This window comes from Falco rusticolus, chromosome 13, assembly GCF_015220075.1.
Source record: "Falco rusticolus isolate bFalRus1 chromosome 13, bFalRus1.pri, whole genome shotgun sequence".
NCBI lineage: Eukaryota > Metazoa > Chordata > Aves > Falconiformes > Falconidae > Falco > Falco rusticolus.
Genome location: NC_051199.1, coordinates 19,085,162 through 19,609,008, shown reverse-complemented (window position 1 = coordinate 19,609,008; position 523,847 = coordinate 19,085,162). Strand labels below are relative to the sequence as shown.

General features: G+C 47.3%; 19 protein-coding genes and 1 long non-coding RNA gene across 45 annotated transcripts; 10 read left to right on the top strand and 10 right to left on the bottom strand.

Moving 5' to 3' along the window:
- Positions 1-2,870: 2,870 nt before the first annotated feature.
- CAPN10 (calpain 10) lies at positions 2,871-17,194 on the top strand. Of its 9 annotated transcripts, XM_037406175.1 has the most exons (16): positions 2,872-2,975; positions 3,223-3,302; positions 3,394-3,601; positions 4,437-4,568; positions 4,805-5,001; positions 6,297-6,514; positions 7,058-7,199; positions 8,661-8,827; positions 9,381-9,664; positions 10,169-10,371; positions 12,378-12,633; positions 13,675-13,874; positions 14,456-14,501; positions 15,398-15,453; positions 16,323-16,348; positions 16,530-17,194. In XM_037406175.1, the coding sequence occupies exons 3-15, from the start codon at positions 3,458-3,460 to the stop codon at positions 16,342-16,344; spliced, it is 2,067 nt and encodes a 688-aa protein (XP_037262072.1). In that variant the 5' UTR covers positions 2,872-2,975; positions 3,223-3,302; positions 3,394-3,457; the 3' UTR covers positions 16,345-16,348; positions 16,530-17,194. The 9 variants fall into 9 exon arrangements, with proteins under 9 accessions (XP_037262074.1, XP_037262071.1, XP_037262078.1 ...); XM_037406177.1 differs by having other exon boundaries at positions 2,871-2,975; positions 7,121-7,199; positions 16,323-17,194; XM_037406178.1 differs by lacking the exon at positions 15,398-15,453 and having other exon boundaries at positions 13,675-13,764.
- Positions 17,195-17,319: 125 nt separating this feature from the next.
- LOC119156454 (cytochrome P450 2J2-like) lies at positions 17,320-137,375 on the bottom strand. Of its 4 annotated transcripts, none has more exons than XM_037406183.1 (15): positions 137,165-137,375; positions 128,882-128,988; positions 126,653-126,754; positions 125,174-125,263; positions 87,294-87,387; positions 42,804-42,869; positions 27,507-27,620; positions 26,293-26,455; positions 25,586-25,735; positions 24,051-24,211; positions 22,375-22,548; positions 22,005-22,146; positions 21,190-21,377; positions 20,235-20,376; positions 17,320-18,471 (listed from the first exon to the last, which is right to left on the bottom strand). In XM_037406183.1, exons 7-15 carry the CDS (start codon positions 27,600-27,602, stop codon positions 18,293-18,295), a joined length of 1,395 nt encoding a protein of 464 aa, XP_037262080.1. In that variant the 5' UTR covers positions 27,603-27,620; positions 42,804-42,869; positions 87,294-87,387; positions 125,174-125,263; positions 126,653-126,754; positions 128,882-128,988; positions 137,165-137,375; the 3' UTR covers positions 17,320-18,292. The 4 variants fall into 4 exon arrangements, with proteins under 4 accessions (XP_037262080.1, XP_037262082.1, XP_037262081.1 ...); XM_037406185.1 differs by having other exon boundaries at positions 137,257-137,375; XM_037406184.1 differs by lacking the exon at positions 126,653-126,754.
- Positions 31,647-45,372, top strand: LOC119156458 (cytochrome P450 2J6-like). The gene is given in 11 exon segments (XM_037406190.1): positions 31,647-34,869; positions 34,871-34,921; positions 36,209-36,371; positions 38,483-38,632; positions 39,072-39,232; positions 39,896-40,072; positions 40,865-41,006; positions 42,295-42,478; positions 43,267-43,270; positions 43,619-43,760; positions 44,958-45,372. Coding segments are annotated over 11 exon segments (1,467 nt in total). The 5' UTR covers positions 31,647-34,755; the 3' UTR covers positions 45,137-45,372.
- On the top strand, positions 52,817-63,099 carry LOC119156456 (cytochrome P450 2J6-like). The gene is made up of 9 exons (XM_037406186.1): positions 52,817-52,987; positions 54,549-54,711; positions 55,074-55,223; positions 56,214-56,374; positions 58,543-58,719; positions 59,275-59,416; positions 60,828-61,015; positions 62,090-62,231; positions 62,756-63,099. Exons 1-9 carry the CDS (start codon positions 52,817-52,819, stop codon positions 62,932-62,934), a joined length of 1,473 nt encoding a protein of 490 aa, XP_037262083.1. The 3' UTR covers positions 62,935-63,099.
- On the top strand, positions 67,752-84,782 carry LOC119156886 (cytochrome P450 2J2-like). Its single transcript, XM_037407292.1, has 10 exons — positions 67,752-67,839; positions 70,270-70,466; positions 71,630-71,792; positions 72,898-73,047; positions 74,870-75,030; positions 77,530-77,706; positions 80,150-80,291; positions 82,617-82,804; positions 83,491-83,632; positions 84,322-84,782. Exons 1-10 carry the CDS (start codon positions 67,752-67,754, stop codon positions 84,498-84,500), a joined length of 1,587 nt encoding a protein of 528 aa, XP_037263189.1. The 3' UTR covers positions 84,501-84,782.
- Positions 101,510-117,661, top strand: LOC119156459 (cytochrome P450 2J6-like). Its single transcript, XM_037406191.1, has 9 exons — positions 101,510-101,941; positions 103,252-103,414; positions 104,554-104,703; positions 105,781-105,941; positions 107,842-108,018; positions 109,742-109,883; positions 111,603-111,790; positions 112,934-113,075; positions 114,177-117,661. The coding sequence occupies exons 1-9, from the start codon at positions 101,771-101,773 to the stop codon at positions 114,353-114,355; spliced, it is 1,473 nt and encodes a 490-aa protein (XP_037262088.1). The 5' UTR covers positions 101,510-101,770; the 3' UTR covers positions 114,356-117,661.
- Positions 137,376-137,466: 91 nt separating the features above from the next.
- EIF4E2 (eukaryotic translation initiation factor 4E family member 2) lies at positions 137,467-157,700 on the top strand. 2 transcript variants are annotated; one of them, XM_037406187.1, is made up of 8 exons: positions 137,467-137,575; positions 138,389-138,503; positions 139,766-139,900; positions 142,339-142,443; positions 145,417-145,569; positions 145,658-145,794; positions 154,588-154,666; positions 157,211-157,700. In XM_037406187.1, exons 1-7 carry the CDS (start codon positions 137,556-137,558, stop codon positions 154,631-154,633), a joined length of 711 nt encoding a protein of 236 aa, XP_037262084.1. In that variant the 5' UTR covers positions 137,467-137,555; the 3' UTR covers positions 154,634-154,666; positions 157,211-157,700. The 2 variants fall into 2 exon arrangements, with proteins under 2 accessions (XP_037262084.1, XP_037262086.1); XM_037406189.1 differs by lacking the exon at positions 154,588-154,666.
- A 4,045-nt stretch (positions 157,701-161,745) lies between these two features.
- On the bottom strand, positions 161,746-167,953 carry CHRNG (cholinergic receptor nicotinic gamma subunit). The gene is given in 14 exon segments (XM_037407291.1): positions 161,746-162,665; positions 162,748-162,881; positions 162,984-163,188; positions 163,533-163,647; positions 163,916-164,030; positions 164,324-164,527; positions 165,321-165,418; positions 165,701-165,856; positions 165,951-166,060; positions 166,269-166,313; positions 166,426-166,565; positions 166,990-167,047; positions 167,049-167,278; positions 167,950-167,953. Coding segments are annotated over 14 exon segments (1,782 nt in total). The 3' UTR covers positions 161,746-162,497.
- An 8-nt stretch (positions 167,954-167,961) lies between these two features.
- Positions 167,962-172,069, bottom strand: CHRND (cholinergic receptor nicotinic delta subunit). Its single transcript, XM_037407287.1, is given in 13 exon segments — positions 167,962-168,282; positions 168,365-168,483; positions 168,586-168,787; positions 169,005-169,119; positions 169,242-169,353; positions 169,701-169,901; positions 170,128-170,243; positions 170,480-170,635; positions 170,741-170,850; positions 170,962-171,006; positions 171,198-171,377; positions 171,379-171,708; positions 172,001-172,069. Coding segments are annotated over 13 exon segments (1,938 nt in total). The 3' UTR covers positions 167,962-168,099.
- Positions 172,009-180,030, bottom strand: PRSS56 (serine protease 56). 4 transcript variants are annotated; one of them, XM_037407601.1, is made up of 17 exons: positions 179,832-180,030; positions 178,844-179,005; positions 178,017-178,214; positions 177,420-177,473; positions 176,880-177,069; positions 176,668-176,776; positions 176,429-176,588; positions 176,128-176,270; positions 175,822-175,981; positions 175,517-175,705; positions 175,248-175,409; positions 175,044-175,107; positions 174,614-174,776; positions 174,066-174,210; positions 173,840-173,935; positions 173,448-173,554; positions 172,009-173,320 (listed from the first exon to the last, which is right to left on the bottom strand). In XM_037407601.1, the coding sequence occupies exons 1-17, from the start codon at positions 179,971-179,973 to the stop codon at positions 173,147-173,149; spliced, it is 2,418 nt and encodes an 805-aa protein (XP_037263498.1). In that variant the 5' UTR covers positions 179,974-180,030; the 3' UTR covers positions 172,009-173,146. The 4 variants fall into 4 exon arrangements, with proteins under 4 accessions (XP_037263498.1, XP_037263497.1, XP_037263501.1 ...); XM_037407600.1 differs by having other exon boundaries at positions 172,010-173,320; positions 174,066-174,213; XM_037407602.1 differs by lacking the exon at positions 174,614-174,776 and having other exon boundaries at positions 173,203-173,320.
- Positions 180,031-182,523: 2,493 nt separating this feature from the next.
- On the top strand, positions 182,524-193,098 carry SLC12A9 (solute carrier family 12 member 9). The gene is made up of 13 exons (XM_037407418.1): positions 182,524-182,755; positions 184,955-185,089; positions 185,248-185,385; positions 185,595-185,894; positions 186,118-186,225; positions 186,307-186,418; positions 186,498-186,655; positions 186,920-187,002; positions 187,356-187,480; positions 188,839-189,031; positions 189,203-189,377; positions 190,225-190,371; positions 190,819-193,098. Exons 1-13 carry the CDS (start codon positions 182,569-182,571, stop codon positions 191,661-191,663), a joined length of 2,706 nt encoding a protein of 901 aa, XP_037263315.1. The 5' UTR covers positions 182,524-182,568; the 3' UTR covers positions 191,664-193,098.
- A 6,315-nt stretch (positions 193,099-199,413) lies between these two features.
- Positions 199,414-208,016, top strand: ECEL1 (endothelin converting enzyme like 1). Its single transcript, XM_037407143.1, has 17 exons — positions 199,414-200,276; positions 202,000-202,068; positions 202,228-202,338; positions 202,815-202,907; positions 203,157-203,281; positions 203,685-203,907; positions 204,058-204,156; positions 204,253-204,327; positions 204,816-204,919; positions 205,142-205,200; positions 205,360-205,411; positions 205,600-205,667; positions 205,756-205,880; positions 206,151-206,216; positions 206,446-206,541; positions 207,079-207,155; positions 207,369-208,016. The coding sequence occupies exons 1-17, from the start codon at positions 199,533-199,535 to the stop codon at positions 207,466-207,468; spliced, it is 2,286 nt and encodes a 761-aa protein (XP_037263040.1). The 5' UTR covers positions 199,414-199,532; the 3' UTR covers positions 207,469-208,016.
- A 101-nt stretch (positions 208,017-208,117) lies between these two features.
- LOC119157007 (intestinal-type alkaline phosphatase-like) lies at positions 208,118-212,115 on the bottom strand. The gene is made up of 11 exons (XM_037407498.1): positions 211,532-212,115; positions 210,856-210,972; positions 210,633-210,748; positions 210,212-210,386; positions 209,886-210,058; positions 209,663-209,797; positions 209,501-209,573; positions 209,281-209,415; positions 208,971-209,162; positions 208,722-208,832; positions 208,118-208,633 (listed from the first exon to the last, which is right to left on the bottom strand). Exons 1-11 carry the CDS (start codon positions 211,602-211,604, stop codon positions 208,371-208,373), a joined length of 1,563 nt encoding a protein of 520 aa, XP_037263395.1. The 5' UTR covers positions 211,605-212,115; the 3' UTR covers positions 208,118-208,370.
- A 182-nt stretch (positions 212,116-212,297) lies between these two features.
- LOC119156882 (intestinal-type alkaline phosphatase-like) lies at positions 212,298-215,023 on the bottom strand. The gene is made up of 9 exons (XM_037407286.1): positions 214,879-215,023; positions 214,333-214,695; positions 214,061-214,233; positions 213,853-213,987; positions 213,704-213,773; positions 213,450-213,588; positions 213,148-213,356; positions 212,889-213,005; positions 212,298-212,683 (listed from the first exon to the last, which is right to left on the bottom strand). Exons 1-9 carry the CDS (start codon positions 215,021-215,023, stop codon positions 212,397-212,399), a joined length of 1,638 nt encoding a protein of 545 aa, XP_037263183.1. The 3' UTR covers positions 212,298-212,396.
- Positions 215,024-216,935: 1,912 nt separating this feature from the next.
- DIS3L2 (DIS3 like 3'-5' exoribonuclease 2) lies at positions 216,936-412,484 on the bottom strand. 5 transcript variants are annotated; one of them, XM_037406892.1, is made up of 22 exons: positions 412,257-412,484; positions 408,970-409,689; positions 393,382-393,540; positions 392,937-393,079; positions 387,154-387,207; positions 382,897-382,998; positions 353,312-353,546; positions 338,958-339,064; positions 337,535-337,782; positions 331,013-331,186; positions 315,172-315,251; positions 297,550-297,662; positions 290,801-290,908; positions 286,683-286,916; positions 260,522-260,601; positions 227,741-227,924; positions 226,451-226,537; positions 221,753-221,900; positions 221,362-221,492; positions 221,021-221,125; positions 220,246-220,347; positions 216,936-217,472 (listed from the first exon to the last, which is right to left on the bottom strand). In XM_037406892.1, the coding sequence occupies exons 2-22, from the start codon at positions 409,667-409,669 to the stop codon at positions 217,377-217,379; spliced, it is 3,390 nt and encodes a 1,129-aa protein (XP_037262789.1). In that variant the 5' UTR covers positions 409,670-409,689; positions 412,257-412,484; the 3' UTR covers positions 216,936-217,376. The 5 variants fall into 5 exon arrangements, 2 of the variants coding, with proteins under 2 accessions (XP_037262789.1, XP_037262790.1); XM_037406893.1 differs by lacking the exon at positions 408,970-409,689 and having other exon boundaries at positions 412,257-412,356; XR_005107263.1 differs by lacking the exons at positions 216,936-217,472; positions 221,753-221,900 and having other exon boundaries at positions 412,257-412,362.
- Positions 412,485-423,705: 11,221 nt separating this feature from the next.
- On the top strand, positions 423,706-428,328 carry NPPC (natriuretic peptide C). The gene is made up of 3 exons (XM_037407526.1): positions 423,706-423,914; positions 425,454-425,763; positions 426,914-428,328. The coding sequence occupies exons 1-2, from the start codon at positions 423,822-423,824 to the stop codon at positions 425,748-425,750; spliced, it is 390 nt and encodes a 129-aa protein (XP_037263423.1). The 5' UTR covers positions 423,706-423,821; the 3' UTR covers positions 425,751-425,763; positions 426,914-428,328.
- On the bottom strand, positions 427,360-446,257 carry COPS7B (COP9 signalosome subunit 7B). Of its 3 annotated transcripts, none has more exons than XM_037407522.1 (7): positions 446,151-446,257; positions 443,885-444,060; positions 442,594-442,669; positions 440,952-441,040; positions 440,184-440,386; positions 438,866-438,971; positions 427,360-431,771 (listed from the first exon to the last, which is right to left on the bottom strand). In XM_037407522.1, exons 2-7 carry the CDS (start codon positions 444,044-444,046, stop codon positions 431,727-431,729), a joined length of 681 nt encoding a protein of 226 aa, XP_037263419.1. In that variant the 5' UTR covers positions 444,047-444,060; positions 446,151-446,257; the 3' UTR covers positions 427,360-431,726. The 3 variants fall into 3 exon arrangements, with proteins under 3 accessions (XP_037263419.1, XP_037263416.1, XP_037263420.1); XM_037407519.1 differs by lacking the exon at positions 427,360-431,771 and adding an exon at positions 436,070-437,434 and having other exon boundaries at positions 446,151-446,256; XM_037407523.1 differs by lacking the exons at positions 427,360-431,771; positions 442,594-442,669; positions 446,151-446,257 and adding an exon at positions 436,070-437,434 and having other exon boundaries at positions 443,885-443,967.
- Positions 446,258-448,523: 2,266 nt separating this feature from the next.
- LOC119157018 lies at positions 448,524-451,115 on the bottom strand. The gene is made up of 2 exons (XR_005107347.1): positions 450,883-451,115; positions 448,524-449,994 (listed from the first exon to the last, which is right to left on the bottom strand). It is a non-coding gene; the product is annotated as an uncharacterized LOC119157018 (long non-coding RNA).
- Positions 451,116-451,184: 69 nt separating this feature from the next.
- PDE6D (phosphodiesterase 6D) lies at positions 451,185-489,318 on the top strand. Of its 2 annotated transcripts, none has more exons than XM_037407524.1 (5): positions 451,185-451,347; positions 479,878-479,966; positions 485,191-485,316; positions 486,171-486,276; positions 488,685-489,318. In XM_037407524.1, the coding sequence occupies exons 1-5, from the start codon at positions 451,298-451,300 to the stop codon at positions 488,764-488,766; spliced, it is 453 nt and encodes a 150-aa protein (XP_037263421.1). In that variant the 5' UTR covers positions 451,185-451,297; the 3' UTR covers positions 488,767-489,318. The 2 variants fall into 2 exon arrangements, with proteins under 2 accessions (XP_037263421.1, XP_037263422.1); XM_037407525.1 differs by lacking the exon at positions 451,185-451,347 and adding an exon at positions 451,660-452,023.
- Positions 489,319-498,659: 9,341 nt separating this feature from the next.
- Positions 498,660-508,016, bottom strand: PTMA (prothymosin alpha). 4 transcript variants are annotated; one of them, XM_037407062.1, is made up of 5 exons: positions 507,861-508,016; positions 503,408-503,479; positions 502,631-502,727; positions 499,987-500,060; positions 498,660-499,549 (listed from the first exon to the last, which is right to left on the bottom strand). In XM_037407062.1, the coding sequence occupies exons 1-5, from the start codon at positions 507,903-507,905 to the stop codon at positions 499,502-499,504; spliced, it is 336 nt and encodes a 111-aa protein (XP_037262959.1). In that variant the 5' UTR covers positions 507,906-508,016; the 3' UTR covers positions 498,660-499,501. The 4 variants fall into 4 exon arrangements, with proteins under 4 accessions (XP_037262959.1, XP_037262962.1, XP_037262961.1 ...); XM_037407065.1 differs by having other exon boundaries at positions 502,637-502,727; XM_037407064.1 differs by having other exon boundaries at positions 502,631-502,724; positions 507,861-508,015.
- Between the last annotated feature and the right edge of the window lie 15,831 nt (positions 508,017-523,847).

Here is a 523,847-nt window from a genome sequence, read left to right as displayed (position 1 = left end):
TAACCTGTGGTTTCAATAATTATAGTGGTAATTTGGGCACCAGTTGGAACATGTCTTACGTGGATATGGCAACCTTCTCTTCTATAGATAAGGGAGTGTAGAGAAAAGCTATTCCGTACACTGAAGGTGACTTTTCACTCTATATAGAGGGAGACTAGCTAGCTGCATCAAATGATTGAGCCTGTGTGAACACTTCCTCTCACTCCTCCTCTATGTGCATGCACCTTCTGCACTGGAAAACTCAAGTGTTACAGCTCTGATTTCTTTGGATTATGTTGAAAATGGTGTGCTCTGTGCCCCACAGGAAAGATGTTAGAATATAGTAGAGACAAATATCTCTCTATATAATTTAAGAAATTGCATTCACGGGCTTTGCAGAGTGTTGGACGCTTTTCGAAAAGCATACTTATTGAGATGTAGGGTCTTAAGGAAGAGTGGGAGGTGACAGGAAAAAGTGAGAGATGAGATATTCTTCATGCTCCTATGATTTGGTGGAAGGTGTTCCAGGCACTATTTGATATTCCAGGGGTATGATCCTAGGTGTATGACCTAGGGAAGAATCAGATTTGTGCATTGTTTTAATTTTGGTGTCTTGTACCACCTTGTTCTTGTGTGCTGTGGTAGCCAGCACGAAAGTTTGGAGCTGTGCTCTGCCTCCAGGTGTGCCTGAGGTAACGAGGGATACCTTTGTCTAGCAGCCTACTGTCTTCCCAGCAGCTGAAGAAAGCACTGCAATACCAGGCTGCTTCTGGCTGACTGATGAAAACCATCAGACTTCTGCCATACCATGCTCTTCTGAGCATAAACCCTGAATACCTCCTCAAAAATCTCCCTTAAGCAAAATGACATTCTGAGCTGTTCCCCTGACACAGCCCCGACCACTGTCAATTTAGTGGTATTGCAGGGACTAAGCATGGGCCTTCCTAAGCCTGGGACCAGGATCCAAAGAACTGGAAGAGCTTCCCTGTGGGATTTGAACAACATCTGTGCATCAGAGCTTGCAGAAACACACACACATGTTGGGTCCTACCACCACTGCTTGATGGCTTTTACCAGTCTCTCTGTCCTTGAACCATCTGTAGCTGGAGATGAAAGCAAATGTGAGGCTGATGAAACCCAAAAACCTGGAAAACAATCATGAAAATATCAGATACTACTCTGTCAAAGGGTAGCCTTCATTCACATGGAAATGAGCTGGCTATTTAACTGAAGGCAAATCCTTTTTAACTGTTTAAATTTCCATAGCAACTGGACTCAGCCTTTCCGTGTCTGCTTTCCTCTTTTGCAGGAAATAAAAAGCACCTGTGTAAAGTGCACTGAGAAACAGATTGGCAAAAAGGCAAGTGTCATTTTGTCTTAAAATGTTCTCTTCAAGACTTACTGTCTAAATAGACCTGTGTTTCTGCCTTCAGGATTAGTTTCATCCAGCAGGATTGCCAAAAGGCAACAGAGAAAATTGTGTTCTTTTGTTCTCAAGAGTTCGAGATTAATAGGAAAAAAACATTGCCAGCTGCATAATGGATGAATTTGGCCATTTCCATCTTTGCAGTGGGGCAAGGAGAGCATATCAGATAGCTTAAGACCAAGGTAACAGCCATCTCTTTCTTTCTTCTAGTAACATCATAAATACTGTTGTGTTTAACTAGTTCACTGTTCCAGGTCAGATATGCTATATTCACAGTTAGAGCTCAACATTAATCCTGTTTTCTGGAATCTGTCCTTTAATAGAATTTATGCAGTTGTGATCTGTGATCGCCATTTCCTAAAGAAAGCAGCAAGGGTGAAATCACACACAGATGAGAGCCTCACTGTTCCTGAGACAGAGGCCTTTTTTCCACCCCTCTTTTCCCTCCCCCAACAGACCTCTCTTGTGTCGGCTCACTTGCAGCCTGTGCAGCTGTGGCTCTCTTGCATGAGCCGTAGACAAGAGGGGTCCTTCTTCTTACTGGCAGCAATGTTTCCTTTGCTCCTGAAAGGGTCAAGACTCAAACGTGAAGTGCCTTGCTTGTTGATTCAGTTTGCTGTATGTAGGGGAGAAGCCTTGTGCCTGTACAAGGGGCATAGGATGTTCCTGGATGAGGCGGTGGTTGGACAGGTACTGCAGTCACCTGCGAGTATTTCCATTCTGCCGAGTCAGAGGTTTGAGGGGAGGATTTCTGATAGAAACAAATCAGACCCATGTTTTCTGTGGATCTCTGTCATTAAGACAACCTCTCTACCCAAGGGCCAGGTGGCATAACCCTTAGACTGAAACCTGTTATTACGTGTGAAAAACAGCTTTTTGGTAAACATCATGCCCTGTCCTGCTGGCTCAGCAGCCTGCTTATTTGACCACGCTTTGAACTTCAGGAGAAACAGGGACAGAAAAGGCCCATGTAGGCCATGCCCAGCCGCCAAGGCCTTGGGACTGGTGCTGGTTTACTGAAGGGTGGCCTGCAAGGGGCTTTGTGTTCCTGCATTTATTGCTGTTGTCACTGCTGTCTGTTTACAGCAAGTCGGTATTTTTTAATGGATTTTTTCTTTGCTACTTCACTAGTCTGTAGTATGATCAGAGTATGAGAAGCAGTGTATTTCCTTTTTCAGTTTAGCCCTCGGGCAATTATTTAGTGATAAACTCTCTGAAAACGTATCTCTGCCATTCTCTTGAGAAACCACTTTGTGAGGGTCAACGATTTCTGTCACTTTCTCCCTCATAACCTTCGTGAAAATACAGTTTCCTCTCGCCGGCCCCCGAGCTGCTGAGGCGCTCTTAACCCCCGCCCGCCGCCGCGGGGTACGCTGGGACCTGCCCCGTCCTTACCCGCGGGCGGCAGCGCTGTGATTGGTGGTGCGTGCGCCACGTGCCCGTCTGCCGCCTCTTCATTGGCCGGCGGCGCAGTCCGTTAGCTCCGGACGGGCGGCTGAGGGGTGGCGAGAGTGCCCGGCGTTGCCGCGGTAACGGCCGCCCCCGGCATGGCGGCGCGGCGGGCCCCGCGGTGAGGAGGTGGCGGGAGGGTCGTGGGGAGGACGTTTGTGGGGCTTAGCTGGTCGAGGCCTGTTGTGGTGAAGAGTGTCTGCGTGGGGTGGTGGTGGTGAGGAGGTGGTGTGTATGTGGAGAGGCCTTGCCGGGGCTGGTTGTGAGGGAAGGGGGTGGTGGTGGAGAGGGCCTTGTGGGGAGGGGTCTGAGTGGGCTCCTGGGTGTAGGTCTCCTCTGACACCCCCTCCCCCCTTTCTCTTTTCCAGGAGAGCAGGGAACCTCTAGGGTGGTGTCAGGTGCTGAAAGAAGCCAGCAATGGCGTGGTTCGGGGTGCTCCGTGTAAAGAGTGAGAGGCTTTCTATTCCTGAATAAATCTGCCTTGCTTATTTGCTTCTCAGTTACAATGGCAGTACAAGTAACACACACTTATCTTGTAGGTTGGTACTTGGCAATATAAAGTCGTGGAAATAACTGGTAAAGCTGCTTGGGATTGTGTTGAAAATGCTGGGAGAGAAAAAGCAATTAATTGTGAAAAGAGACCTTTACACAGACCCCACGTTTCCAGCCAGTGATACCTCTATATTTTTTGATTATTGCACCCCGCTTGCCCAATTCAGAGGCGAGATATCTTGGTTGAGACCTAAGGTGAGTTTTAAGGTATAAAAGACTTGTGATTTTAGCAGAACTGGACTGCCTTTGCTTGGAAGGAAAACGGGGAAAAAAAAAAAAAAAGGCTTTACAAACGTAATGGAGAAAAAAAAGCATGTTGTCTTTAGTGGTATTGTTTTTCTCCCCTGCTTCTGGGGATGGCTGTAGAACAGTGATAGAGCTGCTGGTTAGCAGATAGAATTGGCAAACAAATGACTTCACGGGGCCCAGTGTGCAACTTTCTGCTTTGGTACCTTACACCTTGATCACTATTGAGGGCTGATAAGTTAATTTCCATCTTTAGCAGTGTTTACAGGTGAGAGAACAAACCATTTTAAAAGCTCGCTTTCCAATCCAATTAAGTGTTCAGGTATTTGCTTTTGAAATTACTTTTTTGCTAGAAGTCATCTATTTTTATTTGCCCTTGGAAAGGTTTTCTCTTATACTAATTGGAGATTTTTGTAACTTGGGATGTGGAATTCAATGTGAATGGCATCAGGTCTATCACAGTGGATCATATGTCTAGCAAGGAGCTGATGAATTACCTTGTCTTTTACTTATTGGTACCTCTGCTAAGGTTGCACCTGATGGTGACACTTGTGTACTAAAATTCGTGTGGGAACTAGATTTACCTCACATAAAGAACCTGTAAAATAGTCACAAGGCAGTAATTTGTTACTGCTTTCTTAGGCTGTGTCTGAAAAGGAAATACTCAAGGTAAAAATTCCCCTTTTATACGAGAGGTCTCTGGAGCCCTCCTATTCCCTGAAATACAGACTTCCTTAGAATGTCATGCAGGCTTTGGCTTTAACTCATTCTCTTTTAATTTTAGGACATTTGTTCTACTCCTCGGTTATTTTCAAACAATCTGCAGGATGTGCAAGTGAAACAAGGAATTCTGGGAGACTGTTGGTTCCTGTGTGCCTGTGTAGCTTTGCAGAAGAGTAAATATTTACTGAATAAGGTATAGAGAAGTTTCATGTTTCAGAAGTTTTCTTCACCTAATTTACACTTGTGTATTGTTCTTCAATCCCAAGCCTCCATATGAGTATCAGTTTTGTTGTGCTTAGTTTTACTGATTTTATTGTGATATTTTTTCCTGTGGTTATTGCAAATGGTTGATATTCAGCATATTTTAAACTGGTTTTGTTTACAAAAAAGTTTTCATTATTTGTCTTGATTTTGGCTTTTGCCATCTAGGTAATCCCTCCAGGTCAGCCCAGCTGGACAGATGAGTCTTATCAAGGCTGTTTCACTTGTCGAGTCTGGCAGTTTGGACACTGGGTGGAAGTGACCATTGATGATCGTTTACCTTGCCTTGGTGGTAAACTCTGCTTTTCCCAGTGTCAGACAGAGGATTTGTTTTGGCTTCCACTACTGGAAAAAGCTTATGCAAAGTATGTGAACACTGTTATTGAAGAAGTAAAGGGAGGTACAATACTTGTACACCTTCTTTGTACTTAGTTTATCTGACTGCTTTGGGCATAGATCTGTATATTTATTCAATATAAAGTACAGTGGCTGCTAGCTTTCCCATACTGGCTTGTGCAGAGGTCTCTCTTTAAACCGTAGATCTGTAAGGTGTGTTTCTAGTTGCATATGAGGTAAGGTAGTCTTAGGAGGAGAATTATGATGTAAAGTAAGGGCTGCAATGAATTATCAGGATTCAAATTATGTTCATTAAGTCGCTATCTGTTGGTTACCTGATTTATTAAAGGGAAATATTTTACTAGTACAGCATTTGAGGGAAGCTGAGGGCTCAATGAAGAGCAGAAAGCATGCAAGTATTTTCATGGAAAGCAAAACTTTATGTAAGTTTATGCTAGTTGAGGCTCTGATTGCATGAGCTTCACTGCTCTTTTACTTAATTTGATAGTTTATTATTTTGTGAAGAAACAAGCGTATTGTTAATGTTTGAAAATGCAGCTATTTTATGCTTTATGACACATCCATCAAAGTGCTGTCCAGATGGACAAAACAATTTGGAGACAAAGTGCACTGGTAAGAGAGACATCAGATGTCCAAAAGAACTTCGATGGAAGATTTGTGTGGTTGCCAGCAGAGGGCAGAAAAAGACTTCAAGTATGAAGTAATTTATTCAACTGTAGATAGATTCAGCAGAAGTTGTGGAGCAGCAAAGGCATGTTAAAGCTTCTCTGTAGGTTTGAAATGTAATTTTCTTTGCCTGTTTTCTGTAGAGACCTTATTGTTCTATCTTATCATTCTAGTATAGTCTTGATTTCTTTTGCATCTGCTGCATCAGGTAGTCTCATGATTTACTCTAAATTGTTGAAGAAAGTGCTACTCTGATTGTTTGTGCAGAGTGAACAAAGAATAATTGAAGAGGAATAAAGGTTATTTATTTATACAGAATGCAGTTAGTATATCACAAAAGATGTAGTGCATGGATAATAAGGTACAAATGACTGTACCAGACTAGAGCGGTTTCCGTGTAGGATGGAATGAATTGTAATAAACTTCCCATCAAACAGTGGAATGTCTAATGGTTTACACACTCTTTAGATGTTGTATTTTATATAAATAAAATAATATATGCTTTCTCCTGCTTACTTGGGGATATGAGGTAAGACACAGTCATGGTTGTGGTATAGAGTGGGCTTAAAAGTACATAAGAAACATGGTTCTTTAGGTCTTCTGTTTGTAGAAACTTTTGCTTGTTTTTTTTTTACAGAGTGCATGGATCTTACGAACAGTTGTGGGCAGGACAGGTGGCAGATGCTTTGGTTGATCTGACTGGAGGAATTGCTGAAAGATGGACTCTGAAAGGCCCTGGAAGAAATGTGGAGAAAGAGAAGACTGGCATGGTTTTGGAGAGAGCGGTGTTCAGAAGATTAATGAATCTGAAGGAACGGTGTGTAATAAGCTGCTCAGTCCTCAATTCTAGACAAGGTAACAGTAAAGGTGCAGACATTTTTAAAGTAAATGTCTCTATTTAACAGGGTTCAGAGCACAAGGCAGCCAGAGAATACATAGTGCTTCTAGTACTGTATGAGTTTCGTGGTGTGATTTGATATAACCTTGGATAAATACAGATTTAAGGGATGTTATTGAGTTCAGGATGGAGGGTGCTTTGCAGGAGTGCTTTTATATTAGATGTTAATATGGTCAGTTCACAAAAAAAATGCACCACCCTCTAAAAAAGGACCTAAAAAGCAGCCTTAAAAACCCCAATGAATTTCAGCACCAGGAATTTGTAGATGTTTGAGATCAAGCAGTGAGTTAATACACTTCAGATTTTTCATTTCTATATAGTCACAACAAAAACTAACTACTTGAGTTGTTTTTTTTGCTGATTTTATACTGATTTAAAAACAATTTCCTTTCAAAATTGCCTTATTTCACAGGAAAGCTTAATGTCATTTGTTGTCAAATATAGAGCAGGTTCTGTTGTTTGCTTTCAAATGCTTTTTTTTTATTATTTCTGCTATTCAGGTGCAAGTGAACTAGGAGAATTTCATGCCTTTATTGTGATAGACATGTTGGATTTGTCTGCAGTGTCAGGCAAGGAAATCTGCTTGCTACGAATACGAAATCCTTGGGGGAGGCGGTGCTGGAGAGGTCCCTGGTGTGAAGGGTGAGTAGGTTTGTTTTCATCTGGAAAATCATTTGTGAAAGTCCTGAAGCACGAAGCATATCTATGTATTGCGTAGGCAAATATTGCTAATAGATTATAGCAGAGGAGAGACTTCAGTGTGTACGGCGTCCTTTAGGGAGTTCAGTAGTTAACACAGCTCATAGCTTCTAAGGCTAGTAATTTTGATCTACTAGTTCTGGTAATGTATATTTTTTTTAATAATGATTTTTTTTGTTTGTTTATCAAAGCATCATATCTTTCCATAGAGATAAACTTCAGATACTGGTTTATTTTCTATCTCTGATTTTTGTGGCGCTTTTTTGTTCTGCAATTGATCTAAGTAAGTGTCTGCTCATAAGATGTTTGTGATTTATAATTAGTCAGCTTTACTTGACTCTTCTCATTTGATTTTGTCTCGGTTGTAGAAGACAACAAAGGAGTACGTATAAAGCAAAATATAGCAGAAAGAAGGATGCATATGGTTTTTGCTTGTGTGCTTTCATTTCTGTAGATTAATTTGAGTAGGACAAGCTGAATTGAGTAGATGCAAAGTAGGTATAAAGGAGAGATCTATTTTAAGGGAAACACAGAAATATGTAGCAGTTCATATAGCAAAGTAACGGGAATGAAAGGGCAGATCCTCCTAGCTTATTTTGAAAACTGTTAGCATATTTTGACTGTATGGAAGAACATGCCATTCTTGACCCAAGGAGCAAGCTTTCAGCATTAAAATATGGTAACAATTTGATTCTCAGTAAACATTTTGAGAAATAGGGGCTTTTTTCCCCGGAGTTAAAAAGACACATTAATTGAGACTTGATATTTTTTGGTTATACTCTTGGTCTCTTGTAGTTTCTTTGCCAAACAGTAAGTTGCTGTGTAGTTGCAAGAGGATAGCATTTCATTGGGTGGCCTTAGAGCCCAATTTTGTTCAAGTGCAGAACTGTTGGTAGTGCAACAATCAAAAACCTTGAAAGTACTAGGTTTTAATGGGCCCCAAATAATGAGGTGTTTAAATTCTTGGTTTATCATGACTTAGCCAGCAGATTCATGGGGATAACTAGCTGCTTCATACAGACAGTAGTTTTTGACATTCACTGTGCACTGTTAAAATTCTTTCAGAACAGTCACTGTGCAGCTTGTTTTACTTTCTTGTCACTATTTTTAACAACTGTTAAAATCCTTATTTTGCTCTCACACTTTTGAGTGTACAAAGTAGCTATTGCACCTAGAAGTAGGTTGCTGTATCCAACTCTGTTAGGTTGTTTCTAGGTTTTTGTTACATTGGGATTCATACTTTCTGTTATCCCTCTCACGTGTATCCAGAAATGTTCAGTGCAAGTATCTGACAAAATGAAGAAACCTCTTCCTACTGTCCTGCTCCACAGGGTATTTGATAGAATATTGTACTGAAACTTTATTGGGCAAAGAACTAAACGTTAAATTTTGTCTTATGTGCAGTGGTCAAGGATGGAGCCAGCTAGATCCGGTAGTTGCCTCAGAACTGCTCTCGCAGATCCAAGAGGGAGAATTCTGGGTTGATGAAGAAGAATTTTTCAGGGAATTTGATGAGATTACCATGGGCTTTCCAGTCAATGAGGAAGGACAGCTTCAGAGCCTCTATACAGGTGTGGTATGAGAAAACATCTTTCTCATGCAAATAATGTTATGTTAATGGGAAAGACCGATTCGAATTGCAAACAGATGCAACTAGACCATAATTCCTCTTTCTCAGTCTTTCCCACTCCTTTAGATGCATAGGCCTTTTCTGTCTCTACTGGGATGAATAGAGGGACAAGAGGCAATTTAAGATCTTTAGACAGGTCTTTGATATTTCTCTGGAATCTAGTTACTTGCTAGTTTCTTGAGAGATTAATGTTATCTATTTAGAAGTCTGTTGTTCTGGACAGCCTGTTGGTTGTTTTTTTTTAATGGGAGATACATTTCAGATTTCTAGAAACAGTTTATTTTAAAAATCATGTCACCAATCTGCCATTACCAGTTGTGACATTAATTCTTATCCATCTCGAAATCTGAGTCATATATATCTGCTTGGAGAAGGTGCCGGGGCTATGACAGCATGTTTTCTTGGGCTGGGGAATCTCTGCCGTATATGTGTTGTATAAAATCAAGTAGCCTCTGGTGTCTGAAATCCACACCATGTTTTTCTTATTTTGCTAGAGAAAGTGCTGTACCACTCACAGAATCTTTTTGGATCCTGGGTGAGAGGCCAGTCAGCAGGTGGCTGCCGTAACAACAGCAGCTTTCCTACCAACCCTAAATTCTGGCTGAGAGTCTGTGAAAAGAGTGAGGTGTGCATTGCTCTGCTGCAGAAACATAGGAAATACAGTGCTGACTGGGCCGGAAGAATTAAAAATGTGACTCACTTAGCAGAGGAAAATCTATCTTTGACTGAAGGCATACAGGGGAAGAATTATCAGGCTGTGGGATTGCATGTCTGGAAGGTAATATGGGAGTGACATTTTTCTTTTTGCAAATGGAAATCTTAAAGTGGTACTGAAACATCTGAGTAAAATCATTCATTTTCTACAGCGTGGTTATATGAAATGAAATAGAATCAGCTATTCACACATTTTCCATCTCTGATTTACATTAGAATGATACTGTTTATCTCACAGTGCAGTTACTGCCTGTACAAACTGTCAGTGGACTGGTACTCTCTTCTTACTGAGTGCCAAGTAGCAGAAATTCTGGGACTGTTCCAAATTAGTGCATGACATTTCAGGCTGATTATTTGATGATTGTTCCTGAATTTACTTCTGAATATTAACTCTTTCTACACCTTTTTGATGTTCAGCGTATCTGCTGATATTCTCATCCTTACTTGTTTCCTTTTGTAAATGTATGCATGTTTTAAAATGTTTTAAACAATATTTGATCATTTTTAGTTTCATTAAAAACTCTTCATTTTTCCTAAAACACCATACATCATTATGCGTCTATTCTAGGTGGAGAAGAAACGATTTAACCTTCCAAAGACACTCTCTGCTCCTCCAGTTGTAGGTACCGTCTGCCATTCCTATGACAGAGAAGTGCATGTGTGCTGTGACCTTTCGCCTGGGTTTTATCTTGTTGTTCCCAGCACTTTTCTGAAAGATGCAGTAGGGAATTTCTTGCTTCGTGTATTTTCAACGGGAAGGATCTCTCTCAGGTAGGTTTAAAACAAAACAAAAATTTGTTACAGTCATTGACATAAATAAATGTATGAAGTATAGCACTAAGTGTAAGTGTTCAAAATGTTTTGAAGCGTTGCGCAGAGTATTAAGTAACAAGGTTGTTTTGTCTTTGAATTCATATAAGTAGTGTTCTATCTTCTTGTCTTTTTCATGAAGCTGCTACTACCTCTTGTTAAAATATCAGTTGGAAGTAATCACATGAGTAGCATTTTTGACCCTAAACTGCAGCCCAGGGTTGAGAATGTGCATATTTTGTAAAAGAACTGAATAGGTTTCTGCAGAACATGTTCCTCAATATGTAGAAATTCTTTCTTAATGTATGGAAAAAATGAAGATGTACCACAGAAGTTAAAAACAGCTGTTGTTATTGTAATCAGCAACAGAAAAGGAAAGCTGTATATTATTTATGCTGGAAAATAATAACGGATTGCCTGACAGATTACATTATTAGCGAGCAATACAGCTTCAAATGCAAATGAAATGTCAACAGTGGACTCAGATGAGATAATGCTCACAGTGCTCATCTTTTTAGGACAAGTGTGGAAAATAGCACTGACATTTATGCTGTAGTCTTTAGATGAACGAAGAATTGTTTTTTAATTAAAGCATTCAACACTGACAATACAGCTGAACTTAACTGTGGAGGCCTCAAGAAGTTTACCAGCATTATGATAAAATTCTTGGAAGGATAACTGTGTGTTGTGTTCTAGCTGATATTTCCTCATAACCTGTGACACAAAATAGACTTCTGTAACAGACTTGGAACAATCTTTTCTTTCTGTTTAACAATGCTTGCTTATCCAACAGAAAATATCAGCAATATCGGTCCAGTCTGTAACTTTTAATTTTTTTAACTGTAGCAAACTACATAGCTATCTCAATACTTTAGTCAATTATTTGTGAGGAGTTCTGTGTTGGTGACCATAGCCTTGAAATAAATACTTAAGAAGACACAATGATGTGTCTGACAGGTGTGTGGAGTCAGCAAAGTTGTACCTTCTTCCTGAAAAAATCTGAGGTTGTCTAGCTTACCTGGCGCAAGCTGTTGTACACAGAAGCAAAACAAACTGTTGGCAAGGTGTTTAAAAGCTGTTCAAATTTTTGTTATATTCTGGTAGTACACTATCAACTCGTATTTCCTTGGAAAGAAGCTGGAAAATCACACTACAGAGCCAGAGTGTGCATTAATCATTTACTCTGCGGAATTTGGAAGCAAAGTGGCATCAAGTTTTAGACTGAATAAAGGTCTGCAAAACTATGACCCTAATTTTGCTGTATGGGTGCAGGTTGTATATTTCTTGCCTCAGACTGAAACAGAGGTGCCAGCCTGGATGGATGTGTGTCTGGAGTGGACAATCACAGAATATCATAATAGCTGTTATGCATTCTCAGCTGGAAAATTGGAAATAAGAACAGATGATAGGTTTCAAGTTATGCTGAAATGCGGTTTCAAATGTTGCACAACTGATAATAATACTAAATTGTTCATATGGCTGTGAAAAGCCAGTGCTGGGCTGGGATCAAAATAGGGTTAACAAGCATCAAGACAGCAGGTAGAACGGTAGTTTTTCCTGATTAAAGACATAGTGAATATAAAAAAGAATGTAGCGTATGTTTTGGACTTACAGAGGTGCTCATGGGTACTCCAGAAGACACTGTCAGTTATACTGCTTTCAGGTAGGACAAATAGCACCAGGGCATTGAGGAAAAAATATGTAAACTGCATTACTTCATGAATGTACAAAAAATCTTACCTGGTTTTAGTGCATGGTTTGTATATGTACAGTGTTCCTGCAGAATTCTGTGAATTATGTAAGGACTTAGAGTTGTACAGTTCTTTTTCTCTGCTGAAAATTTGGAGGAATTGTATTCGTGTGTGTTTATGTAATACAGGTTTGGTTTTGTGCGTTGGTGTTCTAGATTTTGTGAAATCATACAAGTTCTACACATTTTATTTTCTTTCCTCTGTTACGTTGTATAGTGAACTAAAGCCACCACCCACAGATGCTGCCCTCAGTGAAGAGCTCCCAGAAGGTGAATGGGAGACAGTGCAGCTGCATGGATGCTGGAAAAATGGGCAAAGTGCTGGAGGTAGCAGGAACTTCCCCTCCTTCCATATCAATCCCTGCTTTCCCCTCTCCATTCCTGCAGCACCAGGAAAAAGCAGTGTGAAAGTTACCCTCCGTCAGCACTGCCAAGATAGCAAGTGTCGGCCAATAGGTTTCCATATTTTCCAGGTGAGACTAATGGTCAGTTTGCTCATTTGCCCCCCGGGGTGAAGGTAAGCCCATCAGTTAGTTCAGTGCTCCTGGTACTTGGCGAGGGACTTGCTGCCACCAGGAGAAATGCAGGCTCATCCTATGAAGTAATGCCTGTGAGAGATAAAAGTACCTCCATAATACATAGCATAGTAAGCAGGTAACTGGTTCTGCTGAATCCTTTCACTGTTCTGAATTAGTTTTAGAAATTGTGAACACTTTTGAGGATTTGCAAAAAATCTCAGCATCTGAGTGATTGAGGACCAGAGTTTTTAGTAATTCACCATGAAAACTTGCTTTCTTCATCTCTAGTAATTATTTATTTGTCCATTGGCAAGTGATGTTGGATCTGCAGACAAGATTAGAGATCGAATGACTGATGTGTTGAATTGTGTTGATTTGAAACAAGATATGATTTGGAATGGACAAATACAGGTTCTACATGTATGTGCCAGTGATCAGCTGCATAAATGTAGGATGGGAAGCTTCTGGTTAGGTAGCTGTTTCGTAGGGAAAGCTGGCTTTATTTTCAGAAAACGTGCTTCAACAGAGTTGAACATCAGGAATGATTAATATAGCTTCAAATGTACAACATGTGAAGAAAGGTTGGCATTTTTCATGCCTATAGGAGACTGAGAAGTCTAATACTAATTTTTAGTACAGGAAGGGCCACTAGAAAGAGGAAGGACAGTCTGTTCACCGTGTCCGTGAGGTGAAAAGTGCATTAGGCTGCAGCAAGCAAGAGTAATGTTGGACAATAGAAAAAGCTTTTGAGCTGTGTGAGTGGTGGGTTGTATAAATTGTCTACCAACATGCTAGGAATGGTTTGTCTGTGCTTAATACTGCCATGTGGGTTCTCTGGAAGCCTTCCCATCCCTCTCTTCTACAGCTCTGTACAGAAAAGGGAGTATTGGGAGTGGAATAAATACGGAACGTACCATAATATGGTTTACTAAGAATTTAATATTGTGAGGCCTGAAATATAGGAAAAGATAGCCATGTTTTCATTCTTTTTTGCAGGTGCCTAACAGCAGCTGGAAACCACATATTTCCTCTTTTCTACACTTGGAGCCACTGGTTAGCTGTGTACCTCACTGCTATTCACAGGAAGTAAGCCAGCTTTGCAGGCTTCCTGCAGGAAGTTATGTCGTTATACCTTCTACCTATTTGCCCAATACAGAAGGCAGTTTTACAGTGATCATAGCAACCAAAATAGACAGGTGAAAATATGCTGTCTTCTGTTTGCATTTCTATTGTTTTTAGTGCATGTATTACAGGATGTTTGGAAACAATAACTGAGTAACATGTTCTCACTTTCGATAGAAAATCTTTAAGTCTTTTATTGCTGTTATGTTTGCAAGCACTGCATACTGCTTAATGTTGAAAGAATGACTAAAAAAGTATTTCTTAACCTTCTTGCATCAGTTGCTGAATAACATGTCTAGTGCTGGAGAAGATGGCACTAAAGCAACTGATTACCAGCTATATCTGGATGTTGGGATTTATGCTGAAATTTTACTAAGCTTTTTAATAAATGTGCTTGTTCTTGAGAAAATGCAGTGAGTCACAGGCCTTATTCCACATAGCTCCTCCTGAGGTGAAAAATGAAAGATCTGAATCAGAGTTTGTAGATTCCATAAGACTGCAGTAAGATGCCATAAAATTACATCAAGATTCCATAAGGGAAAGAATGTGGAACAAAGCCTAGCATAACAGTGGTTTTGAAGTGGGATAAATGATTGTAATTTACAAGATCCCCAGTGCTTAGTGCCGAAATAAGTGTGGTTTGGGTTTTCAACAGGAAGCGCATTCACAGCCGGGAGACACTTGGACAAGTATTACAGGAAGTAAGTGACGCATTTTCAATTTCAGTTGTTCTAAAGGTGTTGCAGAGGCATCATCAAGGCATATATATTAACTAATATTGAAACCCACACACTAGTGGACTGGACTTTGAATGTTCCCATTTACTTGCTGCAAACTGATAATCAGTAAAGCAGTTCATTTTATGCATTTGGATGTATTTTGATTTATTCATTCTTGTTAGATTTTCTAGCTTTAATTACATTTAGAATCATAGAATGGCTTAGGTTGGAAAATACCTTTAAGATCAAGTCCAGCGTTAACCTAGATCCATTACTTTTAAAATTTTCTCCTCTGCTTCTACCTTGGAAATCTCCACCTCCCTGTTCTCTTAATCTAGCATTATTATTCAGCACTGCCGCCAGTAGACTGGCTTGCTGTTACTGTTCTTTTCCTTTTTTTTCTTGACCCGTCTTTCATCTTTTCCATTAAACACAAATGCATTGTAGCCTTCCTCCCTCTGATACTGATTTGATATCCAGATTTGATATTAATGCTTTGATATTAATTTGAAATCACGTGCCTTGCAATTTAGAAATTCTAATAATGTTATAATGTAAAGACTTAAGGAGACACAGGAAAAAGAGAAGAAAAGCAAACAGGCCATCCAAAAGTTAGCTTTCACCACTCTAGAGTTTAGATTTGTATTTGTTTCCTTACAACCAGCCCATGTAGCATCCTACCATTATAATCCTCCTTGGTGTGTGAGCCATTCTGATCAAGTTAACGTCACCTATTCAATATTTTGGTATTGTGTTTTACTTCAGTAGATGTGCATGTAATGTTGAAGGATTGGATGTGAGTGTGCACTACCTGATACTTAATGGTATATTTCCTAAGAGGAGAAATTTGATTGTATTATTTTAACACTTGTTTAAAGATACCCGATTTGGTTGGTGGATCAAAGCATGCCCTTGATAATACTCTGCTTATTAGGTGAGAACAAGACCATCTAGATACTTGACTCTTTCTCTTTGAGGTTTTAACAAAACAAAAATCATAGGGAAAAACTCTTCACTGAATATTAGAGCTGGTTTACTAATTTTCTTAATCTGGGTCATGGTGACCAAGGATTACATTTTGTCCTTAAACCCACACAAACAGCGTGGATTTTGTGTGCTTCACAAAAATGGGTGAAGACCTGTATGCACTTTCCTCATGGTGCTTGTTATTTTAATATTTGGGAGCTGGAGTATGTAATGAAGTCCTTTATTGCTGTTGCTTTGGAATCAAAACATTGCAAGGCTGTTATTACAGAAAGAATATATTCAAAGGTAATGTTTCTTATATTATTCCATGAAAACGGTTGAACTTGGGCAAAGAGTGCACCCTGACATCAAGGGAACAAACAGTTTAGATTCTTTAGGATTTGAAAACTTGAAGCATTTGGAAATGGCAGCTTCTTATCAGTGACACAAATTAATTTCTGAATCTAATCTTCAGCAGCATAGGCTTTTCTAAAGACTGGACTTTAAATCATTCAGTGCTTTCCGGGCTTTAACCTCTGAAGGATCTCGGCAGTCTGCCTTACTGAGAAGTTGGGCTACTGATTTCTAAGGGGTGCATTGAAGCAGAGCTGGATGTCACTGTGTTTTTCTAAAAGTTTGTGTGTTTTCTAATTACTGGAGTGATGGGATTTTGAGGTTTAAGGGTTTTTTTTAAGATGTTTCACAGGAAAAGCTTGCAGTTTTTCCTTAATTTTAAAATCTTTCTTCTGTCTGATTTACTTCATATGAATTTCTTCTCTTGACAAAAAAGGTAACTCATGAAATAGCTTATTTTCTTCATTGTTCATTTTCTTACAGATTTCATTTACAACTGTTATGAAAAGGTAATTTGGAATTCTCACACTTATCGTCTTGCTGTTTTCAGTTTTGAATGGAATAACAAGAAGATATCCTAGCCCAGCTGTTTTTCACTGGTACCAACTTTCAGGCCTACGATGTCAACTTTGTAAAAATACCTCCTTAATCATATACACTCTGAATACTTGTTCTTCCCATGTTTTTTAGAACCAGCATTGTGTACAGCAAATCATAACGTACCTCAGTTCTTCAAAAATACAGATGAAGAATATGTGCATGTTTTAACCCAAACTACAGTTTTGGAGGAAAACGAGAAAACATACATGCAAAATGAAATAATATTTTGGGGAAAAAAATAATAATCAAGCTTACAGAATAACTTCAGGAGACCAAAGGGGTAAACCTAGAGGAAAGAAACTGTGGTCTTTTTTCCAGGTAGGACATACCTCAAGAACCATCAAAATACACTGGAGTAGGGAAAGTCCAAGCTTGAATCCTACACTGCCAGTCATGCTGCTGAGCACTTTATCGTGGGCTTTTTATTGAAGCATGCAAATGGTGGATTGAAAAGGAAGATTCTTTTTTTTGTTGAGTTTTTCTTAAATAAACACCACAGAGGAAAAAGATAAGACTTGAAAAATTTTGTTAATGAACTATCATGTTAGACTGGTTTTGTAGATCTGTAAGAATGTGTTTTATGCAAGATCTGCCCTCACAGTAAGAAATACAAAGGTTAAGAGATTTTACTTAATTTATGTTTGAAAGTGTTTCTAATTCAAGGAGGATTTTTTTAGATGTTGTATTTTCCTCAATAAAAATGGGGTAATGTTGAAAGTTTTAAAATGTCTTTTATTAAAAAGGAGAAAACTGTCGATGTCAAGTCTGCATTTGTTCTGCAGTAGCAAACTTTACAGTGTGTTAGAGCCCTGGGGCTTTTACCAAGCGGAAGGGAGTAATTGGAAATATTTGAGAGGAGAATCAAGTCTTCCGTTACTTTTATGTCTGAGAAATATGTAATATTCTACTTTTAACTACTTCCTACCATAATTTATGCTTGCTTCTGTTGAACTTTGAAAGCATCTAGGATGCTTGCAGCTGAATTTCTAGTGGTCAAAACTTTCCACGTCTGTTGTGAAATAATGAGACAGCAAAAGAAAACACCATGAGTAATAAATCTCTACTGTGCCTGCTTTAACAAATGTTGGCATTTTCATTTATTTGAAGGGTTTTTCCTTTCCCTTCAGATAGAAGATTATTGGATGATATAGTAGTGTTTCTAAACAGAAGAAGGAAACGTTCATGAAAGCACCTGGATCTGAGAGTTGTGATAAAATAGGAATTGGATGCTGAGGAGGTAAAGGAAAAAGGTGTAAGGATTTCTAAATGGGCTATGATTATAACAAGCCCCATTCTGCAATCATTTGTGTGTGTGAATTTTATACTACAATATGTAGTGCTTTACGGGACTGTGAAAGGAAAAGGAGTCAACACTAACTGTGTATACTCTGTTACCTTCTGCAAAAGGATGTAAGCAAAGACCTTCTGTGAACACAGAGGAGTAACAGCATATTGAAGAGTATTTATTTTTTTTTCATTCAGGCATCCCTGCTGCATCAGAACAGTTGTGCCATTTTAAGAGTGTGACACCTGACTGAGCACTATGCAGGAAACTGCTTGATACAGATCACTTCTCTAAAATCCTACATATAATTCATTGCTACTGTAAGTGTGAAAAGATGTTTTTTTGGTAATGTATTTGTTTATGCCTAAGATGCGATTATGTGAGCTTTGGCAAGTACACTTCAGTTTCAAACAGTTCAGCTATATGAGGTCAGACCTCCTAAATAAAAACATTTTGTATTAATTTGCTATACTGAGCGACCCACATTTGAATACAATTGATATATGTTTTTAAAGTAACTGCAATTATTGACTGGTTGAAGTACCTCTGCAATGTAACATATTGCAGACTAGCGTGGAATAGCACAGAGCTTATATGGATGTGGCTGCAGTATTGCACCCAAAATGTATTCCGAATTGATTTCCTTTACTCCCTCAGGCAGCTGAAATGTGAACGCCCGAAGGAGGTTGGTAAAAAAGATGAACAGTTCAACTCGTGCCATCTGTTCCCCCAAACATACACGGTGTCCTGCAGAAAAAGGGGGAAAAAGTTAGTTGTATAAAGTTAAATTCTGAAAAAGAACTTCAAACAAAATTCTACTGAGTTTCTTAACAGAATTTATGGAAAGTTAATTATTTCCTGTTTCCTTCCCTATTTCCCTAAGGACAGAAGATTTCTCTGGAGGTGGGGGGAAACAATTATTTGAGAAATTGTACATGCCTATTAAATGTTTGGTCTGGGTTTTTGGTTGGGTCCCGCCGCAATGCACACTAACCCCATCCCTGGAGGATGTATGTGATTCTCCCTTTCCATTTTTGCTTTTTGTTCTGTGAGAACCATGAATTGCTTCTCAGTTAAGCCAGATTTTAAAAGGCTTCATGTACTTCAGAGTCTTATTTCTGGTTGTTGAGGAGGGGAGGACTGGAGCAATGCAGGATGCAATTCTGAAGTGAAGTAGGAGGACATAAACAGGCTTTCTCAACAGAAATTAAGAAGGCTGTATTGGGCCCTTGTAGCTCACTATCTCTAACGCTGTCCAGGAGCAGGTATGTAAGCTAAGGGAATGAAACATAGGCGTGTGCAGTGATATATAGACTCAGTGACTCATTTTGGCATATTGTTTCCACAGTATATTTCAGGATATCTATGTATTCCAGACTTAAAGGATATATATTCAGGATATATAAACACTCGGATTATATAAACAGAAAAACAACCAAAGCAAGTTAAAAAAACCCAACTTCCTATGCCTGGGTTGAAGTGGTAGCCTAAATCAGTTGTCTTGATTCATGTAAACTAGCAGACATTTGGTGAGTAAAAGTAGTAAGATGCTAAATATCTGTTTTGCAAATATGATTTTAGGATTTACAATTTGGGCAAATGGTTTTAAAATCTGGATTTACTATGTTTATCCTGACTACTTTGTACATTACTTAGTATACTATTTGCTTTTTATCTACAACAAATATATAATAGTATAATCTGTCACAGTATGATCAAAAAGCCTCAGCTGTTTCCCAGTGGTTTTATTGCTTAATTTTTATATTTTAATTTTCAGTAAATAATGCCAGCTTCCTGTTTTGTGCTGCTTTTCTTCATAATCTGTTTATTGGAGAAGCTAGTAGTCGAGAAGCTCTCAGTGTTATGATTTGCACTGCTTTTCATGCTTTTTTTTTTTCTTTTTTCCCTTCCCCATGTCTTTGAATTGTTGAATTTTGCATTGTAAATTAGGTGAGTTGTACCTCATAATATACTGTTGAAAAGTTCATAATTTCTTTTAGTTGCCCAGTAATATTCTACTGAAAAGACTGGATTTTACTATTTTTCTGGAGATATAAGAGAGCCTGGTGCTAGACTATTACTGTAGGATTCGGGAGACTGAGGTTTAGTTTCCTGCTTTATCACGAATTTTCTCTGTACATTTTGACAAGTCATATCGCTTTTGGTTTTGGATTTTTGTTTGTAAGGTGAGAATAAATTAATCAGTACATTAGCGGAATTTAATATATTGGGGACTAAGGAGCCCAGATACCTTTAGAGCAGGAACCATATGTATACCAAGGAGATAGCATTATGTCTTTTAGCCGTACTCGTCCTCTGTTTGAATATATGAAAAATAAAAAATGGAAGACAGTATTTGTGGCTCTTACAGTAGAACATCTGACTTTAAATCTTTGTGTTAAGTATGTTTTTATAAAAGTATGTTTTTAAAATTTTAGAATTGAGAAATAGTATTTTTGGTCTTGCTGCAAGACACAGTGAGCAGGAATATTCAAGTGACAGGGCATTACCTGCTGAGAAAGGTAAGAATGCCTCTTTGTTCACAAAGTTGCCATCCAAATCAAGGAAATGATTTGGGTTGAACTTCCAGGGGGTTGCCCAGTGCTCAGAGTCGTACACAACAGAGTGCAGATTTGGCAATACAAGTGTGCCCTGTAAGAAGAGATTATATTTTCCATGTATGATTGATTCTTTTTTGGACTTTCCTTCTCTGGTAGATTATGTGCCATCCTATGCCTGCAGCCCAGTTTTTGGATTCAACTCAGTCTATTCCTGTGCACATCTAGGCATAATAAACCCTAATATCCTCTGTTTGTCATAACTTACTACATGTTTGCCTTTGTCTAAGTTATCTTCTGTCAGGACTACTGAAGTGTCTTCGTGTCTAAGCTAAAGTGCAGCTTGGATTGTTTTCTGTACTTGATAGGCTAATCATAACACCTTTTTTTTTTTTTTTTCACTCTTCACTGAATCTTACAATTCTATCACATCAATTTTATGCTTAATATATTTGGGACGTTTTATGTCATGCCAACGTGACTGTCAGATCTCTCGCTGTACTGAGCTGTGTGTGTGTGTGTTTTGTCAGGGATGACTATAGGTTGCTCCAGGCTGCTGTCTTATGTGTGAAAGTTAGCTGGCTTGACATTTAATAAAATAATTTCTTCGTCATTCCTTAACACATGTTCTGCTTTGATGCCCTGACATCATCCATATTCCCTTAGTGGGAAGAAAGACTTCAGTTTTCCTTATGTTTGCTACTTGTGCTGTTAGCCTTTTCCCAAGCTTTCTTTTGCATCTGCTAATGTAGACTTAGCCCTGGTTCAGAGCACTGAGCTTTCATGTCTGTGACATGCTACCACATGCTCTCTGTGCAAAGTTAGGAATTGTATAAGCTAATGTCATATAAATATTAAATATTAATAGCTCTCAAAGCTTTAAGAAACACAGAGGTATATTCTGTACCTTTTTAATGTGAAACCCCAGCAAAGTTGTATTCCTCACACATAGTCGAGGGACCCCAACAGAAGTAACGTTGCTGTGCCGCAAAGCCTCATGAATCACGGCATTTGTATATGGCAGTTTTTTACGGTCTTCATAGCTGATGAGGTGGGAGGGTTCCAGAACAGCCTCTATCTCTCTTTGAACGTTTTCTGCAGAGAAATGAAAATATTTTAACTTTCCCCCCCTTTTTTCTAGCAGTATGTCCAGGAGTGTGTGGGGGGGGAAATGTTGTTGCTATGAAATGCATTGGCATGTGGTTTCACTGCTGTGTTGGTTTCAGTTGCTCAAGAAAGTGCATATCTCCCAAAGCACAAGGTGATCTCTCATTTAAGACACATCCTGCTTGGTGATGAGGATGATACAATTTTACGTTTCACAAAAAAGGATTAAAATTTGAAATTACAGGTGTAATTTCTATGATGTTTATAAATGCACATCAGACCAGGTATCTTTTTAAAGCTTTTCCACTTTGAAGGTTAGGAATATCTTTAGCATGTTGTTCTGTCTTTGCCCATCCCCTTCTAGTGAGATTGAACAGTGGCTACTTCTGATTTCTGCTAGAGTTGCTTGTTGGTGAACTGGGGGGGGAAAGCACATTTGTTTCATTTATTAAACTTCCATTTTCTGCTTCTCAATTGTTGATGTACCACCATTCATATACATTGTTAAGGGTTATTTTGATGCGTTGCAAGTGATTGAGCTAATACTTACATTTTAATGATGTTCATTATGATGTAATGTTGGATGCAGCTTTCTCTGATAATGCTTTTGCTCACCTTGGATTTCTGGGTATTGTATCATGTAGAGCAGTGCCCAGAGAAGGGTGGTGCTTGTTGTTTCTGTCCCTCCCAGCAGAAGATCAACCACTGTCTGAACCATGTTGTCTTTATTAAACGTGGAAGTAGGGTCATCTTTGGTCTGTAGGGTATATTCACAAGGAGACTATGAAGTGGATAATTTCAAACATTTCATTGGTCACATAGAAATTGTCATTGGAAACGTTGAGCAGCCCACCAAAACAAAAATTGTCAGTGCTAAACAAATAAAGTATGCATATAAAAATTCCGTAGCAGTTACTTGAACAGCGAGTATTTGTAGTAGGCGTTGAGGCCAAGGAGGGGATAGTGTGATAAAACAGATACTTACTTTTGTTATTTGAGCTAGGTAGAAGTCAATGAGATCCTGTGGATCACCTGCATTCTGTCTCTCATGAGTCTGGACCTCCTTCATAACTAAATTGTGCATGAAGTCATTGTATACAAACACTTTCTGATGAGGTCCTGGGAGGCGGTGCATAAGCCATGGGAAAGCATCGTACATCTGTGATTTTAAACAAAAAGGAGGAAACAAGCTCTTCTAAATTGAGAACCCAATTCTGATTTCCTGATAACTCTGTGAAGTCACTGCAACACATGCACTCCTAATTAGGATAAGAGGCAATAGACACAAGTTGGAGATGAAATAGTAGTGGGAACAGGTTTTGGGAGAGTCTGTGTGAAATCTCCATCCTTGGAGACTTCAAGACATGACCAGACAAGTCACTAAACAACCTGATCTAATTAGACCTGCTTTGAGCACAGAGTTAGATTAGCTGACATGCAGAGGTTCCTTCTAATGTAAATTATTCTACATTTCTAAGAGTAATTGCGAAAGCTTTTCATTGCCCTCTAAGTGAACTGGCATTGAGGAAAACCTGTCTGATATTTGTTAATGAGCTGTTAGTCAGTTGTCAATATTCAAGAACCACACTTTCTATCCTTGATAGATAGGTTGAAGACTGAAAAGGTATAGAAGCTGAGTTGACCTCTCAGTCTTAGAAGGCTTTGCTCCAGGATAAACTGACAAGTATGTTTCTTGAGAGGAAAGAGAATTATTTTCATTTCTTTTTGTGTGTGTTTTTGTGAATGGACTTCAGTCTCTAGGACTACTGGCAAAGCCTTTGTTTTATTTGTGGCCTGTGATTAGGAATCTGTTGGCTAGTGTGGACTTCTTTCTCCATCTTCATCAGCTGACCAAAATGTCAACGTAATAGTGGTTATCAGGTCACAAGAGAGCAGGACAATGATTATATTTCACTTTTTGGATGCATACCTAATAATGCAACAGGGGCTTTTGAAAATGGGTGAATTGGAGTAACTGAGGGCTGAATCTGGCTCACAAGCAGATTTCCTCAACCTTGATTTTTACTCAGATTTGGTTTTTTAAGGCATCTCTGTATGAAAGAGTTGGAGAACCTGACAGTGTTATAGAATGCCAGTGTGCCAAAATCTGCACAATACAAGCAACAGCGAGGCTTTCAAGAACTTAAAAATATTCTTCTTGGTGTGATGAAATTGTCACTTGTATCTTATAGGAAGCTCAGAATAACTCCGGTCTTGGTGGTAATATGAATTATATGAGAAGCAAGATCTCTTCTCAAAATAATAGAACTTTGAAGGCTTAATTCTTAGTAACAGCGCTTCTGTATTCTTAAGACTAAATGAAAATTAAATTTTAAAAGTTGCTTTAATTTTAAGAATCTTATATATGCTGTACTCTGCAAATGATTACTCCTTCAAAATTCATTATATGTTTTGGAAATCTGTGAAAACCAGTGATGATCTATAATTTAAATTTTAGGACACATAATTTACTAACATATAGAAGGAATATAAAGCAGTAATGACATATGCAAGGCATGTATTAATTTATTACTGCACGATAGCTTGCAGAACAATGGTATGGAAATGTTTGGGAAGAATTGTCACTGACACTTAATTTGTTTTGACTTGTGAAGTGCAAATGCACTTCAAGGAATAAGAACAAGAAAATCAGATTCTTACCCTGCCCCAGATAGTAGCTTGAAAGTAGATCACAAAATAAATAGCTTTGATAAGCTTGCTGAAAGATTCATCCTCACTGGAGAAGCGATGACCAAAAACAACAGCACAAATTATATTTGCAATAGCACGGACAACGAAAGTGTGGGGATCGAAAGGTTTGCCTGTGAGTATAGGAGGTACCGTGAGTATTTCTGAATAGACTACAGTGAGAAAACATGATGGTAGAAACAATATTACATCAGACTACTTTTAGATAAGTTTCACACGTGGATTGTAAGTGCTGGGAATCTTTATTTTCGGTCTGCTTTTTACTCTTGTAAAATACAGCGATTATTGGTTTTGAGAAGACAAACATTGGGCCTCTTTTCCCCTCTTTGACTTGTCATCTGGCTTGTGTGGAAACACAAGCAATTAATTAGAACATATACCTTCTGACCTGGAGGCAGATATTTAAGTTTGGCAATTAAAACCCAAACAACACCACTAAAAAAGGGGGGTGGGGGGAAATTTCCTCTAACAGTTTAAAAGTTTTAATTTATTAGTAGTGTTGAAATGACTTGTTTCCTTTTGGTTTTCATGTACAGCTTAACGATCCACCTATAATTTTTTTCCACACAAACTGAAAAGGCAAAACTTGTATCATAGGATAGAAAATGTCTCCCATTAAAAAAAGGTTAAATCTAGAAAAAATTAAGTATGTTTCAATGACAAGGACAAACTTTGAATTGTATTACAATGGAGAATGGTGGATTATGCATCTCTGATATCAGTCCAATGCTTGTAGTCCTTCTTGGAAAGAGTAAATATATTTATTGAGTTTTACATTGAGGAAGGATTGCATGGAAGGTAAAGATTTGGACTGTACAGGGACAGAGTTGATGGTTTGTTCATCTCTTACGTTTTAAAGGTCTGTGAACGTGTTGCTCTCAGAAGTGAGATGGGCCATTTTGCTGTGTCTAGTGCAAGGAGAGTTGGAGAGACCTTAGGCAGCTTCTCTGTGTTTTCACATCAGTATGGAACACTATGTGGGTGAGGGATTTGGCTGTTCAGAATATTTATATTTGATTGCTTTGTCTTGGCATTTTGCTAAAACTCTGTTGGTTTCTATTTCATCCAAACCTCAAAAAGAAATCTTGTTGGACAACTGAATTATACATTCCTTGTGTTGGGGTTCTTTCTCTGCCAAACCCCTAAAGGCCTGCTGTCCTAGAATGACTTGTAGCAGGTCACAAATTGTGTATTTTATGGAGAACATAGGGTTTTCTGTGCTTCTTGACTATAAAAATTGTTACCAGCTGTCCTCAAGACTGTTGATAATAAGCATTTTTAAACTATCCTTGTTTCAAAAAACCGATTTTATATTGCCCACTGTGCAGACAAAACATTTTTTGTGAAGAATGCAGTTAACAAGCCAGTAAAAGTCCTACTAATACAAAAAATACCTATTACTTATAAAAACTTACTGTGAAATTTTACTCCCCTAATCTACTATATTTCAGAAAATGTTCTAAGTGTTATTCTTCCAGTGTATTTACCTTTAATGTTTGCAAAGATGTCCACAAGGTGACAGGCCTCTGTTTGAATTTGATTTTCCAAATTGTTCTTACCAAGCGCCAGGCTTCTTATAATTGTCATGCCAAAGCGTCTCTGTTGCTTCCAGGTGTGCCCGCTAGTCAGAAAAATACCTGAAGAACACAAACATTTATTTCATTGCTGGGAAGGGAAGTCTTTTCACTGCAGGAGGAAGAATTTGATTTCAGTTAGGTTGTATTTCACTAGCAAAGAAGATACTGTGCATGCTGGTTGCACATGCTGACTTTTGGTCGCTAACTTTGTTTTTTATGACTCCCAGCTATATAGCTGCTTTTAAATGTGACCCTGGGAAGTGAGTGGTAGTGGGTTTTGGTAAGGACAGAACAGCTTTGTCTATAGATGTCTTCTGCTTGAACAGTCTTCTGTTTTAGAAGTGATACAACTGAAAGCCAACTCCTGTAGGCAAATATTCCTCTGAAGCTATTTGGAACAACAACAACAAGTCAGTAGTATGCTTTATCAAAGGAGAAATTTTTGTTTTTTCTTTTTCTTAATACACTAGCTCTGCATGGAACCTTTTCACTATGTAAGCCCAGTGTATGCACTTGCATAGCAGTAACTCGTGTGTGTGTGTATATATATATATATATGAAGGCATCTTTCTTCTTTAAATCTCATTCATATTTCAGTATTGTGTAACATCTTGTACCTTTCTCACCCATCATGTCCCTGTAGAATGGGGTGAGAGGTCTTCCAGAAACTTCTTCTGAATGGGTGACAATGCCATCTTTTACTGCTCTGTATCCATTCAGTACAACCATGGGTGTCTGTCCCATCCACAATGTGTAGATGTTTCCATAGATTTTGGTTAACTGAAGAATTAATAACAGTAAATTAATAAATATAAACCAGGGAATGCATACACTTATATTAATTTAAGAGTTTTCTGTAGTTTTAACCAAACTTGTCTGCCAACATTGAATTGAATTACGGGTTTCAGAAAAATTCAGTCTTCTGTTGTAATGTGCTTTGGGAACAGAGATAATTGTACTTTATGGAATAGATACTAAGGACATCTTGCAGAAGACCACCTCTGAAAATTCCACAGAAAGAGAAACAGATCTTCTCTGTCAGCTCAGAATCAAAGAACAAATGAATACAGTCAAAATCCCAGAACTTTTCTATTTATTTTATTAACCAGAACTATTGTATCTTCTTGCCTCTAACTTCTGATGACAGCAAAGTAATGTTTTTGTACTCTTTCTTATACCTTCCATGTGATATTTTTTCCTTTATTGTCTTTCCCCAGATCATGCTTGTGATTTTCCTTAAAATAGCTGGAAGCAACTTCCTTACTTTTTCAGAAGTTTTAATTGATTTATAAAGGAATCATGCTGTGAACGTAACAGCAGTCAAATTTTCTTGATTTGTTTTAGTAATAGTCTGTTTATTGGAGACAATAAATCTTTTCGCTGTACAAATAAGAAAAAGAGAGTCAGCTTAGAGTATATGTTTGATCTTGTAAAGGAGATCAGACCACTCATCTCCTGGAGGTGTTCCAGTAACTTTGGTGTCAGGCAAAGGAAACTCTGCTAGAGGAGGCTTACAGGGCTGGATACCGACACAGAAAGAGAGAATCAACGTGTCAATGGAATAGCCTGCTGTTGACAGTGCTTGTGATAATGATATGCATGGATGTTACTGTCTCCGAAAGAGAAAGAAAATAACAAGTAGTAAAGCAATTAAGGTGTTCATTACTCAGAAATATTTTTAATAGTGCAGGGCCCTTGGATTCTTTGAAATTGGCTGATAATCAAGCTTGAGGTTTAAAAAAAAAAACAAAATCCAAGTTTAGACTGCTCTTATGCAATTTAAGTTAAAATACATTCAAACTGATTTTCATACATAGAGATAAGTAAATACCTTAGTGAGAGTTTCTCGACGAAGTTTGAAGTCCAACAGCCACAAATTTCCAAATATTGGGAGGGGAACTGGTCCTGGAGGAAACTGCATACGCATCCATTGCAGCTTTAGGAACTGCAAAATCAGGAGACATACTACTAGAGCTATAAAAAACTCAGCCATCTCCAACATCTTATCAAAATTTTAATTTCTAGCTGTTTGGTTTTTTTATTTTGTTTTTTTAGTTTTTTTATGTGACTTCCTCTGAAAATAGAGTTGTGTAGATGAGTTTGCTTCTGCTGAAATCAAAGTCTTTCTAAAGAATATATGTCTGCTTTAGCCCCCTCTCTCTCTCTCTCTCTCTCTCTCTCTCTCGGACAATCTACAGTTTTCCCAAGCTGAAGTCCTTAGAAAACTGAAATACGTGATCCTCTGCAAATAGCCAAGCCACACCTACTGTTTTTTATGATTTGTAATTGTGATCTGTCTCTTTTCTTCACTTAGGATTTTGTTTCCTTTTTAGTACTGATACTGGGTCCGCGTGCTAATTATTGAACAGTTATCCAACAACATAAAGTGTCTTGCATAATGGTAACACCTCATGCAGTTTATGCTAAACATTAAAATACCAAGGGTGCATTACTTGTCACCTTTCTGATATACTACAATTATTATGTGGTTTTCTTTTATAGAAGAAACATCTACACAATACCTGTCTGTTAGGATATGGTCTCTGAGATGAAAAATAATTTAATTAATGCAACATAAAGCTAAATTAATGTCTTTAAGGGGGGGAAAATAGTGGAATTTAAGTATTAGGAGAATATCTGCTTTTCTGTTTCATCGTATTCCAGATTAAGTTCTGATGTCATGTGGAACAATTAAGAGATTATTGTTCTGTCCAGTGGATTGGCATTTTCAAAATTATTTTTTTATGGTAAGGATTAAAATTTCCTGGTGCAAATTTTGGAGGTGGAAAAAAATGCACAGGTTCTATTTAATTTGTGGAAAAGATCAAGTAAACTGAAAAGGCAAGCAAAATTTTTAATCTGTATTGATTTGTGGACCCCATAAGCTTTCCAGGAGAAGTTTGTACCAACGTGTAGCAGATTTTAGCTGAAGAGGCTTACCTTTCTTACGTGTTATTCACCGACTTTGATATAATCTATGGACTATAGTAGGTGGCTTTGAAAGTTTTGGGAATCTCCACCACTGGAAAGCAAACAGAAATGGCAGAACTCTGGTGTTCTGGGACAAGATGATGGATTTAAGAAATCTCTCCGGTCTCCTTTCAGCTAATTTTTTTTATTATTACTCATTTGGGATAGGATTTCAGACCTCATCTCCCATTTTATCTGTTCCTGTTGGCATGGCAAAATCTGTTTTCTCTCAAAGCTGCTTCTACTCCTTGCTTGTGCATTGCCTAGGGGCTGAAAAACTTGCTGATTTAGAAGTGCCAAAAGCAAGTTGCAGTAGTAAACCTGGAGATGACTTAGGGTGCCTCTGTTTGCTAAGTGAATTGTCAGGAACCATCATCTTCAGAATTTCGGAGGCAAAGGAAAGATGTATGACTCGCAAATGTGTGGGACTTCCCAGGCTGAGTCATATTAATGTGTATGCTGCTTCAGACTTTGGTCCCAAATACCATCTTTTAGCTGAATGTAAGCCTTAGCTACAGTAGTTTACATCCCTTATACTGTGACTGTAAAACAGCTTTCCTTATCTCTTGATTATTTGGTGCCCTGTGGGTCTCTGTATGAAGTCTTACTGTGTATAGGGTTTTTTTATTAGCTGATATATTACATTGGATTTTTTGCTGCTTTGATCAAGAACTAAGCTAATGTTATATCTCAACACTTTAATCAAGAACTCAGCTAATTTTATATCTTCAAGTGTGTAGAGAAGCTAAAGAGAATCCATGTGATTGTACAAGTTGCCTGAGGGATTGTTGCAGTATAGCCCGCTTGAGTGGTCTTGCTCCTTTTGCAGTGACCCTATCCTTCTGCCCCTCGTCTGCTCTCCTAGACCCTTCTGCAGGGTAAATCTGGGTCCTGCTGAGTAAGGCTGCACCCAGCGAGGCTTGAGTCTGAGCCTGGCTGTGTGGATGCTGTGGGCAGTGTGTTTTCCCACTGCTAGGTGAGAGCTGTGGGCATGCTGAAGTATGGTGAGGCAAACTTATTTCAGAAAAGCTTAGGGTGAAGTTTACAAGGAAGGGAAAAGCAAGGAAGCTGTGTTAGAAGAATTCAATGCTCCTTATTTTAGTATTTTCAGTATATGTGAGCAGTAGCTCTTCATCTGGATCTTGCTCGCTCTCCTCTGTATTTGTGTAATAGTATTTGTGTAATATTATTGCAAGAGCTCACCAGTCAAGATGGCAGATGTTAAGTTTGATTTTTTGGAACAGATGAGGAAATCTGCTTTTGTAATGAAGGTTTCAGGCCACAGGAGTGGGAAGCAAATGCAACAGCTGCAGAGGACGGGGAAAGAACACGCTCAGAAAGGTGTGAAGCAAGCAAATGATGAACGTGGCACGCCAGGGTTGGAAATGGTTCCTGGTACACCTCTGCCCAGGGTGTGTGTCAGCTGCTATGCTGTAAATACCAGGGCTTGGTTTTTTTCTTTCGCAGAGACAGGCTCAGCGTGCATTAGAGGACGCTGACTGGTTCCGTGTTGCACGTGTATTGCTGTGCGTGGTAGTGTGTGCTTGCTGCCTGGCCTGATGTCAAGCTAAACAGAGCAGACAATTCCTAAGCAGTTGGGTTTTGGTTGGTTGGTTGGTTAGGTTTTTGATTTATTTTTTTTTTTCAGTGGAGACACTAATTTGGTTTTCTCAACTTAGCTGTTCCTTCTTCCTCTGCACCCCCCAGTCTTTCAAAAGCTTCATAACAGGAGCTGTTAATTGGTCGGTGGCATCAGAATTTCTCTTCGGGAAGAGAATGATACAGACACATTATCGCTAGGCAAGCACTGAGAGAGGGAGGTTGCTTAGAGTACAGAACTAGAATGAACATGAGGCTGGGAGATGTGAGGAAAGGAAGTTCCCATTCTATGTTTCTGTTCAGTTCAGGAAAAGAGAACTTGCTTACATGCATTATAAATAAACAAGGTAGGTTTTTGCCTCCTACTGTCATCTGTTGTTGGGACCTGAAGATTGATGAGCTGTTTAGGTTGCATAGATAAAGAACTGGAATGGGACTTGGGAACTTCAAATTCTGTTCCTGGATCTGTTCATAGCTTGTCTGTGACTCTCAGGAACTTGCTTTAGCTCTCTGGGCCTAATCAACCCTGACGTTCGCTTTTCAAAAGAGCTTTAAGATTGACTAATGAAATCCAAGATGTATATGGCAGCTATGACTGTTTCTGTTCTGTTCTCTCCCTGTCCCCTGCATTTTCTTCCCACTGCTATGGCCTGAACGCTTCATTAGCAAAGCAGGTTTTCTGAGCTGACTAACCACCTCTGTCATCTCTACCAGTGAGGTGTTGCTATAGTATTTGTCAGATAATAATGAGCAAGGCTTGCATAATAATGAGAGGTGCTGCTCACATATACTGAAGATTTTGGACCAAGCAAAACTGATTTCCCCCCAAATAACCTGCTTGCAAAAAGCTTCTCTGTAAACACCCGCCTATATCTGCTTGATCTCACAAATACTTTGTTTGTATTTTGGTCCTTTAATTCACAATTTGTGCACATTAACTGAGTTCATTTAAATGCTATCACTTCTGCATTACAATGAATTGTAACATCCATCGCTTTAACTCTTCCTGCTAGTAATAAGGTACCTGGTCATCCCAAAGTAAAACCAGATAGTATATGTAATCTTAGAGAGATTTACCAAGGTTTATCAACACAGCATTTTTACTGATTTGTTCATTTTCAGCCATTTTCTGAGGGTGTAGCAGGCTGAGACTGTGCATCACTGACATGCTGTGAGAGCAGGGTTACTAAAAGCTAGAGTCCTAGCTAACAGGGAGGAAAATATTGTTGTAAACATTCCTCATCTTGTTTTTCCATTGTTTTTGATGGGGTTGTGGTTTTTTTTTTTTGTTTGTGGGGTTTTTTTTTGTTTGTGGGGTGTTTTTTTGTTTGTGGGGGTTTTTTTTGTTTGTGGGGGTTTTTTTGTTTGTGGGGGTTTTTTTTGTTTGTGGGGGTTTTTTTTGTTTGTGGGGGTTTTTTTTGTATTGTAGTGCTACTTAGGTGAAAGCAATGCAGACGTTACACTGGTGCTGTGGTGCTGTATATTGTAAAGGTGTGGGAGCTACAAAAGTCTAGCACCCTTTCAGTCTTGCTGGTTTGTGAAGTGCTGTAGAATCTTGTCAGCGCTCCGCAGTCAGCTGCAGAGGAACTGAAGAGGCACACGAATTTCATAGGCTAAACCATAGTTCATCAGGTCAGTTACCCTCTTATTTCTGCCATTTCCTAATGTTTGACTCTTTGCAGCTTCAGCATTCTTTTCGACAGTTTTTCAGTTTAGTTTATATTCTTTCTTGCACCTTATTTTCTCAGCAAATCTGAAGCTTGAAGTTCACTGGTAAGATGAGTGTATCAAATGAAGTTCTGCAGTCAGGGATCCGGCAATATTGAAATACTTTCATAAGTAACTTGTTTGATAGATGTAAGGGTGTGCTTATATGGCTCAGCTTTGTGTGTGAATGACCTCCTTCAGCTGTTATTTTTAAAAGAGCATCTACTGGCTTCTGCCATGGGTCAGGCCCCTGCACTTAATTAAAATTGGGTTTTGCTACAAAGAACACGATAATTTAAAAAATGCAGAGAGTATGTAGCGAAAAGAACTCTGGCAGTAGAAGAAAACGTAACATTGAAACAATGGGATACTGTAAGTTAAGCAGAAGTTGCAGCACAGTATTAGGTGTGCAGTTTGCATGTGGAATATTTCAGTATCTGAGAAAAGCCTGCCCATCTTCCATCACAATTATTACACTGCTGACTGTTCCATTTGTTTCCTGACCCATACAGCTCTAAACATGGAACTTCTCTTCCGTGTGCTTGCAATTAGTTCTTAAGAAATTTGCTCAGGCTCCATGGTTCCACTTCACAAATTTGTCTGCTGAATTACCTGAAGGAAAACTGTTTCTTCTTATTGTCATAGCATGTTGGAAGAGAAAAGCTTGTTGCACAAGATCCAATGAATAAACTTTCCTAGTAGTCTGGAAGGGTAAAAGGGGGTCAAAAGAGAAGGTGATGAGATACCCGTTAATCCTGGTTATGACAAGAACCCTTTCAGAAGTGGATGCTTCAGAGCAGAATAGAGTAGCTTCAGGTGGTACATCCACAGCTGTTGCTTCCCAAGTCTCTTGTAAAACAGAAGTGACCTGCTGTCAGGCAGTGAGGCTCTTATACTCTTGGTCATGTCTTCTGACTGTGCAGCTCCTGAAGTCACCATGGCTGCATAGGTGCTTTCCTCAGGAGCTGACTTCATGCCCTATCCTTGGAAACCTCAGGCAGGTGAGGTTTAGTGCAGCCTATGACATCCTCCCTACAACGAGGTTCATATGAAATTATTACCTTGAGCTAGAATGGTCATCTGCTATAACTGCCTGAAAACAGGTTTGTGCTGGGTACTGTAGACCTGAGATTCAATTCTTAAGACTCTAAAAGCAGGGAGAAATAATGGTGTTCTTCCCTCCCTGGTCCCATCTCGCCTGTTAGGAAAGGACGAAGCACACTATAGTGAGCTGAATCGCTGCCCTTCTGTACAGCTGTGCCCGTGGTGCTCACCCACCTGTTGGGGAGGTGCTATGGAACAGGAGCCAACCTGTTACGCTGCGGAATGCATGGGGCAGTGTATCGTGTGACGTTGCATCTGAATTTACTCTGACGTGGCACCACAGTATCACTCACATTGTTGCATGGGCAGATTGAAGCAAAAAACATATGCAGCTCTTAAGAATTCTCACTTACCCCGTTATTTAGCAAAAGATAATACTTATAGTTGCTGAATGTGCAATAGCAAAATGTGGCGAATGAGAACGCAGCCCTTTTTCCCTGCTCACAGGGAGGGAAATCCAATGGAATTGAAGCAGAGGCATAGGTCAGACCTGATGTCCTCGGTGCAGAAATTAGTTCTGTAGGAATTGCTGGTTTGTTTTTTTTGGGGAGGGAGGCATTGTTTTGTATGTGGTTTTGTGTGTGTGTGTGTTTTTAAATAGGAAATTGTGCTTTAAAATATTTTGGAAAACCTGGAAAGAAAAATCTTCATGATACTGGCTGCTTGTCTCATTTCTAGAGCGAACCGAAGACTGATGATGAAAATGTGCCATGAAGAAGTATTTCTGTTTTCAAGTTTCTTTTTCTGCTTGGGTTTTCAGGAAGAAGCTGGCAGTGCTAAATGTGTCCCTGAGTCCTTCAGATAAAAAAACAAATTTAAAAAAAGCGCAGAAAACCCCAGCTGTCATACCTGGACAGAAATGTGGGATGAGGAAGATAAGGCCCTCCGTATGAAAGTGTGGGTATAGGAAATGTCCAGCTGATATGCCCTTACTTCTCAGGGCCTGAAAAACTGAAAAGTCCTTGACTTAGTTGTTGCTTGGTAGTTTTTATACTAAACCCATGAACGTGTTATCAACATTGTTCTCACACTAAATCCAAAACACAGCATTGTACCAGCTACTAAGAAGAAAATTAACTCTATCCCAGCTGAAACCAGGGCAGATCTGTTAAGCTTTTTGTCCATAGTACCAGTGACGTTTGATTCTTCACTGTGCTGTTTGCAGTTCGCCTGTATTGTTTACTGTGAAAACTCACATTGCAATGCTTCCTTGCTCTTAGTTCCCAAATCTATGTTTGCAACCACTCATACAAGGCTTCTGACTGCTTCATTTGCCTCTGCCCAGACAGTGCTACCCGCTGAGTGCCCCTGTTCTTGTCTGCGTACGCAGTACCTGGAAGGCAGCTGCAGCTTTGTATCTGAGCTCTTGTTTGCATGTAGTCAGTGCTTTGAGTGACATATTCTGTCAAACTGGTTGCGCAAAAGGATATTTCTGAATGAGGTGCTTGCCTTCTAGCCTCTACTGGATCTTAAAGGGATGGTGGCTATTAGCGTATTGCAGCATAGTGATGTATTAAATACACTGGAGAATGGGAACACTTCGTTTTCTGAGATCAGGAGGCATGGTAGGAAAGAAGGGAGGAGAAAAATTCAGAAAGCTTAAATATAGCAGGGAAGACTTAAGAACAACAACATAGGGTCATTTCAACAGACTGATTCATAGCACTTTTCTCAGTGACAGAGTAGTTTGGAGGTGTGAAATGATAAGCGTAATTCTCATATCCCTGGTTTTGATTCTTCTGGGTGCACAGTTCCTGAAAATGCAATGGAAAAGTCGTGGATTTCCTCCTGGACCAACCCCATTTCCCATCATTAGGAAGCATGTGGTGGATAAATTTTAGAGCTGATCATGGCAGCCTGAAAAAGGTATGGAACTGCATATGTGAACTGAAGGTTACTGAGCAAAAACTGTAACAACTCATGATGGCTGTTGGCAGGCTAATGTGGTAGAAAGGAGAACCTAATCCTGAGAGAAGGTGAATTATGGAAGTTAAGTAAAATTTGCAGTCTAATTTATATGAAAACTAGTACGTGTACTAGTACTAGAACTAAGGACAGTAATTTTGCCTCAAAAAAGACTTTTTGTTTTTAAGGGAGGCTTTTTGCCTTGGAAGAAAAAAGCGTTTCTCAGATTTCTCACCAAAGGTGCATACAGAAAATCTATCGTGATCATTCTATCATGGGATGGAAACAACGTTGTATCCCACATGCAGCCAGAATGTTAGCTCCATTGTTTTTCTGAAGTCCTTTCTGAGAATTGCTCCTTGCAGGTGAGCTAAAGATGTAAAAGATAGGAAAAAGAAGGAACTGATGGAAAGAATCAGGTCCATGCTAAACATGTTAATACAGGTTCTTTCAGTACTCAACGTCCTCCACTGAGCCAAAACTCCATGAGAGAATCCAGCGTGTTGGTATATTTTTCAAATCGCAACCTTTCTTTAGGTGCCAAGTGCAACCTGCATGTCAGGGGGTAGGTGGCTGCAGCTGGAGAATGTTGGCTTCAGGAAAAGGGAACTTAAAAGATCTTGATGCTAAACTTTTCTGATGGGTACCTGTTCATCACTGTAGGAGGACAGAGCTGTGCTGTTTTTTTGCCTAGAATCAGGGACTTTGTCCTTGCTAAATGCCCACAGGGGTGCCTGAGAGCGGTCCCCATCGCTGCCCAAGCAGAGGTGGGATCTATGCTCAGATGCCTCAGTTGACAGTGCTTCTGTATCAGAGGGGAAGAGGTCCTGCCATTGGAACTTGGTCTGCAGTACTAGAAGGAGAGTTACACCGGGAAGTTCTAGTTGCCGGCTGAGGAAAATAAAAAATGAAAAATGTAATGAAGAATGGGCAGGTGAAATCTCACGTGAAACCTAATACAGATCTGCAAACACTCAGTTGAGGGCATTTTCCTAATTGTTAATATTGCAAAGGCAACACAGGTCAAGTTTTGGAGAGGGAGAGAGCATCTGTTCTTCTATCATGCATGGAGGGTTCCCAGAGAGTGCCTTCGCTGTGGTAAGCACTCACACTGCAAAACAAAACCACTGTCCCTTTTCATTTCCGGAACCCGTGAGTAATGTCATGGTGGAACAGAGCAGCCCACCATGTGCATTTTGGTTGATGTTTCTCCCATGGGTATTTTTTTGGCATTGATCTAACAGACAGCTGGCAAAAATCTATGGCAACATCTGTACCCTGTGGCTGGGTCACAGACGTGTGGTGGTGCAGTATGGATTCAAAGCTGTGAAGAATGTTCTCGCCACCAACTCCGAGGATGTTTCTGGGCGAGTACAGACCTAAGTCTTCAACAGAGTGGCAAATGGAAAGGGTAAGACGTTCATATCTGTGGAAGGGCTTAATCCTTGACTTCTCCTCTCATGTCTTCCTTACTAGTAAGCCCTTAGTTCCCAATTCAACCATTCTGTCTGCTCAGGGTGAACGATACAGTTCTGCAGCATTATTCTGTTGTCTCCAGAGTCCCACTGTCACATGTGTATTTCCGAATCTCATCAGAGCAGCAATATTTGTGCCTAGCTAGGTCTTGCTTGCCCGTTCTTAGCGTTGTCTAACTGTGTGACCTGATTAGAAATAATCTGGAGTTTGCAGCCTCCTCTGCAAGCTGAGGCTAAAGTAATTCCTTATGCTCCCAGTTGTTTGTTTACAGCAAAAGCGGCTGTAAGGAGAGCAAGTGCAGAGCTGTTGAACAAGTTCTAGGCTTCTGAGAAGTCCAAAGGCACGGGAAGGTCACTGGAGCTTTAAATAGATTAGCCAGACATAGGTGCAACATAGCCTTGTTCAGAGCTTCTTATTGTGCGATCGTTTACATCAGACGTTGCTGAATTACGGTGGATGGAGAATAAAAAGGGTGGCATGTTTAAAACAGAAATGACTGAACGTGTTTCCACCAGCCTCTTATCCAGAGGATATAGAGCAGATGCTTTTATCCTGGTCAGGCTTTGTTGCCTGTGGGCTACGATCTAGAGAGCTTTAATTTGTAATTCTAGCTCATATAGAGAAAAACATCTTTAAAGAATATAGATGATTGTCTGGGGCCACTTCAGTCCATTTGGAAGGGTCTTTATTGCTGCCTTTCATCTGGGAGATGTGGAGTAAAGTAGCTGGGCTGTGACAAGCTGCCCTGGTGCTAGTGATTTGTAGAGGGATGGCTTTAACAAACAGCTGCAGCACAGCTGCGGGTTGGCATCTGCGACACAGATACCTGCCTGTTGGGCTGGCTCCTTTCTGCTCGCACAGGCTCCCAGGACAACGAAAGAAAAAGGGGAGACTTGTTCCAGGCTGTGGTCAAGCAGCTGTCTCGTGGAGCAAGCTGGCTTTCCCAGGGGAGAAGCATGGGCTAGACTGGTGAAGCGATTCTCCACCATGTGATTAAATTTTGTTATGCTGGGCTGTCTGCTAGAACACAGGCTCACAGCACAGCGGCCTGGGGTGCCTTCCTGTCCCACCGTGAGACCCTCTTGTCCCAGGGAGCTGTTTGTAGATGGGCTAAAGCCTGCTCTTCCTGCTCTGGTTCCTGCTGGGTGGTTCTTGCCCTGGTTTCATTGTCTTTCCAGGAGGGACCTGGGCCAGGACAAGAACTCACTCTCTGGTGCAAACAGCCTGGCAAAAGCAGTATCCCCTGAAAGCCAGAGACTGTGTAGCACAGGCAATGTGCTCCCAACTAGTTATCAGCTCTAGCCAATAAAGTTTTTCTTTTTGAAGCGGTACTAACAGGGAGATGCGATAATCTCCAGAAGGTTTGTGTAAAGTTAGAATCAGAAGCATAGGAAATGCTTAGACCTCCCCAACGATGAGTAGATTGGTGAGAGACACCATCGTATTTCCAGGCTGTAGAAACCTGACCTTAGTGTTCGTTGAGGAAAGCTGTCTTTGCCGCTCCTGCAGAGCTGACTTGTGGCAACATCTGCAAGAACACAATGTCCATATAGGCATGCTGGCAAACATAGCTTACCAGTAAGTATTAATTGTATGAGAAGATTGTATAACATAATAAATGAGATCTTATAAGACATCAGATGAGCTGGGCTGTAAGCCTTTCTTTGTGATTAGGGATTTAGATTAATTTCTGCTCAAAGCATGGGCAAATAGAAGGCAACACCAACCCACACTGTCTTTTACAGCTTGTAGCAGGCTGCTGGGTGGAGTTTCGAGTAAATAACCACTGTTCTTGGATGCTTCAGAAAGAACAGGAAGGCAGGTGTGTGAATCCTGAGATTGAGTGGGCTTTTTGCAGAGGTGAGAGTATATTAACCGAGGTTGTTTCTCTGTCTTTAGCAAAATAAATTAAAAGAACACTGCCCTGATGAGGCTGTCTTCATTATGAGCGGCAGCATGATAAAAATGGGACTCTTAGTGTGTATGTCTCTTACTATTATATGAACATTAACGTGACATAACATTGATTTTTCTTGATGGCTGAAGGTATCCTGGTCTCAAATGGTCTCATCTGGAAACAGCAGAGACATTTTGGAATTGGAACTCTCAGAAAACTGGGAATGGGGAATAAAGGAATGGAGCATGGGATACAAACCGAAGCCCGTTATCTGGTTGGGTTCTTCAGGGACAAAAACGGTATGCCATGGACAAGGTGCTTGGGAACTGCATTTGGGCTTTTGACATAGAACATTGTTTGCGTAACTCTAAAGGGTAGATACTAACTGGTTTTGCTCCAGAAAAGAATGGGTTTGGAGCACAGTTTAGAACTGTTTGTACAGTCAGACCTCAGCAATGTGTATTTTGGTATCAACACCAAGATCAAGATTTATTTTTTTAAAAAAAAGCAAACAAAAAAAGCCAAGGCTGGGAGTTAAAGACCTGAGGCCTTCCTGTCCTCATTTTTGAATGAGGTTTATCTTTCATTATGTTTGCTGGTGAATTTTGGGTGTTCTAGGGTAACAGTCTAAATAGCACAGACGACATGTATTATAAAACGTCATTGTGATCATGCTTCTGAAATAACAAAGGAGCTAAAGAAAGTGCTTTGGACATGAATGCTTATCTCTGTCTGCAGGAAGAGCTGACGACCCTTCCTTCCCCATTGTTCACGCTGTCTCTAATGTGATCTGTGCTGTGGTTTTTGGACATCGTTTCTCCCTAGAGGATAAAACTTTCCCCCAGCTGATTGAAGCATGCAATTGTATAGTGGCTTTTGGGAACAGCTACTTTTACTATGTGAGGAAAATGACTTATTTAATATGCAAATTATTTTATTATTGAGCACATTTATTGCACTATTATGCAATATAATTATGCTATCATATATTGTTATAGTTATTGCTTTATTTAGTACACATTAAATGCTGATAAAAATTCTGACTATGAATATGAACTGGACCTACAGTGTTTTGGGTTTGACATTGTTCAATTATTATATTAATATTATATTAACAATCTTCATTAGAATTTCTTGGCAAAGGTCACGCTGAACTTTTCTGTAATGGAATCATCAGTACTGCTAAGGTGAAAAGGTGGTACTCTGCATCGGAATAAAAGAGAATTTTTTTTCTTGTTTGCTAACGTAATTATATATAAGCATTTATTAATATTAATACATGTTAAATCTGTCTGTGAAACTGAATTCTTTTGTTGGTGAATTAACAGGGCAGATACAAGTAGAGTTATGCGGTCAGGCTAGGAAAGAATCCAGGGTGAAAACAGTGTTGTCTTTAATTCATGGTTTTAGTGTGTGTGATGTACCCAACACTTCTCTTTAATGCTACAGTGTTTTTCCTAAAGAAATTAATTCAGCAATTTAGCACCAAAAATGTTGACACTGTATCTCTACAATAGCCTTGTTCATGTAATCTAACTTACTGCATCTGTCTCGCTCCACAGATGTATGAAATTTTTCCACGGGCTTCAGAGTACCTCCCAGGACCTGCATGTAAAGCGGCATATTCCTCTGATTTTGTTCATTCTTTCATAAGGCAGGAAATTAAAAGCCACAGGGAAAGAGGCATAAGAGATGAACCACAAGATTTCATTGACTTTTACCTGGATCAGATAAAGAAAGTGAGTAATTTGCGCTGTATGGGACACAGATCCCATCGTAACAGATTCCCTGCACCTTTCCTACAGCCTACGGTTTTCTGTACATAGCAACATTATTACAGAGCTCTACAGATAGAGTTTAAAAACTCTGCTGTCGAACTCAAATACAAACTTTAAATACTTAGTTTAATAACTTGTTTTAGAAGTATAAATTAATTACGTTTGTTGTTATACTGTAGAATCCTTAGTGCAGGCTGAGCGGTGGGTGGTAGGGAGGACTTTGAGAAGGTGCAGATATTTGGATGGCTGGCTGATTCTGATTCTTTGTGTCTTACTAATATTTGCATTTATTATCTTTGTGCTTAGTAGTACTGTATGGTTTTAATACCAATCTTAAAATTATGGCAGTCTTTGCTCTGAAAAAAAAGCGTAAATCTTTTAAAAGGATAACATACTATATATGCAATAGATAGCTGAAATGAGCAAATGTGCAGATAGTGGCAAGGGTGGGATAAAACTACTTTGAAGTGGTTTTTTTTCAGATATCGAAGTTAGCAGCAAGGCAACAAGTCACTCAGAAGGCAGCATAACAGGACCTTAGGCACCTGACTCTTTCAACTGCACCTGTAACTTAACAGGATCAATGTACTTATTTGAGGAAAATATTTGCATAGATCTTTGTTTTGCTCAAGTATCTGCATTTTCTCTGTCCTCTAGAAAGACTGTTCATTTAGATATAGTGGACGCTGTCTGTCTTAGTGCTAATTGTTAAACAGGTATATGCCGTTTTACCTTTCTCATTGACACCTGTAGACTAAAAATGTCACCAGTTCTACATTTGAAGAAGACAACATGGTGCAGTCTGTTTTTGACCTTTTCCTGGGTGGCTCAGAGACCACTGCCACCACTCTGCATTGGGCTCTGCTCTTCATGGTGGTTTATCCTGACATCCAAGGTGAGTTGCAGACACAAACGTGGGTATGTTTCAATTAGAACAATTGTATGTTACACTTTTTTTTCTTTGTTTGGTTAAGATCAAGTTTTTTTGAAGATGAAGCTTTCTTCTTTTTTTTTTTTTTTAAGATCACATTTTTGAGCTTTGCTTTGAAGAAGCCAGTGAAATAGAAAATTTTCAGACAGAGATTTTAAAGTAATTTCAGGGATATTCAGCTTCTGATACTGTATTTTGTCTTGTTGATTTTCTTTGGATTGTTTCAGTACTGTAAGCATATAATGGAAGATACAGTCTGGCTGAAGACACTTGAGGTGAAATATGAGCTCGGGTTAGGGAAAAGTGACACTTTTCTGGTATCCAGAACGTGTAATAAGAATACATTGTTTGTCCTTACTGAGACACCATTTATATTTCTATATAATAAATATATTTATCGTAACATAAGGAAATGTTAAGCAGAGAAGAAAGATGAAAAATATGATGAAAATTCTAAAAATGGGGCATAGTTGTACAGTAGTTTCAGAATTTTTGAATTATTTGATACAGGGCTTTCAGAGATGATGAATTGCTGTGCCAAGTATGTGTTCTTGACCCTGGGGTTCAGAGCTAAAAATCCTTCTTTTCATGCTTTCGGTGCTAGAATGCTGGAAGAACAGAGCCTTATGCACACATATATAAATGTACCAAATTCCAATGAAATAAAAAGCAAACAAACCCTCTTAGATTACTAGCCTAACTTTTAAGCATGAAATTTGACCCTGAACCCTCCGAGACTGTATAAACTATGTTACTTACTGAAACCTGGATAACAGCCAAAAGAGATTAACAGTTGGTGTTGGTTTGGTAGTATTATCCTGTTCCAGTTCTCATCATTACATATGTGAATCAGCTTGATACGATGGCTCCCTTGCAACATGCCGATTAATGTGCTGTGAGTCTCTATTTAGCCGGAGTGAAAATAATAGCTTAACTGAATTGATCTCTTAATAAGTTCTTGCTTTATTTATAGTTCACTCCCCTTCCTTTAACTATGAAGCTCAATAAATCTGTTTGGCTTGTGGAAAGATGATCTGAACATAGACTCTATAAACTAGGAACTACTAGAGCGTAGTAAAATCATAACTAGAGTTGTATAAATGTATTCGCATTTTAAGACATGGTAAATATAAATTATTTACACACGGCAGTTTTTTACATTGTTACTATAATCCAAAAAGGAAATCAAAGCTCTGTTTCATGCAAAACGGTGTTCTTTTATCTATAATGGATTTTATTTTATTTTTTTAAGAAAAAATCCAGAAAGAACTAGATGCTGTTCTGAGTCCCTCCCATCTAATCTGCTATGAGGATCGGAAGAAACTGCCTTATACAAATGCTGTGATTCATGAGATCACGCGCTTTAGTAGCATTATTTTAATTACACTTCCTAGAGAAGCAGTGAAGGATACAACTGTTCTGGGGTACTTCCAAAGGTACGGATATCCTTTCTGTTCCGATGTGATCTTTGGCTGAGTTCAGTTCCCTGCAGCCATGTTTACCATTAATCCCCTTTCTCTCCAGTTCAGGACAGATGGGTGTTGGTGACAGCACTGGCAGACAGCGCTCGTCCCCTCCCATCCCCTCTGGCCTGTGACTTTGTCTCACAGTGAGGCAAAAAGCTCGCCAAGAGCACAGCTGCACACCAATGAAACTAGTGTGCTGTGAGAGCACTGCAGAGTCTTTCTAAGAGCCTGTGGTTTTAAAATAATTCATAAACGTTTGAGCTCTTATACTTTCAAAACGTCAGAGAATACTTACAAGAAATGTACAGTGGTGTCAATAGGGAAGGTGCAGCAAACCATTCATGTTAGGATATTGTCTGCCCTGCGGACAAATGGGAGATGGAATGATTTCTTCATCGGTGACGTCTGCGACAATACCAAGTGTCTACGCAACCTCATTCACTTGGGACTTCTTTTCTTATTATTACCTCTCTGGCATCATATTTGAAATGTAATGAAGATGTTTCCCCACAGCTTCTGAGCTGCCACCTAACCTCAAATAAAAAGCTTCTTCCAGCTTCTTCGGCGTGTCCAGCCTTTCCAACCTTAACCTCAATGCCAAACCTCCCCAAAGGCATGCATGGAGACATCTTCCTGCAACCCCCTCTGTTTGTCATGCACACCTTTCCCACCTCCACCTTCAGAAAGAGAATTTGAAATATACAATTTCATTTCTAGGGTGAAACCTGTCAAAACCTGTCAAAGCTTGTCAGAAGTAGGAAAGTAATTTTGGTAGATTTAGGATAAGGTCGTAAAGAACTGCAAACCATGCATTCTGTTGCATTTGCTAACAGAATGGGGTAAAAAAAAAAAAAAAAGACAGACACACATGAAGGAATACAGCAGGGAAATTCCTGAATCTGAAATACTGAAGTTTCTTTTCTTATTTACTACTTTGAAGAAAACCCACCTCAGAACAGTTTGAGATTAAAAGTTTTTTTCCTAATAAAATAATGTTTCATTTCTGCTGCCTCTCCATGTGACCAGCATGTGCTGAATTATAGCTGGAATCGGTTTGTGGTGTTCTTTGATGTGTGAGAGACAACTGAGCCAACATCATCCTCCTTTCAGGGCACTATAATTGTGTTACACATAGGCTCGGCTCTTTTTGACCCTGAGTACTGGGAGACACCTCACCAGTTCAACCCTGGTCATTTCCTGGACAAGGATGGAAATTTTGTGACCCGAGAGGCCTTCATAGCTTTCTCAGTGGGTAGGTGCACCAATAACTGAACCTGATTGTGTGGGTTAGATTGTGAGTGTAAAGCTGTGTTATTTTCATTGCAGAGAAGGCCAACTGCAATACATTCCAAACTATAGGAGCACGTGGTTTTCCCAGCCCAGAAAAATGTTTGATTACAAAAATAAGTTGTTTGGTAATTTTATAAACCTTTCATCTTAGACTTCTGTGAAAATGCAGAGAAGGTAAAAGAAGTAAGGCCCTAGAGTTGCCAATAATTTGGGGAATTGAGTCCTTGTACTGCTGTCCTCTGTCATCCTCTGACTATGTCAGGTTATGCTATTATAGTGGCTGTTCTGTGGCAGGCTGCTCTGCTGGAGCTGATTGACTTTGTATAAGTGCAGAAATGTGAAGGTGGATCACGTACATCCTAGATGGCTATGTCTTTTCTGGGGGGCTTCTGGAGTCATGTTTTCACCCAGTGTGTGAGTTTACAGAAGCTTAAACAAACAAAAGCTGTGGGGGATCATGCCAGGATGGAATAGCCTGGTTGTCAGAGCCCTCAGCTGAGACGTGGAAATGTCAGGCTCAGGTTCCTGGCCTAAACAGGGCAGAACAGAAATTTAAACAGTTGTTTCTTGCATCCAGGTTGAATGGCCTAACCACTGCGTTTCAGGGTCTGTCACTCTCTTTTTCTGACTGGAAATTATATCTTGGACACAGTTAATCGATAAATTGGGAAAAGATTTTTCTTTAACAAGTTGTTTTCACTGAAAGCATTATGTAGGAAAATATGTCATCAGATGTAGAATATCCTCTGTGTTCTGATTTTTCACTGCTGTTAGTGAAGAAAAGTCAGCCTGTACGAAGTGGAAGCTACGAGGGAACCTAAAGATGCTTTCTTGTAATTCTCATTGGAATCAAGAGACTGAAATATAGAATTACAGAAATAAAGAATTATAGAAATGGGGAGTCCTATAGATTAGGAAGGAAAGCATGAAACTATTGAGAAGCATCTCTGGTGTCTTTTTCTATAATCTGGGCAGATCCTGCAAAGAAGGATTGCTGACATCTCAGTTTGGTCAGTTCAATCTGAGGGGAGAACATCACATTCAGCAAAGCCTCTTGTTCCTTGCTGAGGCTGAGTGATGTTCTTTTGAAAAGCGGGGAAGCAGGTGCTGGTTACAGACTTCTGTGGGACTGACCGCTCTTTCCCATCTCCCTCTGCAGGCAACCGTAGCTGTCTGGGAGAGGTGCTGGCGAAGATGGAGCTTTTCATCATCTTCTGCAGCCTGCTGCAGACATTCAAGTTCACTCTACCAGAAGGAGTTAAGGAAGTCAATACAGACATTATCTTTGGGAGTACAATGAAGCCCCATCCGTATGAGCTCTGTGAAGTTCTTCACTAGGTTGCAGGGTATTACAGACTTGAGAAAGAGGCATTCCCACGGCTTTGCTAGCGTGCTGATCTTCTGTGCAGCTTTTACGTTTTTCATTTCCAGCTCAAATTCAGTGTGAATCTATCCTTGTTGTGTTATGTCTAAGAAGCTGGCCCTGAAAAATGCTTTGGTTTTCCTGTGTCTGAAAAATCTCTGTACGTTTTTTTTCCTGCTGTATTACAAATGAAATAAACACAGTAAATCATTACGGTGTCTAGTCTTACTAGAAACTCAACAGGAATCTTACTGGAGGGAAAAGGAACATTAAAGCGACATGTTGAGAGGTCTTCCCCTCGTTCCCACGCGTTCTCACATCTAGAGTGAGGTATAGAAATGCTCTTCCCAGAGGTGGTGGCTTTGGGCATTGCCAGAGCCCCTAGGTATGGTTGCGTGGGGGAGCAGAGTTGTGGAGGGATGTGCCAACTAGGTGTGAGCCAGCTGGTTCGTCTGTTTAGCCAAGAGCCGTGGGGAGATGATAGCTTGGATCTGGAAGTAGGAGAGCTGCAACAATGCAACCCTTCATTTGAGTGTGAGGCTAGTGACTCGGGCTGAAAGTGAAGGCAAACCTCTCATACTCCCTGCTGAAGAGTTGCAGAGGGGAGCCCCGCTGCTGGTGAAACAAAGTGGGTGTAAATGATAGCGGACCAATGGGCTGGCTGGCCTGAAAATGCTTTTTTTTTGCCTGTATTGTTGTGGTGCATTTGAGAAGCATTTCTATGAGAGAAGGAGTCCTCTCACTGAGTGGAGTTTGTACTGCTAATGGGCTACAGGAGCGTAGCTTGGCCGTGTCTCTTTATCGATGCCTAAAGTACCATTCAGGGGACGGCCTGCAGCCTTGCGAAGCAAAGCTTGGCACCTGCAAAGGAGGGGCTAGGCAGGAGAGTTACGTAGTGTTTCTTGAGAGTGTGTGAGAATCAAATCTCTTTGAGGGTTTCTTGTGAGGACAGGGCTGGTTGCAGACAGCCTTCCAGCAGGGGAGTAAAGGAGACTGTTAGCAGAGCTGCTGAGTTAAGAGTGCCTGCTAGTGAGGTGTGCGCATCGGGGGTGGGGTGGGGGTGGGGGGGGTGGTGTGGTGTGTGGAACTGTGCAGGACACAGCTGGCAGAAGCAGGAACAGCGCCCAAGCAGGGCTAGTGAAGAGCAAGTGCCGGAAACCACTCACACTGTGCGGCTGGCCTTGTCATCCAGCAAGATTTAAAAATCAAGGTCAGAGTGAGGGCTACTAGTGGATGCAGCAAATGCTTTGTTGCTCTACCAGTTTCCTTCCTTGAGGAAAAGACTTTACAACTGTTACTACAGTTACACGACAAAGACTAGTTGTCATTGCCTTGTTTATCCACCATGTTAGAGGTTTCTTTCTTTAATGTAATGCTGTTGGTGAAAAAAAATTATTCATTTTTGTGAAGGACCTTGGTATCATAAGGTTTAGTGCTCTTTTTCTCAGGCTTCTGGGGGGGGGCTCAAAGGGATGCTTTTGTCATGACTCCCATAGGTTTGAAGCTGGCACTTGCCACTAGTCAGAGTTTGGCAGCAGAGATGCCCAAGCTTAGCGGGTCAAGCTGATCAAGCTGATGTGGCTCCCCTGCTCTCTGGTCCATATCTGGCTCTGCGGGGCACTGCGTTGTGCTGTGTTGATGTAGATTCCGTCAGGAGTGGAGGGTGGGTTGTGCACTACTGCAAAACTTGGATTTGGTTTTCCTACTGCTATAAAGATAGTGTTACAAAAATGAGTATGAGGCGATTGGCTAGTTGGTGTCTGCTGTGTTTGACAGCCAAGTAAGTCTTGGTGTATTCGTCTCTGTGAGTATAGGAGGTGTGAAAGACTGAATAAGAGGTAAGGTTTAGGAACAGGTGCATAGGACCCATGTTACTTTAAATCTTTTTTTCACTTAAAGCCTCTTTAAAAAAATTCCCAACAGAGTTACAAGTTCTTTTACAAATTCTTACAAAGGACTTGTATCTCCATTGGGAAATTTTTTAGAGACTACTGGTGAAAAAAGGTTTTTATATGTTGCTGAATAGCATTTATGAATCTGCATTTCTTAATTGTCTTTCACCATACAGAGGTTGGCTGAGGATCCGTTGAGGTCTGAAGCCCAGAAGCGAAAGCTGCTGGTCTGGATTGCATTATTTCTGCTGTTGGTAGCTCAGTACTGGAATTTCATTTCCCAAACGTGAAGGTACAAACTGTGGTAGGCAAAAGAAAATGTGGTAGATAAAGCAAGAAAGTAGCACTGGAAGAGTTTTCACTCAGAAGTAATGTTTCTTTAACCAGCTTTAAACCCTGATTAACTCTGATTTTTAAATAGACCTACAAGTCTTGAGCTGTTTGAGACCTCTGCTCCGTGGTCTTAGCGGGACAAACCTCAGTAAGGAATATTTTGTGTTCATCTCTCTGGTTGCCTGGCACGACACGCTGTGGCTATCTCGTTCCTAATTCCTGTCTCAAGCAGCACTGGGCGTTCATACGGTTGTTACCATGGCCACTGTTTTAAAACTGTTATTCAGACCTGTGATTCACAAGCTGATGTCCATGTAGTCAGTACTGCTCCTAAGGGCAAACCTGCTCTTTCAGATTGTTTGTAATGCTGCAAAACGGTCAAGAAGAAGAGAAAATATACCTCAAATTTAACAACAAACAAGAAAGTATAATCAGTGTAAGAAAAATAAGAAATCAGTAGGAAGGGGTGAGTATACTGTTTAATTGGGGTCGCCTGGCGATGAGGGATGGTGCAATGGTCCTGGTTCTGCCTTTCATGTCCCAAAACTTAGCAATGCAGTGAACATCACATGAGATTCCACCACCACCCCACCACCCTCCCACCCTCCAAACTTGGTCCAGCTCTATCTGGTAAGTTTTTATGTTCCTTATTAAAGTAAAAGACAAAGGAGTCTGAACAAAATTTAGATAAATGGCTACAACATCTGCAGTTCTTTTGTAAGAAGGGGGTCAATGCTGCAGTCAGATTCCATCGTGTGAGTGGATAACGAACCCTGCAGATTGTTCTGCCTTATCCAGCCTGAGGAACTTCTTGAGCGGTGTGCTCTGTTAGAGCTTTTCTGCCAACAGGGTGGCCCTGCATCTCCAAAAGGCTGATAAAACTGATAAATTTCTAGTATCATGATCCTGTCCACAGAAGGGATTTCATCAGTGCAGCAATGCCAGTGTGGATGCAAATGTTTTTCACATCTCAAACCAACAGAGTTAAGTCAGCAAGTAAAATTTTAAGCACTGGCTTGACCTGTGCAATTCAGTGTTAAAAAAATTTCATTGTGCTGGAGTTGCCAAATGTAAACAATCTTAACTTTAATAAATTACAACCGGAGAAGCAGCGAATGGCTTTCATAAAATCTAATCAGAGTATTTAAAAAAGCCTTATAATTAACATTTAGCTGATCAACAAAAGGATTTAAGTTTTTATGTGCAGTTGACTGGCCCAGTCTGGTATTTTTGTTAACGCCATATTCTTTAGTAAAGATTAGTTTGTGATTAAAATATTGCCTATATTATTACAATATTAATATTTATATTTATTAAGTTACCATTTTGAATGTTTTGGTTTTGTTAGTATATGAAGCCAAATGTAGGGCAGGTGGACAGTATTTATTGGTACCATTACTGATAATTTGCATAAACAGGGATTGTAATTTCAGTGTCGTAGATGAATTTTTAGTTTGGTTTTTGGTTTTTTTCTTTTTAAATGGTGAGAGTCTTTGCACGTGTTGTGGTTTAACCCTAGCTGGCAACTAAGTACCACGCAGCTACTCACACAGTTCAAAACATGATTCCTTACACTTTCAAACACCTGAAGTTAGCATGTATTTGTGCCAGTTTTCACTGTTTGTTTATACCTCATTTTCTCATCTTTCCTTCTGTTTTGGTGTGTGCTGTGTTGCAGCCCTACTTGTTTGTTATTTCTACTCTTCTTAGCAAGGCTGCAGCTCATGGCGGTCTCATGCCTTGGAGCTCCTGACAGTGCTTTCCTCCTCTGGGCTGTGACAGCACCGAAGTCTCCTCCAAGAGGACTGATCTTCTCAAGATGGGCACCAAGATGGGGTGACTGATCAACGTTGTATAAAATTAAAGTTGTCTGCACTTAGTCCAGTGAAACCTTTTTTGTCGTTTCCCACCATGGCCAGCCTCAGCATGCCCTGTGTGCCAGGGAGTGTGCTTCCAGCCGGGGCAGATGCACTGCTTTTCTGGGCTGAACTTTAAGGGGGAAGCTCAGGAGGGTCCCGGTGAGGCGAAGACGTTGGTCTCAGGTCTGTGAAGGGACTGTGGATGTGGCTGCTCTCACTGGTTCCTTGTAAGCAGTACAACTCGAAGCTCAGTGTCTGGGTTAAGGGGCAGTGGCAGTGATGCTCCTCTCTCCCCTCTCCCCCCAGCAAGGCACCTCCCCTCATGCAGAAAATGGGGGAGAGCAGACGAGCACGTCGTGCTTCTGTGACTTCCCCTGGCCATGCGTGTCCTACTGCCGGGCATAGAGACCCTGCATGGCATCATGTAGGTACTTCAAGTTTGCAGGGAAGGTGCTGGGTGCAGGACCCTTTCCATCCCCAACTTTGGGGGGCTTGCAGAGAAGGCAGCTCCTGCAGATTGTTTCTGTTTTCTTCCAGAGCCCCTATACTGTGTCCCCAAGCAGTCGGTGTGAGCTGATGCAAGAGGAGCAAAGAGGAGGAACCTGTGCTCTTGCCAGGGACTGCCATGAATCTGGGCTACTGAAGACTCTCTCCCTACAAATTATAGGAGGCGTTGCCCCTCTTTGAGAGTCAGGTTTTGTTTGCATGCTTCTGCTGCTCTATTTCTCTTTAGCTGTTGCTCACCCCTCTCAGATGGCATCTAAAAAGATGTACTTTCTTTGCATCACTCCTCAGGGTACTGCAACAGGCAGGTGAGATGGGGAACATGTCCTGAAACACTATTATTAGCCTGGGAGGGTGACCTCCCTCTCTGAGTATCTGGCTCTAGTGCTTCCCTGGAAGGCACCCTAGCAGCTATGTGCTTTGTGGGTGGGAGATGGAGATTAGTCCTGCAACTGAATTTGGGGCATGGAAAACAATGGGGTGCAGACAAGCTGCCATGAAGCTGGTAGGGCACAGGCCACAGCATGTTTCAGTTCAAAAGCCAAAGTACAGGGCAAATGGATCCTTTCCTCTGAGAGCAGAAAGGAAGGGAGAGATGAGAATGGGTCAACAGCTGTCCTGGGGAGAGGGAACAGAGGAGGATTCGCTGGTAAGAGGGATAGCTTTCTGTTCTGCTGAGCTGTCAGCCTGCTGTCACCCCTGCCTCCCCAGGCATTCAATTCTCACTCATGGAAACTGTGGCAAATCGTGCATTTTATCAGGCTTCCCTCTTCCCTGTCCTCCAGCACCATCTTATCTGAAGAGGAAAGCAAGCTGTACGCCCTTTAACATCTTCTCCTAAAGACACGGCAAAGGTGTTTGGCAGCTGCCTTTCTAAACGCAAGCACTTCATGTATAGGCTGTGAGGTACCATCACCACAACATGGCTAATATGTGTGGAAAAGTCAGAGCGAGCCTGGAGAGCCAGGGGAGATGCAGAGCAGCCGGGCAGGATCGCTCAGAAGAGGTGGAGGGGCCGGATGGGGCTGCAAGCAGGCAAGGCAGGTGAGCCTCATGGGCCGTGAGGACATTCACAGCCCTTCTCCCAGCAATATATGTGGAATCTGTCATTTTTCTGTTCACCCTATGAAAGTAACAACACTGGGGAGAAGCCCCTTTTAGGTCTCACTGATAGGTCTTGCGGTCCATGTAGCATAGGTGCCCTGGGCAAGCGATCATATGGAACCTGGCAGAGACCATGCCATTGAGGACTCATGCGGAGCCTGGGCTGATCCTCTCGAAGTCTCCCACTGCCACTACCCAACGTGAAAGGCCTTGCAGGCTGCTCTCGAAGATCTTGAGCATGACTTGTGGTGGACTTGGGTCTAACACCTATCCAGGAGGGGTTGGGGGCATGAGAATCTGCACCACAGCAGCTGTGCCCTTGAATGTGGGTGGATGTGGGCTCTCTGGAAGGTGAAGCTGTGATACCAGCCTCTGCATGCAACAGTTGGGCACCTCAGCTGGTGTTTTCTCACACTCCCCCCCCCCCCCCCCGGGATGAAAATCCCACTAAGTCAAGCACATCTTCTGGATGTTAAACAGCTAGTCAGCCAGGGCCAGTGCAATCACCATGACAAAAATCACTGTCCATGTTGTCTTCCTCACAGACAATGTCCAGGAAGGACAGAATCATTTCGTTTGGGATATCATCCCAGAACAGCTGCCACAGTCACAACTGTGACTCTTTCTTCTCCCAAGGAGACTTTGGCAAACAGTAAATTCAGAGTTGGGACCTGCTGAGATAAAGGGCAGTACCGCAAGTGAAGGAACTACAAGTCACACAAGTGGTCTCTGAAGTGGATAGTTTAGTTTGATTCCAGCTTTCAGTTGAATCGCTGACCAGTAAGACTGTGCAAATGTTAGCACTCTGCCCCACTTCTGGAGTGAACCAACTTGCTCAACACCTCACGACTTTTACTTTTAGCTGTGCCAGCTCTGTAAGTTTGGCATGTGAGCAGCTAAGCCATCTAGGTGACTTTCCAGAGTGCTATATGCTGCTGTCGAAGCCAGATGAGCTGAGACTAAGCTAGTGCTGTTCCTTGAGCAAGCGCAGAAGAAGCGCCAAAGCTGTGTTGTCCGCAATGATCCCCTTTGCCGGGGCACAGGATCTACCTCCATAAAGGAAAACCAATCCACAGCTCCCAAATGGAGTTGCTCAGTTGCACGAGAGCACTTGTGAAAGAAGCTCACGCAGACAGTTGTATGTCATCTTTACCCCTGCTGCAGGCAATGCAGTGGGAGTTAGCTGACAGGCATCTGGAGGGGGTGAAGAAATTTTGCTTTCTACTTGGTCATGAAGACCTTGCAGCCCCGCTTATCTGTGCAGCTGAATAGGGAGTGTGAGAACACTTTGGTGTTACGCCATTATAACCGTCAAACTCTTGTTACCCAATGATGGATTAGAGTCTTTTCTGTTTTATGTGCTCTAGGCACAAAATTAAAAGGTTCAGCCACCTCCTAAAGAGCTTACAATTTAAGCCATGAAGAAAAATAAACTACTAAAGGAATAGCAGAGAGCGTCAGAATCAAGCAATAATGTGAGGTGAGTGAAGGAGCAGTGCACATGGCTGATGCACATGATGGCTACTGATAAGCCTGAACTTTTCAGTAATCCTGCTGGCCTGGGTGAGTAGCCAACCCTCAGGACTTTTAAATTTTATTTCTCTGTTCTTGCAAGAGGCTGTTTATGAAACGAGTACTGTGGGCAGGGATTTTTGTCACAGCGACTGCCATGGCATGAGGAGGCATATGATTAACCTGCATTTTGTATCCCTTGGAGAGCTGACAGTTGTCAGATTTATCGCTGCAATATAATGGAATGATGTTATATATGCTTAAAAATAAGAACATTTCATTCTCTGGGGTGAGGAAATAAAGTGATGAAGAGGGAAGGACAGAGGCACAGAAGCTTCAATATCTTTTTCTCTATTTAGGGAGGTACCAGCAAAGCAAGATAAAGCAGATCTGTCCTCTGCCTATACAGTGGTTTTTCAACGGCAACATAGCCTTGTAAATCAGAAGTGAAATGTTAACAATAAGTGTGGTGTTGGTGTTTTTTGTGGTGTCTCTGCTGTTTATGCAGTTTCTGAAATTGCAATGGATGCGAAGACGATTTCCTCCTGGACCAACTCCGTACCCATTCTTTGGAAATCTGCTGCAGATGAACTTCCAAATTCATCATGAGATCCTTAAAAAAGTATGTATTTTCAAGCAATTAATGGATTCATAAGCTGATTGAAAAGTAAACGTAAGCATTTAACATAGTTTTATTTGGGAGGGATTTATTCTAAATTGTATAGATGTGAAAATAGGTGGGGATCATTAAAATATCTGGGTTTAGGTATGAAAATTTCCAGCTATGTAACATCATTAAAACCTTATGTGCATATGAACAAAATAATACTGATGATAATGTTCCTGTCTTACACGTAGGAAAATGCACGTTTTAAAGCAGAGTCTTTAATTCTGTGCAGTCTTTTGCAGGTCTGTATTTTGACTGTTGTTGCACTGGCAGTTTCCAGATATCCCATGAAATAACTACTGAGTGCATGTGTGTTTCCAGTATAGAAAAGATTAATATTTTTATACTTATTCAACAGATTTTTCAAAGATCTTAGAGTAAATTTTTTTTCTGACGTACCTGTTGGTTAGATTTTAACAAGAGAGTTCAGTCTGCTGAGCCTGATTGAGCTTTTAAGTAGCTGAGCTAATTAATTGCGTGCCTATGCTCAAACTCTTTTCTGAGTCCAGTTGTAATGCACAGCACTTCTAGAATTTGTACCCTAATGTTTTATATTCCTCATATATAAAAAAAATAATTAACATTTAAATATATAACAGCACCTTGCTTTCACTCTTTGTTCTCAGCCTTCCTGTCTTGCCAGTTTTCTTTTCCCAAGTTGTATATTTCAAGGCAAAGTAGTATGACTCCACAACATTAAATTATAGCCAGTGTGTGCCTTGTTTTCTTCTATTTCTGACCTCCCAAACCTGAAGAGTAGTGCTCATCCCAAGATATCAAAAGCTATGAATTAGTCCTTCTCGAAATGAAGTTAAACACAAACGTGCAAGCACATGTGTATAACTTTTTGCTCAACATGCCTATCTGTTCCCTCTTGTTTGCTCCCAGGCAGCAAAATTTTGAACTCTGCAGTTCTTGGGATGTTTTGGTAATGCCACGCTCTTCCCAGCCTACTCTGCCCCGCAGACTTGCTGCTTTGACCTACGCACTGTTGCACTTCCCTCAGCCTTTTCCATTTCCCAGTTCTCCAGCTAGGGAAAGGACTGTCCTGCCTACTTCTAGTGATGGCTGTGTGCAGGGCATTGCGGAGACAGGGCTATTACAGTTTAGCTAGAAAGGAGGGGGTGGTTCCTGCTTTGCTCACCTCCTCAGCTGCTTTTGCTACACAATACACGAAGGGGAATCTGTAGATGTTCACTTAAACTCATGAGCTAATGTTTTCTTCTTACAAATGTGTAAGAATTCATCTGCAAAGAGTTTGAATTGTAAGACATGATCAATAGCATCATAGGCTTTGGCAATAGCTGACATTTTGGGAACATCTTGATCTTTAGTAAATGAGACTTTCAATAGAAACCTGACTTCAGGCTATGTTATATGCAAGAATAGATTTGGTGCTCTTCTCAAGGTCAATCACTCCTCGGGCATCTGCCAAGGGAAAAGATCTTGTTCATCATGTTTGATTTAAATGTACTGGTTCTCACGCCTGTTATTCTGATGCTGCTTTGTTCTACAGATGGCCAAAATTCATGGTAACGTCTTCACCTTATGGCTTTCAAATGTTCCTGTCGTTGTCCTGCAAGGGTTTCAGGCAGTGAAGGAAGGTCTGACTGTTCATGCTGAACATGTTGCTGGAAGGCCAACAAGCAGAGTCTTTCACATGCTGAATCAAGGAAACGGTAATTATTATTTTCATAAATCTTTTTGTGTGTTCTAAGTCTGGCTTTGGAAACTCATTTAGAGTCCTGAAGTCCTTAATTTATAGTGGGGAAAAAAGTTAATATTTTCATGAGGTTTTATAATATACTTCTTTTTTTGATTCTGGCGGAACAACAATGGCAGAATATAGCTATTGTAAGAGTTTCTACACAGGAGACAGATTGCTAAACTATAAGAAGAAAGAAGAGGAAAGGGGAATGCTGCCAGACTGCTGGCAAAAATTTGAAAAAATTAGAATGAAAGAGAAGCTTCTTTGGCATATTAACTGTACAAATTCATTAATTTATGAAGCATTAACAGCATTAGTTCATTATGGTCCCAGGTGTTATGTTTTCTAATGGTCATCTCTGGAAGCAACAGAGGCATTTTGGACTTGCGACAATGAGGAAAATGGGAGTGGGGAAAAAAGACCAGGAGTATCAGCTACAAAAGGAGGCCTGTCACCTGGTGGAATACTTCCAGAAAATGAATGGTATGTGACTCAATATGCAGGTCAGGCGGTGCAATGGGTGATTTTGCTGAAGAATGGGTCACCTGTAGCTTTTGAAACTATTTGATTTCAAATATGTATTTAAAGTGTGCATGCAGAGCTGAGTCTCGAAGCTCTGTAACATATGATTTGCACGAGACATTTCCTTGCAGAAGTGCTACGCATGAAACCCCACGGTATGAACTTAGGACTGAGACTCCACGATCCCTGTCTGTTAGTGTTATTACTACTTAAGTCTGTTTTACCTTTCTCATGGTCACAGAATCAGGGTAACAGGAAACAGTAACAAAGTAAGTGTCACAACAGCCGATATACTTCTGCAAAAAAAAAAACAACCCAACAACCAAAAAACAAAACCCCAAACCAAGGCACTAAATGTTAATAGCTTTGACCAGGGCTGCACAACCCTATGGCTCTGCTCTGGCAAGTGCAGTGGAAAAAGCTCACCTCACACAGCTTGCGGTAGTCACCTCAGTAAGGGAAGACGTTTGTTCAGATTGTGCTGCTGAATGACAGGGTGATCTATAGGTTTGCTTAATTATTCTATTATTGAGGTGAAAAGGAGATGAGCAAAGGATAGAAGGTGGTTCTCTTTTCAATTCAGCTGCTTGTTCATAACAATGTCTCAGCTGACCTTTTTTGTACCATGGTTATTGCCAAACATGAGATCTATTGATGCCAAGGTTCTGTGAAATCTGGGTGTTTTTATAATTACTACTACTAATTACACTCCCACCAGTAGTCTTGCCTTTTTTTAACCAACAGTGTTTTTAGATGTCTGAAGTTACTCTTTATTCATGCCTTTAACCAATAAATTGCAATTTAATTAATTTCAACCTTAATTAATTCAGAATCATTTTCAGCAATCTAATTAATGTCAGAAGTGTTTGTAAAATCTCATCAGCTCTCCTCTCAGTGGGAAAAGCAGGAACATTATGTGTTAATGGTGAATGCTGTTGACTGTGTTTACAGGAAAACCTCTGGACCCCACTATGCCTGTCGTTCATACTGTCTCAAATGTGATCTGTTCTGTGATTTTTGGACATCGCTTCTCTAAAGATGATGAAAATTTTCACCAGTTGATTGAATCCATTGATACTATAGCAGGATTTATGAACAGCGTCTCTTTCTTTGTGAGGAAAATGATTTTTTGTTTGTTTGTTTGTTTACTTTATATAGATAGACAATGAAAAAGGCAGCTTGCTTGTTACTTTTATAACAAAAATAAATACTAATGCACTGGGAATTGCTGGAGTACTCATCAGAATAATATTTTCAGATGCAGTTCAAAGCTTGTTTCAATTGCTTATTCCTCATCATAGCACAGCAATTTCACGTCTGGTGGATGGGAATGGAAACACAGGCTCGCTACATGTTTGGGAGATGCACAAAGGCCAGTCTTGCAGAAATGCTGCCTGTACAACTGTGTTTCCTGTACAAACAGCGTTTTAAACTATAACTGAAAACCAGTAGTAAAATATAGTTAAAAATAAAAGTAAAAAAAAAGAAAAAAAGAAAGAACAGCTCTGAAATAGGCTTATCTTAAATTCTACCTAACAAAGTAGTTTTCTTCGCTGTGTGAAATCATATGACTGTCAACAAATGTCAAGAGTAACACGGGCTTTACTGCTTCCTGCACTACTGTTAGCTAACTTCATATGAATTTAAGTAGAGTAACCGTTTTGTGCAAATGTAACATATCATAAAATTGCTTAATGGTACCTTTTTCCTATAGTTTTCGGCAGCAACACCTGTACCACATCTGCATGTACTTATGAGAATTCGATAACACATACTGGAAGTCACACTCCATTAGCTGCTGGATATTTGTCTCCATCCAAGGCCGCAGCTCCTGACTGCACATCTGGCCCACTGGACAGAAAAAAATGCTATCTTGCTTCTGTGTGAAGCTGTGACTGCAGTTGCAAAACCAGTAGAACAGACTGCCTCAAACAAGGGCGGTTTTATCATTAACCATTTATAAATTGGAACCACAATACTGTATATAGTCAAGAAGTCAATTACCAATGTACAATGCAGCCTGCTTCTGCAGAACTTGCTGGAACACATCTGGCTTTGTATCTTGCATGGTTTCCAACATTTCTTACTAACTGGAAACTGCTGTAATCAAAGTCCTAAAGAATTTGAGATCTCGAAAAAAAATGAAACTACTTATGATTTTTTCTCCCAGAAGATGCAGGTAGAATGATTCCTAACCTATCTTCTAATTAGGGTAAACACAGGATCAGCTAATTCCAAAGTGGTCTCAGTAGGTATTTTTACAAGGTGTTCTTAAAAACTCTTAATAGTGTGGCCACAGCCAACAAAAACATTCTAGTCCAGTATTTCATTCTGTCCTGCTCTCCACAGTGCTTTCACAGCGATGTGCAATCCTTTAATGATGGTCTGTACTAATCTGTTTTTGTGGTAAGTGGACAGGTATTTTTAAGCAAAATTATGCAGTAGGACGACAAATAAATACAAGCCAGGAATCTGAACAGGTCTGTGGGAAGATAAATCTTTGTAATGCAGCTGCCATTTAAATAGGTGAGCCCAAGTGTTATGACCTAATACATAATTTAAGCTGCAGTAATTCTGTAAACTGGAAGGACATGGTACAATCTGTAAAAGGAGAAAAAAGAAAGGGAAATGAAGTAGAGGAATGGAATTAATGTAAGGAGTGTTTTGTTTTCTTTTCTGCTGAGATGCGGTTTTGTAATAGTACAAGTCCAAGAGTGTGAATAGGTTTAGACCATGAATAAACAGCAGGGAATCCACAGGGCTCAGTATTTCTACTTCATCAAGTTGTTTTGCATACCACACAGATGTGATGTGTTTGATTCTTATCTATGAGAAGGCCTATCTCGTAAAATCCCCATGCATTCAGTGTCCTACAGTCCTGGGTTTAGATATTTCTATTTTTGGTTAGCAGATATATCAAGGAAGTCAGCCTCGATATGGTTTTTTTTTGGTAATGAGATAGAAATGATATGTATGTTGGATAAACTGAGAACAGGGGCACATTTTATATGAGGTCCTTGGTACTGAAGTTCAGTCTAGCAAATAATTGGGGTATAGAGGAACTTTATTTATTCTTTATGCATCACAATGGAAAATTTATAGCGTAAAACTAAGAGAAATTCTGCTCCAGGGAAAAATGGGATTAAGAAAAGCTTTAATGAATCATGGGGTAGGCATTATCCCTTCCATGTTTTTTCTACTACCCAAAAGCCTATATTGGGATTCAAATTTACTTTGCTCGTGTCAGTAATACCACATGTCTAAAATATCTCTTTTATAGGTATGTGAAATCTTTCCCTGGCTTCCAAGTCGTTTCCTAGCACCAATGAAACAAGCTAAGGCCAGCATAAATTTTGTGAACACTCTATTAGCAAAGGAACTTGAAAACCACAAAAAAAAAAGAGGAACAGATGAAAATCAAGATTTTATTGATTACTATTTGGATGAGATAGATAAAGTGAGTACCTCTGAACTCTTCTTATGCCCCACTAACAACGATTTTAAGTTGTTTTTAAGTGCTGCTTTGATTATAATGATGTCTAATATAAATTTAGAAGTATACCATTTCTCCATAGAAAAGCTTATAGGTAGATGAACTAAAAAAAGTTGACACTAAGAGATGGCAGAAGGATGATGAAGTAATAATGTAAATAGATTCACAGGCAGATTAGCTTTAACCTCAATAATAACAGATCTGCATATGATTAAGATACAACTAGAAATCACTGTTATGGTGGACTTTGCAGCAGGAGTAGAAAGCATGTACAATTAGTAACTTTGTCATGGCTGAAGAAAAACCTGTTTATATGGATAGGATAAATTGACAAGTATACTGGAAAATATTAGAAAATGTCTTCATTTTAGGCAGAAGGTTTTATTTTCTAGCGCTTTGATTATTTTTTTTTTCTTTTTTTTCATTTTGGATAGTATCAGTAAATATTCCTGTGATGCAAAGTGGTTTACTTCTTTTTTTTGTGTGACATAACTTGGTCTTTTCAATTCATATCTGCAGACTAAAGGAGATGCTGATGCTACTTATGATGAAGAAAACTTGATCCAGTCTATTTTTGACCTCTTTCTGGCAGGTGTAGAAACAACAGCCACCACTTTACGTTGGGCATTGCTCTATATGGTGATTTATCCTGATATTCAAGGTAAGCACACCCAAACAGTTCTGCAACTTTTTAGAAATCATACATGTTCAAATAGCAGTGCAGCTTGTTCAAAGAATAATAGAGGAACTAATTATTAGGGTGTGAATCAGGTGAACTGCATGTATCTCTTTCTTGCTGTATCCTTTCCAACATACAGGCCAGCCATTTTAGGTTTCATTTTTAACAGACCTATACAGAATGCAGGGTGTGATTCTTCTGATCAGACGGAGGAGTCTAGTCTTGGACAAGATAATGATTAGACTTCCACGGAAGACAAGGTGGAGTGTTCAGGTCATCCTTTCCATCCCATGACTGCTACTCTTTGAAGTGCTCCTGGCTTCTTTGCAGCAGAAATTATTTCAGTACAGTGGGAGGTTGCTAATATGTGTGGTTATTCCATGAAACTTAAAACTTCAAACATAGACTTCTACATATAGATATTAAAAAAAAAAGATTGGGGTGAGTAGCTTGAAACCGTATGTTTTTAATAATGATATTCACAGAGGAAAGATATAGCTTGGCAAAGTAAGTGAAAAGGAAGCGTCAGAGTGCATAGGATAGATAAGATTGAAAGGTATACAAATCACTTCAAAGGCCTCATATCTGGGAGTTTAAGCTGAGTACCAGGCACAGCAGGAGGCTAGTAAGAAGAAAATGTTGGAAATGGTAAAGAGAAAGGATGTCCCATTGTTGGTGCCTAAAAACTCTTCAAAAGATCTAAAATTAGAGATTGGATTGAGCATACTTGAATTTTCACAACATGATCTTTCACCCTTGCAGGGTATATTAAAATAGTCTTAAGTTTCCTGATGCATAGGGTCAATCTAATTGCAATTATAAAGGCTATAGTACTAATCAGATCATTTCAGATCAGAAATTAATCATAAATTACCATCTCAGCTCAGATTTTAAGTAAAAAAAAAAAGAAGAAGAAAAAAAAGGCCTTGAGAAAAATTAATTCGTGTAAGTGCTTCCCAGGGCAGGTAATTACAGAATAGCGACTGGGCCACCTATGTGGTTGTGAGTGAAGAACAATCCCTCATTAGTTACTAAACTGGTCTCCTAATAAACAATTAAATTTCTTTTTCCAGTTGATTCCCTGACTGTAAAAATAAATCTTAATAAAAGTATTTTTATGAATTACCTCAGAGCAGTAACACAACAGGAATCTAAATATTCTTAAAGAATGACTTTGCTACTGTTATTTTTAAAGTACTGCTTGGGTATGCAACCTATAAACAATTTCAGAGTCAAATTTTATTCAGGTCATCTGTATGGGAATTTGAAGGTGCTCTTATTTTATAAAATATCTTTTTCATCTTGTTGGATGTTATTCTTACTGTAAAAAGCAATAGGAAAAAATATGTAGAGTTTATTTGTTGTATATTTAAAGCTGAATATTCCTCCTTAGAGAAAGTCCAAAAGGAGATGGATGATGTTCTCGGTTGTTCCCATTTAATTTGCTACGAGGACAGAAAGAAGTTGCCTTATACAAATGCTGTAATTCACGAGATCCAGCGATACAGTAACATAGTCTTAATTGCACTTCCAAGACAGAGCGTGAAGGACACAGAGCTGCTGGGATTTCCTGTTCCAAAGGTAGAAATATGCTGCATATTTGAATATCTGATGTCTGGTACGCTTGCAACAGTTTTTAAAACTGATTTAACATAACTTTTTAACAACTGAAGCCACCTCAGCTAGTGATTCCCAAAATACTTTCCTTTTTTAGTTGCTTTTGATGTAATTGCTCATTTAGTTGAAAAGCAACTATGATTGAGAACTGCTGTGTAGGTCTTTGGTACATTAGATGCATTTAGAAAGGCTTTTGAGGGTTTTCTTGATTGAGGACAAGAATTCTTGTGCCCTATCAGTTCTAGCAGTGCCCTAAGCTATGACTGTCTTCAAGGAAATGTGCACTTCATCCTAACTATTAGTATTCTTATATCATTATTTCTCCCAACAGAAAGCTTGTGAATGGTGACTGGAAATAAACATATTAATTTCCATCAGTCTCAGGTCTGTCCCTTGTCAAAATGGCTTATCAGCTGGTGAACAGAGGCCATTCAAAAATGGAAAAAAAAGGTTTTACTGAAAAACTTTCAAATGTGAAATTATTTTTGTATCACAATTTTTAAATGCAATATCTTGCAAATATTATAATGAAACTGAAGTATTTTCAAGTTGTAACTGAAAGGCACATAAGGGCTTGTTCTTAAATATACTCCCATCGCTGCTTTTCATGTAGCCTCATTTTCATTCCCTTTTTCTGGATCTGCTCAAAGCAACTCTGGTGTTGCAGACATCATCGAGTAACAAAAGGAAAAAATAAACTGATAATCATGATATTCTATAGCTCAAAAGCTGAATAAGTAATAAAAATACTTAGTGACAATAGGAAAAATAAAAGTAAAACATTTTAACAATACAAACATGATAATATCCTAACCACTTATTTTATTGCACTTAGTGGCAGCAAGTAATAAAGGAGAGCAAGTAGCAATAGTCTCAAAAGTTTAAACTCCTTATGAAATTTTTTAAAGCTTGATTTCATTCTTGAGAAAAATGAGACTTTAAATTATGACATTAAATTCTTTGCTCCTTTGTCATTATTTTGTTATCTGATTAATATGAACAATAAGACAGAACTGAAGCCACTGCTCTTTTTTTCAGAACACCATAATTTTATCAAATATTGACTCTGTTCTGTCTGACCCTGGAAAATGGGAGACACCTGATGAGTTCAACCCAGGCCACTTTCTGGATAAAGACGGAAACTTTGTAAACAGGGATGCATTCTTACCATTTTCAATAGGTATGTGCACTGAACAGGGTTTTATTCACTCTTTGTGGTAACACCTTAAGAGCCATTCATTCCCCAGCATAAAAAGGAGAACATTTACAAATAGGTATATAAACACATCCCGCTGTTTTAAAGATCTCCAGGAAGAGAGAAGTCCAATTGTACATGGAAAAGATTGGAAGGAATGACACTTAGAAAAGTTTCTCTTGGAAGACAGATCCAGTTTCTCTTGGAGGAGAGATCCAGTTATCAAGATAGTAGCAGCAAAATGCACAGTACTAGGAAGAATGTAAATGTAAATTATAAAACCCTGGTGATCATTTCTATAATGTCTTGCTGCCTGCTGTAAACACAGATCAAAACTTCCAGTGGAAATTCAAGCAGCCTTTCACTTCTGGATCATTAAATGATGAAGTTAGTTAAGAGAAAAGGACTAAGTCTGCAGAAAACAAGCAAACAAACTAAAAGCCAAGCAGATTAGAAAGGGAGGTGCAATAGAAACCCCTTGGCTGATTGCCTTTTCTGTCTTTTCACAGGGCACCGAGTATGCATGGGGCAGCTGCTGGCAAGGATGGAGCTCTTTATTGTCTTTTCCACCCTGTTACAGGCATTCACATTCACCCTGCCAGAAGGAGTGAAAGAAGGCAATACAAAGCTGGTTTTTGGAGCCACAATGAAGCCACCTCCCTACCAGCTCTGTGCCATTCCTCGGTAGGGAAGGGTGCCCCGCAGTTTCAGGGAACTTACTCAGCAAGATTGTTTCTGCTTGTGAATTTCTTTTTGCATGTCTTAAGATTTTTGCTTTCCTCTTGGTTTGGTTAACCAGTACCCTGAAAGATGCTTTTTGGACAGTTGTATCCTAAGGATTATACCTCAAAGAGTTAATCTTTCATTCTTGTTTGCTGTTTGGAAAATCTTGGTAAATTTCTTTTGATGTGTAACAAATAAAGACATTAAGGGAAGAAATAGAATCGGGCTTTATTTATTAACTGGAAAGAGGATTTACAGAGAAAGAACTTAAAGTCTAGAAATTAGAAGTCTCACCGTTAAAGATCTGTGCATTCTTTCTTGTAAGCCACAGTTGCATTTGTGGAGATAGGCTTAGAGGTCTTTCAGTCTGCCTCAGGATATTAGTGGGTGCAGGAATTAAAAGAAGCTCTTAGAGGAAGCTTTCTAGAGAGGCAGATAGTGTGATCTGAGATAACATTCCCTTAGACTGATCAGGTTTGTGGCTGTGCAAGCTTGTTGTGTACAACTCTATCACTGACACCTGTCAAGACAGTTGAGGGTTTCACCCTCATAATACAGGTAGGGAGCAAGGACTGGAAGGCAAATGACAACAGGGAGTGGACACAGAGTATTGATAAATTGCTTTTTTATGAGCCCACTGGTTGACAGCAACATAAGAACATCTTTTTCATGACAGCTAATTTCTGGTGGTGTTTGCTCCAGATCCTCCAATAATTTATTCAGCTTCATTTATTCTTTCAGGTCTTTAATGGATTCTTTATCACAGTTAGCTGACTTCACATCAGTCAGCACAAATTAGCATATCACAAGCAACAGAAGATTTGGCACTATTGGAAGCCCTTGATGAGGATGGTGCTTAAGGACTTGTCAAAAGTGGATATTTAACATTTTGCTAGTTTGGTTACTGACAGTTAACGGGGGGCGGGGGGTGGTGTTTGGCAGCATTGGGAGTACCTTCTTCCTGTATGACATACAAAGTGGATACTGTATGCCAACATGAAGGGTTATTTTTCTACACTGCTTAGCTGACAGTGCCGTCTGCCGGACTGAAGTCATGGTCAGCTGTGTTTGTTTCAAGTACCTCTGCCTGCCTTGTATTTAAAGCGCCCTAGTCTAACAGGCAGAGACATGTAAAATCAGCAATCTGCACACAGGGTAAAACCTGGGTTGCCAGTGTCTTCCCCTCCAGGATTACCCTTATGGGCTGGTTCAACCCTTTTCACTGCTGTGGGCTGGATGGCAGCATGTCCAGACAGGCAGGCGATTGGTGTGGTCCCCTCCACGCTGGAACTACAAACAACCCCCTGGCAGCAGCTCCACACTGGTAAGGGGGTGCTTCATTTGTATCCACATGGATAGCAGGAGGAGAGGCAATGACAGCAGTAGTTCCTTGCCTTTAGCACCGAAGTTAAAAATCACTAATCCTAAAGAATAGCTGGTAGATAGCACCGACAAAATGCTGCTTCTGGCTGCATTTAGTAATTATGAAGCAAATGGAGCCTCAGCAACCTCATAAATACATTTGCCATCAAATAAAGTAAGATGAATCCCATGCCTCAAACCTAAAACTACCCACAGTCACCTTCCTTTTCCAGTGTGAGAGAATCACATTCCAGGCTAGCTCCAGCTGGCACCACTGGTTAAAGTGTCTACTGAGCTCAAAAACAAGTAAGGTGTGAAGCTAGGAAGTGTCAACAAATGAGGTTTTTCCCACCTGTGCAACACTTTGGTTCCCTCCAGAACCTCTGCCTTTTCTTCTTTCCTCTGTCTGTCTCACCTCTCCAAAGTGTTCCATTTACAGTGTGTACTGTCTTTGCAGCTTATCTCATTTTCTCATTTATCCTGACTTTCTTTTTTCTTCATTTTTATTGAGTCAAGGCTATCCCTTGACTATTCTTCCACCAGAAGATGTCACTCAGTTTCAGAAATTAGTAGAGTACAAGTCACCCTCACTGTTCTAGAAGGACTAGACAAGTGGCTAAAAGTAGAATTTTGAGCCTACCCTTCAGACAAGTTCTTAGGGATCATTTGAGAATTAATGAGATTTTCTTTTCAGGTTCTTTTTAATATGTCTTGGACATTTGAGCCTTAAGGATCTGAGTAGATTATAAAATATTCCTAGATAAACTGGAATGTAATCCTGCAGTGTCACCTAATAAGAGATAAAAACATATCTGCATACCCTTACACTGTAGTAATCCATGGTAAGTGTCTGTTCATACTTTCTAGGACAACTACACATGCCAGATTAAATGTAAACATTTCAGAGCATGAAATTCAGCTTGAACGTCCTTCCTATGCAAGCTGCATGTAGTGGCTCCAAAGGAAGCTTTGCTCCCCTTTTAGAAAGGAGAGGAGAGGGTGAAATACCACTATTCCAGCTCCCTTCATCCCTTTTCCTGGGCTAAGCGACAATACCAGGGGAAAAAAAAGTAAATAACAATAAACGACAATCTTGGATTTCCTGGGCCACTCCCTTTCAGTGCCACTTCCCCTGCTGTGTTTTCTGGTGCCTGCTGAAGGAGAGAGCAGCCAACTGAACTTAATACAAAAAATATGGTGGCTTCGTTTTAATGCGTCCAGGAGCTGATGCTATTTGTAGAAGAGCACAGAAGGACTAACAGCTCAAGGTGACTACACACTCACCTTTTCTGGTAAGTAATGTGAGTTTTCTAGCTACCCTGCTTTATCTGGACTGGGAGGGGATGGGGTCCCCACCAAGCAAAAAAAAAGTGCAAGATTCGTGTGAAGCAAACATAGAAGAAGGTACTGGCCATTCTGTTCCCCACAGATCATTCTACTGTCCTTTCCTTGCTTCTATCTCATCTCCAAAATCTACTTCTGGTGTTCTCTTGCTTGGTCTGCCTTCCTGGTTTTCAATTTTCTCCCAGCTTGGCTGCATTTGGTTTCACTCTTGGCCACAAAGTTTGGTGTGAAATAAGCTTCTGGAGTACCACACGCACTTTGTGTATGCTGTAGTGAATCCAGGTAGGGCTGAAGTACCTTGTGGTAATTTTCACACATAGGAAGCTGGCTCATATAACAAGAAGACGTCTTTACTATTTGCCTTCGGAGGGAGCTCTAGCCCGTTTATTTGAACTTGGTGGAGAGCTTAACCCTGAACTGATGCACAAAAATACTGTTGTGGGAGAACACACCCGTCTCCTAATGTAGTCGCTTGCTGGTTCATTCCCTTTCTATTTAATGTACTTTCTCATATCTGTGTTTTCAACTCACCTGCACATTCCTCCATTCATTTTTTTTTCCTCACACAATGTCATCCATCTCCTATAAGTTTTTCTTTAGATACCTTCTAAGGTCCATGCTGTCTGCTGTTGCTTCTTATGCTTTCCTTATTGAAATCTCTCCACCTATTCCTCTCACTCCCATCTGTTGTAAAATATATTTGACAGGTGTTCCTCATTCTAGTGTCTTCCACCCTCTTTCTGAGTCTCTCGTATCCTCTTTCTGTTTTTACTCCCTTTCCTACACTATGCAGTTGTTTGCCTTTCCCTGTTCTATACAGTTTCTCAAATTACATGCAGTGTAGCCATAGTTATGTTCCTCAACAGCATTGCTTTGTATGCGTTAAGATAGAAAGCTGGTAATGACAGTATGGATTGCAGCCACTTCACCTCCACAATCAGAAGATACAGGGAAATAACGTCATGGTTGAAGAAAGCAGCCTGAGGCCCTATTGTCACTAACAGTGGTAAGAACATACCGTTTTGAAAAAGAAGTGGTTGTCAGAAAGCTTAGGGGAAAAAGACCAAGTGGGTAAATGGCAGCTTCTCCCTTCCTCTCTCTGGTAGGTCATTGCTAATAGCCTTGTCAACTGCATTTATTTCATTGTGAAAATATGTTTAGTTTTGGAGAATGTAATCAGCATCAGAGTATCACAATTTCTGCACATGAAAGAAAAATGACTCAACCCTTGTTTCTTGGTTTTCTGAATATCAGCCCATGCTCCCAGGATCTTCCCTGTCCCTGGTGTTAGACTGAGTCCCTGCAGCTGTTGCTTCATCATTTTGGAGCCCATCCTGTTGGGAGGGTTTTGGCTTCATCCTGCAATGCCTGGATTCTGCTAAAAGGCTTGGAAAAGCTGACTGCTGAAAAAATCATCACTGGGGAGGAGTTATTGTGTTTAATACACATGATCCAATGAGCTGTGCCACCCTAGAGAAATATGTGGAGAAAATTAAGTGAGCCCCAATGTTTCAGAGTTTCACTTTGGAAAATGTGGCAGAAACAAAGATATACCTGAAGAAAATGGATATTTAAGGTGGATACTGGAATTTAAACTGAACCTTTGTTGCCTGCCATAGAAATATAATGTTAAAACACATATGTTCTATTTAAGCCCTAGATTGTTACCTGGTGGAGAGAAAGAAGGTAATGTGGTTCCTCAGGCGGAGTCAGGTGATGCTGTGTGAAGAGGAGACAGAGAAACTCCAGCTGAATCCAGAGAGAAATCTGGTCTTTGACCAGAGCGGAGGAGGCAGGCAGCACGGCCGGGTGAGGCCATGCCAGCAGCACCGCATGCTGAGGGAGGGAAGCCATTTTAGGAGCCAGGCAGCCCCCTGAGAAGGCTGTGCTGGACATCTTGAGTGGGCAGCAGGGAGGCCACTGAGCTGCCACAGGCAAATATTGCAGAAAGATGTGGGTAAAAAGCACTTGGACTGGATCCTGGAGACAACCTGAGGGGAAGGCGGGCTGCTGGATCGCGGGGGAGCGGCTGCCACTGCCAGCCCATCCTGTGGTGGCACTGAGCTGCCTCACGCCATGGCCGCCTCCCGACGGTTGGAGCGAGGTGGGGGTGCCTCCTCACTCTTCACGCCCTCGCCCTTCCTCTGTGCTGTGGTGACTCTGAGTGCGGAGCTATCTGTTCAGCTCCAGCTCCTGACCTTTTATTTTTTCCTGGCTGCTTCTGCCCCTCTGGTGTGTCCCTGTTTTAGATGGGGAAGGAGGACATTGCTGCTGCCAGGGCAGGGCTGTGGCATCATGGAGGGAGGCAGAGAGCCAGTCTGGAAAAGACAGGAAATCTTCCTCCCTCAGGAACACACCACCAGGAAAAGGGTTTTAAAGCCTCCTGAAGTGGCCAAAGCACAAGAGGAGACATGAATCCCCATGTCAGAGGAACTTGTTAACAGAAATGATGGCAAAGGAATAAGGAAGGAAGAGCTTCTAAGCTTGAAGGGTCTTTGAATACTTGGATTTGTGAGAAATAGCTGATAATGTGAAAACTCAAGGCTGCAAGGGTAAAGACAGAAAGAAAGAGGTGCCGTGGTGAGGCTGTGGCTCTGGCAGTGGCGAAGGTCCTGGCCCTTAATTTCTTCACTTCCACATGCAAAAGGTAACTGGACAAAAATTACTTTTCCTCTTGAGAAAAATCATTTAGATGGAAAAGCTTTGAATACCTAAAAGGACAGGGAGTGCGCTACGTTGATTATAAATGAAAAATTCTGATAAACTGGTGATTTTTAAGTAGATTTTGTAAAACTACACTGGGTACAGAACAGGTAAAAATTACTAGAATTTTTTTTTAGAGAGAAATTTTTTTCCCCTATTGAAGGAGAGTTAAATTAGAAATAAGTGCCTTGAAAAACAAGCTTTTTAGTACAAACAAACAAATCTTTTCTAGAGACACAGAATCATCCCTTTCTTGGTTAATACACATTAACCAGTTATGCTTTAGCAGTAATGAAGTACAGTGGTTGGAAGTTAATTGTCTTGGAGGTCTGGAAACTGCGGGCTGGCAAACTGCAGGCTGTTCTTTCTGGATAAGGGTGTTTCATGTCCCAGAGCCACAAATCCTGTGAAATAGTTTCTGTCCCAAAGACAGGGCACTTGAAAGAAGCAAGCTGATGCACAAGTGGTCTTGGCAGGTTTCCAGAAGATTAATGAAAATGTATTTCTTTTATGAGTGTTTTGCTTTCAGGGGATGGGCATTTTTCAAAGGAAGCATTTAATCTGTTGGCATTTCAGTCTGGATCTGTAACACAAAGCTAAAACTGTCATTGTTAGGTGGTGCCCAGAAGAAGCCCTCTCACATGGTTTTCATGGTCTGATTCCAGGCATGTAAACACCCCTGATGCTAGGTTTATACTTCCTCTGTGTGTTGAGTCTTGGCAAAGAGCTCTGGCTACAGACTTGTGTTTATTCTCAAGCCACCAAGTATGGTACACACATGTCATGACTAGTTCTTGCTGGGGCTCTTAGTTCTGGTTGTAGTTCAAGGTTCCTAGTAGGTTTTACCCATATTCCACACCCCACCATGCCCCACCCCCCCACCCCCTGTGTTTCATACTAGATGCAGTTTCTGTATGCATATGCTTTATTTCTCTGGCAAGCTTTCTGATGATTGATCAAAATATCCTTTAGGACAGGGGTCCTCAAACTTTTTAAACAGGGGGCCGGCATGGATGAAGTGGCAGGCAGTCATCTGCAGCTGCTTGGTTTCCCCCCCCAGCCCCCAGCGGGGTGTGTGTGTGCAGGGGGGTTCTGTAAATACCGGGGACCAGATTGAGGACCCTGGGGGGCCGTATCCAGCCCACGGGCCATAGTTTGAGGACCCCTGCTTTAGGGTATCCACCTTTACGTCGAGATTGAAAGGGGAAATTCAAAAGTAGGCAAAACCCTCAATGAAGTTAGCTATTGCAAATAGATTAGGGAAAAAAAGTGAGGTTATATATTAAATCAGTTATGTTTTCAATTACATTTGAAAGCCTAGCAAATTTTGCTTTTTGTATTAAGCATTAGGTACTCATATATGTATCTTAAGACAAATGTAGGCTTTTAACTTTTATCAGCCTCACCATTACTGGGTATACATGTACATGGAATATATACAAAACATTTTAAAAACACCAAGATTTAATATCCACTTACATTTGCATGCTTAATTTGTATGTATGGCTATTGCTTTTCTAAAAGCATTCAGGAAATATTTGTAGGAGCACATATTATTCACAATTGTTTCAGAATATGTTCCAGAGAATTTATGTATGGATATGTGTATCTACACTGCCTGGAAAATCTTGGCCCTAGTCTTTTAAGACACCATTCCTACAAATCCTGTGATCCATATTTGATAAATATAATCTGAATGAGAAGAGGGAGAGGAGTATGCATCGATTAAATATGCTTGAGCATAAGAATAAGTGGGACAAAAAGGGAGTGGTTGATAATAAAGAGGGAGGGTTAGGGGCGGGGAATAGTTATTACATGAAATTTAAACCCTTATGAAAAAACTGGTTGAGCAACCAGCCTTAATAGCTTTGGTAGACTATTTTTAATAAAGAGAAGCTGGTAAAAGCAGCTGTTAATATGTTGACAATAAGTCAAGTTCTTATAGCCATTGCTGTATTTCTTCTAATTATGCAGTTTTTAAAGTTGCAACGATTACGGAGACAGCTTCCTCCTGGACCAATCCCTCTCCCAATTTTTGGGACCTTGATACAGCTGAACTTTCAGTTTAATCGTGATCTGCTTATGAAGGTATTTATTTTCAGATACTCCTAATTGTATAAAAGTGTCTGTCATTTCCCATTTCTCATGTTGTTTGCTATGTGAAAACATCCTTTCCCAAAACTACATTCGTAACATACTGTAATCGTTAACTAGCCACTGTGGTACTGCACTTGGTCTGGTTTGGGATTGCTGGTTGAGTTGGCAAAATATGAAATAGTTATTGCAGCATAAAGTAGTTCGCCAAGCTACGAACACTGGTATTAGAAGTTCTGAATGTAAGAAAATCATTCTGATGCTTAAACCCATCACCCCTTAACACTAAATTTGACAAATTCAATGTGAAAATTGGTATCATTTAGAATTATATCAGATTTGCAGTTAGGGGAAAAAGTAGTATTTAAAAAAATCACTTTTACAGCATGGATTTTTTAGCTTTCTGAGCACTGCCATTCTCTAGCTTGAGCAGTAAATAGATACTTAAGATGCACTATGTGTGTCTATGCTTGTTTGCATTGACAGAATCTAAAAAAACCCAAGAACATTTTGTAAATTGTTTTTTGAGGAGTACATCTGTGCACAAAGCCACCTCTATTTCATTCTTTTAGTGCTCACAGTGCTTTTGGGATTCTCAGTAGGCAGGTGGCTTTTGTCATTCTGATTTGGACAAGGCAGTTATTCTGACCAAAGGGCAGGTTCAGTCAGGAAGTAAGGACACTCTCACATTTCAGTACCTAAATATGCAAATGAGCAGAAGGAAAGAAGAAAGTAATTAGTCCAGTCTCCAAAAGCTAGTTCCTTCTCTTACATTTCTGTGTTCTTTTTGTGCCACTTTACCAGTACAAATGATAGAAACCCTCTTGAAACAAATCCACGTGTAGAAAATACCCTTTTATCACACGAATCATTGTGAACTGAGCCTTGGTTTATATACAATAATAAAAGCTCCCTAATGTTTCTTGACATAGATCTGTGGCTCAGCAAAGATGGAATACTCAGTTGTTTCCAACAGTGAATGCTAGAAAAGACATTCATGCTTTGTCACAGATAGTTGTAATCTTGTGGGAAAGATCGAGAACACCATTCCACCTTGGGGCTGGTCTTGTAATCAGTGTAAAAACAGGTTCATCCTCTGTTTGTTTGCAGTATGTGGGATTTAATCTGTGCTTTCCTGGCTTCTCTCCTGTCTAAAGCTGGCAAAAATTCATGGCAACATCTTCACCTTATGGTTTGGACGGTTCCCAGTGATCATACTGAATGGATTTCAAGCAGTTAAGGATGGTATGACCACGCACCCTGAAGATGTTTCTGGGAGGCTAGTGACTCCTTTCTTCAGAGCAATGGCCAAAGGAAAAGGTGAGAATTTCTTGCCAGGAATATTGCACAGAAACATAATCTTGACAAATTGCAGCTGTTTTGTAACTTGTAACCACTTCCAAAGGTACCACAGTAGCAGGGTTTGTCTATGAGGAATGCCTGCCAGGTGAACTGCAAAGAAGGGAAGGCTGAAATAGCCTTTGGATAGCAGAGGGAGGAAAAGATCAGCAAGATAAAAAAGACTCATAATATCTTGTGTGAAGCATTCACTGGAGCAGATTCATAGGTGATGAGGTGAGGCAGTGGTAGTCTGTGCCACAGAGAAGTGGAGGAAGAGCAGGAAACATACCTCCTTGTCCTGAAATTACTGCCTCCCACCAATACGTTTTCAACTGAAGAGTGAGCTTGATGGTGGGATCTTCTTCCCATTCCCTTCCTTTTGTGAATATTTTCTTACTCTCACAGTTGCATCTAGAGATTCAGTGCACTTCTGTTTCAACCTTGCTGTAGGTTTCATATTCCCCAACCATACTGGAAATTCCCAAACTCCTGATTTTCAAGAACACATACATTATGAAACAAACTTTTTTGGGGGGGGACTTCAGTATTTTTTAAGGAAACTTAATTCCCTAAATATTTTTTATTTGAATTTCAGTCATTTGTGATTCTTATACTTCATTAAAGATCCTGTTAGCATATGATGTTTATTTCTCCTGATGATATTTGTCACAAAGCCTAAGTAGTGAACTTAGGAACTTTTCTCCCTGACTGTGGACAGTCAAAACTCTTTCCCCATTTCCCTTCATGAGAATCATTACCCTGGTCAGGTGCGCTCCGATCATAGAAGAGAACAGGAGGCGCGCACTTCAGAGTGTCTAGAGAAGCAGCTGTCAAACCTTCTGAGATAACTGGTTGTCTTAGATCAAGCTTAATCCTACAAATTGTCCTTTTACACAGTTGAATTTTTCCATTTTAGCCCTGCTCACATGCTTACATGCCACAGCTGTTCCTTTGTTTCTTTGTGTTCATAGGCAATGCATAATAATAGTTTCATTATATTCTGTGGCTTAGTAAATCTTTTGATGTAGTCTTTGTTTATAATAAATATTAGAAAGATAAAGAGATTTTCCTTGAATGGATACAGGGATTATGTTGGCAACTGGTCACACCTGGAAGGAGCAGAGGAGGTTTGCACTGAGGACTCTACGTAACCTTGGTCTGGGGAAAAGAGGTCTGGAGCATCGAGTTCAAGAAGAGGCCCAGTACCTGGTAGCCTTCTTTGCAAGTATGAAAGGTATCTCTGTAATAAATACTGATTCCTTTTTGTCATTACTCTGATGTCTTTTGTATATGAACTTCTGTGTCCCACTCTGAAATTAAGGGCAGCTTTTTTTCCACAAGAAAGTGTGCATGGTCTTACAATGTCTATGTGGAAAGGATTGAAAATGCAAAAACCCCAGTCCTGTGTTTTCAAGGAAACTATCCTTGTCCAGAGTTATTTACAAAACTACTAAAAATGGGAAGCAAAACTGGAGGTTATTTATTATTTATATCATAGAATGCTTAAAGTGGAAAGGATCTTTGAAGATTGTCTATACTGACCCCTTCTCAAAGAAGGTTTCTTAGGGCTGAATCCAGTTGGGTTTTAAATACCTTGCAAGAATGGAGGCTTCACCACCTGTCTAGGAAACTTTACCAGTGTTCAGTCAGCCCTACAGTAAAAAGATTTCTTATATTTAGGTAGAATTTAATGTATTTCATTTTTTGCCCATTGCCTCATTTGATACCACTGAAAAAAGTATAGTTCCATGTTCTTTATTCCCTTCCACCAGGTATTTATACACATTTAAGATACTTCCCTTAGCCTTCTCCTCTCCAGACTAAACAGTCCCAGCCTTCTCAGTCTTTCTTATGTCAGATGCTCCAAAACCCTTAATCGTCCTTGTGGCCCTTTGCTCAACTTGTTCCAGTATGTTGATGTCTCTCTTGTACGGGGGGGGCCTGGAACTGGACCCCGCACTCCAGATGGGTCTCACCAGTGCTGAGGTGATGGGAAGGACCACCTCCCTTGACCTGCTGGCAATACTTTTCCTAGTGCAGCCCCGGATGATGTTGGCCGCCTTAGCCTCAGGGATGCATTGCTGGGTCATATACAGTGCTGGTGCATAAAGACATGGACACATTATCAATGCTGATGAATTAAATCTCATAATTCCATTTGCATGCACTCTGTAAAGCAGTGACTAGAATCTTGTCTTCATTACATTTTACCCTGATCACCCCTGTTAGGAGCATGTGAGTTGGATTTCCCAATATGGACCATTATGCAAAAGCACAGTAAATCAGGACAGGCTGGGGCTAGCACTGTATCATTTAAAAGTAATTAAATCTAGCCTAAATCCCATGGTATAAGAACTAGGAGGGATTGAGATGTGACCATGTGGGCAGGAAAAAAGGCCCAGAACAATAAGTTGCTAATCAGAATCATGCGCTGGGTGTTGGACAGTTGCATCCATATATGCATAAATATCGTTGTTTATAGTAATTTGTTCTGGAGTCATAGAATAGTTTTATTGGGATTAGGTTTTCAAGTAATTGCTTTAACATTAGTTATTATATCATTGACACCATTGGTTGAAAAGGCATTTTAGCTTGCTGGATGTTCTACATCTCTAACAAGGTAAGACAAAATGTAGTAGCCTTGCACGTACTTATGTCCTTGCTGAATAAGACTGCCTCTTTTTTTACAGTTTCCCCCTCAGGTTCCCTTTGACCACAGTGTTCTCAGTCATTCCCATGGCTGAGACCTATTTTGAATTTCCCAGACAGCAGATTTGCATGGATTTTTTTTCCCTTACCTCTAAAATTGCTCTATCTAATATACAAAATATTTTACATATCCGGCATTTCTTTAGGGTGCCACACATTCCTGGGATTATGAGGTTGCACCATAGTTGTCAAGAATCAGTTTGATACTACAATTTTCTAAGAAGATTGCTGCTTCTCTGTGAAATGCAATGCTTTCTTGAAAGTTCTTTGTGTAACCTATAATACTCTCTCATTTCGCTAAAGCAGATAGGGGGTATTAACAGTGACATTTATTATTATGATTGCAGGGAAACCCGTGGATCCTTCTTTCCCTCTAGTTCATTCTGTCTCAAATGTAATTTGTGCTGTTGTTTTTGGACATCGCTTCTCTAGAGAGGATGAAACCTTCCATGAACTGATTAGAGCCACAGAGCATCTATTCAAATTTGGAGGCAGCTTTATTCATCGTGTAAGTAAATGATCTGTTGCCTTCTTCCAAATAAGACAGAAAGTGAGAAATGCAGATTCAAGAGGTAACTGTTAGGCAAAAGTTTTCGTGTGGGTGAGTGATTTTCCTTGCAGCTTTACTGGGCAGTGCACTATCTCAAAGCATAGTGGTAATGCTCTACATACCAGCCTTGATCATTTGTGTTCATTGTCCTGTGTTTGAGTACTGTGATAAGGTACTTTGCCCCTTAATCTTTGCAGCAAGGCACAAGCTGATGGACTACTCCTGGGTCATGTTTGTTACTTCATTTCTCAACCCCCACGCATAACGGATTCCTGCCTTGGGCATCATGATTGTTAAATACTAAATGTCAGATCTGAAAGCATGATTCACATGCCAGGTTTAGGCACTGTTTTATATACAGTCAACAGAGAGAAGAATGATTCAAATACTTAAGTGTTTTGCCTGTGGCCCCTTATCTCCTTTTTTTCTATAAGAAGTGGAGACATGAAGACTTCCCAGAGAAATTCCACTCCTTCACCCTGAGTGAGGAGCAGCTCTAAATGCAGGCAGCAGAAGACAGAAAATGCTAAGCCAGCAAATATACCTGTAAGCTGGGCAATCAAAACAATCAGCACTCTTCTGAGAGTCAGGGACTTCCTGACACTAGAAGAGGCTTTTTTTGCATAAAAGCATATTCAGAGTGGCCCAGGAGTTCTAGTTCTGGTTATACTTCTAAAGTTGTCCCATACATCTTATACTGTAGCCTTATTATGTAAAACACTCAAGCAGTCCCTCTGTAATACAGAGATTTCCTCCGCTGCACACACCCCCCCCCCCCCCCCCCCCCATGAAGCATTCTTCTTGCTGAGTTATGATGATCAGGTTCCCTTTTGCTTAGCCTAGCTTTGGTCCTGTAAGTTGTGTCTAATGGTGGCAGGTGAGACCTGGTTTTGGCATAGCCAATGTACCTCTTTTTTTTCTCTCCTTCCTATCCTAGCTTTGCTTTAGTCCAATCAATAAGATGCTATTCTGGGAAATAAGAACAGGGGTTCAAACGATTCCAGATGGAGTCTTCCCACTTCCTGAATGCAAAGGGTACTCAGTATTATATAAAAAGTGGACACTGCTGCACCCACATCACCTTTTCTTAACTGGATTACATGCTGTCAGGCACTGAACAGGATAAAACTGCGGCATGGGCCTCTCCAGAAATAGAGGAGGAGTTTTGGCAGGACTGGTAGCCAGGAAAGTGGATTGGCTCAGTTCCTATCTTGAATATTGACAGCTAAATTCCATTTATAATTAGGGTGCCATAGTAGCCAGAAAGTGCATACATTTCAGAGTGGGAATGCATGTAATCTGGGCAACCATACATAACTAGTCAGGCCACCGTTGTATGTAAGGCTTTTGAACAGATTTTGAAAGAAAAATTACCAGAGATGGAACTAAACAAAAAGGATATGAAGTTCTATGTGAATTTACATAGGGCTGCACTACTACCTTTCTGTAATAAGGCAATGATTAATTGATAACTGGATGTCTGACAATAAGAACTGATTTTCCAAAAAGACAGAAGTATAGTGTATCTAATTCAGCCAGACTTCAGTGAACATCTAATAATGTGCTTTCTGTGGTATAATTAGGAGAGTACAAGAACTCGGCAGAATGAAGACTGAGAAAGGGTAAAACTTCTTCTGATGAATAAATGATGGGATTGTGTTTTGAGCAGGAAAAGAACTATTAAAATACACTGCAGATACAAGAACAATGTATACAAATTACCCAGGAATAAATATAGGCTGAAAATCAGAATTAACTTTCTAGCCTAGCTATCAGAATAGGTAGCAAGCAGCTATTCTTAGGCCAGATGTCCCCGAACAGTAAGAGAAAGATAAAATTAATCTGGTTGTGTCATCTAACATCATCTTCTTTTCTAGAGGAGAGACTCAAAATTGTCAGGTAGCTGTTTCTCAGCTTTCATGGGTTTCAGATGTTTCAAGTTTTATTGAGGTCCCCCGAGAACTCAGTTAGTAGAGAGTGCATTGGTGGGTTACCGTGTTTGCTGGTAGCTGGCCCTTGCTTTGGGTTGTATCAGCTGCTTTTGCACATCCAGATGAAGACAGTTTCAACGGTTTTGCTTCTTCCTTCTTGGTATTTATTCTCCACTGGAGGGCAGGATCTCACTTTTTAGATGTCTGAATACAGTTCATTGTAATTGAATACATGAATTGGATAATTGAATAAATAAATACAGCTAATTCTAATTATAATCATTCTAATTTGGCTTGTGGTTGAGCTGAAAGACTGTGGAACTCTGAATCTCACCATCGACACAGCTAGAAATTTTATGTACTGTTTCACAACTTGAAAACATAAGCACAGTCTTTGTCAGAATATTTTACTAATGACGTCAAAACGACACGCTAACGTGAATACTACCTTCTCTTTTTAGTAGGCCTACAATGCATTTTCTAGTAATAGAGACTTTATGGTACTTCTTGTGTGTCACTCCCACAGCTGTATGAAGTCTTCCCCTGGCTGATGCGCCGACTGCCTGGGCCTCATAAGAAGGCATTATCTAGCTATGATGTCCTGAGTTCTTTTACAAGGAGAGAGATCAGAATGCACATGGAGCGTGGGATACCAGATGAACTGCAGGATTTCATTGACTTTTACCTGGCTCACATTGAAAAAGTAAGTGTTTATTCTGCCTGATCATACATTCATGAGGAATAAGGTGAAACGGACCATTAAATAATCCACTCTGAGCCCTTTTATCACAATCTCTTACCATTGACAGACATCCTAATGTGAAAACAGTAACCATGGACTTGCTAAATCCTTTCTAGTTATTGATATGCCACAGCACTTTGCAATTCTTTCATTAAAGGGCAGGTTAATACACTGTGTTTTTTCTCATTGGCACAAGTTACAAAATGATTTAAGGCCTCAAGGAGAGAACACTGAATTTCTAAATGGACCAAAGCAGAACTTGGAAGGTCTTGGGGAGACAGAGTGGGATGTTCTGAATAGGATATTTGGCTGGTAAGCATTTGTCAAGAGAGGTTGCTGCAAGAGGACAGTTAGATTTTGAGAGCATTTTGTGGGGAAATAACCTAGGATCAGTGGAGTTTCAGACAAGGCTGGAGAAGAGGTGAGTGCCAGGATCAGTGAAGTTTCAAGCAGACAAAGGTAACTAGGAGAAATAAGGACATTTGGGGCAGGCAGGCGTAGTAGAGGTAGGTGGGAATCTATGGTTTTGAAAGGCTGTAGGGGGCTTGCATAAGCTGTGAGTGGGGACATAGCTCTCTCCCTTTTCTAGACCTTACCAGGATCACTTTGTCTGAATCTCTTGGGAACTGGATCCCCTACCTGTTCCCTTGACTAGCAGCTGCCCTTGCCCTCTGTGACTCCTTCTACCTCCACTTAATCACTCTTCCTTCCTCCTCTTCTTGACTGCAGCAGGCCATATCCCTGGCCTCCTGTTCTGCTTGGTGATACGAAGAAAAAGGAGAAAGAGGAGAAAGTGACAAGATGAGACTGGTGTTAATGGGGGGTGATAAGGCAACGGTGGCTCAGAGAGACAAATGAGATATCTAGAGACAGGGGTATCTATTCCTGCAGCCCCAGGAGAAGTGTGTAGTGACTGCTGCTCTGGGGAAAGCCATTGCCCCTTCCAGCATGGTCCAGTGCTGGTTGCAATAACAGAGGGCACTGCAACATTGTCAGGCTGTAGGCACCCATCCTGAATCTCCTGGCACAGCTGAAACTGATCTGCCCTCCAGGACTGCTGCCTGCCTTGTGTACTCCCTGACTTGGCTCTGCTGTTGTGCTCAGTCTCATTACAGAGACATGCATCCAGGGAAGAATGTCTATTCGCTATTTCTTTCAGCCAGCTCTTCAGTTTTTTAGCATGTGTCTTACGAATACTTTGTGGTGCTTTACTTTTTTTCTTATTGTGGGGAACAAAAGCAACTGTCTTGTGGAACTGCAAGTATATTGCAACTGTGAAATTGTCATTATCATCCAAGCTAGTAATTCTATCAAAGAACCAAATAGACCTCCTTGCCAAGATCAGTTTTCTATATCATAGTAAATAGCATTCAATTGCATTTCTAGCTGGTAATTCTTTATCAATTGATTCCCATATCAGCTCATACATTTTTATGTCCAGGGTAGATGCCAGCCTAATTGGTTTCTAGTTCCTTGGATCCTGTTGTTTTAGGTTTTTTTATACTGGCAGAATATTAACATGTCTGGTCTTCCAAAGTGTGTAACTGCTTCTAAAGCATTTCACTGCTGTTCTAAGATTTATGAGACTTTAACATCAGTGGACCAGAAATGTTTCAGCAAGCTCTTCTGGGAGTCTCCTGGGTGGAAATCATCCAGGTTTGTTTATTAAAAAATTTGAACTGTCCATAATAGGTATGAAGGGGCAAGATAAAAAGATTAGATGTTATTACAACAGGGGAAAACATTCTTCCTGCTTTCCAGTTGTTCCATCGGCAAAATAAAGGTTCAAGACCCCTAAGCCTAACCTCCCTAAATTTAGACGATGAATTCCCCTAAAACCATAATAATCTTCTTTCTTAGTTTCAGTATGCACAGACATGTCCTCACACTTCTAACGGAAAACTGTAAAACCCCGGAGCAGCTATATGTGAGTCATTGTGGCCTTGTAGTGGAGAAGCAGCCTGAATACCACAGGCTAGAACTTCTGATAGCCCAGCGTTCATTACCTGGTCACTGTATCGCTTGGTAGGAAAGCTATGGGATGGAATATGGGTTGAAGCATGAAGAATCACATGCTGGTACACATCTTAAGGGGAACTTTTACTTATGAAACATTCTAAACATAGCACTGTTTGCACAATTAAGCCAATAATCCTGTTCTGTGGAGAACATGTGATTTAGCTTCATGATTAAGAGTGGAGTAAACATGGTTTGTCCATTTGTGAAATGTTAGCTTTTTGTATTGATAATGATCTTTGGTGTCTGGTGTCCTTTATCAGTCCCTCTGTATTGTACTGTAGGCAGAACACACTGCAGCTTGGAACCAGTGACAAAATCACATTTAACCCTATTCTGCTTTTTCTAACTTTCATATATAAACATCTACTTTTCTTATCCTTTGCAGTCCAAAGGTGAACCCAGGTCTACATACAATGAAGACAACATGGTTTATTCCATAAATGACCTTTTCTTGGGTGGATCAGAGACAACAAGTACAACCTTGTACTGGGGACTGCTCTATATGGTGGCAAATCCAGACATCCAAGGTGAGTAGATAAGCACATCACAAATATCTCTGATGCAATAGAATGGCCAAGTCATAACATCTTCATGGATCAGAGATTATTCCTAGATACTGGTATATGGCTAGTGGCACATGGACCTTTTTTTTACTGGTAGATCTGCACTAAGCAGCATTGGTAGATCCAGAGTATTTGTATACAAGCTGTTACAGCAGTCACAGGCATAAGGCAGTTTCCAGAAAGAGTTAACAGTTTGGGAGGTATGCATCAGTATAGGAGATTGTGGATGATTGATAGGTAGGGGTTGAGGTCTTAGCGGAAATTAAGATCATGGTAGGGTGGTCAACCGAGTAAGAGGACTGGAGCTGCTGTTTGGGAAGCCAGAGGATTTACACACATAATCCTTGAAGGAAAAGCAGTCACTGCTGCAGCCATTGGTGAGATGCTGATGGTACTTCCAGAAACTGACTTGGATTCTGTCTTGGTCATAAACATGACTGATGGCTGAAAATAATTAACCAGAAACTCATGTGTGATAGTAGGGATGTCACTCTTTGGAAACTTAACTTCAGTTCTGCTACAAGGAGTCCTGCCCTTCTTTCTGCTCTCTAAGTCACAGAAGTAGGAAAGATAATCACCTAAAGGTCACTTGGCAACTTTGACTTGATTTTTGTCCATCAGTCCATTTATGGTCCTAAGGTATCAGAATGTCTCTTTAATCTATTATTAAATTAACTCTGTGATGTATTTGAGTTTCTTGCAAAACAAATTACTCCTGTTGGGAGGAAAATTTGATGTCTCATCTGTTATGTCTATGTGTATTTAAGAAGTTTATTTTTAAGTCTAGCTTTTAGATAACCATCAAACACTTCCATAGAGCATTAAATGCAAACCAAAGAAAGAATGATCTCTTATGCTGGGTAACAGAAATCTCATTGTTAGATAGCAGAATATGTGCAAATACCCAGATAAGAACAGGATTTTAGATGGAGGAAAGAGATGAAGATAAGAAAAAATTGCTCAACTTGTAGCTGTCAGACAAGAAGGTCTGCTTAATCTCATGTTATTGCATGCTTATTATTACTTAATGTAATTAGGGTTATGAAAGCACTGACTCACCCAAATAATTTTATTTATCTAAATATAATACCTTGCACATACTTGGGAAAGCAGGGTGTGTGCAGAATAATCCTTCCTGGGCTTCTTGAGTCATACTTTGCATCTAGATTCTCATGATGAACTGACACCCATATATCTGTCCTCATGGAATTGGTGGCTTCTTTTTGAACCCATTCATACTTTTGCCAGTGTTGACACCCAGTGACAATGTTATGCAGTTCCACTATGTACCAAATGGGAAAGTTTGGCCTTTTGCCTACTCACTGAATCGGGCTCTCGTTCTCTGAATTCCTGGAACAGAGACATATTTATACTTAAGCAGTGACTGATCACATCAAGTTATCCTGGATCCTGAAGTAGTCGTGCTTGATTTTGCAAAGCTAGTTCTTTATAGAAGGAAATTTACTTTACTTAGAAATCTTTCTGGATATACATTTTAAATTCTGTAAGTTGTCAGGGTCTACCTAACATAGTTTTCTGAAGGACTGTTGGCAGTCACTGAACAGGTTTGATGTGAATGAGCACAAACTGATCAATGCACAACGGGCTTCCCTGTATCTTAGTGTTGCTCCAAAGAGCCTGGCAAAAGACAGGATCATCTGTTAAAAATCTAAGGCATTTTTATTATGTGTGTATTGCCTCTCTTGAAGTTTACATTAATGCTCCCAACACACCTGTGCAGTAAAATTATTTAAATCACGCTATTCTTGATCAAAAGGCAGGTGCCAAGAACGAGGTGCAGGGTTTTTTAAAGGTATTTGGACATTGTTCTAGTTGGCTTCACTTAACAGATGTCCTTACATAAGAACCATTTCCTTTTAATAGGAATTAGGCTTTTAAGGCCCAGATCCACCTGGTTTAAATTCCAGAGAGCTGTGACTTCAATGGTTCTAACTGGCTGTAGGTGCCTGAAGTACCTAGGCAAAAGAAAACATATGATAAATGAGTTATCTCTTGCATTTAAGTGTAAAGAAGGCCACTCTTCAAGAGTTCTAAATTTTGAGCAACAAATGTCTTTTCTTAATCTACAATCCAATAACTTCAGACCCGGTCTCATACGTTTAAGCTGTTGCAACACACTCCTACTTTTATTTTCTTTGTAAAAGTCACATTTTCACGTTAATTTTGTTGCTGTCCTCCTAGTTCTAAATGGGAAATGTCTTTGAAAATGGAATTAGTGAAAATAAATGACATGTTTTTCCCCCTGAAATGGTGAATATTTCTCCACAGAGAAAGTGCAGAAGGAGCTGGATGATGTTCTGGGTCCTTCCCAGTTAATCTGCTATGAGGATCGAAAAGAACTGCCCTACACAAATGCCGTGGTTCATGAGGTTCAGCGATTCAGCAATATTATCTCTGTTGGCATGCCCAGAGTGTGTGTGAGGAGCACTACATTGCTTGGCTTTCCCCTCAAAAAGGTACAAACACAGTTTCTCTGTTCCTACAGAATTTTCCTGCATCAGTAGAGCAAGGTGTGGATTAAAATCTATTTGTGCCAGGGTCTTCTCCTGAACAGCAGTGGGGTTGGATACCTCTGGCTCATAGCCTGAATGGGAACAAGGACAATAAACTATCTGCCAGTCTGAGTTGAGCGACACAGCTCTTGAGAGAGGGTTATCAGGAGTGAAAGGTGCCCCTGGATGGAAGAGGGGATTTTAGCAAGTGTTTCTACAGAAGAGTGAAGACAAGACCTTGGAGATTCATACTGAAGGACACTGTGATTGATTTGTGCTGATAAGGCATTGGAAAGATTTCTGACTGATCTTGCTGATTTTGCCTGCAGATCCAGGGAAAAGCATGAAAGTTTGCAACTAGCTTTCATCGAAGAGACTAAATCACCGAAACTTCTAACGTTAGAAGTGAGAATGAGTTTAGTCCAAATAGAGTTGTTAGTTTCTACTGATGTGGTCACTTCCATTGTCAGGCTTGGACTGCCATTCTGAAACAAAAAGACTTCATGTTCCTCACAGTTCGTACTGGAGACATGAACCTACTGGCATACAACACAGCTCTGAAAGGAAACGAATATGGTCTTGCCTAGCCAGTTCTGACTGCTGGGGGAGGACTGACAGTGAGAACTGAGTTAGTGTTTTTCTCCTTTCAGGGCACCATAGTTCTTCCAAATATCGCTTCATCTTTGTATGACCCAGAGCAGTGGGAAACACCTCGACAGTTCAACCCTGGTCACTTCCTGGATAAGGATGGAAACTTTGTGAGCCAGGAAGCGTTTTTACCATTCTCAATAGGTAAATGGACTGACAGCACAGGCATTATTGGTTTGGATTGGGACTGTAGAATTAAGATGCCTATTAAAAATCTATTGGTCATTTATTTTAAACCTCTTTGTGGAAAACAGTGATAAAAGCAACATGATTATTTTCAGTACTGTTTCCCAATCCAATTATAAACATTTGTTCTATTGAACAAATAATAAGATAGAAAATCAGAGATATACTGACAAATGTATATATCTAACTTGCCCTATTTTTTGAAGGAAATTCTCTGCTAATGATTATAGTTATTGACTTGGGGCATAAATTTCAACACCAGACTTGCATTTGAAAAGTACTTGCAAGGCAGCTGTGCTGATTCTTTGTGCATACAAAGCTGGATCACAACATCGTCCAGGAAGGGCAAGTCCTTTTTCTTCATTTACATGATTGAACAAATTCCTTTAAAGTTGTCAGTCAAATGAAGATGAGGTTTTTGAGGTACTTGAAGTGAAACTCAGAGCAGAAAGGGTCCACAGTTATCTGTAGCTGCAGGGAGGATTCTTTAAAGGAAGAATTACATGAAGTTTTATGTCATTGATTGCATTAAGTCTTGAAGAAATTCTGGACTCAATAAAAATACCTTTGCTTTTTGTGAGGCTGAACACGATTGTTTTTGAGGTCAGGGTAATTTACTCACTGTCCTTCCCCTCTTCCTTCTGCAGGGCACCGTGTGTGTTTGGGGGAGCATCTAGCGAGGACCGAGCTCTTTATTTTCTTTGCCAACCTGCTGCGGGCATTCACCTTCCGGCTCCCTGAGGGAGTGACGAAGATCAACACAGAGCCCATTTTTGGGGGTACACTGCAGCCCCACCCATACAGCGTTTGTGCCATTCCACGCTAGGGTGGACATGTCCAGTATGTAACAGACCATCAATTAAGCAATCTTATTTCCCTTTCTGACCTGGCAGATTTAAATCCAGTATGCTGGTGAGCAAATGCCAAAACTGACTGGCAGACTTCAAAAATTAATTCATTAACTCCTAGTTACCCTGTTTGCAAAAGCAAAGGAGTCTGGAAAAATGTACCTGGAAAATTCTGCTTCTTTGTATTACTGTCACCACTCATAACATTTCAGTCAACTTTTTGTTGATGGTCACTAATAAAAGACATGAAGGAAAAATTAGCAACTGGTTTTGTTTATGATGACTTAGAGTTCACTGAGAATTTCTAGATTTGATGCAGCAGAATATGCATAAGTCATCTTTAAATCTACCAGAGGATAAGTGGTTTCAGTCCAGCAGGGAAAAGGTGCAGGCTGAAACTCAGTGAGGAGTGAAGATGGAGACAGAGGACTTCTTTTAAGGCAGATACTTTTAATATTTTAAAATTCTGCCAAGTTAATTTTTGGAAAATCCTTTCTAACAGAGAAACTGTTTAGTCCTGTGAATTGAATCCTGTCAGGATCAGCACTGTGTGGTGGCTATAGCAGGTGCAAGGAGCTCCTCCAAGGAGCAGTCTGGGTGAGGAGCTGGCTGTAGTTAGAGCTGATGGTGAATTGAAAAATAGACATGGAAAACACCAGAGTTATTTTTTTAATGCCTCTGAAGTTCAGCGGTATACCTGAAGCTACGAAAGCTTGTCATAGTGGTCAAATTCAATGAAAGAGTCTATAATAGCAGAAAAGGAAAAAATTGTTCCTGTGGTGAATATGAATTTATTTATATTGTCTGCAAAAGACTTGTAAAGTGTAAGTGAACTTGTCCTTCATTAATATTCCTATTCCTGTGAGAGAGGATAGGACAGCTAAACAGATGATCATCTGTTAAATCAGTTATCACTAGTTCTGATGTATGACTGAGATTAGTTTAGGCAGTTTACCATGAACCACAAATTTAGACCTGTCTCATTATATCTAATTCAATAGCTGATGGAACACAGCATCGAAATAGTAAGCACTTGAAATTTAGCTGTTATTAAATTAAATGGCAGAATTGGCGAAATACGGAAGATCACATCCTGACATTTTATTTGACAGGAAACTGTGTGCCCTGTTAAAAACAGATGTCAGAGTCTCTGTGGATTTGCATGTGTGCACAGACAGATAAGGCAAAGCACAAACCACTGTGATTTGGGAACAATGGAGCTGTCATTGCTTCTTTAAAATGAAGCTGGAAACATCAGTAAGCATTATAAGCATTACTGTCATTGCTACGTGATGCTGTCGCTCCTGATGGCCACGTGCTTCCTCAGGTACCCTTCCAAAAAGGAAGCTCATAAATACGCCCGAGACGGAGGCTCGCCCAGGAAGGCCCGTGTGCAGCCGGAGCAGGTTGAGTTGCCTGAACCCACGGGGATAACACAACACAAAACAACAGGCATAAAGGCCGCTTGTCCAGATGCTTAAGAGGAGACACGCAGGGTGATGCAGAGGAAAACTACACATTGTACGTGGGTAGGTTATTTGCTCATGGTTGTGGGTGGTCTGTCAGTGACAGGAACTGCTCGCTGGTGAATTTTAATCCATTGTGCAGACGCCCAGGAGAGGAGAGCCCAGCACACGAGTGTGGCAGCAGGACCTCAGCAGCAGGCTCACAGCAGGGAGGTGGGAAAGGTTTGTTTTCCAGAGCCCTTGCATTTCTGTTCTTGCCTGACCTATTTTAAAAACGATTCACTGTAGCTCATGTTCTAATAAAGCATGGTCTTTTTTAGCTTTTAAAAGCCTTTTAAAACCTGGATGATGTTGCCACAGAAGGCCAACAAAGCTGAGAGCAGCTTTGAGAGGAGCGCAGCTGTCACTCCCATGTTCCATGCCAACTCTCTCAGCTTTGGCTGCATGGTGCCTCCTCCATCAGGCTGCTGAGCTGCATTGCTCCAGGGCTGCTCATCTTAAGGAGTGTCTTGGAGACATCCACCATATCCTTCATTCCTCCCTCTTCTCTATTTATTGCTTCTGCATTATTGCTCGTGGTTTGCTCAGGCTCTATTTTTAGGACAGACGAGAAGGATTCACACCCTTTCTGTCCTCTGTGTCATGGATGCTAGTCAGCCTGCTGGTGTCAGCGCACGGCGCTGTTGCTCCCATATCATCAACCGCTCTCTGATGGCCAAGGTTAGTTGCTTTTACCTTGTAAAGTTGATTGTACTTTGGGGAGCGATTTCTTCCCCCATTTAATGGGCAGCTGTTCTGCTGGATCACACAGCAGTGTGTAGGTCAGTCTCTCTCACACACCTTTTATATCACACTTAAAAATTTATATCCTGCTAGACAGAACATTGGAGAATGATTGGAGTTGGCCTGGGTAACCAGTCAAGGAGGGGGACTCACTGACTTGGCTAGGCCACACTGTCTTTTCCTGCAAATAAACTGCAAGTTCAGTTTTGTTTACAAACATGGAAAGGTGTCAGGCTTTAGCACAGTGGTTTTATCAGATATGGAACTCTTTGCTTTGTCCTTCATCACCCTGCCCTCCCCTCATTGCTGAGCCCTGTCTCTGTGACTCCCCAGAGCAGCATCATGCAACTGTTCAATCATACAGCAGAAGATCTGCATATAAAGGAAAATATAGAAAACGTAGATGCAAAGTTGAAGATTTTGGGTTCATGCAGCTCTTGGAGAGGCTCAGAGCCTTATGATACTATAAGTCAACTGTTTCCACTGAAATCTGCAAGGACACCCTGAAACCAGAGGAGTTACCTGGTGAAGGTGGCTTCACAATTCTTTGTCTCTGGAGTAGCTCATGTCAGCAGGTGTGAGAGGTGATGTCCTTATGGATAAAATTGAGACCAAACTATAAAAAGAAAAGAGAAAAAAATTATGTCTCTGTTCTGAAGGCATTTGGAAAGAGAAAGCTATAATAATTATACAAGTAACTATAAATGACAATTAAAACAGCATATGTAGGTCAACTTGGTTTTTTTCCAAAATCAGGTGGAAATAAAAGGTTTTCTCTAAGAGTTTTAACTTTGTAAAACATGATTTTTCTGAATTTAACATGTAAAATGTTTTCCTGTTCTCAGATCTTTACTCAACAGAGGAGCAAACGTTTTCTCAGAGGTAAGAGGTTAAGAAAAGTAGATCACTGCTTAGTGCAGAGACCTTTTAAAATACACCTTGGCCTAGGAGTCCTTTTTTTACCTAGTGATAATAAAAAAAAAGAATTCTGAGGAAAGGGGAAAGGTAAAAAAACCAAGGCAATTCCAGGAAGAGAGCCTTAGAATTAGAGAGAATTTAATTTTTTTCCAGTATCAGCTAGAAGGCAGGTAAAGCAGCAAGGAGACATGAAGACTAAGCAAATCTTCAGTAGCTCAAATTATTTCTCTTCTAGCTGTTTGCTTTTTGAACTTACTTAGAATGGACCAGTGTCAGCTTTCGCCTGTTGTCGACTACAAAATGTGATCATAAATGTCATGATTTGGCAGTGTGGGAAGTTGTGACTGCAATGGAACAGGAGGAACACATCATATCAGATGCCCTGTTGAGGAGAAGGGAGAGTGGTTGCACAGCTGTACTTGGACATCAGGACGTACATTCAGCCCCAAGATTTTTGAACTGGCTGTAAATGACCTTGCTCGGGCAGCAGGAGCAGGTCAAACCCAGCTGTGCAGGGAGCTTGCCCTGGTTTTCAGTGGAGCCATTAGCCCAGGCAGGATTTTGCCTTTTTGCAGTGAGCTTTTTCCTGACATCGAAGTTAACTCTTGCAAAGCCAGCGTGGATGTCTCTACTCTGTGCTGTGCTGCATCTGCAGGGAAAAAGTGGACCTTTCCCAGCTGTGATAAGTATTCCCCTTTAACAGGGACAGAAATGGGGCTCCTAACAAAGAATAAGAGAAAGGCAGGGCAAGAAATAAAGTGGAGTTGTATAAAACAAATTTCCACACAGTTCTTGCCCTTGTTTCTTGAGCCTTAACAAACATATTCCAGTGTCTGTACAGCATCAGAAGTGCAACTTAAAGTGAAGGCTTCTGCACTGTCTCATTCCTTGAAAAATTTGCCAGTGACTATTGAGATGAGATGAAAATTTCAGCATCTAGAACCTGGCAGATTTGCTCCATGTATCCTTAAAGTTTATACACAAAGCACATATAAGTAATAAAGAATAAAGGTTCTGTATTTCAGTAGTATAAAGAGGACCAAGGAAAGTGCTGGTTTCTTAAAACGGTGTACATCAGGAAGGCTCTCTGGCAGATGGATAATTTAATGCCTTTTTTGATTTGGTTGTCAATGAAAATGGCAATGGTGATCCAGAGGCAAACACATTTAACACCGCTGATGTTCATGGAGGATTTCTGTCTACATTAGGAAGAAGAGGTTAGAAAATAACTAGATAAATGTGATGTTTTCAGATTGGCTGGGCTGATTCATACCAGGGCATTTAGGGAACAGTATCAACCTCAGAGCTATTAGCAATTATCGGTGAGAACCTGTGGGGGATGGGAAAAGGTCAAACATTTGCTTGTCTTCAGCAGGTAAGAGAAGTTGCAGTGTTATAAATCAGTCAGCCTCATTGCACTTCTTGAAATACCTTGGAAAAATAATCAAATTGTAAGCACTAGGAGGAAAACAGAAAGAGCCAGTGCTCACCAAATAATGTCAGTTACTTAGGTTTGTTTGATGACATAGCTAGAGGTCTTGTTTCAGGAGAGAGGTTGCTATTGTAATTTACCACTCTTTAATGTGGCTTTGACACAATCTCAGAAACTCTAGGGTAATGTGGGGTATCTGAAGCATTGCAAAATTTAATGGAAAACTCAGGAAATACGTATGAATAGTAACATATCAAGCTGGAAAGATGCACTGAATGGGATTCAGTCCTGATCTAGTGCTATTCCATATTTAATCAAGGACCTTGATAGTTAGTATAAACACCAAGCCTGGATATAAGGTCTAGTTTCTTGATGCTATCAGATCCCAAACTGATGCCTGCAGCAAGGTGAGAAACAAGTATTCCCAAACTTGTCATTGTTTACAGAAACTTAAACGCAGGACCATTTTATTTGGATTTATGACCTTTGTGGAAGCATGCAGGCCATCATAACATGGATACTTCTCCTTATCAGTTTTAATGTCAGACAGCCAGAGAGCTTAGGATGACCCTATTCCAACATCTCTGGTTCTTTCCTCCTTCCTTTCTTCCTGGAGTGACAGTTTTCTCTTGGATTTCTTTTTTTTTTATCATTATGGTTCCTACAAAGCAGTAAGTTGCAGCAGAAAAATACATTTTAGTTTTGCAGTGACTCAAAATGCCTCTAAAAGCCAGAGCATTCAAACTCGAGTTTGATGTCCTGAGCTAAAACATTTTCCTTTAGGTTTTTTTGAATAAAAGTTTTAGTGAGAAACCCAGGAAGTTTTCATTAAGAATTTTCTGAGAGGGGTTACTTGAAACTGTCTTTATCCATTGAGATCATCAGCCTGAAAGAATCTGAAATAACTAGATTAATTTGAAACAATATTTCAGCTGAGTTTTGCGTATCTTTTTTTCTTAGTGAAAAGCTTATGAATTTGCCCTCCTATCTGTGAAGAAATCTCAGCCCCCAGCCTGTGCTATTTTTAGCCAACACTCCAGAAACTATTTATTTGCTGTCCTGCAGTGAGTGATTCTAATGTTGAAGGAATAACAATAATAACATTGCAGTCCTTTCCCTGAATAGTTCATTCAGTAGAGATACAGCAGATGAAACAGAGGATGAGCTAATAATATAATTCTGTTTCGGGCTCAGCTGGTGATATGATGATATTCTACAAGGAATGCATTTTAAGGAGCATTACAGAGAAAATGAAAATTTTTGGACTGTTTTGTATAATAATCTTTTTGAAATAACTTTTTTGAATACTTTAAATAAGTTTATTCCAATGATGCAGTCACATGAGCATAGGTTCTGACTCGTAAATTTTAAGACTATTATTGAGCAATGGGACCTGCAGGCAGAGATACGCAGGATTTCAGGCTTGCTACTCTGACGCTGTTGTGGCATTGGCCTGAGTCATGGCAGAAAAGGACACATCTCTGCAGGAGTTCACTGTTTAGGTATCTAGTCCTAATGCATGTATTTGGTCTGATGCTGTAGTTAAGGGAAGTTGTCTTTGCGCAGCCTTCAGCTTGCTTAAGAAGAACATCAACAGCTGCTAGAAAGAATGCCGGGTAGTTCAGCATAGATCAAGTATGAATTGTACAGCACAAAATTATCCCATTTTAATATTTCAGCAGTGCATCCTCCGAGGAACCAGGCAGAGGGCAGCAAAGGTCTCTTTGAAAGGGCTGTGCCTGCATTGCTGTCACTAGCCTAGCAAGGGCCAGCTTGAAACAAACCAGTTTCACCACGCTGTCCTGGAGTTCATTACATGTTCATTTGCAATCAGTATGAGACTGGTTCAGGATGAGGTTCAAATGCTACAATACAATGTCCTTAATAGATTTCTTGAACATTTTGATAAAACACAGTATCTTTGGGGTTTCTTGATTACTAAGTACATGGATATTATTCACTCTGACCATGCTCTTCTGTCCTCTGAAAAAGATGAGGTCTATAATTTTCTCTGTACTTACAGTCTCTCCCACATAAGGGAATGCAGTGTACTGAGGAAGCTCCCAATAAATTACCGTGTGTCTCATATTAACCCTCATTTTCTCTAGGTGAGATAGTGGCCCAGATGTTGGAAAAACAAAGTAATTATACAATTTGAAATGTAGGAATTGCATCTATGAGGCTTAGAAGCAGAGCATTTGTTCCATTTACCCTGCCTCTCTCCTTTCCTTGCTAAGTACTGCCAAAAGAAAAAACTTTCCTATAATTAAAAAAAAACCAACACCAAACACCCAAAAAGCTTAAACCCCAAACGAAATAGAAAATATTGAATAGAATAATTCCAGCTGTTGTTCATCAGTTTTAGCTTGTTCTTGGTTTTTATCCAGCTCTTCAGATGAGTTTTTGTAGTACGGAAGTCAGGACTGAAAATTACTTGTCTCTTACGATGTGTTTGACAGGATGCTTAACACAGAGCTAACCAAAATGATTCTCCTTGAACAACACCATCATTTGATCAGAGAAAGCCATGTGCTCCATGAATCTGAACAGTAGAAAATGTCTCAACAGATCAACCCATAATGCTTAATGAACAAAGATAGAGGACTTTCCATCCTTCCCTTTCTGAAAGGTGTGTTGAGCACTGACTCCTTTAGGGGGTTACACTGTAAGTGTAGATGTTGGAAAGATGATTTCCATGTTAAAAACAGGTCACAGGGAGTGTAATCTATTGTTACTGTTAAACCTTTTCTCATGTCTGTCTGTCTGTAGCTCCCTGTGTTGCTCCCCATTGGCACCTACTTGATTGCACCACACACCTGCTTTGTTATGTGCACGTAGCGGGATTTTCAGGCTTTAGGAAATTCTGGTTTTAAGATTGTTCATGGTTTTAAGTTAGTCTCTTTGTAGACTTGCATTGTGAGGCATGCTAAAATTTCATTGCTGTTTGATCACACACCGTATTATTTACAGGATCTCCATTGGCAGGATGGATGTTGCTATTGGCAAAGGTTGCCCTCAGTTTCTCTACATCCTTATCATCCAGTGGTATATTCAGATTTATTGCATCACCAAAATTTGCACAGAACCAAATACTGCATGACTGTATGTATCCATAGCATTTCCTGTGGCATCCTCATTGTATTGTCTGAATGCTGCGCAAAAGATAACAACTAAATCTTCACAGCTCCGGGTACCATCACCCTGATTTTGCTAATGGGGAAACAGTCCTCGTAGCCTCTATGCCAACATTGACAAATGGTCTTAAGTACTTCACTGGAGAAGCTTAGGGCCTAAGTTTTTCAGCAGCTTAGCATGTGTTTGCATTTGTGTATGAAAATATTAAAAGAAGAGAAAATTAAATATTTGTATTCCAAGCACACCTGCAGTGGCTGTAAGCTATGAGGACATTACGCTTCCCCAGACCTGAGCTTTGCTGGCTACAGACAGACTTGCGTTTAGTGACTGTGTGATTGTCAGTGGGCTACACCTGCAAGTAGGGACTGACCTGCCCAGCAGTACCTGGGCATTCAGGGTGAGAAACCAGCTTTCAAAAGTGGTTTTCTGTTGGCTTGGCCAGAAGATTTTCTTGCTATTCTGTCTTTTCATGACAGCACCAGCATTCAGCATGAGAGAGATGAAGCCTGAGACAACAGACAAAGCTTTCTGCAGTCTGAATTTATTCACAGAGCAGGGGCTGCCAGGCACAGTGCTGTGGATAACACATCACATAATTACAGACCTTACGCACACTAAGTCTGAACTGAGCTTTACTATGGGAGAAGATATTTGGTTTTGGTTATTGCTGTCCACCTTTTCATTGTACTTGAAAAGAAATTCAAACTGACATATAGACTCATTCAATTAGCTTGAAATTAAAATATACTAGGATGCTACAGCCCTACCTGTGCAACTAGTACTGTTTGCTTTAATACAATTATACTGGGACCTATAGTACAGGGGACATAAAACTTTATTACAGTGCTCAGCTGACAAGTATTTATTTCTTGCTATTTCAGCCCTGTGATCTACCATTTCTATGATATTGTTCAACCACCACTTGAAGTGCAGTTTTTGAAAGCCTGAATTAAAAAACAAAACAGGATAAAAAACTTTTCAGTGCTTTTAAAAAATTTTAGACCATTGTTTTGAACAGTTAGAAGTTAATTCTGTTTATAAAAGCAGTTTCATTTTTGTTTCCAATTGTAGATGAGATTTTCTGAATATAAGGCATGTTTTTCAAAATCCAGTGTTTGTACTATCCATCTGTGATTCCAGTTCTCATTTGGTCATGCAGTTCTCTCTCTTTGCATTCATAAACTAAATACCCTAAGGATCTCTGGAGGTAAACCACAAATTCATTAAAAGCAGTTTGTTGCAAATATGTCATACAATTGTGACCACATTGTTTAGAAAATTTTGCCTTAAAACAGATCAGACAGGGCATATTTGAGGAGTAATGTTTGCTGTGCTGGAGAAATTTGCTTGTGACAGAATTAATGACATTCTCTTCAGCCTGGAACATGTTATTAAAATGGATGAGGAAAAGATGAGTGGTAAAAGAAGGGTATGGGTGATGCATGTATGTAACAGGGTTAAATCTCTGTAGGAAGGACTAGTAGAAAAAAAGTTTGGCCTTCACGTTGTGTTATTAAAATGGATGAGGAAAAGATGAGTGGTAAAAGAAGGGTATGGGTGATGCATGTATGTAACAGGGTTAAATCTCTGTAGGAAGGACTAGTAGAAAAAAAGTTAGGCCTTCACGTTGCTGCAGGCATATTTTTTTAATACAGACAAGTGGAGAAAACCAGCTATGAAATATGGACAAACACCATTCTCTGGCCTTGCTTTGTGTTTGCTAATTGTACAGTTTCTGGAGTTATGATACGCACTTTTACAAATACAAACTTTCATGTTGTTTTGTCTCCTGGTTTCAGAAAAAACAAAGCAGTCGGTGTGATCTCCTCGTGAAGGTGGACAGAAATTACCAAGTGCAGTAGCATAAGGAATTACCCCACTGTTTGTATAAATATTTAATAGGGGAGAGGACATACTCATTAGTAACAAAGCCTGTGAGGTTCATAGGTCAGTGAAGAGATCTCGTTCTTCCTAATTATTCATGGATTATTTTTTTTCTAACTTGTGTTTTCCAGGACCTGATCCAGTTCAAGCTGATTGTAAATCTGCAGAGTATCTTCACTTTGGAGACGCTGCAGTAACTGAAGTTTGAGCTGAGGGGAGACACCCAGCTACAAGCTGCCATGTGAGCTGTGCCTGTTTCTGGAAAGTCACAGCAAATGGAAAGGGTGAGATCACTTTGACATAGGAAATGCCCGGAAATACTCAACTGTCCTGTGTGCTTGTCCCTGTTGTTTCCAGCACTCCTGTGTAAATGTTAACAGTCTCTTTAACTGGAGAAGCACATGAGCAGCAGAGAGCTACTTTGTGCATGTGGCTGTCCTGACAGGAAGGAGTGCCATGAAAAACAAGAAAAATGAAAGAGAGGGCAAATACCTGAGGCAAAAGGAAAAGGTCTGAGAAAGGCATTTGAAGGTTTCACAGACGTTTTGAGGAGGGGTAGCTTTTCACAGATCTTTCAGTATGTATCCTGAGAATCTCTGCAAGCTGAGTGGATTTTCCAGTCGGTGAAATGGTTTATAAGATGTTCTGAAGAAAAATCTTTCCTGAAGCAAATAAACCTGGAAGAAGTTGCTTTTCCTGCTACCTACTTTTCTGCAATTGTACAATAGTTCTTCAGCCTCTGAAGAACTCTTCTCCTCTGTCCCAGTTCCAGGACTGCAACCTTGTGCTGTCCCTTGCATGTTCAACATCCCCACTCTCTGCCATAAATCCTCATTCCATCTGTCACACAAAACTGGAGGCTGCAGGGTTGCTGACAGGGATGATATATAAAAGTGATGGATGTTTAGGATGATACATATTGTTTCCTGTGGTAGAACATGGCTTTTCTGATGTGTGTGAGAAACATTGAAGCCTCTCTCAGCAGTATTAATGCAATAAAATTTCTTGCAGCATATTATCTATAGGAGGAGCAACACCTTTGACCTCAAGTGGTATTTCTCAATCCCTTCTAACTCAACACCCACCAAACATTTTTTGGGAAAAAGGATCTTCCTGGACATTGCTACTGTAATGCACAAGCAGTAACATAATAATTGGAACAACAAAAATTATGTCAATTTTTTCCCTTTTTTTTTTCTTGCTTAAGTTTGGGGATGTATGCATGTACTGCAGTTACTCCATGTGCAAACGATTGAGAAACTTGTGTCTAAAGAACTGTATTTTCTTTGCCAGCACCAACTGCTAATCTCTTGCATATTAATTTGTTATATAGTATCAATGGCTGCCACCCAGCTTACCCTTTGATCCGTAAGTAATTGTCAAATGCTGAAAGCTGCTGAGTGTGCTTGCCATCTTTCTTGAAAGTCCCACTAGCAGAGCTGCTGTAGGTGTTGGAAGTTATTTCCTGAGGGCAGGCACTGAATGGCAAAGCCATAAGCAGCATTGTCTGAGGGCTTTCTTCCATAGGAGATTCGGATAAACGTGGAGAGGCATTGATTAGATGTGACCCTCCCTCCTTCAGGGAATTTGCAGAAAAGCAACAAACCACCAGCACAGAGGTGAGATGCTGGGAGAGAGAGCAGATTAATAGGGCTTGTTGGGACACAGTCCTGGCTGAGCTCAACTGAGAAGGGAATTTCTTGCCACACACAGTGTGTAAACACTCAATCCCCCTGTTCTTGTCATACTAGCACCTTGCAGTGCAAGTCCCCATCATTTAACTCTCCTTGGAATCAAGAAGAAGCAGCTTCCCTGAACAGGGAAGAAAGGCAGGCGTCGGACTTCTGGGCACTGCACTTTATACATGGCTAATTGTCACATTGCTGCTTCAGCAAAACAGATGTCCTCTGTTAGCAGCCTAATGCAATTAGTGCAGTACTTCAAAAGGTTAGTCCCTGCTACCATGCTGGAGATTTAGGAGTGTGTGTACATGATGGAGGGTTATTAAGCTTCTGAGCTAATGCCTGATTTCCCCCCACCCCCCCTTAAGATATATAAAATCAAATGAAGAAAAGTCACCTAAATCTTTCTCCAGAGTATTTCTGGAGGCTTATTTAGGTTGCTAAGTCAACCTCTCAAACCTGAAATATTATTAAAAATAGCCCTGCTTGAGGAAAAAGCCTGTGAGAAATGATGGTGTACTTGAGACTCTGAACTGCCAGTCACAATGTCAGGTTTGGTCAGAGGGTGTTACCTTCTCATGGTTATGAGCCATCCTCACCCCCTGTAATGCCCATGTGGCTGCTTCTATCTAGGTCTTCCCTTGCTCTCTACCTCCTGTTGCTTTACTTCTGTTTTCCACAACCTAATTAAAGACTGGGGAGTTGTATATACCTGACTGCAAAGCATTTGGGAAGTGTAAGGCAGATAGGTAATGGGATTGGTACAGCTTTGCTTATACTAATCTGGGATAATGTATTGCTGTAACTTGAGTGTAGTAATTAGAATACATTATTGAGTTGTGCTGATTCTGCCTCTCATGTTTTGCATTTAAATTCCTACCATGTAAAATCAGGGGTATTAATACTTGCCTGACTAACAAATCTGCACCATTACACATTTTAAGTATCAATAATCCTATAGTGCTATGTAATTTCTTGCCTTCATATGTAGGAATAGATATCTTTGCCTTGATAGATGTAAATTGTAGTTGTTAATGATAAAGCACCCTGACATACTTGACAGTGTGAACTAAAGAAGGGAAATCATTGCTTATTTTTAGTATTTTATAGAGTACATTGGAGTTATAGGTCAGTGCTTATATCCTGGGGGTTTTGTTGTGGGGTTTTTTTGGTTGTTTTTGTTTGGGTTTTTTTTTTTTTGTTAAGGCTGGTTTAGAAGAATACACATTGCAAACTCCCAAATGTACTCATTTTGAACATATGAATTGTTTACAGCCAAAGACAGGGTGAGGGTCACACTGGTCTTGCAATCTTCATTTATTAGCTTGTTTGTTCACTTTTGTACGTCATTGCAACCTTCTCAGCTTTTCTTTGTCTCCAAGTCTTACCCTATTTTAAAAGCTGCTTCTTGTTTTGCAACTACTGGTGCATACACCTGTATCCCTTTAAAATTGTGTTTCTTCTCCATGGGCTTATTCCTTTTGAGCTTTCTCTTGCACATGGCTTTTCTGGAAGCTGTGGGTTTTCTAATGCTTTTGTTTTGGGTCAGAAGGCCACATTCCTGCCTATGTTGTTCTGGGCATGTATCTGCCAAGCTTACTACCTGCAGTCTGGTGAAGAACATGCCAAGAGTGAAATGCTCATCTACAGTGTTACCTGCTGGGTAAGCTGGACATAACCTTCCTAAGTAAAGCAAGATCTTTCTCAAATATCATTGTCATTTTTTGTGCTGCGAAGATGTAGCTATGTCAAGTGAGTCCCTAGGGCTGGTTCCTTCAGTTGAGAATGACTTTCTCTGCAATATGTCTATTCTGAACACAACGATAGATTGCCCAGGTCATTTCAGACTGCTGGGACCTAAGCGGGGGCGGAATACCATCCTCAGAGCCATCCTCTTGTGTTTGGGGCTGTTCTGAGGTCAATGCCTTTGTCCTGGAGGGTGCCCATTGTTGTGCTTCAGAGTTTGTCTGTCCCTTACTATGTCTGGATGTGCTTATGATCTCTTGGTCAGGTATGCTGAGGTATGTGTCTTCCAAATCCTCTTTTGCTCTGTCACTCAATGAGATTAATCCTTGGCCTGTATGTGGCTGAGGCAGGTTTGGTGCCAAGACTTCTGCACTTCTCAGTGCAGAGCTTCAGGAGACTGCATCTAACTCTTGCTCTTCCCACTTTCTTTGGGACAAACTACTTGGTGTATTTGTACTTGACTGCACTGCAACTGACTCAATGGCTGCCACCTCTGTCAATGATCTGGCTTCTGGAGTTTCACTGTTCTCTCAATCTTGAGTTTTGCAAGCTTTATAAACAACATTTTTAGATTTTCTGAAATTAATGGTTTAAGGTAATTGAGAACCGTGTTAAGTAATGTAACTTCAATACTATTGCTTTATCAACCAGATTTGTAATATTTTCAAATAAAGAAAACAAGTAACTTTATCTAATCTGTTTTATGATAGAGATTGTTTTCTTTATGAAATTTTAAGACTGTAGAATGCATACCTTTTGGTAGGTAATGCTTTCTTTGTTCTTAGGGTCAAAACATGGGCAGTCAGCTACTGTTCTTGCTTTAACTTTGTCTCGTTCAGTTCCTTTACCCCATGTACAATGATACCCTAGAGGTTTTTAACTTGTGAGTTTTGCTAATTGTTGTGAACTTTTAAGTGCCTTCATTTTGGTACCTAAATATGACTTCTTCCTTGTACTGTTGTCTTTTCTTTATACTGTCAACAAAAAATATTTTTATCTGTGGTCAGTACGAGCTTTCAACATTTCTCAAGCCATTCACTCTTTTTCATTCACTCTAGAATTGCATCTCTCCTGGATTTTAACTTCAGTGTATCTTTTGTGACAAGCTATTATGAAACACACTTTTGGGTGCTTAATTTCTGTTAGACTTTGTGGGAGTCTCTTGCTGAGCTTGTTTGTTTAGCTTGACTTCAAAGTGCTCTGTCATCAGTGTCTTGTCATCATGCTTTTCCCTACTCTTGGCAGTCAGTAGTGCTGTGAAGAAACTCGCTAGCAGCATCTGCACAGTGTCTGTTGTCCTACAAAAAGGTTTTTACCATAAGAATGCTGATTTCAGCCTCTCTTGTAAAAACAGAGATCTGTTTTTCTGTCAGGCTTTAGAATTTATTCTCTACCATCGTCTTTACTCATCCTTTCCTATTGATTTTCTTAACCCTTTGGGGAATTTTGTTTGCATCCTTAGCCTTGTTATGCAGAAATTATGGACATGATCTCCAGTACTTCATGTTTTTCTGCATCTTCAAAAACTTCAAAAACAAATCATCCAGCTATTCCTTACATGGAGGAATCATCCAGTTCCTGGTAATTTCACCTAGAGAATGTCAAGTTACTCTTCTCTTTGGCAAACTCTCTGCAAGCAAAGTTCTTGCAGCAATTTGGGTCAGGGATGCTAGGCCCATTTCTGTTAGTTTTCCCTATTTTTATTTTGGATATTAAGGCCATGTACATTGATTTCTTCTTGCTCTTTGTGCCACCTCAAGTCCAGCCTTAATGCTTCCAGTTAGTAGGTACATTATAGCCTGTAAATTTTGCAAGTTTCTGAAGGTAATTGGGTGAGGAGTTAAAAATAAGCATAGCAAGATATTTGCAATTTCCACTTCTAAATATTATATATTTGAAGCCTCACTCAAAGCAATTGACTGCTACTTTGTTCCCAGTCTATGAACAGTTCTTGTGCTTTGGAGATCCCAATTCCTGACATTCCCTCTTACTAAATGTGTTACAGTTTATTCTTAGTATATGCATGTCCCAGAGCTGAAATGAAACATTTGCTTGTTTAAGGATATCAGGACCATGCTTGTTTGGTACATTACCTGCATAGATTTACTTTTGCAAGCATCCTAATCTTTCTGAAACTTAATTCAGTGTGCTTTTAGGTTCACTAAAAATCTTATTGAAACTTTGACTTCCTGATAGCTTTCATTAAAGCTTGCTTTTCTTGCCCTCCCAGTCCACTTCTTTGTACTGCTCTTTACTTGGTTTACTACATTTTAGGAAAGCTGAGTTTTCTGCCAAAAATATAAACCCAGCAAATATTGCTGATAGTGTGTCCAGAAGGCATCAGACAGGAACAGATCCATGCCACACAGGATCCCTCAGCTTGGTTTTGTTTCCAGTACAGCTAATCCAGTGACATCAGGCACTGGTGTAAGTAACTATTCATGCATCTGGACTTCAGACATTTGAAAAATTCTGAAAACACTGAAAAAGGAAAGATGATGGCAACACCCAGTAGGATAAACTGCTGCCTGGCTCATTTGGCTTCATCTTGCTTCTGACACTGGTGATTTGATTCCAGTTAACTCTGACCTGCATTCTGAAAGAGGTGAATTCATTTACTCATGTCAAAATACTACACCAAGTACGAAATGTCTAAAAATAAGCAATGTGGCATTTCTTCTGACTTCAGCTGTTTGCACAAAACTAATTTTCTTGCATTTTTTCAAAATTTTTAACTTCTGATTTGAAGAAACAATTTTTTCTGACTTTACATTTTGGTGATGTCAGCCTCATACTGGGCAGTTGTACCTGACTTGCACCGATTTTAGCAAAGCCACTGACCCTACCTCAGCCTGCTTCCCACATGTCCTGCCCATAATGTCTTTCTAGTTTTGCACAGATAGAGTCATAAACCCCTACTTTTCCATGCTGATTTCGCTGTATAATACAGGCATGTAGGTACCTACAATACCTGCAAAGTGTGGCCAAATGAAGGAGGTCGATTGATATCACTGAGTCACATTACTTTCTTAATGTTGCCAGGTTTGCAAAATATCTCATTTATGTACGTGTTGGAAAGCAGGGCAACTTCTTGTTCAGACTTGCAGCTCATTTTTAGTGAAGACACTTTCTCTTTGCAATGCAAGATAGGATCCTCTGGTAACAAACATACAGCTCTGTGTTTCAAAGTAGGTGTTAATGCCTTCATTATCAGAGGACAGATTTTCAATGTGTCCTGTAAACTTACTGATAACTGGTAATAATAGCCTGGATTCTGAAATGGATTAAAAAAAGAGTAGAAAATAAACCAAGGCAAATGAAACCTTCAATTAGGTTACATACTAAAATAATATAAAATAATTACAATTGGAATTTTATATTTAATTTATTTTTTGATATAACAAATTTTAATATTCTGATTTTCTAATTATTTAATGGTAGTGTGAGCTTTTAAGCATTATCTCTGTGCCTTATTAATCCTCACTTGATGAAACTGTTATTTTTCACATATACTGGAAAAAAAAAGTTGACTGAACACTCAAGGCCACTTTTCAGAAGCTACATGTAACAATTTTGTCTTCTAATTGCATGCTTAGTCTGCAACTACTGTTGTTTTTGCCTGTGTGAACTGTGCGTACTAGCAGGCAAATCTGAATTTACAACTACATTTAAAGATATGTTAAATAATTTTTAACTAAAGCACCTGGAAAATTGAACTTATTAAAACTGACACGTAACATTCATAACCTGAATTCGGTCATTCTGAGATGAACTACATATGTTTTCAAAGTTCCCAAGGCAGATGAAACTGAGTTTGAGTTTCACTCATCTCATATCCATGGTCAACAAGGTCACCTGGTGTCATTCCAATCCAGATCTCCCGATACACACCAGCAGTGCCCTAACACAATCTTTGAGACAAATACCTCAAGTACAAGTGATTCCACATTTTCATACTGCGGCTTGCTGTAACCAGTGAGGTGTGCTTTTGGTCAGGGATCAGCTCGATGTATCTTGGCATGGGAAATGTATGGGGTGCAGGAAAAGGGCAGGCAGGGCTTAGGAGGGAGGGACAGAGGGAGGGAAAGGAGCACAGACTTTACAGTCTTCAGAAAGAACTGGTGGAACAAGAAGGAAGGTCACCTTTTCCAAGTTCCACTACCTTCTTTTTGATAGAGACAAGCTGATAAATCATCTCTGAAATGCTGACAATAACTCAAGCCTTTGTAGTCCTGATAATTTTTTTGTTAATTGTTGAGTTTTTCAAACTGCAAAAGGCACGCAAGCAATTCCCTCCTGGACCAGCTCCTCTCCCATTACTTGGAAACTTGGTGCACCTGAAGTTCCAGTTTCATCGGGATCTTCTGATGGAGGTATTTCTTTTAAGATGCTCTTAATTGATTAATTTTAGCCACAGCTTAAACAAAACTGTTATGTTAATAGCAAAGTGATGTTTTTAAGTCTTAGAAAGTTACAGACAAGGTATGGACATACAAAGATCAACTTGATTCAGGTCACCTTCTTATGTGGAATATGTCATCTTCACAAGAAACCTAATGTCCTTAAGAATCAAATAAACTTGGGGACAGGGTTTCTGGCTTGTTATTAAAGTTGGAGTATACAAATAATTAGAAAGATGCTTCTCCATTGCTGATAAGTCCATATGTGTTACTTTTAAGAATTCTGACACACTGACATTGTCTAATTCAATCACAAAGTGGGTGCATGTATATGTATGCTTATAATATGGAAAGCACATACAATCCCCATCTTCCAGCACCTCCTCAAAGCTATTTGCCACCTGTTTTTAGAGACATCTGCTCCTCCCCAGGCCATTTCAGTCCCTCCCTGCACACTGGCAGTAATTCTTCTAACAGTTTGCAGATGACCCCTAATTCAGATCTATGCTTGAGACAGTATGCACAGATCATTGAGTGCAGTGCAGCCTCAGACATGCAGCAATGCTGTAACAGGGAGAGGAAAGCCAGTATCTAAATAATTATGAGGAGGAGTGACTAATATCATTAATTGGATGTAATTCTGGTGGCACCTTAGACATTGTCTACCACCTCTTTGTATCATAGTCCCATTCTCAGACAAAGCTTTTTCCACAAATGATTGCATTTTCTCTGTCATATACCTGTCCCTGCTTGGATACTTCTGCTGTCTCCAATGGTCAGTGCTCTCATCAGTACTGTGTGGAAACCTTGGACTCAGCTGCAGCCCACAGGCACTTGGTGGCTGTTGAGTAGTTTCTGGCTCCATCTCCTCTCCTAGCAGGGCAGATGGAGCAGGTTTAATCAGCTGGTTTCTTTTTGCAAAGGAAGGGCTAGCTGGAAGCATAGATGCGCAGAGAGGTGCTAGTGTGGCCATTCAATTAATGAGGTGGGGTTGGATGTGATGCTATGTAAAATATGAACTTTTCTTTCTTTTGCTGCAGTGCTGCTGCAGCCTGTGCTTTGAAAATAAAATAACTTCCCTCCCCAGGTAAATAAAATTGATTGCTGAAAACCTTGTTCTCAGAAAAACAGCAGTCTCATTCTGCTTCTAGCTATAATTATATTCATGGGGATGATGTTCTCAGCGCAAAACTGTCCATTGGGCTGGTGAATAGCAGGTACAGTGTCTGTCTGAGATGTATGGAGTTTCATCTGTTCTTTTCTGGCATCTATTCCACTTACAGCTGGCAAAAACTCATGGCAACATATATACTTTGTGGTTTGGGTGGGCCCCAGTGATCATACTGAATGGATATCAAGCAGTGAAGGATGGCATGACTACACACCCTGAAGATGTTTCTGGGCGGATGGTATCACCTTTTTTCAGAGCAATGGCCAAAGGAAAAGGTAAGATTGTTATGCACAGGAACGTTGACTTGGCAAACTACTCTGCCTTTTAGACCCTCTACCCTCCTGTTCAGAATGCTCTTCCATTAGATACTGTCCAAATCCTCCATTAGCTCCTGAGAATAACATTATTTGCCGTGATGCCTTTTGTACGGAGCTTTTGCAAGTCTGGGAAACACTCCAAATGAGATTGTTTCTAGGTGACCTTTTTGCTGTGTTCAAAGTGTATGTGAACCCAGCTCAGAACTTGGCAGTCTTGCCCTCCACAAAGAATAATCCAATTTGTTGCACATGATTTTGCTGTATATTACATGAATGCAAAGCTTGTTTATATGTTTGATAACTGTATATATTATAGTTGCCAAACACCTTCCATCATGAGCAAGAGACCTGTAACACCCTCCTTCAGAAGTCTTATTGCTGTGTTTGCAGTCACGCTTAAACATTTGGTGAATACCCTTTGATTGTGAGAATGCCTCTGACACATGAAACTTCTCCTTAGGGTATTTCAGCAGTTTGCAGTCTTTCTTTTTTCCTCCCCTGCATTTGCTACACCAAAGCCAACAGAGGTTGTTTAAAGCTAGGTAAAGCATCATCACAGCAGTAGCTCAGGGCTCTTCAGGTAACCACTACTGCAATTTAAGAATCAGTGGAGTGGTCTCCCTTCCAGAGGAGAAACAGGGCCTAAATGTCACTTATCCTTCACCTTCATCACCTCAGCCTACATGCATCACATTGTTTGATCTACATCTCCATAAACATCCCCCAACCCTGGACACCACTCTGTGGAAAGTCAACTAGTTATTCCTGTCTTGAGCACAATCACTTGAGTATGGCTAAAGCAGATCTTCTAAAAAGGCATCTTAAGGTTTTGGGGTTTTTTTAAGATATCAAGAAATGGAACAGTCAGCAAATCCTTAGATTGCTCTTTTCAAAGATTAGCTACAATCAATATTAGGAACACATGGTCTAGTTATAGTTTGGGTATGTTTGGCTATGATTTCTGGTTACTGATAACTTCACCTAAAAAGATACTTGTATCACAGTGTATTCCCTGATTTACTCCATGTACATAATATAAATTTAAATGAATTGTTAATGTCTATGGCAAATATTAATATGCCAGAGAATACCCTCAGGTATTATACTGGCAAGTGGTCGCTCCTGGAAGCAGCAGAGACGCTTTGGTATAATGACTTTACGCTGTCTGGGAATGGGGAAAAAAGGCCTGGAGTATCGAGTGCAAGAGGAGGCATCTCACCTGGTGGACTTTTTTGTGAACCTAAAAGGTACCTATCTACTTAGAAATCAGATGCTTTTCAGTCCTGGATCTGTATCTTGAGTATGCAAACTCACCTACCCCTTTCTAGGGTCAGGGTGGGTCCAGAGTGGTGTATCTAAATTTACCAAAGCCCAAAGTGTAGACAGAGCATAGTATCATGTGGGATTTTTTTTCTTAAAAAGCTGTTCATAAACCTAATGAAGTTCCACCTCCATGGGCTTATCATCTGTCTATGATATGATTGTACAAGAATACAATGTCACTGAACTGCACAGCCAAGCCATTCTCAGACTGCCTATGATAGGTAACTAGAGAGTATAGCAGAGTTTAGTCATTTCCCTAAATTTTAATAACATAAGGTGCCAAGACATAAACCGGATATTTTAGTGTCTGTCTAAGTAACTATTGGCAAGAGAATCAAAGCAGGAGGTGGGAGGGAACTTCAGTGGCTTATCAGATTCATCCTGGAGTCCAAGCCAGGATCATTTCTATCCAAGTAACTTTTTATGGATATCTGTCTCATAACTTCTAAAAAATAATCAGAGATATGGTGATCTGCTGTTCACAGCTGAGACTGTAATAGTTATATTATGTATACTTTGCGGTTCCTATCCACCTACTTTGCTCCTTAAACTTTCCCAAATTCCTTCAATCTTTCCTCCTAAGTAGTTTTTACATTTTGTAACATGTCTGTCACTGTCTTCTCTTAGTTCATTTCCAGTGACACCTCTTCCTTCTCATATTCTGACTTGTTTTCTTCCACTGAGACTTGTTTTCTTTCCACAACTGAGGACAGCAGATTTTATATGATATTCTCTAATGGATCTAAGTTGTACAACCTTATTTCACAGGAAGGGCTATGAGATTGTTTTAGAGCTATAAGGAAACAGCTTAACACTGTCTTTTGCTCTAAAACTATGTTTAATTTTCGTAAGTGTATATTAATGCCACATTCCCATCCCCATTCATGCCTCAGCTGGATAAAAAGAACATTTTATGTAATCTCTAATAACATCTTGTCCTATCTGTATAAGGAACACCTGAAGAAAACATTGAGAGTGAACACCAGTTACTGTGTTTGCAGGAAGACCTGTGGATCCTTCTTTCCCTCTTTTCCATTCTATTTCAAATGTAATTTGTGCTCTGGTTTTTGGATATCACTTCTCTGATGAGGACAAAACCTTCCATGAACTGATCAGTGCCACAGAGACTTTATTCAGATTTGCAGGCAGCTTTGTTCATCAGGTGAGTAAATAATAATATACTATTTTTTTTCTGACATAGGTAGGAAAGAAAATGCAGTCATAAAAATGGTCCTTCACTAAAAACAGAGCAACTGCCAAATGTAAGCTGGGAGCTAAGAAGTGTCCTTGGGGAACTTACTACAGCCCCCTTGGTTTTGAGGCTGTTTTTCAGAACTTCATTTTCTCTGCAAGTTTAGGGGACGTCTCTCTGTTGACTCCTGGTTTTAAGTCTTTGAGCATTTCTGAGACCATCAACAGAAACTTTTAAACTTAACTTGAGACTGGAGTTTGTAATAAATTTGAACTCTGCAGTGCTACTTCTCCCACCGCTATTTACTTCTCTCCTCCAAAAATGACTATCATTGAATTCACTGTTCTGCTTTTTACTACTCTGTAAATTGTATGCTGACAATTTTCTTTTTGTTTCCTCCCTCACAAATAGTAATATATTCATTATGAATCTTTCCATTAATTCATTATAGCTTGCAATTCACATATTACAAAAACAACACATACATTCTCTGACAGTCTCACAATTCAAGTTCTGTCAGACTTTTTGGTAGGTACCTCCCACAACATACCATAAAGGCCAACTTTGCACTTGAAGTATCTTGAAGTGCACTTGAAGTTTCCCCCATGAATTAGACTTTGTGTTTAGACCCTTAAAGAGGAACAAGCTGGGTGTAATGGGGACTGTGGATGGCAAATTCCATTGACTTTTGAGTTTTATAGGAAAAGGCAAACTAAAATGCTGATGTAATTGTAAACCTTTTCAACAAATCTATCATATGAGAATAATACTATACAACTTTCCCATAGCAAAACCTAGAAAATAGAGGAAATCTGTGGATGATCAAAGACAGGAGACCTTAACAGTACAGAGGACATTCAGGATACCCTGCTGCAAGAGCTTGTAAGCACTGTGGATTGGAGTTATAAGAATGGAACAAGTTGTAATAGTACAAAATTAAATTATGTAACATATTATGAATTAATGAGATTAATATCTGCTATGAGCTTAGAACATTTCAGTGCAAAGCTTAAGAAGAAAGGGACTGGTATAAACTAGCAGATAACAGGACAAAAAAGGCAAATGCAATCTCAGAGTCTCTGTTTTGAGCACTATTTTTGCTTTAGAGCCAGAGAAGTGTTAAAGTAGGTTCTGGTGCATAATAATCTGTGGGACCTCTTCTAGGGTGTTGAACACCTTATGTTTTGAGTCCGGAGTGAAACAAATGTAAAGAAGCGTTAATGGGATGACTTCCAAACTGTCACTTAAAATTAGAGAGGCTTTGTTTGTTAGGTCTGAAAGAACAAAGAGAGGAGATAGAAATGCTGTTTGCTTGGCAGGGTAGAATGGCAGATGCTTCAAAGAGAGAACTACCCAAGTGAGATGACAATATTTTGCGCTGAACAAAATGTGTATATAAATACACTCAGCAGACTGAAGATGTAATTATATTGGTCCTGTAGCAGTCATGAGGACTCTGATGGGGAAAATTAAATTAGCTTTTAGTGGTACCCAGTCTACACTTCCGAGAGCTCTGCAAATTCCACCAGTTACTTGAGGCTGCAGACTTGTTAATCTTAGTAGCCCCACAGTATCCAGAAAGGATGTCCTTACATGTATGGGAGCTAGGAGTAAAGTCTTCTAGCGATCTGCAGTACACAAACTTACTGGCATGAGCAGAGGACTGTCAGTCCTCTTGACCCCCAAAAGTGTGTTATAATTACTAGTAAAGTTTTCCCACATGATAGCAAAAATCTGCTCAAAGCAATGCAAATTTGTTTATTCCACTATCAATATTTCCGGACAGGACAACTCAGCCTTTTGACGTTTCTAAAAGCAGCTTTGCTACTGACAGATAATTCACATGACCTCTTGTGTGTCACTCCCACAGCTGTATGAAATCTTCCCCTGGCTGGTGTGTCGTCTCCCTGGTCCTCATAAGAAAGCATTATCTTGCTATGATGTCCTGAGTTCTTTTGCAAGGAAGGAGATCAGAAGACATGTGGAGAGAGGGATACCGGATGAACCACAGGATTTCATTGACTTTTACCTGGCTGAGATGGAGAAAGTGAGTGTTTGTTCTGCCTGATCACACATTTATGGAGTATAAGGCCAAACAGAGCATTAAATCAGCCAGTCTGATCCCTTCTATCATAGTTTCTTACATTCCATAGGCTTCTTTTGGAATACTTCCAGGAGTTAAAAGAAGCATCTCTTGCCCAGGGTAGATGAAGTTTATGTAGCTTCTACCTCTGGTGATAAGCTTTCAGCCAGCGAGGCTGCCATGTTCTCAGTGTTGGCTCATGGGCTCTGGAAAGAACTGCTACATCCTCTTGTACATTATATCTGAATGAATATGACAAGATTTACTGAAATAAGCACTTTAGAGGCAAAGATGCAGCTTTCTTTCGTGTCAGGGGTGCAAGTTATTGCAATCTGTTTAAAATGTTTTTGCATGATGTATTTACTCTAATTGTTTTTATATTTTACTCCCTTATTAGAAGAAAATACTTGGGTACCTCTCTCCTACCAGTTCACGTCTATCCTGAACTGAGAGAAGAATTAACTTAATTGTATGAAGTTCAGCAAGGAGAAGTGTCAGGTCCTGCACTTGGGTCACACCAACCCCACGCAGCGCTGCGGGCTGGGGGCAGAGTGGCTGGGAAGCTGCCTGGTGGGAAAGGACCTGGGGGTGCTGGTCAACAGCCGGCTGAACGTGAGCCAGCAGTGTGCCCAGGTGGCCAAGGAGGCCAACAGCGTCCCGGCTTGTATCAGAAACAGTGTGGTCAGCAGGACCAGGGCAGTGACCGTCCCCCTGTACCGGGCACTGGTGGGGCTGCACCTTGAACCCTGTGTTCAGTTTTGGACACTCACGACAAGGACACTGAGGTGCTGGAGCGTGTTCAAAGGGCAACGGAGCTGGTGAAGGTCTAGAGCACAAGTGTATGAGGAGCAGCTGAGGAACTGGGGTGGTTTAGCCTGGGGAAAAGGAGGCTCAGGGGAGACCTTATCGTTCTCTACAACTACCTGAAAGGAAGTTGTAGTGAGGTGGTTGTTGGTCTTTTCTCCCAAGTAGCAAGCGATAGGACAAGAGGAAATGGCCTCAAGTTGCACCAGGAGAGGTTTACATTGGATATTAGGAAAAATTTCTTCACCAAAAGAGTTGTCAAGCATTGGAGCAGGCTGCCCAGGGAGGTGGTAGAATCGCCATCCTTGGAAGTGTTCAAAAAATGTGTAGATGTGCACTTAGAGGCATGGTTTAGTGATGGACTTGGTAGTCCTGTATTAACAGTTGAACTTGATGATCTCAAAGGTCTTTTCCAGCCTAAATGATGTTATGATTTTAAGATATTAGTCTCAAGATGTTCTGTTGAGATTCTTTTATTCAGATAGCTTTTCCTTTGGTGTTTGCTAGCACCATTTGATAGCTTACTGGCAAGACCAAGGCCAAATGAGTGACACATTGTGGGGCTTCTTTAGACACTTCTCTTTAGAAGTACACTCTAGACTAACTTCAAAACTCGTAGTGTGCTTTAAAATTTTCATGGTTAAGTCAACAGGCATAAAATTGCCTGCTTTTTAATGAAAGAAAATTCCACCTTATGAAAAAGAGCAATGTAGACTTGCCACATCCATTTGGGAAACTATTAATCTCTTAGTACTCATCAAAAACTGTGATTTTGAACTCTTTTTGCACATGCAAGCTGTGGAAATAAGGACTCTCACGCAAGAGGCATACAGGATGGCCTAACTTTTATGCTTTAATTTCAACTTTCTATCATCATCTACAGTCTAAAGATGGGGCCAAGCCCAAGTATGATGAAGACAATTTGGTATATGTTATAAATGATCTTTTCCTCGGTGGATCGGAGACCTCAAGCACTACATTATACTGGGGACTGCTCTATATGGTAGTGAATCCAGACATCCAAGGTGAGAGGGATTCTTGCTGTGAAATGCTATGGGTACTACAAATGTTAATGATGGCTGAATATAATGAGTTGCAGGCACAAAAGCCACTAGTTGAGTCTGGCGCTCACCCTCGGAAAACAAAAAGAATGGCAGCAGAGGAAAAAAATCAGAGGCCCATCCCATGACCTGACAAAACCAGGTGGCTGAAAGCACTTGCAGTGAGACTAAAGTTAGCTCTTTGCAGTGACAAGTCAGTGAGGTGCTCTGTGCGGAGACTGTGCAGGCTCACTGATGGCAGCAGGAACAGTAATCAGAGCTCTAATATGACTCCTGTCTGCACCAGACATCATTCCGATATGGGAGTGTTAAGGCAGCTTTGCTGTGTTTGCTGCACAGTCAGTCTATGATCTCTTCCCCTCCTGACACAACACTCCTTGCTGAGCACACCAATACTGCTAACAACCTACTGGATCCCTTACTGGACAAACCAGCTGGACAGATCTTGGCAGCTTATGAAGGGCTGCAGGTTGCCCTAAGGAAGGCCCATGGCTCTAGTAGAGATGGCTGCCTCTTCCTGTATCTTTCTTGGCAGGAAACAGGTAGAGAGGTGCAAGATAATTTGCATGGTGCAAATCCATATGCTTCCTTGAAGAATGCAATGACTCCTTTCTGTGTTTGCTCAGTGCTTCATGCACAAGGCTAGGCAGTGGGCATCCATGGAATATGGGTTGCTCAGGGTTTCAGTAGAGCATATTCTCCACATAACTGTCTGATGGTGTTAGCATCTAGTCTTTAAATAACCAGTAGTTTGTTGCAATTTGTTCACAACAAGCAGCACATAAACCTTAGGAGAAAACAAAATATGAATGTGGAACATCTGCAAGGGATGGAAAGACTGCAGAAATAGAAAAAGAAGTTTCAGGGGAGGGTTCTGGCCATCTTATATGTAGATGTGGTGTTTTCAGGCAAAAACTGCTGGCAGTACACACAAATTGTCCCTGTCTGAGTTAATACTGCAAAAGAGGTCGCTTATCTAAGTAACACCGATTCCATGAATGCCTCTGTAGAAACAGACTGAGTTTCCTCATCTGCATCTATGTCAGGAAGAGAAAGGATATGGCCAGGATTTAAGGAGGACTTGGGTTCTCCTGGGGCTGGTGGCCTTTCCATCTGTTGTGCTTGAGGACTGAAAGCAGGAGAAATACCTTTATTCCCACAGCCTCAGCAGGAGACTGAAAAGGATGTATTATTGAGTGCATATTTGCATCCAAGGTTTTAGGATGATTCAGGTGTTGTTTGTTCACACAGTACGTTGCCATACTTGGACCAATTCTGCTCATCTCTTCCCTTGCACTGGGAGTTAATATCCAAGGCATTATATCCATTTTGCAAATGAGATTTAGATTTTTGAGATAAACTAAGCAATCCCTAAACACCTTCAAAACCTGGAGCTAAGTGACCCGCCCTGTGCCCTCCAAGCATTCTGTAAGATAAATGTCAGAGCTGGAATAACTACAATATAGTCCTTGCTTATGATTCTGGACCACACTGTTGGGGCTTTTTTCCTGCTCGTTTTTATTTTCATATATTAAACTTTGACATTAAATCATATTAAATTACAGGTTATAGGCCTAATGTACCATGTTGAAATAACGCATTTTCCTGTTGCTCTAAGAAAAGAGAGCAGTTAAAATATTTTATGCATTTTTCTCATCTGAAATGGTGACTATTTCTCCACAGAGAAAGTGCAAAAGGAGCTGGATGCTGTTTTAGGTCCTTCCCAGTTAATTTGCTATGAGGATCGGAGAAAACTTCCCTATACAAATGCTGTGGTCCATGAGATCCAACGCTTCAGCAACATTGTCTTTGTTGGCATGCCCAGAATGTGCGTGAGGGACACAACATTGCTAGGATTCCCTGTCAAAAAGGTACAGACACGTTTTCAGCCTCTGTTCTTTATTCAGCAGAAGGCATTTAGTTTTTATTCCAGTTTTGTAACTTGTTTTCCATCTATAAACTATTATCCATACAACCCAGCAACATGGTGTTTGGGGAAGGGTTACAATTTGTGGCTCCAGCAATGAAATAAGTCTCTCATTCAGCATGTTGGTGCTCAGACAGCTGATAAGACCCCTGCCATGAAAGCCTCGAGCTCCTGCCCTGCTGACCAATGGCACAACCACAGAGACCATCTCTGCTTGGCTGGGGATGGACTAAGAGGAGAAACTGGCTTGTGAAAGCACTGGTTAAGACATCCCTGCCCAACTTGGCTTTGTCAGCACTTATGGGGTGGAGGAAGACTTGTGAGAGTATGGCTCACAGGTCCACAGCTCCATGAGCTAAGGGATCTGCCTGAATCTTTAACAGCTGAGAGACAGTCAGCTACAGCTGACAGACAGGGAGTTGCTCCCAAACACTGCCTAAGACACATGTTCACAGCCAGTAAGGTATTTTTCAGAGTGACATAAGCTACGCTGGGTGCCAGTTCTCACTGTAAAACACTAACAAGAAACAGGAATTGGTAGCTTTTATTGCAAGAGAGATGGGAGAGGCCAGCACCATTACTGGGTTGGGGACTGGCCCCACCTAATTCATTTTGTGGTGAAGGTTTCATGCTGTTCTATCTGCTTCTGACAGCCAGCTAGCTAAGGCACACAAACTAGTCTGCTGGGAACAACCAGTAAAGGAAAAGGCAGAAGTACTACTGCTGAAAGGGCTCAGGGGTTGTTGTCAATGAGGTACTGCAGTGATTTCTGGATGCATTTCTTTCTCCCTTGAGTCTGCAAGGTTTCCAACACTGGGATCTGAATATCAACAAAAGAATCCTACTGGAAGTATTATTAAGATTACTAGTAAAAGTGGTCACAATGCAGTTGTACCAACATCACTAATGCAGTCAATACTCAGAAGATGATCACAAACTCTATTTTTTTAAGGATAATGGTCTTCTAACCCCATCACATCTGCTCATTACAGAGAAATGGCAATTAGCAGCAGCTTTATCCACCAGGCAGAAACTGATGGGTGACAGACTAGTAGTTGGAACTAAATCAACAGTTTCTTCCTTGCAGGGGACCATCATTATGCCAAACATAGCATCTGTTCTGTATGACCCTGAGCAATGGGAGACACCTCGACAGTTCAACCCTGGCCATTTTCTGGATAAAGAAGGAAACTTTATACCTCGAGAAGCCTTCTTACCATTCTCAGCAGGTAAATGCACTGGCAGGTTGAACTGATCCAACAGATTAGATGAAGAATACTGAAGTGTGAGACTATGATATATTTCTTCAGACAACGTCTTCTGTCTCTGCTGTTTGCTGCTTTTAAAGAACAGTACTGGCTTGTTTCTGCCAGCTGAGATGCTTCTGTGCTGTCAGACTCCAAACTGTTCTTAGGACACTGTAGTGGGAATCCCACTTAAACTTCTGAAACTCTTAGGCTTGTTGCATGCTGCAATCAGCCACAAGATTTGTCTGTAGTGTTCTTTATATGTACTTTTTTTTCCCTGAGAAGCAACGTGTTTTGTGTGTACTGGAGTTATTTGTGTCCCTCTTGAAGGAACAAGCTGAAAGAAAAGCAGAATACATCCTGGTACACAAAGGATTAAGTTCTCAAGAAGAGAAACTTAAGAACTGAAAATCCAGTTGCAAAAGAAAGAAATAAGATAACAGAGTAGTCAGCAATCACACTTTGCAGTTCTGCTTTGGTTTAGTTTCTCTGTTGATATAGCAGACTAGTCACCTGGATGTTCATCCAGGAGTGATGTCTTAATGCAAATGGATTTTCCTTTCCTTTTATTTGTCTGCTAATCTGGAAATGTGAATGTATTATTCACCTGTTCTGCTCATGCTATTGGTTCCAGTGTAGAACCCTTGGAAATTAACAGTAGGCTTCTTGCTTTGCCTGTAAAGTGACCAAGCCTTTGTTCAATTGCAAATGCTAAGTAATTTTGATCTACAGACTTTAACTTGCTAAAATACCATGTGCAAAGAGTTGGCAGATTATTTTTTTGTATGACCCTGAAGCTCAACATCTCCTGTAAAAGGAAAACAATTTTCTGCCATGTCAAGCAAGGTCACGAAAGAAATGATGGTGGTACCTCAGGAATTTTCATTGAGATTTTCATTTGGTGTGTCCTAACCTATGAAATTGGATGGGATCTTCCTGAGAAAGAATTCACAAAGTTTTAGTTCTGTGGCTTTCACAATCCTGTCCTTGAACAAAAAAAACCCCTTCTGCTTATAACAAGAATGAACAAAGTGATAATGAAACTGCAATATTCCTACTGTACTTCCCCTCTTCCTTCTGCAGGGCATCGTGTGTGTTTGGGGGAGCATCTAGCGAGGACCGAGCTCTTTATTTTCTTTGCCAACCTGCTGCGGGCATTCACCTTCCGGCTCCCTGAGGGAGTGACGAAGATCAACACAGAGCCCATTTTTGGGGGTACACTGCAGCCCCACCCATACAGTGTTTGTGCCATTCCACGCTAGGCTACAGCACATCACAGATCAGCAGGAGACAGCCACCTTTACCTCAGTGAATTTCCTCTCAAATGTATAAACTTTCTTCTACTAGCCAGGATATTGATATTAGCATATTGCTATATATAACATAGGGCTATTCAGAAAGCTGATGCAAACAAAGATTCAGACTACCAGTACTGTGGTCTGGTACTTGTGAAATTCCCAGATATTCTTGCAAGTATCTTAACAATTTTCTCATTTTGAAGAGCACCCTAAGCAAGATGCTATGGTTCCCAGGTGAAGCCAACATGCAGTGTCTCCTTGTCCTAGCCAAGCAGAATCATCATGATGCTCACTCCTGACCAAACCTCAGTAAAATGCAACAGAAGATTTCAGTAAAAGCCAAGCAGGTGTCATTTCTGTGAGTGGTTTGATGACCTCCAGTAACTTGACTCTGGAAAATGCACTTTTAAAGCCCTATTTTGGTTTTACTGTCCTCAACTTAGCCACTTTTTTGACAGGCTGCAAATAATAAAAAAAACCCAACACCCAAACCCCAGGAAACACATTAGAATGCAGGTACATTAGTATCTGAATTTGATGTTGTCTCCCTCGTAGAATACAGTCAATCTACAGTTGAAGAAAGAAACCTAAATTTGGTATTTACTAACAATGTGATTGTGTGACTTGGCAGCCTGATCATTGTTATAATATATTGCCAAGAGCTTTGTTTGTTAGTTGATTTTTGTGTTTTGTTGTTTTTGTTGTTTTTTTTAAATGAGGTTTCTATGATCACACCCATTATCAATCCTTCTTGGATGAGGCATAAATGTGGGATAAGACATTCATTTTGCCAGTGGATTTCACTGCTAACTTTGCAGCAGGGTAATGTACAGACTTTGGAAGGCATCTCTAAGGGCTATCTGAACATTCAAATGTTCCCCATTTTCTCTGGGCCCTTTTCTTTTTTTACAACCCATACCATACTTCCTGCTCTCCATTCAATCTCTTTCCAATCCTCCTTCCCCAGTTTCAGTTCCTGCTCCCACCTACCTTTACCCATATATATATATATATATATACTCCATTTCAGGATTCACCTTCCCTTTTGGCTTTCCATCACTTACATCCTTTCTCATATCAAGCCTCTGTCTCTTTTTACTCTTTTTTTGCACAAGTATTAGTAGAGGAATCAGTGCTGAGTTGAAAACAATGATCAATGAGTTTTCAGGAAGGAGCTTGGAAGATCTCATTTATTTGTTTTTTGAGGCTCCAGATCATGAAAAGAACACTAACTATGGAGAGTGCACTGGAGGTAACTTAGTGTAAGAAAAGACATAAATGATGACATGATGCAGGAATTCTGAAATATCCATTACTTAACATAGCTGCTCACTGGCACTGATTCAACTTAAGATCGAGACAATTTAAGCATACAGCTGGAGGTGACAGCCAAGTTCAGCTGTAGCTTTGTTAAAGCAAAGTGCTGTAGTATTCATGAATGCAAATCACTTTTGGAAAGGATTCAAATATTGAAGTTGAGTGTAGCTGTCTGTAAACACAGCCGTAAACTTAGGGTTGAATTTGTATGAGGACCAGAAAGTGCTCCTATGTTGGAATATAAACTATTTGTAATTAAATCACTGCAGTATATCTGAACTTCCTGAATTTTAAACGGGTGGGAATGTTACTAAAAAGAAATGAGAACTACTGAAAATCAGGCTGAGCTGGGCCAGATCTTGGCATGCCTTGTAGCTCTAGCAGCGGCCTGCTCCAGCACAACCTGATACCTGCAAGCTTGCTGGGCTGGAAGGGAGAGATCAGGACAGTAAGGGGTTTCACAAAAGCAATAACTGTCATAAATAATCCAGCCTGTTACTCCACACAGCATATCAAATCCTGTTCCAGGGCCTACACACTTCTGCTCAGCCTCCTTTCCAGCTTTATCTGTGCTTGTCCTCCACCCTACCCTCCCACACCTGCTCTTCTCTACTAATCCTGCTAGAGATGGTGCCTTTGCCCACTCCTCTTGTCACCTTGCCACTCACTGAAGAAGCTTAATTGTATGATGTGTGTAAAACTGGTTGTGCTCAAGGGCTGGAACATGATGTCTGTTGAGACTGCAGCTGTACTCAGTACTGTTGATAGATAGCATTGCTGTGACTAGGCAGGACGCACGAGTGGCACAATGTGGAAAGAACTGGTAATCTACTGCTCATTTCACCCACTCAGGGACCCTGTCCACCAGACACCTACCAAGCAGTACAAAGCAGCACATTTGATTTTGAAGAGTCTACTGAAAACCTGGCTGAAGGGCATGAGATCCCTGGCTCTTCCTTCGGGAGACTGAGCTTCCAGACAATCTTGCACAACAGTTTTGCTACTCCTGAGCAGTGGAGCCAATGTGGTGTGTGTAGCTTCTTGTATGGATTAGTTCATATGGGTCAAGCAGCCAGACCCTGTTTTCTGGGCTAGTGTTGTAGGTTTGGCAACTTACAGCACCAATTCTCACCCATGTATTCCTATAAAGATTTGAAGAGAGCTGATGGTGGAAGGAAAAGAGGAACTCAGGAAATCTGATAAAACTAACTTTGCTCTTCCTCTGCTTCCTTGGGAAGCTTGGAAGTACTTCTAGGATGGAGAATGACTCTGTTTCCTCTCCCAGAGATGATTTTCCCAATACTTGTCCAGCATTACAGACCTGCAGCTCCTGCACTGGCTGACCTCTGGCACTGGAGAAATTTGCAGGTTAGGGGGAAAGAGCTGAAGTGATCCCAGGCCAGGTGCTGCTGAAAGAGGACAAGAGAGTCACCTCTGGTTGGCTCAGCTGACTTCCCTAGTCCCCTGCCTACAGCCCTTCCTGTTCCCCTCCTGTCCCTCCAAGTGCTCCTTTCTCTCTGGACCATCATCTTGTCATCACTGAGATGCCAACCGGTTACAGCCCCTAGGCACATGTCTGCATTACGCCATCAAAGAGCCGCCAGATTAAAGGGTGTACACCCTGGTGCTCATGACTGGAGTGATGTAACATTTCTTTTACGTGGAATGAGTAATCCTCCACACCATCTTTTTTTTTTTTTTTTTTTTCTATAAACAGTGTCAACCACAGCCTCAGGTCTCTTAGTTGTGGTAGAACTGTCATCCTTAATAACATGGTTTCAAAGGGTTTGAAACCAGGTTGCAAGTGTTTATTCCAGGGAAAGATACACAACTAACTGGGTGTATTACTTTTTAAAGCATTGTGATTCCTTCGGAGAAAAGTGAGTTCATGTCACAGAACTGCAGATGTGGCTGCTTTGTTTCATATTTGCAGGACAGCAGGAGTGTCTGAATCCAGACAGCCTAAAATATTTAATGGTGATAGATATGAGAGGAGAGAGCTGCCTAACATTATATGGTGCTCAGCTCTGCTAAGGTTACAGTTCAGGAAAATATTGCCAAGTTGTCTGATACCAGGATCCTCTGCTATTTTTTTTTTCTTATGCTTTTCTTTCTTTCTCATGGTAGGGCTCTCAGTAGCAATGTTAGTGCCACAACCATATGGCTGGCTATGTGCCAGACTCCAGGGACACTGTTTATCCTGTCAAAAGGAAAAAGCAGAAACTAGATACAAAAGAGACCCTTGTGAAAAAATTTGGTAGATTTTGCCATCTAAAGGTCAAAAGCAAGAGCTGATGTTTTTCCCCTTCTGTTCAAACAAGCTCTTTGGGAAACTGGTTTGTGTCAAAGGCTTGGGCTAAACTGTCCCTGCTGAAGCTCCACTGTATGAAACAGTGAATCAATGGTGTGTAGTGGGAGAACCTGATGTTTATGGGATTAAATTTTGAAAAATAATATTGTCCATTGCACCAGGATAGCACATTTGTGGCAACTATTTTTGTACTTTTGAGGAGGTCTAGAAAACCCTGAACAGACAGGAGGTGACAAGAAAATGTTCACTGTGTCTCCAATGGGAGCACTAGCAGGTGGCAAATGCAACAAAAAGGGAGATTGCTCAAAAGGACCACAGGGGATTGCACTGCGTGTGCCTTGTTGGTGAGCTATGCCTCCTTACAGGACTTCTACTAAACATTTATCTCTGTTCAAAAACCAACTGGATAAATTGTCTGCAGGGAAATTACTTCTGGGTTGTTTAATACCAGTACAGTGTTTCTGGTTTGCCCTGTTCTTACAAACTTTCCTAAGGCATCTGCTATCATGTGCTGTCGAAATGGAGCATGAGACTAGCTGAACTTTCATCAGAAACACTACAGCTGTGCTGAAGTTTTATGCCATTTACTCTGAATTAAAATAGCTCAATATTTATCTTCAGTTTGAACATTTATTGTCTCAATCTTATGTTTTCCATTTGAACATTTCAGACAGTGCCCTGACCAAGTGCCTGCTGAGACATAACTTGGGAGACTAGAAAATGATGCTCATCCAAGCAACTTGTAATCCTGGAGTATGAGCCAAAATGTACTTAACGTTATTAATTTGCCTTTGATTAAAAGTCTTGCTGCTGGCTCTTTTCAAAGTTTAATTTATTCATTTGCCAGATGTCTTCAGGTGAGAAAAATGCATTGTGAACAGTAAATCAGATTTTCTTCAGCATTAGAATGAAATTTCTGGTTATAAAAAAAAAAGAGATATAATATGTTAATTGAATTGGAGTTACATACACTTCCTTTAATGCCTTGTTAAGGGGCCATGCACCATCAGATTTGAGCTCTGCATTCGAGTCCATGCTGTCAGGGCAGCCTTGAACTGGGAATTGTGGGTAACCCAAGATGAGGAAATTCCTCCCTATAAAACCCTTATGCTGTAAATGTCATTATCTGCCCACTTCTTTTTTATCTTAAGTATCTCCATTATATTTACGATTGTGAAATGCTATATTAATAATAATGTTTGCAGCTGAATTAAATTGAAAGGAACAACAAACTTAATTGTCATGAAAGAACAGATTTATGGACATTTGGAGACAGCTGAGTATCAATGTGTGAAAAACACAGCTAACATACCTGCAAAAATCATCCTGAACTCAAATATTCAGTGGAAGAGGGAGAGAAAGAGAGATCTGGGGCTGCATATGCAGTACCACACTGAAGAACAAAGCAAGGGCATTCTTTTGAGAGTAGGACTGCATAAGGAATATTTGGCTTACTTCTGGATGTAAACAGAGCAGATAAGCCATATCACATAGTGATTGGAGGACAAGAGCTGGCAAACGTGGGGTCTGAAGAACAGCTTTGCCACTTCACTCAAGACAGTATGGCTAAGACAGCTTTTTGTGTGTTATTCAAATGGTGGGAGATATGGGTACTATGATCTGAATCAGCAAGTCATCTTGTTAGATTAGATTTTTAGATAAAAATTGTACCCAAGAAATGTCAGCTCTTTAACCTTTTCCCAACACACATGGGTAAATTTCATTTCATCCTTATCCCCTAGCCCTTTGAGATAGACTGAAATCACGCTGTTAGAAATTGGTTTCATTTGTTGAGCTGAATTACACTATGGTGACTTCTAACAGTAATTAAGAACAGGTCTGATCTAATCAGCTCTACCAAGAAGTTGCCTTCTCTGAGACCAAATCTCACAAAGTCAACAGTTTGCTTGTATTTTTTTTTAGCTGAAGTGAGTTCAAACCAGTTCACAGTCATGATTTATAAAGGAAAAGTAAGGGATGAGTTTATGATTCTGTAGGATTTTAGAGGGTATAGCGCAGAGCCAATGCACAGGCAACTAGCCAGCTGCAGGAAGCTTGTTCAGGGCAACAAACACCAGTCAGGATCTGGTATTTATTTATTTAGGAGTGCCAGTACCAAAAGCATCACTCACATTCTTGACTGCATGGCATACAAAATTCCTGAGTGATTGTAATTACAAGACAGCACGCAGGATTCAGCTGTCCCATCAGCAAAGAGAGATAAGTCAACTTTGTAAGAGATAAGGTTCATGTAACTTGATTATCAGTGTATTTATTAACAAACCACCAATCTTTAATATTAATTTATCCTTTCAATAGGGGAGCCTTAACTTTCCGATCTCATCTATTAATCCACTTCCACTGCCCAGCAGGGGTATAACAGAGCTCAAGTTTAAGTGGTCAGTATTAATGTTGCTTAATTATTAGCACTGCTGTGTTTGGCCAGTGAAGGGAGATGGGGGTAGCTGGTTCTCAAAGAGGCATTTTACCACAGCCTGAGCAGGAGTTTGTGTTACATAGGACTGATCAGTTTGATCAGTTTGAATGTGAACAGTGGACAAAAGAGACAACTGCCTGGCTCCACAGCTTTGAGTGGTCCTTGCAACCCATTCTGTTCTTACAGTGTGCAGGACGGCAGTGCCTGAGCAGGACATAGACAGTGCTGAGGCAAGGGCTGTAGCTTTGCTGCCAATCTAGAAACAGCTGAAGAGCAAAACACTTCTGCTGCTAGTGAAATCTGATGGAAGCCTTGGCCGTAACTGAATTTTATAAAAGGCTGTGAGCTGAGGATGGGAGAAAAGGTATCTGACCTGGAACTGAAAGTACTGGGGAAAAAAACTGTTCCCTGAATCTAGGGACAGATGTTGGGGTTCAGGGGCTGAGCCTGAGAGCCCTTACAAAGAAAGATGTGTTGGAGGGAGAGAACAATATGTCTTGTAAAGAAGGTGGATAGGAGTTTGGGGGAGATGGCAGGTGAGCAAAAAACAGTGCTTGGAGTAAGGGAAGAAAGGAAGAAAACAAGGATACACCAGGGGAAAAGAAAGAGAAGTGGCCATGACTGGTAGAAAGCCAGTACCTCCTCACTGAGGTTTGGCAGCTGTTAGAAGAGCCTGTAAGAATCTTAATTTGGTCTAAATGTGGACTGTTTCTAATCATACCTCCTACTGTAGCTAAAAACCAAAGCTGACAGATCTTTTTCTAGACCTGAGACATCCCTAGGGAAGGACAGAGTTACAAGTGTGTGCCTAGGACATTATATTCATGGGAACCTGCCTGTATCCTTATATTTCATGCTGGTGAAAACTCCCATTTGCTGAGGCAATGGCAATTCCCAGCCTCCACTGAAACAGCTGCTACCTTAGCTCCCTCCAGAGTAAGGCCTGCATTCAGTGCTCTACCCCACTGTCACTGGCTGCAGCGTTGTTATTTTTCCAGGACCAAGAAGCAGCCTTGGCAGATCTGCTGTCCAACTTCTGTCCAGTCTGCCAATCCACTGCTCCTAGAAAGCCATCTTCTGGCCTTCCATAAGGTCTGAGGGTGCTTTAGACTTAAAGCAGCTTGACACAGTGACTGCAAGTCTCAGGATGATTTTAAGTTTGCTTTATATTTTTAAAAAGTCTTTTCCTTCTTTTAGTCTCTGTCAAAATGAGTTTGAACCTGCACTCCTGAGTACTGGTAATCTTGTCCACCTTTGAGATGCCCCTGTGGCATCCTCCACAGAGCAGCTTCCATCCTGTGATTCCTTTGAATTGTACAATGCCAGGGCTTCAAAGACTTAATGCATGTGCCTGAAACCTGCGTTGCTGCTGGTACTCTTGGCAGCAGGTGCTTTCAGGCACTGCCTGCTGCAAATACCCTTCTGGCATCTAGGTACACCTACTCTACTGTGCTCAGTGCCATGGCTGGATTTGGCTATTTTGGGATGTTCTGTACATGTATGAAAAGATTCATTTCCATTAGTCTCAGTAAAAACTCACAGGCATGGCTGGATACTCCCTGAACGAGGTAAGGTATACTAGCAGGGATGGTACAAAGTGATCTAGTGTTAGGTTGGACTTGATTTAATGTCCTCACTGATGATTTAGAAGAATTGAAGAGTAGAACAAGCTTTGCAATGTGACATTTAAAAATTATTCTAAACTCCTTGCAGAACTCTTAGAGGAAAAAGGGTTTTATTGGTCTGGATGAACATAAAAATGAAGACACAAGGTAGAAAATAATAGATAGAATAAACCCAGACAGATGTGGGTACAATAAAATAGAGGAAAAAATAGTCCTAAATTATCTGGGTCATTCTCCAGCATGGTCTGAGGAGCCACTATAAATCTGTATGAATGATCTGTTAAGGTGGTTCCACAGTGCTCTGCTGCTCATGAGCAGCTCATATTAGCTGGAGCAAATCAATGGCTTTATATGCACAAATACATGGAAATATATATTATAAAAATGAAAAAAAAAATCATACGTTTAACTATAGATTTCTTCTTGCTGTAGAGACATCCACAGGAAATAAAGCAATCACATTTAAAAAACACAGCAGCTGTGGGCCCTATTTTTTAGCCCAAATCAAAAGGATTTCAATTTTTTTCTCCCTCCATGTACATGGAATAAAATTTCCATTCAAAATAGCTTTTACAGTTCTCCCCTCTGGGTTAGAGGCAAGTCTCAGCAGGAGCTGAGAGACTACAATGCACTAGGTGAGAAATGGCTGGTGCAAAAGCGTCATATACTAAAAAAATCTCAGCCTAGCAGCCCCTGCCCTGCTGGAGGTTCCAGAAAAGAAAAATTACAAGTGTAGAGAAGTGGTGGGACTGTTGGAGTAAAAGAAGTTCAGCTCTTGTCGTGGCCAGCACTGAGGACAAACAGGGATCAGCAAGGACATGAGGAAGCATTTAGCAGCTCCAATTTTTTTTCCCTAGCCTAGCAGTGTCTGAGCTGCGATGAGCAAAGGAGACCAGCCCTCCTGACCCAGCTCCTCTCCCCACCACTGGGAACAAGCTTTGGGATGTTTGTTTCAGATAGAACCCTGGCCAACAAAACATTTGGAGGAAATTACACAACTTATGTATTTAAATTAGCTAACAGATAAATTATAAAATAATCAAAAGATGCCACATAAATAAGATGTGTTATATATGGAGCAATGCTGTACCTGTAGCTTACTCTTGCAAAAACATACATCACTGCTGGAGTCCATGGAAAAAAGCATGGATTTAGGGGAGCCATCTGAGCCTGAGAGGGAATGAAAATGGAGTGTTTGTGACTCAGCCAAAAGCCAACTGAGAAAGCAGTATTTTCACCCTCAGGGAACAATTAAGTCAATTAAAAAGCCTTTAGTTTATTGTTGCAAGCACAGGCAGCCTAACGGAGAGATTTCCAAGTTCAAATAAAATTAAAAGTGGCATGGTATTTAGCAGTACTGAACTTCCAAAGAAATCCATGGTGTTCCATTCAATAAATATGGATTTATTTAAGCCTCTCTCCTTAAAAAATACCAACCTAAATTACACTGACTTACCTACCTTTCTTTTGCCACATTTGGTGGTAACCAATACAGTCACTAGTACATTTCAGTTAAGGACTCACTCTTCCCCAGCCCATTATTCCTTAAGACCTATCACTCTCCAGTGTAACCTCATGAATAAGAAATTCTCAGTAAGAAATTCTCTCCAGAATGAGGCACGAAGATGTCATGGAACAACCTAGATCCTCAAACTGCTAGAAGAGGGGAAAATGACTAGCCACTTTGGCATTCCACAAGGTATGTGTTTTGTCTTCAAGGACGAAATGCAGCGCCTTGAGTCAGAATCAGAAGTTTTGCTAGTTTGCAAAAGGTCATGAAGGCTGTTAGAGGGGGAGCCATATCATCTGGGAGAGGAAGCCATATCGTCCCGGGAGAGGAGAAATCAGACAAGCCAGTATTGAATGATTTTCTAATCAGGAAGATGGTTCCCAGGGAAAGAAATCAACATGCCACCAGGGAAGCGTATGTCCATGAAAAACACATGCAAACAAGCTGAGAGGACATTTTCTTTGTGCTATTGCCTGTGTCTGCTACTAATCCAAGCTGCAACAGGGACAAATGCCCTTAAACATATGCAGAAGGAAGGAGAATGAAGAGATCTACTGCCACAGTGAGATCCAGTCTGTTGTCAGGTATTGTCATCAGAGCCCCGGAGTCTCAAAACAGGGTCTGGTGTAAGACAGGATCTGCCACTGCTGGCTTATAGCTAAGGCAATGAAGGGATGACCCAGAGGAGACCTGTCTGCTTGCAGGAAGGACCCATTTCACAGGTATTTTCCCACTTCATGCTTTTTATAATAATTTCTAGCATAGCAATTACGAGAATTCACCATTCTTCTTTTAATTCTGAGCTTCTTTGGCAACCAATGTGCACTCAGGTGACTCAAGAGAGGTGCCCCTGAATAGACAAATCCATACCAGGCAGTGTTAAGTATAAACCCTGTGGTATGACAGCAGACCAAGTTTGGAAGTCGCAGAGGCCCCACTAAATTGCAAGGAGTTTTCAGAGGTTTTAATCATCAAATGCCAGGTAAGACTTGAGAAGTTTCCCTAGTTCCAGTGTTGTTCAGTGTCAACAGACCACTGCTGTGAACAACCTGTACTGTCATACATTAGCACTCAAAATTCCTTCAGAGGTGTTTGTTGTATGTAGGTTATTGCTGTGTAGCAGAGCATGCAGATTTCACCATACGACTATATAAGATATAAGAAGGAGGAAATAGGCTTTCTTGAAAATATTCATTGCAATAATAGTGCAACGTTATAAAAAAGACACTTAAAAGGACATAATTTCTCCTCTGCTTTAGAAAACTTCATTTCTGTTTCCTTGTGATTAGCGTCTCAGGCAGGACATGATATTACACAGAATTATCTACTTACTACCAAAGCTGCTGGGATTACCACTTCTATTCTATACCTCCACTGGCTGTGGGCTGGGTTCTTTCTGTTATCACCCTCCAGAGAGACATTGGTACAACCTTACACAGCATGGCCTGGAAAATATTGATTGCTCTTCTTGCTAGGCTCACAGCAATTATTTCTCCATGAGTGTCATGTAGAGAACATGATTCAGGTGAATAGTGAATGACATCTTTAATTTGGGTACCATCTCCCAACCTCCTATAAGTACCTTTGGTTCTGCGCAGCTGTTCCCAGGAGAGCCAATTAACTGCTTGAAGATCATATCTTGCAGATGTAGAAAGACTGAGACAGAGGAGTCCTACAAGAGAAAGAAAATTAAAAATATAAGCAGCAAAAATGGAATAGTGAACAATATGAAGAAATTTAAAAAAACCTGAAAAATCCAGGTATGATCCACAGGACAAAACATGAAAAGCCTGCAAGACAGTTACAGCAGCAGTTGGATCCTAGTTGACAGTATGGCACTATGGCAAAAGTATCTAAAAAGCTTGTTTGTCAGATGAGAAGAAACTATTTCTTGAGATTTTGACTTCTCTGAATCTTAATTTTCCTGACAAACAAAGAGTTCTTTTTTTGTAGTCATTCAGATTAGGTGTTTCAGATGTTTCCTAATGGTGTTCTAGCCATATATATTTTAGATGCTGCTAATCAGAGTCCTGAAACTGAGAAACAGAGTCCTGAAACAGAGAAACTGAACCAGCTTCATGATGCCAAAACACATCTCTTAGTAAAATTAAATAGCAGTTCTTACTGCCAAAATTTATCTTGGATGCTTTAATATGTTGAGAGCACTGCTGGGAATTTAAGTAGAAAGAATAAAGGCAAGGCTGCTGTGTGTTTGATACTTGTTTATATCTTGCCCTGGTTCTTGAACCATTTCCCAGATCTTCACAAGAAATTTTTAACTTGTCAAGAGCTTACATGCATTGCACATTCTTTGGTAAAGAGGGAACGCACAACAGATGCAGTTTCCAGGGATACCACAGGACTCTGTCCCTGCAGTATGGCACAGGAGGACAGTGGTGGAGGAGTGGGACTCTATAAACTTGTCCTAAAGCTTTCACTGAAATAAGAAAATCCCATGGAGTGTTCCGAATTCAGCAATCAGTTCTCTTAAAGAAACATCTGCCAGTGAAAAACTTTCAGCTTGATCTTTTGCTATCATTCAGAGCACTTCTTAACACTGCCTATGAGACAGGATACATTGTTCAGACATGAAGAAACAGAGACTTATCAGATATTATTACTATCTCCTACTGCTCTTCACATTTATTTGCTTTGGAAAATCAGAAATTCTGCAAATCATTGTTTGCTGAAGTTGATGACTGCACATGTTGTAATGTCAGTTGTACTCTAAACTTGCCCCTCTCTTGCCTGAATATTAAAGGCAATCCCAGCTCTGCAATTTGATGAAGACAACCTGGTCTGGGTTCTCCATGATCTCTTTTTGGCAGAAACAGAAACCGCAATGACCACTCTGCACTGGGCACTGCTCCATATTTTTCTTATCCCAGAGGAGGTCACATGCAAGCCCACTTGGATTGTGCTTTCTTGGAGAACACACCGAGGTCAGCACAAAGTGTAAAGGTAAAGACTTGTAAACTTGTAAACCTGCATCCAACTGGAAGTTCGTATTCTCTGTGAGCTGACAAACATGTCTTTGATTTATTAAGTACCATGGACTCACCCAGGCATCTTGCTGCCTTGCACCTTGGCAAGAAGTATTCACTGTTTCTTCCATTCCATGGAAGTCAGAATGAAAGCAGGGGGAGCTGGGCATGTAACAAGCCTGTAAGATAGCAGTAGAGAGCACAGTGTCCCTGCAGCCATGATGCTGAGCCAACCAGTTGCCCAGGCCCCTCCCAGGGTGGTCCTGATGAGACAGCCATGCTGTCAGCTGCACATTCAATGAGGGAAAACTCCCATCCTTAACACCCAGCTGCAACACGGGATCAAAATAATTTTTCCCTTACAGGCCACCACTGTCCTCCCCACAGTACAGCCTCTTCCCAGCAGTGGCAGACACCCTGAAAGTCCTTTAATTTCCTGATGCTGAAGATGGACAAAACTAAAAACATCTCTCAGAGAAAGGCTTTATTTGGGGGAGATAACAGTGCTGGCAATTCCTGGGCTTTTTTGCATGGTTTCTTGGAGTGTTTTGCAGTGCTCCGTTGTCTTTCACAATGTTTCTGAAGAGTATCAAATTTATCAGATTTTTTTTTCAGTCTTCCATAAAGTTCTTCCATTATCATGTCTCTCCATCCCTGAGCCATCTGTACACTTACTGCCTATAAAATCTTATCAGGGCATTAGCTGAGAATGCTTTAGTGCATTAGAAGGAAACAACCACCAGAGAGTGTAATATAATTTCTGTACAGGGTCATCCTCTGTCTACTGTCACTGGAGTGGTTAACTGGGAATGTATTTGTGACAGCTACAGCCCTAGGAGCTCAAGTAGGAGGGACTCTGAAGCACAGAGGACACAGATAAAGATTTGTGCTGCAGCTAAAATGATCAGTGAGTCTGACACAGGGGTGGTCCTGCCTCTTTTGTCCTTGGTCATATTCTCCCTCTGCTTAGTGAGACAGCAGCCAGCAGATGAGCGGGTTTAGACTGCTGACCCTGCAGAAAACTATTACTGTAGCTAAAAATGAAAGACTTTCCACCAGAGAAGCCAAATGAATCCAGTCACTTTATAGTTCTCTGGTTGCTAGATTGAACCCTGGTGAAAGAGAAAATGAGGGCATGGGACTATTTGTTTTCAAGGCATCTTGCTTATAGCCAGATTACAAACTGGCTATAACATGAAATCACATGAAGCAGCTTGCCCAGAATCACAGAGGAGGTCTATAGCACAGCAGGGATTTGAATCAGGTCTTTAAAAGTCTAAGCTAATGTCCATACCAGGGTACCAGCCTTGTTCTCACCGAGATAGCTGAAAAGTGGCCCACCTCAGTTCACCTGATCCATTCTTCCTGCTCACTCTGTTACAGTTCAAGGGGCACACTCCATTGTGGCCCAGCTGCATTCCCTTGGCACTAGATATGACTGATTTGCCTGTGCTGTGCCAGTGCTCTGATGGGACTAACGCCTGTGGCACTGTGGATCTGGAGGCTGGTGGCTCTGGGGCTAGCAGCTGAGTGAGGAGGGACGTGAGGACAGCAATGTTTTCTAAAGGCCAAACTTTTGTGGGTGTTCTTGTCTTTCTGCGTCTGGATTTCTCTGATATTCCTGAACATCCAGGGGGCCCAAAGGAAGCTGCCTCCAGGACCAACACCTCTCCCCTCTACTGGCAAGCTGTGGACACTGGACTTCCAAATTCACCATGGAACACTCTTGAAGGTACTGATGCTTTTTATAGTTTCATGAATAGTTCAGGTATAGACTCTTAATGTATCCTTGGCTAGAATGTAAAAGCATCTTTCTGCTCCTTCCTGGCTTCAGTCTGAACTGTAAGCGTTCTAGGCAGAACTTCAAGCCCTGTGTCTCCCTGTTGGACTTTAGACAGAACTAGTAGTGAGTGGACAGGGCCTGTAGCAACAGTTGCAAATGGTACAAATCACTGAACAGTCACACAGTCACAAATAACGCCAAAGGAAACCTGTTGCTACAGTACAAATTACAAGGAGGGAGAAAAGGAAATGGTAAGAATAAGCAACACTCATCAAAAAGAGGCAGAAAGCAAAGCTTATGCGCTTGAGGACTGAATCCTGTAGCCCTTACTTCAGCAATGTTGCCATTGGCTGGTTATGTCTTGGCATAGCAAGGCCCTGGAAGGCTTCCTCAGATGGACACCTGGCCTGGCCAGTGCAGAAGCAGTTGATACTGCAGCATACTGGAGGTGTTACTGCTTAAAGGCAGTCCTTGCTTCTGAGGATAGGAATGAAGGGGAAAGGATGAAGAAAAGCTTTGTTACCTGTGGTGTTACAGTTTTGAAGGTTGCGCTGAGACAGAAGTTCCTCTTCCCCAGAGTTCTGCTTGTTTTGGAGGGTAAGTGTCAGTAATCATGAGAGCTGATGTGCACTGCAAAACAATCAAGTGGATAGATTAAAGTCTTAATTCATTTGCTTATATACATATATAAGCAGCTGCACAGAACTGCAGCTAGGTGACATTGTATGTACTATTTGGTATGGTAGAGTATCATCACACTGGTTTTCTGCCCTTTATTTTCTCTTGGACAGTCTAGAGGCACAGACAGAAGACAGTAATGTTGCTGACATTTCTTAATGTGGTCTACACACTGCATCTGCCAAAAAAGACCCACAGGACCCTTCTCTTTCTCTATGTGCTGCTGGAGAGTGAGCCAGGAAGGATTCATGCTCAGGATTCAGGCCATGACCCCATTTCTGGCTATCCTAGAAAATGCAGCAATGTTGATAAAAAGGAGAGTCATTAAGCCTGGGAAGCGTGTGAGACTAGGCATCATTGAGGCTCCCTATTTTCCTGCATGTACAGAAGAAAAAAAACAGGCTCTGCAGTTCCTTCCAGTACTAGATAGAATTCAATATGGGGTTTCAAGCACTTGTTTCTTCCTCCCTTTCCACCTTACTTAGGCTATTAAGGCCAAAGACTGGACTCCAACTGCTGTGAAAACCACTCTTCAAATTATTCTCCACTACAGAAAACAGCCATTTCTCACAGCAAGTGGCAGCAGCTGGGTGCCTGATCATATTTGCATGTGTTTTCAGTATGGTCTGCGTATTTCAGAATCCCTGAAATGCCTTTGTTTCCAAAAATTGCAAAGGAGGAGGTCTGCACCCACCTCCAGAGAAATGCAGTCATGTTTATAGATAGATGTTCCTGAGCAACATATGTGAGTTCAGCAACACATTACCAGTGGATTCCTAAGAGCGGACTACAAAAGCCGGGGCACATGTGGAAAATGCGCTCAGTCAAACTCTTAATGAGTTTACAAATGTGTTTTCACTGGTTCCCTGAAAATCCCTAGAGCAGAGATACACTTTTTAATCTTTCGAGTGTCCATCCTATATTACTGAAGTACTGCAACTGCTCAGAAAAAGCTCACACTTTACATATATAGTTACATAAATATATATAATTACATCTGGTTTGGTGTAACATATACAAATATATGTAATACCAAAACCATGTGCAGGCATGGTATTTATTCATCCCTCTGCTTTATACTCTAAAATCCCTGAAACAGATGTTTAGAAATCCTTACCTTCTATCCCACAGTCACAAGCTAACTGATGTTGTTCCTATCTGAAGTCCCAAATCTTTGAGCAAGGGAACACCAGCTCATCCTCCCTCCCTCTATGCAGCCAGGTCTTTCTCAACTACCCAGGGTCAAAGAGTTTAAAACTGGTCTCTAATTTACAGCTGCCAGAGACTTGATTTGCAGAACTACTGAGAACCCAAACTCCAGCTGGAGTTTGGTGGCAATCAGTAGGATCTGCAGGAGCTAAGTACTTCCCAGGCAGTTCATAATACTCAGCACATCTTGGAGGAGATGCTTCAGATCTATGGCTACATCTGAAAAATTTGGCTTAACTGCTCACTGTGCTAGACTTCGCAAGCACAATGCTCAGTGTAACGGTAAGCAAACATTACCATCTAATGGCTGCATGTATTAATTACAACTATAATTTGCACTTTAACCATGAAGGCTGTTCCTTGCGGAAGTACTGATACACTGAAAAAGCTGTATGATTGGAAAACAAATAAACACGAAAAGATAATAAAAGCAATATTTATGGTTTTGCAGTATCCATCAATCACCTCTAGTGGGACAATGTAAATGGAAGAAATTCCACTGAAGTATTTCTGGGTAACATGACACAGGTGTTGCTCTGATGGCTATATATATTGTAGATACATGAATGATAACAGCCATAAAAAATAATGCAATGCATTAATAATAGTGAAAGCCTTTCAAGATTTTAATAGTGAAACATGTTTCCAACCTCTTCTATTTTCTGACAGCAGGATGAAATTTCTCCTGCCCCTTTCTTGGGCAATGCCAAGAGCTGCAAAACAGCCCTTACATAATAGATGTAGTCTTTGAGCTCTGGCCTAAGAGTACCACCAAGAACTGGAAGGGCCTCTCTATAAGTGTCACATATCCTTAGGTCATCATGTGTCTTACTGTCTCGCTAGATGCCCAGGATGTATGGAAATACACACTCTGGCTACGAAAAACACCAGTTATTTTGCTAAATGGATTTCAAGCAGTGAAGGATGCCTTGACTGGACATGCAGAATAATTTTGTGAGAGACTTGTGACATTCATTTTTAGGATGTCATGGGAGGCCCCTATGACACTTTCTGTTGTATATGCTGAAATATTTCTAGCAGAATGAGCTGTTTAGAGAATGGGGTTTGGTACAATGACTGCATCTACTCTTAATGCCTCTTGTCAAGTGGAACTGCTCTTGGTAGCAAGATGAATGCTGCAGAACTGTCGCGACGGAGGGAAGACACAGTCACTCAATATGAGTGATCAGCAGACTTCGTTTATTGTCTCTTACAGTCACCTTTTATGCCTTCTTATAATTAGCTCATACATATTACAAAAGTTAAGCTCATTATTGGTTAGTTGCCTAAATACCAAGCCCGCCCCTTGTTTCTCTTCTGTAGTTTTCTGTTCCCACCTGCAACATTCTTTTCCCACCAAAATCTTCCTGTTACTGTGTAACAAGAACAGCCAAAGACAGTGTATTTTGCTTTACTTCAGATAAGCTGAGAGCGATGTGCATTTTTGTCCAGCCAGCTGGACTATGTCTATGTGACCCTTTTCAGCTAGCCAGTTATCCACACAGAACCACTGCTGCATGTCCTTCTCAAACACTAGGTCCCAAATATACATTCAGCACACAAAACTAATATGTTTCCCATTTATATACTTGCATATCCTTATGGAGATTCTTAGCTACTGAGCATGTTACCAAGCTATCTCAAGTCTTTGCAGTAAAAGGTGTAAAACTGTAAAAATGTCAGCCAGGAGGACCCATTGTGTGTTGACTGCACAGTTCTAGGTAAAAGAGCAGAAAAGGAAAGACAGGCATGGGACTTTTTTCCTGCAAAAAGGATCAAATAGATGTGAAAAACCAGCATAAACACCTCTGATTCCCCATATAAATACTGCCAGGGATCCTTCCAAACTCATGGTGGTAGATCTTGGAACCACTACGAATTCACCAGTCCTGCTTATGGATACACCAGCCCCATACTTCTCCCCGGTCCTTCTCCATTTTGTTGCAGGCATCACCTTTGCCAACGGGCACACCTGGAAGCAGCAGAGACAATTCAGCCTCATGACTCTGAGGAACCTAGGATTAGGGAAGAAAAGCCTGGAAGCTTGGATCCAGGAGGAAGCTTGCTGCCTGACTGAGGTTTTTTGCCAGATAAAGAGGTGAAATATAGATCTGTATGTGGTCATGACATGGGCTCATTCTTATTTCCAACCCTGCTTTTTCTACTGGAAGTTTCAATTTCTGCAGTAGACTCAATGGGAGGTTTATGCAGCTGATGCTTTCATAATTCATTTTGCACTTGGCTGGAACATCATGCCTGACTCATTGCTTTCATGCTAACCCTTTATGGGAGAAAGTGACAGATGAGAGACTCCTAAATTGTGCTGATTATGCACTTTTATATAAGGTGGAATCTTTCCGTCACTCATAAAGGAGCCGGAAGAACCATCTCCCAGTTAGACTCCTGCATCTTGACTCCTGCAGGCTCAGCTACTTGTGTAATCCCATGCAAATCAAGAGCAGGCTGGATGGGAACTCAATGTCACAGCCTATAAAAGAAGTTAACAATTCAGCTTGCTCTGTAGGCATGGATCTCTGTCCCACTCCTTCTACCAACAACGTGATTCCTGGTGTGCTTTTTCGACATTGCTTCTCCACAGAGGATGCCATATGTCAGAGGCTGCTCAGAGGCTCCCGGGCTGTGGCAGAATTCCACAGCACCTTAGCCTCAGGTGAGCAAGAACTGACTCAGTAAGCTGTGGCATGAAATGGTTGTTCTTTGCCAATGCACAGGGAGGAAGAAGAGCTCTTAAATAAACACTGAACTCTAAAACCACGGGGGCTCACTTCTGTCCCCTTCTTTCTCAATAATAATACTTCTGCAACCATTCCTGGCTTGCTTTCTCTACAGGTCCATTGAATCCCTTGTATTAGCTCTCCTCAGAGAAATGGATCTGACTTTACATTGATATTATTCAGCATCAATATTGCCCTGGGGCCAGAATCAGGTTTTTCCTCTTAGCTGGTGCCTTGAAAGGGTTTGTAATAGCCCTGATTTCCTGTGTTAGACTGGGCTGCAAGAACTACCTGGAAAAAACAGGACACACTAACATGGTTGTGGCTTTGGGAACTACCGCCAAGTGTTGACTTAAGATTTAGGAGGGAATAGGTCATATGGGAAAGACTTCACACAGAAAATATAAGAAAAACTGTACTCAGGGGCATTTAAATCCTCCAAATCTGAAAGTTACTAGTGGAGAGCAGGCAATCTGGAAAGTTAACTGGATGGCAATGGTCATCATTCACACACTTCTTCTCTCCAAGGTATTTTTTTTTTTTTTTAACTAGGTGGTCATTCATTTCCTATCGTCAGACAAGTAATAGATCTGGATCGTAGCAATGGTTAGGCACAGTTCAGCTGTGAACATTCAGGCTTTAAATGCACTATGAAGCCAAGATGTCATGGTGTTCCTTGTGCGTGTTTCCAGGTGCAGCTCTACAACACTTTCCCATCACTGTGTGTTAATGAGACTGCTAGAGGCACTAACACACTTCTGGGTTCTGTGAACACTTATTAAGGATGAGATCAAGAGCCACCAGAAGAGCTGGGTGCCTGCAGAGCCACAGAACTTCATTGATGCATACCTAGCTCAGATGTTAAAGGTAACAATTACCTCTTGTGCAGCTGCAACATATTTTAAATCCTTGTAGTTAAGGTATTTCTAGCTGTACTCCTACTTTCTTCTTCTCCTTTTCCTCCTGAGAGACTGTTCTATTATTTCTTTCTTTGAATTCAAACTCAAAAGATTGAGGTAGTTTGGTGTAAGTACTGAGGATATTCTTTGGTAGCCACCACAAAGAGAGTAATGTTGTTCCACCATAGACTGAAAGAAAGTTTATTGTATGCAGTCTTTCTCAGTCATCAAGATAATTTTTTTAAACAGAGCTACATGGCTGCTGTCTCCCCAGCTTCATCAACTCAGTACGGACTCCGTGATGAAAAAAAGCTCTGTTGCTGGGATTTTGCTATGCTATTAAACCAGTCTTAAATGTCATTGCCTGTCTCATATCTGCAGGCTAAGGATGACCCACTCTGTACATTCAGAATGCAATCAATCACAGATCTCTTCATAGCGGGCTCAGGTACCACCACTATCACTTTATGCTGAGCTCTCCATGATGGTATATCTGAAAGCACAAGGTGAGAAACATGTGTGTCTGCACTTACACGTGTCGCTGTCCTTGCTCATGGCAGGATAATAGGCAAAATGCAGTTGACTCAGCTGCCCAGATCCTGCAGTGTAAGGTGTTCTGGAAATCTTGAGTTTCTACATAGAATCTATACATCAACTGCCTTCTTGAATACTCATTATTAGGCCTTTTATTTTGCAGAATGAGTCCAAGAAGAGTTGGATGTTGTCATTGGTCCATGCTGTGGAACTGAATATAAGGACTGAATGATCCTGCCATACACAACTGCAGTTCTAGAGAAGATTATCATTATAGCAGCATAAGTGCAATAGGGTGCACCCAGGATACCACACTACAAGGCTTCCTGGCACTAAGGTATATTAATTAGGGATGATCCTTAGACAAAGCAAAGCCATGCAATAGAACCTTCTCACCAATTTAAACACCACATGTTGTTTATATTTTTTCCTAGGCTGCAAAACTACCCAAGGGTGAGTTTGAACAACTCTTGAGGAACTCTTCAGTGTGAATAGGATGCTGGACATCATCTACATCCTATAATATGAATAAACCTGTACTCAGTTTCTCTCCTTTTTTGCACAGGTATCACTTATACCATTCTTCTATACAGGATTTCAAGGGTTAGATCACTATAAAGGTACCAGTATAATGACCCTAGGCTTCTTTTAAGCTGGTACAAGCTAAGTATAAACCCCACAGAAATTCTAGAAAAAACAGTGCCTATATGTGAAATTTATTGTATCAACAGAATACTTCAAATCTATATCCAACCTCATGTAGGCGGTCTTCCCAGTGGATAAGACCTATGTGGCTTTGGGGGATGTCTTTGAGAAAATCAAGATCAAAGTCCAGAGTCTTGATCAGTGTGAAGTCTTCAGTTCAGTGGTGTTTGGTTTGGGTTTTTTTTTTTAAGTTTCTGATTACTGTAATTACTGCATCCTCCGGTGCTCTAAAATCAATCTTTAAGAGTGCCTAATAATTTCTAAATAAATGATTCTGTAGGAGATAGCACAGCATGACCCTGTTTCTCACCTCGTAATAATTAGTTGGCACTTGGACTGGGCAATTTCAAGAAAGTAATTGATATCTTGGCAATTTAAGTCATTAGTTTTTGACTCTGTGAAAAAGATCTTTGTATGTTCATTTTGTCTTTCAGGAGGACACCTTAATTTTCCCCAATATATTTTCTGTTCTGTATGATCAAGAGCAATGGGAGAGTCCTTGACAGTTTAACCCTGGTCATTTCCCAGGCAAGTGTGGAAACTTCATGAACAGAGAAGCCTTTATGCTGTTTTCTACAGGGTAAGAGCAATCCTCAGTATTGCATACAGTTGTCCTACAGTTACTGTTTCACAGGCAAAGTTTCTTTCTTAACATCTGATCTGCCACAGGTATCTTTATTCATTTGCATAAGGTCTAGGTAGCAAAAAAAACCACGGAGGTGGTGATTTCGGATTGCAACTTCACTTTCTTGAGGAGAAGAAGCTAAGACTAGCTGGTATCTGAAATTCTCAATGAAATGAAATGCAACTGTGGTAATAAGGTAGATTGTCCTATGGGAAAACAAAGGCTGATTAAAGCTCCTCCAGAAGGCAGGGGATTCAAACCTTTTGGCTAATTAAGAACTGGCTCCTGGAAGGTATTAGAACTCTTATACTAATATTGACGTCAGCAGAGACTGAGGCCAGCAAAGGAAGCAGCACATCAGGTTTATCTATGAACAGGTCTCCATAGCAATTTGTGTAACACATTCTTTCTGAAAGATTTTCATAAACTGCTGGTCTTCAGAGCACAAAGATTTACGTGTTACTGCAACCAACTAGGAACTGATGAGTTTTTAAACTATTTCTGCTCATATTTATTTCTAAATAATTTTCTGTCTTCTAAGATTAAAAGCACAGGTTTGAGCCTATAAAACAACAGGATTAGAAATCCAGTGGTAAGGATATCTAGTCTAGGACTTGGAAGAACCCTTTTCCCTCTTCTGCCATACTTCTATGATTTCAGGGATGTTGCTCAGACACCCATTGCCCTTGCTTCCAAATAGTAAAACAGGAATACCAGCATCACATTACTGTGCTTTGCAAGGATAAATACACTCAGAGACTATAGTAACAGAGGACATGTAGTACCTCACATACATTGGATATCCTTTTTTTCCATCTTCCTGACCTATATGCTATGGATTTTCCCTGACTCTCCAAATCACAAATTGGTGGAGAAACAGAAACTAGATCAGTCAGAAATCATTTACTAATTCTGCTAGATATCAGAAATTATTGGTTAGAGGTTTTCAAAATACTATGAGAAGATTCTGTGCTCATGGGGTAACCTGGGAATGGATTCAAGTGTGAGGAGATGCTGGAGAAGGGACTGTCTCCCCTGCCCTCTATAAACTGTCTGTTATCATCTACTAGCACTTCAGGCATTGCAGGCTTTTCACTGGCACAGTATATTTTTCCTCTCCCCTTCCCTGGACACTATCCATGTCTCGGGTAAGGCATGCTGGAGAAATAGTATCAGCAGCTATAGCAATGAGTTGTAGATCTTGACAGATCTGTTCACAGAATGGAGCGAAGGACGTTGATAACTGGCCTGCGTGGGGATCATACCCCAGCCCCTGTCAAGATCTGTGCCACCCCTCACCATACACTGAACGGACAAGGAATGGATGGGGGCTGGCAGCTGGGCTAGGACTTGTCTGTCACTACAGGAGATATGTCGGGCAGACCCCTGAAAGTGTGACTGACTCCTAAAACTGTACCTACCAGGGACAAACGAAGACAGGAATAAAACGGCAAGGTACACGAACCCGCTGGCTGCGCCCCTCAGTCGCGCCCGCGCCGCCCCCAGGCCTCACCTCGCGGCACTTTCCCGCCCGCCTCGCGCCACACCCAAGATGGTGGCTCTGCCCGCCTGCCGCTCCTAAGATGGCGGCCGCCCGGCAGGGGTGATCCCGACACAATCCTCGCTCAAATGGCAGCCAGGAGCGCTCTTTTCCCTCTCCCGCCGTCCCTTCCGCGGTGCGCGTGCTTACGGCGCCGGGGGGAAGCGCGGGGAGGCGCGGCGGCGCTGCCGGAAGCGGCGGAAGGCTTTGGGGAGCGGACTCGGCGGGGCGGAAGTCGCTGAGGTGGACGGAGGTGGCGGCAGCGAGCGACGATGAACAACAAATTCGACGCGTGAGTCGGCGGCGCGGCCCTCCCCGGCCCCCTGCACCGCTGCGGGGAGCAGCGCGGCCCAGCTGCCCGCCGGCCGCTCCCCTCCGCTGCTGCCCCGGTGCTGTTCGGGCGAGACGCGATGAGTCACGGGGCCGCGCACAGCCCCCTTCCTCCCGCCGGTGCCCGGCCCGGCCCCGCTCGGGTGCTGCTGCCCGGCCCTGAGGGGCTGCGGGGCCGAGGGCTGGAGGCAGTGCCCGGCGGCAAGAGGCCCAGCTCCCGGCGAGGGATCCCTCCCCGGGCACCGCCGTGGGGCGGGCCGCCCTCGGGCCCCGCTGCTCGCTCGTCTTTTCCGGCCCTTGGCCGGGAATGGGGCGGGCGGGGAGACCTGTGGGGTGCCGGGTGCTGGTGTGGTGTCTGCTCGCCTGAGGGGCAGCCTCTGCTGTGCTGAGGGGCATGGGGTGCAGGGTGGGAGAGAGTCAGCAAAGTTACGGTGACAGGTCTTCATGTTCGCCTCCTGGCTGGTTAGGGACCCTCACAGGCACCTGGAGTTTCCTGTGGCAGATCAGTATCTAGCACGATGCTGCTTGAGTTTGTTCTGTAAAGGCATTTTGTTGCTCACTTTGCTTAAGAACATGTGCCTAAGATGCCTGTGATGGGCTCTGGGCGTGCAGAGCAGTAGTAGTTTTTACTGTGTGGGTTGTCAAGTATAGATTTCCAAATACTGGTGGCTCTTGTACCATGGGGGAGCTTAGAAGCAGAGATGCTGGGGCTTGGTACAGACCTTCTCAGCTGTGTGATGTAAGACTCACTTTCATTATTCTTTTTCTTTATCAGATTGAAAGATGATGATAGTGGAGACCATGACCAGAATGAGGAGAATAACACACAGAAAGACAGTGAGAAGGAAAAGAATGATCGAGAGAAACCACAGAGTACTACCAAGAGGAAGGTATGGTGCTGGCATCTATGTTCCATCACTAAAGTATGATGTAGGAGTGCTAGAAAATCAATCCTGAGTTCAGGAATAATGAAAATAAGTCTTGATGGGCTGTGGTCGCTTAGTGCTCTGTTACTGTTGTAATGAAGACAGAGGGGCTACATTTGCGTTTGGGTGATTTGATGTCGCTTTTGGAGGCATACAATCTGAAGGGTGAATGCTTCCTTCACAAACACAGCTAGTACTTTGCTAGGCTTTTGAGTAGAAATGAGAAATAAAGCTTTATTTTCCCCCCAAAAAAAATTTGGGGGGAGGACGGGTTAGTGGGAGAGTAGTGGCTTGTGGTTGGTTTACCAGGCTGTGTTTGTGCCACTGTTGAAATAACTCTTTAAGATGGGTTATGTGTAGTGTAGCCTAGTTAAGAAGGTACATTATCCATCTTTTTGTTGTTGTTGTTGTTAATCTTATGCTTAGGAAAACTTTTCTGTCTAAAGTAATGGAATCCTTATAAACTTATCATAGACAAGAGGAGAGTAGAGATTTAAGCCCTGGTGACTCATACAAGATAAGGGCTTTGTGATTTGGTTTTTCTTCTTTCGATTTTGACTCTTGGGTAATGAGTGTTAGGCTCTTTTATGCTCATTAGAAGTCTTTTTAATTAGAAATAGGTGTTTTGGAAATTGAAAAATGATCACTGCCCACTGCTAGCAATGGGTTCCACCAAAGCTGACATAACGAGTTCTAAGACTAATCCTCCCAGAGTGTTAGGGTGTTGGTTGCTTAAGGGAGTTAGTGTCACCAAAAAGTTATAATTGCTTTTGAATCATGGTTTAAGTATATGGGAAAAGTACAAATGGGTTTTGTTATTCCCAGAGAAAGAGAGTGTCTTTTTTTTTTCCTGATTTGAAAAAGTTAAAACTCTCGTATCACTCTTTAGTTTGTCCTTTTTCCCTTGAGAAAATTGAATAAAACTATCTTTAATAGTTATGAGGGTTGCTTTTTTTATGATGCTGTCCTGAGCTTAAGTTATTTCCTTAGCCATCCCTGTACTGAAAATTTCTAATACTCTTTGAAATAGTGAGCTGCTGTTAGCCTAATCATCCACTCCAGACAATTAACAGAGATAGTATTTTTCAGTAAAAATGAGGAACAGTTGTTTGGTTTATAGTCTGTGAGGTCAGGAACATGTAGACTTCTGATACTGTGAATGTAATTTTTCCCATTCCCCTTTTAGAGGAGTGCATAAGGGGTAAGCAAGCTTTTGTGTTCTGCAGGCTGTTGTCCCAGGGCCAGCTGAGCACCCCTTGCAGTATAATTACACCTTCTGGTACTCCAGACGAACACCCGGGAGGCCTACCAGCTCGCAGAGTTATGAACAGAACATTAAACAGATTGGCACCTTTGCCTCCGTGAGTATATCTCTGTTGTTGTTGTGTCACTTGAGCATGGCACGATCATCGTGGCTGGCTTACTTCCTGTGTGCTCTGTGTATGCACATGCAGGCTGTGCTCTTGTTGTCAAGGAACAGAGTGAGTGATTTGCCATGACTTACATATGAGTTCTTGGATTACCTACAGCAGGTGACATGTCTTAAGCAGTTCCCCTCTGCCCTGTGCTAGACATCTGCACCTGCAGCAGTGGTGGTAGCTGGAATAATAGTAGAAAATGAAAAGAACTCCTACATAGCTTAAATCTAACTGGAGCAGAATTTGACAGGTAAGCAAAAGCAGAAAGGAACAGCTTTTCTGGATACAATGTAGATGTGAAGCAAAGACTGTGCAGTCCGTCCATACCCCCACTTCCCCCCGTCCATATTTCCACCACAAAGACTGTGCTTGGAACAAGCATCTGGTGTGCTGTGTAAGCAGCTGGTGTCTGGTTGTCTGTCTGGAAGTGATGACTGAGGTGCAGTTTGGTGTTGCAGTAAAGTTCATTAAAAGGCAAACTGCTCTCCTTTTCCCCTTCCACTCTTTGTGGTTGTTTATACCTGCAATAAATTGAGTGTATCCTGGAAAGGCGGTGTTGGGTTGTTGCATGGTACTGGCAGTGTAAAACAGTCATTAAGATCCCAAGATACATAAGCAAAACACGTCTCCATTGTAGAGGCACTACATATAATACCATTCTCAAGGCTAGGAATTCTGTTGGCAGCTTTCTGGTTTTATTCTTTTTTTTAAAATCTAGTATTTGTCCATATTATCCAGAGTCCTTTGCAAATGTTAAATTTTGCCAACCAGTAAATCTGTCTTCTGCAATGCAAGAAAAATACCCCTTCAGGAAAGCTGCAAAACTATACCTGTCCAAGCAGCTGGGTTGTGTTAATTGCATCCATGCAGGATAAGAGTGGAAAGAATAGCTCTAAGCCTATCGTTATGGGTAGTTATTGCTCCTATTCCCCTGTGAGAGCAAGTACTTTTAGTTCATTGAATGAAAAACGTGGTTACTGCTTGATGATCTGGCAATAACTTCTCAGTCTGTGAAATCAGGGTAGACTTAACATTGATTTTTAGCTCCTTGGAGGAAGAACTTCACACATTCTGTTTGCTGCAAAGAATTTGTGGGTGCTATCGTAGGCTGGAAGTGCTGGAGATCAGTCAGGGTGGAGAGAGACTGGCCAGCAGATCTGATAATGTGTTTGGTTCCAAGTACTGTTTGAGGAGGGAAAACATGCTTCAGAAAGAATTGTCTGAGGCTAAATCTGGGTTCAGATTTATTTGTTGCTTTTCAGTATAAAAGCTTTTAAATGCTAACCATTAGAGGGCATATTCACTCAGTGTAAGAATGTAATTTCCACACTGCATTTGGATGTGTCTGACAAAAATAGATTGCTTCTGACCTCACCTCAGTCTTGGTTCATAGTTTTATTGGCTATAAAAGCAAATTCCTGCTTGGATGGCAAAGATCAGAGATTGGGACAGAATTCCAAGTGCTGACCAAATCATTGAGGTCTCTGATGAGGTAGTTGGGATGGTGTCTGACCCTTCCATGTTCATTGCTGGTCTGCTTAATAGCTACTGTCTTACTGAGTAGACTTCTCTTAAAATATGGAAATTAGTATGATCTCTTCCAGTGCCTTGTTTTGTTTTAAAGATTCAGCCTCTCTAATATCCTTTCTTATCCAGAGAATCTTAAAGGATAAATATGCTATTTTTAAGAATTACAAAAGATAATTCCTTTGCCTTCCAGCCAGATTGTCTGAAGTAGACGCAGGGATGCCAGAATGAAAACTGGTCAAAGTGAAGTGGTCCAAATGTACCATGGCAGATTGTAAAAGGAAGTAAGAGGTATTTAAATAAAAGCTCTGAATGGTGCCTTAAGATCTTAAACCAGCACCAGAATGCATCTTTTGGCTTAAAACCTGGATACAGTAAAATTAAATACAAAAAAATGTCTTATTTGGAGGCTCCTGCAGTCTCCACTATTGCAGAGAGCAGTGGTTAACACAGGGCTAATGTGTAGAGAGGCTTGGCTGTAGCTGATGCACTTGACACATATCCAGTGTTTGGAAGTTTGCACAGTAGGATTTACAAGATATGTTTGAAACTGTTCTTTAGAGCAGCAGTTATTGTAGCACAGATTTCTTCAGACAAGCACCAAGTGACTTTGGAGGCACCTTGAATATTTCAAGTGGTCATCTGGTAATGGAGCCAGTCAGAAACAGGCACTCAAGCTCTGATCCTACTGCTGCCTTCTGGGTATCCTAACCAACACCCTTGTGACAAGAAAGTAGAACAAAAGAGAAGAAGGTGGGTCTAGCCAGCTGGTGTAAAAAGGGAACCCTGTTTCTGTAGGAATCTTGGCTGTGAACAGTTTCAGCAGCCTCATTGTGTGGTCCGTGTCATTGCAGGTGGAGCAGTTCTGGCGGTTTTACAGTCACATGGTACGTCCCGGGGACCTGACAGGCCATAGTGACTTCCACCTTTTCAAAGAGGGAATCAAACCCATGTGGGAGGTGAGTTGGAGCTCTCATTTCTGTCTTGGTACTTCCCAGAGTATTCTGGAGGGAACCTTCTACAGTGAAGGGACTCTTCCTTCTACACCTTCTACAGTCAATGGCATTCCAGGTTTCTCTTGGGTGCAGTCCTTTCTCCCAGGTTCCCTGTAAACTTGTCGTCAGAACTCTGTCCCATGTAACCTAGCAGTCCTGTAACCTGCTGGCAGAGGAGAGGGAAGACACAGGGAGTTGCCAGCTGCACTCCCCCAAAGGCTGCAGAACTGCCTTTGCCTGTGGGCCCAGAGGATCCCTGGGCAGTGTTGCCTGGAGTCTAGTGAAGAGGGGACCCCAACTAAGTGCTGTGCCTCCTAATATAGACACTTGCCACTTATTACAGCTTTGCCCAGTGACAGCAGTGTGGGACTTTCCTGTAGAAGGGCTGATCCTCTGTTCTTGGAATTCAGCAAAGCTTTTTAAGAAACCAACCCTCCTTTTTTCAGAGGAAGAAGAGGTGCATATGGTTAAAAGCCTACAGCTGTATGTAGAGCTGGAGATGGAAAGATGACTTAGCCCTTTATTTGCTTTTTTTTTTTTTGTTCCAGGGCAGGCAGTTTGTTTCTGTTCATTCCTGTCAAAATCTGTTAAAAAAGGGGGGGGGGAAATCTTTGCCTAGCAAATCATTCCTCCAGTTCCTGGCCTGCTTCCAGCAATGACCAATACCATTCGCAATACAAGGATTTTATGTGTTGTTCTGAAGTACCTAATTATGCTGCTTGGTCCTGAGAAATTTATATGTGACCCTAGTTGGCAATTACTTTAAGCAAGGTGTTTTACAGCCAGTTACTGCAAATACAATTTATATAAAACGTTTAACCCTCTCTGGACTCCTACTGAGCTAGCTGCTCTCGTAACGTGTTGACCAGAGAGTCCACAAGTTAGTGATACCAGAATTTCTATAAAACGCTTCCCTGTAGCCATTTTAAGATGGAGAGATTCTTTGGTATTTTTTATTTCTGGCCCCATTCCCTTCTTGTATTTACAGAAGAGGACCGGAGATCTTGCTGTTGACTTTTCCTTTGCTGCTTGCTCTGTAGGGCTTTGTTCATGCTCCTTTTTCTTCCAAACTAATGCTTACTTGCTGTGATTCTTGTAGGCACATATATGTGTGTATGTAGCTCTGATCTTTTTCTGGATCCATCTGTGCCTTTTCTAGGTAAAGTCAAAAGCACTAAGCCTAATGTTCCCTGATGATTTACTGGCCTGCAGATCATTATTATTCTGGTAAAGGGAAATCAAATGCTTGACTGAACCAAAGCTTGTTTAACCTGAAAGAAAACTAACAGTAATCGTAAAACACACAATACAGCATCTGCTTTCCAATCACTGTTCTCTTTCTAGCCTTGAACCTGCTTAAACCACCTCTGAAATATTTTGAGCAATACTGTTTTCTCTTCTGACCCCCATTAGTCATTGTGGAAAGTTTGAGGAGTTAAACCCAACTCCCTGCTTAAAGGCTGAAGCCTAGATGGCTTAATTCTTAAGAGTGTGATGTTCATAATTTGGAAAACAAGGATGTTTAATCAGAAAGTGGTTCACATCTTGTGGGAGTATGCCACATTCCTAGAACTTGTGTTGATTTTGGATTCTTTGCCATGCGTGTGGCTGCTGTCATGCTTTGAGGTTTATCCAGAGCTGACGCCTTCCCCTTTCAGTACAGGCTTTAGTACATACCTGAAAACTGGGAGTCTGGTGAATGCTGCTGTTATGCTGGCACTTCCTTGACATTTCCTTGATTGCTCAGGATTGCTTTGTTAGCACTTGCTGTCTCTAAAAGCACACAAATGTTTAGTTTTATCTGAGCCCTGGAGAAGCATTAAGGCTAAAATAAAGTTAATCTCATTTCATTAAGAAGAGTAGGGCTGCCTTGCCTAGCATCTTTGAAGTGTGTCCCAGCTTGGCAGAGGGGATTGCTGGTGATTTGACCAGAGATGTCCTGTGTTGTGCAGCTCCCTCTTGAGTTATCCTTTGTTCTTCTGTTTCTGTCCTAGACCTGTCTTCCCTTTCCCTTCCTAACTGCCACCTCTTTGACTTGTTCCTACCTCTCTGTCTTCGGCTTTGGATGGAATTTGTTCCCCTCTCACCTTGTAAGATTTCCCAGCTACAGTGTTGTACGAGGGAATGCCACAGCATTCTGCACAGAGGAGGAGCTGCTGTTTGACATAGTGTGCGTTCTGTGAAGCAGGGGAGTCTGTAGCAGTTTTCAGCTCTTTCAGGTGCAACACACGGAATCACAATATTGAGGTGATGGACTGGGTGCTAAGCATAAATTTTTTCTTTACTCTCTCTCCCCTCATTTTTGGTTATTTCCGTGGGTCACTGTAATCTGGAACAAACATTCAACTGTATGATATATGATAATGTCAGTGGTTCCCAGAGAACGGACTGGTCCTTTCTGTGTTAACACAGCTTGTGAGCCCATTCCTGGAAACATGGAAGGAAAGTGTTTGTCAACGTTTTGCTTGCTTTTAAACATCACTTTGCAAACTCTTTCCCTGCCTCCCATGTTCTGCAGTGAGGGATTTTTCCTGTTTTACAAGTGGAGCTACATAAACAGGGGATTAGACAAAGGGGGAATTGGTCTGGGGTTTAGGAGTAGTTTTAGGATCCTTGCCTCTGGTTCTGTGTGCAGATTGGTAGGCTGGTGTTCGTCTTTGCTAGTGGTATCAAAACACTAGAGCTCAAGTCTTCAGCACACACATAGAGCTTGGTCTGGAACACTGAGAGTCATTGTTTCAGGTACTTTGTATTCAAAGTAAGTGGTATACGTCTGCTTGTGTGGGGGACAAGCAAAATGCTTTTGCATGAAAATACCTCCATTCTGTCCCTTGCCCCACCCAATCAATATCTGCTCTGGTGTGTGGCTCTGCTGTCTTGTGGGAAGCAGAAAAATAGCTAGAAGAAAACAAATTGATTTCTTGCCCCTCTTCCTAGGATGATGCCAACAAAAATGGTGGTAAATGGATTATCCGTCTGCGAAAGGGCTTAGCATCACGATGCTGGGAGAATCTCATTCTGGCAATGTTGGGAGAACAGTTTATGGTGGGAGAAGAAATCTGTGGGGCAGTCGTCTCTGTCCGATTCCAGGTAAGTGCTTCTGAAAACTGGCATGTACTTCCATTTGGCAGGGCTACAAAAAGTACCATCTGCTTACCCCTCACATGCTATTCTGTAGGAGGATATTATCTCGATATGGAACAAGACAGCTAGCGACCAGGCCACGACAGCCCGGATACGTGATACGTTACGAAGGGTGCTGAACCTACCTCCCAACACCATCATGGAATATAAAACACACACCGATAGCATCAAGTACGTGTGGTGGCAGGGGGAGGGCCTGCTGCTGGTTGCATGCATGCTTGAGCAATTTAATACAGATCACAAGAATTGAAAGAAGTACTCGTGTGCATTAGGGCTGTTCACTGCGAGCAGTAATACAAACAGCAGCATTTGTTGCCAGTGCGCTTTGAAAGCCAAGTATCTGTCATTATCATGCTGCTGTTAGGGACGTTTGGTTCTAATAGTAAAACCTTATTTTTTGACGTGTATAGTCCAGGGTTTTTTTAGCAATACACCCAGCCTGTCACCTGGAGATGGGCAGCCCCGTGTGGGACTGTGGCTTGATGTATTCAAAGACAAGATTGCAGGGGGGGGAATGAAATCATTTGAATAAATAGAGATACTGGGGAATAAAGTGCGGAAGCTAACGGGAATTTATAGTGCCATTAGACTTATAAATGTTCTTAGGAAAGTGCTGTGTGAATTTACAGTGCTGTACAAATGATTTCTAATCATAATAAACGTCGTATATTAAGTCTTCCAGGCCCTGGTGACAGAGGCTCTTTAACAAGACTAGAAGATCATGGTACACAGAGAGGACAGCTGTATTTTTAGATAAACATATTATAGCTTACCATACTAGGCCATTCAGCGTGACTTTTATTTCCCACAAAGTGACAAAAAATTGCATATATAGATATTAGTTCGAGGTAAATAACGTAAGGTTTTTTTTCTTAAGCATATTTTATAAACCAATACAGTGATTAGGTCATATTGGTTAAATTAATACTTGAAAAGGTCTGCTTGGAAAAAGAAGTGAAATACATTGATAAGACCATGATAGAGCAGTGAGCTTTCTCATCTAACCCGTAATCAGGGTACAGGTACCTTTCATGACTTCCTTTTGGTATGCTAGCTTGTCCTTGCAATGTAATCACCCTGTCATCAGTGTGCTGTCAGACAGTTTGGTGAGATCAATCCTGGGTTTTAGCAGACGGTTAGCTTCCAGTTGTGACAAATTTTGAGTGTGGGTCACTAGCAATAATACAAAGATCTCATTTAAACTGCCTGTGAGCATCTCCTGGTGTTCCATGTAGCCCCTCCGGATGATTTTTTTTCATGTTTTTACCAGTAACAGTTCTCAGGCACTTTTTGCCAGGAGAGGGCACTATCGACTCTCTGTCCATACGATGAGAGAGCAAAGTGCTTGTGGACACACGACGGGGTATCTTACTCCTCTTCAGCAGCAGCACACTGCAGGCTGTGGTGTTGCGGCTTTGTGGTGGGAGGTGTTTGGCTTCTCTCAGTCTCTATCGGGAAAGCTGTGTGCTGAGCCAACTGTCCTAAGCTGTGGTGGTGTTCATGTAGCAAGTTTAGAATGGAAATTGTGGCCTTTCCCGTATAAGCTATTGCCACCAGCACTTCCTAGCATAGAGAATACTGCTATAGCAGTGTTTGTAACTGTTCTTGCTTTGACAGATGTCAGTCCTTGAGTGATGGTGCATCCAATATTGTGGTCTTATTTACCTACAACAAGTGTAACATGCCATGCTTGCTGCCCTCTCTTCCTGCATAGCATCAGAGTTTCATTTTGTGCTGCTGACGTATGGTGCAAAATGAGCTTGTCTAAGAATAACAGGTGTTTGAGGAATCAAGTTTAGTAGCTCCGGTTACAGCTGGGAGCAGCTCTTCCAAAGAGGCAGACTAGTTTCTCTCCCACTTACTCTTCTGTGAGTAGGGGGGATAATCAGGAGTTCATTTGATGGTGTCCTAAGTGAAGTAGATCTATGCAATTAACCTTCTGCTATGTAGGGGATTGTCAGAGCCCTTGTTTTTTCCATTGCCTCGCTTGAGCTGCAGCAGTCTGATTGCAGTGCTGTCCAGCATCTCCTTCTAAGGGCACTGGTGTAAATTCAGAGCAGAAGTGCTTGTCAGCGAAGTTTCTGTGCAGTGATGCATAGACAGACTTCTTGTGCCTTTCTTGCCTGGTACCAGCAGACAGCAAGCAGCAGCAGCTGCAGAGAAGTGATGGTGCCTGCTTTGTTGACAGAGAAGAGCAGGACAGCCCCAGCTTTCAGTCTCACTCCGCTTGGCTATGCTTCAGATCATTAAGGTTCTCTCACTAATGAAGAATCTCTTGTGTAACTCGTTCTATCCTCCATAAAGCCTGGCTGCTTTTCCTCACCCATCTATCAAGCCCTGTTGAAATACTGTCCGTCATGAATAAACTCCACTTATGCTGCGCATGTACCATGTGATTTATGACTCGGGAGGGCTTTCTAGCCAGCACTCTATATTCACACTCTGGCTGTGTTTTATGAAAGGCCCTAATGGAAGAGCCGTGCTGTAGGCTTTGTCAGGGCTGCCTTTCTAAGGGGGGCTCGTGGCATTTTTCATTTGTATGGGCTGCATCTCTCCACTAGAGCTCTGCTCATGTGCAGGGTTTGATTGGCATTGATTGTGCTTCAGGGAAGGGAGCACGCTTAGCAAGAAAAGAACAGGCGTTTCTCAAAACCTTGACTTCTAGGTAGTGAATTGACCTGGATTAGCTTTTGACACACTGTAAATGAACACTTCTGTAGAAATTGCTAGCATGCCCCTCACTGTGAAACCTGAGCCCTGTGTTTCAGGTTTTATATATTCCTTTTGTGATGATGCATTTCATATTAAATCATTTTTAGACACCATTTTTCATGACTTGTCAGTGAGGCTGCAGCCCCCTTTGTTTCAGAAAGCGGTGGTGCTGCCAAGCTGCATTTGAAAAGTATCTGTTGCTTCACAGCTATTCCAAGGAGCTATTCTGCATTCTGTCCTTTCTGCTCTCAGTGGTGGGGCTTGTGCATTTAGCTCAATAAGCAGATCTTTCATTGCAATTTTCCTGTGTTTGTCCTTTTTCTTGCTTGTGATATTGACAAGCTGCCTAAATCCCAGCGAGTGGAAGGGTCAGCCTAGGCTGTATTAATTTCCAATCTTGCTAGAAGAGCTAAAACAGTCTCTTGGACTCTGCTTAATTCCAGGGGATTTATAGTACCTTAGGTGTTACAGTGCTGAGCACCTGAAAAGAACATATGTGACGTTTTGTGGGCTACCTTGTTTCAGTAGCTGGAGAGAAATCGCTTCTCTTTGTTCCCTCGGAGGTGGACTGAGAGAGGTGCACTTGGAAGTAGTGAACCACTTAATAGGTTCTATTCGTCAGCGTTGTTAACCTTGGAGGTGACATGGTCCAACAGTGACAGTGGGTTATGGACAGTGGTGGTCCCTGTGGTTTGGAATTAAGAAGATGGGGGGAAAAAAAAAACCCAACCCTAACCTCTTAGCCTTAGGAGGTACACTGTGCTTTTTCTGAAAGCAAAATATTGCTGGCCACGGTCTGGTCATGTTTCAGTGAAGCCACTGAAAATATTTGGTACCTGTAGCAAGTGAACTGCAGTTGGAAGAGGAGTGGAAGAGGGGTGGAGTGGAAGTGATCTCTGTGAAGTTTGATTTTTTTTTTTTTTTTTTTTTTTTTTTTGAGCATTGCAGCGTGAAGTGCTTGGCTGTCTTGCATGCACCTTTCCCCTGCCTGGTGTTACCAGCCTTTCTTTTCCTGCGGTGATAACTTGTGTGGTTAGTCACAGTCTCCTGTGTTGAGACCTCTCACCTGCAGTGCCATCCAGGAATCCTGGACAAATTCAGAAATACTGTCTCATACACCAGGATAGACCAGACCTGTGGCCATACAGTAGGCTGCCGCTGAGCAGGCTAGTCTGGAAATATTTTGGTTGCTGTGTGACTTTATGGATTGTCCTGTCAGCTCTAAAGCAAGGCTGCTTTTTCTGAAAACAAAGCTTCAGTTATTTGTAAGTGCCTGCTGCAGTGAGAGCTGAGCAGGGTATAAAACTATCCTTTCCTTTCAAAGTCACCACTGATAACTAATGGGATGGCTCGAGTAAATGAGAAGAATAGTTGATCTTAATAGGGCTAGAACTGGGTTCATTTCACTGCAGGCAGCTGGAGGAAATGGCCTCAGACTATATTTTAGCTAGGAAACGAGCAGATATCCTGTGGAGGGAATAAGGGTATGCACTGTAAGGAGACTGCAGGGGTAAGGTTCTCAGGACAAAAAAGTGGGCAATGACAGAAAAAGTGAGGAATGAGGAAGAGAAGCTCCTATAAAAGTGTCAGGTGTTGGGCAAGAAGATCAGTGATTGTGAGACGTTAGGCTGGTGGTGGGGTGCTTGTGAGAAGTCTCCATTCGTACATTAAAGTTCAGCTAATTCTATAACTGTTGGTTTTTATGGCACTGGTTTCCATTTGATTGCTAATTTCCAAGACTTTAGAAAGACTCCTCAGTGCTGCTGTCCTAGTTGTGTCATCTTTGGCTGTATTTTAAATGGTGTGGGCAGGGTTAACCTTGTCTAAAGTTAGAGGGTTTGTACATGGGACCCATCACACTGCCTGATGCCTGTCAGTGGAAGGCAGGTTGCCTTGGGTCTTGCCAGCTCTAGAGAGCTGCAATGTTTTACCGTCATTCCTTCAAGTCTGAGAGCAGGAGTAAAAGCTAGAGGAGAGCAGTAAGGTTCCAGATCTGATCGCTGTCCTTTTCTCCTGAGTCTGCAGTACTGGCTTTATTCATTTATCACTCCATTCTTCAATTCCAGTAATATTTCCAGGTGCTGTAAGTCTTAAGAGCACTTCTGCAGACCTGGGCTTTGAAATGATGGATTCATTGATTTGTCCTCTGTCACTGTAGTGTGCTTTATTTGGAAGTGTCTGTGACTTTGTAAAAGGCTTCCTTATCTTGGTGGCCTGTCTCTTGCCAAAAAAGTGACTGTAACCTATTTATTTCATGTTTCTTTTCAAGGAGTTCAGATGTGTTCATTTCAAAGTCATGATGGCTTCCCTGTTTGCCTTTGCTACAGATACTGCCAGATATGTGAAAGAATTATTTCACGGTAGCAGAATATCCTAGATTTTTTTTAAAGCTATTAGTTTTCAGGGCTGTCACAAAGTTCTTGACTGGATTTGAACAAATCCAAATCACTCTGACAGAACGTAAGGAACACCCAGGAAGAGGCTGTGCTGCTCTGGACACCATTATCTGCAGGGTGTAGTGAGTGGGCAATGTGCTGGGAGGTCGCATACAGACTGGTGGAAGGGAAAGACCTTGGTGACTGTTGTGAGGGTAGCATGCACTGTGGCTCCCTGTTTCCTTTTTTAGGTGGGGAGGGAGGTGGTAAGGAGGTGGGCCTACACAAAAATACTGAAGGGGAACTGCTAGGATTTAAAGACAGAGTGTGATTGGAGAAAACAGCTAGTGCTGCTTGCACAACAGTGACTTGGAAAGTCCCTTGAAGCAGCTGTGGCTGCTCTTCCTCTTTTTGCTAATCTCCAATAGTGGCTCCTTTTTGCATTGTTTTTCCCCCAACTTACCTGATGGGGATAAAGGGAACGCTACTTGGATCCTGACCCTGGGCAATGTGGGAGAAGGTGGGAAGTTTTCAACAGTTGTGGGTCAGGAATGAGTGTGGAAGAGCAGCTCTGGCTGGCTTTATTTAGCCTGCTAATGTTTCCATTTCCCATCTGTTCAATGGGAATAACCTAAGTGTTGGGGATCAATTCACTGAGTATCTGACCGCTGTGCAGACAGTATAGCAATAAGGTACTAAAAATGTCCATACATAAAAATAACCTCTTAGACTCTCTGGCACTGTGCCTTTGGCACGTCACAGGTCGTAAAGATCCTGCCAGATGAAATTAACTGGCAGCCTTGTTCAGTACGAAATGGAGAGCAGTTTGCTCTGCTAGCATAGTTTAGGTACATTAGGGCAGACACATCCTGGTGGATTTTTTTTCAGTCAAGTCAGCAGATAGTTGGAGTAATTAGTACTATAATATGTATGAGGGTCTTGGCTTAAAAATTCTTGGCTGGAAGAGCTTTTTCTCTGTGTCTGTGAGAAGGACTTGGCAGCTGAAGGACTATGTGCATGATGTTATTGGGACGTTGGAACAGGGAACTCCTTGGTTTGAAAGGGGTAATAAATTATTGATTATGTTGACAAATAATCTTCCCTGATGTCCTTTCTGTAGAGGACAGAAGTTACGAGTTGGAGAGGAAAGAGAGATGTGGTTATGGGTGATGGAAATGGGGTAGAAATTCAAGACATGGCAGGTTGGAGGGAAGACCATGAAGGCAGGGACTTCTTGACAAGGCTGGAGATACAGGCGAAGCTTTCCAACCTGTATTCAGTAGCTAAGAGGGCTTCAGAGCCAGTTTCTCTTCCCCCTAACTTCTGGAGGGAGGCAGTTGTTCCCATGGTGTCTGGTACCATGTGCTGACTGGGTGACATGGGCAGTTTTCCTTTCTCTGGAAGATTTCTTGTGGCCTTGAAAGGGGCTGTGTTTGGGGAGACTTGGCAGTGGGGGAGTACCCATTAGGGGCTTCTGAGCTGCTGCCTTGCTCAGAAAGAGCCATTTGTGGGTTTCTCTCCTCCAAGCAGCATACTGCTTGTTGTGGTTTAACCCCAGACAGCAGCTGCTCACTCATCCTTGCCCCCCCAGCCCTGGTGGGATCCGGAGGAGAACTGGAAAAACATAAAACCCATGGGTTGAGATAAGAACAGTTTAATAATTGAAATAAAGTGAAAATTAGTAACAGTGAGAACAACAATAATATTTACAATGGAGAGGAGAGGGAGAGAGAGGAATAAAATCCAAGGGGGGGGGAGGGTGAGGGGGGAAGTTATGTGCAATACAGTTGCTCACCACCTGCTGACTGGTCCCAGCCAGTCCCCAGGCAGCAGTTGGTTGCTCCTGGCCAACTCCCCCCAGTTTATATACTGAGCATGGTGTTCTGTGGTATGAAGTATCCATTTGGCTAGTTTGGGTCAGCTGCCCTGGCTGTGCTCCCTCCTGGCGTCTTGTGCACCTGCTCACTGGCAGAGCATGGGAAACTGAAAAGTCCTTGATTTAGAGTAAGCATTACTTAGCAACAACTAAAACATCAGTGTGTTATCAACATTATTGTCGTACTAAATCCGTAGCACAGCAGCATACCAGCTACTAAGAAGAAAATTAACTCTATCCCAGCTGAAACAAGGACACTGCTGTACCTCAAGCTGAATTGCAGATCTGACCTGGTGTGCAACAGCTGTGTCCTGTGTGCTGTCCTGTTGCATCTACAGCACTCTTTGCTGTCTTTCCCCTCATATTTCCTTTGGCTTTAAGGGCTCATGTCTGAGGGTTGGCTAGAGATACCATGTAGTTTTGGAGCTGCCATGGGCGACTGTTACTCGCTTGCCTATCCTAGTCAAGATCAGGAGGCTTTTGAGCTACCATGGGTGGAGGGAGACTGAGGAGAAAACCTAGCCACCATAGGTAAGGAACTCTCTTAAACCAGCTGATCACCTTGGCAGTCACAGGAGCCTGTGCCCTGGGGGGCTATGGAGGTTTAGTTGTTTCTTGGAAGTTTTGTCAAAGAAGCTTTGAACTGGGAAGAACTGAAGTGATTTTTTACTCACCAGGCTTGTACTGCTGGTACTGAAGTCTGTGATCTTTAGGATTTCACCTTCAACGCTTTCAAAACAGGGATTTGCTGTCCTGTGGTCTGGGAAGGCAGTGTCACATTCCAAGCTGTACACCACAGTGACAGACTTCTTGCTTATGCCTGTATGTGGTGTACAGTCTTGCAGAGTGCACGTGACAGGCACTCTGCCAGTAGACTGTGTTTGTTTGGGCTATGACTTTTCTGGGAAAGAGCATATGACACCTGAGCTGCTTTTGCAAATGCTGATTGGGAGCTTGACTCTGTGAAGCTCAGGTAAGAGCTAAGCTGGTGGTCTGGTTTTGGCACAGGTGCTGACTAATACAGGTTTTCCATTTCTGGATTAGTACCAGCAATGAAATCTGCAGGGCAGTCTGGGTTTCTGACTGACCTGGGTTCCCTTTAAGGTCCCTCCAACTCCATGGGGCTCCCTGGGTTCAGTAAACGGCTTGGCATGTGCTGTAGGCACCAGCACTGTTTTGCTGGGCATGGAGAACTATGAGGTTCTTTGATGTCTCTGATCCCAGAAGATAATAGTCATGCTCACATTAACCTTGGCATCTTTTCCCTGAGAGGGCTTTCAGTATGCTGCCTTCGTAAAACAGACAGCAATTTTTCAGTCTGCTAGCTTCATCCGTCAGTAACATTCTCCACCAGGGAATACAGCGTTAGGCCTGTCCCTCTAACTTATCTGAAAACATTTTTGTTTCAGATAGCTGTAATGTTTTTACTGGGTCGTCGTTAACAGTGCAGGTTTACAATAGGAAATGAGACTTTCTAATAACAATTGGATTCTGCCACCTGATCGAAGAATTTTGTAATAACTAAGCCATGTGGCATTAAAAGAAGCCTCTTTTGGCAAGATTACTACATATGCAGGTATGTGGTGAAGCATGAGGCCAGTAACTGGCTGAGTTCAACCAGCCAAGGAACATGATAATCCTCCAGAAAGATGTAACATCAGCTATTTTATTAGCAATAGGAAATGGATATTCCATTTGCGATTGGGAAGGTCATACCTGTCTCAGGGTATTAATGTGACTATATCACCAGCAGCCAGTGGGAACGCTTCATGTCTGTGCAGAACGTTAAAGCTGCCTTGCGCTGTCAGATGTTTGGCTGGGTTTTAAGGATGCTTCTATCCACTAGGGCTATCAGAGAATATTGCCTTGCTCTCTGAAGACAAGTGCCTTTCAAACGCCATTGAATGTTTCTGCTTGCATTAAAAGTTAAGAAGCCTTTGATCTGAAGTGCTGTTTTTTTGTTTTTTTTGTTTCATTTTTTTTTTCCCTCTGGCTTGCCAGGGCCTGGGAGGAGTTTCATGGCCTGGTGAACAGCAGTGGCCGCTGATCGAGCGCTCCCCCTCCCTCTGTCACACCCAGGGTAGGGCCTCATCTTTCTTCTTATGTGACTTCATGGCATACCTCTCAGCTTCCAAACCTCTTCCAGTGGACTGGCATGTTCTCTTGCCTTGTAGGCCTAGTGGTGGGCCCGTTCTACTGTTGGCTCTTTCCCAAAGGTCATAATGATATTTTTTTAATTTTTTTTTTTTAACCAGATGCCAACATTCACCACGGTCTCCATTCATGCAGCATTTTCTGTTGTGATGCTGTGTGCTGTTTTGCTAATGTGTCCTCCTTCTGTGCAAGGCACTTGTTCCCAGATCTGGTCCCAGGAGGCTGAGAGATATGTCTTCAGCTTGGGCTGTTGCCTAGGGTTCACTGTAAGCAGATACGGAGTGGTAATGAATGCTAAGCACATCCATGTGGTGGACACAGAGAGAGGCGTCTGGAGCTTGGCATACGTGCCTTTGCTCTTGATGGTGGGCTGAAGCAGAGTAGATATTCTGTCAAAAGCTTGTTCAGGAAGGACACACAGTAGCTACTGTATTTAGAAAAATTAATGCTGTGGCTGATGAGATGAAACCACCTGCTACTTCTGGTAGTGGCAATCAGCGATGTGCAGAGAAAAGAGCCAAGGTGAGCCCAGGGCTGTTTTGAGCCTCATGGCTCAGATTGTTTTTCCCCTCCAGTGCCTGCTTTCCTGATGGCAGGCCCTTTTCTTAAAAAGGGCTAGCAGGAGGCCTGGCGATAAGAGTTGTGTTTTGTTGTAGCCAAGTGGGATTGCTGCACTCCCGAGTGCCGGAGCAGAGAAACCCGCTGGAAGGAAACATAACATTGCCCAGTTCCCACCCCATGGTGGCATGTTGTTGCTCCCAACACAGCTGAGCTCCAAGGGGCCACTGGGAATCCCAAAACTTCCCTCGATAGCTTTGGGGAAGCAGTGTTCCTCATAGCTTGCTCTGAAGTCACGGGTGAAAATAATATCTATCTTTCCTCACAGATTTGGCTTTTTGTGAGGATCAATGGTTACAAAATGTTACGCAGGCATCTAGTAGTGGTGTTATTGTTAGATGATATTCAAATGACCTTCCAGAAGAGGAAACCAGCTCAGTTCATGAAATACCAGTCTCAGAAGGCAGTAAATGTGCCAAGTGTATTAGGAAAACAGCAACAGAGCTGACTTAGCTCTCAACTGTATTGGTTTACCTATGCTAGGCAGGGAGAGTAGTGATGAGGGCACCCCAGTAAGGGTGAAAGGAGGGGGAACGTAGAAACCTGTCTGAGAAAGAGCGAACTGAAGCGTGCTGTCCTCCTGAGGTAGATGTCATGGGTGAAAAGTACAGTATGGGATAGATTGGTAAACCATTGTTGCAAATTAACTGGAATCCAGTTAATCCTGAATCATGTTCCCAAACAGCAGCACAGCCTACTTTGCAAGTGCAAAGGTGAACCCCAGTTTTCTGCAGATGGCCTCCGGCATGGTTTTTTCTGCAGAGTAACTTGTTTAAGGGTTTTTACTTCCTTCTGCCACTCCAGCTCTCCAGCCCACCTCCTGGAGGTGTTCCAGCATGCACTTTGCTGTGATGTTACAGCTCTTAGCAGCACACAATGCCAGCTTAAGGGTTTAAGCAGGATTTTACAGTCCTGCAGAGCACCTTCCTTCTGAAGCTTTTGCTTTTCAGCACAGCTCTGCCAATTGGTGTGATGGGTGCTGAGGCATCCCTAGGTGTTTGGTTTGGGCAACTTACTGCCCTGACCCTGTTATCAGAAGAGCTGCCAGCCTATGCTTTCAAAATAATTGTAATCTCATTTATTTCCATTTGAGTTTAAAAAACCTACACCGCCTTTCAGTTAATGTGTAAATATGCTTTGCCTGTTGCTGCTACCTCACAGGCTAGCAGTAAGCATTAACACAGGTTTCTGCAACCTGCCCCGTCTTCAATTGCTGCCATGTGCTGCAAGGCTATACAAATGAAGCTTGTGGACCAGCAGTCCTTTCTTTGTCAGTAGCCTGTGCAACTCATGTGGCTGTACTGATGTGAGTAAAAGCTGCTGAAGAAACTTTTCTGTTTAAACTTGAGGGAAACTTCAAATTAGATATTCTTGTAAGGTAGGAGAGACCAGAAAGCTACGCTTGTTGACAGCAGGACAGAAGGAGCCTAAATACGAGGGACAGAGGCAGGAGGAGGTTGGACTGACGGTATAGTTGTGCTCCAAGCAGAATTCCTGAGGAGAGATGCTTGGGGAGGAAGAGATCTTGCAAGTTGTTTAAACACCAGAATCTATCAGGGAGGTTTCCAGGGTCTATCATACGCTTTGCTCACAGATGATGACACTTTTTTTCTTCTCAGTGAATGAGGATGAACCAGGATCTCCCTTGTTCCAAGTGTTGTGGAGCAGTGGGTTGATTCATGTGAACAGTCTCTAGTTAGAAAGCAGATCTGCTTAGGAGGTTTAATGAGCATTGGTTTTCAGTGACATACTGGGATAGTAACACTGGTAGCCATGGTGGGTAGAATGGGGGCGTTGCTGTCATCTGAGGGAATGCAACACCTTTAACCTCTTTCTTTCCTCTGTTTTCCAGGGATAATTCAAGCTTTCGAAACACAAAAATCACATTGTGAGAACAAGAGTTGGCACTAAGCTCCTCTCTCCGTGTTGAAAGCACTGAGAGGTCTCCACCAGTGCCCTCTGACCTCTGAAGGGACTCATGGGCCAATCTGTCGCACTCTTCCTTGGAGGAAGGATCCATCTGAAGTCCTCCAGCAGCGGTGACAATACAGGCTGATTTTGTCATACACAAACTTTTTTTTAGCAGTGGGGCGGGAGGCCAACCTTTCAATTAGCGGTGTGCCCTTGGGGCCGCATCTTGCAGCACTTTCCTCTCTTTCTCTACATGGCATGCAGGATCTCTGGGATTCTGCCTCAACATCAGAGCCTTTTGCTGAGGGATACCAGTATTACAAATCTCTCTGCAGCTGGGAGGAGCTTCCCAGTGGAGAGTCAGCCCTATGATTTTCAAATGCCCCCTTTCAGCTCTGCCAATAAATTATTGGGTCTCTTTGTTTCTTTCAGTCTCTCTCTCTTTTTTCTTTTTTTTTTTTTTGGCTCTGTCTGAAAATCAGTGGGATGATATTTCTCTAGGCTGTGGTAAGGCTCCAGGCCTACTTCTGCTGGCTCCATAAAATACATTCCTTGAGCTGCCCACCTACACGAAGCAGCAAAGCACCCCAAGTGCCAGCAGCGGCCAAACTTTGCTGTAGTTGTGGAGTTACATGGGCAGAGGAGTTAGAAATGTAACATTGCTTAAAAAATGAGATGCTTGTTTTGTCTTTGCCCCTTCTTCATACTCCCTGGTTAGCAGTGCCTTGCACCCAGCCCTGTTTCTTGGGAAGAGGGTTGCAAACTTCCCTTAAACTACGACAGAGAGATGTTTGGTGGCACTTTGTTGCCTTGACTCTAGCTGTCTCAGTGGAGAGGCAGTGGTGCTGCTCTGTGTTGGGTCCAAGGAAACGCTGAATGCAGGGCCGTGCGTGCTTCTGGGGTGCACTGAGGTTTGCAAGTCTCCGGCCATCTGGGAAACTGGACCCCTGGTGGATGCAGCAGAACAGGGTGATGGCCCAGGCTGCTGCTTACAGCTGCCTGAAAGCTGTGACCAGAAGAGAGGCTGCGAGTGACCCAGTCTCCTGTCCTCCGGGGTGAGGCTAGACTGATGGGTTCTTGCCTGGAAAGCCAGCGTGGCTGCAGTTCACATGCCACAGAAACAATAGGAGCTAATTATTTCTTCTGATTCTGCTTGACTACAATGCTAATTGTACTCATTAACAGCTCCAGCCTTTTTCCCTTTTCCTTGGGGAATTACACAATTGCCTTTCATTTTTAATGGAGTTTTTGCGTTGGGCCCAGAAGGGGAGGCTGTGGCCAGAGATGGATGGGGCACATCTGCCCTATATGCTCTGCACAGTCTCCCAGGAGAAGAGGCTGCTTGGGTTGCAACTATGGGGCATACATCCTGCCCTACATGCCTGCACAGTCTCCCAGGAGAAGAGGCTGCTTGGGTTGCAACTATGGGGCACACATCCTGCCCTACATGCCTGCATAGTCTCCCAAGAGAAGGGTCTGCTTGCTCTGATTTGGTTGCAACTGCAGAACTAACAGCCCGTGTCTGGGACAATTACTGGCCTTTGGGACCAGGAGACCTTCAGACTCGTGACTACAATTGCAAATTCGTTGTGTTATTGAACTCTAGACTCAAATCAGCCAGGACTACCAGAGAAAACAGTTTAAAATGTTCAGTTTTCTGAAGGGTTTGTTTTCAGGCTGTCTCGGGAAATGTTCAGTTCGCTGACACCAATGATGGACTGCTCCCTGTGGTCAGGCAGTTTGCGTCTGCTGGCACCTCACTGGGCAGGGAGCAGGGCCAGTGGTGGCATCCCTCTGTGTGTTTCTTGAGACCCCACAGTCCTATTCCTACTCTTGCCACTTGTTTGTCACCAGCTCTCTACAAAAGACTTTTCGAGGTGCAGTTTGTTTTCCCTGCTGTGATCAGGTACTACTATGGCTGCTACTTAAAATTCCTTTTAAGTACAACTCTCCCCTGCGGCTCTCCAGTATTTGTTAGGGGGGATTTAGTTGTAATTACATTTTGGCAATCTAAGCAAAAATAGCCTTGTAAGGCAAGGCTGAAATACTAGCTGCAGGCTCCTTTTATTCACAGCACATTTAGCTTCTTGCAGATGACATCACTTAGGGCTTTAGTCCTGTTGTGCCCAGCTGCGCGTCACGTCCACCTCTGCTATTTCATGTACTCGCCCACTTCTCGCCGCTGATGCCCCGCATCTAAGCTGATGCTGATGAGTACAGGCTCGCTATTAAATCTGAAAATGCTGCAGTCCTGCTGTGCTGCCCCTAAATACGCTTTGCAAGTGAGCTGTGGAAGAGCCCTTCCCTAGGAGGCTGTTCCTCTCCTCCCGGTGCTACTGTGGTTGAGATTTGGAGGAACTCAGCACTGGTTCCTCTTGTTCAGCCTTGAAGGGAGCAAGCTGGCTGGGGATGGAGTTTGCTCTTACAGGCTACAACTTTTCCTGAGATCAGAAGAACATCAGTGTTTGATCAGTGCCAAGCACCACATTTGGTGCCTCCTATGGCTTGGAGAGGAATGGAGCCAGACTTTTTTTTGAGCAGGGCTTTTGGGGTTGTGCTCTACAGTGTCCTCCTAATAAGAGTGGTAAAGATAGCCATGGGGTTGTTTGGGAGGGATAGGAGCCTCTGTCATGCTGTAGAAAAAGGTTTCAGATCCTCTTCATTCAGGAAGCAAGCCTGGAGCCGTGGGAGCCCCAAATCTGCGGTGAGTCATGACCTGCTGCTCTCCTCAAGGCTTTATCAACCCTTAAACTTCTTCAGAGCCCCACATTGTGGCCTTTGGGGAAACTGGCAGGGCTTTCCCAAGGGGATGCTTGGCTGTGGTGGGCTTATGGGCCCTGGGTGTCTCTAGCTACAGCTGGTCAAGCAGGAGCTGATGTTTGGCTGGGAGGTTCAGGGAGCGGTTTAGGGAGCGTGCTGGATGTCTCCAAGCCGGAGCTAAGGAGGAAATTTGCTTCCCAGCCCACAGAAAATATGGCAGTTTTGGAGAGGAGCAGCTGGGGGGATGCTTGGAGCATGATGTTGCCCTGTCTTGGTGCTTCTTGGTGGGGTGTGGTCATGTGGGGCTGATGCTGGGCTGGGGGGGCTTTTCCTCTGTCAGTGCACTTCCTGCAGCACCCTGCTAGCTCTGGATGGAGTGACCTGCAAAGTGTTCCCTCCCAGCCCAGTTCCTGGAGGACACGTCTGCTGCCCAAGACCCGTGGCATCCAGCTACTGCTTTTGTTTCAGTCCTTGTCTCTAGTGTGGTGATAAACCCCAGGGAGTTATGGAGGGCAGGTAAAACCACTGCTTGGGGAAGGTGGAGAATGTGATCTCAGTCATGTGCTCCTGGCAGGCTGGAAGTTTGTCTCTTCCCAGTTGTGCTGTATGGATATGCTGGCAACTGAGCTCACCTGGAAGAAGCAGCAGCTCTGTGGAGTGGGGAGAAGTGGGTGACAGCACCTGGCCCTGCTCAGAGCTCCCTTGCCCTGGAGGCTGGCAGCAGGGCAACAGGGACCCAGTAATCAGTGGGAAACGGCCTGGCAAAGACACACCAGAGCTCATTAATTCTGCACTTTCTTGGGGAGAGAGAGCTCAGGGATTGAGACCGTGCCTGGTGCTGTGGTTTGGGCAGCTTACGGCAGCTCCTGGCTGTCACAGGGCTGGGGACACTTGGCCAGGACCGTCTGTCCTCCCCCACTGTGGGGCTGGGGAGAGGATATTGCTGTGGGGGGACAGGAGTGCTGTGCAGTGCTGTCGCTCGCTGGCAAGAAGGCTATGGCTTGGCGGAGTACGGTGCCCCAGGACCTGGTCACCTCACTGAGATCATAGCCCTGGGAGCTGCCCCCATGGGAGGTGACCCAGCCAGGGGGACAGCAGGCAGGACCCAGCCAGGGCCCTGCATGCTCAGTGAGCTCCTCCGGGCACTCCTGCCTGTGTTGGTGGGCACCATCCCTTCCTGCCTCGAGGTGCCAGCCTGGTGCGCTGGATCCATCTGGTCTTGGTGCTGTAGGTGTCATGCACCTCCTGGGGACAGGGCAGGAAAAGCCACCTTGCAGTGAGCGTGGGCAGGCTGGCACAGCTGGAGGGTGGCTCCAGGCCGTGACCAGGCTGCAGGTGTCCAAGAGGTGATGTCTCAGCTGCTGGGTGTTTGCCTCCTTCCACCATCTGTGCCTGCGGTGCCCTCGCCTCTGGCAGGCAGTGCCAGGAGCTGATCACGGGCAGTAACCAGCTGGTTTTCTCCCTGCAGCAGCAGAGGCAGCCAGTGCTGGGACAGTGACGCTGATAGAGACACAGCACGTCCTGGAGCCAGGCGCAGGTGGCATGAGCTGGACCACAGAGGAGCAGACGCTGCCTGCCACTGTTCCCAGGCTGACCTCCCGCATCTCCCCTGCCAGCAGGGACAAAGCCATGGGGGCCCCAGAGGTCAGTAAGGGGCATGGGGGGGGGGGATGCGGCAGCACCGGGGTGGGGGGAAGGGGCTGTGCTTGACAGACATGATCCTGTATGGCAAGGAGGGCCAGCAGGGGAGGGAGTCACGTAATGATGCTCGTAGTAGAGCGGGTGCCAAGGGGCACCCATCCCTGAGGGGGTGTGGGTGCCTGGTGGCCCATGGTCTTCCCACCCCAAGCTGCTTACTAGGAAGCAGGGACAGCAATTCGGCTGCCCCCAAGAGCCATGGCTGGGAGGAGGGAATTACCTGCCCCTAAGCCTTTCTGTGGCTCCATCGCTGCCCCAGGATGGGGGGCTGTATCCGTGATTCCTGCCCCATTGCCACCATTGCCGTGAATTTGCGTGGCTCTTGCTGCCAGTGCTGGTGCACCAGCAGATGCCTGACTCTGCTCTGGTTCCCCCTTGTCTTGTCTCTGAGCACCCTTGTGTGGTGCTGGCACAGGACTGTGTGGCTTAGAGGTCTGTGGGCAGCCTGCACAGGTGGCACGTGCGGTCTGTCCAAGAGGGGCAATGCCATTAGTGGCCATGCAGCAATGATGCCACAGAGGCTCGCGAGACTGCCGCAGGCTTTACTTCTACATTCAGCACAGCATGGCCACCCCGTGTTCCCCCCTTCCCCATCACCACCACGGCTGGGGGCTGGCAGAGCCCCACCATCCCCAGTCCTCCAGTGTTATGCTTGGTACCAGGAGCTGCTGTGCCTGCAGGGACCTCAATGAGGCAGGCTGGTTTGAGGGTGCCCAGCCCCTGGCTCCGGTGGTCCTGGCAGCAGGATGGCTGGTGGGCACCTGCGGACATCACTGCGGCAGGTACTGCTTGGGGTCCCCGGGGAAGGGCAGGGCAGGTGCCTGGTTGAAGTGAGCCATGAGGAAGATGCCAATGGTGCCGCACACAAAGAGGGAGGCCATGATGAAGAAGCAGACACGATCGATCACCCGTCCCACCAGGATCCACTCTTCGCTCTCCTGCCAGTTGCACGAGGAGGGGGGTGAGGGCTGCCCCCCTGCCCCCCAGTTGGGTCCCCCTTTCCCCCCAGCCCTGACTCACGCTGCTGAAATCATTCTGCTCCCGTGTGGCATTGGCAATGTAGTTGCAGGCGTCCACGCAGGCGCGGATCTCGGGGCCTGTCTCCTCCAAGCTCTGGCAGAAGTCCTGGGCACTGCCGCTGTCCAGGCCACGTTCTGCAGGCAGCAGAGCTGGCTCAGCAGGCCACAGTGAGTGCCTGGCTGCCTGGCACATCTTCCAGCCTCACAGGGTGGTGCCAAACCCCCAGGGGCACTCACCAATCTTCTCCAACACCGTTTTCATCAGCCCATCTCTCTCTTTCTGCTTCTCAAAGAGCAGCTCGGTCCGGGCTTTCCAGAGCATGTACTCATCAGCTTTCACCATGAGCCCCAGGGAGCTGCGTCTCCGGGCAGCTTGCGGTGGCCCCGCTGTCTCCTCTGGCATGTGCATGCCCAGGTAGCGGGGCAGGAGGTGCAGGCACACCTGGGCACAGTGTCACCTGTGGGGACCTCACCCACACCACCACCACCCAGGGCACCCGATGGGTGTGACCGGGTCCCCTTGCGCTGCCTGGAGCATCCACGTGGGGTATCCTAGTGCCACCAGGACACTGGGTGTGTTGGCATCTGCTGTGCTCCCCAGTGTTCAGAGTGACTTGGCGGGGTTTGGTGGTCTCTTGGGGAAGTCTGGGGTCCCTCTTTGTGCCAGAGGACTTGCCCTCAGATGAAGGCATGCCCACCACCCCACCCCACAAGGGACGTGACCTTGGTCCCCAAATACCTACCCCATTCCCTATGTATAAGAGGTAGGGGGATGACGGCAGGTACCTGGCGCACTCTCTGGGACATGGAGTGAGTGTTGGGTGTCCTCAGTGAGATGTTGAGGACTATGACAGCATTCACCACAATCGCTACCGTCACCACCATGAGGAAGGTCAAGTACCTAGGGAGGGGGCACAAAGCCTCACGTGGGGCTGGTAGGTCACAAGCTATGGGCATGTGAGGTCCATCTCAGTGCCCTCCTGGGCTGGAAACTGAAGACCAGCAGTGGGACACAGGCACGTGGTAGCCCTGTACCAGCTCCACTGAGCTGGGGGTTATTTCTGTACCAGGGTCCTGTCCCTGCGCACTGGCTGCTACCAGAGTGCCGGAGGTCCTGCTGGCACAGTGTGACAACAGGGCAGGCACCCCTGTCCCCATGCATCACTTACTTCCCAATGAGAGGCACAGCCTGGGAGGTCTCGGGCACCTTCTGGGCAATGAGGAAGAGGAAGACGGTCTGGGCCAGGAGGACGTTGATGGAGACAGTGCATTTCTGCCCACCCGCTGCCAAGGAGGGGGGAAGGCAGAGGTTGGCACAGGGCAGTGGTGTGGGCATTGCCCTCCTTTGGCGAAAAGCCCCCACCCCAAAGCTGAACTGGCCAAGTTCTGCCATGAAGCTTTAACCATGGAGTACCTGGAAATTCACACACACACACCCTGCTAAATACCACAGGTGTGGGTGAGAGATGGCACTGATGGTTCCCAAGTACAGAGGGGACAATGAGCCTTTCCTTGCCTGTCACTGCCCCCACCTTGCACATCGCCATGCCCCCAGTGGGTATGGTACCAGTGCATACCTTTGGCAGGCAGAAAGTAGACCAGCACGGCCATGGCGGAGATGAGGACACAGGGCACAATGATGTTGATGATGTAGAAAAGCGGCTTGCGCTGGATGATGAGGTAGAAGATGACCTGCTGGTACTGGATGTCATCTGGGGTGAACTGCTCCGAATTGATGATCTTCCGAGCTGGGCGGTGCTTGATAGCCCATTCGCCATTCTCTGCCACACAGCGGTGCCACGTGAGTCCCACCGCGCTGCCAGGGGCACTGGGCTGCCAGCCCCCCAGCCCGGGGTGGGAGGAAGGGGAGTGCTGGTGATCAGCACGGGCCCCACAGGGCACACAGGCTGGGCATGGTGCAGGGAAAAGCACTAGAGCCACTGGAGAGGGAGATGAGCACTGTGAAGTGTTGCCTTGGCAAAATAACCCAAAAAACTGTTGGAGGGGGCAGCCAGGCACATATGGGGCACCTCAGGCCACTTGGGAACTCCCAAGGTGTTACACGTGGAGCTGGGGTCCCCCCATCTCCCTGCCCCCTGGGTGTCATGGGGGGAAGCTGAGCATGATCCTGGGTGACAGCACACTGTTTTCCGCTGCCATCTGCGGGAGCGATAGATTTTTTTTTCCTAGTCAAGATCGTAGCTCGGGCCGGTAATGAAAAAATAAATCTCACTGCCTGAAAAGCATTTTGTTCCTTCAATATGCAATTAAAATGTGATGGAAAACGTCATCGTTTGGCCGTGACAGCTACGTTCCCAGCATCAATCAAGCTCCCAGGAACGGTGCTCTCCAGGAGCAGCTGCCAGGCAGTGAGAGCCCTGAGCCGGGGGGGTTAGAAAAACAAATCTTTCTCACACTTCTGCTTCCACTAATAACTTAAGTGCCCATGTAACGGTGGGAGCTGCTAATAGCCCCTGCAGCTCTGCTTTTGGCAGCCACTGGTGTAGTGCCAGGCCTGTTGGGTGTCCCCTGTGGTGGGATGCTCTTGTGCCATGGGGGCAGCCATGGTGTTACCTGTGAAAGCCTCCGGGTCGATGAAGATCCACTCCACGGTCTGGCCTTCCTCCACTGTCAGCAGCAGGTTGATTTCATTGGCGCTGTATGTCTGGGACCTGGGGAGGGACAAGGGGGTGGCACAGGCTGGCAGCAGCAGGTTGGATGGGCAAAGAGTGCCAGTGTGGCACTGGGTGACGCTGGCCACCTCCAGCTCTGCTTTGGGGTGCTTGGCTTGGCCAAGGTGCCTCCTGCCACCAGCAGGGTGCCAGGGGACAGGTATGTGGCACTTGTCTGCCCAGGGGCTTGTTGCCCCAGGGCAGAGGCAGACATGCCATGCTAATCCTTTGTGTCCCAGGAGGACATGCCATGGTGCCTGTGCATGCCCAGCCAGTGCTCACTGGAAAACCATGGTGCAGTTCTGCCAGTCGAAGGGAAAATAGGTGACGTGGATGGAGCACACGCTGCGGTAGATGGCAGGGGGCAGCCAGTAGATGCTGCCATCGGGATACACCAGCACATTGGTGTAGAGGGTGATTTCGAACGTCCCGTCGATGCTGGGGAGAAAGGGTGGGCTTAGCTCCAAACCATGCCCAAGGGGCAGCTGCCACCCCCTGTGCAGAGATATGTCCCCGTTGCCCTGTCACATACTTGTTCTCCAGGACAATGTCAGGCAGCCAGACCATGGTGGAGGGCACGCGCAGCGTCTGGATGTTGTCATATTTCTCGGGGTCCCACCGCAGGCGATAATCAGACCATTGCTGGGGGAAGGGGGGAAGAGGGAGGGGTTACAGTGCTCCCTGAGGGAGGGGAGCTTGTCAGCTGCCTGTCCCGTGCTGCCCCCAAAATGGGCTCGGTTGGGAGCAGCCACAAAATGGTGTGCAGGTTACGGTGCCAGCCCTCCATGGGGTGCCACCCTGAGATGCAAACGTGGCTGGGGCCATCCTGCCTGGACATGAGGGGTCTCACCATCTCGATCCAGACATTGGTGGTGAGGGTCTCCTCCCGCTCGTTCTGGCAAGGAAGGAAGGGAAGAAGACTGCTTTAGTGCCCTGCCCACCTCTCCCTGCTGCCCCACGTGTGGGGGCAAATCCCATCCCACCTGGGGACTTGGAGGGGTTCTCACCAGGGAGATGAGGTTGGTGAGGGTGAGCTTTAGGGTGACATCAATGATCTGGTCCCCATGCAGGGCTGGACGCAGTTGCGGGTTGTAGTTGTTCATGAGGTCCTGGAGCAGCTTCTCCTCCTGGTTCCTGCAGCCCACACCTGGGGAGGGCACATGCCATGGGGGCACCCCAGGGTTGGGGTGGTGGGGCCACCAATGTCCCCGGGACCCGCTATTGGGGGAAGGGGGGGATGGGGGGGGGGGCGGGGCGGGGCATGGGGTGTGCATGGGGAGGGGATACCCACACATGTCATATACACTGTAGTATGTACATGCGGCTGTGCATGCCTGATGGCGTGTAGCAGTGTCCCAGCATGCAAGCAGAGGTGGGGGTGTTCCCCCCACATCCCCCACCCCAGGGACCTCCTAAGGGCAGGGCATGGGGACAGCGGGCTTCCAGTATGGGGACACCCTGGTGGGACGGTGCGCAGCACCGTACACCCATGGGTGACAAACCCCCAAGGGCAAAAGCAGGGAGTGCCTGGGCGCCCCCCCAGACCTCCCCCCGGGGCCAGCACCCCTTACCTGCCAGGGCACAGAGGGTGAGGAGGAGGCTGTGGCAGCGCATGGCGGTGCCGTGGGGCACAGGGGCTGGGGCTCCACTCGGCTGCCTGTGCGGTGGTGTCCTGGGCCTGGCGCCTGGTGGGGTGGAACAGCTGTCCCCTGCTACCGTCAGCTGTTCCCAACAGCCTCAGGGGCTGGGGAGGGACGGGTGACCACCCCCACGCACCCACCCACCCCCCCGCTGGCGGGATGGTGCCACTTTGCTGGGAAGCTCCTCTGGCATTTTGTGCCCGCAGGGTAGGGATTGGGTCTGGGGATAAAATGAGCTCCGTGCCTCTGTTTCCCCATCCCCCCCCCAGAGGGATGCATCTCCCTGCGCTGGAAGCCCGTGGGGAAGGGGTGTCCCCTGGCAAGCAGCCCCAGCAGTGCCCTGTGACCTCCACGTAGGGCAGGGAAGGAGCAGCCAAGTCCCACCACGCCAGCCGGGAGTGATGCCCACTTCGGGGCTCCAGGTCCTGCCAGGCTCTGTGCAGGGGGGTCAGTGGTGGAGGGGGTGAGATTCCTGGCTCAGCGGAGAGGATGACAGCTGTCCTGGGCCGCCGCTGCGGGGGGGATGTCAGCTGCGCCCCCTGAAACCGGAGCCCTGGCGTCCTGCTGCTGTGCTGGGCAAGGAGACACCCGTCTCGGCCCCCGGCGCAGCACTGTGGGAGGGGGTGTGCTGGGGGGGACACTCGTGGGTCTGACTAGGGGGGCCACGGGGATGGGGGGAGATGTGGGTACTAATGGCATCTCTGCCCACTGCAGTGGGCCTGCAGGGGATGGTGCCATTCTGGGGGGGGGGTCCGGCCCCTTCCGCAGCCCGTGCTGTCCTGAATGCCCAGCCCAGTGGGAGCAGCAGGGCTAGCACCACCGCATCCCCTCTGGAAAACACACCTTCCAGCTACGCCTGAGAACCGCTGTGCTCGGGACACCCAACAGCACCCATTCGGGTTGGGCACCATGCTCATGGGGGACACTGAGAGCAGCCACCAGCTCAGGACCCTGCAGCAAGAAGTACCCAGCTTTATTTTCCCAAGCCAAGGTAAGCGAGCAGGGGTCTGGCATATGGGACCCCCACACACACACACTGCACTAGATGAAGCGCTTGTTCTCCTCCCGGTAGTCATAGGGATCTCCAGCGAAGGGCAGTGGTGGTGGGTGGTTGTAGATGCCCATGAGGAAGATCCAGAGGGTGCCCACCACCAGCATGGGGGTGATAAGGAAGAGGCAGAGGCGGTCCAGAGTCCGGGCCACATGGTTCCAGTTGTCCTTCTCCTGGAGAGGGAGTGAGGATCCAGGCAGTGGGGAGCAGTGCGCACAGGGAGCCCCCCTGCCCCCCCATGCCCATGGCCCCTACCTCATTATAGCTGTTTTTCTCCCGCATGTACTTGACGATGAAGTTGGCATTGTCAATGACAGGTTTTATGTGCTCGTAGAGCTGCTCCTCGCCTGCGTCTGTGCCTGGTGGTGCCAAACCTGGGAGTGAGGGGGGCAGTGAGATGGGCTCCAAAAGGCCATCCCTGGAGACCACCGCTCCACCCCCCTTCCCTGTGTCCCTGTAGAGGGGCTGTGGCTCACGGGCAGGGGTGATGCGGCTGACCAGCCCATGCCGCTCCGACTGCTTCTCAAACATGAGCTCGCTGCGGGACTTGACGCTGAAGTACTCCTCTGCCTTGGCGATGTAGCCGGCTGAGCTGCAACGCCTGATGCACGGGGTGCCCGCTGGGCTCTCGGCCGGCTGTGACATGCCCAGCAGGTGGGGCAGGGTCTCCAGGAAGACCTGTGGCATAGGAGGTGGTGTCAGGTCCCTTGGCCACCTCCCTGTTGCAGTGGCACCTTGTCCCCACCTTCTGCCCCCGACTTGGGTGTGCAACCCCTTGGAGGGGTGCAGATGGGACACCCCGATGCAATGCTGGGGCTGTGATGTCCCATGGCCTCTGTGGGCCACAGTGCCACCCCAGTACTTACCAGTTCACCCAGCCCAGCACCCTGCTCACCTCTTTGACCCAGTCAGACATGATGTGGGTGCTAGGGGTGCGGAAATGGAAGTTGAGGACCACAACGCAGATCACCACCACAGCTGTCACCAGAAGCATGATAAAAAGCAGATACCTGTGGGGGGCACGGAGCTGGAGCTGGGGTTGCCACAGGGGCTGGGCACAGGCAGAGCAGCACTCTGGCACCACAGGGACCCTGTGATGTGCCCACTGCAACCAGCGGTGCCCAGGACTCACTTGCCGATGAGAGGGATGGCGTGGGAGGTGGCGGGCAGGCGCTGGGAGATGAGCAGGAGGAAGACAGACTGGGCCAGGAGCACTGAGATCACCAGGGTCATCTTCTCACCACCTGGTGAACAGGGGAGCTCAGGGCAAGACCTGCTCCAGGCCCCTCCCCAGTGCCCCCAATGCTGGGATTGCCCTTCCAGTGTCCCACCATGCAGTGCTCCGTATAGGGTTTCCCATTATGAGGGTATCCCGGGGTCCCACACAGGGTATCCTGTGCCCAAGCATGCCCCTGCCAGGGTGCCTGGCTGCGATGATGGTGTCCTACATGGGGATGTCCCAGTACTAGGATGTCCCCATGCTGGGCTTTGGGGTGTCCCCGTGTCCCAGGACCTGGTGCTGGTGTGGGACATGGAGGTGCCCCATGGGGTGACCCCGGTGCCTGGTGCAGGTGCCACAGGGCTCACTCACTGTCAGCAGGCAGGTAGAAGACGAGGATGGCCATGAAGGCAATGAGGATGCAGGGCGTGACGATGTTGATGACATAGAAAAGCGGCTTGCGCTTGATGATGAGGTAGAAGGTGATATCCTGGTGTTCGCTGCTCTCCGGAGGGTTGTCAGGGTGGATGTTCTTGCGGGCCGGGCGGTGGATGATTTCCCATTCCCCATTCTCTGCCAGGGCATGTGGTACAGCACATGGTGTGAGGGATACCTGCCATGTCCATCCTTGCCAGCCCCACCAACACTGGTCTCCCCATCCTGTATCTGGGTGGCTCCAGGCCTGATGGGATGGGTGCCAGGGTGCCAAAGCCCTGGGCACTCAGGTGTCTCCATGGCAGGCTGCACCAATGCCAGATGTCCCCCTGCCACAGGACATGGCAGAGAGCTCAAGCATTACCTGTGAAGCCTTCGGGATCGATGATGATCCACTCCACTGCGTAATCCCTGCCCGTCTTCGGGTCATTTTCTGTCTTCAAGTGCATGCTGATCTCCAGGGCATTGTACGCCAGCGAGCTGCCCCACGGCCAGGGGACACAGGCAGTGAGGGGCTGTACCTGCTGCTTGGTACCCACCCCCCACCCCACCCCCACCTCGAGCATGATGGACTTGGGCCACTGAGTCACCTGCAAACTGGCACCTTGCTGCACCCCAATAGCAAGGGAAGGTGCTGGCAGCAGCGGGCACCATGGGGGGCCAGGATGCCCACCCTGCTGCCCACCCCTGCCCTGCCCCAGCCACCCCCCTGGCACCTGAATTTGAGGGTGCAGTTCTGCCAGTCAAAGGGGAAGAAGTCAACATTGATGGGACAGGCGCTGCGGAAGATGGCAGGTGGCAGCCAGTAAACGTAGCCTGTGTCGTAGATGAGGACGTTGCAGTAGTAGGCAATCTCGAAGAGCCCATCATTGCTGTGTCGGAAGAGAGCCGAGGTGATGGCAGGGACAGAGGGAGCCCTGGGCATGCACCAGGCACAGCGTGGGGTGTTTAGGAGGGGAAACTGAGGCACGGCTCACTTGTTCTCTAGAACTATCTCAGGCAGCCACAACATGTCTGCTGGCAGGCGGAGCACCTCGATGTCCCCAAACTCAGACTTGTTCCACTGCAGGCGGTAATCAGTCCAGCCCTGGCAGGAGGGATTCCCAGGTCACCCCACCATCACACTGAGCCCCCCCCCCCCCCCCCGCTGCCTGTGCCTCAGGGCACAACTGACACCATGATGCCTGTCCCTACTCACGTGCTCGAGCCATAAGTTGGTGGTGAGAGTCTCGTCCACTTCTTTCTGCAAGGACAGTGTGGGGCAGTGAGATGCCAGGGCTATGCCCAGCAGCTAGCCCCCCCAGCCCAGGCCCCCCAGCCCTCACCAGCCAGGGTTTGGGGCAGCAGCCTTAGGGCTGCCCTGACCTAGCCAGCCCTGGGGCTGAGGCATGGCCGGGGGGCACCTCACGGTGGGCACTGCCTGCTGGGGCTCACCAGAGAGATGAGGTTGGAGAGGGTGAGGGCCAGGTAGACGTCCACAACCTGGTCAGTGGAGACAACGGGGCGCACCTCCTTGTTGTAGCCATTCTCCTCGAAGAGGTAGTGGATGAGCCGCTCCTCCTGGTTCACACAGAGCCCGCCTGGGGGTGGGGGGTCAGGCAAACCATAGGGGGTTGGGGGGGGTTACTAGGCCCAGCGACACCCCACAGGGATGCTTGACTAGGGCAGGGTGGTATAAGGATGGAGGGGACAGAAGCAGGTCAGGACACTGCATGTCTGTGCTGCACAGGGGTGTGGACACGGGACATGCAGGAATGACAGATGTGCCCAGGCACATGGGCACACATGGGCATGGGACAAGGACATGGACACAGAGGGACACACAGACACAGAACCAGCACACACAGGGACACACAAGCACAAGACACTGGGGAACAGACACAGTGGCACTGTGCACGTAGGTGGATGCACACGCAGAGGCACACATGGACAGATGGACACGAAGCTAGTATATGCAGGGACATATGTCATAGATGCAGTGTCACTCTGCACACAGACACAGTGATACTGTTCACCGACAGACAGACAGACACACAGCCCGGGCAGGGACATGGCTCCAGGTGGCACAGTCAGGACAGAAGCACAGGGGCTGCTCAGTCATGGGAGTTTGCCAGGCAATACCCAAAACGCAGCCCTGGGGACACTTGCACCCAGCTTGGACCCTGCCACCATCACCCCCCACAGACCCCATCGAGGGAGCCCAACCCCCTCCCTCCCAGTAACAGGGCAGCCCCGACCCCAGGATCCTGCTCACCCGACAGCACCAGTGCCCCGAGCAGGGCCAGCCGTGCTGGCAGGTCCCCCATGCAGCGCCTGCGGTGCCCTCACGCCGTGCCAGGCCCTGGCTGCCTCCCCGCCTGGCCTGGCCGAGCGGATGTCCGGCTGCCGGTGGAGCGGGAGATGGATGGTGCCAGGTGCCGAGGGGGAAGGGTACCGGCACTGGATACCCGCTCCCACCCCGCTCTTCCGGCACTCCAGCGCCCAGAGAAGGGGAGACAGGCAGGCACAGCTGGCCCTGCCGGCCCCATGGGTGCCAGCCCATCACCCTGCGCCTGGGCACCCCAGCATGGGCATTGCTGGGTGTGGGGAGGAGCGGTGCCTTCCACTGCTCAGCAGCCTCAGCGATGCTGCTCAGGGTGGGCAGGGTCCCCACAAGCAGGAGGGGTTGGTACCCACCGATGCTCGAGCGCATGGATGGCACCACCCTGGCACTTGCCACTGGCCCAGGGCACGCTCAGCCCCTACGCCAGCAGGAGGTTTCATGTGGGTCCCTGATGGGGCAGCAGCAGGGGTGGGCACTGATGCTGTGCTGTGGGTGCTGTGGGGGCAGGATGGGTGTCTGGCCCCTGGGGAGGGGGCTGAGGAGTCTGTGCCGGGCTGGACACAGCACCAGTGCCAGGGCCAGGAGCAGAGGCTGAGGGCATTGCTTCAGGGTACGGGGAGGGACAGGATGGGGGATGTAATCCGATGTCACATCCTCCATGGGAAGTCCCCTCACCAGCACTGTGTGGCACGGGCACTCACTTCACACTCACTGGCTACTGGAAAATAGAGCCCTTTATTGAAAAATAAACCTTTCTCTGTACAAATAAATAACAGCCCAGGTGTCTCTGGGGAAATGGGGCTGGGGTGGGCTTGCCAACGTGAGGGTCCCAGGGGAGAGGGGGGCCATGTTCCCTAGCTGAGACGCTCCAGGTGCCCCGTGGTGCCCCATTGCCCCTGGGAGGTCAGGCAGTGCTGGTGGGAAGAGGGAAACTGAGGCTTGATAGAGGACAAAATGGTGGAAGAGCCTGAACTGGGGATGGGGGTTGTGTTTGAAGGACACGAGAGACCCCTGCCCCAGCACCCCATCCCCGTGCTGGCACGGTGTCCCAGGAGCACCATTAGGTTTTCAGTGCCTCGAGTGCCAGAGCAACGAGTCCAGGCATGCTGCGGGCCAGCGAATCGCTCTCCAGCCCCACAAGGCCAGCAAAGGCTGTGGGGCGACCCCCCACCATGGCCCGCACCTGCGCCCGGTAAAGTCCCTTGGCATTTTTGGAGCCCAAGTCCACCAGGATCTGCAGGGAGACAACACCACCGTGAGTCCTAGGGGAGCCAGAAGCACAGCGGGATGGTGATGGGCTGGGGGGTGGCACTGCCTGGCTGCCAGGGTGGGAGCTCGGAGTAGCTGGACAGGGTGCTCACCTCCTGGAAGGTCATGGCCAGGTCCGGCTCAGGCACCCGCAGCACCCAGGCGTACAGCTCCCGCACCTCACCCACCCGCACCGCTGACTCGTTGAGGCCAGGGCAGGCTGCAACCCCGGGGATGGGCAGGGGAGAGATGGAGGGGGGACATCAGAGAGGAATTGAGGGGGCACCGTGTTGCTGCCCACCCCAGGGAGGAGCACTCATGCTCTGGGGATGTCAGGGGAACAGGGGCAGAGAGGGTGCCTTTGGAGGGGGGCATGGCCAAGGGCTGGCTCACCAACATGGGACAACCAGCCCTGGAACTGGGGTGCAAAGCTGAGGCATGGTTTGCCACCATACCCATGGTGGCGCGCGGCATCCTGCAGTGGCCAGGGCTGCTGGGCACTTACCTCTGCCCATGCTTGCCTCCTCCTCCTCCTTCTCCTCCTCCTCCATCCCCGGCAACTCCATGGGCACCAGCTCACGTTTCTCCCTCGGCGCGGACCCTGTCACCAAGAGAGGTGTGAAAACCCCGGTGGGGACATGGCTAGCGGACACTGCCCGGGCACAGAGCCTGGTGGATGGATATCCCGCTGTCCCGTCAGCCCCAGCCCCACACAGGCTCCCAGGGCTCACGGCTCTGCGCGAGGGTCCCTGCCAGCTCTCCAGGTGCCCAGCGTGGCTCTGTGGCTTCGAGGGGAGTGCTGAGGTCCAGCTCTGCCCGCAGCTGGGCAAGGAAGGCTCGTCCCTGTCCCACCAGCTCCTCCACCAACTCCTCACCCTGCTGAAGGGAAGGGTGGGACAGGGTGGGTGGTGGGGCACCCACAGGGCACCTGTGGGCACAGCCAGGTGCACAGTGGCAGAATGCAGGGCACGGCTGGGCTGGTGTCAGATGGGGACACGCGACTGCTTTATGGCTGTGTTGGGTTGGATTCTAAGCTGTGGGGTCAGACCCATGGCTGGCTCTGCCATGGTTGGACTGGGAGCACTGGTTTCAGCTGGAAAGGATGAGATGGCCTCTCTGTGGTGGCAGAGTGGGAGATACCACATTCGTGGCTGCACCGGGGACGATGGACCCAAGGGATGTCAGGAGGGGACACAGGGCAAGTGATGGGGCCTTGGTCCCTGGTGGCACCTTCACCAGAGGGTTAGGGACTCCCCCCAGCCTGTCCCTCCCCACATACCTGCAGGAAGAGCCACGTCTCCTCGGGGAGCTGCCCCCCGTCCAAAGTGGGTGCCAGGGGGCTGCCCCCCGCCATGGCCCTCAGCACCTCCACCCAGTCCTGCAACCGGGGCCCCACAGCCCCGAAGAGCCCTGCAAAGGGGGGTGGCCGCCCAGCCCCCCGCCTGCAAGCATAGTGGGGCGAGCTCAGGCAGGCGCCCGGTGGCACCCATCCCCAGGGCAATGCCACCCCATGTACCCCCAGCGGGGCCTGGGTGGCCCTGGGCACCCTAGGGGTCATGCCCACCTCCCTCCAGGTGTGCCCTGATTGCAGGAAGAGTAGGACCCCAATGCTACAGGCTGTCCCCAAAAAGCCATGTCTGCCCACAGGCATCTTGCCTGCTTCCCCAAACCCTGTAGCCCCTCTTGTCCTGTGGCCCACCATGCCTCACCTGGTGGGTGGTCTTCGAGGTCCCTCTGCTGTGGGGCTGGGCTGGCCTCCTGCCACCGCTGAACCTGTGGGGACAAGAAGGGGACAGGAGGGACAAGGGGCAGGGGTCCCAAGCCAGGGCAAGCTGCTGAAGCTCCGGCCACTGGTAGAGGGGGGACTAATGGGACCCCAAGCAGGCACAGGGTGGCCCAGCCCGGGAGGGTACCTGGGGCTTCCCTGCGGACACGGTGGGGAAAGAGATGCCCGTAGATCTTGCCCAGGAGCTGGGGCAGGGTGCGGGTGAGGAAGGAGAAGTCAAACTGGTTGCGGATGAAGTCCCCAGCCCGGCGCAGGAGATCCACCAGGGTCTGGGCGTAGGAGTGCAGCTCTGTGGGCACAGCGGGATAGCCATGGCCCTGACACCATGCTGGCCCCATGCTGCCAGAAGCGGGGTCCCTCCTCACACCCTGGCCCCAGCACAGCCCCTTGGCTCACCGCATCGTTTCGTCCTGGCACGGCAGGTCTCCTCAGCCAGGCGGGCACAGGCAGCCCGGCCCTGGGGGGCCCGGCAGGACCCGGTGTAGAAGGTGCAGAGGCGGGCGCGCTCGGGGGGCTGCCGCTCGGGGGGCAGCTGGGCCAGGGCCAGCAGGTCAAAGCAGCTCGGTTCCCGGCTGCCAGGGGCGGCTGTGAGGGCACCGGGGCTGCCATGAGGTGCTGAATCCTGCCCCCCAGGGCGATGTATCCCCACAGCACCCTGGGCATCTCTGTCCCGTCCCCCCGGCATGGCCAGTGGCACTCACGGTCCATCTGGAGGCTGAGCCAGTCTGTGAAGGCAGTGACGCGGGTGTAGACGCCCGGTTTGCCTTGCTCACCGCAGCCGTCGCCCCACGAGGTGATACCGTAGAGAACGAAGCGGTGCGAGGAGGGGTCCTGGCACGCCAGCGGGCCCCCCGAGTCACCCTGAGGGGGGGATGCCTGCGCATTGGTCTGGGCCAGGACCCCAACAGCACTGCCAGGCTGTGCTGGGCTGCGGTGCGTGCCCAACACTGTGTGCCGCAAGGGATTTATCAGCTGGGGGGCTGGCAGCCCCCAGCCCCGGGTGTTACCTGGCAGGAGTCAATGCCCCCAGACAAGTACCCAGCACAAAACATGGCGTTGGTGAGCAGGTCCCTGCCCAGGGCTCCCCGGCACGTCTCCTGGCTGAGCAGGGGCACCCGTGCCTCCATCACCACGTCGGCCGCCGGCCCCTCTGCCAGGCAAGGTACCCATTATGGGGTCCCCCATGCCCGGACACCCCCCTCTTTTTTGCACCCTCCCTGCCCTGGCTTAGTGGATTGGCACTGGGCACTGGAGAGGGCACCAAAGGGGATGCCCCACAGACCCTGCAGGTGTTGGGGTGTCACCTACCTTCGTAGAGGGAGCCCCAGCCCGCGATGTAACAGGCGGTGCCAGGGCTGGGTTCTGCAGGGCCGCTGGGAAGGCACACGGGGCTGATGGTGGGCGATGGGACCAGTGGCACTGCCAGCTCCAGCAGCGCCAGGTCCCCGTGAAATGTCTTGGGGTTAAACTGGAAGGAGATGGGGGGAGTCAGTGGGGGGCCCTGGGGCATGCCCAGAGAGGTCAGGGGGGTGCCCACCTCCACTGACCTTGGGGTGAGGCAGGATGCGCCGGATGGGCACTGCCCGCTCGCCCACGCCTGGCTTGCCAAGCTCGTAGTTGCCTGCCACCACCGTCCACGCCAACTCGTTCTGGTTCCTGGCAGAGTGTGGGACAGATAGTTACAGGAGTGACAGGGGTGCCACCCCATGCCACCCTCTGCAGGGACATCATCCCTATGTTGCCATGCCCCTCGCCATACCCGGCAAAGCAGTGGGCTGCGGTGAGGACCCAGGAGTGTCCCACCAGCACCCCTCCACACATCAGCTCCCCATGGAGCCGCACTGACACCAGCCAGGGCCAGGCCCCCCGTGGGGCCACGCTGCCACCCATGATCCGTCCTCGGGGGGCCGTAGCGTTGGCTTGGGGGCCCACACGGTGCCCGCAGCTCCCTGGGGGACAAAGCCAGGGTAAGGGGGGGTGTCCTGCAGACCTGCTGCTGGGGCACCCCCTCGTCCGGGTGGGCACGGGGTGACCACTCATGGTGGTGCCAGGATGGCCGTGGTGGCGGAGGGGTTGGCGGGTGGCCCCCGGGGGGGTCATGCCACGCCAGGCGCGCTGTCAAGCCTCATTGTGCTCACGGAGGCGAGCGGGCGGCGGGCCGGGGGCACCCCGCGGCACGGCAGCTGCCGACGCTAACCTCTGCCCCTTGGCCCAGCAGGCAGCCGGGGGGCCAGGGGCACCCGCCGGTGTGTGTGTGTTGGAGGGGGGTGGTGGGCACCGTGGGGCTGCCCTGGCTCACCTGGCATCGCCACCTCTGCTGCTGCGACAGGGCCCGAGGCTGTGGCTGCCACTCCTGCGGGGACAGATTGTCACAGCATGTGGGGACACCCCTCCCAATGTCACCACAGTGTCCCTCCTGTCCCCAATTCCCCTGGTTGCTCTCAGTGCCCCCCAGACCCCCATCATCCCAAAAAAAGCACCCTCGTACTGCCCTAGGAGTGCTCGTCAGCCCCAGTGACTCAGTGTCCCCAAACTCTCTGCCACCCCGCCTTGTCCTGTTCCACCATACCCCCCTCTCCCACCCCAGATTCTCCATCACCCCTCAGTGCCCTGTCCCCCCCAATCCACTCATCGCTCCCAGTGCCTCCATCCCCCAGCTCTCAACCTCTCACCCCAGATCCCTCCCTCCCTGCCAATCTCCCATCCCACCAGATTCCCCATCACCCTACCATACCTCCACCTCCTCAGCCTCCCTACCCCACCACAGCACCTCCTGTCACCCCCAGTGCCCCATATCCCCACACACAATCCCAGGCATCCCTGGGGGTGCCCCATTTGTTATTGTGGGGTCTCTCCTCTCTGGGAGGATCCATGGGTGATGCGGGTGCCCACTCACGGCACTCCTGGAGGCGGTGGCGGCAGAGCTGGGCACTGAGCTGGGTGCAGGCATGCTGGGCCCCCTCGGGTGGGCACAGGCGCTGGTAGGGGGCACAAGCCTGGCTCAGTGCCCAGTTGCGCTGAGGCAGCTCAGGCAGCACCTGGGCATCCAGCAGGACCTGGCAGCTGGGGGGCACAGTGAGGGGCACGGCTGGTGCTGCAAGGACAAGCAGGGCTGTGGGCATCCCACTGTGTCCTCCCTGCCCACCTCTGCCCAGGCCAGTCCAGGCTCTGCTTTGGGGCAGATGGGAAGGGGACATGATGGGGCTGCTCTGTTGGCATGTTTTAGTAGGGTCTCCTGAGTGCTGGGACGTTTTTGAGTGGATATCTGGGAAGGAGACAAGGGATTGGGCATTGCTTTGGGTAAGGCTCCAGGTGATGTTTGGGTAGGATCTAGAGAAGATGGGGAACTGCTTGGGTAGGGTCTCTGGGTGGTGGTTTTGTAGTCTCTAGCAGTCAGGGATATGTTTTGGGAATCTGGCCACTGTTTTGGCAAAGCCTATAAGGGAGGGGGTACCGTCTGGGTAGGGTGTTGGGGTGTCATTTTGGTAGGGTTTGTAGGGGATGAGGTGGTGCTTTGGTAGGGACCCAAAGAAATATTTGGGTAGGATCTCCAGGCATGGGTCTGTGTTAGGGTAGGGTCTCCTGGCCATGGGGTGGTATTTGGACAGGGACCCCTGGCAGCATTTAGATAGGGACGCTGGGCAGTGTTTGGGTAGGGACTGGGCCTGTTTGGGCAGGGTCTCCTGGGGATGGGGCAGTGGGGGCCATGGGGCCATGACTCACATGGGCAGCGACGGGTGAGGTTGGTGCAGGGGGGGAAGAGGCAGGGGGCACAGAGCCCACAGGCGCCCCGCTGCTGCTGCTGCTCGGCCAGCGCCCGCTCCAGTGCCAGCAGCGCGCTCCTCAGCGCCGCCTCCAGCACCAGCGTCCCCCGGCTGGACAGTGCTGCCAGGCACATGCAGGGTGCTCAGACCCCCGGCGCCCCCACCATTGCCCCCCACAGTGGCCACAGAGTGCCCCCAGCCCGGCCGGTGCCCGCGCCCCCATATCTCCATGGTAAGTGTCAGGCTGGGCAAGGCCTGTCACCTGCTGGCATCGCCTAGGGTGACAGGCACGAGGCTCACCTCCCTGCTGGGGCTGGTACATGGGCACATGATGTGGGGAGGGTGCCTGCCCAGGTCTGTGTGTGCCCGTTGTATGTGGAGACCCTGTGAGAACATGTGCTTGCAGCAGGGTATGAGCCCGGACAGGTGTGCCCGTGTGTGCCGGTGTGCATCTACTTCTGTGCACACCTGTGCCCGTACCGTGGGTGCACACTTGTGCGGGCCAGGATCTCTGTGCCTGTGTCTACATGTCGCTGCATGTGCTCATGTGTGTGCAGTCCTGTGCGTGTCCTGTATGTGCATCCCCACATGTGCCTGTACCTGTGGCCACCTGCACCCACCCATAGCCACCCTGCTGTGGGCCGTGCCCTGGCAGAGGGTCCCTCGGGTCTGGCACAGGTGCCTGGGCAGGAGGGAGAACTGATGGCCATGGGCCATGACCCACACCACTCCCTGCAACCCCTGTGTCCCCTAGTGCTGTGGGAAGCACTTGGCACCCAGTCCAGGCACTGCAGGCATGTCCCGTGGGCTGGGGTCTTTGCCAGGGACCCAGGCATCTTGCTTGTGCTTCCCCCCCTTACTGAGAGTGAACCCAAGAGTCCCAGCTTCTACAGCTGCCCCAGCCCAACCCTCCCACAAAGATGCCCCCACCCCTGTGCCCCACTGACCTTGCAGGACGCTGGCTGGCATGGGGTACAGCCCCTGGCCCAGGGGGGCCCCCCCCACCAGCTGCAGCAGCAGCAGCAGCACGGGGGGGACCAGGCGGGCCCCGAGAAGAGCTCCCTGCATCCTCTTCCCTCCTCTCTCCATCCTTGGGTGGGCAAAGGGGGGCAGGTGGGGGGAGCCCCCGAAATGCCCGAGGCGGGCGAGGAGGGATGGATATATACGGTGCCCCCTGGGCGGTGGGAGGAGAGAGGGGCCGGGGGAGCACAAACAGGCGAGTTCATTAATGTCGCGCCAAGATGCCAGCTCGGGGCGGGGGGCGCGGGGGGGGGCGCAGCCGGGGCCTCAATGCCGCCTTTGTTCGACGGGGCCTCCGGGCGGGCAGCATCAGACGGGCGCTGCGCTCCGGCGCTGCCCGCGGCCCTTGATCATTTTCACGCCAAGCCCCGGCCGCGCCACCGTCCCTCCCGCGGGCCCCGGGCGGGGGGAGCGGGGGGGGGACAGCGGGCGGGTGGGAACGCACCGGCGGCTGCGGGGCGCGGGGGGCCCGGACTGGGCGTGGGAGACCCGCCGGGGGCTTCAAAGGCGGGCAGCGGGACGGGGTGGACATCGCCCGGAGGGGGGGTGGTTGGCGGGGGTCTGGGGAGGGGAGCATGGGACGGGGGGGTCCCTCTTTCTGTGCCAGCCCAGCCGTGGCTGAACGGGCCGCCCCGTGAAAGGACACTGCATCCCCGTGCTGCGCACCAACTGTCCCCGGGGACCCCCCAGCACCCCGTGTCCACTCTAAAGCCGTTCCTGGCCTGGGGTGCAGGAGAGGGGTGCGCCCCGGGGGGGGATGCCAGGGGGCGGCAGGTGGGGCCGGGGCAACGGCTGCTTTTCTTGCTTGGCAGTGGCAGGTAGCGAGCGGGCAGCGTGCCCGGGCTGGGGGGCACAATTTGGCCCCACGGATGGGGGTGCTCCGCTTGCCCACCCGGCTGGAGACGGTCCCCTCCGTGCTTGCCGCTCAGCTTGCGGTTGGCCCCACACTTTCGGGGTGCCCGCGCCACCCCCCTGCCCCCACTGCATCCTGGGGTGCCCGTGGGGGGGCCTCAGCTCCTGCGGTGGGGCAGGGTGCGGCTGCAACCCCATCACCTCTTTGGGGTGCGGCGGGTGTCCGTGCCCCCACCTCTGTCCCTGTTAGGGGCAGGGGTGGGTGCTCGTGTCCGGGCCTCTGTCCTTGTTAGGGGCAGGGGGTGCCCGTGTCCCCACATCCACTGGGGGGCAGGGGCTGCCCACGCCCACCTTTCTGTCCCCCGTGCAGTGCAGATGCCCGTGTCCCCATCCCCATTTAGGGGCCGGGGGGTGCCCGTGCCGCCACCCCCGTCCCTATTAGGGGCAGGGACGCCTCCGTGCCCTCAGCCCCGGCCGTGCCGCGCTCCCCCCGGGCCCCCCCGGCCCCGATGGTGCCAGCGGGGCGCGGACAATGCCGCTTCAGTGGCACATCAAAGGCGCGGCGCTGCCCGCGGCTGGCACGGCGACAGGCCCGCCGCAGATGAAAGCCCCGGCCCCGCCGGGCTCCCACCTCGGCCGCGGGGACACCGCGGGGCACGCTGCGCCTCCGCCCCACGGGGGACGGCGGGGCCGGGGGCCACGGGGCACAAACGCACAGCGCCACCGCACCCCGCGGAGCCGTCCCGCGTCGGTGTCCCCGCACGGATCCCCCCGCTGGTGGCACGGCCTCGCGCCGCGGGCGTCACGCGCTCGGCTGACGGCAGCTGGCGCCCACGCGGGTACGCGAGGCCGGCGTGGGGTTCGCCCCCGGCCCCCCCGTGCCCCCCCCCCGTGCCCTGCCCCCCCGCTCCCCGTGTCCCGGTGCCGGTGCCAACCCCATTAACCTAATTGGCGAGGCGCTCGGCCGCCCCGGGCAGCAGCGGCAGTGGGACCCCGGGGCCCGGGCAGATCCCAGTCCCGGCGGGGAGCGAGGCAGGGAGGGAGGGGGCGAGGGACGGCGCCCCCGGGGGCCCCGCTTGTCCGGTAATTGGCGCGGGCAGCCGAGCCCGGCCGGCACCGGCGGGGGGGCGCGGGCAGCGGGCACCGAGGGAGGCGGGGCAGCACCGGAGCCCCTGCGGTGTCCGGGGGCAGCTTGGGGGTGCGGGGGTCGGTACCGGGGTGCTGGCCGCTGGGGGCTCGGGGGCAGGGGGCGTGTGGTGATGCGGGGGTCCGTTTTGGGGGGCCGGGAGGAGTGGGGGGAGTTCGGAGGTGGGGGGGGAGGAAGTGCCGGGTCCCAGGATTGGGGAGACCCCGGGAGGGGGACGGGGATTGGGGGGATTCGGGTTGTGGGGTGACGCTGGGGCTGGGGGTCACTGGGGGGGTGTTGGGTGGGACAGCTCTGGGGCTGGGGGTGCGGCGGGGGCGAACGCTGTGGGGGTACATTTGGGGCCGGGGGCTGTGATAAGGGTGGGGTACGGCCGGGGGGCTGTGGGCGGGGGCAGCACAGGGGCGGGGCTATCCGGCAGCCGGGGCGGGGCCTACCCAGGGAGTGGGGCGGGGGCGATCGGGCGGGGCGGGGCCGGAGGCGGGGTCTATAGGGTGGGATGTGGGCGGGGCCAATCTCGAGGGGTGGGCCCGCGGGCGGGGCCCGGCGGGTCGGGGCCGGGTCGGCGGGCGGGGCCGGCGGGGGCCAGGGCCGGGGCCGGGGCCGGGGCCGGGGCCGGGGCCGGGACCGGGACCGGCGCCGGGCGCGTTTCGGGGCCGGGCCGGGCCATGGCGAGCTCGGAGCGGAGCGCGCTGCTCACGTACCGCCTGTGCGGCGGCTCGGGCGAGGAGGAGCGGGGCCGGGAGCGCGGCCGGGCCGCCGCCGCCGCCGCCCCCCGCAAGCTGCCCACCTTCTTGGGCGTTGTGGTGCCCACGCTGCTTTCCATGTTCAGCGTCGTCCTCTTCCTGCGCCTCGGTAAGTGCCGCCGCCCCCCGGGGACGCCCCCGCCCCCCCTCCCCCTCCGGCTGCATCCCGAGTCCCCCGGGACCACCAGCCCTGCCTGGTACCCCCAGTCCGGTCCCCGTGGCATCCCGAGGCCTCCTGCGTCTGGACCCCCTGTGGTCACCCCGAGCCCCCCAGTCTGGAGCCCTGGTGTCCTCCCTTTGCCCTCCCGGTGCTTTCCCCCCAGCCTTCCAGTCTGACGTCCCAGTATTCCCCCTGAGCTCCCCCAGTCTGGATCCCACTGTCCTCCCAGTGCCCTCTCCTGACACACACACCACCCTCCCAGTCTGGGGTCCCAGTGTTCTCTCAGTTCTCCCCCAGTGCTCTGTTCTCTCCAGACCCCTCTAGTCTGGGGCCTGGGGCTCAGGGGCTCCTGCTCTGTCCGCAGGATGGGAACCCGGTTAGGGACCTCGGTGTCCCCGCTAAGGGACCTCAGTCCAAAGCCCTAGTGTCCCTGGGGCAGGACTCCTGTGCCTTCCTTAAAACAGAATTCCAGTGCCCTTGTATCCCCCCATCCACTGGTGCAGAGGACCCACTGGTCCCCAGGCATCCCCCAGTGCTGGGCTCTGGCACCTCAGTACAGCGCCCCAGTTTTCTCCCAGACCCCGTATGGTGTCCTAGGGGCAGGGCCCTGGTGTTCCCACATCAGGTACCCAGCTTGCCCCCCCTGCCCCCCCCCCGTGCTGTTCAAACAGCACAGGCTGGATCCCAGTCTGCTCCCAGTCTGTTACTGGGAAGCCTGGGAGAACTAGGGGGAGCAGGCTGGCCACGGACTGGGGGAGACGCTCGCCCTTTGCAGGGGCCCTGGCAGGGGAAAGATGCTCCAGCCTGGCCCAGGGCAGGCAGAGAGGCCCAGGACAAACAGCGTCTGCCCTGGTCCGGGAACAGGGAATGTTTTTCCTCTTTCACTTTCTGTCCAGCTCACGGAAAGGCCAGGGCAGGAGTTGGCTGCGTGCCCAGGGGGGCCAGTAGGCCCTGGGGGGGGCCTTGGGCTCCTTCCCCTGCCTGGGGAACCTGCCAGGCTGTGGGCATAGCTCTCCCCTGCTATCACTCACCACCTTCCCACTCTCCCACGGCGGGCACCGGGGGCCCCCCCGCCTGCCCCAGCCCCCAGCCCGGGGTGCGTAACCCCAGGGAGCCTGAGGCTGGAAGGGAAGTGCAGGGCGGAGGGGGAGGGGAGCTGCCGGGAAGAGGAACTGTCCCACTGTGGCGGGGCCTTGGCTCCCCCCCTGGCAGCCCCCTGCTTCCCCCATGCCTCAAACACCCCTCAGATCTCCAGGCTGAGCAGCCCTTCCTACTTAGCCCGACACTGCTTTCAGGGCATCCCTTTATTTCCCCTACCCTCACATTTGCCACTTGGGCACCCTCCAGCCCTCTGGGGATCAGAGGGGGTGCCCCCAAACCCAGCCTGTCTCCCTTGGAGCTGCTTGTGGTGGCCGTGCCCCGGCACCCCCCTCGCCTCCCCGCGGGCATGGCTGTGGCCTGGCTTGCGGCTGAGATAGGGCATCTCCCGGCAGCCGCTGCAGCCCCTTCCTGCCCTCAGCACCACCAGGCTCCCCTCCCCGTCACCCTGGGCAGGCCCGTGGGGCGCCCTGGGTGCCCTGTCCCCAGGTGGGGGGGAAGCACACCAGGCAGCAGGGGCCCACCTGGCAGGGACGCCCCAGGGCTGCTCTTGCTTCCCGCTTTGCAGTGAGCCAGCAGAGCGGCAACGGAACCCCGCGGGGAGCACATCAGTTCCTGGTGCCCGAGCTGGCGTGCAAGGCAGCCCCTGCCCGCTGAGGGTGGGTCCTGGCACCCCTCCGCAGTGCCCCGGGGCTGGGCGAGCAGCAGCAGAGCCCCTGCCCTGTTTGTTTGCTTTTTGGGTGCGCCTGGGCCTGATCCTGGCACGGCAGGAGGGTGGGGATGCCCTGAGGTGGGGGGGGGGGCACCGGCTGGGCTGGCCCCAGGCACTGCTGTGGGTGGGAGGTGGCAGCACCCCAGGGTTGGGATATCCCCTCACCCTGGAAGGGAAGGGGGTGGCATGTCTGGAGGAAGCTGTAGGCACGGGGATGGGAGCAGCCAGCATGCTTCAGTGGGACGAGCTGTGCGTGGTGGCTGTGCCCGGGGACCCTGTCTTGGGAGTGTTCCCTGCCCAGCTAACAAGCATGCTGACCTCTGCCCTGTCCTTGGCAGGGTTCGTGGTGGGCCATGCTGGGTTGTACCAAGCCCTGGCCATGTTCGCAGTGGCATACTTCATCATCGGCATGACGGTGCTCTCCGTGTGTGCCATCGCCACCAACGGGGCACTGGATGCCGGAGGAGCCTACTGTATCCTTTGCCGTGGGTGCTGCTGGGGCAGAGCACGTGGGACAAAATCTGGGGACCACCCAGTGGCCTCGGGGTGCCATGCTGAGGCTGGGACCCTCTTGGCCTGAGAGGGAGGGGTGGGGACACCCGATGGTGGTGTCTTCTTTGACTTGAGCAAGATATGATCAGCCGTGCCCTGGGCCCGGAGTTCGGGGGCAGCATCGGGATCATGTTTTTCCTGGCCAACGTGTGTGGCAGTGCCCTCTACGTGCTGGGGCTGGTGGAGGCGGTGGTGGACAGCTTTGGGATCCCACCTGGTGAGTACCCCCATGTGATGGGTGGCAGAGTGTCCCTTACCCAAGCAGTCCCAGCATCTTGCCAGGCATGCCAAGCACCATGTATGGCTCTCCCAGTCCTCTGGCCCGTGAGTTGGTGCCTCTCATGCCTGGCACAATGCCGGTGGCTCTCAGATCCCAGGGATGCCCCTGCCTCTGAGCCCCACTGATGCTGGCTTATCTCTGCCCAGGGCAAAAAGTGGGCACAGGCGTCCACGTCCTGCCCCAGAGCTACTGGTATGAGCTGCTCTACGGTACCGTGCTGCTGGCCCTCTGCCTCGTCGTGTGCCTTGTGGGTGCCTCCATCTACGCCAAAGCCACCTTCCTTATCTTCCTCATCGTCGCAGGTGTCCTAGGCACCATCCTCATCAGCTTCTTTGCTACACAGCCCCTTGGGGTGCCCATCCATCTGCCCCACTTCAATGTCTCCGAGACTGAGAATGGCTCCTTCACCGGCTTCTCCCTTGCCACCCTGCGAGAAAACCTGGGGGGTGAGGAGAGGCTCCCTCCACCCTGCCTGCGGTACCCATTGTGGCACTGGCAGCTCCACACCAGCAGGGGCTTGCTGGAGCCTGGGGGCAGTTGGTGGGCACAAAGCAGGTGCTGTGGGGGTGGTTTCTCCCATGGTTTGTGTATCAGGACATTGCGAGGGTATATGGTGGGGCTCTGCTGCCCTGGACAGACCATTGCAGCCTGTGCCTGTGTCTCTTGCAGGTGGGTACGGGGTGGACTACACCACCGGGCAGGTGATGAGCTTCAGCTCCGTCTTTGCGGTGATGTTCAACGGCTGCACCGGCATCATGGCAGGCTCCAACATGTCAGGTATGGGCAGGGGGCGCTGGGCTGGAGGAGAGCAGAGGTGTGCTGTGTATGGGCACTAATGCTGCCCGCTCCTGCCCACAGGAGACCTGAAGCGCCCGAGCTACTCCATCCCGCGGGGCACTATCTCTGCTGTGCTCTTTACCTACCTCGTCTACAACCTGCTGGCTTTCCTCATGTGTGCCACCTGCAACAGGTACGGCCATCTGTCCCTTCACCAGGGCCATCGGTGCCAGGGCCGAGGCAGGTGCCAGTGTATCTGTGTCCCTCTCCAGGATCCTCCTGCAGAAAGACTACGGCTTCTTGCGTGACATCAGTATCTTCCCACCGTTGGTCACCGTGGGCATCTATGCTGCCACCCTCTCTGCAGCCATGAGCAACCTCATCGGGGCATCCCGCATCCTCTATGCCCTGGCCCGGGATGATCTCTTTGGTGAGTGCCTGGAGCACACTGGTACCCGCCAGAGCCCACCTGGCAGATTGTCCCTGCTAGGGACCAGCCCTGGCACCGGGGAGCCCCCTTCCTGGTGTGGGGTTCATGCTTTGTGGATTGGCATGTGCCCATTTGGGTCACCTGTGTGCCCCGGTGTTTGCCCCTGCCCCAGCACCCATGGTGGGAACAGGACTCTTGGCTGGTGGCCGAGCCTGTTGGTGCCTGCTGGGGTGCCCCAGCCCAACCTCTCCGCTCTGCCCACAGGCCGGGCGCTGGCGCTGGCTAAGAAGACATCTTCCAGTGGGAACCCAGTGATGGCGGTGATCCTCTCCTGGCTGGTGGTTCAGGTGAGTTTGCCAGCAATGCTCCTTTCCTGGCCTCACCAGGTGAAGGTGGGTTGGCACCTGGGCTGGGCATTGTGGAGCCTGACATGGCCCCCTAACCCTGGGATCCCCCCCACTACCCCAGCTCCCCTGCCCCAGGTATCCTGCTGTGACTGTGTCCTTCCTTCCCTGAGCCCATAAATGAAGGATGAATCGTAGCAAAGGGTGGGGATTCCTGCCTGTGTGGCAGTGCCCGTACCCTTTCCCTGCACACCGCTGTTGCATGCCCCAAGCTTGGCAGGGATGGCTCAGGAATGTGCCGGGGTTGCCCTCCTGGGGGGTGCATTCACACTGTGCCCCTCCTGTGCTCTCTGCAGCTGGTGCTCTTCTCTGGGAAGCTCAACACCATTGCAGGGGTCGTGACCACCTTCTTCCTCCTGGTTTATGCCACTGTCAACCTGGCCTGCCTGGCACTGGAGTGGGCATCAGCCCCCAACTTCAGGTACCTGCTAGCACAGGAGAGGGAGGCTGCACCAAGATGCTGGGCAGGCACCCGTCTGTCCATCCGTCTGCCTCTGGTTCCCCTGCTATCCATGTGCCCACTGCCCCTCTGCGGGGCAGAGATGCTGACCACCCCTCTCCTGGGCATTTGAGGGGCCAGAGACACCCCCACCCCTGGGGAGGGAGGAGAGGACAGGTGCCAGTGTGACGCTGTCTTGGCACAGTCCTCATGCCCTGGCACCACTTTGCTGAGCAGGTACAGATAAATCCAGCACCACCGGGTACCACCCGCCCCCTCCCCTTAGGCTTTCCGGAGATAATTTATAGCCTGTGCCCGCCCGGCATCCCCCAGGCAGCTTGCCAAGAGGTGATGGAGCCCACTTTCCATTAGCACTAATTAAACTAACAGAGAAGGGGGAGGAAGGGAAGGGGGATCCTGGGTGAGGGGAGGAGAAGAGGTCTTCCAGGAAGGAGGAATGTGTGTGGCAGGCAGCCCCAGCCTGGGCGTGGGGCGTGGGGTACCCTGGTACAGAGCTGCCCAAATCTGTGGCAGGGGGGCATTGCAGGGTGGCTGGGGAGAGCCTGATCTCCCTCTTGGGTGATGCCTGCTGCCCTCGGCGCAGGATGCTGCGACTCCAAAGCAGGGAGAGTCCCCCAGGTGCAACAGAAGTGATGCCTGAGCAGGGCTGGGTGGCACTGCCCAGGAGCCCCCCAGAGTGCCCCATTTCCAAGGGAGATCTGGTGTCTGTGCCAGGCTGGAGCTTGCCCCCCCCCCCCCCCCCCAGCCCCAGCTGCTCCCTTGGCTGGGCACAGATGGGGCAGGGTCGGTGCCTGGGGGTGAAGATGCTGGGGTGGGTGGTGACAGTCCTCTCTTGCCCACCCCACATCTGGTGGTGCCCCCCTCCTCCCCACACTGAAGTCTCCATCAAGCGCAGCGGAAAAGGATTTTAATTACCTTTCAGGAAAAACAACAATTAGAGAAAATAACAACTTCTCGCCTCCCTGCCTCTGCCTCCCTGTGCCAGGCTGAGCGGGCACTGCGGCTGCCGGCACTGCCACGCATTGCCTGACGGTACCTGGCCCCTGGGTGTGCCAGGGCAGTGCCAGCCCCATAACTCTCGTCACCCCTGTTTGCCAGGGGCTGGCAGCAAGGGGGTGCCCGGTGACCTGGGAGGTGCCATCTCCCCCTGTGCCTTCTTCCACAGGCATCTGGGGAGCCTGATATGCCCTGAGCTGGCACAGCAGGAGTTCACTGGTGGTGGCTGGTGTGACACCTTGCCACAGCCACCCTTGCCATGCCCACCCTGCAGCCGCCATGGGAACAACACAGTAGCGGGTGTCCCCTTGTCCCTGCTCCAGGCCCACCTTCCGGTACTTCACCTGGCACACGTGCCTGCTGGGCATTGCGGGCTGCTGCGTCATGATGTTCCTCATCAGCCCCGTGTCAGCCTCAGCGAGCCTGGGCTTCCTCCTCGTCCTCCTCCTCGCTCTCCACTACCTCTCACCCAGCAGCACCTGGGGCTACATCAGCCAGGCTCTCATCTTCCACCAGGTGAGCCCTGTCCCCCTCCGCTGTACCCTCATGGGGTGAAGAGCAGGTGTCCCCAGGCTGGTGTCCGCATGGCAGCTCTGGGCAGTGTGTCCTTGAGGCTGGCATCTCCATGGGGTGGGTTGTTGAAAGGAGGAGGGTTCCTCACCTGCTGCTCTCCCTTCCTCCCTCCAGGTGCGGAAGTACCTGCTGATGCTGGATGTGCGGAAGGACCATGTCAAGTTCTGGCGCCCACAGATGCTGCTGATGGTGCAGAACCCACGGGGCAGTGCCCGCCTCATCGACTTTGTCAATGACCTCAAGAAGAGCGGTCTCTATGTCCTGGGCCATGTCGAGCTGCAGGACTTGGGTGAGGGTCTGCATTGTCCCCAGCGCTGATGGCTTCTGCTCTTGCTGTGGTGCCGGGGGGGCTCCTGGGGTCCTTGGGGTGACACGGCTGCCCAGCTGCTGGCTGGGCAGGGTGGGCATAGCAAGGGAATGTCAGCATTTTGGGCACATGCATGGCACCTTGGGCTTGGTTTGGTATGAGGGATGTAGATGGCTTGTTTCTGTCCCATGCCTCCTGTGCGCACGTGCGTGCACATGTGTGCTGCAAGCTTGCACATGTGTGTGCTCAAGTATTCACCCCTACATGTGCACATAGGGCTCCTGCATGTGTTGGTGCTGGTGTGTGCATGTGGCACATGCCACCTAGGCTCCTCTGGGCCCCTGTGCAGCATGGTCCCATTGCACAGGTCAGTGCCTGTGCACACCCAGAACACACGTGACTTGGCACAGCCTTGCCCGTGTGTGTGCCAGTCCATTCTCACCTCATGCTTGCTTCTGTGTGTCTATGAGCTTCAGTGGTGTTTGCACCCTGGTGCATGTTGGTTTGCACATGTGCTCCCTGGCACACGCCGTGACTGTCCCCATCACTGCCCCACGCCCCCCTCCCCCGCCCCCCGTTGCCATGGTGACTAATGGCCTGAAATTGGGGAGTGGGGATGGGGCTGCTTGGGGTTTTTTTCCTGTATATTTATGTGTAATTTCATATCTCTGGCTGGAAGCACCTGCTTCCACTCTCCCTGTCTCATGGCTGCTGGGGTGGGCATAGGAGTTGGCATTGGTTTTGCAGGGGGAGGTGCTGCAGGGATACCAGGGTGTTCCCCTGGCATGGGATGCCTGATCCCTTGGTGTTGTTCTTGCTCCTCACCTAGACATGCTGCCCTCAGACCCGCTCCAGCCCCAGCAGGACTCGTGGCTGAGCTTGGTGGACAAGCTGAACGTCAAGGCCTTTGTCAGCCTCACCCTTGCACCCTCGGTGCGACATGGTGTCCGGCAGCTCCTCTTCACCTCTGGCCTTGGTGAGTGGTGCTGGGGCTGGTATGGGTGGGGGTCCACTATGCTGCCCCTGCGGGGTGAGAAGTGCCAAGGCGTTTGGAGGCACCTGGATGGGCAATGCCAAAGCTGAGTTGGGGCTTGGAGGCATCAGTGGTGAACAATGCTGAAGCCAAGACAGAGTCCCTGTTGGCCATGTCTGAAGGGCTTGAAGACACCTGGACGGGCAATGCCAAAGGGCTTGAAAGCACCCAGCATGGGCAGTGCCAAAGCCAAGTCAGAATATGGAAAGGTGTTGGGTGGGCAATGCCAAAGCCAGGTTGAGTCTTGGAGGCATCTGGATGCATGATATTGAGATCAGCAGGGTGAGCAATGCCAGAGCCAAGCTGTGGCTTGTTGGCACCTGCAGTGCCAGGGGGGCTGCTGGAGCCCTCCACCTCTGCTCAGCCAGGCCGGCGCTGTCTCTCCGGCAGGTGGGATGCGTCCCAACACACTAGTGCTGGGCTTCTACGATGACGCAGAACCGCAGGATGGTCTAGCCCAGCACCCTGCCTTCACCAGCGCCCGCGAGGAGGTCCCCCTGGGCTTCCCCCCTCTGCGGGCGCCCACCGCCCCCAAGCTGCTGTCAGCCCGGGAGTACGTGGGCATCGTGGCTGATGCCCTGAAGATGCTTCGCAATGTCCTGCTGGCCCGGCAGCTGGAGAGCCTGGACAAGGCCTGGGAGCTGCGGCGGGCTGCCAGCCCCCCACCCACCATCCACGTCTGGCCCGTCAACCTGCTGCGGCCTGACAGCGCCCGCTATGCTGACACCTGCAGCCTTTTCCTGCTGCAGATGGCCTGCGTCCTCAACATGGCGCGGGCCTGGCGCCGGGCCCGCCTGCGCCTCTTCCTCTGCGTGGAGGCAGGCGCCATGCCCCATGCCCAGGAGGAGAAGCTGCGCCAGCTCCTCAAGGACTTGCGCATCCAGGCCCAGATCCAGCTGGTGCCCTGGGACACCATCACCCGCCTACACTGGCAAACCTGCCGGGGACCCCCTGGGGGGCCTGCCGGAGAGGTGGAGGAGGAGGAGGAGGAGGAAGGGTCCGTGAACTTCCCGGTCAATGCTGCCCAAGTGTCGGATGAGTACGTCTGCGCCGCCAACAAACTCGTCCTGGAGCAGAGCCCTGCGCCAGCCGTGCGCTTCCTCTATTTGCCGCGGCCGCCGGCCGACACCAGCCTCTACCCGCTGTACCTGCACCAGCTGGAGCTGCTCACCCGTGGGCTGGGCCCCACCGTGCTGGTGCACGGGGTGAGTGCCGTCACCAGCACCCAGCTGTAGGTCACCCCCGGGTTCCCCCTCGGCTCCCTGCACTCTCTTTCACCCAGTGCCTTTAGCAGCCCGAGCCTGGGGCTGCCCCCAGCCCTGGCGTCCTCACCCTGGTGGGCAGGGAGGGGTCTGTGCCCCCAGGCTGGGAGGTTGGGGTGTGTGTGTGTGTGTGTGTTGGGGGGATGGATTGGTTTTTGGGGGAGTGTCTCCTGCAGAGGATTAAAGCTGGCCCTGGCAGGATCCGGGCACAGCCCTGGCACCGGCTGCGCAGCGCGGTGCATTCACGGTGCCTTTTCTTTGGGGTGGGTGGGGAGGGGGGGATATTGGGGTCCCAGGGAATGCCAAGCACGGGGTGGCCCAGTTGGCTGCTGGGAGCCCCTTGGTTGCACCCTGCACCACCTCCCTCCCCCTGCTTCCCCCTCCCACAGCCCCCAGCCTCTCCTCCGCCAGCTCCTCCGGGCACCCAGCCAGCAGCGGGGATTGATTAAAGGCAGCCTCGACCTTGGTGCCCCGGCTCCCCGCCATCCTCCCTGCCTTTCATTAGGAAAAATTAAATGGGAAGGAGTGGGGGAGGGGAGCCCGGATGCCTGGGTTCCCTGCGTGAGGCTGGGGGTGGTGGCAGGGGGGAGCAGTCAGGTGCTGGCCATGATGGCTGTGGGTATGGCACTCTGGATCTTACTCAGCAGCCCCAGTACTGCTTTAATCTGTAGCTTCCCCCCACCCCCACCATGGGGTCTGAGCTTCTGGTCCTGGCAGGGAGGGATGGAAATGATCCGGGGTCTGGGGGGGCTCACCCAAACACCTGGGTCCTCTGGCCTTGCTCTGGGACCTGTTTCATGGGGCATTGCCATCTCCCTGCACCCATCGTGACCTGCACGGAGGAGCTGGCTTTTGCCCCTTGCCCTTCCCTTATTGATTATAGAGGAGGGCAGGAAATTGCCTGGGCGCTGGGTGATAAATCCATCGGGTACCTGGCAGATGGGCAGCATGCCCAGACCCTGCCTGATGGATTGCTTCCTATTAGCCCCGGCACGGTGGAGGGGGCTGCTCCGGGCCAGGCTGGACGCCAGTGGCAGGGACAAGCATGGCACTGCTGCCTGTGCCCCTTCTCCACAAGCCTGGCACTGCCCGTTGCTACTCTGCTCAGCCGGAGGGCTGGAAAAACCCAGGAGGCTGGGTGCTGCTGGGGAGAAAAAAGGGCGGGGGGGCATTGCTCCCCACACTTTGCAGTGGCTTGTGCCCAAATCCTCACCTTGGTGCGTGGGCAGGGGGCTGGGCTGGCTTTGCTCCCTGCTGCCAGAGGTGGGTGCCCTGGGGTGGGCACTGCGCGACCCGCAGGCTTTATTTACAAACAGGCGGGAGCTGGCACAGGGCAGCCGGGCACCAGTGGGACCCAGCGGCCTATAATGTTAATTATCACCACGTAATTAAAAGCCCATAAAAAGCCTCACACTTCATTAAATTAAAGCTTCCCCGCACTGTGCCGACGGGCTCCAGCAGAGTTAACCTTGGCTGTGCCAGGCACCAGCTCCACCGCAGCTGGGGACGCGTGGCTGGGGTTGTACGGGACCTGAGGCCAGGAGTATGCAGCCCTGACATCGTAGGGGGGATACGGCATTGCCCATGCATGGGCACCCCCCACCCATTTATCACCTCTGGGCCACATGTGCCTGGGCACACAGGGGGAGCACACATGGGGATGCTGTCCCAGTCAGAGGTGCCCTCATGGCATCGCATGGACATGTGTGCCCATGCTAGTCCTGCAGATGTGCCGTCACACATGCTAGGATGTGGGCGGGGGGCTGACACAGTGCACACCCAGATGTGCAGATGTGGATATGCATATGTGCATGCATGGCTGCTGCAAAGGCAGCATCGGATGCCGACGCACCAGCTGTGGCGCACAACGCCCACGTGGCACACACCTACACGAACAGCATTTCTTCCTCTCTCCTAATATACAGACATGCAGACAAACAGACACACACGCTGCATCTTCTCCAGGCTCCCACCCATCGCTGCTGGTGCCTGGGAAGGCGACAGGCTGCCAGGAAAGCACTCACCTGTGCCTGCCCTCTCTGTGCCTCAGTTTCCCCATGGGCTATGCTGTGCTGGGGAGAGAGGGATGCATGAGGGACCCCTGAACCCTCCTGGTGGCTGGGGGCCCTGAGTCAGGGGTGCTGTGCTGCGGTCTGGGGGGATACCAAGTGGGAGGGGTACTAGAAATGTGTGCGTGTGTGTGAGCACGCTTGCACAGAATGGGGGTGCTGTGCTGGGTGTGTGTGTATGCGCACAAGGGGTGTCTATATGTGCGCGTGCGTTGGGGTCTATCTATACCCACCCCTAGGTGCGATGCACTGAAGTGCACACAGGGCTCAGTGGGTGGGGGGAGCGCACACACCTATGAACACGGGGTATGCAAACTGGCACACGCCTGTGCCCAGCACCCCTGGGCGCTGCTGCTGAGTGGGGCCATGGGCTGGGGCTGGCCGGGGGGCTGCATGGGGCAGGCGCCAGTGGGTGCCTGTGGCCTGGCCCTGCGGGGGTGGGCAGCCAACGGGGCCTTGGCTATTTCTTGGAAATTTCGCAGCATTCATTTCAGTGCAAATAAAAGCTGTCATTGCCAGAGAAATGATACTGATCGGGGTCTGAAAAGACAGCAAATTACCCGCCTGAAAATGCACCGCTGGAAAAAAAATGCATATTAAACACACAAAAAGGCACTTTGCCATCAGCCGCGCTTCCCCCGCCGCTCCAGAATAACCACACTTTACATAATTCTCCCTCTCCACCTCCGAATTAATTTCGCAGACAGAGGCAGAGGCAACCCTCTGACAATAGCGGAGTGGAGACGCAGCGGCGGCGGGGGGAGTGGGGCCGGGGGCTGCTGGGGAGGTGCCTGGCTCCAGGCTCGGGGCATGGTGGATAACGAGATGCCAGTGTTGGAGCTGGGGGGGAGGACTGAGGGGTTTGGGGGGACTGAGGGGTTTGGGAGGGTTGGGTCCATGGGTGAGGGTTGTGGGTACTGGGTAGATGTGCTCAGCTGTGGAGTGGAGCATTCCCATTCTTCCCTACCCTCGGGTTCTAGGGATGGCGTCCCTTGGGGTGGGGTTTGTGGGGTGATGCCCACCCTAATAGGCACATCTTGGGCCAAGTGTTTCCTACGAGGGACAATCCTTCACCCCCTACCGCGGGGGGTGAGCCTGCCGTGTGCCCACCCCAGAGCCTGGCACCCGCCCTGGAGGCAGGCAGACCCTGTTGGGGTGCACATACCCAGCATTGCGGGGGCCCCTGTGCACCCCACTGCCCCGCTGTCCTACGGGTGCCAGCCAGATGCACCCAAAGGACACTGCAAGGTAATGCTGCCCACCCAGAATGACACCACCAAACTAGCACCCTTCTAAGAACTGCCCCCCACCCCCCACCCTGGGAACCTGCTCCACGGGGTATTGAGGGCACCATGACCAGCACCCTGGCACCGGCAAGGGAGAGCAGCGTGTGTGTGTGGGGGGGTCCAGTAGTGATGATGAGGGTGTTCAGATGGCTGGATGCTTGGCACTGAGGGACTGACAGAGGGGAAGGCAGGCGGCGGAGGTTGACATGGTGCTGCTTTGCATTTTCAATGACAGACCCATGCCGGGTGCTCGGGAGAGTGGAAAAATCTTATTTGTCACCTGCTGGCGGTGTGCAGAGGCTCCCGCGCCGTGGCTAATCTCGGGGAAAATGAGGATGCTGGTGGGGTGGCCCGTGAGATGAGCAGGGCAGAGTGGGGCTGGCGAGGTGGGCAGCTGCCCTGGGCACTGCTCGGGGTCACAGCCATGGGCTGCAGGATGGGCAGGACCCTGGGGTCACACCAACCTGGTGATCCCTGTGTGTATTGGCACAGATCCTGCCTGCTGGGTGTGCATGGGCTGGGCAGACTAAGTGCCCTGTGTCCCCTGGGCATCCCAGAGTAAGTGCCCTGTGCCCCCTGCCCTGTCTGTAAAGGCACAACCTCTTTTCCTTCCACCCCAGCTTCAGGAGCAGCTTCTTGCCTTGCAGTGCCAGCTCCGCAGGTTGGCACTGTCCACACGTCGTCTTGGGGCACTCAGTGGAGATTTTTAGGGGGGAGCTGGCACTTGGAAGCAGGTGCAGGCACTGCCTGACACCCCACATCTACATGCAGGTGCCCATCCTGCACCTGCCGTACCCCAGCTTCTCAAGATGCCAACTCCCGTGGGACGCTGCAGCGCTCTGCGGCCGGCTTAGATTTATCCATTATTTTATATCCACACGCCTTTAATTTTTACAGCTCTGTTGGAGCAATACCCAGGGCTGTTAATAATGCCAGCCCCCCCCTCCCATGTGCACCCATCATAATCCCACCAAGGTGCCAAGCGGGTCATGGGACCAGGTAAGTGCAGGCAAGGGGGAGGCCGGTGTGTGGCACCCAGCCCTGTGCTCCCACCCTCCAGCCAGCCCCCCATCCCCCCCCACCTCGGGTGAGCAGCACAGCTGGGCACTCCATGCCCAGCCACGAAGCAGCCTGTGTCCAGGTGCCCTTGCACCCCGCTAAGGTTGGTAGTACCTGGCTGGTTGGGGTGTCCAAGTGGAGGTCGTCTCTCCGATGGGATTGATGGAGACCCTCTGCCCTGGCATGTGCCCCAGGAAACCTCTGCTGCAACACGTGTGTGGGTGTGTGAGCATGCGTGACTGTGCCAGGGTACATGTGCCTGTAACGGGAGCTGGCCGGCAGTGCATGTTTGTGTGTGTGTGTGTGTGTGTGAGGCACAGCATGTGTGTCTGCACTGGTCCATGTTGGTGTACATGGGAGGTACATCGTGTGCCACTGCCTGTGTGTGTGATGTTGTATGTCTTGGTGCTGCAGTAGGCACCTTGCCCGGGCTGTGCCCAGCACCCCAGTACAGGACAGCACAGCCTCAGCTGCCCCAGGCCATGAGAGCTGTGCCTGGGGCCAGCCCATGGGACAAGACAGTGGGTCCCACGCCAGCTGAGACACCTGTCCTGTGCCAAGCAGGGTCCCCATGCCATGTGTGGCGCAGCACCCAGTATGGGCTGCCTGGGGCTTCCACCCCAGCACCCAGGAAGATGCAGGACCCCCCCCCCCCCCGAGCACTCAGGGCTGTGCAGAACAGAGGGGGGTGAGGGTGGTAGGGCACCCCCGAACATGGCAGGCAGGGTGGCTGTGCAGGGCCAGGGTATGTGGCCACTGCAGGGGGCCACTGTGGGCGGTGGGAATTGCTGGGATATAAATCTCCTTGCTGGGCCCCCCCGTGGCAGAGCGCTCATGATATTTATGTTGGGGATTTATCTGCAATGCAGTTTAATATTCCCGGACCTTCGCGTGTGTGTGTGTGTGTGTGTGTGTGTGCGTGAGTGCATGGCCCCCACCCCATGCCACCCCGTGCCACCCCCATGCCCACCTTCTCACCCGGAGCCTCCCGAGATCCATCTCCTGCCCACCCACAGCCCTTTCCCCTGGCAACCACCCTGGCAGGACGGGACGGGCCCCCCAGGGTGCCCGGGCACGGCGCGGGGTACCGAGCCGCCGGGATGCTCCTGCCACGGGCCGCCAGCCGTGCCCACCCGTTCCCCTCCTGTGTGCCGGCCTGCCGGGGGGTGGCAGCAGGGTCCCCGGACGGGGGATGCCAGGCGGAGTGGCACTGCCAGCCCTGCGCCAGCCCCCCGGGGTAGGGGGCCCGGGGACCACCCTGCCCTGCCTCCCCGCCGGCGGGGATGAGGTAAGGCTGGCGGGTGGCACGGGGCTGCTCCATTTGCATAATAATCTCGTTAATGGAGCCTGGCCTGCGGGAGAGCAGGGCTGGAGACACCACCCCCTCCCCGCCCCGCTGCCTCCCTCCGGCCCCGCCGCTCCGCCAGCCGCGGCGCGGGGCGCGGAGCGGAGCGCGGGGCGCGCAGCCGGACGGGCAGCGCCGGGCCGACCCGCCAGCAGCCCCGGGCAGCCTGCTGACATCCCCCAACAAGCCGGTGAGCACCCCCGAGCACCCCCCCGAGCATCCCGGGCAGCATCCCCGACCATCCCGGGCAGCGTCCCCCGACCATCCCGGGAGCATCCCCCAAGTGTCCCGGTGAGCAAGCGGTGAGCCACCCCCCGAGCACTCGCGGGCATCCCGGGCAGCAACCCGGGGAAAATCCCCTGAGCACCCCCCGAGTACCTGGTGGTGAGCACCCCGCGAGCAGCCCGGGGAGCACTCCCCGAGCCTGCCGGAGAGCACCCCGCGAGCATCCCCCGAATATCCCGGGCATTACCCCGCGGAGCACTTCCCGAGCATCCCTCGAGCAAACCTCGAGCATCCCCCCGAGCAACCCTCGAGCAACCCCCGAGCACCACAGGCATCATCCCGGCGAGCACCTCCCGAGCATCCTGGCAAGCACCTCCCCGAGCATCCTGGGCAGCATCCTCCGAGCATCCCGGGTAGCATCCCCCGTGAATCCTGAGCAGCGTCCTCGGGCACCCCCAAGCATCCCCCCAGCATCGTGGGCTGCATCCCGAGTAGCATCGACCGAGCATCCTGGGCAGCCCCCCCGCCCCCCGCCCTCCCCCCCGCCCCCCCATGCCCTCTCTCCCCTCCCCGAGCCGTGCAGCGCCCACTGCCAGCCCCGCAAACTTTCCAGCACCGGCAGCTCCCCGGCACGGGCACCGCCGGGCTGCCGTACCGGGGCACAACTTTGCCCAAGTTGCAGAGGGAGTGGGGGCTGCGGGGCTTGGGGGGCCCTGCCACGGGGATACCGACCACCTCCCAAATGGCTCTTTGTCCCCAGACTGTCCTCCCCCACCTGCAAATCTGGATGCTCTTCTGCACCAAGAAAGGCTTGGAGTCCTCTTTTGAAGCCCCCCACCCCATCTCTGCCCCCACCTTCCTTTCCCCATGGGTAGACCCCCTCCTCCTTGGCATGGCACACCTGCCAGACACCCCTGCAAGACACCCCTGCCCATCAGGCACCAGACAGCAGAAAGGGGTTGGGTGGATGGTGGTGGTGGTGGGGAAATGCTGTGAGATGTCCATGGGGTCCAGGACTTCCCCCCCCCCCCCCGAATGGAATTAACTTTGTGCACACATCACATGCTGCACCACAATTTGACACAACGCAATGCAACACGGCGCACTACGACCCAACCCAACACAATGCAATGCAACGCCACAGCGCAACGTGATGCACCCTGACGCAGGGCCACAACCCGATCCAACCCACAACACCCCAACCCAATGCCTTCCCCCACGATAAATCTCCCCAAAGCCCCTCTTCCCCAAGCTACTCACCCCCCTCCATACCCCACCCAGAGGGACTAGCAGCCCCGTGCTCCCCCCCCCCGCCCCGCCCCCCCCCCCCCAAGACCAGGAAGGGCCGTCATGGAATGGTGTGAGAATGGGCTTGCTGGACCACCCCGGACACCCACCCAATGTGGGTGCTCTCAGTGGTGCACTGGGTGCCTGTGGGGTGGGTGTGAGGGATGGAGGTGTGCCAGGGGCTGAAACCCACCTGGCATCATGCAGGCAAGACCCTGCCCTGTCACCAGAAGGGCTGGCAGAGGGGACAGCCATGGGGTAGAGCTGTCAGCAAGGTCACTGGTGGCACAGGGGCCAGTCCCAGTGACACCAGTGGGGCACACAGGCAGGGATGGTGATGCAGGTGGTGATGACAGCAATAAGCAACCCCCCCCCCGCTACTCCTTGCTCCTCCCAAAACCCCCCTCAACCACCTCCTCTGCCTTTTCCAGGAGCTTCCTGACTCACCCGGGCACTCTCCACCACCTCCCCGCAGCAGGCACAGCTCCAGTATGAATCGTAGGGTGTCTGAGCCTGCCCCCCGCCTACCTTGAGCCCCTAACTCCCGTGCTGCCTGCCGGGAGCCCCAGCCATGGAGAAGACCTACTCATTGACAGCCCACTACGACGAGTTTCAGGAGGTGAAGTATGTGAGCAAGTACCAGAGCGGCACCCTGCCCAACGGCTTCGCCCTCCAGCTGGGCACCGGAGCCAAGAAACGCCGTGGGGGGCTGCCACGCTGGAGCCGCCGGGAGGTCTGTCTGCTTTCAGGGCTGGTGTTTGCTGCGGGGCTCTGCGTCATCTTGACATGCATGTTGGTCCTCAAGTACCTGGCGGCTGAAGGGGACAGCTACTGCCTGGAGGGGTGCCAGGAGAAGAAGGCCTTCCTGCGGGCATCCCGCTTCCTCAGCGCCAACATGGATGCCACCATCGACCCCTGCCAGGACTTCTACTCCTTTGCCTGTGGTGGCTGGCTCCGGCGACACGGCATCCCCGAGGACAAGCTGGTGTACGGCACCATCGGGGCCATTGCCGAGCAGAACGAGGCCAAGCTGCGGGCGCTGCTGAGCCGCCCCGTGCGGCGCCGAGCCCCCGCCTCGGCCGAGAGGAAGGTCAAGGAGTTTTTCCGCTCATGCCTGGACCGAGCTGAGATTGACCGACTGGGCCCACGGCCCATGCTGGAGGTCATCAGGGAGTGTGGTGGCTGGGATGCCCCCCAAGGCCGCAGGGACATCAACGAGCTGCTCTACAAGACGCAGGGGGTCTACAGTGCTGCCGTGCTCTTCTCCCTCACCGTCAGCCTGGATGAGAGGAACACCTCCCGCTACATCATCCGGGTGAGGGCACCCTGCCCCTGGGGCTGCCCCCACCCCAGCCACCCGCCTGCACTCGGGACACCCACCTGGTGCCACTGTCCTCACTGTGGTGGCACCAGGTGCCTGCCTGGTGTGTGACTTGCTTGGCTGCAGCAGGCGGCAGGGCTGGGGACAGCCCCCGTCCCTGGGACCCCTCTGTCTCCCCAGCATTGGACCCCTCTGTCAGCCGGCCCTGGGTGAGGGTGGCATCTCCAGGACAGGGCTGGGGACACGGGGACATACTGAGTGAGGCAGTGCTGCCCACCTGGGAGCTGGGGACAGTCCAGCAGGGCACTAGGGTCTCCAGAGTGCTGGCAGCCAAGCCCCTCACCTTGGCATTCTGGCTGCCATCTGTACACTGGGGGCAAACCCTGGGTGGTGACAGGATGACGCCTGCCAGCTGCGCAGCTCTGGGCCAGGGTGCCAGTTTGCCCGTGGCTTTATTGGCCTTCCCCACCCCTGCCAGCCCATGTCCCTCACCCTGTGGTGCTACCAGGGCATGGGTGGGCTTCGTCTGAGTGCCCAAGCCTCAAGCACCCTTGGTGGGTGCAGGAGTGTGGTGGTGGGCACGGTGGGGGCACAGCAATGGCACAGCGGGGATGCCATGGTGGGCACGGTGATGGGCATAGAGGGCCATGGTGGTGGCACAGCAGCAGAGGCACAGCGATGGCATGGTGGGGAGCGCGGTGGTGAGCACGGAGGGAACATGGGGGTGGGCACAGCAGGGCCATGGGGGGCTGGCGGGGGGGGACGTGGGCATGGGGGGTGGCACGCTGGGGACTGCAGAAGCACCGTGGGCGGGACAGCCGTGGGGATGAGCCGCCGAGATCCCTGTGAGAGGTGGGGGTGGGGAGGGGGGTGTAGGGGCTGGGGCGGGGGGTGTGGGGTGGGACCGAGGGGTGCGCGGGGCCGGGGCGGAGGGGCCGCGCTGCGGGCCGCCCGTGTGTGCGCTAGAGGGAGCGTGTGTCACGGGGCCGGGCGCGGGGCGGGGGCGCAGGTGTGCGCGGGGCGGGCCGCGGGGGGCGGGGGGAGATGGGGGCGAGGGCTGGGAGGGGTGAGGGTGGGCGGCGGGCCGGGGGGTGGGGAGGGGGCGGGGGGTGGGCTGTACGAGTGGCTTTGCTTTTGTGGGAAACCAAGGGGGGGGGGGTGATAGGGGAGGGGGTGCAGAAGGGCTGGGGGTGCCTGTGAGGGTGCAGCTGTGCGCGTGGAGGGGGGACTGGTGGGGTGGGACACGGGGGGCGAGCCAGAGAGACAAGGGAAGGGGGTGTGTGTGCGTGTGTGCATGGGGGGCTGGGGGGTAAACTAGAGGGTGTGTGTGGGGGGAGCATGCCTAGGTGTGCATCGTGAGGGGTGAGCTACAGATGTATGTGTGCATACACGTATGTGCAAGCATGTTCAGGTGTGTGATGTGTTAGAGGCTGTGGCTGCAGCTCCAGGACAGCAGGGAGAGTGTGTGCGAAGGGTGGGGGTGCTCATGCAGAGTGGCTCATCCCTGCAGCTGCCTGCTGCAGCTCCAATATCCTCTAGCAGGAGGGAAACTGAGGCACAGGACCTGTCCGTGCCCGGGGCTGACCCACCACACTGCCACTGCATGGCTCCCGGGGCACCAGGGGCTCCCCGCAATATGGGGGAAGGTGAGGGGTGCCTTGCTCAGCACAGCCCCCCCTTCCTCTGATCACCCACTGCCCCCATCTCTCCCCCCTAGATTGACCAGGATGGCCTGACTCTGCCAGAACGGACCCTCTACCTGGGGCAGGATGAAGAGAGTGAGAAGGTGAGGGGGGGCACACTGATGCTATGGGGATACCAGGAGAGAGACCAGCACCCAGCGTGGGGTGGCAGACAGATGCCACCCCACTGCCAGCAGTGCCAGGGGCTGGGGTGCCCGCAAGGCAGTGTGGAGCGGCACTCAGCATCCTTTCCCTCGGCACAGATCCTGGCTGCCTACCGGGTGTTCATGGAGCGGCTGCTCACCCTTCTGGGGGCTGAGCACGTGGAGCAGAAAGCCCAGGAGATCCTGCAGCTGGAGCAGCACCTCGCCAATGTGAGGGGGATGCCCACCCTGGGCTTTGGGGTGCCCTTGCCCAGCTCTTTGGCACCTTAGTGGCAGATCTTTGGGGACCTTCATGCCTGGTCCTAAGGGACCTCATCCCAATCCCCTTGGGAACTTCCCCTCCCAGCCCTCGGGGATCTTCACGCCTGGTCCTTGGGGATCCCAGCCCCTTGAGGACCATGTGGTAGATCCTCAGAAATCCCAGCTCCAACATCTTGACAACCCCCAGTCACAGCCTTCGGGACAACCACTCCAGCCCTTGGGGATTGCCATGTCCAGTCCTTGTGAGCCCACCCCAGGCCCTTGAGGGCTCCGTGTCAAGCTCTTCGGGACCCTATGACCCCCCTCAGGGCTCCAGTGGGTAGGGTCGGGGTCAGTAGTCCCTCTTGCCCTGGAGGTGTGCCCCATCCCTCTGCCACCCCCAAGGTGGGCAGCAGGATGGTGACAGCTGTGCTCGCCCCGCGTAGATCACAGTGTCTGAGTACGATGATATGCGGAGGGATGTCAGCAGCATGTACCACAAAGTGACCCTGGGAGAGCTGCAGCGCATCACCCCCACGGTGAGTACCCCTGATGCCCAGCCTGCCACACCATGTCCCCCATCTCCCTGTGCCCCACGCTTGTCCCTGTCCCCCTGCTCCATGCCCTTGCTTCCCCACTGGGTAAGTCCACTTGAAGGTGATGACTCCACTCTGCACTTTCCTGGGTGGGAAGGGGTGGTGGGAGGCTGGAAAGCTTGGAGGGGCTTCCTTCCAGGTTGGCATGGAGAGGGGGTCCCTGTGCCCCCCTGATGGTACCTGCCCTGGCAGCTCAAGTGGAAGCGCTTGCTGGACCGCATCTTCCATGACAACTTCTCAGAGGAGGAGGAGGTGGTGCTGCTGGCCACTGACTATATGTACAAGGTGTCCGACCTCATCCGTGTGACGCCCGGCAGGTGAGGGGGGATGGCACCCCCTGTGCCCCCAGCACCTTCCCCAGCCTGGCAGGGGGTTGGTAATGGGGGTGGGCACAGGGCATCTGTGGCTGGTCTCCCCCTTCCCATCATCCCCATCCTGGGGAGGCCAGGCTGGGCACAGGGACCTCAGAAATTTCCTAGGTGAAGGGACAGATGCGAGCCCCACAGCACCCTGGTCATGCCTGGCCACCCCCCAAGCTAGAGGTCACCAGACTCATCACACAGCAGGGAGGGACACAATGCCAGCCTGTCCCCGTGTCCCCGTGCCCCCGTGCCTGGTCCCTGAGCAGGGGTGTCCCCACCCTAGTGCACGCTCCCCACTCTCCCTGTGTGCCTGGGGACATGCCCAGGGAGGGGACCTGATCTTGCCCCCCGACACCAGGATCCTTCATAACTACATGCTGTGGCGCATTGTGGTGGTGCTGAGTGAGCACCTCTCCACTCCCTTCCGTGATGCCATCCACGAGCTCTCCAAGGAGATGGAAGGCAACGAGAAGCAGCTCGAGCTGGGCAAGATCTGCCTGAGCCAGGCCAACAAGCACTTCGGCATGGCCCTGGGTGCCCTCTTTGTCGAGGAGCACTTCTCCTCCGCCAGCAAAGCCAAGGTAGGTGATGCTGCCTGTGGGCACGAAGCCACTGTTCCTCCCGCTACCTTGCCCAGATGCCTAGTGCCACCAAGCACCCCACCGAGGGCTGTCTGGTGGGGTGACGGGTGGTGAGGATGTCATGCCAGCACCCACGGTGACCCACCACAGGTGCAGCAGCTGGTGGAGGACATCAAATACATACTGGACCAGCGCCTGGATGAGCTGGACTGGATGGATGAGGAGACACGGAGAGCGGCCAGGGCCAAGGTAGCGGCCCCCAGTGTGGATGCTGGCCCTTGCCCCTGCCATGGCCTGAGGGCACACAGGATGGGGGCCTGACCCCACCGCTTACTTTGCCTGCAGCTTCGATACATGATGGTGATGATTGGGTACCCTGATTTCCTGCTGAAGCCGGAGGCCATTGACAAGGAGTATGAGGCAAGGGGTGGCCCAGGACCAGGTGGGGGCATGGGCACCTGGAGGGGCAGATGGTCCCCACATTTGCTTCAGGGTCTGCAGAGACCAGAATGGGGGGAAGCCACCACAAAACAAGCCACCTCCTGGTAGCTTGTGCCCAGCGCTTGCATGGTCACAGCCATCTGGGCAGTGCCGTACCATCCCCGGGGTCGGGAATGACATCTCCTTCCCTACATTGCACCCACCAGAGTTCAGCCCCATCCTCAGCAAGGGCTGGGGGTGCCCACATGGCCCAGAGACCCCACGGAGGTGATGGAGATGCAGCTGACAATGTGGGCACACAGCTTGGGACATTACACGCTTTTGTCACATCCAGCCCACAGCCACAACCCCACAGCCTCTGTCCCCACGGCTCACGGGGCTGGGAGGGCACCCCAGCCCTGCTCCCTGCGCTCTTAGGGCTGGCTTTTGGGGCTGGCATACGTTCTGATGTGGCCGTGCCCTCCCAGTTTGAGGTGGATGAGAAAACCTACTTCAAGAACATCCTCAACAGCATTGCCTTCAGCATCAGGCTCTCGGTGAAGAAGATCCGGCAGGAGGTGGACAAGTCTGCGTGGGTATCCCCATGCCCTAGGGGGAGAGGGGGCATGGAGGGCAGAGCATGGCCCCACCAATGCCCGCTGTCCCCATGCCTGGTTGCACCCCACAGGGTGTAGGCGGGAGGGCACCGGGAAAGCCAGGAATGTCCCCCTCTCCCCTAGCTGTTCAAGGGGGTGACATTTCCGTGCCCCCCCCCAGTGCCCCCGCAGCCTGGCACCGCTGTCTCTCCCTGCAGGTGGCTGCTGCCTCCCCAGGCGCTGAACGCCTACTACCTGCCCAACAAGAACCAGATGGGTGAGGCATTGCCCAGCCCCCCGGCTCGGCCTGGGGTGGGGGGTGTGAGGAGGGCCTGGGGTGGGGGGCACAGCGCAGGGTCCCCTGGCACCAGGTAATGCTGTGGGTGGGTACAGGGCAGGGTGCCCCCCCAACAGCAATGCTCTCCTGTGTCCCCAGTGTTCCCTGCTGGCATCCTGCAGCCCACCCTCTACGACCCCCAGTTCCCGCAGTGAGTGTGGGGCTGGGGCATGGCCGGGGGGAGCCAGGGCAGGGGCTGGGGCTGGGGTATGTGGCTGGGGACAGGGGTATGGCTGGGGGGTGCCAGGGAAGAGTATGGGGGTGTCAGGTCCTGGGGTCACCACCATCCCTGCCAGCACCAAGATCTCCACCCTCGCACCTCTGCTCCCTGCCCAACAGGTCGCTGAACTATGGTGGGATCGGCACCATTATCGGGCATGAGCTGACCCATGGCTACGACGACTGGGGTGAGTGACCCCCCCACCTCATACCAGGGTGGGAAGTGGGTGGGCTGGGGTCCCTTGGGACTACTGGTGGTGGTGGTTGCCTCGGCAGGGGGACAGTACGACCGGCACGGGAACCTGGTGCACTGGTGGACAGAGCGGTCATACAGCAAGTTCCTGAAGAAGGCACAGTGTATCGTCAACCTCTACGACAACTTCACTGTCTACAACCAGCGGGTGAGACCCCCTCGCCCACCGGGCAATGCCCCGGCACATGCTGCCCTATGGGGGGGGTCCCCGCCGCTCCGTCGCTGGGGCTGGGTACCTGCAGGAGAGCATGGCTCTGCCCTGCCCAGCACCGAGACCCAACAACTCATCACACCTCAGCTGGGAAATGGGTGGGGGCAACTGAGGCAGAGCCTCGGTGCCAGGGTGAGGACGGGGGGGTGCCTGGCTGGGGAGGACATTTCTGCTCACCCCATCTTGGGGTCTCTCCTCTCTTGGCAGGTGAATGGCAAACACACGCTGGGGGAGAACATTGCTGACATGGGGGGGCTCAAACTCGCCTACTACGTAAGTGTCCACCCACCCTGGCGTGTCATCGCTCTGGCAGGACCATAGGGTGGCTGCTGATGCCATCCCCACTGAGTGGGCAGGAGACACTCCCCCAGCCCCATCTTGCTCCCTGCAGCAGGGAGTGGGCATGATCCTGCTTGCTGGTTTCTGAGGAGTTTGGGGGGGAGGGTTGGGGCAGGTTTAGGGGGATTCCCAGGCCATGCTGAGGGCACCCCTTGTTCTCCAGGCCTACCAGAAATGGGTGCGAGAGCATGGCCCCGAGCACCCCCTGCACCAACTGAAATACACACACGACCAGCTCTTCTTCATTGCCTTTGCCCAGGTAAGCCCCTGCCCTCCCCACATGTGTCACATGCTGGGGCGGGGGGGGTTACCCGGTGTGAGGCAGGTGGCCCAAAGGGAAGGAGTTATTGCCCTGGGGGACCTGGTGCCTATGGCCAGGAGCTGGGCTCAGCTGATCAGCAGGTCCTGGGCTCAGGGTAGAGGGCTCAGCCCTGCAAGGAGCACTCTGTGCTGCCCTGCTGCTCCTGGGGACCCTACAATAACAAACGTGTCCCCCCTATCACCTCCAGAGAACCCACAGTAACAAACGCACATGACTCCAAACTTCTAGGAGACCCTACAGCCAAGCAGCTCACAACCCCAGGAGACCCTACAACAACAAATATGCCTCCATGCTCTCCCAACCCATCTGTACCACATACACAGGCTCGCAGGGGACCTACAATAACAGCATCGCTGCCCTAATCCCCCAGCAGCCAGAATGGCTGTTGTGCCCCAGGGGGTGCCAGGACCCCATGGACCCTGGCAGCTGCAGTGCTCCATCCAGCTCACCCACGGGAACCTTTCTCCCCTGCAGAACTGGTGCATCAAGCGGAGATCCCAGTCCATCTACCTGCAGGTGCTGACGGACAAGCACGCCCCAGAGCACTACAGGTATCGCCTGACCTTCCCCACGGCTGGTGGTGCCATGCAAAGTGGGGTGGGCACCCTTTGGGGTGCTGGCACCAGCAGGTTTTGGGTGGATATGCCTGGGGCAGGGGATGGGGTGCTGCTGGGGTAGGCAGGTGCCCCAAGTGGTGTGCGTGACAGAGGTGGGGGGGACAGGGGGTGCCCAGCTCTGAGTTGCCCCCTTCTCTTTCCTGGCAGGGTCCTAGGCAGCGTCTCACAGTTTGAGGAGTTTGGACGGGTTTTCCACTGCCCCAAGAACTCGCCCATGAACCCGGTGCACAAGTGCTCGGTGTGGTGAGGCCGTTTCTCCCTGCAGCAGGCTGGCACACCCCATCCCCATCCCTGCCTGACTCCCACCCTGTGCCTGCTCCCCACCTCCCCCATCTCCCCTTCCTACTCTCCAGGTAAAAGGGGCACCCCCAGGTGACACAGGGGGTCATCCCCCCAAAGACTGGCAACACCAGAGGGGTGGAGACAGTGGGGAGACACGGGGTGGGCATGAGCTCATGCCCAGAGGCAATCAGCCTCCTGCCCATCTCCTTCCTATCCACTGCCCAGTGCACTGGAGGGCCCTGAGTCCCCACGGAGGAACCAGGGCACACCCAGGCGCTCGTCCACCCCGTCTTCCATCCACCCACCTCAAATCCTTCCCCCAGCCCAGCACCGGCTGGGGCAGGGACAGTGAACCAGAGACTGTGGGGCTGCCCCACACCAAAAGACTCCCCGTGCCTGGTGCCCTCCCCAGCATCCCCCATGCCAGCCCCATCCTGTCCCCGCAGCAGCTCTGCCGGCCGTGGGGCGCAGTGGGCAGAGCTTGGGGCTGGGCGATGCCAGCCTGCCCGGGCAGCGCAGGGACACGGGCGCCCACTGTATTTTTCGCTGATGTTTCTGGTCAATAAAGCACTGGATATGCTGGGTGGGTGCAAGGGGCTGTGGCTGGGGGATGGGCAGCAGTGGACAGCACCCACCCGTCGCACGACACGCCTGTCCCACCAGTGTCACACCCCACCTTTATTAATCACCGAGTGCCCTGTGTGAGTGGCACTGGCCCACCCCGTGCCTGGGATGTGGTGCCTTATGGCTGCCGCATCCAGACCAGAGATGCTCCAAAAAGCTGCCACCCGCCCGCGCGTGCCGCAGCCACGGGGAGCAGGATCCCCTGCGTCCGGCAGTGCTGTGGGGTGCCCTGGGGCCGCGGGATCAGTGGAAGAGGGGCAGGAGGAGGGTGGGCAGGAGCATGGCCAGGGGGGTGGCACGGGTGCTGGGGGCAGAGCCCCGCTGGCGGCAGGCAGTGTAGGGCTCGAGGCAGGCGGCGTAGGCCATGACGTGGGCCACGTAGGTCTGCTCCTGCACCCCGTGGAAGAGGTGGGCCATGGGGCCTTTGGCCAGGATGGCCACGTCTTCACCACCATGGGTCTCTGAGCTGAGGAGCACGGCTGCCTGCTGCAAGTAGTCGTACCGCGCTGGGGAGGGGGAAGAAAGGGGTGAGGGCAGCAGCGCGGTGGTCCTGAACCCTGTCCCACCACCTGGCCACGGTCCCTGTGCCCTCACCAGCTGTGTCCTCATCCACATCAGTCCGGCTGGTGCCTGGGTAGCCTGGCCCATTCCCGTAGAGGATGGATGTGTAGTTCTTCTCGTCACTGGCTTTGCTTGGGGCCAGACCTGGGGGAGGGGGTGACGAAGGGGGGATCAGCCAAGAAACTCCCATATCACCCCTCCGGCCGCAGCCAGGGTGCCCTGGAGCCAGCAGTGCCCAGCACAAGACCATGCCCCAGTCTTGGTGGCTGGGCAGAGCCCTACCGAAGATGGAGGAGCCACGCAGGGTGTAGCCACCAAAGGAGAAGACATGTGAGTGGTCAGCGGTGACGACGGTGAGTGTCTGCGCCTCGTCTGTCAGGGCGTTTGCCCGCTCAATGGCCCGGTCAAACTCCACCGCCTCTGTCAGTGCCTTATGGGCTGTACCATCGTGGTGGCCGTGGTCAATCCTGCCGCCTGCAGACAGGTGCCCACAGTGGGCTGGGGACCGATGGCAGCACCCCCACCTCTTACCCACACCCCAGGATGTGGGACCCCCCCCTCGCCTGCCCCAGAGGCACTGGGCCTGACTTATCTTCCACGAAGAGGTAGAAGCCATTGGGGTTCCTGCTCAGGATGGTGATGGCTGCTTCCATCATCTCAGTGAGCGATGGGTCCAGGGTGGTGTCACGCACCAGGCTGTACTTCATGTCTGCGGGTTCAAAGAGACCTGGGAGGGGACACGTTGGGGACAGTCTCAATGTCTGCATGCATCCCAGTGGCTGCTGGGTCCTGGTGCATGGAACATTTGTTACCCATCAAATAGTTCACACTGGGGTCAGCAGCAGCAGCCAGCAGCCCTGTCCTGTTCCAGACGTAGCGGGCACCCTGTACGCAATTCCCACAGGGGGTTAGTGGATGCCTGGATCTGTGCTTGGGGGTGGTGGGCAGAGGACTGTCCCCACCACGTCACCCACCGGCCGTGCCTCCAGCCACATGTTGATGAGGTTATTCCCATCCTCACGTATCCCATTCTGGCTCCTGTAGATGGGATACTCAGGGTCCGGTGTCCCCACAGGGGTCATGTATTTCCGACCGCCCCCCAGGATCACCTGGAGGGGATGAAATGGGTGCAGTGTTAGTGGGAGTGCGAGCAGGGGGGCTGGCCCTGCTCCCCCTCTCCCACATGTGGATGCTCACATTGATGTCAACGTTGTGGACCAACTGCCAGGCGATGTCCTCGCAGCCCTGTTTGCGGGCTTCCATGGGCATGCTGGCATCCGCGTACCAGTTGCGGTCCACCACGTGGGCATAGGTCCCCGAGGGCGACGCATGCTGCACCCGTGTTGTTGTCACAATGCCCACTGCCTTCCCTGCCACCACCCCCCCAGTCAGGCCCTATGAAGGGCAACACGGGGTCCCCCACCGCCAAGCCCTGGGATGCTCAGGGAGGGGGAAGAGGAGCAGCCCTGGCATGACACCCCTTGTCCCCGTGGGTTCCCCCCTAGCCCTGCACGCCCCGTTACCGGCTTTGCGAGCTCGCTCCAGCACTGAGATCACCTCGTTGCCTGCAGTGGTGTTGCACTGCAAGTGGCGGGCGGCTGCGCTCAGTCCCACCGTCTTGTAGTTGCCCTTCACCCCGCAGAGGTAGGCTGTGGCTGTCCCCGCGCTGTCAGGGACCTGCCGGTCCACATTGTACGTCTGTTGAGGACACACACCAGGCTCAGAACAGGGGGCAGTTGGCAGAAGCACCCAGCAGGATGCCTCCCCAGCACCCCTTGCCATGCATGTTCACCCACCTGAGGACAAGAGCGGGATGGGCAGGGATCTTATGCATCCCATACGTGCATCCCTGGGGTGCTTTTGTGCCAGCAGCCCCATGGGCATCACTGTGGCCCCATGCCCAGCGTCACCCTGCCCCCATGCACAGTGTGGTGGGGTATTTACCTTGGAGAGAGCCACGTAGGGGAAAGCATCCAGGGCGAGGGGGGTCTCGGGGCCCAGGTTCCCCTGCTCCTGCCCCTTTAGGATGCGGGTGGCCGTGATGGTGGGGATCCCGAATCCTGGTTGAGGAGGGAGTGTCCTGGTCACTCTCTGCACCAGGTGGCCTCCCTGCATCCCACTCCACAGGGCACCCAGCTTGCCCACCAGGAGTGCCAGCAGGACTCACCATCCCCAAGGAAGAGGATGAGGTTTTTGGCTTGGCTTATCCTGGGCTGGATCTTGAAGGAGGCTTCGATGGCTGCAGCTGCCTGCTTGTTCCAAAAGGATGGCTTCTCCTCCTCCTCTGGGACAGGGCAGCACCCATCAGTCCCAGCTCACCAGCACCTGCACCGCTGGGGCACCCATATCCCTGGGGTACCCACATCCCTGGGGTACCCACATCCCAGGGTTATTTACTCCCTGGGCATCCCCACGCTGGGGCCTCCTCTAACACAGACTGAGAGGGTCAGGGTGCTGTTTGAGGCCGGAGGAGACCATGTGGGCTTGCACCCACTGCCCGTCCCAAGGGCCCTGGGGCAGGGAAGGAGAGAGGCAGCAAAACCAGACACACTGGGGAGTGATCTGGCAGGTAGGATGGGGCCATGGTGGTGGGTGGAGTGGGCACTTCTCCCAGACACTCCCAGCACATAAACAAGCAGGAACCTGACCTCACAGGGGAAAACTGGCTCAAAGACCCCAGAAAAGCAAAGGTAACCACCATTAATCCTGGGCAGCCCCTTCTCCCCTCCCCAGCCGTGCCCTGTGGCCAGCCAGGCTGGTGGGGCTGGTGCCCTGCCAGGTGCCCCGCTTCCCCAGGCACCCACTGCAGCCAGCCGGACACCCATCCCTATCCTTGTTCCCACCTGGGATGGCGGCAGTAGTGCTGATCCCTGCCCAGAGGCCCAGGCACAGGGCGAGGGGTGCCAGGAGTTTCATGGTGAGATCTGGTAGCCCAACACCGCTGGCAGTGACTGCAACTCTAGTAGATCTGGGAAGGGACTTTGGACCAAGATCAGCCCTTGCAGGGTGTGTGGAGGGGTTTGTCAGCTGGCACAAAGGCCATGGGACTGGCTGCTGGCACCTCCTTGGCACACCACCTTATTGCTGCTGGGGGACAGACTTGGGGTGCAAATCGATGCAGGGGCAAGAGGATGGCCAGTGGCCGGCAAGCATCATTGCCTGCCCCAGCTACAGTGCTGCAGTGCCAGGCAGGGCTGTGCTGGGGGTGACACAGGCAGCACTGAGCATCCGACCTGGGAGGATGGGGGGTTCAGGAGCACCTGGGGTCACCGAGCAGCCCTGCTCTCTGCCCAGCACTTCCTCGAGCAATAAATCCGCAGATAGGACTAAAACTCTGCTCTTTTCTCAGCCCTTGCTGGTACCGATGCTGGTGTACTGTGCCCCAGCCTGGCAAAGCTGGGGAGGGGGTGGCTCCCCTCACCCTCATTTCATCACCTCCTTTACTCCAACACTGGTCCTGGGGGGTGGGGGGGGTGGGGAAGTAGAAGCCTTGACCACTTGGGGAAACTGAGGCACTGGCAGCACTTAGAAGGCAACTGTCGCTGCAAACCCTCGCACAGCAGATGGAGTTGAACAACCTGTGTTTTATTGCATCCCTTGATCCTGGCCACAGCAGGGACCTGGCTGCCAAGACCCTCGATGGGGTGTCTGTGGGTCACTCGTTGGGGCTGGGCAGCCCAGGTTGAAGTTGGGCTTGTCCAGGGGCTCTCAGCCCCCCACCATGTGGGCAGCCAGGCAGAGGGCCAGGAGGGCGAGCAGGGGGTGTGGGGAGCACTGGGTGCCGTGGGAGGCCCTGCGGGCTGCCCTGCACCCGGGCTCAGCAGCATAGGGCTCGAGGCAGGCAGCGTACGCCATGGCATGGGCGATATAGTGCTGCTCCTGCACCCCGTGGAAGAGGTGGGCCATGGGGCCCTGGGCCAGCACCACCACGTCCTCCCCGCTGTGGGTCTCCACCTCCAGAGGCACGGCTGCCTGCTGCCTGTAGTCCTTGTCCTCTGCAGGGGGGCAGGAGAAATGGGGTGGGGGGCAGCAGGGTGCCCTGCTTGTAGGGATGGGGGGCAGCTCCCATCACCTGGGGTCAGGGTGATTCCTGCCCAGCCATGCAGTGGTACCAGGACCCTGTGCAGCCCCAGTGGCCATGCCCGTGGGCTGCTGCCCCCACCACCCCGTGCCCCCATCCCATCCCCAGCTGACTCCTACCTGCAGTGGGGAGGCTGGCAGCTGGGCGGCCCCCATCACGGATGCTGTAGCCAGGACCGTTGCCATAGAGGATGCTGGTGTAGGCTCTCTTGTCCTTGGCTTTCTTGGGGGCCAGCCCTGGCACAGGGAAAGACATTGTCAACCCCTGTCCCAGCCAGGTACCACTCCCCAGCTCCCCACCTGGGCCAGCTCAGCCTCCGGTGGGAACAAAAGGGGGAGGTGGGAACAGGGATGCTCACTGCCCCTGCCTGAGACCCACCAAAGATGGAGGTGCCACGCAGCGTGTTGCCCCCAAAGGTGAAGACATGGGAGTGATCGGCTGTCACGATGGTCAAGGTGTCGGAGGGGGAGGTAAGCTCACCAGCCCGTGCCACTGCCCGGTCCAGCATGACAGCCTCCATCAGCGCCTGCTTGGCCCTGCCGCTGTGGTGGCCGTGGTCGATCCTGCCACCTGCATGCGGAACATGACTGTCACCCTTTCCCTGGTCTCCTGGGATGCCCGCCTGCTCCCAGGACCCACATCCCACCCCAGCCCCAGCCACGCTGCCCTGCTGGGGCTACTCATCTTCCACGAAAAGGAAGAAGCCATTGGGGTTCCTGCGCAGGATGCGGATGGCCTTCTCTGTCATCTCCACGATGGAGGGGTCTGTGGAGGTGTTGCGGTTCAGCTCATACTTCATGTCCTTGGGCTCAAAAAGGCCTTGGGGAGTGGGGTGGGGGGGTCCATGTCAGTGCTGCTTCGTGCCCTGGCCAGCGCCCCCACAGTAGGGAGGAGGAGGACGCGTCGCTGGTTGTGTAGGCAATGATGCTCTTACCCATCAGGTGGCTCACAGAGTCCTCCTCGACCGCATCCAGGCCCTTCTTGTCCCAGACGTAGCGGGCACCCTGCCAGCGAGAACAAAGCCGGTGCCAAGGGTACGTGCGCCCTGCCTGGCGCCACATCCCCTCCGCCCCAGCGCAGTACCTGCTTGGCGCTCAGCCATTCCGCAATCAAGTTGAGGCCATCCTTCCTGGTACCATTCTGAGCCGGGTCCTCCGGGTACTCAGGGTCTGGGGTCCGCTTGGGGGTCATGTACATCCTCCCGCCACCCAGGATCACCTGCTGGGGAGCTCAGCAGACCCTCCCAGTGCTCCCCACGTCCCCTCCCTCCCACGCCCGCTCCCCAGCTCACGTTGATATCCGTGTTGTGCACCAGCTGATAGGCGATGTCCTTGCAGCCATCCCGCAACGCCTCCTTGGGCATGTCGGCGTCGGCGTACCAGCTCCGGCTGGCCGAGTGGGCATAGGCTGCCCCAGGGGACGCGTGCTGCACCCGCGTGGTTGTCACGATGCCCACCGACTTGCCTGCGGTGCGGGCAAGGGTTTACAGGGACCCCCTCCAGCCCTGCACGGCACAGGATGGCCATGCCAGGCTCTCCGACAGGGTTGCCTGCTGCCCCGTACCCGCTAGCCTGGCCCGATGCAGGATGGAGTCCACCTCATTGCCAAAGGCGGTGCGGCATTTGCCATAGACAGCCGCCCCACTCAGCCCCAGCGTCTTGGCATTGGTCTTCACCCCGCAGAGGTAGGCTGTGCCCGTGCCAGCGCTGTCGGGCACCTGCCGGTCGATGGTGTAGGTCTGGAGGCAAGCAGGGGCCAGTGGGTTTCGGGCAGGGCCAGCAGGGCCAGCCCCCGGCACTGCCCCACTCACCTTGGCCAGCGCCACGTGGGGAAAGGTCTCCATGGCCAAGATGCTCTCCTCGCCCGAGCCACCGGCCAGCTGCCCCTTGTAGATCCGAGCTGCCGACATGGTGGGCAGCCCCATGCCTGCGGGCACGGCAGAGCCACGGGGTGGCAAGGGGCCGGGACCAGGGACGGTCCTGTGCTCCCCAGGAATTACCCGGGGCTGGCCAGGGAGGAGGGGACCTGCACCAGCCCCACCTTCCCAGCAGCCACGTCCCCTGGCTGCTGTGGAGCTGCCGGAGCCTGGCTGGGACCCTGGGGACTCACCGTCACCCATGAAGAGGATGATGTTTTTGGCCGGCCGTGCTGCCGGCTGCAATGCCAGGGCTGACTCCAGCCTCCTCCTGGCCCCTTCGTTCCAGTAGCCCGGGGTCTTCTCAGTATCTGGAGGTGAAAGCAGAGCTGGGGGCATGGGTGGGCATCTCCACCCAAGGTGATTTCAGCTGCTGTGAGCCCCTCCATGGGGGCCTCGGCGGGGCCAGGAGCCCTTTGGGGATCAGCCCAGTCTCTGGCAGCCCTTGGCCTTGCCCAGAGCCCATCTGCAGAGGGGGAAACTGAGGCACGGTTTGCCGGGGAAGTTCCTCGTGCCTCTCAGCAGAGGGGACGAGGTGCCCGTGCCTCAGCCCCCCGCAGCAAGTCCAGCCAACTGCAGCTGGTGCGGCTACTGAGCCACCTGCTCCAAAGCCACCGAGGGGGCAGCGGGGCGGGGGGGCCGGGGCAGGGCCCGCTTTGCTGGGGGCTGAGACAAACCCATTCAAAGGCTGGGGTCTCAAACCACCCTGAGGTGGCCAGGAGGGTTTGCCTTTGCTGGTATCCCATGGGGAGGTGACAGGGTCCCTGGAGACCCCCAGGGAAGTGGCACCAGCCCCAGCACCCCCCACCCAGTGCTCTCACCCTCCCTGTCCCACCCACGCCATCACCTGAGGCTGCAGCAGTGAGCCAGGCAAGGAGGCAGAGGAGAAGGCAGGTTCCAGGGGAGAGCGGCCGCCTCATGCTGCCCACCCTGGTTCCCTCCCCAAATGCTGCCTGTGCCCAGGGCAGGGGGACAGCCCTTTATCGCCCTTCCCTGTCCCGCCGGGGTGGGGGCTGAGCCCTGCTGTGGGTGAGACGATGGGCTGATAACATTCAGGGACTATCTCCCAGCCCTGCCCAGGGCCCTCCCAGTGCCCCCAGCCCCCCCTGGGGCCATCCCTGCCCCCACCAGCCAGGGAGGACCTCCAGCCCGTCCCTGGGGGCTGGGCCACCTCGTGGCGCCCGGCTCCCATGGGGGTGGCTGCTGCAGGACCCCAGGGAGCGGCAGGGAGGCCGCAGGGAGGCCGCAGGGCAAAGTGCTGTTTTTGCAGACGGACTGAGCAGGGCAGGGCTGGACTGGCCTTGTTTCCCTTGAGACAAACCCGAGGAAGGGGACACTGGGCTGAGGGGTAGGGGGAGGACATCTTGCTTTTGGTGTCAGTGTCCGCAGGTCCCCTTCTCCCGGGCGACATATATATATATATATATATACTGCCCGTCAGGTCCTGGGACAGCTGGTGCCCATCACACTGGGGCAGCCCGTGCCAGCACACCTGCCCAGCAAGGTGCCTACTGTGGGCAGGGAACAGCCCCACGTCACCAGCACCCGACAAGGAGCAGGAGACCTGGGCAGGAACAGGCAGGCTGCTCCCACCCACTCCCACGTCCGAAGGTGATGCCCATGCAGGTGACCCCGGTGGCTTTCATGGCTCGCCAGCTCCTGGAGAGCCTGCTGCGCCCAGACCTGACCCATCCCAGAGCCCGATCCCCCATCCCTCGCCATACGTCAATCCCTCCACCAGCCACTGCTTGTGGCTGCCTGTCCCCACGGGGGTGATGAATTGGAGGCTGTCGAAACAGCCCATGCCCCTGGAGACATCCTGCATGGCACGGGTAGGGGACGTGGGGACAGGGAGCAGGCAGAGGCGCCTGGAGACTGCAGAGGGGCTGGATGCCCTCTTGAGCAGCAGGGAGAAGCAAGGACGTGGTGCTGCAGGGTCCCCGAGTGAGGTTAGGCTGGAGGCCAGGGTGTGAGGGCCTGGAGCAGGCAGCTGGTGGCTCCCGGTGAAGGCTCAGACTGAGGGATTAGCCCTCGGAGCAGGAGCCGGGAGCACATGTCCACCTGATCCCCCATGCCCTCCAGCCCAGCACACCCTGGGGCTTGGGGAGGCTGTGAGGCTGTTTGGATTTCGCAATGCCTAGGAAGTGGCAGGCAGAGAAAGGCACAGGGCTGCCTGGGAGACGAGTTATTGCTGGGATTCCTGGCTGGGGGAACACGGAAAAGACAAAATAAAACCTGCGCAAGCCCCCCATGCAGCTGCTGACCCGGCTTTTATTACATGACACACAACCCTGCAAGAAACCCTCCTGCACAGCCCCATGGCTGCATCCCACCACATCCCACCTGGGATGTGGAGCCAGCCACTCTCCACTCCTGAGGATATGTGTCCCCACTCAGCCCTCACCATGGGCACCCGAGGTGGCTGGGGACAGACACCGCTGCCTTAAAAAAAGAAAGCATCAAGCTAAAAATATCCGAGAGTAGAAATGCTCTCTCTGGGGGAGGCTCAAGCCCTGAGTCCCATTCCCAGCCGGAGTTAAAATCCAAACCAGAAATAAAATGGTATCAGTTTTAAAACTCAAAAACCCCAAACTCCTCATGGGTTTCCTCGGTCCCCGGCAGATGCTGGTGCAGGGCCTGGGAGGTGAGAAAGCATGGGCAGCAGGGAGCACGCACAGCCTACGACGCTCAGTTATCTGAGGCTTGGTCTCTTGAGCAGGGCGCTGTACTTCAGTGGGACACCATCTGACGTCAGCACGACCTCCACCAGTGTGAAAATGGTGATCACCTTCAGCAAGGGAGAGAAAAGGGTTTTTCAGGTGGCTTGGCACCATACCAGGATTTGCTTAGAGTCACGCTGGCTTTTGCCAGCAGCACTGCAGCACCCATCGGAAGCCGGGGAATGGGGCAGTACGGCTTCAGATAGCTCTGCTGGGGTCCAGGGTGCTCCTGGGGCTGGATACGGCATTTTCAAGGGCAACACCACTGGGCTGTGAAGCCAGCCAGGGAACCCAAACTGACCTAAATGAGCATCCCAAAACATCCTCACTTATTCGAGCCCGACCAGGCCCCAGTCTTGTTCTTTGCACAGTCTGGGAAGCAGCATGGGCCTTGGCTTTTGGTCCCAAACTCCCCATAAGCCGCCTGCCTGCATCTCCCTTCTCCAGCCAGAAAATGTACATCATCCCTTAATGAAGCAACCTGGCCGAGCGCCAATGGTGAGCTGCGGTGACAAGGGTTTTCCACATGATGCTCAGCATTTTCTCTGCATCCCTTGAGGAGGGAACAACCCCTCCATGCCCCCACAGCAAAAGGAGACCCAGGAAGGGAGCACAATGGAGGATGAGAGAGACACAAGGGAATAAAGACCCCAGAAAATCAATCCCTCCTGTTCAGGAATGCGCCACCTGCCCGGTCCTCTGACTCCATTGTGCGGATTAGAAGCAAAAAGCATCAATCAGGTCTATCCACAAGGCACGGCTAACAGGCTGGCTGGGACACCAGCAAGGGGCTGCCCCGGGACCATGGCCAGGCATCTGGGGACTCTGCCTCCTGGAGCCTGTCCCCCAGCCCTGCACTGCAGCAGGGCTCGATGGGGCCATCTGCTCGGGGCTGGCCCGCAGCAGGAGCGGGCACAGAGCCACTGGCATAACCTTGTCAAACCCTGCCCAGCTCATCCAGCGCTGGCCACTCCAGATTAATCATTCAGAGCAGGAAAATCTCATTGAGACTTAAACGTATCAAAGTGGCCAGCGAAGAGCAAACCGCAGGGAAATCCGTTTACAGATGGCTGCGCAGATAGCTGCTGGCTACCTCGCCCCAGCCCCCTGCCCGCCCCAGCTGGCAGCAGTGCGAGAGGCGGTGGCCATGGGGCAGCCCCCCACGTCTCAGGGAGTCTATGGGGACTATCAGGGCTCTACCTTGCAACCCTGCCTCATCCCTTTGCTGAACCGCCGGGGAACTGCATTATTTCACATCAAATCCCTCAGGTCTTAGATCCACCTCACACACAAGCCCCGAGTAATACCCACTGAGGTCCTGGACATCTCCTGGAGCCCAGGGAGAGATGGGGGCAACACCTCCTCTCCCTGGTGGGGCCAGCCAGCTCAGACCCTTGCACAGCTTCCCACAAACAGCCTTCCCTGACGTTCCTGCTGCCTGGCCAGGCTGAGCCAAACCGAGAAGCAGAGGCCAGGCACCAGGGCCAGGCAGGGAGCTGGGGGTGGTCAGTGTTACGGGGTGTCTGGGTGACATCTCCTGTGGTTCAGCACAGCTCCTGGGGATCCAGCTCATCTAGGGGCTGAAGATTTATCAACCTGGGGATCGGCTGGCTTGGAGGACAGCTCAGAGCCTGCTCCCAGGGGAGGGCTCTGGTGTTTTCTTAGGAGATGTGGAGGGTTCGTGGAGGAGTTTTCTCTATTGCTGAGTGTTTCTTAACCAAAATGGGCCCTGCTCATGCTGGGGTGTTATTTTTCATGCGGGTCCCTGCTAGGGTGTAAGTGATACCCGTTCCTGTAGGAAAGGAGGAGCTGAGGACACTTCGGGCCACATCCAGGGGTGCTTCTCTGAGCCAAGCTGAGAAAGGAAAGCTCAGCTTCACAGCTGCCTGCAGCAGCCAGGGAGCTCAGCCAGCTCTGACCAAAACATCTCCCCTGGGAAGGAAGGGGTTCCCCGGGACATGCATCACACCAGCTGGGAGGGTCAGCCTGGCCCTGTATCAGGAATCCTTTTCATCTAGCCCTAAGTGGAGAAGGACAGGTTGCGCTGGGCTTGGCTGGAAATGGGGTTCAAGTGCAGAGCCCCCCAAAGAGTGCAGGGAGAGGTTGGGATTCAGCTCTCAGCCCTCCCATCTCTGCCCAGGCAGCAGGCAGGGATCACAGCAGTCAACACAGCTGTGATTTTATAGCAACGCCAGACAAAAGTTGGCAAAGAAGCACCACTTAATCAAGCCAGACAAACGCAACTGCTCCCTTTGATTAAGTTACCAAGTTAATAGATGACAGGGACACAAGAGAGATATTTCTAGATGCTGTTAAACCATTTGACACTGCATCTCAGGAAGTCTGACTTAAAAAAATCCTAATTGGGTTTCAACCCTATCACAGGGATGGAAATCCGAAGGAAGGGCTGTGCCTGTGAGGAGGCAAGGAATGCCAGGATGGGGGGAAGAGTCTAGGCAAGCACTGTCTTAGGCCTGATCTTACTTAACATCTTAATTGATGATCTGGAAAAAGGAAGTAAACAGCATGTTAATTTAATTCCTGGAGGAAACTGAATTGGGAGGCAGGGTGCAGAGCAGGCAGGGCAGAGTCTGAAGGCTATGGAGGGGTCAGATGCGGGGGCAGCGATGGGATGGAGTGGGGCTGGCTGGCAGAGGAGGTTGAGGCTGAGGTCGGGCTCACTGGGGAGGGGACACAGAGGGACAGCAGGACTTGACAGCCTGTAAGGCAGTCCCGACTCCTGGACTCGTCCCTGCAGACATCATGGGATCCACATGTTGCACACAGCTTCTATGCCAACCCAATAGTGTTGCGAGACAATCCCGTGCTGCAGAGTCTTACCTGGTGAACAGATTCCTGCTCCAGCTTCTCTGGCTCCCACATGAGTGTCAGCTCTGGCTTCTTCCCCACCTTCTGGAAGCGGAAGCCCAGCAAGGGCAGCGCCTGCAGGCAGGCAGAGAGTTGGGAACAGCCTGTGGCCATGACAACATCCCCCTCCCCCCCCCACCCCCCAGCTCTCCCTCTCCACTTTGCCTGTGGACAACGCTGCTTTTGCCCAGCACCTTGTCTCTGCAGCTCTTTAACAACTGGGATGCAGCAGCCTGTGAACCTGAGCCCAGCACAAAAATCAGGGACTGCTGTGATACACAAACAGCCCATATATCACGCTATATGTCCTGTTTAAAGGTGTCATTGCCAGACATATAACCAGGTGCTGTCACAGCCCCAGATATACCATCTGATTAAACGAAATCAAAACCAGCCTCACTCCCTTTCCTCACTTCAGCTCCGGGTTGATCTCTGTTCCCCTGAATCTCTTTATTCCCTTTTACCCAGACTAGATCACTCCCAGCACAGAGCAGGGAGAGGCTGGTCCTCAGAGCTGGGCTGCTCCGGACCCCCCAGCCCCTCGTGCCTGCCTGGGGCTGAGGGATGGAGGGGAAACCCCATTCAGGCCCCCTCCCCACTGTCCAGCCTGGCTCAGGTGTAGCTCTGCCAGCTGCAGGGCCAGCACAGAAGGGCACCAGGACAGCCCCTGCCTCCAATGATGCCAGGCTGCTGCAGCCCTCTCTGGTGAGGCAATACTGGCACTGTCTCACACTGGTGAGGTACTCACATTGCAGTAGATGCGCTTCTGGACTCCAAACTTCAGCACAAGGACATCAAAGGCCTCATTCAGAACACCCATCACCATGGCCTCTGACTCCAGAGGACCACACTCCTGCCAAAACAGGGCTGTCACTGCACCGGCATCCCCCACGCAGTCGTCCCCAAGGGGAGCCAGTGCCTCCAGGTCCTGGAGGTCCGGCGCTGGTGGTTGCTCAGTGCATCCCCTCACTGTTTGCCTTCCCCAAGGCCAGCTGGGCAGCCACAGAGCCCTCTGCCTGGTGGCATCTAGGCTGAGCTTTCACGGGGAAATCCAGAGGTGCCTCAGGGGAAGATAGTCTTGGCTCTTACCCTGACAAAGATGGCGAAGAAGAGGTCAGCGCTGAGCTCCTGCACCCTCTTGGAAGCCATCTTCCGGTCGTTGCAGTGATCTGCTTGCCTCTGGACGGCCTCTTTCTCCATCCTGATGGGGGAGCTGGCACCTGGGAAGGGGACCAGTGACAACGATGTGCCCATGTTCCCTCCTACTCCAAAGCCATGCCATGGCACCCATGACCCAGATGCCCAGCTCATGCTTCCGTGTCCCATGTCCCCCTGCCAGGGAGCTGCCCTGTGGGACACAGACTTCAAGCACCTGTGGCAGGCAAGGCAGGAACCCAGGACTCCTGCCTGTGCCCGGCACGGCCATCCCTTCCCCTTGCAGCACCCAGAGCTGCTCCACAAGTGGCTGGATGGCACCCACCAAGTGAGGCAGAGAGGAGACGGTGTACGATGATGTCCGCGTAGCGGCGGATGGGCGAGGTGAAGTGTGTGTAGAAGGGCACGTTCAGGGCATAGTGGCGAAATAAGGTCTCGTCCTCCAGGATGCCGGTACAGAAGTAGAGTGCCATCTGAAAGGGGCGAGAAGCGAGGGAAGGGTGTGAGCAAGGATGGTGGCAGGACCCTGCATGAGGCTGGAGGGGTCTGTGTCTGTGAGGCAGAGCTCCAGCAGCCGATGGTCCTTCATCTGCTGCTTAGTTTGGGCTGCGAGGGACAAGGTGGGCACTGCAGGAACTGAACACCGAGCGAAGCAGGCAAAGCCACTGCAGGGAGCTGCTGGCTGCCAGCTGACCTTGCCTGGCCCCAAGGATTGCATCAACTTTCATGTCACACACGGGTTTAGAGCAGTCTCCTGCTTCTGCTCAGGCCCTGGGGCTCATTCCCCATGCCCCTGTCTTCCAGGGGAGAGCCCAGCCTCTCCCGTGCCCACTGCAGATGCTCTCCCAACAAGGGGTCTCACAGAGCAGCTCCTGTGCCAGGCTCTTTGGTTCTGGGTCTGGCTGCAGGCTCTGCACACCCATTGCACCTGCTTGGAGAGCACTGGGGGCTGGGATGACTGGTTCCTATGTTCACCAAAGAGGAGGAGACAGTCCTGCTGTGATCCCTGCTGCTCCATCCCACGATGACAGCTGGGAAGCTGAGGGCTTGGATTGCCCATCTAAACAAACGCTGGGGCTGTGGTGACACCGTGCTGCCCAGCAGCCTCTTCAGCAGGAACCTCTCCTGGCTGTACTGCCCCTGTTATCCCACATGTTATAGCTTTTATTTTTACATCTGTGAAACACCAGCCCTCAGGGCTGGGAAAACAACGGGGGCTGAGCCCAGGCGGGGAGGGGAGGCTGTGTGGGTCAGGGGGGTTGCAGCGGGGTCACGGCACAGTGGCGATTGAATGAACCCATTTAAAAATAAGAGCAAGTGATTTAAAAAAAACAGGAGTAGCCAGCTCTGATTACAGAGCCGTCCTGGGATCCACAGTTTGGGCAGCTGTATCCTCTACTCTCCAGCCCAGCGGCACAGCCAGCTCCCGCTGAGCAGCAACGCACTGATCCGGGCAAGTAAATAGAGCAGGTTAAAAAAAGCAGCATCAGTCCCAGCCTTATGAGACCCAAGAGCTGGGATAGGAGCTGTGGTGGCTGCCAATTTCCACAACCCAGAATTAAATTGTTTCTGATGGACTCCATAAAGTACAGTCTCCACTCAATTAGCTCGGCTCCCACCGAACAAGGCTCTGCGTGGCTGGGCAGGGAGACACGCCGAGCACTGGAGGCTGCCGTGGGAGAAGATGAGTGCCTTTGTGCAGACAGATAGCATGAAATTACAGGTAGTCTATAGGCACTTATGCCAGGCTCCTGGGTGGAAGGCAGGAAGGTGCCTGCAATGTCAGGTAGGTAGAAAGCAGAGCACAGGTCAAAATCCCTGCTACAGGAAAGCTGCTGAGAGGGCTCATCCCTTCCCTATGCAGTGCAGGGCAACCCCTGCCTTGTTTCAAGTTAGAAAAGATGCTGAAGGCCCCATGCTGCTTTCTGTTGTCTGGGGCTCTTCTTCCAGATGGATGCGCTGGACAAACCCAGCTGCTGCTGGGTCCAGCACCACTTCCGACACCCTTTTGGCAGCTCATGGCCCTCACTGATGTTGGCATCAGCTTGGGTATCGTAGCAAAGAATACTCCTCTGGGCTGTAGTAAGGTGACACACTGCAGGAGCCCAGTCTGACACATATCTGACACCCGTCCTTGCCACTGTGACAGCACTACCCAGTGACATCAGCCTGGCATAAAGTAGATGTTTTCTCCTTAACAGGTTTGACTCACAAGTGGTCTCAAATCCCCAGGGTTTGCCACAATCCCCAGAGAACTGTGAGGAGCCTAGAAATAAATCAGCCCCAGCCAGCCAGGGGCGGCTTTGCTCTCATGGACAGATTGAATCCCTGACTGACTGAGCCCCTGAAAAATGGTATGTCGCTGCTCCTTCATCTGTTACAAGTCTCCTGGCATGGCAGTCGAGGTTCTCCCCCAGACACATGCACTGCCAGTTGCTTGCCATCTCCCTCCTCCTCCAAGAGGCTGATGTCTTGACCCCCAGCATGCAGTGAAGATGGGAGATGCAGGCTTGGTGTGACCATGAGTTAAACCTGATGTTTTGGCTGATTTAACTGCAGCCTTGTCCCTGAAACACCAGCTTTATCACTGGGAGCTGAGATGTGTGCAGGGATACAGGTGACAATTCAGTGCCCTGGCCAGATGGTCTCGCCCCACCATCTGTCAGAGCGATGGCCCAGCCCTCAACGCCAGTGTGAGCCCCTGTGTGGCTGTGCTCTGCAGCTGCCAACACTCAGATCTGTCCTCTCCCTCATGAGGGACTGTGACACCCAGGGACATGGGCAGGAAGAGGCCAGTTCTTCCATCTGCTCTAATAATACTGGTGGCAGACAGCAAAAACTCCTCCTCCCAGAGAAAGCTCCGTCCACCCGGTAGCTGCCTGCCCCTTCTGAGAGGTACTGACCCCGCTTTAAACCACTCATCCTCTGCATTTAGCAGTAGGAACAACAGTGGGAATCTGAAGTGCTCACAGTTTGGGGGAGCTCACAGTGAGTGTGGTCAGGGACCAGAGACTGCAAAGAGCAACACTGATGTCTCTCACCCCTGTAGCGCCCTGGTCCTTCCATAAGGTCATACAGATCCACTGCTGTGAGCACATCCTGGGTCAGACTGAAAAGTGGCCCTAAAGGTGGGAGGGGAGTGTCTGCTCACCTGATCGATGGCTTTGGTCAAGTCTGAAATTCAATTTACAAACTAAACAACAGTTCAGCAAACGGCCAACTGCATAAGCTCATCCCAGGATCAAGACAGGTTTCTGCTGCTTCTGGCTCACGTACCACTTCCAATAATTAGAGCACCCCATCATGCACAGCAGTACCATCCTGCCGGGGAGTGCCAGAGGACAGGAATGCCAGCAGATGGGAACGCTGCTCACCAACCAGACACAGGCTGCCCTGCAGGGCTGATGGGCTTAGCTGTAAACTGGGTTTGCCCATTACGGGAGTGTGCTAGACAGGAGGTTTGCCAGGCATGAGCGGACTGCGCAGCACACCTGAACGCACAGGCATCTTGGTCTTCTGACAATGAAACGAGTCTAGTTCCTGCCAACATCATGTCTTGTGCAATACTTCCTTCAAAAGTTCCTCCTTCTTCTTCCCCAAACTCTGTCTGGTATCTACTCTGCAGAAAACTTCATTCCCAAAACTTCTGAAACCTGTTTCACATACGGATCTAACATATCCACAGGGCTAAATCTTAACAAGAGCCACTGGGAAGTATCTCAACACAGCCTCAGCAGACCACAGAGGCAAAATCTCAGCAAGTCAGTGGGTCCCAAAAAGCTCATCTATTCCTCAGTGCCACTGCAGAATCAAATTATCTTCTCCTTGCTCATCCATCCTGGCCAGCAGCTGGGCTTGCTCCACATGCTGCTGCTGGCAAAGCGCAGGCTTGAGCCACCGTCAGCAGAATCAGAGAAGGACCCCAAGAAATTCATGACACCAGAACCCCTTCTACCACAGAAGGAAGATGTGACAGAAGGGATCAGGACAAGCCAAAGCAGAACATGGGATCTGGGACAACACAGCCAGCTCCAGAGAACGCTCCCTGTACTTTACAAAGCAGCATTACTGCGCTGGACACATACACAAGGGGTGATTTACTAAACAGCTTCAGTCCCCAAACCCACTTGCAAGCAAGCATTAAGTCACTGAAGTATGGCAAGACTTCAGGAAACTGCTAATGAGTAAATGGAGCAAATAAGCTAATTAGAAGAGTGACAGTCAAATGAGTGATGTTGGGAAGATGATTCATTCCTGCAGCGATAAGCAGGCCACAGCAGAGAGACCACTTCAGGAACATGCCCCTTCTCCCTGTGGGGTAGGACTTCCCTCAGAAGAGACCGTGCTAAGCCCAGCTGCAAACAGAAAGGCAGATGCTTCACAAAAACTTTTTTTGATAGTGATAAGCACCTGACTAAGCATTCTGAGCTGCAGACGCACCAAACATGATAACCAGCGTGAGCATCACAAGCCTCCATTGAAGAGACCGGTCTGGAGGGAGACCAAAGGGTTTCCAGAACCTCCTTGCTTCAAGCATACGTCTGAGTACCAGAATGTGCTTATAGCCAGGCCTTGCTCCCCTACATCATCCTCACTCTTGATTCCTTCTTTGAACCAGCTGGCATACCATGATGTGAAGAAATGGCACAAACATGAACCACGACCAGCTCTTCACAGAGCAGACTGCGTCCTTGTGAGTCTGCTAACTCCCTGCATGCAACCTCAAGGGTGAAACATCCCAACCAGTAATAACAGGGGCACTATGGGAGGCGAGGAAAGACTCAGCCTGGCCCTGCCATCCAGTGAAGCTCTGATGCCTGGGGGACACCCCCACTGCCAACTGCGTGGGGCTGGAGGCACTGGGGGAAGCTGCTGGCAGCTCCACAGCACCATGTTCAGTGTCCATTCACTCTCCCTCTGTGTAAGAACCAGCTACGGTAACACAGGAGGAGCACGGGCTGAAGATGGAGCCACAGCAGACAGCTACAGCCAGACACGTCCAACAGCACAGTGCTGCTCTCACCTGCATGGGCCTGGAGAACATGTGGGTCAGCACTTCCTTCCTGGCTTCGGCATATTTGTCAGCACCAAATGTTTCATTTAAGCTTTTCTGGAGAAGAAAAGAGAGAGAGCATTCAGTACCGGCAAGCTGTGGTGGTAGGGGGACCCAGGCAGACCTTACTGAGGCAAACAGCAGCCATCAAAGCCAAATTCCTCCTTTCCCTGCAAATTCCCTCATAAACAAAAAAATTCATGTGAAATGGGGCTTTGCTCTGGTCTCAACAGCCCCAACAGGACCGCACACACAAACCTTCTGATCACTGACCCACCTCCTTGGGTGAACAGCAGGGAACACGTGGGGCACAGGGGCCGCTGGCTCTGTCCCCAGACGTGCAGCATGTGAGAGTGCCTGTAACCCCTCACCTGACCTGAGCCTGGCTCCCATCCAGCTACTGAGAGGTTCAGCACATGGACTAATGGGACTCTGGAGACATGGACACAGGAGGTCACTGCCTGGGGCTAGTGGCAAGGGAGGGCTGGAGGGTTCAGAGTGCGGGAGAGGAGCTGAGTGCGCAGCCCCATGTCTGCTGACATAGCCTCAGCACAGCCAGCAAGCGGGGAAAGCAGTCCCAGCTGATGGAGGGGTGTGCGGGAGGCCAGCGGGGATGGGATTAACAGAGGATTATCCACAGTCCAGTTGCAGTGAGTAAAGAAAATCCTGGAACCTGTGCTGTGCTGTTCAGCTGGAGTTCAGCCTCAGGACACGCTCAGCAGAGGATCAGCCAGATACCTCCCGTACTGGCTGCATCTGACCTTTCCCAGCACTGCTCTCCAGTCCTTCCCAGTCACCCCACTCCTTACTCTGCCCTCCCTGAGACCTTCAGCAGACCAGACAGAAACACCCCCTTGCAGAGCTACTTCTTCTGTGGTTACAGAGCAAATGACCTGCCCAGGACCTGCCAAGAGAAGGCAGGGAAAGGAAATCTGGGTGTCCCAGCAAGTGCTCCTGCACTGAAATATTCTTCCCATTGCAGAGAGGGCAGTGCTGGAGTCACTTGCAAGGTCCTCCCTGTCCTGTCCTAAGCTCTGTGTACAACATGGCTGACTGGGACAGGTTGGGCCACCCTTGCCCAGTGCTGGCAGGGTCAAGAGCAAGTGAGGGAGGTGTTTTGTTTTGGCATGGGACAGCTGTCATCTCTCCCTGGGCAGAGGGGGACAGGGAATAAATCACACACTGCTGCAAACGTGCCATCACGTAGGTGCCCACCCCTTGCCCTCACGGCCCTGCTCCCTGCCAGGCCAGTGCACTCACTTGCAGGGACCCTGCGCTGCTGAAGTCGATGTTGAGGCCGACTTGGTTGCAAAAATCCATGAGGTCTTTCAGCAGCTTGGTTTGGGGTGGGGGGTGGCGGCGGAGAAGGGCCTTCTCAGGGAAGGAGCGGTAGATCTGATGGGCCACGGCCATGTTCGCGAGCAGCATGAACTCTTCCACCAGCCTGTGGAACGAGAAAAACAACCCCAGCCCCCAGTTAAGAGAGGGAAGTCCCCTGGGAAACCAAGCCAGTCCATAGTGATGGGAACTAATAGGACACAGGGGGCAGGGGAGCAGCTTGTAGTTGCTGTTATAAGCACAGATTAGATGTGAGACTGCAGCAAATCCCCCCCCAAATTTTCACTTTCTAGCTCAGGTTTCCCCAGGGACTCAGAGCAAGCTGTCTTGCTGGCACAGACAAGCAGAAGTCAGTGATAAATTGACAGCTTAAATTAGGATAAAATAATCTCTCTTTAGGTCATTTTATCTCCTGAAATGCTCGACAAGCAAAACAAACACTGTGTGAGAGATAGCACGGAAGACAAACACAGATCGCTGTCTTCTCGGGCCAGAGAAAACAGCGTCTCGCTCGCTCTCCCATCCCAGGCTCAACATGTGTGGTCAAGCCCAGCCACGGAGCCCTGCCTCATGCCGGGCTTCCACCCAGAGCAACATGCAGTGCAGCCCCTGGGGCAGGGCAAGCCACCAGTGCAGCTTGCTGGGGGGCTGCCTCAGGCATCCAGGGGATGCAAGGATCCAGGGGGCTCCTCCATGCAACCTGCTGACGGCTGGGGGTATCCCAGGCTGGGGTGAGCCCCCCAGCTTCCACCTGTGAATGTACACCCATTGAATGGAAATTTCTGGGGCTACACACTGCAAAGAAAAGCAATCCCAGTGCTAGAGATCATCTTTGGAGCATTTATGGGTTGTGCTAGCAGCTGTAGGGCTGTGCCACAGGAGACTTGTTTAACTGGGCTTAGATAAGCACGGTGATGTGCTTAACTGGGCTTCCTGCTATTTGCTGCACATATTCCCAGGGCTCCTAACTGGTGCTAATTGCTGAAAAAGATAATAGATTTACAGAAGTAACCTCATCCTCCAAGAAATGCCCAAGTGAGCTGTCACTGATTACGCCGGCTCATCCCCATCACTCCTGCTGGCAAAGCAGTGATTTTGCAGGGCTGGCTGGGGGACCCAGGGCTAGAGCCAGTGGTCCTGCAGCTCCTGGCCCTGGCCGTTGCTGACGTGACTGCCTGGGTGAGATGATCAGGGTGCTGAGCTCCTGGAGCGCTTGCTACAGCAGTGAGACATTCCCAGCCTCAGAGTACTTGCTAAGAACTTAAAAGAGAAGGGAAATAAAGACAAGCCCAGGGAGGAATAAGCACCTGATGGCGATAATCAGCAGTGGAAATGTTCATCTTTAATGGGAAGGAGCTCCCTTAATAACAGCCTTGTGGGTTCTCCCACAGTGTGTTGTGCCAGAGGCCAACACTCCAGACCCCGCAGGGAGGGCAGGAGGGGCACCCTCGCACATGGGCAGCGCGGGAAGGGGTGGGCAGCAGCACAGCCTAAGCGGGAACGGGCTGTCCATCCTGTCCCCTAGCACAGCGGCCAACGGGGAGATGCTACCAGCAGGCGAAGGGCTGGGTCAGGGGGTGGGCACGGGAGCAGGGTCAGTGCGCACCGGTGAGGGGTGACTTCCAAGAGGGCTGAGCCAAGCTCCCGCTGCTCCTGTGCAGCTAAGCCAGCAGATGGCAACATCGGTCCCTCTACGGCCACCGGCACTGGGGTCCGCAGGGCAGCATGGCCCAAGGGTGCTGGGCACCCCAGCTGTACAGCACCAGGGGTGGGAGGCGGGGCAGCGAGAGCACCCAGGGGGTTATAGCACAGCCATCCCCACCTTCTGAGTGTGGGTGGACCCACCAGCTCTCACCCAGCTGCCACCTGCATGGGGAATGGCGGCCTGGGGGCACACGCAAGGCTGTGCCAGCCCACGCTGGTACTGGGAAGCCCTTTCTGCCCCAGCCAGCTTGTAGTAAGGCACAGCAAACCGTGGGCTGCGAAAGGCAGCGCCTGTCCTTCCCCCGGGCTTTGGCACAAAGAAAAAGGGAGACATTTCCAGCGCTAGCCCCAGCTACACAGATGCACGTGTGGGCAAAGGTCCCTGTGCCTCCCTCAGAATGGGGCCTCCGCCCAGTGAGGTGCAAAGACAAAGCAATACACATCCATGAGCAGCATTTCCTCTGTCACAGGTGCAACGTGCTTATCTCGTGTCCTAGAGAGGAACACTGTAAGCAAGTGCTCAGGCAGTCCCTGCCACTCCTGCTCCCATGGAGCACTAGAGTGAGAAGCCTTTACCTCTTGCCTCCAGTGACACTTTGGGCTGGATGCAAGTTCCACGTGATTATTAAGTTCTGCATTTTGTTTTACCATTTGGGGGCTTGGGCTTTTGCGTTTTTCTAGAGATAACCTTGTTCTGATGTTGTAGGTAGCGCCGAATTGAAGTTAATACTTAAGCAGCTTCTGCCAGGGCTCCTTTTACACCCGAAGGAAAACTAACAGCACATACTTTGCGCTTTGCTCTGCAAAATCCCGTCCTCTCTCCCTTCAACATGACCACATGTGGAGCACCAGCCCCCAGATAGCATCAGACAGCCCCCATCCAGAAGAGCTACCCGACACGTGGTTGGGTATGGATTGACCACATGGGCAGGAAAATCTTATCAGGAAGCACCCAGGAGCTTTGCACCCATGACAGGGTGTGCAGGATGTGGCCGTATTCAGAACTGAAAAGCTACTCATCTTGCTCGTTCACCCAAAGGCAGGGACAGGCTTTGGGAGACATGGCTGTGGTTTGGGCTTTCAAGGAGCAGATAACATGGATAAGGTTGGATGCTGCCCTGTATCCAGGGGGAAGAGAAGCCCCAGGACCTGATGGGTGGGTTTCTGTCAGCTCAGGTTAACGAACCACAGTGCCCTGGGAAGACTGCAATGCCCTGTGGGTTGATGCCAAAACACCCTGCAGGGACGGAGGGTCCTTCCCAGCTCTGGATCACCTGGGGGTCAGAGAGCTGCTCCTCATTCACACTCCACTGCAGCAGCCCTGCAAGCATGAAAGGGGTGAACAGCATGGGGCTGGTCCATGCTAACTCCTAGACAAATCTGTTTTAAACATCAGAATTTAGTCCCCAGGGAGAGGAAAGCAGTTTCCAGAAGGGACAGGTCACAGCTGGGCTAATCTGGAGCATGTGAGAGCCTGCTAGGGTCAGAAGGAACAGGTTGGGGACAGTGAAGGAGTTGGCACCTGTGCCCGGAGTTAAGCCAGGTCACCTCTTTCAGCAGAGCAATGGGGTCTGTGGCTCAGGGCATAAGGAGGGAGCCAAGATCTGCAACAAACAGCTTAACGTGGTGGTCTTGCTGCACCTAAAAGGAAATCCTTATTCCAAAAGGGGGCTCATGCTGAGACTGCATAGGATGTTGGAGAGTCAGGAGGATGAGCCAGGACTGGGACAGCCCATGAAGCTGGCAAGGCTTCAGCTGCTGAGGAGCGGGAGGGCACAGCAAAGCTACTGCCTTCCTGCCTCTGCTATGTGGCCTTTTAGTGGCACTTCTAGCTAGCGTCCTCACCAGGGCTTTGACTCGGCAAGTGCTATGTTGTGGCTTGGAAAAAAGCAATGGATGCTGCAGCAGGCAGGAACAAAGGCCGGCTGGCAGTGGCTGGGGACCAGACCAGTGCCTAGCGCTGGTGTCACTGGGAGCTGCGCTGAAGCCCTACTAACTTGTCGGCAGGTCAATCGACAAGAGGGTTGTTTTTTGTTGTTTTTTGTTTTTTTTCCTTAAAACAGACTAGCTTGGAGTTTGGCTCAGTGCGGCTGGCAGACGGGAGTGCAAAGAAAAATATTTCATGGCTAAAAAATTGGAGACAGAAAGACTGGTCCATCTGAACGCGCACTGAATGAATCCCATGTGAAATGCATTCTAACGCCATCGCTATAGTTTCCTCTGGATTAGCTGAGCTATCCTTGGCTCCTGGCTCCATAAAATCCCATAAACAATCCGATCTGAACTTTTGCCCTTTCTGTGCTGATGTGAAGTTTCCTCTGCTGTCCCACGGAGAGGGCTGGGGGTTAGCAGGTGGCTGTCCCTCCCGTAGGTGCCTGCAGGTCCCGGCTGTCCTGCTCACCAGGGCTGCAGGAGGGAGCGTTTCCAAACCTGTTCAATGCATCATTTAACATGTGCACATGCAAGAGGGAGGAGAGGGAGGGGCAGGACTGCTTGCAAGCTCTGTGATGTGCGTAAGCATCTTTTGTCGGCTCTTTCAATACCCAGATTTTGCTTATGAGTTATGGGCTTGGTGCGGGAGTTTGTGGGTGAAACTCTATAGCCTGCCTTATGCAAGAGGTCAGCTGGAGTGTACGGTTTTCAAAAGCACTTGCCTCTGAGTTTCAAACGTGATCAAGGCATACCGGCTTCTAAATCCCACCAACTGCTGGGGAGATTTCAAGCTCCTGAGATGTTTTTAAACATAGGACATAGTGCTTTTCAAACGATCTTAAATGATGGTCATGGCTCCTGCAGGCAAACAGCCACCTATGAAACCATCCAGGTGAAGAGGACTGATGACATCTTGATGCCAGCCCTGAACCCAAGCTACTGCGCTGTAACTCCTCTCACACAGCTCCTACCAGAGCCAAACATCCATAGGATGTGGGAAGACGAACTGGACATTCAGACCCTGCAATTGTTTTAATATCAGTGTTACAATTTGCGCCCTGAAAGGTTAGCTAGACCCTTCCCAATCTTCATAGCAACCTTGAAAAACTACTCGCATCCTCAGCAACTTGGTTGGTTGATGGCAAATAAAATATGGGTTTCTCATGTCAAATCTCTGCAGAGCAAAGCAGGGCAAGTAAAATGCCTGTTTGGCTGCTTGTCTCCATGGCAACGCAGCCAAGCTACACAGAAGCCATCGAAGTGCCCACTCTCCCTGATTAACTTGACAAATGACATTAGCTAAGCAAGGTTCACTGCAAGGGAGAGACAAGGAGTACTTTGTTTGCAGTCCAGTAATGCAGGAAGGAGGCAGGCAGCTTGGTTAAAGTGAAGTGACAGTAAAACATCTGCTGTTCCATCAGTGTAACAGACCGATAGGCTTCAGAGCAAACGGCAGTGAGGTAGGGCTGAACAGACGAGCACAGCTCTCCTGCCACACTGCCTTCTTCACCTCCACCCCCTCCTGCAAGATAGAACCACTGGGTATATCCAGGCGCTGGAGGTGTTCTCATAGCTGAGGCATTGACCCAGATAAACCCAAAACGCTGCATAGCTCTCCAATGACAGGGTTGGGGTTTTTTTGACAGGCTGAAGAAGTTGGTCCTTTCTTCACATGTAGGTCATTGTGGAAACCTGCTTGAAAGGGGACAGAGCTGAACCATCCTGAGCTGGAGTCTGAGCCCTGCTTCCAATGGTGGGCCCTCTGGCTGGGTAAGCTGCCTTCAGGTAAATCCCAGCATCTTTCCAGCATCTCAGACTTGAGGCGAATGTGACCAAGTAATTTCTGCAAATGTTACCAAACTTCTTTCCCGTATCGCATTACAAAATGCCATCTGCTCCTCTCTGTCTTGTCTCCCACTCACAGCACTTGCTTTCTCCTGCGCAGGGAACAATGCTTCTGCTGTTCAAACACCTTCCCATCTCCAGATGGGTTTACTATCCCAGTTCAGCATGGGTTTGTGCTTCAACCAGCAGTCAAGGCCTCTGGTTTCTCAACTCGTGGCTATGTGTCTGCCTCAGGTGTCCAGCTCCACGTTGGGTCCAAATAGGGTAAGGACAGTACAGCTTTGAAAGCATCACACTTGGTTTGTGTTTGAACCAAACAATGCCATGAGAAGCTACCGCTGAGAAAGGGAAGCCCTGATCCGTTTGTGTGTGTCTGAGAGGGCTCTACGGACACTGATGGATATGCGTTCCATTGCTAAGGCAGTATATTGCTGAGAGCCCTTGCTGTCTGCTGGTTTGAAGGGGATTATTGCTGCAGTGCAATCTCATAACAAACAAGAGAACTACAGCCACCTCCTGGGAATGGGACTCTAAATCCTGCTGCATTCACCAAGAGAAAGTCACCTTCCACAAAAGGCTGCAAACAGTCCTGTCCATGTCCAACAGCAGCAGCAGTATCAGCTGAAGGAAAACAGTAAAGAAACAGCACCACAGTTCAACCAAAAAACTCTCTCCAAAGCATTAAGTCCAAAGACACTGGATGTGGTACGATTTTTTCTCCTTTTCTTTAAATCATGTACGTTTATTTTTGATTACAGCTCTTCCATGAAGCAAAGGAACTGGAGAGTTTTCTATAAAAGCTCTTCTAAAAGCAACATTAGCTAATCCTGCATCTCCTGAGAGTGCAGCCAATGACAGAATCATACTGTTGGGCGAGTAGCTGGACCAGCATTTGCGATGGCTCTTTTCCATGCAAAATCCTGCAAGAATGGTGTACTGTCTTCTTGGTAACACTGCCTATCCAACAAACAGTAGCATCTTCAGCCATCCACTCCTGAACAGCACTGCTGCTTGAAAAGTTATGAAAACCAAATCCCCCATTATCCAAAAAATTGGATTGCAGCGCTATATATGAGCCTTGTAGTGTTGGTGTGGAGCTCCCTTTGCCAATGACAGCTGCCAAAAGACCAAAAGCCCTACTTTTTTTTGAGAGAAAAAATAGTAAAAGGCAAGAATGCTGGCAGTTCCTGGCTTGATGAAAGTCATTTATGCTCCTTTTGCAGCTAGTGGTAGCCTTGAACAAAGCATAGCTGAATAATGGAATTACTCCACTTTCTCAGATTGCTCAATTAGCTCTTGGTTAAAACTGTTAACATTGAAACTTGATGAGAATAGCAGCTCTGAGGCAGTTTTAGATTCATTTTTTACTAAGCTCGAATGTCTTCTCCCTCTAATGAACTCCTTTTCTGGGGTATAAAGAATGCCCTTTTTATTAGCTATGGTGCCTTCCCAGTAATGGATGCTGACAACACAAATCCATGGGAGGGTTTTCTGAATACAAATGTCACTTACTGCCCACTCTCACACCTTGAGGCTAGAAACGTCATGAGACCAGTCTCTTTGCTTTACCTAAACTAACAGCAGCATGGTGGAAAACTGTTTTAAGCTCTCAGTACTAAAGCTGGGCTACAAAGGCATTCGGCATGATTAGGAATTAATTGCTTAAAGCCTGATGTACTGAGTTTGCACAGGGGGGTTTAGACCGCTAGAAAAACCTCAACCATTTGCCTGAGTTCCTTTGAAATTATCGATGCCACTTTGCAGCCCTGTTACAGAAAAGAGCTGACTTAATCTGGCAGCATGACATCAGGCCAGACATTGGAGTGCTGAAGATGGCACAAGCAGGCACAGAGCACCCAGCACCTCTTGGTGCTCAGCTATGTGCAAGGTGAACGCTCCCTGCCTGGCCTGGAGCTCCTCAACCTCACCTGCAGTTCGCATGGAAGTCAATGTCTGCCCATCCCACCACCCTCCATCCTGTCTTGATCCAAGTGCCAAAGGAAAAGTCATCGAACTGAAGAGCAAGTGTTGCAGAGGACGCAGTCGCTGCGGGCTGCACCTCTTCATTAAATGTTAATATGACTGCAGTCTGCTCCTTCTCATGCAAATTGGCAACAACCTTCAGACTCCTGGCATGATGCTGAAGTGTCCCTCTGTGCCAAAACAGCATCTTCAGCTGCCGTGGGCCAGGGATAAAAGTTTAGACCTGCGCCCACGTGCTGGGCCACAGAGGATACAGAGGCACAATTTCAGTAGGCTCCCTCAGTCCCAGCTCCAGCATTCTCCACAGTTTTCTCAGAACTATCATATTTTTGAGCCCCAGGCAGAGGACTTCCCCGGCATCGCAGACAGAGGAAGATCTGCTTCCAGAAATGGCCTTCCTGGGTCAAGAAACCATTTTTTCTGTGGGCCCCAAAGAAGCCCGCAGAGTGCCACTCACCCAGCACGGGCACACAGCCCCACATATACCCCCTTCTAGAAATGCCTCCAGTGGCTGGGGCTGCCTGACATTGCTGTACAGACCTTCCCACTTGTGCCGGATGGCAGCACCAAAGTGATGGTGCTGTTTGAAAACCCTCCTTTAAAACACAACCGCTTCCTCCTGCCTGAGCGTTTCTCTGTGGGGAAGATGATGGCAGCACTGCAAAGGGTTTGCAATCCCTGCATTTAGCTCCCGGAGCTGCGCAGCTGGGAATCTGAGGTTCCCATTGTCAGATCCGGTTTGTCTTTCCAGGAAGCTACCAGCTCACTGAGATCTCATGTCTCCGAAGGAGCTACAATGGCTAGGGCCCTGCTGCCCCTCTGCAGAGCTGCAGGGGAGGGACAGGCGGTGACCAGTAATGCACACAAGTCAATGCCATGTTCAGCTAAAAGGTCTCACGACAGGGCTCGCAAGCTTTCTTTTTGGGAATGCATCAGGATGCTGCTAAGCAGGGGTGCTGCCTAGCTGCCCAGGGCCAGAGCAGAGACCCAAGACAGTTTTCTCCAGGCCATGGGAATTCTTGGTGGGCAAACAAGCCCAGAGCCAAGCTGGGTCTGGGACAGTGCAGAGGAGAGGGGAGATACCTCACAACCAGCGCCCGAAGCCAGACTCGCAGTCCACATTCCTGAGACGTGCAGCCAGATACGCCACTGGCTCCAAAAGCAGAGCTTATGACAAGACACATATTATTAATGTCATCCAGAGTCCGTCTAAGAGGGGAATGGAAAGAATTCCTGAAGGAACGCAGACAGCCCCTCTTCTGACAGGGAAGTCTCTGGCCCCACACATCGGGCCAGCACCGCCTGTTATCAGGCTGCATTTCCCACTGAAAGGAGGAAGCAGGAATGAAAGGCACTTTTCCTCACCATTAAAAGTTTATGCAAGTGATTTATGGGTCAGAAAAATTAGCAAGTCTGTCACTGAGTGCTCCATACAGCAGCATGTGTTACATGGCTGCTGACCAGAAATGCCAAGACCCATTAGGTGGAAGCAAAGGGCAGCACGATGGAAAGTTAAAGATGCTTTTTGCCCATTTAATTAATTAGCCAGGTCTTTTCTCCATTCCCTGCAGCCTTCATTAATGTAACATTGAAGTGAAGGAATATTAACAATTGAGACAACACATTAATATTAAAACGACACCTGCAAAATGCAAATTTAAGTCCATTAGGTAAACAGATGATCTTAAGCCATTGAGGCAGAAATAACATTCTGACATTTCCTAGCATGAGCATCCTACAGAGTTACTGTCCATCACTTGTGCTCCATTATAAAGCCGTGGCCCCTCATATACAAAGGGCTCTTCATCTGTTACTAGTCCCTGAAAGGATGAGAAAAAAAATTACAATTCCATTAAGACATTTGCCAGTTTCACATGGAAAGTGTCTTACTAAAGCCATGACATGAACCAGAAAGATCAAAAGGGATTTTTAAAAGGATTTTACCTCTGTGATAGCAACGGATGGAGACAAAACCTGAATCTGATAGCTTGTAAATATTAACCTACACCTGGAACTGCTCCAGAACCTGAGATTTCTGTTACGGTGGTTTAATCTGAGACAAGTTTTCAGTAAGGGAGAAACAAACAGTTAATCACCCAGAGCACTGATAGTGCCATAGGGAGTCAGACTGCTAGAACCAGCCTTCCTGTACCACATTCCCCACCAGTTAATGCTCTCCCAGATGTTCCAGCTGAAGAGACATTCACACGCTGTGTGTGTTTCTCCCTTCAGTCTTTGGCTTTGCTTTTTCCCAGCTCACCTGGCACTGAAGAGTTGATTACTTCCAAAGCAGGAGTCAAACTGATAGACAAGAAGAAAATAAAGAAGGGATGAACAACCCAGACTAGAAGCACACCCTGAGATGGCCAGTGACTGGGGAGAGCATCCATCTACCAACCAGGATATGACCCAAGGACAAACAGGCAGGAGCCTGCAGAAGCTCATGAAGAGATGAAGAACAAAAGCTAGCCAAAAACTTTAAAAGACCAAAACCATGGAAAGTAATCAAAATAATCTGGCAGCCAAAGGCAGTGGTAGCACAACTCAACATGTAGCCCCTGCTGTTCATCAAGTGAAAGCCAGGCAGTAACTTGCTAAGTAATGCCCTCTTCTGCTGTAGGTCTCTGATCCAACCTCCTGCTCAATGTAGGACAACTTCAAAGTTGAAGTTATTGATTGCTAGAACTCAGCTTCAAAGGTTAGCCTTTTCCAGTCGAGTTCTAGCAGTCCCCAGGGTCAACTATCCCACATCCCCTCTCGGTTCCTGTTCCAGTTCATAACCAGTGTTTGGGCTCATGGGAAGAGACCTCCAGCAGAAGCAACCATCCGGACTGGCCAGCCTTCAGCAAGGGTCTTGCCAGAGGATTGCTCAGGATAAACCAGCTGCAGATCAGGGGAATCAGAGTGACCACTGGAACCACTGGTTCTGAGAAGATCCATGTCAGGCAAACACATTCAATTTAGCAAGGTCCCCAGCAGATGACACCCTAACGCAGCTGCTCCCTGGCTGCGGGATGCTCTGCTGGGGTGCTACTTTCCAGGCAGGGCTGTGGAGCAGCACTGTCCATCACTGCTCCAGCTCAACCTCAGATTTGCAGTTGTAGCACTGAGTGTGGGCAGGTTAAGGGGAATAGTTGTATCAATACGGAGTGAGGGATCCAGCTGGCTCCAGCTGTATTATTCTTGGTCTGGAACAATTGCAAAGTACAACACATGAACCTTCTGGTTACCAGGACTTTCAAAGACATGGAAACCCTAGGGGGAAGGGAGCAAGGTATGGGGGACACTGACAGAAGATTGGGGTTAAAAAAAACAATAGAAGTTGGCAAAGAGATGAAAGGGAAACCAGCAACACAGGATTTGAGGGTGATGTTTTCTGAATAGGGACTACTGAAATACTCTGGATAACTTCTGTTTTCAAGCAGGCTCTTGGCAGATTAAAACATCCCAGAAGGTTTTATATCCAGCTCCTACAATCTTAAAACTAAATATTAGGTGAGAAAAACATGCTTCTCAAGAAAAGTCAGGCATAACCCTGAGTGAAAAACACTGAACAGGAGAACGAATGTATTGAATTTGTTGAATATACAATCAACAAGTTTTCTTTCCCAAAAATAAAGCCAAGGGAATGAAATGCCGAGATGAGCAGAATGAAAAAGCAGGAAATATAAGCAGCTTCCCCCCCACCTCACATCTCCCCCAGGCATGACTCTCACCCTGCCTGGCCTCAGCAGGCAGGTTTGGAGCTACGCCGTAAATTCCTGAAAGCGCCTTACCCCCTCTGCAGTGGGACAGACTTAAGGTACAATAGGTCTTTTCCATCTGTAACTTCTCTCTCTCTCGACTTTTATGTGCATCAACTCAAAAGCTATTTGATTTACTGGCATAGGGGTTGTGAAGAGTCTGGCTTGGTCTAAGGACAGCCTGAGGTTAAAAGGCAGCAATGCAATTTTACCACCCTGTCCATTACAAGAAAATGTTCAGGTCTGGATTTATAGTCACGTTCCAGTGAGCCCACACATCACGGCAGGCTGAAATTAGCCTCATTTACGCAATGGGATGAAGAAGAAATGGCTAAACATCCTACTGGAGTTCGGCACACAACAGAGAAAGCCAAACAGCATAGGAGAGGGTGTTGAACGGCACGCTTGCTGTCGGAGAGGAGGGTGCACAGTTGTGGTGACAGAGGGCTGTTTATCTCCAACTAGAGCTACTTACAGACAGATGGCAGATAAGGATAGATGAGGTAGTTTCAATGAGACCATAACAGGTAAAGATGGGTGGCACAGGACCTATTGCTGTAAGCAAGGAAGAATCATATCCTGAAGTCTAGAGATGGATATGACGACTCTCCAGAGCTGGATTAGTAAGAAAGGACTTTGTTTCACATCACAGTCCCCCTGCTGAGATCGTATAAAAGAGGAAAAAACTCTGTTCACACTGAGGTCTGCAAAACCTCACAGGCTGCTGGGTGAAGGCAGCAGTCAGAGCCAACGGGCTAACCTGGTTACTCCTGCTAGTTCCTCCACTTACTTTTATGGGTCCCTCAGCTGCATATAAGAGCAGAGGAATCAAGGTTAAATCCACTGTGATACCCTGAAACTGCTCCTTTGGGCCAGGGTTTTACTAGAACAAGGAAAGTTTGGTTAAAATTAAGACCCAGGTGTGATGAAGAGCTCTTGCAATCTTACCTTCCAGGCTCTGAACCGGGAGCTACAACCAGAGTTCAGCAGCACAGACCAATCTCCTGAAAAAAATCTACCATCACCAAAAAGCAGACACACAGATCTGTCAACACATTTGTGCTGCTGAAACCAATGGATCTCAGCACTGGATCGTGATAAGATTTGCAACACTGTCATCTTGCAGAGCCTTGGCAGTGCCTTTTAATCCTTGGAAAAGGAGCATTTCAGGCGTCAGTTCTTGCCTTTGCATATGAGTGTTGCAAAGCCAAAACCGGCTTGGAGCACAGGGCATATCCTAAGATGCCCTGGAGCTTGCTTGTCCTACAGACACTGAGCAGTAATCTCTGAATGACAAAACAGAAATAACATCATATATCCTCATGTTCTGGTGAGCCTCCAGTCCAGGCCTGACACATACCTGGCTCTAGGTGCTGCACCTCTCAGACTGCTTAACCCTTGAATGAACAGGGTAGCTCTGTACATTTAGAAAGAAGTACAACATTAAATCTGCCTTTTATTTCTGAATCACCATCCTGGATTGGACAGCAATGCCCACCCACTTTCCCAGTGCCTGAATCTGTCCACATGGGGAATCACCAGGGCAAGTCACCATCTGCAAGGACTCTCCTCTTGGAAGCACGACAGGGGCTCCAGCCCTGGCGGATGGATCTCTTATGGCGGCTGCACCCTAACCAGCCATATTCCTTCCAGGCAACCCAGTATGGCACGCCACCATACTCAGCAGTCAAATGTGAACAACTTGGGTCCTAGACATCTGTCTGGCCACTAGATCTACATGCTGGGTTAGCCGCTTGCAGATCTGAGAGTGACAGCCTGAAACAGCCCACGTGGCTGGGGTGCACTGCAACCTCGAAGCTCAGACTGAGCAGAGACCTGCTCCCTTGTCCTTCCAAAGCTCTGAAAATTGTAGAATCACAGTATTGTTTAGGTTGAGAAAGACCTTTAAGATGCAACTGCTAACCTAGCACTGCCAAGTCCATCACTAAACTATATCCCTCAGTGCCACATCTACTAGTCTTTTAAAGACCTTCAGGGATGGTGATTCCACCTCCTCCCTGGGCAGCCTGCTCCAATGCTTGACAACTCTTTTGGTGAAGAAATTTTTCCAAATATCCAATCTAAACCTCCCCAGCACAACTTAAGACCGCTTCCTCTTGTCCTATTGCTTGTTACTTGGGAGAAGAGATCAACAACCACCTCACTACAACCTCCTTTCAAGTAGTTGTAGAGAGCGATAAGGTCTCCCCTGAGCCTCCTTTTCCCCAGGCTAAACCACCCCAGTTCCTCAGCTGCTCCTTGTAACACTTGTGCTCTAGACCTCCACCAGCTCCGTTGCCCTTTGGACACGCTCCAGCACCTCAGTGTCCTTGTCGTGAGGGGCCCAAAACTGAACACAGGGTTCAAGGTGCAGCCCCACCAGTGCCCGGTACAGGGGGACGGTCACTGCCCTGGTCCTGCTGGCCACACTGTTTCTGATACAAGCCGGGACGCTGTTGGCCTCCTTGGCCACCTGGGCACACTGCTGGCTCACGTTCAGCCGGCTGTTGACCAGCACCCCCAGGTCCTTTCCCACCAGGCAGCTTCCCAGCCACTCTGCCCCCAGCCCGCAGCGCTGCGTGGGGTTGGTGTGACCCAAGCGCAGGACCTGACACCTCACACAGGTGGCCTTGGCCCATCGATCCAGCCTGTCCAGACCCCTCTGCAGAGCCTTCCTGCCCTCCAGCAGATCAACGCTCCCACCCAGCCTGGTGTCGTCTGCAACCTTACTGAGGGTGCACTCGATCCCCTCGCCCAGATCGCCGATAAAGATATTAAACAGAACTGGCCCCAGTACTGAGCCCTGGAGAACTCCACCTGTGACCAGCCACCAACTGGATGTAACACCATTCACCATCACTCTCTGGGCTCGGCCATCCAGCCAGTTTTTTACCCAGCAGAAAGTACACCCGTCCGAGCCACGAGCAGCCAGTTCCTCCAGGAGAATGCTGTGGGAAATGGTGTCAAAGGCTCTACTGAAGTCCAGGAAGACAACATCCACAGCCCTCCCCTCATCCACTAAGCAGGTCACCTTGCCGCAGAAGGAGATCAGGTTAGTCAAGCAGGACCTGCCCTTCATAAACCTGTGGTGACTGGGTCTGACCACCTGGCTGTCCTGTACATGCCACATGACGGCACTCACGATGATCTGCTCCATAACCTTCCCCAGCACCGAGGTCAGACTGACAGGCCTGTAGCTCTCCAGATCCTCCTTCCAGCCCTTCTTGCAGATGGACACCACATTTGCCAATTTCTAGTCAACTGGGACCTCCCCAGTGAGCCAGCACTGCTGATAAATGATGGAGACTGGCTCAGTGGGCACTTCCACCAGCACCCTTAGGTGGATCCCACCCAGCCCCATAGACTGGCGTGCATCTAAGTGGTGTAGCAGGTCAGTGGCCACTTCCCCTTGCATTATGGGGGCTTCATTCTGCTCCCTGTACTCGTCTCCCAGCTCAGGGGCCTGGGTACCTGGGGAACAACTGGTCTTACTGTTAAAGACTGAGGCAAAGGTGGCATTAAGTACCTCAGCCTTTTCCTCCTCTTTTGTCATTGTGTTTCCCCTTGCATCCAATAAAGGCTGGAGATTCTCCTTAGCTCTCCTTTTGCTGCTAATGTATTTATAGAAACATTTTTTATTGTTTTTATGGCAGTAGCCAGATTAAGTTCTAGTTGGGCTTTGGCCTCTTCTAATTTTCTCCCTGCACAACCTCATGACACCTTCTAGTCCTCCTGAGTTGCCTGCCCTTCTTCCAGAGGTCATAAACTCTCCTATTTTCCCCTGAGTTCCAGCCAAAGCTCTCTGTTCAGCCAGGACCATCTTCTCCCCTGCTGGCTTGTCTTTCGGCACACGGGCACGGCCTGCTCCTGTGCCTTTAAGATTTCCTTCCTGAAGAATGTCCAGCCTTCCAGGACTCCTCTGCCCTCCAGGACTGTCTCCCAAGGGGCTCTGTCAAACAGCCTCCTAAGCTGGCCAAAGTCTGCATTCCAGACATCCAAGGTAGCAGTTGTGCTGATCCCACTCCTTCCTTCTCCAGGAACTGGGAACTGTACGATTTTGTGACCACTACGTCCAAGACGGCCTCCAACCACCACATCACCCCCAAGTCCTTCTCTGTTCACAAACAACAGAGCCAGTGGGCACCTTCCCTAGCCGGCTCCCTCACCGGCTGGGTCAGGAAGTTCTTCCACACACACCTTGTCTGCTTCCTCCCTGCTGTATTGTGTTTCCAGCAGATATGTGGTAAGTTGAAGTCCCCCATGAGAACGAGGATAAGTAATTGTGAGACTTATCCCAGCTGCTTACAGAGTTTTTGTCTGCTTCTTCATCCTGGTTGGGTGGCCTATAACAGACTCACACCATGCTATCTGCCTTGTTGGCCTTCCCCCTGATTCTTACCCATAAACACTCAACCCTATCGTCACCATCATTAAGCTCTAGACAATCGAACACTCCCTAACGTACAGGGCTACCCCACCGCCTCTCCTTCCTTGCCTATCCCTTCTGAGGAGTTTACAGCCATCCACTGCAGCACTCCGGTGCTGTGAGTCATCCCGCCATGCTTCTGTGATGGCAGCTACATCACCGTTTTCCTGCTGCACGACGGCTTCCAGCGCCTCCTGTTTGCTGCCCGTGCTGTGCGTACTGGTGTGGTTGGGTTATTAATCCCGGCACCTTTTTGGTGGGGAGAAGCCTTAATTCCTACCTGACCATTCTCAGGCACTTTCTAACACATCAGTAACCCCCGTGTCCACTGCTGTATGGATCTCCACCTGAGACAGCAGACCGAAGGACCTCGCTAGCACACCATCCCTCAAACACCGGCGTGCTGCCCCCAGGCTCATCTCTAGCAAGCCTGGTTTTATTCCTTTCCCCCTTCAAATCTAGTTTAAAGCTCTTTCAATGAGCTCTGCTAACTCCTGTGCAAAGATCCTTTTCCCCCTTTGAGACGGGTGTACGCCGCCTGCTGCCAGCAGGCCTGTGGTGAACCAATCCACGATCATAAAACGCAAAATTCTGCTGGTGACACCAGGCTCGGGGCCAGGTATCGATCTGTCGGCTCCTCCTGTGTCTTCCCCCCACCGCTCCCTGCAGCTGAAGGGGCAGAGGAGAACACTGCTTGTGCTCCCGATCCCTTAACCAGTTGTCCCAAGGTCCTGGAGTCTCTCTGGATTGCCCTTGGACTTCTTGCTGCAAATTCATCGCTTCTGCCTGAAAAACCGGTAATGGATATAACCTGAGGGCCGCACCAGGGCAGGAAGCTTTCTCTTCTCACCTTGAAGCCGGGCCCCAGGGAGGCCGCAGGCTCCGCTGAGAGGTGGGTCCAGTCTGCACGTGGGGCCTTCTGCTCCCCGGGAGGAGCTCCTGCAGCGATGGCCTTGTGACGCCGGGCACAGGCTGGCTTAGCCAGGGCGGCACCTCCATGCTGGATGGACTTTGGTTCCAGTGGCAGCGCCTCACACACGCTGTGCCCGGACGCCGGGGCAGGTGGGGCAGTCCCAGAGGAGACGCGCCTGCTGCGCCGGGCAGGGGCTCGTCGCCATCGCCCCCCGCTCCGCCAGCCGCTGCGTTCAGCCGGGCGGGGAGAGGGCAGGGAACCCCCGTGTCTGCGTCCTGTCCGCCTGCGGGGCCTGTCCCAGGGAAGGTAGGGAGCCATCCCAGGTGCCTCTCGACCTCTTGCTCTCCCTGCTGTCCTCAGCCTACCCAGCTCCCACCGGAGCTCGGTCCCTAAGCCAAGGTGCTCCCCTCTCCCCGGGCGCTCCCACCGCCCGCTCCCCGCTGCCGGCCCAGCACCGGGGCGGCTGCGTGTTCCCGCCGGGCTCTGCCTGGGCAGCCGCCTCTGGCACGGTGGGCACAGCGCTTGGTGGGCACCATTGCTGCCTGGTGGGCACCATTGATGCCTGGTGGGCACAGCGCTTGGTGGGCACCATTGCTGCCTGGTGGGCACCATTGCTGCCTGGTGGAGCTGGCAGGGCTCCAGCGCCCTCCGTGCGCAAATGGCCACGCCAGGCCCTGTTTGCCCACCCTGTTGGTGGCTCCTGGTTGCTCACACTCCCCGGGGCTTCTCTTATGGTTTGGCCACCATTGCTGCTGGCCCCGAGCAGGTCCCATCAGCTGCTGTCACAGGAGCTGCCAGCTCCTGGTGGCTTGCTCCGCTCCCCTGAGGCTCCCCCAGCCTGGGAAGCCCCTACGTGCCATGCTGGAGCGCTCGGCTGCCGACCCCGCTGGCACCAGAGCCGCTCACCTCAGTGACTGAGATACTTTGAAATGGGAGAAGAACAAGCAGCCACAATGACTGTTACCTCCCAGTAGGTCTCTGATGCTCTGGTCATGCAGGTGGGAATGAACCGAGGTCATTTGGGGAAGGCAAATGCAATGCCATGTCTTTCCTGGAGTCTGACATCAAAATAGCTGCCCAGCTCTCTAACAAGGGAATAACATCAAAGTAAAAGCTTTGGGAGTTTCCTCCAGCTGATCAACCTGTTAAATCCAGACAGCTGAGGAGAAGGACAGTGAAGCTCCATCAGATGCCCTTCACTGACCAGTTTCAGCAGAAGACAAAACCACTCAGAACCACTGCCTGCAGCAGCAATGCAACTGTGCCAAGAGGTGTTAAGAGAAAAGGGGGACACACACTAGTTGAAACAGACAATCCAAGTACCCGGGAAAGGGCAGGGATTACGTGAACCTGGTAACCCATGACAGGCGATACAACAGCTTTTATTATTGCCCACATTTCACATGCTCACTTACTGCTGTCCAGACATGACAGACACCAGCAACTTCTGTGAATGCTTGTGGGAGCATGTCCTGCTCTAACAGGAGAGGTACCAACTCCATTTCAGCCTGAGCTTGCTCCATAACACACCAAGATAGATCCCACATGGAAAGGAAACAGTTCAGGAGTTGCATGGATGGGCTGAATGTCAAAGCAAAGGAAATACAGCTTATGGTACGTGCAATCCAGGCACATTATACCCTCTTTGAAAGCCACTCTCCCATTGTTATTTAACATCCTGCAAATTTCAGCCAGAGACGCAGTCTCCCATCCGCGCCCCAAACTGGCCTGGGAATGGCTGGGAAGAAGAAAGGGAGCTTGAAATGAACTGTGGAAAGATTTAAGTGCTCTAACTGCTGCTTTCCAATACAATTTTCCACTTGGGGCAGGGGAAGGGAAGGAGAGCCTGACAGCAGTTTAGAGCCAGTCACAATTGTGACAGGTTCTTCTTTTCCATTTCCAACCAGCTCACAGGCAGAAGGAGCACTTTAACTTCCATTAATTATCACAGCCTTATTCCAGCCCAGGGCTTCAGAGCAGCAGTGGTGAGCTGTTAGAACGAGTCAGGAGTGGGTTCTGCCTCAAACTGTGCTATTCAGCTTAGTGCAGTAAAACTCTGCCGTTCATGGGAGCAAGAACCACTCCAGCTTCTCCTATAGTACCTGTTTGCAGCTAAGGGCATGTCCCATAGGCAGCACCACCACTACCAGAGAAGAGGATCATACAAACAAATTCTTGCACTCCAGACTCTGAAAAAGGTTAAGAGCTATTTAACAGACAGATCTGTTGCACACCCGAGCCGTACAAACACAAAAAAAGGAGCTTAACAAAGGAATACATCACTTCTGCCTCCTCTCTGGCTATCAGAGACTCCTGCTGTAACTCTACCACCACATCAAATTTATTGCGTTTATCAGTACTGATCATAGGGTATGTAGCTTGAAAGTGTACATGTGGTGTTTAGGGAGACACAGACAGCTTGAATACACACAGCCCTCATATAATTGGGAAAAATTATTATGAAATATTGCTATGTGGTTTCTCTCTCTGCTTGGCTTCATTACAAACTATCAAAGATCATTATAAAAAAAATAGCTGTGAGATGTGCCTGTGCAGGCACCAAGCGTGCCCTAGCTCAGCATTTCAGCCCACGCTACCCCCTGTCCCTTCCTGCTCCTCTGCCAACCGGGCTGATCCACCCTCAGCTGGTCTGCCCTGCCAAGACCCAGCCCTTGCTCCCACCCACTCCCAGCACCTGGCTGCAGGTACCATCCTTTCCTGCTCAGTGATGACAAGATGTGTCATTACCCCTTTCCCGGTGACACAAGACCTTTGCAGAGCTACCCTCTGACACTTGTGGATATTTTTAGGATTACTCTTTAGCACTGAATAATGAAAGGAGGGAGATGCTGCCACTGGACATGGCCAGAGCTCTTCCCGGCTGCCCCACAGTCACACCAGGAGATGCTGGTGAGCAGCTGTCTTGGGATTCAGGTGCTTCGTGGCTCTCAGCCAAAAACATGCCCAGCCACAAGCAAGGCAGCCCTTTCCCCACCTTCACCGCCTGGAACAGCTGATGGGCTCTACCGTAGCAAACTGACCAGTATACAGCAGGTACAGAGCAAGGCAGTGTGCCTGCGTGTGCACAGGCACGTAGTAAAGGAAGAAAGAGGCTGAAAATTCAGATTTAGAGTGATTGGGACATACTGTGCCAGGACGCTGAGGTTCACACAGCAGCAGCCATCGGGCAGCTCCACATTCAGCTCTGAGTCACACAGGAACCAGCCTGGGGAGCAATTACTGGTGTACAAATGCTCTTGAGCTGCAACAAAAGGATGGCAAGGAGCTTCCCATCAAAAACCCTTTAAGTCTTTACCTCCCCTCCTTAAGCTTGGGAGGATAATTCCTCCTGCTTAGACAAGCAATGCCTCAGCAGAGCTTCTGCTGGGGGGCATGAGATACTGGAGAGGCAGCATCCAGTGACATGAATCAGGGGTGAGCAGCAGCTACCGCAGCACAGCAGCTCTGCCCTGTCAGCATCACCCTGCACCCCTGCCAGCACTTGTGACTGCAGGAACTACGCTCGGTTACAAACAAGCTGTTCCTCTAATTCAGCCCTCCTGATTCCTCTGTTAAAGATTTTCCTGAAATTGTCTGGGGCTTTGACTAGCCAAATGCACTTTTACATATGACTTCAGTCCTTTAGCTGCCGCTGCACTGCAAGCCAAGCCTGTGCTGAGAGCCATGCAGCAGGAGGAAGAAAAAAACCCCACCTGCTCAAAAAAACAGGTCTGCAGCCCTAACAAGCTCCCCACACCTCAGTCTTTCCCCCTGCATCATCACACACACACACAAGCTTTTTATTCTAGCAACCCCATAGACTACCCTAGGACTGAATGGGAAAAACATAACAGCAAGTGCACGCCTAGATGTTCATTTTGTATGTGCTGACAGTCTCACTTTAATCCTGCTTTCCACGTTTAAAGTGTTAATGGGAACCTTGATGCATTTCAGAGGGCATGTGCATGGATAGAAGATAGATGCATGAGTCTAAAACCCTGCTCCCAGATTTCATATCAAGTGCCTGTTTGTTTATATCCATATGATACAATCTTTATAAAAGCAATCAACCACCACCAAAAGGAGATGTTTCAATATCTGCACAGCCTTCACACAGACTAGCATTAGGTTTGCTTTTATGATGCAGAATAATATAATGGATTCCTTCCACAAGTTCCCAAATGTTGTTATTAAGTATTGCTTCTCTAATAAAATATGCTGCAATATTCAGTAGTACATGATGTGGCATTTACACGTCTTCTCTCTATATAGGACTTGCTGGCTTTTAAACAAATCTGTCTTTTCTATACACCACAGAAGCACAAGATGAGTAATTACGTTCTCTGCTTAATAATGTTTTTGCACTGGCCAATTTAACAGCTAATCTCCACAAACCTCTGAGATAGTCCCCCAGCAGCTACATTTGCATGTTGTAATCAAGTCTTGCTATTAAATCATACTTTGCAACAATAGCTGAGCTGTCAACTACTAGCAGCAGCTCTCGCGCCGGCACCGTGCAGGCGAAAGCCCTGGATAAACATGCACAAAGCCACACCACTCTGCCAGCTAAGAGAGCATCCCTTCACACTTTTGGGAGCTTGGGAACAGCTGCACCCACCATGGATCTTAGGACAAGCACCCTGCTTTCCGGAGTGGTCAGTCAGCTTGCAGGTTGTTTTCTCCAGGCCTGCATGCTGCACTCTGCAGTGGTACGCAGCCAAACTGGTTTGGCTGTTGTGCTGTGTCTTACTCCTCAGGCTGCCTTCTACGGTGTCCTTGAAAAATTGAAGGCTCTGGATGGAACAGAGAGATCCCTCCATTGCAAAGGTTCCCCTCTTGGCTGCATGGAACAGCTTGTGGAGCCATGCCATGAACCAGAGCACTGCAACCTTCAGGGTTAACTACCTTCCTTGAAAATACCCTGCCCAATTTTCTGGTTTCTTTGCTGTCCTTGTTGATCACAGTCCAGCATGAAGATGGGGCTGAGAGAGAAAGCAGGCCAGCACTTGTTCAGTTAAATGTCCCTGTTAGTGCCATCATATTTTGGCTGTGGAGCCTGGGAATTGCTAGTGCCACGCACAGCATGAAGCAGATCTTTGATCATCCTCTACTGACTTCTACCAGGGACTGATCCCCTGCTCCTCACTATCCCATTCACCTTTCAAAAAACTCATCCCCAAAGAGATCCATATGCCCCCGATTAGCTCAGCACCATACCCCTGTTTCTCTATATTCACTGAAGCAACATGTCCCTTCTCCTCCGCTTTCCCACAACCTCAGTTTTCTCTCAATGGGGACAGGAACTGTGAAGATCTGAGTGACCCAAATGCATCTGTCAAATAACTGCACCAGGAGGCAATTCCTATGAAATCCCTGCAGCAAACAACACTGTACTGGTCCAGGCTGTTATTGGTGCTGAACACTCTTGCTCTGAAGCAGATTCTGCCTCTCTGCACTCCCCCACAACATGCTGCAAATGTGCAGTAAATAGCAGAGCCCCTGTTGAATGCCACCTTTTGCAGTGGCTGTACCACAAGGCAGTTTCAGCACAGCAATACAGATCAGCTGCAGCCTGGCCGCATCAATGATGTCTTTCTCTCCTAATGATTCTTCCTATGCATTAGCACATTTATTTCTACCTTGCCCTGTACTTACCATTTATCCAGAAATCTGACAAGGTCTCCTTCTTTTAACATGGAGAAAGAGGGAAAGGAGAATTTCTTGCTGGAATCAGCTCACTCTGTGAAAGTAGACAGATCAATCTAGATTCAATCTGCCTCGCTAATTGTTGGGGGCTGGAGAAGTGACCCCGGGCTGGCATGGCTGGAAGAGAGCATGCAAACATGGGCAGCCTACTCCCAGCCTCTCCTGCTTTTTCCTGCAAACAAGTCACACCAAATCTCTCCGAGTGTGGTGGATGCTGCCTGCTCCCCTGGAACCTTGTGCCCAGCCCCACATCACTAGGTAAGTGGCACTGCACCAGACCATGTCTGTCTGGCAGCAAAGACTGCAAATGAGCACTGAGTTAAATAAAGCCTGAAAAACTCATTAATAAGATGACTTCTCCAACAGGTGCCCTGTTTTACTGCAACAGAGCTGCCTCCCCGCTTCTCTAGGTCCTGTTTAAACACAGTCCTTCCCAAGGGTACTTCCAGTGGGGCCAAGCCAGCATGGCCTTTCTTGTCTGCCAGGACAACTGCACACGTAGCTGCTCACTAACCTGATTATGTTGAGATGAGTAGGATTTGTATCACCTCTTTTACTATATCAAGCTGTTTAACCTGGACTGTCTGAGCAAAATGAGATTATGCCGGAGATGCAACATGTGCAAAAGCTCTCTGCTGGGGCTGGCTTTCACCAGGGGGGTAGGGGATGTGACGAGCAGTTAGTATGTCTGTCTCTGCTCAGCTCAGTCGGAGGTGGAAAGAAGTATCTGCCAGCAGCCCACAAGGAGGCAAGAGCTCTGCTGAATGAGGCAGGAGCAAGCAGCAATCCGATCAGAGAGAGATGCTCAGTAACAGTTAATCACTGCTGTGTCCAAGTGTTAAAGTTAATGGAGGAGCAGGAGGGTAGAGAGCAAGGAGGGAGGGAGGGGAAGCGGGGATACAGAGTTGCTTGGCTCAAGAGGCCAGTGCTGACACTAGCACGGCCCCACAGAAGCAGTAAAGCCAGACAAGACCTTACTCAAGCTACAACTCAGGCAGGGCTCTGCACCACACACGGGCAGGCAGGCCTGCCTGCACCAGCCAAACGAAGTGTGGCAGGTAATCATGCCCAAGGCAGCAGAGCTTTGCAGTAACTGAGACTTGAGTGGCAACAATAAAAGTTCACTTCCCTCTATTCCCTCCTGTTCGATGATTGCAAAGTGCTTTATAAATGCTAATAAAAAAGTCCCAGAGGACTCTTGCTCTTTCCTGCTTTACATGCGGTGGTGGAGTAGAGACAGGCAATGTGACTTGTCAGTGACCATGCAAGGGACAGTCTGAGTTGGGAGCTGACCCTGAACCTCCTACCCTGCTTGTGGTGAGCTGGTAAGGGGTCCAGTGGGGTCACCAGAGAACAGGACATTTCCAGAGAGATCAACAGAGGTGGAAAAACTTGCAGGACATCTTGGTCAATAATGATGCTGCTCATTTAAGAGTGCTTCTGCTCACCGGCCCCATTTTAGATGAGACAGGTGAAGGACACAGAATTTAAGATGTTCAAAGCTGATCTGAGGAATTTAGAACCATCTCCCATTAATATTAATGGAAACATTAATGCAAAGTACACTCAGTTCCTCAAGCAGGTTCTTTCCAAGCAAGATCTTTCCATTAACTTGAAAGGAAGTTGTGCCCAAATCCTCTTACATCGCTGGGAACGTCTCCGACGATACAGGCAAAGTCAGGTTACAAATCCATTAGGCTCCAGATTGACTAATGCATGGCAAATTGACAGAGGTGAAAGTGCTAAGCTGTAACAGGAACCCTGCTCAGGGTGACCTTGACATGGTGAGGTGCTGAGCACACAAAACATGCTTGTGATTTGAAGCTCCTATTTTTGATGGAAAAGCAGGGAGGTGTGGAGGGAACAGAATCCATTGCCAGACTGATATAGCTGCTCTGAATTGTGGAAAAAAAAAAAAAAAAAGAAAAAGCAGCAGGACCCAGGGCAAAGCACAGCAGTAGCTAGAGAAGTAGAACTGCTCACGCTTGCTGCTCAGGAGGGGGTAAGGAGAGATGCTTCCACTCTCACCCTCTGGTTTGTGACGACATGACTTCAAACAATAAGGTACATTGAACAGTCAGCTCAGCAGAGTACATAGAGAGAGGGCAGGACTCAAAGCAAATGCCCTGTTCTTCCAGGCCCAGCAGCTGGCAAACCCCAGCTTTGCGAAGAAGCCAGTGGTGTCAGTGCAAAGCTGATCCTTTACATTAATGCAGTCTCGTGTGCCAGGAATTTTAGACCAAGAGAATTATTCCAGCAGCTGACCTCCTGTGCCTGGAGGGCTTCAGGTAGCTACTGCTCTGTTAAATCCACTGACTTGTAGGTTCTAAGACACCTTCCAAAAGTGCACTTGTCCTTGAGAGATGGAGAATTTCCTGGTCTTCTCTTTGGACATTTTGCCACTGGTTAATCTCTCATGCCTTTCAAATGCATGTTTTATTTCTAGTCTGAATGCTTCAGCTTTCAGCCAGTAGTTCTTTATGAGAGAGCAATCCCAGCTGGCTGACAATCCACCCGGTTACTCCAGCTTACATTGCTGATCCCCTGGGGAACAAAGGTACTTAGTGCTGAACAGACCGTAGAGGTCCTGCCCACGGCAAACTGAAAGCCCTCGTTCTCTCCAGGCAGAAAGCACAGATCAAACAGCAGGCTGGCGAGCAGGACTGGAAGGTCTATCTCCAGGCTGAGCATCCTTCACCACCTCCAGCACAACACATGCTCTGAGTACTCAGCATCCCCTTCATCATCTTTGGTCTTACTCCAGTCTGCCACTGCACGCAACTTTCCAGCATTAGTTTGTACCCAAAGCACATCCTAACAGCGCAAAAGGCAGCGGCACATGGACTTGCCCACTGGTTCCAGTGCTCCCTGCTTGTAACACCACAGGGTGGACAGCAAAACATACACCTGGCAGAAAAGTCGCTTTGCACTATGACTATACATTCAAGGACACAGCGAGCCATAAGAAGGACTCCTTTTCCATATTTGTTACAAAAAATTATGCCTACGACTCCTGCTGGGAGAGGGACGGCTAGGGGTTCTGTTGATTTTCTAGCCAGATCTCAGCTCAGGAGAGGGTCTTCCTCAACATAAAATCAATCCAGTGGCTTGGGTTCAAGATGAAACCGAGAGGTGCTTCTTGTGAAGGACAACTACTCACTCTTTCCCACGCCAGATCTGTCCTCTCCCATGTACCTAAGGGCTAATCAGAGACTTGTCTGATTTAGGGCTGCTAACAAAACCCAGATCCATAGGTTAGCAGTTCTAGTCCAGATATAGCTCACTGCCTTGGGCATTAGTCAGACATATATAGGCCAGGGAAATGGTGCTGAAACGCTGCTGAGGGCTTCCAAACATATTGTTAAGCAAATGGATATGTAAACAGATCTCCAGGGATGACACATGGAGACAGCATCTCAGACTCAATTAGGTGAGCAAATCAGCTGCAATCGTATTTGACTGGCACCAAATACCCAGACATTTAACACTGACACAAAGAGGTTTTACAGCTCCTCTCCAAGCAAGCACTCTGAAACAGGTAAGACAACAAACTCCCCCGATTCAACCTAGGGAGAGCAAGGAGGTCCTGCATTCACCCAGGTTTAAGAACCCAGTCCTTCCTCCTCCTTGAGGGTGGGAACACACATTGACTGCCCTCATACCCTGTTGTTCAAGGATTTAGACAGCATGCTACTGGTCAGTGCGGGGTATTGTGTAGGCCACCAAAGAAGGCTTCAAAAGTTCATTTGGAAGGGGTCAGCTAATCTTCAAATCCCATCTGCTTGCACAGGGGAAAGGCGGGTCCTCCTTGATTACCTTTTCCATTTGCAGCCCCCATAACGTACTGACACTCCAAGGAGGTGGCAGTCACTATTTCTACAGCGCTGGTGGTTTGGAAACCTGTTATTAAGCAGCAGGGTGGCAGGAGGAGGCAGGTCTGTGTCAAGAAAAGCGGCCAAGTAGTACCTGGGCAGAGCTTTTTGCAAGAGTCCTTCTTCCTCACCTAGAAACGGCCATAAGTTCCCTTCTGCAAGGAAAGAACAACTCTGCTCCTCAAAGTCTCAAGTGACAAAGGCTATTTTGCAGCATATGTCCCAGCAGCCTTTGGTTGTGGCACACAGAAAACTGAGCTCATACCTTAGGCAAGAAGGATTACGTATCTTTTGAAGTTTTAAAGGTCAATCTCCAGATATATTCTCCTGGACAATTAACTCTAACTGAAACCAGTGCCAAAACCAGGAGGACTGTTTTTTCTCCACATACAATGGCAGAATAATTCACCAGCCTCACAAGGCCAACTCCAGGGCTTACCCTTTGGCAGGTGAATGATATGCATCACCTACTGACTTGGGCAAAGTTTAGTACAAGTCAAAAACCGAGACGTGGAATCAAAGGAAAAACTCCAGCCACCTTAGTCTTCTCTTTTGTAGACTACATCTTCTGGGCAGTGCTAACTCATGCCATGGCTTGCATTTTGCTTCCAATCCTATTCTCATCTACACAGACACCACTTCCACCAGAGCTCAGTAGTGTTTTAAGCCCAGCAGGGGCTGGCTTAGTCTTAAACCCAGGAGGTGGCTTACAATCAAAGTGGTGGTATTCCTTCTCAGCAATGAAAATGCAGGCTTACTTACCCCAACTGCCTCTTATGCTTTTCTGTGGCCTCCAAAGACAGCTAAACCCTGCCACAGCTCACCGGTAAAGAGCCATGGGGCAGCTCAGCTACTTGCAACCCAACAAGGACTTGGGCAATGCTTGCAGAAAGCTAGCGATGTGCAGAGATGGTCCCACAAGAACTGCAGTGCAGCGGGGTGTGCCTTGTCCCAGCTAAGCTACCTTGTCCAGCGAGGCACCCTAAAGTGAAAATCCCACCCTGGAGAATTTGACATTGGCTGGCAGATCCATTTCTAGAAATGGAATTAATTTTATTTTGATCTGAAATCTAAACAAGGCACTTCGTAAGCTTCAGGTGAATAACTGCTACTAAGACAGCATCCATCCAAGTCTGTGATGTCAGGGGATTATATGTATATGGATTTCCCCCATGAAATCCCAGTCTGCCAGACAAGACAAACAAAAGAAGATGTCACCTTCGGAGACTTCCCTGGCCATGCAGGCCAGAGCATGTATTTGCTGATCACTCACCAGAAAATCAGATGCCATAAGGGGAGACGACCACATCCTTTACAACAATACAAGCAGTGATGCTTGGCTGGGATGCATGCCATGAAACAACCATGTAATAAGGCAGGTCAAGCACTCAGTGACTGTGTGAGCTGTGCAGCAGCTCCTTGTACAAACAACCGACTCTGCAAGCCTCAGTTTCTTATAAGGAACAAAACATACTACCATAAACCTGCTAGCTCATTGCAAAGCAACCAGGTCCATGCTAAAGTCCAGTACATGAGCTGTACACTTGGGAAGTACATCTGAAAACAAATCAAGTCATGTTGTGTCAGTCTCTTTACATATTTTATTCCTAGCACTCCCAGTTAACAGTTCTAGAAAAGAAGAATAAACTCCAAACAATTCTGGTTTGCTCTATTCAGAAAAATAAGCTCCCCCCTCCTCCCCCCCCCCGCAAACCTCCACCCAAGCTCTGTTTACACCAAACCCGCTGCAGCCCTGAATGGCAGCAATAAATGGAGTGAGCTAATGTGTTAGTGACAAATAACCTGTTCAAACAATTCAAGCATAATTATAGGCTGGCTCTCCTGATGTAATGTTAGGTACATCACTGCAGATATTACATTCACCTTATGAAAAGATTACACAGAGGAGCTCAGTTGGTAACCCAAACAGCATTATATATCACGAGCTTGTCAGCATCAGGAGTGCATGCACCCTGGCATTTGAAGTCCTGGTGTTTTAAGTGATAATCCAATGTACCAGGCATCATTGATCTCTATATAAAAGGGGGCACCACTTTTCCTTTCAACTGGAGCTATTTTTCACTTCTCATCCTGAAGAGTTGTGTGGTGCTGCCCGCAAGTGGCTACACTGCACAGCAGCTCTATCTGTAGCGCTCTGGGTCCCCGGAGAGAAAAAATGATCAATACTCCAACGCTGCTTTTGTAAGAGGTCTCTAAGTGCTTCCATGCGAGATGCTGCTCCTCTGGGTTTAGAAATTACTCTGAAGAGAACATGAAAGCCCCCACTGCAAATTCATACTCCTGACACAAATCCCAGCTGCAGCAAGGAATTAAAATGAAACACATTGGCGAGCTGCAAGCTGGTCTATTGGCAAAGATGGTGCCTGTGATGTGGGGAAGGGACCTCAAAAAGAGACCAGTACACCTGGTGGCTTAGGGAGCAGAAAAACCATGTTGTAGAGGAGAACCAGCTGGGGACAAGAAAGCATCTGCAGATATGGCCCACATAACAGGATGAATCTTGACAGGGATTTATAGCTCCTTGGTGGGTCTGGGATGGCAGGGACCCCGAGCACTCCATCATCTGAGAAAAGTGACAGTAATCAGAGAGTCTTGGGAGGGAAGACAAAGGCATTTGAAGGATCAGGCTTGCTGTGGGTAGGTGAGCAGAGCCTAGGAGGTCTGCAGAGAAGTGTCTGTACAGTGACAGCGAATGCAGAAAATGGCCTAAACCTTCCATTTCTGGCATACAGCCAGAAGATACTAAACTTCTTGCAATTAACTTCTTCCAGGGGGATCTCAGGTTGGCTTTGGCTCTTCCTGCACACGCGCTGGAATAACTCTTTCACGATCATCTGTAACCCTTATTGATCTCATCCTTCCTGCTGCCTGGCAGCCCAGGAGAGTAGGTCCAGTCATGCTGGGCACACTTCAGAGCGGGTAGCCAGCACTTCCCCAGCACAGCCGGTACCATATTCCTAGATCAGGGACTGGCAAGTGCATGTTGTAAGATGGGATTCATGAGCCATGGTGGCTGTGAATGGCCTTGATGGTCTTTTACTGCCTGGCTGGGTTTTGCAATCGGATCCTGTGCAGGGCCAGAGAAACCCAGCCTGTGCAGAGGCAGCGGCAGAAAGCCAGTCCCACCCTCAACACCTGACTTGTGCTGCAGTCACACCATGGGACGGCTGGCAGGGCTGTCCTCTCCTCAATGTGACTATTCTGGGGCCACATGAAGGCTGACAATATGCTCCTGTTCCGAACGTCACCCAGCACACATCACCAGCCATCCCCATGTCACAGCACAGTGCTCCTGTCGCAGGACAGCCATCCCACAGCAGCCTGGTGCAGCAGCCCGGTGCTCTGTTGATTATACTGACTGATCTCCGTTAAGGAGAATTTAAGTAACATGGCTTAAAAACGAGAAAGCAGACTGCTTGCTTCTGCGTGAGGTCAAGTAATTTCCTCTGGGGCCAGGAAAGATTGAAGGGCTGGGAAGGACTGGCAGCCAAGGAGATGAGAGTGTCTGGGTCTGAGCAAGGAAAAAGGGGAGAAGTGATGTCCCCTGGTCTCACCCCTGTGACTGCAGGGGCAGTGACAGTTTCTTTCCTCCATACAGCTCCAAGTACAGCACTGGGATTGCTACTGGGACTATCAAGTGCCATCAGATACCAATATATTATAGCAGGGTTGGAGGGGCGAGCAGCTGGCTGCTCAGCACCTCTTCTGGTCTCAATCCAAGGCTCCCAAAGCTGTGCTGAGTCCCGTCTCCCCAAAATGCTCAGCACCCAGGGTGTGACAGTGGAGCAGGCACCTGGAGAGCATTGTGCCTGCAAATGCTGCTGCAGGCAGGCAGGCAATGGGAAGCTGCCAGGAGTGGGCAAAAATTCCTTGGCAGGGTTTTATCATTTTAAAGGGAACAAACTCCAATTGATTGCCCCTGTAAGAGCCTGCATGGTACTTGCACTTCTAGCCTAAGCAATAGAAATTTTAATTGCTCTGGTAATTACACTTTCAGCAATGCTGTGGTCCTTTGTTCTGCAAGTGGGAGGCCAGTATCTGCTGTTCTCCGGTGGCCCCGTCTGGCTGCAGCTTGGAACAGCATTTGCCACTAGGAGGGGAAGGGACACTCATCCAGTGACCACGGTGACACTGAGCCTTGCTATGCACAGCCCCAGTCCAGTCACACAGATCTCCAGCGCACTGGGCACACTCCCCAGGCCGGAATGGGTTCCTGTCAACCGGGATCACCTTAGCTTCCTTCTACTAAAGCTGCTACTCGAGAGCTTCACACATCTGTGCTCCTGCTGCAGGTCTGTCCCTGGCACAGGTCCCAGCTGAGGATGCCGGGCTCCAGGGTGCACATTTCCAGTCCTTCCCATGTGTGAGCTTGCAGTGTGTCACCAGCATTTCTTCTCTGGGATGTAAATGGCTCCAAAACATAGTGCAGACACAAACATACATTGCTTTAACTCCTAGATATGTCTTTAGAAGGATGCAGAAGAGTTGTTATCCCTTTGGGTCCTGATGAGTACTGTCAAAGCCTGACTAGGCTTGGGAGAACACAAGGCCTACAATTTATCCTGGGAAATTGCTGACGAAAAGTTATGACAACTGCCATGCTATTGTATGGATAAAAAATTTACCCTATGAAAGGCCCAGTGCTTGAGAAGTATGGTCTCTGCCTCACTGAGCAGGAGCCACATCTGGTGCTTCACTATGCTATTCAAAGCAATGTCCTGTTGCCAATAAAGCTGCAGTGCACACAAGCTCCTCCAAAATCACCAAGAGTACAACCAGAACTGAGCACACGTTTGGCTCAAGGGCACTTTACCTGCAAGAATACGCCCTGGGAAATGGGATCTTGCTCCCCCCAGGTTGATCAAGCAAGCTACAAAATACAAAGCATGGGGCCCCGCAGGGAGGTATAAATGCAGTTTGGATCTGTCAGACACGCACAAAGTCTGGGTTTACTTGCAATCCCACTCATTCTGCCCGCACCATATTTTTCCAGCCCATGATCCTGGCTGGCATGGCTCCGCTCCCACGCTTGCCAGAAACGCAGGTCACAGCCATACATCCCTAAATCAAAAGCCGCCAACATGCTGCAGCTACTTTGTCACATGCTGGACCACTCACAGCTAAAAGCAAGGTTTCCAAGCGGAATTGCTATTGGCCTTAGTGCTTAAACAAAATATCTCCACTCCCGTCCCCAGAGTTCCCTCGAACAATGGCACAAAACACCCGCTGGAGCCTGGGGAGAGGAGGGTCTGTGGTAGAAAAAAAGTGGCTGCTGATTTTTGAGATATACACCACACAATTAGAAACACTGCATCTATAAACATCCTTAACAAATCCCAACAGGTCTGGGGGGTTACTTTTTTCTTTTCTTTGCTGTCCATTGTGTGCTGCCGCCTTTAAAAACCTCAAAAACAAACACTCTTCCCTTGTTGATTTTATGCTTTGGCACTGAACTGCACGCTTCCCTATTAGCTTGGTGGTGCTGGAGGTACCAACTCTGCTCATCCATGCCTCTGGGGCTGCGATAGTTGGGATGGGACCATGTACCATGTGCTAACTGCCCATCCACAGGTGGAAAGGATTCTCCAAGAAATTATCTCCCTTCTTGTTTAAACACTGAGATTTCTCAACTTAGAAAGGGGTAGGTGCTGTTTGCAGATGTCCCTCTTCCTCATCGGGCCTGTTCTTGTCAGTGTTTCAGAGCAGATCTAATTACCGGCTGTTCCATCCATTGACAGTTTCATATACTCTCCTTTTTTAGGTTAACCTTCAATAACTGGCAAGAAGCAGAACTATATGGGTGGAGGTAACAGGCTATGGATTTATGACATGCTGGTATTCAGGCAAAGTAACCCAGCACGAACACAGAAATATCCTAAACTGTGCTGCTGCTGTCAATTTGATAATGAGAAAGTGAATTGAAATAAAAACATCTTGGGTGCCAATTCACTACAGCAGCTAGTAAAAATAGGCAGAATACCTAGAAACTGAGGACTCTGTGCTCCAAATACATCCAAAGCTTGAATATCATATGGTACTTCATAAAAACAGAGCGTGTGGCTGCACTGGGGCTACAGTACCACAGCTGAAAGGCCACTCAGTGAACCCATGCATGAGCTTTAGCAGAGAGAATGGGGTGCTGTGTGTCTCTAGCTGAGCAGAGGTGAGGGCTGCCCTCTTCAGTGCTCTGCAGCCTTTGGATGCTTGCCCCCAGCCCATGTCACCTCAGCACAAAACAGTGCGTGGTCTGAGTTGCAAACACCCCAGGGCAAAGCCTGGGTGAGTACTGCCAGAGCCCACAGTACCCAAGAGCTGGCCTTTTAGCCAAATAAAAACAGCTTTTAAATGCTGCAGAGAAAAGGGTGCTGCAGGGCCTCGTGCATTTCAAAGGATCTAGACTTTTCAGGAGCTGTTCCCAGTTTCAGGTCAAGCCTGAAGCCTGCTTTAATCTACTTTTAAGTGGTACAAGCAGTTGGAATCTCTCTGCCAGAAGGCGAGGCAGTCTCCTTTCAACGCACCTTCCCCTATCTGCTGCATGCAATCTTCTGAAGGACTTACTTGTTGCTGTCCCGGTACTGATAGATATAACAGCCTTGAGGCATCCCACTCTCCTGGTCCAAGGTAAACGAGAGCTTCAGCTGCAGAGAGGAGAGGGGGTAGGGGAGAATGAAAAGAGAAACAGAAAAAATAAAAGCAACATTTTAGGCTCTCAGTCATCACAGCAACTTCAAGTGAGGCTTGTGGGAGAAAGCTTAACTCACCGAGACTGACACGCAAACACCGTGGCCTGGAACATACCGCGGGGTTCCAAACCTCAGGGAAAAGTCACATGCGTTGCAGAAACCTCTTGCTTTTTCCACCCTCTGTTACTATAAAGTGTTCGTGGTTCTTCTGAAATGCATGGGTCATAACAGTTCACCCCTCCAAACCCACCCACACACACCACCCTTCACCAAAGCAATTGCGGTTCCCCTCAGACACTAAAGAAATGAGTCTTCTCCATCGGTAGCTGTAGTTCCCACGAGTCTTTCTCTGAAAACTTTCCCAGCTCCATCTCGTTCCTCCAGTGCATTAGAACAGAGAAGAAACCACAGAGGGAAAGGTGACAGATTTTTCCTTCTGTGCAGAGTTATTAAAGAGCTGTTAGAAGGGTTTGCAGTTTGGATCCGTGTCCGGCAGGAGGCTATGATGTGACCTGGAAGCTGCTTTCTTTGCAGCTCCAAGAAGGCATTCGGCAAGGGTTTTCAGATTTCAAACACGGCTCATTTTATTTAAGGGGGAAAAATTAATCCTCTTTCAACAAGCAACAGAATGGTTCCACGGGAGACTTTTTTGTTGAAAATGTCTCCAGTGATTTTATAAGCTGAACTGCCTAGAAAACAGCATGGGGCTGAGCCTGCATGTGTGAGCAGCCCCTCATTCCCCAGAGGAAAGCTGGCCCCCAGACCAGTGTCCCACCAGCTCCTGCAGCCATGAGGTGCAGCCCCGGGGCTCTGCAAAAGGGCTGCAGACCCTGACCAGGAGCCAGGAGGCTGGGTGAGAGGGGCAGCATCCTTTGGAGGAAGCCTTCAGGCTCTGAGCGATTTGGCTTTTTTGGGGTCACGGAGATTACTAACAGCAGGGCTGCCACCACTGATGGATCATGCAAAACTCTTCAAACAGTCTGGGAACACCATCACAGGGCTAAAAGTTGAAGGAGGTTTTTTTATGATAAGCCCTACCTTTTTAAAAAGGGAAAGGAGGAGAGAGCGGTGTTGAGCCACTCCATTTGATCACAGACTCCTCTCCTCTGGGCTCCAAGGAAATTGCTAACTCAAATTAACAGCTTATTCAGGAATGAACACAGAATTAAAACATCTTTCTCCCGTAGGCTGTTAAGAAACCCCATGTGCTGAATCATTAGATGGTGCACTCATTTTCCCTTCCCTAAAGAGCAGCAAAGTCATATGCTGTGCTCTCACTGACCCAAATAAAACCGCATACCATGAAATCATCAAAAAATTCACCATCTTGGATACCAAGTTAAGAACTGAGTACCAGACTGAGGCCAAATCCATCTGATCTCCCATGACTTTTATGTCCCTAACTGTGTTAAGCCATTCTGAAACACAGGCTCCTGCAGCAGCGTGTAACACATGTATCCATGCTTTGCATGTCTCCATAGTACACGTATCACAATTCATACCGCTGTCCAGATGGCAACTTCTTACGTTCTCCACAACTCTCCCTTCCTGCAAGTTCTGATCTTACTACAGCTTAGCAGATCACTCAGGTCTGTTTTGGAGACTGGTGTCCAAGGCAGGACTAGCAGGGCCAGCTGGGGATGCTTCTTCTGACTGAGATCCATGAAGCCGAGCATGAAACTTCTCCAGATGCTACTAAAATGGCACGTGGCAGCTACCCCATGCGAGCAGGAGGGTCAGCAAGGAAGAAGTGACATCCCCAGGGAAGACAAGCAATCACCCTGCTGGTCATATGTAGCCCATAACCAGAGTACTCCCAAGTGAGCTGCCCTGGTTTGGGGAAATGAAGAAGGAACTAGGAACTGCCCAAAGTCATTTTTCTGGGCCAGGTTTTCCAAAGCTTTCCTGCTGGAATATCAGGAAGCATCTCTGAGGTGAAATGGATAGAAATTATCTCAGGCACAGCTCCACCTGGTCCTGTGCTTTGAGGAACAGGCACTGCACTGCAGAATTGCTAGAGAAGAAACAATAGAAAGTGCAAATTGGGCAAAAGTGTGGCTTTGGCCACTTTCAGCAATAATTCTGATCAGGACAAACTAGGACTGCCTAAGCCTCTTGTTGGCAGCTCTCAGCTAAGTGGGCTTTGGGCTTGCAGTAACAGAGCATCTCTGGTTACACCTCACCTGGGCTCTGAGCTCCCAGCACCACTCGGGCTGGAGCCAGCTCTGTGCGAGGAGACAAGGCCACAGGAAAGGAAGGAAGGAAAAGGGCTGGGAAGGAAAACAGCCTTGTTTGGACAGACTGCTGGGGAAAGCTGTGGGGTAATCAGGTATGGGAGGGTGACCTTTGACTATCTGGGGGAATGGGGTCCCACGGAATCTGCCTACCCAAAAAGGAAAGATCGCAGTTCCCAAAGATAACGGTTTTCAACTTTCTGTTATTTCAACCCTTCTTTCTCTGCTCACTGTATTCCAGACAAATAAAACACACCCTGCGTGGCTGGCTTAGCTGCCTCTGCTACCCACCAGTGCCAGCAAGGCCTGCATAACAGGGACTGTACACAGCTTGACCATCTGGGGCAATACTGTCAGGCCAGAGGATGCTGCTGTCACCCACAGTGACAAGAGGACCCCACTCGGAGAAATGTCAGGGTCAGGCTGCCATCACATGGAGACACGTGTACCTAAAGGTCTGTCCCAGCAAACATAGCTCAAGGCAGCCGTGCTGTCACTGATGCGCAAAACCCTGCACTTCTGCAGAACTGTCCTGCCGATGCACAGTCATGGCCAGCCAGGATGGGGAAGAGAGGACCTGTGATCGACACCCACCTAGGCCACGAGTCCTTACAGACCTCGAGTGAACAGCCAAGCTCTGGCTGTGTGGCCACCAGCAACACTCTGGCAACCTTTGCTCATTTGGTAGCATTTAGTCTCTGCAGGGAGCATGAAGCCCCCATGCAAAACCCATCACAAGGTGGAAAGAAAGTGGGTAAGGCAGGTAGAGGAGGACTAACCGAGCGCTGTCAGGAGGTATGCTGGGATGCAGAGACTGTAAGCTTCCTACCAAGCTTGAAAAGATTGTCCACACCCACTCAGTATCATGTAGTTGGGTCCTCTCTGCTGTTGGAGCCACAGGAGTGCTCCACTGACCACCTCCAGACACATGCTCACTTCTGCATGGCCATGCTCAGCTGCAAAGGCACTTACACTCCCCAGTGTGTCAGTGCTTTGGGAGGTCTGCTCCACAGATTTCTCCTCTCATGCTAAAGCTAATCTTCTGCCACAGATCTCCAAGAATAAAACTCAAGTGTCCTTTCCCAGCTTTCCGCACACCCTACACTGCTGCTTCTCTCTGGTCCCACCTTCTCCAGCAGCCGCCCTTTCCTTTTGCCTTCATTCACTAAGCACAAAACCTCTGGCTACTTCTGAATTAAAGGAGGTTGCAGGGCAAGGCTGGGGGAAGGAGAGATGTCAGGAGCTGATCGACTATTTATCAACTGTCCTATCTGACTTCTGCTACAGCAATGTCACGAGACATCCAGAGCCTCCCAGGTAGACGAAGCCCTACAAAACAAGCAGGCTTTTGCAATCCTCCCTCTGGCACAGCTTTAACTCTTAACCAATTTGACAGCATTGCTCCAACACCGCGTGCCGCTTTGAAGCTCCTTTCTGTGTGTCAGTGCTTCTTGTCAGGACACAAAGGTTTGCTGTAAACCCAGCAAACAAACTAATACCAAGACAAAGGAAAGGGCACTACTCAAAATACCAGGTTTTATACCTGGAGGGGCAATGGGGGACTGAGGTTTCTTAGAGAAATGCAAGTGCAGGGTGACTCCATCACAAGGAAGGCTCATCACATCAAGGGATCTTCACCATTAAATATATGAGATCATTTCATTTTACAAGACACTGCTGGGCTTCACTGGGAGAGGAGGGGGAAAGGAAATTTCCCAGCACCTTACTGCAGTGTGATTTGGCTTGCACTGCCCCCTTCGGTTGCTTAGCCCTGGAGCTCACACGCTAATAAAGATCCCTTTCCACTTCAATAGCTTTGCACATAAAGAAATGTTCGGCATGGTGTGTGTGTGAACTCGATGGGAAAGGGAGCTGGAATGCAGCCATGCTGAGAACAGAGTGCTGCCTACCAGGCGAGCCCCATCAATAATTGAGATGTCAGAGGCACAGGGAGGTGTGTGAATAAGAGCTGTCAAAAGGAGTAATTGGGATCTGTGTGGATACAGTGATGGATAGGCTCGCTCACCACCAGACACAATTGCAATACACCCAAACAGAAGAGGAGCAGAGTGCTGAAATTCAAAGGGGCTGGGGCAGGCTGTTTGATGGGCAGGATGTTGCTGCCTCCGTGGAGGGGAGTATCCACCTAAAGTACCAAACGGGTGTGGGCACACTATCCCATGACTGGTCAATAGAGCAAGAGAATGTACTCACAGCACGTGGCTGATCCTTGGTAATGTTTGTTGGCACATACTGCAGGCTCGAGGTGAAGGTAATGCCACGTCCCTGAGGAAAGTCATCCGGGTGAAAGTCATCTCCTGCCCACAATCATCACTGGGCACGGAGAGCTGCGTGTGCATAACGCCTGTTTGTGCAATGGCTCCACTCTTTGGATTAGTAACATCCTCCTGCTCTCTATTCCTAAATCCTTGAATCCAGCAGAGGCTGCAGTTGGCCGACAGTGGGATTGCTGCTTCTTCCTCCATCCATCAGACACCAACATGCTGCTTCTAAACCCAAGGGTTCCCACACACATCCCTGGCAGTGGTGAGCTGACACCAACCCAGCACACAGACATGGACAGACACAAAACACCAGGAAAAGCAAAAGGGCTCAGGGCAGCTGCCCTCCAGCGCACTGACAGCTCTGTGCTGCCTGACTCCTACAGGGACGTTGTTGGGGAAGCTGCCTGCATCTTGGGGCTTTGTCCACCAAGGCCAGAAAGAGGATTTCCAGAAAGCAGGAGCAGTGCTTAATGCTGTCATGGGCCTCCAGGCTTGCCTGGACTTCAGTGCAGCCAGCAGCCATCCTCATTTAAAGAAAGTTTTAAACCTGCATCAATTAGGTCATGCAATAAAGCCTGGTAGCTCCAACAAGGAGAGAGCATGAGGAGCAATCTTCTGGCTGCTGAAACACTGCCAGTACCTACATTGCCTTGACTAGGAAAAATCTGCATGCCCCTTGAGCTTGGATCCCCCCGTTCCCAGCCTTGGCTCCAAGCAGTAAGCCTCTGTCACTAGATAAAACATTTTCCCTATGCATGCACTGTATCAGAGAGGTATTATCGGTTTGGCTGAATAACCAGGTCAAAGATTTCAGATGTCCCAATTCTGGGGCAATGTAAGGGCATGCCTCGGCCAGCCTTGGTTGTAACTGTTCAAGGTAATTCAACCAGTGTGGTGGGGTATTCAAGCAGAAAGAGTTCACCCAGGGCAAGGAGGAGAGGCAGAACATGAGCCTCCAAGGCAAAAAAACAGGGGAGTAGACCTAAAGATTACACTGAGAACAGCTTCCTGAAAGGCAGGGGTTCTTTTCTACCTTTGGCACTCATTCCATTTTAACCCTACCTGCATGCAAGTCCAAAAAAGCTGGTATCAGCTCCCTCTTGCAGTAAAGGCTCCCCTCTCTCCAGCAAGCTCTAGAAAGCTTTTTAAGAATAAACTTAGTCATCAAGCAGGTTTTTATGCCCTGCCCAAACTTTGGTTTTGACCTGAAAAAAAATAGCCCTGAAGTCCTGACACTCACTTTTAAAACCACAAAAAACGAGCCATGCTCCAGTAACGTAATCACAGAGTTTTCTGGCACCTCATCCCTTAAAAATACATCCATCTGCCTCCACGCAGGCCATCAAACTCAATCTTGTTCACAATGGATTTCCCAATTCCTGCGTGCTGGAAGGACTGCAGCGGTGCTGGCTGTGCCGGCTGGATAGCCCGTACAGAAGCGCAGGCTGCAAACCTCACAGCTGTGTTTTCACTTAAAGAAGCTGCTCCTGAGACCAAAGCACTTCTTCCACAAGCTTTGCTATTTGTGCTGCAGTTCAAAATTGCTCGAGAAAGACCCTGGGTAAAGGCTGAAGAACATGTGGTAAGGACAAGATGGGGGTAATAAAGGAGAGACCAAAAGTCCTACAATGGAAGAGGAACGCAAAGAAACTTACCGCCAGCTCACCTAGTTACCTCTCACATGGGGTTGGGGTGGCCCTTCCCTTTTGGCTTTGCAGACAGTGAATGTTTGGTCAATCTCAGCAGCTGGTTATGGGACTGCTGTTGCTACTGGTTGGAAGTCCTGAACTCGTCCTAAACTAGTCCCATCTCACCCACTGCCTCCTCAGTGAGACCCCTTCTCCCCATCCCTAAATGCACATTTTCCAGGTGAAGGTTTAAATTCTCTAGGAGGCTCCTGTAGCCATCCCTGCTGCCCTGTGTCCTCAGCACGACCGATCCCCAGCAGACGGACAAAAGCAGAGAGGTAAAATCAGCTGCCCTTTATAAGCCTGTTCCTTGGGGAAAGGGTGCTCACAAGGGGACACCACTGGCAGCTGCTCCTCTCCCCTCTTCCTGCTGCACTGTCACCACTCCTGAGACATCTTGACCCCCAAACTGAAATGCAGAGCAGGTACAGGAAGGAATCAGCAAGGAACATGCTGGGCACATTCCACAGCCAGCCAACCTACACGTCTGGAGCTCCTGGGTGTGAGAAGATGGTGTTGTGTTTGACAGAAACTCCTTGCCAACCTTACCCCCTTTCACAGGACAGAAGAACAACTGTGTGTAAATGGGCAACAGAACAAAGGGTGACTTATTTTTGGGGGTGAGCCCTCCTCTCCATTCCTACTTTACTTTCCAGTTTTGAGGTCTCCTGTGCAGAAGGGTTCTCTCTTACTTGCAACAATACAACACATCACCTTGAGTTTTACTCATTCTGCGCTACCCAGAACGCACACAACTCTCTAATCTCTCTTCCTTCTCAGGACATTAGCCAGCAAACTACCTCTGTTAACAGACTACAAGATCTATACATGTGGTTAAAGGACAATGTCAACCCAAACCCTAGTTCAGACTAGGAAAAGGAGCTGAAACTCATCTGAGGTATTACTCCAGCCTGCCTCCCTCTGCTCATTTCCATTTTACAATCTCATAGTTTAGTCAGATGTTATTCCTCTCCTCTGCTGCTATCTGCATTATACAATTGCATAAAATACATGCAAAGCCAGTGAACGCCTGACATGGGAAGATGCAAGATAGCAGACTGCTTTTCCCCCTTCTTAAACTAATCTCCCAGGACAGAGGTTCCCAGCCTGAGACCCAAAGCCACAATAAGCTATTACTAAATTATCCCACCGGCTGCAGCAGGTCTTGCTCTCCAAACATCTCCTCTGGGACGCAGCAAGGACCCTGGGGTCTTCCCATCACAGGAGTGAAGTCACCAACGCATGTTCCCCAGCACACACAAGGGCTGCTCTGCTGCTGCCTAGTGGCCTCCAAAACTTTCTCTGCTACAGGTGGTCGGGCAGTACAGCAAAAACAGAAAGAAGCCTGCTTGGATCCTTTGCAAAGACATGCAGATGCTGTCATCAAAATGGCAAGCTGGCATCATAATCTTGGCTTTAATTTCACATCTGCAAGTCAAAGCTGAAGAGCCTTTCTGGAAAGACAGGGCAGGAGACAACTTTCACCACTTGGCAAAAATATAAACTGCAAATGAGTTTATTTTTAAGCATTCACACTTGCCTGCATTGGAGGTTTCAAACACAATCCACAAAGAAATGGATCCAGATTTATTTAGAAAGAAGTGAATACTTCCATTCACTTTGTAATTTATAAGCTGGATGAGTTCATTCTCTAGATGCATGATTAGGAAACCACAGGACTAAAATACAGATGATAAAATTGCAAAGGGTTTACATTGGTTGATTAAAAATACCTTCTTCAGAAGCTAACAAACTGTGACACTGCACTGCATGCTCTAGACCACTCGAGAACTGTCAATGAAGCTAAAAGTATTTTCTACACATACATCAATTTTAAAATACAAGCAAAACATCACTAGGAAATGCCACATAAAAAACTGTGACACCAACAAGATACATGCCAAATCTCAATGCCTGGTTGTTTTCTGTTACTCTGGGCCTGTCTCCCCGCCTCTTTTTAAAGCACTCCCAGGTCCTGCACTTCTCCCAGCCCCATCGGTGCTCTGACAAAAGAAAAATTCACTGATTTCATCTTATGCAATAACAGAGCCTTCACAAGCTGGGCTTGACCAACCTCAATAGAGATGAGAGGTTTTGGGCTGCAGAAAATTCTTGCATTTTGAAGACTGATGAGGACTACAGCCTTTACAGGATGCAGGGGAACAGTGAGGTCCTGCCCAGTCCCAATGGCCCCTTCTTCACCTGGGGCATATGGAAATTCATTTGGGAAAGCAGGAATTTGGGACGATCAAGGCTCTAGTAAGAGGCTAGATTGCTATCAGGAATTTGAACCAACCCCAGAGACACCTAGGGAGGCAGGACTGACCCCTCTCAAAGCAATTAAGAGTTGCTGGCAAGTTTCCCTGTCCATGAAAGAAGTTGATGGCTGGAGGGCAGTACCTGGACATCACTTATCAGAGAGTTAAAATTCTCCAGGAGAGACCAGAGACCAACAGCCAGAGGCCAAGGGAGCAGCACAGGGACCTGTAACTGGTATGAATAGGAACAGGCAAGACCAGGGTCTGCTGCATGGGAAGAGAGATGGGAAATGCAGTCGCTAACACTGCGCTGCCAAAGCCCACAGGCACCAGCAGCCAGTGCAGAGCCTGGGGAAGGGGAGCAAGATACCAGCAGCACCTGCCACCGACACCAAGAGAGATCCTGGGCCTCACAATCCCTGGCTTGTTGGAAAGCCAGGGGCTTTCAACAGGGGCTGGCAGAGAAGCAAATATTATATCCACTGCTCTGAAAATCCTGGAGCAAATAGACAAACCAAGCAAGTTAAAGTAACCATGAAAGAAAGGAAATATTTCTCACTATTAACAAGGAGAGAAACTTCAAGCGGACAGCTGACGTAAAATTTCCCCTAAGCTGACAAGTGTCAGCAGCCAAACAGACGGGCATTTCTGCACAGCCACGGCACCTGCAGCCTGCCGGTCAGTCGTACCCAGGACCCCAGGGAGTCTGCAACACCAACACTGGCTTTGTCACAGACTGGGTGGTATGGAAGTCCAAGTATACACCACCTTGATCTGATGAAGAAAAGCAAAGCCTCATCAGAAAGAGATCCCTAAAGCATTTCTGTTCCAAAACGGTTTGTGAGAGCCTGAAAGACTTAAGAAAAGCAGTTAGCGTGTTCCATATTTGCTTTAGGTGAAAAATGACACAACCAAGTGGAAACCCTCTCTAAACTTGCTGCTTGTTATGTCATTATTAGAGGGTACTACAGGTAACTTATCCCCAACAGGTCATTATCCCCAAGTGCTGTTATTTCAGACAGCTGACAGTCATGTCTGAAAGCAGGTCTCAACTTACTGACCCTAGGTTTAAGCAGCCTGAAGTTTAGCTTCACGCTTGGCCCTGCTATTTTGTGAGAGCCTGCGGTCAGTAGAAAACAGTGTTGCAGAAGTCGGCGACTCCCAAAGAGAAACCCAGCCGCTGATGGATGCACAGCTCTGCTAAGGAACACGGCACCACCGGGCAAACACGGCGCACGCCTTGCAGGCGGTTTCTTTAATGGAAGACAGGACAAGAAGACCAGCAATAGAAAATCTTCGTTTGATGAAAAGCAAGAGGACAAACAGCCCTTCACAAAGCACTGGATGGTTTCTGAGAGCTGCCCCAGCCTCACGCCGCTGACAAAGCACAAGGCAGTGGTTACCTGAAGGAGGATGGGACACCACGCAGTCTTCAAATGGCTCAAGTCACAGGGAAAGGCAAGGTAAGAGCTGTGGGTACAGACATGTCTGTGCATGTGGCAGGAGGAACAATTTCAGTGTCTTTTACCACAATTGCCCACAGCACAACTTCCCACCCCACACCCCAAGAGCCTCGAAGGCATTTTACAGATCAGCCTATTTTGCGTCTTCCCTATGACTATTTTGTGTCTTCCCGTAACGTGCCCAGTCTCTGTCACTGCTGTTGGGAGAATACGAGGAGCCAAGGGCAGATCAAACACAGCAAATCCTATTTTCTTAAGTTTGTTAATGCTAACTGCTTCCCCTGCTAAGCCACTAATGGAGCTGTGAGAATCCAGGAGCACAGATTAATTCGGAGCCCAGGTACTGCCTCATGCCTGGAGGGATTTCCGTAGAGTTGCACTAGAAGACAGATGAAAGCTCGTAATACCCTCCATACAAGAGATAAACCCATTAAAATATGAACAGCCCCTGTGCAGACATGATAAGAGCTCTGCCAGGTAACAAGAGAGACCACAACAGTATTTCTAGGTTTAGTTATATCTGTAAGCCATTACACTCGATCAGAATACCCTGATCACACCACACTCAGTTTGATAGCCATGCCATTCTCCCCCGCCTTTTGGGGTGCTGCTGTGAAATACGTGGCAGTCCCAAAGTCCAGCCCAGCCCTAGCACTGCTGACTCAAGCTTTGCTCATTCTCTGGGGATGACCCTGCAGGCAGCAGGCAGCTGTGCTGTGTCCTTGGCCAAACCTTCTCCCAAGACACTGTTAGCAGCACAGGATGGGAAGGCATCTCCTGCCACAGACACTCAGGCCACTGCCTTCGGCAGAGCATCTTTTCCGCACACCGCGTGCCATAGAACATCACCCAGCATCCCACCACGGCAGTGCCAGCTCCCTCCTCCCTGGGCATAGGTGGGCTGCGTGCCGTGACCTCCTGCTCTCCCATTACTTAACCACATCTCACGGCATGTCTAAGCATGGTTGCTTGGTGCATGAGCAGCAGGAGATTCAAAGCTTTCCAAGGACATCCCTGCCCATTCCCATGAATAGCTAGAGCTGCTGCTGTTAGCACAACCACCAGGCTCCCTTGGGAAGGGGCTGGCTGTGGCTCAGTTGAATTCCTCTGGCAGTGACCTGCCCCCCGCTCACACTTTCCTAGGGACCGCTAGGCTCTTCTGTCACAGGGAAAGAAGGAAGCAGGAGCAGACGGGGGCCAGACGACTTGTCCCAGCATGCCCAGAGCCCGCTGGCAGCAGGACAGGCACCCTGCCCTCCAGCTAACCCACGGCCAGCCATCTTCTTCTGGCTCCAACACAGCCGCACTTCAGCAGGGAAGCAATTTCTGCACATAGACACTTCAGAAAGGGCTCTGGCAGGGTTCACTCTGAAAAGGTGCGGTGTAAAATGTAAAGTATTTTTGTAAGGCCAAGTTGATGTCAGAGCCCGCGATGGTGCAGTCGATTCCCAGTCTGGAGTGCAGGGGGTAAGATCAGTGATCTTCTTCCAGCATTAATGCACAGCAGGCTGTTTATAACCCTCTATTCCTCATTGCTATTTAACATATGTAAGGGGCTCGACATGGTTGATGTTCAGTAGTTGTGGTTTCCAAGCAGTACTGCATTTCCTCAAAATGAAGATACATAATATTTTAAAACTATTTTTAAAACTAGTCACTAATCTGCAACCTTTTTCGTCATTCCTCCTTCCTTCTATCAAACCCAAACCATAACACACAGTCACAGAAGATCATCAGCGAGTTCACATGCAAGAACTCAGCGGCAAGAAACTCGTGTGTGTGCACACACACACACAGAGGGAAACTCAAAACTGCAATTCAGTTAAATTGGTACAAGCTATGTTTAAGGTTTCAAAGGCATCCGGGATGTAGTCCACTGTTTAGAGTTGTGGGTACCAGTACGCCGTATGTGCAGAAGGAGAATCTAAGTGCTGAATCAAAGCATGAGGTATTTATTTAAGAATCTGCCTCAGCAAATGTAAAGAAATTTAAAAGTTTCCTGCCCCTGAGAGTTCAGCATTCTAGCAACCTGATTGTGTATCATCCGAAAATCTCATCACTACCTTCCCTTGCCAGGACTGACCCCGCCCACTCCTAAAGCAAGTCACAACACAACTGAACCTCTGATTGCCATTTTGAACGTACCCCTCCACACAGCACAGTCAGCTGGGGCAGGGAAGTCCTAAAAAAAAAAAAATCTTTAGAAACTGGCCTTAAAAGACAGTCTGTAAAGCACCACTCCCTAGAAATGTCTGGCTTCTGCAGAGCATGGCAGCTTCTGCAAAACTCTCAGTTTTTTGCAGTAGTTTTGTGTAAATCAGACTTTTCAGTTTCCCACCTCAATAGACTTGGGACTTTGTTGGGTTAATTTTGTCGGGTCAGTCCTGGAACTGGAGCTGTCCATACCAAAGCGGTAAGTTTTAAAGGCAGAAACCAACACCATATTTTACAGAGACAGTCAAGTTCTTAAAATCAGTTAGTTATTCCAACAACATTAGAAGGAGACACACCATTTTCTCAGTCATTTTTCCATTTGTAGTATTTTGTTTTGTTTTTGGTTTGTTTTTTTTTTTTTTTTTTAAACCCATGAGCCTAATCCTTCATTTCTCTATGGAAAAGCTGGAAGAAAAAGATCACAAGGACAAAGTATCAGCCTTCTAGAGCATCCACTGCCTTCGTTCACCCTTTGGAGAGGTTGCTGGGTTTGTTGCTGAGATTATGTTTTTTAAACATACTCTGAAAGTAAATAAATAAATGAAAGTATCTCCACGCATCAGTATTCGCTTGTGAAGGAGACCCAGACAATGCACGGGAGGCTAGAAAGGAGCCAGTAAATTCTGAGGATGTAGAACAGGAGAGGGGATTAAGCCTGGTGATTAAATTAGGCGACGCATGAATACATTCCAATGCGCAACATCACTCAAGCACTGGACAAAACATATGGCAACAATGGAAAGCGCTGCCCACGAGGTCACCTTTAATATGATTAGGCATGGACGTCTGAAAGGAGATCTCCCAAGTTCTGGCATGCTAACTCTCCTTTGTGCAGGGCAGAGAAGCACCCTCTGAAAGCCTTTGAGACTCTGTGAACCCCACACAAACGGCTGCTGTGTGTTAAGGGATGTGCCCAAGTCCATTGAAAGCAGGACAAAAAAAACCCTGAGCCTCAAGGCCGGGTGATAGAGCCGAGAGCAGCTTTTGTTCCCTGCTCGCAGGGCACCAGCAGGAGCTGTCCCCAGGGTGTCCTGCCTGACAGCTGGGTCACCCCATGGGCTCTCCCATTCCGCTTGGACTTTTCAACTCCACTGGCCTGCATTCACCGGCACGGCTCGCCTCTTTGAAGGGGGAGAAAGCACCTCATCCATCACTGACACGAAGGCAGTTAATTCACTTCTTTACAACTGGAAAGGCTTTTGCTGTGAGCAGGAGGGAGTGCAAGAGGAGTAATGAAACCCACAAGGGAGCCAAATGATGCTTTCCTCTGCTAGACGCCAGTGCTGGCAACACTTGCTGCTGGCACGGCCGGTGGTGGGTGAAAGGAGACTCTTTTGTGGTATGCCATTAGCTGCTTCCAACGCCTCAGTTCATGTTTACCACAGCCACTGTGTTACTTCACTTGGTGTTTTTTTCCAGTCCTGTTGATTGTACTACAGAACTGATCGAGTCCATTTGGAAGCCCTGCTCACAGAAAGCAGAAACAAATTGCTTTTTGAAAGGACTATTTTTTATTTCTTCCCTAAACCAAACCTCACTCTGCTTTCCATAAATCCAACCTAAGGCTGAAATCCCCACTTAAAGCTGAAGAGCAAAGGTCCCTGCTAGGCTTTGCCCACTCTGGTCATCGCCCAGCTGTGCCACTGGCCCTCGGCGCGGCGGCAACGCCACCAGCCACGGGAGCGCTGAGCTATGCTGCCCAGACTGTCCTAGAAGACATCCCACACTCCGGCATTTCCCTGCACCACACAACACCGCAGCCATGTCAAGTACAACCCCGTTACAACAGCAGCCAGCAGGTTGTCTTGTCAACTGTAATGAGAAGAAACATTCGATGACATTAAAGATAAATCTTGTGTGCGTCACTGCATGAGTGCCTTGCTGTAATCGGGTGAGCCCTTCAGACTGCTGAACTCTACCCCAGAGGACCTTGGCACGCTCAGCCAAGCTCCTTGCAAGGTTTCTGCAGACCTTTAGTATTTCAGATTCCAAGCAATGACTAACTGGGGACACGTGAGGGACAAACCCAATGGCAAATTTCTTCCACACACTTTATATCTGCACAGCTGGATGGGTGAAAGTCATGGAGACAGCCCTAGGAGGAACTTGCTCTGGCTACGGGTCCCACCAGCTACAAAGGCTCAGTGACAAAGCAACAACAAACACAGTGCAGGACGGCTACCAGCTCTGCTCCTGCTATTGCCAGGAAAAGGAAAGGATCACCTCCTAAAGCCCTTTCCAGCTTTACATTTCCAGGATGCCATAACTGCAGCTCAAGCTTTGACAGAGCACATCCCAGCCATGGCACTGTCACGGCACTGACCTTCAGCAAGCTGTGAAATGCCTACGCTCTCATACCAAGGAGTCACCTTGGACCCTTCTAACAGATCTCATTGACTCTCATGGGATCTGCCAAGACTGAAGATCAAGCCAGTTTCTAACGAGACGAGGTAGTCTGGGCAGCTGCACACTAGTTCTAAAAACACTTGGGGCAGCAGCTCCATGAAGAAGGATAAGATTTTTTTTTATTTTAGACACACAAAAACCCCCTTCTCCAAACATAACTCTTTCAAAATAAAAACTAATGAAGGTTGGGAGAAATGCCTGTGGTGGCACCCATTTCTTGGCTGTTTAAGCTCTTTCCAGCAAGTCTTCCTCCTTTGAAGCTACTTCACTTCAAAAACACTGATCCTCAGTGGTGGGTCTGAACAGCTACAGATCTACCAAACAGCAGGAGCAAGGATGAACCAGGCCTGGCAGCATACCACACCGAAGCTGTGCAACCAGCTGTAGAAGCTGCCTGCCTTTCAACAATTTTCTTGAAGGAATGAAGCCCAGATGATGTTACTTTGACCGACTGCTTGGGGCTTAGGGCAAGCCCTCTCTTCCCTGCAGTGCTCAGCTGCAGGCAGTAGCTGTGAACTCAAAAAGCCCAAGGTCATCAGGTTCACCCTGAGAAGTAGCCATTTCTCCCTACGAAGTAGGCACACAAGGGCAGGTTTAAGACACCTCCATCTCCTGGATTTCTTCATCCCAAGAAGCATGTACAACACCTTGTTGATCCTGGCATGTGGAGACCAACTGGCTTCTGTGCTGGGCCTGACCCGTGGAAACTCCATTTAGGTACTGTATTTCTACCCAGCCTCTCTCAGTGTTCATTCTCTGCTCCAGACTTTATCCTAAAACTTGTGGGACACTAAGCAATAGCATTCTTCCAGCATGGAGAACCTCAGAGGGTTTAATACTGTTTTGCGCTCTTTTTATGAAAAGACACACCTGTCTGCTATCTCAGCTGGTTGCAATGGCACCATATTCATGGTCTTTAAACTGATTTCAAGGAATCTGTACAAAGGATTGAGAATTTGAAAACAGCTGACCACACTGAAAAAGGATTTCAAGGTTGGTCCCCTGCACAAAGGCTGTTTGATAGCAGCATCCCTTGGTACTGCGTTACGGATCCATCAATACACCTACCTCTTACTCCTAACTAAACATGAGAAACCATTAACTCCCCAGCTCATTTAACGACCTGCATGTTGCCCACTGGCTTATTTTTTTAAAAAATAACTGAAGAGCAAGGCAATGTGAGCACAGTATTAAAGACTATCAACCATCACTTTCAGTAATGTTTGAAAATAATAAAAAACAGAGCTGAAGTAAAAATTCAAAACCTCAAAGTAATTTCAACCATACATACATGAGAAGGGAAAAGTTTATACATGATGCAACAGAAAAAGTGACTCACTTTCCAAAATGCCAAAGCCTGTTTTAGTTCATTCTGTCTTCTATACCTGTTAAACACATCACTGACAGAGAAAACATTTAAGAAATCGCATTTTTTAAAATCCTGTTTTAACTATTTAAGCATTTTATTTCCTAGTATTGCTGGTCAGGCTCTAACATGCTAATCAGAAGCAAAGTGCTAGCTGGATCAATGGGGTTTCTTCTCAGAAAAACAAGGAGAGCCTTGAGATTAAAACAGAGAGCTTGAAATTGAGGTGAAACTGCAGCCTTAAAGCTAATGCAAAACCTCCTGTTGATTCATGGGACTAAGAATTTCTCAGTCAGAGGCTGATTTCACCATTGCCGTGAGACACCCAATAAGCTACAGCTCTGCAGTCCCCCAAGGTCAGCAGGATCAGAGGGATCAAACCCATGACATGGCCAGTTTACTTCAATTGTCAAAGAAGGCGCAAATTAAATTTTGTTGTATTCAGGCTAGATTGTGGGTTTTTTGTAAAAAAACAACAAGAGTGACTGTTTGGTTAGTTTGGATTTATGTGACAGAAACAAGTTTTTCAAGTCCAGTTAACGGAATTACCCACAAAACCCCCTTCATGGTTATTCTGCATGGCTTGTTTCTTCCAGATGTCTGAAGTCTCCCAAACCACTCCAGTCCAACAAACTCATCAGGCTACTTTCTCACTGCCTCTTGCTTAGTTTTCAAGTGACATCAATTTAATGGTTGCCCATCACAGATGGGCAACAGACTGTCACCAGTTTGGATGGTAACTAATTAGCACAAATGCAATATATCTGCTACCAGCCTAGATCCAAACTGAAGAATGTATTTCCTTCAGAGGGCGAAGTTTAATAGTCCTGTCAGGTTTTAAGGCATTGACAATACAACAACTTGTGAATACGTATCTTTAGGGAGAGATGGGTGTTTGTGCCTCAAGATGGAAGCAGGAAGCAACAGCGAACCACAGGGTCTCCCACAACTGAACGCAGCACTGCACAAAGAAGGAGCACGTTCAGGAAGGAGGTCTTTCTCAAATCTCAAACATGGACAAATCTCAGAAACAAGTGCAACGTGGACCAACAACCTTACCTGAAACGTGCTTCACACTCCCACTTTACACAATTACGTATTCAGGGAAAATCTACACCCTGGATTATGCTCGTAAGCTTGAACAACTTCCTTATTACCATATGATGTAGAGAAGGGCAAGATAAGCAATCTAGACTACTCAAGACAGATTCAAAGCCACTTGCTTTCAAAACAAAACCAAGAGGTTGCTCAACAAACTGTACTCCCAATGAATCACTGCAAACTTTTAGCAGGGCATATAATTTCAGGAGATGTGGGCTTAGACTTGGAATGTTTAAAGATAAAACCTGAAAGTGGACTTCAGCAAGTGCTGGCTTCCTCAGATGGGGCAAGAACAGCTCTGTCCTCTGCTCAGCTGCTGAGATTTTGGCTAAGACTCTTGTAGCCTCATTTCAGAGGGCCGTGGAAACCACAGGTGCTTTCTGAGCTTCTTTGTACTTCAGCATCCATATGCTATGGATGAGAAAAGATAAAAACATCCTAGGACTCAGAAGGAGTGATCATGACATAGACACCTGATAAAAAGAGCTGTGGTCATGGAAAGTAAGAATTTTTTCCCCCTCTCACTTTGGAAATGAGAAGTCACAGAACTGCAATGTCTGAATCTTTCATCTCCTTCCAAATATTGCCTTTTATCATCATACAATTAGCCTTTCTTCCACTTACCGTTAGGTGAAACAGAACTCGCTCTGACAAAGAGCTGCTACATCTTCACCTATGGCAGATGGAACACATTTGAAGTTACATCACTCAACACCCAGTGACTCCATCTAAAGAGAATGATGGATTAGCCATGCAGTCAGCTATAATTAATACCTGAAAAAAACCCTTGTCAAGTCTCTTTTCAAATACGTGATAAACGGAATCTGAAACAACAAGAGACTTTCTGATGACGCCTGTTCATCACCAGGGAAGAAAAACACCATCAACTGGAGGGCAAGACTCTCAGAGCAAGGATTGTTTCCTCAGTAGAAAACGTAAAATAAGAATTTCCTCCCAGTGCTTACCCCATTGCACCTCTACGCAAACATTTCCCTGGGTTTTATCTGTCTTGCTATCAGAGACATGGAAGAACCAGTTTGTTTCTGCCTCATTGAGAACCAGTTTTTCCACCCTCAACCTCTTTCAATATAACCAGCAGAAGCCACTACTTCTCTGCCTACCAACCGCACAAACACCAGTGAGTGGCTTGCTCAGCTGGATCAAGCTCTGAATTCTCTGATCTTAGCTATCAGCTTCACGTTTGGGACACATTCCATCACACTAAGACACCACCTGCCACGGATGCCCTCTTTTCCCCCTAGAGATGCTATTTGGCACCGTCTGAGGTCCCTGTAAGCAAGTGACCCCAGGCTGCCTACCACACAAGCATGGGCAAGACCCATCAGTGTCCCGCTATCCCAGAAAACTAAGAGATGTCTACTTCACGTGTGAATTTGGAGTACCTGCAAACACTTTCAACCCCACCTGCACGTCAAGACATGATAACTGCCAGCTCACCCCTGCCCCCACAATAGCTAACCACCAACTGGATTCAATCGATAGGAAAAGCCATGCAATTCGGAAGGTATGACTAAGTCCTGCCCACTGCAACTCCGTCCTATGCAAGCAAGAGAGACTCCCATGGGACAGCGGCACACTGGCTCGGCCCTGGCACGTGCAGGCAAAGCCTGAGAGCTGAAAGGACTGGGGAGAAGGACCACTTGTGAAACAGGATGATTCCTTCTGTGTTGCAGAGACATGCTGGCCACAGCTCAGCCCTTCACGCTGCTGTGGCTTTTTTCTCTGCTCTGCACATGAGAAGTACCCGCTAGGAACTGGGATAGAAAAACCTGACCTGAACTAGGCCAGCAATAAACAGCAGAAACAAAAAAGCACCAATTCTTATTCAATAGCTGTCAGTAATAAATGTGAGAGGAAGAGAACGGTCAGCGTTGGCCTAAGGTGTGGGATTTGGCCTGGGAATTAGAAAAGGCTGTCCTGCCAGTTCTGCCATAGACTCACTGCATGAGCTCAGGCAACTGCTTCACCTCTTCGTGCCATTCCCATCACCTGGAAGGATGGAGCCAACCTCCTCTCTGATACTTGCTCTTGAGGCCGGCAGACGAAAGAAGCTGCTGCTGTGTCACAAAGCATCTCAAAATTAAAGCATAAGATCCCTTCTTTCTTGGGAAGTTTCTGAGCTTGCAGGTCTGTGGAAGATTTAATAAAACTCAAGGGTTAAGCTGTTCAGAAGAAAAACACTCATACATGACTGGTGAATTTGAGTATCTGAGCTAGTGGCTGGAATATTTACTCCAGGAAGAATAAAGTCATAACCAACTCTTGCATTACTGATGGTAAATTAATGCCAGAGCACCACTGTGTGGGGAGCTCCTTCCCAGCCATGTTTGCCCAGACATCTGGCTGCGGTGGCTCCCAGCACGATGCTCTACAGCCGAGCCCGGTGCTCCAGCGTCCGACTCCCCCCTCCTGCCAGAGCCAGCTCGACCACTTCACCACCTGCTCCTGCTGGGACACAGCTGCTCAGCTCTAAAAGAATGATTGGGGAACGGCAGGACATGTGCGAGGACATCAATCCTACTCACACCCCTGGGAGGACTTCATTAAAATCCCAGGGCAAGACATTATATTTGGAGGGCTTTCTACTCAAAATCCTGATTTAATCAAAATATTTTAAAACCTACTGGCAACGCAAGAAGAAAGATGCTCAGCCAACACAGACCCCATCCATAACACGATCCCACAACTCCTCCTTCCTGTGCACGTCCCCAGTGCATGAGCAAACTGCCTGACCTGAGCCATTAGCTGTTCCTGGTGACAACGGTGACATTTCATGTTTGCCTGCGAAGTACCATATCCCCCTGCGATATTGTAGGCAAGACATTTCCAAAAATCATTCCTACTTCATTAACACACCTTTGCAAATGCATTTCGATTACTCCTATGGGGAAGCGCAGTATCCCCCGGTAGAAAGGATTGGCCTTACATGCTCATTTTGATGTATTAACCGAGACGATGCAAAAGACATAAAATCCCCAAAGGAAATTAATCTCCAAATATATCCAACATCTCCCCAGCTGCCTTATGTATCATGCAGTATAAGCAACTCTCCATTACGATCGTATAGCACCTGCTGTCCCCATTCTGGATATCAGTGATGTCTCTTTAACCAGACATCAAAGAGAAGGAGCAGACAATGGTGGAATTGTGATAGGAAGTGAATAGTGAAAGCTCCTTAGTCTGCATTTCCATTTATCTTACAGCACCGAACGTACAGACCACCCTGCCTCTGCTGTCACATTCATGTACTGTTGCTGTAACAGCCTCTTTAGGGAGGTATCATGGCAGTTTTCAGGATCTTATAAATGAGCCTATTGGATTTTCTCTTGGGCCAAAACAAATGCCAAAGCAGGTACACACCTCAACCTACCCTGAGGAAACCAAATCTGAGATGGATTTGGTACCAATGTCAAATCCTAGGTGATGAGCACCAGAACTTTCTCTCTGAAACTGGCCAAAAAAACAACAAAGTGATACTCCCCAAGAGATGCAGCCAAGAGTCAGTTTGGAGCAAAGCCATTTACAGCTCCGCAGAAAGGTGCATGCATTGAGAGTGTGCAGGGGCAGCACATACAGCAGCCATGGCCAGAACACCTGAGGATCGCACCACGGAGTCCTCAAGCCAGGATGGCCTTCCTGCCCCAACAGCATTTTAAGACATAAATTCAGACCATACTAATAGGGAAAATCTAGGCACATTCAGTTAAATGATGTCTATACAACATTGTAGCCCTTTGCTCTCCCATCCAAAGAGTTCTTCCAACCCAAAGTGCCTTCAATTCATATATGAATATATTGCATCTTGTGCACAATGGCTGTTTAACCATGGTAGAAATATGTACTACTTCCACAAGAAAAGACCTGAATGCTTACTATACAGATATGAGGCAGGAAATACGACAAAACAATTTCCCATAATTATTTCCAGCAGTCATTCATATTGGAACATTTTAATGGTGGTAGTAATTAATCTGTGGCTCTTGAGATTTCCAATTAAATGGCATTAGCAGGAGCAACTGTCTAAAAATACACGTTTCTGTCCTATCACACTAGCCACAACTAAATATGAAATTTCCCAACATAGTATCACACCCTGCGTGTACAGTGTCCTTCCTCCTCCTCGTTTTCCGTGTGTGAATGGCTTGAGTCAACTTCTCAAAGCTATTTGCATCAAGTAGGCAGAGGCAATTCTGAGAGCTTCAAAGACTCTTCAGAAACGGTTAATACATCCAGCATGCCACATACCTCAGTGTTTTGGAGCTGGCATTCTGAACGCATTCTGGTGTTTGGGGTCTTTGTGATTGTTTCCCTATGTTTCCTGCAGCAGAAATACTCTAATACTTCAGGAGTCCCACCAATCTTTTAATTAAACAAAGCTATTCTCAAAGATCACTTACTTCCTTATCCCCTGCAGCCACGGGACAGGACTGTAGGTAAGGTCTCCAGCGTGGTACAGAGATATCACAACACAATTTTTACTACCTTTAAGTTACTCAAAATAATAGAGACCCACAGGGAAAAGCAACCCTTGCTCAGGCAATGAGGCAGTGATACGGCATACAGGCTGCGAGCAAGCAGAAGTGAGACCATTTCACTAGCAATTCAACCCTTAAATTTGCGTAACATTCTCATCTTTGCAATTTTTATCCTTTTATTCTTCCCTTTTCACACACACACCTGCAAAGCTGAATGCCTGTTGCGCAGAAAACAAGGAGAGAAGCTATTTTAGCAAACAATTCAATGCCATTAACTGGTTTAACACAAATGCACTTCGGGTTGTTCTCACACTGAACTTTGGTCAATGCCAATGTTTTGAGCACCCAGGTGTAAGTGCGCTGGCAAAGGCAGAATCACCGGCACAAAAGCCACTGCTCAGCTCACAGACAGTTGTCATAGAGACAGATCAGCATCCCGGGGTATTCTCATTTTAAATATGCACAGAAATCCTTTTAAACCTGTCTTCTTGTAGGCATCTGTCCTCGTGATTCATTTATAAACTGCTGAAGCCAAAAAGAGAACCATTTATCAGCAGGTCTCCTCTAGGCAAGCTGGAGCTAAGGAGCTTTTCTGCAAACGATGGTTTTTGTTGAAAGCAAGTTTCTATCTGATTCTCTGGCTAGTGTTTCTAAAAGCTGTGGTTTGGGGAAGTGATCCAGCTTCAAAGTAACCTGGCCAGGAAAAAAAAGGAAAGTTGTGGGTTGTGCTCACTTTGGTTTTTAAACCAGGTCAGATCCCGGCTCCAGTTTATAGTGTGGGTGCACCACGAGCTGTGAGAGGACAGCACAGGGGTGGCATTTCATGGTCCTGGGCAGGAAGGAGTGTGGCGGGGGTAAGACAATGTAAATATCTGAACATATTTTCTCAAAGTCACAGTACCAGGCACCTCTTGCCTTTACAACTAAAAACTGCAGCTCTAAATGAGAAGGAAAAGAAATACATTAATCTCTGTCTGTGTGGACAAAGTTTCATAAGCTCCTTAGCCGCTGAAGGTGCAAAGACTTTAAACCTCTAAAACTCAGTGATCAGCTGCCTTCTGGAGCTAGGAGGCTGGCAGGCAGCACAGGAAACCATATTCTATGGAAAAAGCCCCAGAAGGGGCCTATGCGGACAGCAAGATCCCATGGAGTGACAGATATGCAGCTCTGGTTGCAAAGAAGGTCCACAGACCCAAGGTCCAATGCAGCAGGATTCCCCTACAGACCTCTGCAGAGGCATGAAAGGAACCGGGGTGGGGAAAGAGCGACAGGTATGTAGGTTGCCACGGCCTGGACTGAACTGAGGCAGGAATTCAAAATTCAGCCCCAAAGAGACACATATACTGCCACTGAATCCACAAATCCTAAGCTTTCAAGACCATGTGCTACCTCTGTAATTTGTCTCAAGGTCTTCTGCGTGACCCTGATATGTAATTCCCAAGTCATTAAAAAAAATAAAATGTATTATTTATTTGTTGAGCTACGGAGATTCCTGCTACTAAAATTACTGCTAAAAGATGAAACCATGGGTGAGCAGATGCTGCTCTCACACTAGGTCATACAAATTCAGCAGCAACATTCAAACAGAAAACATTCCGCTCACCATGGCACAGCCAGCCTGACACTGCTGCATCTTACTGGAGCCATCCGATGCCAGCTGCAAGGAGTTCCCCGGTCAGCCAGTATTTCTGCTGTTATAAATACATGCTCATGAATGGCTTCATCTGAGAGATGTTCTTAGTTTTGGGGAATAAATCCTAAATTATATGGATACTATGGGCTAGATCCATATCATTCCAAAGAGGGAACTGCCGCAGACAGGGAGCACCACCCCAAGGCCAGCATAGCCAGTGGCAAAGCAGGATGGGAGATTCTTGCCCCCTTGGTTTTCTTAATAACAACAGGAAGCACAAGAGCATATTACACTGAAAAATGGCAGGGTGGAAGTAAGAAAAAAATCCGTCACTGTTCAATCAGGAGTGACCCCAAGGCAGAAGCTCTCAAGCATAATGCGATATATAGGAAGAGGGCTCACATCCCCTGGAAAAAAAGAAGCACAGAAGTCATCCATGGCCAGCCACCCCCTCCCTTAAGACTGTGGGATGATCATTTCCTTCAGTCACATACTTATTTGTAATCTGATAATTCATTGCCCTTAGCTTCCTGCTGGAGTTTGTCTTCCATTGTTCAGGATTTACATTACTCACAGGAAATCAGTGAGAGGTCCAGTGATTAGAAAGGTGTGTTTTCCATTCGGACCCACCCTTGCTCGCTCACTTGGGGCTGGAAGTCGGACCCAGCGCACAAGTGCATCCGTGGGAACTCAGGGAAGCAGGGGAGCAAAGGCAAAGGGACTCATCTCCTTCTATTAAAAGCTGCAGATTGCTTTGTCCAGCCATACACCGCTGGCCACCTCCACACACCTGTCCCTCACATACTGTTTGTACTCAGGCCTTACCGTAACTGCTTTCATCATGTGCTGGGAGGGTGTAGTTTATGAAAATACAACTATCAAGGCAGTACTTGAACAGAGTAAGTACGGTTAAAGTGTCCCCTGCACTAAAATACACTTCCTTCTTGAAGACCATTACTTCTCGCTGACACTCTTGCCAGCGAGAAAGATTCTGCACAGGACAAAGTGCCACTTGTGAGATATAACTCACTTTATCACGTTGATTAGGAACTAGGCTGAGCAGGCATCAGCCCTCTCTGATGCCCTTAGCAGTGGCTTTTAACCTGGGTCTCACAAATGATGCTCCAATATGTTCTCTTTAACAGCTCCTCTGTAACAGCAACAGAGCAGAACAAAACATCGCTAATCTTTTATGGGGTATCACCAGAACAGGATGCTTCCCTAGCCAAATCTTCCCATTGAAAATGTCACAGCTGTTTTAAAACATATTTTCCCTGAGGTTAGTTTGATAACAGGTACTCGGGCACACATGGTGACTGCTCAGCACTACACTGTAGTGACTTGTGGAACGCAGCTGGTGACCTTTCTGGACCACAGCTCCCAGGCACTGTGGACTGCTGTTCCAGCCCAAACCTCTCCAAGGCTTCCCAGTTAGCTCATCAAGTGCAAAGGCTGGATTTTTTATGTTTCTCTAGCATTCAGAGCGTGCTTGGGAACAAAAGCCCAGCTTATTAGCCATTGTGTGATAAACCTCAGAAGGAAGCCTCTGTTCTGAAAGAGGTTCAACAAAACTCTGCATGACTTCAAAGTGGGAGTCTGATTTCCAAAAATTATTTGAATATAATTCTAAGAATTATTTCCTTTGAGCAAGGAGGGACCTTGAGCAAATGCCCTTGCTCCAGGGTCACTTATATGTGTCTAGCCAGTCCTCCAAGTCCTCCTACAACAGATGTAGGCAAGATGGCCTCGGGCACCACCATGCCTACAACAGTAAGTTTACCCTAAAGTATAACCCCGATCTCCTCTACTGGAATTCAAGATACAAATGTGTCATCTTGTCCGTCTTAGACATGGGTAAAAGCACATTGCCCTCCTCTTCACAGCAGCTTCGCCAGACTAAGCCACGTGCTCTACTGGGGAAGGTCACTGATTACAGACACTCCTTGATCTCGTTGCTCTGTAATGATTTCTCTAAAACTAGACTTTCCTGCAACTGGAGACCACGCTACAATGCTGAGTAAAATGTAAGGGTTACAACATACTTCTTGCATACAATAGCCCTGTTTACATATTTCAGTACGCTAGCTTTTTTCTCAGCAATACCCTTACGCTGACTCATGCCCATTTTGCACAACGGAACAATAGAGCTTCCTTATGTTAGGAAACCATTTTGTCTCCTGCTCAGGAAAGCCACTGGGTTCTACAAATTACTGGAACCTCCTACCCAAAAAAACTGTCCGAAGCCATCTCAGAGCAGCTGAACCTCAGATGCAAAAGTATTTTTGCTGTGATAATCTAAAATATCTGGATCTACTTGTAAAATAGAAGTGACACACACCACAGCTGATATAAGATTATTTAAATCACCCCAGACAGAAAACCCCCTTGCTAGTATTTCTTTCTCTGAAACACACCCAATACTTCTAAGTACTAGCTTAGATAACATTTAGTCATCTTCCCTGCACAAAGAATTGCTACGAAAGCTGTGGAAAACATGAGTATTGCAAGCAGAGAAACAAATATGAGGATGAGCCTTTCACAGTGCAACGTGCACTAAGGGTATCTGAACTGCCTGACAACGAATGACACCGTCATGATTTGTTTCACTGTATGAGTTACCCAGTCCACCAGGCTTTAGGATTTTGAAAAATGCTGAAAGATGAACCACTCCTTGAAAATCGGGGACTTTTTCTTTCGATCCTACTTTACTTAGTGCTTTTGGTACTTAAGTTGATGCTGCTCTTGAGATGCTGGCACACAAACCTGCCTTTCTATTCCAGCTGTGACTTTTCCCTGAAGTGTTTTTAGACTGATCAGGAAATTCTTAGGGAGTACAATGTGAAATTGCTTCAGTGGAGCAGAAGCCCCTTTCAGGGGCTGGACTACACTCACCTGGTCTAAGCGCAGAGCACCATCGATGAAGCGCTGTTTGCGGAGGTGCTGGGCAATTTGATGAAGGTTCAGTACAGCTTGCTGGATCTCGGCTATCGAGTGTTGAGGGGAGACAGGGGGTAGTTCTTCAGGTGAGAACACCTTCCCAGGGCTTTCAATCATACGCTGCGCATGGTCGTAGCTTAGCTTCACACAGGAGCAGATGACTGTCCGCCCAAACCACTCATCAAGGATCTGCAAAATTGGAAAGTCATCTGAGGACTTACTCTTCCACTGTACAGAAGTTTGGGAAGTTGTACAAACACTGGAAGGAACAGCACCAGACCTCATCACTGACTCTGATCTTCAAGTGAAGATCTCCTCATACCGAGACTGCCAGGCCTTTTGCCCATATACATTCTTTAGTGTCTGGTAACATGTATATGCACATTGTATTGTGCATATACATAGGGAACTGCTTGGATTTCCCTGTTCTACCTGGTTTCCCTCTTTCATAGAGCTCAAAGAACTACAGCCTGCTCGGAGTTGAAATCAGGCAGTTGACTCAAAGGTTACTAGGTGCAGGAGTGGCAACAGGCAACACACACGAAAGAAAGGATCTCCTATCCAAACCACAGCAGATTGTATTCCATCTCTTTAATTAAAGTGTGGCTAGCAGGCCATGAGGGGTTGGCTTTAAAATACTGCTTTCAGGACTACTGCAGGAACCCCAGTGTCTCACTAGCACTCGTGATGTGTCTGAGTAGGACTTTGGTGGGTCTGGAGAAGAGATGGCCCCTCACTGACCCCTTGTTTCTCTGATCATGCCTATGGTCCTAGGCCCAAACTCAAGCCAGGAACATTTCTGAGCTTCCAAAATATTTTGGAATCTAGAGGAAAATAATCTATAAATCACCTATAAAACTATTTTATTTTAAACCAGAAGCCACCCCCCGATGCAAAGCATCCACTTTCCACTCCTGCAACAGCTCTAACTTGTGTAAACTGGACAGTAATGACCCCGAGAGATCTGTTATTAATGTACTCAATAAACACCTTCTCACCAAGATTGCCTGGATGCACTGAAGACATGTCACATAGGTAAGGAATGGAGTTTGAGTGCATCCTGACCCATGCAGTCCAGTAATCCCTCTGTGTAGTGAGCAGAACTACCAGATCCAGCCTTGCTGCAGCAGGCTAACTTCACTCTACCCACCATCCAAATATTTCCTGGAAATGCCCTCTGTCTCTGCCTCCAGCAGCCATCCAAGCAGACTTTGGGTAACCATAGCCTTGTGTCCCTCGTTTGGAAACCCCACCAGAGGAACAGGCTAGCTCTTCTTCTGCAGGCAAAGCCGCACAAGGCTGGCCGGCCCACATACCAGTGGCTGACAGATGGGCAAAGCAGTGTGGAGAAGCTCCATTTGGGGGTTGTGAGCTGGGACTTGAAGATTACAACAAGCAGCCCACAAGACGGGTCTGCAAGGTCTCCCCCACCACAGCAAACCTGGCGCACCCAGACTCCAGACAGACTACCAGCATCTGAGACGTTTCTAGGGTTATGTTAAGGCTTCCCCCAGCTTTGGCTGCTTTTAAGAAAAAGCTGTAGTCCCCAGCACACCATGTGATGGCAGCCAGTGTGGCTCAGCTGAAACCCTCCCATTAGCACAGTCCCTGGTGGTACGGGTCTCTTGTCAGGGTGTGACATAGCTGTGCAGGAGGCTGAGGACTTTCTCCCTGCAAGGCAGTGTCCGTATGACGTTCTGGCTCATGACAACAGAGTTTTGAGCCTTGAAAGACACATTGTTTGTATAGGTTGTTTGAGACTGAAGCAGTTTTTCTTCCTCACTGGTAGAAGGAACCAGCAGAGCTGTGCTTAAGACGTCAGCAGGCAACTTAAAAAGAGAGTTGCATCGTTTGTTTTCAAATATCTTTCTGTTGACTGCATCTGAACAAGAACGTGCTACGCTGTTCCTACAAACGCCCAGCTCTGCTTCTGAAGAACAGCACAGATGCAACAATATGGTTAACGCCTCTGCCTCTGGAAAGTCATTTTAGATACATCATGTCACACTATCCCACTGGAGTCCACCAAGCTATGTGGAGCTGCTTAGGCAACATTTTGTTACACTCTATGAAAACTAGAAGAAAAAAACTCCAGAACCCAAAAGCAGTAAAACCAAGAAAGCGCCTGTCCCCGAGAAAGATGATTGGCGTCATTTTTCTAAAAGAAACAAGAATTTAAAATCCCAACAGTTTATCAATATTCATAATCCAGTGAGGAATCTGCATGGCTTTTCCTTGGTAGATGCATTAGCTCTATACCTATTTGCTTTGGAACAGTAACAATGGGAGCACAGAGCATCTCTCACCTCTAGTAGGGCTCTTGCGCTCTGCTTTGCAAGCTCGAGGTTACAATACTGCCAGGCACGCGGGGTGCAATCGAGTGCCCTTTGGCCTCACGTGTGCCTCACCAAGGAATGTCCTGTCCTCGATGTTGGTGTTCTCAAGGCGGTCCACCACCAGCTGAGGTTCAAAGGCTGTGCTGGGGCCTTTGACTCACCTCCCTTTCACCCAGCAGAGCCTGGGAGAGCATGTGATCCTGCTTACACTGAGATTAGGCCATAGTAACACCTAGAAATACAGGAGACACATTCTGTCCCAATTCAAGACATAAGCTCTTAGAAGAATGCCCTGCTGGGCAAGAGCCCTACAACCACTTTTCCTCTTGGAAGGAGTAAATTCTTCTCTGGCTTTCACTTGATATTCAAATCAAGTGACCTCAATTAAGACTGCAGTCCTGAAAAGCCTCCTGGGAGAAACCAGTTTGCTGAGCTGGCCCCAGGCAGCCTGCTTTCCAAGGGGCACACCACTGCTCCTCCACAGAGCAGCTTCCCGAGCAGGCAGAAGGCAGATGCTGCAGCTCCTCTATTTTCTCACTGGTCAGACAGGGCTGGCCTGAACACTGAAAAGCAAATAATGTATATATTGCAGGGGACAAGAGATAAGATTTAATTAAAGGCTTATTTTAATTAAGACTTGACTATTAGCCATTCGAAGACCACTCAGAGTCAATAAAAGTCTCGCCAAGTAGCTACTATTAGAAAGCCTCATGAGTAGTCATGCTGTCGCTATAGGAAGTGGAACGCTTTTCACAATAAACAAATAAAACCCACCTCAGTGCTAGGGCAGGGACTTGCTGGAGAAATACAGGTATAGGACTGCAAATATATTTTGCTAAAGCACAAACCAAGATGCAGTAATCTTTAGAGCAGCATGGACAATAATAAGGAAGTAAAGTTAATCTTTGTGAAAAGTTCACAAGAAACACCCTCCACAGAGTTGCGCATGAGTACGACACTGGTTAAAAAAACAATTCGGAGTAGAAATAGTGTACTTCACATATATTGGAGAGTCCTCTGACAGCGGCAGTCTTTAGCCCTCCTTGATTAGCAAGGTGACCCTGTGATTACCAGAGGAGATTGTCAGGGTTACAAAAGAGTGTGGGAGAGGAATGAAGACCTGGGGAGAGCTAGCAGGCAGCTGAAGGCAGCTTGCTGCACTGATAGCCTCCAGAACTGCTCCCTGGAAATAACAAATGCAGAGGATGGAGCTGTGCCTTTGCTGAAGAGCTATCACACTTTATTTGGATCCATGTGATTTGCAGCTCTGAAGAAGAATGAAATTGTTTACCAGAGAGACCAGAGAGGCCACTGAGGGATACTGCCCACATCCACTGCATTGCACAACTGCCTATGAGCACAAGGCAGGGTTGGAGTCAGGGGGAACTTCTTTTCCCACCCAAAGCATTAGCTTTGGGTTGCTGCTGGAGATAAGACATTAAATGGATGGGTGACCTGGTAAGGAGCAAGAAATTCTCTGTTCCTGAGATTCACACAAATATTCTCCGTTCCCCACCATGTTGTGAGATTATTCCATTTGGAAGTTCCACGGTATCTCATCAGTAAGAGAAGATACAGGGACAGTTCTACATCCTCCAGTACTGTTCACCGACAAGTCCTTTGCTATCCACCCGAGTGTTATAGGGATGGCATTTTTATCACTCTATTAGCAAGAGAAAGGGCCGGCTAACCAAGGGAGGACTGGTTAGCAGGATGACTGCCTGCTGCTTGAGGTACCTTGCCTTCTGGAGTCACCTTCCACATCACAGAGAACGTCAGTCTATCTTGCATGGGATTGAGACTGCATAATTCCTCACAGAGCAGCTTGGGAAGCATTGGAATCACCTGGAAGAGAACAGAAGAGAGCCTTGATGAGATATGGGCTTTTAGTAGATACCTGTCTGTGACCAAGCTTCCTTAACCAGTTGGTAAAAGACAGGCTTAACTACATAAAAAGAGAAAATGTATTAAACCTTCCGGATCACATTCTCTTTGGCAGCAGTGGCTACATCATAGCTCTGAGATGCATCACCCACGCCAGAGCTACATCACACAGCAAACAGTGTGCTGGCACGGACTGAAAAAGTAAACCAAATCCTCTGAAATGAGAAGAAGTCAGACACAGCTAAGGCGACCAATACTCACATCAACCCCATCCCTCAGCGAGACCAGAGGGAGCTGCCAGTCTCCAACCTGAGAATCATTCCCAGTGCTCCCTTCCAAGGAAGGCAGTAAGCATCCTGGTGCATCCTGCATCCTCAGCTATGCAAACACTTCACCCTGCAGCTTTTAAGGTCACAAAGTTTGCTCTGTTTTCCACTTCTTTCCCCTGTCATTTCAGCACTGGGAAGAATGAGGAAGACTCAGGACATCAGGAAACTTGAAGAAACATGGTCCTGGCAGCCAGGAGCTGAAGAGCTTGGATTTGGGAACTGTTTCTTGCTTTGATACTGAACACTGTGTAACTAGGTAAGTAGTGCAAGTCTGCTCCCTGCAAAGCACAAATGAAACTCTCCCGTGCATCACAGGAGTGGTGCATGGCTTTAATTACGATTGAGCCATGCTTTGCAGCACAGACAGGAACATGTAGACGTTGGTGAGATAAACAAAAGCACCTGTTTTATGACTATTGAACTTGGTGTTTGCAAACAGAGGGACAATATTTTACTATACTTAACTCTGTTTGAACAAAATGTCAGCCAACAGAGATTTCTGGCAGGGATTTTTTTAACTGTGTCCTAATTCCCTACAACTAATCAATATTTCTGCTGCTGAACATTGAATTAACAAACCACAAATTACTCACTTGACTACAGCAACAAAGCAAAAGCTTTGGAGCATATTCACAGTAGAGCAAACCTGAGCAGCTCCAAGTGTTTCTACCATCCCTGAGCTATTACTCAGGGGAAGGCTGCAGTAAAGCCAATATTTAGCAGCTGTTTCATGAAGCAAACCTAATTATTGGAGTTTCACATACTTATTTCCCTTCTCCTTATTTACATTTGTGAAGAAGCCGTCTTAGAAGAACCATGTTGTTTATTTTGAGTAGCAATGTGGGCTGGTGCTTCCCAGAAGAACATAGAGAAATGCTCTACTTGGTTGCCATAAAATATTTTAGCTATCTAATTTAGTTTTCATTTTGATTGCTCTGTCTACCACCCTGTAAATATAGCACAGCAGGAAGCCAACTGGCATGCAACTCCCAGCTCTTCCAAACTCCGTGACACCTATTTGGTGATTTCAGAGATAACTTTATCTACCCAGACTCCAGGGGAACAACTGTTACTTACAACGGTAAGAAAAGAAGTCTCAGGTATCCATTTTCTCCTCAAGTGCATACACTTCATATTTACCTTTCACTTTGAAGGAAAGACTCTTAAAATATTTAATCACATTTGTGGCTTGGCACCAGACAATGGCTATAAATCCATTCTAATTGCAGCGCATATTAATGCCAAAAGGTTAACTGTACGGTCTGTGATTGTCAAGGAGTCACTTACAACATGAATCAGCAGCACTGGTTCAGCTGGAAGGTCACAAGGGCACAGATTATGATAAGCTGTTTCCCGCAACACAAAGGCCGTCAACTCTGTTATTCCAGTTGTGAACAGTATGTTAACAATACTGGTACATTCATAACTCACAGAATCAGTACGTGAGCTCTGCCATGCTGCCAGGAAGGACCCACACCACAAGGTTATAAATTTAGCAAAAGCGGTGCCAACCCATACCAGAAAGCGAGACAAAATAGCTTTATAGACTATCGGAAATCCCTGCCTGCCTAAGATCACCCATGACCACCGTGAGACCCTGAAGTTCATGTCACAGTGAACAAAGTGCTAGTAATTTAATAAAAGCTCCCATGCCCTTTTCCACCCAAATTAAAAGCTGCAGTTACTAGGTTTTCTGTCTCTCCCCTGCTCTGTGATTGATTATCTGGCGATGCACTGTACTTATTGAATATTTCTGTGCTTTAACACATCCTCTTTCCCTTCACACCTCCTGCAGCAGTAACAGTCTGCTAGAAAAATGCCTACATGAAACACGAAAGCCCATCCACAAAGAATAGCCCAAACAAAACAACAGGATGCTTGTTTTAAGTGTACTTGAGCAGGATTAATATCCGATTCAAGAGGCTATAATTCTATGGAAGGGCTTTCGGTGATGTGAAACACAAGCAAAGCTTTAACTCAGATCACGATTACAGCACTAAGCATTCACCAAGCAATTAGCTATAACAAACCTACTGTGAAATAGGGAAGCATCAACCCGTGCTACCCTTGTTTTACAGGAGAGAAACTTTAGGCAAAGTAACTTAACCCAAGCCTTGGGGGAAGTCTTGCAGGAGAGCAAGAATTCAGTCAACCTTTTCCTGAGCTCAACAAATACATATATAAGACATTGTGACTTTGCACTGAGGATATTTCAATCTTGCCTACCTGACTGAATTAAAAGAAAACACCTGTGTTCAGCATCATGGCAGTCTTGGTTAACTGCCTCCCTCTGCTTTGACATCACGATTCCTTTTCACACTCTACACTGAGAATAAATCAACTGTCACAAAGCACAGAAGTTTAAGTTATAAATACACACTTCCTTTCTCCTTAACATGATATGGTCACAGGCTGAAAGGATTCTTAGTAGTTGCAAGCCCAGCATTTAACATACAAAGATGTCACAACTGCGTCACGCTTGGAGAGTGAGATGTTTCAGGAGTTATCCCAGGGGCTGCCCAGAAGATACTTTTGCAACAGGATTATCTCCATCTCTTTTTGAAGGAGACACAGGATGAGAGGAGATTTCCCTAAGTATGTCTTTAACCCAGATTTGCAAAATATCAGGGTTGCATAGCATCACCTCAAATAATCCCAAGGTTGCCCAGCATCTTTTAAATGCTTTGCCCTTCCCGTGACTGTCTGCCAAGAGAAACCAGCGTCTGCCAGCTGCCATGTGGAGTGCCACAGCGTGCAGAAATCCAGCTAGCTGACACACTGCCGAGGCTTATCACCTCCAGCGTGGAGTGGTTTCCTTAGCTAATTGCTAAGGAAGTGCCTATGTTGGGGATCACATCACTCAGCTTTATTTTACTGCAGGTAGAAATAAAAGTCACCTGGGCTTATACAGGGATCATAAAGCTGGAACAGGGGGGTGCATAAATGTAGCTGAATCTAGAAATGCAGTTGGAAGGACCCAGCAGGGCTAGAGGAAAAAACTTTCATAATGAAAAAAAGGACCTACAGCCCCCAGGAAATCCTTTCTAATGAATGTATCATAGAAACCAGGGCTGAAGAAAGGCTTGGGTGATGAGAGCTTGTTTGGTTTTCATCCCCCTCTATCAGTCAGACTAATAAAAGACATAATCTCTCCCCACAAACCTAGCAGGGCGCAAGAGATACTGGAAAGGGCAGTTCCTTGAGTGAAAGGCTCTGATATCCACAATGCTCACAGCCGTGGGTCTGCATTTCAAATCAAATCACAGGCAGAGGATTTCTCTCTCCCTATTTCCAAGTCCTACATGTGAAATCTCCAGCACTGCCGTACACCGCTTGAGACTCAGTGCTCTGGCATTGCCCACAGCCCCCCTCTGTGCCGTCAGCTCTCCCCGCAGGCAGCCCCACATCCCAGCACACCAAAGCAGTGGGCAGCAAGGGAAAGCCAAAGTAAGAGAAGGCACCACCAGGGCTGGGGGGTTTCCTATGCATCATCATCTCAGTGTTACAAAACACATGGACCTGTGACCAAGGCCAGCCACACTGCTTAGCAGCTGGCTCCTCTGCAAGCGGATTTGGTTTGGACACAGGAAGATCCAACCTCCTGCTTGTGAGAGCCCTTGGTTTTGTTTTGTCTCTTCGGCTAATAAAGTGCTTCCAGAAATCATATGTGAGTTTCCAGCCTCAGACTCATTCCTAGGGAGCTGGGCAGTGGGAGGTAGCAAATGCATGCTGGGATGATAAAACTCATGTTTCCCTTCAAAAATCAGAAACTTCTGCTGCAGCCAGGACCTACTTACTGACCAGGTTCAGAGTGGGTTAGCCAGTGGCTCGCATCAATGGATTTGCTGTAGCAGCTTTTCAAGGAATGGAAGGGGAAGATCAGTCAGTCAAAGGGAAAAGGGAACAAACTCTGGTTAAGAATGACCCCTTATTTTCACAAAGTCACGTGGGCAGTTTTAAACAACCCCATTCTGCTGGCATCTTGCTCCGGCTGCCCATTCACGCTTGGTTCGGGCTGGTTACAACCACCACTGACCCCCGAGGTGACGCCTTCTCCCACCACCAGCCCGATGGGGAGGGATTGTATTAACAGAGAGTTTCCATCAGCTGCTCTCCCCAGAGCTGGGAGGAGGACACTGAGGTCCAACAATGGGGTGGGCTCAGCAAGCTGCTTGCTTATACACTAAAAGAGACTCAAAGGAAATAAGCAATTTGTTTATGAGCCAAGATTTCTGCTAAGAGTTGTATCAACACTTCCATGAATTCAGATTTTGAGCCACTCTTTATTACTCGGCCTGAGATTATCAAAATATCAACACCCTGACAACCTGCTGGTGTCAAAAGTGAGTGTCTCAAAGTCCTTGGACTCAATGTGAAGACAGGCTTACAGTTCCGATCTTTGATCTCCAGTATAAAATAGGACCAATAAAATATTATAGGGATTTATGGCTGACCTCTCACTCGAGCTGCTTCACACCTAAAATAACACTATAAGATGTGCCAAAAAAGAGGAAACTGTTTAGGTTTTCTTGCTTCTTAAAACCTGATACACTCTTCTTTCAAAAACTTTTGACTTTTATTAAACAGACCACTAGCAATTACACAATAACTCCCCTTCTGGATATATGGTTCAGGAAAATTAAACATGTGGCTTTATTTAACTTCTCTGGGAGGATTAGCATGGTGCTAACCTCTAGCAGAATCACAGCTGTCTTAGGAAACAGTTCCATCAAAGGAAAGCATATTTTCTACAACAGCCATGCTACCATCTTGTTTCAGACAGCCTGGCTGCTTTCCTTTGCCCATCCCCTCTCTCCTTTTCATCTCTTGCAATTAAAATATCGACCATTTCATCCTCTAACCTAGTTTGCACTCATAAAATATATTTTCTGCAGGGCAGAAGTGTGGGTAAAACACTAATCCTGACTGCTGGGCCATGGTAGTTGGAAGAGCAATTGAAGATAACAGGCAACAGATAACGTATGTTGGCATCGCACATGACTGACTGGTAGTGCTGGGGGGAAAACGCAGTTTGAAAGAAAATTCAATTAGCTTTTGCATTCAACTAGATTTTCATTAAAAATGTCTCCTTTCTATATAAAAATCTTCCTTCTCCCTTTAAAAAAAATAAATCACATGCCTTCAAATCACAGTATTTTGACTTGGAAATACTGCCACAACACTTCCGTGGACTACAACAACCCTGGGAACATCCAGGAAGGAAGGGGAAGAATCACTCCTAATCCTAAGTAGCAAGTAGGATGTCTTTATTTATTACACAAAAGATGCCCTGTCATCCTGGAAAGGGCTGCAGAGACAAGGACTTCAGCCTGACTGAATGGGAGTGTGGGGAGAGGCAGATTAATCTGCTCCTATAGCCTGCCTCAATACTCGTCTGCATGCAGCTGATGCCTCAAGCCGACACAGGACACTACCAGCAGAGCTGCCCAGCTTCCCTACATGCACAGCGCCAGTGGTATCTGATGAGCTAGGAAGTGTTTCTGCACATTCAACTGAAAATGAGACAGCCACAGACAAAACCTGGATGTTTCCTTTCTGATAATGTTAAACTTGAACCCGTTAGTTTCTAAAGTGTAGAAGTCAACTTTAAATGTCAGTTTAACATTTGATTCTGTTACACTAAGACATGCACTATTTCAAGTATCTTTTCACTGCATCATGAAAGATAATTTCTCCAGTATTTGGGATACCCCAATAAGAGTGCGAACATTCTGTTGTACCTCAAGATGTGAGATTGCACAGGGTGTTTTATACCCTGCTCTGCCATGCCTCCACTTCTGGGAGGGATTAGCTAGTACTATTGCACTGAAGAGAAAGACAAAACTCTCCACCACCACCACATCTGCAAATATCAAGCTCCCAACAGCAAAGCAGGTGAGCCAGCACGGGTCTGTTAGGCTCAGCACAGTACAAATGTAGCCATGCAGCTCTGGGTCCTGAACCAGCCCCAGGTCAGCAGAGTCCCAGTCACACGGAGCTGCTCTTGAGCTGGCAAGCCCTGGCACACCTGGGTCTCTGCCCACAGACACAGGGTCACAAACTGCTGCTTCACCCCTTGCTCTCTCTGTAAGCTCCGAGGTAGTCAGCAGCTATGTTATCTCTTGTGCTTGCCTCAATTTATTCATTTTTGTAGGTTTGCTGCAATAATAGCTAGGTTTGGCTGTGTGGGAGTCTGAAAACGAACCTTTAAAATGACTTTATGGTAAACGGAAGACACAGCTGTCAGATGAAAAAAGGAAAAGTTGTCCTCACCTTTTGCACTAGATAGACACTAGTTGCTCTTTCACTCGCTACTTCATCCAGTGCCGTTTCTTCCAGTACGAAGTAGCTTACGTCTGCGATGTGAACACCCACTTCAAAGTTCCCTGAAATTGAACAAGGAAGTCAGTAGGCTGCAGGTAGAAGCTAACTGGCGACATATTTAACTCTAACCCCTCTCCCCACTCTCCCAGTGCTACTGTAACCTTTTTGCTTTAAACCTAGATCTCACAAAAACGATGCTTCTTTCCATCTCTTCCATTGAGATGAAAACCACAGTCTCTCAGGACACTACCAAATTCACAGCCACTGGGGCTACAACATACGAGCGAATACGTACACAAGTGAATGCTCAAGTACAGCAGTAGATATGTGAAAACCCTTAAAAAACATGTGGATAAATCTTTCCAACTAGGAATCTGTAATAGTGAGCCTAGTCCTCATCCTTTTGCTGTCAGGCAACAGTAAGCAAGAAATATGGGACCCCACCTCACAAGCACACAGGCAATGCAGGACACCATTTCCCAGGTCACACATGCTTTTGGGTTCTCAGAGCTGCACTTGTTTCCAGCTTCACTCCTGTTGAGCCCAAATTGCTGCTGGTGACCTGGGAAGTATTCAATGACTTTGGATCAGGCTATGCAGAAGTGTAGCTTTCCACAAGCAGAATATTCCCACAATTATCCTGCCTTCCCTTTATATTAGGCTTTTTATCCTTTAATTAAGAGTCCCCTCTAGAAGTATCTTAATTCAAAAGTTAGGCTAGAGAGGAGCACTACTGAGGTTTATCATGAGGTTTTGGCAACAATTTGGATTTGGAAGTAGCAATCATCCTCAGCTTCGGAAGTAATTAGTATCTTGGTCCAAGAAATTCTGGTTTGCTAATCCTCAAAGCAGCCTGCTGACCTTTGTTTTCTCTGGAAGGGCTAGGCTAGATTTGAGGTGCTTATTTGTAGAATAGTTCTAAGTGCAGTGGATTCCTAATTATAACATTTGGTTCTTCAGAGGAACTCACTAACTTCTTGGTATCCATAAATATTTTTTCTTGTCTTAATTTTTTAAAAAAGGCAACGTAATAAGATACCATGCTGCTGACAATCCAGTTTCTCTGTATGCCTTGCAAAGAATATTATCAAAGCCCTCCTCTGGAGTGTCACATTTTTGAAAGATAATGGTTCACAGCTGCCGTCAATATGCATCTGCCCATGTGCCCTTCTGATGGGTACCAGTGCTAGATTTCAGCAGAGTGGGAATGGAAACATACAGGCAAAGAGGAAGCGTGAGAAGGTTCAAGGTCTCAGGAGAGCCACCGAGCCCACCGTGCCCCCAGCTGGCAGTCCAGGTAAGTGAGCACCAACTTGTCCTGCGCGATTATGTGAATTTTTTTAATTTAATTTTATTAAGCCATGTTTGCACTTTGAGTACATGAAGTAGTATCTCGCTTTTTGAGCTGCTTTTGCACACTCAACAGAGCACAGATGTAAAGGCAGCAGAAATGCACATGGGAGATGGGAGTGCTGGGGCTGAGATTTGTCCACATAACCTACAGTCACCAGAAGGTCCTGCAGAGAGCAAATATGATGGGAGCAGGGAGAGGGGGCAATAATCCCATCGCACACCAAGGGACAAATTCCACCACTCATTAGAAAGCTGGGAGAAAAGACTGCAGATTAAATAGTTCACCTCAGAAAGCTGCCTACAGCTGTGTTGTGATATTATCACATGCCTTGAAAGCTGCCCTACATGGATTAGGCATCCAAGCCTGAAACTACTTAGGCAGTAAGTTTTAGACCAACAGTTCAACCAACAGGTTTAATATTACATGCACTTGAAGCCAACACACTCAAAAGGCAAAAAAATATTGAATACTTTGAAGTCAATATTGTAATGTATTGACCCTGCAGGCAAATATTGACTAAAGGAAAAGGAGAGGGGGTCATTACATCATGCCTTTAATCGCACTTTAATTCAATATGTGCACTGTTACATACATGAACTTTTTGTCCTCTGTAGAAAATTGACAAACCAAGAAAGATCTCATTGCATGAGATAATAAAACATGGAGTCAGCCAACAAAAACACATTGAGTGGACTTAAATTTCATTCAGGTTTCCCACCAGAGCTTCTAAAAGCTAGGGTCAGCATAAGCCCCCTGCTTTTGAACTTCTAATGGAAATTCTATCTAAATATTTTCTTACATACATTGACATAATGCAAACTGGCAGCTCTTTGGTTTGTCTTGCTCAAGTATGAATCACCCTATCTCCCTCACCCCAAAATAATTCAGACCAAGAGAACTTGAAGATACAGCACACTGATCAACCAGGCTGATTTCCCTCAAATCACTGCTTTTGAATGTGTTAGACAAAATACCAACCTAAGCCTGCACAGAAATACCTGCCCACCGCTCTCTCCTGGTTTATTTGCTAAGTAAAATGAAAGAGCTTTATGGATAGAGAAATACTGTTCACTAGGATTCTCTTCCAGATCCACAAACAGTTCTTCTAGTCTCATAAATTTTTATGACAAAGTCACAAAAGGAACATTTCACATTGCAAGTCTTGTGTTATTTCCCAAGGAGAAAAAGAAAATGTGGCCTGAATGAAAGGGAAAGAGAGTTAAACTTGCACTCATTTATTGAAAGAGTCTTGTCAGAGAGAGCAGTGAAAAGGGGGGAGAGGGTAGACACCACATGGACCACACACCACAGGCTGCTACACATGGTTTACTCTACATTCATTTTGACGAAGGAATCTACTTTTACAGCAAATAGAGGCTTCAAATCTTGGCATGTAGCTCTCCGTCACGATAGACTTTATGCCCTAAATTTCTTACAGAAACAAGTACTTTACAAACCACAGACTTGCTTCGCCCCAAATATAAAATTCTCCTACAGTGAAGCTAAATCTGCACAACAACCCCTAAAGCTAGGTATACAATATCAGTTTTAAGGATTTTTTTGTTTTTTTAAAAAAAGAATTTACATAAGAATGTAAAGGAGATTAAGCCAGACACTTCATACGCTGACATTAAAGCAAGAGCTGAAGGGAGCATCTATTGCAATGAAAAATGTTGAAGATGCTTGGATGGCTTCTTTCACTCAGGTTCTCTGGGATTTTTTCATTTAAAATCATTTCATCTGAAAGTGGGTGCAAAACCGTCACCCCCTTTGAACTCTACCACTACAAAGCTGCTACCTGGGAGATGTTTAGCAACAGGGAATGCAGTTTAGAATCAAGCAACACATGTTTTATTAACCACCTGTACTCTATTAACTCCTCTCTGCAACTACAGAGACACAGCAACAGAGATGGAGGGGAGACAGGAATATTATTTGAAATTACACTACGGCATTGCAAAACCCGATAATGAGACCCTTTGCAACGAGCAGCTCTCCTCCAAGCTCTGCACATAGAAGCAGGGAAAGGGCTGGGCACGCAGCCATCAAAGCTCCTCTTGGTCCAATGATGTGTGCAAGAGGGACGGGATCTGTTGCCACCTTACTGCAAGCAACACAGTTCTGATGCTCTTGCAGCACTGCACACAGAGAAGACAATTTCCCTTTTTGTTTACCATCACATAGGTTGCCAGAATGGCACAATATAACGCACCTGTGTTTCTCCAGCTTTCTGGAAGCGTGGATTCCCTCTTGAAGCTTACCAAGCGATAGAGCTACAAAAGGCAGGTCTCCCCTAGCATGACACTGCACTACGCACACAGCAGTTTTGGAGAAGGTTTGGCTCCTTGATCTGAGAATCTAGTTTGTTTGAACCCACTCCAAAATCCTGTGTGTGGAACACTGATATGATGCTAAAATCCAAGGAGAATGGTGGCACTGCAGAGAAGAGCAAAGAACAAGCTGTTCCTTTTTAAATTTTTTTCACTGATGATCTCATTCTCTACTACAAAACAGTTCAAAGAACTTTTTTTTCCCTTCTTTATTGTGGAAAATTATAAACAAGAAAGCATTAGCAAGAAAGAGCTGGAAGAGAAGGAAAAGGCCCTTTCAGCTCCATAAAAACTGACAACCTAGCGAGCCATATCAAGCATTTGCCCCAGGAATTAAAAAGGTGAACTGAATGTATTTGAACAGTATGCAAGGGACCAGACTGGCAGCAAATCCCTCTTCTCTGTCTTCAGCAACCCTAATCAGTCCTAGCACAAATGCAGAGACACAGACCAGTCAACTTCACTTCACACCTTAGCGTATGCGAATTTTAGGACCATGCAACTTAAAAATGCAGCTCTTCAAGGATGAAACAGCAGAAGGTAATTCTCTAGCTTGCACACACACTCCCCTTCATTCCCATCTCACCTTCAAGCATCATCATTCTCAGGAGAGAAGACAAGCACTAGCAAGAGCATTAAGTCAACTTAAAATCTAATAGCAAGTTTTTTGTATTAAGCACCATTTCTCACACTGCCTTCAGCCCTCAGGGAGACACAGAAGAGTTCAAAGCAGACTGCAAAGTGTTTTCTCTAACCAGAAAACAGCCAACTACCTACCTGCTGCCAGCAGTTTGGGGTAGTTGGCTGTTCCCTGGCTGGACCAAACTCTTGCAGCAAATAATTACAGCTCTTTGCCATTCCCCTGCCCTGCAGGTACCATGCTGCTGCTCTTATCTCAAAGCAATATTTAGCACCTTACAAAAGGAAGAAAAACTTGCATAGAGACAAATGAGACCTCTAATCTACATGCATGTTTTGTTGCTATTAGCAGCGCTACAGTAGAGCACGGGCATTCATCAAGGCTGAAGTTCTCACATGTGATCATGGGCAAACGGGCAAGGACAGGGTCTACAACGGAGGGTCTCAGTTACAGAAGGGACAGCCAGAGGGGCTGCAGATAGTAATAGGGGTGGATGCAAAACAAATATAAATTGCATTGAGACTTGGGGAAGCTGCTGGAAGTAGCTAGAGGCCATCTTTAACATATGCCTTAAATGAAAGACCTGATCCAAGCCCAAATATTTCTGTTTCTCTTTGGTATGTGTATGTACATCTACTATAGCTCAAGAGTTACAGAAGGGTCCCTCTTAGGATAGACAGAGGGGGAAAAAAGAGAATGACTGAGTAGGAGAAAAGAGCAAGCAGGAAAGCAAAAAAATGAGCAAGATGGAGAAGAGGAGGAGAAGAGTTTAATACAAAAATAGAAGTGGAACCATGGAAAGAGCAAGTTATATTTCTGCTGTGGAGCCTGAAGACAAAGGTGGGTGGCTTTAATTCTCAGCTGAGGTTACTTTTCCACCACAGGAAGCCAAATTATTGTTCAGAAAATCAGACCGTGTGTTTTACTTTCCTTGTTATTTTAAATTAAGTACTTAAATTTTACTTGTGTGTCCTAGGGCCATTTTGCCTTTTGAAAGTACAGTGCAACTGAGCATAAATCCATTTACTTGTTTACCAGGAAACCAAATTTTTTAAATTATCACATGAAGGTCCTTTAACCAACCAAAATGCAAATAATTACACCTTTTTTTAAGCAAGTAATAGCCTTTTTCTTCTCTAAAGGTCTCTTCCTTGAAATAAGCTCCCAAAAAGACTGTGGCAAAAGGAATCAGAATCCTGTATCTCAAGAGAGGGGGACAAGTCCCCAGGGAGCAGAGCAGCAACGTTTCCATCCAAGCATAAATATGACTTGAGTAAATGTTGCAACAACTTCAAGAGGAAAACCTCTCTGTCCAAGAAAACTAGAAGCACTGCCAACAGGTAACGATCCACAAAATACTAAATACTACCAGGCATTGCCTCCAGGAGATGTTCCCATCCAAGCCACTCTGCCACTGGTTTGAAAGAAAAATGTCCCACAGAAACAGCCCCCTTCACCCACCAGCCACAGAGAGACTTTGAAACCATCAGGAACTGGCCAAGGTTCCAAGATACTTGAACTCTTCTTTGAACTATGCTTAGTCACTTTTTTCTGGGTTTATAGCACCTGCAGAGGGGGCCAAGGTCAGGCCCCCACTTGCACAGGGCAAAGCGAGAGGAGCCAGCACGACTGCACAGCCCTCCAAGCGCCTGCACCAGACTGCCAACAGCAGAAGGGCTGGGTGGGGCTGGGCTTTTGCTTTGCTTCTAAAATCACAATTAAAAGCATTGTTTCCTTTCAACCTTTTAACTCTTTAGCCTTTACAGATCACATTTACATCCTTTTCTCCAGGAGCTGGACTGATGTAAAGACAAGAAAAACTGTGACATTTTTCATTTAACTGCACAAACTCAGGGGCTGCAAGATGGACTGAATCCTCAACGTTAGAAGAACTCAGATTGGCCCCAGTTATCCCAAAGTGAGAAACAGAGGGAGATCACAGGGGAAGGGGAAAAAAATAAAACCATCTTCAAGTGTAACTCTTCCCATAGTGAAGTCTTGGCACTTCCTGGATTTCTGAAAGTATCTGAGAAACCACTGAGAGGAACGGTGATGTTGCAAAGCGATGCTTTCAGCAGTCCAGAGAGAAACAGGAAATATTCAGAGCATTTCATAAAAATAAAGCATGACAGTTTTTTTGTTATTTTCTTTATTCCTTCTTTAAGTGAAAAGGTCAATGTGGGACATCAATGAGTCTAAAATCCAGAACAACTCCTACCTGTTTTGTAGCGACTTTTAAAGCACTATTTTACTCAGGTCTCAAGTACCCCGACCTTTCTGTCTCTGGCATCAACTGAACGTTAGGGAGACAACTACAATTTTGCAATCTAATTTGGAATTGGCTCCAGGTAAGGTACAAAACAAAACTCGTGTTCATGAAGTGCAAGGAAGGACAAGTGAAGATGAAAAGCAGAAAAACATACCAGGAAGGGAACTCCTCCTAAGCAGAATATTTTCCAGAGTTTTCCATGAGCCACCAGAAATTCTTTAAATAGTTTCAGAATTATGAGAAGACTTTATCTATTACTAAATTAAATGCTGGGAGCAAGTCTTCCATGTGAACTGCATAAAGCTTTGTCTGTAGCAGCTAATAAATTCAGCAATGTCTTAAAACCACTTAACAATTTAAAATCTACCTTTTATACCCCAAAACAAAGCCAGGACACCTCCATAATGTGGCACTTCACACACCATGCATTAAAGGGCCCCGAGTTTTATACGCAAACCAGCAGAAGCCAAATCAGTAAAGCACTGTTTCAAAGGCTTTGGCTAAGGTTAGCATTTAAAGCCCCTGGCAAGGAAGGCACTCCCGCACACTGCCCAGCTCTGGAGGGTATGCTCAGAGATCGTTCTTGGTCAGCAAGAGGCATTCCCAGGCCAAAGGAAAGCAGAAGGGTCGATCCTCCCACAGGAACACAGGGTAGATCTTCATGCTGGTGGTGTTCCTCCAACTTCCAGCTGCCATGAGCTGGAAACATCTAAGGTCATAATCAGAAATCAGGTCTTCAGTCCTCACAGATCATACCACATTACTAAGGCAGAGAAACACAACAAGTGTCCTGTCCTGTGGGTTGCCAGTGAACCCACAGCAGCTCTTCATCACCTCGTGACAGGAGATGCTGTTATCCAGAACGCACCTACTGCCTACACTGTTCCTGAAAACCACCTTCAAACCTGATGTAATAACTCCAGAGAGGAATGAAAAAGCTCTTTTGTGCAAGTGGTACCACTGCACCATTAAGTTGGATACTTACACAAAGAAGGTATTCTCCTCAGGGAAAACCACTAAATAGTCAGAAGGACAGAATTTACACAGCATGTACAAGATAAAACATTTAATTGCAGACTGAAGGACATGGGGAATGATATCCAACAGAATAAGCACACTGCATAAAGATTTGTTCACACTGCTGAGCAAGATACAAGCAGGAAAACACAGATGAAAGCAGGGCAGAAGTATTTTAATAGTAAAGTCAGGCCCAGAGCACAGGAAAAATGGGGACAGACAGTATAATGATGGAAAATGAAAATAATGTGCCATTTCTTTGTTATATCAAACGTGTCCAGCACTGGCAGACTGAGACCACACACAGTAGTAGTTCCTTATGCAGTGATGCCCCCATCCCACCTTCTGCCCACACAGGTTTTCTCCCCATTCCTATGCTGGTACCTGTTTACAGTGCAGAGGGTCACAGGTAAACTGGTCTCCTCTGTGCCCACAAAAGATCCTAGCAGACTTTGTGAGATGCCAAAATAGCAAGTTCCACTTAGAGGTTTTGTAAATTGTATTGATTTCTTTGCAACATTCAAGTGTAATGAGCAAAGTGAAGAGGAGTTACAAACTTCAAATACATCAGATTTATCCACCAAATGCCGGTACTTGCTATATGATCACCTCTGGGAGAACCTCTAGATGACTACTTATGACTTAGACCCAACATGAATCTTTGCTACTCAGAGTCTATCCCAAGCACTTGCCAGATGGATCTTCAACCCTTCACCAAGACAAGATGTCAAGCTGGACACCGAGGCAATAACTGTACTGGTGTGAACTCAGACCCCCGGCTCAGAAAGCGCTCTTTGCTGGTAGGGAGACATTACCAAGGCAGACTGCCCTTAGCTCTCTCAAGCAGTCTCTTACTAGCAAGGTTTCCAGTCAACATGATGGATGTAAAAGGCCAAATTCTGGTATTCACATCATGAATTGTTTTTTATCACTATTCCAAGACCCATTCAAGAGGCTAACTATCAGGAAACCAGCAGTCTCTGAATGCAAAGAGATGGGAAGTGCCACCCAGCAGCTTTCAAGATGAATTACAATCATTTTGGGTGCAGGATGTCATCCTGTTTCTGAAATGAAGGTTTAAGAGTGGGGAGGGATCAGCCTCTCTCTGCTGCTAGGTCAGTCCCTTTTGTGATATCTCTACTGTACACAGCAATCCCAGCTGAGTCAGCATTCCCAGGCACCGAAAGACACCTTGGGATTTAGTGGTAGGCCAAACACACTCAAGGTACTTCCACTGAACAGCCTTGGCATTTCAACTTTGAGAACAGAAAGCAGCTGCTGAGATTTCACTTTTAGCCATCCAACTTTTTTGTTTATTTTTTGAAAGATTTCCAAAATATTTCCATCTGCACCTGGTTTTACTCTTTGTGTGTAACTAGCATAATAGTCAACAATCAAGAAATACTCTAGTGAACTGCACTGTTAAGATGTTTTTCCCATTCAGCTGGGTTCTGAAACCCCTGCATTGCAATAAATTAAAAGTTAAAACAATAGCCCACTAATGCTGAAGGATCCTGCCATTTAAGGAAGTTGATAATAAAGAATAAATACAGCAGTAAGTTCTTTGCTACCTGCATGCAACAGAACGTAAGACTGAAGTTAACCATGTGGGAATGTATTCCCAGCTATTCGTACCCTTTTACAGTTTATCTTCCTCACACATCTTCTGATTCTTATCTGCTAAATTTACTGAAAAATCTGGTTTTCTCTAGCTCTATCTGGTCATCACCTATCATTTGCGGTACTTGTCTAAAGACTCTCCTGGCCCCTGAGGTCCTGTTTAGAGAACAGAAATCTTAAGTGAAATGCTTTTAGATTTGTTTGTACAGGAATTTCTGGATCCTCTTCCCATAATCCAGCTCCTTAAAGGCATTTGGGTTTTTTCTTCAATATACAATCAGACACTATTGTTTTTAAGCCTGTATCCTGGAACATCAGTGAGATCCATTGGGATGTGAAATCCCATGTCTGTCTTTGGGGAATTGTCCCAGGTCCTGAATTTATGTACTGAAACGACTCAAAGGCAACTTCACCCGAGCATCTCTCCTCGCTGCAGGAATGTAAACTCACTTTATGAGGAATCTACTGGTATTTGCACATTTTTTTGCATGTTCTGCAGCCACGGTCTTCGTTAGATTAGTCCTTCATAGACAAGCCACCTTTCATTTTGTTTTAATCCTGTGTCTTTTTCCCTACAGATTTCTTTTTGTACTATAAATAAAATAAATAAAAAAAGCTTTTGGGATAAGGTTGGAACCTTTATAAAATGTCTATACTTGATACAAAAGTCTGGTGCAATAAATATGAATTACCAATAACAAATCCTGCCCATTTTTGCTTAACCAAGCTTTTAACCCATCTTCTCACAAGTAGCTTTCAAATACATGCAAAGAATGTTTTAACAAAATATGTTCCAGCAATCAATGCTCCAACTAAATCCAAACTTCCTTAATCTCCACCCCAATACCTTATCATGCAGTTTAATGCACTTGTCTGGGGATTGGGCTCAGTCTATTTCCCTTTCAACCACCACCAGTTCGGAGCAAGCTCCCTATTTCCACTCAAGCTGAGGGGAGCCCTATTTTGTCAAGCTGTCTCACTGGTCTCAAGAGAGTGTCAGTGGAGGAAAGGTGATGCAATCTGGCCCTCTGATTCCATTCAACCTTGCACTTGGAAATTGGAAGTGATGTGTGTTTCCGCACACAACCCCATGTTACTCTAAAGGAAAAGGTAAAATATACTGTACGTGCTGCAGTTCCCCAGCGTTACACAGGAGCACACTGTGGGACACAGCAGGGATCTGGATTTGGCACAGACCTGAGTGTATTTTGTGTATTTCAAAGATTTGCAAAGAACTTGCAACCACAAGCCCTTGATAGAAAGGATATGTACCTGTTTCTAATCACTGTAATATGCCTTTTTCACTTTCCTAGTGACACAACAAAAACCCACCAAACTAATCAGCAGGTAACAGGAGAGGTGAGCTAATTATGTCCAATACCAAAGGAAAAACTGATCAAATGTTATGCACAATCCACTCCTTGTAGGACTACTTCATTTTTCTCATATTTGACCGCCTGCAATAAATTTAAGTAAATTGCAGTTATGGTCATTTTACCTTTGACTTATATATCAGTGTGGAGTTTCTGTCATTTTCTCTCTGACTCTGGCCTCTGTTCATCTCAAACATCTTACAACAAGGAAACATAGTATTTCATAATGTAACTTTTGATTCAACACTAGTCCATTCTTCAGTGTTTATCTTAAGCAAGTCAGCCCAGCATGGCTCCAGTTACACACTCTTACCATACTCCGTGCTGCGGGAATAGATTAGCTGAAAGGTCTGTACCTTGTGTTGCTGCAGCAAATTTCACCTACAGTCCTAAGCAGCCAGAGGGACAAGGTGAATAGAAGAAGGAAATTTTTGTCTTAAAAAGCAAAACATAAGTGCTACAACTTTGCAAAATTAAACCCACCCAGTGTTTACAACCTACATCAGGAAAGAACAAGGACAGAAGGAGAGGAAGACCAGACAGTTACTGAGATGGCAGAGACCATCTGGGGGCTACAGGGCTCTACAGGTGTGTTTTCAAGCACAGGTTTCTGGAGCTCATGCACTAGGGAATGTCTACTAAGATGTCCACAAAGTCTAAGAACAAGAAGCCCCAGTGTCAATAGGGACGACAGTACACACGCGTTAATTTTACCAATATTTGGCAAAATCTTGGTTGGCTTACCAAATGTGTAAAATGAGCTCCCTGAACAGAGACACAGTCCTCACTCTGCAGTTCTGTTTCTGAAAATTTCAGCCCACGGTGGACTGGCTGGTGTCTGCTAAGGAGAAAGGTCATGCTGCACTTTTCCCAGATCTGGGTCAATAAAAGAAGCTCTCTTTGCTTATACCCCATTTTCATGACACATACAGAAACACAATGTGTTTTGAGATTTTTATCCCATTCCCTTTAGGTATATTTGATTTAAATTCATCAAACAGGTTGAACAGATTTAAAGGGAAGGGAGAAAACTGGGAACAGCACACTGCAGAGGTCTCATTTGCTTAGGTCATCAGGTGAACACTGGCAAGATCAATGATGTATTAATACAATCTCACTCCAAAATGCAACCGATGTCACTAAGGACATAAAAACCAGGGCAAAACATCCTGTTAGAATGTATTTCTATTCTGCCAGTACAACAATTCCTCCTTAGAGTAAGATTTAAATACTTAAACTTGAGTTACTTTGTGAAAGATTTTAGGGATACAGAAATGGAAGAACAACGGTGAAAACAATGTTAGTTATCAATATACACACAAGGAGATGTACAGAAGCTCTGTCAGTATGGCCCAAAGTACTGCTTTGAAATCAGCATCAAAGGACCTGCACACGAGTAAGAGAACCCCTCAGAAATGCACCCACCCCAATCATTTCTGCTGCATCCCTTCCCATCACAGCCTGACATTTCACTAGATGCAATTGTCCGCCTTTAAATCTGTCAAATTTAATTTCTGTTCCTACCAGTAAGCAGCCTTCAAACACAACTGCACCAATTGTGTACCTTACCAGAAATAAAAACACCACTTGCAGATAATTCCCAGAAGAGGTTTGACAAGTGTGGGAAACTTGCCTGGTGCCACTGGGACATGCAGGTCGCCTGGCATGCTCTTACATGATGAGATCAGAATAAATCTTTAAACATGTGCACCCTGGGTGAAAACATTCAGGTACGGTTATTTTCTGCGAAAGTCTGCAACATCCGTACAAACAGCTCTGTTGTAGGCTCCTGGCTGCAAAATTTGCTAGAAGACGTGCAGAAAGGATCACAAAAGAACATTGACTGAAATGAACTTGCTTAAAACCTCAACCTACCCCAAAACAGCTCTACAAAGGCTGTAGAAACTAGGTGCAGTCCAGACCCCTCTTTTTACTCCGAGATTACGCTGAGTCATCTAATGGAGTACAGTTGTTCATATTTCTGAAGCCGTTACATAAATAACCCTATTTTCCTTCTTTATTTGAGCTGATCTCTTTTAAACATATACACTCACAAATGTGACCAGCAGCTTACCTCCCTACTGCTATCATTAAACCATAACGAGGAGCACGATCGCTAATCAAAAGCGACTCCAATATAAAACCTCTCAAAACCAGACTGGCCCACTTAAGACTTATATCCCTGAAAGTTCCAACTCCTGCAATATCCTACTGCAAGCTCCATTAAAATACAGCTATTCCTACAACTATCCCATGCTTCCTTTGCTAGTGATACTCTGCTACCAGCTAATTCTTCATGATAGATTTGTGGACTACTACTGCAAAAAATTCCTCTCCATCTTTTACTGAGGATGTAGCATGGGAGAGTCCTCCACCCAGTGACTAGAACTGATAGGGTTGTACTGAGAAGTTTTAAAAACTAAGCAAAGGTGCAAAAACAGTCCCTTATCTCTTGCTTGTTGCCTAAGATCCTTCAAGGCAAAGAAACTGTCAGAGTCTTGAATAAATTAGCAATGAATGCTTGAGGACAAAGACAATTTCATTCTTCAAAATCTTCTGAAATGCACTGATTAGTTGCCTGATAGAAGTAGTGCAGGCAACACGTGGTTTCGTTTTTCTTGTAGTTATACGGGTGCTATATACCAACAGAGAGACATTTTCTGAATTGGGTTCTGCATTCTATTGATTTTTTTTGGAGATCTCCTGACATCATGAGGATGCCAGATATGTGGTTTGCTCATGTTGGCTTTTTGGTGGTGGTGTTTTGGTTTTTAACGTGTTTTACATATGGGCAAAAAAAAGATGGAAAAAATAATAATTTCTTCTAACCACATTACATTTGGAATAAAAAGCTATGTAACTCTTAAACACAACTTTGCCCTCATGAGTGATGCAGCCTTGCCAGCCCTGGATAAGCTCTAACCTCTAAACAACTTCTTGTCTAATAACTGCAGCTAGCATAGCAACTTTTAAAGCCAAAAATCCTGAGGGTACCTCCAAAACGTATCAAGAGGCTCTATTAAGCACAAGACTGAGGTCTCGTAGGGCTCTCCTTAACACTGAAGCATTGGGAATGGCTGTAGCTTTGAAAGCAAGTCAACACAAATAAGTGAACCCAAAGGACTCCCAGCACTGGTTTTGGACCTTTCTAAATCCAACGTTCCTGAAAAAAATTAGTCAAAGCACAGGTATCTGAAAAAAATCACATATGCTGATGGATTTATACCCCTGCTTTTGCCAGCCACATTTCATGGGCCTGTAACAGTATTCTACATGTGCTATGGTAGTCAGCAGAGCACAGGCTGAAAATCACTGAGTAAGGCTATCAGCTCACAGTGGGCCACAAAGTAATGAATCCACAGAGATTCAATCTGCATGCAAGGAAAACGTCCAAGACCTTGTGATACAAGGTGGTTGGATGTCTCTGCCAACTGCAGAAGACAGGTCTGAAGGCTGAAGTCCCAGTGCTGGAAGCTGAAGAGTCTCCCAGCCAGCCAGAGCTCAGTCCTGTCCAGGAACAGGTTGACAGAACTATCCTCCATCAGAGCATTCCCCATCAGGAGCAAAATAACCACGACACATGAAGTACGTATGTCAGGTATATAAATACACACATTTCTGTTGCTTTCCTCCTGCTAGGAACAGAGACGATGAGATGCTCATACCCTGTTGAGGATCCCGCACCTTGTCCTCTTGGGCAACAAGCTCTGTAGCTGTATCTCTGAGGTGACGCCTTAGAAAAAGGCACAGGATATCTCTTATATGTCAGCTGCATGTGAAACAGATATCCTCACAGGCGGCTTACAAATAATGTTGGATTGTGTTCTTCGGATCAGGAAGTATTTGAAACATTTAACCTTTGGAATTTAGCATTACAATAGTGAACCACAGCTGGCAGAGGAAAAGGTTCATGAAATACTGGATCAAGTTTGTGCTTCAGCAGCATATTGGGAGGATAATGGACAAGAGTCCATCAGTATAGGTTCTTAGTTGCTTTTATTACTCATCTTCACTTGAAAGATTCTGCAAGCATCTCCTTGCAGACATCAGGAGCCTTAAAAATGGAGATGATTCCAGCTACCAGACCGGACATCTCTGCTTCAGAGATACTGCATGTCTTAAATAAAATACTGCGGCACAGAGACAATGCTGAAATATCCTTCCTCTGCTCACCTGGGGACCCACGCTGAGCTGGCTGGCTAGCCACCATACCTGCTCCAAGGGTGCAGAGGGGCTTCCTGCAGTCTTTTTATGCCACTTGTTCCCACTCAGCCCCTCAACTCCCTCCCTAACTGATTGTCAAAGACCATCAGGAGCTGGTTTCCATCTGTACTTCCTTCTGAGCCACAAGGTCTCCTCAAAATAAACACTCAGATTTCAAAATAAAAGAAAGGGTATTTCCATGGTTGTTCTTTTCACACCGATTTAAAACCCAGTCCCTGGGATATTCACCAGCATCAAAACTGGCTTTTCCAGGGGGTGGCTCTCCTTGGCCTAAGGCTGAGGCAGTGCTGTGATGGAGCGTGGGCACCACTCTCACCGCAGATCAGAGGCTGAAAGGAGAGACAGAGCACACAATACCCAGGACAGGCACAGGCAAGATCACTCTTAAGGAAGGCTCCAGCTCAGAGCATCTTCTCATTGAGAGGAGTCCAGGGTGGAACAAACCTGTTGGAGGATGCACAGCTCCAGCCAAAAGGCGATCTGGGACACAAAGGGCTGCTGCGAGCAGGCTCCCACTTCACAGTTTAAGAAAAATGAGGCACGGGTGTGAACAAGGGGTTTCAGGCTGGGTCAGCCACTAACAAGTGCATGCGCTCATGTGCCTCTTGGATTTTCTCCTCTGAGGCTCATCTGGAAAAAAAGGGGAGCATGCACAACAATCTTGAGAAGGACGTGAAACTTTCAAAAGCACTAAATCCTCACTGGATTTCCCATCCTACAGATTTTGGATACAAGACAAGCAAATCTTTAGTTTTGCTTTCAGGAAGACAGCCATGCCCTGTCCCATACTCTCTCCTGGTTTCTTCACGTCTCTTCTAAAACACACTGGCAAAGTTTATTTTGGAGAACTCAAAGAGGAGAAAGGTTTCTGCATCTTCCGCTTTTGTTTTAATTGAAAAACTGAGCTTTGCAAACCTTTTCTATGCAGAGTGACCCTGTAGTCTGATCCAAGCCTCTACAGAGAAAAGCAAAAAAGCAACAAAGCAGGGAAGACAGGCAAAGCACGTGAATGAAGTCAACTCAAAGGGCAACTTTAAAAAAAAAAAATTGTTTGGGTTTTTTTTCCCTCACTTGGATTGCATGAAAAAGACTTCTTCCAAAGAGGCTTGAGCAGGGCATGGGGCAGCACTGCAGCCATCCACCTCTGCATCACAAGGGGATTTTTAACAGCCATGCTACACAACTACTGCAATCAAGTAACATCCCAGTAACGCCTAGAACCCTCTTGGCTGGACCTTACAAGTAGAGGATCCCCTCTGCACTGGTACATCTCCCTCCTTATAGCTTGGAGGAAGAGGCCTCATGCAGCATTTTCTGCAGTTGGGGTCAGAGAAACAATGCAGACTTTAAAGAGCAGCCACATCCCTGATCAGCAGATACACCAACAAGTCCCAAGGACGAGTGACAACCCCTGCAATGGCTTTGCAGACTTTCTGGGAAAGAAGAATTCTTGTTCAAACAGATATTTTCCTTGAACATTTTCTCCAAATGGCTTACGGATAAGAGAAAAATGCAGATGTATGCACCACAAACCAGCTCAGCGAATGGTTTCCTGCAGTATCTAAAACCCATGCATATGTAAGCGGTAAAGGCTCAGAAGCCAGAGTTTCAACACCCTAGATCTGAGGGGCTGTGGGATCACAACACTGTCATAAATCTGCAGTAATTCAGATGACAAAGTGGAAACAGAGGGAACAGAGTTCAGCTTAGGATCTCTCAAGAAGACTGTTTAAATTTTCTATGAAACAGAACAGCAGTTTTTCCTTAATCTTGCCTCAAAACTGCTATCATACAGTATAATTAATTTTATTGGCCTCAAATTTTCTTTCATCTCTGATTTTTTTAATCAGTTTTATAGCCCTGTAATACTATTCTGTACCTGGGTCTAAATGACATGACAATTCATTGGCCACACTGCACAGAATGAAATCAACCCAAAAAAAGGGAACGGCATCTTTGATATCATCATATTGTGATGATTAATAAAAGCAAGAAAAACTAAACACATATACAAAAAAACCACCTTTATCTTCTTTATTAGTGGTGGATAAGCTAATCAAATCATGCAATATTTCTAACCAAGCCTGTTACTGGATCTCATCAAACTAAATGAGCAGAACTTGGATGGCAAAGTAAGCTTTAAAGAAGGAAGTTCCTTAAGTCAGACTCATCAAGATTTGGCTTCTGGAGCTTTACTTTCTGTTCTGTTGGCTTACGGCACAGCAGAAGTACAAATAAGGCAGAACAGAAAGCTTAAAAGGCAATGAGAAGAATAACACAACTTATAAGGCACACTCTGCCCATCTGACAATTACCAGCATCCCATAAACACCAAAAAGCAATTCAGCCAGTGACCTTCAAAAAACTGGACTCCTTTGTCCAGGGACTGCGGATTCAAGGTCAAATTTTCACTAGACTTCAGTCTGAAACAGTGGCATATTAGCTATTCAGCTGGAACTCCCATAATGACAGAAGACAGCTGAGATCTGCTTAAATCAAATTACAGCTCCTGATTATGCAAAACACTATGGTTCTGTATTTCCTGACACCAAAACTACTTCAGAGTGCAGCTTGCAGATACCTGCTCTAAGATTTCTGAAAACAAGCAATTAAAACAAGAAGAGAAAAACTAGTTTATTACTCTACTCATATTTGGTAAAGAATACTTCATGACAAATTATATATATGAACGTGTCAACAGCTGGATATAAACAGAGAAGCATTTTGTAAAATATATCTCATACCATCAGGGAGTTGTTTACAGGACAAAGCATCATCAAGATCTTTGGCAGTTGATGGGTCGATGGTGAAAATGCATTCTTTCCTATTCAAGGAAAAAAAAAAAAAAAGAGAAGGAAAATTTATCTTCTAGTCATGAAGAAGGTACCAAAACACAGAGACCATCACAGACATCCAGACAACAACAATCGTGTTTTCAGAAGACTGTCTGTTGAAACATCTTCCAATCTAATCTGAATGTCTAAACCTAATCTAGGAGGAAAAAAAAAAAAAAAAAAAAAAAGGTTTTAGACAAGTGAATCTCCTGGGTTGGTTTTGTTTTGTGGGTTTTTTTTTTCATTTTACTTTTTGGTTTAACTGGTTGCTCTTAACAGCTTTCATCTCATTACTGATTTTCCTCCACGCAACCAAAGTAATTTAGCCCATCAAGTTCACTCCAAAGAAACAAGCAGGCAAAAGTCCTGAGGCCTTGCAGCTAGAATAAAAATAGATTGTTCCTAATTGCAAAGCTAAACAGAACATAATTAACCCCCATCCCCATGCATAAGAGCAGATATTACAGCATCTGAAACTCCACGAGCACAGCTAGCACATAGAGGCAGTGAAACATTTACAAGCCAAGCTGAAAGATAACAAAATTGAGTGAGAGTTTTGGTCTCAGTAAAGACGCCCAAGAGGTGCAGTACTTCGTAACATCTACATTGCCTATTACCCACCAGAGAGAAAAGCAGGTTCAATAGGAAACAGTATGAAAGTTATAGAAAGAAAGAGCTCCAAATCAGCTAATTAGGTCTAGCAAATCAACTTGGTGCTTAGGAAAAGCTGAACGCCCTTTCACATACGAGGTACTAGGTGGCACCTGGAAACGCAGCCCTGCCCTGGAAGGCTTACATATGTACGTCCTGTAGCGGTGGATGGCAGGAACACCAGGAACATACCAAAGTGGACCACTGATATGGTCTAAGACCATGCAGATGAGACAAAATTGAGCATCAGACTTGAGAATCATAATGTTTAAGAGCAGAGCCTGGCACCAGCACGATCCAACACCTGAAGCACTCAACAAACAAAACCTCCTAAACCCCTGCTTCAGGGCCTCCCCCTCACCCTGGGCTGCCCTACAGCAACTTCTTCCCCAGGCTCCTGCACTAGAGCAGGGCTCACCCAAGCATTGTGTGGAATGCAGGACTGGAGCTGAAGAGCGGTGAAGACACTGAAGGAATAGTTTTCCTGGTCTATTTTGCTTTTATCTTAACCTTTAGAATAAGTGGGGCCCCTCCTTAGTTAAATGATCCCCAAGCACAATGGTATAGGCTGAGGCTGCCAAGGAAGAGATCAGACCGCTTCTTTTCTTCTTTTCTCTTTGCTGCTGAAAACCCCTTATCGTGATGGCAACTCCCTTCTAGAGATGTATAATGAAAACACATATTATTTTTCTTACAGCATAGCCACCAGTATACTCCAAGGGTAGGAGAGGTAGGAGGGGAAAAATTACAGTGAACTTTTAAAGGAGCAAGTGTCACATGGAATTAGCAAGTCTTATTTTTTTTGCATGGGTGCTTGCACAGCGAGAGCCATGTCTCTATCTTCGCAGGCCTACCCACTGCAGTACTTAAATGCTCTAGGTGGTATCTGCTGGTGTTCAGGCAGCTGGCAGCATGTATTTGTATAATTCCAGCAGGCACACTAAATTTCAAAGACATAAAAATCACCAAAGCACTTCACTGCCTTCCGAGACTTTGAAAATCTTTTAGAATGTGCTAGCTTTCAGATTGGATAGCAAAGCTGCCTTAATCCCAAAATGCACATTAGTTTCTGATCCTTCACATGCATCTAAACAAATTAGAGACTGTGACACTGGAAGATAAGAAGTCTTTTCAACTACACCGGGACTTTGATCTGTTGCTGCTTAGCTATCCAGCACCGAGTATCAATGAATTTTTAAAGGCTTGCAAACAACCTTACGACCATAAATATATATTCCTTAAAATTCCACTTAAGGATGGAATTTCGGGGTATCTCCACTCCAAGGTACTACGCAACTTTCTTTGGAGAGCTGTGTGAATGCTGATACACAGAAACCTACTACAAGCAGTATGGGGGCATGCATGTGTGTCAGCCTGCATATATTGGTATACCAGGTCCCACTAATGCACAGGGTACAAAGGCAACGCCTCCTGGCACTGTGAGTCCCCCCCAGCCACTTCTAGTAAATCTTCCTTTAAGTTACTTAATTTAAAAGAGCAAACAGCATTGAATGGACACCAAGGGCTTGCTTCATCTATAGACAAGTGAGGAAGAAAAAGGTTTAAAGAGCTGCTTCAAAGAGACGTGGGTTTTCTGTGTCAGGGGAATAGATAGCTTATCCCAGATGTCCAGGGCCTGCAACCACAAGCATCTGCCACCCATCGTGAATTGTTGCTCCAGGCAGTTTAAAAATTAGCAGATTGGTTTCAATGAAATGCGTATTTGCAGCCTGCCCTGGAAAGAAGTGAGCATAAAACCATAGGCGCCAAATTCTGAACACATTTATACAAAGGTAGCAACTAACGTGCTGCTTTGCTGAGATGTATTTGGTCAGTCAGATCTACTACAGAGGTCAGCGGTGGCCCCAGTTCAGAAAGCCCAAACCTGTGGGGCCAGTGGGGCAGCCCCAGCCTCCCTGGGCAGTGCTTTGTGCACCGCTGCTGCCCTTTGCGACGTGTGGCTGGCCTCTGAGCAGCCTCTTAGCATGCAAACTGCAGGCACAGACACAGCTCACCGTCTGAGATACTTAAACTCACAGATGCAAAGCTGAAGAGAGGTCCAGACAAATACTAATTTAACATTTCTCACCAGCATTCCTATGTGTAGCACAGCTGGGATGTGTTTTACCACCAGGCTCAGATCCGCTTCTCCTCTAAAACTACTTCAGTGACTTGGACTTGTAGCTTGTCACAGGCAGTTTATTCTGGGCACAGAACGCAAGGTGAGGTAAGACAGTCACTGAGCAAGTAACACAAGGAATGACATTCCCTGGCATAAGGACTCTGCAGAAGTGTTGCAGAGCCAACAGCCAGGTAGTCAACGGGACAAGAGAAGCTGATTTGCAGGGAGAGCTCAACGTTCATAGCAGTGAGATAATCCTGGCACATAGGAGTACACCTCACTGAAGTTTTCTAAGCGAATTCCGCTCACCAGTAACTACGTTATTAGGTGTGATGAATTATATTTCTGGTTTTCAGTTTCTATTACTGGAGAAGTTTCAGACTGCTATAGGAGCCGAGGCTGGCATGTGGGAAAGAAAACAATCCACCGTGCGATGGGACTGAAGCGCCGAGCCCGAGGGCAGCACCCCACACACGTGCCCTCCAGGGCAAGGTCTCTGAGGAAGGCATGTTCTCAGCTATTCCTGGTTTTCCTCCAGCCCTACCGGTACCACCTTTTATCTCCAGCACAGCCCGCCCGCTGCTCTGCAGGCCGTCCCCTCCCTTGGCACCTACACCAGCCACTCCTGTACAAACCCCAGAGAGGACCCCAAAGGCAGCTAACCAAAACCATACAAGTGAAGAAATAACATTGCTCCCAAAAACCATACGAGTGAAGAAATAACATTGCTCCCAGCTATGTAGCAAGTCCAGCCTGCGATGAGGAAGGAGCTGTTCAAATTCCTCCCCTGACCATACTGCCCGACTGTACAATACCCCAAAGGCTGTGGCACAAAGGATCCCAGAGAGATCAGACCACATTTCTGACCATAACCAATAACAAAATCAACCTGCAGCGGGTTGTATGACTAAATCTCAAGGCGACAGTACTTTTTTATGCACCTGCTAACAAAGACGTTGGTTAAGCATAAGCAAATAGCCCAGCCACATGCATGCACATCTGCATTGACCACAGGTAAATAAAAATTGGCAGCTGTCTGCAGCTTCTGGAGGGCCGCCAAGGTGACTCTGTGGGTTAAGGAGCTTGATCATCCCCCTCTCCCCCTTCTTTAAAAGTCCAAAAGAAGCCATCTCTCATTGTCATTACACCTAATAAAAACCTGGTTTACTCATATCAAACTGTCAAAACATACTTTGTAAAAGTAACAAGATGTTCCAAGTCCACTCATTCCAACATACACACAACTTGGTTGGTTAAAAGAAAACAGTTTAGGAGATAGACACACAGAGTTAAGAGATTTTCTCGTCTTCATGCTAGAAAGGACTACAGATAATCATGTGCCTTTAAGAACCCCCCAGCAATGATCAAAAACCAACATTTCAGTGTGGAAACTTCCACTTTTTACAGGAGCCTCTTTCTCCAAAACATGTTTAATGCAGGTTTGCAGAGGTGGACTTGCTCTGGCATGGGGTTTCTGTCAATGGAAGAATAAAATATCTTCTCCCTTTTCCTCATGGCCAGAGGTTTCATGCACCACTGCAAGGCAATGCTTTGCAAGTGTTTTGGAGGATCAGGGGAACAGCTCGCACTGAGCATGGTGGACTTGCAAGCATCAGGAAAGCACGTGCCACAGACTGCCCAGACCCTGGCAGTCCCAGGCAGTGCCTGAAAGCACTGACCCAGCCACTTCTAGCTTCGAGGCTGTGACAAGAGCGCAGCTTGCACCCTGGCTCCCTCTGCCATCTTATAAATCAACCACCTGGGGAAAAAAAAATTGCAGAACAGAGCACTTTGTTTATTAGACAGTAACTACAGCATCAACATATACAGGATGGTATATTAATCCTAATTTAAGGAAAGCTAATTAAGTGTAGTTTCTCTTTGCACAGCTTAAAAAAAGACTAATTAAAGAGGACAAGCGTATCTGCAGAGCAGTTAGTCTTTTTACCTTAACAGGACCTAAAATAAATGGCTAGTGCAGTGCTAGAGGTAAGATAAGTCTGTTGGTGAGCTGGAATTACCGTCACGGTAATTAAAACATTCACAGATCACAAGACAGCAAGAGCAGTTTGTTTTTCTTTGTGCAAATACGTACATCTACGTAAAGGTATTTGCAAGACTCAGCAGAGAACATACTGCACAGTTGGTGCTGCGAGGTTGGGTACAATATACCCATTTTTGCTAGCTAAACTGTTCAGAATTCAACATATCAGTTAGCTTAGCCATAAAACGTAAACACATACGACACAAGGAGATTACAAGTCCCAGTGGTCAGGGCTCCATCTTCACTCAAGTGGAAGGCTACTTGGATCAAGATGAAGCATTGTGTTTGTAAGCCACAGGCTCAGGCTGTATTAGAGGCAGGGTTTCTGGCATGGCCAGTTGTTGGGCAAAGTTTGGGTGTTACCAGTGTGATTTTCTGTAAAAGCAGCTTGCTGCTGCTAATGGAGAAAAGCACCACTTTGTACACAGGAGACAGAGCAGCACTCTGCAGCCATGCAGATCCTGCTAACACAGCTGGATGACCTTCTCAGCCAGCAGCATGCAGATGAGTCAATTTGCCAGTGGAGACATGGAGCTCAGATTTTCATCACTCTAACAAATGCCAACAACCGTGAAAGAACAGTTGAGAGAACTGTATGTACCCACTAGAGCATCAGAAAACCGTCGACAAAGCAAGATGTCCTTATCCGCTGAAGTGACCGTTCATGGGAGGCAGAGTCCTAAAGAAGCATGAACCAGCTATTCAGGAACCAGGGAAGGCAGAGGATGAAGGAAGGACATCCTAGGTACACAAGCACAAGTCAGCTAGGCAGCCTGTGTCCATGCTCCCACATGCCACAGATCACCATCCCCCTGGCCCTGGCTGCAGCCACCACCAACTCAAGTTACTCACTGAAACCCCAGCTTTGCTATTTGCCTGAACTTGGACTGCTCAGGGCTGAGGTCATGGGCAGAATTTAGACTGCCAGATCTCATGAGAGAGACAGAGAGAGAGCTGGGCACCTCTGCAAGCAAACCAGAGCACCTAAGGAAAGGGCTGAGGAGGGAACCACCAAAGGTCTCACAACAGGAAACCCAGACACAGGGGCTTAAATCAAGTAAGAATAGAACCAAACATAGAACCGAGCATTGACCATTTTCAGTTGGAAGGGACCAACAACGATCTAGTCCCACTGCCAGACCAACTCAGGGCTGACCAAGTTAAAGCACGCTGTTAAGGGCATTGTCCAAATACCTCTTAAACACTTACAGGCTTGGGACATCGACCACCTCTCTAGAAAGCCTGTTCCAGTGTTTGACCACCCTCTCGGCAAAGAAATGCTTCCTAATGTCCAGTCCAAACTTCCCCTGGTGCAGTTTTGAACCATTCCCATGCATCCTATCAGTGGATACCAGGGAGAAGGGATCAGCACCTCCCTCTCCACTTTCCCTTCTCAGGAAGCTGACAGAATTATGGTGCCTGAACTTGACTACCTCATTCACCTCCCCATCCTGACTCTCTCCCAAGGGCAACTTCCAGACTGAGGCAGTCTCCTGCAATGTTTACTGGTCATTCACAAAAACCAACACATCCAAAACAACTACAAAAGAGAACAATGAACACACCAGAAACCACAGCACCCACTAGCCTGGTAAAGGTAGCCAAAACGTGCTGCCTGTGAATTCCCAGCACACAAACACTGCACAGCTGATGACTCAAGCAGCTGAGTGGCTACCCACATGCTGACCATCTTGCCCTGCCCCAGGCTCAGTGCTCACAGTCCCTCCTGAAGCACCCAGCTAAATCTTCTGCAGAAGCATTAGCCTATTCCCAAAGACTAGACTACTGCAGCTGGAGGTGAGACAGTAACGACCAACAGTTTGTTTATTAAAGTTTAGGCAGTGCAAGCCTTCTTTAAACTTGAGTATGTCAGTGCTAAGACATTTACAGTACAAGTGACTGCATGTCTAGACACTTGCAATGCATTTACATTCTTCTAGGGACTCCTTCAATTGTCCTGTTCTCTCCACTTTGTGAGTACATACAACAGCCTGGTAGGAGTAAAAGCTCAGCCTCCTGGTTTACCCTTATTAACTCCAGCTCAAATCTGGCACTTTAAAACTAAGCACATTTCAGCTCTTCAGGTCATTTCTAAGACCCTGCTGAGCTCCATCTTGCAAAAATTAAACAGACATCATTTCTCAGAGCTGGAAACAGTCAGTTTAATTTGGGAGCAGGCATCCTAGAGCTGTCAACTCACTCCAGTGAACACTACTAACATTTTTTCACACAACAGTCCAATTGTTATGGCAACCACAAAAATCAATCTTCTTCTTCAATCACAAGTAAACCCAGAACAACCATGGTGTCTGCGCAGGTTTGTTATGAAGTGCCAATAAGCATGGGACCACTCCCACTGATGTGCATCACTCAAATGGGGATGAAGTGCTCGTTCTCCGAGAGAAATTTCAGAGAACAATCAGTTCCCGAACATTTCAGAAACTTCAACATCCCACTCCTAAAGACATCTATTACATGTAGCGTCTACCACATTTGTCACACTTGACATTGGCAGATTTTATTTAAAACCCCAGAGTGGCTGCTTCCAAGACAGATTCTTAAAAGGAATATATTTTAAAAATATACCTGCAACAGAAGTACCCTGACAAATTCCTGATGGAATTCTGAATGCCCTGTAACACAATGACAGAGATACCTGACACATCACAAAACTCTTTTTGCATGGTGCATAAATTTCAAAATGAACCAAAATTGTAAAATAACTGGAAGCAAAACCTGCCCCCTCCAAACACGAATTGTTATAAGCTCTACAAAAATCCAGCACAGCATAAAATGCGTTGAAAGCCCAACTTCCTATATCAAGCAAGTACTGACCTTTTTAATTTTTCTGTGTTTATATTCTAGCTAACGTACTGTTCTGGTTCAGAAAACAGACCTTGGTCCAAGAGAGCGGCTGACAATGACTCCTGATGTATTACACACTTGCAATAATAAACATTTACATTTTCACCAAGGACTGCTCACTGGATTGCCGAACCAGAATCAATTATTCCTTCCACATATTCATAGCCTCCAAGTATGGGGGAAGGTGGAAAAAAAGAGCACTGCAGTCCTGTAACAGACCTAAATGGCTTGAAAAGCCAACGTATACATAAACGAGATCAGAGTCTCTAAGAGAGCAAGTACGAGCAGTATTTCCTACAGGTTATGCTGTAATTGTACCACAAATATAATGAGGTCTCTGCACCACCACTAACCCACGCAAGAAGGTGGAGTGTAATTGAAAGTGTACTTGCATTATATAAACTACTTCAATCATAGATGCACAGAGCTAGAATTGGAAGAGACATTAGGTCATCCAGCCCCCATAGGTCAGAGCCGGACTGCTCATGACAATACATTTTTGCAAGGACTTTCTCCAATATAGTATTACCACCTTTAGTGATGGAGTTTCCAATACTTTCTTTAGCAGTCTAAGCTACAGTCTATTTTAGGTTGGACAGGAAAGTTTTCCTCTTTATTTTACCTTACATGTCCTCATAACATCCCTTTCTATCCTTCCACCACCTTAAGTGATTCTCATTTTTTCATTTTGGTCCACATATCTTAACTATCAACTACTGTATCTTTCACAAACTTCTAGTTTCAGTGTTGGCAAATACACATTGAACAGTTAATCCTTCCTTGTAAATCAATCCCTCATCTCCCAGAATATTTTTGGTAGTCTTCTCTGGAGTGCCCCACTTCTAATCCATGCTGTGATACCTCCAGTACAACTCTGCCTCACACACCTTGCCTGTGTGCCATCTATATTTATGGGTTTTTTTCCTTTTTAGAGGGGGAGGATCTGAGAATAACCTGGGAACCAGGATCCAGGGCAGATGGACAGATCAAAGCATGCTTCAGACAACACTTCATCGGAACAGAACCAAGAGATAAATGTCGTTCCTTGTAACGACCAGCCTGTCCTAGTGATCGGTGATCAGCCTTGAAATACCACAGCAGGGATATACTGCCTCACCTGCTGAATAAGTTCTGGGTTTCTTCATCTACAGCATCAGAGAGATTACCTGGGTTGACACCATGACTTGGACCCTTCATCTTCTATTTGACCTGTCATGAGAGAAGGACAGCTGCAAAGCACCATGATGTCAAGGGAAGTGGCAGTATTTGGCACACCTGAACTGGGCCACTTCACATACATAAACATGAGAGGATAGGGCACTTTCTTCTGCTCATCAAAACCCCACCTTGTGATCACTCCCAAATTGATTTAAGATTTAATCCTCCTCTCCCTCTGCTACTCTCTCCACTTCTCTTCATAAAATAGGCAGCCAGACAGGAACAAGACTGTATGTATAACAAACTAGTCACAAAAGTTATTAAGGTTTTCCACAACTAAATGGATTCTTAACTAAGCAAGTTTAGTTTTGATGGCCTACAAGAATGCAATAATCTTGTCCAACTACACACCACCAATTCTGCTTGAAGCTGCACTTCCAATGACCACATGCACCTTCCTGTAAGGAAAAACACCAGTGAAGTTGCCAGTGTGTCTATGTACACCAGCTGCTGGCGACAACAGCACCTGAGAGCAAAGACCATGCGATTTTGTACAGAACAGTGTTACCACAACTGCTGTAGCTATAGTGTAGTAGAAAATGTTATGAAAATAGAGAGGAGGAACAGAAGAAGCCAACCAGCAGCAAGGAGCTGAATCACATCACTCTGACAGAAGCACTTTTTTTAAGTAAGTTTTATTTACTCAACCAATGGGTGAGGATAGAGCTAACGTGAACTCTCCTCACCGATCCAAGAAGGATACCATTCCCCAGACTGCCTGGACAGAAGAAATACCCAGAGCAGGTACAGCCATCATCACCAACTTCTGGAATCAGTCCTGTTAGAGAGGGACTAGATCTGATATCCTTAGACAGCACTGAGTAATCCTTTGTATGCCTTGTATATCCCTATGGAGAACATTAGATTAGTCACAGAACAGCTCAGTGAGAGGGCAGAGATCATAATCTGGCCCTGTTTGTGTCTCCACTCCATGCCAAGATAACAGTCAGGTCTGTAGCAATGTTGCTTATACATTTGCTAAACAAGTCATTTCTCAGTTTCCATCAGAAACCAGAGCATTTTTACATATCCTATTATAGCTGAGTAAGTCTTGCTCTACTTAACACTAGCTTTTTTGTAGTGGAAAATCTCCAAGAAACAAGCTGTTTAATAATGTTTTATCTGACTTGCACTCATTTCTAAGTAAAGTTGTCCACCTGCCTTGAAAAGACATCTGTTTCAGAGGCTGACTGCTTTCCTCCAACACCCCTTGCACAGCGCTCAGGGCTGCCATTTTTACCATCACCTCTAATTTTACCAGCCAATAATCCCCTCGGGCAACAACAGTAAAGAGCATGCTGTCAAACCTTTACTATAAGCACTGCTAATCCCTGTTACCAGCTGTAACACTCCTCAAGAAAGAAACAGTGGGCAGAACCTCAGTGCAGGTGCTGTCCTGCTGCCAGGGCTTTCCAGCTACAAACAGTGCACCAGAGCCTTATTCCACAGTGGTGGACACAGGCACAGCAGAGCCCCTCCACTCTTTCTTCCTTATGAACCAGAGGAAAGACGCTACACTTCTGAATAGGCAGCCAAAATCACAGTTTAGCCATCAATAACTTGGATAGGTTTAGGTCAGTTGCAATTGAGGTCACATGTTGAAACACCAAGATGCAAATTTTAACTGAAAGCTTCATTGCATTAGAGCTTTTTGCCTGCAAAACCAAAGTTCACTGACTCTGCCCTGCAAGGGAAACAAGTGAGTGTTAACTGCTAGTGCCAATGCAGTGGATCCTTGCTGTCCCCTGGTCTGGTGCCCTCCAAGCCTTTTAGCCTTGTGGAATGGACAGTTACACTGCCGTTCAGAGGGATCTCAGCAGAGAAATGGGCTGATGGAAATCTCACGAAGCTCAAAGGGAAAAGCCAAGTCCTGCACATGGGGAGGAATAACCCCATGCGCCGGTACAGGCTGGAAAGCAGCTTGGTAGAAAAGGACCTGGGGTCCTGATAGACAAGTTGAACGTGAACCAGTAACATGCCATTGCAGCAAAGGCAGCCAACAGCCTCCTGGGCTGCACTGGGAAGAGCACTGTCAGCAGGTCAAGAGATGCAGTCCTTCGATCCTTCCCCTCCACTTGACACTGGTGAGACCATGGCTGGAGTGCTGCATCCAGTTCTGGGCTCCCCAGTACCAGGGAACACAACATACTGATGCAAGCTTGCCGAAGGGCCTCAATGAGGATTAGGGAATTGGTGTATCCAGCCTACGAGGAGAGGCTGAGAGAGCTGGGACTTTTCAGCTTTGAGAAGAGAAGGCTCAGACAGAGAGATCTTAGCAATGTGAAAATATACCTGATGGTAGGGAGTAAAGACGACAGAGACAGACTCTTCTCAGTGGTATTGAGCAACAGGACAACAGGCCATGGGCACAAAACAGATGAGATGCCATTTAAAGACAAAAAAAGCCCACATTTTTACTGTAAGGGCGTTTGAACCCCAAAACACGTTCCTCAGAGGGATTGTGGAATCTCTGCCTCTGGAGATACCCAAACCCCAAATGAACACAGCCCTGAGCAGCCTGCTGCAGCTGACCCTGCTTTGAGCAGGGGGGCTGGCTGCAGCAGGTATCTCCAGACGTGCCTTCCAACCTCAACCATTTGGTGATTCTCAGGAGTTCAGAGCTGCTCAGTTGAAGTCAGTCAGTTTCTGCTCCTCAGACCACATCCATCTTGTAGATATTTCAGAGTTTATTGCCACAGCACCCTTTCTCTGCTCAGTATTTTTAGCTCATTGTTTTGTATTTTGCCAGCTGAGAAACTGCAGTTTGTAATTTTACCTTCAGCTTCATATTTCTTCTTAAAAGTGAATACAATGTCCTGTTTATAATAATAAAATCACTAGTTGGCAGGATGACATCAAATGGAAAAAGAGAAAGCAACTGGAAAATTTAGAGCAAGCAATTTTGAGTGCCAAGTTTCACATTTGTAATAGTCCAGCGGAGGTCAACAGGCTCACTTATTATTAGACAAATGGTAAAGAAATAGATATCCTCAAGTTCTTCCATGTTAGACTATATAAACCATCTCTACTTGAACAGGTTCTAGTGCTTTCCAAAAGAGTGATGTTATAATTTTCCACAGTAACACCAACAATGGGAGACAAGCAAAAGGCAGAACTGCTTTGCAAAGAACAGCCTTTTTTCTCTCTCCAATATTTAGGTTTTTGTTTCCCACTATGATCGGACTTTCCTGGCTTTAGTTTCTGTCCCAGTTAAGCAGTAAAGGAAACAAAAAGATATGAATGAAATTAGAAACATTTGGAATGAGTCTTAGAAATAGGTTTTGGTTTCTTAAGATTCCTGGCTATACCTCCTCAAATGGCTGCCTCCTCCAGCCCCCGTCTCCTGCACCCACCTCTGAAATCTGCATTTCCTCCTCTGCCCTGACCCCTCTTCTGTTCAGGGGCTATATTTTGCCCCACACCATTGAAACACTAAGTGAAAAGCAAAGCAAACAGGGAAATGAAAATTACATGTTGAAACACTGCAAAAGACCGGAAAACGATTGAAACTTTGCACCCATCAAAATTTGTCTCTATGACACTAAGCCTCCAATGTTTCTCTAAAAGCAGAAACCAAACACTTCTCAAACTTCCAATGAAAAAATACCAATTCCAGTCAACCTGAACAATAAAATGCGAACTCAGGTCCTATCTGTATTATCACATTTAAAGTCTCTGGAAGGGAAGTTTCCTCAACCATGCTATTCTGATACTTCATGCTCTCTATAAAATACAACTGCAGTACACAATGCCAACACCTAACACTTGCCTAGTGCTTTTCATTAGAAGTTTTTGGTGCTCCTTGCAAACCAGTAAGCAGGGAATGCCTGTGAAATACTTGCCTAATTTTACAGATAAGCCCATGCAGGTAAAAAGCAGATGTCCATGGCAAAACTGTACACTAGTGGCAGAGCAAAGAGTTACATCAGCTAAAAGGTTTTAAAGCTGTCCACAAGGTTTGGATCAATTCTGCCTTAAGTAATATTAACATATTATGTAAACCTTTCTTTGTGAGCCATTACTGGAGAAATGAGAGAAAAAAAAAATCTCTTGGAAGCAATTCTGCACAGGCTATGTAGGTGAGATCACAGTTGCTATCCAAACAGACTATGCATGGCAAGAACAGGCTTCCTGTAGAACTGAAAGACTTGCAGGAAGATCAAGGAGCATATTTACAAGATGGCATGGACAAAATATCCTTCCCTCCTCTTGCCCAGCCTCAGCAGCTTGGTGAAACACATTGTCTGACTTTCATCTAAAACCACACTCACAAATGCCTCCGGTGCAGAACCTCTACCTCCATGCTCTATACGCTGACTCACGAACAGACCCGACCACACTCAGGACACTGGTTGGCAGAACACAGAAGTTACCTTTTGAGGAGGAAAGGGTCATTTTCCATGATGAAAGGAAACAAGGAAAAGGTATCTCAGGAAGAGGAAACACCTAAAAACTCTAGACTTTGCTCAGGTCTTGGATCCAAATCCCAAAAGCTTAATGCATGATACTAGAAAATATACAGCACTGTGTTAGAACTGGAGAAGATTTACTAGAGATGAAAGTATTTTAAGCCAGCCTCTGATATGTGTTCACTCAGGTGAGCAATGTATAAACTGAATTAAAGTGAGGTATTTAGAAGTGTTAACATGGCTGTTTCAGGAGAAAAGATGAGTCTATTTCCCTGTAATTTATCTTATATTGTACTCTTAAGACTACTGTACAGTAATCTGGGGAGCCTGACAGATCCACATGCAGCAAAGATGGGCACTCACAGAGGCAGGTGCTGTTGAACACCGTGAGCTCCCCTGGAAAACAAGGCACAACTCCTGTGTGCACCCAGACCAGATATCCAGGTTCAGGCGTCTTCCTCGGGATGCCGCCCTGGGCCAGGGGCTACGGCTATCTGTACAACTGCTGCTGACCACAACACACTTCCTGCTGACAATATGAAAGCTAATATTTAATATCAAGTTAAAGCTGAGCTAACCTGGGACTTGCCAAGAACAGTCTCTCAAGGTCTCATGGGTGAGACCAGAAGAGATGGTGGCCAGGTCTCCAACTACAGGACTCTACTCAGCTATGATTCACAATACATTTACTAATAAAGACTCATCTTTCTCTGGGTAGACAAACCTCTCACTGTGAGGAAACAAAAGAGAAAACTCATCTGTATTTTACTTTCCATAACTGGAAGTCCCAGGTTATCTCCATATGTGTTTGACCATAGACTAGCTAGTCAGCAGTGTGGCAGTTGACATTAAAAGGATTAGTAAATTAAGCTCAAATAATTGTCTTAAAAACTTTGACTGTTAAATGTTTATATTTGAGAGGATCAAAAGGAAATCTACTTTGTAGTGTGCACTATGGTCAGGAAGGGGCAGAGAGGGATTTAAATAGCTTAACTGCAAAACTGTTATCACCTTGATAAGCCCCAGTGTAATAATTCAACAATAAAAGCAAGAAATGCACTTGGAATTTGTTTCCAAAACTGATTGTCTGACTGGAGACAAATCAAGCTCTTTATTTGCTTGAAAGAACTTGGTCAGAAGAAACAGAGAATGCTACTGAAATGTAGTTAAGAATATAAAAATAAGCACTTTCCAGTGACTTGAACTGCAGCATTCAGTATGTTTCTTTGAAGCTACTTGAAGCCCAGTCTGGATCTGGTATCGGAGTGTTACCACTAGTCAATCAAGAGTGTGATTCTCCCCTAAATTATTCCACTGTATGGCAAAGGAAATCCAGTAAAGCTGAAGCAGTAAGGGGGCTGCAGGCTACAGTGCAGGATTAGGTCCAAAGTAACTTCTGGAGCCTGGGTACAGATACAAATGGCTGCAGTTTATCAGCTTAACCACTAAAATTACTAATGTCCATGCCAATAACACAGATAAATTAAGACAGAGAGGAGCTTGCTACATATATGCAGGTGCTTGTACCAGTGCAGTGTCTTGAGGGTTCAGGCTCATGCGGCTGTTTCACCTCAGCAATATGCAAGAAAGCAACAAATCTGCCAACTGAGACAGGATGCTTTAGCATTAAGCAAGGCTGGGAGTAGAACACACCGTATGATTTTAATAATGCATTTATTGTTTTGCTTTCTTGAAGCTTTCTTTATTGTAAAGTGAGGTCCTAAACAAATTACTCTTCTCTTGCCTTTCAATCTTTCCTAGTAAAGACATCTCTGAAATCTGATACTTTGAAGCTTAGTAAATCCACTAGTTTTGGGTAGCCCAGCAATGTCAGAGCACCACCCAACAGACTGTGGAGTTCCTGAAAGCTGGCAGAAGCATCACTAAGTTGCAGGGATGGCTAATGTGAGATAGGTGGACATCACAGAGTTGCCAGGCTGCAGGGAGGGACTGCATTTGCCAGCTGCTAACCTGATCAAGAGAAGTCAAACTCCACTTGACACCAGCACTTCAAAACAGAAAAATGTTGAGACTAGACAGGAAAACACAGGACAGTCTCTACCTGCACTTAAGTTTCAAAGTAACAATGTCCAAGACCGTTTGATCTGCCAGGCATTCAGAAAATCTCTGCTATAAAACGACCACTAAAATACGTAATACATTCCAGACGAAAACATAAAGCTTTCAGATTAGGTGCCAAACACCAAGTTTTCAGTTTTCAATAGTTCTTTTGAGAAAAAGCCTCTTTGCCTCACTCACTCTCAAAATAACTGATCTTCTGGGTTTGCAGGTACTTTCAAAAGCAGTTTCTTTCCACGCTAGCACAGGTAATACAGTACATGTAATGAAGTCAGTGCCTTTTTAAAGTGTGATGAAAGCAAAACAAAATAGCACAAGCCTGCATCAACTTAAGGAGTGTCAGACCACGCTCTTTGTCATTACCTCAAATCTCTTCTTTTGGCCAGCTCTCCCGGTGAAATAGCCCAAGGCAGGTTCTGGGGAAGACATTCCAGGGCTTCAGGGGGAAAGTCAGAGAAATCCACACCATACTCCGTCAGGATCCCTTCTGTTTCTGGCTCAATCTCCCCGGCCTGCCCAAGACTTTTGGCCAATTGCCTGTAGAAAGAAAGAACGGCGTGCTTTTTTAAAGTGTGTAACTAGTACTATCATATTGTTACTGTCCCCACAGAGAGGATTCTTTCACCCATTGACTTCTCCCTGAGTTTTGGCAGAGGACTTCAGACCACACTGTGGCTTATGTCTACTGGAGATGCGAAACACTAGCCAGACAGTACCCTAGGCTGTTTCATGCATCTCAGTTTAAGGAGACGTTTTATATTATTAGGTTTTTGCAGAGGTAAGAAAGTGTCAAATTTTAGAAAAAAATATATTCAACAGGGATAAGAAAAGCAGTGCCCTCCACACAGGCAGCTCTAGCTTTACATATAGCTGGTTCCCTTGAGATCCTCCTTCCTCTCCGCACCACTGAAAAAAGTGACTCACCCCTACTATCTGAAATGGAGGGCAGATTCCCACCAGATTCCAGACAGCTCCCAGGGAGCTCAGCACACTGCTCTCCATCCCCAAGGATATGCATCTCTGCCTGGGCAAACTTGTAAGAACAGAGGTGTGAAGAACCCTTTCTGCCTTCCTTGCAGGAGTCACAGACACAGACAGGCCCACAGATCATCTTTCCAACCAATTTCCAGGTTCTTTCTAGGACACAAACATTCCCAGTAGTTTGTTCCTCCTCTCCTAGCTAAGCAGAAGCCTCTGAACCAGGAGCTAACTGGAGAGGAGCCAACGATCTAGAGGCAAGCCACAGACAGGCAGAACTGTCCCCGCATGCTAACAGTCTTCGATGAAGTATTCTGCACATGTGCGGATAAGGCTGCTGCTCTATTATGCTTAGAGAAAGTTTCCATCTGCTCCAGTGCAAACCCCAGTACACGTTTGTCTGAGCTCTGGTGTCTGAAAAGCATTCAGCTCTGGACATGGTGTGCAAATCGGGACTCCAAAGAAGTGGGATATTTATTCCCTCCCCAGCTGGTTACAAATACCGCATGAGAACCTATGTCCCATGGTGGCTCCCCTTGTCCCCCTTCTCACCCCCAGATTGCTCTACAGTACACAGAGGTAAATTATTTTTTATTTTTTAATATACTGCCATTAGGGCGAATGGCACATTACAGCCAATAGAGATAATGCTCCTGGCCCAAGAAAATTACAACTGAAATTAAGGCAAATCCATCAAAATATGACACAAAAGAGAGGGGTAATAACACAGTGCAAAAACAGGCACTCTAATAAGTGTTTTTCCACTGCATAAAATACACAATCATTATATTGATCCTTCTGCTTTAATTCCAGTGAGTGAGAACGGGCACTAATTACTTTCCTAAATTGGGGCCAAAACAGTGCAGTTGTCATTTGGACCAGCAAGATGCTCTCAGAGCTTCAAATGTGTCATAAACCCACAAAACAAACCCCAACCATGCAGCACAAGCAAGCCCATCTTCTTTATGGAAGCAAAGCTATCTCTCTTCACAACGGGAAGGGCTGTGTAATAAACCTGTCACATTGTGTAATATGCTGGAAAGGATTGTGCGCTTCGTGGCGTGGTAAATTGTAGAGTTCACATTGCCTAGCTTTAAAATAAAAATGAAAACAAGGATAAAAGATATTTCCCTCCATTGTTTCAATTTTATGTACAAACTGTATGGCAGAAATACGTGTGCGTTTGGCATCGAGGCTGAGCTCTCTGTTCCTGCAGCTGGGTCCCAGTCTGATCCTTATTTTAATGTAAATAAATGAGGCATCGGTTTTATCTCCCTCTCTCTCAGCAGTAACAGTAAAGCAGAGAAATCACCACTTCATTTCCAACGTCTAGTGCGGAGCTGGGAGATTAAGCAAGAATGAGCCCACAGGTCCGCAGGCCCACCAGCACCACCAAGGATGGATTGGAGAGAAGACAAGGAAAAAAAAAAAAAAAAAAGAGGAAAAGAGAGGACATGTCACCCTACCAAACAGAAATGGCAAGGGCTTGAGTCTTAGGTGCCCCTTCTCTTGGAAGGGCAGGGTTGGGAAGTGCACCAGGAGGGCGGCTGGACATCTGCACGACAAGTCATGGAAAGCACCTCTGAATGCCAGAGTGCTTTCCAGCTCAGTCTTGAAACCCATGTTCTCTTGATCCGTTTACTGAAATTAGATTATGAGCCATAAGGGGTTTACCCAGAGGTTTGATATAGGACTAATATTTTTTTAATAGTAATTAACATTTGATTTACAGTGTTCCAGGGAACATTTCCCAAGTACCTTGAAATAAAAAGTGTACAACTGACTTTAATTGGGGCCATGTTACAGTCACGCAGACGCGATGACTTGCATCAGAGCAAAATCTGACAGGACAGCATGTGATCAAAGGTAACGCATATAGGATCACCAATGGCCCCGGAGTAACAGCCAGGCTGTAAAAGCACTCACAGGGCTCCGCAGCCACTGAGGGTAGCAAGAATAGTTCAAGAGGCTTATAAACAACAACAGGCACAGGGCCCAGCGGCAGTCATACGTTCACTCCCAGGGAGTCACAGTATCCGCGACATCCCAGGCTTGCATGTATCTCAGGGTTTTTTTTAAAATGTTAAAAGTAAAAAAAAGAATTATAATGCTTACAGACGTAAACACTTCTTTTCTGTGACGCTGATGGGGGAGAATTACCTTGAATTCTTTGAATACCCTTAGCCTGTTGTCAGGCACGGTGGCAGCGTGCACTGAGAGGAACATGCCGTGGTAGGGGCACCGGGCAGGACACAGCTCAGGGTATTCCTCCAAATCAGCCATAGCTGCAAGCACACCAAACTGCTCCGAGTGCCCACTCACCAGAGCTTTTGCTCCCATGAGTGTGCACCCAGGGAAGAGCCACACTCCTGCTGCCATCTTCTCCTTCATGGTGACCCTGATTGCATCTATTCGGCCACCCAGTTCTATAAACATCTAAGCTCTCTCCACTCCCCAGACTCAGCTTAAACAGGCCAGCATGTTCAAAGGTTACACGATAAGAACTCTCCAAAAAGACAAAGCATAATTACATAAGGCTTGCTTCCTTTGGAAAGCCAGGCAGGCTCCCAAATGGGAGTGAATAAATTCCATGGGGACTTAACAACCTTACTCAGTCTCTCCTGGAGCAGACTTGTCCACAGCCATCCTACATGGAGGGTTTCTTTCAGCAACAGAACATCCTACACATCAATAAGCCACCATTCCTAGAGGAAACTTGTACAAGAGCAGGAGAGGGCACAGCAGGAAAGGCTGTCAGGCTGCTCCCACTGCACTGGGGCTGGAGCTCACAGGCAGAGCTGCACAGGTTTGATAAAGCCCAAAGGTCCCAGTGGAGATGGCAAGATGAATTCGAAACTTAGAATAAAATGCCAGAAAAGAAAGGAATTTAAGCCATTTGGATGGCTTTGGAAAGAGCATCAAGCGAAAGAACATCCTGCAACATTTCATTTTATTGCAAATGCCATGACAAATCTTTTCACCCTGACAGACCAATATCTAAGGCCCTGAGCTAGAATAGCCACAAGCCCCATGTGACACAGACGGATCAGTGATTTAACATTTTACTATTACTTTTTTTCTTTTTAATAGTCTCATCCATCATCATATGTGGGGGCAAAAAGATTCCACCTTAAACATCTCCAAAAGCGCAGAGATGTCTGGACTAATACTCTGAACAGCCCTGGACTCCAACACTGAGCAAAGGTCCCCAGAAAATAACTGTACATGGCAGTACTTGTAATATTTATCTGGAAAAGGAGACTATTTTAGAGCTATTTTGTTGTGCCTGCTACCTGAAGTAGGTGCAGTTAAATGGCATTTCACTGCCAGGGTAACATCACCTCACATGCAGGAGGGAGCACAGCAACACACACTCAGGGCATCACCAGCAGGACATGGAGCCATTAGTTCCTGCTCCTTCCCAGCACAAGCGGGGTGACAGGGTGGCCTTCAGAGGGGACAGTGTCTCACTGGTCACCACCAGGTGGCAATCACGACACAGAAACGCACCCCCCCTCCCCAAGGGGACCTCCAGGAACTGTCAGGTAGCTCCTGTGCAGGTGACCACCCTGGGTGGCCAGTGCAAGCGGCAAACTCATGGCCAGGGCATCCCACTGCTCCAGGCACACGTGGTTGCTGTGAAGACCAGACTGTACCATTAACTGTGCTTGGAAACCCGGCACTGAACTTCCCAAGGGAAAAGGAAAGCTAAGGAAGGTGCATGGCTAGCCTGGGGGAGTTCAGGTGCAGGATGCTGTGTACCTGGAAACACCCAAGGCATCCAGGGGAAATGACTGCCCACTATGGAGCAAGTTTCCCTTGTCGTTCTTCCAGCAGACTTAGATGGTGCAGAGTGATGACCTACAGGCTCTTTAGTCCAGACACCTTCAAAATCATGGTGGTGCTGCCAAAGGGGTATCATGAAGTCTGTGGGCAGAAGTAATGGGTGCACAAGACAGTTCAAAAAACCAAGCATGCAATGAATGAGCTGCAGACCACCTGCCCTTCTCTCCTTCAGGTGGTGGGCCATGACTGGCAATACAGCTTATAAACCAGCCTAAAAGCAAACGGGAGTTTTGGGGGCCTTTAAGAGGTTTCCTTGTCTTTCAGTGTTTAAACAAGCATGTATTTATAGTAAAAAACAAAATGGGTCACTGGGGTTTTATGGTCCCATCTCCACAAGGCACTAACTGAAGCACAACAGAGTCCCAGAGGAAATGGCTGTGTATGGAGACAATCATGGATGTTTTCTTTCCTGACAACACCCTTTACATCTTGGAAACTACCAAAACAGCCAGATGAGAGAATATACAATGCTGTCAGAAGCACAGATTAAAGACACAGATATTAGCCAATGAAAAAAAAAAAGACATTAGCCCATCTTCCTAATTTCTCCATTTCTGCTGAAAATGGGGTTGTTCATGACAACAAGCCAAGCAGTACAATCACCCTCCGGTCTTTTCTCTGTTGGAATCAAAGACTACAAAGAAAATCTCTGCCAATAAGAAAGTTAGTCACAGTGAAGTTCACAGCACAGCCAGCCCCTAGTTAAGTGGGGCTCAGAGGGAGGCCACTTCAGTTCATGCCCTGCAGTTTAGCTAGGAGATAGAGTGACTTAACAGCTCATGTGGCTCTCGAGGAGTACATGTGAAACTTGCTACTACTGGGCACACAAAGCAGCTACAACTGATAACAAAGCTAAACTCAGGGAAACAGGGACCTCAGTTTAGTTTCTTTTAGCTCTAGGGCTGATAGATCTGTGCCAACATACCTACTCTCAACAACATTTAAAAAAAGTTTTATGTAAGTTTTAGGCTTTACCAGGAGTTTGAGCTGAGGACTCCAAAAACCACGGTGCATGCTGACACAGTATGTGAGCTCTGCTACCCCATCAGAACAGCTTTGCAAGGGGAAAAGAAAAATTGGGCTTTATGCCCAACTCCTATTACCAAACATGCTCCAGATTACATCCAGATCCCCATCACCTGTAAAATTTGACCACAACATTACCACAGGTCAGAGTTACCTACTCTGGGTCACCAACTAAACCAGGACTACTCAGTTTTTCCCAAGATAACTGAAAGGATTTATCAATGTCCACCATTTCTTACTGAGACCCATTCAACAGGAAACAGCATGGTCACTCCAGGTGGGAGCTTGGCACACTGCAGCTGTTCCCAAGAAAAGACTGAAAATGCTGAAAACTACAGGGTCTTCCTTGTGAAGGAACTTGTAGTCTGGATCCAGCCCAGTACAGGTCATTTGTGTAGCCCTGGCTTAAAATCTCCTCCTTCACGGCAGCGCCTGCAATTCGAACTCCAGAAACACAGAGTGCAATACCCTTCTCATCTACTTCAGAAATCAATGAATCTTCTCTTGATTCTAGTAGCCTTCCTCGAAGCAATGCAAATTAAACCCACAAAAATCTGTGACTTCTTTCTACTTCTTATCTGTAAATGCTTAAAAACCAAAGATGAGCCTCACAGCTACTGATCTTCCTCTGGCAGAGGTGAAATGCCTACACATTGGGTACTACTCCTACACAAAGGAAGGAAAGATTGAAAGGCTGCCAGCACCCACAGTGCTTGTGCTGGTCAGGCTAAGTACCTGTGTGTGTTCCCTCCAGACTGCAAGCTCTTCTGAGCAAAGACCATACGCTCATTAATACTGTGATGTGCCAGCACACTGAAGCAAGCACCAGAAGAAACTAACATTATGTAGCCATGAGATTAACTGGTGACAAGCTGTCCTTAACCTCATCACAGTTTATCCACCAAATACCAGAGGGATACAAGACAAGCATCTTGTTAACAGATTCCTGTCTCTACTGCATGTATCAAATTAAGTGAAATGAAGAATTCCAACTAGAAATCTCAGCCATCTCCACTTCCAATGGTAGCCACATACCCTGTTGCAAAGTTGCTGTCTTCTTTCCAGTCCACTATGCGACAGATGAAGAGCATGTTTGAATAGTCCTCAGGCCTCGTCACAAAGTCTGGAGGGCAATCAGCCAAGGACACATAAACCCTGGGCACTCTGTGGTCCACAGGTGAGAACATGGCACACCTCTTGTAGAGTTCACTGTTCTTGTCTGCCAGAAGCTTGATGAAGCCTGTAGCTGCTCGGGAATGCTTCTTTTCCAAAATATAGACCACCTGGAAGAGGCAAAGGTTTGCACAGTTAATGCCTTCAGAGAAACCTATATTCTTTAACAGGGATACACAGAGGCTTAGCAGAATTATCTGGAAAAATCACAAGGCCTGTATCATGTTTTCCCTGTGTGTGTGTATGTGCATTTTTTAACTGAGTACCTATTTACAATGTATTTTCCTTGCCATCTTGCTCATGGCTATAGAAGAGGAAAGTGCCTTCCAAGTGCTAGCTCTCTACAGCAATTTTCTTGATTACAGAACAAAACCAGACAAGAAGCAGATGCTTCCAAATGCAGGGAATTAGCCACAACATACAAGCAACTCCTGTAATATCTTTCATTTGTATCCTCGGCCTGTGATTTCGGCATTTAGCACAGAACAAGCCAGTCCAAAAACAGTGCCGCTGGCAGATCCAATGCTAACCACAGGAAAGGATGTGCTGTGGGGAATTTGGCAGTTGTCTCCTCCTCTCTGTGCCTTCTGAAGTTAGGGGGTATTTTACCTTTATACAAGACAGCTTTGAAAAGAGTAATAAATTACAGTATCACTAAATAATTGTTCCAGAGGGGTGTTCATCCAGGCTATATTTTTGTAGCCCATAATAAATCACCGGGTAACAGAAATATTATAGCTGACTTCCTAAGCTTATACAGAAGAGTCCTTCCAGAAGGTTTCAGGAGCTGCACCTCTGTGCAATTCTGAGCACTAGAACTGTCATGCTGGATGAGACCAGAGGGCAGCCCAGCCCACCACGGGGACCAGAATCAGAGGCTGCAAGGGAAAGCACAAGGCATGAAAGTGACCTGATCCAGCAGTCCTCTTCTTGTCTCTTAGCATTCAGAGCCTGACTCAAATCTTGAACCAACAGCACTAGCAGCCTTTCCAAAGTCTCTAAAAATTAATTCTGACAACTTTGGATATCCTGACACTCATATTAGTATCCAATCCTTTTCCTGGATCTTTCTAAGTAATTCTGCACAACAAACAAAGGGAATTTAAACTAGGATAATTGGTAAAAATAACAAGACACTTGATTTTTATCAGATTGGACAATTACTCTTTTTGAAACGGGGAATGATATTCAAAGATCAACAGACAAAGACTACAGGGCGGCCAGGGCTGGTCTCCTTCAGCCTGCGGGAGTGCACGCATGCTCACTTGTCCCTCCATGGAGTTACCTTGGCTGTCCTTTGAAGAAACTTATCTGGGAGGAGTCTGAGATCATTCACCTTAGGTCCATCATCTTGCTTTGTTTTGTGCACACCAGGGATCCCAACAGCCTTTGCTGCATCAAAAAAACACAACAGTTACTGTAGCAATTCCCATGACAAATTCGTGTGGGGCCTTTGCTGTGCACTACAATACAAGGTGCATGTAGTAGACTTATTTAAAAGGAAAAAGATCTCTCAAGTGTTAGAATAGCCAAGCATGAGGCAATTACTTCTCCAGACTACCACAGAGAAAAGATATATGTCCACTTACCATATAGATCTGCTGAAAACCAACAAAAATCAAAATAAATCCCAACTTTACAAGTAGAACCATACCAGCCATAATAAACTAAATGGTGGAAAACACATTCTGTTTATTAAATACTAAGAACTACATGAATTTCCTGGTATTTGTTAGTTGAAGTCATTAACTTCATTAACTGAAGTAGTCCTTCAAGTACATACATTTAATATTTAATTTCCTTTAAAAATACTATGCAGGGTTATAAAATGCATGTTTATCTTTGAAACTGAAACCGTATCTACTAAGCTGACACTCTTTCACTGTGGATCAGGATTATGAAAAGGTTTCATGAAAGTAATCGGTATATATGACAAATAGCTCCCTCCCCCTGGAATCTCTTGACCAGATGCCAATAATCTTTAAATCAACTAATTTCTAGTTTGCAGTTTTCAAATATTCAAGTGTCTGAGTTTGGAAGTATCTGCTACAGGTGGCTGGCACACCGAATGCATTCAGCATTTACAAACTTCCAAAGCAATTTTTGCCATGGAGAAGGCTGGGACCAGTCTCTTCTTGAGCCGCTTCCCTGCTGCGGGCCAGTGGTTACTGGTCTGACAGCATTTTTTGGATGGGAACATCCACATACTCGTCTGGAGGGCTCGTGGAAGATGGCTGCCTTTTTCTACTTGTATGGCAATCGCATCCATCTCAAGCACAGGTGCTAAAATCAGGCCTTGAGTGTTCAAAAGAAGTTTTGCTTTCTTAAAGAGAGACCGTGACACCAACCAAGTTTCAAGGGACGTGGCTGTCACTGTTTCCCTTAGAAGACATGAGATAAAGCAGCATTTCGCTGAAGACCATGCTAGAGCAGGGCCGCAGCGCTCGCGAATGCAAGAAAGACGCAAGGAGGGCAGCGGTGATGCACAGACCCTGGCCCCCAGATGACACCCATCTGCCCCGCAGGGACCCTTGATGGAGGCTGCTGGTGACATGACAGATGAAGGGGGCTGGGCTGCGGGAGGGGCGGCTGCAGCTGCCGGCAGTGCCAAGCAGTGCCAGGGCACTGGGGACTGACACTCGGGGGGGAGCCGGGGGGGCAGCGGGGGGGCAGCAGCTTGCCCCGAGGGGAACGGCTGTGCACCACCATCACAAGGGCACGTTCACAGATGGTCCTGCTGCTGCAGACGGCCTGGGTTGCCTTCGGGCAACGTCATCCCAGCAGTCGTTTGACAATGACAGCTACCGCTCTAATGACAAACGCTGGTTCTCATATGCCACTAATTATCCCCAGCTTTGCCTTCTGATACAAAGCTCTTCAGACTTCGCCTCTCCCCAGAGACCATCTTTTTCAGAAGAATCTAAGTGACTTTTATTTTATCTTTACCGACTTGCTAGCGAGGCCAAGAGGAGGATGGACAGATATTCAGGGGTTTAAATAAAACTCTACTTTCCTAAAAAAAGCAGCAGTAGTAGCAGCAGCAAACCCATTTCTCTTTTACTTCTCCTACTGAAATGGAGTCAGATTTGCCACAGCCAAGGTTACTAAGGGATAAAACCACCCAGAGTTTCATGGTGACAAACAAGTTGGGGGAAAAAACTGCTCAGATAATTATAAACAGTTTAAAAAGTGGGGATATCCAATTTACCTCATTTGCTTACCTCCTCCAAGATCTTTGCTACCTGAAGGTCATACCAGGCAACCGGTTAGTAAAGAATAAAAGCAAGAGGCCATTTTGTTTTCTCATAAATTTTCAAGCCATCAGTTAATAGTCATAAGTTTACCGTGTGCCAACCATAAAGACAGCTAGGACAAAGAACAGGATGATCTGGAACAAAGAAACCCTAGCAAAGCCAGAGGGCAAGGGAGGTTGGTGGCCTTCCAAAGGCCATGCCTTCAGGCACACCTGCCACTAGCCCAGGGCTTTACTGGAGTAAACTTCTCCCCACAGAACAGCACATACTAGTTGGAAGAGAAACTAGATCTAAACATGTTTGGGGAAAAAAGAGCGAGCTGCATTTGCTGCTTTCCCAGCATAGCAGAACAGCAGCAGCAACTCGAGGTCCAGCAGGCAAGAATGAGAACAGCACCAGGAGCCATGTGAGGAACATGCCCTTGTTAGCGCTGCCTTCTTTCCACTTATCCTTCCAACTCCCAGTTCTCCAAGCAGTTGCTTGGATTTTTTCACTGAAACAGCTTTCCCTGAAAAAAAAAGGAGCCAGCAGTGACATCTTGAGAGATATCACACACACATGCAAAAGCACAGAAGTACCAGGACGAAGCTGTCAAAGGGAGCATGGCAAATTGGTGACCAGAGCTCCCTTTGCCTGGGATGAAGAACATGCAGGGCTAGGGCACTGCCCCCTGTCCTGCTGAAGCTGAGCCCCACGTGAACCCAGTACAGATACCAGAAAGCTTCTAAATTCTCACTGTGGCACGTGGTAGAACTTCCCTTTTCCCTTCACAGCCAACATTAAGCAGGTGGCCTTTGGCTGGCTGGAGAATCATCATCTTCTTCAGGGGTGTCTCCAGTTCCAGCATCCCTACCAAAAAATCCTGGGATTATTAGAGACCCAAGCAGACAGAGCCTGGGATTATTAGAGACCCAAGCAGACAGAGCCTGGGATCTACAACTATACCAGCAATAGAAAGAAAGAAAGCAGCAAATCCCAGACATCTACTTAATTCCTACCCATCTTTCCTAATCAACTTCAGTATCTAAAAGGTCATCGCATACATTTGCTAATGGGGAATGCTCCTGAAACAAGGCCCAGGGAAGACGACACACAAGGAACTCTACTCCTGGGGCCAAGAGAAGTGGACTTCTCTATAGCTTGCAGTTGCTGCTTTTGAAGTCAAAATTCTGTCAGTACCAGGGCTACATCTAACACTCGGGAGCCTACCACAGCAAAGCACCAGCAATGAGAGCTCCCTGTGACAAACCCGCTGCTCAGAAAGGACAGCTACCCAGATCCAGTGCCCACCTGACTCAATTCTCAAATTACTGCACAGAAATCTCAGTCTCAACAGCAATAATCAGCCACAAGAGTCTGATACCCAAGTCCCCTAAATACGCTTCTGACAGTCCCTCTCCTTCACCGCACAGCCCCCTTCCCTCCAGTGAAAATGGAATTCGGTGGGTGGGCAGAGGGGAGGTATCAGGGCCCCACTGGAGACTGGTGGTCTAGAAAATCTGAGCTGGGAGACACAAACATCTCCCACAACAGGGCAGAGCCACGGAGGCAATCCCAAAGGAGAGCTAACTTCTGAGAGGAGCAGGATTTTGAGCAGGGGAGGTAGGAAGAAAGTCCTTGCATTATGCCAAACTTAAAATGAATTATTCTGACCCCTTTACTGCAGTGGTTATCCAATGACCATTCAATATTTCCACCCTGGGCAAAGACATGTTTTCTGAGAAAGATTTACTATGTTAGCTTGGGCAATACTTCATAAGCTTATCTTACAGTGAAAACACACTTCAGCAACTAGGATCCAGTGAAACTGCATTATAATCTCAGTGTTTTCCTTTCAGCGATTATCTGACAAACCAAAACTGTAATAGTCTTACTTAAAAAAAATTAGGCACTAGATACAAAAAGCAACTCAAATTAGTTATGTTATTACCAACAAAACAGATCCAGGACACATGGAATTTGCCTCTCTCTGTAAGCGATCAGTTTAGGCAACTTCAATACACACTTAGATTTGCCTGACAGGCATTCCTAGGTCAAACTTTTTTTTTTTTCAAAGCCCCCCAGATTTTCTTTTACAATTAAATTACTGTGAGATTAAAAGGTGGCCAAAGCAGACCAAAAGTCATCAGACTAGAATTCTGATTACTTGTGACAGATCCAAAATTATTTTCACTGGGTTTGCATTGGTCACTGGAAATTTGCAATTCTGTCCAAAAAGAATACAATTAAAGATGCAATATCCAGTTGCAAATGAAAATATATCGCAGTTTCAGATCTCAAAAACAACTCACTGGGAAAAAAAAATCTCCCTCCCTGGATGGAAAGAAACAAGTTTTTTTTAAAAAAAAAAAGTTTAATGTTTGCTTCTTTAGCTAGACAAAAAAACCCAAAAATATGCTTGAGAAGTTAGTTGGCTTACTCTACATGGGCATATCTAAGAATCCCATCAGAAGGCAGTATTGATAGGAAGCTTTAAAAGAAGAAAATACTGCTCTTCAGCTTACTGACACTTACTAACAACACTTAGGTTCTCTGATGTCTGCTTCAGTAAGCAGTTTTCAGCATATTATGTTTTAGTACCAAATATATAAGGGAAGCATAAAACAAACCAATTCATTACAAATATATCAAGGATTGTGTGTCACATTCAAAAAGGATGTGGTTTTGGAAGTTCTGTCTATATCAATGCAAGGGACATGGAAATGAAAACTCCCTTCAACCAAAAAGAGATACGTTCAAATGCATGCACAGATTTGCCCTGGGTTACACTGTTCTGCTACAATCTTCATCTTTAGGAACAATAAGAAGGAAACATGTTGCTGTTTAGAAGACTGTACAAGGGCTCTTCACATTCTGCTGCTGATGTTTATTGGCACATAACAGGTTTTTCCTCCGGAACACAAAACTTAATGGTATGAACCAGCGGTTCGCATCACACTCAGTCCTTCCTTCACTAAATAAACCAAAACATAAGGTTTTGAGGATCAAAGCAAAGGGATCTGGTTTCTTAGAAACACTTGTTCCTCCCTGGATGATTTCAGTTCCTACAAAGTTATGTTGGTACCTAAAGAGGTAGGAACTCTGAGCTTCTCCTCATCTTCGCAGATTTCTCCCCCATGGAGTCCACAGTACAGAGGTCCAAGTGAACCCTCTCTGAAGTCTCATCTTGCAGACCAAAGAGCCCCTCCTCCCTACACAAAGTGCCCTTTTGCCAGGTACCAGGTACTATTCAAAACTGGAATTTATTTTAAACAGGCTTTATAAGAAGGCTCACTTAAGAAAATATCACGCAAGAAGCAGTACTTTGTGAGTATTTGTATCTCCACACACAGAGCTCTCCCCCTGTGATGGAGGGAAGAACAGGCACTTCACTGTGATGAGACTGTTAAGCCAACAGCTTTGGAATTAAATACATGCAGCCTGTTCAACATCAGCCTAACAGCTCCTGTGTGCAATGCAAGAGGGCTCTGCAGGTAAGAAGCAAAGCTGCTCCAAAGCTGTCTCAGGAGCAGCACTCCTGAGTGTCTCGTCACAGACCTGTGCATCTAATGAACAAGATTGACTTCCTTAGAGATGTTTATTTTGAATTTTCATTTAATCAGACTCACCCTGCCACAGCTGTTCATGTCTAAACACCTGAACTCACACACCTGCATGCCCAATGGCACAGTGAAGATGAGGGCCAGGAGATCAGATGGTCCACAAGGAGACTTTTGAAGATGCACAGGCAGGAGCAGACCCTCAGAGAAGTGAAGGAAAGGCATAATAATGGATGCGTACAGCAGAGAGACAATCATCTCAACACAGAGCAAAGGCAATGTGAAGAGGTGAGTATAGCTGGCTTCCTTAAACACACAAAGCAGCCAAGCATATAATTATTTACTTATATTTAGCCACCTCCCTCCACAAGGAAGGATGGAGGAGATGGCAGAATGATGAGATAGGAGCGTCACTTTTCCTTGGAACCCTCAAAGCCTCATCCACAACAAAGATTCAGCATCATTTTGGGAAGCTACCGTCCAGCCCAACAGATCAAATCAGCTGCCTCAGTAGCCACGTAACATTACTACAACCACCACACAGGTACTCGGGGCTCCTGGCCCTCTCATGTCCTTCCGAAGTTGCCAGTCAACAGCAGGGTTGGAAGCTTTATTGCGACAGACTTAACCCTCCAAAAAAAATCAGGTAGTGTTGCAGTCTACATAAATACGGTTTTGTTACATTAATAGCAAGTAAAAATATAATGCTACAGAAACATTTCCATTGAGTATTTTGCCTATCTACTTAACGTTCTTCCTTCCTGCATGTGCATTTGTTCCCAAAGTGTGTGTGTCCAATTTCACTACTGCATGGAAAATATGTTAGCTGAATGAATCCTAATCTGATTCATCCCGGAAACCTTGCTGCTAACAATGACCGTACTCTAATATGTTTATCTTCACACCCACCATTCATTCTCAGTATCATGCCCTCTCACTTACTTGACCTAAACTTGTAACTCAAAAGGAGAAACACAGGTGAATTCAGGAACATGTGGTAGTATGCTGAACTTAATCAAATTCCTGTTACCTAATTGTGTAAGCAATTGGGTTGTTTTTGTGGGGTTGGGGTTTGTTTTTTTTTATTTGGCCTTACTTAAGAAGTCTTTGGGGGTCAAGATAACTTACTAGGGAAAAACAGCATAAGAAGCTTTCCCAACATTAACTTCCATTGCAAGCTTCAGCTGTGCAACAGAAGAATAACTGGAGCTTATTCAGCCCACAGCATTTAATCAATGCAACCGTAAAACCCAATTTGTTCAATAACAGTAGAACACTTTTCTTAAGTTGCTATACTGTTTATTCTTCGAGAAATCTATGCTCTCATTTAAGAAAAGTTACAGCAACAACCAAAAGAGCTAGATCCAAAGACCCACAAACATGAACTTAGGATAAACTAATACAGAGCTGTCTCGGGCAGCTGAAAAAGCTCCAGCTTCTCTGCTGGTTTTCCAGGCTTCAGCAGAGTGAAACCGATCTGATTTTTGACAGTTCCACCTCAAGGATTTCTATTAAAAGCCGTGTAACTGAGAAGATTTCCTGGTAAGCGTTCACTCTGCTGTGGCCTAGAAATGTTAAGAGCTATGCAGTAGAGACGAGCCATCTCCAGAAAGCTGCAGGCTAGGAAAGAAGCGTGAAGACTCCTTAAAAGCACTCAGTGAATGGGAGCCTCTGAAGAAGGGGGAAAAGAACAGTTATTCCTTCCAGCAGTCAGTGACACTGGTGGGCTCCAAATTTGTCAGATATTTCATGGCAGCTAAACTGAATGAAGGGGTAACCTGAGCAGAGCACAGGGACAATACGGTGTCCAGATTCTCGTCACCATCATCCTTTCCCTACCAGCCTTGGCCAAGGAGAGGAATAGCAGTATCTCTCTGAACTCTGCCTTATGCCAATATGACACTGCAAACTGCAGAAGGACTCCAGGTGCCAGATAAAGACACAAAAGGCACCTTGTCAAGCTTAAAAGAAGAGAGAGAGATCACAAAAGCAAAGAGGGGGCATGGAAGTGCATGAGGAGGCGCAGAACTGCAAAAAGGGACTGAACTCCAGATTATCAATACAGTTTTCTTCTTTGCTAGAAGGATGCAAAAACCTTTCTACAGCATCACCTTGGGAAAAGAATGGCTTAATGCACTATCACACAACCATATAGTGAAGTTACCAAATGCCACCATTTCTGTCAAGCCAAGCAATCCCAAAATACTCAGTAACAGCCTCCAGCCAGGACCAGAATGGACACCAAGCAATTTTAGGTTATAATTTCTGACCTTACCAGGGCTACTAGAGACTGACAGTCTCACTTGACTTGAAAAGAGATTGACCAGTGTCCACACAGCCAATGCTGAACTGACAGGGAGACAGGAGCAAGTTCTGCAGCATCTCCAACCCAAATTCTGTTGATTCTACCTGTTAGCCATCAGCTATTTGATTCAGTTTTCCATCACACAATCGGCTGAGTTAGCTGTCAGTTTACTCCGCATGTAAACAAGCTATTTTTATTCAAACTTCATTACATCAAAGCAGTGAGTAAGCCTCAGACATTCACATATTCAAACTCTGATTAGCAGAAGTGTAGGTCTAAGTGGAAATCCTGAACAAACACAACTATCTGATCACTGCCAGGGCAGCTGGTCCACCAGCTTGATGATTTCTGTGAGCCACGCCGTGGGAAGCAGGATATTTTGTGTATCTGGTAAAGTAAGACCTCTCATGAGAAGAGCTGCAAAAAGCTGAGCAAACTAGTTTGACAAGGATAGCTTTTGGCATAGTGACACAGTTTTACAAATTTTTATATTAATATCCTTTTGCTAAAAAAGGCTGAGGCACTTTTATGAGCACAGTTGCCATTCTCAAGAGTGCAAGTAACTGCTACTGTTCAATTGCTGATGTTTCCTTATCAGAGAATTTTGATTCCAATATTTAACAAGAGACAGCTCACATTTGTATGAAACTCATGTGACACGCAAGTCTGTATAGGGATACAGCATTGTAAAGTATTGTGTACAGAACATTCTGCACTTTTCCTGGGTTGAGAGGACACAGAGAAGTTTCTATTTTTTATTACATATTGAAATGTAGTATAAGGAAAATCCTTCTACTGCAGCAACAAGTCACAGAAGTAATGTATTCCAGCTCAGCACTAAGTGGCAAGATAAAAGTTACATTACTTCTGTTGCGGTAGTCAATGTGAATGAGGATTAAGGAAAAGAATTACACATCTGGCAAAGGTCATGTCAACAGGCAGATGACTTCTAAGGACAGCAGTGACACAGAGTAAGCTGAGGTAACACAGAGGTAAAACAGAGGACTTGCATGACATTTACCACACACTACAGAGAATTAATCTTTTCTGTGTACACAATATTGTTCAGACTAGCACCAGGATGCTATTTCCTTGTCCTCTGCCTGCATTTCAATAGGGCGTAGATACCCCAGAGAGGGTTTGAAGGACACTAGTAAGGGAGCTGAGAAACTTTCTTCAGGGTCCTTATTGTTACTGTCTTTGTAAAGAAAAAGAACAGAATGTTTATTCTCCATGTGGAGATATTTACACCTTGGAAATGGAGCTGAAAAAGCAAGAGGAAAGAGATTTCCAACCTTGCTAAAGAAGACCTGCCTCCAATGACCAAAACTTAACAATAAGACAACTTAACTTTGGAACAAGGCAATATTGCTTTTTGTGTAGAACAGCGTGCTGAAGAGGAAAAGTGATGCTAGCTCATCACTTCCTACATCAGACACTTTTCTGAAGATAATCTGTAACCCAACTACTTTGCAAGAAGAGTTCACTTGACCAGGACAGCTGCTCACAAGTGTGTCCTGGCTTTGGCTGCAATGGAGTTTATTTTCTTTTCAGTAGCTGGTGCAGTGCTGTGTTTTGGATTTGGTGTGAGAACAACATTAATAGCACACTGATGGTTTTAGTGGTTTCTTGCTAATTTTTATACTAAGTCAAGGACTTTTCAATTTTTCAGGCCCTGCCTGGGAGAGGGCTGGAGGGGCACAAGAAATTGGGAGAGAGCACAGCCAGGACAGCTGACCCAAACCAGCCAAATGGATACTCCATACCACAGAACATCATGCTCAGCGTATCAACTGGGGGGAGCTGGCCAGGAGGGACCGATCACTGCTTGGGGACAGGCTGGGCATCAGTCAGCCGGTGGTAAGCAGTTGTATTGTGCATCACTTGGTTTGGTTTCTTTTCCCTTTTGTATTGTATTCCTCTCTCCCCCTCTCTCCTTTTAATTACAATCATTATTATTATATTTTAATTATTAAATTGTTCTTATCTCAACCCACAAGTTTTACCTTTTTCCCCCCCCTCAATCTCCTCCCCATCCCTCAGGTGGGTGGGGAGTGAGCAAGTGGTACTTAGTTGCTGACTGGGGTTAAACCACAACACAGAGAAACATCAATTATGAACTTTCACTTAAATATCCCTGAACAAAGCAAGAATGATGCATTTTTGTGAGCACAAGAACTTTCAGAAAGTACATGGGCTGAGAATTGGGCTGAATGTGATGGTGTCTTCACTTCTGTAAACCTCTCTTGCTTACCCCATCCCTTCTGGGGTCTTATGCAGAGAAGGGCAGGAAGTACAGCTCTGATAACTGCAGCACTTGGTGATGACACATCCAACATCTGAGTCTCAGCCTGCAGCCCCACGCAAACAGTTTCTACCAGTTTGCTTTAAGCCCCACAGAGGCACAGGAAGCCCATCATACAATGACTTCAGGGAAATTCAATCCACTCAAATCTGGGCCGTAATCAGTGTACACAATGCTTCAATGCTTCAGAGCTTCTGATGGCAAGAGCCAATCCCAAATTCTTTGCCCCAGCGTGTAACTAGAGATGGAGGGGGTGACTGTGCTCTGAAGAGTAACAGTGCCACAACAAGGGATGGGACACAAGGCCAGGGTCAAAAAGATATCAAAAAAGCCTGCACTCCCAGTGTTGACCCAGAGTGCTCTTAATTCAAATGACATGTCTACTTTTATTCTTCGTGGTTTTCATTCTGACCATCAGCAGCAGAACAAATGAGCCAGCAACAGAGACAGTGTAATGCTATTCCTCTGTCACAAAGGACAAAAGCCATCTAGCAACTGAGAGGCAGCAATCTGCAGAGCTTGTGTATATGCACAAAGATTTGAGCACCATATCAACGTGACTGGGGGTTTTTGCCCCAAAATGAGTAAAATTTACTTTTGATTCTATTAAAGTAGCTATGGATATTTTTCACCCTCAGAAATCTGGTGGGGTTTTTGCTTAGTTTGGATTTTGTTTAGGTCATATATATGGATCTGTTTATACATACACACACATGTATGCATATACATACTTAAAGTGCACATGAGAATACAATAGACTGTTTCTTGATTTTATTTTATTAAATATGATAGCATCTTTGTTCAGCCCGAAACCTTCAGACTTCCCTATGCTAGGGAAATAAAGAAGAAAGCCCAGTACAAGTGTTCACTTATGAGTTGCACTGGCCAAAAATTATTTCTCCTGCTCCTTTCTGTGCATAAGGCCATGCAATGAGTCTGTGTCATAAATCCTACAAAGCAATGCTCTCAGGGAAAGTAAGGAAAGCACTGGTTTTGGTGGGTCAGCAGGAAATCTCCCCATGGGATCTCATCTCCCATCCACCTCTCTCTGTTTTGCTGCAGTAGTCATTTCAGGCAAAAGGGATATAACACAAAAGAAAAGGCTCATATGCAGTTTACTTAAAAGAAAAGTTCAATGGGCAGCATCAGGCAAGCAGCCCTCCCAGGGCAGACCCACGTTACAGAGGGTCCATCACGTCCATCACTACAGTTCAACCCTGCAAAGCGCTCTGCCTCCTGATGCCAGTACCACATTTCAGTGGATGGCCTTAGAAGTCAAGAGGGTATTATACTCTAAGGCTAAGTTCTGGCTTGAAGAAGTGTATGTTTGGTCCTTTTAAAAAAGCATTTTGAGCCACACCTGTGAAGGCTGAATTTGGCAGGATCTTTTCTTTTTTAATGACAGTTATCACTGATGCTAGAATAACTATAGCTGTTTTCCAGGCAAGACTTAAAATATGGGTAAGTGATGATATGAGAAATTGCATGAAAGACAGGAAACAAGCCAAAGCAATCATCAACTGCTCAAAAACACCTTCAGAAAAAGCAGCATCGTAAACTTTATATGTATGAAAAAAAAAAAAAAAAGGCAGGCATTAAAAAGCAGAGCAAGAAGAAACTCGAGAAAAATCCATATGGGTTATATAGCCAGAGAAGCTGAAGCAACTATTAAAAGAGGCGATAGCAAAATACAAACTCAGCAGAAATCTAACTGGCACACTCACACCAGCCACAAGGCTTGTTAAGGATGAACATGGAAAGGCCTTGAAAACAGTTGGCTTAGGCAACTGCAATGGAAAAGTAAGTTGGATTTCAACTGTGTAGACAATAAGCTGATGTAACATTTGCCCTACAAATATTCCCTCAAGATAGAATTAAATGGCAAAAACCACTTGGCACAGATTTTAAGAGATGTCTTGATAACCTCCAATACAGATCACTCCAGAGCATTTCAAGGAACTATGATGCACCAAGAAAAGTAACTTTCATCAAGCCTTTACACTGAAGTACAATCATACAGGTAAAGTAAAATATTGGGTCAAGTCTGTATTTATTTTTAGATGCTGGTATCAAACTAGAATGTATTTCTCTGAATTTTAATTTGGCATTGCTATCAGAAGAAACAAAGATGCATCAAACACGACACATGACTCAGGAGCATTTTAGGAGATTTGAAATTGTCAAATCAAAAGTGGCAGCTCAACAGTATGTAGCTATAACACAGTGTCCAAGACTGCAAAAAAAGACGAGGTTAATAACTGGCTGTGTAAAACAAAAAAAGACAAGTAACTCCCAGTTCAAGCCCTATGCTGGAAAGTAACAGAACAAGATGGAAGTTGGTTCACACACCTTGACAGTAACTCAGAGACAGTGGAGGTACCCAGAAGGAAATAGCATCACAAACTGGTGAGGTGGCAGCTCCATTCATAAGCTGAAACCAATGTTTTGTTTATAAAAACTGCAACACTTCCACTCATGTAGTTTCCAGTTTTATTAATAGACAGGTGTGAAAAACTGAAGTCTACCAACAGTATAGGCAGAGGTCTGTGCATCTTCATAGAATAATAGAAACCTTTAAGCTGGAAAAGACCTTTGAGATCATCAAGCCCAACCATCAACCCAGGACTACCAAAGTCCATCACTAAACCATGTCTCAAAGCACCACATCGAGGCATTTTTTAAACACCTCCAGGGATGGTGATTCCACCTCCTCCCTGGGCAGCCTGGGCCAATGCTTGACCACCCTTTCAGTGAAGAATTTTCCCAAATATACAATCTAAACCTCCCCTAGTGCAACTTGAGGCCACTTCCTCTTGTCCTATCGCTTGCTACTTGGGAGAAGAGATCAACAACCACCTCACTACAACCTCCTTTCAAGTAGTTGTAGAGAGCGATAAGGTCTCCCCTGAGCCTCCTTTTCCCCAGGCTAAACAATCCCAATTGCCTCAGCCACTCCAAGACTGGTTCTCTAGATCCTTCACCAGCTCTGTTGCCCATCCCTTTGGACACGCTCCAGCACCTCAGTGTCCTTCTTGTCGTGAGGGGCCCAAAACTGAACACAGGGTTCAAGGTGCAGCCCCACCAGTGCCCGGTACAGGGGGACGGTCACTGCCCTGGTCCTGCTGGCCACACTGTTTCTGATACAAGCCGGGACGCTGTTGGCCTCCTTGGCCACCTGGGCACACTGCTGGCTCACGTTCAGCCGGCTGTTGACCAGCACCCCCAGGTCCTTTCCCACCAGGCAGCTTCCCAGCCACTCTGCCCCCAGCCCGCAGCGCTGCGTGGGGTTGGTGTGACCCAAGCGCAGGACCTGACACCTCACACAGGTGGCCTTGGCCCATCGATCCAGCCTGTCCAGACCCCTCTGCAGAGCCTTCCTGCCCTCCAGCAGATTGACACTCCACCCAACTTGGTGTGATCTGCAAACTTACTGAGGGTGCACTCATCCAGATAGTGGATACATCCTAAGTTATTGACATCTTTTCTGGACAACTGGGGCATGCAACAGGAATGCACCAGAATATCTCTCTTGGCAAATTTTTCAGCAGCAGCTGAAGGCATATGTTAAATGTGCCAATTGCCACAATCCTTTCAATACACAGCATTTCAGGAAAGGATTTAGTACTAGAAAAGATATGCGAAGAGCAGCGTAAGCATAGTTTGGGACAGGGGAGCCTATTTTATTTTGCCCTAAGCAACACTTGATGGTTTGGATGGAATTCAGATTCAGAATAAAATAGGTTTGCCTTCAAAACAGATCGCATAATTGGCTTTAGGTTTTAGTGTAATTTTCTTTTTAAATGGACCAAATCTTTAAGTTGCTCGTAAGTCAACTGTTTGAAAACAGCAACCAACCTACATGCCCCCAAGGAAATATATCCTTATCCCCAAACTGAGACACGTAGATTGGGCCAGCCAAGCAGCAATGAAGGAAACTGCTACAGCAGCATCTTGAATTAAACACCAACCAGCAGTCCCCAGACAGCCCTGAGAATTGCAAATCTAAAGGTGTGACTCCTGTTTCACAGATTTACTTTGCATCAGTCAAAACTACATAAAACCCAGTCCTTAATATCCATTCAAAACTATGAAGGCAGTTTAGCAGAAAGGGATAGAAGTTTAAGGCATTAAGCTTTTATGCCTGTATTTTATATCTTGCAGCAAAGCAAGGCAACAAAGTAATACTTCAACAGTTTGCTCAAATAAAGGTTTAAATCAGCAATCTGATCTACTCACCCTTTTCACTGGTATCCAGGGAAAGTTTCTTAATGTCATCAGTCAACATATCCTGCAAGTGGTCTTGTCCATGCTCTGCATCATTATCATCAAACTGAGCTTCTATAATGACATCCGGACTTTTAGCATCGCCTTTCGATGTCTCTTGAGGAATGCAAGTCCCCGACATATCCTCAGGGACATCTGATTCATGTGTGGCTTCTGTTTCTTTGTCACTACCATCTGGCTTTATTACCTGAAGGAGCAGGGGATTTAAAAAAAGAGGCAAGCCAAATCACTGGACTGGAGAAAGAAAACATTATCTTTCCTTCTTCATCTACATCCCCAAGGAGCTGACAATGAATTGTGGGTGGCTGGTGGCACACTGCAATTGCTGTGTAATTAGCCACAGATATTGCACAATCAAAAGAGGTACCTCACTAGGATAAAGACAGGAACGGCATGGCTTTTGCAATACCTCAACTGTGACAATAATATATCCAAAGCGTATCTAGAGCATAACCATACAGTTCCTGCCAAACCTCTAATAGGCTCTCCAGAAGTTGGGAGTAAGCACAGAGAGGGAGGAGGATACGCTACAATTTAATGAGTTGCTTAGACCATTGTTCACCAAGATACGCTAATCATCCTGGGAAGTCCCAAAACTCAAGCAGTTCCAGTGAATGCTGGGATCGTGTCAAAGCACATCTCTGGGAGAGCTCCCCAACACACAATTAGGAACAGACTGAGAAAGTACAGACCTGAGAACACTGTGCCCTGCGACCTGCAGAGGAACTGGACTGTAGCAGCTCAGTAAGGCACCAAGCTTTACATTTTTTTAGGCTCTGGTCTTTTTGTTAAAGGCACTCAATTATTGCTGTTACCTACACAAATCTCCTAATTCAATTATTGAGAGGAATGAACTCAATTAAAGTACAAATTACCTAACCATTAACTAACTGACAATTCAGATAAGTAACTCTGACCAGCTGTAGCTACAGCTTTGTCCTCACTTCAATATAGCAGTGGCACAGGGTGGGGAGAAACCGTATCTGTGATCAGACAAAATCATGGAGAACCCATGTCCCAGTAAAGTAGACACCAGACCTGGATGGCATCCCTCACTGCATGTGACAGAAGCAGAAATAACTCCACCTCGGTATATAATGATCAAAACTGCTGATACCATGGATACACATGCTTTTACTAGCATACTCTGTGGGACGAACAGCAAGTTGCAAGCACCTACCTGGCCCTGGAACCTAGAACTAGGTTTTAGTTTCAAAAGTGTTTCAGCTTTGCTTAAGCTGTGGTACTTCAGTAGGAGATTCATACAAGCATGGAGTAAGAAATAACCTACTAAACATTAAAATCACAAAGAAACTGGGTGACCCCACTCCAACATCCTCCCAGCAACTGAGCTCCTCTCCAGCTGGTGCTGGTGTTCACCAGGCAGGTAACTCTCTGGGGATGCTCCTCCAAGGTCCCCAGTCCTCAACATCACTAACCCAGTACATGACAGCAGCAACTCATGCCACTAGCGAGGCCAGTGAAGGGCCCTTTAAAAAATGCCATTAAAAAAACACCAGCTTTCTGGTAACATACTTCATGTGACAGATATAGTCCCTAGAAATAAGCATAAATAGCCTCAGCAGGACCTAGCTGAACATAACCATTCCAAGTATGAAAAACGCAATCCAAAAAGGTCCACAAATTATCATTTAGTAAGTGAAAAGCAAACAGATCAAATCAGACCTGTACAGGGAAGACTCAAAAGTTTACATACACAGAGCTACAGTCATGCATTCAAGCAGTACCCATTTCTTTGTAGTCTTTTCATAATACGTAACAGAAATACAATCAATTTTAAAACAGGGTTGAATTCAAGTCTTTAAAAGAAAAAAAACCCTCAGATGACATGACTTTGAACTCTTGTTACCTTTTGTGACTCTGCTTTCCATCTTTATTTTTGTTTTTTAATATGTATATCATTTGTTACCATAGCAGATTTTGACTCAAACATTAAATTGTGACAAAAAGGGAAAAAGTTTGGCAGAAGGTGGGAAAATGGCTGATTATTAAACCTGGCTACATTTGGTACATAAAATACTGACACACAATGGTCTGGGCAAGAACAGTCTATTAGATTAGAGAGCTGACAAGGCTCCACACACTAGTGACTCTGCCAGTGTGCCTATCCAAAAAGAAAACCAGTGTCAACAGTAATGTTTGGACCCTGCCATGGTCAGATGTGGATGTGTTCAGCTCTTAAATTTCAATTGCACCAGATGTGTGCAAGTGTGCAACTGCAGCAGGAATTCATTTTCTTCAACCCCTTCAGGCTTTGTCTGAGTTCCTTTCTCTCCAAGTCATCCTTTGCAGAGTGAGAGATATGTTTCAGGTACTAAATTACAAAGCTTTCTATATGTAACACAGCAAACAACTTCAACTATACCTGAATGATAGGAAGTGCTTCTCTAAAGATGCAGCACTGAAAATCTTATGCTTGAAGAGTTTATGTTGTATTAAAGAAGGTAGCATATATGGATTTCTTTTTAAATGCTATATGCTAAAATTACCATGCTTCCCTCAAACTACAAGGATACACACTGCTGACGCTAGCTAGCATGATGCTCCAGCTGTGACTACCTAAAACCCCAGTCACACATTTCCTTATGGATTTGCAAACGGATTTTTAAGTAAAGTTTTCCAGAGTCCACAAAATCATGACCTCCATGCAGCATAGAGCAGCAAAACGTCCAGATGCTGGCAAGCATGGGCAACAGGATTTGTTTTCTTTTTAAGGCCAAGACAGATCGTTTAGGCTGACCTCATACATAACACAGCAGGGAATTTCACCCAAGATTTCTTACATCACACCAAAAATTTAGGGAAGCTGTACATCACAGGACTGGAAAGCTGCATAAGACTTTACAAAATTGGGAGCTCAGTGGATACAATTACTCCATTTAAGATGATCAGAGTTGCTGGCCAACATGAGCTCATCACAGAGATTCCAAAGAGCAGGATCCTTCTGTATATTTGCAGCAGCAAATCTGACCATGACAGAATAAGCATTTCTTACATGCAGCATGTCAGAAACCAGAAACTGATGATATTGCACTCTCCTATTTCTTATTATGCTATTGAAGCTCGTACATGACATACCGCATACAGCTAGAACATATTGGTATCAGAGACGCAGAATAAATTAAATGCACAATTGGCTAAGTCTATCATATAGTCATATGTGCAGTAGAGAGCATCATTCTCTGCCAATGCAGCTGACACTGCATGGACCAAGGAGGAGGGGATTCCCGCTTGCTATGTATGCAAGAAATGTATGGCCCTACTACCATGCAAACATCCCAGGATGCACGGTTAAAGCCCCTTTAAAGGACCTTAACTTCCTGACCTGGGAAGTCAAATGTCAACCTTATGGTTGTATTATTTTCATATGTTCTTTAATAATAATAAAAAAGTGTTAATAAGCATTTTGATTAAAGTCAATTGCTTTTTGAATGTCTGATCCTTAAGATAGTGGCTGAACAAGTTTTCTTCCAACTTTAAACAAACATCTATTACTGAACAAGCATCAAGTTTCTGCCCCATAGTGATTGGTTTGTAAAGTCACAGATGACTGAACACAAGATCTTTGAATGAAAATCCCATTTCAACCATAAATATAATAAAAAACAGCTAGTGGGCAAGAACATCCTGGCATGGATACATACAATCTGGACAGCAGAGTGACTACGTCGCTGCATCCAGCCCAGTCTTGAAGTAGCCATCAAACGAATGATTGTCCTTACTCGGGAGGAATTTGTTCCAACAGAAAACTTAACTGGGAATCTGTGCATCCGCAAGTACAAGGGTTACCTCCTGAGCTGCAGGAGAAAATGCCTTCTCTGCCAGAATCAATCTTATATCTGCCCTGTTAGGTCCCAGCTTTTCACAGACCTTCAACCTAAGCCTCACATCCACCCACGGACAAAGCCCAAGCCTATTTTCTCAGATCAGGTATGGGGTCTTTGTTGCTGCCTCCTCAATGGCAACAGCTAACAACTCATATATTAGCCTATAATCTCAAACTATTGAACCAGACCAGTGATTTTCCATCATCTTTCAGCTATTAACACCCAGGCTTTTTCTAATAAATGCACCAAACCCTGAAAATGTTTAAGCCTGAAACTAAAGAGTTTTGCTTTTCTTCCTTATTCATCTCTGATCCTTACAAGCAATCCATGAACCCTCATAGGTCTGAAGATGAGACATGGATGACTGCTGGACTAGACACACTTGGACAGATGCATCTTGCACGGCTAAAAACTTCCCACATAGGGTCACTGTTTTCAACAAACGCTTCTGCAAAGATACCTCCGCTGAAAGCATGGATCATCTTCACTACAGCAGTTCTGGACACAGGTTAAATAAAAATGAAATTCTTCATCTCACTCAAATTGTTGGTAATAAAAAGAGTATTTTCATAAGGATACTGGGAAAGACTGGAGATGATAGAGCACACCGCCACTTCTCTGTTGAGTCAGTCAAAACCCAGCAAAATGCCTCATAATGAGTAATCAAACCCAAAATGTGTAACATCCAAAAGATTTTAGAAATGACAAGCCACTAGTGGTAAAACTTTTCACTGGGGCAGACAGATGATGCACAGAGGCTCCTCATGCTGCTACAGAAAGGTGCAGCAGATTCACCAGCAAGTGGAAGCTGAAGACAGATTGACAGCAGGCAGGCAGCTCACGTTAAACAGGGAGGACTAAACATGGGAACAGCTACAAGGGTAATAATGTCTTCAGCCCAAGCCTACCTTCTGAGGTTTGCAAACCAAGGTAAAATGCCTTTCTTCCAAAACACTTTGGTCAAACACAAGTTCTACTTCAGCTATATTCAAGTTATTACGCTCAATATTAGGTAGGGAGACAAAGTTTAGGTCAGTTGTTGGTCCTCTCTGCAGCTGAGCCTTAGTTAAGCAACAAGCTTGAGAAACAGAAACAGGTTGAAAGCGGTTATGTCAAAAGACAGACAGCTGAAAACAGGGGCTTTGGACCAAATTACCATCTCACTGTTAAAAAGACCGTTGCTACCACAACACTAATACAAACACCACATTTCATACCAATACTGTGAACACCTGCATCTATTAGTCTCCCAGCTTTTGCCATATTAAACAGGCTTCACTTAAAAGCCGATTCTCTAATGTTCACTCATGAGGGAATAGGAATGGAGCCTGGCTAACATGAGGATGCTGTCACAGCTCATACATACATGCTAGAGCCAAGCTACCATAAATATTGCAAGGAAGAGCTTTGCTTTTCTGAAAAGAGCAACCAAACAAAGGCTGGCTCACTCTAGCCCCTTCTTGGATAAGAAAAGGGTGGCACTTCCAATAAGAGAAAAAACACCTGTCCAGTCACCCTTCCTTCTCTTTATAATCCCACCTACACCAAACAGCTCTGGCAAAGACAACAACTCAGCTCTGGCAAAGACAACAAGGGTGACCAGTCTCAGCAGGAGCAGTTATGGCATTACTTTTAAAATAACAATAAGGTTAGATAGGGTATTTTTGTTGTGGTTTGGAGTTGGATTTTTTTTTTAATGGTAATAATCTTTTAATTCTAAATCTCTGAAACACTTGCTAACAGCCCACAGGATAGCTAATTTATATCAAACAGCACATTACAGTTTACGTTCCAGGCATCACATTGGATGCAATAATCATACAAACGTTCAAACTAGAATCTCTCCCTCTTGATTAGGAAAAGACTACTTGCTCCTCCCCAGTGGGCTCTGCTGTTCCCAGATGTCACACACAGTTTTGTCAAAGCAGTCAATACAAAGCCACCTTGCTTGCAGATTCAAAGGGGAAAACTATCCAAGTACACAAAGGTTCCTTGGAAAGAGCAATTTTTCAGAGCTCTGACTTACTCCCACTGCAGTAGGTGAGAGGTGTGAGAGAAACAAATGATATCTAATGCATGTATTTGAAAACAAAATATAGAGACAGATCTGCAATATGCCCATCAAACCCACTGAGTCCCCAAAGCCACCTACCCTGCCCTCACCAGCATCCTGCATCCTGCCTGCTCAGACTAACCTGCAAAGTGAGCTTTTACTGCAGAGTTAATTCAAGTAATCTGACTGAACATCCAGGTTTAGTCCAGTCTGAGAAGACACAGCAGAGCGCCCTACATCCAGGCTTGTCAGGCAGCTGCACAAGTAACAGAATTAATTGCAGGAAAAAAATCCGTATCTCCAAACAGCCACCTTTTCTCGCTACTTCATCCTGCTTCCACCAATAAACCTTATTCCTGAACCGTTCACTCATCTTCTCTCTGTGCTTCAGGCTGTACCTAAACATCACAGGTTACAGCGTGTCCCCTCCAAGACCAGCTCAAGCCCTTCTCCTACCACTTTGCACAAATAACCAGAACAACAAGTGGAAAAGCAGTAACAAGGAAAATTCTCAAGACTGACCTTTTTGAATCCTAAAGCCAAAACAAGAACTGCTACCTCGCCATGTATCTCCACACTCCCTATCTGGTCTCTGACCTATCATTTGCCTCTAAAAGCTCACGTTGCCCTGGCACGCATCCCACACCTACAGTCTGCTTCCAAACATGTTTTTCAGCACTTCATTACAACCAAGCACGACACTTGGTTGCCTCTGCCCCCTTCTCTCCTCTAGTCCTGCCTTCACCCCCGTCCTGCTACCTCTCTGTGGTCTCCTCAGACCCATCTCTCCCAAGTCTGGCTCTTGCACCGCCGCCTGTAGGATGCACGGTCCTAGGAGCAGGACCATGTTCCCTCAGGTTCATTGCATCCAGCTCTCCTAACAGGATAAATTAAACAGCTCCATCTGTATGCTCCTGCCTTTTTTTGTACCTTCTTACGAACTGCTGAGAAGCAGGAAAACAAAAAGCTGTCAGAAGCAGCTGCTCCCTGCTCAGCAAAGCCATGGCACCGGTGGCATGGATCACGCCACTCCAAAACTCTAAAGAGGAGCCACTCCGCAGCCTGCAGAGGAAACATCTGAGCTCACAGTGGACCCCTTGCCCCAAGCTGCTTTGGAAACAGAGCTGGTAAAGGCTCATAATAGGCCCTGGCAGGCCTGTACAACCTTTCCCAAGGATTACTTGGGAATACCTCTGACAGGTATCGCTCTGGGCTTGGGGGGATTCACACATCAGAGCTGTTCTGTGATATTTAGACATGGTGAGGGTAACTGTGTCAAGGAGACATGGGGAAGGACAGTGTCCCTGAACCCACTTGCAGGGAACACAGTACTATCTCCCCTGTAGACGGGCCAACCTGGTAAGGACTCCCACCAGCATTACAAAGAGCTGTGTATTATTATAGCCCTATCAACAAACTTGTTCCACACTTTCCACTTCTGCTGCCATCCCCCAGAACCTGATTTGGTGCTAAAAAAACAGCCTCTGTTTTCAGAATACCTACTGCTGTTGCACTGACCTTCCCACACACATTCCCCAGAACACAGGAGTTCCTGGAGCAGAAGCAATACAGCAAACGTGTCCCGGCCATGGCTTCCCAACCGCATGCTATTCTTTTATGCAGCTATATGTTATCGCACTTAAAGCAGTGACGAATGCCTAGCCATAGCCCATCATCTGACGGCAAATCTCTCTAGTGAGAGAAGTCTGACCCCAGGGAGGTGCAAAATATCTAGTTCGGCTTCCAGTATTTAACAGCACCCAGGAATCAACTTTCTCCTACACACTCACCAAATCCGATGAGGCACACACATTTCCTCCATCTCCTACAAGCAAACTCTTTTCATAAAAGAGGCCCCTAAAACTGGCAGCCTCCCTGCTGGACCCCAGTGAAATGTTCCTTGTACCTTGGGTCTTTGTATTGCCTGCTCCTCACAAGACCTCCCACTTTGGTGCATCTCATGAGCTGTGCGTTGCACTCCAGGCCACAGCAAACTGGAAACAAGAGTGTAATGCACAGGGCCCAGCTATGAGGTTGCCAGAACATATTGGTTTGAAACATCACAGAAAATATTCGGCTCCATATTTTCAACAGTAGCCAGGAAGAAAATGCATGGAACAATTTTAAGAACTGTTTTTCAAAAGTCATTTAAATCAAATTATGCCACATGCACACTGGCAACAAAACCCTCTCTACTAACTGGAACTGGGTTTCTTTTCTTTGTGTGTGTGTTCTTTTCTTTTTGGTTTAACTTTAAAAAAAAAAAAAAAAAAAAAAAAAAAAAACCAAAAAACCTGTCTCCCAGCCATCTTCTTCTGGTAATGTGGACAGGCACTGTAACACTACAGGAATGGGTGCCAGGACAAAACCTACGATGCACAGTCCCTAGAATAAATCACTCAAGAGGGGTGGATTAGAGGATGAGAGCAACATAAGGCTACATCTTCAAAAGGTATGATTCTCTGAAATCATTGTGCATTTTCAGCAAACTACTGCAGAAGGATAACCGGTTTGTATCTGATGTAAAGCAGCAGATAGGCTTTTGGATGATTTGCAACTTCAAGACAATACCATGAAATCAATATATATTTTTAAAGATGTAATTATTACACAGTGCTTGCATGTAATCAGAAAAGAATCTACTTGTGCTGAGTGTGTATCATTTGAAAGCTGCAATGCCAAGCATATCCACACTGCTGGCTTGCACAAACCCAAAATATTATCCATTACTGCTTCTTTTTTTTTTTCTTAAACAATACAAGTATGTATGAAAAACATATTTCCTGGAAACAATGATACTCTTTGGAGACTTATTCAACATTTCATAAACCAAACAAGCCTGCACCCGCACGTGCCCGTAAGAGGAAAGCAGGTTGACAATGCAAACTAATCAAAATGTACTGGAAGGGCTATCCAAGATATTTGCATACCTATACCTCCCAAGGCTATATAGGTTTGAAGCCTTGTTCAGAACTGTGTGAAAAGTATTTCCCATATGTCTAAGAAAATCTCTTACTGGTGATCAGCACTTGTAACTCTAAATTTAAGGCAGGAAACAAACAAATCAACTGAGAGTTAACACACTGGGGCTCACACCTTAAGCCCCTCACTTCCTTTTTTGTTCCTTTTGATCAGGCTCCAAGTGCCATCTCCCAGGGGTCTCAGCCCTGTGCATGTTTTGACATACTTTCAAAGCCCAGAATGGTACACCTGGGACAAAGCACACACTGTTCAGGAAGTGCACAGGGCCAAGAAAAGCAATAGAAATTTCCACAGTTAACTTGCATTACTGGTTGCCAGTAAGCCTCTTATTATGAAAACCCATAATTGGAAACTGTCATATTACAGAACAATTTATGGAAGTTTTCAGAGTATATATGCCCCAGTGGGAACTTCCTTTGACTGGTGTGTTCCATCAGCCCAGGTCTGCTTATTTATTCACACAGTGTGAGAAGAGCATCAGGAACCTCAACAAGTCATTGCTGAAGCACCACTGACTCCCACTCTAGGAGTGCTTCAGATGGTTCTTAGCTCCCTAAGTCTTACCAGTCATCCATCTTCATGGCTGCATTCAGTCAACAGATGGGCTGCCCTATCTTTATGTCATTTTATTTTCTGCAGGAACATTCTTGCACTTACATTGTGATCAACTGTTCCTCTGAGGACACGGAAAGAAAAATGCAGCTGCTCTGGGCTGAGTGCATCCCACTACGTCTGCCTCAATCCCATCAAAGGAGCTCAACAAAATCAGATCCTGCTCCTACAGTCTTTACTCTGTCACACCAGGGAAACTGGCATGGACATTAATTCCTAAATCAGATTTCAATTATATCAAAATATGGCTCCAACCAAGAAAACAGCCTCCCCCAATGCCAGCACGATACTATTAAAGTAAACCACCCAAAAATAGCCAGTGCTTCCTTTGCAGACAGCCATGTTTTAGTGTGAAGATAAAGGGATTTCATAACAGGTGCTGGAGGTGCATCCCAGGAAATTTGGAGACTTTAAGCAACAGAAGACTGGAAGCCCACTAACACTACATTTTCCATACAGGAGCCAGCAGGTACCATCTGCCAGAGCAGCATCTCCCTACGAGCAGCTCCATCCTCTAGGAAATGGGTTGAGACATCAACTGACCATCAGGTTAACTGTATTTTGGCATGCTGCGCTGCTGCCAGTTCCAGTCCTACACACCAAGACCACTGTGAATTCAGTAGCTTGCCCATCGCCCTGGGACAGGCCCTGAAAAGCCTCTGTGCTCCAGGGAAGCTGTGGCAGAATAGCGACAGCCACAGCTAAAGAGGACCACCCACAGACAAAAGGAATTTGAGGAGATAATCCCTGCAAGCATGGTAGTGGAGGAAAAGAAAATCAGATGATTCACTGGGAATAAAAGATAACAGCTTCCTCTACTGTTGACAGCTTTCTGTGTCCCTTAAAGGCATTTCTGAAGAGAAGACAAACTGTGAGCCAAACTTACTCCATCAGACTAGTTATCAGCAAATTCTGACCCTGGACAAAATCTCACTACAACATACAGCACAAAGTGCCTGTGGAGGAGAAGAGGGAGATGACAGCAGCACATTTTGCTCAAAGGTTCCTGCAAATAAAAAAGGTTCTGGCTGGGTTATCAAACTGGGAACATTCCCAACCTGTGACCTAAACCTGTTACATATCCATTTATTTGGGCTTCCTGACTTAGAGACTCAAATGCACAGAGAAGTCCTTGAATGCCTAGTTAGAAAGTGCAGGTGCCTTCATATTAAACCACTGTTGCAGCCAGGAAATCCCAGACTTCCATATCAATCTCATACTCTCAGCAGGTTCTTTATGAAGTGCATAAGGGAAGTAATCCTGTTCAAGGAAAATAATCCTGCTCTCAAGCGCCCAAGACTTTTGGTAAATCATTCAAACCATCTCAACTAGTTTGCACTACGACGCTGTGCTAGGCAGATTTGCATATTCTGTCCTGAAGATATTACAGCTGAATTTTACACGGCTAGAAAGGCAGAGTCCAAGTGTGAAAACAAGGCTGAAAATAGCAAAGCAGCTGCATGGATATGCGGTAGAACCGCAAACAAATACCTGAACAGTTTTCATAAATTAAGTATCTCTAATTACTCTGCTTCATGGGTATCAAAGCAAGGGCATGCCAAAGAAGAACAGCTGGGGAGGCAGGTGTCCCAGGAGAAAGTGAGGGAGGTATGTCTTTGCTCAGAAAATGGGGATGCTGTTTGGTTGTTTAGACTCAGATGTGAGGACTAATGCTTCCAAATATTTGACCTACATTCAAAGCATTACTTTGAGGCTTATCAGAAACACAAACACACCAGTTAGCCCTCTATGAACAGAGGGAGGCCTTCTCTCTTCTTCCCACCCAGGAACTAACACTTAACCACACAGACCATGTTCAGGGTTTCACAGCCACAGGTATGACTTTCACAGCAGGTACTTGCATAACAGAAGGGCAGCATCAGTTTATTTACAGCTGCTCGTTGAAATTAGGACAAGAGAGAAACAAATGTCCCACTGTTTCAAAAACTAAGCACCTTTTTTTTTTTTTTGGTCATTGGGGGATTCTTACTTCTACACAAAGCTAACAGGCTTATCACTGATCACAGCAATTATTGGATTCCTATTTAAAGATCACCTGAGACATCATTCAGTTGTATCACACCTGGGAAAGTCATTAGAACAGCAAAACAGAAACAAACTCATGAATGACTCCACAATTACAACCACAGCATAGCTACCTCTTCATAAGTTTCAGGCACTTATTAATAAGAATTTTTGACAATTTTGTTATCCATGCCTATCCAAAATTATTTCATACATTGGGCAAAAGATTTTAAACCAAAATTTCATTTAGAACCAAATTATCTGATTCTGAAATGTTCAGGTAATTGTCTATTACAGTAACATAAACCTAAAGTTTTTATTAAAACTTCTTCACTGAACTCACCTCTGTTCACAAAAGTGTTCTCCGTAACTACCTTTCCGCTATGACTTTTTGCTGTTACATAGCTTCATTTATACACATACAGCAGCAGCAGCACTAAAGAACTAATCTCCTTCTGTGCTGGAAGGCAAGGAAATGCCCATTGAATGTACAGGTTCTACACACAGCCATCTCTGACAAAATGCATCCTTCCCAGTGTTACTTATTTTCTAGTTGTGCTCAGCTGCCCCAGTCAGAACCAGGGACACATCATACTGGGTGCTGCACATTGTTATGCTCAACAGAACTCTTAGGAAGTTTTTACTGAAGAGGAAAACACATTAACAGAAGGGAAGAGATGAGAACAAGGTTATACACATATTGCCTTTGAAAGGAGCCCAGCTTAACGGAAGTTAAACCACACTAGGGGCCCAAGCTGTACTAAGGATGCTTCTTGAAACGGGTGAGTGATGCTCAGCATTTTGCTGAGGACTTAATACTGCTGCAGTGTTTTCTCTTTCTCATGAAAACAATTAGTATCAAAGGTTTCCTCTTGAGACGGTGCAGGGAAAGAACTGCTGGCATTTGCGTCATATGGTCTGCTCACATACTTTATGACAAATCTATTACAAAGCCAGCACCTCAAGCGAAATGTCTATAGCTCAGTTTGCTTGTATTTCCCTTTAGCAACACAGTATGCTTCATTAAACTTTGAAGAACTGTTTATTAAAGAGTAAAATGCTATCAGCATCCTCCACCAGGCTTCTCAGCTTATTTTCATGACGTCAATATTCAGGTTTATTTAACCAATGAAAATTACATTCATTAAAGATGATCCTCAGATCATCCCCTGCAGCACTGAAAGACGCAGTGAATAGGAATGGCATACTTGTTTTACCTATTCCATAATTTAAAGGTGGTATCCCATCTTCGCAACCAGCAATTTGAAGAGCCTCTCTGCCGACCACTGGGAAAGACTGCACTGCAAACTTGGCTGCTTATTGATGCCAGATACCCTCTGGTCTGTTTTTCCTGCCTGGCAATGAATGCTGTTCTACCAAAAGCTTTCCAAAGAATGAATCAAAAGTTAACTCAATCGTTAAAACTCAATTTAAAATGTAATGCAGGGCAAGGGACTAATACTGAGGGGTTTTCTCTTCTGCTACTTCTTACAAGATGAGTAACACTAACAAGAGATTACAGTGTATACTTGTCTGTAACCTCAGCTTACAAAGCAGTTCAGGTTTTCATTCCCTCCCTCAAAATTCATTAAAAGCCTTATTTGAGCTGAGATTTTGTATACAATTTTTTCTGCCAAGAACAAATTTTTACAATAGAGTTTTAAGCTCCTGTAAAAAATCCAGAAATTTATAATGGAAATACTGACAGAGCCCATAATCACAAGTACAGAAACATTACTGTGATAAGTAGTTCATCCCATCCAAAAATAAAATAAAAGTTGGTGTCTCAACCCAATTCCACATTCATTCTGTAACAATGGCCAGCTATGAGATCAGTAAAAACAGGTGCAAACCAAAAATACTGGGGATTTAAACACTGATGATGGCAGCATAAAGCCATCACCTTTGGTCATTAAACTCTGATTGTGCAACATTTTTCTTTAGAAAGTCTTGCATTACTTTATAACTCATTTCTCCTGGGCAAACTCTTCTCCTAGTGGTCACCACAGGCTAACCTGGCAAATCTTTGATTCGTGCTTCCAAATTCTAATAGCTTAGCCATTCCCAGAAATTATTAATATACTATTTATATTCAGTTTGTCACTTTTATTCTTGGTTCAGTCTGATAAAGCCCACCACTATATATGTGCATCTCAGTACATGAAAGCCAGCTATTCCCTGCTGAGAGACTAAAGCTCTGCCCTACAACTTCCCATGAGTTCTTGCCTCTGCCTCCGGATAAACGTTTCTGTTCCAGTATGAAATGGATGGCTGCACACTGTAACAAACTGGAATCACTCAGGCTACGCAAAAAGCAGTGATGAGCTACCTGCAACACTGCTGGAAGAGTTATACCTCAACAGAAAGAATCAGTGTCTGCCTGTAGCAATATATCTTATATATTCCAAACACGCTTCCAATTCTCTTAAATATGCAGTAAACACCATAATGCAAAGTAGAAATACAAGAAAAATTATGTGTTTGGTTGTGTTAAAGAGTTACAAAGCCATGGTGCTAATGAGCCCCGCGGGGAAGCATCACATCGTCAAGCATTAACTCCATTCAACACTCTTGCAAACTGAATCTGAGAACAGCAAAATTCAGAAGCACAGCTCAAAAACATGTGACTGAACTAGCCTTGACACCTGCTTATGTCATTAATAAAATATTTCATCTCTGAAGAACACTGGGTCTCCGAAAGTGCCTTAACAGGTGCTGAAATGTGTTAGTCATCCTACAAGAACTCTCGCTTCAACACTAGAAATTACAGAACAAGGAAATCACATCAAACCTTTACAAGGTGGCCAGCTCAGACACTGAGTCTGGACTGTGCTACCTCCAAACATTCATTACTAAAATTACAGACTGCTACTCCTTTTTACCAGAAAGGAAGGGAGTATCTCTCCCTTGCAGTACATTGTATACAATTATTGGACTCTGAGACAGGCAGCTTCACTGAGCTTTCAATACACTCATTAAACAAGCCCAATAAATTTAAAGCTGCTTCATACAGATCTGCTGAACTCAAAGCAATCTTCACTTGTTCAATCTTCCCCTCTGGGTAAAAGCAAGTATGGGATGACATTTAACAATTTTCCCTACTTGGAAGAAGTTATTTCAAGAATAACTACAAAGGTAAATTGTAATACAGTAAATGTGTTAATGATAAATTGGTTAAGCAAGTTGACAGAAGAAAAGAGGCAAATTTGCACACAGTAAAAAGGCAGGCTATTCCAGAAAATTGAGAAGAAAGTAAATTTGTGTTCATTACAATTATTTATGTATCTTTTCATCAAGCTGTTTCCATAACAACTTTCTGTCATGTAACTGAAGAGGTCTTGAGAAGTATATTCTTGAAACTCCACAAGAGACAGGACAATCTCAGCTCCACTTCATGACAGGAAAGTTTGGAAAGCAGCCTCTGAAACAGCACCACCACTCTGCAACTCACCAACTGAGTTATGTTGTCTTGTAAAAAAAAACGAAAAAGTTAGCCCCTTCACATACACACACTTTTAAGATAACAGGGTTTCTTCACAGCATCAAGTTAGGCACTGAAGTACTTTGTTATGATAGTTTTATCACACTTAATCCAAATGCTCTGGATTATTAATCAACTCTTCTGACAGGTCTCCAATAATGAAACACACCATTGCAGTTACAATGACTCACCATTCATCCTAAGCTGATAAAATAGAAGACAGGCAAGTTCTCAGACCCTACCCAGGCAGCCCACAGCTTGAGGAAACCCTTTCCATTTGCTTTCTCACCAGAAAAACAGGTATTTGTTGGCCTTGACATCCACCGGTTGATGACAGCTACCACATCAAAAACTATTAGTACACAAAACATCTACATTGTCCCAAGAGCTACTGAGGACATGGAAAACCAAGTTAACTCCCTCTCAAGTTAAAACATTTTGTTTTCTTTTCCTTTTTGCTTAATACCTCTCTAAATTCTCTGCCTTGCTTTGAAATGTCTGTTCACCCTTAAAGCTGCTGTTTTACCATGTACCATGCTACAACTATGCCATAACACCATTATGAGAAGCAGCAAGCACTTCACCCCGCAGTTTGTTCTTGTGCTGCTGAGGATCCAAATTCAAATCCCACTTCTTCATTTGGGACCATAAAGTCACCTCTTCCACCTCCATAGTTTGACTATGCTGGGCGCTGGCACCAGGGGATGGAGGACACAGAGAGGAAGTAAACGAAGGAGATAACATGAAGGGTAGAGGTCAGCTATGTGAAGTGCTGAAGCACGCACACACTCCCCCACACCTCAGCCTACCTGTTCTTGCCCACAAACTACTGAATAAAGTACTTTATAACCCTAGACCCCAGTTATATATGCAGCACTGGGGGAAGTCGAATGATACCAGGAGGTTGCACAGGAGGCACCAGGAATAATTGCAGTTCTTGCTTAAGCAGTTATAATAAGCTGGGGAATACTTGCTCCAAACCCTGCGACACCCCCCTGCACACAGGCACTGCTCAGTGGCATCAGCAGCTCCAGGGGCACTCTGCTGGGGCAGCACCCCTCAGAAACCCTGGCCCCCCTTCACTGCCCTTTTCTGAAGTTAAAGCTTTTGCTGCATGTTGCAGATGATTAAATGGCTTTTACAGTCCCTGATCCAAAACAAATTAAAAGGGATACAAGTCCAAAAACATCCGGTGATAAGCATTTGTTCTGAGTGAAACAATTAAACGGAAGGATTTGTCTCGTTAAACATACAAAAGGTTATCGATAACCTACCAGTTCACATCATGTCTTCCAGCACTAGGGAGGGACCGGTTCCCACTCTGTAACAACACACCTGTGCTGCCAGCCATGAGCAGACACGGCCACTCACCGCCACCAAAGGCATCCTTCCTCCAAGGAGCATACTCAAACCAACTGAGAAAGGCTTCTGAAGAACAACGGCTATCTGCAATGCAAACTTGACTTCAAACCAAGTACATGATCAGACCTGCTTTCCTTGTAAAATCTTAATGGGGCTCCACCATAATAAAACCAAGCAAGTTATTAAATTCTTAATTAACAATTTTCTTTCTAATTTGACCACGTTGTAAAGTTGTTTTAAAACCTCCCAGAAGTTGTTTCACTGCATTATGCACAGTCCTACAAGTACAATTACTAGCCAAGCTCTACAACATGAATGGTTTTCATGATTTCTTAACAGAATATTGCTTTCTTTCCCCAGCACAGTCCATACACCCCTGGTTTATCAAAACCTTAGTCTAGGCTAGTTAAAAACAAAACCAGTACTTAAAAAGCTGGATGAAAACGAGTTTTGCTTCTCACACCATTAAACTGCATGCCTCTTATTTTATCCTCTCATTGTGACTTTATAAGCTGCTCCCACCAAATTCCACTTCAAATGACACTGAAGAAAACTATGAATAGGTAATTGAAAGATGCAACTTAAACCTTTAACAGCTGCAAAACTGCTAACAATATAAAACAATGAGCCAGAATCAGCAAGCTCTAAAAAGTACTGAGATCTGATCTAAAAGAATAACAGAAAGTTGCTATGGTGCTCTGCAATTAGGGGTCAAGGTAAATTAATACACAAATTTGTCTCACTATACAAGCTATACTCACTCATATGAATATTTCACAGCAAGTCATACAAAATATATGGATATTGCAACTGAGGCACAGTGAAACAAGCATGCTATAGCCCCCAAATACAAGTAGTCGTCTGTCTTATTTTTGTTTAATGATAAACACAGAATTCTAGTAGTATGTTACTCCAGTGTATGAGCTCAAAACCTTGCAAAGCTACAGTTCAAGTAACTACACATTACTTGGGAACTTAAATTGCTCTTGTTCCTTTCAAACAGTCAAAAATTGTCACACAAATACCAATGTACTCTTGACCTCCACAGGGAGTGGCTCATTCCTGTCTAACGTGCCAGCAGCGGCTTGAGGTGAAGTTTCTCCATTGCTGGCCTAACACACTCATCTGTCATATCAAAACCGTCACATGCACTTATACGATTTACAAGATTCTAAAGATATTCACTTCTAATGAATATTAGCTTTTCCAAAGCAACACCCAAATGTTTAAACACATCCTGAAGACTCTGGGTGTTTCCTGGGTTTTTTCCCTCCCTTTGTAGCTAAGTGGAAGCAAACGTGTCTAGTTTTCATCCTGGAGTCATCAGCTGCAAAGCTTCAGCCTAAGAGAAAATTCTTCAGGTAAGTCCTTCCACATGCTGTTGTACCATGAAATGAAACCATTTCAACACACAGCATTTTACTTTAATTTGAGAAGAACCACTGAAAAGACTTCCCAAATTTTGTTCATAAAACGTCAACTTCAAAAGAAACCGCTAAAGTGAGTTTTCTGCCCATAACAAGTTTTATCGTAGACCTGTGCTCAATGCTCTAAGCTTGTAACACTGGAAGGTTGACTAACCTCGACTTTAAATACATTTACACAAGCATAAATATCCTCTAACATGTAATGTATTAAAGGCATGATTTAAACCTTCTACAGTGAAAATTCTTAAAAAAATCATCTGTCATCACTTTCATTTATCAAAGACACATGAACTGGGATTCTCTATTCTCAGCTCATTTATTCTGTGTTTACTTCTGCGCTGTGACAATATCAGGAAGACTATGTTGGAAACATCTGACTGGTTCAGGGTAGAATTTTTTTCACAACCATGTATCAAAGATGAGGGGAAACAATATTTTTACTGTGAAGAAAAGGTTGTGTATATCTGGTAAAGAAATAAAGCAAGCTTTCCTTGGTATATCTTGGGAAAGAACACAGGTTTTGTTGAGCCCACGTTATTTTTCATTTCAGAGCCAAGAGGATGCAACACAGTCAGGAAGGTATTTATTCCAATGCTGTTCTCCCTAACTCTGAAAAATAAAGACTTGAAAAATTATAACAGGTAGCATCAACTAATAAAACAGCACCTGTGGCAAATTTAAAATTCAATGTTGATGTTTCATCACTTTTTTTATGTTATAATCCTATAATGTACAGTACCTCCAGCCACAGACTCAGCTGGAAAAACACTTTACGCTAAAAATGGTCAATGCAATTTAAACAAAGAGCATTTCCTTGGTTTTCTTGCTAGCCAGGGCACAGAAACCATGCTATACACCTCCTTACATCTGCAAAGGGCAAACCATTTTCTTTAATAGACACAAGGGCATAGAGCTACTTCCAAGAGGCAAGTATTTGCTCTCACCCTGGTCCCTCACCTCGCCCAAGTGTCATGGATCAGCCTATGCAACCAGCTACTTTTATCTGAGAAGCTAAGGCCAAGGCAAGGTCCAAGGCATGGCATTTGGGCCACGAGGAGGGGTAGGAGGGAGCACACCCAGCCTGCTGAGCAGCAGAGGTGTTGAGGCAAATCTGTGAAGACAAAAGGATCCGGATGTGAAATATCCCAAGAAAGTATTTGACAAATACTTAACGCTTTCTAAAGTAATCGATCCTTAGCTGGTGAAACCACAGTGTTTAATCAGAGAGGGTGATATGCCGGTGTTGGGAGCTCTGTTGCCTAATACCACTAAAATCCCTGCACAAAGAGTTATGTATATTTTGTTGTCTATCATTTTGTACAACGCCCTTCCCTCAGGCACTGGTCCTCAGAACGCATTATACATTGTTAGAGGAGATTAGTTTAACTGCAGATTATTTTTTTTATTTTTTTCTTTCTTTCACAAAGCACTTAGAGATCAGTGCTTGGGAACGGAAGCTCTGAAGCACAGTCTAACAGTTTATTTACGATCATAGCAACTAATTGCTCAAAGACAAGCCTCAAGCCCCAGGACCACCCCCATGTCACCGAAGTTTGCTGCAATGATGTGCCACTCATCCCCCAGAAACCAGGGCTGTTAACTGGCTTAAGTGGCTTTGCTGGCGCAAGAGGGTGGACAGCTGAGTAACTGACCACTGAATAATGCTGACTCCTTCAGTGACAAAAAGACAATGGCCAAAAAAAAATAATAATAATTTTGACATGTAGTAGTGGTTTTGTTAGCAAAATGTCTGCCCAAGGTTTCGGTCAGCTCATAGGAAATTACTGTATAGATGGAGACACTGCCCTGACAAGGGCAGAACTTCCCCTCCCAGTCTTTCCTTTACTTGACAGTGACAGCTGCCACCACACCTAGTCCTTGGGCTCCGTTATATCTTAGCCACTGATAGGAGTCACCCCATGGGAAAGTAGGATGGTGGGACTAAAATGATGTCAGGTACCATGAAGAATATTTTCCTTTTTTGCTTTACAAACTTTTGAACCTTACAGGAGGGGAGCCATCCGCTTTATGCTTTTTTTTTTTTTTTTTATGCCTTTCTTTTTTTTCCCCCTGCAAACGAATTTTAACAATGCATATCCTGCCAGGAAACGTTACCATGCATTAGTGATAAAGCGTTACATAAAAAGGTAAATTAAGTTTCCAAGACGCGAATCTGAGCTGATAAACATATTACATCCACAGTTCAACAACTGTGCAGAGAAGAAAAAAGAATGAACAGTTAGAGAAAGCTTCAGGAATATGAGGGGGAAAAACAGGAAGAGCAGATAAAGTAATGCCATGCTGTCAAAACACTGCTCGGTCTATGCATAAAGCATAGCTACCAAACTAAATCAGATTAAACTAATGGTCACACATTAACCTTGGATATGTCTACATGGTACAGTACAGACCAAACAATTGAGCTCAAGTACCCGATGGCTTGCCGACACAGCACTCTCCCATGGCATTAGACCCCTGCTCAGCTAGATAAATAGCCAGATGAGCCATTTATTCTCCCCTGGGGTGGCAGTGGTGATGACACTGTGCAGCTCTTCAGCACAGAAGGCAGCAACAGTGCTCCTGGCCAGGTGCAGTCACCAGAAAGGGCCACTGGTGTGTTCCCTCTAATACGGAGATACTGAAAGAAATTAGCAGGGAGGCCATACGCTGCCGCTCTAACACCAGCAAGCCAACTATACACTTAAAGGACAACTGCGGGAGAATGGCTGAATGGAAAGGCATTCACAAAGCTCCAAGCTTTGCCAAGAGCATGAGCCTAAAGGTCACGGGACAGGATTTGGGTTAGAAAGAGACTGTGCTGGGCAGCGAGCTGTTCCCAAGGCAATCGGGCTGTGCAGGGTATGGGTCCTGCAGCAGCATCAGACACAGCTGGGCTCTACCAAGATTGGTTGTGGATGGGATCCCTTGGAGAGGATGCTTATCGCTGCACAAGCTCTCATCCTTGCGCTGAAAGGAGAAGAGCTGCAAGTCCAAACCTAAGCCAGACCATCACAGCAGCTGTACTGACTACAAGGGGCTACAGCTGCAGACCTGATCTGCACAGAAAATAACAAACATTCAGGCAATCTGACACACAAAGGGGTGATAAAACCCTGGATGAAATTCACTTTACTGGGGGGGACAGGGGGGCAGAAATCAAGTAGGGCATAGAGATGAGTTACCTGGCTACTGCACTTAAGTACTGCACCAGGACCCAGCTGCCTCCCCATGCCCAACAGTCATCAGGCGAAGAAAGAGAAGCTGCTGAGATGACCTTCCCACTTCACACAGCTCCTCTGACTTCCCCCTGACAGCACCAACCCGGCAAACACGATGCCAAGAGGGATTTAAAGAGACCACAGGAAAAGACATGCCAATTTCTGTAGAGCTTAGACAAAACTAGCCAATGTTAATTCCAGCAAACAAGCAAAAAGCACCGAGAACAAGAACAGAAGGATGTCCTGGAAGCTAACTAATTAGCAGAAGCATTACAGTGAGGACTTCCAAGCACCAACAAGAACTAAGCAGGTTATACACCTTTATGCAGGATCTTTTTCAGACAGAATAGAGAACAATGTCTGGGGAATTCTTTGCCAGTCGCTTTTTGCAACCAAAATACACAAGTGCTAATTAAATCATGCCAAGTCTTCATTTTCACACTTCCAAAACTGCTCAATGAAAAGTATGTGTTTTGGCACTGCTCTCTGTTTTAAAGTAATTTAGACAAAGCTAAAACCAAAGAAATGCTTCAACCCCAGGAGGTGATATAGCTGAAGATGGATGAATCGTTAGCATACTGGAAACCTAAAAAAACTTGTAAGAGACACAGACAGACCTACTTTCATGGAACAGTTATTGCCTGACATGACAGAACACAGAAAACAAAAATAAACCAATAGAAACAGTGAGAAAGCAAGGAAATACCCTTTTGGCAGAGTTGATGGATCAGCCCTCTGTCCTGCAGTATTCTCCTAGAACAGTTACCAATCCTTTTTAAAAAGCCTCCAGGTAGTTAAAGCAGGGACAAAAACTGGAAAGTGCAGACAGAATCTGGGACCTTCAAAAACCCACACCAGTTGCCTTATCAGTAAGCACATGCTGAGAAATAATGTCAAGTACACAACTACTGAAGCAATGAAGTATTTGTGGGAAAAGATAATCAGGAGGAATTTTAATTTATCTTTCAGTGTTCTGAGTGGCACCTCTTAAATAAGAAACCTGACTGAAAAACCATCACTTGCAATTCTTCAAGATGTTGCAGAAAGAGATGCTGCCACAGTTACAGGTTCCAGGGCATTGATTTTGTGTGATCATCGGGTGAAGGATAATATCAAGTAGCAAGCAAGACTCCCTATGTCAGCAGTGCTAAGAAAACTGCTATTGATGCATATAAGTCACTGGCCACCCTCCACTGCGCGACTGCACCAAGAACAGATTCCAGACACTCCTAGCTCTTGTGATGTGCCTAGCAGTTGGGATGTTGGCTTCAGAAGTTTGAGAAGGAAATCCCCTGATAGCAAATAATGTTACAATGACAGGTGGGAGTGGGAGGACAGGAAATCTCCTCAACATTTTGCCTTATCTGGAAGAAAACACAAGAACAGTGTTTAGGAGAAGGTGCAACCATCCTGGCCCTTTGAAGCTAGCGGCATGCTGATTCAAAACCAAACTATTAGACTTCAGGTGCCTTTATCTTAGCTAGTTACAAATTATCTTGTGCCAACAACAAATTCAAGGCATCTCATCCCTGATGACAAATATCTTCCTTATCTCCAAGAACCACCTGGTTATAAATGGGGTCCCACCTCCTGCTCCAAAGAACCTGTTGTAGAAAAAACCCTGTCACTCCTCCAGCTGCTGCAATTCTTCATTTACATAAATCACCTCTATTTTAGACTCCTTTTCCCTCTGATTTATGGCTTTAAGAAAAATAAACATGAGTTAAGGAAATACAAGAGTTAATGAGCCAGCCTTAGTAGCTTTGACCACATGTAAATACTGCAGCCAATTGTTTTTTCTCAGCCAGCTTATGACAAGAACAAACATGCAAATAGACATGTAGCATTTTTCTTCAGAACTTAGGATACAATCCAAATCCACCTCACCTAGGGACTTTAAAGATTAACAGCTTTTCAGTGTCATAGAAGCTCTTCCTTTCTCCAGTTATCAGGCTAAATTAGGGCTACAATCTCCTTAAACAAACAGAGCTTAACGTTCACTGCACAATTTTTAGGCCAGATGGAACTTTTATCATCAGCACACTTCATTTAAACTTATTCCTGATTATGTGGATCTGAAATAAACCCAGACTATTGAAAAACTGGACAGTCTTTCAAGAAAGCGTTTGTAAAAAGTTAAGTGAGTTTAATGTGCGTGACATTCCAAAAACCAATCCCATCACAACAACAGGTATCCTGACTCTCTCTTTTAAGGTGTGGGCTCCAAATACTCATGTGATATCACCAAATAAGTCTCCAAACTGGCAAAAACCAAACAGTTCTAAGAAATACTAATTCCACAGGAACGAAGAACTAAGAAAAATCCAAAATGATAGTGGTTATATAAGAGATTGGATTAAGAATAATCTACTGTGATGTCTGCATATTTACAGAAGACGTGGAAGAATAAAATAATCACTTGAAGAAAAGTTAGTTGTTAAAGGAAACAATTTGCTGTACTAGATTATGTTCATGTGACCAAGGGAAAAAAAATGCGCAGGAACAGAGATCAGGTATTAAATGTTGGCTTGACTCCTATTCTAAAGTAAGATCAGATGCCCCCGCGAGCGCTTCCTTCCATTCAAGACAAAGCTCTTCTAGCAACACACACTGAAATTTAGCGGTATCTCACACAGCCTGAAGTCACCCCCATCACAAGGGGCTTATCTGCCATTATTCCACTGTGGATATAACAACTGACCGTGTGCGAGATGAATGATTATTTAATGCTTGACTGTTCACATAAGGGTAACATTTTTATCTTACTCTGCATCTATGCAGCCAAACCACATCTGCAATTTAATTCTGTCCTGGTAGGACATGATGCAAGCAGTCAATAAAAAGAAGTTTGCCTTCCTACGTAACTAAACAATTTGCCTTTTAATATCACTCTTACCAAGCACAGAAGGAGGAACAATAAAGAGGACATCAGATTGTTCAAAAAGCCTGTACTTTTCTTGAGATTTTATTATTCAGGATCCTGGTTTTAGCTTTCCCATCAGAGAGACAGAGGCAGGTACTGACAGGAAAAGTCCTTCTCAGGATGGTAAGGTTGTTTGCAACATCCAAAAGAGCTGGTATTTCTGCCTCCTTATTTTACACATCTGGGGGAGGCAAGGGCTGAACACAGCTCTGGGTCACAGCAATCTCACACAACCCAGATCATTATAGTAATTTTATTGTTATATACCATAAAAAGCATGCCAGGTCTTGCTATTAAAAGTCACTGTATTAAGAGGTCAGTTGAGTCACTTCAAGTGATACTTGATTAACAAAATGTGAAAGCAACGTCTGCAAGAAGAGCAAATGTAATGCCACACATGTCTTGGTGAGCAACACTTCCTATCTTCTCAGCTTTTTTGCTATCAATGTACTGCACTGCTATCCCACACCCAGTCGGTCTGGAGCTAAACAAAGTCTGGAAAGAGTCATGCCAGCTCACAGCAAAGGTTCATCAGGTCCAGCAGTGTGGAACAGCATGTGGCCATCCAGAGAACAGCATAATCGGAGAGTAAGGAAGTAATGAAGCTTCTCCAGATTCCATCAATTTATAGTTTGGGGATTTGCCAAGATGGGGAGGAGTACGCATGCACACATATGCGACCATCAACTTACAGCCCTCACTGTAAAGCCTACAACAAAATGAATTAAAAAAAAACACCTACCCCTCTTCCCTACAACATCCATCAACCTTTCAGATTTGCTATGGCTCTGCTTTTCTGGACATCTTTCTAGCTGGCTTCTCAGGCTTCCTAGTCTACTCCTGAATATCATGAATTACACTTCAACGTTTTTAGCAAGCCAGAACACTTATTTCAATAATGACTTCTCCAGAACTTTTTTTGTTATGAATGTAATGTTTCCAAACAACATTCTTGATTGTTAGACTCCAACAGTATTGCTGTGATAACCCTCTAAGAACCCCATCTCCTCCTGAGTTACTGTTATCCTTACGTTAGCTGGGAGATTTTGAGAAGAAACTGACTCTCAGAAGAATTTGGTTGAAATGAATCACTACTCATGAGGGCAAATCCAAAGCTAGCATCGCCTCCGGACAACTAATGGTTCATAGGTTTTCACCAACAGTTGGAGGCAGTGACTTGCCAGCATACATAACTGTGTTCAAACTATACATGGTGATATTTGTGATATCTGCTTGAATCAAATGTTCCTTTTTTTGCATATGTTCATAATTATGCCAACACCAGTCACAGCTGGGAAAAGTGAACTGTAGTTTATGTCTTCTGTACAGAAAGCATTTAAATATTTATCACTGATGTATGGCTCTGGAAGAGGCAGCTCTAAGATCTCCTGCTGCACTGCATTGTACCTGACACCTCAGTGTTGAACAGAACACGTGCTTTCACGAGCTATAAAGAATTACTGTTGCTATCACTTTCAGACACTTCATGACTAAAATGCTGGACCCATCACCCGATTATCCAGCAAAACACACTGTACGTAACTGAACAGGTCTACATCCTTGGCCTTGGAGACTTTCTGATAAGATCAAAATAACTGAAAATAGTGCATAGGAGCACTTTAAACTGAGGAGGAAATGATTCATGAAACAACAACAACAAAAGATATCACAAGAAACTGGCAGGTTAATCAGTCATTATTTTATGTACATGTACAGTATATGTTATTATTATTGCTTTCATATTCCACTGCTGCAAGTAGATGCAGAACTGGAGATCTCTCCTATATACTGTAGCAAACAATAGGGGGTTGGACCCCAAAATTCCTTTCAGGCAGTTTTGAGCAGCAAAAAGTCCTCATCTGGGTACTATTTTCAGAATAAGACTCTAAAATTTCAGCCATAGCATGCAATGCATGAGACAGTTGTCATGAAAAACATTCCATGTTATAAAGTACTACTCTACTCTAAAAGCACCAGAGATTGGGCCAGGAATCCAAGCCCCAAGTGATATCAAATAACTTATTATGCTATTTCTTTCCACCAAAGAAATTACATCTTGCAAGAAAAACCAAAACAGATATCTGAAATCAAACAAATTCTGTCTAGCAATTAAGCAGATGGTAAAAGAGCAAAAAGAGGCTGTGAGGAAAGATCGGTTAGGTTTATCCTTTATACTGATACGCTGCTTCACTCCTTGATGAGCCTGAGAAATATTGCTGTAATCACTGTATCAACATTTTTTTGCCTTCCAGTAATTATGCCACTGTATAAATGAAGCTCCTGAAATTGATGTAAGCACAACTCCATAAAATAGAATAAGAACTCATGGGTGGAAGTTAAAGTAGTAAAAATCAGTCAAGAAATAAAAAAGAAAAATGGTGCTTTATCAGAATAATTGACAAGGACTGAGGTAAATTCTCTGTCGCTGGCTCTTTTATCATGACATTCTTCCAGCAGATAAAGGCACAGATTCAGGGAAGCCCTACAGCTTGAAGTAAGAAGGGGACAATTTAGCTAACTGCAACGATACTCTGACCTCATTTACTAAGAGTAGGTTAAGTACCTGGAAAAACAGTCTAAGTCAAATACCTTACTTCACAAAAGCTAAATATTTGAAAGTTACCATAGCACCTCAATATTCCCAAGATGTAATACAAGAGGACAGGAGAGGAACTTCTGAAATACAGCCTCCAAATGCGGTCACCACAACGCAGGCTGCTCGACCCTAACTGGAAGCTGAAAGCCACCTTCCTGAGGAGCGCAAGATAACAAATTTCAGGGACACAATGTCTTTCCCTCAAGCCAGTGGTGCCACACTGAAGTTACTGGCTCTTGATCAGAACTAATAGTAAGCACAGAAACATGAACTGACAAATCAATCATTGCTGAACAGCAAGCAGCTCTCCCAGAGGATATACAAACAAACAGAGCTTTCAGACCAGACAGAATAAGCACAGGGAAGAACCACAGTAGCTCATCCAAGCATTTGATACGCGCGCTGGGAAGGACATGATGGTGAGAAATTCAAGCCTGATAAATTTCCCACCACTAAGCCAGGAAGTAGAGGGCTGAAAGAAAAAAAAAATTGCTGTCCTTCTCAAGAAGGTATTACATAAAGTATAACCACACATCTAGAGTATTTCACCGTCCCCTTACAGTTCACGATGGCATTTATACCTGTATGTAAGGTTATCGCCATTACAGGTTCAGCAGAAGACAGTATATCCCTGGAGAAACTGCTCTCCAGCCAGTGTTTTTCTCCCACAGGCACCTGACCCACCTTATCTTGTGCAAGGCAATGGTTTACCAGCAAAAAACTCCGCTCAGTTCTCAGTGGAGCACAGACTAATGGGTTGGTAACAGTGAACCATAAAAAGGATCAGCATGCACTTCTCAATCCTAATATGTACGGAGCCTGTAAAGTCTCCTCTGAGAGCATCAGTTATACCACACATCTGATTTACGTTTTTCAAGGAAATAATTGAAGTTGTTCAGCTTGTTCCAAAAGGCCCAACGGGAAGGAGAAAACCCTCAAGACACCTATGTGGCAGCTTTGCAGCAGCATGAGACTAAACAAATGGAAAAACCTAAAATAGATTGCAACAGTTTATCATTAATCAGTATGAATTACTTGGCAGAAGGTACCATCTTTCAGTGCAGCTTAGTGGCACCTTTCCCACAGAACTAATACAAACACAAGTGCATGCTAAGAGATTCAGGGAGCAGGGGAAAAGGGATGTCATCGCTGACTGAGTTGCTGATCGCAAGAAACAAAAAATAGGACTACACAGGGTAGCACCTGTGTGGCTGAAAAACATGACTGGCATGTTCCAGCTATTTAATTTGGCAAGGTTAAACTCACCACGGAAGAATCATAATCATACTACAAAACACTGAAGTCTTCTGAATTGCCTCCTTGCAGTCAGACACCACTTCACCAGTTCTATTTATTCCAGCATTTACCCCAGACAGGGAGAATATTCTGAACCCTTCCTCCTGATTTCATAAAAGAACATTGCTGTTGAAAATAAATATAAGGGGGGGAGGGGGGGGGCATTTTATCTTTGTTTAGAGCCAGATGTAAACTGAAAACTGCAGACAAAGCTTCTAGCTTAGGCAACCTCTATCAAGCCTACAAAGAAGCCTTTGTGCTGGCAGGTCCTGGCAAAGGATTTAAGCACCCAAACTATTAGATTTTTCTAACTATATGAAATGGTCTGATAGAAAAGATAGTTTATGTACATGGATTCAATGATCCAAACATATAGTAATCATCACAGCTTTAGTGAACTTTGATTTGAACTGTTTAATAGCTATCACAAATTTTACTTTGACCCTCAAGATTGATTTTTCAGAGGTTACATAGATAGCAGCAGACCTCTTTCCTATATTTGTGTATGGATAAACTGGTAGTATCTTAGATCCCATTTACAATTCCCTTTTGCATAAGGTAGTTTTGTATTTACATGTGTCAATACTTACATCATTTACTCATTTTGTGCATACTTAAAAGGATAAGACAAGTTCTAATATGTTTCAAACCATCATTTCCATTGCTATTAGATTTAAACAGAGAAGGTAGAAGGTTCAACAAATGACCAGCCTGAAGACCTTGCATTTGCAAGCCTGAAAACATGTAACTCCAAACAAAGACAAGCAGAGAAGGTAGCTAGAATGAGTAAAAAGCACCAAGCCAAAGTAGTTTAGACCACTCCCCACCCTGCTGGAATCACCCTCACTATTACTTCTGTCCAAAAGATAATACAATAGTCTTTACATTCTCAAGAAGACTTCAAAAACCACGTTTGGAAAACAATTTGCAGCAGTTCTGTCATGCTTACATGTGTAAACCATGTTAAAATTGCTAACTGTAGCTTAAATATCCCAGCAACTAGAGAAAAGTAGTAAGAACTTTCCTTGCACAGCAGTGTTAAAAGATAAACCCGCAAACAAGATAAAATTATCCAGATGTTTGAAAGGACTTTGAGTTTGATCAGTGAAAGAAAAAACCCAGAGAGCATGATCTTAGTGAAATTCTCAGACTTTAAATTGAAAAATGGATTGTCCCACACTTGCATTGCTCCAATCATTTCACACATTCTTCACTCATGTAAAGAAGGGTATTACCACAAAATCTGGAGCTGTGACAAGATAAGCTTTCCATGGACTGAGAACCCACAAATCAGAGAGAGTTAATCATTACTAAAGCTTTGTGAACAGCACTTGTCAAATACACAAGCAACTGTAAACACCTACACAGAGCTATCGAATGCCACAGCATGAAGACAGCTAAATAACAGATATCAAAAGTCACCTCTGACAACCATGCTTTGAACCAGCCTTGTCATCTGACTTCTCCATACAGTGATGAAGGCCATTTCATGTAAAAAGTGAGGTTTCAACACTTTAGGTATCACTTCTTCCAAACGTTGTAATGGATAAAGTGGTTTAATCTACAGCAGCATTAACTACAACTTGGTTAATCTGATTTGTAGGAAATTCTCTATTCTCTGTCTCAGGCCCTATGTTTAGTGAAGAAAATAGTAACAAGCTAAAACAGTAATAAGCTCTTTCTATCAAATCACAGAAAAACATACTGAACTGACCTTCCATTGCTCTTTGGGAAGCAGTTTCACTACTACAATGTCTCCATTCAGGGCTCTGTTGCGAGCAACCACTCCATCAATAAAGATATCGCGGGTCCCATCCTAGTCAAAGAGAAAGAAAAATAAATCACAGTTGTTAAGAGGTTTAAAACAATCGTCAAAAAAGACACACACCCTGGTGAGACAAACACCCTGCAGTTGGGCACAGAAATCAAATGGATTCACCAGATGTCCTTCAACACGCAGTATCTTTCAGCAAATAAGCTCCTTTGCAGTATGTGCTAGCACAGTAGTTCCACACTATTTATTTCAGAGCCAAGCCCTCAAGATGTATTGTCTGCAAGCTCTACTCAGCTCCTCTGCAGTTAGTCTTGGGAATGGGTAGAGTCTTCTGCAGTCACAGTTCTTCACACATCAAGTTCCCAAACTCAAGCACTCAAACCAATTGTTCAAGACGCATTACAGTCTGCGCAAAGTGCCCCGTGCAGAGCTGCCTGCTGCTCTCCTGGTGAGATGGGTAAGAAGGGACATGGAGCTCCACTATCAGCACGTCAGTCTGTGAAGGTGGCCTGGAGAGTGACTGGAGATGTAGTCTCTTTGTTTTTTAAATTTAGAGTTGACACCATATATTCTGCATTTGGCAGAACTAGTTTTAGAAGAGATTCCAAAAAAGAACTACAGACTACAATTGCACAACAGAGGATCTTTTACTAACAGACATGTTACAACATCTTCTCTCAATACTCTAGGTTAACATCCTTGCACAAGAGCCTCTACTAATTGCACACACTATGATTACCAACCCCAGACATGTCTGGCATTTGGCTAATCTAGATTTAGTTTGGAAGATCTTCTGCATTTGGTGAACAAAGATGAAGTTCCCTGAAGATGCCAACACAAAGGTTTTAGTTTTTAAAGAATTGCCAGTTTTGTCTTTTTTTAGCTAATTATTAACAGTGCTCTTGCTGCTTTCATTTGTTTCCCCATAATTCAGTATATGAAAAATTCCATGTGTCTGTTTACAGTACCATGAACGTGTCAAAAAATGTGAGCGTTTAGTATCAATATGAGCAGTCTATATATTTTTCCTGGAGAGCTATCTTTGCACAGTTTTGAGGTACAAAAAGAAGACAAGTTTCTTTAGATTAGTACCCCATTGTCTTTCCATGAAAAAACCCAGCCTCACAAGAATTAAAATCTTAAATCACAACTTCAGTCACTTCTCAGATACACACCCGAGTCTCATATGCTTGAGTAAATCCAATCAGAACTACCAGTGTGTTCAGTCTCCAAGAAAAAGTCTTTTATAACCTGAAAACACGAAGCCGTAATATCACATAAATATCTTACTCTGCTTAGATACCAAAACAATAGAACGGCAGAACCCCGTCATGATGTGAAACTAAGGCCGTCCTCCAAGAAACCAAATTACTCTTAGAAAGAAAAGCAGCAGCAGCTCAACAGCTGTGTGAAAGCTGCCTCCCATGACAAGATGCAGAAAAATTGCAAAGCCTCTTGGACCTACATAATTCAAATTGGAAACTGTTCTTTTCAAAAAGCCAGATTTTTTACACATGGTCTTATTCCTCATTTCTCTCCACCCTCTCCCTTCTGCCCCAACTCTTTACCTAAATCCACCACATACATAAAAAGAAAAGTTCAAAGTCACTTTTTAAGGAAAATGCCTGTTTGTTTCTTTTACTATTTTTTTTTGTCTGTATTGTGTAGCTGCTCTGCTCTGCAAGACACAGGCTGGCTTTCACAATAATTTGTCCTATACTTCTTTTCCTCTTCTCCTGTGCCCGAGAAAATGCAAGGCAGACCCTCTCCCCCAGCCCCTGTAAAGGTGCCCTATGTGTCACACACACCTAGTTAAAGCTGCATCTCCATACTCTGCAAGCCTTTTCTTGAATTACAGCCAGTCATTCTCATCCCAGACAACATACCCATATATATACACACATTTATATATGTGTATGCACACCTATTTTACAGCAGCTAATTTCAAAGCCTGCAATAAAGCTGTAATTAAGAAATTGCCATTAGTTTTGGGGTTTGCCTCCAAAAACAAACGTTTCTGTATCTCAAGCTCCACACTCATGATTGTTGGGCAAACTTACACACTTCCAAGGACACCTGCATATCCCACTTTTTCCTTCAGCATCCCTTACTCTGCACAACCCGCACTCCAGAATACTAATGCAATTAAAACGACATCAAATCACAACAGAACACAATCACTTGCAAAGTCTCATCTGCCCCCAGGGTACTGTATTGGCCACAGTGACTTCAAGAATTCTGCAGCCCCCATATCAGGGAGCACAGCTGGGGCTTTTAGTGCTCCGTGACCTACCAGTTATCACTGGCAGTGCTCTCTATCCCACTCTGACAAGAGGGAGATCTGCAGTGATTTCATCTGCTCTGGAAGTGTCTTCCACAAAGCACAGCACAGCCACAGTCCCTCCATCACTCACACTCAGCAGTATCATTCTTCACATGGACAATGCTGTCATTTCAAACCACACTACTGCATGCAGGGAAGACACAAGATGCAAGGCAGAGATTTAAATGCTCATTCTCTGGGTAGCCTTCAAAAGAAAGGCCCTGAGCCCTCCTCTCAACTGTTGATGCAATGAGACAAGCAGACAGAGCATGTCTGCAGCAAGAAACAGCCTGGGACTTCTGGTGTTAGAAGGTGAACAGCTGTTGCATTTGAACTCCATGAAGCCATAGCCAAGTCAGAGCTGAAGGGAAAGGGGTACAGTGCCCTAGTCACCAGCAGGAGAGAAGGGGTGATTTTTCACAGCTGCAGCTTTTGCAGCATCTGGCAATGATGAGAAGCCCTGCAGAACACGAGGGCTGCAAACCCTACATTATGGCAATTAATGTTGTATGAAGAGTAAGCTTTCTAAAGCATTTGTCTTACAGTGAGGACTGTCCACACCAGCCAGAGTCATCTTCATGCAGGTGTTGATTCTGCTTGTTATCAGGGGACAAGGCTGGTTGTGGTATTCAGCTCCACAAGGGGCAGAAAAGTAGAGATAGCTGAAATAACCACCTCAGCTAACCCTCCTTAATGTATGTATTCCTGAACTCAGAACAGCGAGCAATCAACGGCACAAGGCAGCTGGATACTGGGGGTGGCTAGGGCTAAAACTTCACATCCAATTAAACTCATGTGAGTCGCCAGATTTCTCATTTAACCTTGCTCTTTGTAATTTCAGAGACAATGTTTAACAGCTTACACTTACCACACCTACAAGGACACCTGTAAAGGAAGGATCACGGTTCCTTTCACTTACACACTTTCACAGTGCTGCTCTACTGATGTACTGGAGAGCTGCTCTGTATGTACATTTTCCTCTAGCTAACCTTAATCTACTTTGTGCAATGCCGACCTTCCTCCACCCCTGTAACGCCAGCCTTCTCTGTCAAAGTGGGCTCCAAAACATCATCCCAAATCGACAACATGAACCAACAACAACTTGAATTTCAAGGCTTTCAGTCCAAGCTCCAAAACAATAGCACTGCCAGTAGTAGGGACAACAAAGTCAGTGTTTCACTGTCTCAGGGCAGGCTCTGCCTTCTCTCCCCCACACCAAGAAAACATTTCAATACAAAAATCCCTCTCATTGATGGTAACATTTTGACCAAGTCAGTTCCAGATAAAAAGCCTTGGCTGTGCCAGCTGTGAGGTCACCTTCCCTACTGGAAGTCCCTGAATTTGCAAGAGCCCTTCTTTTCTCTCAAAATAAGGAACGAAGAGAGAAGAGGCACAAGCCAGTCCCATCTGACAGAAGCACATCCCAACCAAGATACGGTTCGCACAAAAGCGGGCACATGAAAAGGAATCACGCATATTATTTCTGGAATTACTTTTCAAATTAGCTCATGCAGCAGATCGAAAATGGAGAGCATATTTGTTTAGGGAAGATTAACTTAAATCAGTGGAAAATCTATAAAACCTCTGCAGCCATAAACCAAGGGTTTCCAGTTACGCTCTCTGGTGGTCCTCAAACCTGACTTCAGCTGGCTTCTGTGGGACCCAACAGTATCCCCAATTTCAGCACAAGAAAGAAGTTCTTTGAGGGATGAAAAAACAGGATTTGTTTGGGAATATTTAATTTAAAAGAAAATCTAGATCATGTTCATTTATTCCAACTCATTCACCTCTGAGTGACCTTTCACGCACAGCATAACTCCTATCTTAATGCACCTTTACTTATGAACTTTAAAGCATTATAAAATTACACTTACTGGAGATGGAATGAAGGCTTCATGGTACTTCTTAGGATTTATTCTCAAGGGTCCCTTAAAAAAAAAAAAAAAAGGAGAAAGATTATGCCTGAATCTTACATCAGTTAAATTAGAGAGCTGTGGGTAATATATCTACTGTGAAACATGAGAGATACATCTAAATTTCCATTATACATTTCAAGTCTTGACAACTTAGCATCCGAGCAATTTCAAGGCAAAAGGCAGTTTCATGATAGGCTTAAGCTGATCTACTGCAGTCTGTCATCAAAGAGATGTTGAATCATTAATTGTTGCTGCTACTGGGTGAACCGAGGATCCAAGCCCTCCTGTTCCCTTCACACATTTTCTGCTGAGCATCCACCACCCTCATTAACAAACAGACAATAGAAACAATTTGCTTTGCTCTGTTTTGGAAAAGTAGAATATTGGGTTTGCTTATTTTGGAGGAGGGGAGGAAAGAGGAAAAGCTGGCGTGCTGAGCTTGCATGGCAGCAGGTATCAGCCTTACAAGGTTCTGGCTGCTTAGGCTGTTCCTGCAAACAGGCAGTAGCAGTAACTCTGTGATAAAGAATATTTCCAAAGAAGAATCAAAAGGATTTTCCAAAAACAAACATTTAAAGTCTACAGGATCAAATCTGTTTAAATGTGTTTAAAGTCACATTACCTTAAAAACATTTGAAACTCTTATGGTCTATCTGTTTCTGCTTTGTTATCTGCCAACTCAAAGCTCAGGTCACCTGCAACAACACCCCATCACCCCTCCAAAGTAAACCAGTTTGCTGCTTGCGCTCAAGTCCATACAAGAGAAAGGGAGAGCCAACGAAGGACTTACAGGCTATGCAACAGTGCCGTTCCCAGCCCAGGAAGGTCCTGGGAATTGTGATGCAAGTGACTGCAGTTACAACTGACAGCATTAGATTGTTATGGACATACAAACAGGTATCTGCCATCAGACAGGCTTCTGCTTTGGGCTGAAACTTTAAAACTTTCTCCACTTGTGTATTTGAAATAAAGTTGGCCAATTTGTTATATGAACAGTTTCCATCTGTTTGCACTTCTGTGTTAAGCAATCATAGGAACCTCTCACAGGAATTGCTTCCTTAAAAATTTACTGCGGCATATAATTTTTTTATGTATTCTGGGAAACACTCAGACGATAGGAAAATAAAGCTGATTACATGTGAAAGTTTTGCTGCCTTGAAGAAGAATTTGCAGATTTATGAAGGTTTTCCATTGTTTTTATTTGCTTAGGTTTGGAAGTACCAGCACCATATATTCTATATTCTTCAGGCATTATTGGAATACTTTGCTGCAATGTCTTATTTTGTGCCTTATGTAACTAGTATTAATGAGCACACCAACCACATGGCAAGCACGACCCAGGACAAGGGCATGAAAACAAAGACAACCCACTGGGAGCAACCCTGGGGATACTGTATGCTTAGGCAAAGTAAGAGCTAAATCGTTGTCATCAGCCTTTATTAGCACTGGTACCCACTGATGGAAAACTCTCAATGGTCTTTTTTCTCCTCTTATTTCCCAGAGTCAGCCATCAAAAACAATACACTGTTAGTAAAGGAAGCTGTTACAAAGAGAAAGGAAAAAAATGAAAAGGGATGGTTGCTCTGCTTGACAAGTCGTCAAACAATTCCCATACCAGCATCTACCCACCAGCTCAAAGCAGGTGATGGGATATCCTGTGTTACTCTGCAGAATCCCCTTGAATAGTTTGGGACAGCTGTCAATCAGCCAGGTGCAAACATCAGGTTTTGTGTCCATGGCCCAGAAGGCGTCAGAGCAGCTATGTGCACATGGATGCCCAGCTCCAGCAAACACACAGAGGAGCAAAGTGTTACCACGCTTACCGTGCAACAGGTTTCTCTCCATTTTATATGCACTACCAAATTATGATCAGCATTAGAATTCTTACATCAAGTAGCATTAAAATATTTCAGCTCTTTCCTTTAAGCAAGGAACTCCCAAAATTTATCTTAGAAAGCAGATGGGCCCTATTATCTGTGCCTATGAAAATCCTATTTACGATGTTGTACATTTCACGCTGTGATATCATATCTGGAACCAGTCACTCTCTCCATCTGCAACGAACAACTGTTCTCATATGTGCATTAGGGGGTGAGGATCTGGCTGCAGAGTCTCATGATGTCACACTAATGTTGTATTGTTTTACAACAGCCTGCAAGTAATAGCTGCTATATTTATCAGTGTTTTTATGTCAGTAGGGCCTTTGTTTTGAAAGGTAAGAGAAAGGTTTGCAGGAAAGTTTCTAAAACACTTTCTGATGATTCAAGCCAGTTTCACATACATTTGCCAAAAAAGTTCCTAACCTCACTGAGCTCCCCCAGCAAGGTCCAAAAGGGTCATAATTGCTCAAGTTGTTCTGCTAGAACCAGTGCAGGCAGTACTCAGAATAAACTTCAAGCACCTCAAGTCAAGCAGTTCATAGCAGTTACCGTAACACATATGCCTAGATTCATTTGCATGTACAAAACACAAAAAAAGGCCAGGGTTCAAGTACCTGCTTGCTACCAAGGCCACCTTTGAAAAAACCACCCATGCCAATCAGGGAAACCCCAGCCTTCACACCCACAAAAGAACAGCTTTCCAAGGAAAAGCACCCTCTTAACTGCAAAGCAGGCTCTGCACCTCTGTGCCCTGCACACTCTCCTCACTCCACCTGACCCCAGAAGCCCTGCAGGGAGGGTCTGGGAGACGCTGGAGGCGTGGAGGAGACACGAGTTTCTGGCTGGTGCTTCACAGGATGATTATGGTCCTTTGGGTCAATGTTCCTTAATACATAACCTGACTTCATCTGTGTGTATAGCCAACACCATCCGCTTACATAACTACACAGAAGTTATTCAATCTTGTTTGCCTTCAGACCAGACTATATGATCCCAACCAACCTGATTCACTTGGTGTTTGCTCATTGCAGACAGTTTTACAGGCACAGAATTGGGAAGTCTATGCACTCTTAAATGCCTGAGCTCAGATCCCCTTTCTTTTGGAAGGATGCTTCTGCACATGTCACATGATTAAATGAATCCAGAAATCCCACAGGGCACACTTCTCCATGCTACTTATCAAAAACTGAGTTATGTCAGATAAAGTACCAGAAGCCATTAAGACTAATATTGACAGACATCAGCACCCATAAAGATAACACTTTGTTCTTCCTGATCTAGGACTGCTTAATCTTCATGGCACTTGTGTTTTATCTGAGTGAACTCCACGTCTGCCAGTAGTTTCCAGTAGTTTCCGTGGGCTGGGTTTTCAGGCACATTTAGTTGCGTAGCTGCATTGCCAGGGTCCAGCAACATCCTCAGAGTTCACAGCAGGGTCTTTTCTCTTTAGCAACTCACTCTCAAGTTCTCACACAAATCTATGCAGATCCAGCCCTTCCAAGACACTCCAGGGGATGGCCTGTGCTCAGAGAGTCATGCTTCTGTCTGGCTAGCTCTCAAAGTTTGCTCACAACCATCAGATTCAGAACAATAGGTTTGCTTCGCCTCTTCCACAGGCTCTTGTGGAGCATTTTTGCAGGTTACCATGCCAGACCAATGCCCTGCTTTTGGGGATTAACACAACAGGTATTTGTTCACTGTGTCTCTTGCCAGTGTACAGAACAGCGCCGAGGATTTGTCCATTCACTAAAGTTGCTTTCAGGATCTCACCAATCCTGGTTAAGACTGCAACGATGAACGGTCTTGATGAGATCATAATGACGAGTGAGCTGAAGATAAGAGATATTGAGCTGGGATGCCCATGATAAGGCACTCAGCCCTCAGTGACTAAATCCACCTTCCACAGCCTCAACTGTTTTCCCGAGATGTGGAACTGGATGAAAGGTAAACAGATACAGCCTACAAAAGCACATATGACTCCTCCAGTTACGCAGCACATGACCTGGAGTAGACATTACACATTTACAAGAACTAAGGATTCTTTTGCCAGTAAGCATGTAATCACAGGTCCTCTGGGACTCGGCATTTCAATGGGATTCTCAGGTAGTAGTCATAGGCTGATGTGCCTCATCTGCAGCTGCGCTCGACCTCATACACACGTGCTGCACTTAACACTATCAGGCTGTGTGACCAAAACCACTCCTGAAGGTAAGGCAGAAGCTTTAGTTACTGTCATATGCCACTACAGCCCCGGGGAAAGTCACAGCTTGAGGCTCCCATTTCTTCCCTCACCATTTCCTTCCCATCGTGGATGTCTGTGACAGTCTTCAAAAAGACACTGGCCTAAAGTCTGGGTAGCCCAGGAGACCGCTCTGATCATCAGCGGGGATATGCCCCCCACATAGTCATTTTTCTGAAAGAGCTTATCAGATTGGTCTTCAGGATGAAATCAGGCAATCTTGTGTGTGGAATCCTCATAACACCTCCAGAATTTATGGGATTATATTATCACATAAGAATTACTACACAATTGTAACAAGAAATCATACAAAAAGTGAGGCTGCCATTTGCAAGTTCAATGTATTGATGAAAGTAAGTATCACAACCTCACCAGCATAACAACACTAATTAAATGGCAATGCAACAGTGCGTGTTTGGGTAAACGATGCCTCAGCATCATTTGTCATGCCCCCACTGACTCCCACCTGCCTTTTTCCCCCAGCCAGTCTGATCTCACTGGGACAACCAGGTGTGTCCTGAAGAACATTACACCATGTTGAGGACTGTACTACAACAGTGGTTCTAGGATGCTATTCTCTCCTCCTGCTCCTCAGTGAACCTCAGCCCTGCCTGCCCTTATGCAAAACTCCTTCTGAGATCCAGCTACCCACACAATTAGCAGGTCCACCCCCACATTTTTCTAGATACTCAGAGAACTGCTACCTAACTATGGCTGCAGTTTTGCTGCTCCAAATGGAAGTCCAGTCTTTGATCTTTAGAATCTGTAAAACGAGAACATGCTTATTGCTAGCTATTCAAGGCAAACAACCACACATACACATGCAAATTATTTTCTGTATCTCAATGGGCTCTTCAGCTCCATCTGCTACCTGTGCCTTACTTCAGTAAACCATACACTGTCATCCGTGGCTGGTTCAGCCCTATAACCTCAGGGGAGTGCGAAGACAATGACGCAAGCAAATCAAGGGTGCAGTACCACTGCCTGCCCATTTGATATTAATTTAACCAGCTGCATTGTATTTTATAACAAGTTATTGCAATGCCTCGGTAGGGCAGTGAGACTCCAGGGACCACAGCACCACCTGTACCATCACTGTCCCTTATTTTTGTGGGAGGGAGACCTCTGGGAAGAGTTGATAGATTGCAAAAAGAAGAGTAGGTCAGGAAGTGGAGGCATCTGCACCTCATTGCTGAGGACTAATGAGCATTTCTGTGAGGAATTTCAGCAAGAAGTATCTTGCTAAGGACATTCATTTTTACTTACACCGACAAAGACAGAGGCTGCCAAGCACCTGCTGTGTTTTAAGCATCATTTGTAAAAGTAAGTGTCCCCACAATAATGACTATCATGGCTAGCAGACCATCCAACCAGAACTCTGCAATTCATCATGAGTGTGGATCAGGAATTTTACAGAACATGCAATCAAATCAAAAACCATACTTCAGCTGAATGTAAAAGATTGCATTCCACTTCTAGAACCTTCTGAGAAAAGGAAAAAATTTTCATCTAGCATCTACAAGTGGCACATCAGTTTCCTGTCATGCAACCAACTGATACTGATTTCCAACAACTGCCAACAGACTTATCACAAGAGCATGGATGTTGTATGGTCCAGGCACCTGAATTAGCTCTCCCCTTTTCAGTCCTGCTGAAACATCTTCTTTTGACATGTAGGCTTCAAATATACTCTTCTTCCTCCCTCGAGTGGGTTTATTTAGATTCTTTCTATCACCTGATGTTGGGAAAGCAGCACAGGATCCTCCTGAAAAAAAAAAAATTTATAAGTGTTATCTTGCCCACCAAACATGTCTGTGTACCTTAACAGCAGCTGTACAGAGGCTTTGAATTCAATGCTGAACTTCTGAGACAGTTTGCTTAGAAATCCTGGCACCCGACTTCAGAGCACCAAAAAGCCTGGAATAATCATATTTTACAAATAATTGACAGTCTTTTACAGCTCATTTTAGAGTTAAAAGCATTCATCCCAGCCCATCCTTTAATAGTGCTGAGCACATGCTTCAAGGCCGCTTATTCCTGAAGCATGTACGCGCTCTGCTTTAATACCTCTGGGAGTTCCCAGTTGTCTAGGATTTATTCTGTTGTCTGAATTGTCCATTGTTTCTGTCTGCGATTCAGAGAGTTGCCTCTTCCTATCGAAGTTCTGAGGAGTTCTTGCAGATTCAGAGTTGTTTCTGGTCCTTGCAAACCCTCTCTTTTCTGCACCTGAAATCAAATACAGGTTTGAAATAACAGGGGAGGGAAGAGGAACCCCACTACCAGCTTGCGGTCCTGGTGAAGCTCATGGTCTGCAGTACTTCAGTAGAAATCACAACTGTGAGTCACGCTTTTTATCCAAAAGAAACAATGTCTTCATTAGTTCATTTGTAATCTGTTGGCTCTTTGTGCCTCTTAATCCACCACGAACTTATTTTAGCATAAATAAAACTCTGGAAATTACGATATTAAAGTTGGATACAACCCTTCCAAAATCCTGGGAAATTCATTAGGGCATATAAAATGTGAAATTGTTAAACTGTTTCCAAAGCCTCCACCCCATTAAGCCCCCAAGTAGTGAGAAAATATAACTTCCCTACAACTTAATTAAGTAGTTCAGGAATCAAGGCGGGGGGTGGGGTGGAATCTCAATAACCCACTCTGGAGTAATTAACTTTTGAGCTACCAGAGGCAGCATGGTACACAACACCACCACAAAGAAATGCCAAGGCTCCAAATGTCCAGCCTGCTCAGAATAGGTCATGATCGTATGAAAATATTCTGCAAAGACTCACCCCTTCCTTCCCTGCCATCACCTCAGCCCCTTCCCTAAAGCCAGGAGAGCAAGCAGCAGCTTCCAAAGCATATGCCAACGCTGTTCCACGGATCAGCACATTGGAATGCAACCCAGCACTGTGCAGCTGCCCTCTTGGCCCTCCACCTGGATACTGAACATGTCATCACAGCTTCGCCTTCCAGCCCCTCCTGGCTACCCTCCCTGGGTCCAAGCTTGTACCTGCAAGTCAGAAAATGTGCAATGCCAACTTATTTGCTATGGGGCTATCCAAGTTACAAGGCAAATTTTTTACATATGGTATCCTTCACAAACGAAATCACAGATTGCTTCATAGAATTGAACTGAAGCAGCGAGAAAAAAGTTTAAAAAAGCTGTACTTAAGCAGAGATCTTTAAAAATATGGTACAATGAGAGAAAACTGCTATTTTACCCAGTCACAGACAAAAAGCAACTTCCATATACAGTAACAGGCAAATCAGCTGGAGGAGGGAGGGATGATCCTAATTCAGGAGATAAGACACCAAGACAGGCAGCGGGACAACTCAAGGTTCTGGCTCAGACCAGTCCAGGAAAAGATTAAACATCACAGCAGTGCCTCCAAACAGGACACTGAAATGAAGAAGGGGCCTCTGAGTTCAGCGATAAGGGCAATGTAGTTTGGCCTCTTTCTACACAAGCAAGCTTTTAGTACTGTGCATATGCTTTCAGGAAGGAGACTGTCCAAGGGAGGTTGCAGCTGTAACACAGCAAGAGCGCAGCCACATATTTAGGTTTCAACTGACAAGAACGAGGCGATACTACCTGTATGGACCACACGATAAGACAGAACTAAAATTAACTGATTTGCAAATGCCCTAAGGGTCAAGAAATCAAGTTCAAAAACAGATACTGAAAATAAAATCATGGACTAGAACGATCTGAGCAGAACAGCTTTTGAATTGGCAACAAGGTCTGCTCCAGACAGAGCTTTCAGAGACATCTTGGTGAAGGAATCAGACTTAAACCGCAACAGGCAGGATCTTAGGAACTCTGTTAAAAAAGCAAGGCACTAGGCTGATTACCCAGAAAGGTCACGCAATCTGCTTCATTGGAGGTTCTTAAAACTAGGTGAGACACACATCTGCCAGAGTTGATCTAAAAAGAGTAGTTTTTTCCTTGAGGTAGTGAAATGGATTACACGAGCTCATAAGGTCCTCTAAAGTCCTTGTTTCTATGACAGCAAGTCACAGAAAATACTGTGAATTAAAGAACTTGGGATAAAAAGAGGCTAAATCTTAACATGTAATTAAGAGAGCAGAAAACTAAAATGCAGGAGGAAAAAGAAAAAAAACACCTAGTGAGTTGGGAAGTGAGCTGAGCCAGAATTAGGCACTGCAGAGCAAAGTTGCCCCAGCACTTGCCACGGCCATCAGTTCCAAAAGTCTGGGGCCGCTACCGCCAAAAAAAAAAAATGCACAGCAACAAAGGGTGCAGAAGCATGCTTCCATCCTGAAACAGCAGACATGCAGAGACTCACTTGCACTTGTCCAATACTTAAAGACTTTGGCTTGTACTCTGGTGGGATTTTTCATCCACTCAGACTCAAACACAAACTCAAAGAACGAATTTACTCTGCTTCGACATAGCTGGCTTGCAAGTCAGTTTACACACAGCCCCTTTAGATATTCAACCCTGTTGGCTGTGACATTGATGGCTAAACAAAACCACCTGTTACAAAGCCACAGACAACTGTCACAATTAGCATTCAACTGGAACACATCAAATTCTGCATGACACTAATTTCTTGTATTTCTCCTTTAAAAAGAAAGAGCTAACTACAGGTTGCCATCTGTTTCAACTAGATTCAATATATGCTTCTGTAATGCACCTGCCCCTTAAAACTGGAAGTTGGAAATAGTCCTTATGATGGGCTTTCTTGCTGCCCAGCATTAATATTCTGATGGATAAACAGACATCATTCCACACAGCAAACTGTAACTTGACTACTCTATAGATAACATAGGATATACTGAGACTATCCTTTCTGAAATAACTATCACGAACTTAGTTAAACTATTCCAGCACCAGGTGTGTCAGAAGTCTTACTTTTTCCATGGTGTTAAGAGTCACGTGAATTGTAAGATAACAAAATCTCTTAGGGTAAGATGTCACACAAAGTAGTAACATATTCTAGGCATTAAAATAATCCATGACTAAATAAACTAAGTAGTAAATACATATAATAAAATGAAAAATAACCTCAGCAGAAGGGAGACTAAGTGCAGTGACTGAAATGAAGTTGGTTGATACACCCTATCATGAGGTTTGAAGCAACCACAATGCACCAAACACATCTGCACATGCAGAACCACTCAAGCTTGAACACAGAGCAATTCTAACGCAAGATACACGAGTATTCGCAACACACAGCAAATGTAACATATTTGGGTACGTTTATCTGGCTGCACAGATGATGTAGAGCTGCTCTCCATGGATGCAGCCACCACTTGCCTGGGAGTTCTAGATGTTCTGCCATTCCCAATGGGAAATGATACAGGAGTAACAATTTGAGGAAAGGTGGTTGACTGTTCATTACTTGAAGTCCTCTGAAGGGAGACTTGGGCTGAAACACCCAACACCTGTATCGGCCAAGAAGGCTCCCTACAAAGGTGACAGAGGGACACCTGAAGAGGACCAGCAATTCCATACACAGAGCAGAGAACCTCTTCAAACTAGCCAAGGGGAAGCACTTGGGGGAAGTAGAAACACACAATTCCCACCTCCACGGGTAGAGGCAGGAAAAGTGGATGGCATCTGTGGGCTTTCAGAACAGTCCACAATCAGTGACTCACTTTTATTCTCAACATGGGCACCAGGAAAAGGAGTCGAAAGGATGGAACTGGAGGCTGGCTCCACAGCAGGAGTCCAGTCCAGCATTTGGTGTGCAGGCAGCAGTGGCTGGTTGAGCTCCGCTGGAAGGACAACACTGGAGCTTGTTCTAGAATCCAAACCATCACATCTCATCTCCGTCACAACAACAATGACATCATGCAATGGCACATTTTGGTCTTTAAACTTAAGTACCTATTAATCTTCTCTTATTTTGGAAAAAAAAGAATGCAGACAGGCAGCTTCCCAGAATAATTGATCTAGCTTACAGTAAGAGAGTAGGGTAGATGTTTTAAATCAGCTTATTTTGACATAATTTATACAAAATCACTCTATAGTTTACGTTTTGAGAAGTACTGCATTTAATTAAATTTAAATCTATTAGTCAGTTGATCAACTAGATGGTCAACTAAATCAACTAAAATATTCAACTAGACATGAGGTTAGCAAGGCCAGTCTTTAATTTTGTATTAAAATTTGCATATTGCTTTACACGAGAAAAAAACAAGACCCTCAATTTTATTTACCAAAAATAAAACATTTCCAACTGCCCTCTAACACCTGACAAGCTATTTCATTGCTACCAGCACAGAAGGAAAATATTCCTCATTGAATTTTCATCAGCACATCCATGACCTCCCATCCAGGATCCAGCAAGAACTAGTTTTATTTAAGCAATCTAAGTGAATTCCAAGATATGGACATCTTAGTATAGCTTTCCCCTTTCTTGTCAAAGGGAACCTACCTTGTCGCTAGGCATTTTTACCTCTAACTAAGCGTCCAGCTTTATTACCATCTACACTATTTATATTTAACCCAGCTCCCTGGGGTGGGCAGGACTGAGTACCACAACCATTGTGCAGATAACCCTCTGCAGGTTTAGGACTCCCACCCCACTGGCAGCTATCTCAACATGTAACGGTTCCTTTTATGTTTTTTTCTTTAAAAAAAAAGGAATTAATGTTGAAAGTGTTGGATGGTACAATATTGTTACAAACTTTTCCAACAAAAAATACGTCCATCTGCTACTTTATCAGTCCATGACTGGGCATCAACACCTTCACTAACTCTGCTATTGCTAAGAGGATTTTCCTTGTTTCCCAGCATTAGATCATGATATAGATATGCAAAGGAATCTTTCAAATACCCCCACTTTACAGTTAGCATAAGCATGAGAAGAAACAGAAGCATATCCCCAGAACTGATAACACGCAATAGAACAATTTGTTATCAGTTAATGAGACACTCTCAACACATGGTTACTAAATATTTGTCTGTATTGCTACAATGTTTCATTTCATTGCTGACACATTTCAATGACTTGAACCAATTTGCTTCAAACCTTCCAAGAAGTTCCCTGACATTTAATTCTTCAAGACAACCCAGCTATGCACTTAGTAAAACTCTGTAAGGACATGCTTATGGGCTAGAAGTCATGGCAGCTACCAAATGAAGGGTCACCCAACACTACCATACCTCCAAAAGCAGGAATTAACCAACTAAAGGCAATGAGAACAACTCTGATGTCAGCCCCTGCTTAGTCCTACGCTCCCATTTAAATCAGACTAGGTTAAGCGTGGCAAGAAAGCTAAATAAAGCATGTTCCTGCCCATCCTTACTAGAAAGTTAATGAATTAGAGTCCAACCATGTGGCAGCCCAAGGCATCACCTCACAGATCAACAAGTTCAAGTTGGCCCTTGGCTCCTGGCAGAGTTGGCAAAGCAAATCTTAGAAACCATCAAATTTGGTCTTTCAGCAAATGAATACTCTCCATGATCTGCCAGGAAGTCCTGTCCACAACTTTATTAGCCACTATGGATGCTGATATATAACAGGGTGTATTAATAGTCTCAATACAAGAGTTCAGCCAAAGGAAACTCTGCCTTGTTTTGGAAAAACATCTGGGACACAAAAAAAATCTCAAATCCTACATAGCCACTGAACAACCCACCCCAGGTGCTTTTGTGAATCCCTTTGTGAAGCTTTGATGAGCTGGGGGGATGCAGTTCCCGACTGGCAGCTCTGGATAGGCACAGACCTAGTGTTGACACTGTTGTACCAGGCAACTATTCATTTCATTCTCCAAAGTCAAATAAACTGTACTAGCAAAAGCATGCTTTGCCAGCACAAACTACATTAACATCAGGGTGGTTTTGCTAGGAACCCTATGTCTTCCCCTTTCCTATGCTTAAACAGGCAATTTAAAAGCTACTTGATATTTTTTGCTGCTCAGAGAAGCCTTGAAAATACTTCCCTCTCAAATTTTAAAAGCCAAAATAAGTTAGATTGTTTGACATTCCTCGTGCACCAGCGATACCCAGTATATGCCATATTATATAAGTGACTAACTCAAAAACTCCAAGCGCTTAAATGACTACTACAATATTTGGGATCAAGTTACCACACACAGGCAAAAACAACAGGCAAAACCAACAAACACCACTGAAGTGATCTCAAATGCAAGTTATGTCAACAAAAACACTGGTCACAGACAGGCCAGAAGTAACTAGCTATTTATGTTTTGCAAAATATTTTGCAGATTTAAGAGATTAAATAACCCACTAATGGTAGCAGCCAAGGACTTTTTTTCTCTATTTTGCTTTAAAAGGAAAAACACAAAGACAGCTGTTGGTATAGCTGCTCAAGGAAAGAGTTCTGTACCAGGAAGAAAAAAAAAAAAAAAAAAAAGACACTCCTTGGAAGATATCACAAGCAAAACCCTGTGCTCGAGCCCTAATAACACAAACAGGATCAAAACCCATCTACCACACTCCCCATGAGCTCAGCTCCACTCCAGCCTGTGCTAGGAACAGCTGTGCTTCAACACTGCTCTCAACATGAATTACAAGTTCAGCATTCTCTGACAGCCTTGGAACAGAACCACCTCCATGCATTTTACAGTATCTTGAAGGATACAGGTTAAATAAAGTAGATGGCTCAAGACTAAAGACAAAGCAATAGAGAGAAATGAGGATGTAAAGGGAAAGAATTCATTAGAGATGTAGGAGTGGAAAGGCAAGACTTGAGATACGTTATCAGTTCAGTAAGGTTTCATTGCAGCAAAGAGACTTTCAGGAGATAAAGCTGGTAGGCGGTATTTCAGATGCTCAGTCTGGGATCTAAGAGAAAGTCTGAGAGCACATTCTCCTTATCATGAGCAAATAAAACAAGATCCTTCTTCTCTGATGAAATGTAAACTCAAAGAATCCTAAACTGGAAGTTCTGCAGCACACTCCTGTGCTCCGTCCAAGCCCGACCACAGAGCTAAAGGGAGATCCTACAATGCTGCTGTGAGTCCCTCAAAAATAACCAAGTATGTGAATGATTTGAAGTTATCTTAATGATTGAAAAGTACGGCAGACTTCCGGGAAAGGGAATATTCTTGACGGAAGTGGAGAAGGACGGTGATAGGACAGCACTGTAGGGACTTCAGCAGATGGCAGATTGCATAATTAAGTTTAAAGTTAATTAAACAGTCATTCAAAGAAGAAAAACAATGCAGACCTACATTTACATGCACGAGCTCAGCCAAAATGTAAATTCTATGCAAATGTCCTGAACTGAGTGGATGATGTATTGAAATCCAGCTGCCAGAACTAGCTCCCATGCCCACCAGTCTCCACTAATTGACCCATTACAATGGGCCACCAGGGCCCATCCACGGTGTAAATCTGAGCTGTAACCTTCCATCCTCAAGACAAACCAAACTAAAATGAGAAGACAATGCTTAAGTGAAGGCCTGTCCACACCGCTCATAAATGTGATTGCAGGAGTGATTCAGAGCAATCAGTCCCTCTAGCAACAGCCCAACTGGCTACCAGCAACCCTGTACAATGTCACACAGCTGCGCCTGTGCCAGTCACTGTCTGGCTGTAAGTCATTGGTGTACCCAGGAACAGATCTGGAGAGCCCTCTCACCCTGCCTCTTTGGAAAAGGTGATTCTCTAAACATTTCGGGCAGAAAGTCAGCCACAATCTGCACAGAAGCATCAAACATCAAAAAAACCCAAGCACCAAGGGAATCCTTGCCACATGGGGAACAAGCTGGCTGCAGAAAGACAGCCTGCCCCCAGCCCGTGACTCCTGGATGGGGAAATACAGGCTGCCATGGTTTGAGTTTATAGGGCCATGAGCTGCTTTTGGAGGTGACCACTACACTGCGGCTGGTTGTAAAAGATTCAGACATTAGGCATTCTCGCAATGAGCCACGGAGAAAGAAACATTCCTATTTAGGGATGGCAGTAGCACAAAAGTGAAGTGCCATGGCCATGGATACTCAGGAACGTCAGGAGCAGAGACAGATGCTCATTCCCAGATCCATAAAAATGAGGTAGGAAGCACACGTTGCCACTGCTCTTTTGCTTTAAGCTGCACGTACTTATTTAAAACTTGTTCCGTACTGAAATCTAGGGGCATGCAGCACAAGGGAAAATGAAAACGTCCTTGCTGACTTTGGCTTTCTGAAAGGGCCTACACTTTGAAAAACTGAAATGAAGAAAAATGCACAATGGATTCTTTCTGCTGCAGAAAACAATGCTGTGGAAACTGCTCCTGACCGCCAAGATCATGTGCCCACGACACCATGCTTCCTCTTCCAAAACACTTCCAAGCATCCTCATGCTGCAGGATTTTGACTTCAGTAACTCAGACAGTAATTGCAGTTTTATTCAATTCCTCAGCAGGGTTTGTGTTGTAGGAATACTACATGAGTGCAAGAGCCAAAGATACCATTCCAGGCTGTGAACTAAGGGCTGGTGACGAAACTCATTTAGTAGCAATAGACTAAAAGTTTATCAAAATAGTTACTGTGCTCCAGCTGTGTGCAGCAGCACAGTGGCGTTGTCAGGGAGGGGATACAGCTCCTCTAGTTTTCAGGACTCTCTGTGAACCAGCTCCACCCTGCTCATGACCTCCTAACTACCTACTCCGCCTGGTGACTGCACTCCTCCAGGCTTCCACTCCTGCCTCGGGATGTGGGTCAGGGCTGCTTCCACTGTCCCCTCATCCTTCCATCCTCCCAAAGCATCTTCCGCTTCCATTACCTTGTGCTCTTTGTTTTATCCAGCAACTATGCTGTGAAAAGGCTTCTTCAAGACTTGAAGAAAAATACTTTAAAAACTTAATATTGCAGAAGTTCTCTCTTTGATTTCTGAGCTTCAGTAGTTTAAGGGAAGCAAGTTGCTCAAAGATCAGAGGAAGTCATGAGGCTTTGAAAGGCAAAATACCTGATGGGAGGTGCTAATGTACTGGAAGACATTAACAGTTGAAGAAATGAAAGAACTGCTTTCAGATTCATACCTAGCCCAAGGATACCAAATAAGCTGCAGAATAAGACGATTTGCTGAAGAACCATTCCCCATACTGCCCATTCAATGTAGTAGGTACATAATTCACAACCCTTAGTAACATTGGGGGAAAAGTCCTAAAAACATACAAACTGAACAAAAACACAGTATCGCTGCAGGCTTGTATCTGTAGAGAGCCTGAAATATTCTCCCAAGCATGACCTGCCCCATACATCTGTGGGCTGCAGCTACTAGTGTTGACACCTTCCTTCAGCACCCTGGAAATTTTTATTTTTGCCACAGAAGACATTATTTTATGCAATAGATCTCAACATTTTGTTTTCCATCCTGCCCCAGCCAAGTTTCAACTCTCTGTAGCTCAGGTTTCCCCACAAGAGGGAGTTAGGGACATGCAGCCCAAAGCATTTCATGAAGCTCGTTTGCAGGGGGGCTTGAGGTGGGAGGGCAAAACGTAGACACCAGCACATAGGTCAGGAGAGGCAGAAGCAGAGGCTGGAGAGCAAGACAGTGGTGAAATCCTTGCAGCAGCCACAGACTGGGAAGGAATCACAATTAGCCACTGAAGCCAGCTGCAAAGCATCTGTCCTACCTACCTGGGTACCCACAGCGAAGGAGATACTTCAGAGATTATCTGAACAACGGACCAGACCGGACTGGGGTGTGTGGGCTGGCTGACCTCATGGATAAAAAAGGACAGAGGGCTTTTCCAAATTAATTCCTGTTTGAACGCCAGCGTATTTGAGGGGTAAAACTTGTTATCAGGGCTTTTAAACATGCCAGTGACAGCCCACATACCACAAGCCTTAGTAAAACTGTTCCAATGGTCATTTACCCTCACTGCTAAATTGCACCGTATTTCAAGCCCAGATTTGTTTAGCCTCAAATGTGTTATATCATAATCTGCTCAACTGAGTAGCCTATTATTGAACATCTGTTCCCGATGTAGGCAATTTACTGAAAGCTCCCTTCCCCCAAGCATCTCTTTGATAAGTAAAGCAGGGTTCCTCAAATCACTCACTCATGATCCCAGCATTTTAATCTTCTTGTGGCCATCCTCTGAGTATTCATCAATTCATCACCATCCGCCCTGAACAGAGGGCATCACCACAGGATACAATACTCCAGAAGCTGCTGCCGTGCCAAAGACACACGCAGTCCATACTCCATCTTCCAATTCCCATGCTCATACATTACCCTTTTGGCCACATTTCACAGGAGGGGGATGTTCAGCTGACTAATCCATCAAAAGCTCAGAACTTTTTTCCAAGCTGTTGCTTCCCACACTAGGTTCCTCGCACTGCTAGCATGGTTCTACACTGGCCCAATAAATAGATCTTGTTTTGCCTGCTCCCAGTCCACCAAGTGATCCAGATGGCTGCCAGTAACTGCCCCCATAATTCAATACTCCTTGTTATCTCCAAGTCATCCAAAAAGCCTTTCAACCCTACTTGTATGTTTTCTTCCTGATGATTGACTGAAGTACTAAACAGCACAGGGTCAGAACATGACACTGCAGGAACCAGACACACCTGTTGGTAACCATTCTCAAGTTATTGCTGCATTTAATTAGTTCACCTAAACAGCTTTTAAACCATTACATACGTGCTGTGATTTTATTATGCTAACACACTAGCAACCACATTCATACCTTTATCATCAAACTTCTAACCTCATGAGAAACTGACACTGATGAAGTTCAACAGGACCTCTATTGCATAAACTGACAAGTCACACTAAAGAAAAGATGTAAAACTGATTAAAAAATCAATTCAGTTCTTGTGTTAGCTTATTATTTTTCCAGGACCAACACCACACTGACAGACATAGTTACCTGAGCTACATAATGGGGGCTAAAGAGAAGAAAAAACAGTCAAAAAAAAGAAAGCCAGGTTAACAGCAACAAGTGTTTCCACTGATGAACATTTTCACACAAGCACTAGTAGGTGAAAGAAGCTCCTTCACGGAGATGAAAGGTTTGCTGCCAAATGGAAGGGCTCCTGCTGCAGAACTCGGTCCCACTGCAGCACAGTGCACTCAGGACTCTGGTAAAGGGCATGGAAGACAGTTATGAGATCACACACAAAAACCACAGTCCCTGCAAGGGCAGGATCTCATCTCCCCAGGAGAGGATACATCAGATATTAACTCACATACTATAGCTGATGTTAGCCAAAAACATTAGTTGCACAAGATTCAGGAATGCAGGATTTTTTTTCTATCAAAAGCAAGAGAGAAATTTATGTTTGTGATGACGTTGCTAAATCATTAAAGAAAGGAGCATTCTATTTTTCATGTGTTTCTCAGATGGGGCCATACAATAAATCCAGTTTTCCCTCCTCTCTCATATCTTATTACTATGATTAATGTCACCTAAGGAACATTACATTGCACCTGGCAAGATTAGCTACATTTTAAAGATTTCCACAGCAACCAACATTCTCCATTTATTGAGCTGATTCTGTGGCCTTTACTAGATCACTGGCTTATATTTACTTGTGCCAGACAGGGAGATAACAGCATTCTTAAGTACTGAATTTCACCACGCAAGAACTGGAAGACTCACCACTAAAGTAGCATTATCTCAAATTTGCCTTACAAGAAGGGAAAAGCAGAAGCTGTGGTTCTTCCTCCAACTGCTCCCAGAGAAACAAAAGCAAATACAGAATTCACTGCAGTATACTGTGGAAAGACAAAACCCGTAAGATTTTGCCATTGTGTTAAGGCTGGTATCTCTTGACCAGCTGTGCCCATCAAACATGCAGGGAAGCCATTCCAGGGTATTTCCTTTACCTGTACTGAAACCCTTAAATGTCAGGGTTGCAGCCACAAACATAACACCACCATCCAACAGCAACAATTGTTTTTAAAGCTATGATACTAAACACCAGCCTGCTTGCCAGCAACACTCCTCCGTGGAAGCTGCCCAAGTTGGTTAAGTACCACAGGCTGGGCGAATAAATGCCAAGCGTCAGACAGATGATAAATCAGAAAGCACTGTGGAAATCTTACGCCATTTCAGAAGAGGCATGTTGTTACCCAGGAATTGTCTGTTTCTACTCAGGGGGCATGCTGACCCTGACAGATGGATAAGATACCTCCATCACATCACAAACCCGTGAAGCTTGTAGCGAGAGGAGCCTCAGGAGGCTACCTAGCAAAGCTGGTGGTGGTGTTCTTCCCAAGGAGGATATCTGCAGATACAAACTGAGACTGTATATTCCGCCCATCAAGTCCGAACCAATTTCATACCAAACAACCTTTACAAGCATCTTGCTCCACCCAAGCTTTCAGCATCAATAAAGCCATTTGCTCCCAGGTACTCAAGCTCCCAAGATCCTCTACAATCAAGAATGGCTGGGAGATGGTGTTCCCAAAGACCATGCTGCACTCCACATTTGGAGGACAGCTCTCTTCTGCAGATGTCTAGTTTTTTAGGCTTTCCAGCAGACTCAGGAATGTTCTATCAAACAGTAACATTCCCTCAAAAACAGGCTGTGAAGTGCACATACTCAAAAAGCAACTGAAACCTGGCTGTCCCCAATAAAACATGCAGCTTGGTCCACACTCACTGATAAAGCAATGCATCACAGATATTTAAGATGAAGTTCCACTTAGCAGCCATGCAAATTTCAATGACTAGCGTGGGACAGACAGATGCTGCAGAAAGAGTCAGTACTTCTGTCCTCAAGGAAGAGATGGTTTTAAACCCTTTTATGACAGAAACATCAGTCAGTCTGAAAAGTGATTTTGATGACTATCTCCAGATTGAAGTGAGAAAACCATTAGAGCCTTTGATCAAAATCAGAAAACAACTCAAGGGACTTCATAATATACTTTCTGTTAAGGAAGTTCAACCAAATGTTAGTACCCAAAGAACCTAGAGAATTGGAGATTTAGGGGAAAACACCAGCAGGAAAATGCTATTAGATTAAAAATTAAAAGCATCACAATTTAAAGTGGCATTTTAGGATTATTACATAGCTTACAGGGGTTTGTTTGAGAAGAAACTTCAGAACAGGAGGTTTTATGGTAATTCTCCTCACAGAGGTTATAGCTGTGCCAAAATGAGCAACAATCTGTGGAACAGCTTCTACATGCAGCTTTGTTTACCCAAACCCAAGAGTGCTGATAACGTAGAGTGAATCCAACCTGCAGTTTCATGATTATGTCACACTTCAGACAAGGGACAATGGAGTTTTGTCCACATGGCTCTCTCAGCTTCAAAGTTTCAATACTTGGGAAAAGTAGCTACTGTACAGAATGCCAGAAGAGACTGCCATGGCCAGTTTCCTAATTATCTGCTATGAAATTATTTCTGCCCCCCAGTCCTCATCTTGGAGCCTTACAGTACAGAATGACAAAGGCAATCCTCAAGTGCTTCTCACAGACAGCAATACGTACCAGCAATGAGCTCCAGGGCTCAGTGATGCTTGCCTGGGGCTCCACAAACCACTCCGCTTTCCCCCAAAGCCACCGGAACTACTGCACCACCAGAAGGACATTAATACAGCCCAGTCCCTCTGTGCCCACAGCCTGCCCCAGGGCACTCAAAGGGTTTTATCAGACCTCCATGTTTGCCTTCAATTTTAGTACTGTCAGTTTTAGGGACATTGCAAACCTGACCACGGAACAACCAAAGCCTGAGCTGAAGAGCTGTTAAGATGAGGACAATGAAACGAAGCGATATAAAAAGAGATACCTGGCTTTGAGATTAGCTCAAAGAGCCTTTTGGAAAGCCTACAACAGCCTGAACAGAATTAATTTATGAGGAAATGTCACTACTGAAAAGATGATATGCCTCACTGCCATGACAGAAGCAATTCTTGCCATCACAGTTTCACAAGCCTTGATTTAAACTGATCAAACCAGGCACCTGCCTATGCAAAGTAATAAGACTTATATCAGCATCAAGAGAGAAAGACAAGCTTTGAAGTGAGAAAAAATTAATCTGGTACTGTGATGTGTGAGTTCTCATACCTAAGTGCTTGCATACTGTAAAATCTTCATTTCACTTAAGCAAGAGTTCTAAAACATACTCAAACTGAACAACAGAAAAGATGTTTCTCTGAACCAAATTACTTCCCCACCCCCCACCCCCCATTTCTTTCCTCCTCAATAAACTCTTTTCGTGTCCCTGCAAGCATTCTGGAGTGTAACCGATTGCAGCTACACAGGAGGGTGGCTGGGGAGGCATGCAGGGGGAAGAACAGGAAGGGTGTCACTGTTTAAGCAAATAATTTTCCAATAATCTTCCCCACAGCGTGAGTTTTCCACCTGGGAGGTCAAACATGAGGGCCACCATTTTATGCTCTAGGTCTTTACACTAAGCAAACAACTAGTTTTCAAAGGGTTTGTGCAACCTCACTCCCAACTAGACCAGGAGGGAACCGCAGGTGCTTGCTTTTGAAAGCCAGGGTATTTTTATATTAGATTAAAATCCATGTAGGCACCTATCATTTTTATGGCTACAAACTGTAAGCCTTCTAGGATCTCTGTTAGCTGCACTTCTCTGCTCCCCAAAAGTTAAAGGGTAAAAGGTAGCAAAGTCTATTACAACAGGCTAGCATAATAAGTAATGTTACAATGAAGCATGCAAAAAATAAACAAAAAAACCTCCCAGAAACCAAGCTCATCAACAAATTTTAACATAATCTGCCTCTGTTATATCTCTATGATCTGTCTTGCAAGAACTCACGAAAGTTTACCAACTTTAGCACATGATCTACTGTCACAGCCTCAAAAATATCACTATCACTAAGAAAAGCATATTACTTGTCACTCTTGAGTGACAGAGCATAGTTTTGTAAGACTGATTTAGTTAAACATTTACTTCATTTCCAATCCCAGGGTTGTGATAGGCCTCGGGCCCGTCTTACTCAACTGAGAAATCAATCTCTTTTCTACTTGTTACAGAGAATTTAATACGGTGACATTTATGAGTTCCTCCAGCAGTAGCTCATAAGATCAGGCTATCCAAGTATTTCACCATAAACAACATTCAGAGGAAGTTTTAACCCATTACACTGAGAGATCAAATTTGAACTTTGGCTTTGGTTGCTTGTTGATGCTTTGTTTTGGGGATTATTTTTTTTTAAGAAAAAATTGTATTTATCTCCGTAAGAGAGCTTTTTGCCTCAAGTACCACATTTCAGAGAGACATTCACTTTACTACTGCAAGATGTGGTCTCTTTGCTACTAACAGCAAAATTTACTGGAGTCAACACTCTGTATCAGGAATTACACAGGCATCTTAGCCCCTGAGTATTAGATGGACTTGGACCCTCCGCAAAGGCAAGCAAATGCTCCGGATCCAAAGAGGCAATGCAGAGAAAAGCGTGACTCTGCCCTGAGTCAGCTCAGATCCAGCAGTCTTACTAATTTGGACTCTACACCAGAGAAATTGGGCTCTCCTAGTCTTGAGCCTGGAAGCAGCACAGCCACATTCACAGAGCTTAGGCCAGGGCATTAGGTTCTGCCAGCACCAAGCTGGCTCCACATGAAGCCATTTATACATGCCGGATGGCTTACTTGTAAACCAGGACAAAGCCACCCACAGGTAACTAAGGGCTGACTAACTTGGACAGAGTAGAACTGGCTCATGTTAACTCACTCGTGACTAAAACCTAACATTCAATTCCACAGTAATTGTAGCAAATGGACTAAACAGTTCATCACTGTGAACTCACCTTGGACTCGACCTGGAGAGGAGTGACTGTTTTTCCTGGCATTTATTGCCAGCACATCCTCACTAAACTGCTCAGTCAACAAGTGTCCAGCTGCTGTATCTGTGTTGGCAGCACATCTGCCTCGTTTCTTATGTTTCCTCCTCCACATGTCATCCTCATCCTTTTCATCAGAACCAGAGGACTTCCGCAGAGCTGCACGGTGTCTTAGGCTGTTCGATACTCTCCCACCCAGGGCATCACTCATATTTAACAAGTCAGCTGCAGCTCCGTGCTGATGTACATAATAGTCTTCCTCCAACTCCAAGTCTCTCTCTGGACTAACAATGGTATTTGTTTTATGAGGACTTCTGTTCACAGCAGTTTGGGGTTTATTGTTCCCAAATCCTCCAGGCATAAGCTGTTCCAGATGAGATGTTCTGACCGGTGAATAGCTGCGCAGATTCAATCCATTCCTGGCTGGATTATCCTTCACCAGGCCTCTCCTCAGGGGTGGGTCCAGATCCGAGCTGGGGTCACTGGAGATGCTCTCTTCTAGCTGCATCTTCTGTGCAACGTGATTCAAATAGGACTGGAATCGGACGCTGTGGTGCTTTTGCACAAGCCTCGCATAAGCGTTCTTCTGGGGAGCAGCAGGCTTGCCCAATCCCTCTTTGGCACCTTGGGCAGAAGCAGTACTTCTCACATACCCCAGCTGATCCATAGTGCAGTAAAAGCCCCAAACTTCAGTTATAAATAGACACAGGGGGAAAAAGGGTTATTTTCTTGAAACAAAGCATCAAATAATTGATGACACTAAAAGACACAAAAATGTACTAAATGAGAACGTATTGACCTTTACAAAAATTCTGGGTTGGTAAGTCACTCCACTGAGAGGGAAGGGGTTTCACGACATTCTCAACATCTGCCCTGCACCAAATCCCTGTCAGTACCTAGGAGTGACCACAGCCTGTAAGTCATACCTGCCCATATGCCACACAAAACAGGGAATTGTGTCCTGAGGTATATACCCCAAATATAAAGGATTCCTTCAATCTGCTCTTCCCTGCCTTTGAAAAAGCCAGGTAAATTAAAGCAGTGACTGACAAACTTTATCAGATTTATCAGTTTAGTATTTATCAGAAGTAAAATCTTGTCATGTCCAACCTAGAGTCTTCAAAAATAGTCTTCATCCTTATTGAAGTGCTTCAATGTTGCTGTAAAAGCACACATTGCCTGTTAACTCCCTGCCACAATGACTGACGCATCTGGATTATACAGGACATTTGCTCCAGATACGAAGACTAACCATTTCAGCTTGTCTTTCTAGCCATAAACTCACTTCCCAGTATGATGGAAATAAAACACATTCCCTAGCACAACTAACTGTCTTGCAAGAACTCGTAATTCTTAGCAACTGAGACACACTGGCTGCTGCTCCATCCAGCACCAGTTTCTGCAGATGGTATTACACCTCCACCTTTGCTGCACAAACATGGAACTTAAGTAGATCAAGCATCTTCCAATCCTTTTTCAGCTGCTCTAGCTTTTAAGTGTTCAGAGCAAAACAATCTAGTAAATTATCCTCAGCTACTATTAAGGTAAATTATAGGTATAGACAGGACATTGCAATGATTTTTGCTGTATGCAACATCAAAAAGCAATATAAAAATATTGATAAAGGAGCCCAATGCAACTGCTGTCTTCTGCAGGTTTTCATAAAAGGGCCTCTTATCTTTCAAGACATGTTTAAAGCTGAACAGCTGAACTTCACCCCAGCTGGTACATTGAGAACTTCAGGGCTTACTATCATGTTTTATACCAGAACTGAGGGGCATTGGACTCTAATCTAAAATAAAGGATACCATCCATTAAACCTCTCTCTCGTCACCTCTCTAAGTACAGGGATGTTGGCAGAACAGAATACTGAGCTCAGCAGAAAAGAAATTTTTATTCCCTTCCCTACTTCCAGCATGCTTGGAATTTTCTTTTGCCCTTACCCAGCCCTCTTCTCCCTTTTGCTGCAGTTGCACAGAGGATAAGCATCCAGACAGTCTCCTCCATGCACATACTGCCTAGGAACAGGGCATCATCCAGCAGGGACCAAGGACAGCAGAGCCAGCTCCTCCTCAGAGCGCCTGCTCTGGCCCTTTCAGAGAAATAATGTGTGTTGCAGCAAGATTTACTTAAGTAATTGAGCACGGATGTGAGCAGGCTTCACAATACAAAGCAAAAATTAAAAATCCCTGAACAAATAGGAAAAATTCTTTGTGTGGTTTGTGATTCTTGTTCCTAAGATTTTTCCATTGTGCTGGCCAATAGCTAAACTTTTCTAATAGAGTGACCTGCTACAGAGCTATTACAAAACACTCACATGGGTAGGTCTACAGCAAGCTTTCTTTTAACGTCACCTTTTCCCATTGCCAGTTCAATAGAAGTAGATAACATTTATAAAAGCCAGCGAGGCTAACTCTTCAAACACTGGTTCCAGGATACAGGAGTTTGCTGTCTTTATTTATAAGCAAAGACTAAACATTTGCACCTCACCTCCACTATAATTTCTGCAACTTTCATCACAGTAGCAGTTAGCAACTGGTGCACAGACAAAAGACGGGGACTTACAAGCCCCCACACGTTACAATGTCATTCCTAGTCTTCCACGGACAGCCAGGACCCGCCAGGCTGCCAGCGGCCGGGCGCAGAGGGAGGCAGAGGTGGGCCCGAGGCGTTGCCCACCCAGGCTGGGCCCCACGGCGGGACAGCCATGAGGATGAGCGGGATGCCAGGACGGAGGCACGAAGGGAGATGCCCCCTCAGCCGGGCCCAGTGGGGAAACTGCCCCCGCCGTTCCCACCCGACTGTTTTTCCAAACGCCGCACCGGCCTCCACTCCCCCGCCCTTCACCTCGCAGGGGACGGCGCCCGGGGGGTGCCCCGGCCCCCCAGGCAGCGCACGACAGCAAAGGTAGGCGCACCCGCCCCAGCGGCACGACCGGGAGCGGGGGCAGCCCGGGGCAGGCCCTCGGCCGCCCCCTCCCCTACCAGGCACCAGCGCTCTCGCCCGGAGCGCCCCCGACCCCCTCGGGAACGCAACCCGGGCCGCCGCCACCCTTCTGCGAGGACCGAAGCAGGTGGCGCCCGCCGGACGAGCCAGCAAACCGCCAGGCCCGGCCCCCGCCGCGGCGGCACTGCCACGAGGGTGACAGGGCCTGAGCGCCGCCGGGACCGGCCGGGGCGCCGCTCCCTCCTCTCGGGACCCTGGCGGCGAGCCCGGGGAGGGGGCACCGCGCCCAGCCCGGCCCCACCACTCACCGGCCGAACCGCTCCCCCCGCAGCGCCGCTCCGCGCCGTTTAAATGTCCCAGCGCCCCCACCGTCCACTTCCGGGTCAGGGGAGGCCTACGGGCCGCGGCAGGGCCCAGAAGGCCGAACGCGTGAAGCGCTCCCTCCCCGTCCCTCCCTGACCGCGCCCCGCACCCCCGGGGCCGGCGCAGGACCCGGACCCCCGAGCGGCCTCTAGTGACACGGGGCGGGCCGCCAGCCCGTGGGCCCCGCCTGGGCCAAAGGACGGAGCTCGGGAAGGGCCCCGTGAGGCAGGCCCCGTGGAGAGGGCGGGCAGGTTGGCCCGGCGGGGGACAGGGTGGCCCAGGAGGGGACAGGGTGCCCCAGCCCCGCTCCCTGCAGAGGAGGGTGCTCCCTGCTGGCAGGGCCTGCGGGTCTCCACGGCCTGCCAGGAAAGGGGAGCCTCCGCACAGGGCTGAGGCTGGGCCTGGGCCCCCGCTTGGTCAGTCACAGCGGGTGAGGGTGGTAGGCCACCCAGGCTGGGGCTTCTGCTCTGGGGGGCTGAGCTGGGGCATCTAACGGGGTCCCTGCAGGGCCAGGGTGCTGCGGGGAGGTGGGGGACAGGAGGTGCTGGCACTACAGCAGAAGCCCAACCCAGACCATCCCCAGCCTGAAGGTCTGCAGACACCATGATCCCTGGAGTGTGCAGACACCCTCCTGCTTCCAGCCAGGGCCAGCTGGGTGCTCTGTGGTGTCCAGTTCACCGCCAGCACTCCTGCTTCATCCAAAGTTTCTAGCCAGATAGGTAAAAAACACATAGTTCAGCTGATTTAATACTGTAAAGAGCCAAAACTGCTACTGTCCCGGTGGAAACTCCCAAAGGTTTGCAGGCAGCTGTACCTCCAGAAGCCGCACAGGGAAGCCTCCTTCGAGACCTGCATGGCCTTGGCTGCGCTGCAGAGGAGAGCAGGCTCCTGTGTCCTAAGCTCTTCATGCTCCCCTAGCTCTGGGGGTTGGGTGCCAGGCAACCTGCCAGCCCTACAGCCCACCCATACCACAGCACCCGAGTAGTGACCAACTCATGGTACTGGGCAACACTGGCCTGATTTCCAGCAGGGTAAGTCAGAGCCTTTGTGTCAGATGGTGAAGCATGAGACCAGAGTCAGGAGCTGGGGCTTTACTCCCTGTTCTTTCTGTGGCTGCAAGTCCTCCCACGGGGCTTCATAGCAGAGTCAGATCCAGGGTCTAGCTGACTAGGTTTGGTCACTTTGCTGTTAGCTGCAAACTCTGGCTGGGTTTGCCAAAAAACTTCCGCCAAAAGAAAAACTGGAGAGCAATAAACTGGCCTCATGGCACCCCCAGTCAACCCCATCTGAGCTGCCTGCAGCAGCTCCTTGGAGGGTGGAAGAAGGGTCCAAAGGGACCTGAGCTGTCATCTCCAAGTAGGGCTCTGAAGGGGAAAGGCTCTGTTTGGTCCTCAGTTTGGAAGGAACATGGGTCTGAGCAGGCTGTCTGTGGCTTCCCCTTCACTTAGGATGGGGAAAACACCTGCCCCATGGTGCTTGTTCCACATCCTGCATGTCAGTGCCCACAGCGCCTGGCATCAGTCACCTCTAAAGACCATGAGGCCACATCCACTCAGTCAGTAGCACACCTGTGGCTGCTGGCCTCTCCTAGACACAAACTGGCCCCGCAGCCACTGAGCCTCCACAAAGCCATGGTGAGCCCTCTGAGGTGGAGCTGCTGAAGGTGAAGCGCTCCATGGCAGCCATGGCAGGCACAGGCCTCTCCAGGTCCAGCCTTCAGGTTGGCCAAGGGAGCTGCCCTGAGAAAGCACCAGGCTTTTGCTGTAGGACCAAGGACAGCAAGACCTGCCTGCACAAGGACAGTTGCATCTCCCTGAGCACCAGGATGCCACCAGCAAAGGCAGCATCTTCATATGAACCACACAGAGCCAACAGGCTCTGCCTGTGATCTGCTGGTGCTCATCAGCTGCCCCCATCCTGGCAGCTCTGGCCCCTCAAGGAGGGAAGCGAGGACTCAGCTCTGCCCTGGCACAGCTGGGAGGCAGCAAGCTGCCCCACACCAGCCACACAGCTGCTGCACAGCCCAGACGGCAAGGAAGCAAGCAGCCCTCCTCCATGCGGGCAGAGCCACCAGTCTGGTGGTCCAGCCACAGCAGCAGGTCCCTCCGGCCCCAAAGACAGAGGGTGGAGACCATTTCAACTGGAGCTGGCCCAGGCAGAGCAGAGCCACATGGGATCACCCCTTCAGTGGAAGGGTCCGTGTTCCCCTGCTTCCTCCATTCCCCCGGCTGCTGCTAAAGCGAGGCGGTTGGCACAGGTCCTGCTAAGGCACAGCAGTGACACATCCCCAGCTGTGCAGGGTTGGTGCATGCCATCCCTCCGGGCTGCTCTTGCTGCATGCAGAAGTGGGGAGCTCATGCATTTGGAAGAGCAGGAGATGGGATGAGGGACTCAGGATGTCCCAGCCCCGCTGCCCCCCTCCCTGTGCCAGCCAGGTGGGAGCAGCAGCTCCTCTCTTTGCCACTGAGTCACGCCATGCCTCTGCTCTTCATCCCTGTGGGGATGAAGCCGAGCCCAGAGCTTGGCTAGGCTCCCTCCTGCACCAGGTGGTGCCACCAGCTGCAGTGGCTTTAACGTGCCCTATTCCTTCCACAGAAGATGATAGATGATGGGAGGAGGCGAGGAGGATTCAGTGCTTGTTAGCACTGCTGCTGGTGTTGGGGCCTGCAGTTTCGCAGTGTTATCATGCGTGGTGAGAGGGATACGGCTCTACAGCTGGACGCTTCCGTCATCCTCGCCTCCTGCCTCCAGCTGGGCCCCTGCTGCACAAGGTGCCATGAGCCCCCGCAGACTGGCAGGGCATTTCTCGGTCCTCCTCTCCGGGTAGCAGCCAGGAGTCTGGAAATCTGGTCTGGTCCATGGGGCAGAGCCTGCGTTTGTGCTCCCTTTTGCTTTGCCCCATCACTGTCCCAGACAAATGAGATACAGTAAATACATGTCACCCTCCTGGTGGCCTGCAGGCATGCAGCAGATCCCTGTATGGCTGGGGCCAGCTGCATGCCCATCCTTCGCACCCTTTGAAAGAGGCCTCATGCAAATGTGGCAGCAAGCTGGTGCCTCATGCAGGATGCCATCAAATGCAATCCCTCGCATGGAAGGGCTGGACCACTTCAGTCTTGCTTTTGGCTCCATCTTCCATCCACACCATCTTTGTGACTGCTGAGCAGAAAGCAGCTGTTGCCTCACTGATGCTTCCACGACCCTCCATGGCCAGTCATGGGCTTTCTGAAAGGGAGCAAGTCCATGGGCATATTTTTCCCCTGCATTCTCATTTCCTGGGGTCCTGTAGCAGCAAGCCCAGCCCAGCGCCTCAGCTTGCTTTCCCACAGTGCAGGATTATCTCACCATCTTCCCCCAGGCAGTAACTGGTAGCTGCTCCCCCGAGACGTTTGAAACTGGAACGTGTTGCGGCACCTCAGCCGAAGCGATAGCACCGCATGGCTCCTTGGCTGGGAGCGCTCCGCTTACGAAGGCTTTGGCTCCTCTGCTTGCAGTTTCAGCAAGGAGTAAGGGCCCACCCGGCACTCGTTTACATCAGTGTTATTCAGGAGTGACTGGCCAAAGGGCTGGAGCCTCCTTGAGATGACTCAATGAGGGGAACCCTGGATGGGAGCAGAGAGGTTCCTCTGACGCCTCTGTCTGCTTCCCACAGCCCACATAGCGTGAACTGACACTGCACATGGAAATTTTGCCCCTGCCAACCCAAATGTCACCTCTCATTGATACTGAATATTTCAGGCTACAGGCCATGGCAGAAGGATGGAGGTTAGCGGGGTGCTCTGCCTCTGCCTCCACCTCCCTGCCCTGCTGTTGTCCAGAGGATAGACCCACATGGCACGAGGATATTCTCAAAGGCAGAGCGGGGCTGCAGGTTTGCTCTGGAGCCTCTGAGCACCCTTGGAAATGTCTCAATTGCAGCAGCAGCATCCAGATTTAGGCCAGTCTCACTCGCTTTGACATTGCTCAGGCATCTGGGCACTTGACCTGAGGACGTAAGCCATGCTTAGGGGGATAGAGGGGAGTGAGACAGATTTATTACCATAAATAAGCTAAAAAACATCTCTCTCCACAGTAGATACACATCTGCTAACCATGTCACAACACATGTGGTCTTGCCCCACCTGTCCTTCAGCTTCTCCAGTCTTCTTCTGAGACCTCCATACCTCTGGTTGGGAAACAGCCACCCAAGATCAGGACTGGTGGGTTCCCATCTCCCTCAGACACAGCAGTGCCTGGAGGAATGCCTGCACCTCGCCGCAGGCAGGGGAGAAGATCTGCTTTGCCTGTGTTTGTCCAGCAAAGGAAAGGAAGAATTAGATCCCAGCGAAGAGGGACCAGCAGCCAAGAAAGAGGTGAGGGGGGCAGCAGAGGAGAGAGGTGGGGTGCCAGGGTAGGGCACTGAAGCAAAGGGTTAGTGCCCTTCTCCTGTTTTGGCTGGGGTCTCCTGGATACCTTTAAGTCTCTTCCACAGTAATCCTACCTGGCGAAATCTCTTTTAAAACCCAGCCCTCAGTTTCCCTGCATGCTCCTGCCCTGCCAGTTGCAGGACTGAGCCTCCCAAAGGTGCTTGAAGTGGGTTTGGATGATGCCAAAGCTCCATGGGTCTCATCAGGGAACTCAGGCAGGGAGCTGCCCTGCAGTGAGCTACTGGGCTTGTGGGCAGCGGGGCCAGGGGATATGCAATGAGTTCAAGCCCGATCTGATGCTCCCAGGGAGGCAGAAAAGGTGCCTTCGAGGCAAGCAAGGGCTGATGAACCACACTGCTCTGCAGTCCCAGGGTTAGGCATTCACCCCACAACCGCCCATTGCTGCCACTCTACACCACACATGCAGGGTGGGATCTGAACAGCCCCTGTGGGGGCGGCTTTGGGGCTGCGGGCCAAGTGGGGACAGCACACCAAGGGTGAGTGATGGGTGATGCTCCAGCAGAGACCACAGGGCCGGGGGGCCAGTGGAAACATCCAGCAGCTTGGTGAAGGCAAGCAGGGGCTGCTGCCGGCTCCACTGCCGGCTGGCAGGCAGAGTGTTGAATGAGAGCGTAACTTATCAGTATTACCTCATGTGAAAGCCCTGTGCCTTTGTATCTCAAGCAAACACCAGCCATTATACCCCAGTGGACCGGCATTGTTATTCTGTCTGGTTGCAAGAGGTTAGGGCTGTGGAGCCCAGCACGTCCACACCGCCTGTCTGTGGGGTGGCAGCGGGGCTGCCGTGACGCCCCACAGCCAGCAGCGCTCCCTGCCCGCAGGAACGATGGCCCCAGCTGTTCCCAGGCACCACTGAGGCCCAGCTGGACCACTGTCTGCTCCACAAGGTTGCCCTGGCATCCATGGTGCCAAAATCTGCCCTTTCTCTCACCAGCCCCGTGCCCTGGCCAGGGGCACCCTGTGCTGCTCAGCCTGGCACCTGCACAAACCCTTCCATGGGAGACAGCCAGATTCCCTCCCAGGAAGGAAAAAAAGGGGCAGAAAGCCCAAATTTGGCTTCAGCAGGATTGCAGCCCTGGCAGGAGGTCAAGGACTTTACCACCAGCATCTCTGAGACCAACATGGATTCAGCTCCCTGTATCCCAGTGTTCCCCTGGAGTTTCCCACAGCTGGGGTGCTCCAGGGAAAGGCCTTGGAAGGCCAAAGGTTTTGCCCTGAAGGACCAATGCCAAAAGGAACTTCCCACTGCCTGGCGCTGGGCTCCCAAGAAGCCAGCTCAGAGGGGATGGAGGGCATTCGGGGATGGCAGGGGGGCAGGGGGCTGCTGATGGCATCTGCGACAGTGACAGGGTTTCACCCAGCCAAGCCAGGTGGAAGAGGGTCCTGCCAAGCTGGGGTGTGCGCCATCACCGGAGCCACAGGCTAGTGAGGACCTGCTCAGCTGGCCCGGATGCACAGGTAGCATGTTAGGGCACAGACTCCCCCCGGGGCTGCAGCAGAGTAACGTGGTGTGGTGGTGACATCCAGCTCCAGCACCGTCATGGGGTCCCCCCTGGGTACAGGCTGGGCATCCACCCCCGCTGACCTGCTGGATCCCTGCCCAGGACCTGCACAAGGCACAGCTCCCTGTGGGGACAAATGTGGGGATGGAAACTCAGCCTCTGGCCATTCTGGGCCATCAAATCTTTGGGCTGCGCCTCTTGCCAAATGGATGCTCAGTGCAATAACTGACAAGCCTGGGCTAATGTTGGGACCTCCAGGCTGTGGGTGAAACACTGCCAAACCCCCGTGTCTGGTGGGGAGGCATCTGAGAAAGGGAGGACAAAGACGACTGTGGCATTTAGCTTGGAAAATCCCAACAACCTGCCCCTACATTAGCTGGGGAGCCGAGGCTGCTGGCAGCTGGCAGCAATGCAGTTCGTATCCTCCAAGGACTGACACACAGGGAGGCTCACGGCATGGACTCACCCATGCATTAGAATTGCTTCATTTTCTCGATGTTCAACAAAAGTCCGAGACGTCGTGTTCCTGCTCCCACCAGCCCAGTGAGGCAGCCCAGCCCCAAAGCACAGCCATCCCAGTGCAGCTCTGGGGAAAACACCCAGACAGTCAGGAGGAGACTGAAGCATCCTGGAGAGCCCAGAGAAAATGGCAAAGCCCCAAGCAAGCCCCTGGGGGGAAACTGTGCCTGCCAGGATACCAGCACTTCACTAGCAAAGACCCAGGACCCTGGGGCTTTTCCTTGTCTCCTTGCCCTCACCATGCTGGGAAGCTCAGGAGGGGACTGAGATGTCCTCTCAGCCTCCGTGCCCTTGCTGTGTCTGCAGCCCCGTCCCCATCTGCCCTGTCAGGGCAGCTCTGCAAGGTCTCTCCCCATCGCGGTCCTGGTTCGGGAAGCAGGGATGTTGGCCATGTGTGTGTCCTGGGCCAGAGCCCTTTTCCGGACCCAAAGGAGACAAGGGAAAATGTAAAATTGTGTAGTGTTTCCTGTAATGCCTCATGCAGCAGCAACATCCAAAATAAACACCAGGGATGTTCAAACAGGCCGAAATCTCCATCAGCATTTCAAGATTCAAGATCTGGAGGCAAAGCAGGCACTGGTGCTGCCACAGTGCCCCAGAAGCAACACACCCCAGGGTGCAGAGCCAGCCTGTCCTCTCCCCGTAATGGCCCTTGTGACTGCCTCGGCTCAGGGGCTATTGGTGGCCACATCTGAGCTGGTGCTTCTGCCTCAGGAACTGTAGAGTTGTTTTCCAGAAAAGCTTGCTTCAGAGCATCCTCAGGGGGCATATCACCTGCTGCATCCTGCCACAGCAGTGGGACCACATGGTCCCCTGCCACCGCATGCACTAGGGAGTGCTCATCCACCCCTGCAGCCAAAATCGAAATCCCCCAACAAACTGCTTCTTGCTGAGCCTGCTGCCACCAGACCCCTAGAGAGGTACTCTAAAACCTGTAAAAAAACCATAAACTGTAAAAAACTCCTGTTGTGGTACATCAAACCCCCAGTGACATTCTCCTGGTAAACACCAGCACGTGTCTTGTTCCTAGTGGTAGTTGGTAGCTGCACTGGAGAGGAAGTAGCTCCTCCATCCTTGTACTTCCTCCGTCTTTGCACCTGCTGTGTCCTTGTACCAGCTCCATTCTTGTACCTGCTCTGCTCCCCTGGCCCTGTCCCAGGTGGCACCAAGCAACATGGGCAGGACAAGCAGAGAGCAACAATATTTTCTCCAAAGCCACTGATGGACTTTGGGATGGTGCTTCATCAACAGCTCCTTGGGTTGGCCACTGGTAGTGGGCCACTCCGGCATCTCCATCCCATGCACACAGCCTTTTGATGTTCTTACGTGGCATCAGCGAGAAATCCTCACGCTATAGTTATCCATTGCTCCATTGGGAAATGCTCCCTGGCCCATGGCAGCAGAAGAGACACAAAGACACAAATCTGGGCAGTGCTTTCCCCAAATCAATACAGAAATGTGCTCCCTAATGAAGAGTGAGTGGAAGAAAAAGGGGATAGATAGCTGATTGTTCACTGCTGCAGTGGCACAGCTTACTTCAGGCCAGAGTCCACGTTTCTGTCCTGTAAATCTTCTTGGGGTCATCATCTGGAAGGTGCCCGGAACCTGGCTCCTGACTTTAGCCAAGAGACCCAGGGCCCCAGGGCTGGCTGGCAGGATCCAGCCTCACCCACAGGCATCACTCACCCCTTCCTTGTGATGGGGCCGAAACACCCTGTGCTGCTGTCACACATACCCCCATGACCCATCTCCTCCCACCCTCCAAATCATGCTGCCACCAGTCACACTGTGTGCCCTCTTGCACGTGCACCCACTCCACTCCCTTCTCTGCTCCCTGCACACCGACAGGCCCCTCAAGTCCCCCTTCTCAGGGGTCACCCCCACGTTGGTAAGACTTGGCAGTACCTCCCCATTTTTAGCAGTGATGTTCTCTGCTTTGGGGCAGTTTCCAGCACATGCCCGTTCCCCCCTCACCCCAGTAGTGGGGCTTTCTGGAGGACAGGATACGTTTGGGTGATGCCTCCAGGACCCAAAGGGGCGAGAAGCTCAAATCCAGGCTGGATGGAGCCAGCACCGCTGCCACCATATGGACACCTCTGACCAGGCCTTAGTCTGCTGTCACAAGGGAAAGGGTGCTGGGGACATTAGGTGACATCGAGAGCAGTCAAATACAGATTTCCACACCTTTTTTAGGTCACCCTGAACCACCCCCTCACCAAACACATGGCAGCCTGTGTCGCCACAACCCCTGGTTCAACGCTGGTATTCCTCAGGGGCAGAGCAGCCCCTGGAGCCCCTCTCTCCCGCCAGCTCTCTTTGTGCCCCTGGGTGAGTGATGGGGAGGGGTGTCACCCCCTCCAGCCCACCCCGCCGGTCTCCATCCCTTCCTGCCCCGCCGTGCAGAATCCCCTTTGCTCTCAGCCAGTGCATTCCCCTGCTCTCAGCTTCCACCTGTGCCCCGAGTCTGCCAGTTCTCAGCCCGGGCAAGCACCCGCAGGGCCCAAGGCACACCCCTTCAAGGGTTAAAAGCTTTCAGGCCCCCATCCCACAAAGCAAAAGGGTTTCATGCTCTTAACCCCTTCCCGCCCATCTCTTCTCCCCACTGGGATCTTTTGCCACTCTGGTGGATCCAATCTGGTTTGAGTTAAGGGGCCGGGCTCTGACTCCAGCGACTTTCAGCAGAAAAGGCTGAGTAATTTGAATAACAAGACTAATTGGATTTATAAGGCACCCCCCTCCAAACCCGAGGCTCTGCACAGCGTGACAAAGAAAACACGCTAATGCAAACCACGCTGGTGGAAGCCGAGGGCACGGACGAGCCTCCTGCGGGCAGGCGCTGGCTGAGACCTGACCGCCTTGTGGCATGTGTGGTGGCAGCGCTGCGGTACTGCGGGGGGAGGGGCTGGGGGAGACGCTCCGATACAGCTGCCGACCCCACACCCTGCAGTGTGCGGGGGGGGGAGGGGAATGGCAAGAGAGGCAGCTCGTCCCCCCCTCTGGGACATTGCCCCCCAGATGTGTGCCGGGACCCCCGGGGGAAGGCGCAGGGCGTCGCTGCCCGCAGCACCGGGGCAGGAGCCGGCACAACCAGGGCAGGGATGGCAGGACACTGGGGACCTGGGGCACCCCGACAGCCCCAGGCTGCGGAGACTCAGGGTGCAGCTGCCTGCTGCTCCCCTGAACGAGCCCTGCTGAAGGGGGTAGTGCTGCAAAAGCCCCCTCCTTGCACCCCGGGGGGGGCTGGATGTTACATCTCAGCTACGCTTTGGGTGGGATGAGAGCTGAACCCCAAGAGAAGGGGCCTCTCCCTGCTCCTCGCCTGCACCCATGACTCCCCTGGCACCCAGGGTCTGCTCTAATCCCAGCTCCATCGCCTTGCTCTGCCTGCACGCAGACAAATGCCCAAGCACAACTTTACACTCCAAAAAGTCCAAGTTGTCTCCACCTGGCAGGCATGATGGAAAAACCACTGAGACCTTCTACTTCCAGCTCCTGTTCACGTGGAGCTGAAAAGCCAGTCTCCTTTGAAGTGTCCCGTGCCCAGTAGCCCAGACTGTGGAGGAGGAAACATCTCCCTGCTGCCCAGCAGGGAAACCACAGACCCCCAAATTGCCATGCCCCCCTGGCAAGGGCAGCTCCCCAGGGATTTGGGGAGCAGCAGAGCCCAGAAAGACCAAGAAAAGCAGCAGGAGAAAGGGACCAGCCTGGACCTGACCCTGGAGAGAGGGAGAAGAGCAGAGAGCACGTCCCAGGTCCCAGGGAAGGGATTTGGGGTGCAAATCCAGGCTAGTGCAATCCAGCCCTGCATGCTTCTGCAAAATGGGGTGTCTCTCCTCTGGCCTGATCCCAATAAGAGCATCACCCCTAGCCGTGGTGCTGGGGGGGTGCCCAGCTCCATCAGCAAAAAGCAATCAGAGCCCTAGAGCTGCCCGATGCCAGTCACGCCAGCAGCAACGGCACAAATCCTGCCCTCCTGCATGCTGAAGGGGAAGGAGGAGGGCAGGGGGAAGCCCCCACTGTGTCCCCAGAGTCTCTGCGAGCTGCTGGAGTTAATTCCAGGGTCACATCCTTCTCCCGCACCTTCCAGCTCTGGGAGCAGGTCAGAGGAGGCCAGGCTGCACAGCCCTGTGGTGGGTGGGTCAGCCCTTGGGGTCCTGTCCCCAGTAGGGACCCTGTGACACTGACTGTGCCCTCAGTCCTGCAGAGGACAACCTCAGGGTATGTGAAAAGTCCCATCTCCAGGGCCAGGGACACCATTCATCCCCCCCCGCAAGAACAGAGAGAGCAGGTCACCCCCTCCAAGCTGAGGGACCCACCTAGGTGCCCTCAAGCAGCACCACTGCCCCCTGCATCCTCCTGTGCCCCAACATCCCTGCCAGGGAGGGCAGTGACACCCCTCCTGCCAAGCAGGGACCTGGGAGAGAAGCTGAGGGACAGACAGCTTCTGATTTAACCCTGGATATGGAAAAAAAGTGCTTTTTGTGCCCATTCCTGTGTTTTGGGCTCTAACCTCCCCCCCCGGCGCCCCCCCACCCACCCCCACCCCCCCCAGCCTGCGACAGCCACCCCATGCTGGCCCGTGTTCTTCTGCGGGGGGTCACCAGGGAAGAGGAGGGAGCAGAGGGGCCGCGGGGCAGCAAGGCAAGGGGAGGGCAGACGGCTTGCAGGGGGGTCCAGGGGTGGCTGGGCAGTGGGGTGTGAAGCCAAATGCCCCCCGCTTTCCCTTTCTGCTCTCCGACTCCCTGAACTGGTTGCCTTGGGCTGATGTGTCATTTGTTCCTGCCAGGGGAGAGGGGACACCACCACCCCCCCTTTAAATTCCTGTTATTGTGGAGTGGGAGGCCGGGTTGGACCTGGTTGTTTAGATGACATCACCGAGCAGGTTGGGTTATAAAATGAATGAAGCAGAAAGCCCAAGTTCACTAGCTCGGCACTTCGCAGGCGGCAGGAGGGACCTCGGGGCTCCGCTCTGAACTTTGACTCCCATCGGTCCCGGCCTCTCCCCAGGGCTCCCCCCGGCTCCCCGCTGCCACCCGGCCCCCCTCTCGCTCGGCCTCGCAGGATGCAGATCTCACCCTTGCTGGCTGGTGGACTTTTACTTGCTCTGCTCTCCGTCAGGCTGGAGGCGAAGCCGGCGTCTCAGCTCCCACAGAAGGTACGGCTGGAGCTGCCCCCTGGCTCTTGCTTCTCTCCCCATCCCGCTGAGGGTCCTAACGGCACAGGGGGGAGACGTGGGGTGACTTTGGGGCAGCAGAGTCCGTGCGAAGTCCTCCTTCCCCATGGGCTTTTTGCTAGGGGCTAGGAGAACCCCCTGCTTCTCCAGGCTGTCCCAAGTGTGCGTGCCCTGGGGACATCAGCCCCGAATCAGGGGCTGGAGGGGGATGCTGTGTGCCCTGTACCCTGCGGGATCGGGGCTGAGGAGGGCATCAGTGGGCTCCCCGGTGTCACTGTGGGGGCCCCCTCTGTGGCGGGCACTGGGGCAGGGGAGCAGACCTGCAGTGGGGTGGGCAGCAGGTGCATGGCAGGCAGGGTGTGAGGCCAGAGCCCTCCGGGCAGCCCTGCCCAAACAGGTCAGGCAGGGGCACACGGGGTGTCCCCACATGGGGGTGCCCCAGGGAGCTTGGTGTCCCTCGATGCTGAGGAGGAGGGATGTACCAGAGGCCACCGACACTGGGTGGCACTGCCCCGTGGGCTGGGCACAGAGATGGGGACAGCGGCTGAGGGGTGCTCCAGGACAGTGGTGGAACAGAACTGTGGGTGTCCCTGTAAGGAACCAGGGTGCAGGCTGCAGAGAAAGGGGTGATACGGGGGGGGGGGGGGGGGGGGGGGGAGGGGAGGTGAATGGGGGTGAGCAATCCCAGAGCTTGGTGGGCAGCAGCCTCCAGCAGGGAGACAGGGAGCCTGGGAGATGGGGGGCAGTAAGGAAGGGGTTGTGCCCCCCATAATTGTGGATCAGAACAGGAGGAGTGGGGGGACCCAGAGAACATTAACTAGGGGAAGGGACAGCGGGGAAGGGGAGCCCTGGTCTCCCCACTGCTGCTGGGGACATTCTGCAAGGCAGGGGCACAGGAAGAGCTGCTCAGAGTAGTGACACCCCTCCGGAGCTGGGCTGGGGGGCAGGAACACACACACACACACATGCACCCCGCGTAATCTGAAGGGGCCAGAAAGCTGGCAGGGGACACAGTGACCAAAGGGGCCTGAAAGCTGGCAGGGTCACCGTGTCCCCTGTCAGCCTTCAGGCCCCTTCACATTACAGGGGGGGGGGGGCGTGTAGTGACAGCAGCATGGGGGGAGGGGGTGCACCACCACTAGCCATTTTTGAGGGGGATGCAGTGATCCCAGCCGGGGGGGGGGGGGGGGGGGGGCGGACACACAGTGACCAGGGCAGTGCTGGGGACCAGGGAACTTGGAAAGGCACCGCGGTGGGGTGGGGTGGGGGGATGCTCTGACCCCAGGGCAGGGACCATGGATTTGAGGAGGGGGGAGGATGCCCTGGGCACAGCCGCGGAGTGATGGTCTACACTGCTGGGGGGGGGGGGGGGGGGCGGTGCGGACAGACCGCTGCCCTGGGTGCGCAGCGCAGAGGGGTGCATCCACCCCGCTGCGAGTCCCTAGCGGGGATGTCCCCAGCCGCGGGGCGGGGGCGGGGGGGCCCCAAGCGGCGGCGGCGCTCTGACCCTCTCCCCCCCAGGCCTCCCGCGGCTCGGCAGCGGCGGCGGCGGCGGGTCCGCCCGAGGCGGCGGAGCGGGAGAAGGAGCGGGACAAGGAGCGCAGCGGCAGCGGCAGCAGCGGCGGCGGCGGCGGCGGGCCGGGCCCGCGGGAGGCGCGGGAGGCGCGGGCCGAGACGCGGCCGCGGGCGGGCTGGGCGCGGCTGCTGCAGGACCCGCCGGGCCGCCGCCACAAGGGGCTGCACAAGAAGGGCCTGGGCAAGGGCTGCTTCGGCCTCAAGCTGGACCGCATCGGCGCCATGAGCGGCCTCGGCTGCTGAGGGACCCCTGGCGGTGAGCGCGCGGCGGGGCGGGGCGCGGCGGGGCGGGGCGGGACGGGGCGGGGCGGGCCCCCGCAGCGCGCGAGGTGCCGGTGGGCGCTGCTGCGGGCGCTGAGCTCGCTGAGCCCGCTGCCAGCCGCGGCGGTGCTGGCGGGCACAGGGCGGGACCCCAGAGGCGGCCTTAACTGCACTCGCACCCCCCAGCAGCCCTCCCGCCGCTCGGCTGCCTCCCCTGCCTGCGCCTCTGTAGCAGGCCCGGGGACCCCCGGTCCATCGCCCCCGCAGCGAGCTACAGCCCTGGGCTCGGGGAGGGTGCAGCAGGGGCTCCGGTGCAGCCATACGTTCCCAGTCGCTCCCTGTGCTTGACAGACGCAGGTGACCTATGGATGTGCATGAAGAGGGCAGGGTACTTCTGTGATGGGAGCATGAGCGAGGAGCCTGTCTCAGACACACCCCAGTTCTCATTTAAGGAAAAACAGTACACAAGTTCCCCAGGTGTCTCCCAGTTGTGGTGAAAGCCAAGGGTAGCACTTTCCCAACTCCAGCTTTGCATCCGAGTGAGTTACGCGAAGCTGGGAGAAGTTCTTCCCACCATGCTCCATGGCTGCTGTGCTTGAAGGCGAGAGAAGCATCACATCCCCACAGTGACCGGTTTGGGAGAAACACAGCAGCTCCTGGCCTGGCCAGCTATCCCCGAGGGTGCCAGGGGGGGCTGAGGCACCACTCTGGCCAGGTCCCCGCCAGCAGGTCAGATGCAGATGAACTCACACCTCCATGGCCCTGCCCTGAAGGATGGGTGCTACCCCTCTGCTCCCTCATGTAGTGGCTCCCCAGTATTGCCAAGGAATCACCCAGCTCCGGGCTCTAAGAAGCACACGCACGCTGTGCAGCCAGCTTGCACCCATCCTCTCTCATTAAATTCTCATCAGGGGGCGAAAAAAAAAAAAAAAAAAAAAAAGATTTCTGCTAGACTTAAAGCCAGGAGGAGCAGCACACTTCCCTTGGCCTCTCCCCTAAACACTAAATAGCCAGAAAGCAAAAGGTGAGGGCTTCCGTTGCCTTCAGCATCCTGCGGCCCCACAACCAGGATTATTCTCACTTGGGACGGGTAAGCGGTGTTGTATGACAAGTACTAACAGGCACTCTGTTCTTGTTCCTTGCAGGGCTTTGAATCCATAGTCCATTTTCTCCTATCGTGGCCAGGCACGGCCATCCCCCAGGCAACGCCTAGAAGAGCAGAGACCCCCCGGAATGGACAAAAGATGTGGCTGTGTTTTTCTTTTTGGTACGAGGAGTCATGGCACCAGCTGTTTTGGTTTTGTTATTTTTTTAAAAAGTGCTCTCTATCTTATATATATTATATATACAAACACTCACCAAGACAAGGGACAGTGCTTTTCCAAAAGACTGATGAAGCCAGCTGTATAACGTTGCTGTTTGTAAATTCATGTCATGCATAAATGTATTTATGTTGTAAAGCTATTTATATATTGTTTATAAAGAGATATTTATAAAAAAATTATTTATGTAACTAAATGAAAAGTCAAGCATTGTAACATTTTTTGTCCTAAGTAGTTGAAAAACTTTAAAAAAAAAATCATTCCATGTGGCATTTTGTAACCTGTCTTTATTTATCAAATTCACATACAATTTTAATGTCAGATTGACTGATTTTAACAGAGTTCAAGAAGAAGTTGTTCAGATGTTTTAGAAAAGTAAGGAGCAAGAAAAAGGCCAGCTGATATTTTAAGCTTTAATCCCATATGCAAAAGTAAACTTGTGCCCAATTCCATGATGCTCTGATGGACCAGATCCTGCCCAGCGCGGCGTGCAGCTGCAGAACCCAACTGAACTCCCTGCGAGCACATGGCCTCGGGCAGCTCATCTGTGCCCAGATCCTGAATGGTACCCGTGGAAATAAGCCCATCATGTTCAACAGCCTAGACATGGATTGATAGCAGCGAGACAAGAGCAGCATTTGGCCTAGACGCATTTTAACTGCTTCCAGCCTGCAGGTTTGGGTCCAAATTTCATCCTGTAACTATAGCTTTACCACTGGGCGCTGTACGGAGCTGCAGTCCCTGCTGACAGCAACAAAGAGACTGTGCTGGATCTGGCCCCCGGCTGTGCTGGTGGGAACAGAGCTTTATGCCAGAAGTGCTGTTATTCTAGGATCCAGCAGCTCCCTGAGTATCTTGTTGATACTCCCATTTGCCAAACCTTTGCTGCTAAGCTGTAAAGTCCCTTCCTCCAGCAGTGATTTATTTAACTGTGCCTGGGACAATACATAGACAGACCAAAATATACTGAGGGCTGCCTGGTAAGGATTCACGGACACAGCTGTTGCTACAGCTTCTTGCTATGTAAAGTGCATGAAATAAATTGTTAAAATGACTTGGAGCTCTAAAGGAAACAGCAAGCGAGGGGGTGGGGAGCACAGCAAACACGCAGACTCCTGGATGAAGGCTCTTTGGTCTCAATCTTCAAAGAGGCCTTAGAGAAAAACAGAGTGGCAGGCGCCCAGCCCAGCCGTGACAGGAGTCACAAATTATGCCCTGACCATTGTAGTGGGCTGGGGAACAACAACCATTATGTTCTGCAGGGCTCCAGTGCCTAGGACAGGGCAAAAACAAAGTCACCAAGACCTAGAAGCAAAGAGATCCTTTTCCGTAGCAACCACCAGGAAACCATAGAAACCTCCAGCCAGACTCTCCCCAGCTATTAGAGAACATTAGGTTTACAGAACGAGGGGATTTATCCAGACACCCGACAGCTCAATCATCTGGTTAGGAGCGTGCACATGACATTTCTAGCCTCATACGTGCAAAGCCTCAATCAGAGGCAGGTACCCACCTCACAATGTCCAGGGTCCAGCTGGATGGGGAGCAGCAGCTGACAGACCACACAAGATGTTGCCTGTGGGGAACCAACTCAAGACCCTGGGAGGAAGGGAGGCAGAACAGGTGGCTGGCAGCCTGGTGCCCTGCCTGAGGGTCAGCTATAGCCCTCCAGAGATGCCTGCAGGTAGTGACAACCCACTGTCAGGGCTCAGCAAGGCAAGTACAACACTTCTGAAGGCCACCCTACCAGCTCCATACATCCTTAGCGCAAAGGAGAGACTGTAACAGGAGCTCCTAAAGAGATGCTCATCAGAGGGGACTGTCCACTGCCACCCAGCAAACCTACGGGACAATAAGGAATCACTTGCTGTTCAGACCTCGCGCACCAGGTCTGAACAGTGGTATAAGAAGGTGGTAGTGCAGGTCCGCCTCAGGGTCCTCAAGCATGAAGCCAGAGCACTGACCACAACAGAGTACCAGGTGGGGACCAACGTGGGGCCAATTCCCCTTCCAGTTTTGGCTTTTTGCTGCAAAGCCAGAGCTGGAACGAAACCATCTGCATAGTGACAGAGGGGCTCTCCTCAACAGAGCAGAGGGAACTCGGTCTCAGGGACTCAATCCACAAAATTCGACCACCTAAGTGGGGCAGAACCTGAGGTCAGGTTGGGGCAAATCCCAGAGATCACAGCCTGGGGTTGCATACTGTCTCGATTCCCATTTCTCCTCTGCAGCGTACTCCAAGGGGAGAAGCACAGCCCCGCAGCATGGATTCCTTCCATCCACCAGGCTTCCTGGAAAAGAGCAAGCCCAAGGAAAAGGACAAAGCTGCACTGCAAAAGGACACTAGTTTGGCAGAAGGAAAGCGATCAGAGTGAGAGCTCCCTGTGCAGAAAGAGGGGATAACAGCTTGGCTCCTCGCTTTGCTGCTTTCGCTCTGACCAGGGATAAGTCACCCTGTCCCTCAGCATGCTGGTTTCCCACCAGCAGGATGGGAACATCGTGCCCATGTGGAGGGGGTGAGCCAATATGCAAGAGAGAAGGCAGAACTCAGGTGAAAGAGCACTTGGGAAAACTTCCAGATCCACTCAACCTTAGCACCCACATGGCACAGCCAGACCAGCGGGTCTGATGGGCAGAGAGTGGCACTGTGAGTAGAGGTCAGTTTTCAGAGCGCTGACAAGCACCTTCCTCGGTTCTGTGGGCAGGCCAGAATAGGAAATGGAAACGGCTCATTAGAGCACAGCAAGCACCTGGAAAGGCCACAATTGGGTCTCCCTGACAGTGGCTCAGCAGGAAACAAAGCCAGCAGGAAAGAGAGGGGCCACAGGAATCTAATTAAGAGGGGAGGAGGCATCAAGTGCAGCAGAAACAAATCGATCTCACATCACTGCTTCCTTTGTGGGTCAGCTAGGTCAAATCCTCAAGACATCCAGCAAAAGGATCGAGGGCCAGCACTGGAAAACTCCCTTGCCACGTCCCAGCCAGACAGCATAACTGAACAGCGAGAGCTGTCCTGGATGCAAGCTGCAGCCTCAGGGGGGTGGCACCTGGTGTCTCAGCAGCAGGCTCAGAGAACGGCATTGAGCAGAGGTGTGTGCATACACCTGGAAGTGAGGGTGGCAGGAGTCTTAAGCTCCTCTGCCCACACCAAGGTCAAACTAGCACCCACGGGACCTACACATTTACTGTGCTACCAGCTGAACCAGCAGTAGCCACATTCAGCTTCCAAGTGGGAGCACTTGCGACATGACAGAGGAACAGCCTCAATTTCTCTTCTCCAGGAGCTATTCCTAGCATGACATGAGCCACAGGCCTCCGGCCTGAAAAAGCATGCTGCTCCCTAGCGAAAAAGGGTAAGAGCTTTCTCCTGTGGTCTTGTACAAGTGCCTTGTAAAGCCCAAACAGGCCGGAGCAGACCTTGGGAGCTCCCACAACAGGGACACAATTGTCCTCTGACATGTGGGAAATCAGTTCTGTACCCCCAGCCCACATTGCATGTTTTTCCCTGGTACCATTAATGCAACTTTTCCAAGGTATTTATTGCTGAAGGGTTACAAAGCCCAGCTCAGGTGACAGCAAATCCCAAACCAATGAAGAAAAAGAAAAGCCTATAGCCCCAGAGCAGGAAAGCATTGGAATTTTCCAGCTGGAAAAGGACTTGAGGCACTGAGCAGGGACTGCCGTGGGCAGCAACACACATGCCCCTGCCACTTGCTCTAGGACTTCTCCAAGCATGGGCTGCTTTCCTCAGAACACAGGAAAACAAAGGGAAAGGATCACAGGGCAGCTTCCAGAGGGAGCCTGCACTTGACACAAGTGTTAGTCAAAAACAAGAAGGGAATTGAATTCAGTCCCCTTCCTGTCAGTCAGCAACTAACCTTGTCAGAAGGGATGGCAGCACTAACTGAATCAGGCAATTCATTAGGTTGGGGCACACAGCAAAAGCCTACGCTCTCTGGAGCAGAACTACAGTGAAAATCCAGGGTAATGAGTTGCAAACTGCTTTTGTAAATGACACCTCTGCAGTGACTCTGGCAGGCTGGGAAAAGAACTAATAGGAAAATCATTAGGTAGCATCCCTTTGATATTGTTGAAAACGGCACAGGCTATTTTTCCTGCCCCCTCCATAATTAACCTGGCATATTACCCATAATACTCCAGGCTGATATTCCCACAGTGGACCACCTCATCTGCATCAGGGAAAAGAAGAGTATATGGTACACAGGAGAAAGATGACTTCTAGAAAAACTTGAAAGCTTTAAGATTCCCCTCCTCCCATACATACGCATCTTCAATTCCATCATCAAGGAACCTCTGCCCAGCCAGGAGACCAAAGCACTTTACAAACCTGTCGCAAAGTCAGCATGGAAGAGAGAGGCTGTCTTGGGAAATGCAGCTGCAGAGGAGCTGATTTGCCCAAAGTTGCTTTCTGCAACAGCAGAAGCTGCAATAGGACACAGCTCCGTGCTTCGCCCCTTATTTACAACATTGTCCTTGATTTCCATTACGCTAAACCAGGCAACAGCCTGTGCCTCCCTAGATGCAGAACAGCTCTGAGGAGCAATGCCTACCCACCTGGTTTGTCTGCCAGCAAGGAGAGGTGTCATCTCACAGTCATGATGTAAAAGGTATAGCATCACAGCTGGCAGGTGATCCTGCAGGAACTGGTGCTCTCTAACAGCTGTGAAGGTGACAATGAAACACCAAGACATTACTGATTGCATTGCGTCAGCACAAACCAGCCTTAGGACTGTGCTGATCATGAGACAGCAACGGAAACATCAGGGCTGGTAAGGTAAACAGCATCTTCAGAAAGTCTGGAGGGCTATACAACACTACTTCCAAACCTCATACCCGTGAAGATACAGCCCTATGGTCAGACAAGCTCAAAATACTCACAAAAAGGCTGATCTCTGATGGAGCAAGGCCTCACTCTTCTGGAAACACAGAGGTATCACGTGTGCATGAGCTCTTCAAAAATGCCCTAATGATACACAAACTCACAAGCCTCTATAGGAGACCTGAAGCTGTGCAGGGACACCCTATCTTCTACTAAAATTACACCAAGCAAGGATTACTGGCACAAATTCTTTTGCGCGCTATGTGGACACACGCATTTCAGGACCATTTAAGGACCTTATGGCAATCCCATTACCTGTAAGAATTTCCAGCGTATACGTTCATTTGCTAGAGCAGGGACATCTTTTCTTGATAAGAAAAAGCCATGGTCACAGCTATCATACTCACGCAACCTGCAGGGCATCTCACGAGGTCTACACACTATGGGAAAAAAGAAACGTGTGTGCCTGTGTATTTGGAGACAGGGAGCAAAGTGCTGCTCTGCCTAATCCTTTGCCTGGTTCACTAACCAGAGATGGGGGCATCACAGTGCCACTGAGAAGTGCAGCCTAGGCAAGGGGGTAAGTATGCACTCTTTTTACAGCACACCTCTCTTACCTCTGGTAGCTCTGTGGTAGGGCCAAACTTGATGAAATATCAGCAAAATGTCAACACTCCCTGAGAGACACCGACCTTTGCCATGGAGCAGAGTGAAACAACGACATATTTCTAAAAACTCTGCCGAGAAATTCAATCAGTCTGTCCGGTTAAAATTCCATAATAAAAATATAAGGTTGAGGTTACAAGTTGGAACTGAGATCACTTTAAATTTTAATGTACCTTTCTTGATGCCCCTGGGTTACGCTCTCTCAGATTACACAAAAATAAGCTAGACAGTTTAAGGTTTTGGTTCCCTGGCGTTAGGTCAGCTGCTATAGAGGACTTGGTTGGGGGGGAACCAACAGAAAACTTTGTATGGTACTAGATGCCAGATATCTGGCTAGCTGGGTCTATACAGTTGTGGGGCAGGTTCTTTAATTTCTCCATTTCCCCATTACTCAGAATAATAAAGAGCAGGTTGTTGCTCTCCATTGCAAAGTTTGCAATAGGCCTACAAATGCATAAGCTTTTTTGTTTATTTGACCCCAGCAGGAAGTAGGCTTTATGTCATTTTCAAAATCAGAGGCCTCTCTGAACAGCTTAGATGCACTCATGTAAACCTGTACAGAACTGAAAGTTTAGGAAAAGTCTGATTTACCCATACGATTTGTTACGTTCTAATACCGCTATCAAAATTGATGGCACTCTCCCTTCTGCCTCCCCTGCAACAAGTCCAACTTCCTTTTTGCCCACGTGGACCAAGGCATTTTCCCCTCACAGGATAATCAGAACACTAAAAGCAAAACCAAAAACACCCACAGGGTTCTGTATCATTTTCCATTCTTCCAGGAACAGAAAGCTATTCAGCAAAATGCACTTTGCAGGGCTGGTGGAAAAATGGCCATCTCTTACCACCGCTCTCTTCTATGGGAACAAAAGCTTCACTTTCCCCAGCTCTGCTGGTCCTACTCCTGTACATGATTCACAGAGAGAGACCTGCAAGCCTGCGTGCAGCTCCACAAGCACCCGTGGGACTTCAGAAGGCTGCACAAGACTGACTGCAGGACAGGTCTCTAATCTGAACACAGAAAGGTCTGTCAGCATCACTGACTTTCCCTCCTGCTTTCAACAGAAGACTAAGCTAGCGCTCAACTTAATTAAGGTGGTGAGGAGGGAAGCAAAAGAACAATAGATTTCAAGCCAAAACTTTTTTTTCTGTAAGACTGACATCAACATTGCTTTACCATGTTCCAGAATTGCCTGATGTTAGCTGGTATCAACTGAGTCACAGCAGGAATGCCAGGGACATTTGTTAGTATGAGGCACAGCTTTAGGGCTAGGGCAGTCTACCAGCACTGCAATCAGCTGAGATCCTCTTCCATTTTCCAGCTCAGTGCTCAATTCCATATTAAACAAGCACTAGTACAAGTGGAGCTGCAGAACACGAAGCTAGACAATAAAGCCCTGAAGAGCAGGGGGAAGGCAGCTCCATCTACTTTGTCTCCCTCCGGGTGGAGGAAGCAAACAGAAGTTCAATAGCTCAAACTGTCCTGCTGCAATCTTGAAGTGAGCTGCAGCTGGAGCAGCCCATTGCTGCCATAAAACAAAGTAGGACAGGATGCGCTCCCCACATCAGGGAGCAGTGTCCAGCAGCGCTCACACAAGCTGTGTTAGCTGCCTCCAGCAGGCACATGCAATACATGGGAGTCTGCATTAAATCTACCTCTGCTTTTGCCTCCCTCTCGTCCCCATAGCACAATTAAGATCCCCAGGCACTCCCCACTCAAAACCACCTGCAATTCAGCTCCCATCAGCCCCTAATTCGCACAACTCTGCTCCGAGCTGCTGCCCTCCCTGTAGTCACAGGAAGCCAATGCAGTCTTTATCTGTTGTCCTTCTCGAAAGGCGTATCACCTCCTGCATCCTTCCCTGTTAACAACTATGCCTTCTGCTTCATTCCTGGAATAGCTTCTAACTCTTTCCTTCAAGCCAGATTCATTAACCAGCTGCTGCAGAGCTGTTTGCCTCCCCCAGGTACTCTGTGCATGTCATTTGTTAATGACTCATCTCAGCCTGGGCTCATTGCAAAGACGCCCCCCTCCTTTTGCGGCACCAAGCACGTCGCTGGCACACCAGGAAAGCCAAATACAAACAGCTCAGTTCCCTCCAATACCCCATTCCCTTCCCTGTCCTCTACCGCCATCAAACATGGGACAGCTCTTTATTCAAAGTGCTATTTCCTCCCGTGCTTCTTTGCTGATCAAAGGCAATGTGTACCGAAGCATGAATAAGATCTTCACCCCCAGCCAAGCTCTGAGAACAGCAAAAACCTAAGAACAAACCCGAAAACTTCCAACACACTAAAGAAGCTTCAGCAAACTAATGTGACTCCTGTAACTGGCAGGGAATAAACACCAAGGATGCCAAATTCACATCTATTTCCCCAGCAGACCGTGGCTTGCCGAGCAGCTAAAACAGTTTCCAAAGGCATTTGTATTCCTCCTGCCTCTTTGCAGGACTGATATTAAAAATGGGAAGGCAAGAAAACAGCTAGTGAGAACCACAGAATCTCTCCTCACTAGTCAAATCTAGCGAGGAACTGGATGACCAGTACACTGCAGCTATCCACACAGAAAGCCAGAAACACTCAGTCCGCTTCTGTCACACAGATCTATTAGACGTGGGTACACAAAGTCCACGTACACCTCCCGAGAAGCTGTCAGCTAAACACTGGGAGAAGCAAGTACTGAAGCTAGTACTGCCACTGCTTGGGAAACAGTTCCCTTGAGGTATAGGGGAAGGCTTCGTGTTCGGGAATTTTTTGGCTAGCATTTCTAGGGGAGAGAGCTGGCAAAGAATCAGGAATCAATAGGCTTGACCCAGAGGACGCTGGATGGGGGGTATTTAGATCCACCCCTCAAGATTAAAAGCTGGTGTGCCTGCACTGCAGGAGGAGAGGAATTTACTTTCACAAATGTACAACAAGCCCTGTGACTGAGGACTGAAAACACGCAGACGGCAATGAATTGTGGTAGCAGTAAGAGGAAGGCACGTGCGTTGCACAAGTAAGTGCCGGCAACAGCTGGCTCAGGACTGGAGCATTGTCACAGTACTCTGCTTAAACAGCTCCCCTGCCCACTCACAGAAAGCCCTTCTCTTTACAGCCCAGAGGGCAGTGAAATGCAGGGGCCAAACTACAAAGCAGCTCTCTGCTAGACCCAGAGGAAGGCACTGTCTGGCCTAAGACAGAGCACAACTACGAACCTTCCACAATCGGGCATCAAAGGTGTTTAGGCCCAGGGCACTGGGCTTAGCTACTGGCTTTGCCACAGATCCTTCTGCACAAATTTGGACAAAGATGAACTACTGACAAAATGCGAAGAGCACTTCCCTGCCTCCCAGAGGCACCAGGGAGATTAGTCAGGCCTGCCGTTGATTCTTGACATTACATTAGTAACGTCAAGAATCAAGTAAATGCTCAAGTGAACAAGTGCTGTTGGACTACAAGCCTAAACCAGCCTCAAAGCCAAGACTCCAGACTGTCATTAAATCAGCATTTTTAATTTTTTCTAAAATGTGCTTTTTTGTGAATTGTTGTTTCAATGCCAACCCCATCCTCCCCCTTAAAAAAACCCCACATCTTGCCAAACTGGGTGCAAATGACCTGAAGTTAATCTGTAACAAAATAAAAAACACAAAACAAAGGCTGAAATGCTTCAGAATCACAACAATGTACAAAAAAAGGGAGGAAAATACAACCTGAAAGTGTTCAAAATTCAGAAAGACTAGTCAAGTCCATTGCTTCAGCAAGGGGATGCTGCTGCGACCCTTGCCAGTGGGTCCTGGGCCACCAGCCTGCCACGATGTTAAATGGGCTCTTCTCCCATGCAGACCACTGTCGCTAGCATCCAAGGAAGAGTGAATGTGTTCCCCTTTGAAGGTATCGGTGGGGGAAACAACTCACAGGCAGCTCTGGGAGGTCACATGACATTCAGAAGAAACAGTTTCTGGTATACCCCTAACCACCTGCAAGAAGGAAGGCTTGAAAGAGCAGCCTGCTTCCTCCTTATTGTACTGATGCCTCAGAGATGCAGAGCAGTGCTTTAAATCTGTGAGAGATTAAAGGGCTTAGTAAGGGCAGTAAACAGACAGTTAAGTAAACAGCCCAGCACTGGATCTCATCTTCACAGAGCGAGGTAGTGTGAACTTCACCCCAGTTTAAAATAGACAGGGGTAGTGGAAAGGCTGAAGACTTCCATGTAAAGCAGCTCCTGGCCTAGAAACCTTTCTGCACTCCCTTTGGGAATGAAAATATCTGTGTTGATGGCTTTCTCACTCCCAGCCTGGCTTTGGTAGCCACACTTCAACCCTGGGATTCAGACACTGGCTACAGAAGTTCTCCCAAGATCTGACTTACTACAGCAGCTTCCTCAAGGTTAAGCAGCAATGAGACTGGCTGGGAGGGAGAAAAACTGTCCACAGATTTTTTTTTTCCCTGTCCCTTTTGGTTAGTCCCTCTCTTTAGAAGTTCCTCTTTACAGGACCAGAACAGGGACACCCTGGAAATTAATAGGGCTGCACAGTGTAACTTAGCCAGGTGCTGCTAACTGGGAGCTGTATTCAAACGGGGCTTTTATTTGCCAGCCTGGAAGGGACTGGCCCAGAACCCACTGAAAAAGGAGACGCAGGCCCTTTTTTGCTCCTCCTGTTGTCATTCCTAGCTGAATGACATTTAGATGGTATGTTCTAGTGACGGCTGGAGACCAGCCCTTTGACTTTGGACATCTTCTTTGTGGGCTGCCTTTGTTCTGTGTGTGGAGGGCACTCTCGCTCTACCAGCTGCTGTTCCATCTCCTGTGCCGACGACGAGGCTGTAGCTTTTAATGTTTTCTTTATGTTTGTGACCTGGCCAAGAAGAGACAGTGAATCAGCATCTGCTTCTTCCTCCCCTCGCAGCAGAAACTCTGTTCATAAACATATTGAAAAACCTCTGAAGTGTAGAGTGGAGATTATAAAATAAACTCTCCCACCAGAAACATGCTCTGCACTTGAGTTTATTAAAGGTAATGTTTCATTCTCACTTACAGCTAGAGTTGTTAACATTTCCAGTCTGAGTCCAATATAGAATAACAAGAGATTACTTTTTATTGTCTAAGAGAGAACGGCACAATATTATACCATCTTTCTCGCTGGCTGGAGGGACCTACTACTGCCTTGGTGCAGAAGGCAGCCATCCTACCACGCTGTTGGCTAGAAGCATGAAGGACAAAGGAGACCGTGAAAGAAACAGACCTAACACTTAGGACAGCACTTGAAAAGGGAAAATTCCATTAGGCCTAGCTGCCTGTCTGAGCCACGGATACTTCCTAGAAGTAGGAACAGAAGTTTGTTTTGTGGGAGGCAGCAGTAGTGCTTCTGCTACTCTGGCTGAAAAGGAGAGATATAGCACCAGGCATCACACACTGTCCCCTGGAACCCTGTAGGGCTCACCAGAAATACAATGAGCAAACTTTAAAACACTCCACAGGCCAAAACAAGTTGGAGAGTCAGGTGTGCCAACTCCAGGCCAAAGGCATCTGGCAAACCAAATGTGCTATGGATACCAATCAAGCCGCCAAGCATATGCTGCTTCAGAAGGCAAACGTAAACCTGCAGGGATGCAGCACTCTGCAAGAAATAAACCCTGAGCGAGTGTCTCGGGAGGCCCATTTTCACCTTTACAGCTGCACCAGCCAAGAGCCGGTCTCACAACTACACACACCTCCGCGGAGCTCAAATCGCGTGCCTGTGCTGCCCCCTACCGCCCAGCTGCGCACGGGACAGGGGCAGGAGCGCTCCCAGGCCACGGGGCCGAGCGTGTGACCCTGCAAAAGGCAGCTAGCTGCTGAGGGCACTTTTTGCAAAAGCAGTGAGACTCGTGAGGTTTTTGTTAATTACACTTTCAGGTTTAGAACCAAGAGAACCATTTTTCCCTTCCTTCCTGCCTTGTACAAAAATAACAGAACTGCCTCAAAGCTCTCTGTTAAAAGCACACTTTTCCTAACAAATCAATTCAGGAAACCATAGCTAGTGCAGTCACCTAGCCTATATTTATAAAAATTTATAAAGAAAAGTTCCAGCCTGCTCAGAGCGGGCAAATTTGATATTTGTGGTGTTACTAACACAGGGAAGCAGATAGGTCTTCTTCCTACCTCAAACCAGCACATCTGATATGCATGATTGCTAGCCTACTTCAGAGAAGCCATGACCATTAACCAGATGTTACCAAGTTATTTTCTTCAATAAACAAACATTTATCAAAAAGCATAGCGCTGTCTGAAGTGACTCTGTACCCACCTCCATCTCTACCTGCTGCTGAGTTCGGTGATGATTCTCTTTGTATTGGTTGGCTCTAAGTACTTGCTGCTCAATTCCTAAAAGAACTGCTTCACAACCATCACACCTGCAAGACACAAACAACGTCCAACAGTGTTTATGAGTTCTCTCTGGAGCAGCTCAATCAGGCAATCTGAAAAGTCACGCTCAACTAAAAGTTTAGATTATTAAATTATACCTCCTACTTAGAGTTCCAAAAAGCTGGCAAGAAAAAGCTTTGCTGCTTACTTGATGTATTTCACAGCATTCTTTACAGAGTCCATGTGACTTTTACCATCAAAAAGTGCAGGTTCAATGCGCTTTAGACTTCCTTTTCAGTTAGAATTACTGCTTAAACAGGGATACAACACATTCTTCAGGAGTAACATTTTAAAATTGAAGAAAGAAGTCATATCGAGATAATCCTCCTGCCTGTTAAGTGTTCAAAAGACAAGAGCACTCAACACAGAACTTGTAACTGGAGGGGATGGAAAGGGAATTGGCAGTGGGTTCATTGTTACCTTGCAAACAATGCTGAAAGGTCCTGGAAGCTGCCAGAGCCATGCCACCATGACAGGATTGAGAAAGCTGGAGTAAAGAAGCAAAAAACCTGCCCCCACCTCAGATCAACATATTTGCCCAGCAGTTTAATTACTTTTCATGCACTCATTACCATAGCAACTAGGAAGCAATTCCCAGTCAGCTCAGAACCTGCCACAGGCTCCAGGGAATTTCTCTGGGTGGGAAGGGAATCCTACAAAGATGAGAAGCAGCTTCCTGGCAAAAGTACAAAAAGATAGTACCACACTCCCAATATGGCTGCATATAGACCACATTTATAGGAACAAAAAGAAGGCAAACAAAGGCATCTGAAACTTCAGCCGTGAAGTGGCAGCCCCTCCAAAGAACTGTGATTCTCTAGAATTTGCCCGTGCAGCTCTCATCACAGTGAGAAAGGCTGAAAAGTAATGGATAGTTCTGTGGTTCTTTATCAAGTGTAACAGCAGAAGGACCACGAGTCCAGTTTGGCACATCTGTTTAAAAAGGCCTTGACCCTTCACTGGAGTTCTGTCATGTAAAAGCTATAGTGAGAGCAGAATCTCAAGACTTAGTATAGTTTGGCTTGATACATAACACAAATGGAATTGTAGATGGGATCTTGCAAAACTTGCCCAATAGACTCCTCCTCCTGATAAATTGAACATGGTGAAATTGAACCAGCACTTGAAACTTTGAGGAATAAGAAAAACACAGGACTAGCTATGTACAAGGAACAAGCAAGGTGGAGAGACTGCCTCACCATTCCTGGAGTGTTTTGACAATATTGCTGATGTCCTTCTTCTGAATGTCTCTGCCGATACAAAAATCCACCTCTAGCACCTGGTTTCGTTGATCCAGCTTCCCTTGGATAATATCTGTATAAACTGCTTCAATAATTAAGTCTTCCAGCTCCCTCAAATTCCTCATATCCAGGTCCTTCAGCAACACAGAATAGGGAATGCACTAAAAACAGCAAGTCCAAGAATAAGTTAACAGTCCTAGGGCCAAAATGAACAGCTAAGTCTCAGAAGGTCAAGACCCAAATGTTTACTGTAGATTACACTTGAACCTCAAAGTACAGCCGTGACTGATCATGGCAGAAGGCAGAACAAACGTCTGCTACTGAGCTACGTAATACTCTGACACAACTCTGTTAATTCCTAAAGCTTTGGCACAACTCATTCTGGAGGAAAAAAGGTAATGGGATTGCAGAAGAAATTAAGAGTGTTGCTTAGTTTTCTCTAGAACAAAAAGTCAGCATTTTTAAGAATGATTCTTCAACTCCAGCAGTGAAACTCATCACACAAAGTTTCCCAGCACTTCCTGACCAATTTGTATGGCAGTTCAGACACCCCCAGATCTCATGAATGTCCCAAATGCAACACAAGAGAACACTATATTACTTTACTAATTGCAGGATTTTTTGTGAGTACTGATGCAGTCCAATACAACTTCAGAGGAGTTGATGCCATTTTCAGAAACAAAAACAAACAAAAAACCAACTGCTATCACACACAGTGTACTTTACCTTCATTCTGGAAGCCAGGCTTACAATCGTCAAGTGTTTCAGCTTGTTTTTTTGAGTCACTGTTAATTCAGGCAGGTTATCTTTGTTTGCTGTTAATGTTAAAAAGACAAGATTTAGGACTTTTCTTCAAGAATTACATAATCCAGGCTGCAGAACTTCAGCCTAGTTAAACTACACTAAACCCTGCAAGGCTGAACTTGTCCAGCTACTGTGGGTGCTGGTGAGCAGAAAGCGGCTGCCGCTGACAAATCAGCACACCCAGGGGGAGAGGGGAAAAGTTAAAAAACAAGCTGGCAATTCACTCTTCTCTGCTTCTTCAGTAATTCTGGTTTTGGAATTAGAACGGAATTCACATCTGCACACGTGGTGTCCTGCCAAAATAGTTGGTCGATGCTTTATTTCTACCACCAAGTCATTTTTATTTCATTAACAAGCTGAGAGAATAAAATCTTCCCCCTTCGCTGATCTGGTTGTAAATAAAGCTGGTTTTATTTCTCTGAAGAACTGCAGTATTTTGCCCTGAAAGTGTAAAGTACCAGGCTGAGGAAGAGAGGAGAAATTACTAATCTAGATGGCATCACTGTCATTGTATTATATCCATGTGCCTCATGAATATTTAAAAACAGAAAGGAAACTGGCGGCTTTCCAAAGCAAAGAAACTCTTTACAAGATCTGCTTTAATGGAAATTAGCATTTCAGGGCCACTCAAGTTCTCCCATCCATCCCACCTCATTCAGTGCTCTACATTTTGATTACTTCTCACACCTTTTTTTTTTCTTTACTAGAAAAGGAAGAATGAATTGCACTGTCACATGCTAGGACACAAGATCCATGCACAGCAAACACATCCTCTCATCAGTCACAGAATTCACAAGGCTCGTGTTGCTCCACAGCCACTGGAATTTCCAGTCCTCACACTTAGGATGTCACTTCTCCTTACAGGAACCGGATAGCTCATCCACCACAGTGACAGCCAGTACTATGACAGAATTATTTGTCACACTCTGCAATGGTCTGGGTTAGGCTGCTACCCACAAATGAAGCATTAAATTGTAGCAGAATGGAAGTATAAGCACCAGAGATAAAAGCACATCTCGACAGATACTAAGATGATTCACACCTAGTCCTTCTTAAGCTGTATAAAAGTCATTATTTCGATTTGTATTCTAGCTAAGAAATTCTTCATTTTGTTTCAGCAATGCCGTCACAGAATAAAAGGTTATCCCATAAACCTTATAGATTGTTATAAATAATGCAGAACAATTTTGTCTAGGTTTTCTGCAGCTTCCATAACCGGTATCATCTAAATTTCAAAACAGGTGTCTGAAATTGCATTCTGCAGAGGTAAGCAGCCTGCGAACATCAATGAATACCGCTACAGACCAATTCAATGCAGTGCTGCAGTCCAATCCAAACCAGTAAAACACCACAGTCTCTAGCCCCTCCTTCATGTCTTAGCAATTAAAAAGCACGTATGACCCACAGACACCCTGTGAACAATTCTCCTCCCAAGCAAATTCTGTTCTTGGACACTTTCACCCAGCCACACTACACCAGGTACCACAGAAAGCAAAGAACTGCCTCTTGCAATTCTAACGGGCAAGCCAGTCTCGTACTCTGCAGACAGGCGGCAGTCCCTTACCTACATAGTCTGGGTACGTTCCGTATGCAAACAGGTTCAGCAACTGGAAATAAGCAGCATTAGACCCTTCAGCAAGCTGGATGGGAAGAAAACAAAAGAAATTCCACGTAACACAGTAACAGCCAACACGACCCTGGTAGGCAACTTCTCCAGAGAACGTTTGAAGTCTACACAGGACAAGCAGTACCCAGAGAAGCAATTATGCCCCCATGTTAAAGAGCAGGACCCTTTCTAAGGCCTTACGAGTAGCAGCATATTTCAGCAGTTTTAGAGTCAAGATGATCCAGCCATTTCTATGCACCAGAACTTAGTTACAGTTTGGACTGTCAACTGCTTTGAACAGCACCTTAGGAGGTAAAAGAAAAAGGCAACTCAATTTCAGCTGACAACCTACAGGGCCAGCTCTTCTCACCATGTGACAAGCAAGCAGGCAATGGTGTTGGTCAGTTAAGCACCCTTGCTGTTAGTGGGAAAGCTAAGACAGCTTACCTGAAGAGCCACAAAAACTTCAAAGCAAAGCAAGCTAGAACATTTTAAGTTGAGTGCATTTGAAAGCAATAGCGCTTCTCTCACATGCAAACACTTCACTGGAACAACTGCAGCACCAAGCAGTGACTTTTATTGAGTGGGGGTTTTCTTAATACCATTTGCTGCACACAGATCCAGGAAAAAAACTTACTTGTGATTTGATGCTGAATAACCATAGAGGCATTTTTCAGCATGTCTAAGAGCCTGTTTGGAAAGCCAAACTTGCTGTACGCCACATTACCCCAGCTGCAGAGATACTCAACCTAGATTCCCTCATTGTAGTAGATGCAGGTGCTGGCGAGGCATTCTCAGTAAGAGCTCTGGAACTTACTTTCAACCTTAGTTTGAAATGGTTTGGATTTGGTTACTACCCAGGCCTGATACACTAGACATCTGTTCACAAAGACTTTTGGAGAGCACTGAAGTTATGCTTTCCAGGACAATGAAGAAGTAGAAAGGGATTTTTTCACTGCTGGCTGGCTAGGTGCCTTCTTAAAATTGTTACTGTGCTGCTGCCAGGTTTTTGCTGTATTAGCAATTGCATTAAGGTAGCAAAGCTTTATATAGGCATTTCTTAACATCTAATATATACAGGCAAAAGCAATGTCAATCTCTCATGCACAAACATCTCAGAACCAAGATAAGTCATGCCAGGCTTATTCCTGGCACAGAAATTTCCCACATGGGCTGTCTGTGGAAACTTCTGGGTATCCCTTATACTGGGAGTGCAAAAGGGGCATTAGGACAGAAACTCATCTCTTACCTCTTGTACATTTGTTAACTCCAAGAGCTCTCCAAAGACATAAACCCCAGGAGCCTCCAGCACTTGATTTATAAGGGCAGTCAGAGCAGAGCCACTTGTACCTTTGGCTAGTAAAATAAACTGCTCTAGAAGATTGCAGGATGGTTTCTGTTCTCCTGCCATTCTAGGTTTTCAATCTGTCAATAGAAGAACACAATTTTAATACATCCTTTCTCCTCTGCTGAATTCTGTCTGGCAGTGGATCAGAAGGTATGCTCAGCATAGTAACATTTCAGTGTCAGCAGAGCCAGGTCTTTCTTCAGCAGAGAGCGGGCCAGGAACCCAGCAGGTTCAACTGTTGATTTATCCGGGGAGCAAAAACAATTCACACAATATCTGAGCAAAACTTCTGCAGACTGTCTGGTCAGTTCCCTAAAAGGATCTAGCTACTCTTGCTAGTAGGAAAGTTTAGATTCCACACTGTTTTCAGACTTCTACTGAAGCTGCCAAATAATGCTAACTGCAAATATGTTTATTATTACGTCTGTTAGAGGCCAGCTAAGACTTCCTCCTTCCTCATTACATAGCTTCAAAACAGCAAATAACTTAATGTTCTGTGAAGAACTGATCCACCTTGTAGGCCCGTGCATGATACTTTTCGCTTTGATGCTGACTGTAGGTAAAGCCTGCGTACCTATTTCCTATTGCTTTCTGAGCCTAAAAGGCAAAAAGAACTGTGGCCTGTAAGCAGCTTACCAGCCTACTTTGTATAGTTAAACTGTTTTGGGTTAACTGGAAAGCTTAAGTGATAAAAATACTCTTTCTACAAAGGGCTCTATTTAAGTCTCTGTAAAGAGAGGTCTTTGTCTTCAGCTGCTGCCTGACATTTCTGGTGTGCATGTTGTCTCCCAGCACCAACATGTTGCTTTTGAAATGTAAACCGCTATTTATTGACAAGTCCAACAAAATAAGTTGCTTGTTTACAAACAACTAAGAAAAAACTTCTGAGGCCTATTATTCAAGACACTAAACAAATAACTTAGCAGATAAGGTTTTTTTGCATTGCGTTTGTATTGGACAATTATCAAATACAGCATGTAACCTTTGGTGAAGAAAACCAAGCACCAGAGAACTCATTCTGTGTGACCACTGGGACATCTGCCCTTGCAGGGGAAGTACAGTTACACAGGTGTTTGCACTGTTTTAATCAAATTAAGACTCGTGAAGGCAATGCAGCCAGCTTTCCTTATTAGTCAGATTCTAAAAATACACATTACTCCATTCCATTACACCTGCAGGTGCAAACGGTCTCGACCCGAGGAGGCAATCTTTTGCACTCCCCACGCAAAGATTTCCCAGCTCTCGGTGTAGCCTCTTTGGGATTCTTTTTATCAGAGGTACACACACAGCCGGACTGAATAGCACCTCAGTTTCGACTGAGAAATCCCTGCAATACAATAATGCTCAGTGTGGCTTCTTAATACATCTGAGGGTGCATCAGTACTGCTCTCCTCGCTCACAGATAAGGAACAGACACAGAGGACAGACAATATTCTCAGGAGAGCAAGTGAACTACTGCATTGGGAATGACATCCAGATTTCATGGTTCCCGAGTTGTTGTCCTCCCTCACAGGTAATCAAAGTACACCTGGTGTATGAGTACAGAAGACTGGCTGGCTTTCTCCATGCCCTGCTAGGAAAAAAAACACCAATTCTTTGTCCCTTTTTAAGGTTCAGACAAGCACGTTGCTATTGCAACCTGCCTGCACAGCCGTGTCACCGGGACTGCCTGGCCACCCCTCAACACAACCGCCTGGCCTTGGTGAGAGGTGACTGAAATACAAATGGGGGACACTTGAACGGAGCTTGCCCAAAGGCTACCAAAACCCACACACGGGGATAAGCTGGGCCTCTCCCCCCGGTCACGCCTTGCTGCGGCCCCTCTAAGGTACGCGAGGGGAGGCAGGCAGGCCCCGCGGGGGGGGGGCGCGCTGCGGATGCGGCCAGGCGCCCCGGCCCCACAGACCCCCGGCTGGACCCGCGGGCCCCGCCGGGCCGGCAGCCGTGTCCCAGCCAGGGGGCCGAGCCCCGCCGCAGGGGCCGATTTACCCGGGATCCCACCGCCGGGCCCCCTCGCCCCTCACCCGCCAGTCCCGGTCCCCGCTCGTTTCTCAGGGCTCGGGGAGCAGCACGCCCGGCAGCGCCGGGACGCGGCCGCGGAGCGGGGAAGGGAGAGAGTCGGTACGCGGAGGGGCGGGCGGGAGGCTGCTCCCTCCCCCGGCGTTACCTCTCCGCCTGGCCTCCGGTCCTGCCGCTCCCGGCGCCGTGCCCGCCGCGCCTCAGGCCGCCATGATGGCGGCGCCGGTGTCCCTCGCGCAGATCCTTCCCCCGGAACGCGCGGCCGCGCACGGAACGTTCCGGCCCCGGGTGGCCGCAAGGCTCGGGCACCGCGCCCGGCATCCCGCGGCAACCGGGCCGCCGTCCGCCCGCCCGCGGCGTAGGGGAGGCTGGCCGGGCCCCCCGGGGCCGGTCCCGGCACGCTGGGCGTGCTGGCGGCAGCCTCCGCAGCAAACGGCGCTCCCCGGGCGGCTGCTCGGTTACAGCCAGCCGAGCTGCCGCCTCCCGCTCGGGGAGGTGCGGTGCGGTGGCAGCGCGGCGGGGGGCTGGCACCCCGAAATGGCCTGTGCCAAGGGCCACCACCGAAAGGCCACGCACTTTAGCTTGTTCTTTGTTCTGAAGGTCCCTTCCCCATGCACAGGCCCATTCCTCTTTCGAGTGCTTGCCCACACCGCAGCCTTCAGGGAGGATTAAATCTGTCATTTTACGGCAAGAACCGGGCCATGGCTGAAGAGCTGCAGCGGGGCCACTGGTAGACTGAACGGTTGTGCAGGGCAGGACAGTGGAGGCTACCAGCCAAGCCCCTTGGGCCGGTCCTCCCGCAGTGTGAATGGGAAAATGCCGCCAAAAGATGGGGTGAAAAGACCACAAGGTGCAAGAAGTGATTTTAAACTCCATAGAAAAATGGCCCAAACCCAAGGGCAGAGCAACGTCTGTGATGTGGGGGAGCAGGGAGGGAGCTGGAGGGGTTGCAGTCCTTTCCAGGACACAAATCAGGAGCCAAAGGACTCTTGAGGGGGTAGAAGAGCAGGGGTGGAAATGAGAGCTTTCGGAGTTGCTGCCCTTCTCAAGGTCTGTATGCTGATCTATGTCATGCTATGAATAAAGTGTGCTTCTGCTAAAAATCCTCTAGCTGAGAGTGAAGTGCTTCTGGCTTTCAGTCAGTGAGTCCCTGAAGATCAAACCGTGGACCAGCCTAGTCAGGAGGGAGAAGCTTTCAGGGAATGAACATCAGAAACTATTAGGAAAACTGATGGGGCTTAGCCTATACCTCAGATACACCCGCAGTGGGTCCCAGGAGTCCCATCTTCCAGAGAAAGGGTGTCAGACAAGCACAGAGATGTGATGCTGACACTCTGAGCTTCAAAGCAAATTGGATGTAAAAAACCAGGCCCTGCACAGCAAGGGAACTCAGCCAGGGCTATAACAAGCCATTCAGTAATTTACTTAAGCCACACTTAGATCTCATCTGTACAGGGAGGGAGAATTACCTCTTTAATCACATCCTAAACAGGCCCTCCACCATGGTTCATGTTGCCCCACAGACGCTGGAACAGTTGCCTTGGGCAAGTAGTGCGTGGCCTCATTTGTCTCAAGACTCATTAAAGCTGAAATCCCATGCCTAAATGGAAATGGAAATATATGATTGTGAGCTATTTTCCATGGATCTTTTTTGCAACCGTCTGCTGGAGCCTGTGGGTAAAAATCAGCTGTTAGCCCAGTGTAGGTCAGCCAGGAGGGTCTTTTCATCAGGCTGTCCTGACACCTCCCGACAGCCGACAGCCTGGCTGGTTGACGTGAACTTTGGAGGACAGCATCAGCTAAGCTCAGCTTTTGGGATGGATTTCCTTTTTTTAAGAGAAAAATATGTGAATGCCCAGCTGTCTCATCCCCTTTTAAATAGCTATTGCAACCTCTTGCTCCACCCACGCAGCCTTCTGTGCTCAGGGAGATGTTAATCCATTTTATCTTTTAATGTTGGCATTATCTCTTGACTCACCCCCATCTCTTCCCCTTGTGATTCTGCAGTCCAGGTCCCTTTTAGGCAGCAGATAATTCACCTTATTTCCCTGCATTGCCTGTGAACAGAAACCATAAATCCAGACTAATTTCCCCAAGCAGTGGGGTGATGGAGCCCCAGAGAGAAAGACTCTGGTTTCTCTCAGTCAGAAGCCAAGACAGGAGGCTGCAAAGTCACCTGTAAAGGACAGAGATCAGGAAGGGTGTGATGAACAGCACAAAGTGGCACCCCTCTGTCCTGCAGCTTCCATCACACTGAATTCAGTGTCTGGTTCTTCAGGCTCTTGAGTGCCCTGTGCCCCCAGCTGCTCATCATGCCTGCATTTGCACCCTCCCTGTGCCTGCCTCCTGCATGCCAGGCCAGCAGCACCAGCTTCACCCCTTCTAGGTATGCACCTCCCAGTGCCCTGGGACACAATTCTGGAGCTGGTTCTTCCACTCCCAAAGTCCCAATTCTGATGTGTCATTGGCAAGAAAATTACCACCTGGCCTCACCAAGGAGAGGGCTGACATTAAAAGCAGGTACTTTTGTATTTCTTACCTTTTTCCTTATCTTTCATAAATAAGGTGGTTTAAATCTAAAACTTTTGTGAAAAGAGGGACATTAGGACAACATAGGACCTTACCAATAACCCACATAACACACATTATATTCAGAAATCATACATTAGGCTAGATTTAGCCACCAGGATTAGGATCTGGTTCCTAAAGTGTCTGTAATAATATTACTTCCCAACAACTGAAAGCAAAACAAAATTAACTGTTGGCACCATGGCCATGTTAAAGCAGGAGCAGGTGCATCTGCACATGACCAAATGGCCAGTAGCTCTAGGGGTAAGGTAGGCTGTGTACATGCTAACACAGTCCTGGATGCAGTTCCTGTGTGTGCTTTCATCGTGGTTCATCCACTTATCCTGTCTCCTTCCAGGCTTCTGACACCTGCAGCTGCCAGAACATGTCTCCAGAGCACAGGGTGATGGGAGCCCCCAGGCCCTGCTGAAGAAGCTGTCGAACTCTCCGCACTTCCCAGGATCCACAGACTGAGCTTCTTGCTGGAATCTCATCTTGCACCTTGGCCAGGTGAGGAGTCATGTGCATGTCTGGGTGGTTGCAGATACGCAGCTGTACAACCCCTTCCATCAAGTGTGGGGTGGCATGATGCCCCAGCTCATGAAACCATCTCCCAATTATGCTGATCCACAGAAACACCAGCTCATTTATCCGCACCTTGAGAGAACAGCTTCTGGGAAAGCAGGAAGCAGGCTGGAGGTGTCTTCTCACCTGCAATGGCAGCTCAGAAACTGACACACCTGCCAGAGATGTGAAAGCAAAGATGACATTTTCAGTACAAAGTGGCGCAGAGGGATCGAGAGGCTTGCAGCAACTTTCTTGCAAGTCAATCAGAAAGATAATGTGCTCAAGGATGTCATTTGTGTTAATGCAGCCAAAGGATTTTGAGGGAGGCAAGAGATCCCAAGGTTTCTGTCACTCCCTGAGTTATGGTGTCATGTGTTCCACTGCTACTCGTGTCTACAGCAGTCACAAGAACTTTACACTTCAGCCACAAGCTCTTTTGTGATTTTCAGAAGTTCAAAAACAAGAGGCCTGTCTTCTCTGCACAGCAAGGTGAATTTGGAAATTCTGAGATTTGGCCAGAAAACAGAAATGCCCCAACTATAAATTCTGAAAACACTCCTACCCCTGTGCTAGAGAAGCCCTTCAACACTGCACGATTCCTCGCTGCCAGATCCATTTGGTCTCTGGCTCTTTCGTCTCTGAGGAGCCTGAACGGAGGCAGGATTGAGTTCCTTACGTCTTGTGTAAACCAGCCTGTCATACTTCCACCTGGCAGGCTCTTCCCACACACAAGACCATTTGTTTCTGCCTTCCTCAGGTCTGCTTTTTTTCTACCTCACCTTTTCTCCCAGTCAGTCTTTTCTCCGCAGTGATCTTTAGTCCCTCTTCCTTAGACAGCATGCAATTACGGAAGGACTCTTAATAAAAGACAGATATATATTATCATAGCGTGCCCCTGGCACTCTGCCCAGATTTGAAATGATCTGTTCGTACACTTTTAAACTGATGGTGTGGAACCGAGCTTGGATCACATACATCAGGGAAATAAATGCAACCTATTTTTATTATTAAGATCTCTTATTGGTTATACTGGCAGCGGCCTTGTCCTTATGCATTAAATGCAACCTTTATTAATGTTCATGTTCTTCTCATTTGCACAGTGGCCAATTTGGAGGCAGAGCCATGAATGTATTGATGGCACCCTGATTGTTTGCTGGCCCTGTTCTAAACCTGGGTTACACCTGCTGCCTCTGGTTTTGTCATTACTTATTAAGGCTTTGTATTAGCTGTGCTCATACTGCTAGCGGCGGAGTTAATTTGTTGTGCTCATATTTAAGAACAGCCTGACTTCTGGGATGCGCTAACTAACCACAGATTTCCCCCAACATTCTACTTCGCTACACAAAGGCCCAAGTTCTGCAGGACAAAAGCCACTTTTGTTCCAGGGAAAGCATGCTAGTTGTTTTAAACTTTCCCCATAATGCCGGTCCTGAGGGCTCCGGCATCGGCACTCGCGGGAGCTGCTCTGGGCCTGCACGCTGCGAGCCCCCAGTGCCCGCTGCTGCCCAAACTCACGGCCACAGCCCGGCCGCGCCGCCGTCGTGCGGCCCGAGGGAGAAACTCGCTGCCAGACCGGCCCCGCCGAGCGAGGGCAGCGCCAAGCGACCCCGGAGCCGTGGGGGCCCCCGCCGCCGTCGGCCGAGGGCCTCCCGCCCCCTCGACTAACGTCCCCGAGGCCCCCCTCGCGCGGGCCGCCTGCAGGGGCTCCCGCTCCCGGCCCGCGCCCCCCCGCGGCCCGGCCTCACAACGGCGGCGCGGCGCGGCCGGGAGAGGTTTGTCCTGCGGCAACTCCCGTCCGCCGGCGACGTCAGGCTCGGCCGGGGCGTACGCCTTAACGACCGCTGCGCAGCCGCCCTTGAATGAGGGAGGGGGGCGGGCGCGAGGGCGCGCCATGTGATTGGACAGCCGCGCCGTCCTTCCTGCGCCAGGAGGCGGGCCGGCGAGGCGACGGCAGAGAATGATTGGGCGGTGCGGCGGGCCGGGGGGCGGTGCGGCGGGAGGCCGCTCGGGTTGGTTGCGCCGGGCAGTGGCGGGTGCGAGGGAGTGAGGGGGGAGGGGTGGGGGGTCCTGAGGCGCTGCTGTCACCGCCGCCTTCCCGCCCAGGCCCGCGCAGCCAGGCCAGCCCGGCCCAGCCCCGTCCGCCCGCGGCGCGGCAGGACCATGTCGGCCACGGACGAGCGGGCCAAGGAGATCCTCCGGGGCTTCAAGCTGTATCCTCCCGACGGGGGCCGTGAGGCGGGCGGGCGGGCCCCGGTCGGAAGGAGGGGGGGGGCGGTACGGGGATCGTCGCCCCCCAGCGGCGAGGGCGGGTGCCGGTCCCCCGGGGCGGGAAGCGGGTTGTCATGGAAACGCCTCCCCGGCTGGGCTGTCCCCAATGGCGTCCTCCCTGTCCGGTGGCGGGGGGGGTGTCCCTCCCGCTGCGAGCGGCTGAACCCGCCGCGGGGCCGGGACCGGCCCGGAGCCGGCTGGGGACGGGGACGCGGGGAAGGAGCCCCCGTAGCGCCGGGGCCTGGCTGCCGTCCCCGCCCCGCGGGGGGCTGCCGTGAGGCGCGGGGTGGCGGGTCCCCACCGGGGCGGTGGCAGGTGGCCAAAGTCCCACCACGGTGGCGGTCTCGGCCCCTACCCCGGCTTCTCGCTGCACCGGAGCTGTCCGCCGGCGGCTGCTGACGGGCGGGCGGAGGAGAGGGGCTGGGCGGGAAGGCGGCGGCCCCGGGGAGGCAGGAGCCCCCGCCCGGGCAGCCGGGACCGCTTACAGCGGGCAGGTGAAGCAGCCCGGCGCCCTCGGTCCCGGGAGGATCTGGTGATCCCGTCCCTTCTGCGGCCTGTGCCCAGGCATCTCTGCTTGCGAAGGACACACCTGGTCTTCAGGTCCAGAAGCAGCATCTTGTTCCTTTTCATACCGTGAGGTACTGGCACATGCTGTGTTGGTCATGGTTGGTCGTACGGTCTCTTTTACTGCTAATGCTGATGTACTCTAGGTGTTAATGCCTTTCTGTGCAGGTTGTTTTAAAACTTTTCACATTGTGCCTTTCAAAAAGTGGTCTCATTGCACATCCGTGTTATCCGACTATGAATTTAATGTTGATGAAATGAGATAGATCTGTGCTTGGAAGGGAAGTCCTGTGTGTACCCTTCCATCCCAGGATTTCAGTGAGGTAGAAAAAGGCTCAACCTAAAGGCCCACGTGCAAACTAAGGGTGGGAGAAATATGCCACGTGGAAAAAAGCTACTGTATTTTCACATAGTAGATTCTTCTAAGCTTGGAAGACAAATGCAAGCTTGCTAGCTTGACCTTTAGACACCAGAAAATTGTTGTGGGTTCGTTGGTTTGTTTTTTCTTTTTTACAATGAAAAGGACAGAAGGGTACAGAATACCCTCTTGATCTAATACCGTTATTTCTAAACAGGGGGGTTTTGTCCAGTGAGATGTTCATAATCTCTACGCCAGCTGTAGCAGGATCTAATTTTGTAGGTTGGATTTAGATAGATAGCTGCTATCACACTACAAGCAGATGCTTTTCTTAACTTTTGAATCATTGTCCTGTCTTCCAGCTGTTAGTACGGCATCTGGTTTCTTGCTTCTGCACTGTCACTATTGACAGTTCTTTTTATTTATGAAGATGTGGTATTTTAGCTGTCAAAACATGATTTAAAAACCCTTTGTGCTGGCAATTAGAAGAAGAATAAGCTTCTGACAAAACCAGACTAAGCTGTTGGTAGAAGCAGGGAGTGCCTAGAAAGTTAAGCCTAGGGAACAAAGTTTGAAGTGCTTCTTGCATGTGTTTGTATATAATCTTTGCTGGATAGCAGAATTCACATGAAGGCCTTTGTCCAACTTTGGATGAAATAACCCAACAAATGATAAAATGGGTTAAGCAGAAAATAGTTTTTGCTCTTTGAGAGCATGTTAGACAAACCTGAGGTAAACTTCTATTATCTCAAACAGCCATAGCATGAACGGGAAGCTTTAGTAGAAACACTCTGCAGTTCCACATTGAAGTACCTCAAGCTTAGTCTTCCTTTGCTTGTCCTTGCAAAAAAACATACCAGTTTTACTTCTGACAGGACAGTTTTAGGCAAATCTTTGATTGTGCTTCTCCAAAAACATGCTGGAATACTTTGATACTTGCCATAGAGGCCAGGTAGTATAAAGTCTGAGAAACATGAATGTTTTAAGAAACATTTTATAATTGGAACTTTTAGCAAGTTAAAATAGCTGAAAAAATGCCTATGTATGCCTTTAGTAAACCAGAAGAGTGGCTGAGCAGACATTCCTCATTTATGAGAGGAAGCCTTGAGACACTGCGCCATCCACACAGGAAACTACTCATGCCCAGATGTGACCATGCTCTCTGCAAGGCTGCCATCAGCTCAGGCTGCCACATCCTTTTCTGAGAGCAAGTGTGTATTCCAGAGAGCATTACGTTTTTAAGAGATGCTTTATCTTCCACCCACTTTACTACTGGGTGTGCTAATTTACTTAATAGAAAGGAAGAGAGAAACATATTCGGAAAAACTGTTAAATTTCTACTTTGAATACTTGAAAACTTTTTCCTCTGCTCCCAGGAGAGGGGGAGTTCAACTCCACCAGCTTAAGCACATCCTGCAAACTTGGCGTTTCAAACTGAACTTGCTTTTAGCACAAGAAACTAGCACAGTATTACACCTGGGGTCTGTATGTATTCGATTCCTTGTGTGGTAAGATCAGCTGATAGGGCAGAAAGCATCACTGAGGAAGCAGACTTCCAAAATACTTGCTTACTTTAACACAGGAAGGGCACTTTAGCTGGAAATCCAGTTCACATTGAGTAATCAAAGTTTCCTCAAGCAAATTATGTTTACTTGTGGTTCCTGAGAAGAGGTTAATTAAAAGCTTTCCAGCTGATTGGGAGATGCTGCTGTGGAAGTTAAATTTTAGCCCAAACCCACCCTCTGACTTTAATGTTGAGGTATGCTTTCCTTCCTCTATGACACTACTGCAGAAACATGTTGTGGCTAGTGTCCTGAAATTCAAGCCAGGAACATTTACTCTCCTCTTGGATGTTACTGTTTTGAAAAGAATAAAACCAAAGGAGAAATGTTTAATGCTTGCAGCGAAATGGGGTTATTCATTATACATTATTACATTTGTCCTAAGAATTTTTAGGGCACCAGTTAGAAATCGAACACTGACAGTCCAGTAAGTATGGTGCAGTAAAAGATTGAAAGTGGCCAGCAAAAACTTTTGTAGCTCATCACTACTTCAGAGACAGTATTTGTTAGAGCTTGGCATCAAGTCCGTTTTGAAGGCACTCACCCGAACAGCAGTTGTTAGACTTAACGTAGTATCTACAGATAGTCCTGTACTATGAGAATGCAGTCTCATTGATTGGCTATAAGCAATATCAGTTCAGTTGGTGACTGAAGATTCATTCCTCTGTAATACTGGCCAAGCCTTATTTCTGAAAGTATTTAGCACAGCTGGTCCTGTAATCTCAAATGCACGAGATCTGATTATGCCTTTTTTCTCCAGAAGATGGGATAGTTACTCTTGTGAAGCTTCAGAACAGCAGTTTACTTGACCCTCATTTACCCTTTCAACACATACTTCAGGTTTTGTCCTGTCATTTTATCTTTAGAGTTAATATGTACTCTTAAATGTATGTATTTAGCAACCTTTTTCATAAAAAGGTAACACCAATAATGTATTTCCCTAGCAGTCAAAACTCAGGGGTTTTTTTCATAGCTTCCTTCTCACCAGCCCCCTTGATAATTTGTGGGTTGTCTGTGGGTTGTCCTGACATGAGCCAGTACAGATTTACTTTTTTTTTTATGCACTATGTTCAGTAGAATGAGGAGACTGTAGACAGTTATCCTATTTAATTTGGTTTGCTGGCATTTGGAAAGCATACATGCTTTGCTTTCTTACATAGCATCCATGCTGTAGATTAGAAATATCCAGTCATGGTTTGTAACAACAGATTCACATTCAGCTCTTGAAGAACCACAGTTCAACTTTTTTATGCACTTCTTCCTGTAGTGTTTCAGCTGGAACAGCACAGAAGAGAAAACCCAAACAAGTCAGTTGGGTCGCATAGCATGGTTCAGGTGCTGAGTCTAGCCTCTCAACATCCATTTTCTATTTTAAATCCTCCAGGTCAAACAAGATATCACCTATTTTATTTGCTTCTGTACAGAGGAGTCTCATCAGAATTGGATCTCCATAGTGTTTATTGCCCTATAGATATTTATTAGGTTAGGATAAGTTTCTCCATGAACTTCTATTTAAGGCTATGCAGTATATCTTACTGTACTTCAGAAATCTTCTGAAACAAATTAATATGGTGAACATAAGCATGAAGACACAATATTAACTGTAGGTCAGAATAATTATGGAGTTACAAAACTAGTATTTGTGGTCAGAATAAACATATACCTGTAGCTCAGGCACTCTGACATTTGTAAGCAAAACTTTATATGTCAAAGGCTGTCCTACTTTCTGGAATCCTCAGTGTTCCCTGTGCAACATTCGCTTAGCTCCCAGAGCTTCTTCCAATCCTCTGCTCGCCATTATGTCTAGGAAATCATTCTAGCAGAGCATTAACCTCTTAGAAAGATGGAGCTGTAATGAAAATATAGTTATAGCAGAAACCATTAAGAGCTTCTATGAACTTTATATTACTGCACAGACAGAGACACTTCTACTTCCAACTTCTACCTGGTTTCTGCTGTACGCACAGAAGCTGTAGTCAATGACAATGTTGCCTATCAGTTCCTAGAATAGTCACTGAAGTTTTGGACTAGTTTGATGCAGCATTCAAAAGTTGAGAAATCCAAATGGAAGCTCCATCAAATTGAGTTTCAAATTTATGTGTTAGGCCAGTAGATCTTTAGCTGCTTATTCACTTAAAATGCTTACCTGTTGCAGTGTTTACACAACTAACAAGGTAGCAGCTTTAACTGGCTTAAAAATTCCCCTCTGCTTTGAGGTTTCTTCTGTGCACTTCCTCAGATCTCAATTTGTTTAGAATTCTTGAATGTAATAGAAAGATGAATCGCCAAATTTATGGATTAAAAGGAGCCGCTGGCCAGCTGAAAGAGGGAATAGGGCTGTCCAGAAGCTGAGCAATGTACTCTGTAGAGAGCCAAAGCAGGATTTGCTTGTAGCTTGCACCAGTGCAGTTTTAAAACACTCTGGAAAACATCAGTTTGTGCTCCCCATCCACATTGCTGGTTTCTAAAAACTAGAATGTTCTTCCATCTAATACATATAGTTCATTATTTATATCGCGTAATAGTTGGTCTTCAGTTGTTCTTGAACATCCATTAAACTTTCCTGTCTACACACCTTAGAGTACAAGCAAGAGTTGTCCACATTCCCAGTTACTCTTGACTGCAGAACAAGTTCCCACCCTGGCATGGCACCCACCCTGGCAAAATATAAAATGGTTTGGGTTGGACGGAACATTAAAAATCACTTAGTTCCAACCCCCCTGCCATAGACAGAGACAGCTTCCACTAGCGCAGGTTGCTCAAAGCCCCATCCAGCCTGGCCTCGAACACTTCCAGGGATGGGGCACCCACAGCTTCTCTGGGCAACCCGTTCCACTTCTCTGTGGAACAAGAGAACTGCCTCAAAGAGGCCAACATTTCATGTAGAAGCTTTAGCCAGTTTGTACTTGGTAGTTATACAAGTACCTTTAACGTATCATGATTGTTTGCAGCACTGACAGAAGTTCTGCAGTATGCAGTGATCTATAGTTCTGGCATGCTAAACACAGACTCATCGTGTTCCTTATGCATAAGTCATGAGTCATACCTGCAAAAGTAAAGCAGGAACAATTTTACTGGGTTTGGTTTTACCTGCCTGGTTCCCCAGTGAACACCAAAAACTCCCGTGTCCTCCCCTTGATAACTTTCATTGAAAAAGGTATACATATTTAATTAAACAGTGATTTGCATTAACTTTATATCTGAATGAGCTACAGTCAGTTTTCTGCATTTCAGATTTAATGCAATGCACTTGTAGTGTTGGAAGTGGTGCTTTGTGCCCTTGACAGTGGAAGGGGCATTAAGAATTTGCCATCACAGGAAACAAATCCGTTACCAGGTGCTACAGAGAATACAACACTGATTTAAAAGTGTAAGTTGACATTGAAGTTTGGGGGGTTCTGTTTAGTCAGCAATATTACTTCAGCACCTTATGGTTAGAATTGGGTTTCTAAGATCCTTTCATCACTCCGAAGCTTACCCATCCAGCATCTGACTGGACTTATGGTTTCAGTATTTTTAATTGCTTTGCCTAGTGTTGACCTGATAAGGTACCTAAAATAATGCAGTTGTCATTAGCAAAATTATTTCCCCTTATTTCCTTTATCTCATATCAAAATAATGTCATTTAGTCTTTGAATCCTTGGAAGTCATTGGTGCCTTATGCTTCAGCTGTTGTTACAGTATTTGAATTTCCACACAGCAGAAGATAGTCATTTAATTCATCAAGGGAGAATTGATAGAGCTTTTTCCCCACCATGCATCTTCACAGCCAACACATAGGAAAAAAGCCAAGCTTACACAGATGTAGACAAGCAGGGAGGCATCTAAAAATCCGCAAATAGAACAGATACTGTTCAGAGTAGCGTATTTTTTTTATACAGACAGCTGATGTGTCTCCTGTGTTACTGAAAAAACAAGTTTTCTGGTAGCTAAACCAATTCTAGCATGGAAGTTGATTTGACTTGCTCTTACCATGTATATCTCTGAATTTAAGTTGATCCAGAAAACACTTTGAGTCAAAATTTTACATGAAGTTCATAAGATCACAAGCCGCTGTACTCCAACTTCTGCTTTTGACTTCCACAATTTATGTAATACAAGCCTCTTCTATTTCCCTATCTAAGCTGGGAAATTAAGGCAGCTTCAATTCTGAGCTCAGATCCTCCATTTAATATAAACCAGTGTTTTGTTTACATCTAGATAGTCAAAGTTTGTACAGAAGTATGAGGTACACTGGGTTCCCAGATACAGGTAACACACAGAAAACATCATGATCTATTAAGGGCAACCTGACAATATCAAATTGTGTCTTTCCCTGCATATTAGCATAGCAAAATTTATCACAGTTAGCTTGTAAGCACATAAAAGGCAACTTTCACCTGTCTCTTGCTCACCCATCTTATGTGCAAGAAACTATAGTAGTGAGCACTGAATACTAAAAAAACAGTCTCAGGGGCTGCCTTTTTATCCTGAGACTATATCAGGAGCACCCACAAAAACAAGAGGTTTGGCATCTGTGTAGCATCAGTCTCAGAGCAGTGTTAAAGAATAGATGGCAGTTTGAGAGAACACCCCCATATACTCATTGGGCATTACTGTGAAGTTTCTAAAGCTGTTTGACTTTAGTATTCTCTATTATAAGAATGTCCAAGTAGACACAGCAGGAGTGTTTGGAGGCTCTGTCCAGAAGACCCCTAACAGTAACAGAGGTTCTCATGAACAGTAGTTGGAACCACATCTCAGCTGCATATTACTAAATCCTAATTGACAGCCAGGATTTTCAGTTGTGATTATGAACTTAATCATATGTGTGATATGAACTTCTATACTTAAGTATAGAAGAGACTTAAGGGAAATAGTATCAGATTAATTCAGCCATGAGTGAACCTTTGAGTTCGTTATGTTCATGACTAGAATATGAGGCAACACTGGTCTGGAAGAATGTCAGGCTTAGGTAAAAGCAAGAGCAAGAAAAATAATTTATTTTCAGTCAGCCTTTGGGATAAAAGTGCAGAAAAGCATCATGTTATTAAGTTTATCCAATCCTGCATTGAAAGGATTGCTTAACTAACTAGGAGTAATATTGTCTTCCATTAGAGAGAATAAGAGTGCAGGCAATTTTACTTCTTAGTAATTCTGTAGAGGAGTATTTAGATGGGTCAGTCTGTATGCTACAGCGTACATAAATTTCATCTACTCTGTAGCAAGTCAGAAGGTCATTTGGTCTTTGGGACAGCTGTTTATATCCATCTTTTCCCATTTATTGTATCAAGAAAATGGGGGGGACATTAAATGGTGATTAAATTGATTACATTAATTTGTTATTAAAGCATATACCCCACCTAAGCAGGTTGCCTGCCTCTTTGCTCCTCACTTCAGATGATTTAAAGCTTTCCAAGAGGAAGGTTACACATGCTTAGAACCAAGAAATTCATCTGATGTTTTATTAAGTGTGTCAGAAACTTCTAATCCGGAACAGCCTGCTGGGAAAGCAGAGTGTTAATGTCAAGTCATTTCAGTTTGGAAAGTCCAAGGAAATTCCATTTTAGGAGACGGTGAAAAACTGGCTATTTGCATTACTTTAAGAATTCTTCCTGTGTTTGGGAAAACTTTTAGAGACTCTCACAAAGGGGGAACCCATTTTCTGTTCATGAGTTGGCACAGACTGTTGCTAGTTCTGTGCTTAAAGGGAGTTCTGCAACACCCCTAACTCCTCTCGAAGGAAGAGGTTTACAGAGAGAGAGGGTAGAATAACAACTGTTGTCCCCATTATGTACCACCACGTGGTGAAATAAACCAACCCATCTGGAAACTGGACACCCTACTGACTTTAATACAGAGGGATCTTCTGAAGATACTCCAGACCTTTGACCTACAGTTTAAGTCTTCAGGATAGACTCTTCAGCACATTAATAGATAATAAAAGGATACTTGCCTGTCAGTCACAGCCCAAGTTCAGACTTCATTGTTTCTCTAGTAAAGTTACTTCCTTTCCCACAAGCTGAGAGAAGGAGGGAAAAAAAAAAAAAAAAAGTCCTGTTTATTTCACTTGAACCTTATTAGCCTTTAAGTGACATTTTAAAAAAAGCTCAGTCTGGGAAGTGGTATGGGTTTGTTGCTTCTGAGAAAATGTATCTGTCCTTACATTCTTCTTGATGTGTGCTTCTGCCACAACAGCTGTGCAGAGCACAGATTACCATCCCCAGCTTTACTAGTCGAGCTGCTCAGGTGAGCACTGCAGCCTCCTGTTTCAGTCAGAATGCGGCATGCTAGCTTAAACAACTTAAGCAATAGGTTAAGGAGCAGAAACCTGTGCTGGTCAAGTAGATCAGGTTAGCAGATTTACAAACAGCTCAGCCTGCTAGATTTGAGGGAGAAAGTAATAAGCAGCTGGGGAGGGCTGTATAGAGCAATCTTCTCCAACCACTGCTGCTGTCAGGTGTCATGCCCACATCCTCAGTCTTAGAGGAGATGAAGTTGTTATCAGTGCAGCCTCGTGCTGTCTTCTCTAACATGCAACACCAGCTCACCTGAGGAGGCTTCTCACATTACCATGCTTAATTATCCTTGCAGCACCAATTCTAAAATCCTAGTTTAGCATTATTGAGCATGTTAACTTCACATCACTAAGTCTGTGGTCACATAACTTTTTAGGTAAGAAAAATGCATTTGAGATTACTTTGGTATCATAGTAATCTTCTCTTCCCCCTTTGCGGTGTAAGAAGTCAGCATTACTGTGCAACAAGTTACTGACCAGTCACCAAAGTCATAGACAGGGTCTGAGACCATGTAGCAAGTGCCATTAAGAGACTGTTCTCCTGTAGCTTGTGATGAGACAGACATAGGAAATCATTGGCTGAAAATCCCATGCAGCCTTGGAGACAGACACACGTTGCTTTTAAAATACTCTTTCCAGAAAGAGGGAGAGAAACCAGCAGAATTCTCAATCCAGTTTGAACTGTTCATTTATGGCACCCTTATTAATCCACAAGGAGTCATTACAGTTACACTGTTGCCATAAAAACCACAGTATTTAAGCAGCTCTAGGAAGGAATTGTTTTCTGTTCTTCACCCTGTAATTCCTTTAAAGGGAACTGTGTTATATTAGTGTAACACTGACCTTAAGCTCAGCTTCTGCACAGAAACATTTAGCTTCATAGAAAGAAAAAAAAATGGTTCCCTGGCTCTCCTAGCATCTTCATTCTGCTATTAAAATAAGTTCCTTAGAGTTCTGAACAAAAAAACTCCACAAACCTATATATATTTTTTTAAGTAGCCTGAAGTACTACTTGCAAAATAAAACCAAAAATTCCCCAAGGAAAGTTGTAAGCTTATCTTTTCAAGCTCTGTTCCTCAAAGAAAAGGATCAAAGCTCCCTTCTTGCCACTGGCACATCCCAGCATGACCTCCTTCTCCCTGCCTATACAAAGTAGAGGTGAGGCATTAACCAGGCAGTTACAGAGCAATCCTCTACTCCCCCAAAACCTCTAGCTGTGCTACCCTTATTAAGGCCCTGTTTCTCATTTAAATACAGCCCTGACAATGGCCAGGTGAAAATGTTTCACTGTTCATGATGGTTTCTCGCATTTGTTTCACTGGTAAAACAGTAGTTCCTTGTTTTTCTGCTTTTTGTTTGTAGAAGTTGTAGTTTTGCCAGTTCTGAGACAGTAAATGTACTGATTGAAGCAGAGGAATGTTTTAAAAAGTGCAAATTCAAATAAAGTATTCAAATAAAATAAATATTTTAATGTAGGCATACCTGTAAAGGGTGCAGATAATGCTGATTATTTCATTTTTGAGCTTTTTTTGTATACAACTTCACAACATTAGCATTCACCTTAACATAAATGCTTATAAAGTTTACACTTTGAAACACCAAAATAATATTTTAAAAACATATTTGTATCAATTTTATGTAAGTCTAGCTTTTCAAGAACCGCATTTTTATTTTGTTATTAATAACTAAATTGAAAGAGTCCAGTTGTGAACTACAGCTGATTGTATTATTTATACATGCTGTTCTTTTTCACAGCAGAAATAAGATATTGTTTCAGCTGAAAAAATATGAATATATTTTGATTAAAATTATAAAAATCAGATTTAAAATACTTTGAAAATTGAACACACAGGTACAAGCTTGTTAAAATAATAAAATTAAAAACTTAGTATAAATATAACTGTAGATTTTATTGACAACGAAACGTATAGGAGCTATGTGGAAGTAATAGAGGTCATTGCTTTTTCATCATTTCAGTGGACATTTCATTATTGTATCTCCACAGTAATGTTTTTCATCTGAATTCCAATGCATGCTGGAGCAGAGAGATGCTGGTTTGGGCACAGACACTCCACCTTCAAGACATCTCCTAGTGACATGCTCAGAGGTTCACATCAGTATAGTTCACATTAGTGTATCTATAGAGGCTGATTCAAGTGCAGCATTCAGAACCAAATATTGGTATTTTACCTATTCTAAACTGGTTTGGAATGGAATTTTTAACTTGTAATTCCATGTTTTGCTATAGTGCTTTTCCAAACAACTTGCTCTCTTTTCATACTGCCATACTGCCTAACACTGAGTAAAATGTGGCGGTGGTTAAATTGTCAACTCAGTAATCCACACTGCAAATTTAAGCACTTCTCATACTCTAGTAGGTTCCTAAAAAAGCACAGTAATTCTGTTGTGGAGTCCTTGTTTTATGAGAGTTCTGCATCAATCACTGTAAATCCCCTTTTATTCCTCCTCTCTTGCCTCCACTTTCAGCAGCCTCTGGTCCATTTACAAGATTAGTTTCCTCATGCAACTGCCAATCATTCCCTCCTGACTGTATTTTCAATTTTGTTTTGATTCTCCACTTGTTTTGTGTGCTCTTAAGTTTTCTTCCTTTCCTCAGAAGAGACAAGATAATGAACTTGTTTTCCTTGAATAATCTTAGTCCTGTCAGTTTTAAGTGGAAAATCAAAAATTGTTTGGTCTATATTACAGCATGTGGTCCTGCCTGCAATAGCTCTCCAGAGATGTAACCACTTGGGTGGTTCACATCCATGACCTATTTTTCTCTTGTCCCTTTGAGAGCTACATCTAATTCTCACTGTGGTCTTCTCGTGTGAGTCTAGAGTGCCACTGACATCCACCTAAGTATTCACATCTTTACTTACTCCCTCGGCTTGGTGTTGAGGGTGTTGGTAATAATTTTTTGCCAGTTCATCCTTGGAAAAATAGGGTAGCTGACAGTGAAGATGCTCTTCCTGTTGAGTCATGGAGGCCTTGGCTTTAAGGGTTGCAATGTCTGCAAGGGTAAAGCATGCCCATTTCTCATGCACATGTAGCCCAACTTAAAAAAAATAATGAACAAAACCACCACCAACAAAAAAACTCAACTGAAGTATTTGTAGCTCCAATGAAATTCAGGCCAGTATGGGCCACATGGATTGTAGATCTAAGGAACCGTTTCAGCTAATGCCAGGGAAAGGGTGGCTTGTTCTCTTGCTGTGCCATGTCAGCAAATAGGAGATTGGCATTTGTTGTTGTGGACTTATGAAAAGTGCTTGTCATAGCTGTTTGGTTGACTTGAATTTTTATTTTGTTTATTAGGTGAAGATGCCAGGGCTAAACACTCTTTTACTATAACATGTCAGGAAGATTAAATCCCCTTGTGATTCTCTGATTACATTTCAAGGATACTGAGTTGCTTTCTCAGAGAACTGTAGCGATCTGTAGATGTATCCCTGGTTACAGAACAGCACAGGACTGAAACAGCGAGGGATACGCTGTATGTGAGAGATTGTGGGGCAGCTAAAGATGCAGAGGTTCAAAAAAGCCTGAAGTGCTTTGAGTGAACCACCTTAAGTAGAACTGAGTGACTTCTGCTCTGCCAGCTCCAGTGTCACATTAATGCTGGTGCAGATATGCTAAGTATCGCTATGAGATTGAACAAAACAGTAGAACTGTGTTCAGCTGGCATTGCTTCTGCTGCAATAGCTAGTTTTCACTGCTGTCATAAACACAAGTCCTTATAGACTAATTAACAGATGTACTGCAGCAGCAGCACTTGTTTCACCTTTTCCCTGAAGGCTGCAATTGGCATTTGCTTTCAAAGCTATGTAAAGAGTATCTTTTCAGGATTTCATTAATTTTTGTCAGTTTTTAGCATTACCTGTGGGAGAGGGCGTATGAGCACACCTGGAAAAGCAAGTTCAATTGTCTGGCCTATTTTTTAGAATAGCAACAGAGCTGTAATCCCACCCTGAGGGAATACACACCATCTCTATGCCAACTGGCTTGGGCAATATGGAGCTTGTCGGTGCCAGTTTTTGAATGGATGTAGCTACACTATGTAAATGTACTGCACTGAAATAAAGCAGTGTCTATACTTTTCTTCCCCAGTGTCAAAGAAGAGGTAGCTATACTGCTGCAAAAAAGCTGTGAGCTAGATAAACCCATATGGTTTATATGCTTAAAATTTACTCCAGCTTAACTATTTCTGCATGATTTCCCCACTGTGCATACTTTTATCCCAAGATGAGTATGTCCAGTTCCAAATCACAGAAGACACCTAAAAGCTTTGGATTTGGACTCTCTTGATGCAGAATAAGAACAGCCAGGCAAGGGTTAAATAAGGGATAGTTAGCTCAACTCTAAATTCTATCTATGCCTTAATCTGGATTGGCTTCTATGCATTGACAGATGCCTAATTAATTAAATCACTGTTGAAAGGTACTGTTTAAAAATTAACATTGTGTTGCTGAAGTATTGAGGAGCAAATTCTCTTTCCATAGAGGAAGGGGAATTTAGACAGAATCAGTGTGTGAATGCGAAAGAAATTCAGTGCTTGACCTTTTATTTCTACCTCCTCTGAGACTGCCAACAAGAATGTCTAAGTGTTCCCATTACCGTTGATTTTGGTGGTGTGAACACCTTCCTATTCACAATTAGAATAAAAATCACAAGCTCATTTCCTGGAAGGTAGGAGCTATCAGACATAATGACTGCAAGCTTTATTGATCTGATGGGGATTTGGAGTGCTAACAGACAGCCTAAAGTTTCCATGGCCAAATAAAAATTCCCTGAATCCCTGGAGTCCTTTGCACAAATGAATTCTTCCTCTTTTACAGATCTCTCTGAAATCAAGACATGTCTCTGTGAAGACTGAGCTACAGGTTTTCCCTAAAAGTTTTTACACTCTTTTTCAATAGTGATTTTTTGCTTTGTTCTGTATAGGTGGACACCTCACTTGACAGTGACTCTGAAATCTCCCTGGCCTAGTTTCTGTTCTCAGCAGCACAAGTTCAAATATGCTCTTGAAGATTATATTTCTTGAAGCAATTTTATTTTCACTCTTTTCTGATTCCCTGGAAGAGCAAGAGGATAAGCAACATCAACTTTATCAGAAATATAAAAAGTCAAGGGCAGGACTTTCCCTCTATCTGTCCCTCATTTGAAAGGCGAGGGTGAACAGCTTTGATGTGAGAGATACGTGCTTTCGTGTACCAGCCATTCACCAATTATATAAGATTGCTGGAGAGCAACAAACTACCCTTGAGAGTTATTTAAACTTATGGCTCTTGAAGACTTTTGTGGTAGCTGCTGTGGCTTGGATGTCCAGAGTTAAGGATACCTGTCCCCCTGTGCATCAAGGAGTGTTTTAAGAGCCATCTCAGAAAAGGATCTCTCCCCAGTAATACTGCAGTGTGCTTGTAGCCCCTTCCAGTCTTTGGGCAGTTAGCCAGAAGTAAGGAGACTTTCAAATGTACAAAATCAGTATGCCTAGGCTCTGCCCTGGCCAGTCTTGCTGCTGTAGAAGACTTTTTAAAACGTCATTCCTTCCCAGTTGCTAGATTTGATGTTCAGGGACCTGTGTCACAGTCCTTGCTAATATGGCTCTACGTGTTGAATTGTCATGTCATATACATAAGGTTTGGGCGTTTGTTTATTTGTTTGTGGGGTTTTTGTAAATTACTGTTTTTTAATGAGAAAAAGGATTCCGCTGAAAGATGGCATATATATTTGTTCTGCGTGGAATATTGTTTTGACAACAGAGATTACAATAAAATTCTTGAGTAAACAGTATCCATCTGAGAGTAGTAACCAAGTTAGCAGGGCTGTTTCCTTTGTGAACACTCAAATCATCTATTTAATGTTCATTCATAGTAGTACAGGAATGATTAATGTGAGGCTTTATAAACATAGATGCCTAGGTGGTATGTGCATTGTGTACGTGTGAACTACGTGATGCTGATCTTTGACATGGGCAGCAGTCCAAATGAATGGTAGTATAAAGAACCAGATGTTGAACTGCTAGACATTCAGTGATGCTACCATACTGTGCCTCTTTTATCCTTGAAATGGAATAAATAGAGGTTCTTTAAAGAGGGGAAGCCCAGCTGAGTTGCTTGGAGTACAGGCACAAAGAATCCAGAAGAATTTTTGCACTGTTGAGGATGGCAGCATGGTAAAATAGTGGGGTTTGAAATTACACCACTTTTGGATTAATAAGGGAAGCCTTTATGCAAAATATTACTGTAATTGCAGGCTCATGTTCTGATTGCCTTATCAGTGGAGATGCATCCTCAATGACATCTTGCTTTGTCTTACAATGGAAAAAGATAGAAAATAAGCAATTAAAGCAGACTTACTTAAATGAAAAGCTGTTCAGATGCCACAAATCTGAGCATTCAGCTATGCACTTCTAGCTAACATTGTTAGTTAGTTTTTCTATTAAAAAAACCCTGATTTATTGCTGCTATGTGTACTTGCTTTGTAGTGTGGCCAGACTACTGACAAGAGATAAATTTTCTCTTTTTCTTTCGACTGTGATCTTCTTTTCTGTCTTCCCACTTCTCACCCTAAAGCAGTCTCTTATGAATGTGAACATAGAAATGAGAGGTTAATTACTTCTATTATATTCTTGGGATCCTTGTTATACCAGTGAATCTTGTAAAGAAATACTACAAAATCTGGTACTGGTCATTTAAAAAATAGATGGACTTTGCTCTGAATAAACATCAGTTAACATTCTAGTAGTGAATAGTGTATTTTTTGAGCTTTATGAAAATGAAAAACAAAGCCTTTTCTCCCTAGCTTGTGGTCTAAGTGCCAGCTAGGCATGGGCAAGGTCACCATTAAATTCATATCTCCCAGGAACAGAAGATACCCTAGGGAAAATCAGCAGACATCTTTTATATAGTGATAAAGAAATACATTTTCAAAAGGAAATTATTTGGTTTTGTCCTGTAATACTTACTCATAACAGCAATCTAAGATTAGTGGAAGATTAACATTATTCAGTCATTTAAATGTCAAATCTTTATGGCAAATCAGCATAGATTTTGAGTTCAATCTCAAAGAATCTTGCTTTCTCGGGGGGTGGGGGTGTGTGTTGTTTAATCTTCCTGGCCAGTATAGAGGATGTTGTGATCTCCTTGTTAAAGACGTCACACTGAGAAGATTGTAGTAGAGGAATAAATAGAACAAGTGTTAGGAAGCCAAGCAGCTCATCTTGGTTGAACTAAAATGCACTTCACGCAAACTGGCTTCCCCATAGCTTTGTTTCTTCTAACCAAGATTCACTTACCATTTTGCCAGCTTATTTGAGGCTCTTCTAAGTACATTTGCATCCTTTTCTGAAATGTTGTTTTACCTATTTGTGCAACTAAGTAGCCAGTATTTTTTACAAGAAGTTACTTACGAGAAGGTAGAGAGAGCAGACAAGGGTAAGGTCTCCCCAAGTGCAAAGAGGCTCCAGATTTCACAGGTGGGGTTCAGTAGGGAGCGTGAGAAGTTAAAGTTCTGCTGTGTCTGGGCTGGCTGTGTGCAGGCCTGTCTCATTATCGTTATCTGTATTCCTGGCCTATGGTGCTGAGGTGTGCAGTGCTAAAAACACCAGTTGTCCTGGATAGCAGCTGCCAGGCCTGTCCAGGCTGAGTCTCTCTTTCTGAGTGCCAGCTGTATGGTCACAGTGTGCATCTTTGCTAACAGGTCTGCTGTTTCTCCTTATAATTGGCCTGTGTGGATCAATCTGATGGGATAGGGCTGTCAGATGTTCAGACATCCTTCACAAACAGAGGAGATCCATCAAAATAAATATACATGTTTCCGTATGGCATTTTGTGAAAAGAAAAATGGCAGCCCAGTGTTTAGGAGTTCAGCTACAGGTAAATATGTAAGATTTGAAAGATTTCCCACTAAAATGTTAAACTATATGTGTGTTAATAGATTGCATAAAAACAATACAAGAATGAGAGAAAAATAAGTCCTTGCCCATTCTTGGCTGGATCTGGTGAGGCTGGAACTACTGGAAACTTTTTCAAGTAAAGTTAAGTTAGGAAAAGCTTGCTGCTGGAACTTACTGCTTTTTTCCAGTTGTTTTTTTATTCCAGAACTGTGCTCAGACTTTGTTCTGCTCTGGTCCCAACAGATTCTGAAAGAATGTAATGAAAAGAGGAAACAAGGCAAGATGCAACAGGGTGGATGCTTCCCGTCAGTGGCTGCCTGCTTGCGATCCAAACCTGGGAAGCTTCAATGGATAGGGAAACAACTAATCCCAAATTCCGTCACAGTACAGTGTAAGGGAATATCTCAGTGTTACAGATCTATTCATGGATCCTTGTAATAGAGCTGGTTGGGTGGCGTTCATTTTGGAAGCACAACTCTGCCTAGCATGAAGAGTTTATTTTTAGTATTTTAACCAAACAACTTCAAGACTTGACATTTTCTCTGAACTTTAGACTAACGGCTCCACCACTGACTGCCCATGTTCAAGGAGTCTGAATCTGAGGGTGCTGAGCGAGTAAAGATGGTATCAGGCTGTTTGGGCTTAATTAAGCAAAATATGTTTGTTGGTTCAGCTATTAGGGGTCCTTTAGACAGTAATCTCTGAGTGTCATTCTGTACAAAATGGATGGTCACTTTGTACAAAATGGTCTCTGCCTGTCCTTGCCAGCAGTGAACAGCCATAGCATTTGTCCTAAGACTTTGTCCTTTCAAAGTAACTGCTGACTACATTTTGCAAAATTATTGTTATAGTTCCCAGAGCTAGTAATTTAGATGACAGTTTGAATGCATGAAAAAGTGCTGTGTTTCCACTCATGCACTGGGCTCCTTTTTACACCAAATGAAATTTTGTGGAAGGAAACCTTGTATATTGAAGGATGTTTTAAACTGTGTATCAGAGGCACCTCTAATTTTTAGAGGAGATTTTTTAACTTAGCTGACTACTTGCCTTAAATGAATAAAGAAACAACCTGTGATATTAAACATGAACCATATATGGACTTCATTGAAGCACTTTGAGCTCAAAATATAGTTCAGTGTCCAGAGTTAAAAAAGAAAAAGGAAAGGAAATTAAGCATTTTCTCAGGAACTCTGTTTGAATTAATATGAACCAAGAAAGGAACAAATGCAGTATTTTCCCCCATTACTTGCCTATTTTATTTTTATGTTGTTTTAACGAATAAGAATATTATTGGTAAGTTTCAGAGGTTTACTCATTTTTATAGTTAGAAGCGTTTTGCTTCCATTGTCAGTGCTAATACATCTATTTTTTTGTCTGCTTTAATACGCGATTTTAGACAGTGAAAGTACTTCTAATCCTGCAGGCCGTCATCTTTATATCCTTCCTGCCCCCCACTTCAATTAGTAATGCTTGGCAGTGATTCAGAACCACCCTGCTTTCTAGTTAGGGTGAATGAGAAACCACCAAAAGCGAGAAAAACACGGAGTGAAGTGAACCACTGGCACCCGCTCTGTAGCATGATTGCAGCAATCTGTGCTACTGCGCAGTCACTCCAAGTGAAAGGAAGAGTTTCCTTCAGCCAGAGAGCACAGTTGCTGGCTGTCTAAAGAGAGAGGCAGCGTTGTGTATTTAAGCATAGGACTTGAAGCCAAACACCTCCTGAGATGTCTTCCCTTTTTTCTTACTGATTAAATTATGTGGCTGTGGGCAACTCTTCGTGCCTATTTCCCAGTCTCTACAATATGCAGTTATCAAAAAGCTACTTTGAGGACGTTACTTGAAGTTTTTGAAGCACAGCGTAGTACTAGGAATTATTGAAGTTATTAGTCACTGAGCTGTAGTGTATTGTATATTCAGTGGGACATCCTGTCTTTCTGGTTAAATTGTAGCATTTGCCTCCTGTCTGGCGTAGCCCAAGGTAGATAATCGTGACAGCATGAAGCTGTGAACCGGTAGCACAGTGAATGAATTCATGCCAAAGCCCTGATTCCCTTCAATTTCCAATCTGCGGATCTGTTCTTAGAGGTACATATATTAGTACCTCTAGTAAATGATATATTCTTCTAAAATACATGAATGTTATAAACCTGTGGATTATCAGGAGTAGTCTTTGTAGCTCAGTAGGCTGGTGTGCTAGAGAGCTTTCTAAGAAGAGACATGAAGTGAAGGAGAAAAAAAGAAATTAAATATTAATGGGGGGAAAAAGCACATAGTCACAACATAAGCACTGGCAGTTGGAAGTCATCTAGGCTTTTTGTGTTGTCAGTTGCTTATTTTACCAGGGGAACACTTTCAGACCGAGATGTTCTGTGGAGTTCAGAGGACAGATAAACCAAACAGCAGGGGAACCTGCTGATGCTCAGCTATGCCATTTTCAATAAACATCACTTTGCTCAATAGAGAAATTATTGGAGAGGCCTTCAAGGAACAAAGGCATCAACTGGCCACAAACAGTGCTGTATAAAACTGCCTTTTTAAAGCCTTTTACATTTTTTTTTCCCCACTTTTCACACAAGGCTACAGGTCATTCAAGTGAAACTGTATGAAAATGTCAGCTAAGCAGCCATGTTTATCCCATTTCAAATTTTGGTCAAAGCAGTCTTTGTTCCTCTGCTCAGGTCTGTGGCCTGCCAGTATGGGGAAGTGTGAAGATCCTTTTAGACATGTTAAAAAAAATCCACCCCTACAGTATTGCAAAAATGACATGAAATCAAGCCAAGCTTTCTAAGCAGGCCAATATAATGCGTATTTTAAAACAATTGAATAATGGTATAAAATAAAGAGGCATATCAAAGTTCAAAATACCTCATTCCATTAAGGCTAATTTTGTTGCATGACTGTCATGACATCCTGTGTTTCAACTCTGTAAAGAACAATAGGCCATAGTGATTTACAGGGAGGTAAATTCCTCTGAGGGTTTCTGGTTACAACCTCATCTGTGAAAATGAAGTTATTCACCAGAACCCTTTGATAGATTATTTCCATGAAACTCCCTCTAGTTCACTTATTGCTGAGAACCTTGAAATATTATCATAATAGTTCAGCTGTGTTGAAATGATTGAATGTTCTGAAGTAGTTAAGACAAAATGAAGTTGTTTCAATTGCTGAATCATTTCCAGTGTTCACTTGCAGAAAGGAAAATCGTTTGATGTGCTAAAATTAAAAAATGGGCAAACTTATTCCAAATTGTTTTGGGGTTTAAAGCATTTAACTTAATTTTAAGCATTCTGGATAAAAAAATCTCTTCCAGCCAGATTTGAATTGCAGGAATGTTCTTTTAATTGCCTCTCCTTCATCACAGCATTTCTTGGAGTGGCTTCTCAAGTTGTCCTGGAAGCTGCCTCACCTTTTGATATAGGTTAGGCATCTTCTGTAAGGAGGTCCCAGTGTTTTATGTTTCAATTGTATTTTTAGTTTCCCTTGTGTATGTGGTGTCTCTGTTAGCTTTCTCCTTATACATTCAGTTTAGTTCTTTCCACTGAGCTACAAGCAACCCACTTTACAATTATGTTCTGATAAAGCCCTATGGATTTGAAAGGTCATATTCTTTTCTTGGATGAATACATCATTCCCATTGATTCACCTGCTGTTTCTGCAAACTCAGAGTATTACTGATGACATTAATTATGTTAATATTCAAAGGGTTCTTAGCATGAGCTCAAGCTTTTCTAACATGCTAATTTTTCAGATCCATTTAAAATGCAGAGAAGATGGGGAGGAGTTAGTGTTACCGTACTGGAAAAGAGAAGATGATTTTCTTTGTGCAATTCATGCTTCTGAGATGGTCCTGCAAGCAATGATAAGTTTTTCAGAGTTATTGATTGTTTTACTACCTAGGATGTAAAGCAATCTCCAGTTGTGATCATATGTTGTTTTTCCTGCTGAGGCACTGGTATAAAGGAATTCTGTCAATCCTCTGCAGAGAAGCCAAAGAAAAGCCTAAAAAACATAGGTAGCAGAAAGCAGCGTAAAACCACTACATTGTTTCCGCTTGCTTTTATTTTGGCATTGTTATCTTGTTCTAGGAACCATTTTAACCTCTGTTTCTAGAGGAAACAAAACACATTTATAGTAACAAACAAAGCATTTCCACAGGTGGCTTGATCCCTCTGACAGGAGAACCTGCCCCATAAGCTGGTGATTTGTGTGTAGATTTGATATGGACCTTATTCCCACTTTAAACAACATTGTATTCTATGTACCACAAGTGCATTTTGGTTTTTGTTTTAACTTTCATTCTTAGGGATCTCAGACCTTAGGGTTTGGTTTTTTTCAGAGCTTAGAAGAGATTAGTCTTTTTAGGTTGAGCTTAGTTCCTAGAGAAGTGCCTAGCACACACTCCAGAAGCGTGTCTGCATGGCCTTTGCTGGTACATCAGGGTAACAGGGCAGTCTTCTCATCTGCTGCAGGCAGGAGCTGCTGGGGAAGTCACGTATTGTTGCTTTTGTCTGAAGAAATCAAAGGTTGTTTGATTGCCAAAATGCCTAAATTGGTTCCTGTTGCTCAGCAGTGAAAAAAAATGCTGAAATTTCTAAGAGAGTTAAGCTTCTCCAAGACTAGACTCATCTGGACAGAGATACAAACCTTGAAACAATAGCGTCTGCATCCCTAGTTCAGCTGTTTGCAAACCACTGTAATTTATTCTTTTTTACTTTTTTCCCTCCTGATGACCCATAGCGTCATGTCAGTAGGTCTGTAGCTCTTTCCTTCAAAATGTGCATCCATTTTTTCTTGCTGTTTTGGTTTGGGGAAGAGAGGAAGAGTCACTGAAATGGAAGTTTGGCTTACTTTTCAGTATTGCTGTGTATTACTGAAGAAACAAAACCCATTTTCCCACCCTGCCTGCCCATGCTGGACACCTCTTCCCAGAGTCTGGGAGTGATCCGTCTTCATTATTTTTGCACAAGTACCTGCTTTGGTTAAGCCTACTACAGGTGTCACCAATTCTGATTTAAATGTTTAAGATTTGGAGAGATTTTACTGTGAATATTTTCAGACAGTAAATTGACAAAAGTGAAAATTAAATGTAAACTAAAAGCAACCTCTGTACCTTGTTCTGCTATGTAACGTCACTAGGGTGCTGTGGAGATCTGTGTTTTGTTCCTTTTGATGAAAATAGTGAATAATAATTGTATTATTCAACCTAAACTGTTTGAAAGGCACAGATGTTAAACTGGATAGTTTGCATAGATTTTTATTAGCGAATGTTGGACGTGGTTTTACTGTATTTCCAAAGTATGCGGAGTTAAATGGCTTCTGTGTTTCTCTAGTTGGATTAGCAACTCTTTGCAGCTGATCTGACTGTGAATTGACCTGTGCTGCATTTTTGTTGTAGACTTTTGCAGTGTGCCTCAACGTGAGCCCTGCTAAGATAATATATATTCAGAGGTTCAAGCAGGAAATAGTTTCATGGTAGGAACATAACTCATCTTCTAAATGGTTACCCAAGGTTCAGGGAGAACGTGACACACAGCAATGAGTTTAACAACAGGACCAACATTACTGTGCAGCAGAAATGATCTGAGGTCTACTTAATATGATATAAGGTGGCAGTATTAACTTCTGCTCTATTAGCATAACTCTGTATTACAATTAAGGTAAGGTTGACATGGTATTCAGTAACATGTGTGACTGTCTTTCCAAGTATGGTCCAAAACCACCTTAATCCAGGACTGTCTGATGGATGTTAGATGGAAATACACTGTGGTGATATAAGGCCCATACAGAGGGTATCTGCACGCAAAGATGTAGGGCAGAAAGTAAAAGGGGAAGTGCAAAGTGTACAAGTATATGATACTGTGTTGATTTTTTTGCTGTGATGCTATAGCTGTTAAATATATCCCCCCTGATTACATAATTTGGTGTGAAATGACTTTGTTGGTTGCTGAGGATATTTGCTTCATTTTGTCATGTGGTGCCCATTAATCTGGATCTCTGTGGCTTCTGTTGCACAGCAATGCTGTGCAGGAGACTAAAAGCAGGCTTTGTTACAGTCAGTACAGGAGTGTCAGGAGTGCTTTGAAGGGATAATTGGCTTCCTTCCATTTGAGGATTTAATAGAGCACCTCTCCAGTCCCCAGCACCTCCCATCATTTGGAGAAGCACAGTAACCTGTATCTTGTGCGTCACTCCAGGAAAGTTGGTTTATAATAGCGGATTTTTAATACCTGCTCCTGTAAGAGCTGTCATAGCATGCTCTCTGACTAATCTGGAACCCAAGAGAGTGTGCTGCTGCCTGAAAGCAGGAGAAGTTGACAGTGCTATACCCAAAGGCTCCAGTAATGCTGAGGAATAGCTTCCAGTCTGTGTGTTTGTTTTGGTCTTTCTGTTACTAGACAGAATGGATGGACGCTCATTCAGTTCCTTCAGATATGATTTCGCACTGAATTTCAGCCTTAGCCTAGGAGGAAAGACTCCTTTTCTCTTACCACACTGCCAAAATGTACGCCTGTGGTTTATTAAACACAAAAGGCAGCAGCATTTCTCTTGAATGTGAACAGAGTGAACTCAAGGACCTGATTCAGCAGAATATCTGTGCATATGCTTAAGTGTAAGCACACAATTAAGAGTTCTGTGGAAAAGGGATTTGGGAGTTGTAATAAAAAGTGAGATTAGAGATTGGAAAGATTAGGGGATGAATGGCATGAGTGGAGTAGAAGCATAAGACCATTTGGGTGGTCTACTTTGTAATCTTGTAGTTTGGTAGTTGTTTTGCATAATTTATTTTGGTCCTTACTCCTCAGACTGGATTGAAACAACTGAGATGCAAATATTCTGGGAAAATATGTCTGATAAAAATATAATCTCTAAAGGTTGATCTTTACTTACATGTAACAGTCTTTAAATTAACGTGCTGGCCCATGTCATGAGTGCCTGGTTGTATCTGCTTTTCTTGACAGACTACATAAACTCAGAAGTGAAATTTGGGCACACCAGATCAGAAGCTTTTCTGGGTCTGCAGGAGAGATGCAAGTCTGAATTGTTCGGGGCTTTCAGCTCCACCTTCTCTCCGTCATTTGTCCCACAGGACAATTCTTATTAACACATAATTGTTGAGAACCTGTTTGCACCTGGCATGTAGTAAACTGTTCTTAATGTTGGGTTTCATGTACACACACACAAAAAAAAAAAAAAGCTGGCAAAGGTGATGAAAGACCTTACCCTCCAGGAGTGATTATGGACATTAGGCTTGATTTTATTATGAAAGATAAGAGTGCAGCAGTTCCTAAGGTTTTAGAATGGTGTAGACAGCAAGGAATAAAATGAAAAATGGACCATTTTAATGGAAGAAATTGCACCTACTGTTTGCTGCAGGCTTTGAGATATTTAAGAACTGCTAAACATTACAAGATAAAAATAATAGTCAGGAAGATTGGGGCAGAACTTCTTTAACTCCATACTCCTTTAATGATTAATTTTGTTTGTGCTCGTTCTCTTCCTTCAAGGTTATTCTTAATTACCAGTGTGGTAATACATGGAGATCTTTTGCAATGCTAAAGCACTTAAAGATAAGTATGTATATTTTGATATGTTTGAACTAGGAGATCTCTATGACAGATACCAAAAAGAAAGAATTTCTGTTCTGAGATCAGAGGTATTCAAGACAACAAAACTTGGATTTAGAAATGCACAAACCATTTCCCTTCATCAGGCTAAACAGAGCAGGTCTGTGAAGAAGCTAATTCATGTCATGTATATAAAGCAAGTCAAATTCCAGGTACTACAAAGCTTTTATGTAAGACTTTGCTGACCCAATAGGTGGTGGAATATAAATAGATCAACAGTGCACCCTTCCTTGTGCTGTTCTACCTAATCCTTTCCTTGCCTTCAGGATTGAAGAGTATTTGATCTATTGAGTCTTAAATCAGACACTGTTTCCTACCAAAAAAAAGCAAAATCCACGAGAATGAAAGTTTAACGGTGTAAGAGTGTTCTTGTGATTTTGGAATGAGAAGCTGAATTAGGAATATACTATTGTTCTTCCTTTTTTTTCATATATATTAACTTTACAAAGCTGTAACTCTCTGGCTCTCTGATTGCTCTTCGTAGCTACCCCTGCCAGGTGGCTTGACATGAGCCTCTGCAAAAAGAGTAATTGTGTTAAACCTATATTAATTTACTTTCTCCTTTTCAATAATACTTAAAATGCCCTCTTCATCCTGCCTGCAGGTCTCCACTGCTGCTCGGAAGATGGAGCACTTCTTATTTTTAGTAACAATATCTCTCATGCTGGGATGGAAGAATCTTAAACCAATTAAACACATTAGAAGATAACAGTGTGTGTGGGTTTGGTTCAAGATCTCCATTTTCTTCACTCTGGGGTATGTCCTAGTACCAGCCTTTCTATCCAAGATGACAGAAGTAGTGATAAGCTGCTAAGTAAGTAAGCAATGCAACTGCTGCTTTGTCAGGTATTCCCTTGCCAAAAAAATCACTTCTGATGGGTTTTGCCTTTTTTTTTTAAATTCTGTTACAGTTAAGTTTTATAAATTATCTCAATTTTGACTTAGGAATTTTTTTCAGATGCCTGTTTCTTTTTAAACATATGTTTTTAAAAAAGAATTACTATCTTGAGTGTGAAGGTTTTTTTCCAATAGGAGAGGACTCTGTGTGTACACTTTTAAGATATGATGATTTGTTCTTCCCTTTTAATAATGCTTAGTTACTGGGGAAAAAATTGTGAACTGGCTAGAGTATTCTTATCCCTTAAAGTATGTCAGGATCCACATACTTTACCTCTGTATATACACTCTGAATAGCAGGTTGATTTCATTTGTTTTATTTGTAGAAGTTGGATAAGCATGTCCTGAACCTGCTCATGCATCTGTCTAGGCCAGAAAGCCTTTGGCTACACTGACAGTAAACGTTTTTTCATTTAATGTGGAATTTACATGGATTAGCAATGTCCAGACTGTTTAAATACAAGAAATATTCTAGAAACTGTGGCTTGCGTTACTGACCTGCATGCTGTCATCAGTAGGGATACAGTCCTGAGGTTTTTGTTTATTCTTCATCTTTCATTTGATAGTCAGAATATAAAAGCATGGGGCAGGCTGTCCTGCATCATTTACTCTTACAGTGGAACATCAATACAGAATAGCAGCACTTTATAGAAGTCTTAACACGCCAAATGTTAACATATCTGGCATTGTTCAGCATGACAACGTAACTTGTTATCATCTCTCTTGGGCTGGACTGAGAGATAAAACCTTATAGAGAGAAGCAACAGAGGTCAATAGTCTACAGCAGTGTTTTCTCTCACCGGAAATAGTAGGTCACTATCACTCTATAACTATGTATTTCAAGTAAGGATAATAATTAAGCTGAGAGTCTACATACACTCTTTGAAGGGCAGTTCTAATTTAATACTTTTGTCAGAGCACTCCAAAAATTGGTAAGGGAAGAGGGACAGGAAGGCAAAGCAAGGCAAGGCAAGGCATGGCAAAGAGAAAGGAAGGTAGTCTGTTAGTTAAAAGTGCTGGTATAGCACCTGGGAGGCTGGATCAGTTCCTGTGCAGCGGTGGGTTTGCTTTTTGTTAGTGTTTCATTTCCAGTTCAGAGGAACTTGTCTACTGCTCAGCTTGACACTGCACAGCCTATGGCCAGACCTGTGAGCTCATAACTCCCACTGATAGTGAAAAAATAGGAAGTAAATACTTCTGAAGGGGACCATTTTTTAAAGGTAATACAGGGTTTTGATAATCAAGTGCCCACTTTACTGAATTACTGTACAGCTAATAGTCAAGAGTGTTTGCATCGTAGGGTGTTGTGAAGATAAATGAATTTGTCAGTGAGATGCTCAGATCGTCTCATTTGTTATTTTTCCCTCGTGCATGGCATTTGATAAATTGCACACTGCTTTCTATGCAAATAGCTTCACCCTGGCTAGTTTGCGTGTTTGTCTGGGGGAAGATAAATCAAAAAATGGTGGATTTTTTTTTGGACATTGTAAATTACAGTTGGGGCGGTTCCATCCTATGGGTGGCATTGGCTGGGGACTTTTGAGTTTTCCAGTCAGCTCCACATGAGAGCCCTGTCCTGCTGCAGGTCCTTCTTGCCATGCTGCTGCTCATTTTCTCTCTCTGACCTGCCTGCCAACAGCCCCCATCTCCCCTGGTTTGCTAGCTGGGGAGAGATCTCCGCTTTCCAGCTTTCTGTCAGGATATGGAGGTGGCATATGGGGCACTCAGATTATGATGGTTTCCACCTTCTCTCCCTTTCACTTTTGCCTTAATCACAGAACAAGTGGTAGATATTATGTATTTTAGAACATGTTTGGAAGAACATGAGCAAGCTGCCCTACACTCCCTCTTCCCATGCTCCAAGTTGTTGCTAAGTTTTGGAAGCTGTAAGACCATGCCTGTGTAAAAGGACCCTGTGCACATATTCCTACTTTCCTCCTCCCTCTTGCCCTTTTAGTGGGACATGGAAAGTCTGGCCATACTTCAGAAGGGGAAAGGCTCCTCACAGCCCTGCTGAAGCAGCCATCTTCCTTTCCCTCCTCCACACACATAATTTTAAAACAAATGTTACCCTGTAATGCAAAATTTGCTAAAGCATCTGTTTCTTCCCTGGAGCTCTGGAAAAATTTGATCAGTGTGACGAGTTTGTGTGAGTCTGCCTGGAAACCTGTAGTGTTAGAGGATGAGTTCAATATGCGTATCTCTGACAGCTCCTATTTATACCAACATCAAGGTCCATATTGTCCCTCTTCTGTTTCTCTACCCTCCTCAGTCAGTTCCTTGAGCAGTTGGTCTCTTCCCCTTCTCCCAGATAGTTTCCAGTCTCTGTCTAGGAATTACTGAGTACAAAGGCTACACTGCCGTAAACCAGCAAAAGAAAACACCTGGAAAGGCATTGCTTATCTCACAGATCCTGCTCTGTTCAGGCTGTTTGTGTTTGTGCTGGTGACTCCTCGGAGCCACCCTGATGAGCTGTGGAGCAGGAGGCTGCTGCAGGGCCTCGGGCTCACTGATGGCTGTATCCCTGTTCAGAGCGGCGTTGGGCAGCTGTGCAGGCACCTTGTCCTGATGTGTCGATGTCTGAGCTATGTTATGGGGGAGATGTTTTAAAGGTGTGCTTAAGATCGTTATTAATTGTCCTTTTGAAAATATGAGTATGCCGTACATGCCTGTAACTTTAATGACTAAATCACTGATCTGGGCTTTCTGAAAGCTGGCACAGCCTCACTTGCTGAGAGTGAAAAGAGAGGATCTCTCTTTGCTTAGCACTCAGCAGCTGAAGAATTCCCATGAGTGGCAGTTACAGGGTCAACAGCAATAGAACAACCCTTGATATTAATAATTTACAAGTTAGGAAAACAAGCTCTATCAGGTGTTACTCTTTTTCTAATGTTATAAAGGAAGCACTTCTTTTTCTAGCATTTTTCAAATGCTGAAGAACAGCCATTGCTTGTGTAGAATTATCTGTTATTGTTAGCAATGTTCTTGCTTCTCCACAGCACAGTGACATTGCCTGTATCCTTTAGAACAAATGGAAAATGATAAATGAGGTTAACAAGCTAAAGTGAAAACTAAATCTGTGACTATACAACTCTCGTTGCATTCATTCTGGTCAAGGATTGGTTTGTTCATTTATTTTCTGGGGAAAAGCATCTCTCTTCCTTGGCCTCCTGAGAATCAGAAAACATGATTAAAACAGCTTGAGTAGCCTATTTCAAGGCTTAAGAAAGAATACTAGACACAGCATTTAGGGATGCAGATAGCTTGTTTTCCTTAACTGTTTCCCAATCAGAAATTGGATGAACCTTCGGGATGCTGAAACAGGGAAAATCCTCTGGCAAGGAACAGAAGATCTCTCTGTACCTGGAGTGGAGCATGAAGGTACTGTGTGGTCTTATTGTACATTTTGGGGCTGGGTGGTGCTACATGTCTAAGTCACCAGGGTTGTGAGCGTGCACCTGCTTTGAGAGACAGATGTCCTGGTTGTTACTTCACATCTTCAGAGACTTCCACCACAATAACCTGGGGACATGTGGAGAAGGGTGGGAGTGGATCAGTGGCTGGCAAAAGGGACAAATTAAACTGCTAAGCAGGGAGCTCAGCAGGGTAAGGAATGAGTGGCCAACCTTTGCTAGGTTGAGTGTTTGTTCCAAAATGAAAAGTATAAAAATATATTGACTTTTCTCAGTGTAACAACAACGTTTAGTCAAGGTAGAGGTCAAATGGACAACCAGTGGGAAAGAAGCGTATACGGTTATTATCTTGCCTGGCCACAACTGTCCTAATACTGTCCTGGGCTAAATTTGACCTCTGCTTTGAAGTGGTGTACATGGCATGTTTGCTCTGCTCTCCTGTCCGTCTAGCATTGCTAGGAAGGACTGTTGCCCTTTCACTTCTGTCCTCACTGAGTAGCAGAGGACTTCACTGTCCCTTACTCTTCCCCCTTTGTGACAAAGCACTGTGATAGGTGACATCCCTTGCCAAGAGCTTGGCATTGGCTCTGTGAAGTCTGGCCTCACTGAACTAGTTTTGAAGGTTTTTCTATTATGTGAGTACCATAGCTGATCTCCAGTAAGTGGAGTGAAGTTGATCGCTTAATTATGCTGGTGACATTTGCTGGTATTTTTGGTTAAACATCAAGGACTGAGTTCTGACTGGCACTGCTAGGACTCATTTCTCCCATAAACTGGAAAATCTGTTACGTCTGAAGGAAGCAACCAGTATAATCCTCCTCTGCCCAGAGAGCATACAGAAGATCTCTGGCAAAACACTGTGAGTCCGGTAGTCTCCCAGCAATACACCTGGTTTCAAAGCCAGATTAAGGCACAAGAGAAATAACTTGCCTTCTCCTCATTTGGTCCCCAGTTAACATTCATCTGCTTTATGACAAGAATTCATTAACAGGACCAGTGGTAGGTTGTCTCAGCTTAAGAGCCTGATGGTTGGAACAGAGGATGCCGATCAGAGCTAGAGGAAAGCAAAGCTGTGATTCAGCGATTACTAAGAGCATTTTCCAAGCTTTGTCTCCTTCAGCCTTGCTAACCTGTACTCCCATTCTTGTAGCAGTGCCAAGAGCAAACAGTTTTGCTGATGGGCCTTAACAGATACTTACTCATGTCTGTCATACAAGCTACCTGTATTAAAGCAAAGCATTCCAGCATCTTCGTATAAAACTGTAGGAAAGCAATTGAAATACAACTTAAAAGAAATGTGGTACTATATGTCTTAAACTGTGGGTTGGTGATGCTTTGTCTTCTTAAAATAACTGTGTAACAGGAGACCTAGGAGAAATGAGGAATCAGGCTTTAGAAAGCAAAGAAGATTAACTCAAAATATTCCCAGTCTTCCCAGATTTTGCGCTGTAAAAGCTTCCCCTTGGATGCATGGATAGTCTTTGAATCCTCTTCACTGTCTCAACAGGCCGTTGCACTGCCGTGGTTCGATACAAACAGCAGAAAGGTGTGATCTGGGGCAGAGGTGACAGCTGGAGCTGTGTCTCAGGAGGGTTTGTTGTGGTGCCCCATTTCCCCACTGCCGTCTTTCTCATTTTGGCAAATCATATCACCTCACAGGGTCTCAGATTTTTCCCACATATGAAACAGAAACCCTCCCCTCCATCAGAGGAGCTTGGGGAATTAATTAAAACATACTCTGGCATGAGATTAATGCCCATTGTACAAGAAATTGTTAAGACCTTATCCAGTGTGCAGTTCAGTCATCCATCTAGAAGACAGATGACTGCAAACTGGAACAGGTGCAGAGAGCTACTAGGAGAAGCCGCTGAAAAGATTGCGCATGGGAGGATGGTCTTCCTTAGGAGAAGAGAGGAAAAAAGCCATTCTCATATGGCTTAGTAAGAAAAGAAGGCTGAGATGGATAGATTATTCTCAATAAATAGGCTAAGAAGGGGGGGAGATTCCCACAAAGGAGGATAATTTGACTATGAATTAAAAGGTGTGGGGAAATGTGATTCTGATAGTCCTGCAACAGAAAGGCAAGGGCAAACAGTCAGAACAAATGTGTCCCTGGTTTCAGCTGGGATGGAGTTAATTATCTTCTTAGTAGCTGTGCAGTGCTGTGTTTTGGATTTGGGTGCGAGAACAACAGTGATAGCACATTGGTGTTTTAGTTGTTGCTTGCTAGTATTATACTAAATCAAGGACTTTCAGTTTCTCAGGCCCTGCCTGGGAGAGGGCTGGGAGGGGCAGAGGAAATGGGGAGGAGCGCAGCCAGGGCAGCTGATTCGAACGGCCAAAGGGATACTCCATACCACAGAACGTCATGCTCAGCGTATGGACTGGGCAGGGGGGTGGCCGGTGCCTGTTGATCACTGCTCAGCGCCTGGCTGGGCATCACTCAGTGGGTGGTGGTGTACTGTGCATCACTTGGATTTGTCCCTTCCCTTTGGATATTATTCCTCTCCCCTTCCCTCAGCGGGAGCAGAGGGAGTGGGAAAGGGAGTGAGCAAGCTGCTGCACAGTACTTCTCTTCTGGCTGGGGTTAAACTACAACAAACTGTTCTAAAATGAAGGCCATGTGTGTTTCAAAGTCATTATATAGTACTTGTGTGTGTGTGTTCTGTGGCCGTTCAGAGCAAATCACAGTGTAGACACAGCAAGCAAAGAATCAAATATATAGCAGAGTGAATAAAATCCTTTCCTTTAAACAGGACTTCTATTTGATTTAAGCACAGGTTTCTTTTAAAAATGAACTCTTTTATTTCAAAATCATGATACTGTATCGTGTAGTATCTAGTTTAAGTCATGATACTGTATTACTACCTAAACTTACTATTACCACGTAGATTAATTAAAAAGAATATTAATGTGGTATTGGATAGCTGCCGCAATCTTAACATTAAACTGCTGAAAGTAGTGAAAATCACTGCCTGAGCACCTTAAACTGGAATTAACCAACCAGCTTTTGACAGCAGGACCTTTTCTGTGTATGCAGTCAGCTCAGTTCAGTGACAGTGCATTCAAAATTGGGAGGCAATCTGGGAGATACAAATCCATAAAGTTTGGTTTCTTCCAACATACAAGCAAATCTTGGAGTAAGCTGCTGAGGTGTAGCACTTGTAGAATCCCCAGTGTTGTTCCCAGTCACCACAACCAGCTTTCATTTAGGAAATACAAATAATCCTTTCATTATCTAAGAAAATATGTAGTTTGAAATATAAAATAAGCTTGAGTAAGATAGCTTGCTTTCTTACATGTCCCAAATATTTACGGTAGTTTTATTAAACTACTATATGAAAACATAATTATATGGATATTTCAATTGAATTTCAGTTTCTAACTAAATGCAGTTGGACCCAAAATGACTTGCTTAGTAAATAAGAAATGTGTCATTCATGACTTTCAAATCTGATCAGAATTAAGTATCTGACTAAATATAAGTTAGCTGTATAAGTGCTTAAATAAATGGGCAGGTATTAGGTCCATTTTAAAACATGCTTACCTGCATTTCAGCATGTTTTAAAATGGACCTAGCTGATGTGAATCAAACCGATTTTTCTTCTGTCTTTGTAATGGAAAAAAAGGTATAAAAATAAATTTAATTTAAAATAATTCCAATTAAAATTTTCTACTTGATGGTATAAATATAAATTTAAATATCTTAGATCAGATGTTTAAAGTCTACACAGTCCTTGTTTTATTAAAATAACCTTTTGTTTTGTAGTTTTACAATATTAAAGCAAACATTCTCAGCAGTCTGTCTTGGGGATGAAAGAAATTAATTACTAAATTACAGAATAGTTTTAACAAGTCATTTTACACTTAACTGCAAAGAGCTGTTTATTCACAACAGACTGTAGTCTGTACTTGTGAGGGCAGTAAAGGATGGTGCCATGCAGATTTCTTGCTGAAAAAAAAAGACTAAAAATTATTAGAGAGCTTTTACATTTTAAATTCTTCCATTAGACTTTTAATTTTCTTTTTTACCTTTTCTTTTTTTTTTTTTTTTAAACAATCCGTGGGCTGTGTACTTCTCCATGGGATAGGATGGTAGCTTATATTCCCTAACCCCTCAGCTCTCTAGATTGGTTTCTTATCAAGGTCCTACTCCATTAAACTGTTCTACATAGATGGATTTGCCTGGGGTTTGGTAAACTCTTCCTTTTATTAAACAGCAGCCTGCTGTCTACTCATGGATGTTTTGATACGCTTTCCATTTAGGAACAGTTTGGCTCATAAAGCACACGCCAGCTGTATTCCCTCCCCTCTTTATTTCTAATAAATTTACATGAAACATTTTCTAATATGCAGGAAGGATTATGTACAGTCACGCCACTGAAGTATGACAGGCTTGGGAGATTTTTAGTACATTGACTCCCCCCTATATTCTCCTGATCGGGGCCTTTCAGCATTTTAATCAGTGCTCCCAAACTGTCCCTGCTCTTACTCCTCCACCTGTAGAAAAAGCCTTATCAAATACCTACCAGGTACCGTTTGCCACTTGCTGTTGGTGTCTCGCCCATTGCAAGAGCCCAGAAACCCCGGACTGCCAAACTGCTCTCTCTTAAACTCTCTGGTACTGACTTTACTGCCTGTGTGGGTCTCAATGTTTAGGGAACAGACATTTTGTACTTTCACAGCACGACCTCCCAGAGCTATGTGAGATGGCTGGAACAATGCTGCTGGGCTGCGAAATAGCCGTTTGTGGTTTGCTGGGGATGCCCAGTCTGAAAGGGAAGGAGAAGTGAGAAGGGCTAACACGCTTGGTGCGCTATGCAGGCCTGTGGCTACTTGTGATCTTCAGCACACTTCCTAAAATCAAACTTGAAGTTGGATCTCATATTTCAACTTGAGGAATTGCGGGCTTTAGTACTGAACAGCTAAGAACAGGAGTCTGAAAGATCAGTGTTGTATCCCTGGTTCTGTCACAAGTTTCATTCCTGGCTCTGGGCAAGATACTTAACCTATTTGCATCTTGGATTTCACTCCTGCAAATGTAAAACCAAAATCCTTTGTGTTTGCATTTCTCCTGCTACTATGATCTTGTACTAGCACTAATCGTTATTTCAAAGTACATTATAAGAGCACCTGAAGCAGGTGGGTTTGTTTTATCGTGTCCAAATAATCCTTCTTTATCTGTTTCACAGCTCGAGTTCCCAAAAAAATCCTGAAATGCAAAGCAGTGTCTCGGGAGTTAAACTTTTCCTCAGCAGAACAAATGGAGAAATTCCGACTGGAACAGAAAGTTTATTTCAAAGGGCAGTGTCTAGAAGGTATGCATCTGCCCTGTGGTGCAGTCCTGCTGCAGTGCAGGGAATGACCCCCAGCGTGCTGGGGATTAGAGAAACTAAAATGGGTTGAACGTGGTGATTTTAATTTTTTAGAGTAGCACAGAAGCACTCATCTTGTCAGGACTAATGGGCCACAGTATTAGGGATAGCATTTCATAAGTGTATTAACACTTTGTTATGTAACAAAAAAATCTGGGTAATCATGCTTCAGGGCATAAATCCACCGCAGGCTGCCTGAGGCAAGGAAACAGGTTATTTTAGAGTCACCTATCACAGGGATTCATGTGTCTTCCTCTGCAGCACCTAGTGCTGGCCACTGCCAGACTGGAGGCTGGGCTAAAGGAGCCTCTGGTTTACTTTGGTTACAGCAGTGCCACTGAGCGTTGGCTGCGTGCCTCCAGAGCTGCACCTCTGACTTCCCTCACTGCAGAATTACTCTTAATCTGGGGTGGAGGAGGGGGAGATAAAACATGGAGCTCCTTGTCTTTTGGGCAACCAGTTGTACACTTAATCGCAACGGGATCTGGGGGATGTCTGCAAGAGGGGGAGTGTGGTTTCCCTGTTCCCAATTAGGTGTGGTGAAACTTCCACTGAACGCTAAGGAAGTGGTGTGACTTTATCATTACCATCAGCTATTTTAGAAAGGGAGTATCTGCTTCAAGAGGAGGGCAGGATTCAGTGCAGTTTAAGCTGTACAAAGTAATTTAAATGTAAAATGTTGGCAGCACAGCAGGACAGTTTAGGGAATTCCCCAGCCTGTCAGGTGAAAAGCAAAAGGACCATTTGTGGATTTTATCTTCTTTCAAATGCCTCTGGATCTTCTTTTTACTTTGCAGAATGGTTCTTTGAATTCGGTTTTGTGATTCCTAACTCCACAAACACTTGGCAGTCCTTGATAGAGGCAGCACCTGAATCACAGATGATGCCAGCTAACGTTTTAACGTGAGTGCCTTGGGCTTACAGAATCTGAGAGCAGGCAAAGAAAAAGCAGTGTGGCGTTTCCTTGGGGGCCACAGTGGGCATGAAGAGAGGGAGCTGCTACCAACTCTGAATCACCCTCACTACTGTTACCTATTGAGAAGTAAAAGGGGCTAAGCCGACCTCATTACCTTCCTTCCCATAGGTCCAATTTGCATTAATACAGCAATAAAAGCTTGGAGAAAGTGGAACTGATCCTTTATTAGAGTTGCTTAATTTTTTTGAAAGGTGAACCGTGAAAGAGTTTAAAAACGCTTTGCAGCTTAGTACCCCTTACACCCAGGAAAAAGAAAGATGTTTGGGCCATTTTCAAATCCAGCTATTGATCACTAACTCTTGTCCAAGGTGGTTGTCTTTCATGCAGTGTATCACCCACAGGAGCTGCTTTAGCATTTGTTTCATCACTGTACTGTTTTGCCAAGCTTTGTGTCTTTCACATTGGCTTATAAACTATGCATTTAGTCACACAGAGTTGTTTGTGGGGATAAAATACCCTTAACAGGTAGGAAACGGTTATTTTATAGTCACCTGTAATGGGACTCATACACCTTCCTCGGAAACATCTAGTCCTGGCTTCTCTTTGCACATTGACTTCTGAGTCAGCAATCTCTAGAACTTGCACCAGAATAACGCGCGCTGGGCATCGCTCTGAGTGTGGACAGCAAGGCACAAGCTTTCGTGGGATGACAGAAAAGGCTCTTTGAGGGAGGCCCCCCAGGAGGTTGTAATCACTGACAAAAAGCCATCCTCCCTGCAGTGCTAGATGGGTGCTGGCAAGCACATGAGCAGCACGTTTGCCAGCAGAGACAGAAGGGTATGGGAATCCTGCTGCCAACAAGAGGCAGACAGGGAGCAGCTAGTCTCACCGCAAGGTCACTCTGTCCTCTGGAAGACCTCCCTCTCCAGCGTTTTCCCTCTCGTTCCCTGTCTGGAGGCAAGCCAGTCGCATAGAGAAGGCACTGGGATGGGAACTACCCTCACCGATTTCTATTCACAGCACGTTTCAAAGAGAGAGTGGACTCAGAAGAAAGCATCAGCGTTCGAGTAGTGCTCCCTGCCACAGTCTGCTCAGAACGTTGTAGGTGCTACACACGTCCTGGGGTCCCAGAACTCGTGGCTTTCAGTCAGTACCGGGGGAGCCAGATTAGGGAGTGGGGGTAAAGAAACCGACATCTGATGCATTGGGTTTGACCATTGGAAGAAATCAAGGCGTTTTTAGGACTGGGAGTCTTGGCAGTCCAATTCTCAAGTAACCTTGAGGATTTTCCAATGCCCCATACTTTCCCTGGAGTCTGTCCGCTTCTAGTGGGCTGCACAGATCTCTCTTCTATTCATGGAGGTGTCCTAAAGTCATTCTTGAGGCTTCTCAGTAGAATCACTAGTCCAAAGAAATCCAGAGGGGGGGTTGTGGCCCAAAAGAAATGAGGTTTTTTCAGCTGCCAAGACTTGGAGAGAGCCCCTCACTTTTTGGTGTTCCCAAAAACCTCATGTTCGTCTCGGTGTTTCCATAGCAGGACAAAATGGAGACGTGACGTTTGGTGCTAACCAAGGCACTCTGCGCAAAGGATTCCCAGGATGACTGAATACCAGACTTAGAACATTCCCTGACATTTGAGTTCAAGCATTGTCCACACCACAGCAAAAACCTTGCACTCTTGCCAGGTTCAGCTTTGCCAGTGTTACAGACACCGAGAGCCACAGTGGAGATGGAACAGCTGCTTTGATTTTCAAGAGCCAGGTTATTTAGACATGGTCAGATCACGCTGCTCAGGTGTCCAGGTGTTGCAATGGCCCCAAAGCTCTTACTTTTGTCTACCAAAATCTCAAAGTCAGCAAGTTAAATCATCAGAGCTTTTGTCACACCCAAAACTACATTTCCATCGCAGTTTGCATAAAATATGCTTGTGTGTTTGCATTTAAGCGCTTCTTGAGGGAAATGACAAGTTGGTTGAAGTAGCTTGCTCAGCACTAGAGGACAGAGATGGGAAATAAAAAAAGAACTCCCATCAGTTTTCACAATTCACTGCAAGAGAGAGGGGCCTGAAGGTGCTGGGACTGCTAGTTTATTTTTAGCAGTAGATGTGAGCAGTTTGTGAGCACTCTGCAGCCTGCGTGGTACTGTGCCCAGAAAGGGGGCGAGAAGGGGGGGACTGGGGGAACTGCTCCATGTAGGAATGCGGTGGGGAGATCCTTCAGTCCTGAGCACCCCCGGGTCAGGACGCAGTGCTCCTCGCATGCAGCTCCAAACCAGAGCTCGTGCTACAGGGGTAAGGTGTCAGTCCCGGCTTGTGAGAGCACTGAGAGGAGCAGTCATTGCCTACTGTTCATGCATTCTTCTAACACCTCTTCTTTCTCCTCTTTTCCTTCCACAGTGGTAATGTTATTATAGAAACCAAATTCTATGACGACGATCTTCTCGTAAGCACTTCCAGAGTGAGACTTTTCTACGTTTGAGATGGGGCTTTTTGGAGCTGTTTTAGTTTTCCTCCACACAGTTCTTGGTGCAGAACCCCCCCGACTATCCAGTGGAAGACACTCCTGTAGGCGGTGACCCTGGGGACCAGCTCAACGTGGGTTGTGACCTTTGCCCATCAGTTATTTTGCTTTCTCCTCTGACAAGACCAGACCAAATCCTCAGAGACAGGACCATCTGCTCAGCGATGCACTGGGGAATAGAGGCTGTCTCTGAACACAGGCAAACGATGGTCATGCAGAACCAATACTGTAAATTACGTTAGTCTCATCCTTTGTACTTCTCTGGATCTTGGTATAATCTCCCATTCCACTCACACCAAACTCTCAATGCGTTTCATCTTTGACGGATTACGTTAACCTTTTCATTTTTCTCACGTTGTAGGTTTTTATCCTTTTACTGGATTTCTGTGTAACTGGTCCACATATCCTCTTACCCCGAACTTGTAAAATAGACTGTGATATCACCTAATGTAATTAAAACAAATTTCTCAATTAAAACATTCCTACTGTCCAAAGAAGGGAAGAAATGTTCGTTCTGTGCGTTTTCCTTTCTGTTATAAAAATGTCTCGCACCAGGTACAAACTCCTGCCACTCGAGCCAGCAGCAGAACAGGCCTTTCCACAGCCCCCGTATTCTTGTTACATTTCGCTTCTTCCCGCTGACCACGTAGGAAAGGTTTCCCGACTGCTCTCACCGAGGCTTGTCCTTGGCCTCATTTCTGTCCATCAATCCCGCGGGGCAGTTTGTCCTGCTTGCCCAGTCACCGGGTTCTTGAGCAGCACTGCACGCTGTTCTGCTTTTCTGGGTTCCTGGGGATGCTCAAAGCCCTCTGGAAAACCTGTGTTCCCCTGAGCCCGCCAGCACCAGTCCTGTGCTGGGCTGAGCTCCCTGAGGCACGGCTGTGGCTGGAGGTGCTGGTGCCAACAATCCCCACGCGTGCACGGCTTTGATGACACACGATGGCACTTTTGCTGTGACAGGTTTCTCGAGCGCTACCACTACTCTTTTGCTTTGTCATTTATAATTAGATCTAGCACGTGTAAATCTTGGGAAGTGAGCATCTCCAGCTTCTGCTCTTAAACGTCATGGGCAGCTTTATGATCACTCCACACTTTGGTCAGCCTGTCCTGTGGGTGGGCTTGAGATTCTTGGGAGGGTCACAGGGAAATGGAATGCATCATTTTGGATCCTGAATTCAGCCACTGAGGGTACGTGAGAGGGGTACAGCATAAATTTTTTGTAGACAACCTGAAGTTGGACTTAATCCCCATGAGAAGAGCATTAGCCATTGTAGCAGCTTTCCCATGAGACCTCACGGATGGATTTCAGCCTGCTGGGTCTGTGGGGCAGCACGACCCGTTGTGGGTCAGCCTTTATACAAAGAGATCAACACCCCGCGATGGTAGTATGCCCGTCAAAGAGTATCCAAAAAGAAAAAAAATGAAAGGTCGAGGGTCTTGAGAGCAGGTACTGGTATGTTCTGGGATAGACACTCTGCTAGGCACACACAGGAGGTGTCCAGCAGAGACAAGGAGAAGGCATCTCCTTTTGCCAAGCTGAGCTACAACCGAGTGCCAGGGAGCCTCTGCCACCGTATCCAAGGTTGCTCCCGGCAGGGCTGGCTCTAACCCGGCTGCGTGCCTTTCCTTCTACCCATACACTCATCGAGCCGTTTAGGTTGGAAAAGACCTTTAAGATCGTGGAGTCCAACCGTCTGCCCAGGACTGCCGCGTCCGCCGCTAAACCACGGCCAAGCCCTGAATTTTCACACCCACCGAGCCCCAAACCTCGCCGGCGGGGACGGTGCCCGCGGGGATGCCCTCCCTGCCGGGCGCCCACGCTTGGGGTCTCTGCGGGGGCTCGGGCGGCCACCGACACGCGTGATGGCCTGACACGGCCCGAGGCTCCCGGAGCCCCTTTGCTCCCCGCCCGCCTCGCCCGGGCTGTCCCAGTTCACCCAGTTTGCCCAGCTGGAGCCGGCGGCGCTGCGGCGGGTCGCTGCTGCCCTCAAGCGGCTCCGCGGGGAACAGCTGCAGCTGCCCCGCTCCTGCCCCGGGCCGCCCCGCCCGGGCCCCCCGCACCCCCGGAGCGGGACTCGGCCTCCCGCCGGGACCCAGCGAGCAAAGGCCGGGGGCCGGGCCCCGCCGGCCGAGGAGCCCCGGTGGGGCGGGACAGCGGGGGCTGAGCTGACAGCACCCACAGTCCTGGTGAGGGGCCCCCGGGTGCCTGGAGCAGGGGTCGGTGCGCAGCCCGGCCCCCCCGTGGGCCTACGGGGAGGGGGGAGCCCGGGGGGAGGGGGGGAGCCCTCAGCCGGGCCGCCGGCACTGGGGCAGCGGAGGTGCCACCACAGGGACAAGTGGGGCAGGGGTTCCATGTGTCACCACTGCCACCACCCCTCCACGTGCCCAGGCAGCCCCGTGCCACCGTCTGCGCAAAGCCAGCTGGAGGGGGGAAGCGGGTGCGAGGAACACCACAGCGATTCCCCCTTTTATTTAACAAAAAAGTTCCCGCTTGGATACTCCCAGCCTTGGCCGGCACCTCTGGGGCTGGGAGACTCCCCCAGCCCCATCCACCCGCCGCGCTCTGCACCGGGGGGCTCCATGGTGGCGAGGGGGGCTCCATGGTGGCAGGACCCGGCTGGGGCAGGTGAGGAGCCTCTCGCCACGCAGGGCCCTTCCCAGAGCCCGGCCGCTCGCAGAAACCTTGGCTCACCTGGAGCAGCCACCTCCTGGCACTCACCACACTGGGACTGGGAAGCGGCACTGGGGAAAGGGAACTGGCCGGATTCAGCTGCCACCGCCACGGCCTCCCCCAGCTCACTGCTGGCAGCTGCCATGGTGGGCACTGGTGGCTCCCAGCCGCCCGCACGCAGAGGGCGTTCGTTTCTGCAGGAGCCTGGGGGCAGGGAAGGTGCTGGCGAGGCTGCCCCCCACCAGCCGCCCCCCACACCGGGAGGGCTGTGGCAGCCTGCCCCACACCTGGCAGCGAGGGCAGGGCGGCCCTGCGGAGCTCGGACTCCCAGTCAGAGGCCACAGAGGCATATGGGGAAGTGGAGGGAGGGAGAAGCACGCGAGAGTCAGGATTGTGCACAGCCTGGGGGGGTGGCACGGAGAGATTTGGGGTGAAGCTTGTAAAGAGCAAGTTCCATCTTCACTGCCCTCCAGCCACGTCTCTGCCTGGGAGCCCCTCCAAGCTGGGGTGTCACATCACCACTGGATGAAGTCAGAAAGGCAGCGCAGGAGGAGAGTGATGCACAACGTGCTTTTGGCTTTAGGGGAGCCGTCTGCATGGGTTTGGGATGCACCACGCCGCAGAGGCTCGCTGAAAGCGCGGGCATGGCTTACGCCACTGAAAACCACCCATCAAGGGGTGCAGGGCTGGCTGTGAAGCGGGACCCTGACTCCAGGCAGTTTGGGCTTTTGCCTGCTCGCTGCGATGAGGGTGATGGAGAGACATGGCCGGCTCCTCCCCGCCACACAGCAAGCATCAGGCTCCCACACCCTCACTGCCCATCACCAGCACCCCCTGGGGCGTTACCTGCCCCGGCTACTGCCCAGACACCTTCCCCGGCCACCGCGGGGGCTCTCAGCTGCCTGACGAAGCCGGCTAGGGCTCCTGCTGGCACACTGCCCCAGATCTGCCCTGCCCAGGGACGCTCCGGTGGGAAGCAGAGCCATCCTAACGCGGTTAGTTAACTGATGCATGAAAGTTACTGGTGAACAAAAGGTGTACAAACAGCCCAGGGCCACGTTATGTTCGGTGCCTGCTTTGCTACTCTTACCTTCCCGCACGGGCAGGCAGCGAGCAGCACGTGGCAGCGGCAGCAGGGGCGGGCAGCAGGGGCGGGCAGGCAGCCTGCCGGGTCAGTGCTGTCTCTTCCCAACTCCCCCAGCAGCACTGGGAGGGGACAGGAGGCCTGGGAAGGTTTGGGGGGGCACAGATCCTGCTCCTGGGTCACCAGGCCAGTGCAGGCAGAGCCCCAGCCAGGCGTCAGACTGCTCAGGCACAGGGACCTCGGGGCTGCCAGGTGACTTGCCCGTCCCCAAAGACAGGAGGGCAGCCAGGGCAGAGGCAGGAGCCAAAGTGCCTCTTTTCAGTCCAAGGTGCCCAACTCCTCCTGCCCTGGGGAGCCTCCAGCCACCAGCCCCTCAGGGCTCAGCACCCACCTCACCCCACTGCATGCCTGGCACCCACGGCAGCGCTCTCCATGGGCACCCCCCACTGCACTGCGGGCCCAGCCACCACCACAGCCCCTCTTGCAGAGCATCCCATTCTCATGGATGGCATCCAGCTCCGTGCCAAAATCCTGCCTGCATCACCTTCCCTGTGCCAAAATCCTGCTTGCTCGCCCAGCACCCTGGGGTCATGCAGGGTAGGGAGTGCAGCAGGCACCCAGGAGGGATGACAAGCTGAGGGGACCAGCTGGGGACGCAGAGCAAAGGGAGGAGGGGGCAATGGGACAGTGCTGCAGAAAGCTTTCCTGGTGTCCCAAAAGCCAGGCTGGAAAGGGCTGGCATTACCCCAGGTGTGCAAAAGGGGAACAGTGGCAAGTTGTGGGTAGAGATCACACTCACATCAGCTATGGAAGCTGGGCACCAAGACACTGCCAGGGATGCAGGAGGAAGCCACAAGAGTGATGTGGAGACCCTGACAGTGAGGGACTTACAGAGCTGAGGTCACCTGGCTAATAAAGAAGCCAAAGGGGTTGGAGGAGAGGGCAGAGGCCCCATTTTCATGGGAGGTGGCGGCAAAACCAGCAGCTGAGGTCTGAGCCATACATTTGGCTCAGGAACTGGGAACGCCTGTGCCCCTTGAAGTTTCCCGGAACCCTTGCAGGAAATTCCCTGGCACAGAGCAGAGGCACGGGAGGGAGAGCCCTGGCTGCCCCGCTGTGCTGCCCGTTTGTCACCATCACCAACAGCCTGTTCGGGTTTCCTGGCAGGTTGGCTTTGACAGCGTGACCCACAGACACCAGCCAAGCCACAGCCTGTCCCCACAGCCTGTCCCCGCTCTCCGGGGGAACGTCGAGGTGCTGGGCTTCCCCGTCCCACAGCACTAGATGGTGCTGCAATACAGCAAGACTGCGCGGACCGCACAGCATCCGCACAGCCACACGGCCGAGCGGGGAGGAGGCTGGCTTGGGTCCCCTGCGCTGGCCAGGCACCCCAGGAGAGCCCCCGAGGGCCAGCTTGGGCCGGTCACCCCGTGCCACGTGGGCTGGGAGGTCACTCGGGATGGGACGTGCCACCAGCTCTACCCCAGGAAAGGAGTAGCCCTTGCACTGGGTTGCACGTGCCAAGACCCCTGCCAGCCCAGAGCCGATGGGGACACTGAGGGGCACATGCTAGGACCAGGGCTGCTCCTGCTGCGGGGTGAGGTGTCCCAGCATCTCCCGCAGGCGTCGACACCTCTGTGCCTCGTGCCTACCTTCATCCCGTCCAGCCCCACCGCTGCCAAGCCAGGGGATGCACAAGAAGCCCCAGCCCCCCGGCTAGCAGCCTGGCGGGGCTCCCCACAGCCAAACGCAACCCCAGCCCTCGCTGGGGACCAGCCTACTCTGTGGGGTGCCCCAAAGCCACCCCAAGGTGCAGCATGGAGAGCAGGGAACAGGAGTCCTAAGTGCCTTGCGTTTGCCCCTTCCCACAGCAGAGCCCCACAGCCCCGCTCCTGCCCACTGTTGATCCCCCAGGACATCGCCCCGGAGCTGCAGCCTTGATCCCAGTCAGACCCAGGGACAGGCCTTCGTGCTGGGGGCATCCCCAGGGAAGCAGAACACCCTCGCCTTGGGGGGTAAGCAGGGATACGGGGGATTTGCCAACTGCCAAGTCAGGGTCCAGGCCCAGAGCTGCCCCAGCTCACCGAGGGGGACACGCAGCAGCCAGGGACAGGGCAGGAACTAGATCTCCCACATCTGTTCTTCACCATGGGCTGGCACCAGATTGTCTTCAGGGCAAGTACACGAACCTCCCTGCGACATTTAGGAGGTTCACCTTTGCTACATGGGATGAGCCAAGACTTCCCCAGCCCGTTCCCAAGGGGTCAGCTCCCCTTGAGCTGGATGGCAATTGCCTTGCCAGAGGAACAGCTCTTTGTGTCTTTTCCAACAGCAACACCCCAAAAGCGCTTCTGTTTGTGATCTTGAGGAGTTGTGCCTGGAAGGCAGTTTCACTCATCAGACTCTTAAGTAGAGGCCAATTATTTGCCCAGACACAAACTGCACCAGTAACCCCAAGCCCGTGTCTAGTTTGGAGTCCAAGTCCTGTGCTCCCCACAGGCAGGTTCTCCATCAAGCCCTCAAGGTGCTCCAAATTTCATTAAGGTTGTCAAGATGCAACGAGAGTTTTGGATAAGACAGTGAAAGCCACAGCTGGTGCAGGACAAGCTTGAGCCGATGAAACAGGTCCTAACCTACTACGGGCAGGAGATAGGGCTGCTGGTCCAGATCCAGTCTAGTTGCCCACAGGGCATGGGCTCAGTCCCACCGGTTCTTTTGGCTGTGAACTTTGGTAGCACAGCTCCACTGGTGTGTTGCATGTCAGACCAACCACGTAGAAGCTGCTCTCGATTCACCAGGTTGTTCAGCCACACGCAGGACACCGTTGCTCCAGCCAAGGTCCAGCCACAGCAGAGTCCTTTGGGAAGGGCTGCACTTGGTCCAAGTGGCAACCTGTACACACCAGCACGCCCAAGTCCTTCCAGGCTCATACAGAGCATCCTGCAGCTCTCCTGACATTTATCTACACCTGGAGCTACCTTGCAGTGTCTTCAGCAGTCTGCAGCCAGCTAGCACACCCCAGAACAGTTTCAGCCATTTGCCTCCATCATCCCCAGGACCAGCATGATCAGCATTCCAGCCAGGATTCAAACCACCCATGACCATGGGTCACATCTGCAGGCAAGGGGCAGCATGAGCAGTACCTCAGCTCTGCAGGTTACAGCTGAGCATGTGACCTGTGCTCTAGTCGAGGGACCCAGCACCATGCCTGAAGACACACAACAGCCACGTGCTCTTCACCTCCAGTCCTGCATGTCAGTCCCCTACGGCACCTGGCTCTGGCCACTGGGCAGCACTGAAGATCCTCCTCCGCACACCAGAGGCAAGGGAGACTCCCCAGGTCCCAGTGGGCAGCCCCTGGCACCTGGCTGGCCCACCAGGGAGGCCATTTCCAAGATCCTCAAAGGTGCCTTCAGTCAGCACAAGTCCTGCAAGCCCTCTCATGCCAAGGAAGAGCTGCTGCTCCTGGTCCCCATCCCAAGGCATCATCCAGGTGAGCAATCCCTGTAACATTTTGAATCCACCCAGAAGATCCTGTGTGGCACTGAGCACCAAGTCAGATGAAGAACCCCCTCCCTGCCAAGCCCTTACAGACAGGAGACTCTTTCACCGCGGATACCGCACCGCACCGAGGGCCTTTATACCCCTCGGGGAGGTGTGGTTGCCCCTGATTGGCCAGACCAGCAGACAGGTGGCAGCTCCGGATTGGCTCAGAGCAACCTCCCTCACCCTGTGATTGGTGAGCTGCTGCCACAGGGGTGAGGCTGCAGCCCCCAGGTGGCAGCACGCGGTTGGCTGGGGGAGAAGAGCCAGGTGGCAGACCAGGATTGGTCAGGCCTGGATGTTGCTTGATTGTGGTTGGTGGAGGCAGCACGAGGGCGGGACGGACCGGTGGCAGTGTGCGATTGGCTGACAGGCTGTGCCGGTGTGTGGGGATTGGCTGGGGCTGGGCGGCAGGGCAGTGGGGCTGGGCCGGGGCTCCCTGGGGTGGTCGGTGCACTGAGCTGTGCCCAGCCTCAGCCCCCAGGGCCGGGGCAGAACAGGGGCACGGGGCGGCGGGGGCTGCCAGACCCACCGGGACGGGGGAGGGGCCAGGCGCAGGGGGCGGCGGGGGCTGCCAGACCCACCGGGACGGGGGAGGGGCCAGGCGCAGAAGGCGGGGCGCAGGAACACTGGGGCTGCTGGTGGCAGGGGAGCGGGCCTTGCCCTCTCCATCGCAGCACTCACAGGGCTCATGGCAACCGGGTAAGGACCAGGAGCCGTGGGGCTGGGGGTGCTCCCAGCCTGCCCTCTCCTCACCCCACACTGCTCCGTGCCCCACCCATCACCAGCCTGTCCGGCTGGGGACACCTCCAGTTCTACCCCACACCCTGCATCCCAGACCAGAGGACCCTACTACCGAAGACCCCCAGGTCTGGGGGGGCTGCAGGACATAGGACTCTGCAGTGGGGGGGGGGCAACAAGGCCACTGCTCCCCCAAAAATCTCTCCCCAAGGAGCCTCGTGCCAGCTGTGCATGCAGTGTCCCCGCGTTTTGGTGACACGCAGAGCCCGCTCTCGCCTGCTCCTTAGCTGCAGAAACTTATTTAATAATTGGCCTCGCAAATCCACAAATGCCAGCTCGAACTGCACGTGGTCCCAGCCCATTGCAGTACATGAGCTGCGCGCAGGGCAGCCACAGCGAGGGCACAGGGATGGCTCCTGGTGCTGCATGATGAAGCACTGCCCAGCAGCGCGGTGACATTCGGAAACACCGTTTGCCACATGCTGCCATATCCCATCAGGGACATCAGGGCACCTGCTCATCAAATCTAGCACTGGCCTCCACCCCTTCCGCGAGCACCCCATCACCCATGCAGGTTGGACAGGACCCCTGGCATCGAGGCAGTAAATCTGATAAGCTATCAGCTAGCACCATGATTAGTTGGATAATTAAGGACAAGGAGCCAGATTTTGAGCTTATTTGCCACCAGTGTAAATAGAGTAAGTGACCTGACTGCTCCTGGGGATCAGGAGCTGTGACCCTCATAGCCAGCACATTAACTGCACAATTTCTTTTTTTTTTAAAAAAAGGGGTACAATAATAATAATCCCCAGCATCTTAATGCTTAACTGCTGGGATTCAGCATCAGAGGAGGAAATGAGACCATCTGGTAAGGCTTCGGCACAGCCTGGGTCAATAGGGAAAGGGGACTCGCTGGAGCCTGGGTGAGGGTTTGGGAAGCACGGACACAAGGCAGGCTCCTGCAAATGGGTCTCCACGCACCTGGCAGAGCAGGCTAAGCTTTTCTGAGCTCCAATACCCTGGAGGAGGGAGGAAAAATGAGTCGGAGGAAGGTCAGAAGCAAAGCACCAGAGGTCTAAGCTAAGTTAACAGCATTTTTGGTTTGGTTAAAGCAGATAAATCCCAACCTACCTCCTGGGGTCCCACCACCAAACCTCTGCTAACTTGGCACCCCAGAAACCAACTGCGAGGCAGCTGGCGCAGGCTGGAGCATCCCTCAGGGACCTGCTCTGGCTGAATTCAGTCCCTGCTGAACACCATCCCCTCCAGCACACACACCCTACCCCACAGCCAGCGATGCTGTAAACAAGCCCTGTGCTGCCCTCAGCTCAAAGGGTGGGCGAGGATTCACACGGCCTCGGCACCCACCCACAGCACTTTCCAAGGAGGAATTCTGGGGCATGGGTTTCTCACCCCCACTGGACCAGCCAAACGCAACACCAGAGTCCGATTGTAGAGGGACTGCCAGGTGGCTGAGCACCCCATACCACACACCCTGGGGCTCACTTTCATTTATTCTCTATCTCCAAGGGTTTCCCAGTCCAAGCTGCCCCTGCCCATTCCCAAGAGCAGCCAGACCATGCGGGACCATGCAGAGGCCATGCCAGGGGCACAGCACCATCCTGCCCATGCCAGCTGGGACCACAGCCCCAGACCCTCCCCATCAGTACCCTGCACCCCTCTACCCTCTCTCCAACTCTCTTCCCAGCCCAAATCCAAAGCAAAGAAAGAAACGAAGGAAAGAAAGAAAAAAAACAAAAAAACAAAAAAAAAATTAAAACTAAAACAAAAAGCAGCAGTTGGGAGGCAGCCTTGTTAGGACAACTCAGCAAAATAAAATTCCGGTTTATTGTTGGACAACATTGTTTCACACATACATCAAACAGGCCAAAAAAAGAAAAAATAAAAATAAACAGCAACTTCATAGACAGAAAAAAAAAAAAAAAAAAAAAAGAAAACCTTTTTATCTTTGGCCTTGCCACCTCATACAAACCACGATCTATGGTACAGCTAAAGTACATACACAAAAAAAGTTACTGGAATGCTCAGAATAAGATTGTAAATATTTTTTTTTGCATTTTTGTCTTTTTTTTTAATTTTTTTTACAAGGTTTTGTTTTATTCTCCTTTGAGATAATGGTTTGGGCCTGGTCACACCACAAGTAAAGTCAGAGATAGGTAACAAGAGAGATATACACTTCAAAGCCCCCCTTTTGGTCAATCCGAGATCACTTAAAAATGGCGGACCTCCTAACAATATGTACAAAAATATAAAATGTAAATAAAAAATACAAACAAATTCTCCTTTAAAGTACTTTTAAGAAAGAAAGCAGGGCCTTGAAGTTTTGGTGCTTGGGGGGGAGGGGGTCTGTGTGGGCAAGGGTGGGGGGTTTCTCTCCCCGCTAACGGGCGAATAGTTTTGTATGTTCGTTGAGTGGCAGCGCCGCGCTGGGGGGCCGGGGATGGGATTCACTCTACTTGGTGAGGATGACCACGGCGGAGGGGGAGGAAGGGTGTGTGTCTGTGTGTGGGGAGGGCGTTTCAACGGGAGGGAAGGGGGGGGGGTCCCAAGGGTGAAGAGGACGCGCTGGCCTTTTTTGTTGGTTTGTTTTCCTCCTTATTTAAAAAAAAAAAAAAATAATAATAATTTGCTGCCTAGTCATCTTCATCGGTTTTCTGCTTCTTAGGATCGACGTCGTCATCCTGGGGGGAAAGCAAAGCTGTCAGGAGCAGAGACAGGCAGCAGGACTGCTGACAGCCACACCAAGTGAGGCAGGAGAGGGTTCTGGGTCCCCCTCCCCCACTGGTACAAGAGCAGAGCAACACAAGTGTTTCCCTCCCACAAAGTTCTCTCTTGCAGCCAGCTCCAGGAGCCCCCGAGCATCCCTGGCCTGGCCTGCCATGAGCACCCTGGGGCTCCCCAACCTGGGGCCAGTGGCTTTGCACTGCCAGAGCCGACACCCCGTTAACCAGGCCAGCGTATAAACAGAACTGGGCCATGTCCCCAGAGCAGCACGGGGAGCACGCAGGCAGGGCGCTCCAGCCCGAGCCCAGCCCAGCCTCTCTGGCCCCACTGACACTCCCCTCCCCAAGCCCGCTGGCAACACGGGTAGCTCTGAGGGGCTGGTTGCTCTCCCTACCTCATCATCCTCAGCTGCCCGTTTGCCTGTGGCTCCCTCAGCTTCATCATCTTCATCACCATCCTCTTCCTCACCTGCATGGAGAAGGGGAGGAAGTGAGACCCTCTCAGAGCATTACAGCACCATGTACCTCCCCCTCTGGGTTTAATTCTGGCTCAGAGCCACACTGCGATGTCCAGTGTCCCATCTCCCCAGCTAGCACAGCCCCTGCTGAGGGCAGCAGCTGCCCAAGGACATGGGGGCATGTGCAGCATCCCCCAACTGACCTGACCCACCGAAGGGGGAAATTAAGAATTGGCAGCACTAAGTCTGGCTCACACATCTGTAGTGCAGGCAATGGGACAGCAAAACCAGCACCTACCATGAGCACCAAAATCATTGCCAAAGAGGGGGGGGGGGGGGGGGGGGGGCGCGGCATGGGAGAACAACCAAAAGGAAAAAACTCTTTCTAGCAGTTGCTCCGCCTAACTGCTCCAGATTACTTCTGCTTCCCTTCGCTGCTATTAGTCCATCTTTAATGAGTTAAGAGAGCCAGAACGCATTAGTTCTGAGTCAGAACACTTTCTAATTACCAGAACGGCAAACAAATGCTACCAACTTATCTTACAGCCAGAGGAGGATGAGCAGAGAGCTCTGGGCTCTGACCCACTTTGAGTTCAAATAGGCCAGTGGATCAGAACAACCGAGTCTATCACCTTCGGCCACTTTTGGTAGGTTGGGGGTAAGACCAGAGGCAGAACCACCTCTTGGCTGTGGTGACAAGCCTCCTGTTACACAAGACCCTACTGAAACTCAAGAGCGTTAAGGCCAGTAAGCTGGCTTTAAACCACTGCCATGAGCCACATGCATGGACAGCCGGGGGGGATTAAGGTCAGCCCATCCTCCCCTACCCAGCGTGTGCCCAGCTGCAGCATGGCCCATGCAGCAAGAAGGGCCAAGATTAGCTCCCAGCGGTAGATCAACACCCCAGCAGCTATCACATGCATCGGGCCGGCCGGCCAGTCAGGTGACAGTGCCAAGCTGATTGGGAGCATTTTTAGTTCTTTGAGCTGCTTTAAGCAAAGCAAATAATGAGATGGGATGGGGAGAAGGGCAAGAAAACTACACCCTCAAGCTCCCCTTTGCTGTCATATTCCAGGATGGAGTTTGGCTGCAAGTGTTGGGGGAAAAAAAGCTGATGCAAGCTGCACCCGCTGCCTTTAAATCTCTCTCCTGCAGCTTTCAGCTGCTCAGGTGCAGTTCTCAGGCAAGGATCACCCGAGGGCAGCAGGCACAGACAGACAAAGCCTGTGCAGGATCCCAGTGAGGCGTTCACACCTCCAAGCACCGTGTGCCATATCGTGCCTGCACTCGGTGAGCTGGGAAGAGCGGGGCTGGGCACTGCGGGACCGAAGAAATCTCCCTCGGCTTTTCACAGCAGCATCCAAGCAACACTTCTACCCCACACACATAGGCCTGCGGCACATACCTTCCCCTCTGGCCCAACAGGAGCAGGGAGAGGCAAGTGTTCTCCCCCTCTTCCACCCCAAAGCAGGGCTGGAGGTAAATGGACCCAGGACAGCACTGTGCTCTGTCCCCAGGGGTTTAAAATCTCAAGTATGAAGAGGGCCACAATTCCCGGTATTTTCTAGCGAACCAGTTCACTAGGGTGCTGCAGACAGCAGGCTGCTGACAGCAGTGCTACCCCGCAGAGGCAGCCTTCCCTGCTTACCACTGCACACCGGCCTAATGGTCATTAAAATTTCCTGCCCTGTCCCCATCTCCCAAAACTAACCAACAGGTTAGTAGGTCAGCACGTAAACCGACAATTCACAGGGGATTAACCTAGTAACAGCTAATCAAGGGCCCTGAGTTCATTTCAGCATAACAAGAATGGTTTTCTCCAAACCTTAACGAGCAATAAAAATAAACAATGTTATTCATCCAAGCAGATCTTGGGGAAAAAAAAAAATCATAGCAGCAAGGGTGAGAAGCGATTCGGCAAGTCACTGCTGGATTTCTGGTCGCTGCTGCCAAAACCCACTTCCAGGCTGGGTCAGGCCAGAAAACAGGGGAGGGCAGGGAGGCACAGGACACCGTAGACTGGGAAGGTTCAAAGCAAGACTGTCTGTTCCCATTGGAGGGGTGGGGAAGGGCCACAGGTTCTTCTGCCTGACCTCCACACAGCATCCAAGCCAGGAAAGGGCTGGGAGAGGGGACCACCATCAGCCTCTCAGCATGCTGCTGCATGAATGAGGATGGTGACCCATGCTCTGTGCCCGGGCCAAAGCACAGCCATACAGGGCTGTCCCTGGCCCACTGGCCGGCACTCATGTCTGCAGCACCCGTTGTAATCACAGAGTCAAGGGCAGGTTTTACTACTCGCACGGAAGGGCTAATGCGCTTATTCAGCGCCGCGGTACAGTGCCGTCTGGCCGGAGGGAAGGAAGGAATCTGCCCTCAACCTGCTGGAAGGGATTCAAGGCTGACTTCACTCTCAGCACTGGTGGCCCGGGTGAACAAGGAAAGACTGAGCCTGGCTGGCAAAGGCTGCCTGGACGCAGCCACGAGGGGGAGATGCTGCTCGCTGCTCTCCTCTGCTTGCCGGGGGTCTGCTGTCCAGGGCAGGACACAGCCACGGGGTGGGGGGAACAAAGAAAGTTACCATCACCCTCTTCCTCCTCGTCCTCTTCCTCACCACCTTCCTCTTCCTCTTCGTCTACTTCGTTGTCAGCCTCCTGCTCTCCATTTTCCTCGTTCTCCTTGGCAAGACAAAACATCACTTAAAAAAATGCACTGGGGAAGGGAGAAGGGGGAAGAATGTTCAGCAGAAGTGCGCATCCCCACCTTTTCTGCCTAAAGCAAAGCACCAGCCCACCAGGCGCGCGTCCCGCTTCCTGCCTGCCTCCACACGATGCAGACAGCCCAGGCACGAAGCATCAAGTCTAAAGTAACCTGGGGCTGCAGCTTGGAGGCCAAGACAAAGACTGCAAATGCTCTTGTGACACACTGAAACGTAGTAGAGTGAATTTCCCCCAGCATGTTAAAAATAAGAAACCAACTGGTCTACCCGTACACAATGTGTTTCCCCGCTTAACTGACTAACACTATAAAGCTAGGGTTGTGTACTGGGGGTTTTTTCTCTCCCTTTCTAGTGTGCCTAGGGAAGAGGTGGCACTGGACACAACCTCACACATTTTTGGGGGAGGGGATCCGAACTCAGCCCCTCCTTTCTGCACACACATGAACTGCCCACAGGCTCGGGAGTATCTGTCGACCCTGAAGTTCCAAAGGCTTCAGGGCTCTACACAGCACAGCGCTGCCATTTGGAGGGGTTCCCTCTCAGCAGAGCTGGGGGCAAGCTTGCATCAAAAGCAAGAATGAAAACAAAAAGGCATTGGTGTAAGGGCTGCTTCTCCCTGCAGATTGTAGCCATACTCACAGCATTGCCGTTGGCCGGTGCATCTCTGCCATTTTCTGTTTCTTCAACAACTTCCTTCTTCTCTTTTAGATCCTGGAAGGAGCAGAAAAGCAGAGAAGTCACCCCGATTCCAGGTGCCTGGTTCAGAGAAGCTGCAGATCAGGTGTGAAAAACACAAGGCTGAGAGAGCGCGGGAGCTGGTTTCTCTTCACACCCATTTGCTCTGCAATTTGGTCGCCACGTTCTGGCTCCTCCTTGGGAACAGGAGAGCGTGGGGGTGAATCTCAATCCAAGTTAGCCTTGCCAGAGAGCAGCTATCTAAAAGAGACTGCTCTGTTTCACCTCTGAGCTCCCAAACACACAGAGCTGGCCGCCTGCATATGCTCAACAGCAGCAGAGCTGGCTGATTGCCCATCTTAGCACAGTCCACGCAAGCTCCTGCAACACCATGGAGAGCCGGCAGCCCTGTCCAACGTACGGGCTCCACCGCCCCAGTGCTGCAGATTGCCACGGCTGCTCCGTACCTTTGCAGCAGGAACAAATCCCAGGGACTCACTAGTAGAGACTGCAGTCTCTGCCCTGCCTGGGGAAAATCATAGGGCAAGTATTATACGCCTGGTCTTTCTCGCAGCAGCAGAGAGGAGACGCCAGTATCCAGCTCACAGCTTCAAGTGTAACAGGATGGGGTGGGGAAGAAGTCTATTTTTACACTGCTCCAAGAGCAGTGCCTGGCTAGTTTGGTTCAAGTCTCCACTGCAAGCAGAGTGAAAGGAGAGCGGGAGCTTTTGTGTTTTTGCTGTTGATCACTGTCAAAATGTCATGCCAAGTTGCTCAGCAAACAGGCTGAGAGGATCCAACTTTATGTTCCCGCATAAAGAACACTTGGATTTAACACTGGCATCTCTGCTTGCATCCTCCTCCCCTTCTGTTCCTCCATCAGCTGGAGCGAGATCCTTCAGCACAAGAAGCGTTACCCCAGCCAAGGAAAGCAGAGAGGCCCTTCCCCAGGGCCAGCAGTACAGCCACACAGGCAACTTCAGCAGCGACCACGAGGTGTTTGAAAGTTGCCTGGCAGCTCCCTACTTTGCTGCAGCAGCAAGCGGCTTTGCCCCTCTCCTGCCTTGCCCTTTGCAGCTGCCTTGCAGCCCGCGGGCACCTTCACTCCCCCCTGAGCCACCATCCCTTCCTTATGGAACATCGACAGGTAAGAGCACAGCCCTGGCTCTGCTTGCATGACTGCTGCTCCATTTTGGCAGGGTTTGTACTACCCTGTAGGCTGCTTAGGAGGGACAGCACACTGGTTTTAGACCACCAGGTTATTTAAATCACTCAGACCCAGATGGAGACACACAAATGCTGTTACTGGAGGCAGCCAGAGGAAAGACTTCTTTGGAAGCAAGCTCAGGGGCAACTACACCTGTTGGTCAAACCCCACCTGATCAAATCAGCATCCTAGGAGTCTGTAGTAAAACAGAAACTCAAACTCCTGCCTCCTCCTGCTGCTTACATTTGAATCCCAGGCCATCTCCTCCATGCTACCCAAGTCCACCGGTTTTGTTTTAGACTATCAGTGATTACAGTCCCCCTGTTCCCCAGGGGCTGATCACAACCATTTAACCTCTCGCACATCACTGCACTGCTATGTTCTGCAGCCACTGCCTCACATCAGGCACACAGGTGTGAAGAGGACAAAGCATTTCCCAAGCTAAATACAAAACAAATCAAGCAGTCAATAGTTTCCACATCTCACTATTCCCGATGGTTTTTTTTTTTGGGGGGGGGGGGGGGGGGGATGGAAGCACTGTGCACAAAACATAAGCAATTCTCCTGGTGAAGGAACAACCCCTTCTTGGGGATTTTAGCTGGACAAATCTCCAGCCCTGACCTTTCCCACACCACTGAAGACACTCTCAGTTTAACAACCAACAGGATGCCAGTTTGTGCTAGCAAGAGTTGCGTAGAGGACCACAGCTTCTCCCTTTCCCCAGGGCCAGTCCAATACAAACAGACAGCTGTGCACAGCAGCCTCCAATCCAGGAGTCTGTGCAGCAGGACTGCCTGAGCTCCGAAGCTTGACAGAGCCTGTAATTACAGGTGTGGCGAGGCTGTTTCTCCATAAAATAGCAAAGGCATTCAGTCATACACCAGCTGCCCGGGAAGCTCTACCTTCGGCCCTGCTCTACTCGCGGGGCGTGAGCACCGGCAACTGCCCCTGCAGCCGCGGCAGAGGGCAGGATCCCGGCGAAAAGGGCCGGGAGCCCCCTGCCCCGCTGCCTACCCGCCGGGCGGGCGGAGGAGCCGCCGCCGCAGCCCGCGCCTCCGGCCGGCAGGGGGCCCCCCGCGCCGCCACGCGCCCCGCCGCCGTTCAAACCGCGCGCCACTCTGCGCGCCCCGCTCATTGGCCGCCCGCCAGCGCGCCGGGCCGGCGCCCCGCTGCCTGCCGGGAAGTGTAGTGCCGGCGGGGGCGGCGCGGCGGACTCCGGCTCCCAGGGGGCGGCGCGGGAAGGGCCGCACGTGGTGGGCGCCCCGCGGCACGGCGGCGGCCGGGGGCGGCGCTCGGCGCGCAGCAGCCGCCCGGGCGGGGCGGGACCCCCCCTCCCCGCCTCCCGGGAGCGCTCCGGACGGCAAGGCGGGACGAGGGCGAACGGTCCCGGTGGCTCTGCGCTTCACGCACAGGCCCCGCCGCCACCGGGTCTGGGGGAGGTGGGAGGGTCACCTTGCCGCCGTGCGTGCCTACACCCGCCCCGCAGCACGGACACCCCCCCACCCACCCCCCCGTTCCCTCCGGGAGGGCGAGCCAGGGACGAGGTCCCCTTCCCCCACGCCGTAAAGGGCAGGGGAAGGTTAACGGCAAACTTGGCCCCGTTCCCCCGGGGAGGGACGGGGATCGAGCCGCTTTCCCGGCTCCAGGAGAGCCGGAGGCAGCGGGGACCGAGCCGCGGCCCCGGAGCGGAGGCAGGGCAGGCAGAGATGAGCGGGCGGGGGGGGGGGGGAGGCTGCGGGAGCGGGAAACAGAAGTGAAATCGAAATCTGCCAGAAACGGTGTTTGTTGGCTGTTTTTTTGTAAACCCTCCTCCCTGTCGGGTATTTTTTTCCTCCAGCCCCGCTTCCCCCGGGAGCGGCACGACCCGGTACCGGCCGGGGCGCTGAGTGAGGCGGCCCCCGGGCACGGCCGCCCCATCTATCCGCCGCCACCTTCCCACGCACCCGGCCCGACTCGAGTCCCCCCGCAACTTTCGCGGCCCCGGGCTCAACGGGGCGCATCGCCACCCTCGGCCCGGGGCGGCGCGCAGCCCGCCCGGGTGCCCGGCGCCCCCGGGGGACGCTCCGCCGCGGCTCGCAGACAAAGGCAGGCGCCGGGAGCCGCAGCGGGGACTCCCGGGAGAGCCTCTCCTGGCCGGTACCGGCGCTCCCCATCACCCCTCGACACCGACTCGCAAAGTTACCCCGATGCGAGGAGCTCGGCCTGGGGCCGGAGCCCCCAGCCGCGCCGCCCCAGCGCACCCGGGGCGGCTGCCCACACCGGGGCAACTCCGAAAATAGCAACTGCCCCCCCCCCGCCCCGAGGCAGCTCCGGTGCAGCCCTCTGCACCCCCCGCCTCCGGGGGCGACTCCGAAATAGCAACCCCAACCCCCCCATCCGGGGCAGCCCCGACATAGCAACTGAGCCCCCCCTTCCGGGGGGAGGGGGGGGCAACTCCGAAATAGCAACTGCCTCCCCCCCCCCCGGGGGGGCTAACACCGACACAGCAATTGCCCCCCCCGCCCCGCATCAACCGGGTGCAACTCCAAAATAGCAACCGCCACCCCCCTCCTTTTTCGGGAGTAACTCCACAACAGTCACTGCCCCCCCCCAACCCTCCGGTGCATGTTCCGGAGCGCTCCCCCCCCCCCCCCGGCTTCCCCCCCCTTCCCCGCAAGGACAGGGCTGAGCGGGACCCAAGTTTGACGGGGCTGTCAAGCTCCCGCAGCGGATTGAATGAGGCGAGCGCTGCCCGCCGCCGCCATCCCCCCGCCACAGACGGATGCCGAGGAGCAATCATGCTTCCCGCTCCCCCGCCCCCCCCCCCCCCCCCCCCCCCCCGCCCAAGTCCCCGAGCCCCTACGCGGCGGGACGGCCCCGTAGCCGGCGCTGCTGCTGCTGTCCCCGGGAAGGCGGGAGGGAGCGGGCCGCGGAGCCCGGCGCGGCTCGCAGCACCGGCGAGGGCGGCGAGCACGTTTCCCGCACGCTGTAGACAAAGAAACGGCGCAGGCAGCTCCGCAAGACGAGCGCGTAGCGGCGGCCCCACACCGAGCCCCACCGCGAACTTCAACCGAGGGGCGGACGGACCAGCATGAAGACGGGGAAGGATGAAAGGGATGTAAAAAAAAATTTTAAAAAAGGACAAAGATAAAAAAACCGAAAAAAAATCTCGGGGAAAAAAAAAACACGGCAGAAAAAAACCGGGGGGCGAGGCGCGGGGCGACGGCTCACCTTGGCGGAGATCTCGGCGCTGGTGTCCACGGCCGCGTCGGACATGGCGGGGGCGTGCGGGGCTGTGGCGGGGCTGTGGCGGCGCGGGCGGCGGCGCGGGCAGAACAATGCCAAGATGGCTTTGCGCGAGCCAGTGGGGACTCACGCGGCGCCACGGGCCCTCTTATAGAGCCGGGGGCGGTGCGCGCGCTGCCCCGCGCCGCGCCCATTGGCCGCGCGCGCCCCGACCGCCGGCGCCCATTGGCCGCGGCGCAAACAATGGGCACGGCCGCTTAAAGCGGCAGGCGTCGGCGCCGCCGCCACTGCGGCGATGAGTTCGGGCCCGGTCTCAGCGTGGGCGAGGCGCGAGGCGGTGGGCGGCAGAGCCCCGCCCCCTTCCCTTCCCCTCCCTCGCGCTGCCTCCGCCCCCGCCGCCCCCGCCCCGCCCCGTGAGGCGGCGGGCGGGAGGCAGCTCCTCCACCGTTCCCCTCGCCGCAGCCAGCCCGCAGGCCTGCGGAGGGGCGGGAGGCGTGCGCGCCCGCCCGCGGAGGGGAGGAAAAATATTAAGTTTAAAAAAATAATAATAGTAATACGGGAAAACCGGCGCTGCGTCCCCCCCACACACACACACACTCCGCCGGGGCCTCCCAACGTCCGCAAAAGGGAGCGCGCCCGGAGCGGTCGGTGGTACCTGGGAGTCCCGGTCCCTAGGTCTCCGCTGGGGTAACCCAATGCCGCCCTCTCACCCGCGCAACCTGCGCCGTGTTTTCAGCGCCTCAGAAACTTTGGCCACAACAACAACTGTCGCCCTCGGGGAAAGCGGGGGAGGGGCGGCCAGCCGAGCTCGCCGGGGGTGCCGGCTGCCGCCGCGCAGAAATGCGGGATTCCCACTCATGCGCTTATTTTACAATAAAAAAAAAAACAAAAAAAAAAAAAACCAAAAAAACCAACCACCACACACACGCGCACCCAGGCCACCTCACCGCCCCTCGGCGCACACACACACCCCTTTCGCGAGCACCAGGCTCGGCACGCACTGAGAGCTTTACCGCACTCCCCCCTCCACAGCCTGTTGTTACACCGAGCCGCGGGCCCACACACACACCCGCGAGCACCGGAGCCACCTCTGTGTCCCCCTCGCCCGCCCGCCGCCGCGGGGTAATTGGGGACCGACTCTGCGAGCGAGGGGACTCTGCCACACTCAAGATGGCGCCGAGAACGCTTCGTGGGGCAACCACACGGTTTTGCCCTCTGCCGGCAGCCGCTCCGTAGCCCGCAACAGTCCTGCCGGCAAGACAGAGGTGCGGTAAGCACCCCCCGATACAAAAAGCGCGAAGAAAGGCGTGAGAGGGTAAGGAAAAGCACCCCCAAACGGAGCAGCGCTTCTGCCACACTCAACATGGCCGCCGGGCCGAGGCGATTGTCGGCAGAGCCTATCCTCGGAGGGCGGGATATAAGGATCGAGCGATGCGGATTGGCCTGAAGCGCTGAGCGAACGCTGTGTTGACGCTTTGCGGCTTCTTATTGGCTGAAGCGCCTGTCTGTCTAAAGCCGAGTGGTTTTGAAAACCCGGAGCGGGCGCGGGGCGGTGTGCGGGAGCGGAACTGAGGCCACCAGACTGGGGGTTCGGGGCACCCTGCAGGGGCGCGACACCCGGGGCGGGCTGCCGCGGGCGAAGGGTGCGCTTCTCCTGGCTGCTGGGAGCTGAGCTGCCCCTGGGCTTCTCCCCTGCACCATCCCAGCTACAAGAGAGCTGCGGAGAAGCCATGGTACCCCCTGCACCACCTGGCACCAGGCATTGCAGCATGAGGCATCGTGGTGCCAGCCTCCCTTGCCCTGTCCCTGTACACTTACAGCGGCTGGACACTGAGGCCACAGGGCCCCATTTCCAGGACAAAAACGTTCCTCTCAGAAAACATACCAGCACCACAACCAGGCTGGTCCATGCCTGGTTGCACCACAGAGCACTTTTCTCCTCAGCCCCAGCATCCTGCCCTCAGGGACTAGCCCTGAGGTGATGATGATGGGGGGCAGGTCAGGGCCTTCAGGCTGTGGTGGGAATGGGAGGCACCGCGGTGGCTGAGACCGTTGGCTGCTGATGCTCTGACCGACCTTGCACTGGGGCTGGCCATCCCCTGCCCCAACTAGCCCCAGGGGCCACCTCGCCAGCTGTGAGCCAACAGGCAAGTGCTGCCCCAGGAAGCTCTCACGTTGCAGCAGAGCCACTCTTGGCACAACGGTGCCACACTCGTGGCTTTCAGGTGCCACCGGCAAGCCTGTGTTTAGTCAGGAGGGGCCTTTTGGGGACAACAAATTCTCATCTTGGATGTCCCGCTCTGACCCAGTGGCAGGGCTGGGTGGGAGCTGGGTGAGAGCCTCTCCGCGGGCTCGGGGGAAGGACAGGGCTGTGGAAACCGGGATTTCTGGTCGCTGCTGGCTACGCCTCTCGGTTGGTGTGTTCAAGACAAGGGCAGCTGCTGTCTATTCCCATAGACATAGACGGCACTCACCGCCAGCTGTGGGTTTGGGGCAGGTTGCTAACAGGGCTGGCAGCAGGAGCGCCCTCTGCCACAGCCCAGCCGGGAACTGGCGGACGGTGGGTCTCTAAATGCGTCCGAAAGAGGAAAGAAAAGACAAAAAACCACCCAAGCCCAGCCCTAAAATAAAGCACTTCTGCTATAACTTGGGTTTAGCGTGTGCCTTCTCCTCAAACCTTTGGGCTTGGGGTTCCCACGTTTCACGAACGGCTGAAAAAAAGAAAAAGAGTTGTTAGGATATTTGGGGAAGAAAATTAGGAATCCTCAAGGGATGGTCACGCCAGGATCCAACAGAAGACGGGGGAGGTGGGGGGGGTTGGTTGTGAACTAAAAAACAACCAAGCCTGGAGTGGAAGCAAAACTGTCTTAAACCACTCCGCGACGGAAATCCATGTATAGCCCTTGCTGCCGTCCCCCTGTGCAGCGGGATAACCCAGCTGGTGAGTGCTCCTGCGCATAAGGCAGAGAGAGGCAGGCTCAGCTTGGCGTGTTAAGCCTCAGCAATCCAAAAAGAAACAACAACAACAACAACAAAACTGTTGCCTGTGAAAAGCAGCTGCTGCTTTACCTCTTCTCCACCCCTCCCGCCGGCTGGGGCTGGGGAGCAGCTCGGCAGGGAGCAGCGAGACGAGGAGGAGGGTGGAAGGGGACTTTGCAAAAGTGCCCAAGCATCGGGGACAGAAGTTTCCAGGGCTGAGCTCTGCCCAGGACCTCTCTCCGTCTGCAGCAGGCGATCGTTTTGGCAAAGGAGGTGAGGTGCTGGAGGAGGTGGTAGGAGTTTTCCCTCCTTGTTGGCCGTTTCCCTAGCTCAGCAAGTAGCAGCCTCTCTAATCCCCGGCGAAGATCCTGCTGCTAGGGCGATTATTTCATCGCGGCAAGCTGCTCCTCGGAGGAAATTCTCATTACGCTCCTCGGAGAGGCAGGGGAGGGGCGACTGTCACTCAGCTGCTCTGGAAAAAAACAGAGGGATGAGCCTGCAGCATCCCCAGGCTCCAGCGCACGAGACGTGGTAGTGTTTCTAGGTCAGGCTGGTGATGCGGGACATGAAGCCAGCAGAGATGACATCCTGACAGTGTCACCTTCTGTTCCTCGATGGGCAAGGGTTGCATATGGACGTTCCTCTGCAGGGCCTCGATGAACGCTTTGGAGGTGGCTGGAGGTGGGAAGGAGCTTCATGTGTACTCCCAGGAGGGAATGGAGGTGTGTAGAGCACTGGGACCAGCTCATGGGTCCAAAAAGCATCTTTGTGAGACTGTGGGACCAAGGCTGAGACCTTGCCACAGGAGGCAGAGACTGCGCTTGGAGACCATTAGCCACCCCGATGCAGGGAAGGGCTGATGAGGCCGCCCTCCTCCCTACGTTCCAGGCTGCTGCTCCTCCATCCATCCCCACAAACCACGTAAACAGGAGGGAGCGGGGCCCTGTGGCACACTTTAATTAAGGCATGGAGACACCGACTTCGCCTTTCCCCAGAGGATTGCAAAAGGCCCAGGCGGGCCCCACACTTCAGCTCACGGCCATCCCTGCTCTGACACGCGCTCTGCCCCCTGTGTTACAAAATAGGGCTCTGACTCACCGGCCTTTCCCAGCCCACTGCTCACCAAGCCTGGAGACATTTGCAGGGATCCCTCAGAAGGATGTAGGGAGTCTGGCTGCTCTGCATCCCAGTGCTGGCACCCAGAGCAGGACGTGCTGGGCAGGACGTGGCACCATCCCGCCAGCGTCCCCCTTGGGCCTCTGCGTGGAGCCCCAGGGTGAGGACAGCTTTCTAGGGGGGGTTATCCCCCATGACTGGAGGATATGGGAAAGGGAGTGTGATCTCTTTATGTCCCCTGACTCCAGCAGGCAAAGACACCACAGTTCCTGGATGTCCAAGATGCTCACTGGCTTCTCCACAGGTCTGGGAAGCCACCACACTGGCCAGACAGGAGGCGGTGGCAAGGGAGTGCCCTTTGCTGCCTCCTTCAGCTGAGTGCTGGCAGGATCGAGGGCAGCAATACACTCCAGCGCTGCTGCTAATCCTGATCCTGCCTGCAGGCAGGGTGGGGATGCGACAGGGAGACAAGGGAAGCCTCCAGTTTGGGATGCTAGCTTTTCCAGGGAGCCCACAACAGCAGAAGAGGACACAGCATCACCTCCCTGGCTGCTGAGGGCCAGCGCCAGTGATGCCGTGGTTCAGGAAACCAGCACTCAAATCCCTGAATCCCTGTCCTTCCCTGCCTGCGTGCCAGGATGACTCTGGCTTGACCCTGGTGGGCTGCCAGGGCCCCACAGCTGGGTTGAAAGGCAGCAAAGCTGATTATTGCCTTTCTATCAAGTGAAGGGTGAGGAGGACATCAGGGCAACCTGCCCCAGAGGCAGGGGGAAGAGACCTGTGCCCCAGGGCATGGACTTGGTGAATTTGGAAAATGGTTGTTTCTCTCTTTTAATGAGTTTTCTGGGGTTTTCCCGAGTTTGAAGGCTGGTTGTGACTACAAGCCCGAGTGATCAATGCCGTGGATCAGACTCGGGCAAGGGCCTATCATATGGAGATTACACACCCACACCCTGCCCTGGGCCTGGGCCTTGGGCCAGAGACATGGTTTCAGTCCTCAGGGCTCCTGTCCCACTGCTAGAAGTGATGCGCAGAAGAGATTTAAAAGGAGAGAGAGTCAGGAAGGTGGGAGGGAGGAGGCGAGGCCAGATTCTCTTCCCTCCCTGCCTCTCCCAGCGCTTTGCAAACACGACGTCTTTGCCATGTCCTCAGGAGGAGGGGAACCCCCCCGCACATGCCCAAGGCTGAATGTGTGTTGGGGCAGGGATTGCTGCATGGTGTGGCCAGCCCCAGGCACATGGTCCCGATTGTGCCCTGTTCTCAATCACCCTTGCTCCCACTCTCCCCAGCAGGACACCCCCCAGAGCCACCTCATAGGGGTCCCCACCTGACCAGAGCCCCCCTCCTGCCCCAAGCCAGCCATGGGGTGCCGATGGCCATCATCCTGCAGGGACAACTGTGTGGAGAGCCACCACTCCTTCGCCTCGTCACTCCTTGCCGCATCGGCACACCTGGGAGAAGACAGGCACACAATGCGCACGCACACACTCACAAAACCAACCCCAAATCTGGATCAGTATCAGAGAGAATTAATTACTGGCTCATGCATATTCAGATGAGAAACTCGGCTGAACCTGGCGGCAGTTCGGCGCCTGGGGCAGCCCTGGAAAGGAGAATTCCTCTGGAGAGATATAAATCACCGCTCCCCTCTATTGCTTCCCCCGTGGAGCGCTACCTCCTGGGGAAGACTGAACCTTGATTTCCTTTTTTTCCTCCTTCTTCTTCGTTTTCAATCTGCGCGGGGCCCCTGTAATTACAATGGGCTGCTTTAGGGCTTGAGTTATTTATTGGGTAACAGCGACACACCTACCCGGCTCCAGCCGCCTGCCTGACCGCGTGTCGCGGCTTGTCCTGCCTACCCAGCAGCGCCCGCCATGCCGTGCCGTGCCATGCTGTGCCATGCCTTGCTGCTTTTAGCTCAAGATGGCATGGACAGCAGCAGCAAACAGGGACCAGCAACCTTAAGCGATCTGCTAGAGACACATCCATGCTGGTGTGGCCCCTGCAAGCAGGGGCGAGAGCCACTCTGATTATTTTTTTTATTGCAAACCACCATCTCGCACACACTTTTGTGTGCTGGTATGGCAGGTGGTGGATGCCACCAAAACTTATACTGGTTGTGAAATATTGCCCCCATTTTATAGGTGGCGAAAGTGAGGCACAGTGTGGGGAGATAAATTGCCGAGGGTCATCCCGGGAGATAAGACAAACCCACCCCTCCAGCAGGTGTGTGGCTGGGCAAGAAGATGCCAGCTGAAGCGCTCAGCTCAACATTTTGGCTGGCAGGACTTGTCCCCTGTGCCTCTCCTTTGCTTCCCAGCAGGAGTCGTCTGCCCAGCCCCAGCTCCACATCCCCCTGCCCAGCCCCACTTCCCCCACACGCAGGCTTGTGTGTTCAGAGGAGACAAGCACTCCGGGCTGGAGACCACATGGCTGGAGGGAATTAAATAATTGATGGGCCAGAAGTCTCAAGCAGCTACCGAATCTCCAGGGGCAACATTTGAGAGGCAAAGCAGAGCCCTGGACAAGCCCCTTCTGTCTGATACGATGCCAATGTGTCTCACTCTTTTCTGGGGCTTCTGGTGAGCTGAAGACATGGGGTGCCAGGGATGGGAGTGCTCCTCCGCTCACCTCACCTCCCAGCTCGCCCCCCACGCTGCTGGAGCACTGGAGGGACTGGCTGCCTTCCAGCCAGGCAGGGAGGAGTCAGGGGGAAGGAGGCTGCAGCTTCCAGGCTGAAACCCTCCTGCACGGGATGGTTCCCACTGAGCAGCACCCTTGGAAAGAGCAGGCTGAGTGGGGAGGAGGGAAAAAAAGCCTGCAAAATCAAAATCAAGGCGGGTGTCCAGCTCTTCCCTGTACAAGAGCGTGGGGCCACCAGAAAGCAGCAAGCTCCGTGCCAACAAAAGTGATAGCTCTTCTGCCATAGCCAAGCTACGGCCTCCTTGCTGTGGGAGCATGGAGAATGGTTTAAAAATTTACAGGCAAAAAACCAACTGGATAAATTCAGGAGAGAAATGGGAAGGAGTTAAATCCAACAGGCCCACTCCCTGTTCTGGAGGTCCCTTGGCTCCAAAGCCTTGGCAGCTGGGAAAGGGTCGCTGCCCAGCAGCCCTCTCCCTGCTCCCTGCCCTGAGCATCACAGCAGAGGTGCCGGTCACTCACCGCCGGCACAGCCATGCTGGGCATTGGGGGGTCACAGGGTGGGAGGGGTAGCCCCCATGCAATGGCTGTGGCCATGTGGATCCCAGGCATCAGCCTCCCAGGGTCTTAGTGGTGGGAGGAAGAGTTTTTCCCACCCAAAGCACTGATCCAGAGCTCTCACAGGAGTTGTCAGGCTGCAGCGTGAAGCATCTCCCTGCGCTAGACGTATCTGTCGATATTTAATCCACCAATAAAAGTGGTGCATGACCAAATTGAATATTTAATTTAATATACGCTAACCAGGAGCCAGTTGGCATTTCAACCCAATGGAATATGTTTGGTGCCCTCTCTCTCTTTCTAACAGATTTCCATAAAAAGTTGTTGATTATTTTTTTCTTGGGATTTATTCACATCTTTTTTTCTTTTAGGCAATAATGTTATGATCTGAAAATGACGACTTTCATTTACCAGCTCAGGAGTTTAATGAACAAGCTATTTGAATAACCATTTGGACAAGTATGTAAAAAAAAAAAAAAAAAAAAAAAGGAAGAGAGGAAGAATCCATTTAAAATCCTCAGAAATACCGCCCCCCCTCCACCAACTTCAGTATTTTGCAGAAGAGCAGTTTCTTCATTATTTTTTTCCCCAGCATACTAGATGAAACAGTTGACAGTGTTTGAAGCTGGCAAGAAATGCATTTCTAGCTACTGATGTCATGAAAATATAAATTGGCAGATTTTTCACGCTGGGTCAACGTGTAGCGATAAGCACAATGCCATACCTTTTTAGGAGCAGTATTTGTTGGTAAACAGATGGGAAGCAGCCTGTAATGTCCGTAGTCAATAATATACAGCCAGTGTGCATTGGTGGGGTTGCTGTCAGAGCAATAAATCGTACAACTTCTTGGCGGAGCCTGGACCATCCTGTGTGCAGACACTGTTGAGGTTGTTGTGGGCAAAACACACAATGTGGAGAATCGCAATGAATAATTTAGAGAGCACCCTTGTTCAGCTCTCTTAAACTGCCCATTGAGTCATTTCTGCTGCTCCCATTTCAAGTGGCCAGAGGAATCCTTCCTATTTTCCATGCCAAATATAGCAGTTTTTCCAGAAATGCTCAAACACACAAGCCAGGAAGTTTCCCTTCTCTGGGTGAGTCACTGGAAGTTCAGGCTGCAGTTTCACCGATTGCTTCAAGCTGATCGAAATCTGTGCCGCTGCCAAAAGGAGCCATCCAGCCCTGCCCAGTGAGCGGCCTCACTCCCTCCTTGTGCAACGAGAGTCTGATGAGGGAACGGATCAGGCTGAAAACAAATCCTGCCGTTTGTTGTGTTTTTTTCCAGAGGGAGGCTGATTCTCAACCAAATCATTTGGCCAACTCATCTCATGGCTGTGCAGACTTCAGAGGAGGCTTGTCCGTCTGAGAGGTGTTATAAGGATGTTTCTCATATCAGAGTGACTAAAGGCAGAGGCAAAGGGGATATGGAGGAAAATGCCGTGCCTGTGGGGTCACAGATGGGTGGTGTCCCCTGTGTCACACAGCTCAGCTGCAGAGCTGATGGGGGCTGTGTTCACACCCCTAACACTAGGGTGGGAACACAAGGAAGATTTCTGCCTGGAAGGGATTTTCTTGGGTGCCATTTCTCAGATCCAGGACAAGGATGTGACTGGGGACATCAGGACCGATCTACATCTCAGGACTGTCCCCTGCTAGGTCAGGATGCTCAGGCATCCTGCTTCAGTGGAAACACCTGTAATACTCAGGATTTCAGAGAGGAAGGATATTTCAACCTTCTCTTTTAGGAGCAGGAACGCTCCCTTCCTAATTCTTCTATCCACCCTCCCACATCCCCCAGCATTTTTTCCAGCTGCTTTCCACATTGATTTCCAAGAAAGGGAGCCTTCCTCACATTTTTGTTTCCTGTTCCTTTCTGATTGTTGCAAACCCGTGGGACAAATTTTAAACTAATTTGTTGGGGAGGCGAGGGGGAGATCCTAGGTCTTCTTGCAGGTGTCCTGGAAACAAGTGGCTGAACAGAGGAGGAATGCTCACTAGCACCCCTCCAAGATACTGGCTACTGCAGACTCAGGCCTTTTATTAGTCATCAGAGAATCCACACCGAGCACCATGGCTGAGGCATGGGTTCAAAGCTGCAATTTACCCAGTACTGCTCATCCTTAAGGGTGCAGCTCAGCTTCTCTCAGCTACACTGGGTGCCCTCCTACCCCTTCCTTATGGGTGTCAGACAAGCATCACTCTTGCAAAAGCCATGCCCTGGCAGGCCTGGGTTTTTGAGGCTGCAATCTGCTCCACGGGGCTCCCATGTGGGTAAACCAGCCTGGTTTGTTATATGTTTCCAGTGCTCTCCAGAGCTGCAGTTTCCAGGGCTGGGGGATCCCCGTGGCTCCGTGGACTGCTTTTAAGGAAGGGTAACTGAGGCCAGCAAGTGTCTTGCCAGGTGGTGTGGGTTTGCTACAAAGGAATTCACATCTCTGGTGGGATGTTTTTGGAGATCAGCAAAGCAGAACAGGTTGAAAATCCCAGCTGTAGAAACCTGCATTATTTTTTCACTCCTCCCAATGTTTGTTCAGTTGTTTTTCAGAGACAGCGCTCGCCTCTGTGCGGAGAATCCTTGCTGATGGGCAATTTCTCTGCCTGCTTTGGAAAGGCATCCCCGCTCGCCTCCAGCCTCTCCCTCCCTCCTCCAAGGGAGCCTCATGGCCAGAGTTTGCTCCCGCTGGCCCGGATCCAGGCAGGCACTTACGCAGGTCACTGCTCCAACTCGGAAGCTGGTGGATAGCTCCCAGGCTGCCCCGGGGACTAACAGGTTTTCCTGCTCCGTCTCCTGGAGAAGCTGGGGAAGGGAGGGAGGGTCCAAGCTAGGGCCAGAGGTGGCTCCAGCGCCTGTCTCTGGATGAGCTGTTGGAAGCACTGGTGTAGCTCTTCCCTACCGTGTGTGACCCTGCTGTCCCCAAGCATTGGCATTGCAGGGTGGCAAAGCCACCAGGGTGGCACATAGCACCTCCTGGGCAGTCTGAGCTGGAAGAGTGCCCACAGGCAGCAGCAGGCAGCTGGGCAGCACTGGTGCTGGGTGGGACAGCCCCGTCACGGACTGTTGGCTGCCACCAAGGAAAGTTCCTCCGTCCAAGGGCTTTGCTTCCTATCTCCAGCATTTTCCATCTGCCAGGAGAGACTGGAGCCAGGACTCACCCTTGATATGAAAGCCTCTAGGCAGGATGTGCCACCATCCCTGCCTGCCCTCCTTCTCTCCAGGGTCCCTGGGAGATACGGCAAGGAGCAGCCACACAAACTGCAACTTCCCTGGGTCCCTACAGCTCCTGCCTTGCCATGAGTATGGCTCCCCACACAGGGAGCCAGGCAGGTGTTGGGACACTGATGGGACACCCAGGTGACTCAGGGTATGGGGACACAGTTTGAGGGGGTCACCCCGCAGTGCTCCCCTCTCCACTGCTTACCTGCAGTGTTAAGACTCAAGCTAAGCTTGAGCTTAGCTCAAGCAGGACCTCAGCTGCCCTGGTGCAACGGGGACCAGCCCCTTCGTGCCCCTCTGCAACAGGGCCCTGGGTGAGATGCACAAATTGCTCAGGCTGGACATGTCATGACAGCCAACATCCCCAGCTGAGGGCTGCAATGGGTGTCTGCTGCGAAAGGACACGGTAGCAGCCAGGAGCGAGCAGGACCACATGGTGTAGCGGGGGGATGAGACCACTCAGCCAGTGGTGCTGCGGAGCTGCCACCTCCCCTCGGCGGCCACCCTGGCAGAGCAGCCCCAGGCCGGGCAGCGGGAGCTGCAGGACACGGTGGAAACAAGGCAGCCGAGGCCCTGCGGCTCCGCTGTTTATCTCCGCACCACTTGCACACCCTCGGTTGGGCTCCGGAAGAATAAATTACCCCGGCCTTCCCCAGCCATGCCATTTCCACCCCAGCTGGGACAAGGGGGTCCCCACCAGTGCTTCCCGCACCCCACATATCCTACAGCCGGCAAGCCTGGGCTGACATCTGCCTCCTGAGCATGGCCGGGACTCTGCTCCTGCTCCCTGGCTGAGCTGCATGGGCTTTGCCCCAGGATGTGAATTTGGGTGCTGGAATTTATCCGCGGCTGTTTTGGCTGTGGCTGAACTCCACCTCTGGGCAATGACACGTTGTTTCCATAGCAGCTAATGGACTGGAGATGGAAGGGGGGAAACATACCCGCACTAAAAAAGGACTCGTGAGTAATGTGGTTGCTCCCAGCGCGGAGTAGGAACAACTTTCTAGCACTCGACGGAGCCCCTCCTTCGCCCGGCGCCTGCGAAGTGTCAAGAGGAGAGCGTGTGTGTGCAGAGCTGTGTGGGAGCAGGCACCGGGCAGGAGGACAAGGGGGTCTGTGTGGGTGCTGGGGGGTTTGGGGGTGCACAGCGCTGGGGAGGGGGTGTGTGGCTGCTGTGCAGGGGCAGCCTGTACAAGGAGAGGGAGACATGGCAAGCATGAGAGCCTGTGAGGAGGGTGCAGTGCAGGTGGTGGGGACACACATGGGTGGCACATGTCTGTGGGGGGTCCACACCCTTTTGCGTGCAGAGGGCAGCTCCCAGAAGGAGGAAGGAGGAGCCCTGAGCAAACTCATACCGTGGTGGTCCCCCAGGGCGGAGGCTGTCACAGGCAGTGTGGCTGGTACAAGGCAGGTCACGGGTGTCTGAGGGCTGTGCTTACCCATGGGACAATAAAGGGTGACAAGGGCAGAGTCTGTAAGGTGCAAAGAGGCAATAAGGGGGTGTCAGGACTCTTGTCCCTGCTGCACCCTCCATACAGACACTGGGTGAGTCTCCGTGGGAGAGCAAGGGGTCAGCCAACCTGCTTGCAGGCTCCTGACCATCCCTGAGTCCTATGGCTCTCCAGGAGCAGGGAGGGCTGGATTTTCCTCTCGTGCTGAAGCCCTGAACTACCCCCAGCCAGCTGGGCACAGCACTGCGGGGCCACCACCCTTTGACATGTCCATCGCACTCATCTATGCCGCAGACCAAACCTGCCCTCAGGGGAGAACAGCTCCGTTAGTCCATGTGCAAATGGAGGGCTGCTCCTGGCAACATCCTTGTGCCCATCTTTGGCCCGCAGCCCTGGCCAGATCCCTGCACCTTGGCTGCTGTTATAGCATTTTTCTTCCACTTGCACGTTCCCCAGCTTGTTTGGTTGCGTAGCTCCCGCCGTGTCCGGCTCTTTGTGTTATTTGCTGTTAAGTAAATCACTGGCAGCTCCCCAGAGCGCTGGGTAATGGCAGGATAATTCCCAGCAAGACCCTGGTAATTCACTTGAAGGAAAGCAGAGCAGAGGGAAACAGCACTATTAGCCATTATCCTGGCCTCTCAAAGGCCTCCTCGCCTGCAGAAATGCCGTGTGGTGCAGCAGACATGCCTGCCACGGCTTCCAGATGCTGTGGGCCATGGGAGGGCTGCAGGCGGCAGAGGAAGCCAGGTTTCAGCCTTCTTTTGCCAGCCTGGACCAGCAGATGAAATGTGGGTGAGTGCCTGCTGTGGGCATGAGAGGGTTGGGTGTCGCTCCTGGGGAAAGCAGCCCGAGGATGGGAGTCAGGCAATTCGGAAGTGCCCATCAGGCACAGTCGACCCACAGGATGCTCCAGCTTTGGGTTTCCCACTGAGCACCTGGGATGCAGGGCAGGGCTGAGGTCTCAAGCTGCAGGAGTGACCCTTCTGCCAAGAGCCACCAGGCACCTGTCCCACCGCTGGCAGAGGTCTGACAGCCGGAGCAGAGGGGAGGATGGTCAAGATGATTTGGCTACTATGGGCTGCTGGCAGCTCCCCTGAACCTGGGGGAGCTTTGCCACCTGCATCAGCAAAGATACAATCCCTTCCAGACAGCCTCTGCACCTTTCACACCTCCCTGTTGTTGGGTCTCCCCCATCCTGGCTGGGGCTCATCTAAAGACCATGAGCAGGGTTTCTGCCGGGGTTTGCCAGGGCAGACTCTCCAAAGACCCTGGAAGGGGGGCTCAAGGTAACAGTCTCCCTGCAGAAGCTGCCTTCTTCCTTCCAGCTCTGCAACAGGGCACTGAGCTCCTTTGCAAACCTGCCCCTGAAGTGGCTGCTGGCATTTCTGAGAGAGGCCTCTGTTTGCAGAAGTGCCGAACTCCTCCCGCCCGCCCCAAGCCTCCGGCAGCAGGAGGGAGCCTGCTGCCACTGCCGGCAGCCCCCCACCTGGCTCCCCATGCCAGCATCCGTGGGGAGAGGTGCACTCCCGCTCCACCCAAACCCACGCTCACACCCCTTGGCACGCTCACACACACACAGGCACCCACACACAGAGGAATGCATACACAAAGGTGCATGCACACTTATATATATATATAGGTGCAGGTTTTCTGATCCTTCTTTCTCGTTGGTTGGCTTTAGAGCAAGATCCCGGCCTTGCTGGGACCAATAAAGGCTTCCAGGCTAGGCCAGTAGTAAAAGTAGTAAACTTTAAGGGAAAAGGGTTCTCTCACTGTTCCTGCACTGGCAGTTACCATAGCCTGACAAAGGCTTTCCCTCTGTTCACTTTATATACCTGCACATTTGGTGCCGATTAAGTGTGTGAGACTGCAGCTCCAAGTGCGTGGAGCAGCTTTGCTCCCAGCACCCATAGATGCACCCACAGCCACCCCACACGCCCACTTATGTCCAGGTTCCCCTTCCCAGCAGCTAAGCAGGGTCTGGGAGACCCTCCTCAAAGTGCCATGGCTTTGGTTGCTCTCCCACGTGCTCCCCAAGAGTGGCAAGTCTGTGGAAGAGAGTCATGTCTTGGTAGTCAGCGCCTGCACACGCCTCACAGCAATGCTCCTTGCTCTGTGCTCATGCAGCAAGGAATGAATGGCCCAAGAAACACAGAGGGGGTTGCAGGGAGATTGGAAGCAGCCTGTCCCTCTTGGAGAAGTAAGCTCCACCATTCTGGGCTGTCTCCTGAGGAGGTCCTAAGAGCATTATGGTTGCCTTCAAACGTTTTGCATCAAAGGAATAGATAATGGCCCTAACCATGGCTTTCGGGCTCTGCCACAGCCTTACACCACGGAGTGTGTGTAAAGACAAGGAGAGATTGAACTCGCCTCAGTAAAGATGTCGGAAGTCCATCCTTTTGGAAACCAAGGGCTTGCTTCCATTTCAGAGATGCAATGATCATCTCTGTAACAGCCTCGAGGGCAAAGCATTCACCCTCATCAGACCTTGTGGTCTCCAACCTGAGATGCTGGTTTGGAAACCATAGGACAGGCTTGACATACTTTACATGAGTTGCTGGAGATAAATATGGCAATGCTGTGTGCTCACTGCCATCTCCTCAGGGCAAAAACCCTCATGCCCAGGGTACTGTGCTGCTGGGGGGCAGTCAGAAATGGTGGTGAGAAAGGGAGGAGATGGCAGAGATGTGGCCACATCCAAGAGGGACAAGATGAAGTCTGCCAGCTGGAGCAAACCTTTACTGAGGGATGCTTCAAGGCAATAGCTGAAGGTGAGACTGTACCACTCCTAATATAATCATCTAATACTGGGATGCCCACTATCATCAAGCAGGACAGAGAACTGCCTCCAGTGCACCATTCATCCTCCCATCTTTCACCCATCCCATTGTGTTAGCAGCCTTCCAGTAAGTAGCGAGGAAAAGGAGGTAGTCTGTGTCCAGGGGTATGTCTCAATTAATAAGCCATCACAAGACAACATTTTGGGTCACTTGTAAGAAGACAATCCTGGCATAGCTGCCATAAGCTATGTGAGCAGCTCTGATCTAACAGGACTTCCCTTGAGCGCCATGGTCTGTGGGCTCAGCCTCGGGCTGGGGACTAGGATTTTGTAAAGGAACAAGTTCCCCAAGGTGAGATTTCCAAGGAAGGCTATGTTTCGTCTTTCAGGTTGGTGGCAGTTCCAGACACGTGCCAAAGATTTGTGTAACAGAGAGGCTCCCAGGCCTTTGCTGACTCGGGGCTGGGGTTAGCCATGCCTTGACTATCTGCCCTTGACTGTTTTACGCTGCATATTAAGGGATCCCTTGAAGGTAGAGAGGAGGGGCAGGCTGGGTGAGCTGTCTCTCTAACCTTGATTTCAAGGAGCCCATTTGCTCACCTCCAGGTCTTGATGAAGCAGACAGAGGTACAGTGCATTTGGGAGGATCAGACCAGAAAGAATGGCCACCCCTCCCATATGGCTTCTTTTACACCACAGGCCATTGTATTTTGCCCACTTACTGCTGCAAGGGATGCCAAATCAAACAGCTCTCTTCCAGAAGGGAACCAGGTCTTGATCTGGAGATCAGTCTCTCATTAGCTGGTTGGTTCTGACGATTAGTCATGCTTCTTGTTGAGGAAGCCTGATCATTTCTAATGTGGGTTTACCCTGGCTTTGGAATTTAGCCATTGGTTTGTTGCCTATATTAAAGCATTTAGCCTTGAAATGGAGGTAATTAGGCTCCTGAGAGTGTTCTAACTTAAAAAACTTTAGCTCCTAGATAAAGGTTTTGTCAGTTAGTATAAAGAAGAGTCATGGGACCTTGGATGAAGACTACAGTGGATGGGTTTGTTAATGGAGCAATAAAACAATAAATCTCTCAATGTGTAAAGGTGCTAGATTAAAACGGGTGTAGAAGGAGCAATAAGGATATTTCACCATTGGCGATCCTCGTAAGACATTAAGAAAGTCAGGCTGTATGAACACCACCTTCTTTAAGACACTTGTGAGATCAAGCACCACTAACGATA

Coding starts and splice junctions, on each gene's coding strand:
- PDE6D (XM_037407524.1), top strand. CDS start 451,298: ATGTCGGCCACGGACGAGCGGGCCAAGGAGATCCTCCGGGGCTTCAAG. Junction 451,348..479,877: donor ATCCTCCGGGGCTTCAAGCT/GTATCCTCCCGA, acceptor TTTCCCAATCAG/AAATTGGATGAACCTTCGGG. Junction 479,967..485,190: donor ACCTGGAGTGGAGCATGAAG/GTACTGTGTGGT, acceptor TCTGTTTCACAG/CTCGAGTTCCCAAAAAAATC.
- LOC119156454 (XM_037406182.1), bottom strand. CDS start 27,677: ATGTTGGAGATGGCTGAGTTTTTTATAGCTCTAGTAGTATGTCTCCTG. Junction 22,549..24,050: donor AAGCTACTATCTGGGGCAGG/GTAAGAATCTGA, acceptor TTAAAATCACAG/ATGTACGATGCTTTCCCATG. Junction 22,147..22,374: donor ACCTAGCTCAAATAACAAAA/GTAAGTATCTGT, acceptor TATACCCTACAG/ACCAAAGATGACCCTACTTC.
- LOC119156882 (XM_037407286.1), bottom strand. CDS start 215,023: ATGCCCCCAGCTCTGCTTTCACCTCCAGATACTGAGAAGACCCCGGGC. Junction 214,234..214,332: donor GCATCGGGCCAGGCTAGCGG/GTACGGGGCAGC, acceptor CCCGCACCGCAG/GCAAGTCGGTGGGCATCGTG. Junction 213,774..213,852: donor AATGGCTGAGCGCCAAGCAG/GTACTGCGCTGG, acceptor TCTCGCTGGCAG/GGTGCCCGCTACGTCTGGGA.
- EIF4E2 (XM_037406187.1), top strand. CDS start 137,556: ATGAACAACAAATTCGACGC. Junction 137,576..138,388: donor ATGAACAACAAATTCGACGC/GTGAGTCGGCGG, acceptor TTTCTTTATCAG/ATTGAAAGATGATGATAGTG. Junction 139,901..142,338: donor AGATTGGCACCTTTGCCTCC/GTGAGTATATCT, acceptor GTGTCATTGCAG/GTGGAGCAGTTCTGGCGGTT.
- LOC119157007 (XM_037407498.1), bottom strand. CDS start 211,604: ATGAAACTCCTGGCACCCCTCGCCCTGTGCCTGGGCCTCTGGGCAGGG. Junction 210,973..211,531: donor CACTACTGCCGCCATCCCAG/GTGGGAACAAGG, acceptor GCCCTGTCCCAG/AGGAGGAGGAGAAGCCATCC. Junction 209,163..209,280: donor CTTCTACCTCTTCGTGGAAG/ATAAGTCAGGCC, acceptor ACCTGTCTGCAG/GCGGCAGGATTGACCACGGC.
- PTMA (XM_037407062.1), bottom strand. CDS start 507,905: ATGTCCGACGCGGCCGTGGACACCAGCGCCGAGATCTCCGCCAAG. Junction 500,061..502,630: donor CGAGGAGGAAGAGGGTGATG/GTAACTTTCTTT, acceptor TTCTCCATGCAG/GTGAGGAAGAGGATGGTGAT. Junction 499,550..499,986: donor GGGCAGCTGAGGATGATGAG/GTAGGGAGAGCA, acceptor CTTTCCCCCCAG/GATGACGACGTCGATCCTAA.
- COPS7B (XM_037407519.1), bottom strand. CDS start 444,046: ATGGCAGGAGAACAGAAACCATCCTGCAATCTTCTAGAGCAGTTTATT. Junction 438,972..440,183: donor GTCAAAACACTCCAGGAATG/GTGAGGCAGTCT, acceptor TGTGTCTTGCAG/GTGTGATGGTTGTGAAGCAG. Junction 437,435..438,865: donor AGCAGCAGGTAGAGATGGAG/GTGGGTACAGAG, acceptor CTTCTTGGCCAG/GTCACAAACATAAAGAAAAC.
- DIS3L2 (XM_037406892.1), bottom strand. CDS start 409,669: ATGGATCAGCTGGGGTATGTGAGAAGTACTGCTTCTGCCCAAGGTGCC. Junction 331,187..337,534: donor GACAGCAACTTTGCAACAGG/GTATGTGGCTAC, acceptor TTCTTTCTACAG/GCAATTGGCCAAAAGTCTTG. Junction 220,348..221,020: donor AGAAGCGCATCTACTGCAAT/GTGAGTACCTCA, acceptor GCCTGCCTGCAG/GCGCTGCCCTTGCTGGGCTT.
- PRSS56 (XM_037407600.1), bottom strand. CDS start 179,973: ATGGAGAGAGGAGGGAAGAGGATGCAGGGAGCTCTTCTCGGGGCCCGC. Junction 176,589..176,667: donor GCATCCTGCCTCACCCCAAG/GTCAGTGGAGGT, acceptor ATCTCCTTCCAG/TTTAACCCCAAGACATTTCA. Junction 173,321..173,447: donor TGGCCATGACCTTCCAGGAG/GTGAGCACCCTG, acceptor GTCTCCCTGCAG/ATCCTGGTGGACTTGGGCTC.
- NPPC (XM_037407526.1), top strand. CDS start 423,822: ATGCAGATCTCACCCTTGCTGGCTGGTGGACTTTTACTTGCTCTGCTC. Junction 423,915..425,453: donor CGTCTCAGCTCCCACAGAAG/GTACGGCTGGAG, acceptor TCTCCCCCCCAG/GCCTCCCGCGGCTCGGCAGC.
- LOC119156886 (XM_037407292.1), top strand. CDS start 67,752: ATGGCCGCCTCCCGACGGTTGGAGCGAGGTGGGGGTGCCTCCTCACTC. Junction 75,031..77,529: donor GAGGCAGCTTTATTCATCGT/GTAAGTAAATGA, acceptor TCACTCCCACAG/CTGTATGAAGTCTTCCCCTG. Junction 77,707..80,149: donor ACCTGGCTCACATTGAAAAA/GTAAGTGTTTAT, acceptor TATCCTTTGCAG/TCCAAAGGTGAACCCAGGTC.
- SLC12A9 (XM_037407418.1), top strand. CDS start 182,569: ATGGCGAGCTCGGAGCGGAGCGCGCTGCTCACGTACCGCCTGTGCGGC. Junction 186,419..186,497: donor ATGTGTGCCACCTGCAACAG/GTACGGCCATCT, acceptor GTCCCTCTCCAG/GATCCTCCTGCAGAAAGACT. Junction 189,378..190,224: donor TGTCGAGCTGCAGGACTTGG/GTGAGGGTCTGC, acceptor CTCCTCACCTAG/ACATGCTGCCCTCAGACCCG.
- LOC119156459 (XM_037406191.1), top strand. CDS start 101,771: ATGCTGACAATAACTCAAGCCTTTGTAGTCCTGATAATTTTTTTGTTA. Junction 101,942..103,251: donor ATCGGGATCTTCTGATGGAG/GTATTTCTTTTA, acceptor TTCCACTTACAG/CTGGCAAAAACTCATGGCAA. Junction 108,019..109,741: donor ACCTGGCTGAGATGGAGAAA/GTGAGTGTTTGT, acceptor CATCATCTACAG/TCTAAAGATGGGGCCAAGCC.
- ECEL1 (XM_037407143.1), top strand. CDS start 199,533: ATGGAGAAGACCTACTCATTGACAGCCCACTACGACGAGTTTCAGGAG. Junction 200,277..201,999: donor CCTCCCGCTACATCATCCGG/GTGAGGGCACCC, acceptor TCTCCCCCCTAG/ATTGACCAGGATGGCCTGAC. Junction 204,157..204,252: donor GGAGAGCGGCCAGGGCCAAG/GTAGCGGCCCCC, acceptor CTTTGCCTGCAG/CTTCGATACATGATGGTGAT.
- LOC119156456 (XM_037406186.1), top strand. CDS start 52,817: ATGTTAACAATAAGTGTGGTGTTGGTGTTTTTTGTGGTGTCTCTGCTG. Junction 61,016..62,089: donor TGGGATTTCCTGTTCCAAAG/GTAGAAATATGC, acceptor TCTTTTTTTCAG/AACACCATAATTTTATCAAA. Junction 62,232..62,755: donor ATTCTTACCATTTTCAATAG/GTATGTGCACTG, acceptor GTCTTTTCACAG/GGCACCGAGTATGCATGGGG.
- CAPN10 (XM_037406174.1), top strand. CDS start 3,458: ATGCTGGGAGAGAAAAAGCAATTAATTGTGAAAAGAGACCTTTACACA. Junction 13,875..14,455: donor ATAGCAACCAAAATAGACAG/GTGAAAATATGC, acceptor GGTTTTCAACAG/GAAGCGCATTCACAGCCGGG. Junction 15,454..16,322: donor GATAATACTCTGCTTATTAG/GTGAGAACAAGA, acceptor ATTTTCTTACAG/ATTTCATTTACAACTGTTAT.